Genomic DNA, 469163 nt, shown 5'->3' on the forward strand with positions numbered 1-469163 from the left:
GTCGATAACCGTTGGACTGCATCCAAGACCCAAGACATAATAATAGAGGAGCCACTACCCCCAAGAAACAAATTTGCAACACCCATGCCCAAATCTTAAGAGTCCTGCGCGAACAGTAACGATTTTTGCTTTCAACGTAGCGCCTCTCGCGGCAGCACACCGAAGTAACTAGTGTCCCTCCGGCGTCGGGCGTCGATCCGGGGCAGTCGTCGGTTACACGCGCGTTGGAGTCCGCGATTCCGCCGCCAAATACGCGTCTCGTCCGGAACACGCTCCGATTTTTTCCCGCACCGGAAACGGATCACTGCGACTCCGGGGATGGAAACGGTGCGGACTTCGCCGTCGGGCCGGCAAGCGTGCAGGTTTGAGGTTATGTAGAAATTTTACAAAGCGGAGTTACAAGAACTTTAACAGTGACAAGAGCGCGCCCACTAGTGCAGTGACAACCACCCAGTGATGGATGAATAAGGGGCGATGATTCAAGGGGTGTCGTGGGGTTTACAGTGATCAAAACAGTGCGGACTAGTGAAGTGATTCTCTTGGAAATAGACGAGGTAAGCACCATCCCCAAAAAATACCACTCTCATCCGAAATATTTTTTTTTAATTTTCTCCTACGGTGAGTTTCTTTGTAACAGTGGAAATGAAATACACTTTGAGGAGCTTTGCAATAATTTTTTAATGACAATCCTTAGAGAGTGCAGAGCTTTGTTTACAGCTTTTATATATGTTAAGTGTCCCAAGCTTGAGCGAAATATTTTTTGTGTTGGGGCCATTAGGTCGATTAATCTGAGTCGCTCGTATCGAGCAGTATCGTTCGATCGCTTTAATGTGATCGACTGACGAATGGGCGATTAGAGGAGAGCGATAAACCCGTTACGAGCAGCAATAAAACAGCGCCAATAGAAAAATAATAAATTTTATTAATAACACAACCGTAAACTGACAATAAACCGGATCGCTTTCTTACCTGTCCACGTGATCAAAGCTCGTTCACATCCGAGCGGTCAAAGCTCCGATGGTGTGAGTGCACTACGTGCCTGTCCCTTATTGGGAACGTGTAAAATTGGCGGTGCCACCGGGAGCAAAGCTCTCTTTCATCCGGACACGAATTTAGTACGTACACGAAAGCTCGCGAGCTTTACAAGGTGTACGCCGACCAAATCTCGTGTCGAAATTGATAATTCCGTCGCGGTTTTAATTGTGAGAAGGACGCGACGGGGCGTCCGGCCGGCTTAATTGCCCACCTGAAAGCTCGTTAAAGCTGACGTACGGAAAAAACCGGAATTCTCCGGAGCGGGCCCAAAAACATAAATTCCCCTCAATTATTTACTACTCTCTCTCGTTTTAACCGGCAGATTATTTGATGAATTACGTTGCGCTCCCCGGAGGGGGATAAATAAAATATGATCGCCAAAGCGGGGACAAATAACCATAAATAAAATCCGGGAGTTCGTCGACGTTCAGTTTTTATTATTTAAGCATTCTTAATAATAAAAACGAACGTCGACCGACTTTTCACTTTTATTTATGGTCATTCGGACGGCAGGATTGCTGTTTTGTTTACTGTTTTTTGTGGGGGCGGCGCGGGATTCTTGACGGTCGAAGTCGGCCCATCTGTCATCTGTGACAGCCGACGAATCGATTGTTCCGGAGTGATTTTAAAGGCTCCGAATTAGAGCCCCATGACCGCTCCCAAAGCTCAAGGTCCCCGGAGCTTTGACCAAATCAGAAGCTTCCGCCTAACAAACAAAAACTTTACCGTAATCTATTAATTTTTTAAATCTCAATTTCGCGTCCATCAGAACCTAAAATTGTTTTTTGAAGATCTGATGGGGTCAGCTCTGGGGAGTATGGAGGCTTGGCAATTATCTACCATATTAACTGCTTAGTTTCTATTTGTTGCTTGGAACTGTCTTGATAAAGCAAAACTACAACAGGAAACTGTGCCACCATGGTCTTCAGGACGTAATCCTTGAACTCCTCGAACTCTTCAGATATAGATTTATTTAAAAAAGATTGGAGAAAAGGGGAGTCGAAGCTTCGAGTGATTATCCTTCTATTTCGTCAATTTTTTGACACTTAACGTCGGCAAATATTGACGGGCCCGTGATCCTTTCACCGTGATTGTCAGCGATCCCCGAATAATTATTAGCGATTCTAATGATTTTTTCAGTCAGCGATTTTCTTTTATTCGAAGCGATTCGAGGGCGACAAAATGTCAGATGTTCGATGAAGAAGAAAATTAGCTTTCCGACGATACCAAATTCCATTCAATCCGTATCGTGCACCGGAAAAGAATTTCTCTCGAGTCTCCGGGCGATAATGTATGTTTTTTGCGCAGTCCCCCTTTGCGCTAATTAACGCACGACACTTGTCTCCGCGACAAAAGTGTCAGACACTTGTCGCTGTGCCGCGCTGATTTATTACGTCTAGGAATTTAATCGGGACGGTTGTTGATAACTGGTGGATCGCAATCAAGGGGGCGGCGTCGTCCCACCTGTGATTTACAATGTCTCGGCGTAAATTGTTGCGGACGTCAGTGATGGCGATTTTGAGCGGCGTTTTATGGACAATCGGAGCGTTTGGGAAAAAGGGCACGTAAAAGCAACATTCGTCGTCGTTACGACTTCCTCCGAAACCGAACCTCATCAATATGCATAATTTATGAAGTCGGGAGTAGTAAACATGACTAATTCAGTAAATATCTCCCGGGGAGGCGCGCCATGATCCGGCGATTCTTCCTCCACTTGATGTTTTAATATTGTTTGCGCTACGTTTCGACTGTTTACTTTCATTTCCCGACAGTCATGATTAGGCTGATTGACGGCGATTTTTCCGACGCCCTGCGAAAATAACGTTTTATTTTTGTTCGACGCCGTCTCCCACGTCGATAATCCCGGTTTGGACAGGTTACAAGCGGGAATTGTTATCGAGACTTGCGATATAGGGGGGGGCGTTTTTGTTATGGCACGCGACGGAGGCTCCCCACTTATCTTAACGGGGATGCGATAAGTCGCGTGTCCGATCTGGGGATTAGCCAAATAAATTTCTAGTTTACAAATGCCAGATAGTGCAACAAATGGACAAGGCGAGGGATTTCGCCTGGCGCATCCACCCCTCTTTGCTGCATGGAGACCATAATAGTGGCCGACGGGGAAGGAGCTGATGGTTTTTCTTCTGCGAAATACTTTCCCAACTCCTATTTACACAATAGCTATTTTCAATACAAGTGAGCAAACTAGTGCATTTAATCACGAGGACGGTAGTTGGGCGTCCGAGCCGTAGACGAGGGCCCTAACCGTACAAGTGATTAAATGCACATTTGCTCATGCGTGTTGAATCTGATCAGGAGTTTACCCCAAGTAATTTCACGTTTTTTTCGTCAATTGAAACCTAAATAACAAGTTCACAATTTAAATAAGTCAAAAATAAGACAAGCTTTAGTTATTAATATTCAGAAAGTATTTTAATATTCAGAACGTATTTGAAAAACAAATTAAAAAACTTTCAGTACAACATATTTGGCCCCCTCTATCGACAAACTCGCAAAACATTCATTTTGCTCACTAGTGAGAAAATATTTTTTCCTCACTAGTGATTCAATTGCCATCTTTGCTCACTATTTTCAGTGAGCAAAGACCACTGAAATTCAATGATCATGGAAAAAAATATATTTTTTGCAGTTCATTTTAGAAATGTTACCAAAGAAAATGGCAAAAACATAGCTTTTTATGTTAACATAATTGAGAAAAGCAAGCAAGAAATTTTATTTTATCATTTTCCCGGCGCATCCACCATTCCGAAAATATTTGTTTGGGAAAAATGATGTAATTTAACAAGAATTTTATATTTTATTGAATGACAAATAAACATATTGGAATGCATTTCATAATTGCGATCTCGTCACTTAATCCGGAAGCTTGGCTGTAAATTGGTTTTTCATATAATACTGCATATAATAGAATTTGCATATCAAATTAACAATGTCAAAGAGATTGTTTAAAAAATGTGTGTGAAATTTTAGCGTAAAGGTCGACCGCATTTTGTAATAAACTTTGATGAAAAACTGGTTCGACAAATTAATTTGTTCGTCAAACTCTATTCCAGTTTTGATTAATTTATAATAAAATTTTTGGAAATTATAGTGGAGCTTTATTTGCTTAGTAATATTTCCATTTATTTTATTGAATTGACACGAATCTTAGATTTGAGCGTGTCGCGTGACGATTTTAGCGTGTCGCTTGAAACTAATTCACTGCCCGTGTGGTGCGCCTAAGGAAGTTTTCACTTCAAGGTCCGAGCCTTACGACGATTTGAGCGTGACGATTTTAGCGTGTCGCGTGACGATTTTTGCGTGTCGCTTAAAACTATTCACTGCCCGTATGGTGCGCCTAAGGAAGTTTTCACTTCAAGGTCCGAGCCTTATGACGATTTGAGCATGACGAATTTAGCGTGTCGTGTGACGATTTTTGCGTGTTGCGTGACGATTTTAGCGTGTCGCATGAAACTAAATCCTTGCCCGTGGTGCGCCTGAAGAAGTTTTCACTTCAAAAATGTCAAGACTGATAGTGACTTCCTTGAAGCCTTCCCCCCGAAGACAGTTTACTTTATTACCGACAATCAACCTGTCACACTGAATTAGTCAAACATTGCGAAAACAAATGCGATTTGCCTGAGGACTTATCTATTTTAGTAAGAAATGAGTCTCTTAATGCGTCCCCGCTAGTGCGAGCAGATTAAATTTACAGCGTGGCTATTAGCACCCCGCCGAGGCGTTCCGCCCCCGCATTTCCAAATAGTCGAAAATTCGTGTAAAATGTGTCGCTTTTGGGGTTCCGATGTGCGAATTTTTCAGCATGCAAAGCTGTCCGTGTAAAATTCGGTCAAGTGAACGAGCCGGCCTGATGAGATTGTCAATTTTAATTTCGGTCGATTTCACGCGTCGGCCGCGACCGGGGGCGGCGCGTGTGTGTCGAAATTAAATTTTCGGAGCGTCGGCCGAACCGAGATCATTTGAATAAGTCACAACAATACAGCGATTAATTTAGTTTACATGTGTTGAAGTAATCTCGCCATCAAAACGTCAAAAACAATCACGTAATTAATAGGAAAATTCGTCTCTGGCACCTCTAACCGGTGGTTATTAATGATTTTCGGTCGATTCGAACTCCGACATCCGTCCCTAACTTCCAAGTGTTTCTCTAATTAAATGTCTTTCATCGTAATATACTCGCTGGCGAATTTATTAAATGCGGATTAGGTTGTTGCTTTTAGTGCTGTTACCTTGTTACGAACTTGTTCTGCTCCCTAACATTAAATAAGGTTAAGCTTACGTGCGTCTGGGATTATTTTGTTCCTAGTTCGGCGGATGGCGGGAGTTAAATGACTCGATAAATTGATTATTATATAAATTATTTAGTTATCGCGACTTATGAGAGCGGATTAGAAGCGTCGGGGATCGTGCGGAAACGCAAATCCGCCTCCGGAGGTTGGGGTGCCCCGGAGGGGACGCCCGGAACGGCACGTTGGGACGGGGCTTCCAAAACCCAAAAACAACCACACAAGGCATTGAACAAAATTTTTCCTTAAAAAACTTCAAAAGAAAAATCGACAGAATGTGGCTTTGTGACAACAAGCACAACGAAAACTATGTCATAGTAGGAATATCTGCGTAAATCCCTTTCAAAACATTTCAATGGACTCGTACACCGGTTTGCCTTTTGATTTAGATTTAATATAAATTCTCCAAATGACAATAATTTCTCTCTCGATAATAATAACGGAGGTATTTTACAGGTGAGCGTTCAGTCTCAAAGCTTTATCTTCAAAGAGGACTAAATAGAGGAGTGAACAATTTATTAGTAATGACAAAGAATTTTAAAATTCGCGCAGAATGTTACAAAATTACAGCCTCAAGGTTTAATACAAGGTTACTAATTGAATTTTTTTAACTAAAATAAAATTTGCAATTTAAAAAAAATGTATCACGCAGGATGATTTCAATCGAAATTGTCGTTATGGTTGGGTTATAAAAAAATTTCTTCCTCAAATTCTGAATTAATTTGAATTTTAATAATGAACAAAAAATTTTTTGGTGTCATTGAAAAAAAATTGAAATTCTAGTATAAATTTTATCATTTAATCACTAGAAATTATTTTTTCTCTAAAGAAGTACCTTCTTAAGAGTTTAAGACTAAAAAGGAGTTTTCTTCGAAATAGACCACTACAGAAATTAATGAGATAGTTTCTTTGCCGGAAAATTTTGAGTTTAAAGTTCTACCGTGACATCGAAAAAAAATAGAGTTGGCTGTGAATAAAAATTTCAGTTGGCAATTCGTTAAAATTTCAATTATCAGATGTCAGTCTTGATTAGTTAGGTTAGTGATATTGTGAACGTTGAAATCTTGATTTTCATAAAGGTATGCATTATGTGTGACCTGTCGGTTGTAAAAGAATCATGAGGAGCTCCAGTCGTATTTAGGAATTGGAATAAATGTTCGAAATGTCTGCCTTCAGCTTCCAAACATAGTGCTACTCTCTTGGCTTCATGTTTTCGAATGACCTTCGCTGAAGTGTATTAATCATGGCCATCTCGATTTTTTTTTAATTTTTGATCTCACGGTATTTTTCTTCCGTGACAGAACTAAGAGAAATGAAAATATTCAACAAAATTATCTTTGATGACAATTACCAAAGGTTTAAAAAAATTGTTATTAGGTGTATTACTCTTAGAATAATAAATACCTAATGAAATTATTGTTAAATAATAACATTATTGGTATAATAATTATTCGACTGACTTATTTGAAGATGATTTAGAAATTAAAAATGTTCCAACTCAAAATTCTGCTAGAATATTTTCCAAAATAATCGAAGTATCTGAACGTAATTTACATAATTCACTGAAAGGTGAAACTGGCATTTGCAACCAAAATTGCTAATTCACTCCCTAAAAAAATAATTATTTTGAATGGTTCGCCCTGAAAGGAAGATTTAGCTCGAAGGGCATTATCAGAAAAAAATGAGGGAACCCCAACTTGTGCTTTCTCATCCACCGACTCAATTAAAATAGAATTTCTTATGAATTCTTAAAACAATCTCGCATATTCTGTTCAAATTTTTTCGCCCCAATTTTCTATAGCAAAGCTCTGCTGAAATCTGAGACCATAATTACGGAACACCTACACAGAACAATTTTCAGGCAAAGACCCGATCGATTAAATGTAAATATTTAAAACACAGAGTAGGTTACACAGAGGGTAGTTAATGTGCGATAAATTGACGAAAACTGTTGTCATAATGAGCGATTATCGTTTAAATTTAACCAACATTGACACGATCGCTCCTGATTGCTAATTACTTCCCAAATAACCACACAATTAATACTGCTCTGTCCAGTTCTGATTAAAACATCAGGAGAATGTTTTTTCATTTCTTCGAAAGGTGGAAAATTGAACGACACATCCGCAGGAGTCAATCGACAGGAGTTTACAGCTCCCGATGGCTGCACTTGCGGCGATAATGCACCCACCCCCGCTCGCAACGGCTTCATTACAATATTTACTTAACCATGAATTTCCACATTATTGTCATCGCTGATAACAACTTTTATTAGGCGAACTCCCAGAGCCGTTAACAAACTTTGAAATATCACCTAAATCCGCGGGGCCGCGGTGACAGCACTCGAAGGACCAACTTTTAATTTTCTTCGCGAACTAGTTGGAAAAGTACACATTTTTATTGTAACAGATTTTTGCTTGTCTCGGAGGCGGCGGCCGATAATTCCCGCCTATTTAAATTACTTTGGCGGCGGCGAAGTAGAACAATAGTTGCGGTTCGCCGAGTTCTTTTAAATCTCTATTTAGTTTCAATTCTCGGCGGGTGCAGAGTTATTCGTTAAAACGCAATTTTATTTAGGTATTTCGGATGAGATTTGCCACCGGAGCGATCGAATTTTTATTTTGCACCGCCGACATTTATCGCGCCGATTGACTGATTTATTGCCTCCAATAAAATTACTGTTTGTTTTTTAAACGTAATTATTCAATTTGCGCCGATAATTTCAGTAGTTTGTCAAATTTACCCTGCTCTAAAAATATACACGGTGATTTATTTCATTACCGGATTAGTGCACAATTGCGCTGCGTGCAGCGCTGCGATCGTCGTTAGCAGCGTCCGTTGCCCGAACTACGTAAACAGCTAAATTGATCGTCCTGTATATCGACAATTATCATTTATGGCATTTCCAGGGAATATAAAATAAAATCGGAAAACTTCTTTTGACGTAACAAATAAATTAGGCGGCTTAATGGACCAGATTTTTTTTAAATCGTGAAAATGTAAATGTACAAAATACGACAATTTCTCTTAAAAAGACTTCAAAATCTGAGGAGGAAATAAGATTTATTGAAGGAATCGTTGTTGACTGACTACTTAGTAAAGGACTTAAACAAATTAAAAATAACGTTGCTGCAAAGATACAAATTATACGATTCGTTTGACAATTTAAACATTTTATATGCAAAATTGTTTTGAGTAAGCCTTATTGAGACATCAAAGTCATTGAATAAGTAACTAAGAAAGAAGTAGACCACGAGCTTTAAGGTAACTTCAGAGAGCAAGAAAAGCTCTTCCTGTTATCTACTTAGCGCAGTGTTTTCCAAGTCCGTAGTTGCATTATCTTAAAGGAAAATAATCTTACGTGATACAGGAGAAAGAAAGATTGCGAATTTTTTGAACAAGGACTGCAGCAGTGATGAAAAATTTAAATTAAAAATTTGCGGCATAGATGAAAACAAATTACTTCAGAACTCATCACAACAGATAAAATAAATGTGATGATGAGATCTGATTTTTTTTCGTTCCTGAAGGCACTTTTAATGAAACCGGTAATTTTACTCACAAGCGGACGAAAAGCAACTCTTTTTCGGACGCACTTTTTCGGACGCTGACCGTGGCGCCACCTTGGTCTGCTTAGTAAGTTAGCAACGAAACCAATAAAACCGATAATTGTCTTGTCGCTGTAAATTATGTAAATAAGTACATAATTGTATTGCAAATAGTAAATTTTTCGTTTTGTTGGCAAGCTGATAACAAATACTGTAAAAATATAATAAATATATAATAATATAATAAATAATAAATTTATCTGTTTGATAAAAGTAAATACAAAATAAATTTGTTTTCGCCTGTTTTCAAGCCTCGGTCGCGCCTCGGCCAGAAATCCCAAACTCGGACGAAAAAGATGTACTTTTTGGCCTTGATACACAAATAACTATTTGCAAACATTTTTCATTAATACATTAATACATTAATATTAATTCCTGACTGGACCTGCTAATGGTTCTACTTTTTTTTATATGAGAAGCAATTTTGCAGTGAAATTGTTTTATTAAAAATATCGTGGATGTAGATTGTGCCATTATCATGTAGTCGAAATACCAGATGTAAAAATAAAAAATAATCCAGCTGATGTTTACATGGTTCTGTATCAGGAATGATCTGGGGGGTTTATTTTTGTGTCTAGTGTTATTTCAGGCGGATTACTAGAGAATGGAGTCGGTGTTTACAGATTTGGGCTTTTATTTGTGTTCCGATCTCATTTTCATTCCCGCAGGACGGGCAGAGATTATAATTATAGCATTATCGTTATTGTCAGCAATTGCGCACAATTAATAATAATTATCATAGCTGGGTAAATAATGAATTAGAATCAGAGCTAGGCTATTTACAGATCCGGCTTGTTAATTATGCAAATAGGGAGCGAATCGATGGATGCGAAAGGCGCTCCTTTCCGATTAAACACAATGACGCAATATTAATCCGGCATTAAAACAAACACGACGTTAAAAAGTCCGGAACGCTTGGCGGGATGAAAAATCATCGACACGCGAAAAACGGAATAAATATAAATGGGAGCGATAAATTTCCGGGCGGCCGATGGCGACTTTTTCGGGACCCTTGTTAAGCGGCGGCGGCGGCGGCGAAGGAAATTTCTTGTTAGTCCATAATATGTTTAATTAAGTTTTTAACGAGGTACAGATGGGTCCCCCGGCTCAAATTGCAAATTAAACAAGCCAATTTCGAAGGTCTACTTTATATGTTAATACCTGTTATCCATATTAACATCCATTAAATCTTAATGTAAACATGCTAAGATCGTCCTCGATGTTACATGACATAATCGCGCCATGCCCCGACGTCGCTCGGCTCTTCGGGTTCGCGACGTCGGCGATCGGAATTTATTCCGGCGAAAAAAACACTCCGGAGGGGATGTTAATGTCCGAAGGAATGAATGCGCATTTCAATTTCAAACAGTCGAGCGTGTTGATGCCGACCGCCCTACATATTATTACGTTTTAATTTACATAGGGGCTCCTTCCCGGAGGCTGCACACTATACTCGATGACCCTTGCGTTTTTCCATTTGTATTTCTCATCTCGCTACAGCGCCCAAGTATTTTATTATACAAGCGCGATGTATACAATGCTATAAAATTGAAATATTTCATGCCGTGTAATTTCTTTCCGTTTTATTGTGTGCGTGAGTTGCCGGTTATTTCCATAAATTATCTGTCAGGAACTTTGAAAGAATTTCACGAAAACAAACACGGTCATTGTGGCCTGCTTCGCCACCTTTCACACAGTCCTTCAAAAACCCAACAGAAACTTTTCCTTGCTATTATTATTGGTAGAGCGATTTATTCTAATTAATAGCAGATATTATTCCTATTATCCTATTTATTCCTTTCAACTTCAGACACAAATTATTCTAAGCCTGATCCCTTTTTTTTTGCAATCAGAGACTTGCACTGGAGTTAGTCTTGTCGCTGGTTTACACACCCATTGAGAAAATTGAACTTATATGACTTGCAAGAATGGTGGAGGCGCCGGGATATTGTTAAATAAAACCAACGATATTTCTCTTATGGCTTGACCTAGATAAAATCTAAAAATTGCATTTTATAGACTTGATAACGACGAATCAAAATCAAACACCTCATGACTCTGTCAACCAACACCGGTTGAAAATTTTGCTTTCATATGACTTGCAAAAATGGTGGAGGCGCCGGGATATTTTTAAAAGGAAAATAGCGTTTTCTCCCTTGCTATGTAAGCCACATTCAATCTAAAACTGGCATTTTATAGATTTAATTATGATGAATCGAATCTGGAAAACCACATGACCCCACTTCTAACATCAGTTATGAAAATGTTATTTAAATATCTTGCGAAAATAGTTGAGTTGGAAGAATTCTTTTTTAAAAGAACCTGCGACAGCTGCCTTGTAGTTGGACCTAGATCAAATATGACACTTGTGCTTTATAAATGTAGTTATGACGAATCAAATGCAAAATAGCGCATGACTCTGTCTCCTACACCAGTTGAGAAAATTTATATCGTAAAAATGGTGCAGGCGCCGGGATATTTTTAAAAATATAAATAAGGATCTCTCTTACAGGTCGAGTTAAATTCAATCTCAGGGCTGAATTTTGGAAATTTAATTAGGGTGAATCGAATACAAGAAACCGCAAGGTGCTGTTTCTTACAGTGAATAAGCAAATTCCACTGATATGGCCTACCAAAACTCGGGTTTTTATTTAATCAATCTAACAACGATATCTCCCCTTTTGTTTCAGCTAGCTCAAACCTGAAACCTGCAGATTCTAGTCTTAATTATCGCCAATTGAATGTAAAAGCTCCGTGACCCTATTAATATACAAGGTGTCTCAGCTAAGACTTTCGAGCCTAATAACTCAGTTATTTTCCAGCGGATTTTTGTGAAATTTAAAATGCAGATATTTTAGACGGTGAAGAATAAAATCCCATTAGAGCAATCACCCAAGTCTTGAAAACGTAATTTTTACATGCCTTTGTATGTGTTTCTAAGCGAGGTCCGCTGCGATTGGTCAATCTTTGGTACCAACCGTAGGACCGCCCCTAGGTTCAACGATCCAATCACCGCGCGAGACACACTCCCGTGTTCAATGTTCAGTCGCTTAGTAGTTGAAGAAATCTTATATAAAAGGAAAATCTTTTTCGTTCAAAAATGTTCGTTTCTTTCGTCCTTGTAGTCCTTCCGATCCTGGCAAAAACCCACATCTTGTCGCATCTTAGCGATCCGGCTCGCGTCTTGGTTCTCAACAATCGCCCAGAGACTGCAGGAATAAAACTAATCACTCTTCTCGAACGCCTTTCCGACTTCCGTAATTACGGCCGCCCCCGGGGAAACACCGATACACGACTCTTTATCTGGTCGATCCTGGCGATAATTTTTTCGTTGGCAGCGTCTCGAGTGACCTGAATTATCACAGCGACATTGTGGAAATATCGTCGGTAATAAACCGTCGAGGCAATGCGGCCTCGCAAACGTAATAATATGCCGGCGGAGGTTTGTGCCTCGCTACTAATATAAGTCATGTTGGATGATCGTTACTCTGGAAGGCGAACCGTATCTCTCTGCACTTTGCATCCGCTAATAACGTTTGCCTTTGGTTGCACCGAAATGGTAAAGCGACGCTTACACAAATGCGGATTTATATGCATTCGGATGCGGGTGCAAAATTCATGTCTTGATTGGCTCTCCGGCGGACGGGGACCCAGAGTAATGCAGGCCGAGGGAGTCGTCTCATTGGATAATCATTAAACTGTTAAAATTTCACACCCGGTGAGTTATCAGGGTCTTGCCGCCGGTTAGGCAACCAACTGTGCGACCGGGAGAGGGGGCAAGTGCGAGCTTCCTACTCGGTGCACTGCGGGAAAAACTACTCCACAAACAGAACTGTGCTTTGTTTCGACAAACAAAGGTCTGCATCCCGGCTATATTAAATAAATTTCCGAATTTAATTTGCCAATGTTTACAACAGACCCTACCGACAACAAATTAGAATTCTAATTATTGCACACAACGGAATTAATTTGTTTATTTGTAAATAAATCTGGGGAAGATTTAATTTCCGCAACCAACACTCTGTATAGTTGCCGATGGGCAGAGATTGCCTGCCAAGACGTCGCAAGCAAATTGGATTAAAGGGTTCCACTCGTCAGCTTGGTTATTTTTGAACCGTGATCAATTATTCCTCATTTAGGCTCTCAACACGACGAAATTAAATTCCGTATTGAAATTAAGGGTCTAGGAGAACAAAGAATTAATATCGCAGATCTTGTCCGAGGAGATGAATCGATCGACGGAAAAATGGCAATCTCTGCGAGTTTTTCCTGAAGCAAATTTCCGCGAGGAATCAATACGTCGAAGTTTACTAACAACCCCTCTCTCGAGTGAGCAATTTACTTCTTTTTCTGTATGTTGCAGCATTTAACAATCTGTTCCGGAAGTTAACGAACCTGGAGAGATCGCCGATTAAAATCGCCAAAATAATCAACAAGTCGAGATTTTTTGCACAAGCTTCGATTGATCGCTGTTATGAATAGAGCCCGGATTCTTCCAGGGCAAACAGCTTGCCCACACCGCTTCACTGGCTTTTTACCGAATATTCAAAGCCGGGGGTGGCGGACCTCTCTTCCGGTTTAGGCGTCAAATAATCAGAGCCGGCTCGAGGTTAAATTAATATTTTTCAAAACAAGCAGTTTTTTCCTCAATTGAAATCTAAATAACAGATAAAAAACTTAAATAAGTCAAAAATAAGACAAGCTTTAGTTAATAATATTCAGAAAGTATTTTAAAAACAAACTTTCAGTACAACATATTTGGCGCCAAAACATTCACTTTGCTCACTAGTGAGAAAATATTTTTTCCTCACTAGTGTTTCAATTGCCATTTTGGCTCACTATTTTCAGTGAGCAAAGACTACTGAAACTCAAAGATCATGGAATTTTTTTTATTTTAATGACGTAAAAATGGTGGAGGCGCCGGGATATTTTTTAAATAAAATTACCAATATCTGTCTTATGATTTGAGTTTCATTAAATATGAAGCATGAGTTTTATAGAGTTAATTATGACGAATTGCACTCAGGAAACCGCATGATCTCATTTTTAATCACAGTCAAGTAAATTTCATTTTAATAATTTGCCAAACTAGATGAGTCGCGTGGATACTCATCAAGAAGAGCTAACGATATCTTTCTTGTGGTTTGCACTAGGTCATAGATGATAGATGAAACCTGCGTCTTGTGGATTTAATTATGATGTATCCAATGCGGAAAACCGCATGATTTTACCCTAAATAAATACTGAGTAAGCAAATTTCACATGTATGATTTTCCCAAATAATTTTTTTCTTTTATCACATATTATATCCCAAGTGCAAAATTTTTTAGCGGATATTTTTTGCTAATGAACGAAAACATCCATAAATGAGGTCAGAAGACCAATTATTAGCAAATAAGAGCACGAGACGAAGTCGAGAGCTTTTATTTGATAATAATTGGTCTTCTGACCGAATAATTTATGGATGTTTGAGTTCATTAGCAAAAAAATTTCCGATATTAAAATTTTGCACGAGGGGTATACGGCTGATTATTTCCTGAATAGAATGAAACCAAACGCATTATTTCCAATCCTTTTTATTCAAAATAATTTATAAAAAAAAAATCAGGTACCGACAAAACTGTTGGATATTTAAGGTCAGGGGAGTGTTTTTTCAAGTTTTTTAATTTAATATTTGTCACAGTGGGAAGAGTGTAGGAGTGGGAGTGGGAGAACGATGAAATGTCTCGTATCTGCAAATCTTAGATTTGTGTATTTTTTTCGGTTGGCGTGAGCCGCCGCCCCCAGCAGCTGCTCTGTCCCGGCCGTATTTTTAATGTGAAAGCCGCTGCGAGCTCGTAAACCCGTTCGTCAAATTGAAAAATCGAAAAATGGACGGGCGACTTAAATACATTTAAACGAGTGCAATAAATGCCTACCGCAGCAATAAAATGTTCACGACATGTCGGCCTATTGTGGACTCGGAGTAAAAAACCTACAGCTCACCGGTCGGCCATAAAGCCTGATCAGAATTGGACGTCGGCGGCGCGTTTATTTTTATTTTCGTATTGTCCCACCTCCGTTTTATGAATTATTAATTAAAACCCCCTCGCATCCGTGCAGCCCATCAATCAGACTTTCGGAGCGCCGCTTCCGGGGGGCGGGGGCGGTTTTTTAACATTCATGCCGCTTCTTTATCTGACCCCGATATGTAGAAACTTTACGGACGCCCATTCATCACGGATACTCTCTTCTTCTCCGTTCCCATAACAATTACTCGAATTCATGGAAATCGACGAGCTTTTAGAGCAGCGACGAATGAATGGCGCTTTTTAATGGATTGCGTTTAGGTTATTTCGGGGGCGGAGTGCTCGGGGCAAGGTTCGGATGTACTCGCCGGTAATGAGGACAATTCGGGTTAAATACGAAACTTTGCTACGCACAAAAGAACTCGCAGACACTTATCGAACTTCGGAGCTTCATTTATTAATAAGCTAATGACAGAGCAGTCCAACCACGTTCTCCACCGGAAGGGTATTATAATACACTCAACATTTTTTGCGGGACTTTTTCCCCAACTCCACGTATTTTAAGCTACGTGTTCACTGACAAGCAATTTCGACTTTTAAAGCGCTCCACTACTTACAGCAAATTGTTCAACAAATTTCTCCATGCAAATTTTCTGCCAGAGAGAGATGAAGCTTTTATTAAAATTTTTTCAGGTGGATTTGTAACTGGAAAGTCGTTATTGCGGAGAGTTCACGGAAAAAGTGCTTGAACATTATGTTTGATAAAAAATATTTAGTCGTTTTTTCTCAGAAGTTAATATCGTTCAACTGATCAAGCTTCAAGTCATGTAATATTGCTCCTCGTGAAAGAGTTTTCAGAGAAAATATTTAATACAAATCGTAAAATCGATTGCCTATAATAATTCAAAGAGAGAAAAAGTACTGAATATCCATTCACTCTCTTAAAATGCTTCAACTAAAATTATCGTTTTTCATTAAGAAATAATTTTGGGGTTTTCTTGGGTCTTGGTAAGTGTTCTGTTAATACATTTTTTGTAATTTTTGGTTTTTGGAAACTTTGTTTTAGTCATATTGTCAGTATCAAGCAATTTTGTCGCACTTTAAAGCACTCCTCGGTACGCTCGTCGTGCTTTAAACCCGCGCGTGCGACAATATACCTCTTATTAAACTTGTATAATAATGTACTATTAGAACATTTCCAGTTTCTCTAAATCACGTTTAATTAAAGAAAACAAAATATATTATTTAAAAGATATTCTAGTGCTTTTGGTAACCTTTCAACTGTCTCTATTAAACCAGACAAGTAAATTTTGTGACATTTTGGAGTTGTTGCAAGAAGGGTAGTTTATTTGTGGTCGACTGTCAAAGAGCAAAGAACATTCTGGAGAGTTGCGCCAAATGTCGCAAATAATTTACTGTAGGAAATCCGGGTTTGGAGGTGGCACCCCCCGGGGGTAGGAATCGATCCCCCAATCAGATCCGTAATTCCCAATTTATTTACATGGGCGGCTGCACGTCCGCGTGTACACATCCCGGTAATTGGGGAGCACATAATCGACCTCCTCGAAGTTTCTTTCTCGTCTGATCAATATTGATAAAAGGGGAGTGCCGATCCATCATTATAATTTCATTAGCCAGTCTGGCTAAATCAATTTCGCTAGTTCGCGTTTTAATAATAAACTCCTTTCGAAATTTTTAGCGGAAATTCGCTTAAAAACCGCCGATTTATTAAAACCGGCCGTCCTTCGCGGCCCTAATCAAATTTCCCAATTATAAAACCGAAAGAGAAACAGGCGAGCATTTAATAAATTCTTCTTTTCGTCCCGGCAACCAATCAAATTTCGGTCATTTATCACTAACGACTGGAATCTGACGAGTGGGACTAATGCAATTTTAATGACGTTTTTCCTCCGGGTGGATCACTGTTGGTATCTTTGCTTCTCCCCTTTTGACATTCAAAACGCGCCCTTTCGCTGCCGCCAAAGGGTTGACATTTTTAATGTATTACGTCATAAAATGACAGACGGATTCATGAAAAGACCGTAAAAGTAATTTTATTGTGCGGGTGTCTTCGTTGACGAAGAATTGTCACACTGCCGGGCCGGATCATTAAAAATTATTCCCCACGAAATTTATGTCCCGACTGTGCTTTGTAAAATTGTTATTGCTTTACGACGGCCCCACTGACGGATTTCGCCTCGGGGCCGTTTTATCGGGACATACATTAAACATCTCTCACCGGATGACCTTCATGAATTTATTTACCGGATCTGGATGGTCCTAGCAAAAGAAAAATCCACCGGAACAAAGAACAATCATTCGACGTTGCACAAGCGACAGGTGCAGTTTCCTCGCCGAGGATAATAATTAAAGAAAATTTTAAAATATCGTGGCTTACTCCTACATATCCCAAGATGTTTTGTTTTGCACCAGACAAAAAGAAACAATCATTATTATTTGCGCACGGAGAGGTATTTTCTTGCTATTTTTTGTTCTGGAAATGTATCGTAAGCTTGAACGGCATGATGATAATAATTCAGAAAAACGAACAACTACAAGCTCTTGTGGTGTCGTGAATAAAAGATTCTCACAGTAGAGGAGTTCAGGTTTATGTACGGTTATTTTTGAACGGTTGCAACCAAGAGCTTTCACAAATCAAGTGATACTGCTTTATTGATAATCATTATCTAAACAAATCGAACAATTATTAATCGACAAATAATGAAATACTCAAACAAATTTGTAACATTAATAAATTAACAAGAGCTTCTTTTGTTGGATGCAGCCCTCTTCCTCTAATGTTTCTCTAAGCATCATCATCTCCGTACGCGACACAGGTGCGGATCCCAGAGAATTCTACGCGCGTGAAATATCAAAGGAGCTAACTTAAGTCAAATTAGAGGTGGCTCGGTGGCCGCATGGCTGTCGGAGAAAGTACTCTGAGGTCGCGGTCCCGATGCTAGTGGGTTCGAATCCCACCGAAGGGGGAGGATTTTTTCAAAGGAAAGAACTTCCGCCGGGCCATGGATGTGTGTGTATGTCTCCTCGGGGCTGACGGTAGGGTGGTGGAAGGAAGATCAACACTCTTTCGGCCACCACCGCGAGGTCAGCACGGGTTCGAGTCCCGTCGGGAAAAGGCGCCCATGGGTGTATAAATGTTGTTGTGTATGTCTGTGAATGTGAGGTGGAATGGGCGTGGGTGGCCGGGGAAAGTGCCCCGGAGCCCCGTCGCATCACCTGAGAAAGGCAAAAAGGAAATTGTAATGGAAAAAGCGGCCGACCGAAAGGTACCGTAAAACGCCGTATGTCTAAAAACGGGAATGGCAATAAAAAAAAAAAACTTAAGTCAAATTAGAATAAATTTCGAAGCTTGTTTGTTCTTTCATTCGAAAATCTAACGAATTTTTAAAAAGATCTCTTGAATTCTGTCTCATATTTATAAAATTGATTTCCATTGATCCTTCTCTTGTGTTCTCTTCTCGACATTCACTATATTGGAACTATCGAGGACAGCATAGGAAAAAATATTTTTCTTGGATCAGTTAAATCTGAGGCATTTTAGAAATTGTCGTAGTAAGATTTAAATTTCCCGCACAAAACTCAAATTTGGCGAGGCGCTACGAAATGTCACGTGAACACCTCGTGACTGCTCCAGTAGTTCGCCGCGCCGACTATAGATTTAAATTTATAATTGTTTTTCGGTGACATTTCTTGACAAAAGAGTTGACGCAAGTGAAATTATAAAATCCCAGAACCGCTCATGCAAATGATTTTGTATGCCTGGTTCACCTTTTAGAACTTTGTGTAGATAACTCTAATTGATTTATTTGAGTAGTTTTCCGCGTGCGAATCCTGCAGATTTTCCGGCAAATAAGTAATGATTAACTTTTTGTTTTGTTTTTGATGTGTCAGCGGCAGAGAGTTGTGTAAAAAATAATGAAAGCGTCGGAGGAGAATCGCTGCAAACGTAGCGAGTAAATTTTTTCTCGTTTGTTGATTTCATAGCCGAATGCGCCTAGAAAACAATAACCGGTTAATTTGCAAGTGAAGTAGCGGAGAATTAAAAAAGTTGTACAGCGTGCAGTTCAATTGGACGCAGTGTAGCGCATCCACTTGAATTAAAAAAAAAAATCGAAAAAATGTGGCGGCGCACGAATTAAATTCTCCTGATGCAGGAATTGGACGTAACGAATCTGAAAAACACACATCGAGAGACAAAGAAAGCCGGAATGTCGGAGAGATATTAAAGTGCAGATGATTGAACCTGGAAATTAATTCGGCGCAACGAAACAAGCTACTTTTGAATTTTTTCGCTTTGATACGCCGCTAACTCGTCTTTTATAAGTTTATTATTAAAAAAGTACGTCGGCGGCGTATTAAATTTTCCCGGTCCCGAATTTAATTAATTACAACTGCACCGAGGTCCCCATAAAAACAATTTCGTGTCGGCATTGTGAGCTTCTCAATTAAAGGACGTCACGTCGGATGGACTGCGTCCAAAAGCTCGACATGTCTTGGCTCACCTCGGTCACGTGTCCTCGCCCTTTGACCCCACCCGATGCGTCATTACCCCCGCTGATCTCTTAAATAATTCGCTTTGTCGAGTCGGTGTCAAAAAAGCACAAGAACCCTTCTCGCGTCGCGATACACGCCGAATGCAAACGGGGACATTGTTTGGTTTTTCATTTCGCCTCCGGAATTGGATCCGGATTTCTCCGGTGATGTCATCGAATACACTGCCTGCCCAAGTACGATACTTGAATAATTAGATAGGGTTGCGCCGCGTGCCCTGAATATTCCATTGCGTGTTTAGCCCCCCTAAACAAATTGAATTCGGTATAAATTTCGCGCACTTCGATGACGGCCCACGAAAAACCATAAACCATCCACGAGATTATAAAGTTTTTGGCGGGCCCGGAATGGCTCCCAGATGTGCGATGCTTGCAGAAATCGCCCGCCAAAGCGGGTTTCTGTTTAAACTTTCGGCCAGGACCAAGTTTCGCGGACGTGTCATTTCGGGTGATATGTCGATTTTTCAGATTTATGTCGCCGCCCGGAAAGTAATCCGGTAAGAGGGTGGCTCTTTAAATTAAGGCTCTTTATCGCGGAAGGCTCCTTTGCAAATGGGGAGCGAAACGCCGACAGCTAAATCATCAACCAAAGCAAAAACGGGCAATCTTTCTGTATAAAAAATTAAAAATTTTAATTAATTTTTATTCGATCAAAAGGGTTAAGCAATTTCGGTGCGGTCAGTATTTGGATGGGTGGCCCGAGACATCGTGATCTATTCTCGCTGTATTTCTGAAGTCTAAAATTTATTTAAAAAAAATTATTACATAGTAGAGGGGTTGGATTACCTCAGGGGCTGTGACCTTGGAAATATCGGCGCGAAGGCGGAAAAATCTATAAATGAAAACTGAAAACTTCGACTGCTTTCTCGAGAGAGAGAAGAAACTAACCTACTTGATACAGATATTCGCGGTTTGCGCATATATGACTCATAGCCCATGAGAAAATCCAATACCTCTACCTTGACGACTTAATAATTAGAATATTTGAATGAAAATGAATGTGGGGAATTTTGCAAAGCTGTCGGGAGGAAAGGGAGTATTTCTTGGACAGCGATTGGGTGATAATCTTTGGCTTTTTGTTGTATCGCTGTGTCCTGTTCGGTCGTAAAATTTGTCCCTCCGAGGGTTGTCCCATCCCCTGATTTGTGATTGTTTTGATATTCAGAATGACGAACGTCCGATATTTCGTGATAGATATGGCGGCTCACCGAAAAACATTCCCGATATATCGCCGGAGGTCTTCACAGTGGATTTACGACCCCTACCCCGGTATTACATTAAAGACATCGCATTGTGAGGCCTCCACCCTGCTGGCCTTGGGCGTGATAAATGAAATACCTAACTCGGAATTCCTGTCACAAATGAAATCCCTCAAAAGTGTGTTTTTTCTGGTGGAAAAGCGAAAGCTCGTCGCCTGGCTGGTCGATTAAAAATTCAAGACGCTCCGGGAGTGGTGGCGGAAGTCGTGTCTTGGAGTCCGGGCGCGTCCGGGCTAATTAGTCGTGTTGGTGCGGAAATCGAATCGGGAGGAGCACAAAGGGCGAAAGAAAGCGTCGGAAGGGTTGGGCTTTCGCCTTATCCCGTGGGCTTTGCGAGTTATTTAGTTCGTGTTCGGGAGTCCATCTGACTTTTAATACAAGGCGGAGGGTAATCCCCGGCCGGACGCGTTTGCATGATCAGAGGTGTTAGGGCCGTAAGACCGCCGCCCAAATCCGCTGCATTTGCACCGCGAGGGCCGTTATTTAGGCGGTTTTATCCCCCGATATAATAAAGCCGATCCGGGCACGTCGCGCTCGCCCTCCTTGTCTTTTAATGGGAAACCGAGCGAAATAACCGGAGCCGGCTTAAAACTGACAGCCGACACAATACGGATCGAGTCGGGCAAACGGGGCCCGCTCCCGTCCAAAGAAAACCAATCTGCAGTTCAAAGGGGGCGGCAAAAAATTCTTACGTCTCCGCCGACGCGACGGATAACTTTATGCCGCGATATTTCCTCGAAGAAATATGAAAAATGCATGAGAGTAAAACGGCAGGGTCGCCGCCTAATAAGAAAATGTGGGAACAGAGCGATCTGATACATAATTCTAATAGATATTTATCACGATATTTTACCGTGCCAAATGATACTAACTGAAATGAATTTCCAAAGTTTCATACTAAGTCCGACTTAAGCAATTTATGTCCGGGTAATAGTCGTGCCGGAGAGAAATTAAACTTTTATACCTCCGAAACAACGCGGATTTATCGGGAAAAATCCGAAAGGAAAGGCGAAAGAGACGGCTCCGTCGCTGGAGGAATTTTCAAAATGTTAACGAATCGACACGAACGACCGTCTACAAGTTCTGATGTAGTAACTTGAGGAATTTATGTCGGAATTGTCGTGTCTGAGTAAAATTAAGTCCTAACTTTGGAACTACACGGGTTTATCGATGATCGCCAAAGAACCAAAGAAAGAACGGCGAAACAGGGGAATTGCCGATTAAGCCACAGTCCGCTCTCATAGACTCGCAGATTATCGTTGTTGTACCAAACACCAATTATGTCCACCAACAAATCTTAAAAACTCACGAGCTGTTCAATTTTCATTGAATAGTCAAATCATCTGGGTTCGACACCGCATCTCATTACAATACACTTCACCAAGATTCGTCAAGGGATATTTGTTAAATGTAGTAGAAACATTTATATAAATGGGTCTTAATATTATATTTTATTTGCGTTAATGTATCGGGCATTGGGCGGAACGGGTCTAGAACTCATCCGAAGCCGCACCTGTGTCGCGAGCGGAGGTGTTATCGCGTCTTGCAGAGTCTGAAAGGAGAAAACTTTCAAAGGTGTTTCCTGGAAAATTCGAGGAACAGGTGGAAAATATTACCCAAGGCTACCACTGTAGCATCCATTGAGATCTCTTAATTTCTAGCGTTATTGAAACACAAAGTAAGTATTTTGTCATGTAATTTACTGCACCATTGTGCTAAATGATAATTAACAAAAAATGGTGATATTGAATAAACAGTAAATAGGCCACAACAATTTTGTTATGACAATTTACACAAGAGAAAGTTTTTATTTTCATTAGTCCGTGAGAAAACAAATAAAAAAAATATTCTGCGCATTCACCATTTATACGAAAATAAGAAAAACATTTAGAGAGAAAATTTTCGACTCATTTTAACAATTTTTAGCAATTATATAAATTATTCCATTTTCATTGTTGATTTAAAAGCAAAAAGGTTATTTTGGCGTTGGATTTCAATCAACATAAAGTATAATATTTATTTGTGTATCAAGGCCAAAAAGTGCATTTTTTTCCTCAAAAGGTATTTTTTGGCAGAGGTAGATGTTAAATTTTTTAGGCGACTGCACGAACTACAAAGCAAAAGACATCATTGGAAAAATTACAAAATTTATTTTGTATCTACTTTTTTCAAATAGATAAATTAATTATTAACAATTTTTTTATAGTATTTGTTATGAGCTTGCCAGCAAAACTAGAAATTTACTATTTACTTATTTACATAATTTATGATGGCAGGAGAATTATCGCTTTTGTCGGTTTCGTTGCTAACTTACTAAACAGAGCAACAGATGGCGCCACGGTAAGCGTCCGAAAAAGAGTAACTTTTCGTTCGCTTGTGAGTACGTAAAATCACTGTTTTCATTTTAAAATTGCGTAAAAAAGTATTTTTAAAATTTTGTCAGACCGTAATATTTATCTAAAATTCTTAGGTGCATCCACAATTTCGCAAGTAGATTCTCAATTTTTTTTAAATTTATTGTAAAGGTATATTCGTACGATTTTCTTAATTGAGCTTTTGATGTCAAAGCTCACACACCTGTTGGATTATTAGAAATCGTTTGAAATGGCTTTCAAAAGATTTATTGAGAAAGTTGCCCATCACAACAAATATTTTTGAACCGGTCGCAAATATGATATTTTTGTGGCTATTTTAGAAGCTTATAAATCGCAGTTTTTTTCTTCTAATCTTTATAGCCAAATGTACAAGAGTAGTTTTTATACACGGTGTCCCAGAGTTGCGAAAAAGCTCCATAACTTGTTTGTTATTAAAGATATCAACTTTTTTTTCTAGATGATGTTTCTACTGCATTTTCGGAAAATATTGCGGTATATATACAGGGTGTCCCAATATTATAAAGCTTTCGACCAGTGCAATAATAAATACGGGGTGCCATTTGAAAAAAATGAGTTTTTGACATTTTTATTTCGTTATGTTTAAAAAATCGCAGTAGGCATATGCGACTGAGCAGGTTGTTGAGTAAACACAGATGCGGCAAACATTCAGAAATCAAACAGCGTCAATCATTTTAATTTATGTGCAACGATTTAGAAGGTACGAATTTTCGAAGGGACCCCTGTAATTCGAAATTCTGGTAAAAAAAGCGCCACAGATCAAAAACGATGGTAGATAAGTAAAAACGACCTGTACAAATTTGATTCATAATTTAGCATAGAATTCAAAAATAAAATCAAACTGGGTAGGTTCCGTTTAAAAAACATAACTTTAGTGTTTTTATAATATTGAGACACACTGTATATATACCGCAATATTTTCCGAATGTGCAGTAGAAGCGTAGCTATCATCTAGAAAAAAGTAAAAGTTGATATCTTTAATAACAAACAAGTTATGGAGCTTTTTCGCAACTCTGGGACATTCTGTATATTATTTTGTCCCTGGATAAAAGCTATTAAAAGATTAGTTTAAAAATATTTTGCATCTACCATTTTTACTCGTAATATTAAAAATAGAATCCATACGAATTGATTTAATAATTTTCTGATGTCTAAAAACACAGCTTTTATAACCTTTTACCTTATTAAGTCACAAAGGTATCAAAAGATTTGTTGGGAAAAGTTTCCCATCATAACAATTCATTCTTAGCAAATCGTGGATAATGCCATTTTCATTGTTAATTTAAAAGCTCAAGCCAATTCGCCGCTTTTATTGGATTCCTGAGTGCGATATCCACAAAAGACAATTTTTATATACATATTATTTTGGTTCAGTTATCACATAATAATTTATAAAAAATGTGTTAAATTTTTTTTCGGTCCATTCGCGTTCTTATGTTAAGATTTTTTTACATAGCTTTCAGCTCGTTGTCTAAAATATTTCGATTCAAACGTGCATTAGCTCACTTTTAAAATTTAGTGTGATTCGTTGAAAAATTGTCTAATTTGGTCGTAATTACGGCTCCATGTTCTGTAAATGCTTTGAGCTTGCTTGTTGACGCGAAATTTGGAAAAACGGATTGTGCATCATTTTCCCATTAAGTTAAAATGTCAAAATGGCCCATATTTGGTTTCAGTAGCAAATGTTTGAGCATGTAAGTGCGGTGCAATTTTATTTTTCGGCAACGAAGCAAAAAAGGAAAAATCGGAGCCGCCGGCAATTTGGCGTAGATGTGACATTTGATAATATTTACATGAGAAATTAGAGACGATAGGTGAAGCAAAGAAATAAAAATGTGATATTTAGTGGGGGCGTAAACGGCAACGTCATTACTGGTGGCGTGTTTCTGGGAGAAATCACGTCGCTTTATCCCCGTTTGATAATTCCAGGAATAAAAATTAAAAAATGGCACGACTGGAAGTCACGAATGGCGTGCTTTCGCTAGAGATTCAGCCGTCGTCTATTGCGAATTACATCTTGTTAATACAACTACGTTCGAAGGGAATTGTCCCGGCGGAGACGGCGGGGTATTACAGTTAGGAAACTCGTCAGATTGCATCCTCCACCATTCTTCCTCCTCATAAATTTAAATTCAAATAATATGCCAGTCCGTCATTTATTTCTCTTCTCTTTATGACAAAGGACCGGGCCAAGCCGCATCCAGAGCCGCCCCCCGCCGCCGCCGACTCGACGATGCAAATGTAAACCGCTCAACTTCTACAACATCCTAAATATAAATAACAGAAATATATTAAGGAAGGTAAATATGTCAAAAGCAAGAAGAAGATAAATCAGGCGCATTGTGCGAAGAACAATGCTTCCGGTGCAACTTCTCTCGACACGGTTTTTATGTCCAATTACATCTGAAGTTTACCTGGATGAAAGTTGGTCGCATCCTGCGATAAAAATTACAGCTTGCAGGAACAAGCCGTTCTCGGTAAATAGGTCCAGACATAAAAATGCTCTCACGCTTATCTATACCTCGTGTATTTATGCCGTTTTGAAGGCGTTGTGTATGGGGACATAAAATGCGCCGTAAAAATCTTCCCGGCAAGTATTTCGACGCCTCTAAATAAGCGTCGTCGATGCAAGGAATCCATAAAGTGAAATCTTAATATCGGCGCGTTTTACTGCAGATGTCCAAGATTACGTGATCGATAATGTTGCCGGTTCTGCGGTAAATCAAGGCAAACTTCGACAACAACGGCAAAAAATCCACTACACTACCAACCCTTCATTCGTTTAACGAGCGGAATAACTACGGTAATTTGAAAGGGAATTGGATAAACCGCCATGTTGTTTTTCTCGGAACGACGAGCTATCAAATTTTCCGCAGAAATTTGGGTAATTAGGAGGAAGGCGGCAGAGAGGCGGCGGATGACAGAGGCTGGCTCTACAGGGTGGTTCGGGGTTGACAGCGTCCTTTCCAGACCTTCACAATTAAAGCTCCCAAAGTTTACGAAATCATCACCCGTCTAACTATTTGACTCTCTCAGCACTTTCTAACCACTGAAGTCTTTTATTCAAAACGAAATTATGTTCAAGCTTTTGACACTTTTATTTTTTCAGTCAAATCGGTCGTATAATTGAAGGAAATTTTAGGCGGTTGTCAAAAAGAATTTGTTTTGGTTAGATTTAAAGCTTCGAAGCTGGGCCCAACGCAGACACCAAGAAATACAATCTACTCAAAATAAACTAAATGAGCTTCCAAAATTTTCTCCAAAACCCAGGTTTGTACTTATTTCTTTGAGATTCTGGCAACATGGCTCAGGTTCATTTTTGTAAAGCTCAGGCTAAAAAAGAATTTTTTTGTCTTTTCCGATACATTGTGACTGGTGTGGGCTGATTAATCAATTCACTAAGCTATTCTCAGGTTTAAGCGCACCGTCTCAGGTTCAACTACTACGCTTGATTCTCAGAGGCAGTAATGTTGAGCTTTCAGAATTTTCTCCAAAACTCAGGTTTGTACTTATTTCCTTGAGATTCTGGCAACGTGGCCCAGGTTCATTTTTGTAAAGCTCAGACTGAAGAATAATTAATTCGTCCTTTGCGATACATTGTGACTGTTGTGGGCTGATTTATCAATTCACTAAGTTATTCTCAGGTTTAAGCACAGTCTCAGGTTCAACTACTACTCTTGATTCTCAGAGGCAGTAATTTTGAACTTTATGAATTTTCTCCAAAACCCAGGTTTGTATTTATTTCTTTGAGATTCTGGCAACATGGCTCAGGTTCATTTTTGTAAAGCTCAGGCTGAAAAAGAATTATTTTGTTTTTTCCGATACATTGTGACTGGTGTGGGCTGATTAACCAATTCACTAATTTATTCTCAGGTTTAAGCACAGTCTCAGGTTCAACTTCTACTCTTGATTCTCAGAGGCAGTAATCTTGAGCTTCATGAATTTTCTCCAAAACTCAAGTTTGTACTTATTTCTTTGAGTTTCTGGTAACATGGCTCAGGTTCATTTTTGTAAAGCTCAGGCTGAAAAAGAATTATTTCGGCTTGTCCGATACATTCTGACAGGTGTAGGCTGATTAATCAATTGACTATGTTATTCTCAGGTTTAAGCACAGTCTCAGGTTCAACTACTTCTCTTGATTCTCAGAAGTAAAAACCTTGATTCAGAATCAGATTTAAAATTCTTGCGATTTGAAGTTTGCTGGACAAGGCATCTTAGAATGAATTAGCAAGTTTAAAATGAGAACAAATTTGTTTGCTTAGCTCAGGTTCACTTTTATCAGGCTCGGATTTAAACAGAATTATTTATAGTTTCCTAAAAAGCTCATTAATCAGATAACTGTCTCAGGTTCAGTTAGTATTACTGTCACAGAAACCTTCGCTAAAGAGAATTAATATGATTGTTGGGTCAGGTTAATTTTTGCAAAGGTTTCCCCGGAATGACTTAATAATTTCTTAGAAAATATAATTAGCGTAGGTTCGTTAATGAAATTACTAAGTTACGCTCAGGTTTAAGCAAGATCTCAGGTTTAGCTATTATTACTGTTTCACTCGGTTTAGTTGAGAATTAGATTTGAAATTTGTCAGACTTGACGTCTGCCGAACAAAGCATTGTGTGTTTAGCATATTAGAGCGAGACAGGCGGTTTAAAGTGGATAAATTTGCTTGCTTAGGTTCATCACATTAGGCAATTCTGCAAGGCGCAAAATAAATCCCGTCCAAAATTAATTGGAAATAATCTAAACCCGGCCCGCCAGCCGCCGTCCCCGTCAAACAACAAAAACTCATCTGCGCCGTACAATTACGAAATTGTTGGCGGCGCATTAGCATAGCGAATTAATTTTAATTGTCAATCCGGCCATTCGGCCCAATTTATTCCGTTTTATGTAAATATCGGACGTATATTTTCCACGGCTCGTATGAATTAGTTTAATCAGATCGGCGCCGTCATTTTTGAACAAACCAGTTCATTAAAATTTCAGTTTCAATTTGAATTTACGAACTACGCTAATTACGAACCGATCCGGTCGGTGAATATCGAGTGAAAACGCCGATTATGGACGATTTTCCGCCTTGCTACTTACCTCAAATGGGACCGCGAAGAATTTGCATGCGTGAGGCGGAAGCTAGTCTGCCACTTCCGGAACCCTTTTTTCGCCATTCGAATCCGCACAAGGCTAAACTGTTGCTGAAACTTTATGAATTGTTGGGTATTAAGTCAAATATCCAAAGTTCTTTTCGCACGCACCTAGCCGGAACTTTGCTCATCCGGTCGAAGTTGTAAAATGTGTTTTGATCACGGCCCACTTCGATTAGGCGGATCGCCTTTAAACGCCGGATTACCGGCAGCCTCATTGTTTGCCCGATAGAAAAAACCAATTCTATTTCATTCCTTCATAACGCCTTTGATGTCCATTTAAACGTCGATCAACAAATCCCTCCTCGGAAAAGACGCTAAAGAGTTACCCCACTGTCAAACTACTTCCATTTTGTTGATTTATCTCAACATTCAACTTCTTCCACATTTCTCTCCACTTGTTTGTTGTGTTAATATTGATTGTTTTACTTAATTATAAAATATCTTAACAATAAAGGATGAACTTGACTCGCGTCAAGAGATTAAATTTTAATCTGGCGAAAGCTGGCGAGAAAACACTCCACAATTTAAAAATAAGATTACGGACATCTCCCGTGTAACTGCGGACATCTCCTGCATTTTGCGGACACCTCCCACCCATTGCGGACATCTCCCGGTGCTTTTACGGACACCTCCCACCCATTGCGTACATCTCCCGGCGCTTTTACGGACACCTCCTCGCACGTCTCGCTTGTGTATCTGGATTTTGTAGAGCGCTGGATGACGATTCTTGTAATGGGATAGTTAAACCGGAGCTCAGCTAGCAGCGCAAACTTGAGCTTTGCTTCGTCACATTGTCGAAAGCTCTCGCTTGCGCTCGTCGCATATCTGGATTTTTGTTAGTCGTGTTGTGCACTTATCAGCCACATTCTCCGGATGAAATGAGGGGGAATATGTTAAATGTGTCATCCTAATTCGTGCGGATGCGCATCACGTGCACGCGGTAAGTGAGATATCCTGGTGGATGGTTGTCGGAAGTGACATCAATCTTCGGACCTCCGCCGGTTCCATGTCCTCTTGCTTCGACGCGTTTCCATCCGTAACAATTTTTTGCGGTCTTAGATTTGTGGCGGCCATTACGGACAGTGCGTCAGATGTAATGCGGGACGATAATTTTTTCCGGGCGCTCGGCGAGTCCTTTTGCAGGGGAATCCGGTGAACAAAGATCGCCTAATCCGGGTGTTTATCGAACGATCCATCAATATTGAGATAGCCGGAGCGCCGCGACGTTTTATAAATTCAATTCCAACACGTTAAATCGGTGATTAACTCAGTGCGAATTTATGGCTCCGGGCGCATCTCGCCGGAGGAAAGTGCGGTAAGGAAGGCGAAGTAAATGGTCCGTTTACAAGTTGTTTTTGCGCCGGAGAGCGTATGTTGTATTCGCAAACAGAGACGGCGACAGAGGCGCAAATCAGCGCAAGGAACGAGACGGAGATATGAGGGGTGAATAGCGCGGAACGAATGTCGTTATGCGAAAACTTCCAAACTATTCGATTCCGGTGTTTTCTGGGACGTTCTATTGACTTGATATTCCCTCTCAAGTTTTTAGTTACCACCGACGATTCTTCACCGGCGGCCGCGGAAATATGTTTTTCAAACTAAACGAATAAAACACACATTCAACGCCACCCAAATTCTTCTGCCGCATGTGCCGACGCTCACGCGAACAAATCATTCTCCCATCATTTAAGTCATCAAAATCAGATTTACATGCCAGATACGGTTTATTAGGGGCTTTTAAAACGTCGCCCGGGATTCGGTTAACGATGAAAAAATGCGACGAGGATGCGTTTTGGCAGTCGAGACGTCTGCACACCTCGTTTTCCTCTCGGTTTTATTCTGATCGAGAGAATTCGCGGTTTGACACATCGCGCTGTTAGATTAGCTCAGGTTCATGCTCAGAGTTTATCGACACCCGCTCAAGCAAAAATCTAGGCCAGACGATGCTCACAGCAGGAATAAACCTGAGCACAAATTATATACGCAGAATTGTCCACTATTTCACATGTTTCAGTTAATTTAATTTACTGTTAAGGCTTAGTCGTGTATGCAGCTCAGGTTCAACGTTATTCTCACCAAATTAATTTCCGCTCAGGTTTATCTCAGGTTCGGATTTAAATTTTTATAATTTTTGCAAATTTATTCCGAAGAGTTTGTTTGGTTGCTCAGGTTCAGTTTTTTTTTTAGATTTTTTCCTATCGCCCGCACCTTTCCCTCTCTGTTCTTTCCCTCCTCTTCCATATCTCTTTCACCCATCCTATCTCACTTCCGTCTTCATTCAGTATTTCTCCCCGTTCCGTTCCCTCCCTCTTCCTCATTGTGCTACATCTATCTCACATGTACTCGATTGTCTCTCTCTCCTCATGGCACTTCATTCACCTGCTTTCCTCTCCTTTCATCTAATACCTGTTTTCTCTCTCCTCGTTCCCACATGTGAATCTCGCCATCATTTTCCTTTCTCTTGCACTTTCTCTCCCCAGGTACTCCGGAATTTCCTCTGTCATACACCTCTCATATTCCCTGATTTTTATCTGGATTCTTTGATTTTTTCTAGCTTTCACTCAGCTCTACTTATTCCTTTCGTTCTCAATCTTTCCACTTCTTCACTGACCATGACGAATTAATTATCTTTTGGTCAGAAAAAAGTTCTTTGGAGATGATTTAATAAGGGAAAATTGAAATTCAGAATTTAAAAGACATTGAAGATTCTTTATCTCCAATACGAGCTCTCCTCTGTCAAATACCTCTCATACTCCCTGTTGTAGCTGTTTGATTCCCTCCCTTCTTTCTTGCTTATCTGTGTCTTTGTTCCTTTCACTCAGCTCTACATTCATCCATCTTCCTTTTGCTCTCAATCTTTCTGCTTCTTCACTGGCTTACGCGTTTTTCGGATTCTTTTTTTTTCTCCAATATTCCGTCAGTAGCCTGCACTCGTCCCTTTCCGGTGCGTTTCTTTTTTTTTCAGTTTTTTTATTTGTCTCTCGACCTCTTCTGCTGTGATTTCTGTTTCCTCTGGCGTCGTCTGTTTCCTCTAGCGTCGTCTGTTCCTGCCTTTCGGTTTTCCTTTCTCCCTTCCAGTTTCATGAAGTACTCTTCTCATTCTTGCGTCGTTATTTCCTCGCTCAGTGATTCCTTTTTCTTTCTCTATCCTATTTCCATACCTCCTTCTCTGTTCTTATTTCTTATATCTCTTTCTCCTCTCTCTCTCTCTCCTCCGCTTTATCTTTTCCCTACATCTCTCTCTCTGTATCTTCTTATCGCTTCTAGGAAGCTATTTCTGTTGATCTTGGTCCTCTTCCATTCTCTTAACGCCTTTACTGCTTCCTATTCACATTCTTTATGTCACCACTCATTTTTCTTGTTCTTTTTGCTCCCTTGACTATTACTTCCTTTTTTGTCGTTACTTTTTTAATTTCTTCTTTCAGTTCTACCGCCATCTTCTCTACTTCTTGCTCTTCGAATCTGGCTTTTACTGATGTCTTCCTATACTTTTCTACTCCTTGGTTATACCATATTTTTTGTTATCTTCTTCTGCTCCTACTTTGTTCTTCCTTTTTTGCTTTCTTCATGGTTCGTTTCTTCTGTAGGTATATATTTCTAGTGGAAGATGGTTTGACTCTACTCTTTCTCCTATTCTAAATTCTTCTACTCTTTCCCATGCTTCATCGTTTACTCTTCCGTAATCTATCACTCCTTCCCCTTCTTCGTCCCCTTGTTTGTCTCCATTCAATACTTTCCATCCATTTTCTTCATTCCATTCCATCAGTCTCTTCCCCTTTGCATTTTCCACCTTGTCTTTGTCTTTGTCTTTGGATTTTCTTTTCCCATCCCTCCTCTCTTGTTCCCAGTTTCTTCCTTCTCTTTCTCCTGTTCTTCGGTTGAAGTCTCTTCCCAAGAGCATACAATCTTCTCTGTTTTCTTTTATTGTATTTTCGACACCTCTTATTGTTCTTTTCATCTCTTTATTGTCATTATTTTCCACTATTCGTTGCCTATATGTACGTTTCTTTCCATACATTCTTCTTCTCTTTTCTTTAATCCCCAATTTTACCCCTGCTATTATTCCCCCCGCAGCTCTCCCTTTCTTCTTTTCTTGTTTTGCACCCATTTGTTCTTTTTTCCTTGCCCCATTCCTCTGCCAGACCTACTATCTCAAATTGTCTTACATGATCCCAAAATTCTTCTTTTTTTCTAAAACCCACAATGTTTTAGAAACAGTATTGTAATTATTTTTGCTCGACGAAAATTTGCTTGTCTTGTTTTGTAGCTTTTTGTGAAAACCGTCATAAATATCTCACATTTTTGGATTCTGCGCTGCAGTTTAAAAAATAGAGATTTGAACTCAAATTATGAACTACACTTGAACCTGAGTATCTAAATGATGACTAGAGCAATACTTTTTGTTTTAACTAATTATCATTACTCTAAGTAGCTTCTATCTGTTAGTCTGAGTGTCTCAGGTTCATTGTTTTCAACAGAAGCTCTATTATACAGGGTGTTTTTGAAATGCGAGCACAAATTTTAACCACGAGCTATTGGCTTCATGCAGAACTCGGAAAAAATATTTAAAAAAATTCTATGTCAAAAAATAAAATGACATTTATTTTTTGAGCTAGATTTTTTTTTAATTGCTTTTGGTCTTCTATGTTGTCAAACAACCTCGTAGGTAAAATTTCGGCACATTTTAAAAATACACCCTGTATATCATTTTTTATAAAACATACACCAATGCGGTTTCCTTGTTTTAAAGCATATTTCCTATAGGTTACTTCGCATTGGCGTACATGTAAATGGCGTACATTTTATAAAACATGATATACAGGGTGTATTTTTAAAATGTGCCGAAATTTTACCTACGAGGTAAAACAACAACGTCATTTTGTTTTATTTATTTTTGACATAGAATTTTTTAAATATTTTTTCCGTGTTCTACATGAAGCCAGTAGCTCGTGATTACAATTTGTGCCCGCATTTCAAAAACACCCTGTATATCAAAAAAATGTTTCTTTGTGTCGTGTATCTTTTAGTTTACGATGCGATCGGCGAACCTGCCCATTAAATTAAACCAGCACATTCCATAAGTCTTCCCCCGTCCGATGTTAAATCATCTCGTTTTGAAAATTGCACCGGTAAATAAAAAGGCAACACACGACATTTTTATTTATCGCCGCATCCATTTAATAAAATTACCGGCGTGGACATCGAGCCACTAATACGTTAGAATCGAAGGGGCGGTTTAATTTGCGGCGATTTCCGAATACCTTTCAGCGTCGCTCTGGCCCTCCATCATAAACAAAACATCATGTCCGCGATGATACTCCGAATGGCGAATTTGCGGAATGTTAATGAGGCAGGTATGCCTAGATATAATTTCAGTTAGTGGTGATTATGTGTGCGCACAACGCGAAGTTTAATTTAAATACTTGTTCAAAGCTCGATGGGGATAAATGGATGTTTTGTTAAACCGAGAAGCTTCGATGTTCTAATTAATTTATTTGGAAGCTGCGTCGCTCTAATTATTGCGAGGTTGCCGTTTGAATCCAGGGGGCGGTTATTATTTATGTGACGTGGGGGGTGACGAGCGAACGGGGTAAAACACGCCGTAAAAAATCGCACGTCGATTCCGAACCGATCGGCGACTTGCTGGGTCCCATTCATCACTGGGTCTGGAAGCGTTCCAGATCCGAAAAAAATTAACAAACGACGGACAGTTCCGGCCCCGATACCTTTTTACTTGTTGATTTTTCCGGAAAATGTTTGATCCCCCAATTATTCGGGGAACGGTCCCGAAATGGCAATTTCAGCAGTTTCGCTTAATTAAACATAATTAAAACGCGTTTTACCTTAAAACAGCAACTGAAATTCATTATGTAAGTTTGGAGGAGTCATGCTTTTCATTTTAGGCAGACGGTGGAAATTAAACAGGCCCAAAATTGAAATATGATAATATGCATCTCACCCCCGAACTTCGGATCGTCTTCGTGACGGCAGTCATTTCGGAAATTGAAGGGTGCGACCCGCCAAAAACTCACATTCTAGAATGGCATTTTAATGAAGTTTCGCAGTGCCCTTCGTACCACCGGAAATGAGCCCAACTATTTCAATCACTTCTAGTTACTGAGCAGGTCCGTCTGATTGGTCGGCGAAAATTCCTCCAGCAACGCACTGCGTCACAGCTCCTTTCAAAACTACAACTTTGCTAATACTGGGGCGGTTTTACCTGCACAGTTAATGACTCCAGGTCGTGGCCGAACTATGTGTGTTATTTATTGCGGCAATAACTCCTCATTTAAACGGAAATAAATAGGTAATAAACCGGCAGAAGAACGAAAAGTTTCAAGACAATACCACAGAAATGTGCACATGAACTAAGTTAGATTAAAATGCCATCTTCATAAAACTCGTACGTCAGAGCTTTGATGCCAGGATGGATGAAGTTTGCGCTTTAATAAAGGCTGCCGGATAGTTACAACACAATAGAAGTTTGCTTAATTTCTTTTTTTCTGAGGCAAGTAAACATCCGGTACAAAATTCTTTTCAACAATTTTGGTTTCATTAGATGAAGCCGTCACTTTTTTTCGCGAGATCTAAATCGAAAAAAGAGAATCAAGAGCAGTTGCTGTTTATCATTGGTAAAAAATGATACAGCTTTGTGCGAGTGTTTTAAATAAAATGAAAATATATGTGGTTCTGGAATAATTTGCTTGAAAAAGTATGCAGTTGCACAAATGGTGGAGGCGCCGGGAAAATATTTCATTTCGTGCTTAACACACAAAATAATTAAAAGGTCACTGGATATTGTTTTGTCCTTGCAGTAAACGAGGAGAAATAACAATTTACATTATTCTATTAGTAAAAAGTTAAAAAGAATAAAATTACATTTTAAATTTCTGCGCAACTGCATTTACTGTCCCTTGGATAGAAATAAGTAAAAGAGTAGAAAAATTCAGATTATTCTGTTTTTTAATTCAGCTCTCTATGAATAAATAAGAATACATTTGTTTCAATGCCTTGGTTCCCCTAAAATATTTTTGCTACCTCCAACCGCACAATTATTATGTTCCTCCTCATGCGGAAAATGGGTACCATGAACAGATGGAAATAAACAGTAATTACTGGTGGATCGAGGGGTTGTTTCAATATTTTTAAAACAGCGTTGGGGTAGCAGTCACGGAAACTGTGAGTCGGGAGTGTTGTCCCTATGGAACAGCACACTTCGTCTCAATTTTCCTCTTCTTGTTTCCTTAATAGGATCGCGAAATTTGGAAATTAATTCAGCATAATATTCTCGTGTTACAATTTTCCCATGCGGTAAATAAGCACTTCATTAAAATCCTTAAAAAATTCTCTGAAACGGATGCAGAAAATTTTAGTATCAATCTTAATACATCTTTCAGAAAAGTGATGATGGTTAAATTTGTCTCAAAAATCGGTTGCCGGAAGCTCTCCTAATCTGGTGCTAAAGTCAAATAAATAATTATATTCAGGTGTTAGAGCCGTTCTAGAGTGTCCGATGCTTTTTTGTATTTTCACAAAATTCTCTGTTAATAAACCAGTCTTACAGCAATGCCATGGTATCGGCATAAAGGTTTCAATGCAATAAAAATTGTGGAGGCGCCAGAATTTTTTTTACAACTAAGTAGTGACATCTTCCTTACGATTTGAGCTAGATCAAATCTGGAAACCATATTTTGTAGATTTTGATTTCAAGAATTCTATGAAGAAAACTGCAACATTTTATTTTTCAAACACTGGTGCAAAACTACATTATTGTAGCTGACAAAATTAGTGAAGGTACTAGGAGACTTTTTACAAGAATGGGGATAACTACCCTATAACTAGACCTAGATCATTTCTGAAAACTGTGTTTTATAGACTTGACTCTGACAAATTGAATGCAGAAAATCTCCTTGTTCTATCTCTAATGATAGTTGACCAAATTGCTTTTAAATAACTCGTAAAAATGGTGGAAGCGCCGGAAAATTTTTTGGAAAAAAAAGTCTGTCCTAATGTTTGTCCGAAATCATATCTTCAAACTGTATTTTATAGAATTATATGGGACAAATAGGAATGAAAAAACCGAAGTATTTTATTTCTAGCACCAGTCCAAAACTGGTCTGAATCTGTCAAAAAAAAATGTAGATCAATTCCCCACAATTAGAGCTAGATCATTTCTCAAAACTATGTACTCGTATTATAGACTTGATTGTGGCAAATCGAATGGAGAAAATGTCATGGTTCTATCTCTAATAATGGTTGAGCAAATTGCTTTTAAATATCTCGCAAAAATGGTGGATGCGCCGGATAATTTTTTGAATTAAAAAAAATCTGCCCTACTGTTTGACCCAGATCAAATCTACAAACTGCATTTTGTAGAATTAGATTTGAAGAATCGTAATGAAAAAATTGCATTATTTTATTTCTACCATTGGTGCAAAACTGTATCAAAGAATCTCGCAAAAAAGGTGAAGGTATCAGGAAACTTTTGATAAGAATGGAGATAACTTCCCTTCAATTAGATTTAGATCATTTCCGAGAATTGTGTTTTATAGATTTGATTCTGAGAAATCGAATGCAGAAAACCTCATGATTTTATCTCTAATAATGGTTGAGCAAATTGCTTTTAAATATCTCGCAAAAATGGTGAACGTGTCGGAAAATCTTTTGATTAAAAAAAATCCACCCTTCGGTTTGATTCAGGTCAAATCTGCAAACTGTATTTTGTAGAATTAGATTTGATGAATCACAATGAGAAAACTGCATTATTTTGCTTCTAGCACCAATGCAAAGCTGTATCAAAATATCTCACAAAAATGGTGGAGGCGCCAGGATGTTTTTAATGGAGATGACGATATGTTCCGTACAATTTCATCTAGATTATTTCTAAAAACTGTAGTTTATAGATTTGGTTATGACGAATTGAATGCAGAAAAGCGCGTATCTCTACCACACATCGAGCAATTTGAGTTTGGACATCTCACAAAAATGGTGGAGGCGCCGGGAAATGATTCCAACAAAAATAGCTATTTGTCTTACGGTTTGAGTTAGATAAAATCTAAATACTGTGTTCTGTACAATTAGTTATGACGAATCGTATGCAGACAACGTGATTTTATTTTCTGCATCGGTTGAAAAATCTGCATTTAAGTAGCTCATAAAAATGGCGGCAGCTCCAGGATACTTTAAATAAATTGACGATGTCTTTCTTATGGTGTGATTTAGGAAAAGCGCGTTCTACAGGTTTATTTATGAATCGAATATCATGGCACAATGGCTTAGAAAACTGTATTTAAATAAATAATTTGCAATATAAAGCAAATGATTGTAAGTTCTGGACGTTCGAATCTGGAAACTAAACAAATCAAGAGTGCTAGTTCATTTTTTGCTTTTTTTGCTTTTTCGAAACGTCTGTCTTAGCTTCATCGTACACATATGTATACTTGCTATATACAGTTGTTTTATTTGTTGTCTACCTCTCCATAAATTTATTATTAATTAATGATTAATAATTAATGCTTTATCTTCAATGGTAAAACCCATTTTACCACTTATTTTGGGATAACTGTTGCTTACAATTACAGGAAACATCCGTAAACTTTGTCCAAATTGAATTTTTTTTTCAAGGTTAACATCAACATCGTTGCTTTAAAACTGACATTTGTTTGACATTTCACCGAAAAATCTGCTATCAGTGACGTCGCGTATGGCAATAAAGCTGGTAACCCATTCTTACGAATGTAAAATGTTGCTTTTGTTTATTTTTAAAATTTTCTCTATTATCAAATAATAATAATCATAAAATGCACAATTATAATTCATGAAGCATATTTTATTATTAAGCGTTTGAGACCACAAATTGTCTACGCCCACGAATTGAACGCTTATTTGCATAGGATTCCGCAACGACATGACTAATAATAATGTGCAACGCTTGCTTTGATTTGTTTTCTTTTTGATCACTTTGTATATACAGGGTATTTCACGAGTGATAATGGGCCCGGGGGAATTGAAAATGCAACCCACAATACATTTCCAATACCGTATTGTTTTAAAATGAAATTATGAATTCATGAAGGCTTTGCTTCCAATAATTTTATTTGTCACAACTGACGTTGATGAAAAAGTTAAAAAGTATTCAAACGATGAGAAAACAGCCATGATTCTGATTTATGGTGAATATAATAAAAATGTTTCTGCTGTTGCGCGTTTATGCACACAATAAGCATTTTCCCAAAAACTCTTCGCTTTTTCATAATTTCATTTAACCAAGCGATGACGCTTGTGTCAAAATTTACAAAACTGCACAGCTAACTACGTTTTATGTTTTTTAAATCAAAACACAAATATCCACGTTAACTGTGCAAATGTATTGTGGGTTGCATTTTCAATTCCGTGGGACTCATTATCCATTATAACTTGACATTGCAAATTTCCAAATGTAGCATCAAATCGTTTACTCTTCCGATTGATTTGTTTTAATCATGTAATAATTAATAACACCTTGCCATATTCCAATAGTTATGCTACTAAAGATCTTGAGAAGCAGTTCGATAAATAATTATCTAAATTTACATAGCATACAGACTATGTTATTTCATCGCCAACTCTGTGTTCCACTTCGCGAAATGCAGCTCAGTGCATAGATAGTGACTGCATTTGAATATTAGTTAAAGCTCTATATCCGAATATGCTTTGATAATACAGGGTGATTTTGAAAGTTGTGCAGATATTTTAATCACGAGCTACTGGCTTCATGTAGAACTCAGAAAAAATATTTAAAAAATTCTCTCAAAAAATAAAATGACATTTATTTTTTGAGGTACAATTTTTTTTAATTGCTTTTAGTTTTCTACGTTATCCTACAACTTCGTAGGTAAAATTTCGGCACATTTTAAAAATACACCCTTGTATATCATGTTTTATAAAATGTACGCTAATGCGAAGTAACCTATAGGAAATATGCTTTAAAACAAGGAAACTGCATTGGTGTACGTTTTATAAAATATGATATACAGGGTGTATTTTTAAAATGTGCGGAAATTTTACCTACGAGGTTGTCTGACAACGTAGAAGACTAAAAGCAACTAAAAAAAAATTGTAGCTCAAAAAAATAAATGTCATTTTATTTTTTGACATAGAATTTTTTAAACATTTTTTCTGAGTTCCACATGAAGCCAGTAGCTCGTGATTAAAATATCTGCACAACTTTCAAAATCACCCTGTATGTTTCCTGTTTACACCACGAAATGCGCTTTTTCATTTTTTATTTTTTTTTTGCCGTTGAACTGATCTTAATTTATGCTCTATGCATCAGATAATTTCATTTGGACGAGATTTTTCGCAAATACAGCGTAGGAGTTGGACGTTGCAGGCGTAGGTAGACAAATAAACAAATGAGAAAGAAGAAGGTGAGATGATTTCTATTTTTAGATAAAAGAATAGCAGAATGAGCGGCGATCGTTGGAGGTCTGGAAACGTAAAGACTGAATTGCTCCAAGTCGCTTAAAAAAATCGTCAATTGTTGCGTTCCGACTCGGAGAAAATTTCCTTTCATTATTTATTTCCGCGAACAAAAATCCGCCACCCACTTTTCATTTCATTCCCGTTCATGTCGAACAAAGCGCCAGCTTAGTCCTGATGTTATTTTCGTTAAACTCGGCTCACCTGCTTCGAAACGAGCCGATCGGAAATCCGCCTCGAAATCAGTTCTCAAACAATCGTCGTGTTTTGATCTCGATTTTAATTTGAATAGATAAAAGGGCGAGATTATTTTTCCGACGAGAGAAATTCTCTCGACCGACATTTATCTTTATCCCTCATTTCACTCACGTGAATCCCGCAGATTTTCGATCTGTCAATCTCCCCCACCCCCTTGAAATTTGTTTATGCTGGGCCCGATACAAACTTATTTATTGGGGCACCGCCGCGGATTTTTACCCTCGACGCCGTTCCGACCCATCTCGGCTCGTTAGCGCCCCCAATAAACATCCGATGTAACGGCGCCCCATTTCGATCTGCATTCGCCAGACAACAACTATAAAACTTGATGTTTGTTAACGCAGCCGCGATGTCTTCGTGGCCCAGGAGAAAACTCGATGGATCATGCGAGTGAATGTTTGAAAGGCGCGTGCCGGTCTAATTAGCTGATGGTCCTTCGAGCCGGATTTCGGTCATTTTTCATTGTTGTTGTGCGGGGGCGGCTGCAGCTTCCGAACAACTCTGTTAAGATAATGCCGCCGTTTTTCCTCTTTATCCGCATCTGAGGAACGCTAACGGTTTTTCTGGCCCATTCTAATTGGAGTTTACGACTTCTTTCCATCTCGGCCGGTTACCACCTAACAATCTCAGCCGTGATTAAATTTTGATTGGATAATTTTTAACGCACTGTCTCGGACAGACTCGCTGAAATTACAAAAGTAATCAAAAAGAATTATAAAAGATTAATGAAAATTATTTATAAAGTACGTTTCTAGGCGCGATTAAACGTCAGCGGGTGTCGCAATTGGGTCGTGTGGATTAATTATTCCCATCTTGGAATGAATTTTTAACGAAACAAAAAACTAAATTGTCGGCTTGTTTCTTTCAATATTTATAAAGTTCACTCTTAATCTTCTCTCGCACTACAAAAAAAATCAACGAAATAAAAACTGCAAAAATGGTGGAGGCGCCGGGCGAAAAATTTACTCACGCAATTATAAACGTTTATTCTTCATTAAAATGCAAATACGATTTAAAGCGACCAAAGTGTTAATATTTCATCGCACCACAACTCTTACGAAAAAAATTCCAACTGTAAAAATGGTGGAGGCGCCGGGAGAAAATTTGATTCACGCAATTATACATTTTTATTCTTGTGAAAGACGCAAATACGATTTAGAGCGACACAAGTGTTGATGTTTCACCGCGCAACCACTGTCACACCCTATAGAAAAACATTGCGTTTCAGAAATGGTGGATGCGCCGGGTGAAAAATTACATTGGCGTAATTATAAAATTTTATGCGTCATAAAATGCAGATAATTGCGTTTTTAAAAGAATTATGATATTTAGCACCATCAAACTTTCATTAATGAGTGGTAAAATTCCCAACTGTTCTGTTGACATTTATTAATAAAATATCACAGCAATTACCTTCTCGATGTTGTTAAACCTAGTCATTTTCTAACGATTTCGTTCTGAACTGTACAAATGTGTGAAATTTATCCGCAGGTAAATGAAATGTCATAATTTTGTCGCCGTTCAACATTACTCAAAGTTACGTGAATGTGTTCTGACAAACTTTATTATTTCCATTATTTAGTTACACGTAAATACATTGTTGACAAATTAGCACGGAGGGAGAGGCAAACCAGTGAGTAATGATTTCAACTTTGCATATAACGCTAATTTGCATTTTGCCAGAATTGACACCAACTTGTCTTTCCGTCCAAGAGTTTTGGCGCAATTTATTTTAAATATGTTTTACCACTTTAAAAAAATAAAAACTTTTTGAAATATGTACATTCATATTTATCTATCAATTTAAATTAATGTGTTTCCCGATGCGATTATACATAAATGCTTTCGGAACAATATTTTTGTTTGCTCCACGTAGCGAATAAAGTTGATAAATCGGCGATTGACTAGATAAAATTTGAGCAATATTGTTAGCACGAGAACAATTTTTTAAACCTAAGCACAACAATTTATCTTATCCAGTTTAGCCTTCACTGGAAGAGTGTGACCCATCTTGTGAAGTGATGAATTTAAAAAGCATTTGCTACTGGCGGGTGAAGCTGCGGCGACAATGATTCCACAAGAATTACTTCAAGAGCTTCAGCAGAAGTACTTTACAGCTTTATACTGATTCTGTACTTTATTCTGAAACCCGAACGTGCCCACTTAGGACACGTACTTAGCCTCTAAATGCAAGGTCATGTAAGACTCCTTCTGTTGCATTACCCAAATTACAACCGCATCACGAACTAGCCACTTCATTCTTCTCTTTGTTAAATAAACTAGTGCCATGCAACGACATACTAATTTGGTAAAAAGAAGATGGCGCCGCGGTCCGAAAAAGTGCGTCCGAAAAACTGCGTCCGAAAAAGCGCGTCCGAAAAAGTGCGTCGGAAAAAGTGCGTCCGAAAAAGAGTCACTTTTCGGCCGCTTGTGTGAACGTAAAAAACTTGGTTTTCCTCATCACTTGCGGTAATTTGGCTCTTGGGGTTTTGGAGGTAGTCGCGGCGGCGTAGGAGCAACGCAATCAATCCGCCATATTTCAATTACGCAACTTTAACTAGTCGAGGCGAGTCCTTTGAATTCTCCGTCACGTTCAGAACCACGACACACCAACTATTGCAATCGAGTCTTCGGGGAACCAATTCAAGTAATCTGATTTATTCGCGAATCGGACAGACCAATATAACTGTCATTCCGGGTGCATTGTGTGAATTATAATTACTTCACAGACTTTGCCATTATATTCTGGTTATTGCGTAGATAACGCCCTCCAACGCTAAACAGACATGTCGAGTTAATTAAATCGAGTACACCTAATTTAGGCTGAATCATTGTCTGTCACATTAACGATAACGGACGAACGGGGCGGCCTGGGCCAATCACAGCACCGTTACCAGGTTTTTCCGAACCTGAAACTTCAAAGCTCGAACCTGAAACCTGAATTAATAAATCTCGATTGTACGAAATTTTAACAATGCACCGTTCCAAACAACTATTGCAAGACAAAGGACTCGAAAGTTGTTTCTAGTCGCTTTGTGAGAGGGCGCGCCGGGATAAAGTACTAACGAGGCTCATCTGCTCGGTTTTTGCCCGAGACAAGGTGACACAACAAAAAATGCGCCGAGAAAATTTTGGTCCAAAAAATTCAAAAACTCGCATCGTCTGATCAGTTTATTCGGAAGGTGATTGACCCCCATCGATCATAGCTCCGGAGGCGGCGCCCCGCCGAAATTTCGTCCTTCCGCCTCGAAATTGTTCGAAAAAATTGCTCTTCCGGAATTCTGGACACGGAGTGTCAGTGTGACGGTAAATAACGAGCCCATTAGTCAAATTAGACTGTCCAAATTAAATATTGCGGCCGTGTTGGAGCACATGACGGAGGAGGTTTTTATGGGGGTGTAAATAATTAAAAGGAGCCGGACGAGATGACTCTTATCGGTCCAGCGCAGAGCACGCCACGTCTTGTTATGGTCCGAGGAATTAATTGCGTGTCGACTTTCCAGGTCAGGCTCTTATTTTCGTTTCGGACGAGATGAGTAAATGCAATTACGGATTAAAAGAACGGGCTAATGCGGGTTGCATTAAAACTTTGCTCCCCGACCATTAAATCGGCTCCGATGAGGCTTACAGTTTCCCTTGGATTTGTTAACGATTACATCTGTACTCCGGAAAAATCCGGTCCCGGGTCGCTTATTAAATTCCATTTTGTGTCCACACCAACCTCCAACTACCACAAAATAAGACAATACAAAAGATATAATTATTTAAAAACCGTTCCGGTTGTATCAAGCTCTTTTTGCTAAAATTCTGTGACCCGAGAGAGTGAGAAATTTGGTTTATTTTGTTTGGCTCTGTTGGGCAACATTTTTTTGTTTTATGTTCAAAACAATTGTATAGTATAAAATGGTGGAGGCGCCGGGAAACAATATTCGATTTTGTACCAGACTTCGTTAAATTACTAATTTAGCAATTTGATGATGATTGCAACGGATGTTTTAGGTAAAATATGAACAAAGCGTTTTGCGGCGCACTGCAAATATAATATTAATTAATAATTACATAATTGGGCGGGGGTAAAAATCGTCAAAGAGTATTAATCAAACTGATTTGTAAATTTTATTTGGTCGTGTGTGTCGGCGGTGGTGTAATTCCGCCGCCCCCGGTTGCATAACGCTGGGGTTAGCGGAGAGCGTCGATCTTTACATACGACCCCTCCGCGGCCGCTTTATGGGCCGACGGCGACAATTAAGTGTGACTTTTTTGGCACATTAATCAAACATGTTTGCCAATTATCCCTTAATTAAATCGACAAATCCCGCGCCATAATTTGGAATTTGGTCGGCGCCCCCGAGCGGCGCTCACCACTCTTAACAAGGTGTGCAGATCAACGGCGGTCATAACAGTTAATCCGGGATCCGGCGTTCTCTGACCATCAAAGGAAATAAATTCTCGTTTGCGAAGGAGGAGCCGCGGAAATCGCTCTCGATGGCACTAACGAAAAGATATAAAAACCTCATCCCCGGCCGGGGGATTATGACGCAAAGTAAAACAATATTTTCGAAATTCCCGGTGCGTTCGCCACTTTCCCCTCTTTGGTACATTTCCCGAGTCGATGCCTCTGCACGAACGCCTTCATCAATAACCTTTTATATCCATCTGTCGTATTGATTGCCCGCAGGTCGAAGGTGCCGAACCGAGAAGACGCCGCGTAAAGTCTCGCGCGGGGGTGGGCGCAGCCACCGTCAACGCCGAAAAATTATTTCATTTTCGGGGGAGCGGGATCAAGGGTTAAGCGGATTTGGCGCGGGCGGCGGGCTCAGTCGCGGCGGCGCTAATCACGGCTCGAGGACCACGAAATTTCGACAAATGGAAATGAAAGCTCACATTGCGAAAAAACTGGAATCATTAATACGCTTTGGCATCCTCGAGGACTCTAAGTGGAAAAAGTGTGTCGGGCTGAATCCTGGATTATTAGGGACGGTGCTAAAATTCAATTTTTGAACTTACTACCTTCAAAATGACATTTCGCGACCGCATAGTAATGCGCGAAATCGATGTTCGCGCACTACTATGCGGTCGCAGGCCATTTTAAAGCACTAGTGCGCGAAATCGACGTTCGCGCACTAGTACGAATGCCTTTTAGATGATTTGGAAGCACTAGTGGGAGAACGTCGATTTTGATCACTAGTGACTCAAAATCATCCAAAAAACATTCGCCTTTTTGAGCATTTTGAAAATAATTTGACTTATAATATAAAGTCTGGCTTATAAAACGCCATTTCTCCAATTTGGATGATGAAAATTTCGAAAAATCACGTATTCGGCACATTCGCGCAAATGAAGCACTCGCTCTTTCGTCGCTCGTGCCTCAAACAATACTCTCATGCACGAACAATATCTACATAGAATTTTGTCTTTATATTTTTCTTTACCTTTATCAAAGTATTCAAAGCTCTCATAATTAATTGTTGACAGTTATTCCCCTTTTTTTTATAATTGTGTTCTATCCTTGTTCTTTCTGTTCCTTGTTTTTAAAAATTCTTATTCCTCTATACAAATACCACTACATTTTTTTTCCTCATTATGATTTCTCTTACTGCATTTAAAATTATTACACTTTTTTTTTTCATTTTCGCTTCTTTATTTCTCAGCCCCCGCGTCGACATAATTTTATTGATCAGCGCCTCGTCCTCGATGTTCTGGATTATTTATGTAAATGCTCCATCAGCGTCTGCTGCATGGTCATTATTTCAGTTCGATTGGTTTGAAAAATGGTGGATGCGCCGCGATATTAATGCTTCGAGTGGGAGTTATCGCAAGGTGGATTCACACGATCTGTCCATTACCCCGAAATATGTCGCCTAAACGATCGTCGACGGCACTTTCGCGGCCTAGATAGTCTCGTCGGGATGAAAAATTGTCGGCAAACATTTTACGACGTGTACATTTAAGATAATTTGAGATTTGGCGAGGGACCTCGCCAATAAAAATCAACGTAAGAGGGTCCTCCAGGCCACTCGGAACATCCAGGATGACTAATTGGCCGTCAGCATCGAACGCGATTGGTCCATTAGCCTTTTCTCGGTTAATTGGTCTAGCGTTTGGCCGTTATAAACAGATAAAGGTGAAAGGGATGAATATTCATCCCGGATAAATCAGATTTCGGATCACATTTTTCGGGTGCCCAACCCGAATTGAAAACAATTGTTTTTCCAGGCCGGGCTAACATTTTTATGCAAATCCTTCCCAGGACTAAGTGACCTAATTGTGATTCTGTCCTGTACTTCGGCGCGATAGCACCGGAATTAAATCTACTCCCTTCACTATTTTTCCAAATTTTCCTTTTCATTGGCGCAATATGATTTGCTTGAACCCCACTCGCACAAATCTCCCCATTAATGCGGATTTATCGACGTAATAACGTAATGCGCTTTACTGCCTAATTAAAACTTCACTGTTTGGTTGAAAGTTGGCAAATTGGCAACAATTATTGGCCGCCGCCGCCGACCTTGCGTACAGCGAGACTCCCCGGTGGCGGCAAAAAATTAACGAGAGCAACGTCGCCGCCTTATAATTATGACGGCGAGGTATTCGCTGCATATCCGCACGAAAAAAGCTCGCGTAAAAAATTTAAAGCGATTTCGGGGAGGGCGTCTCGAGAGGTCGTTCCATTATGTCGGAGGAAAGCTCCAATTCAGCGTTTTGGTAAACAATGCCAGTTTCGACGGAACAACTGACCGCTATTACGGACAGGAATAGAAAATTTGACCGGTTCGACGTGGACAAGTGGAAACCGGAGCGGACCGGAAAGCGGGCTTTTAAAATGCACGAAATTCGACCGGAGCGGAATTGAAGATTTTTCTTTGTGGCCAAAACACACCACAAAAATATATTTCACGAATTATTGCGTGGATAATTTTTATTCCTCCCTTTTAATATTTAAATGGAGTATACTAAGAAAAATATAAAGCCAAAATGCAAAGAAATAAAGCTTAATAGAAGTGGTAGTTAGTAATAAAGAAAATATGGAATATTATATAAATTATAAACGAAAGCAAAAAGTGAAAAAATTGCAAGGTCCAATGCGATTGGCTAATCAACGGTAGGACCTCGTTGCTACTCGCCGATACATAATTTCTTTTCTTATATTTATATAATAGAAAAGACGTAGGAGGTTATTAAGCATCGTGGCCAAGCGCCTAGCGCGCCACTTTGCACTCAAGAAATCCCTGGTTCTAATCCCGGTGTCGCCTGACTTGGTGTGGGTTTTTTTTCAGGGTTTTCCCACACCATCACATCGTGGTATGAACACAGGTCTGTTATCACAGCGAATTCTGGGTCACTATTCACCCCTCAGAACCTACCACCTTCCTTCCACACGCATCCTCACAGAACCCATCCCAATTTTCTCGTCAGTGTAGCTGAAGAGGCTCTGAAAAGCCTCAGCAGCCCTCCTTGAGAGTAACTTCTAGAGTAACAAAGACAAGACATGATTAAACAAAATAAAATGAATGCAATTGAATTTTAGAGTAAGATGCAGAAATGGTGGATGCGCTGGGCTAAAAGCTTTTAGAATTTATTAAATGTGCGCCTGATGGCTAAAGTGAAAAATAGTGCTTTAAAATACAAGAGTCGTGTTTAAAAAGGTAAAGAACAAGCAAAACAGATACATTTGCTTCAGAAATTGCTTGCAAAATGTGAAATATGGTGCAGTTTACCTGGAAGGTCTGTTTAATACGAAAATAAATGTATTTTTGAAGAGGTCAGACAAACAAGTTTGAGTTCAAGTTTAATACTGTCAAAGTGAACATTTTTAATACATTCAAGATTTATAACGTTCGGGAGTCAGGTAATGCAAAAATGGTGGATGCGCCGGGTTAGTATCGCCTTCGAGTGTCATAAAATTGTGATTAATGGCCCGGAGGTTAAGAGCCAGCTCCTGGGGGACGACAACAAGATTATTGGGTTTTGCTAGTGCAACTCTGGCGGTTAGATCCGCCACACCGTTGTCGGTGGCTGTTTCTTAACGTCTCTGCAGCGACGAGATTCGGCGCGATTTAAGCATTCCCGCCGGAGAAATATGTTTTTCTGATGATAACGAGATCCGGACGAATCGATAGCGGCGTCACGCTTTTCATTAAACAGTTTTTGAAATAGCGGCAATCCTGGTCGGGATTTGCACCGAGTGACCTCTCGAGGCTTGTTCGTCCTCCATAAATCATGGCGAATCGTCGTAGCTCGCCTACAATTATTACAGTTTTATGGAAATGCAGGCGCGCAACCGTTCTCCTCAAATATGAAAATGTTCCCGCGTAATCCTATTATTATTCCGGTTGCAGTGGGGCTTTTTAGTTGAGCGCGACGTGTGCACCATCTACTTTCCGAATTAGTCGTAACATAGTTTGCGGTACAAAACAGGCTTAATTCCGACAGTGATAATTTATTTTTCACCTCCTGCGCCGCCAGTTTTCTGAAAACATCGCGCTAATTCAATTCGTGTAGTGTTGGGGGGCGTTTGAAAAGATTAAACCAAGATTTTCGCGTAAATTTAACAACAATTGCTCCCTGATGAGCTCAAGTATTCACGCAATATTGCCTGTAAATGCGGGGCCGCGCCTTTAAACATCCGCGATATTAATTCGAGACGCCTCGAAAAAATCTTTTAATTTCGTCAGAGAAAAACTTCGTATGCGAGCAGGTGTAACGTGATGAGATCAAAAGGGAGAGACAAGAACGCGATATTAATGATGGAGAGGCGGGCCGAAACGCTCAAGGAAAATTCCCGCACACGGTAACTTTAAACCGGCGTTCGGGGGCGGCGGAAGCTCACTTCTCCTGCTTCAATCGCTGCTACATTCAAACGATCGCCGAGCCAACTCTCACTCCATAAATGATTCGATTGTTTCTTTTAATTTTTTTAGCTGCTCCATCGACTGACAATTTTTTTCACATTTTGCCCCCCACTTAATAAAATCTTTCTTATTATTCTATTCTCTCGTTTGTCCTTTCACAGATCCTTGATCGCAGCTTATCTCCAAAATTAAACTTCTTTCCTTACAAAAAAGTGCTTACTTAAAAAATTAACAATTATTAAGAGGATGTAGCTTACAAAGCCACAACACTGAATAAATAAATAAGACATGAAACGGTTTACATTAAATTGGAGATAAAATAAAGCGAATTTATATTAGCACTGAAAGGGTGTAGTATAAAGTTATTTAAATTAGAAGCAAATTTATTTCTGTCATTAAAAAGAGTTAATTAGCCGAGTTAATGAGAAGTGAAAAGGTTTACTGAAAAAATTGTCGGTCTCAGTTGATCTTTCTCTTTCTTTTGCCTTCTGGTCTTCTTGTGACCTCTAACATTATGACATCATTGACAATCTATGATTCGACTCGTGAAACCGGAGCAGCACATTCACTTTGCCCTACAAACTCGTAGATATCATCATAATTGAAAGCAAAGTCTTCCCAATGTGTTTGAAATATTTGTCTGGATAATTACAGAGTTGGCAGTAAATATATTTCAAGACACTTAACTAGCAGTCTTCCAAAATTATCCCTGAGTGACCTATTTAGCTGGATTGCTTTACCGACTTGATATAGGGTTTAGATGGTTTAATATTCAACAGCATCGAAGCTAATCGACTTATTGAGAACTGTGTTTCGATTTATCAATAAGAGTAAATTTTTGCAGAAATAAAAATATGTGTGGTCTTGTTCGTTTGATTGTTCCAATATTTAACTCGGAGTAAAAAAATTGTGCAAACTTTCACTTTCGCCCCCGAAACTAGCAAAAATTTCGTGGGCTGAGTCGTGCAAATATTGGATTAGTAAAATTCGCACATTTCTCTCCCTAAAAATAACTCCGCCACCAGACGCCGGGACCGAATTATTAAAAGGATAAACCACGCGTGACCGTAAATTTTTCTTAAACAAACCCTAATGAAAAGCTATTCGTTTCAGCTCATCCGGTGCAAATTTAAACCCTTTTTATTGCCCCAATTAAAATTTAATATCATTTTATAAGGGAAGTCGGCGTTTATGCAAGCTCGTAAATTCGTGATTGGACGTTTTTGTTTCTGATTCGGGGGCGGCGTGTCCAAATATGAAACAGACAAGGTTTTTATTATTCGGACGACGTCTCCCTTTCAGAAATCGCTGAAAAATTCCATTCGGACACATCAGTCGGCGATGAAACCGTCATAAAGCGGCGAAAAAACAGGGCCGGGCCGTAAATAAGGGTCATTAAATGTAAATTATAACCGACAAGTTTCCCCCTTTGCCGTTTCTTACGTCTGCCGTTCTAATTAACCTTATTTCACCTACGCATTTAAATTTAATTAGTATTGTTGTAGTTAGCGTTGTTGAGTCGTTACCCCGTTTCGCTTTCGCCCAGAGAAATAATTTAGTATTAATTGTGTTATTAATTTGGGACGCATGCACTGTCAGCGGCTTAATTGGGTGACTAATGCTCCGGGTTATTGCGTTCGATTGGGCCAAGTGGCAAAAAATTTTGCCACGGACTCGGCTGGAAGCTGCCGCTCCCAGACACCGCCACTTTTTTAATTACAAACGAGGGCTCCCTTCCACCAATCAATACTCCATCCTTCACAGAAATATTTATTGAAAAAAAATAAAAAATCCTAAGAAAGCCAGAATTTGATACCTAGTGTATTTGCCGAATTTTTTTTAAACCTTATGCACCCTCATTTAAAGATGACATTTGTGTGAAATCAACACAGGAAACTGTATCTCTCTATCACTAAAATTGACCGAGAAAAATTCAAATTTATATTTAAAAAATGGTGGATGCGCCGGGATATTTCTATAAAATCATCCATGTTTCCGTTATTTAAGGAGATAGATCCGATATAAAAATTGTGTTCTATTGACCTCCCTTCCACCAATCAATACTCCATCTTTCAGCCAAATATTTACATATATTTATTTAAAAAAAATAAAAAATCCTAAAAAAGCCAGAATTTGATACCTTGTGTAATTTGCCGAATTTTTTTTTAACCTTATATGCCCTCATTTAAAGATGTCATTTGCGTGAACTCAACACAGGAAACCGTATCTTTCTATCACTAAAATTGACCGAGAAAAATACAAATTCATATTTAAAAAATGGTGGATGCGCCGGGATAATTCTATAAAACCTTCCATATTTCCGTTATTAACCACGGTATTCACCAACGCCAGTTAAAGTTAACTGTAGGTTAAAATGTTTCGTTACCTTAGTTACCTATTGTTACAACAATATTTTCGTATATTTTATCCTACAGTTAACTTTAACTGGCGTTAGTGAATATGGACCTAAACGAGATAGATCCGATATAAAAATTGTGTTCTATTGACATCCCTTCCACCAATCAATACTCCATCGTTCACCCGAATATTTATTAAAAAAAAATAAAAAATCCTAAAAAAAAAACAGAATTTGCTACCTAGTGTATTTGCCGATTTTTTTTTAAACCTTATGTGCCCTCATTTAAAGATGTCATTTGCGTGAACTCAACACGGGAAATTGTATCTTTCTATCACTAAAATTGACCGAGAAAAATACAAATTCATATTTAAAAAATGGTGGATGCGCCGGGATAATTCTATAAAACCTCCCATATTTCCGTTATTAAACGAGATAGATCCGATATAAAATTTGTGTTCTATTGACCTTTCCATGTCCGATGTAACGTACAAACCACGTGTCTGCATTGTTGATAACAATACGCCAAAAAATTATTTATTATTTCAAAAATGGTGGATGCGCCGGGGTACTTTTTTTAAAAATCATCTGTAACAGAGTTTTGTAGATTGAGACAAGTTATTTTATTGCAGACTTTTTTCTGATAATACTGTATTTATTTGAAAAAGATTCTGTTCGGGAGGAATAGAAATGTGAAAACGGTGGATGCGCCGGGTCAACCCCGACCATATTTCTCGTGTAAACCGTCTTACATTTTTTTTGCAGAGCACGAGCTTCCTTTGAAAGGGTTTGCTGTGATCATATATCTTTAGTTTATCTGAGAAATGTTGTCACAAGCAGATCGTGGCGAAGACAGTCAGTTACCATAAATTCCGGCTCAATATTCCGCTTGTAAAATTGAAATCGGCGACATTAGACGAATAAAACAGAAAAAGAGGAATGCCAAAATACATATGCGAATTACGTGTCAACTTTTGTCAGGCCGCAATTCCGGCGAAATGCGAATAATAAAACTAGATAAAATAAGAGGACCGCCGAGTGGAATCTCGCAGAACAACGCTCGGGATCTGGCAAAACAATAATAAAAAAATATCGCACGTCGCGCACGCCATTTCCATCTGCTTTTAAAAATGGTGAAGACGCGGCGACCGCCGGATCTGACGCACCTGGAATTAATGGAGACCTTGATAAGGGCTGCGGTTATCGGGACCGGAACACGTGGAGCTTCGACGGGAACATCACAGCTCTGAGAGTGCAATTTCCATGATTTACATTTTCGACGAATCCGTTGATATGATCGACGCCATCATGGTCTCCAGGGTTCAGGGTCTGATGGCAAAAACAGGCCGATAATCACCTACCCGTTTCGATTCGATTCCGAAACGTTATATCTAATGACCTCCATTCGGAATTGCGATGACGTCTCGTAAAATACAACGTTTTAAATTTATCGCGAGCAAAATTACGCATAACTCCGGTTTATTCGAGCCGCCCAAGCAGAGAGGAAATATCTGGAGGTGTTAATGACTGAGAAACCCTTCTATGATCATAATAATAATCAGAAAGAGCCAACCGATCAATTCAAATTCTGAAGGTTATCGAGGAAGCATTTTTGTACACGTGGAGCTACACGTGTGCGTATACTTGTCATTTGCATTTGCATCTTCGTGCTTAACATCTTGGAAAATGGAAAGATTTTCAGTTAATATTTTCTACATTGAGGAATTAAATGAGGACAACGCAGATGTTCACAGCGTGGAGCGATATTTCAGTATTGACGGATTTTTTTTAAGTGGGAACGAATCTATTTGTAAAAAATCAATTTATCTCAACTGGAGCCCTTAATTTGGTTTTCTCGTAAATGGCAGGCTCTTTATAGAACGCGAGGCGAGTTAATTTTAAATAAGGAAAAATGGTGGATGCGCCGGGAAGCTTTCACTCGCCGTCTGAAAGCTCTGGTCCTCTACCTGTCCGCCGCCCAAATAAATAGAAAATACATTTATTATTAAGATGAGGTTGAAGATCTCGAGCGCGATCCGGTCTTTGTTGAGCAAAGTCCCTCCGAAATTGGACAATATATTCAATTTAAGGGCGGCAAAGCGCTTCGGCTTTTTATCAGAGTGTCTGCTGGTAATAAGATAAATAGCGGTACATCCCGAGAGTAACCAGGTAATACTTCAGGGCGCCCCGCTTCTGCGTCAGTCGGGGCGGTCAGTTGGCGGCGGCGGCTCCATCATAGAACTAGTTAAAACTCTTCTAATCCCTTTGGAACAAAGCGTCACCGGACACGCTTTGAACCCGCGGTCGGCAACCCGACTTAAGCCCGACGTGTGAAACTTATCAATATATCAAAGGGAAGTGCACGTGCGTCAACTTTTCGCACTTCCGGTACATTTCCGCCGCCGCCGCCGCCGGGCGAAATTGAATTGTCGCCAAAAATCAATCGGTAATTATTTTCTTTATGAAAGTTGGTGGCGGCGTTTTGATCTGGAGCATGTATTGGATTTTTTTGTTTCAGGCTCCGGCAAAGAGCGCCACCATGAAACGCTGCGGTAAGTAGACAGACTTAATTTGAAATGTAAATGGTTCTTACTGGCGGAAAGAAACGGCTTTGAGGAATATCTATACCCCGCCAGGAACATTACAGTTCTAATTAAATTAAACATGCCCGAACAAGAATTTTTTGCCGGGATTTAGTTTAATGATGGCGACAAAAACACGACGAGGCATCGAAGACTAAACGAAAAAAATTCAGAATAAGTGGAGCTGATAGCAAAATAGCGCCGTCTGCGCTCCTTCAATTTGGATAATTGCCCCTTGCGCCTAATTACCCGTTCAAGGTCGGCGAAAAATCCCCGCCGCCCCCGACCGCCGTTAATTCAGCCACTAATTGCAGTTGCCGGTGACGGCTTAACTGTTTCAATTAGGTAAGTTCAGTGAGTTATGCGAAAAACTTTGATACTACACCACATAAGCCCACTTTTTACGAGCCGCCCTTTGTGCATCGGGGGCGGCGGCAAAGTGCGCAATTAAACCGAGTTCTCGATACGTGTGTGTGTGCATGTCCTCTTTGAATAATTCAATTAGGTGTCGCGAGGACGAATGTCTCGTTAGGGCCGACTCTATGTTTCACATATGCTAAACCTTGTATACGCATCAGGACTAAGCCGGCGATTTGTATGAAAATTCTCCGGCTTGTAAGTCAGCGGTCGGAGTTTATGAAAATTACGGAAGTTTTTGAATGTGACAGGTCTGTTCGCGACTCGGGAAATTTACGGCCAGACCGCTGCGATTTTTGAAAGCTCAAGGCCAGGATCGAAATATTATTCATTCTACGCTTTTAATCGTCTTGCAGTTTTTATTTATTACGCTTCTTGGAAAGCTCAAGGGCACAAGCTGCGGTAAATAAAACGCTTTTTTAACGGGAATTTACATAAAACAGGCTTCATCAAGTCGACTGCACCCTTTACATACTTCACTTAATAATTTACTAGCGCATTAATGTTTGTTTTGTAGACAGATTGCATTTATGGAATTAATTTATTTGGTAGTATCCGTTTAATATCTCTTTTGTTATAAAAATTTTCCTTTTGAAAGTGGCTCGAGTGTGTCGGAAAAGATAATCTGTCGGAGATAAATTGAGCAAATATGGGGGTGTCGCAAAATTTCATAAATGAGTTCATAGCTGTCACTCCTAAGGTAGGGTGACTCGTGTTATTATGTAGGAAAATTTAAGCTGTCGATCTGCAAGGATACTAAATTCTACAGGCTGATCCTTATTTAATTTTATTTATGTTACATACAGGGTGATTCACCAGTAATAATGAGCCTAACGAAATTTGTGATGCAGCCAACATTACATTTGCACCGATTACGTGGATTTAAAAAATATACAGGTGTCCCAATATTATAAAAACACTAAAGTTATGTTTTTTTTTTTAATGGAACCTACCCAGTTTGATTTCATTTTTGGATTCTATGCTAAATTGTGAATCAAATCTACACAGGTCGTTTTTACTTATCTGCCACCCTTTTTGATCAGTGGCGCTTTATTTTACCAGAATTCCGAATTGCAGGGGTCCTTTCGAAAATTCGTACCTTCCAAATCGTTGCACATAAATTAAAATAATTGACGCTGTTTGATTCCTGAATGTTTGCCGCATCTGCTAAGTGTTTACTCAATAACGTGATTAGTCGCATATGCCTACTGCGATTTTTTAAAGATAACAAATTAAAAATGTCGAAAACTAATTTTTTTGAAATAGCACCCCGCATTTATTATTGCACTCGTCGAAAGCTTTTTTGACAAGCTTTCCAACGGTATAGGGTTTGCATAGTCGAATGTGAAAATCTAGGGTGCTATCTTAAAATCACTAAAAATCACTAAAATAATTAAATGTTTAATTGTTAAATACTGTTTTATTGGATGGTTCATCTTTATGAAGTGACCATATTGTGTGATTATTTTTTGTTAGGCCTACTAGATTTTTGTATTGTCTTTTTAACGGAAAAATTGCACCAAATTTAGCGATTTTAGAATAGCACCCTAGATTTTCAGATTCGACTATACAAACCTTATATTGTTCAAAAGCTTGTCAAAAAAGCTTTCGACCGGTGCAATAATAAATACGGGATGCCATTTGAAAAAAATGAGTTTTTGACATTTTTAGTTCGTTATGTTTAAAAAACCGCAGTAGGCATATGCGACTGAGCAGGTTGTTGAGTAAACACTCAGCAGATGCGGCAAACCTTCAAAAATCAAACAGCGTCAATCATTTTAATTTATGTGTAACGATTTGGAAGGTACGAATTTTCGAAGGGACCCCTGCAATTCGAAATTGTGATAAAAAAAAAGACAAGTAAAAACGACCTGTATAAATTTGATTCATAATTTAACATAGAATTCAAAAGGGTAGGTTCCGTTTAAAAAAACATCTTTAGTGTTTTTATAATATTGAGACGCACTGTATATATACCGCAATATTTTCCGAATGTGCAGTAGAAGCGTAGCTATCATCTAGAAAAAAGTAAAAGTTGATATCTTTAATAATAAACAAGTTATGGAGCTTTTTCGCAACTCTGGGACGCCCTGTACATTTTAATTTTATAAAACATAGTCAACATACCGAACATTAGTCAAGGTACATAGAATAATCAATAAAAACACAAACTAAAAAACTATGGGGGGCATGCATGTATTGTTGGTTGCATCACAAATTTTGTCAGGCTCATTATTGCTGATGAATCACCTTGTATATATTTTTTAATGTTTACTGTTGGCTAATTAAATTCACAAAAGAGGGCACGGCATCCGAAGTTATTTATCATTACGGTTTTTGTCAAGTAATAAACGGATGATAACTCCTTTGAAAGCATTTTTTAATTTTTATTTATTTTGCTATACGCCAGTTTTGTACAAGATTTCTACGTCCAAATGTATTTGTACGATATTATGGATAACAGACAATATTAAAACCAGTAATGAAGCTATGAAACATAAGGTTACAAAGAAATGCGGTCCCTCCCAGGGCCACCCAGTGTTTGCTTAACTTAACATATTTTTTTATTAGATGATGTAATATATTCAATGAATAAATAACCTTCAGTTCTGGTTTTAAAATATGTTTGATTTGCATTTTAAATACACTTATTTAAAAAAGTGCAATAATTTTTTTCATTTCTTTTTTTGAACAGTCTAAATAAAACAGAAATATAAAGATTTCTTAGGAGAAAAATTTTGTATACATTAACCATGAGGATAGCATTGAGAATAATTAATCCTTGTTTTATTCTGAATTTTGTCAATATAGAAAATTTACGTAAGACATAAAGTTTGTATTTAAGTTTCTGATGGTAACCGTTTTTACTCATATTCACCAAAATTTACCCATTTTAGAGTCGTTTCATCCCTAATTTACAACCCCCTTTGTACCGCTCTTTGTACTTTATTACAATAGTTTGAAAATTGAATTATATGAATTTATCCTTGTGGTTGAGGCATTCTGTACGTTCTTTCTCCCCTTTGTGTATTGATAATACTTTTAATCAAGTTAGTCCTTTCCTTCCGTCCTTTACTGGAGAAACATGCTGAAAATATGTCTGTCTATGTTGTTTCACTCGTCAAAGAAAAAATATTCTGAGAATATTTCCTTTAAAAAAAATAATTCAATGCCAAATTAGAATTTCAACCAAGGACAGCGATAATAATTGATTCAACAATGCAATTATTTTTGTATTCTAAAATTAATTTTTCTGTTAGTTCTTTTGGGCTTTTACGAAATAGTCTATCAAAATATCACTCATGCAAGTTAAACAGTGGATAATTATTACTAGATATTACCACTAAGAATTGCACATCCCTAATAAATATTCCAGAGAAGCTTGCATTTGAAATTGTCATAAGGATAATAATTAACAATCGAAATTTTTTTCGTAATTGGTTCAAAATATTTTTTTAATTACTTTTAATGACAAATGGTTGCTGTGGAACTTTGCAGAAGGCGCAGATTGTTGATAACAATCAGCCAAAAAATTATTAATTTTTAAAAAAATGGTGGATGCGCCGGGATATTTTTTAAACTATAAAGATGATCTGTAACGGAGTTTTGTAGATTGAGACAAGTTATTTTATTGCAGACTTTTTCTGATAATATTGTATTTATTTAAAAGGGTTCCCTTCCACCAATCAATACTGCATCCTTCACCGAAATATTTATTAAAAAAAAAAAATCCCCAAAAAAGCCAGAATTTGATACCTTGTGTATTTGACAAAAAATTTTTTAAACCTTATGTACCCTCGTTGAAAGATGTCATTTGTGTGAAATCAGCACAGAAAATCGTATCTTTCTATTACTAAAATTGACCGAGAAAAATACAAATTCATCTTTAAAAAATGGTGGATGCGCCGGGATATTTATATAAAATCATCCATATTTCCGTTATTTAACGAGATAGATCCGATATAAAAATTGTGTTCTATTGACCTTGCCATGTCCAATGTAACGTACAAACCACGTGTCTGCATTGTTGATAACAATCCGCCAAAAAATTATTAATTATTTCAAAAATGGTGGATGCGCCGGGATTTTTTTTATTCAAAACTATAAAGATTATCTGAAACGGAGTTTGGTAGATTGAGACAAGTTATTTTATTGCAGACTTTTTTCTGATAATATTGTATTTATTTGAAAAAGATTCTCTTTGGGATGAATGAAAATGTGAAAAGAGTGGATGCGCCGGGTCAAACCCGCAATTGCAATTATTTTTGTTTTCCAAAATTAATTTTTCTTCTAGTTCTTTTTGACTTTCACGAAATAGTCTACCAAAATATCACCCGTGCATGTTAAATAGTGGATAATTATATCACCCCTCTAATAAACATTCAAGAGAAAGCTTGCATTTGAAATTATCATGAGGACAATAATTAACAAGTGAATTTTTTTCCCTGCATCTAATTGGTCCAAAATCATCAATCGGTTGTTGTGGAAATTAGCACGAGTCGCAGACGAGGTCTGAACAATTTTCGATGAAATTAATCTTTACTCTAAAATCTCCAAATCATTCTTTCTATTCATGTTGTTTTCAATTACTCTTTTTACTTTCTCATCAAATTAAATATTTAAACTCAATTTTCGTTTTAATGCTGACTAATTTAGCCTTCTCTTGAACAATTAAAATCCTTTAATGTAATAACATTCAATCTCCCGTCTGAAAGGAGGAAGTTTACTTTCTTACCATCGTGTTTTCTGGTCAAACCTCCACGAACCATGCGTTTTAGTTTCGGTAATCGCTTATGCTTCTTGAGGTCTACTCTTTGTGAATTTAATGAGGTAAATAGAGTGTTGAAAATTTAGAAATCTGAAAAGTCTCGAATATTCCAATTAACAGAGCAAACAGCCAAAACAAACCGAAATTAACAATAATTAAAAATTCAGAAAGAGCTCAAAGAGACACAACAGTAGCTCTCCCAGTAGATTGCACTGGCGAGTAAATTTTCCTCGAAAATAATTTTAATGGATGAGTGTGCTTTGGTGGGAGGTTTCTGTTTATTTGATGAAATTTTGTAAACGCAATGAGAGCTTTTACGCCCCTAATAACTGCAGGTCCGTGCGCCCTGGCCAATATTTCATTAATGTATCCGTTGAAAGTATAGATTTTGTCCGCATGCAATATTTATTATTTTTGTGAAAGGCCCGAGCTATGTCACCGAAATTAATTGCCAGGTTCGGATTTAAATAATTGACGCGGGATCAGAAACGGAATAAAATATGACGGAAGTTTTGTCGGTTTAAAAAATAGATTAGTGTCGAGAATAATAAAACGGCGAGAGCGTAAAAGCGAAAGGTCAGCCTTGTCCCGAAAAAAAGCCAGCAGAGGCGTCCCGGTTAACGAGTAAAAAGTGGAGGCGCAGCGATGAGTCCCCGGAAATTGAATTAAAACTCCTTTACTCGCGTTCGAATGTCGGAGTGACAAATTTTGGAGGAGCGCGCCTTTACAAGAAAAAACATCCCCGCGAAAAATACACACAGAGTTTAATTTAGTTTGTAAGACTCGCCAAAATTGCTTTCGGGATTTAAATTAATAATTAATTGGGCATTTCATTTTAACCGTGCCCATAGGAACGCAGGCAAAACAAAAAGGCGACGGACTCTTTCGGCCGCGAAAGCGATCCGGCAAAATTTTCAATTATAATAATTGGCCGAATAAAAACTCTTCATCTCCGTCCAATTCCGAAACGAAACCGTGGCCAAATAAAGTGTTAAGTTGCACAGTATTCGGGGAACTCACGCACATAATCGTAGAGAAGTGTAGTTAGGAGCGGTTTCGGTGCTAAAATGGCGGAATACTCCAGGAGACGACTCCGGGCATTGTGTAGTCGGAATGTTAGGAAGTGCTGTAACTGTCGTACCCAGAGGCTAAGTTATGACGGGCGGCGTATCCGGCCCTCTGAATACCTAATGAACGGCACCAGTTTCTCTTCACTAGGGGTATAATTCCTTGGCGGGGAGACGAACGCCGCTTTTTACCCTTAATAAAAAGAAGCGCTGCTCTTTAATGCGCGCCCTGCTGATGGGAGGCGGCGACCATCTCCGCTTTACACAAACTCAAATCGAATAAAAGAAAAGAAAGAACCGATCGATGACTTCAAAAATGTTTGTTACTAGCTAAAGTTTTGCTAAAAGAGAGTTCTGAGAAAGTTGTGAAAAAAATTATACAAAAAAGTGATGAGCAGTAGTGGTGTAAAAGAGAAAAGCAAAAACATTCGCAATAAAGAGGACAAGCAGAAAGTAGTAGTAGAAAGAGAAAGGAAAAGAAAAATCTAAGGATAAGAAACACAAAAAAAAATTGCTTGAGTAAGTCTTTCGGCTGTTTTAACGGAAAAAAACAATGGAACATCCATATGGCTCAATCTTTTTCTTTTCTAATTAAACGAGATACATGTATTTATCTGGAATGATTTTATCGTAGCGTATTGAAAACTTGTATATACAGACTGTCTATAAATGAATGTAAGATCGCAGATGGCTCTAGAATTTGAATTTGCCACCTTTAAAAAATGTTACTGTGCAATCTTTTGCATTATTACATTATTTCATTATCCTCGTTTCACTGAAGGACACTTTCCTCTCGAGTATCCTTTCTCTGTTTTCATATAATTTACTTATGCTTGTCCAGCTCTTTTCTAAAAGTTGCCACGATATTTCACCCCGAAACTCTAGTCACATAGATAAATAAATTCCCTATTTTTTCTGTGCACACACGGACAAGTTATTTGTTTCTTTTGTAAGGAAAAATCCTCACATTATTTATTTAATTTATTACACTGCGCCGCAAAATTAGTGCATACTGTGTAAAAACTTTTAAAAAGCCTGTAAATTTAAATTTTAAATGATTCATTATTAAAAGTGGTTTTCTGGTTTAATGAGTATCGGATTTAAACTTTAAGATAATGCGAATGAACATTTTTGGTTTCCAAAGGGCAGTGAAAATTTTCTAAAAAGGAATACGATTAATTTTCTGAATTATGCGTTAATTTTGCGGCGCAGTGTATTATCAACTGCTTTATCAATAATAGCTATTTTTAATACAAGTGTGCAAAGTAGTGCATTTAATCACGAGGACGTAAGTTAGGCATCCGAGCCGTAGGCGAGGGTCCCAACCGGACAAGTGATTAAATGCACATTTGCTCATGCGTGTTGAATCTGATTTTTTTCACTATCATAAAAAAGAGTCGTGGAAATGAAATTTCGGGCAGCATTTTTTCGCTGTAAATAGTTTGTCATCAATTGGTTAATACGAGTGTTATATGAGCTTATTTATCTTAAATATTTCTTATTTTATTTTAAAGAAATTAATTCGTTTCCTGAAACCTCACACATTTCTTAAAATATGTTTCGTCAGCGCTATTGTTACCATTTTTCTGTTTCAACATAATTTTTGCCCTCTTACGTTATTACATTTCTCTGCACTATACTTCCCTTATTTTTTATAATTTCCCCATCTCTATTCGACATTTTTCTGATATTATTGTCGAGATATTTCATCTCCAGATGTTGGTCTTATTCACAAACGAGTTGGATTCGTCCTTTGAGAGTGATTTTTGAAACATTTTAAGTCGCCTTTATGGAAAAAAAACACCTGTTATATTCTGTAATCCTTTTTTTCTAGAGTCGATTTTAAAAACATTTTCCTGCATTTTTTTGCTACATTTATCAGACTGCTTCCAATGCTTTATCCTTACCAAAATAGTTCTCTACTAAAATTTTTTTTGTTTACAAAAATTCTTAACAATCCAGACCATCCTAAATGTACCTAATTAATAGAACCTTGTATAATTACACTTTCCCCATATTCTTTACATATTTCCTCCTTCATCACTATTCTTCATAGTATTCCTTGTATTCGACAAGACCCTGTGAAAGCTCCATATTTGCACGGAGCTTCAGTATAATTTTTGCATTTCCGTACACTCCTATTTTTCCCCGCACGTTCTAAACTTTCCTAGATTCGAGAGTTCTGAATCGGATGAAGCAAATCTCGGATAAAAGCAAGCTTTCAGTAAACAGTCACTCTACTTACAGCGGAATTAATTTATCTTGTGCCATTTTGTGCTCTCATCAAGACTTCACCCAGCAAATGGTAAAGACTAACAGAGTGAAAATAACCCCGATCTCGTCGCCACCGTTCCCTTTTCGCAGTTTCCAATAACTAGGAATTTTCCCGTTCTTTGTGTCGTCTCGTGTCAATTACGGTGGTCCAGATGGTGAGCGCGTGTCATTATCGATTTTAATGTCGAATTTATTATCTGACCGCCAGATGGTCCATCGTCGAACAGCTTTTGTGCGATATGCTCTTAGTTCGGGGGAAGTTAATGTAAATAAACAATCTGAGACGATTCGGTTTTCATCCAGTCCTGGACGGGTTACAACAGGGTAATCGATGAAGGAAACGGCACGGTTTCTTTGGAAAGTTGCCGACGTGCTGAGACAAACATGGCTCATCTCCTGATCGGAACAAATGTAGAAATTCCAGCTAAGTAAACGCTCTTCAAAAGAATGTTCAACTATTGATAAGCTCAACTTTCGACGGAATAAACACGAACGTGGAGGTCGCCAGACAAGAGAAGGATGTCGCGATCTTCCGATTTCAGGATTGTGACCTGAGCTACCTTATCTTCACCAATTTCCTGAGCGTTACCGTTCTTCATAAAGTTTTAATGACTTCCAGCACATCTCGTAATGTTTCATTACGAACAATGTTTCGTTATTGTGGTGCGCAGCTCGCACCGCTCGATCAATCAAAGACATCACATTCGCTGAACGAGGAATTATTGGAGATGCAGTTATTTAAATTTAAAAATAAATTAGGTCCACCGATTTCTTATGATTTCACTAGTGCATCAATTATTTTCGAGGATTACAAATGATTTCAAGGTTGTTGTGGAATAAGCACGAGTCGCAGATATGAAATTTTGAATCTAGGAAGAGCTTAGAGTGCACGGAAAAAATGGAAATGTACTGAAATGCAAAAATAATAGAGAAGCTGTATTTTGTTCAAATGTAAAGCTTTCGCAGGGACTTTATTAAATTTGTTAAGGGGCGGTTGCAACCCGAAGCACTCTGAAAGGGACATATTTTGATGTTTAGAGTTGATTGAATTGTTAAAATTTCAGTGAACAAAGAAACTGTACCTAAATGGTATTTTGATAAGGATAAAAGAGATGTATTCTAAAATCAGCCAAAAAAATCGTTTAGTATTATAAAACATAACAGATCTTTTTTTTTGGAACGTAAATACGAGCTAAAATGTTCAGAAAACACTCTCAAAGAGAAGAATTGGATTCGTTTGTGAATAAGACCAACATCTGCAGATGAATAATATCCTGACAGCATTATCAGAAAAATGTCGAATAAAGATGAGTGAATTAAAAAAAAGAAAAGTATGGTTTAGAGAGATTAGCGCAAAAAATGTCTTTGAAGAGAAAATTTGTGGAAACATAATTTTATTACATTAAAAAATATATTTAAGAAAGAAAATTAACAGAGAAAAATATACGAAGAGAAGAGTAGTTGTATAAAGTGAAAAATAAAGAAAACAACTGTAAAGTAAGGATCGAATTTATCATTCAAGGTCTTTCAAGAGTATGAATTATTTACGAAGTATTTCCGAGTTCATGAATGATTTTGTCACAGACGAGTGCTTTATTCTTGAAAAACAACAAAAACGTGTGTGAAAACTGGGGAATAATTCGCAGAAAATATTTTATGTGCACGTGTGAGATTCGGCAAGAAAATCACCAAGTAATAAGTTGAGGAGACGGATTTATTTTAAATGTTGAACCTGCAATCTTCGAGTGATTGAAAAAAAAACTTTTTGGATTTTTTTTGTCGCCATAACCTTACCAAATTTCTATTGGATAAATACGGCGTCCGATTTTCCTCAAGAATTTAATATCGAAACTTGCAGTGTTTAAAGCGATATTAAGAAAAAATGGACAATAAATTCTTTTTACTGGAGCAAATGTCAAGATATTAAAAACATTCCATTTTATAAACAGAAAATGAGCTTTGATGAAAACATCTTAGTTATCTGAGTTAACACAATAAAAGCACAGCGCTTTCACTGATGTACCGAGTTCTATAGACATACAGTCACGGACAAAAAAAAGTAGGACAATGTTTTTTCGCTAATGTAAATTTGCTTGCCCTTTCTATGGTTACTATGAAAATATTTATTTATTTATTATAGTAACCCCGGTTTACTCAACTCAATTTTGGCTAAATTTCTTAATAAGACTTGTCCTACTTTTTTTTGTCCACGACTGTACATTTGGATGGAAAGCTTGATGGGATGACATTATTATATGCTTTTATTGTGCTTAGTCGGTAAAAATTAAAAAAAAAAATACATTTTGATAAGTGAAACAGATAAACCATTCGTTAAAATTATTGACGCCAGGCAGTAATCACAGTATTGTAATATACAAGGACTAAAAGCATTAAATGATGCTAAATAACACAAAATACATGGATTAAAAGATAAAAAGAAGATAATTTTCCACTGATGATACTTGAAAGGAGGAATTGGCATTTAATGCCAGAAAGACCAAAGAATCAGTAATTCTGTCTAAAACAAATTCCCCAAGAAGCACAACTGGAAAAACAAGTATTGACGAATTTTTGAACATTTTTATTTGCAAAAATTGTGACCGTTTTGAAAGAAACAAGTTAAATATAGGTGTTTATTTCAATTTCTCCTCACAGTTGGCGTTGAAGAGTCGATTGTGAACGCACCACGGTTTACGGAGCACGGATCTAACCTCACTTTTTGCGTTGTTTGTGTTTTTACACTGCAGACTGACGAGTGGTGCATTTAAATGAGTTTAAATAAAATATAATGAAAAAGAAAAGTACCCAAAATGTACAATAATCAAGGAAAGAGACAAAACATTAAAAGCTTTGGATGGTTTGTGCATATTTCTAACACACTGACATTTAAAAATCAAAATATTTTGGTGGTTATACAGGGTGTCTTAATATAATCGTATTCCGAGTTCGGGGCTTAGTAGGGGACATCTTGTTGACCAAGTAAAAATGTTTAAAAAAAAATTGCTCACTTTGAAAAAATATCAAAGTTGCCAATATTTGTTCAAAAGTACCTGATTAATATTCTAGCTATGTTGTACTTTCCTTTTGAACAAAAATTGGAAAAATAAAACTTTTATTTTTTCGAGATAAAGCTGTTTTTTCAAGAAATGTCTTTTCATTTATATTTTAATATTTTACATAATCATCCTCACCATATTTCAAAATTAATGTCAACTATTTATATTTTTTATTTGAAGAGAACATGATGACCCATATATCTTTGTAAAGACCCCCCCTATATTTTTTATTTTATTTTTTCGAGATTCCTGAGATTTTTCCCTACAAGACCTCCAGCTTGGAATACGTTAATTTTGCGACACCCTGTACAGGGTAATTCACGAGTGATAATGGGCCCGACGGAATAATAAATTCAACCCACAATACATTTTCAAAAAAAGTCGGCTATTGAAATTAAAATATCCAGCTTTTTTCGAAAATGTATTGTGGGTTGCATTTTCAATTCCATCGAGCTCATTATCACTCGTCAATAACCCTGTATTAGGTAAAATTTTGAAAATATATTCACATATTATATCCCAAGTGCAAAATTTTTAATCGGAAATTTTTTTGCTAATGAACGAAAACATCCATAAATGAGGCCAGAAGTCCAATTATTATCAAATAAGAGCACGAGACGAAGTCGAGGGTTTTTATTTGATAATAATTGGTCTTCTGACCGAATAATTTATGGATGTTGAGTTCATTAGCAAAAAAATTGCCGATATTAAAATTTTGCACGAGGGGTATACGGCTGATTATTTCCTGGATAGAATGAAAACAAACGCATTATTTCCAATCCTTTTTATTCAAAATATATTTTTTTTTAATCAGGTACAATTTTTATCAGGTTATTGCACAATGTGCATTTTAGAGAAATTTTATCGGGTTATTTTTTGTATTCTTGTTTTGATTGGTCAATATTTGTCTCGCAATTGGATCGCATGAAGGAAAGAATCATGTAAAAACGTAGCTTGATAAATGTAAAATGTTATTACAAGGCTCAAGTTCAAATTCAAAAACTGTAATTTATCATACTTGATCCAATTTGACCTAAAAGCCGTTGGCAGTAATAGTTATTTATGCATTAAGAGCATAATTTTGCATTTTGCTGCTCGCATCGTCATATTGATGCCAGAGGCGCTAGCCGAGGGCATTAAGACGATAAGAGCAGCAAAATGCAATTTATGCTCGTAATGCATACAAAATTTTATGTGCTGCCCTCAAAAACTGAAAAAACCAACACAAAAATTTCCTTGGTATTAATTTAAACAAAGTAGCCAAAGATTGATAATTTTTCCAAACTACCGTAACTACGAAATTTTGTAAACAAGTGGCAGACATTTGCTTTTGTGTGCAAAAGATTTTTCAATTTAGCTGAAAATGGAAGAAAATGGTCTTTCCATTGAAATTCAAGAAGCTGCGAAAGCTGCAACTTCGAGATTATTACCAGCAAAATCAAAAGAAAAATATGAGAAAGAGTATAATGTTTTTATTGAGTGGTGTAAAAGTAAGAAGACTACACAGTACACTGAAGATGTTTGTCTCGCTTACTTTTTTGAAAAATCCAACAACTACAAGTCTTCGAGTTTGTGGAGTTTTTACTCTATGTTAAGAAGCACCTTGCTAGTAAGAAATGGAATAGACATCAGCAAATACTTAAAACTTCAAGCATATTTAAAGCGACAATGTGATACTTACAAACCTAAAAAGTCAAAAGTCCTTTCAAAAAGCGAAATTGACAAATTTATTACGGAAGCACCAGATGATACGTATTTAATGATCAAGGTAAATTACTTTGTTGCTTTTATATTTCAATAGTTAATTTGTAATTATTCTAGGTTGCTGTAATCGTAGGAATTGCCGGTGCTTGCAGATCGCAAGAGTTGTGCTTTTTAACAACAAAAGAAATTGAGGATTTGGGCTCTGCGATACTGATAAGACTAACTGAAACGAAAACAAAAGTATCAAGACGGTTTACTATAATACAAAATGAGCAAAATTTCTTAGGACTTTTCCGCAAGTACTTTGTTTTGCGGCCTCCACATACTAAACATAATCGATTCTTCATTTTTTACAAAAATGGGAAATGTTCCACGCAACCCGTAGGCAGAAATACGTTTGGAAACATTCCATCAAAAGTAGCAACATATTTGAACCTTCCCGACCCCAAATCTTATACCGGACATTGTTTGCGTCGCAGTTCCGCTACTTTACTTGCAGATTCTGGTGGAGATATTACAGACTTAAAACGTCACGGAGGTTGGCGTTCTGGTACAATCGCAGAAGGATATATAGAAGATAATATTCAAAACAAGCTCAAGATAGCCGAAAAAATTCAAGGGAAACGTCAACATGAAAAAACAGTAGTCCCATCAACATCCAGTGCTTTTTCAAATGACTACACTGAAGAACCGGAGGATAAGAAAAGTAAAGGAGTTTCCATTCTTCAGACAAATGCGGAGTTGAACATTCAAAATCGACAGAATCAAATATTTTCAGAAAAAATCAATTTACCTTCGATTGTAATTAATAGTTGTAACAATGCTAAAGTAGAAGTAAATTTTTCGTTTAATTAAATTGTTACTTTATTAAGAAATACGCAATTTCATGTAATAGAATTTTCTTTAGAGCATAAAAATTACGCCAATGCTTTAGAGCAATAAATTACCCTTTTATGCACTCTAATGAGGTAAATAAAACGGCCAAAATTGCTTGGCAGCGCATAAATATTTTAAATTTCTAATTTGGTTTTTTTATTCCCCACTATCTTAGAGAATGCAGATATGATAATTTGAGGGAATAAACACAACACTCATTCTTCTTATATATCAGGTGCGACAGCTTCCTCAGATTTTGCATAAATCAATTTCGCTCCATCCCTCTGGAGAAGCTTCAGCAGACAGAATAATTAAGAGCAAACTGAAAAACCAGTCTCGAAGTTAACTAGTTTCCAGATAATTATTTTCCTGGTGAATTTTAGTCAGTCCATCACTATTATTAGAAAATATCTGACCCGCCCCAGTTGGGAAAGTTGCAAATCTAAAAAGCAAATTCCCACCGAACACTCTCCGGACTCGCCTGATCCTCCCCAGCTTATGATCTTTTTTCGTCGAGCCCAACTCCGGTTGCCAATTATCGGCACGCTACCAGTTTATTCGGTGCAAATTAGTCGTGCCGGCGTAAACATTAATTCATGAAGCGTCTTGATGAAGCCGGGAAACCACACACGTGTTTTTTCACAGGGGGCGGGTATCGATCAGTCGAACTTCCGGGACGAGATGGGAGCGTTTAATTTATCCGGCTGATGGAATATTAATAGAGATGCGCTCGTGTTGGTTTTTTGTAGTCGGCTTTTATGACTTATTTCGGTTCGAGGGGCCGTAAATAGACGCGGCTTTTAATAAAATAAATGGAGGTTGCGGGATACATCGGCGATATCTGGGAGGAGCCGGGGTGAATTACGCTCTTATGGAAAAAACATGACTGAATAATTGCATACATAAACTAGCGACAAACTACAAATGACACTATTCTGCAGACAAATGATTTTCTATCCGCTACATTGACTACATATTTTGTCAATATATTCGGCGCGTGATAAATTCGATGTGAATAAATCTGTCGCTCCGGCGCCCATTAAAAAAATATATATTTTTGTGGGGGTGGGGTCTTGGAGCGTGAAGGCCTCCGCTGACCGGTCCACCCCTCGCCGGCTATTTTTGCCCACCGCGTACATAACTCCCGATGAGTTATTATGTGGTAAGACGAAACATTCTTGACTTACACACTTTGAGCCATAAATTTGGGGAAATTCTAGAAATTCCTTGAACTCCTCCTCATACTCGGCTTACTGCGATAAAATATTATGTGCCATATATATTACATTGTTAATCTTCATAAATAGCTAGTCTCGAGACAAATTTTTAGACGCGGGATTCCTGCTAAATTGTTCCGCTCCTCCTTCCCGTCTTCGCCTTTTAGCGAATTAATTCCTGACTTATCCCGATCGGGACCCCAAATTGACACTTTTCTAATGACGCGTCGTCGCCGCCATTTTTGACAACAAGTTTTCGCGTTTATCAGGCGATTTTCCGAGAGGCGCTTTTCGCCGACTCAGCGTAGGATTTGTGCCCGTTCCGGCATTATTATTTTCTGTATCGAATAATGCGAGATGTCGGCGGAGCACTTCGCAGTCTCTGAATCGGAAATGCGACGTAACAACCTGTCTCAACGGAAGAGCCGATTGCGAACCAAACATGGGTCCGGGAGTTCTTGTAATTGGGCGCCCTCGAAAGGATCGCCGCTACACTCGCTCAAGCTCAAATGGATCACCTTTATTTATGTGACATCAGATTTTCAAATGGGCTAGAAAAGACGTCGCAATTTGGCACATTGACAGATTGCGCCGTTTGGACACAATAAAACGATCCACATAAAAACGTTGCGCGCTGAATATCGGGGCCACTTCGGAAAAAACATTAATGTTACCGTGCTTACTAAAATACATTTTTCAGGATGTGCTGTTATTTCGTTGATCAAACTGTTCACGGTACCAATTAATTAACAATCTGCCACTAAACAAACAACTACGATCTCTGTGGTAATTAATTTTGTTTTTGTGAATGGTAACAAAAAATTACAATTTCAGCTGATACTGCCGGTCGTTAAAAAAAATATGCACCAGTTGTAATTCCTGTTTTTCATTTTTAGGCATATAAATAGAACAATCACAAGCTTGATTTGAGCAGAAAAGGACGGGTAAAATGAATTTAAAATAAAATATTTTTTTAAATTTTATAAAATTGGTGGAGGTGCCGGGATAATTTTTCAATAAAAGTACCGTTTGCTCTAGATAGATCTTGCATAGACCTAATTGCGACAAATGCAACGTTACAATTTCCACAACTATTTTGCTGACGTTAAGAAAGTAAATTAATACCATACGTTTTACATAATTGGTGGAGGCGCCGGGATATTTTACAGTAAAAGTTTTGTAAAAAATTATGACGACTCAAATGCAAAGAATTCCATGGCTCTGACTACAATAACATGTAGTAATAAGAGTTGCAAATGTGAAAACAGTGACAAATCCATTATAAAAAAAAAATGATGAGCCTATCTCTGCCATTGGAAAAATATACTGGAGTATATATTTTGCAAAATACAAAACAAGGAATATCTGTGCTGCTCTTTGAGTTAGACCATTAATAAAAACCTTGATTAATCAAATGCAAAAACTTCCATGGTTCCAGCTGTAGTACTGCTAATGAGAGCCGCGAAATACATATCGTTAGGCTTTGCTAAATTGGTGGATGCGCCGGGATAATTTTTCACTGAAAGTGACGGTATCTTTCTTGCCATTTGTGCTAGAATAAAGCCGAAAACAACGATTTGAAGAAATAATTACGACAAATCGATTGAAAAAGACTCTATGACTCTACCCCTAATACTGAATAAAGTAAAATGCAAATATTTATTTTCAAAATTGGTGGAGGCGCCGGGATAATTTTCTATTAAAAGTGTTAGTGTCTCTCTTGCCGTTTGTCTTGGATCAAACCTGAAAACTGTATTTTATAAACTTTACTGCAATGAATCGATTCCAGAAAAAAAACTGTAACCCTATCCCTGGCATTGTGAAAATATACTGCAATATGTTTTACAAAATTGGTTAATACTCCAGGATATTGTTTAGCTAAAATAAGGATATCTGTGCTACTCTTTGAGTTACGCCAAGTATAAGAGCCTTGACTTATACATTTAATTGTGACGATTCGAATACAATAAAATATAATTATGTTTGGAACATTGGTGGATGCGCCGTGGTGACTTTTCACTAAAAGTGGCGACACCCCTCTTGTCACTTTGTATTAGCTTACATCTGAAAACTATCCTTTTTAAAGTTTAATCGAAGAATCGATTGCAGTCTCTATTTATAGTTTATTAGTATTAGAGAAAAATAATATGCGTGATACATTTTACAAAACTGATGCAGGCACTCTTGGCGTATTTTTTAAATAAAAGAAATTTCTCTATTGCCATTTGAGCAAGACTGATCGTAAAAATTATGATTTATTGCTTTAATTGTGACGAATCAAATGTAGGAACCTCCGTGATTCCAACTGTAGCACGGTTTATGAGAGCTGCGAAATATAGTTAGGCTTTGTAAAATTGGTGGATGCGCCGGGATAATTTTTCATGAAAAGTGACGAAATCTCTCTTGTTATTAGTGCTAGGCTAAATCCGAAAACACCGTTTTGTAGTGATAATTGTGACGAATCGATTGTAAAAGAGTTGACTCTATTTCTAATACTGATGAAGTAAAATGCAAATATGTATATCCAAAATTGGTGGAGGCGCCGGGACATCTTTTTTGTTAAACCAACGATATCTGCTATTCTTCGAGCTGCATCAAATATAGTTATCATTTATATGCTTTCATTGGGGCAGCGACAGGGAGCAGACATGAGAGGTGATAAGTAGAAGGCAGCGGGCAAGAAAGAGAGGGAAGGCATGCCGAAATCGCCGAAAGTAAGGAAAGAAAGCAGCAAAGGAGAAAGAGAAGAGCGTAGAACGTCTGAAGAAGGCAAATAGAAGAGAAGATGGAAATAAAAACAAGGAAATCGATAAGGAAATGAAAACCTTGATTCGCGAGATAAGAGAGGATTCGGCAGGAATAAGAGTGGAGAACAAAGTACTAAGAAAGGAATTAGCGGCAGTGAGAGAGACGATGAGAGGAAGAGAAGAAAATGACAGGCGGAGGAGGCAGATTGGATGGATGATAGAGGAAAAGATGGAACAAAGAGAAAATACGGAGTATAATGTATTGTAACTGGAATAGGGGCGTATAAGTGGAAATATAGAGAGGGAGTGGAAGAATGGTTAGAAAAGGAGGTAGGGGTGAAAGTGAACGTAAGGGAAGCATTTAAAATTAATAAAGATAAGATAAGATAAGGGCAAAAATAGAAAGCTGGGAGAAGAAGAATATAATATGAGGGGATGAATATATGTAGATAACGATTTGACAAACGAAGAAAGGAAAACACAAAAGAAATGAAGAGATGTGGCTAGAGAAGAGTAAGATAAAGAAAAAAGGACGAAAATAGGATACAGAAAGATACAGATAAACGGGGAATGGTTTATATGGGATGAGAGAGAAGGAGAGAAGAAGAGAAGACGAACCGGCGAGAAAAGGTATAAAGAGAAGGGGAATAAAACGGTAGATGGACAAAGAAAACGGAAACTGGAAAAGAAGCACAAAAAGGAAAGTCGCTACCGAAAGAGTACACATCAAGGGACAGAAAGAGAAAAGAAAAAGGGAAGAGATGCCAGGGGGATAAAAACATGGGTTGAATTTGGGGATGAAAGAAAAGTGACAAGAAAAGGGAGAAGAAGGATGCGTCGAAAGAAAAATTCATATAGGCAATAAATATGGAAATAATGACAATATACAGTAAAGAGGGGAAGAACAACAAGAAGACGTATCGAAGACTCAATGAAAGAAAACAGGGAAGAAGGTATGGTCATGGGAGGGGACTTCAACGGGAGAATAGAAATTGGGAAGAAAGAAGGTGGAAAATGCAGAAAGAAAGAGACTGATAGAATGGATCGAAGAAAATGGATGGGAAGTGTTGAACGGTAACAAACAAGGAGACGAAGAAGGAGAATGGACTAATATAGGTAGCACAGGAGGAACAGTGATAGATTACGGAATAGTGAACGAAGAAGCTTGGGAAAGAGTAGAGAATAATTCAGAATAGGAGAAAGAGAGAATCGGACCATCTCGAAATACCTTTGAGGAAACGAAGGGGAAGGAAAGAACAGAGAAGGAAAAGAGTGGAGGATAGGAATAAAACTGTTTACTTTTGTTTAAGGAAAGCCCATAGTGGATTTAATTGTCCAAATTAAATTCAAAAAGCTCCTTGGCTCTACCTTTAGTATTACCAACGACAGGTGCACAAGGTAACTCCGTTTATATTTTATTTTTGAAAAATATTTGCAAACAATTATTAAAATTCTTATATTATATTTTTTTGTTCGACACTGTCAGAATTTGAGAATTTTCTCCTGTGTTGAACGGATTTTGATAAATTTGACAACTTGTCAAAACGAAACGTCAAGCTAATTTTAAAGATTTTTAGCGATTTGGAGCCTCTAACGGGCTCGTCGAACAAAAAAACGTTGTATTCAACTCGTTCTTGTGTAATTTGGGGTTTTTTTGGCACTCGTGGACCTTTAAAACTCTCGTTTCACTCGAGTTTTAAACTGGTCCACTCATGCCAAAAAAAGCCAAAATTACACACAAACTCGTTAAATAAATAACTATTACGTGTAGTTTTTATTTTCAATAATACTCGTATAATTTTTTTTCTTTTTACCCTATATAAAATATTGTATTGATGACATAATTACATAACATTTTTGAGTTACAATGCAAAAATTTCCGATAATAATGCGGAATCTGGAAAAGTACCCCGAATGCTTGCAGCGTTTCCACGTTGAATGGCAAGGGAAATCCTCTCATAAAGGAATTTCTATAAATTGTCCAAAATGCATTGTTTGAATTATTGTAAATGTAAGACATTGTTTTTTTTTCATTTTGGTTTCTTTTTTTGCTTTTTAATCGTATTACCTGTAGAATCTCAAACTTTCCTTTGTTTTCTCTTTTGACAATTTAATTTCATTCTATCGACTTGTTGCAAATTCAAAAACAAAATAAATCACGTAAACATTTTCATTTTCATTTTCAAAACCGAGCAGTTGTATTTATAGGTGTGATAGATTTCAAGGGCCCCACTCGTGGGCGATGGCGTTTATGTGGTGTCAGAGCGGGCGCCCCTCGTGAAATTTTTCGTGGCCACTAACGCCATAATAATCTTTTACGTCCGAATCTCTGAATAATGAATTAAAATGAAGATTACCTTGCCGAGCGGCGCCTCTAAATAAATGAGTGCAAAGTTGAGCTCCCTCTTCTAGTTTACGGCTCACCTCTGTGTTTACCTGTCCGTCTGTCTATAAATCCATACCGACGGTTCCCGCTGAAGCCCCGAACGGGCCTCACTCGATTTACAAACTCAATTTATGGGGGAGCGCTTGTTTTTATGCCCTTTTCCTTTATCACCCTTTAATTGCCCCTGCCGTGTGCGTTTTTCCGCCATGCGTGCCGCCCGACTGCAAAACACCCGACCCCCGGGTCCGCGCCGAATTATCCAATTAAACCGGGCCCATCGATCAATTTTACGCCGAAACTTCGTTGTCGGCGGCGTCCTCCGCCCTTTACGGCGTCGTAAAGAACAACCCGGGATGGCGACCCGTTTTTGAATATTAGAGCCCTGTCCGACGACGTTGATTAAAAGGGAATAAAGCGGCGGAACTGTGTAAATCTCGGCTTTGGGGTCGCTTCGAAAATGGAAGAGTTGCCGGGGGTGGAAAAAATTCGAACACACCTCGCTGACTCGACTCGACTTACACCTGCACTGTTTCCGGTCCACGAATCCTTCCTGTTGCCATAGGAACGCTCGGTCCGGTTCTGCAGGAGCGGATCCGGCCTCTTTTAAAGTAACGAGTTATTTTGTAATTTATTAATATTTCGGGGCGGACGCGGAGCGATTGCAGATGTTGCCGAGCGAGAATTAGGCTTAATGCGAACGACACGACTGCAACTGCTTGCCGAGTGCTTATTCAATTAGGTGGGAACACAGGGTCGTCTTAAGTTTTAATGAATTATAAAGCAAGCTCCGGAATGGAGTTTACTGCACCGAGTTCAGACTAAGTAGATGCTTACACTTAAGACTGTTGAGGAACGTGGCCGGGACCGCGCTGAGGTGATTTGCAGCCGTTTTGACAGGCGGACGCCCTCTCACACTCGAAGACGTCGCGGGCTTACTCGCCAACTTCACACTTCAGCAAGATGGAGCTGTGCTGCATCAAGTTCCAACGTATAATCTGCTGCATTTCCAAAGATCTAAGCACCAAAAATATTTGTTTTAAATGATTAGTTGGTTAATAAACAAATTCTTTTTCGTAAAATAGAATTTCAACTATGCGTGAGCGAAAGTCACCGAGCGAAATACAGTGAGCGAAAGTGAAACCTTCACCAACTGGTAATTATGGATGCAGACTCACTTTCTAGAGAGGTATCGAAGTAATTTGACCAGTGCTTTACTCTAAACGAAAATTCATTTATAGAAGATTTAAGGTACAATTTTGATTCTTATCTTCTTATCAATAATACAGGGTGTCTTAGCTAAGACTTTCGAGCCTAATATCTCGGTTATTTGCCAACGATTTTTATGAAATTTAAAATGCAGATATTTTAGACCGTGAAGGTTCAGTCAGTAAAAATAAAATTACCTCAAGTTAAAAAATGTAATTTGAACACATGTTTCCTTTATCGAAAATTATGCGCGATTATTATTAGATTCTTAAACATTAAAAAATAGGGGTCTACACAAACAATTAAGTAAAATACTTGTCTGATTCAATGAAAAGATTAGATTTTGTCGTTAAAAATTTAACGTAAAATTTGAAGGTATTTGAACAGTTACCTTTTGAAACAATTGATGATTAATTGCCAAGCAACATTTTGTACACCCTTTAAAGTCTGTCAAAATTGGACGCGCTTTATTACAAACGTCAAATTGTGAAAATTTATTGAAAATACTCTAAAAATCGACCAGCGGCAGAAATTTCAATATTGTTGAAAAAGGAAAAAAAATTGCCTATGGAGAGTGTCGTAAGAAATTCAATGACACAGTTCGTTTTCTCGTGGAACACTATCCAAATGTAGGCTTTACAAAATGTAAGGTTAAGAGAGTCTTCAATTTATTTGAAGACACAGGAAGCGTACGTCAACTAAATTACCTTTTTTAAAATATCCCGATCGTGTTTTAGTCCTTTATGGAAGAATTAAAGCATCCAGTATAATAAATTACGTTCAAATGTTGCCTTTAACTTTGTAAGTGTTTGTAAAGTTAGCAAGATAAACGTCAAATATGTCACCTGCGCTTCTGCGAAAAGCGATGACCAAAATTCTGCAAAATCGCGCGTTTGTTTCATACGCGTCTACGTTTTTGCATTTGCAGCCACGTTTAACACAGTTTTTTGCTTTTTTCTTGCAAACCAGACGTCTTTCAAGGACGAGTTTCTCCCTACAGCATTTTTTATTGACGATCAATTTTTTATGTAAATCTTAATTGATTCAACATTTTAAAAAGACATGTAAAAATTACGTTTTTAAGACTTGGGTGATTGCATTAATGGGATTTTATTCTTCACCGTCTAAAATATCTGCATTTTAAATTTCACAAAAATCCGCTGGAAAATAACTGAGTTATTAGGCTCGAAGGTCTTAGCTGAGACATCCTGTATATGCATTTATGTTATGTGATGTGTCATCAATTTTTCGTTTACGATACCTTTTGCAAGAGAGCACCGATTGAAATGTTTGTCGGCGGAAAATATTTGTTTTAGAAAGGATTTAATTCATGAAACCACTCATTCATTCCTTCATTATTTTTCTGTCATTCGTCCAGTCTTGCATTCAAATATTTCAATCTTCCATTCATTCGCTCATTTTTTTGTTCACAATAACATCTGCAAATAACGTACCGATTGGAATGATTCTTTGTGGAAATAATTTGTTTAAAAGTCAATTGATTCAGTCGTTAAACCATTTATTCATTAATTATTTTGTTGACAATAACTTCCCCAAAAAAACACCGATTTGAATTTTTTATTTGTACAAAATGTTTTTTCCTGTAACAGCTCAAAGCCTGTAAATTTTGATGGCAATTGGTTGTCGTTTGCGACAACTTCTGCACAAAAGCATCGATTCGAACGTTTCTTTGTCTTATTTACATTAGAGTACGGTAGGTGAGTTTTCCAGCGCGAAAACTAGGTTTCGAGGCGAAGCCGAGGGCCTATTAGTTTGAGCGCTGTAAAATACCTACCGTAAAAATTATTTGCAAAAATGATTTTACTACATGGATGATTTTCCACCCCGTCATTTGAAAAATAATTTTATTTGCCGTTGTGTTATTTTGACAATTTTTAATTTGTCCGTCCCTCGTGCCTAATTACGGGCGTTGAATAAACACAATTATGAGTATTTTTCCAATGTCGGTTCCCAGAACCATTTTCACCCAGCCCGGGGCGGATATCGCTCTCTATTAGGCCCCGCGCGTTGGGCAGGTTTATCCTCCGACGGGCGTCTTTTTCTGGCGCATCTGTTAAAAGCACTTTAGCGTCATTATCTTAATTTTGCTTACGACACGTATTTTGCGCGGTCCTCTTCCCTAAGCCATCCGGGTCCATTTTTAAGACGTCCATAAATTATAATTACCTTTTTTTATACGGCGCGACCCTCGCGACATTTTACGCTCGTTTCTTTACGTGATGTTACACGAGAAGAGGTATTAATGTAAAAAAAAACGGCGCCTCCTAAATTACGTCGCTTTTAATCCGCGTTTTATCACCGATCCGTTCTGGCCCCGGCAAATAATTAAATTTTCCGGACGAGACTGATGCACCGTTTATTATGATGAATTAGCGACCACCTACGCCAACCACCGTCTCGCCTATTGTGCCAAATCAAGGCGATCCTATAAAGGTTTTATTGCTTTTTTGGGATTGTTCTGCGATGTGCGGCCCGTGGCTTTCGTATCATTTAAAATGATATAAATTGTTCTGGCTTCGGAACGACACCGCTGGGATTCTTCCCGAACAATAAAAGTATAAGATAACTCAATACAACGTCTTTTTGCCCGCAGTTTTCCATGATTCAAACCGATTTTTTGCTTTAATTAAAAATTAACCAATCGACCCATCGACTCATAAAAATTCAACTCTGGAGACTCCACCGATTATAAAAAACCAACTTAATATTTTCTCTGCGATTTCTCTTTGTTATGTCGGAGAACGAGATTAGAAAGAAACAGGAAAACGAGATAAGCTCCATAAAATGTAACAACGTAAAGGATTACAAGCGGCGTTTTAATTTAGAAAAATCGTTGCACTGTCATCCCCAATTTTATTGCCCTTGCCGGAAATTATAAAGTCGTAGAGGTTAGTGGCGGGGATTTATATTCGCGACGGGGCGGGTTCATCAAGGTTCCGCTGCGAATGGACTCTAATCCGACGATAACACGACATATAACAGGTAGGTTTAGCTTTTGGTTAAATTAATGCTGGGGTGGACGATCAAGCGAGACAACGGCTTCAATGCGGTCTGTTACTAGCTTGTCAAGTGTCAATTTGGTCTTTAGACGTGTTATTCCCCTCGACACGTCGAATCTTGATCTCGTGCACGGATTTTTCTACTCAAACGTTACATTTGTTGGCTTCATGATTTTTCTCACCATTGTCGAGGCACGCTCTAATGAGGTAATCCCCGGATTAAGCAAGGCGGAATGCTGAGCGCCTCACCAACTCAGAATCGATCCAGTGAAGCTTAAACTAGTGTTATTTGACAAAGCTATTGCCTTAAAAACAATTTCTGAAATTGTTCTCCTCCGGTCGCCCATCCAAACACCGACCGCGCCCAGAGCTGCTTATACCTTCTCAGATCATTTCTATTTTCACGATTTTCCGTGTTTTTTTTTTATTTTAAGCTTTGATGGGTCAGCCGCAGCTTGCGGGAGCTTTCGCCTTGATAAATGATCCATTACGCAGATCAGATAAGTTTCCGCATAACAGCACTTCCCCTGTACAGATAATGGCAAACAAATTCGGGCGGATGATGGAAACCACCTTAAACACGGAGCACCCTTATCACGTGATTGTGTATACACAGGTCCGCCCTCGAAGACCAACCGGAGTGGACGTGACGAGGGCCGAAACAAAGCCATTCGTCCGAAATTCGACGTCTCCCGGAATAAAATCTGGTCCGGGTTGTCCGTTCCATTCTAGTGAAAAGTGCGAAGGGTCAAACGAGATTGTGTCCGTCGCGCAAATAATAAGTAAAAGCTATACATCACCCTATCGGCAGGACAGATACCCTACTTACCGGCCCTGATCCGGCATGCATTATGTAAGTCACCGTTCCGACCGCGTCAATTTGTTTAGATAGCGATCCGTCGGGGGAACCCGCCGCAGGAGCGAGTATCGACTGGGGGTTGATTTACCTGGCCGGAAATAAGGGTCAATAAGTCTAATGATGTTGTTTTCGGAAGGGATGAGTGTCCCGGTTTTATTGAATCCACCCGGTCTATTTTTAATGCGATCCGTCTTATTATTTAGTTTAGCATATCGCTCTTGAGACGAGCGGGTTTTATCGCTCCAGCTCGGAGAATGAATTCTCGCTGATACGCTCATGCCTGCAGGCATTAAAATTTCAGGCGTATCGCCTCGTCACACATACAGAATGTAACTGAATATTGAGTACAGTTATAAAATATTTACACGAATTTTCGGCTTTCACGCAACCAAGAGACCGTAAAGCTCTCGCCGTGTCACCGGAAAAGCTCCAAATTGCAAAAATCCCCCAATTAGAGCCATGACACTTGCCTGCACTCCTCCAAGCGACCCGCAGAAAGCTCCTGTCGCGGAACTCCTCCCAGAAACGAACTGGTCGAATGTAATGGCCTTATCCGTCTTACGTTCACTTTGGCGTCACGTGTTCCTCTGATACTCCTATATATAACGGCAACTCTATCATAAAGACATTTTAAAGTAATTTATATTTCCAATAGTTTAATACGTCGAGGTGGGGCTTTGTTCCTCCCTGATGCATAAATAATTTTCCGAATGGGGACCCCTAATGCAATTACAAGTCGGCAGACACGCCAAATATGAATTAAGACGTTTCTGAAACGTTGCCGGCTAGAGATTTCTGATAAATTCGACTCGTTCCGCAATTACGACCAAAGGACGCATCCAGCGTCTAATTTGTCCGAGGAAGTCGGAAATTTCCGAAAATTACAGTCTAGACTAACCTACCCCGGGCGTGCACGTTTTTACTAACTGATCGAGGGGTCGATGATGTTGGCAGCTCCGCACAAGCTCTGATTGATCGATGGAATTAAACATAAACAAGAATTAATTTCGTTCCGTTGTTTGCGTTCGACCACAGAAATTTCAATCGAATGGGATAAATACGCTACTGTTCAGGAACGTGCCATGGTATTTGCGGAAGCAAGGTGGGTTATGCGAGGGCGGTACAATATGGTAAGGGTGGCCTCTCAACGTTTTTGATGTATTCGTAACTGATGCTAGAGATAGAGCTATAGAGTTTCTTGCGCTCGATTTGCTACAATTAAATAGAGAAACTACATTTTCTAGATCTGCTTTAGCTCAAATGCTAACAGAGATATCGTCATTTTGAATGGCACAATCTCCCAGCGCCCCCACTATTTTTACAAAACAATAATTTGCAGTTTCCTGTATCCGATTTGCCACAACAAAATCAATAAAGCACATCCAGCCTAAACGATAACAGAGATATCGTCACTTGTAGTGAAAAATATACCAGCGCCTCCACCATTTTTACAAGAATATTTGCAGATATTCTATTAATTCTACAAATTGAGTCACGTAGTATAACATGATTTTTAGATTTTCTTTGCTCCTTCTTTAATTAAAAAAATGCATTGGTTCCATCATTTTTCAAAAATGATATACAGAGTCGCAATTTCCTCAGTTAATATTAGCAACAGAATCATGTCATTTTTTACGTCAGATTTATTATAATTTGGTCTACAAAATCCTCCTTTTAGATTTGATTTAACTCGAATGATGAAAAAAATATTGGCAGGTTTATTAAAATATCCCGGCGCCTCCACCATTTTTTCAAAACATGTTTGCACTTTTCTTGGCTATTTCTGGATTTAGAGCTGTGCATTTTATTCCATTCGATTGATGACAATTAAGGTTATAAAACGCAAGTGTGAGATACAATTTAACTCAACAAGTAATAGAGATATAGTCATTTGTATTATAAAAATATTCCGGTAATATTTCCATTGCGTCTATTTTCAGTGCGTTGGGTTTTGCCTGAATTGGCTCTTGCCTAAATTTTTGATCAACTCTGTAGAATTATTGGTACAGGAATGTCCCATGGTACCCTCATCGATTCACGCGCGCGTCATCGTCACAAAATGTGAATCTCTCACACTATAAGATCAAAACGGTCATTTTAAATATCCTGGCGCCTCCACCATTTTTACAAAAATATTTGCACATATTTTTATTAATTCTACAAATCGAGTCGTGTAGTAAAACATGGTTCTTAGATTTCCTTTGCTCCTTCTTTAACTAAAAAAATCCGTTGTTTCCATCATTTTTCAAAAATTATATACAGAGTCGCAATTTCCTCAGTTAATATTAGCAATAGAATAATATAATTTTTTACGTCAGATTTATTATAACTTGGTCTACAAAATCCCCATTTTAGATTTGATTTATCTCAAATGATCAAAAAGATATTTATTAAAGTATCCCGACGCCTCCACCATATTTTCGAAACATATTTGCACTTTTCTTGGCAATTTCTAGATTTAGATCTGTGCATTTTATCCCATTCGATTGATGACAATGACGTCTATAAAACACAGATCTAAGATACAATTTAACTTAGCAAGTCACAGAGATATGGTCTTTTGCATTATAAAATTATTCTGGTAATATTTGCATTCCGTCCATTTTCAGTGCGTTTGGTTTTGCCTGAATTGGTTCTTGCCTAAATTTTTGGGACTCTTTGTTTTGGTACAGGAACATATCATGGTACCCGCATCGATTTCATGCGCGCGTGATCTTTACAAAATCTCTTTGATTAATACATACCGCGATTTAAATATTATAAAAATATTCTGGTAATATTTGTAGTATTTCTAGTTTCAGTGCGTTGGGTTTTGCCTAATTTGGTCTTGACTAAATTTTGGGACACCTTGTTGGTGAATTGTTGGTACAGGAATATGGACATCTCTCACTCAATAAGATCATTATGGTTATTTTAATGAAAGAGAACATCCCGGCGCCTCCACCATTTTTGCAAGAATATTTGCAGAGATCTCTTAATTCTAAAAATGGAATCACGTAGTAACACATGGCTCTTAAAATTAAATTTGCTTGCTCAACTAATTACAAGGGTATCCTTCCTTCTCTAATAAAAAAAAATCCGTTTCATAATTTTCCAAGAATGATATAGTCATAATTACCTTCAGTTGGTATTAGCAATAAAATCACGTAATTTTTTACGTCGGATTTATCATAGTTTGGTCTACAAAACCCTCTTTTTAGATTTGATTTAACTCGAATGATCAAAAAGATATTGGCAGTTTTATTAAATCATCCCGGCGCATCCACCATTTTTCCAAAACATATTTGCAATTTTCGTGGCTATTTCTAGATTTAGAGCTGTGCATTTTATTCCATTCGATTGATGACAATGAAATCTATAAAACGCAAATCTAAGATGCAATTTAGCTCAACAACTAACAGAGATATGAACATTTGTGTTATAAAAATATTCTTTGCATTGCTTCTATTTTCAGTGCGTTGGGTTTTGCCTGAATTGGCTCTTGCCTACATTTTTTGAGCCTCCTTGTAAAATTATTGGTCCGGGAATGTGCCATGGTACCTGCATCGATTTCATGCGCGCGTGATCGTTACAAAATCTTTTTTATTAATACAAACTGGTACAGGAATGTGGAAATGAAATCTTAGAACATCTCGGCGCCTCCACCATTTTTGCAAGAATATTTGCTGAAATCTCTTAATTATCCACAAATGGCATCACGTAGTAACACATAGTTTTTAAATGTGTCTTGCTCATCTGATACAAGGGTATCTCTCCTTCTTTAATAAAAAAATCCGTTGTTTCCATCATTTTTGAAAAATGATATAGTCAATAATTTCCTCATTGGAATTACCAATAAAATTACCTAATTTTTTGCGTCGGATTTATTATAGTTTGGTCTACGAAATCCTCTTTTTAAATTTTATTTAAGTGGAAGGATCAAAAAGATATTGGCGGTTTTATTAAAATATCCCGGCGCCTCCACCATTTTTCCGAAACATATTTGCAATTTTCTTGACTATTTATAGATTTACAGCGGTGCATTTTATTGCATTCGATTGATAACGATTGAGTCTATAAAAGGCAGATTTAGGATGCAATTTAACTCACTAAGTAACAGAGATATGGTCATTTCTATTACAAAAATATTCTTGTAATATTTGCATTCTGTCTATTTTTAATGGGTTGGGTTTTGCCTGTTTTTGATCTTGCTTAAATTTTTAACCTCCTTGTTGTTGAATTATTGATACAGGATTATGGACATTATCAAGATCACTATGGTCATTTTAATGAAAGAGAACATTCCGGCGCCTCCACCATTTTTGCAAGAATATTTGTAGATATCTCTTAATTCTAAAAATGGAATCACGTAGTAACACATGGTTCTTAAATTTGCCTTGCTCAACTAATTGGATGTATTATAGTTTGCTCTGCAAAATACTCTTTTTAAATTTCATTTAATTCGAAGGATCAAAAAGATATTGGCGGTTTTATTAAAATATCCCGGCGCCTCCACCATTTTTTCGAAAGATTTGCAATTTTCTTGACTATTTATAGATTTAGAGCGGTGCATTTTATTGCATTTGGTTGATAACGATTGAGTCTACAAAGGCAGATTTGATATGCAATTTAAGTAACAGAAATATGGTCATTTCTGTTACAAAAACATTCTGGTAATATTTGCATTCTGTCTATTTTTAGTGCGTCGGGTTTTGCCTGAACTTGATCCTGCCTAAATTTTGAGCCTCCTTGTTGTAGAATTATTGGTAGAGGAATGTGCCATGGTACCCGTATCGATTTCGTGCGCGCGTGATCGTCGCAAAATCTCTTTAATTAAAACAAACCGCGATTTAAAAACGTTTAATTTCGACTGAAAAATCGCGTGTCGTTAAAACAAGGCCGCTAACGGGGCCGTATTCCAAACGGTATAATAACGGCATGTTTTCCTATTGTTAAACACGATGTCAATAATGTAAAAAGAGAGAGAACCGTAGAAATTGTTACGTGACGAGGGTCAGATTTGTATGAAATGAAAACAGCACATTCAAAATTGTTCTTTTCTAAAGTTCTCGTCACGTAACAACTTTTATGTGTCTTTGCGAGGGTCTTTATACAATCGCCAAATAGGAAAAACATTGGCCATTATTGGCGTTGCCTCTCCGGATTTTCGAACGGGGAAAAATCCAGCGGAAGTGCAGCGTTCGGCGGCGATAATTAAAATCGGTCGCGGCCCTTTGCGAATTTATTTATTCCGAGCATAAATTTCAAGCTCCATCAACCGCGCGCGCTACAGTTTCGCCGCGTATTAAATTATGTCTTCTCTTTTTCCCCTTTATTTGTCCTAGTTTTCGTTTTTTCGTTCACCGAAAAGAATGGATCTTGGGGGTGCATTCCGCCCGCCAAATCCTACAACACACAAATTAAAAGTTTAGAGTCGCGCGGCACAACCGCATTATTGCTTTATATCTTGGAGGTGTTTTCGCAGTTCGGCCATGTCGTTAATTAGTTCTCGCTTTTGTTGCGTCGCTTTTTTCCCGAGCTTGACGTTACACTTTCCGTTTTAAAACGGAATAAAACTTTTATCCTGATTAAAGTTCAGGAAGATATGTACAAAAAAGAAACGGGGGAGATTTCGGGGGATAATTAGGAAAAGTATAATTAGGAATTAAAACGTCCGGGCATAATTACTTTTGTTCATGCTTTAAACGGTGCCGACTTTTTCCAGGAAGTCGGGATGATGGAAATTTATTTCGTTTTTTCGCCGAATCAATTTTCACACCCTCCTGACGGCGAGAGCTTCCATTCACCATCAAAACATTTCTCAACAAGTTATGAAATAGATCCGGATCACTCCGCCCGGATAAAGCTGCACCTGTTTACCGCAATACTGAATTATCACTCGGGGGTAGTTTTAAACGGGGGTCGCATTAGACCCGGACGCGAATTTACTTTGAATTTTAATTTCCCACGAGTCTATTGTTTATGTGAGGGTCCGGGCCAGAATATATCACTCATAAGATTTCGCTTAGACGAGAATATGGAATATGAAAACCAAATCTACCATAAAATATTCTCCTAGACTACGTCGGACGAGTCTTCGAGTCGATTGTGCATGAAATGCAAATTGATACTGAATGTCAATGCTCCTAGATAAGGTAGGGATCTAACTTACCAGCTGCGGCTTGCGGCGGCTTTATTAATGACATCCTCCCTCTTTGATTAATTCAGTAGTGTTTCACGCCTCTTTATGACTTAGTTTACGGGGTTGCAATTGCAAATTCGCAAAACTACCACACTTTTCCTCCCTTGGCTCACTCTCAGAGATAATATTAAATTCTGAATCTGCCGGAACAAAAGTGCAGCTAGGCAACCAACGGTGCAACCCAGGCTTCCACACACGTCCAAAAAAATTTTCTCCGCTTATGCGCCCGGTCTAATTTTGCCGAATAACACGGACACGTTCCGCCGCCCCTAATTCGTCCGTCCCGGGGTGAGATTTTCTTCGCCCCAACGTATTATCCGTCACGTCCGCGCCAAATACCGCCTATTCACGTCCACCGAGCGTCACAAAAAAATTACAAAGCAAATTCCGTATTCAATAAATCAGTTTTATGGTATTAAAAACGTCCAAATAATCACGTTTTGTTTGTTATCGCCTATAATATGCCCGTAAATCCTCTATATTGTCACATTAGTATATTTATTCTGTCCGGAACTTGAGATAGCGACTCCACTTGCACTTCGACCGCATCCTAGTACACAAACTGTGCAAAAATCCAGTGCGCTTTCCTATGGAGGTGCCTTTCGCAACTCGAGGATTGTATGTCTGGTTGCCTACATATCCAATAAGTGATTTTAAGCATTATATTGTCAATTATCCGTCGAGTGCAGACTCATTGTAAACAGATTACCGCTCTGCAAACGGTTTAAATCGGTTTGTAGCCAACGCTTAATATGCTGAAAGTGTCACCAAGTTTTACTGGATGGATAGGCAACCAGACATACACTCAGCAGAATGACTTCGAATTGCTAAATACGATCCAAAAATGATTTTTTATCTTTCTACCTATTGTGATAGCACAAAAATGGCGGAGGCGCCGGGCGAGGCTTAAAGTATTATTTCCGTTATCTGTCAAGATAAATAAAATCCGGAAACTACCAGTATATTTTACAAAATTTGCCTTGAGCAATCCAATAGACAATTTTTCGTGTTTCTATCTATTGTACAGAGTGAGCGAAACTCGATGTCTCTATTCATCGATTTTTTTCCCCGAAATATACCTATATTTTGGCATATTTAAAAAGAGCTAATTTTTCTGAACAAATTTTCTAAAGAAAAAAAATTGCTATCTTTTTCCGTAAAAAATTATAAGCAAATTCGTAAAAAAAAAGTATTATCAAAAATTCGCAATCGTCACGATTTAAGCAAGATAGCAAATTTTTTTCTTTAAAAAATTTGTTAAGAAAAATTAGCTTTTTTAAATATGCCAAAATATAGGTATGTTTCTGCGGAAAAAAAAACTACACGTGATTACTTCAGTTTCCAAATATGGAAAAATAAGCAAATTTGGTTTAAAATGGACCTTACTCAATCCCATTTAAGAACCTCTTTTCAGATTTTTTCTACCGTCTTTCCTTTTCTTTTATAGAGCTCAGACATCGAGTTTCGCTCACCCTGTACTTATCAATTTATTTGCTAATTATCAAAATGGTGGATGCGCCAGGAAAGTCATATTTCGAAATTTTATTCTAATCATCTTTTAAATATTATATTTTTGAATTAAATTAAACATCACTAATGGGTGTTGCGACTTCTTGAAAAATATAAATATGATGCTCCGGGTTGGAGGCTTTTCATTTCTTTTGAGAAAATAATGTCATTAGACAGTTGGATAAAAGAAGTAAGCAAAAAATGTAATAATCAAGTGGGGATATATTTTATGAGCCTTAATGAGATATTCTTCAAGGTTTCATAATGACGGACTTAATGAATGTGACAAAGAAGAGAATTGCTAAGTAATAGCTTCAAATATAATATCTGTATTTGAAAAAGGAATAAATAAAAGGAAATACTGTTATTGATTTGTTTTATTTTATGAAATATGTGGAGCAAAAAGAAAAGCAGTTCCTTTTACTCTGTTCCTGCGGCATTATTTTTGAATTCATTGAAATTCTCTTATTGGTGATGAACTGATGATACTAAATTGGAAAGAAAAGCGTTTTGTTTTCTTGTTTTATTCAGTAAAAGGATAACTTGGTAATAGTGGCAAAGAATGAAAGAGAAGTGAAAGAAATGATGAAGAACCTGGGAAAGTATGTGAAGAAAAAAATAAAAATAATGGTGTTCAACAAAAGAAAGGAAGAGTGGACAGAATGAGAGAAAGGAAAATAGAACGAGTGAGCGAATTCAAGTGCTTGGCTACATCTTCAACGAAAGAGCCACGAACAAGGCACACGTGCGAGAGATAGTGAGGAAAGCAAATAAGATAGTGGGATGTGTGTGGAGAATAAGAGAGAGAAAGTGGGGAGGTGATTTCAAGAGGAGATTGGTGATGTGAAAACATGGTAGAGAAACAAGGAACAAGAGGAGGTAGAGAGAGTGCAAGAAAAATATTTGAAATGGGTGCTAGGAATGGATAGAGAAACGCTAGATTACTTAGTAAGGGAATAGTGCAAGAGGAAGAGGCTGAGAGTGAAAGCGGTAAAGAGAGCGGCAAAGTTTGAGGACAAAATGGATGGAAGAGAAGAGTACTAGATACTGACTGGAGAGAAAAGAAAAAAAACAAGGAGAAGAAGGAGAGAGAGAGAGAAATACTATCAGAAGAACGGGTATGTCAGTGAAGACAGGAAAGACTGTGAGCAAAAGGAAGATGGATGAATGTAGAGCTGAATGAAAGGGACAAATACACGGACAAGTAAGAGAGAAAGGAGAGAATCAAAGAATCAAGGTAGTATGAGAGGTGTATGACAGAGGAAATTCCGGAGGACCTGGGGAGAGAGAGTGCAAGAGAGAAAAATGAAGGCGAGATTCAGATGTGGGAACGAGGAGAGAGAAAACAGGATTGGATGGAAGGAGAGGAAAGAAGATGCAGACAATGCTATGAGGAGAGAAAGACAATGGAGCAGATGTGGAATGGATGTAGCCAAATGAAAGAGAGGAGCAAAGGAGTGGGGAGAAATACAGAATGAAGACGGAAGGGAGATAGGATGGATGAAAGAGATATGGAAGAGGAGGGAAAGGATAGAGAAGGAGAAGAGGGGTAGGGGTAGTTTTTTTTTTGAAATTTTGTAACGATTTTGGAATCCGAAAGCCCGTAGGGAACATAGAGCATTATCTGTTGTAATTTTAAAAGAGAGTAAGAATTTCAAACGATATAATAGACAAATGGCCTTGAATTGCAAAACGCGCCTCCATAAGAAAACACATGTGATTTTCTCCGGATTTGGTCGCATTGATTTTTGAAACATTAGCGTTTTGTGTGATTTGTATAGTGCCTTCTGGTCTGGTCGATTAGTAAAGAATCAATCGGCGAATGGCGTCGAAATCGCATATCGAGCCAATAAGTGTCGGTTATGCGTTCGGTGCCGGCGTAATCGTGCGATTCGGGCTTCTAGCTCGTTAGTCGAACGGCCTTTAGCAGCCGCCGTAGTTAGAACCGGGGCTTAAGTCTGATTATGGTCGGTTTCCGCCCTTGTAATTTACACAGGTCGCGGCTTCCGTTGTCGAAACGTCCCCGCTAATGTATTTGTCAACGTCACAGTATATTGCGTCTCGGTGGTCCGGCGCTTTTTTGAATAGATCGTAAATAACTAAGATATTAAATGTCGATGTTCGATACGGCATGAATGCCATAAATTCGGAGAGTCGCGTCAGGTGGAAGAAATATGGTCTCGTTTAGAGTATTAATAGTGGACAGGGTGGCGTCCCGGGCGGAGTTTCGTCAGGAGTTGAATTTAATTAGGTGCTTTGGTAGTATCGAGGGGCGCCGACTCGTGCAGGCCTCTAAGCTTATTAAACTGGAAGACAACTCCGCTACACAATCGACTCCGCGGTAATACCGCGTAAACAAATTGTTAACTTTAGCCGGGAGTGGGTACTCCGGCGTTGTCAATAATGCTCGACAAAGTCTATTTGTTGAAAAGTTCGCGCCAACGCCGACACGACGGCTTCAAACTTTGTTGATTCCGGGGACAAAGGATAACACTTAGATGATAACTGTCGCTCTCTATATCAGTTGAGCCATCGTCTATTCCCCGGTGTCGAATGTCCGTTCTTATAACGCGCCAGTAGACGTCACGCCATAATTGCCGACGAGACTTGACCGCCCGATCAACTTTCCAATTTCGTCGCAGCGCATTGTTCGCCGGAATTGAACGCACTCGAAACTGTTTAACCCTAATTGCACGGGGATGTCTGTTTTGCCTGCGTCTACGCACCTAAACTAATTGACTGCCGCCGTACGCTCCGGATAGTTCTCTAATTCAATTACACCGCCCGGAACGGAACGCGGAAAATTTGCACTATCGCTGAATCCTGACTCCGGTTAAAAATTCACCGGCCGACTTTCACCCCTCCGGAGGCTGATTGGACGTCGATGCCGATAATTGGGCGACACCGACCGCCAAAATCGCCGAAGGGGCGCACTTCCGGTGGCCGCTGCGCGTCTGATTTAATGGCGACAGAGCGATCTGGCTGGCGGGGGAGCTCCGCCGCCGCCAATGAGGACAAGATTCGGGTCGGTTACGGACGCTGCAGTTCTGGAGCGAGTGCAACCGGATCGCTGCAGTTCCGGACCGGTTTTAATGTCCTCCGCCACACTAATAATTGCAGCGTTCGATTCGCGGTTACAACACTCGGAGATCGCGTTGCGGTGGGCAGTATGTTTGGGCATAATTTTGCTCTTCAAAATAAAAATAAATATCTGTGATCACCTAAACCTCTTAGAGGGCGGGAAACATCACAACTAGCGTTTCAGTCAGATAACACTTGTTTGTGTTCGTCCTACGTAAAAATGACTTGGATATTTTTTGTAGATTATCGAATTGTAGAGAAACTTACTCATGTGCAAAATTTCGATAGGACTAATATTTTCCACGATAAAGCTGTTTGAAAGTTTGGTCGCGCCCCGCGACTAAGCGATTAGAATGTCGCCACAGGGTCGAAGCTGTCTGGTGCTAAACGAATTGTTAGGTTTTCAATCGTTCATGGACGGATTTGTAGTAAATAAAATCAGATTTAAAATGGTGGTGGAGAAATTGGGATTGCTCAATAAATGCAAAGCTTGTAGAAGTTCAAAATTGATACTTATGCGTCATTCTGTTGAAATTATCCCTGTGAGGTTTCTTTCTGGGAATTCGGTGTAATCTTCCCAAGCTCAAAGAAACTCTGTGGAGTCTATTCAGAATTAAATCTCTGATGAAATGATGTCTAGATAATTGAATTATCTTAAATATTTCGTTAGTTGTAGGCGTCCAAATTCAATTTTTTTTTTTTTAGTTTTATTATATGTATTTTTAATGAAAAACAAATGAAGGAAATGCGAAAATAATGAAAAAGTACGTTGTAATATTTGCTAAATAAAGTGTTTCTGGGTACGCAATTTGTTAGATAAACATGTTTTCTCTCGTACATTTTTTTTCTAGTGTAAACCGTTTCGTTCCCTACCGTGAACATAAAAAAATTATTGAAAATCGATTTCGATAATTTTTATATTTTTATTTACTAATTCGTTTAGAAAAAATAATCAAGGCATCCAGAAAATGGCTTCTCTAATAATTTGTTTATCTAAAAACCTAAGAAGGAAAAGAAAGAAAAATCTAAAAATGAATTTATTGAATAAAAATTAACATAATTTAAAACCGAGCTTTTTTCGTTGTGTTATAAATTTTAACTAGGTATTTTAAATAAATTATTTAAATTTTGATTATAAGTACGAACATATAAATACAAATTAATAGGATATCAATCGTTATAAACATTTAATATGAATTTTTTACAAATAATGGATCATAATTTTTTAATACACTGTTTTTCTTTTGGTTTTCCTCTTTCGTCGTATTTCACTATTTTTCAAAACAATTTCGTATCTCTATTAAATGTCAAAGTGACGTAAAAATGAAATAGTTTTGAGAAATAGCGAAATACAATTGACAGAAGAGAAAAACCAAAAGAAAAACACTGTAATAAACAATTTTCTGTAACTACCGCCTTTTTCATCATTAGTAACCATTCAAAAACAAAATTCTTAGTTGGCTTTTTTTATTCTGACACTCTAGATTGGGTGAAAAGGTAAGTTTTCATGGTTTTTATAAACAATTAGAAACGTGTGTAAGATACTAAAATTTTAGAGAAATCTATGTCCAAAAATGTATAAAAACAGTAAGTTATAATAGAAAACTAGCGTACCATCCTTCTGAGAATAAAAAGTTCTCTAAACAACTTGAAAAAATTTAGTAAAAGTGTAAAATCTTTGTTTTTTTAAAAATTGTAAATTGCTTATAATTGGCATTAATAGTTATTTCTATATCAAGGCCAAAAAGTGTATTTTTTCCGTCCGAGTCTGAGTTTTCTGGCCGAGGCGCAGCCGAGGCTTGAAAACAGGCGAGGACAAAAGACATTTTTTGGTAGAGGTGCACATTAAATTTTTAGACGGCCGCACGATCTACAAAAGCAAAAGACATCATTGGAAAAATTACAAATTTATTTTGTATTTACATTTTTCAAATAGATAAATAAAGAGTGAGCAAGATCGAATTGACTGGAAACATTAGCGATCTTCATTTGTACCCCTTACTTTCCTAACTGCTGAAAGAAACTTATCTTCAGCTTTCCTTTTATTTTATTGACCACACTATTGTATTCTCCAATTCTCCGACTAGAATATTCTTCACTTGAAAATGTAACATTCACGTTTATCGGTGTTTCTGATATTTTTCTTCTTTATAAAATTATTCACTTTGAATGCTTAGACGTGAACAATTATAACAAGTATATCCCCGAAAAGTAACTACAAAAAAATTATATTATCATATGTAACGGGCCTTCAAATAAATTTATATTTAGAGCAACCTATGGAAATTCAATTGTTTGCAACATTTTTCCAGCGTAGAAAATGACACAAGAAACGTCTGATATTTTAAGAAAATAAAATTAGGTTAGAAAATATTTTGTATAAGTTTTGTAGTGCATTCTCCCTATTCCACCTCCACGGAATATGAAAATATGAAATTGGGAAAAAGCTTACTATGTAACCTGTGTAACTCCAGAGAATAATTGGTTACCTACAAAAATTACTTTACACTGTTAACAGAATTAGAATGCCGCCTACTCTAAATATATTTTTATTTGAAGGCCCCATATAATTTTATAAACATTATTTCACAACAGAACTGTATCTTCATCGTGACGGCACGACGTGGAGGGACGCTAGAGGGAGTGATGGAGAGACTGGGTGGATACAGCTGCACACAGAATAAGCAATTTTGTTATTGATTTTAATTAATTGCTACATCTCGCTTACTATTAACAATGAAAATATAAACGAGACATTATCGCGATAAGAAGGGACGACACAATAACTTTGCAAGGGAAGAATTTTTGATTTAAATCGGTGAAAAAAGAATCCAGTAGGAAAATGACTCGATCTGGATGACACCTAGAAGATACGAGCATTCAAATTTGGAAAAACACGTAAGACACAATGCTTTTTGAAAATTATTTTGATTTTTTCCACCTAAATCGCCACAACCATCGAAAGTGTTATTCATCCATGTTAATTATTGGAAAATTTTGAACAGTGCCCTTTTGCTCAATACGATTTTTTTGACGAATTTGCATTTAAGCTTTTCAGGGCACTCTTATCTCTTTTATTTGGCTTCTCTCACTGTAAGGCTATTTATTAAAGGAGTTTTTGACCTTCTTGACTGACAATCTCGGCTTCGCCGATCGCACTTCGGCAGTCTTCGGTCCCTTTGATACGATTTTGTTCCCGCTAACGTAGTCGTCGGATGGATTGTTTACCGCGCGTCATATTTCACCCGACAACGCTCCGCCGTCCGAAAAATAAATTTTACACTAACAAAGCCAAGTCGGCTCAAACCCACTCAAATTTGTATAAACCCCTAAACACACCCAGCTAAGATTGATTAAATCCCGAGTGCGGCTGGCGATGACATCTAGCACCTTTCGACTTTTTTCCTTTTAACCACAATTAAAGCGCGCGTTATTGGAAAGTAGAAGCAGATGGCGCCGGCCATAAAACGGGTCCGGACCCGGCCGGGTCAGCGAAAAAACGCCGTTTATTAAACATGTTTTAAGTCGAGGCGCGGATTAGAATCGACGTCTAACCTGCAATAAAGATTCTCGTGCGTCCTCACATAAAATGAACTCGTAAAGTGGGTCCTTTGTGGCTGCTTTTTGTTGCTTTATCTTTACATTAATTCCAGATATAAGTATCTTTCATGTTGTTTGGCCGTTATGACGAAAAAATATGTCCGACATAATGTATTTCGTAAAGAAAAACAAATTTCCTTGGATGTTTGCTCGACTGAAAGACGACTCCGTCACTCTCCTAAATTAAGTTCTGTCGAGGTGCACGCTTCGCAGACGTTATTGCCAATAACTGAAAAACTACAAGGACTCGATGCTAATTACACCAGTGCCTTGGCAACCCCGCTCCCACCAACTTTGAGTTGTCCCATTGACCACTCCCACTCCCGCGAGCTGCACTTTGTCCGGTTGCAGCGCTATAGATTTCCTATTCCTTATGTGGGCCAAGATTATAAAAGCTTTACTGCCGCATTAAACCTCCATTAACTCTAGTTCTTGCACATTATGGTCACGACGTACGCACAAAAAAATCAACATAAAGCAACATAGTTACGGCGGCTCAAATTTACCATGAGAGTCAATCTAAAAGTTGGATGCATGCACGAGCACTATAAATATTAAATCGAGCTTTGGAAAGTGGTTACTTTTTATTTTCGGAGCTCTGTCTCGCGTTATATATTCCATAAGTGGCGGGGCTTGTAAAGACTCTCTTTGAGGCTCTCCGAAATGATAACGTGTCTGAATGTGAACGAAAACAAGATGAATTCGAGTTCGATCCTTCAAAACTATCTGGAAAAGGAGAGCTTCCGACTAATTAGATTCTAGAGAGGGAAATTGAAAGTTCGACGAAGTTTTTTATTACGAATGTCGAGTGGAGGAGGTGTTGGGAATCGATAATCGAATTAGCGGTTCTGGAAGAAAAATAAGCGCCCGGTTTCTGAATAATTGGGGTAGTCGCAGCGGTAACCCCATCCAGGTAATTGGGGATGAAAGAAAACCGACAGTAAAGCGTGATGGCATTGTAAAAGCATTTAGTACCGGGGTCGTCTTATCTTGGTGCTACCTGCACATTTTCACAATTATTAACGATTTGGACCGGAGGTTTATCACCAATTAGTGTTCTCCTCAGCAAATAGTCATAAAATACGAAGTAATTGCGCTCGCGTGACTGCTCTATCTTGAGGGAATGCACGTTGCATGGCGTCGTAATTCCCAAAGTCAACATGATTTTTAGAGATGGGCGCGCAAACACGCCACCTAATCGATGCCCCATAACTTGCACGAACAGCACACTTTATGAAAACGGGAATTTTACGTACTCACAAGCGGACGAAAAGTAACTCTTTTTCGGACGCACTTTTCCGGACGCACTTTTTCGGATGCACTTTTTCGGACGCACTTTTTCGGACGCTGAAATAGTAAATCTCTAGTTTTGTTGGCAAGCTGTTAAAAAAATACTAGTAAAAAAATTAATAAATTTATGTATTTGAGAAAGGTAGATACAAAATAAAATTTTAATTTTTCCAATGATGTTGGTATTTTGATTTGTAGTTCATGCGGTCGCCTAAAAAATTTAATGTGCACCTCTGAGAAAAAGTGCCTTTTGTCCTCGGCCGTTTCGAGCCTCGGCTGCGCCTCGGCCAGAAAAGTCAGCCTCGGCCAAAAAACACGGTGCTTCAGTGGGACGTAAACGCTTTTATTCGTTCGCCTGGTTAAGATGACAAATAACAAACCGGCTCAGATAAAACCGAATCCTTTACGATAACTCGGCCATAATTGTATACAAGGGGCGTTGTAATGTTTTTATTGCGCGATCGATCCGCCGCGTTGTCATAAACAAAGATTTAGAGGGACCGGCATTGAAAACCTCTGCCGAGAGTACTCCCGGCTGCAATTCCTTCTGAAATGATGGCTCCCCGAGTGGCGAGTAAAATTTGATGTAACGCCGGGTCCTTCAAGTGGCCCGGACCGTGCGTTTTTATTCACCCGCGGTAAATGCTCGGTAATGCCGGCAGGTTTACGGCGCTCCAAATAATTCATTCGACCCGAATGGCGTTTACGTAGAGGATGCGACGCCTCGATTGTTACATCTCCACTTACGATATTGCCCCCGACCGAATTACCGCGCAAAAAACGCCGACCGCCCGGAACGGGACCCCGGAATAACAAATGAAGACTAGAAAAGATATGCCGAATCAACACACGCGTGAAGGAGCCGACTGTTTTTGCGAAAAAGTCCCTAACGAACAAAAACGACCCGGGACAAGCTTCGTTCAGAAATGTGAAAAGCGCAAATCTCTTCACGTCAGTGTTCAATAAAAATTAAACAGTCTAAGAGAGCTTGGGTACGCACCCAAAAGTCTGCAGGAATTTGGAACAAGTGTGGTTGAAGCGGCAAACGCAGTCTCCCAGTTCCAGGCGATGCTGTTTAATTGTGTTAGATCTTGAATGAGCGGCGTAGTCATTTTGATTAAGCCGCAGTCGCTGCAGTTCTGATTAAACCGCGTTCGGTGCACTTCTGCACGTGTTGTTACGGTCGGCCACGAAATCATTAGCGAGTAATTGGCGTCTTGGAGTTGTTTGAATGAATAATTGGCGGGATCTGCGTTACCGGCAGTATTGTTGGTTGCCTATCAGTCGCGGGTCGCGACGCAACGACTGCCTAATGGATGGCTCGAATGTAATAAAATTAGCAAGAAGCAAAGTTGCGAGCACTTGGGGAATCATTTTTCGTCGGAAGCGGTGCCTTGTAGATTTTTCGATGGTTTTAATGTGATTGCGTTCCATTAATAAGTGGAGATTCGGCGAACAAACTTGGCGATGAGTATAAATAGAGAGTTATATTTATGGGAGTTTTGAGCCGTTTCTCCATTAATGTAATGGATATGGCCGTTTTGCATCATATTGCAAAAGACATTACTGTAATTAATTAGGCCGAATCAGTTACAGCAAAATAAACCGGCGGTAAAGTTGACTTGTCAATTTTGCAGCAGATTAATGGCCGACATAATATTTATCGACGGCGGACGATTTATTCGAAATTAATGCCGCAATTTACGACGGTTTTTTAGCATTTTATCGCGTTTGTTAAATAGGAGAGTGTTCATCATGTCGAACGTCGACCCACCAAGAAGGGATGCTTTGGCGTAATTAGCTTAAATAATCAAAGAGCGGGTTTGAGGGTCGCCGTTCAGGTTATGGGCCGTAAAAGAAACGTCCGTCCGGGGAGATGTTGTTATTTTTGAGGAGTCGCTCGAAGGAAGTAGCGCAATTAAAAAACTCGGCCATTAAGGAGTGAAATTGCGTGTTATAAAATATGCATTTGTTCATTACTCGCCTTATTATTAAGGACTATTAGTTAAGGACTGGCTGTTCGTTTAGCCGGTCTCGCCGGAGTTTTAAGCCGGGGTGAGCTTAGTTTTTCAAGTGGCGGTCTTATTAATAATTCACGGATCCCTGAAACGTTTAAGACAGCCGTTTTCCTGAACTCACAAATCTTTCCCAATTTAACTTGCCACATGCGACGTATTTTCTTATTTGCCCCATCCGGCCACCTGATCTCCCGTCCCCGCTCGTAAATCATCATTTAAAATAATAACAACCCCACGATGTTTTTCTTCGGCGCCGCACACATCCCGCTTAATTGCGCGGAGGTAATGCCAAAGCGCCAGACTTAATAAAAACTATTACCGAGACGTGCACCCGTTCTTTACGGTACATTCCGCGGTAATGCACCGCCACACGACCACTTGGCGAAACTTCCGACCGTCTGGCGGTCGACGCTTCATCCAGACATTAGGCAAATTGTGCAACTCCCAAATCTGGCCATGCATCCGCGAAATTAAGCGACTCCACCGCGGAAGGGTTCGTCAAAGAAGTTTGGATGGCCCGAGGGGGCGAGCTTCGACGCCGTTATGGAAGAAGTTTCCAGCGAGAACTTACGCGATCTGATCTTGATTTTTATTTTTAACGAAACTTTACGACTCTCAACTGGGATAGTGGCTGTGATGCGCGAAAGTCGGCCACACACTGCACTTCCGGATGGTTCGCCCCAAGCAATGAATACAAAAAAAATCCTAGGGACATTCCAGGTAGGCCTCTTCCGATGACACCACCTGCAGGCGAACGACACTTCTGCACGTTAACTCAACTGCAAATGGAATAATTTGGATAAATAGTCAAGGATTTAGTAAATAATAGCCGAGATGCAAATTTCATAAACTCCGGGCACTAGTTTGTTCTCATCCGTTTGCGAAGATTTGCGCGTGCGGGGCGGAAACCCGACGCAGGCATTCGCGAAAATTAACGGACTTCCAGGACCGGAAGTTTTCAATTTGCCGGAATATGTTAAGTCTGATCGGCCGGATCGATGCGAAGATTTCGGGGTGAATGGAGTCTAACCATATTTCATTATAACCGAAGCCCGGAAAATCGCGGAAGTCCGCCGTTTATTTAACGTAGAATTTTAAAAAAACTTCCGAGAGAGCTGCAGCGAAAGAGCGGAGGCGAACAATGGCGGTTCTGTCGCATGAGCGACCCTTTACACTCGAAATATGACTGTTTACAGGTGCATTAAAATGCAGTTGGTATTACTGTGACACGGAAAATCGTGATTCAAGATGGAACAATGCACCAGCGGAACCGCGTCCATGCACCGGCGATTCGCGATTTATACGCGGGTTACGAATGCGGACGATTCGCGATTTATACGCGGGTTATGAATGCGGAGTGTTCCGGGGAATACGAGTATATTTGGGTGGTGGAACCTTTCCGGTGGAAAGATTGTGTTGACCTCCCCGGCTTCTGATACAGGACAAATAAAATCATCCGGTGTGTCCCTCGGGGTTGTAAATTTGCGCGCGCGTAAGAATTTCGGCGGAAAAGGGTTGACGCAAGAATGCACACTTGGAGCTGGTCGGGCGGAGACCGCAAATATGAGGCATCACAGGGAAAAATGCAAGGGAAGTGCCGTCGAATAAATTAAAACGAGGCAACAATAACAGTAAAGCAACTCGAAGGAATTCCAGGCCAAGAGGTCCTCCGGGAGCGCGAGGAAAAATAAATACAGGTGCAAAAGGGCAACCGGGGATTTATTATTCGCCCGTAAATCGGAAAAATGTGTCTCTCAAACAGCCAAGGGTAAACAAGCGCGAGAGCAATTATTTAATTACGGCGGTGCAAACAAAATAATTTCATAACTCCGATGAATCGAAACAGGCCGGTTCTCATCTAACAAATGGACGGTTTGATGGAACCTACCCGCGTATAATAAAATACATTAAATTTACGAGGGGAACCGGCAGTTTAATTGCTTTCTACAATCGTAAAAATAAACTGGAAATCGCGTTCCAAGAGACTCACCCCCGCGAAAAATTAATTTCGCGATTTATCGCGGCTCGTATTTGTCCTGTCCCCAACAAATATTAAATGAAATTATGATTGAGGTAATTATTTAGTTGTCTGGCTGCATGTGCGCGATACGTTTCAAATTTTTAGTTCATTATGGAAAGCGTGTTGCATCGAGCTAATAAATTTGTAGCGCGGCGGGCGCAATCGAGCGAATGCCTTTCGGGTTTCCACGCACCGGAAACATGCACCGACACGGGGGAATGCTTTGTCTCCATTTGTTGATTGAAATAAAAAGTCACCCAAGAAAAGTAGAGCAGAAATTAAAAAAGTTCTGCAGTATTTTACCTAAATTGGTTGGGAAGATAATAAGTTTCTTGGATTTGAAGTCCTCGGAGACAAATTGTATCGTCTCGAACGAGTGGTCGGCAACCAACTATACTGTCGGTAATACAGATTCCGCAAATTACTAATTCAATCTGAAATATAGTTGAACGAGTTGCGAGAATTGAACAGAATGTGTAAAATGGTTTCGCTTTATTCGCGATTCAGGAGCAGTCTCAGAAACCAATATTACTGTTAATGCTTTTGTAAGATTCAAATCGGGGTATGGAGCTGTTATAGGTGTTCCATTTATTCTACATCTATATCACGCGCTTAGAGAATGTTCAAAAAGGAATTCTGAAGTATTTATGGTACAAGAATGACGGCATTTATCCACCCATAGGAGTTCCTGACTCTTATCGGTGGATCGATTTTCGTTTATCAACTTGCAGGAAAGCTCAGATATGCTCGTGTGAAACACTAAACGCGATCGCTTTTCCTGCTTGTTGTTTTCCTATTTGTTAAATACACAAATTACAAACTGGCACACGTGTCAATATTGTTTGGGATTTTCGTTGCAGTTTCGGGATCTTGCTCCAGAATTGCGAAGGGAAAATATTTAAATCTTGCCGGGAGGTGCTTTACTGTAGGAACAGGTGAACCCTCCAGCTCCTGGATTTTGTTTATACTGCTCTTATCTCCGGGTCGGCCGTTATCTCTTATCTGAGGTATATTTTTCGTCATTTGTCTCCGACGTCGCGGAATTAGAGTCGAAGTCTGAAAAATAACCGTCCTGAGAAAGGAGCCGGCGATGTAGATAAAAGCGGGTAAAAGCTCGTTGGCCTGGTCCGATAGAGTGAGAAACAGCGTGGGAAGCGGCCGGCGGAAACAATAAGAAATTACAAGTTGCTTAATTTCGAGGAAAATCGATTCGATTCATGCTGCACATTGTTTTCTAGTTTAATTAAATCAAAGTGGTGGCCCGAGCGAGAGGGGAAAAACGTTAATGTAACCGCGTTTCATGTTGCATAACTCAATTATAAATTGAAATATTTTGCACAATGGAAACTCGAATTGCATAATTCTGCCCGAGATGGCTTTTTAACGGTCGCTTTATCTCCCCCGGACAAACCCACCTCCGGAATTCTTCACTTTTTGCGCGCCACCTATCGACCGATCTGTTTTAACTTTCATTATTGGGAAACAAGCGAAAGCTCCGACTAATTTCTTTGCGAGCTTTTTGCCCGTCCCGAGTCACGGTCCGAATCAAAGGCGCATCATGCAGGATCGCATATTTCCCTCGAGTTTTTCACGCTCCTCTTGTCAATTTCCCTCGGAAATATCTTCGGCCGCTTCACTGTTCTAATTTCGCTTTGATGGCCATCAAAGCGTGTCAATTCGGCAAAATTTTTTAAACCAAACACGCGGCAGCACCATCTGCCCCGATAACGAATCATTCACACCAGAAACGCCCTAATGATGAGCGCCAGATGCTCTCCGAATGATTTCGACAACACGTCCGTTAGGGGGCCCCTATCAAAACTCACAAGGGTTGACGTCTTAATTTGGATCCGAAACATGCACAATTACGCCGTGTCGATGGTTCTCGTGCTCTGTAGAAATTCATTAAAAGCCTTGGGAATCTTGGAAAATATTCGCCTGGATGTGGCGAGTAATTTTCGTGTGGAGAGACAAGTCTTTTGGTGGATTAGACGGGAAATAAGATCGTGACTGGCGAATTCCGGGGTAGTAAAAATCACGCCGTCATCCGGGGCTGTGGCTTTCCGGGGGCGGTAATCGCGGCCTTCGTAAGCCATGCACGCGTGGAGTTATTGTACAAGACTGGCACACGCACGTAATCTAATCCCGTAATGCGCTTATCCGGCACTCTTACCGTAAGTGGATTATTTCGGCGGATCCGCTAATGACGAGTTTATTCCATTATTTAGGCCAGCCGTGTTGCATAATCGTCCCGTTTACGCGGAAAGGTGCGGGGACGATCACAATAAATCATCTCGGCGGCGGCACCCTGAATGGGGGACGTCATCTCCAACGCTGGAATCCACGTCATTATAACCATCAGTTTCACGGAAAACTTCCGCATTCAGAACTGGCCACATCTCACCATCAGTTTAAAGGAAGAAAAATACTCGCCATTAATTCTCATCTGTCGACTGGCCTCTATAACGCGGCGGACCCTTCTTCTTAGGGCCGCAGAGGCGCCGATTTCCTCGCATCCGCAACGGGATCGGCGATGGCCCTTTTATAACCCTTTTATTAACCTTTCCAGGGACCGGCGCTATCCAACAAACCGTCTTATTATCACCATCTCAACCCTTTCCTCGCATTTTTTAAAAGTTGTGGTAGGCAACCAACAATACCGACGGTAACGCAGATTCCTCCAATTATAAATTCAAACGCACTTTTTGATAGTTGTGGAGGTTGCTCGGTCGTCTGGAGGGACTAAAATACCATTTCTATCGCCGCTAATGCCGATAGATAAGCAGCTGAGCCGTTGGTCTGGTCTCGCCGCCATAAATAATTTCGGACAAAGCAAGACATGTCCGTATTTCATCTCGATCCACAATGCAACACCACTACGTCAGATAAAGACACAATGCCATCCCCGAAGTATGAACTTATGAAACACTGGAAAGTTGTCGAGTGTACTTCGAGGCTCTGAACTCCGCAGTAGGACATAAGTATTCTGCTAGTCTATACAAAAGTATATTTTAAGACCGGCGGCGAGCAGAAACTGAACTACCCCCAGGCCGGGGGCGGTATTGTAAACACGAAAATAGGTCAGGATGCAATGTGATAAAATTGCCACATAATAACGTACGCTGCGGACTTCTGAGGGCCCTAAATCAGCCGCTGCACGACCGCCACAATTGATTCGCCAAGTTATCGCACGGCCGACTTTCATCCCCCGTAAATCACCCCGTTCGAAATAACTTAAATGCAATAGACCGCCGCCTCATCTCGCACGGCGTCCTCACCGACAACATCCCAGTCGCCGCCCCCAACCGCCGCTTCTCACTCAGATTTAATTATATTGCTAATCTAAAAATCCGCTTAATATACATTCGCATATGAGTAATCCCGAACGGCCGAGGACCGGGTTCATAATGGTCGTGTATGTCCGGATTAGGGCCACCCTCACATGCGGGATCTAGCCGGCTAGGCTTTACCTTTGTTTCGTTCCTCTTTTGTTTCGGGCCGCAACAAGTGACGTTTAATTTCGTTTGAAAAGGTGAATGCTGCACTTGAACGCCGGGGGTGGGAGCGCCATTGTGCTGCTCGGGCGGGACACCCCCGAAAGAAACGCACTTGTCTCCAGATGAAAAATTGCCGCTTTAAAATGGCGGAAATTACAGCGCATCCCTTCCTTGCAACGTCGCCGGAGGAATTTCACCGTTTGTTTTGCATCGGAATTTAGAGGAAATCGAGGAAATTTAACAAAAGAATGCAATTAAAAAAATTGGAATGCTGGCGGGTCGGTAAAAAGCTCAACGACCACCGACAATATATACAGAGTGAAACATTTAAGCGAAGTGAAGGGAGATAAATAGGGAGAAGAAGGAAGCCAAAAGGGACTCCAACGCAAACATTACGCTAGACCTGATCATGAGCCAGATGGTCCGAGCTGAAGATGATTTGAGCGTGACGATTTTAGCGTGTCGCGTGACGATTTTAGCGTGTCTCACGAAACTAATTCATTGCCCGTGTGGTGCGCCTGAAGGAGTTTTCACTTCAAGGTCCGAGCCTGGCGACGATTTCAGTGTGACGATTTTAGCGTGTCGCGTGACGATTTTAGCGTGTCTCACGAAACTACTTCATTGTCCGTGTGGTGCGCCTGAAGACGTTTTCACTTCAAGGTCCGAGCCTGGCGACGATTTCAGTGTGACGATTTTTGCGTGTCGCGTGACGATTTTAGCGTGTCGCGTGACGATTTTAGCGTGTCTCTAATCACTGCCTGTGTAGTGCGGCGAACGAAGTTTTCACTTCAATAATAATAATAGTAAATGGGTCTTTGGGAAGAGAACTAATCAGCTGAATGGAGAAAACAGGATTCCACAGGACTAAAAGATCTGATTAAATTTTTAATTGGGCAGCAAAAATCTAGGTGACGTTACCTAATTGGTTTGTAATTTTTAGTTTTTGATTAATTAATTTTGTTGCGCCAGCTTTCATTTTCCGATTTTCGCCAAGAAAAAACAAATTAATCTGGAAAATTACCAGCTGAGAAATTCTGTATAATTAATTTGGGCCAATTAGCACTTGTTCATTCGCGTTTGTGTGAGAACAAACGCACTGAAAAAAGCAAATTATAAACATTCAGGCAGACATGAAAAACCTGGAAAACACGTGCTTGATTTAATTTTATTGTAGGTTAGCATTTTCCGCGGAAAAATCTGGGCATCCCTTCGTGAATCGATCGCGCACAAGGACGATTTCCCGAATTAATGAGCACCGCGATTTGGGGATAATCCCCCGCCGCAGGAGCGGCCTCGCAAACCGCAGGTATAATTGCGACGTCGTGTGTCGGGCGCGCCGCCCCCGCGGAGGTTGTAACGTTTCACTGAGGAGGCCACTTGGTTCGGGGTAAGGTCAAAAATTGGCGTTTTGAGGAGGGGGCGGCTGGAGCGGCGGCGGATAATTAAACTTGTTTACAGCGCGAGATTTGCGTTTTAAATGGGAAGTGTGCGAAATTGCGTCAGCGGATGACGATGTATGGTTGTCTGTGTGGGGGCCTTAAGTGGAAATACGTATCCGGGGGTTATTGATTGGGGGCGTAAATAATGGATATAAATTCGGCGAGGATGCGCTTTACTTAACAAATAAAAGAACAAATAAATAAGGATACAGTCGATTGGATTTTAGTTCCGATCGTAAAAAAAAATAAAAATAAGCGGATCTGGCCCCGCCCCCGGCTAAAACAATGACTTTCTGATTTACGTGGCGGAATGGCGGCGCTTTGTGCGAGGCGAGTGTACTTTTTAAAATTATACCATTTGTAAAACCACAAGTGCCAACCGAACAAAAAGAAACCGGGGGCTTTTTACATCCAGTGTTACGACAGCGCACTTGGATGGAATTTAAATTTCCGCTGGAAAATATTATAGGCGCACAATGCAAATATGGAAATAGCTGAATTTCCATTATAATGCCGAAAAATACCTAATTATTCATTCAATAAATGAGCGGGGTTCGTCTGCACGTGCACATTCCTCTCCCTCCACTTCCAATAAGCGGGCCCATTGTTCGACGCGCTGTTTCGTCGAGCTTTTACATTGTGTTTCATTATCGACGAATAAAACCGAAGCCGCTCAGCTAATCAACACCATTTTATGCTCCCGGCTAACTTTACATATTATATTACCTGTTAAAACGAGAAATAAAGCGAGCGTCGTCGCCCGGAGCGCCGCACGTTCCTGCCGAACCGGAGTCGACGTCTGCGAAGCGGGCCCGGAGCGACAGACGGAAAGTCGACAAAAATTTACAGAGTGTGGGCGATGCTCCGTCTATAATCCGGTCCTCGTTATCATTTAGAAGCTGTTTTGAGTTAAGAAGCTTCCAAAAGCTCCGCTCCAGATATGTTACAAAATTGTTCTAAGCGATTTTATACGGTGCTGTAAAGTAAGTCGGGCCAGGTCAGGTCAAGTCAAATGAAATGCTTAAATAGCTACAAAAAGAAAAAGAAAATGGAACAGACAGAAATACAAAATTAAAACGGAAGCCTGCTTATGTAAAAAAATTTAGACAGGGCAAAAGAAGTAAAACAGCGTAATGAAAATTGTTAAGACAATATAGAAAAGGTAGCGAGAAAAAGAAAATGAAAGCGGAGCGATTTATTAGAGAGGAAGAAAAAAATAAGAGGTGTAGGTGGCAGCACTGGAGAAAGATATTCAGGAGAAGATTTAAGAGTGGCATTCGAGCAAATAAATATATTTTTTGTTAATAAAAATAAATGAAAAATAAATTGAAGTTAAACATAACCAACATCGGTAGCGTTGTTGCTGATAAAAGAAAGTAAATTTCAGAAAATTAAAGTAAGACAAAAACAGGAATTGATTAAAAATTAAATCAGTAAGATGATGGTATTAAATGGTGAATGAAGAAAAATGAAAAAATCTCCATATAGATTTGGGAAAATACAAAAATACATATTATTGTAAAAAGAAGAATTATAGAAGTATGTAAAAGAAAAGAGCAGGAATAAAAAATAAAAAAGACAGGAGACAAGAGCAGATTACAAATTAATTAGAAGAAACAACACAGGAATTAGAAATCAAAGTAAAATGAAAAAAAAAGTGTAAAAGTTTGGATACCAAGATAATAGATAATAAATAAAAAGCTCAAAGAGAGTAAAATTGTAAATACAAATTTCGGCCGGAGTAAAGAGTAGAAAATGATGAACAGGAAGAGGACCACCAAGAATGGAATATGGAAAGAAAATTAGAGAGGAATAGAAATTTGAAGAGGAGAGCAGTGTAATAGGAATAAAGGAACAGGTAGGTTTAAGATTATGAAAAGCAAAGGAACAAAAGTTAAGATAAAATATCGATTAACAATAAATGGATCTTAGAATAATGTGACAAACTGATCAACAATTATAGGGTAGAAATAAATAAAAATAATAATAATAAATAAAAAGTTACAACGAAGAAAGCAAAATAAAACCAGAGCAGAAGGAAAAATGCAGAGATTAACGAGAGGTTGAAAAAATAACAAATTAAACAAAAGCATGAATACATTTTTTTGACCGTCAAGTAGACAATTAAAAGATCTATCAAAAACGGTAAAAATGCGACGTTGCCATTTAAAAAAATCTCTGATGACATAACTCTTTCAAGGTCATCAAAAACAGCAAACAGATACCACTAACAGAAAGCTTTTTGGAAACGCTAGTTCACTTGTTTTTGTGTTTTTCTCGAAAATCATTCGTTTCTATTTTATTGAGGTGTCTCCAGACTTTTTGGACACACTGTATGTAATGTAACTCTGGAAAGCTAGTTAATAAATTGATAATGGAAAATAAAAATAAATAGGGGAATAAATGTAATTAGAACACAAAAATAAATAATAATACGGCCGCCCCATTCAGTACAACGAAAGCACTATCATCATTCGATCAGCGAAGCTAAGCAATATCGTGTGTGATCAGCGTTTGGATGGGTGACCACCGGGGGAAATCGCATTTCGTCGTTATTTCCGTACTTCACAGCTTCACTACTTGATTGTAATCCTTAATGATGTATGAAAAACATAAATATAAATGGTAAAAAAGGGCTTGGAAATAAACTATTTTCACTGAAATACCTGCAGTGTTGAATAAACGGCCTCGATGCCCCCTTTATAATAATAGTCCTCTTCTCCACAATTGTTAAAAAAAATATGCATCACTCTGAAAAAGACAAAATAATATCAAAGGAAAATATAAAAGGTTAGGAGTTAACGTGTCGAACTGTTGCAGTAAAATGTTTTACAAAGAAAACATATCAGCAAAACAAACATAAAGCAGGGAGGAAAATAAACAATATGAGAAGACAAAATTGTTGAATAAAACAAATTTAAAGACTGAACTGATTTTTGAAATCACGGCTTAATAATGTAAAGTGCAACGAGGTAGACAGTCAGGAGACAAAGAAAAACAGAGAAAAAATTAAACTTAGAGATGTCGGACTAAATATAAAATCGAAAATAAAATATTAATGCTTATGTGTATAACCGGTAAATTTTTTTTTATTTTTAAGCGATCGAAAATCGTGTCTTTATGTATCTCCATAGAAACGGTTGAAGTGGCATATTTTTCCGAGCGGAATAGAAGTAGAAATAGGAGTAGAACAATTACAAGTATCAATTATATGAAATATTTAATAATTAAATTATCCCCATTAAAATAAAGCTTCTAAAAAAGCGAAATAACGAAATTATTATCCAATAGTTATCCGGTACCACTGTGGTGTTTAACGAGCCGCCCGTTGTGGTCGTGTCCATGATGCGCAAGCAAGTTGTCACCAATCTGGCAATGAAAGATATCGAAGATTTGGGCTCTGCTATCTAAATTTCAGGATAGTAAAAATTACAAATGGCGATCATTCACCATTTTGAGAAAATTTTATCTGGAAATTTGCGAAAAGTACATCAGATAATTTAGATAGTGTTTAGACTTTACTAATACATATTATGAAAACTTCAAATACTAATAATATTACAAGGGAAGTAAGAATTACTGTTGCTTTAAAATTTGAAATTTGTAATTTTAATGTAACTGCAGGAAAACAAAAGAGTTCATGTCCGATTTCTTTTTGTAATGTGCTTGAAAATAAAATAGTATATACCACCGAGAGTAGAAGGTCATTTTGTTCTTCGCTCAGTTGGCGACCTCGACTTCGTGTCGGTTTTCAGTCTCTAGACTTAGCACAAAAAGACTCACTTCTACTCTCTATCTACTATTTTTTAGAAAGAATAAACGTTCGGCCGAATTGCAATCAATGGAGTAGAAACGACTTTTGAGAAAAAGTAAATTGTAACTGAAATTGAAAGGAGAATTATGTAGTATTTGTAAGAAATGGAAAATAGAATTGTAGCCCATTATTTCTTATATACTCTTCCGCAAATAAAAAACTCTTATGATGTAACTGTTTACGTGAGACAATGTAGTCTAAAGAAAATGGCGTTTAATTTAAATGTATTGTTTGGCGAAAAATGCGTAGAATTTTTATGACACGATTTCTTATTTATTTATTTTCATCTCCGCGTAAGATTTTTGGGCAAATTTTTTGTGAGCGCGAAACGTTTTTAAAACGAAGAAACTCGAGTCGGAGACGGTCGTATGGGCTAACGAGTGCGAGATTACGTCTCCCCGCTAATAAATACGACAATTATTAGGCCATAAACAACGCTAATAATTCCGCAACGTTTCCATTCGGCGACGTAAAACTCCTCCCCAGCAATCGTAAAATACCGCGAGGTTATTCTTTGATAAATGTCGACTTTTATTCCACAGGTTGTCAGTGGACGCAGGAACGGATGTTTTCATTCGGCGTTTAATCCGTGGAGAAGCATGAATCGGTTATGATCCATTCTAATTGACAAATGGTCCGGGTCACGAACGCCGGAGGCCGACACAACGCCCGGAAAAAATAATTTCTGAATTATAGAATCGAGTCACGACTGTGCACCTTTTAATGTTTTTTTGTGGTTTTAAAGTGGCGACTCGTGTCGTGATTGATTGGGCGCGCCGTTATGAGCGGAAATAAAATAATTGAGAGGCCTTTTAGGGCCGGGGGAGGTTATAAATTTGTTTTCACGATTGTTTCAAGACATAAACACATCAATCTCGGGCGAGTGGTGAAAAGCGAGGCGACCAATAAGAATACAAAGTTGCGAATAGAGTCCGGCCATAAATGGGGAGCAAAGGAAAAATCAGAAACTAATTAGATATTTTGTTTCAGATGTTTGCCGCGAGGGCTGTTTTGTACGGCGGCACCTCTAGCGACCCCGCACAAAAGGACCCCTCCGCCGGGCGGTTCCCAAGAAACAATTAATTTCAAGAGCTCGCCATCGGGGGCGTCGACTCTCCTTAGTGTTTTCCCGTGTTGGGTATTTTTTACCGCGGCCCGAAGATTGAAAGTGTAGATTTTTCATTAAAACTTGGCGAAGTTTCGCGGATCCACTTCTGTCGTAAAAACAGATTTAAATTCAAATTAATATCGGCGATTTCTTCCTGACGGGATGTTCCCAACTTAACGAAGATGGGCACCAAGAGCAGGGGAATTTTCTGGATTTTCATTTTCTCCAATTTGATGCTTTCGACCAAGTGCAGCTCGTTCATGAAGAACGCCAAGATCAGCACCAGGATCGTGCAAACGCGCTACGGCCGCCTCCAGGGCCTCGTCGTGCCCATGGACCAGCACCGCTACCTCAAACCCATCGAGGTCTTCCTGGGGGTGCCGTACGCCACGCCCCCGGTCCAGTCCAACCGCTTCAGCCCCACCAGGACCCCCAGTCCTTGGGACGGCGTCCGCGTCTCCGACAAGCCGGGCCCCGTCTGCCCCCAGAAGCTGCCCGACATCACCAACGAGACCGCCGCGCTCGAGAAGATGCCCAAGGGGCGGCTCGAGTACCTGAAGCGGCTGCTGCCCTATCTCAAGAACCAGAGCGAGGACTGTCTCTACCTGAACATCTACGCCCCCGCGCAAGGTAAGCCCTTTCGAATTTTCTTGTATCGGAGCCAATCTCGACGATCTTAAGCTCGCCATAAAGTCTTGATTGCATCCTGCCGATAGGGCCATAAATCGAGGGCCGCTCCCTTCATAACTCCACTTTTCAGCCGATCGTTAAGACTTTTAATATGAGAGACAATCTCAGCTCCACCGACATAATTATTTCTCCTGATAAATAACAAAACTCGTTCGAGGCAAACGAAAAATCCGTCGGCGGCAATTTCGCCGCCTTAATTGGAAACTCACTTCGTCCATATAATTGCGGCTCCTTACCGCATCGGTTTTTATTTTTGGGGGCAGCTGCCGCCGACCTGAAACAAATCCAATAATGGCCGTGGAACAAATTAAAGAGAAATTTCGGAAAAGTCCTGCCGTATACCATATTCGCGGAGCGTCCGTTCTATGTACATAGTTAAATGAGTTTCGAATTTAACTTGGCCGGGTTCCAGCCTGCATTACGACTCAATCGATACGACAAAATTTAAGGCTTTAAGAATTCGGTCAGTGTAGGGCCCGGCTTAGCCTTTATCTCCGGCCCTAAATCACGCCGCGAGGGAATAATTGATCGACTGGTTTCGGGGGCGGCAACGAAGGTCGCGGAACAGACCCAGGACCCTCGAGTGATCCGCAAACAGAACATTACGGCGGCGGCGCCCTTAAAACCCAACGGGAATGGTGACCGCGCCAAAAAGGAAACATTTCCGCAAAGGAGAATGAAATGACTTGAAGGAAAGATGAGGAGTTGAAACTTGAAGGTGCGCGGTATAATTATGTAAATGACTTGTCGTCAGATGAAGGAAATTTTCTCTGGAAAGATTTGAGACGTTGGGTAAATAGTCGATTCGTTTTATATTTGGTGCGACCGATACAAAAATGTCTCAGCCAATAAGGAAAACATGTCGCTTGAAACAAAGCCAAAGACGGAGAACCCTCAATAAAATTAAGCTTCATGACTTTTGGCCGAGTCGCATCATCCTTGCGGGAATTATCAAATTTTCGTCCGGTGCCATACTCTGGTTTAATCCGGAAATTATAAGTTTTAATTGGTGGATGCGCCGAAAATAGTAAGAGTGAGAAAGGCCAAGCTTTCGCTCACGCGAATTGCGTGCGATGCAATTCAAGTGAACGTAAGCGACCTTACCCTCGAGTGTTGTATTTGATTTTGTTCGATACATCCTTAGAAAGCGAGTCTGTAACTTGGTACATATTAAAAATTTTAAATAAAAATAAATCACATTTTTGGATGGATCTGTTGCTATGGAAAAAAATAAAATACAAAATAAATACTAGTATTCAAAGTTCTGTAACGTCAATAAAGCGGTTGTGTGCACGTTATGGAAATTGTGGAAATGGATGATGAAAAGCTATATGTTCCTCATGCTGTCCTGGAAGAACCAAGTGCCACGAGGTACCAAATGTTACTTAAAAAATCAAAATTACCTTATCATAAAGAATTGGAAAAAAATTACGAGTGATTGAAAACCAGTGAGTGAAAGACAGTGAGCGAAAAACGATCAGCGAAAGTAAGGTGAACGAAAGAGAAACCTTCATCCACTATCCACAGATAGGACTCACAAACTGTGTTTTATAAAATTTGCAACAGTGGTAAATGAAGAAACAACTTTGAAAACGGTGGATTCTTTTGAAATTTGACCCAATAAAACTCAGAAATGTATCGCAGTTAGATTGAATAATATATGGACTTTAACAATACCAAAAACAGCTCCAATAAAATAACAATTTCTGTGAAATTTGTGAAAATTCATTTTCTTTAATTTATTTATCAAATATTTTGGTAACATTCCGAGAGAGTAGTATTATTTAAAAAATATCCATTTATATAAGCTGATAAAACATTCGAAAACTAGTGCATTCGGGGATTTACCTAAATACATAAAAAAATTATTTCGATGTTATTTGATGAGTCTGATGTGATAGATAGGAAAACCGCGTTGCATCGAGTTTATAATCGACAATAAAAAAAAATACATATTCGCTTCCGGTACTAAAATGTAGATACTCGTACACTGCAAAAAATGTGAAATATTCATGCACAAATTTTTTTTTAGTTATTATTTTATAATCTCTTTGAAAGAATGGAATTAGGAAAGAATTTGTAGATCAATTTCTCGTGGAATGATGAAAATCCCAATAGCTGCCTTTGAATACTAGTTTGGAACAAAAGAATTTAAATTTTTTCATAATGGTGGATGCGCCGGGATATTTGGATTGAAAATTTCTACCTATCTGTGTTTTTTGTTAAGGTATGTGAAAATATAAGGCAGGATATCCGTTGATCGAAAATAAACTTCAAAAGTTTTAATTTGCAAGTTGTAGAAATGGTGGATGCGCCGGGATGAAATAAAACATTTGATAACTTCGTTGTTTCGTAAAATATTGAAACTATCATTTAAAGTCCAGCATCAAGGATTAAGCGGAAAATTCTATTTTTATTCCTGACGATGAGAACCGGACCAGCCATCAATAATAATACATATTATATAAATTGCAAAAAGGAAAAACAGACAGGAAAAGTTTGTTGTTTGAATTGAGACACTTTGTAATATAGTTTTCAATGGAATGAAGAAAATCACTACTCTGCTCTTGGCATCAGCTCCCGTAGGAAAAAATTAAGATACATAAATGGTGGATGCGCCGGGATGTTGTGAACAAGAAAATTATATCTAGCAAGAAAGGATAAAAATATTGTATTTTAGGTAATTTCCAATCGTTCTTTAGGAAGAACTATTTTTGAAAATAATCCCCAATATCCTTTAATTGGAATTCAAAAATATTGTTAAACAATAGTTAATTTACATTACCAGATGCGTAAGTGAACTTTTTTTGGCAAGGAGGCGGCAGCCGAGGGCCGTGAAACCTCCGAGGTTAAAGAAGTAACTTACGCATCGTGTATTGTATTAAATTTTTCCTACTACGAAGCACCAACATTTTATAATGTTAAAAGAATAGCAAAAATCGTGCCGTATCGCGACCGTCCTTGGACCTTGAAAGCAAAAACCATAGCAACACAATCAGTAAATTTTATTTTAGACATTGCAAAAATGATCAATACGTCGGGATTTGATTTACGTTGTTAGAGGTGTTGGATTCTGTCATGGGCTGTGACCTTGGAAGTATCTGCACGAAGGAGGAGCGATCTGTAAAACTGAAAACGTCGACTACTTTCAAATTCAAATACATACAAGCGCAGATATGACTCACAGCCCATGAGAAAATCCGTGACCTCGAAATTTGATGCAACCTACATAGCAGCCAATAAGAAAAATATCTCGCTTGAAACAAAGCCAAACAAACCGCGATAAAATCAATGTCAATCCACTCAAAAATCATTTTTGCGCTATCGAAATTGGCACCAACAAGGTGTGTCAAGACCCACTCGTTCCTCGAACTGTGTTGTTTTATGATTTGTTTAATTGGCAAGTGGGCGTATCAAATTAATTACAGTTTTCTGTACGTCCTAATTGAAATTTCGCATGTTCCGCTGCGAATTTACATCTGACCGAAACATTTGAATAAAATGAAAAATGGACGCGTCACCACTACATCTAGCTAATTAGTTTAAAATGGAAATGAAAATTTCATGATTGTCCGTCACTGTGATGATGTAATATTATTAAAACGTGCTAAATACACGGGGTGGAGATCAAATATTGCGAGAAATTAACGAGGCAAAAGCAAATCGAAATTTTAACGCGAGGAGGATGTTATCTTTGAAATTATCCACACTTCTGCGGCTTGCTCCAAGTTTACAACAATGCAAATATTTCGCAATATCTGACGGAGCTCGCCGGGCTGCTTCAAAAAACACTAAATGTTGCTCATACAGGCTATTTTACAATTTTACTAGCACTAAACCTTCACAGTTTATGTCTTAATTTTGCAAACTTACAATGTAATCTATAGAGCGTTTCGTTTTATGATTTTGAAAAATATCTCTCCCACCAATCTATTTCTTATCTATTTTCTTGTTATTTATTCTCTCTTGATTCAACCCCCCTAAACTACTTCTTTGATTAATTTAAAATGTATTCACACCGAGAGGTGGTAAACACGAGTGTAAAAGAAATTGAACGAGCGACTTCACTTTCGCGTAAATCGCGTTCGACTGACACTCCGGGGTGGATGGCATTTCAGTCCCCAACAGAAGCCGCCGCCTTTTTGCCCTCTTATGTTTATTTTTCGTCTGCGATATTTTGTTTTCCATAAACAAGAAAATTATTACGAACCACGTAAAATTTTACTATCGAAGTTATGCGGTGGCGAATGGGAAAATAAGAATCGGGATTATTTTATTCCACTCTTGCGTATTTAAGAGCGAATTGTGAATATTTCGTGAGATATTTTCGGTCCATGCGTTATTTGTAAGGAGGACGTGTTCGGGGCAATTATCCCCGACCTCGTTAGCCGCCCCTCGTTCAATTTATCTGTACCAACTTACCGCAACTCTATGGCAACATATTTTCGATTTATGGTCGCGCGTAATGGAATGCCAGCGAACCCATTTGACAGAATTAATAAAATAATCTCAGGTTTTAATTTGGGCTTGTATCGAATCGCGAGATTGGAAAATTTAATCAATCTCCGCGGCGATGTTTTGTTATTAAGACTGCGACGTTTAATTAAATCGCTCGTTGTAAAAATGGCGGATGCGCCGGGTTACGACTTCTTGTTTGGTTGATGAACCCGTAGACAATACATCTATTTCTTCCCGCTCTAATCATAACAATAACAGTTTCGCTTTGCCTTTTGGGCCGCGTGTGTGGGTAATTTATACGGCGGCTAATCGCGCCGCCCCCGATTTTTCCCCCACGTCTGCTGTTAATGTTGTTCGCATCCGCCGCCACACTTGTGTGTATCTTTGACATTTCGTTCGTCGTGTGGGTACCTACATCATCGATTTCCTATGCTAAGCAGCGCCATGCAAGAGTTAGTAGTTTGTAAGCAACAGAGCGTTCCGGGCAGGGCCTTGAACACCCCTCCACATATGTCTCCTGTCGAATGGGGTGAGTCGAGCCAATCGGAACACAATCGACTGAATAAATCTCATTTCAGTTTACTTATTTCTGTTTTAAATTTCTTCCCTCGTCCTCGCTGATCCGAACATTCCATGTTTACTTGATTTCGGCTATTTGTTTTACTCGTTCCGGTACGAGCCCGGAATTTGTCTCCGCACCATATTTATCCTGCCTGATTGTAATCGCATTGGACCGCCGCAATTAAACTAGAGGTGCAACTGCAAACTACCCCTCTTTCTGCTCCTAGTTATGCGGAAAATCAACACCACAAGAACTGGATCGCTGAAGATGCAATAAATGCGCAGGGCTGCAATCCATTAAATTAAACATATTCCCAGTCAGAGCATTAACGGCGTAAATTGTGTCGATTTATCCGAAACGTTCTGGAACTCGCGAAATGCAATGTCAATCTAATTACGCGAGCGAGATACATTCAAGGTGCACTGTTTATACCGAACGGCATCTATCATTAGCCAATTGGGTTAAGGCGAAAGATGATATGTTGTAAAGTTTATTTATGGCGCCGTTTGGGGTAATAAAAGTCGACGTAAATGCTGCCTGAAAAGTTGTTAAAGTTATTGTGGTGTCAGTGACGTTCAGTGTTACATAATCGACTGAAAATTGTATAGAATTCTTGAAACATGTCTAAAATATTTTACGTTTTCACAGGTGGTAACGCTGCGAAAAAATGATTGATATTGTGTCGGCTTTCGTTATTCGACGCAGCTGAATTTTTTAGAATTTTTGGTCGCTCGACTTCGTCTCGGTCTTCAACCTCCGGGCTCAGCACAAAAAGACTCACTTCTACTCTTAATGACATAATCTACAATTTTAGTAAGCAGAATATTTGGGAAATAGTTATTTGTGTGTCAAGGCCAAAAAGTGCATCTTTTTCGTCCGAGTCTGAGTTTTCTGGCCGCAGGCGAGGGACCAACAGATGGCGCCACGGTCAGCGTCCGAAAAGTGCGTTCGAAAAAGAGTTACTTTTCGTCCGCTTGTGAGTACATAAAATTATCGTTTTCATTATGGGTGCGTAAAATGATATTTATTGATTACTCAACTAGATCAAATGGGAATATTGTGCGTTTCTCGAAATGAGTATTTGGAGAAATTATTATTTAAATAAATCTGTACATTATTCTGCCAAGACTGTTACAACTCTGTTCAGACTCTTCCGAGATTTTTGTAATCTGCACATTTATTTTTCGTGCCGCCATATCCCCAGTCTTCTAATATTTCAGCTGTCAATGTAATAAATGAAGTTTTCTCGACTGTTGCCTTATATTATCTGGGTTTTTATTAGGTCGGAGAACACAACCGAGCAGGCTGGACACAATAACCCTTTGAAAAATGTTTTTCTCAATTATAAATTTCATCTTGGTCGTTGTTCTGAAATAGATAAATGCTCGTATCTCGATTTGAGGATTTTGACTTGCAGTATTTGAGAAACATGAAGTCCGCCGTGATTTACCGCCCCCAAAAACGAAAAATAATTATAACGTTATGACTTTAGAGCCGGTCCCTGGGACCGTTCCGGAGAAATATTGCCGAAGACGGGGCGAAATTAAACGGGGCCCTCTCCTAAAAAATTCGAATCGTCGGGTCAACAGTTAAATCGAAAGAGATAATAAAAAATACATAAACGCGGGAATAGACGAAATTGCACCTGTTATGGGAAATCATCCAGCGCCTTCTGCTCGTCGAGCGATATCCGAAAATCCCGAATAAATTGAATTTAAATGTGATATTTAATAAAGCAAATTAAACCGCCAACAGAAGAAGAAGAAAGTTTTCGAGTGAATCTTGCGTAATCCAGCTACGAAGTGGGTTTTTAAAGCGAGCGGCCACGACCTCTCAACATGATAATGATGGATGCCGACCCTTTCCATCAATCAGCCGCGAGCCCATTGCGAAATCTATTATTCGGAAGAAAAACCGAAATTAGGACGGTATCGATTCGGGCTTTATTAGCTCGCTCTCGAAACAGCGAGCGCATTTTTAATCGCAACACTAAACAAATTCCGGTGAGCAGAGCGAGTCTTCCAAATCTCCACTTCCTACCTCGAGCAATAATTAAAACGGGCAAACTTCCCGTCGGAGCGAAATAAAGAGGAGGGAAAAAATAAATCTCACGGTGTAGACTCGGCTAACGTAAATTATGATAGGCCCACACACTCCGCCACTATACTGCGTTCACTTGAACGGTGTAGTGGTCACGTGCGCCCAAGCTCAAGAGGCCCCGCCCCTCGCCGACGACATAATATAATGATTTCGATCAATTGATTTTGAATTGACATTTCTTTCACGAATTGTCAAACTTTTGGCGCTCCCGTGTCACGAATAAAATTGAAAATATTTTCATTCGATGTATAAACAAATATTTTACTTATGAGCAACACATTTTTAAATTAAATTTAATTTTATGAAGTAATAACAGGTCCGCCATCTCCGACGGTTCGCACACTCTCCAGTAATTTTTATTTACAAAAGTAGTCTCTCGCTCTTGCTATCTTAATATAACAGCTCAAAATTCCTCAGTTGTGCAAGCATGAGGATTTGATGTTTAAATTGTTTAATAATTCTTGAGTGTTTCTGACGCAACGAAAGCTAGTACAGCATCTCCGAGTTTAGAAACATGTCAGCAATAAGAACCACAACAAAAAAATCGAAACTCCTTTACCTGAACTAACTAGCCCAAACAACATTTTTCTTTTCTCTGTGAACATCGTATTATTGACGCGTTTTGACGTTAACTAAAGTCTACGTAGAAGGAGCGCGCAAAAACCTACAAGCCAAAGGGTAATATTTGTAGCACGCACAGCTCTTAATTGAATACTCAGGTCAGGTCATGTTGTGTCTAGGTCAAAATGTTCGCCTTGAAATCCCGTTTACGAACATGAACGCAGGATAATTAGTGTCGAAGAAGTAGCAAATGGATGTTGAATAATTTGCACAAAAATTGTTGGATAATCTTGGACTTAATTTTAGATTTCGATCAGCTCTACATGTTTGTGAACAGCAAAGTGAAAAACGATCATAATTCTTTATGGAAAAAAGAAATAAAATCGAATAAAACCAAAAAATATTAGTTAACACCACGCCACACGGGCATCACGGTGCACAATGTACCTGTAATTTTTTGGTGAATTTTTAAAATTAAATTAAAGTAAAACAAGTTAAAGAAAACAAAAGACGAATGTGCTTCGTGAAAATGTATACAATTTTGATGGCGCCATCTTATGGTGTAAATCGTAAGCATGTCAGTTATTGGTATAATAGATAACTTTCTGCCATTTGATTAATCAAAATGTCAGTCTCTGACAGGTTTTGCAAAATTATTGGTTACAACAAATTTGAGAAAACGAGTAATGAGTCGTCGGCCACGCTGTAGACATTTCACATCGCTCGGTTTAGGTTTTTGTTTCAATCTAAAAACCTTGCGCTGTAAAATGTAGCTTACCGCATTCGTAATGTAAATAACTATTAATTCATTATACATTACAGCTTCTTCACTATTTTTTCTTCAATTCTTTATTTCTCATAGCTTTGTTTGAACCCTCTTTCTTAAATCTCGAATCAGACAATATTCAACAATTTTCTACTTTTTACTCTTTTACATGTTGTATAAAACTTGTTGTTGAACTCTTTTTGGGACATCTGCACTTTATTCTCTTCTTTACACCAATTTGGTTCCCAAACTAGTCAAATCAAGTTTTTAAAACGTTTTAAACTGCTTCTGACAACTTCTTCTAAAAGCAAAAATCTTAACTTAGTTTGTTTTTTCTTCCAACCTTTCGGAGATTTATGCAAGCCGACTTTTTGTACATTCCACACTCTCTCCAAACATTAGAGATTATTTTCTTTAGCACAGACTCGAGAAACATCATCTCTTGCAGCTAATTTACGTTGAAAACCTCCAACTTAGCTGGCGTTTCCTTCAATTTTTTGCTCCTCGGCGTCTAAAACAGATTTGTCTGGTTTTGCTAGTTTCTTAGCAGGCAGCCACAAAATCCACACTTTTAGTATAACGCCGTTTTGAAGTCTTCCTTCCTGAAGTCTAACCCCCCTTCTTCATTCTTTTAAATTATTGCCTAATCTCTTTCGACCTGTCACAGCGAAAATTTTCAAGTAAAATTTTGTTGTGACGTCCCGAGTCTACAAATTGTCTCCATTAATTTTAATTAGGTTCGACCAACTGTGGATTAGAATGTTTTCGGAGTTGTTTTTTGTTTGCATCCGACTCGTCAGCTTGACGTCCGCTTGAATAAAATCGCCTGATGGAGATAAAGACGCGGCCTGACCCCGGAAAGTAGCGTCGGCGATGACCGATCGGCCATAATTGCGGCCGTAATTACGCTAAAAGCAGGAAGAAAAGACGCCTATTTAAGGGCTCACATCGTCTCTTTGCTTTAATCTTCCGAACGAAGTTGATTAATTAAGGCCGCAAAGCACCTGCTTTGAGGCTGATACCGCACGTATCGCCCCATGCTTTTTTCCGACGAGGGGGTTCATTATCCGGTAATTAATCATATTCGGCCGTTGGCAAATTGAATCTGCAATGTAAACAGCACAATGCTCCAGACACTAGCTGCACACTTTTAGATTGATCGGCTGTCAATCAGTGCACCGGTTAGCGGACTTGCAGCCGGCGGCCATCGCGAAATCCGCAAAAAACCAGTCCATCGATCCGTGAAAACACATGTCGAGGAACAGGAAGCCAAAGAAATGCCACGTTGAGATCAAGTTATCCGAGCCGCTCCCGACCGCCATATCTATATTGGCAGCGAGCGACTAACTGTCTACAAAAACTATATTGGCCGGGTGATATATGAGCAAGCGAAGCGATTTGTACGAACAGGTTTTGGCATTTTTTACGGCGGCGGCGATTGTTACACGCTGATTCCATTTCCTGGCGGCGGCCGTCAAAGAGATCGACCCCCAAACGCTCCGGATGCGCCGTTATTGAGCAGCAATGGAAACAAATCATCCGCTCGAGTGTGCATCGCGCAATATTAACATACTCCATCGAGGAGTCGTTGCGAAGCTCCTCGGCGACATTCTATTTGGGAAGCTCTCGAGATTTGCGCAGCATTGTGACTCCAGTCTGATCTCACAGCCGCTTCTGCTTGTTTAGATTTGTTATTCAGGAGCCAATGCATCAACTGCAATTAGGGGGCGGGGCTTACGAGAGAACCTAAACTATTAAAGCACAAGGAGTCGTCTCTGCTGGCTCAAATTTGCCAACAAATATTTTCATTTGATGCTAGTAGTCATCGCATGGAATAAAACGCATCAACTATATTAAGGGGGCGGGGCTTACGAAGGAACCTAAATTATTAAAGCACTGGGAGTCGTCTCTGCTACCTCAAATTTGCCTAATGTTTTCATTTCATACACCGAGTACTGTGGCCAAGCGCCTAGCGCTCACTTTACATGCGAGAGGTCCCGGGTTCTATACCCGGTGCCGCCTGACCAGGTGTGGTTTTTTTTCAGAGGTTTCCTCACACCATCACATCGTGGTATGTCTCATATCACAGATAAAGGGTCTGGAAAACCTCCAATTAGGGGGCGGGACTTACGAGATAACCTAAACTATTAAAGCACTCCCAGTTGTCTCCACTAGCTGAAATTTGGAAAATATTTTCATTTGTGAGTTATAAATAATCAATCCATCGCGCGAAAAAATTCACAGCACATAAAACAATTAGTAAAGAGTAAAAGAAAATCTACACCAAAATTCACTTAGCTGGAAGAACATTCCTAAGGATCAAGCAATCGGTTACAATTACTGGATACTGAAAAGTTTGCTAATTTAGTTGGGCGCAAGCTCTCAGTGCATTAGTTGTTGTTATAAATGGTGGATGCGCCGGGAAAATTTGTGTTTTTTTTTCCCTTGCAGGAAAACCTTTCCGCCGGGAATTTTTTGCGCTCATGCGGCAATTATTGACAAATGTAACTGTTTCTCTAGATCGGAATGTAATTTTTTGCCCAGCCCCACTTTTTGACAGTTATTTCGATCGCCGTCCCCTGGATGCACCTGTCGGCTAAAAATTGCATGGAGGCGGATCCCGGGACCGCACAGGTGTCGGCCGCCCCATGCAAACGCGATGATTTACGCCGCCTCCAAGAATAAAAACAAACGGGAATTGTATACGAGCGTGGCTGGAGCGGACATAAATTCGGTGAACGGTGAGATCGGCGTTTGGCGTTTGAGGAATAAAGTTTTATAAAAGCGCGATGCAAATTCAAATGTACGATCGGAATTTTATACGGGTAGATATATGGAGAGCGCAAAAAATATACATCTGTTTACCATTTGGCCGAAATATCGACGACTGTGTTTGAGGTCGGAATTTATCGACAGCGCGGTGTAAATCTCGACTGGGGGTGGCTGTTTGGACGCCGCCTCCGAACAATTACTCCGTAAGAAATCAGACTGGTGCAGTTCCTGCTGCGCGTCTATCCCATTGGATATTCACGGCGTTTCCTGCAATTTAAATGAGTGAGATAATAAATCGCGGCGGCGAACAAGTGGAAGTGTCACATAGTGCAGGAACACGGGAGTTGGCGGCGGCTTTAAATAACGCACCTTGGCAAAGAGAGAGACTTTTTGTTCGGTTTTCCCGTTGATACACAGACTCGCCAGCAGTGCTTATCTCCGCCGCGGCTTTTTCCCAGAAATTTTTCATAAAGCTTTGCAAAGCACGAATTTTTAAAAATTCGCCCGGCGCATCCGCCACATTCGCTACACCTGCAAGATTTTTTCCGGACTGATTATCGCGTTCGGACAAGTCTTGAATACCGGAAGCGCTTCCGTTCCGGTGATAAATGCGAAATCGATACCAACCTGATAATGCGTAATTAATGAATAAATAATAAATAATTCCGGACAGGAGCGCCGATTAATTTCCAGGTTTGTTGGCCATCTGCTCCGCTTAAGCGATCATCCACATACTAATGCTTCGACGAGACTGGAGCGCGTCCTGGCACACAAGGATAAAACATCCTGGATGTAAACGTCAGACGCTTTATTTGCTTAGCTCGGAATAAATCCGGCAAACAGCTTGATGTTTTCAGATTCGACTTCTCTTTATTCATCTCGATAGTAATAAAGCGACGCGATGCGGAGTCTTCCTTCCTTTGGTCGTTAATTTGTTTTGGGACTAAACATCGTGATCGGGAACTAAAAACGTAAACACGCCAGAACTTGCGCCAGTAATTACGGAACTAGTTACCTGGACGGGATGAAAAAATCCCACCGCTATAATAATTAAGTTATTTAACTTTGAAGTCGTGTTTCTCTGCAATTTCCTTACGACTTCCCCAGATAACACCCAAATTAGCGCAAATATAATTACGTTCGGGGGCGGCGAATGCAATACAATGTTGCCGGAATCATTTGTTGATTGCCACGCGAGTTTATTAAGAGGCGGCGGCTTTTATCTGGACGCCAAGGAAACCTTGGACGCCAACGGTATCGGTAACGAGATCTGGCGGTAATTAGCATGGCGGCGGCGGCGGCACGGCAACAAACAATTTCAAACCGAATCGAAGTTCTACACGTTTTTCACGAGATGAAAGACATGGTGGAGGTCACATTTGGTGGTTAATAATCTTACAAATGGCGCATAAATGGAGGCGGCGTACAGAGTTGTCGCTATTGCAGCTTCTAACGGCCAATAAAATCTAATATGGCTTTGACAGTTGTATCTCCGCTGAATGTCTCTTCTATTAATAACCACCGACTGGAATAGGAATGTTGCACTGAGAAATATTTGCCTCAATTTCCACGACTGCGAGGAAAATGCAATGAAACTGAGTTGAGATGGTGAACGAAATGAAAATGAATATCTTCGTCTGCGAAGAAGCTTCAGAAATTTCTGAGCGTAATAGTAAAAACAAAAACTTGCAATTTGGAGCTTGGTGATTGTAGCTTTGTAAACAATGAAAGCGAATAGAAAAAAAAATAGATAAAAAAGAGGTGCTATAAAATACTATAAAAAAGTGTAAATGGAAAAGTACATGAGAAGAAAATAAAAAGCCGAAAAGAGCCAGAAAGGAGGAATTAAAATAAATGTAAACATTCAAAAGAAAGAAAATAATCAGAGAGAGGAACATGAAATCGACAAGAAAAAAAACCAAAAAGAAACAGAGAGAAATATAATTTACAGGAATAATGTAGACATAATAAAGTTTTAAGGAAAGTAGATTTATCCAAATGAAAAATTATTTGGGCAGGATTCTTTAGAGAAAAAGCAGAGAGGCCAAAATTTAAATATTTTGCTAAGTGAAAAAGAAACAGAAAAATGTTGTAATGACAAGAAATAAAATCTTTTAAACGGAAAATTCAAGAAGAAAATGGAAGAAATAACTATGAGTAGAGAAAAAAAATAGTGAGAAGTAATATAATAAAATGTGCAGTTCTGAAGTAAAATAATAATAAGAGAAATGATAAGATAAAAGAGTCAATAAAGTAAATAAACGGAACAGGTAGGAAAGAAAAAGTGAAGAGAAAATAGAAAAAGAAAAGCAATAATGAAGTATGGAGGACAATTGAAGGAGTGTAAGATAAATAGCGCAAAAAGAATTTTGCTAGAACATACGTCCAATAGAGAAAGAGGAAAAAGAAAAGAAGGACAATGATTTGGCCGCGTAGAAGAACAAAGAAAAAAAATTTGACATCTGACGAAAGTAAAGAAACACAAAGAAAGATATATGGATAGGAGGAAATAAATGAAACAAAAACATTTGTGAAAAATAATAGCAAAAGAAAATTTCGAAAATCATAAATGAAGGAAGGAAAAACTGTTAGAGAGATAATAGTTATTTATTATACAAGACGATAAAATTGTATTTTATCTTCGAGACGTTATTTATAATTAAAACTTTTTTTTAATCATTACTAATACATAGTTAGAATGAGCCTTGTTAGGGTAATAAAAAAGAAAGAATTTACTTTATCTACACTTTCTGTTAAAGTAGCACTTTATTTACCCTTGCGGTTAAAATGCTACTTGACCTTTTGATTTGAACAGATAAAAGCACAGTTTAACATCTGCTATTGAAAAATTTTTAAATTAAGTCTCTAAAGTAAAAAAAATGGAAAGGGAATGAAAGAGTGAGTAAAGAGATGGAAAGTAGTGTATGTAATTAAATTTGAAAAGCAATAGAAGAGTGTAGCATAAATCACCAGCGAGAATCAAATCGCTGGGCCCCTACCATCACATCAGCTGCGCGCCGTCGGAGCGTGCGGGACCATCCCCAGCCAGGCTATAAAAGGGATGCACGCTTGGACAATTATTCATTATTCATTTAATCATTCGAGCTCCCTCAAGAGTCTCACCGCAAACCTTTGTTAACTTTGTTTACCTTTATGTAAATAAACTATTTACAACACAAATAATGTTAAAAGTGACTACACAACGTGGGACAAACACTGTTAAAAGTGGCGCTCAACGTGGGGCATAATGTTAAAAGAGGAAATAAATGATAAATAAACAAGAGAAAAGTATTGAACAAGAAAATAAAGGTTTAAATAATTAATTCTTCAAAAATCATAGCAGAAATTAAATGTTTATTTATTTAAACTGTAATTTGAGTGCTAATTTAGTATTGGTATTAGTTGGAAGACTAGAATAACAGAAATATAATTAAATTAGAAGAAATCGTGGAGATATGTTAAGTTTAAAGCGAGAGAGGACAAGTAAAGAAAATAGAGAGAGAAAATAGAGAATAGAGATATAAATAAGGACGAAAATTGTTAAAATATGTTAATATCTATAATAATTGGAATAAACAGAAAATGTAACGTGATGTAATTTCAAATAAAGATATGTAAAATAAAGAAGGAAAGGACGAGTAAAAGAACAAAAATGAAAGAAGTGTGGCGCAGATACAGATTTAGAGCATTACTGGTTTATAAGCTACAAAATTGGTGGAGGCGCGGAGAAAAATTTGCAGAAAATAGGTATTTGAACATCTCACATTTGAATAAAACTTGAGTGATACATTGATAGATTTTGTTAAGCAAATACAACAAAAGAGTTAATATTTTTAACGAAAGATCAAGTAAAAGATGAACAGAGAAAACCGAACGAAGACGGCATAAATTTGGAAACTAGTGGAAATAGTAAGTTAAAACGACGTATAAGAACAGCCCCTAGTTTGTTTGTGTTTTATGTTCGTTCCGCGTTTGTTTTTGCCCAGAAACACTGATTCGTCCCTTTGTTTCTGAAGCCATATCGTAATCAACTCATCCTTTAACTCAACTAGCTCAACATTTGTATTTCAATCCCTTTTCTTTGTTCCACCATCCTGCACGTCCTCGTTATTCCGAAATGCCTCGTCCGTGCGAAAAAACATCTCGATTCCACCAATTATCCCCGATCCGCATCCACTCTCGAAAAAACTATCCCGCTCTGTTGGCGAAAATCCGAAATATGCAAACTACTCGGCTGAAATTTCTGTTCGATTTCAATCCGAATAAAAGTAGTGCACTAGTGGAATTTAATCAATAGTCGCCAGATTCGGATTACTATTAGGTCCTCTTAATGAAAGCTGCCGATAACCCGACGCATTTCGGCGGTTACTCTTATCGGAGGCAATCTCTGGCCGTGCCTCCGCCCCGAAAAATCGCGAATTAAGGCGTCATTAATGCGTCGGAGGCGGCAAATGATGTATTCATGCCGAGTTGGGGCGAGTATCACATCAAACGGGGCTCAGCCGATGGAAAACTTGCGTTTCCCGGCATGGATATTTATGAGTGTCGGGAAGAGGCTCGTCGAGGAAACAGCCCCTTCAGTCGGGCCGAAAAGGTGCAAACAAAACGTCTGGGGCGAATGAATTCGCCATAACGACAGGGATTAAAATAATGATTGTAATCAGCATTTAGTCGGCACGGGAGGCTGCATGGGCCCGAAAATCAGGAAGGAACATTCCCGAGTTTATCAGAGAGAAATGAACAGTTGTAATGACGCCCCGCCCTCGAAAGTTGCGCCGCAGGGCTAAATTTAATTCGCGAGCAGTCATTTTGAGTTTAAACTTTTAGTCTCTGTGAAATACGGTTAGGCTTCAAAACCTTATAAGACTGTAGCTAATTGGTCATAGCATAAACTCAATTAGCCTGATTATTCAAGACGACTTGCTCTTGTAAACGCGCTATCTCCCTCGTAATTGCGTCGCATCCCCGAATCCACCCTCTCTCTTTTTTCTAGACCAGTTTTTCTGGGTCATGTCCACCGACCTGACGCCCCAATCTATTAATATTTATCACGATACATTTTATTTTGTAAAAGTGTAACGGCCATCTTAATCGAGAACATAATCCGCATAATTATCCGCCCCCGTGCGCTCATTACAATTGCAAATTGGCGTCGAAAAAAATCGCAATTTCTGCATACAATTACAAATGTAATGTAGTCTTTGTAATCTTGTTAGGAAAGTACTCTTATCGTGAAAAACTTCAGCTTCGAAAGTAGGTAAGAAAAACCGACGTGCTCCTCTTTGAAACCGGATTGCATAATACACCCAATGTCTGACTCCCCGAGAAATGTGTAATTTTCACCAAGTTTAAAGTGGCTCAAAAAGTGGATGATTAGTAAGCGGTGGCGACGAATAAAAACGCCGCGGGGCGCCGCAATTATTCGCCGCTACAATATTCCCTTCGACCCTAATTAATTTAAAAACTTCCCAAGAAAAACTCCACACGGCTTGCACCCCTGCACCGCCGGAATTTTCCAGGGAGTTAATGCAATTCCGGCAGATTCTTTGTTGTTGGGCGGGCTTAGTTTTGACGAGAATGCGTTCCGAATGAAGTCGACAATGAAATTTCGGTGTGGCTGAAAGCCACTTTTTGAAACAACCGAACGAAATCACGATATTGACACTATAAAACGTTGAGTGGATCACGCGTCATGCAATCTATCCGAAGTGTCGTCTATATTTTTTGTCAAAGCCGGGGCTTCACCCTCTATCTCCGGTGTGCAAGTATCCGGGTTCTTTAACCCTCCACTTCGCCAATACTCGAGCAATCAATCACCGCAAGACAACTGCTCGAGGAGGGATCGAGACGAAATAGAATTCAACCAGGTCGGGATGCAGCGCTAATTAGGGAGGAAAGCTGTGGTCGGGACGAAATCCAAGCGGTTTGGGGATGGTGCAAGTGCAAGGGGGTTCAGGAGGTGTTCATTAGACGCTATGATAGTGAAAATGAAGATGATCAATTAGTTCTTGCCCTGCAAGAGCTGTTTTCAAGTAATTCACCACCACCAGCAAAATGTCTATACTACTTATCACGAAAAATGCAACACCCACAAAAAGAATATTTTGATGGAATTTTGTACAATAATTGGGCCATAACTAAGATAAAACGGTGAAAGTTTCGGTAACATTGGTCTTCAAACCAGGCACGACAACACCGTAACACAGTGGCGGTCACATTTCGTTCCACACGATGAGCGATTGCCCGATAGGAAAGATCTGCTTCTAGCATTCAGATAATGCTAATCTATTGATGATAATTGATACTAGATGAGGCAAGCATCAAGAAAAATATATCATTCTCGTGTTAGATAAGCTTGAAGGCATCTAAAACCTGTGCTCTATAAATATTTTTATAGCAACACTATTAAAGAAGAATTTATTTTTCCTTGTTCGGTAATAACAGAGGAAATTACTGGTTCATAAAGTGCAAAAATGGTGGATGCGCCGGGAAATATTTGGAGGAAACATTTTTATACCTTGTTATTTACGAACCGACTGGTTGGCAGCAGTTAAGAAAAATTATTAATTTTCAGATTAAAAAATTCTCGCTAAATAGCTTGACATGAAAAAATGTGTACATTTTTCGAAAATGGTGGATGCGCCGGGAAATGACACATTTTGATGCATCTTAAACTAAATTGTATGCTTTGAAGATAAAAATATAGATAGAACAGGCAGTTCTAAGAGGGACAATGTGTCAGCGCAGATAAGACGAGGCCTGACCCGCCAGGTAGAGAATATGTGTTTTACACATTTCATTGGTCTATAAAAGAAGCTTTGTGTTTCTGGTCAGGTCTGGTCAGCCGAAAAGTCTAATACAAATGTCGGAGCTCCAACTAATCAGGGACTCGGCTTCGCCTCGTGCCTGAAACCTACTTTTCGCGCTATAAAATACCCCTACCGTACTCTAACGTAACCAACTATTAATGGTAAAAGCTTTCTATGCAAAAGTCTGCTCGGTGATCGACCTGACCTGAATAAAAATTGTGTTTTATAAATACTGTTACAGAAATCGAAGTTCTCGTGTTTCTAAAATGGTGGATGCGTCGGAAATATTTCAATATTTTTTCATATGATGGAGTAAATGAGATATAAATGTTGTGAAGTGTGAATTTTGGTGTGGGGGAGAAGGTGAAAAAAACTTGTATGTGTTTATCTCTGGTAATATAAAGATATGTATTTCTCTGCCGCCCTGAAGTGTAATGAAATGTGAGAAATGCCGTTGATACATTTTATTCCGGAAGAACCAATCAACAAAGACGCATCTTCAATAGTTGTTAATTTGTGTATTTTCACAACGATAAATAAATAGACGTTTGAATGAATTAAGTCAACAGCTCGGTCTTTAGATAACTTTAGGAAAATTAAGCCTTGTCTTGTATAAATTCTGACATAAGAAACAAACAAATGAGAACCAATTTTGTTGGTGACATTTCCACTTTATAAATTACAGACATGGTGGATGCGCCGGGAATTATTTGAAATAATATTTTCTGCATTTTACAAACCTTTTAGAGCACAACCTGTCCCCGACGGTAATCAAATTTAACAAAATTGATACGATCTCGATACATTTTTTATAAATATTTCTCTCCGAGAGGCAATACAAATATAAAACTGTTATAACAAAACTAACAAAGAAAACACGTTTTTACGCCCAACTGAAGCCGAGCCAATTGTATATTTGCAGGATGTAGAGCGAATGCATTGGGAAACAACTGAATAAAATATTGCTATATTCTGTTATTCCGCATTTAAAAGAAACGTACAAATTGTCACAGAGATTTTTAAATTAAAAAGCAACAAGGGGAAACTGCATATTGTGGCGACCACAATGTACAACAAATGAATCAGCATGACTTGTTACAACTGAAAATTACAAATTTCCAATAGTACCGAACTTGTATTGAAAGGACCCTTTACAAAACTTTGCACACACTAGTGTCCATACAATGAATTTGATACGAAAGTGCCACAAAACATATACTTTGACAGGTAACTAAGTCTAAAGTGTGGTCGCCGGAGAAGTTCACGATACAACACGCGCTGAAAAGATGTTTTGTACTCGTGTAAAATATTTACTTTTCAGCTCTAGTTGTAAAATGTATTATTTTGTCTTTATCAGTAAGAAAAAAATTGGCACGATGTTCTTGGAAATCTTCAACAGTGATATTTTTGCCATTTTAATGTCTTTTTCCGAGTCTGAGTTTTCTGACCGAGGCGCAGCCGAGGCTTGAAAACAGTCGAGGACAAAAGGCAGATGTACACATTAATTTTTTTGGGCGACCTCACGAACTACAAAGCAAAAGACATCAAGGGAAAAATTACAAATTTATTTTGTAACCACTTTTTTCACATAGACAAATTTATTAATACATTTATTAACAATTTTTTATAGTATTTGTTATCAGTTTGTCAACAAACTAAAAATTTACTATTTGCAATACAATTACTTAGCGTCCGAAAAAGTGCGTCCGAAAAAGAATTACTTTTCGTTCGCTTTTGAGAACGTAAAATTACCGTTTTCATTAAGGGCGCCTAATAAATATTTTTTTCCATGCTTATTTTTTCAATTTATTATCGTTTTACTGTGCTGGCAGTAATGATGATCCATTGAGTGTTTAGGTGATATTTGTGCAGAAAAGCCTGGGCGGAAGTCGAAATCTGAGCCAATGGAAATGCATCTCGGTGCCACCCCTCGCAAGGTGTTAATTTAATGCAGGTTTTCATCAGGAGTCGTTTGTGAACTGCGGGAAGAGAGCATTCGCAGCCAGTTTATGAAGTAGGAGTTTCAACTCGAGCCTCGAGAGCTGTTCAAATATTAACAGCGCTGTTCTCAAAGCCACAAGTAGGAGGATATGGCATGTATTATTAGCGGATCACCTCCACACGAACTTCCATTGAAATCTTTCATTTTTAATTCAGGTCCCTCCGACAATGCCGTTTTATTTCCGGCGTCGGCGAAATTAAGCGAACGATGGCTGCCGTTAAAATTATATCCGGTGAGAAATTCGCAATGGAAATTACTTTGAAGTGTGTACAAGCACGAATTAGGATCATTAGCCGACATTTACTTACTTCGAACGACTCTTTGACCGCATGCACGAGCGACCCTGTCCATTCCGCACTCGTTAAAAGAACCAACTCAAACAAATTACCGCTGGAAACGGCACTAAACCCACTACACTGTCGTAGTTTTTAATCTAGCTCTAAACTCCGCTGCACTTCCTCAAGATCGCACACTTCCAACGCAAACAAACGCAACCAATCAATAAAACGACACTCTGTATACGAGTTATTAACTCTCCAGCTTCCCCATTCGCCTGATAACGCACGGTGAATCATCGGGAGCGAGCTTCAAGCCCAAATAAAATAATAACTGCAGACATAGAGAACGAATTGTGCTGGAAAAATCCTCCAGCTCGATCCAGCGCCGCCAAAGAAGCCGAATCGAACATCACGGGACGCGCACACCGGAAACTGCTCTATTTGATTCCTACCCGGATGTACATACATCTAGTTTTGCCGTAATATTTCTCGTGGGGAGTTTATCAAAGGAGGGGCGGTCGCTCGGCCGTGAAAACGAAAAGGGAACGCTTCGACTGCCTCCAATTCCTATCCCTGAAAATATGTATATTTTGGATGTTCGATTGGCGCCCAACGCGGGGTGGCGCAAATGCGAATTTATTTGTGTGGCGCCCAACGTGGGGTGGCGCAAATGCGATTTTACGTGTTTGGCGAAGGCGTCGCTTTTGAAGTATATTTGTCGCGTGAAGGGTGAATTGTGACGAATTAATGACATTATTGTCCCATCGAGGGTGTAACAGCCGTTAGGAGCAGTCGGATAACCAGTTATCTAGAAAATCGGATAACCTGGCTGATAGATTTTGCGATTCCAACCGAGAATCTACTTTCCAGCTCGTCAGATTGTCAATTAAAATGTTGCAGAGTAGCTGAGGTGTTGGGGAAGTATCCCGGCGCCTCCACCATATTTGCGAGCGGCTTTAATTATTTCCTTTACCTGTATTACAGACACAGTAATGCGATTTTTTGCATTTGTTTTCTCACAGTAACCTCTCTAAAACACAGGTTTTAAATTAGATCTAACTCAAACTGTCAGGACGATATCGCTATTCTTATTGAAGGAAATCTTTCTGCGCCTCTACCAGCTTTGTAAGCTTTCTAATTACAGCTTTCTAGGTAGGATCATGGGGTTGCCTCCATCCGATTCGCCATAATGAAATCTATAAAATACAGTTGTCCAATTTGATCTAACTCAAGTTATAAAGAAGATATCATTACTTTTATTAAAGAAGTATTCCGGCGCGTCCATCATAGTTACCAGATATATAAGCACATTTTTCTTGACGGGTGCTAGAGATAGAGACATGCGGTTTTTAGCATTCGATTCGTCATAGTTATATATATAAGATATAGTTGTCCAATTTGAGCTAACGCAAGTTATCAGGAAGATATCATTACTTTTATTAAAGAATTTTTCCGGCGCGTCCACCATAATTACCAGATATATAAGCACGTTTTTCTTGATCGTTGCTAGAGATAGAGAAATGCGGTTTCTTGCATTCGATTCGTCATAGTTAAATCTATAAGATACAGTTATCCAATCTGACCTAACTCAAGTTATAAGGAAGATATCAGTAATTTTATTAAAGAAGTATTCCGGTGCGTCCACCATAATTACCAGATATATAAGCACATTTTTCTTAACCGGTGCTAGAGATAGAGAAATGTGGTTTCTTGCATTCGATTCGTCATAGTTAAATCTATAAGATACAATTATCCAATTTGACCTAACTCAAGTTATAAGGAAGAAATCATTACTTTTATGAAAGAATTTTTCTGGTGCGTCTACCATAATTACCAGATATCTAAGCACATTTTTCTTAACCGGTGCTAGAGATAGAGAAATGTGGTTTCTTGCATTCGATTCGTCATAGTTAAATCTATAAGATACAATTATCCAATTTGACCTAACTCAAGTTATGAGGAAGTTATCATTACTTTTATTAAAGAATTAATCCGGCGCGTCCACCATAATTACCAGATATATAAGCGCATTTTTCTTGACCGGTGCCAGAGATAGAGTAATGCGGTTTCTTGCATTCGATTCGCCATAATGAAATCTATAAAATACTGTTCTCGAATTTGATTTAGCTCAAGTCATTACGATGATATCGTAATTTTTATTGAAAAAGTATTCCGGCGCGTCCACCATTTTTGTGAGATACATTAGAGATTTTTTCTCGACCTACGTTAGCGATAGAGCTATGCGATTTTTTACATTCGATTTACCATACTCAAATCTAGACGATACAAGGTTAAGATTTGATCTAACTCAAATCACCAAGGAAATATCATCATTTGCTTTAAAAATTATCCCAGCGCATCCACCATTTTTCCGGGATATGTAAATGTTTTCATGCAATTTTGATCCAAGCAAAATCGGATAATCTGCTTTCCAGGTCGTCAGATTTGTCAATTAAAATGTTGCAACGAGTAGCCGAGGTGCGTGCCTGTCGGGGGAATTACCGCGGAATCGTGACGATTTACGAGTTTCGGCGCGTCTCGTCCGAATCGGTGTTCGCGGCGGTAATCGCGTCCATCATCTTTATTGTGATGGGCTTAGTAACATGTTGGAAGAAAGCCGTCTAATTCCGTTTGGCAGTCCGACGTTAATTGGAGGCGAATCCGGCCATCGATAAATTCCGCAACGGTCTTAAGCTGCCAAAACGCGCGATCGATGGGTCGATGTCGACCAGGTGGCGAATTGAAAGTTGTCATTCGGTCGGAACATATCAAATAGTGGAGACAAACAGACAGTTAAGCTGTCAGTAGGTCTGTTCAATTGAATTATCCCTCGCAGATGTATTTGCCTAGCATTTAGGCGAGCATTTCTAGAGCAAACAGAGAGCGCTCGATAAGTCGGAGAAAGGTTGTGTCAGCCGGAGACGAGAGGAAGAAGAGACGAGAGGATTCTTTTCGCTTAGGCCTAATTCGATTTGGAATGTATATTTGTTGCCGAAGACGGACCAAACGCGCCCTTAACCTAATTGGTCGGACGCGGATGTTGCCTTAACGCTCGATTAAAAACCAACCCTCGTGGACTCGTGGACACCTACCCCGCGCAATTAACTCCAAGGCACCGAAAGCTCTGAGCATCAGTTACTAATAATACCATGATTTGCGCCGTCACAAATCTGGATGAGTGTCTCGTTACGAGGACATTATCGCCGCGAATGGACGAGTCCAAGTCGCTAACATAACCTCTGAATAAATAATTTTCCTTTGGCGTTTCCGCTTTGTCGCAGTAATTCTCCGCCGCGTTCCACTCTGTTTATTTATCTCCCGAGGAACGTGCCCGCACCGGTCTTTCATTTTTCAAGTGGCGCCCAACGCGGGGCGTTCAAACTGTTGCGAGCGGTCCCTGTTTTATCGACCTAATCGCCGCCCCCTCCTCAATAATTGATGGCAAGCCTCGTTTCGACCTTTGCTTTCTGTTTCGAGTCGCAAAATAAATCAGTTTTCGTGTTAGCGAGCGACTGACAAATGTCTGGGGGAAAAACAGGCGACCTTGGACGGAAAAGCGCGCCGCGCTGTTACAGAGCTATTGGAAAGTCGGCAATTCTTTGATATTATTTCTTGTCATAATGGCGTTCACCGTTGTTTTGAATACCTTTGAACTGAAAACTTCAATATCCGAGTAGGTAGTCATTTTCCGATGGATTCAATTTTGAGGAAAAGCTATTAAGGGCCATGGCGTTATAGTTGGGAGAAGAAAACCGTTCGAATTGCAAATGTAATATGCTTTTTGTCGGCACATCGATAGATTGTGGGGAACGAGTGCATTCCCCACAGAGGCCGTAATTAATTGGAAACTCTCTCGAAAATATGCAATTACTTGACGCATTTGTCGCGCAGTTCTTGTTGGGAGTTTACAAGTTCTCTTCATTCCACTCGAAGACTCGGAATCAAACGGCGATAACAAGGAGCGCTTGTGCAGGTATCTCAGCTGCATTTTTCATTCATCGGAAACGTCTGAAATGACGTTTCCCAAAACTCTACAGCGAGCTTAATTCCGACATTTTTTTTCCGGCAAAGCTGAAAGAGTTGCTGTGAGGCTTCAACAAATAAAATCTGCACTATTGCATTCGCGTTAATAAGAAAACTTCGCAGGCTTTGTAAGTTTTCTGCAAGTAAGGCAACCGAGTCGGCAGATTAATTATGCTTTTTGAGCTTTCGTCTATTCCGGCTAGACCCAATGAACTTCGTCAGTAGTATTTGCAATTTGCCTGTTCATTTTTACACGCGCAGGCTCTGCACTTAATCCAGACTAAGAACAAAGAAAAATGGAAATTACAATTTTATGTTTTTATTGTTAAAAATCAATAATAATTGGAAAATAAACGCAACAACGAATTTGCAAGTCACGTTGAATGGAAGCATTTCGTGGCGTCTCTCGCGTCTAAACTGTAATAGCTACAGTACGGCCATCTGTGAGTCTACAGAAGACATCTGACACCATGGACACGCCCACACGGGGCGACTCGTGAAATGAATGCAAGCAACATTTTAATTTGACTGTTCGGAAAAAGTTCAGCAGCTTTGGAAATTTTTTGCAAGCAAAGCAACCAATTCCGGGAGATTAAGTATGCTTTTGGAGCTTTCGTCTATTCCGGCTAGACCCAATGAGCTTCGTCAGTAGTATGGGAGTATTTGCACTTTGCCTGTTCATTTTTAATATCACGCGCAGGCTCTGCACTTTTAATCCAGAACAAAGAAAAATGGAAATTACAATTTTATGTTTTTATTGTTAAAAATCGAAAATAATTGGAAGATTAACGAAACAGCGAATTTGCAAATCACGCTGAATGGAAGCATTTCCTGGCGTCTCTCACGTCTAAACTGTAATAGCTACAGTACGGACATCTGTGAGTCTTTTTATGTTCTACAGAAGACATCTGACACCATGGACACGCCCACACGGGGCGACTCGTGAAATAAATGCAAGCAACATTTTAATTTGACTGTTCGGAAAAGTTCAGCAGCTTTGTAAATTTTTTGCAAGCAAAGCAACAAATTCAGGGAGATTAAGTATGCTTTTGGAGCTTTCGTCTAGTCCGGCTAGGGGTCCGTCAGTTTAGCCTGAAGTATGGGATTATTTCCGCGTAAATTTTTAATATGGCGTCCCTTCTCGGGACGTGTTAAATCCGTGCGGTCGTGGGCGTTGTCTAGCGCCGTTCTTTGTAATTAGAATTCGTTTTAATTAAATAGACCACCTCTCGGCGTCGTTAGCGCTTTTAATTGGCGTTCATAAAGTCTGCAACGGGATATGTGTTGTAGAGCGGCGCAAAAATCACACATTAATTGCGTCCCAAAATAGTTATAAATCCTTCGGCTGGGGGTGATAAATCATTCAGAATGAGTTTCCGATATCAATAGGGCCCCGGCAATTTTGTTGCTAGTGTCGGAGATAATTATCTTCACTCACAGTATCAACTTACCAATTAGTAGCGGAGTTGGTCGCAAATTTTCCACATAAATGTATCACGGCAAGTTTGCAGGAAGGGTAGCTCGACGACTTCAAAGTCTACTCTTTTTTCTTCGCTTAGTGCCACCGTAGTCAGATTAATCATCCGTTAATTTTTAATTATTTTATAATTACGAGACTATAATGGTGCCTTAATTAATTACAGGAATGCAGACATGATACACTACAAAGCTCGGTAAATTACCATTTTAATTGAACCGCTCCTTGAAACAATAATTACGCCGGGCGGCACACTTGGCGATGCGATGTTCACGCAGCCGGATTTTTTAATTGAGCGATTGATTCCTGCCGCTCCGGGTCCGGACCGCAGGAGCAAACAGCGCCCCCGGCTCGTTGCAACTTCCGACCACCATCCAAGAAGTCAGATTTACACAAGCCGTAACTAAACATCAACTAATTAGATCGCGGCAGGCGATAGCAGGACTCCATCTTGGGCCGAGGAGGGCTTTAATCCTGTGCAAACGTCGAGGATTCGAGCCGAGTCGATTTTTTATGTCGGTTTTTCCGCATTACTCTTCGTTTATTATTTAAGACCGCGAGTGTGCCGCATAAAACGATGCGATACCGGGGAGCAATCAGTTTAGGTGGCGGAGTCGCGGGGGCGGCGTGACTGACGGCTGCAGCCGCACGACAAAAACACATCATGGAATTAGAATAGTTAATCAAAAATTAAAATGTGCACAAAGGATTTGCATTGTAGCTGTGACGCTAAATGGAAACGTCACGGGATGTTGTTCCTGATTTAATTTGTTCTGCAAAGAGGCGACAAGATCTCTTTTAATCATTTGTTGCGAGCTGATCGAATTCGGTTGTTTTTCGTGACGTCCGAAGAAAAAAAAATGTAATTTAGATATTTATGAAGTAGATGTTTCGCAAAACGTTTGTTGCTTTTACGTGGCAAATAAACAAAATTTGAACAGGAGATATCAATGAAATTACGAGTGAAGCCAGAAAGTGTATTTTCAAAGTTTAAAAAAATAATTTTATTCTGTCTAAATGTGAACAAAGGAAAGTAAATCGGATTGTGGGTGGCTTTTATAAATATTTTTTAAAATTTCAGAAATGCCAGGGAGCAAATTAAATTGACTTAAAACAATTCTGTTTGCTTTCAGAATTGATGAGGATCTTATCGACAACTGAAGAAAAAAATTGTTTTTGAAATTTAAAACAGGGAGAAATTTAGCTTCGTAAAAAGCTGCTTAAACGAAATGAATGCTTTTTAATCAAGAAACATCAAAACCAAGGAGTACTGTTAGTCTTTTATAAATATTTAAAGGGAGTGCAAAACCTTTTAAAACATTTTTGTGTTTTATTTCAACAACTGTGCCGAACAAGCATCTCAGGAAATGTGAACGAATTATTTTTGTAAACTTTTTTACTTCTCTTTGTTGAATAAATTAGTTCCTCAGTGACGCTTCGCACAGTTTAATATTAAATTCGTACTTCAGGTAAACTGGGTGAGCGAAAAGTTAAAGATTATCATAGAGATAGCTTCCTATAATATAATTTCACAAATTTTGTTCACAATTAATTCAGTCCTCGAATTCTTATTAAAAGACAAAAAGAAACATTCAAATCGGTGACTTTTAGCTGAAGTTATAGTGAATGAAAGAACTTGCAGATATTTCCACAACCACTGGGCCGATTGGTACCAAAATCAGTAGGCCTGGAGTCCATATTGGGACCCACATTTTATAAAAGAAAAATTTAAATCGGGACATTTTTGCAGAAGATATCGTGAACGGAAGAAAATTAGACCGAGGACAGACGCACCATATTTCGGACAGGATTTTTCATCCCCAATATCATATATGGAAATTAAAAAACAATAAAGGGAGGTTTACGAGGTTTATTGCATTTAAGTGCACTTTCCGGATTTGATTTAGTTCAAACAATAACAAAGATATGTTCATTTTAATTGAAAAAAGTCCAAACAATTTTTACGATCTCTATTACCAGAGCGGTATTAGAGTCATGCGAATATTTACATTCGACTGGATATGATTAAATCTATAAAACACAGTTTTCAGATTTGTCTAGCTCACACCGTAACGAAGATATCGTTATTTTTATTCAGAAAGTATTCCGGCGCCTCCACCATTTACCAGATACGTAAATTTTTCTCAACTGGTGTTGGAGGCAGAGTGATGCGGTTTTTTGAAATCGATTTGCCATCAATTAGTCTACAAAATGCAGTGTTTAAATATAATATACAGTAAACTATCAGAAAGATATTGCTAGTTTTGTTGAGAAAGTATCCCGGCGCCTCCACCATTTTTGCGAGCCATTAAAAATTACGCTATTTTCCTGATGTCCTGCGCTAGATGAAATCCGAGAACAGTAATTTATAGATCTCATTACGACGAATCGAATGCAAGAGACCCCGTGATCATATCTAGAAAACTGTAATTACGTAGTTTGCAAAAACGATATAGGCGGTAAAATATTTTTTTTTAAATAAAAATAATGATATCTCCATTACAGTTTGAGTTAGATCAAAATTGAAAACTACATTTTCTTGACATAAATTTGGTAAATATAATGCACAAAACCGCATTACTCTATCTCTAATACCTACCGAGAAAAGTTTAGTTATACATCTGGCAAAAATGGTGGAGGTGCAGGAATGCCTTTTGAATATAAATAACGATATCTTCCTTAAGATTTGAGCTAGATCAAATCTGAGAACTGTATTTTGTAGCTTTTATTATGGCCAATCGAATGCAAGAATCCACATGATTCTCCTTAGAAACTGTAATTAGATAGATTACAAAACTGATAGAGACCCTGAAAATTTTTCTCCAATATAAATATCTTCAATCGATATCTTTCTTATGATTTGAGTTAGATCAAAATTGAAAAGTGTGTTTTATTGACGTAAAAAATCAAATGCACAAATCCCATTACAATGTCTCTAATAACGGAGATTGTAATTGAAAAAATATTCCGGCGCCTCCACCATTTTTGTGAGATACATGAGTGAATTTTTCTCGTCCTGTCTTAAAGACAGACTGATGCGGTTTCTTGAAATCGATTTGCCATAAATAAGTCTATAAGATGCAGTTTTCAAATATTATCTACATTAAACCATCCCAAAGATATGGCTAGTTTTGTTGAAAAAGTATCCCGGCGCCTCCACCATTTTTGCGAGCCATTATTTACCATCTCCGTTAGAAACATAGTAATGCAATTCTTTGCATTCGATTTCCCACAGTTGTGTCTATGGCACACAGTTGTCAAATTTGATCAAATCGTAACGAACACATTATTTTTATTGAAGACATTTTTTCAGCGCCTCTGTCATTTTTGCAATCTATCTAATTAAATTTTTTTGGGAGGACCATGCGCTTTCTTGCATTCGATTCACCACAATAAAATCTACAAAATTCAGTTTTCAGATTTGATCCAACTCAAGTAGTAAGGACGATATGCTTATTTATATTGAAAAGGTATTCCTACGCCTCCACCATTTTTGCCAGATTTATACGTTAATTTTGCTCGGCAGGTGTTAATGCGGTCTTATGCATTTGATTTACCATATTTATGTCAAGAAAATATAGCTTTCAACTTTGATCTAACTCAAACTATAACGAAAATATCATTATTTTTTATTAAAGCAAGCTACGTAATTACACTTTTCCTGATATAATCACGCGGTTTCTTGCATTGGATTCGTCGTTACGAAATCTATAAATTACTGTTCTCAAATTACATCTTGCTCAAGTAATAAGGAAGATAGCGTTATTTTTATTGAAAGAGTATTCCGGCGCCTCCACCATTTTTGCGACGCACATAAGAGTGTTTTTCTCGAATTGTATTAGAGACAGATTGATGCGGTTTTTTGCATTCGATTTGCCATTCTCAAGTCTAGACGATACAGTTTTCAGATTTGATCTAAATCAAACCACAAATAAAATATCATTTTTTGTTCTAAAAAATTCCGGCGCCTCCACCATTTTTGCGGGCTATGTAAATATAGCTTTCATGCAGAGAACTTGATTTAAATATTGATAACATCTACAACAACAGGGAGTTTAGTTTGCCAGTCTTCGTTTTTGGATCTTACCTTTAATAATAATTTTCTTTCAATTCCACTTAGCTCTTAGGAAGCAATTTGCCGGCTCATTGTTGGTCTGGTGAAAGTGTTTTGGAAGGAGTCTGTTTCGATTTGAGGCGAGTGAAATTTTGAAAGCTCGTCATGAGCCATTAGAATCGTCGCGAATGGAAATAATAATGAAAAATCGTCGAGTTCGTTGTTTAAATATTTATTTAGCTGGCTTGACGGGTAGGCGTGTTTATTGAAGATAAGTCTCGATTTATGGCTTCCTGCTGCAGGCCTAAGATCCTCCGTTAATTCATCGCCGTTGTCTGCACCGGTTATTTGTAGATTTTCTTAGATTGATTGGAGCGGAAGTTTTCTGTAAATCCCCCGTCGCAGCGGGGATAACGCCTGATTCTGAGCCGCTCCAAGGCCGCTCCTGCTGATGAAATTGTTCGGATTTATACGTCATCCCTCGTATTCAAAATGCAAGTAATAAGCTCCGAGTGCTAGAAACAAGCTATTTATCATTATCGTGTCACAAGCAGGTTATTCAAAGTGGTGTCGTTTTCGAACAGCTGTTCGTCGCGGTTTATTAAAAAGGTCGCGGTTATAAATGGCTTCCCGACGATTTTTCCCACAAGACGGGGCCCCGGAACGTGATCGGGGCGCAATCGATCCGGCCCTGGAGAATTAATAACCGCCAAAAAACGAGTACAGTTGAGCCGCTCTAAATAATTAAGAGGTTTATTCAGACGGAGGCGGCGGGATTAGGTGTTGGGGAAAAATCGTCCTAATTTTTCACAGGTATATGAGACGCCTTATGATGGAGTGGCCACCATCGCGTGGTCTATTCCTTTTGCCCCGGGAGAGCGATAGCGGTGTCACGGCCAGAATCCTAAACAAGTCTGTTAATCACATTTGCGGCGGGCTCCGTAATTTTGTCGAAATGAAAACCGTTTGATGTAGATAAAAACGACTCATCAATTACCGGCCCCGACGGAAAACTTCCCGCTTTAATTTCATCTTGGGCCGGTCTGATCATTGCAAATAATTATTTTAAATCGCCCGCTCTCGCCGACACACCTGATTGGTCCCCCACCACTCTCCCAAAGCTCCGTCAAAAATAAGACAATCAGACTTGATAATTGAATTATTTTGTTGGCGTTGCGAGTTTGCTCGCCTCATAAGTAATCCTTTAAGGTAAATAAACACAGTTTGTATGATGTAATAATTTCTATTAAGTGCGCTTTTACGAGTATAATGCTGTTGTCGCAGCTTTCGCCGTTGCCACATAAATGGGGAACTCGCGTTACTTGTGTCTCACACCTAATAATGAATAGAACATCCTCGCCGTCTGTACTTATTAGTTCCAGGTGTGGTTCTTCCCACACTCTGCACGACTGGAACGAGAAAATAATACACACTTCTGCATACTGGATTACATTCAGGGACTTCCTTACGCCAGATTGACTGTCATTAAAGATGGCTTTGTAAATACGGGGGGCTCATCCTCTTCAAGGAGGTGCATTTAACAGCCGCTTGATGCTAATAACGATCTCGTTTCCAACTCTCAAACGTGTCTCACTTTTCTTCCAAAAACGACATAATTAATGTTTTCCTTGCAATTTTCTCGAGGCGTTCATTTAAATTATGATATTGAAGCAATTCTAGATTTCACGATGTCCTAGACCAGGATATGATTTTTTTTTTATTAGATTTGCAAATGAACGTTTATACTTTTATTTCAAACCTTTATAACATTTTACATATTTTTACCCGGCGCATCCACCATTCGTACAATTCACAAATTGTCAATTTATTCTTGAAATGATGAATGTTTACATTTCTTTGGTGAAAACACACTCCTATGTCTCTCACTTAGTGCTTGAAGCAGAAAAAATCAGACATTTGAACCAACTATATTTTGTCATAACATACATGTTTTTGATAAATTGCCAATTTGTTACAAACTGTTGAAGATGCACCATACAATGTTCTTCTTTGAAATTGCTATAACAAAATCAATTTAATTCTCAAGTCTCGTTTATTAAGAAGAACCAAAATATCTACTCAATGTTTAGGAGTTGCGAAGCAAAAGAAATTAAGAAATAGAACAAAGAATTTTTTGTATTGAATTAGTCAAAGGTAAATCTTTAAAACACAGTTTTTAGATATTTTTAATTCAAAGATTTCATAATTTAATTTTTTTCCCGGCGCCTCCACCATTTTTAACTTCATAGAAAGATAAACTCGTTTAGATCTTGGATTTTCTCATGGGCTATGAGTCACATCTGCGCAAACAACGAATATCGGTCTCAAGTAGGAGCTACAAACCTTCCGGAAAACATCGTCGTTACGATAGCGTCGTCTCGCTCTTGTCTATTGGCAAGTGAAGTTTTCGGTTGTCATTTACAGATTTTTTACTGATTTATTGCTCCGCCTTCGCGCAGATTTTCGAAGGTCACAGCCCATGAGAGAATCCAACACCTCTATCAGCAAAGTCTAAACAAATAATTTTGTATGGACAAAATACGAGTAAATATAGTTTTAAGTAGTTATTAAGATTGTATTGATTTATTTTTAATACTAAGGAACTAATTAAATTATAGCAATTATTTTTCAAATTAAGGACAAGGAAATGTTTCGCTTTGTAAAAAGTTGCTCAAACGGAATAAATACTTTTTAATTAAGAAAACAAACGTTAAAGCATCAAAACCAACAAGTACTTCCAGCCTTTTATAAATATGTAAAAAGAGTCCTTTTAATACATTTTTACGATTTATTTCAACAGCTGTACTCAACAAGCTACTCAAGAAATGTAAAAGAAATGTTTTCGTAAACATTTTAACTTCTCTTTATTGAAAGCAAAATCGATACTTCAAATTTGCTTCCTAGTTCCACAAATCATACAAAAATAATGCTGTCTGATGCAAAATAATTTTAGAAACAGAACTAAGCGAATTCTTGCATTAGATTCGCCAAAATTAAATTTATAAAACACAGTCTTGTGATTAGATTTAGCTCAAACCATGAGAAAGACATTGACATCTTTACTGAAAAATCTTCCCGGCGCCTCCACCATTTCGCAAGTTATTTAGTTAGCGTTTTCTCGACTGGTATTAAAGATACGGCCATGATATTTTTTGGATTAAATTTGTCATGGTCAGATCTACAAAACGCTGTTTTCGGATTTGATCTAGCTTAAATAATAAACAAAATATTGCTATTTTTGATGACAAATTATCCCGGCGCCTCCACCATTATTGCGAGCGATGTTAATGCAATTTTCGCCACCACAAATAATCAAACGGTCTAATTATTATGCAACACGTTTAGCCACCATTTAGTTCAATTTGTACATTTTATTTCATTGTTTCAATTAACAACTCGATAAACAGCCAATTTTTTGTTACAGTGTGTCCAAAAAGTCTGGAAACACCCCAATAAAATAGAAATGAATAATTTTCAAGAAAAACGCAAAACAGGTGAAGCGTTTTCAAAAAGCTTTCTGTTGATGGTATCTGTTTGCTGTTTTTGATGACCTTGAAAGAGTTATGATGTCATCAGAGGTTTTTTTAAATGGCAGCGTCGCATTTTACTACCGTTTTTAATAGATCGGTCAAAAAAATTTTCAATTTACATAAGAAATTTCCTGAAAAAACCTATTTTTTTAAATAACATAATAACTTTTTCAAGGTCATCGAAAAGACCTTAAAGAAAATCTCAGCAGAAATCTTTTTTAAAACACTAACTGACCTGTCTTTACATTTTTTTTCAAAAATTATTCGTTACGTTTTCATTTGTCTGTTTCCAGACTTTTCGGACACACTGTATATGCATATCCAAAACAAATTAATCAGCGACAACAGCCTTTTCTCAGTTTTAACGTGACAAGATTAATTAATTAAGAAATGATGTTATTTGATGTAGTTGGTGGTTGTTGGTGGGTGGTAGGCCGCCCCCTCCCCGTTTCCAATCAAGTAATCTGGCGTTATGATAAACGACGGGCGGCGGCGATTGATGGTGGGCCCCCGATCACGAACCGACGTGGGAAAATCGCACAACGATTGTGATTCGGGTCACTATTTTCCTATCAAGCGGACCTCGAGCTTAATTAATTTCCCGGGATCCTCGCCTTCTAGGTACGCAATTCTTTACGGCCACCAGATAGAAATCTTATCATCCCCTTTGTTGGGCCCCGCTGATTTCGAATACAACCGGCGCTATTTCCTGGGGGCGGCGCATTTTTAATCTGGCCCCTGTTAAGCGGCGACTTGTTTATGGAGCAGTTGAGGAGTCGTTTGTTGTTGGCCCTCGGGGTCGTCCGTTCTTGTCGTGTTTGCTCAAATTGATTCGGCCCTTCCGGATAAGGACGAATAACATGGCCGCGCACCGAAAAGATAATTTTTTGTATTTTGTGGGTGGCGAGGATCGATCGGGCTCTTCGAAATGGCTCGACATATTTAAAAAGTCCACGTAACCAGATGGAAATATGAATATTGAACAGACATTAATAAAACTTTTGCCTGAGCCATTTATCCCCGTACCACTCGACTTCCAGCTCGAGGAACATATTGAAAAGTAATCAATCAACTGTGGGGAATCGGCCAAAGTTTGCGAATATTGAAAATAAAGTCAATAAAATCTAATAAAAACGAACGGAATACAATCGTCCTTTCGTAAACTGAGAATTTTCAGCTTAACGGACGGTTTTTTCTTTATGGATTTATCAGGGCGGGGCTGCCCCTTGTTAGGTGCTAATTCCGGTCCAGACAAATGGAAATCACCACCGCGCCTCAATAGACGCCAGCTCCGGTTCTGTAGACACATCAATTATCCGACCCCCGCTGGACGTACTTCATTAAAGCATTGTTTCGCCGGAATTGATTTTATTGCCACCATCCCGACCCTAACTGAGCCCCATTCGCGCCCAAAACATCGACCCACCGCGATTTATTATTTACAAGCGCGGTAAACATCTGTTGAACACGGCCGTATTTTTTCGTTTTTCGCTCCAAGTACAACAACGGCTAAACACCCGTCGGTAATTTATATATCGACATGTCCGTCCCTCGTATTTCTTCATTTAACCGCGATGCAATAAGGTGCAATGCTGTTTTGAACTTATGATAAATGGACGCCATTATCGCGGATTATTTCCTCGGAAATGAACGTTTCAATTTACCCGGACAAATAACAATGGGCTCTATCTGGCGCGCTTATGAACCTAATCCGGGGATTACGGCGCAAAGGAAAAAATATGCAAACGCCGCCGGAGCCATTCAAACGGTTCAATAAAAAATCCTAATACGTGCTCCAAATGAACATCGGGAAAAGGCTCCGGAAAGGCAGGACAGGAAGCATCGGTAAAGGCTCAGTTTACAAATTACCAAATTTAGTCCAAAATCTTGTCTAATAAGCTAAGAAATACACAAAGAGCAAAGTGCGAGAAAAAAAAACTTTACTGCACTAGTGCGGTAAAGTATGTCATTATGACATTAAAATCAGAAGTGTGACATTACGTATTGATACAGATAATAGTAAATTATGCCACGAGTGCATAAAATAGTAACTTTTTTGATGAGTGGGTACAAGCCGTAGATGTGTGCGATAATGCCATGAGAAAAAAAATATTTAATTTATGAACTCTATCGATTTTTTTACAGTTACGGAGTAAAAGCTAAATTTCCAATGTATTTCGTTCAAAAATCTTGTTGAATAAACTAAGAGGTAACTAAGGTCACAACACTACGACAGCTTACAGAAAGAACAAAGTGTGTCAATTTCCTACACTAGTGCGGCAAAGTATATCATCACGACATTCCAATCAGAAGTGTGACATTATGTATTAATAACAGATAATGTACATAAAATACCATTTTTGTGCTGCAATGCCATGAGAAAAAAATATATTTAATTCATGAACTCTATGGATTTTTTTACAGCTACGGAAACATCAGTAAAAGCTAAATTTCCAAATTGTCAAATTTCGTTCAAAAATCTTGTTGAATAAACTAAGAAATAAGGACAACAATAGTAGGACAGTTTACACAAAGAACAAAGAAAACAGTGCGGTAAAGTGTCACGTTACAACATGTGTGAGGTAAAGTATGTCATTATGACATTCAGATCAGAAATGTGACATTATGTATTGATGGTAGATCACAATTATTTAAGCAACGAATGCACAAAATAATATTTTTTGTGACGAGTGGGCACGAGCCGTAGGCGAGTGCGGTAGTCCCACGAGCAAAAAGACGTCTGTTTTTTTCTTACGAAAAGTTGTTTATCTTACAGTTGGTTTGAAAGTCTAGAAATAATTTAAAGAAATCTTCTTTATCCACTTTGGCTGGTTGTTCAAATTCATTAGGAGCCCTTGCCGTGGTGGGCACGTAGGCTCCGCTGCAGAACCGCAGCCAGCCCTGGGGCGGCATTGCAAGGGACGGTCGAACGTGACGTGGGTCCGGGGAGGTCAGGGGTCGGCTCTGTCCGCCAGGTGAGACCCTAATTAAGATATAACCGTATCGGGCCGAAGATATATCATGCGGCGGTAACGTCCAGACTAGCTAATTATAATTTAGGGGGCGGCGCGGTGCCAGCGCAAAAATTCAATTCGGAGGGAATACCATCGAGCTAATTACACAATCGTGAAATGCATTCGAAGTTAGTTCGAATCGCGTCTCGAGATTGCCGTAGAACATCGAAGTTGTGCATTTAGGAGGGAAACTTAATGAAAGCCGAGATGCAATCCAGTGAAAAGGAGATAACCTGCAATTAAACTAGGGAAGACGCCTATTAATTTTACTGTTACGGACCCAGAGGACGTGGGCGAAAACATCAGCTGAGCTGGGGGACCCGCTCGTTATCACTGTTTATTCTGTTTATCATAATCGCACTTAGGTAAATTAGCGAGTGGGTGACAATGCGACTCTCCATTAATCAAAACGTGCGTCGCCGTTTTCTTAGCGCAAGGACCAGGATAATGAAAAAATGTGACGTTAAATAGGTTGAGAAAGGATCGTGCGTCACCGGAATACACTCCGACAACAAAATAATCATAAAATATAGCTGTCATCTGCGACTGCGATTTTCTCCATATACACACAGGTATGAAATATTCCCGGTAATTTGTATTCTCACCTCAGACTCGCGAGGGTTTTATACGAGACATGCCCGAAATAAAGAAAGGAACTCCCAGGCGCTGGGTCGAGGATCGGACAAGGGTTCAAACGAATCGACATCTTTTAATCAATCATACGAGACGCACGCCCAAATTGCTAAACACGCCGGAAAGGTTCAAGGACGAGCCCCAAGGACGCGTTTAATAACCGAGCAAGAACGCGACTTTTAACGACTTCATCTACATTGTTGAGGATGATACGTCGCCGACGAAACGTGAGCGAAATTGCGCCGACATTTATTTTTCTTGTTTGGACAGAACTCGTAAAGAGTTTGCCAGTAATTGCCAACCAATACTCGCAACTTGCAACAACTCGTCCCAACATTTTTTATAATTACTTTTCTTGCAAATTAAAACTTGAAAAATGTCACACTTTCATCAAGAAAATTAATTTGTTATTTGGCAATTACGAGGTCTGCAGGGGGGGGCTGTAAACAAATTGACAGCTTTCTCAAGAAATATTTATTTTTTAATCAGGTCCATTGACGCAAAAACACAACGAAAATTTGGAAGCGACGCGCAGCTGGCTCCCCCGAACTTACTCGAATGAGCCTTTCGCCGCGGAGCGTGTGACGTGACGCGTGACGGTGAAACTAATACCCGGCCCGGGAAAAATGGATTAGAAGCGCACCGTTCTGATCTACCAGTCGAAAGCTTTTGCCAAGTACTTTCTAAGAGATATTCTGAGTGAGCACTTTCGGGTTTTGGCATTGACCCTACAGGCCATAAAAAGTACTTGTTATTTGTAGTTTTTCATATATTTTTTGCGTGCTTCGTTTCAAATTAAATTACTTTGCTTGTCAACAACTTGTTAAGAAAAAAATTGTAAACTTTGACAAATCACCTTCAAATTGAGTTGGGGAAAGCTCGGAGGCGGCGAAATTGCGAGACTTTACTCCAGGTGAAGCTGGCACGTTGAGGACTTGGCGCAATGTGTATTATTGGTCAAACTTGACATTAATCACGAAAATTATTGATTAACGCTGTCAGCATGAGGCACATAATCAACACGATCAGTAAATCGCGGCGACATTTAGAAATCAAAGCACGACTCTGATTCAGACCGGCTCGAATAATGGAAATCCATTTCAGGTGAATTCGGCAAGTCGTGCAAATAAGGCAAACACATTCCAACGAGAGGTCATAACGTTGCGGCGGTTTAAATTTGATTGATCGAGAAACGCAATTCGACGAAACGCCAATTATTTGAAAGCCCCTGATGAGTTGTTTGATGAAATTACTTAGACAACTGTTTGGCTTGCAAGCCAACAAGTGACCCGAAGTGAAGTGCATTTTTGGGCAGCGTTTCGGCACCGATTACGCAACCATCAGGCACCGAGCAAACCTGTGCCACAATCTCTCGAAATTTGACGCATAAGAGGTGTCCCCCGAAAATTTCTTGGGGCTTCATTTGCAGGACGAAGTATGAATAATGTGGGACTATTTCAGTTTCATCGATTCGAGCGGTCCGTCATGATCTCGACGAGAGAGAGCTGTCGGGGTGGGGGGTGTCGAGTGATGCATTAGCGCCGAACCCTCTAAAGGGCACCTTGAAGGAATCCGAAGACGGGTCGAGAAGGTAGATTGTTTGCTTATCAGCCGTCGGTATCCTTTCGAGAATCCTTCACCTCTGCGGATCTTCATATTCAAATTTGCCCAATTATGTTTAGTCCTTTTTGTTTATTCGTCTTCTTTGCAGGTTGTTATTTAACGCTTCATCATGTCGGAGTCGACTTCCTCGATAATCCTTCCGCAAATAGCCGCTTTTAATGATCTTTGCTAATCCTCCGGTGTTTGTCTCCGCCATTATTGGAATTTTTCGCTACGGGCCTCGTCGACAACTATATCATAATTGCGTGGGGACGGTTTCCAATCAAAACTTTGATTGATCCGGCCGGGTTCACCTGGAGTCGCGTTTTTGGGGGAATTACTTTTATTTATATCCGCGTTGCGGAAGCGGAATCGTTCGGACGGGGCGGTCTTATTGTACCGCGAGCTTCCGATACTGTAAAAATCCCTAATAAATATCCCGCCCTGAATGCAGAACGGAAGATATAACGGTGCATTGTTATTCCAGCCGTACCTGGCCGAGTATACGTCGGGGACAACGTCATAACGTGCCAGATTACCGACCATTTTTCCCTGCCAGACTGCCATAAACCTAATTGTCCTCCGTATTAATCTCGGAGTAAAAACGCCACGTCTTCTGCCGCAGCTACGCCCCGACGGCCGCGCCATCTACCCGACAAGACGACCGTGCGTATATTCACGCGCATCATAAATAACGCACATATGCACGCACCCCCGCCCTCGACCGGCTTTATTACGCGAAAAGTTGCCACCGCTTCCTCTCCCACCAACTACTTTATCTATGATTCGAGTTTTATTACTTTCAGACGACACTGTAAACAATTCCGGCTTGCGGGGCTCTATCTTTCGGAAAATCTCCGACACTCTCCTCTAATTTGTCGGGAAGGTTTCCGCCATAATTTCATAACCTTAAACCGGGAAATTCGATTACGGATTTATAATACACTTAACTAAGTAGTTTACTTTGTAGCCGACCGTCCGTCGAGATTTACGCCCCTTTTATCGCGCTTTCCACTCTTCTACCACCGCAGCACCGGTGACGAGAAACTGGCGACACCATCCTAGTGTCAATCACCAATCGACGTGTGACTCCACACACTGAGCAGTGGTGCCGGCACAGTGACAACGGTGATGGGAAACCAGTATAGGCATCTCAGTGTCGTTTGACTCCACACACACTGAGCAATGACCTTGTAGAGATGCGGGCACCGTGACAACGGTGATGAGAGGCGCATGGTGCCATCTCAACCTTCAAACCATCCCTTCTCCTTTCACATCCTTTTGCACGCGCGTCTCCTCATCACCACTCTTATGCAAGTGCGGCACAGCTACGCCGATGACGGGGGGCGTTAGGTGCGATCTCTCGATCAGGAAAGGAAACGGTACATCTTTCATTCCCCCCCGAAGGGGGGCGGGCTGCTGAGGCTTTCAGCCTTTTCAGCCACACTGACGGGAAGATTCGGGATGGGTACGGTGAGGATGGGTGCGGAAGGAAGGTGGTAGGTACTGAGAGGTTGATACTGACCCAGCATTCGCCTTATCTGTGATATGAGACATACCACGATGTGATGGTGTGGGGAAATCTCTGAAAAAAACCCACACCTGGTCAGGCGGCACCGGGGTTAGAACCCGGGACCTCCCGAATGTAAAGTGGCGCGCTAGGCGCTTGACCACAGTACTCGGTGATCTCTCGATCCCAATCGGCACGTTTATATCGATGCGCAGCGCTAGTAAGAGCGGTGAGGGTCAGTGCGTGGCGCCTTCTCTCCACTCGACGTGTCCACATCGAGCAATTAGCGCTCGTGGCTCTTAGCACTGTGGGACCAAAGAAAGCGCCAGTTTCTCTGGCGACGCCTTAATTAACCGAAATGAAAATATTCGGTGGGACGTGTTAATTTATAGTAGGGGTGCGTCGCTCTTCTTGGGCGAGTTAATTTTTTGGTCCCCAACCAACCCTTTTCACATATTAAGTCGAGCGGCGACAGAAACGAGTGGAGGAGTGTTATCGAATTAAGTTATCGTCGATGTAGCACAGTTAAAAGGTGGTTATTTACACGGTTAAATTGGATGTAAGCCCTTGACGTTATTACGTTTCTCGCACGATTAAATTGCAGGTGGTGCACTATTTACAATTATGAAAATTGCATTTCGACGCGTGCACCGGGTCTCTTTTTAATAACGAAGCGGCGAGAGAGAGTTCGCTTTCGACGGTGGAATTTTCGAAATTAATTGTTGGTGTTTAGGGTTCGCTTCATTATGGCGGCTCAGCCAGAACAAATGTTTGCAGAGCGGGCTTGCCTGCAACTCGCAGCAGGAGTGAAATTTTTGCAGGGATGTGGGAGGATTTTCTCTGATATCTGGAACGAAAAATGGTCGCTTTACACAGTTCAATATATTCCTTCCTTTTGACCTGTCCTCTGTCTTGTTGTGGAGTGCGAGAACAAGATGGGTCGTGATGTGGGTCCGTGAGGGACGCCTTCGCTGCGGTCCAATTTCCTGCTTTTCAATTTCCCCGTGGTGAAAAATTTTGCTGTCGCCGGTGAAATTTCCCATTCCGCCCCGGGGGCGGCGTCCGCCTATGATTGATGATCAATTTTCCACTTAGACACCCCGTCTGGATCTAATTATCCCGATCGTAGGTGTATTGATTCCGATTTAAATACATGTTTATTCTGGGCCGTCCAAATAGCCTGGGCAAATATGTGCATTAGCAAACGTCAGCCGTCAGCCGCCTCCATAAATCAGCAAGAATAAACAAGATGGCGGACAATAACGCGAAACACAAAGGAGCGCGTCGTAACTTCTGATTTAAGATTTCTGCCGGATCGGATTAGCTTAAGCCCCGTTCACGCCGCCATTCCGGGCACACACGCCGCCGCCCCGTAAATTCCCGAGTATCGGGTGCGCCTCGTAATTGCTAATTGCGCTTTAGCAGACGTTCATGCGGCGAATTCGCCGATAAAAATCGAAGGGGCGCGACTGTGAAATATGGTGCGGGGGTAGATGGCGCTCAGGACGCCACTTATCTCGACGTCGCACACCCCGGCTTCTGCCGATGATTCCATTCGCGAGTGTATTGTGCCAATTCCACTGATTTTCTTGTTCTGATTGAATTTTGTCATTTCAGTGCGTCCTCAGTCGAGGAAATTGTAAATTTTTGGCCATTGTGTGCGGGACGGGCTCTTATTTACTTTACGTTTCTGGACGACCAGAGACGGACCGAATCGTCTTAATTAAATCACGACGACCCTAATTTCGACATTCGCGATTTATCGACGGAAAAATTGTGAAAAACACGATCACTGATGCCTCCCGAAGAACTCAGACGAGCAAACAATACCTTAATATCGGCTCAATTAATGCCAAAGAGAACGCTTCTCCGACGATAATGAGCCTCACATATCGTAATTTACTTTGTGCAGCCGAGCGATGTTGTTTGATGCTAGATAGGATATATAATGTCAAGGTAACCATTTCAGTGTTTACCACTATTGTAACCTACATTAGTGCCGACATGAAATTATTAATAATTTACAGTCCTTTGATTAAACCAAGTTTTCCAGGAACCTGTTTACATACCTCCTCTTGTATCCGTGATAAACTCCACAAGGAAAATTTCGCAATTTCCACTCGCGAAATTAATTTTTGAATCACTTTGAAATTGACAAATGCAAATATAATAAATTACAGTCGATGTAGAAATTGTTAATGAAGTTTCAGTAATAAAATTTTCAATATTGCGGAAATGGTGGATGCGCCGGGATAATATAAAATCAAGTGCACAATTCGCAATCGAAGATCTTAACGTAGAAGTTTGTGACGAAGTCATAATTAAAAAAACACGCGATCGTTTCTTTGGAGAAAGTTTTGTGTCATAAAATAAATGAAGATGGAATAAATGAAAGCAATCAAGATAAGTTGATGTAGCCGGAAAGAAAATGTAATTAACTATTAATTAAAATATTAAATTGAAACAGAAGGAACAAGACGAGGTTATGAAGAGAGTAAAGGGGAATAAATTCCAACTCTAAACTCCTTTTAATTAATATTCAAATTTTTAAATACTTTTTTTTGAATTTTTATTTTTTAAATTTTGCATCAAACAAGTTGTAATGGGATCGATTTTTGAAGAGGACATTAATTCAAGAATTAATTAATCGATAAAATGTGTGGCTCGGTGGCCGCATGGCTGTCGGAGAAAGTACTCCGAGGTCGCGGTCCCGATGCTAGTGAGTTCGAATCCCACCGAAGGGGGAAAATTTTTTCCAAGGAAGGAACCTCCGCCGGGCCATGAATGTGTGTGTATGTCTTTCAGGGGGTGGTGGAAGGAAGAATCAACACTCTTTCGACCACCACCGCGAGGTCAGCACGGGTTGGAGTCCCGTCGGGAAAGGCGCCCATGGGTGATAAATGTTGTTGTGTATGTCTGTGAATGTGAGGTGGAATGGGCGTGGGTGGCCGGGGAAAGTGCCACCTGAAGCAAGGATAGGCAATGGATATAAAGGTACCGTAAAAAAAAAATTAATCGATAAAATGGTGTAAAACATGGGTTAAATAATGCAAGTGTCCAGGTAAAATATTCAAATGAAGACAAACAAAAAATTGTGCTTGGTTGGCGTTTATGTACTTGGTCAACAGTTTTCCAGCGGGATATTAAATATTTGCCAACAATAAATCGCTGTAACATTTCTGGATGACGTGTTTAAGAAAATTACGTGGCGTGGTGTTTAAAAATAGAGCCAAGAAAAATGTCTGGGTTGTTGTCATTTAGCGTTTCGTCAGGATTAGAGACGAAGCAAAGCGATTAAAGAAAAGTTATAAGACACGCAAAGCGGATTTAGAGTGAACAGCACACGACATTTGTATTTGCGGATCAACATGAAAAAATATCATTATCTATCAAAATGGCACATCTTTATTTCATGAACTCCAACAATAGAGAAACTAAACCATTTCAAAAACGAACCAATATCGGGAACTTGTTTCAAATCGAAACAAATTGAGATGGAACGGGTCAAGTACGGGATTGTAAATGACGAGCAATAAGTTTATTTGTTGGAGATGAAGCAATTTTGTTTTTTTGCTGTCATTAACGAAATGTTTTTGTGCTGCTGTTGAGACTGCAGGTGCTGCACTTAATATGCAGCGATATCGGGTGCTCCGGCGTTCGCCTCTTGTGAAAATTAAGTGAAATTATCTTTTCATTATTATTAAACAGCAGTAATTAGGATGTCATCTAGCTCGAGTCAAGTACTTTTGCTACAATTATTTTTGTTACATAAAAAATATCCTCGAATTGTAGAATATGTAAATGTAAAATGAGAAATATAGGTGTTGGATTTTCTCATGGGCTATGAGTCATATCTGGGCAAACAACGAAAGTAGTCGACGTTTTTAGTTTTTATTTACAGATTCTTCGCTGGTTCATTGCTCCGCTTTCGCGCAGATATTTCCAAGGTTACAGCCCACGAGAGAATCCAATACCTCTACTAGTAGTAGATTTGCACCTGAAATATTTAATAATTACAAAATTACTTAAAAACCGTCATATCGCTTTCTGGTGTTTTTTTTATATTAAATACCTTACGAAAATATACTGTTTTTAGTTTACATAAGTTAATTAAAATATATCGAAATAAAATTTTTCATTGGGACAATGTTAAATTTTTTCTTGCGAAGTTTCGGAGAAAAAAATCTTTTCCCAATTAAGCCACCTATAAATATTTTTCGCTCAATATGCGGCGAACAATAGAAAATACGTTGAGGATTTGGGAGCAATAAAAAGAATCGTTGAAAATCTTTCGCTCATTGGATAATTAATAAATTCTGGTTTGTATTTGAGGACCTATCCCGCAATTATTTTTTGCTGAAATAACTGAAAAAATATTTTGTTGATTTAAGACTAATGAAGCAAGTCGTGCTCTTAATGACGACTGCACAAATATTTGTTCTTGTACGTCTTAACCCAAGAATGATTGGCAAACACAATTAAAATAATTCAGAGCGGTGATGAGATAATTCGTAGTAAATTTACATTTACTCAAAAATAATCCACAACTGTATTTAGACAATTTTTATCTGAGTGAAAGGGTAAAAAGCAGGGAACATTATGAGTGATTAGGGAGATTAGCGCGTCATCTGAACATAACGTAACATAACAACATAAACTCCGTCAGGTTTTCAGTTAATCTTGTTTCCCCAAGGCAAGTGGATGGGTTTTGATAATCCAACCACTTTTATTTTATTATTAACTTATCAAAATAGTATATTATATCATAAAATGTAGAAGTGAGTCTTTTTGTGCCACGCTCAGAAATTTTACCTATGTAGGTAGCAAGATCCTTTTCATCAGAGCATTATGTAGAAATGATACACTTTTTGCCCGGAACTATAATCGGATTAGATCTGCATTGAGTTTGCCGCGATCTGCATCAATTCGCCGTGCATTTCGTTTCCATTCAATGGCATCGAACTTCAGATATTCGATAAATATAAGAAAATTTATCAAAACGTGAATAGCAAACGATTACAACTTACAAATGTTTATTTTTTAACACTGAAGGCCCATCGTGCTTGCTGATTTTGACATCACATCTGACAGCATGGACACGCCCAAAACGAACGACTCGTGAAATATCACAGTGGATTGGATAATAATTTCGTTATTTCCCTTTTTTAGAAGCTTTATTTTAATAGGGATAATTTAATTATTAAATATTTCATGTAATTGATTGTTGTAATTGATAGTGGTGGTAAAGAGTGAGAGAGAGAGAGATGAGTGAGGAGCCTGGGAAAGTGCTGGAAGTGAATGCTGAGATGACGAAAATGATGGTTTTTTCAACAAGAGAAAGATGACAAGTGAAGAATGGAAGTTGGAAGGAAAGAAAATCGAAGTCTGTGGAAAATAAGACAGAGAAAATGGGGAGGTGATCTTAAGAGAAAAATGACGATGATTGAGCATGGTAGGGAGCGTATTGGTGAACTGGGTAGAGATCTGGGTATGGAAGGACCAAGAGGAGGACCAGGTCAGGTCAGGATAGTAGGATGGAGAAAAGAAGATGTGGAATGATTGAGAACAAAGGAAAGATGGATGAATGTAGACCGGAGTGAAAGGGACAAAGACAAGCAAGAAAGAAGGGAGAGAACCAAAGAATCAAGGTACAACAGGGAGTACCTGGGGAGAGAGAGTGCAAGGGAGAGAAAAATGAAGGCGATTCAGATGTGGGAAGAGGCGAGAGAAAACCGGTATTGGATGGAAGGAGAGGAAAGAAGGTGCAGAATGTGCAATGAGGAGAGAGAAACAATTGGGCACATGTGGAAAGGATGTAGCGAAATGAGAGAGAGGGAAGGAAAGGAGTGGGGAGAAATACAGAATGAAGACGGAAGGGAGATAGGATGGATACAAGAGATATGGAAGAGGAGGGAAATGATAGAGACGCGGGGATGGGGGATGAGAATTATTATTTTTTTCATTTGTTGGAATTGTCATTTAATCCGAAAACCCGTAGGGCAAATAAACTAGAATTATTTTATTCCTTGAGCCAGTGTATGGTGATGCGCCGGGAGAAACTGCGGCGGAACAAACGTTCCATATCTTTTTTTTCTGAAAACGATTAAATTCTCTATGTCATTTTCGCAAGATCGCAGCTTTACTCTTCGAGTTGCGCCGGGTAGAGCCAATAGTTTTGGCGTCCTCCGTTTCTTGGTGGTTGTATTGACGTTTCTGGAGACGTCTTCGCGTCAGTGGCAAGTGTGCGCCTTTGTGTCGGGTCACTCCGGCACGGATTGACGGCAGCACAATGCGGCCGAATACATTTCGGTTAAGTCGTCTATTATTACAGCGCCTCCTAATCAAGATCATAGGAAACGTCATTGTTTATGGGACCTCGTGATCGTCTGAGTGACATTTTCATGGTGGTGGTATCGACCGCGTCGGCAGCGAGATAACGTCGACCCACCGGGGCTTAGATTAACAGGGTTTATAGATGTTTTATTACGCAGGGAAAGGATGTGGATACGAGGCACTCTTTAAATTTAAAGCCGGCGTTTAACTTTATTGGCCCTAAGTCCTGCGTCGCCGGGCGACATCATCACCGATAGAAATTCGGATCGGGTTTAATTGAGGTCGCCGAATCCGCGCCCTAATTAAAGAAGTAACAGCCCCAACTACCATCGTTATTACGTCATAACCTGACCATCATCCGGCCGGAATGGACCGCGATAAGACGTAAACCCAGAACGGGAGGGGCTTTACGATGCGCTAATGGAAAACGGCGGCCGCTCCGTTCCCCCATTAATTTCTAATTTAATTAAAAAGATTCGCCAATAGCGAAAAAGCAAAAGTGAGTTTATTAATTTAAATGTGAAGCGTCGCTCTAATTCTGTTATTTATATGGACGAGGTATTCACGCTAAAAACAACGCCAGCCATTTAGTTAATTATGCTCGGGGGCTGCGCCTCATCCCTCAGGACAATCGAACCCGCCATAAATTCAAAACTCGCCCCTTATTTACTTCGGAAACACTTGCCTTAATTTGTCAATTCGACTCTCGCTGGCTTTAAAAGGTGTTCACTAATTTATTTGATAATGATTAATGGGGCCGATTGTCCCGAACGGGGGCGTTATGCGTTTTTACCCCGCCGGGCCCGGAATAATAACGAGCTATTTATTATTCCGGCCCGGAACCGAATCGAAACTTTTCATTTTATTCGTCTATATTAGCGAAATAAACTTTCTTCAAAAATCAAGCCGACTTGATGGGATAATATTGCGCGCAGATGCCGCCGTTTCGAATTACAATTTTAAATTTGATTTCGCACCAGAGAGGGACCCTTTACGTAAACATTTCCGCCGGATGGGGCGAAGAAGCGACGCATTCCCGTCACACACGCCGGGATTGATGTTAAGTTTCTTCGGTAATAACTCAATTTCTGCAGAAAAACACCAACCCCGAGAACAACGCGACAAACGACCAAACTTTTTACTCTTGTCCTTTCCGGGGGAATTTCAAGTTTCGCCGAGCCGGATCACCCGTTTTGCACTAAATATGACCCCACTTCCGGAACTATTCCCGTTTTTAAAAGCCGCCGCTCCAACTTTAATTAGTTTCAGCTTTTTGCGCCAGTTTCGGTCACATTCCGCATGGGAATATCGCCAGACATTGTTTTGTCGATTTTTAATTTCGCAAATCGCATTCAAATTGGCAAAAAAAAAACACACCGAAAGCTACTCGTGTTGGGCGCCAAACCGTCCGACAACAAACGGTTTCATAGATTTCAGTTTCATGAACAAATGAGCGCGCTATTTCGTATTCATCCTCCATCAACTATTGTTTCAGCGAAATTATCAAAATAAACAATGAATAACTGAAATCCAGTCCAATAGCAATTTTATTCAAATAAATTTTTGCTCTAAGACTACCAAACAATACAAATCTACCCAATTGTTTAAACAATTTAATAAAAATTATTAAAAATTTGTCGTGACAGACATTATGAAACGCGCCGCGAAAAATTCCGATTTCGCCTGACTTACAGAAAGCTATAATTTGAGAGGAATCATAATTTTTAATGTACCAGGTTAAGGGGGAGTTCCGAGAATTAAAAATAATAATAAAATTTCGATGAATAATTATTATTCACCAGTTTCCTGGTGGCCACCCATCCAAATGTTAACCCTGTAGGGTGTTGCTTAACCCCTCAGATCGAATGATATTTAGTGCTTTAAGGTGGTAGGGCCGTTGTATTATTTTATTATTATCTTTGGACGAGTTAAAATGTGCCGAAGGTGTCTTTCTTAGTGAGAAACAAGCCTTGGAGCAGATCGCAGTGAAGAGAAAAATCAATTAGTTTACAATAAAATTGTAGGAGCCTTGCAATTCCGCGGACTATCGCGCCCTCAAGGCAACTTGGGCATGAATCAGCCCCATCCGCTTATCAACCCCATTAATAAAACAATCGAAACGAGCCCTTTGTCCGAAATAATTGCGTGGAAGTGTTACGACACGAAATTGGAAAAGATAAAATGACAAACTGTGACAATAACAGAAATTTTAATCTCCACCAACGGCCGCGATAAGGAGTCCTTTCTGCTCCGCGTTATTTTTTATTTTCATTGAACGGTCCTGTATGACGTCGACCTCTTTTCATCTCCTAATTGCGATTCTGAATCGCATCTCCTCGAACGGATGCTCTTATTTTTCTTGAACGTTCAAATTTCGATATTTCAAAGTTGAAAACTCCACAAATATCGGGTCGCGATAAGAAAATCGACAACCTGATGAGATTGACTGACTGGAAAGTTTCGAGTCGGGCGGGTAATATGCCATCTGATGTCTTCAAAAAGTCGTAAAACTTGCATAACTAGCTGGGGGTAATAAGCAATCGAGACATGTGACCGCGGAAATTGGATATGTCAATTTGTTGTTTGCTTGATGGCGCGGCGGCATTTAGGGTTGGTTGAAGTTTAGGCGGAAACGGAAAAAGACGCGGTCGACGAGGGAAATTGATTAAAAGAGGTCACACACACACTAAGAAATCTGACAAGGAACTGTAGAAAACATCGTTAAATATACATGGAAGCCTTTCACGGAGTACAGGTGGATTGGGGGCGGATCCTTGCATGATCCGGTTAAGCCAAATTACGCATTTTATGTCTTTAAGTGGTTCTCGATCTTGTAAAAACTGATAAATAATTCGTCGATAACAAACACGAAGAGTTGGTCGACTTTAATGAGGTAGCAACAAGCAATTTGCATATTTTATTGCTACCAACTATAATGTGGGGATTAGGTAAGAAGTTAAATAAAGCAAAAATATAATAGTACATTTTTCAATGAGCGTATAATGATGGCTAATATGAAAGAAATGAAAATTGCAACACGAGCCGTAGGCGAGTGGTGAAATCATCCGAGTGAATACTAGCCATCATACGCGGGTTGAAAACTATACTTTCTCCACGACTATACCAAGAAGAAACAATCTTTGAAAATTGAATGTAATTAAAAAAAATCGAAATGGCCATGATTAATACACACTTTTCGACAAGTTGCCTTGATTATTTTGTTCAAAAACAGTGTTCAAAAACAGGCCTGGCACAATTCCCGAATTAATGCAAGTAATTACTGATAACTGCAATTTAATTGACTTTGCGAAGGTCATTTGAAAACATTAAGCGAAAAGAGTAGCATTATGTTTGGAAGCTGAAGGCAGACATTTCGAACATTTACTCTAATTCGTAAATACGATTCGAGCTCTTCATGATTCTTTTACAACCCACAGATCACACATAATGCACATCTTTATGAAAATCAAGATTTCAGCGTTCTCAAAATTACTAACCTAACTTTTAAGACTGACATCTGATAATTGAAATGTTAACGAATTGCCAACTGAAATTTTTGATCACAGCCAACTCTACTTTTTTATCTCACGGTACAATAAGCTTCAGGTTCCTCTTTACCGTTTTGACGTAACTCCATAAATAAAATATTCCGAAAGTGTATTTTTATACTTATTGAAATGTTGACGCACTAAAGAATAACGAATGAATGCACTTTACATCTATGTGCAGTTGACCTTTTTACGTCTTTTCCATAACTAGTGAATGCGCTGGGACAAATTGGAGAAACAAATTTTTCTATTTTCTTTGTCTGGCGAATAAGATATGAAAGTGAGATGACCTTTCAAAGATTGTTTACCTTTCTGTGATTATAAAAAATTGTTTGTTGTGTCTTTGGCATTGAACGAAAATCATTGGAGTAGTTATTTACATTAGAGTACGGTAGGGATATTTTACAGCGCGAAAACTAGGCTTCAAGATCGAGGCGAAGCCGAGTGCCTGATGAGTTGGAACGGTGGAAATTACTTACCTTAGGATATTTGTGTTAGACTTTCGCAGATTTTTATGTACATATGTCAAGCTTTTTGACATACAGAGCAGTCAATGACAGATTAAGGTTTTAAGAACCTTAGTGCAAAGAAAATAATGAATAAAAATTAATCATGAATTTCTGCTTGTGAAAAATATCTGAAAGTATTAAATTTCATTCTATGAAGATGCTTGCCATTGTTTATCATCCCATTGATATCTCTTTATTCGCTTTGTCTTGAATCTTACATCATCCTTAGCAGCATTTCCTCTCAGTTGTCTTTTAATTGTTTATTATCTTGGTACAATTATAGTTTCCTTTCCTTCCCTCCCACTCAAACCCGTTCACTACTTCGCATCTTCTTCTCGTACATTCTTCTGTATCAGCTCACATTGTTTCAATTTTGTACTTGAATTAGTGAATTTGTGTCGACACTTCCTTCACCCTCGCCTGCAGAACAAATCGCTCGTAATTAATCTGGCAAGTTTTTGATTTTGCTGGCGAAATGTTGGGCGAAACTGCAAGAGTCGATTAATCTGCGGCAAGTGTAACTTTTTCTTGTCGTAATGGGTCCGCTGGTCCGAAACCCGCCTTCATGTTCCTGTCCTGGAATTACCAAAGCATTAATGATTAATACGCAGCAGAGAGATGCAGATTTGCGCCCAGGTCAGGTCGTATAAGGTCAGTCCAGGTCAGGCGAATCCCTTTTGCGGATTTTCCCCAAACCCCCTATTAGTATAGTTTGACCGTTCAGAATTGCGAGCTCACGTGCCGGCCGATCTCATTTTTATGAAATTACAAAGATAAACCGCCGTCAAAAACGAAATAAAAGCGAGAGATTGAGGTGGGATGGGACAGATTAAATTGTACATGTCAGACAGCCGGAGCGTAATAAATCAGCTGACAAATCCTTGGCTCCTATGCATTCCGCTCATTCTCGCCATCTTATCCTGGGTGACGTGCATTTATCATTATTGTCGGCGAGGAGCGCTGTATAATGGCCGGGAATTATTGTTTGTTTTCTCGCCGACAACCGCCTCCTGTTGCATTATTCCCTAATTAAGTCGCGGGAATCAGTGCCTAGCTCCTGGGAGTAATTAAATTAAGATCGGCCATCGCATAATACGGTGTCGCGTTTATGGCGACGAATTCGCAACAACCCTCCTGACCGGCGAGATGATCATAAAACTAGACATGGCGCTAGGACAGGGATGATTAAAGTTTTACGGCCGCAGGGACGGCCGAGGAAAATTTCAATCGCCCAACTATTATTTATTTACATCGGGGCAAGATTACCCGACGCTCTACACTTAACACTCCGACAATAATTTCACTCTTATTTATTGAATAAGAAGATTTTACAGCGAAAAAGCGAAGCGCCAGTTTTCGCGCCTTTTAAACCAACTATCTCATTACGTCGCTCTGACGGGAAATTTACAAAATGACTACCTGCACGAGCTCCGGTGAATAGTTTGGGTTTTATCGCTGTCCCAGTCGTGTCCTAAAGATAAATCAAGCAAGCACAAGCCAATGAAAATATCATCACTTTTTCCCTCTTGTGTATAACGCTTTATATTTTGCGGGATCACCACAGGCATTATCCTCTTGAAACACACCAGGCCGCAAAAAAAATTCTTCCCCCAGCACCCGCTGTTATTGTAAGCAAGGAGAAAATTTGATTCTCGACGAGGATAAGAATGGAAATAAAATTATTGGAGGAGTTGATAGAATTCCAAATCGCTTAATTAATTGTGGGTTTACTCCTCTAAACTTCCCTTTGAGCAGGTTAAATAAATCAACGTTTTTACTGACGCATTTACCAGAGTGCTCCACGGAATAATGGTGAGTTTGAAGCATAACTATAATTTGTTCTGGGAGATATGGGCTGCAAGATATATTGAGATCTTGCGCAGATCTCTTGCGAAACTATTGAAAGTAAACTGGAGAAGTAGCCGGTCTGGTAAATCCCATAAAGAAAATGTTGTACGTGTTTTGTAACAAGCGGAGTGAAAGTACAAATCTGTGTTTCTTGAATGCTTTACGACGTGTTAAATTTAAAGAAGAAATCTGATGCGATTTTTAGTTTAAAATGGATTTTTATTGAAAAGTTTCACGCGACACGCTAAAATCGTTCGCGACACGCTAAAGTTACGCGCACCACACCGGGCAATGAATTCAGATTGATTGAAGGAACACTTTTCTGATCGATAAATTTTAAACGAAATTAATTGTAATTTGTTCAGTCCTTTTCTGGGCCTAATTTTGTTGCTTTCCCTTTTGGTGAAAACCTCGTTTTCGGTCCGAATCAAATTTCCGTTTTAATTGCTTCGGTGCAAATCCTGCACGTGAGACCGAACAAATGTACAAAAGTGACAGTGACAAACGCGGAAAGTTCGGCGGAGGCGGAAATAGAAAATGACAGGAAATAAACCTGGGACTTTAAAAAGTGCAAGACATTGTCGGATTTTTTCCGTGAATCTAGACAGTGGTGAAATCGCGGCAGTTTAACGACAGAGTCGTAAAGGTCCGATTCGAGCCCGATCCGGCCGTCAATCAATACGGAATGTGTAATAAAGCAAATATACAAGATGCCGCCGTCCCCGGCCGGCGTTAATTAGAAAAATGCAGTCGGAGGAGGTCGGCATTTATGACGATAATTATGTAAATTCCGGGACATTTCGGCACGTTTTCTTTTCGGGCGAGAGCACGACACGCTATTTAGCCGCGTCCTGAAACAAAGCATTCCCGCCTGAAACTTCTTCTTTTATATAACAATGTCTAAAGAAAACGCCGAGGAAATTCTTTCTTGCTGGAAATCTCCATACAAATCGTCTTGTCGGAATTTGACTCGGTGTTCTTAAAATAAAGGCCTGATTAAGTTACGAATTACGACTTCTTCTTCGCGGCCATCGATCCTGGGGGACGACGCACGTGCGAGATTGTTTTATTGTATAGGCCTCTGGCGGCGAGAAGTTAACACCAGATGCAAAATCTAATCCTGATTCGTCCTGGCGCACCTCACTGTGGCGGGCCGCGAGGACCTAAATCGAATCAGAGACACATTTTAAGCTCCACTTTATAGACCTCCAGGACATGGTTTTATCACACTAACCTGCAAAGCTCACTCGATGAACTGTGTTTTGAGGCCTGCACAAAGACAATTGAGGCCTGCACAAAGACAACTGCGCCTGTAAAGATGGTGCATGCATCATTCAAGTGCTCATTTAAAAATGTTTTTAGGCACCCTTAATGAAAACGGTAATTTTATGTACTCACAAGCGGACGAAAAGTAACTCGTTTTCGGACGCACTTTTTCGGACGCGGCATCTGTCTGTGTAGTAAGTTAACAACGAAACCGACAAAAGTAATAATTGTCCTGTCACAATAAATTATGCAAATAGTAAATTTCTAGTTTTATTGGCAAGCTGATAACAATACTATTTAAAAACATTCTTAATATGTATTAATAAATTTATCTATTTGAAAAAAGTAGATACAAAATAAATTTGTAATTTTTCCAACGCTATCTTTTGCTTTGTAGTTCGTGCAGTCGCATAAAAAATTTATTGTGCACCTCTGCCAAAAAGTGCCTAGTCCTCGGCGGCGCCTCGGCCAGAAAATTCAGACTCGGACGAAAAAGACGCACTTTTTGGCCTTGATATATAAATAATTATTGTGTTCAACATCACTGTTGCAAAAATACACTGACTGAAATAATTCTTTGTAGAAAATAATTATTTTAGTAAGAATTCAGTTGATTAATTCTTAAAGAATTTGTTAATTCGTTCATTCATTAATTTTTTGCGTTCACGATTACTTCTGCAAAAATGCACCTATCGTAATCTCTCTATGTCTGTTTCGGAATTGTCTTGGTAAGAATTTAATTAATTCATTAAAAGCTTCATACATAATTTTTTTCGTTCACGATAACTTCTACAAGAAAGCACCGATTGGAATTTATTTTAGTGAAAAATCAATTTTAATAAGGATTCACTTGATTTATCTATTAAAGCATTCATTAACTTTCTCTATAAACTTTATCAAGCTGCAAAAAATCCGCAAAGCTGGAAAATTGTTGTTTGGCGAAACATTTGACTCGAAGAACTGTACTTTGATAGTTTCACAAAGAGAACTGCATCTGTAAAGCTAACCTTGAAGATTGGATTGCATCGATTTGCAAAAACGGTGCATGCATGCATCGAGACATAAAGATAAATATCTCCGCGTTTCTGTTTGCCAAACCAGATTAAACCTTTGTATTTTATAGATTTGTTTGTGGGAAATTCATTCAGGAAAGCCATATGTCTCTATTTGCAACTTTAATTGCAAAAACGAGATGTTATTGAATGGTAAAAATGGTGGATGCGCCGGGACAGAATACGAATAAAATTTGAATTTCCAAGGAATACATAAATTAACTACGTGCCCATTCAATACCTTTATACAAAATGTCAGGTAATGTACTTTTATTGAGGTTCAAAAAGACGTCTTTCATTATTTATGTAATATTGCTTACGGTGGCGGACAAGATAACGACCAAACATCAGAAAATACAAATATTTACACAGCTTTTGTAAGAGATGTACAAATAAAAAAATTGTTTATGAAAGGAACCTCAAATAATACAAAAATGTTCAAGTTTGGATCTAATTGAAGGCTAATTTAGTTTAAAAAATAATTAAAGGTTTGTTGCTTAAAATAGTGTAGAGCTTTGGTACTAATAAGTACTATTCCAACTCAAAATAAGTCACAAGGAAAAATTAAGTAAAATTTACTTGCATAAGCCAGAAATTAGAGAGAATCGCTTTTTTCAATACAAGTGAGCAAAATAGTGCATTTAATCATGAGTACGGAAGTTGGGCGTCTGAGCCGAAGGCGAGGAACCCAACCGTACGACTGACTAAATGCACGTTTACTCATGCGTGTTGAATCTGATGATTTTTTCCATGATTATAAAATAGAGTCGCGGAATTGAAAACATGACAAGAGTAAAAAAATTGGTTCTATTAACGTATATTACCTATCATTATCTATTTGCATAATTAGCCGAACATTGAACTCACGAATACAGTTTTTCAAAACAAAAAAGAAAATCCAAACAAAAGAGGTTATGTTGTTAGGCTTTTTAAAAACAGATTTAAAAAACCTTCAGTTCAACATATTTGGCGCCCCCTATCGACAAACTCGCAAAACATTCACTTTGCTCACTAGTGAGAAAATATTTTTTCCTCACTAGTGATTCAATTGCCATCTTTGCTCACTATTTTCAACTGAAAACTTTGCTCACTAGCAAAGACCACTGAAACAAATGTGAAAAGACTGCACCAGAGCTCTTATTTAACTGTAGGAAGGATTACGTGACTGCAAAAACTCTTCACCGTTACCAATTTTTTGCGTATCATAACCGATCGGAAAAATTTCAGTTTCCTTCATCCGTGCGTGCCAACCGCCGGAAACAAAAACCCCAAACTGGATGCCCACCTCAATCAATTTCGGCATCGTAAGCTTTTTGCCGTCCGCGGTCCCGTCGACCCCTCTTTCCGTGTTCTTTTCGTGGGCAAAACATGATTTAGTAGCACTTTATTAAAACAACCGTCCTTTGACATGTTAGTTTGGCCTTTTAAAATATGACATTTAAAGAGCCCCGAGCGAACGAATATGTTGCTTCAGCATTTGAATTTCATGAGCTTCTTAAGCTATACATTTATATTGGATTGTTTATAATTTGAAAGGCGCGTGTTCAGGGACGTAGTCGGGCTTCGGAACGGGCCTTGCTTAATCCCTCATCGACTTAAACAATACTGGGCGCCGCCTCCAATAACACAGCTCGCTAACATTGTTAAACTTCAACAATCGCGCCCAGACCGACGACGTACAAATAGTCAGAATTGTTAGTCGAGGCGAGCACAATTACGCCGCGTATATGCGAATTATTGGGGGCGGCCGAAAACGGTGGATGCGCCGGGAATCTTTTTATCCCACGATATTTGTTGGTGGAGGGTAATTGTTAATGAAGTTAGAAGTTTCCGCATAAATTGCGTAAATTCGGCGGAGAAATTAAAATGAAACGTCTATCACGCCACCACACGCTCCGGCTGCCAGATCCGGTTTAATTAAATTTCCATTAAGGCAGACGCCCCGGAAAAATTATTGTTAAGGCGACATATCGACAAGACAAAACCGCCCTTATTGATGCTGATCTCACACGAGACTTTAATATGTTAAATACTGCACTGTTCCCCACATTTGCGCCAAACTTCAACTCGTTCCAAACTAATATCCCTTCCACTAAAAAGATTAACGAGATTAATAGCATTTGCATTGAAATTTCGGGCCCGGATCCGGCACTTTTTCCAATAGGAAAATCGATCCGGCCACCGGAACAACTTTTCGATGGGCGCCCAACAACAGGAAGTAAGCCGCTTTCCCACCTGCATTATCACGTGCTGATTAACGGCAAGCCACTCAATTAAGGGATTAAGTGCATCGGAGTGGATGCACCCGACGATCGAAAACTTGCACAGCCTCTCAACTAAACAGACCAGGATCACCTCCATTTACTCCGAAAGCTCTGGATCAAGTCTGAACCGGGAACTAGAAATTCCCAGCGATTTTCCACCAGATCCCAATCGAAATGATTCATTTGATGTTTTAAAATTGATTTTTCTTTTGTTCCAATTTTTATTATTCGCCTGCACATGTTACATATTACATCGCTCAATTTCTCATTAAATCAACGCAAACAAAACAAACAATTTCACTTGAAATTGGTTCAATAGTGTCGCGTGGTCGTTTTCATTTATTTTGCGTAAATAATGCAAGGCACGTTGCGCTCTAAAAAGTATTCATTAATGACAACTACGGCTATTTCGTTATGGAACTTTAAATTAGTAGTTGAGCGTTACGTGAATTAAACAAGTTAATTGAAAAAGCTCGCTTGAAATTTTTAAATCAACTTTCAGGATTATCTCTGACCGTGTTCGAGCATATTTTCGATGTGAAAAGAGAAAATTATTAAACTTGAGCGGTGTTAGTGTGTGTGAAATTTAATCCGAAGCTGAAAGGAGTGTTTCGGCTGCAAACAATGTAGCTTGCATTAGCGAGAGTGTGGCCAAAATGGCATGTTTAAAAGTGATTGCGCTTATTGAACAGATGTTTGAAGTGGACGTTTTCTTTTTAAATAACTGAATGGAACGATTCGTGCAAAGAAACGAAACAAAAATTGGACTGGCTTGTAATGTGCATTAGAGGGGTCTCGAGGGGTTAAAAAAATGGAAATGGAAATTAAATGAACTGGTGAGGGTAGACAGAAGCAAGCGAGGTGATACAAAAGAATTAAAAACAGATTTTTGTTGTTCCTGCTTATTTCTCAACCAGTAATTATTCATTAAATTCCACTTATTTACTGACGTTTTGTGTTGAATTTGTTTAAACAACAAAAAAATCTAATCCTTACGAAGACATAAAAGAAAACAAGAGTCTCGTGAATTTTCGTCTAAACTGAACTTACACATTATGTAACACAGAAAAAATTACTAAATTAAGTAATTTAATTATAACAAATTTAACAACACAAATTATGTTATCCTATCCTAGAGGCACTCACATTGTTATTCTTTTCATTTCTCCTTTCTACATTTATTCACTAAGGTCTTAATCTACAAAATAAATATAAAGGATTCCCTCCTTTTGCTGCTTCAATTGAATGATAATTGTTTTCCACCTAGATGACATAAATAATAGACACTGGAAAACCTTCTGCTATTGTACAAAGAAATTGCTTTTTTCTCCATCTTTATTCACAATAATTTAAAATAAATAACAAAAAAATGAAGAATTTGAAAGCTTCTCTGCAAAGACGATCTGCTAAAGAAGGTAATTTAAGTTGTTCAAAAGTTATTTCAAAATTTCAAATTTTATTAAAGCAGATAATCTTGGCGTTTCCTCTTATCTCCTTGAATCTCGCTGTAGTCCCTGGGTCCCCTGTATCTTTCCCGGATCCTCCTGTAATCCCTAAGACTCCCACTGTGCATATCCCATTTCAGATTTGTCTCTGCGTTTCCTAGATTTTTTTTTAATCTCTCAGGACGTCCCTGTATTTCTCGTGCATCTCCCAGTCTCTAAGCCGCATCTGCGTAGACTTTACTGTATCTTCCACAGATCTCCTGATCTTCTCCAGGATGCCCCTGTGTGTGTCCCCAGATCTTCCTGTATTCTCAAAACTCATATCGGATTTTCCTGTACGCTTCCCGGATCTCCATATATTTCCCAAAACCTCAATATTTATCACAGAATTTTAAATTATAGATATACAGTGTGTCCAAAAAGTCCCAAATGAAGAGACTGGTCAATTAGTGTTTTAAAAAAGCTTTCTGCTGATAGTGTCTGTTCTGTTTTTTCGATGACCTTGAAAAAGTTATTATGTTATAAAAAAAATTGCTGAGATAACAGAAAACGTCCAAAACGAATTTTATTATCGTTTAGAATATTATCAAGATGTTCAAGGACAACATTTTGAACATTTGTTGTAAGAATTATAGTTGCCTTTCAAAATTAAAGTTTTCTTTATTTTTTAACCAATTAAGTTTTTTCAGGAAATTTCTTATGTAAATTGAAAATTTTTTTGACCGTCGGGTAGACAATTAAGAAATCTTGTAAAAGCGGTAGTAAAATTGCGACGTTGCCATTTAAAAAATATCTCTGAAGACATAACTCTTTCAAGGTCATCAAAAACAGCAAACATATACCATCAACAGAAAGCTTTTTGAAAACGCTAATTTACCTGTTTTTGCGTTTTTCTCGAAAATCATTCGTTTCTATTTTATTGGGGTGTTTCCAGACTTTTTGGACACACTGTATATTAAATAATGGAGCTTCCTATTATCTCCTTGAATTTCCCTAACTCTCTGGGTCCCCCTTATCTTTCCAGATTTTCCTGTATTTCCTAAGATTTCCCCTGTACAGATTCCGTTTCAGATTTGTTTGTAAGGTTCCTAGATTCTTTTAATCCCTCAGGACGCCCCTGTATTTCCCGTGCATTTGCCTGGATTTTCCTGTCTCTTCCACAGATGTTCCTCTTCTTCTTCAGGATATCCCTGTGTGTGTCCCTAGATCTTCCTGTAATTCTTAAAACTCATATCGGATTTTCCTATACGCTTCCCGGACCTCCATTTATTTCCCGAAACCTCAATATTTATTACAAAATTTGTAATTTTATTAAAGCTAGATATTAAATCATGGAGTCTCCTCTTATCTCCTTGAATCTTCCTGTAGTCCCTGGGTCCCCTGTATCTTTCCCGGATCTTCCTGTAACTCCTAAGATTCCCACTGCACATTTCCCATTTCAGATTTGTCTCTACGTTTCCTAGATTTTTTTTATCCTTCAAGACATCCCTCTATTTCTCATGCATCTCCCAATCTCCAGGCCGCATCTGCCTGGATTTCCCTCTGTCCTTCATACATGTTCTTCTTCTTCAGGATGTCCCTGAGCTTGTCTCCAGCTCTTCCTATAATTCTCAAGACTAATTTCGGAATTTCCTGTACGGTACATATTAAATCATGGAGTCTCCTGTTATCTCCTTGAATCTCCCTGTACTCCCTGGGTCCTCTGTATCTTTCCCGCAAATTCCTACATTTTCTTTATCCCACAGGACGTTCTTCCATTCCTCATGCATTTCCCAGTCTTCAAATCGCATCTGCCTGAATTTCACTGTATCTTCCACAGATCTCCTGATCTTCATCAAGATGTCTTATTTCAGATTTTCCTGTACGTTTCCCGGATCTCCATTTATTTGCGGGAACCTTCCTGTATCTCCTCCAGATCTCTCTGTATCTCCATATATTTCTTTATCTCCTGTATCTCCCTTCTTTCATAGATCTTACAGTATCTCCCTAGATCTCCTATTTCGGATTCCCCCTACCTCTCTGGATCTCAGTTGTATCGTCCCTCCCTAAATCTCTGAACGCCTTGACCAACCACTCACAGAAAGAGAGATAAAGAACGAATTGTAGTAATGAATTATTTCACCAATTAAACCACATACTCCTCTGAAATGAGAACTAATACAAAGGTCATGATTGTTTCATTTGTTATGTTCCAATACACTACCAATCACCTGAAGAAATAAAAAACGTGTGCTGTTCTTCCAATAATATTTTGGTTTATTTTTAGAACTTCTTATCTCTCAGATTTTTCCACCAGAAATTTTGATATTTTTCTTTTGAAACTAGCAGATTTTAATTTACATAAATTCTTTAACAGAGACGTTGTGACTAGCTTATACAGGGTATTTCACGAGTGATAATGAACCCGACGGAATTAAAAATGCAACCCACAATACATTGCAAAGGTAAGGCTGGATATTTACCGAGTCCGGGTCCAGTTTTACGTTCCAAATGTATTGTTGGTTGCATTTTAATTCCGCCAGGCTCTAGTAAAATACTCTTCAAATTTGATACTTTCTGTATAATACATGATGGGTGGGTGTTGAAAAACCTTTTTTTTTAATAAGATTGGATTAAATGGAGAAAAGAAAATTCCCGATTGAAAAATTCCAGTTTGGGTGGAAAACCGTTTGGTCTCTCTATTTGTTACTTATCAAAGTGTTAACGAGAACAGTTAACAATCTCACTCCGATAAATGAGTCTTTTATACAGTGCAAGTGGATGAGACAGGACATTTAATAACAGTCGTCGGAGTTAGAGAAGCGGTACTTCATCGATTTCTCTCAGAGCTTTTCTTTCCACCAACGTAAAATCCCAAGATCAAGCTCGAGTTATAATCCATGAAAAGTTGCAGCGTCACTGCTTTATCGACAACTGTCGGAGCAGGTAAATTTTTACGAGTTCCAATTTAAGAAACGAGCAAAGTATAAAGCTCTGAATGCATACATTGTCGGCTAAGTTTGTTAGTACCGACGAATTGCGTTTTCCACTTCCGACCGCGACGCAGCCGTTATCTTGAGCAATAGCTCTGTTTTTATCCTCCGCCTTAATCACTTCATCGGCGAAGAACCCGAGGAGTTAGGTTTTTGTTTTCGAACACATAACTTCCACCACTTCGTTGGATGTTTTTCCCCGGATTAACGTCCCGGTGATTTTGAACGTCGCAATTATTACCCTGGAAAATCTCCACCCTCTGCAGCTCCATTACAAGCTCTCTTACAACGGACTTTATTCAAATGAACCGGTTTCGCTCGTACGATGCAAGCGAAAACATTTATTTACATTTTTCTCATTTCGTTGATGATCTCGGCCGGAGCTCGTGTATATTAAAATATCGGCGAAGAGCGGCGGTTCGAGATTCTAATGTACTTTTAACGATTCGCCATAATATAATTAGAGAGGGAAAAATAGAAGAGGGTGCGAGCGGCGGGTAATAAGATTAGCTGGGGGCAAGAAACACCTCTTGAGGGAATTGCGCGGATGTAAAGCTGTTTGATTGAAATTAGCTCCGGGATCGTTTGATGAGGTCCGGGTAATACATCGAGAGGCATTTATTTACACGTTGGAGTAAATTAAGAAAACGAAGGCGGGAATAAAAGAGAGAAAATAAACTCGGAGGAGAGAAGTGATCGAGGCAATAGTCTGACGGACGGACGTAGACAAACGCTCCTGCCAGCCGAGCAGGGATTTATTCCTGAGGGCCGAAAAAACACCCCGCCAACAAATTAAAACTGATTAATGGACCGTGCATGCCTACCAGCGTCTTAATTAATAAACAATCCCCGGAGCGAGCCCCACTCGATCCCTGGAATATTAGTCCGGGGAAAAACTAGCCCGGGCCTCTCTCACTTATCAGGCCTCGCAGAAAACCAAATAACTTTAAAAATCCTCGCCGGATTGCCAACTTACCAAATTCCATTCGCCCGAATTGAGGCAACGACGAACGAATATCCACGCAAAAAACAATCTATATTTCATTTTCAGTCCGCTTTATTGAATCCGCAAAAAGTCAACTGCACCAGATAGGACAAACGGCGACCGGACGCATGCGTCCCTACAAGAAAACTATAAAAGCAATAAAGGAGGAATATATGTCTCCGGTTAATCGCCGTTTTGGGCGCTAATTGATTTTTTCCACGAGATAAATCGTCCGTATTGTCGTCCTCGTAAATCTCCCGAATAAATAAATTCCATCTTCGTTAATCACTGTCGCCGGGTTTAGTCGAAGACCTGCAGACGACGCTTTAAACAAAACACACTTTTGACAAAAAATTTACCGGGATTTCTCCAGGCACGCGGGTCCACATTCTCGTCTCCGAGGAGCGTGACAGTTCAAATCTTCAAAAATAAAGTGATCAAGAGAAAGCTTTCGGGGAAAAATGGATTTTCGAAATTTAAGGCGGAAGGAGAGGACCGCAATGCGAGACTCTCTGGGAAAATGAGTGTAAGTTTACAAATCCACCGCTTCACGCTCCGGTCGCCACCCCCGTCCGTGTCCGGCGACCGTATCGTTGTATTTGTGCACCGTCCCCGAGTAACGCAATGTTAATTCCATTATACAGTCGCCTTGAATGTGGTCATCTTGGTCGTACAGCTTGTAAATTAGCAGACCTGACTCTTCCCTGCACTCCTGTTAATCGCTAAATGTGAAAAATACTACACACGTGTATTTAGAAAATTTCAAAGTTAGGGAAAAGCCTGGACAAATTTTAATTAATTAGCAGAATCAATTCCTTTGGCTTTCCTTATGTTTATGACCAACACCTGGGACAGAAGAGACTCGTAAATTCTGTCATTTCCCCCCGAAGGGCTTTCCAGAGCCTTTTCAGCCACATCGACGGGAAGATTCGGAATGGGTACGGTGAGGATGGGTGCAGAAGCAAGGTGGTAGGTACTGAGAGGTTGATACTGAACCCACCATTCGTCTTATCTGTGATATGAGACATACCACAATGTGATGGTGTGGGGAAACCTCTGAAAAAAACCCACACCTGGTCAGGCAGCACCGGGGTTAGAACGCGGGACCTCCCGAATGTAAAGTGGCGCGCTAGGCGCTTGGCCACAGTACTCGATACCGGGCAGCGTTTTGTCCCGGTTTTGTTAGAAGTGTTCTGCTCGCTCAGCCAATGAGCAAAAAAGACTGCGGCTCGGTAAAAGCAAGCTGAACAAAAAGACGACGGTCTTCTTCGAGACAACGTGCATCCAGACGCGGGATTCAACCGCTCTTTCCAGAGTCACTCCGGCGGGGAAGAAGGATCGGTCCACCTCAATCGTCACCGGCCCCGTCGATGGATTCGACAGTTCGACCGCTCCAGAGGGTTGGTGGTAGCAATCGTTGTATTGTTTTCTGTGGCAAACCAACAAGGGATTCCTAACTCTTTGTTCCTTTCAAATGATAGATAGTGATGAAAGTAATTTTTAAAATTTTCTAGATCTCTCTGTTTACCCTGGAGGAAAAGTAACAAAAAATACTGTTTTTCAAAATATTTCAAGATAATTTAATTTTATCTTGTTTGACAAAATATGAAGGCACTTATTATCTCCATGACTGAATGGTAATCAAAGAAGAAACAGACAAGAACATTTTCAAAACGTTTTCACTATTTATTGCCGATGACTTTGATGCACAATTTGTTATAAACAATTCCACAGCAAATGTTTATATTATTAACAATATCTAAATTTTTGCACGTTTAATGCATATTCCTTGGCGTTTCAAATAGAGAAATTGTTATAAACAATTTCCTAGCTGCGTTATATTGTTTTCTAAGTCAATTTTCAACATCCTTTTTATTTTTTTCTTTACTTGTTGTTTTAATTCGTTTTAATTGTTTATATACTTAGCACGCTATAGCCATTTTGACGTTGTCTAATATTATAAAAGAAAAACTTGTCTTGTAATATGCCACATACATATCTAGAAACATAATAGAGATATCGAAAAAACACTTTATTTAGCCAATAAGTAGATGGAGCAGTTATGAATTTGTGAATAATTTTAATAATTTCTTCAATATTCGTTTAATAAATCAAATAGGTATTTATAACCTGGAGGATATTTTATGGCATAACATATTATATTGAATTTCTTTTTAAATATCGTTCCCTTCTTTGTTAACGATTCAATTATAAAACTCATAATTAATTGTAAATATTTACAATTCATCACATTTTATTTAATTTTGTAAACAATACTAATTATAAAAAACCATTTCGTTTCAAAGCCTTAAATTGAAATTAAATTTTTGTTTTTCATTTTCAAAAATCCAAAATAATCGGATAACTAGCATTACAAATTTCTCTATTGCTTTTAGACACCATGGGAACTTTTGAAAATTTTTAGATAACATTTAGATATTTTTTAAGCCTGCGCGAAGGGACGACTCTGTAAGTTAGAGGAAATTAGAGTATTTCGCAGCGTACTTTTAAACGTTTCACATCTAAACCAGTTCTAACACGACAGTTATTCATTTTTTTAAAATAAATTTTGTACTCTACGTAAATGATTATGTACAAATTGAAGGTGGGAGAGAAAGACGGTGAATGGTTTGAGACGACAAAGGGAGTGAGACAGGGCTGCCCGTTTAGCTGCCTGCTATTTACGATACGACCTGGTAATTGTGGCAAAGAGCGAAAAAGAAATGAGAAAGTATATGAGAAAGAAAATGCTGGAAGTGAATGTTGAAAAGACGAAAATGGAGGAAGAGTGAAGAGAATGAGTGGAACTGGGAAGGAAGGAAAATAGAACGAGTAAACGGTTCAAATACTTAGGTCAAACATTCAACGAAAGAGCAATCAGAGAGATAGCGAGGAAAGCAAATAAGGTAGTGGGAATAGGAGAGAGAAAGTGGGGAGATGATTTTAGGAGGAGAATGATGATAATTCAGAGCATGATAGAAAGTATATTGATGTACGGGGAGGAGATCTGGGGATGGAAGGAACAAGAAGAGGTAGAGAAACTGCCAGAAACATATCCGAGATGGGTGCTAGAAGTGAAGAGAAACGCCACGTTACATGGTGAAGAAAGAGTGCAAGAGGGTGAAAGCGGGAAAGACAGTGGCAAAATGGATGGAAGGGAAGAGAGCAGGATGCTAACGGAATGCTGGAGAGAAAAGAAAAAGATCGAGGAAAAGAATGAGAGAGAGAGAGAGAAGTATTATCAGAGGAACGGATATGCCAGTGAAAAAAAAGGAATCTACTATGAGGAGACAGAGACAATCGAGCACATGTGGCTGGATCTAACGAAATGAGAAAGAGGGAGAGGAAGGAACGGGGAGAAATACTGAATGAAGACGGAAGAGATAGGATGGATGAAAGAGATGAGGAAAGGCAGAATGGAAAAAGAAAGGGGTAGGGAATTGAAAGAATAATGTTTTTTTTGGAATTGTTATTTTTAATTTAGATAAAACTGTAATCAGGAATCCGAAAGGGCAAATAAAGCATTATCAATACAGGGTGTCTCAGCTAAGACTTTCCAGCCTAATAACTCGGTTATTTTCCAGCGGATTTTTGGGAAATTTAAAATGCAGATATTTTAGACGGTGAAGAATAAAATCCCATTGATGCAATCAGCCAAGTCTTAAAATAGTTATTTACGAACCAAGTGCGGGAAGACGATGTTCCTGCATGAGCGCATTTTTTAAAGCACGAGCGACGAAGGAGCGAGTGCCTTTAATTAATGCGCGAATGAACGGAAGATGTCTTCACGCAAGTGGTTCGTACAATATTTTTTGTACGAAAATTAAATTAAATTTTTTCGTTTTAATACATTAAACATAAACGAACATAAAACCAAGTAGGCAGTGATCTTTGGTTATTGGAAACAATTGCTTCACTTGATATTTCAATTTTTGCAATAATTTGTGAATTTTGTAGGAACAATTTTCAACGATTATAAATCTTTCCGTAACTTTTTAATGGAGGAAAACCCAGGGAAGTTGTATTTTATGAACTAAATTTTATTATTATCAAGACAGATTTTTTTTTGAATGCCTCAAAGGGCCAGTGTTTTTTGCAATTTTTACATTCGAGTCGACCGGGAAGCACTCGTTTCGGAGCGAGCGTTGGATGTTGGAAGCGTTGCTTTCAAGGCTATGAGTACAAAAACGTAATTTTTACATGCCTTTTTAAAATGTTGAATCAATTAAGATTTACATAAAAAATTGATCGTCAATAAAAAATGCTGTAGGGAAAAACTCGTCCTTGAAAGACGTCTGGTTTGCAAGAAAAAAGCAAAAAAGTGTGTTAAACGTGGCTGCAAATGCAAAAACGTAGACGCGTATGAAACAAACGCGCGATTTTGCAGAATTTTGGTCATCCCCTTTCGCAGAAGCGCAGGTGACATATTTGACGTTTATCTTGCTAACCTTACAAACACTTACAAAGTTAAAGACAACATTTGGACGTAATTTATTAAACTGGATGTTTTAATTTTTATATAAAGGACTAAAACACGATCGGTATATTTTTGCAAGATAATTTAGTTCACGTACGCTTCCTGTGTCTTCAAATAAATTGACGACTCTCTTAACCTTACATTTTGTAAAGCCTATATTTGGATAGTGTTCCACGAGAAAACGAACTGTGTCATCGAAGTTCTTACGACACTCTCCATAGGCAAAATTTTTTTCCTTTTTCAACAATATTGAAATTTCTGCCGCTGTAGTCTATTTTTAGAGTATTTTTAATAAATTTTCACAATTTGACGTTTCTAATAAAGCGCGCCGAATTTTGACAGACTTTAAAGGATGTACAAAATGTTGCTTGGCAATTAATCATCAATTGTTTCAAATACCTTCAAATTTTCCATAAAATTTTTAACGACAAAATCTAATCTTTTCGTTGAATCAGACAAGTGATTTACTTAATTGTTTGTGTAGACCCCTATTTTTTAATGTTTAACAATCTAATAATAATCGCGCATAATTTTCGATAAAGGAAACATGTATTAAATTTACATTTTTTAACTTGAGGTAATTTATTATTACTAATTGAACCTTCACGGGCTAAAATATTTGAATTTTAAATTTCATAAAAATCCGTTGGCAAATAACCGAGATATTAGGCTCGAAAATCTTATCGGAGACACCCTGTATAAATAATTTTGTACAATTGTCTTTTATCTACAGTAGTTTTCGATACGGAGACAAATTAAGTTCAAAAACGTAATTTTCAAACCTTAAACAATAATTTGTAAACATCGCTTAAAAAATTGTCTCAACATTTCCTCCGAAACAAATGCATAATGTCGCGTCTAATGAACCAAATTGTACCAGTCATAAATTTTATTTTGTACTCAGAATTGGTGCAAGTAATTACGTGGGTGCCTTTGTATTTTGATTGGATCATTTGTATAACACAGCAAAATGGTTATGCGAATATTACAATATTACAAAATCTCTATTTTGAGCTAACATTTAAATGAAAAGCAATATTATTGCTTAACTTTGGATGTAGATTGTTTATTATTTAACAACAAAACGGAGAAATAATTAAGAAAATGTGATCATTTCGCTCGCTCTGGACCGCCTCAATTTGTGAATTACAACCCCGCACTCTTTCCCTTTGTGTCCGACGCCGTCCACCCCCGCCCCACCAATTGATGACGCCAATCTGATCAGATCAGTCCCTGCTGCGGCTCAGGTAAACCTCCTTTATTGCGGTGAGCTGACGCGTTTCCGATATTTGCAATCAAACATCTGCTATGGGCATATTAATTAGCGGGTAAGCAACAACCGCCCCTAATAAATTCATCCCGCTTTGTCCGTTTGAGCGGACCGGATGAGTGATTATTTTTTCCGCATAAACGTAATGGGAAAGATCGCGGAAACGTTTCTATAGGACTGAAACTGAAAGCATTGATTTTTAATTATCGAAATCATTAATCACGACTCCAAAGAAGTGAAACAACAAGGGCCGCACCGATCGAAAGGGAAACTCACGAAAGTTTCGGGGGTTGGGCCGAGTGCATTATCGGCGCAGGTGCAATTGCATTTTTGTTCGGCGTAAATCAATCAACGAAAAACGGCAAAACGGATGCAAATTAATTCGCCTGAAGACGCAAGGATAATGCGCGAAAGTGTGATAATTTTTGGGCAATTGTGGTGACCAGGATTCGTGTGCGAATGAAGGCCCCGTGGGGCGGGGGCGAGGGCCTGCGTTAGGATTCTTATCTCATGTGAGGCAATATATCCTGGACTTGGTTCGAAATTGTCCCGAATCCCGGCCTGGTTTTAAAGGATCCCGCTTACCAACAGGATCAATCCCGCTTCTGATTTATGGGGACGGCGAGAGATCTTTTGTTTTCATTTCTGCTGGAAATGTCGCGCCTTTTAACAAGTCGACTAGCACTGGAATCACTCCATTCGGATGAATAAAAATTTTTCAGCGCCCTATCGGCCGCGACAATCTGATTTATTCAAACGAATATATTCACTTTGGAATTTTTGATTCGCTCTTCTTTATTCCGCCAGACGGCGACACAAAAACGGACATTTGTACTCGTCACTGATGCCCCCTGACCCCGGACGGTTAATTTTTGGCGCGACTGTACCGCTGAAAAATGCGGGCCACTCAAATATTTCATCCTGAAAAATTTCGACAAATTTCCAAGGAATGCCGTAGCGGATTCCGGCTCCTCGAGGTATCCAATAATAACACCCTCCAGGTATTTAACTTATGTCCGATCTAGTCAGCGGGAGGCGGCGCACAAGGACTTGCCATATCGACAGAATTTTTATGCACGACCACAATGAAACGAAAATATTTTCTCACGTTTTCCACGTTCTTTATCCACGAAATCCCAGGTTTTTGCTTTGGCTGTTGTTCTAACGGCGGGTTTTGCTTGTCAAAGTCGGTTAATTCGTCTCCTACGGCCGAAAAAGTCGAATCAAAGCGAAACAGGACGTAAAACAATACACGAATTAAAATAAACAAAGCAAGAATTTATTTCGGTAAAAAGTGTGGAGGATTTATAATAGATTTTTTTTGAAAGAAATTTTGTGTTCTACAAGACAGAGGGTCTATAAATGAATGTGGGATCCTAGTAGGCGTTGAAAGTTTGCCGACTCTTTCACCAGAACTCGAATAATGTTATATATGCAACCCTTAGAACAAATTAGTTCTACTGGTTGCTTGCTTGACAGAATAGGTGCTTTACGAAGGGGGTGGAATAAAAATAAAACAATGAAATACATTTTTGATAAGTCTCAACACTCTCAACAAATTACGTATTTATTGTACACTTAAGAAGAAGGTAAATAACCTCAGTGAAAAAAGTAACAATGAAGATTAAAAAAAGTGTCCTCCATTTTTCTCTAAATTTATTTACTTCTTATTTTCAAAAATATTTTGTAACATCTGTTCATTGGTGTTGTTGACTTTGTGTTGGCACCTTGTGACTATTTGACAGTTGGCGATTAGTATTTCATGAATTTAAACGAGCTATCTGCGATCTTACATTCTTTTATAGACAGTCTGTACGATTTTCCTCTATGTGCCGTAATTTTCACTACGGAAGCGAATTTATGTCCAAAAACCCGTGTATTTTCATAACAATCTGTGAATTAAATGTGATTTAATTCCTCCTCGGCTTAACGAACCCAAACCTCATCACATTAAAAACTGCAGCCATCTATTTTAATCTGCTAAAAGCCAAACGCATAATCCCAGTTTTCATTAATCCCAATTCGCGTTTAGTTTTCACATTTGCCAAATAAAGTGTCTCATCAAGTGTCACGCACTCTGACATAAATTTATCCGGCAATTAACCGGTCAAACGCCTCGATCTCGTCGTTCCCCCGTTTAAAGTAGACGCGGTGTTATTTATTTAATCTTCGGGCATTCCAACAAGCTCACGTCCCGCCGCCAATTAGATCTAGGTACGTGTCGTGGAAATTGGCGGAATTTCCTTTTTACGCGGCGTGTTTTACGTTTCGCGGCCGACATATAACGCTGTGTAGACAGGGGAATGTAGACACTCCCCGAGTTGCTAAGTGCACCCGTGTCGGAGGAAATAAAGATTCGGCCGACATCTTGGTCGTATCTCGCATTCACGGCTAAGTGGCGAAACTGGTACTAGGTGAGTTATGCGTGCGAATACGTAAATAAAACGACACTATTTTAATAACGGTCCAAACGAGGCTTTACTGCATTGATAAAATAACGACGGCCCGGGGGTGGCGCTTTTACGCCGCCTGGATAAAATATCTTCGCAAACGAAGGTGAACAGTACGGAGAGCAGATGATTGTTGGGTTTGCTTGGGGCGGGGTGGCTGACCGGGGGCGGCGCATCCGATCGATGCATGTGCGTTGAGATGTTAGTGACACGCGAATTTACGAGCCCGAACTTTGGATATTATTTTAAGAGCATGGGATTTGTTAGTTGTCAGTGGATGTTTTCCTCTTTGGAGGAGCTTCCGATTCCTGGAGAGTCCCGAAGACTGTTCCATATTGAAAATGTGTCACGATGAATAGTGGCCACCCCCCCTACAACTTCATTTATTTTTCTGATAAGTACCGGTTTTTGCCCTCGAAACTTCCTCCTCCGATTCGAGACGGAGTAATTAATCTCTTTTGAAATTACTCCGTTGATAAATCGCTGTTGATCTTGTGCGCCCGATGTTTGAGTCTACGGCTAAGTGTGCTCGCGATCTAACAATGCCCCGACCCGGCCGTTTTCTCTTCTCTAATTGTTATTGTTGGGTTTATTTCCGCCGGGGGAGGTTCACGTGGGCCTCGTTAAGGCGGCTCAATATGCACGCCAAGAGAAATTCCACCCCCCGATACTAATGCACCGTAATATGAACAATCATTTGCTATCTTCGCCGGTAATTACGATACATGGCAATTCCCCTATTTACACTGACGGCTTACCTGGGATTCCCAATTTGGAATTGCTAATGTGCCGCCGCCCCGGCATCGCCCAAAACGCGAGAAAGCTCCTCGCAAAAAACCTGCCCAAACTTGCTCCATCCGTTTTCAACTCCTGCAAGTGAGCACTCATATTATATCGGATTTTTTGACAGGTTGCGCCGCCTTAATTGTTGCGTTATTTTCTTGGCGCTTATGCATGGATCGCTTCCTCGCAAGGAGAGCCTCTGGGATCCATTATGGTGTCGGACAATACGTATTAATTAACTAATTTCCCACTAGAATCTGCAAGGATGTGTGGTACGGCCGGCAATACATTATTGTACAGTTTCTGGTCAAAGCAGATGGTGATGGGATCCGTGTTAAAATTTCATGTCGGGGCTGTTCCTGAGGAACTATCTCCGTCCCTAATACTGGAAGTGTGCACTTAAGGCAAATTGCAAATTAAACCATTCGGGCGGGCTTTCGATACATTCTCATGCGGGATCGATGATCACAATTAAAGAGAATTCTCTAGTGAGGTGGACGAAAAAATGGTGGAGGCGCCGGGCGAGTCACTTAAAATCTAATTTATTTCCGGGATGCTTTAAGCTAAATAAAATATAAAAACGACGTTTTACAGAGTTGGCTTCGAGAGATGTAGCAGAAAAATTGCCATGTCTCTACCTGTAACAATAATTAATTTAAAATTACACAAATGGTGGAGGCGCCGGGAGACTGATTTAAATATAAATGTATTTTTTTTATTCACGTTGTTCGTCAACAAAATTTAAAAAAGATCTTCTGCAGAGTTTACCTTGAGGAATCCAACACATAAAATTCCCACACCTTTGCCTCTTATTAATTACAAAAAGGTTGGAACACCGTAACGATGATTTGATATCTTTTTCCTTTTCTTTGTCGTGCTAAAGTGAATAAAATGTAATAGCACTGTTTTACAAAGTTTACGTTAACAAATCCAACACAAAATCCTTGAAATGCAAATTACAAAAATGGTGGATGCGCCGGGAAAAGTTAAATTTTAAATTTTCTAACACTAGAAACTAGATAAACGCCCTTTATAGATTATATTTTTAAACTACATTAGGTGTCACTGTTGGGTGTTGTGACATCCTGCTAAAGATAAATGTGAATATGACGCTTCATTCGAGAAAGACAGTTGGAAAAGAGATAAAAAAAAAATTAGTTAGCTGTGATCAAAAATTTCAGTTGGCAATTCTTTAAAATTTCAATTATCGGATGTCAGTCTTAAAAGTTAGTGATTTTGAGAACGTTGAAATCTTGATTTTCATAAAGGTGTGCATTATGTGTGACCTGTCGGTTGTAAAAGAATCATAAGGAGCTCCAATCGTATTTACGAACTAGAGTAAATGTTCGAAATGTCTACCTTCAGCTTCCAAACATAGCACTACTCTCTTCCCTTCATGTTTTCAAATGACCTTCGCAAAGTCGGGACATCAATTAAATTGCAGTTATCAGTAATTACTTGCATTAATTCCGGAATTGTGCCAGGCCTGTTTTTGAACACGTTGTTTTTCAGATATGGAAAAACAAAATAATCAAGGCAAGTTGTTAATTAATGACATCTGATGACATTTGAATTAAATTTTTACGTGCTGCCAACTGCAGTGTATTAATCATGACATCTAGATTTTTTTTATTTTTGATTGTACGGTAGGTAAAAAATGTAATAATAAAATGCGCATATATTTAATGAGGCTGAATGAAACGTGGTTTAGCGTTTCGTAATGAGGAGCTTAATGAATTTGACAAGGAAAAAAATTGCTAAGTGAACGCAAAAAATGTAATACCTGCTGTGGAAGAGGAGGAAATAAAAAGAAATCCCGATATTGAGACAGGTTTTGTTTTATTTTATAAAATTAATTTGAAAATGGTTACGTGGAGCAAGGAGGAAAATAATACTTTCATTATATTGCTGCGACACTATTACTGAGTAGATTGGAATTCTCTTATTCGTGATGAAACTAATCTGGAAGGTCTTATTTCTTTATATTGTTAAGGAAAAGGAGCACAAAATGGAACAAATATTTTCTCACATTTACAACATTTTATTTAAATCTTGTCAGATATTGTTTTAATTACATTTACAGTTAATGGTACGAGAAAACTCCAGAATGTTGCTTAAAAATCTATAACTTAGAATATACTTAATGTGGTACAATTTAGTAAAAAATGAAATAATAATTTCGGAAGAAAAGCATTAAAACTCTTGGTTATTAACAACAAAAATATAAACTGAAGAAACATCAACAAGGAATTAAATATTTTTCTGTTAAATAATTGGGCAACAATTTGGAGAAAGAATTTTATATAACGGCAATAAAAAATCGAAAACATGAGAGCACTCTCTAGGATGATTTAAATTTTAATTAACAAAAATCGCTCTAAGCAGAATTGGACCAAAACAAAGAATTTAATAATACAAATAAAGAAATTAATTAGCAGCTTCTGATGGGTTTTAATTAAAATTTTGTTTTATCATATAATTAGTAAATAATTGTGAAATAAATATGTAAATGAGTTACAAATTAATAGGGTTGCCAATTTGAAATTGAATACGTGAAATAAATTTGGAAGCTGGAAATTTGTGATCAAGGATTGATTTGTAACGGCATCCCTTTTAAATTTACTTCCTCTCTGAAATTCGCGGAAGCTCCTTAGGGTCTAAGTCCAGAAGGAAAAAAATATTCTCTTGGGGTTCTGGTCTCTAGAAAATAATAAATAAAATTAAATCCTTTTTATTTTTTGATGTCAAGCAAGATCGTGTAATAGCTTTTACAGTAAGAATGAGGAAGGAAAAATTTCGTTCACGCGAATTGTCTCAGCTCCGCTTCGTGGACGATGCAATTCAAGTGAGCGAAAGCGGGGCCTTACGCTCAGTGCTCTATTTGATTTTGTTCGATACCTCCTTAAAAAGTGAGTCTGTAACTTTGTATTAAAAATTTTAAATAAAAATAAATCACAACAAACAAAGTTCTCTAACGTCAATAAAGTGGTTGCCTGCACGTTGTGGAAATTGTGAAAATGGATGACGAAGAGACAAGTGCCGCCAGGTGCCAAAAAAATCAAAATTGGGTTATCAGAATGAACTGGAAAAATTTACGAGTAAATGAAAACCAGTGAGCGAAATGCGATGAGCGAAAGTGAAGTGAACGAAAGAGAAACTTTCACCCACTATGTAACTATAGATACAGACTCACTTTCTAGGAAGGTATCGAACAAGATAATTTACTTTTGCTTCCAAAGAAAGTAACATACATTTCTGTTTTTTAAATCTCTAAAAATTGATACATTTATAAAATACAAAAATTTGCATCATCCATCATTTTGGAAACAGACTCGATTTTTGTTTACTAAATCTCTAAAGAATTAATCTTTTCTGTAAAATTTCTGAGGTGGTTGATAAATTTCAGTTTGAGTGACAACCTCTCGATCTCTCCTTTGATGATTTACAATGCCGTCGTTCAACAAAACATAAAAGAAACCGTCTTAAGACTCACCGTTAACCGGATAAACGACGCTCTGTTAAAATTATCCCCAATAAAATTTTCCACCGTACCAATACATTCTCTTTAGCGATCAGTTCAAAGAGAAATAAAACCTCGCTGCCAGCATTTGCTAAATGCAAACCGCAAACCGTGAATACTCATCGAGGGCCCCGGAATACACGTCCGTGTAGACCTATTGATGGTCAGACAATGGCCAAGTCATGTATTTCAGTTCCTATTTATCCCGAACCCGTCGAGTAAAATTCGCAACTTTGCAATTAATCACAGACATAATAGCGCCGCCGCAACATTCAATTTGCGTTGCACTACTGTTGCAGGTAAAGCCCGAAATGATCTGGTTATATTTTAGACATCCATTTAAATTAGGTGGGTACAAAATCGGATTTGAATTGTTACAGGTCAAACACACAACAATGCCAACTGCATTAACAGCACTCCAATTATATCTGCTAAATCACAAAGCTAATTGCGCATTGTTTCGTCCATTACGCTGCCTAGTCTAGATTCAGATCGGAACATTCCTCGCACATTTTTTAATCGCGAGGTGCAGACACTGGCGCTATCTACCGGTGTCGCGTCGAGTTTGCATTGATTTTTGATTGCTCGGCTTGGTTTTTTTTTGGTTTCGTTGTGCTAATGGGAGTAGTTTAGGTGAGAGAGGCATTGTGCAAAAGTGGGTTAAGTCAGTTTCCGGGTTTAGGTGTTATCGCGTCGCGAGGACGATATTTAGTTATGAACAAGGAGGAAGGCAAACAGCAGTTTGTAATACAACAAACATCGCAGTACTTAAGATAAACGGAAGGCGTTGTTAAAACTTATTCGGTTCGTTGCACTAATGGTTTGGGTTAATGGATCTGCAGCGCACATAATCTGGTAGATTCTGGGTTTGTATGTCGCGCTCTGGTGGCCAGCTTTGGAATTACACATATCGCACGACATGAAACGATCCGCACTGAAAGCTTGCACGACATTCGATGTTCAGGAGATCGTTAAAGGGCCGCCTAATGCCCCCCGAAACGGTGCAGCTGAAATATTAACGCCGGAGTAAACTTCCAGATCGGACGAGCGCACTTTTATAAATAACGCCTAATGAGATATGTACACATTACGGAAGTTGGCAAAGTAAAAAGTTGCCGGAGCGCATCTTGGCCGCCAGACTTCCATTAAAATGGCGACTTTGGTCCTTTTTCATCGGGACGGGAATAATACATAAATTCTCTAATGCCGCTAATACACCATCGCACGCTCAAAATGCGCCGACGACTTATAAATTTTTATCTGCACTCGCGCTTTCCTCCAGGCATAAAGTGGGAATAAACACGCTCTAAGGGGGCTCCGATGCTTTCAAGGTGTACCTGAATTACGACCGGCTTTATGGCCACCAAGGCCGTTATAGGTAGTCAACAAAATCGATGAACCGGCGGGAATCTACCTTGAAATATCATTTATCTAAAAAAAAAAAAATAAACCGATGTAGCTTTGGCTACATTTGCAAGTTCAAATCTTTTTTAATATCCTACAATAGATAGATGGGTACTTTGAGAAATCCAACAGAAAAATGCCCATGTTTCTGCGTATTGTAAATGCAGAGTGTCTATAAATGAATGTGGGATCCTAGTAGGCGCTGAAAGTTTGCAGACTCGAATAATGTTAGTACGATCTAAGATACGCAACCCTCAGAAGAAATTGGCTTTACTGGTTGCCGAGCTTGACAAAATGTGTGCTTTACAAAAAAAAATAAAATAATAAAATGCATTATAGATAGGTCTCAAGACAAACGAAGTATTATTGTACACTTAAGAAAAAAGTAACAATGAAAATTAAAGATGTTTTACGATGTATTAGGTATGTGGTTTTAAAAAATGTGAAAACTTGTGGTAGAACTGGCTGCGACAAATATGGTCCGCCTCGGTCTTCAGTTTGTTGCTGTCGGTGCACTTTTTGCCATCCCTCCAAATTGAGATGTCACCCTTATCGCGCATCTATAAATCCGCGGGATTTATGGCTGTTAAAGCATCAAAACAAGATAAAAACGGGGGCGGCGCGTGACTAATTAGTCCGGCGCGTCTCATTTTTCCTGGGGTCGATCCGTCCGTCGAATATGAGCCGCTCCGGAAGGAATTTACGGGCATTTCACGAACACGATTCCGGTGTTCGCGAGCTGTTATGTTAATGACGACAAAAAGGGCGTGCGGTGGCTTGCCGACATGCGGCGACGACACCCCCCCGGCGGCCTTGCAATTTATGATGGGTATCGAAGGGGTTGGTTCGGAAAAGTTCCCGATTTGCATACATAGTGCCGCGGTTTATAGTGGCACCGCCGTCCACTGTTTGAAATATGTCACGACCTGATTGTAACCTACCGGAGAAAAATCGTGCCGATATTTTAACAGAGCGATATTGGAGGACCGGCGACGCAATTGCGCCGACCTTGCATTTGCATGCGGCAAGAAACGGTCCCGCGACCGAATAAAAACACCAAAAGCCCTCGGCTTTATTGTTTTTATTCTTGACGGAGATGGCCGGGCGAACTTCAGATCTATCTAATAAATTCACATGAGCGAGGCTCGTATATTTCGCATTGTGCCGTGGACGATGTTGTTTTTGGGGCGAGGGGTCCGACCGGAACAGCCCGGCTCCGGGGTTAAACACCCGGAACAATCTCTTTTAGTTTTGCGGTTTTCTGCGGATGAACGCGGGTCACTCACACTTTATTGTTCAACCTCTCGGTGTAAATGTGTTTAAACTGACATTTCGGTTTGTTTGTTTTTTCCCTAGGCACGACCGACCGGGCCTCAAATGCCAATCGATAACGCCCGCCAAGATGGAGGAGGATGGGAGCGGATCGACGAACAAACCCTAATCGCCCGGAGTAAATTTTCAAAATTCATGTCCAACGCCCCCAAACAATTCTAAAATGCAAACAAATATCATCAAGTGATGAAACTCTTTAAACAACTTTGTTACACCGAAAACTGCCTCTTGCAGCTTTAATAATAGCAAAGATAACAAAGGGAACTTAAATCCTCAGCATTTGGTGATATGGCAATTTCGCGCGTTCAAATGAAATCCTAGGCTGACTAACCCAGGAAAAATTAAACTGTTTAGAACCGTGTAAAGTTTGAATTTCCCGCCGTTTGACACGAATGACATTTGTTTATATTTAATCGGGACACAATTGAACAAGTTTGTTTTCAGCCTTAGATATTTGTTTCGAGAATAGGAACCCTTAACTTATCTATTTTTAATGTAAAATTGTAAAAAAACAAAGATTTTGTTGGCTCTAAATTTTAGGTTAGCTGTCAACATGCTCCAATTAATCTACGCTTTAAAAAAGCACAACAATTGACGGTTTCCAACGCCTTCCCAGTCCAGGGTTTCATTTGAACTTAAAATGGTGGATGCACCGGGACATCCTTTTAATCACTGTATTAACTTCTTCGTTGTTTAACTCTACTTAAGCCAGTTAACAATTGTTTTATACATATTAATTATATGCTTCAGACGAGTTAAGTGTCACAACTACATTTTACGGAATTTGTGCAAGAGATATACATATTTTGGTCGCAATAATCAACACGAAGATAATTTATTTACTAAGGGAATGATAATGAGCCCGACGGAATTGAAAATGCAACCCACAATACATTTGTAAAGTAAATCTGGATGTCACCGCGCTGGGATTTAAGAAATGTATTTAATATTCTTTTGACAAATCTGCCGTTGAAACGTGTTTCACACTTGTTTTCGTAATAAAGAAATAAATCAATTTGTATTTTGAAATATTTATACAGGGTGTCTCAGCTAAGACTTTCGCGCCTAATATCTCGGTTATTTGCCAACGGATTTTTATGAAATTTAACATGCAGATATTTTAGCCGGTGAAGGTTCAATTAGTAATAAAAAAATTACCTCAAGTTAAAAAATGTAATTTTGACACATGTTTCCTTTATCTAAAATTATGCGCGATTACTATTAGATTGTTAAACATTAAAAGATAGGGGTCTACACAAACAATTAAGTAAATCACTTGTCTGATTCAACGAAAAGATTAGATTTTGTCGTAAAATATTTAATGTAAAATTTGAAGGTATTTGAGCAGTTAGCTTTTGAAACAATTGATGATTAATTGCCAAGCAACATTTTGTACACTCTATAAAGTCTGTCAAAATTGGGAGCGCTTTATTAGAAACGTCAAATTGTGAAAATTTATTAAAAATACTCTAAAAATAGACTACAGCGGCAGAAATTTCAATATTGTTGAAAAAGGAAAAAAATTTTGCCTATGGAGAGTGTCGTAAGAACTTCAATGACACAGTTCGTTTTCTCGTGGAACACTATCCAAATGTAGGCTTTACAAAATGTAAGGTTAAGAGAGTCGTCAATTTATTTGAAGACACAGGAAGCGTACGTGAACTAAATTACCTTGCTAAAATATCCCGATCGTGTTTTAGTCCTTTATGGAAGAATTAAAGCATCCAGTATAATAAATTACGTCCAAATGTTGTCTTTAACTTTGTAAGTGTTTGTAAGGTTAGCAAGATAAACGTCAAATATGTCACCTGCGCTTCTGCGAAAAGGGATGACCAAAATTCTGCAAAATTGCGCGATTGTTCCATACGCCTCTACGTTTTTGCATTTGCAGCCACGTTTACCACAGTTTTTTGCTTTTTTCTTGCAAACCAGACGTCTTTCAAGGACGAGTTTTTCCCTACAGCATTTTTTATTGACGATCAATTTTTTATGTAAATCTTAATTGATTCAACATTTTAAAAAGGCATGTAAAAATTACGTTTTTAGGATTTGGGTGATTGCATTAATGAGATTTTAATCTTCACCGTCTAAAATATCTGCATTTTAAATTTCACAAAAATCCCCTGGAAAATAACTGAGAGAAGAAAATTACTATTTCAATTTATGTTATTTAACTGACTCTATGTACGATCTATATTTTGTGGATTTTCCTGTGGCACATCCGTCAATAAAAACTGAATACGTCTTTCTCACAATAATATTATGTGAAATGTGTCAATTTATATATTGGCAATATCTGCGCCGAGAAATATTTGAAAGAAATATTTCAATATGTCTTTCATTTAAAGAACTAGGCAAAGACTTTGTTAACTTAGTTTGACAAAGTCAACTGCTTCAGTCCCGAAGCCGATTTGAAAAGTTTTTATTTGGTCTATAAATGGTGGATGCGCCGAGCAAACCTTTAATTACGACTTGCAAGTCGTTTGCATAACTTAAACTCAGTGAAATTAGTTAAAAACGTGGACCAACTCGATTTCCTCAAAGATTTCAATTTATTCCCAGCATTTTAGCACCGCGTGCCGACCTTCTGCTGCAAGCTCCTACTTTCCCGCATACGAAAGAACAAGCAGTTGCATTTTTCGCCGAAGAGAGTCCGCAAAACAAGCTGCTCTTCGCCGCCCCTTAATTTCGGCGTGGAATTCTCCAGCGATTCGCATCAAATTCAAGACAGTTGTCACGGTGCGAACCGAGCGAGCAAAGTGGCACTCTTTAGACATAAATAATAAAAAATTTCCAGCGGCTGGTATCGGGGGATTTCCCGCTTTTCCGCAAAAACTTGATTTCGCCGAGAACGTCGTTGACAGCTGAATTGTGCGTTGACAGCATCATTTCCTGCGTCGGCCAAGGTGTGCCGTTTATAACGATAACATTATACACCTAATCGGCGTGAAAAATTCCTTTCACGAACGTCAAGGACCCGATTAAGCTGGCCACTTCGCAGGATAATTTCCGCCGAAAGCTCGGACCGATTGGGTGTACAAAGCGCCGTTGTTCGTTTAATGAATCGCCAGATATCGTTTATTAAAATCGAACTAATTCCCGTTCGTACAACGTTTCCATCGAAATCCCCGCGGGGGCGGCGCACGACTCCCCCGACCCGGCAGCCGCCCCTTGACTTGCCGCAAACGCTAAGTGAAGTTTAATAACGCGCTTGTACATTTTTATTGCCCGGACCTACATGCGAATTCATTTAAATGATTTATCGGCGGCGATATTGCCCCGGCAATCAAAATATGGCACAGTCCTAGATTGCGGTTTGATTTAAACGGCCCCGATTCCCCATTTTTATTGTCCCTTCATAATTAATGTATCGGCGTGTAACGCGTGTCAGCACCTTTGCAAATTCCCGGAGCCGGGATGTGGCCACTGTGAGATTGGAATTTTTCCACTTTAGTCGCAGCGTTATGACACTTGTGGGAGGCGAGTGTCATAAGTCCGGGCTGTTTATAGCCGCCCCCATATCCATATTGCCGGATCCCACTCGTATTTTTCCCCCGGAGCCATTTTCTTCGCCGCCAGTGGCGCACCAAAAACCATTTCATTTCTCTCTCGCAATTTTTCCAAAAACTATCGACTAAGGACAATCGTGCCGGTTGCAGTTGGTGGCAAGCTCGTCCAGGACTAGCGGAGCTTTCGAAGCTCGGTCTCGACTTCCCTTTGAATATGGCGAAAAGCTGGAGGGATGTTTGAGCCTCTTTGTTAATCCCACTTTTTCCTCCCCTCGACTTCCAACTTGTATTTCGCTGATTACCGAGGTGGTGAACCCACCCTTGCTATTTTGTGCATGAATCGATTTGTTTGAATTATTGATGCAGGAATGTGCGCGATTACAGTGACGAGATAAGAGGAGGGTGTGTCCGGAATTTGTAGTGAAATGATGTATAGTCCGATGGCTCATGTTTTTACGGCTCCCTAAGTGGTGCGGTGCAGTGACAAGGGTTTGTGGGGTATGTCGGACGCCTTGGCCGAGGTTAAACATTAGCACTTTCCGCGGTCTGCAGATAAAAGCATCACAAATTAGTGCCGTTCCGTGGAAGTGGCGTGTCTGGACCGGAGCTTTCTGCTGGCCTGGACGAAATCCGCCTCTGAAACGCGCTAATTAATTAAATACCGACTGTGTCCAAGCTCTCTAATTTGAATGCGACTAATCAGAAGCGGGATTCGCACAGAAAAATATACACAAATCTCCGACTGAAGTTATGTGAGCCCCGCCGAGCTTCAAGAGATCCATTTACTTCTTACGTTTCCATTTCAATTATGAATTAATTAAATTTGACCCGACAAAATTACAACAACTCGAAGAATATTTGCATCTCTTTCATTTTCTCTCAAACCAATAGAATTTGTTCCTTTTGTTCTCAGCTACCTAACCGATTTTATTTTACCCCCGAAAAATTGTAATTTTATGATCTTATACTTTCCTTCTGTTAACTGTTTATTCATTTTACAAATTCATAATTCAAAGGTGTGGTGGAAACTTTCCCAACCTACAATTGAACCTGTTTCTTTATTCATCCAACCCAAGAGATCCTAAAGGAGCTTTCAACTTATTCATCAATTAGCAAAATTGATTTAAGAAGTTTTAAACAAAACTAACTTTTCACTACATTCAAATTTACTAAAATTATTGAACAGAAAAACGTATCGCAGACAGAGAAAATTGTACTTACAAAGTCTTTTATTGCAAACTTGGAAATGTATAATTCACTAGAAAGTATCGTTCTCTAAGTGCACATTAGTTGATTATGCAACAAGTGGGATATCGACGCCGTTACCGCATACGTGTGAAGTTTGCACAACGAGGCCTCGGTGTGCAGTAAAATAAAGTAATACAAAGGACATAAATACAATGTGTGGATATTTGTTAGTGCACTTGTTGTGAACTTATTTCCTTTTATGTTTCTTTTATTGTGGCTGTTGTAGGAAGGTCTCGTTTGACTAATTTTGAGTTGCGGGGACTGGGTCCCCACCTGACCTAGCCCCCCTTTCAAAAACGCATCGATAAGCTAACGAGCCCATAAAATCAAAAAGTTTCGAGTGTAAGAGGCGACATTTTTAAATGGATGGATTTAGCGACAGGCTGTCGCGCTTTTACGTCTTTATCGTGATGTAAAAAGGAAACTTAAAAGTGGCTTTAGAGCCGAGATGGAGCTGTTCGCCTTATCGTTTTTATTACGGCGAGCAAACCTGCACACAAAAGAAAATTAGTTTTTAATTTGGCCCACGCCTGGTGCTCCTTTGTAAACTGTCCACCTTTTTAATTACTACCCCATCGAGGCCTCGTATCGGGAATGGGCGTCACGTAAAGAGCCCCGATCCCGGAGGGCGCCCCCTTTTATGAAAATATTTGTCGAACGAGATGCGGCTTAGCGTCGACGGGGTGAGTGTCATATTTTCATTCGATAACTTGAGGGAGATTTGCATGGCGGAATTTTAAATTCGCTACGTGACCTTGTCCCAGGTGAACCCTCCAGAAAGGGGGAACACGTTTTCGACCCAAATTACAGAGAGACGACTAACAATGCGGCAAGAGTTGACGGGGTGTGGACGGCGGCCGCGCGATGGCGCCAGTCTCAGCTCGCCACTCGCGTCACGCGTCCGCTCGCCTAATTTGTTTTCCGCAAATCGGCGAAAAACAAAACAACAGTCTCGCGAGGAGGGCGTCGCTGGCAAACTTTCAAATTAATTCCGAGTAAACTCGTCCAAATGAATCTGTTTGTTTCGTTAATTTTCTTTAATTTGTGTTGCCGGGGGCGTCCCGTGGCGGGCGTTTTCTTGGGTGATTAGCCGGAGCGGTTATGAAAATGGAATGAGGTTGATTTATGTGGAGGAGGTTAGATAAGAGAGTCGAGGAAAAGCCGGTGGAAATAACTAAAACGATTTTATGGAAGTTTAGCGTGTATTTCCACTTGACAATTCAGTCGGCGGCGAGGAAAGCGCTGAAAAGTAGCCTTCAGCTGGAAACGTTCGGATTTATATGGAAATTCGGAATCAATCGCGTGACCAGTCGCCATGCCAGTTCCGGAATGACGCTGGTCCAACTTCCGGAGAGAGAATCCAATTCAGGGGCACATTTACAGAACGAGTTACCTCTCAGATGCGATGTCCCTCAGTTCCCATAACCGGAGGCTATCTCGGCGCTAGGGAAACACTTCCACCTGCCTTTATTGTTTGCTTATCTAATCATCGGCCCTTTTTATCGACAAACAAAGACGGCACGCGCGGATGTTTCAATTTGCGACCGCAATATACCAACACAACACCACTCGACACAATAATGCTTTAATTGCCAACACAACACAAAGACAAATTCCCAACCACTCTTTTCGTAACTTCCTCGACCAAGCAAACAGACAGATCTAATTTGATTTGGTGCACGCCACTGACCCACCAGAAGTCACACCTTATTAAGGTGGGCGCCCACCAGCCTCACCGTACGCAACACCTACTCCCACTCCAAACAGTCCGTTCCGCGCTATATCTCGACAAAATTACCAAAAACTAAAGTTTCGCCGCATCGTAGCGTTTCCACTCCAGCTAAATATTCTGCTGCTTTTATTTTTCTACTTTCCTCGTCTCGAAAAACGTATAATTCCGTGTTAGTTTTATGGGAGGTGTGCGTTAGCACATTACTGCACGCAATTCGGCTGGATCGTTTCTGGTCCTATTCGAGCCGGTTCCATTTCGCGAACATCTCGGGACTTTTATAAACATATTCGTATTTTTATGTAGTAAAGTTTACGACACTCAATTTTCTCTAGATTTAGGAAAATTGCTTTTAATTTTCTTTTATCTCGCCGTCCCATCGATTGCACTTGCGCCGCAATCTACCCTGAATAAACAAGGACGAGGGGGATGCACTGGACGAGCGAGCAACGTCCTGCAAGCTGTGTCGCAACAGAAAATCCAATCTGCTCGCTCGGGTAATTTCGTATTGTGAGATGAACGGGCGATAGATTACGAACGAACCACGCCAATCATCTGTCATCGGTGACAGACTGTCAAATGAAAGCTTCAACGGACATCTCTAATAACAATAACTGCAACAGCAGAGCTTTTATCAAATTAGAAACGCCAAATGCACTTGACGATGTCAACCACAATCTGTCCGAGATGTAATAATGAAAGTAATAAGAGTGATGATAATAAATAAATCTTTCAATCAGTGAAGTTAAGCAACGTCCGGTAGAGTTTTGGATGGGTGACCACCGGGGAAACAACTTTCCAGTGTATTTTCAATTATTTGTAGCTTTATTATTTGATTTCAGTATTGTCTCTAATCCGTAATGTAATACTGTACTGTAATAAATACATTACTATACCGCAATGTAATACTGTACTGTAATAAATACATTACTGTACTGCACTGTAATACTGTAATAATGAGAATGTAGGTACTGTGCTTTCAAAGAAATTATCAGTACTTTGATATTAATATGTCTTACGATAAATAAATCCGGCCTAGATGCTGTGTCTTCATTCTACAATAAAAAGAAGAAATGAAACGAATCTAATATAACTTTTTTGCAGTGTCGGGAGAGGCTCGTCACCCTGTGATAGTCTACATACACGGCGAGTCCTTCGAGTGGAACTCGGGGAACCCCTACGACGGAAGCGTGTTGGCGGCGTATGCAGACCTGGTGGTGGTAACACTAAACTATAGATTAGGAATTTTAGGTGAGTCCAGTTGGCGATTTTTTGTGCGGTTGGTACCGGTGATGTTTCAGGTTTTTTAAACGCGAACCCCGCCCCCCACCTGAAAGCCCGCGTGGCCAACTACGGCCTGATGGACCAGATCGCGGCGCTGCACTGGATCCAGCAGAACATTGCGCTGTTCGGAGGGGATCCTGACAACGTGACCCTCGCCGGCCACGGCTCCGGCGCCGCCTGCATCAACTTCCTGATGATCTCCCCCACGGTGATGCCGGGGCTGTTCCACCGCGCCATCCTGCTGTCGGGGTCGGCGCTGTCCTCCTGGGCGCTCGTCGAGGACCCGGTGAACTACGCCGTGAAGCTGGCGCGCGAGGTGAACTGCTCCATCCCCGAGGACGTGGGGAAGGACCACGAGGCCATCGTGGACTGCCTGCGCGACACTCCGTTGAACGACTTGCTCCAGGCGGACGTGGTGCCGCCGGCGTACCTCAGCGCGTTCGGGCCCAGCGTGGACGGCGTCGTCATCAAGGCGGACTTCGCCAAGGAGCTGGTGACGTACTTCAAGCCGTCGGATTTGCAGAGCTTCGTGGGACCCGTCAACGCCAACATGAAGCGCAGCGAGGCCACGCTCACCCCGCGAGGCAGCAACCCCTACGACTTGTTGTTCGGGGTGGTGACCAGCGAGGCGCTGTGGAGGTTCTCCGCCACGGACATCCAGGCCGGGTTCGAGGGCGAGCGCCGGGACAAGATCGTCAGGACTTATGTGCGGAACGCGTACACGTACCATTTAAGTGAGATTTTCTTTACGGTGGTCAACGAGTACACGGACTGGGAGCGGACGGTGCAGCACCCCATCAACACGAGGGACGCGGCAGTGGCGGCGTTGAGTGACGCGCAGTTCGTAGCCCCGCTGGTGCAAACCGGGGACCTGTTAAGTGCCAAACCGCCGCAGCCGGGACAGGAGCCCTCCGGCTCCAAAACGTTCTTCTACGTCTTCGATTATCAGACCAAAGACGGAGATTATCCCCAGGTAATGGCCACTTCTGAGGGTCATCCGATAGCCCGAGCCCGATAATGGCGGCTTCGACGATAAAATGGCGCAGATGGCACCCGCCTCCACTTAACTGCCCGGAAAAGTAGCCAAACCCCGCGATAAAACTTAATTAATTCGAAAACTGCGCCCCGCAATCGCGAATTACAAAATTCACCGCACCAAAGAGTTGGCTCGTCAAGCTGAACATGTACCGCGTGTAAACATGTTTCCGCAAGGACGTGCACGCGCGCCGCCTCCGCCGTCCGCCGCGATAACTCCCTAACTTGTGAGAAATGATCAGATTTGACGTCCGGCTGAAATCTGTTGATCTGAAAAAATGTATCCTTCACGAAGTCGTGCCCGGAGTTCCTAACAATTCGTGTTGTTCGCGAGACGGCGTAAATCTACAACAGCTGTAACTTTCGTGCCAGATGAGTTTATGAGATTTTGATGCACAGTCCCCGGCGACATCCTGTGCAAAAGCTCAATTAAAACTTTTGCGGCTTCACGTTAAATTATGTCTTATTTTTTCCCTCAAACGCAGCTCACCGAATACCGATTCCGATAATGAATTTCGAACAACGACCAGTACGCCGCACAACTCGCAATTTTCTAATTAAGCTATCATAAGGCGCGCTCTACACACGCTACCGCCACCCGGGATTCCGGGGACGGCAAACTTTGGACAAAGGCTACGGCGAGATGTCGTCCGAGAGCAAACTTACACAGGGCGTTATGTAAATGTGACTGCCGACCTGTTTGCACCCCCGTTTTTCACCAACAAAGGTTTCTTTCACGCATCTAAACCCTTAGCTTATAACACCGATAATGACAAAAATTACACGGCGGTGTTACCGCCTGAAAGCACCAAGTATTATCATGCGATCAGGCGAGTCCAGCCACGCCGGCCGCGATCAACTCTTGGACGGGTGACCGCGCGGAATTCATTGCTTCGTTACTCGATTTCAGCAGTATTTGCTGTTCGTAACGTGGAATGAATGTTACTCATGGAGAATCTAGTGACTGAGAGAACACCTCTGGTGAGGGAGGAGATGCAGAGAAGTTGGAGGTAATAATCGGGAGTTCTGAATGTCTACAATTAAATCGTGGAGTTTCGGGTGACGCCTGTACCTTATTAAATAAATGATTTGAGCAGCCAATGATCTGCGATACCTCGAATCGGTAACAATGAATCCATCCGGTTCAAATCGTCTACTGTTGCGACGTACACAGATGCAATCCGAGCCCACCGAGCACAGAAATTCATTTCGTGTAATACGACTAAAAGTGTCACGGCAAAGTGTTATAGCATCACATTTCAGCGCCCCGTTTTTGCAATGTTCTCACCGAGGATGGTGTTACTAGTTGTGATCGTGTTGCAGCCACTCCGGGCGATATTTCCCTTATATTAGACTCTTCCCGTTTCGGAATCGCGGATCGCCATTAATCCTCTCGATCGGGCACATCCGCCATTAGTTTTAGCCCAACACACATGCCGGGCGACGTGACCTGGGCCCCAACGCCATCATCTGTCTATTACCACAACATCTGCGCGGAATTATGCGTCCGCCTGATTTCCACGTGGAAAAATGGCCGCTGTGACGTCACGTCCCAGCACGTGCAACCGGAGCCGCGATTTTCCGACGTGTTGTCTTTTCCACAAAGTTCGCCGCTCTAATAACGTTATTAGTTGGAAATTGTTAATCAATCCGGGCGGCTTCCGCCCCCGGATAAAATTACAAAATTTAACCCTCCCCCCCCAGTTATGCCAGAGTCGGCCAGTTTAATCGAGTTGTATTCACTATTTATGAAAGCTGCGGTCCAGGATCGTCAGACTTTTTAGGTGAAGCGGACTCGCCCCCCGGACTCGTCAAAATAGCAACCCTATTGATTTTATTAATGGCAAGTGTGCAGTTGGTCGAAACAGTAGGGATTGAAATTTTAACGATGGTTATTTGCGCTGATAGACAGCGATCCCATCAAGATGTATGTCATTTATTTAATGATGTTCATCCAGATCCAGCGTAATGAAAAATCCGGCTCGGCTCCGGGATTACACGCGAAAATGATCGCATCTGTTAGATTAATTCCGACGGGTGACTAATCGATCACGAAGACGGGGTCACTTCCGGTGCAGAAAACGCACTTGTTTGCCAGCGGCGGGTTAATTGACGCGCCACTTTCAGAATTTTTAATTACCGCCGTCCAGAGTAAACAAATGGAAATTCCGGCGGCGGGAATTTTTTTTCTTGCGCTACTTTGTTGTTGCGAATAATTCAATGAAAGCTCGTTTCGAGTCTGGAACAGTCGATTATGTCAACGTCCCGGAGTTATTACGGTCGTCGCGGGAATAACAGTCTCGAAATTAAGGCCGATTTATTAATTTTTGAGCCGTTTCGAATAATTAATCGCCGTTGTCAATAAATTAGTTGCCATGAATAATTCAGTCGCAACTGGCTCGTGTCGTTCCGTTCGCCCGTAATAAATTCGCCCCCTGAAAAATTAAGAGCCCCAATTTTCACGCGCCAGAGCCGGCGAAGGACAACGCGTAGCTTTTAATTTTTTCCGAAAGACAGAAAGCACAAGCGGAAGCTTATCAACGTAATCGGCTTTGTCATCGGTTTGACTCTAAACCTGCACCACGCACTAAAAATAGCAACCCGCTCTCAAACCCCTCCACACTTAATTATTTATTTCTACTTTGCCACCGGAAAAACTCAACTCGTCTCGTTAAAAATCCATCTCCCCGTCATAAATTATTAATCGTAATTATTTATGCGCCGCCTTGTCTTCTTATACCGCGCGCGGCCGCGACTCCCGGTGAGTCGAGACGGCTGGCGCCACCTGTCCGCACTCACTACAACTCGTTTCTTTGCAGCGCATGGGAACCGTGCACGGCGAGGAGCTGCCCTACTTCTTCGGGGCCCCTCTAGTAGACGGCTTCAACCACTTCCCAAGGAACTACACCAGGTCGGAGCTGGCGCTGGCGGAGGCCGTCATCATCTACGTCGCCAATTTCGCCAGGACGGGGTGAGTACCGCCCCCGAAATACCCCAAGTTAGATCGATCGAACCGGAAAAACTACAAATCGCCAGCAGGACATTCATCAACGCCGTATCGGTTATAATTTCGAGTGATTTATTTGTCGAGGTGTGTTGGAATTTATGGGGCCAGTTTTGAAATTCCCCCTGATAAATAATCTCTTTGTTCTTGTTTTTTGCGGGATTACGGCCAGGGTAATTGGGAAAAGTTGCGAGTATTGATCACGCTGAGGAGCAGATTTGTGGTTCAAGAACGACACAGGTTTCACTGGTGTTCCGGACAATATTATTTTCTGATAAGTAGCTAATGGGGACGAATGGGGCTGAGATGGGGTGGCGGCGAGGGCGGCGGGAGCGGCGGTCGAGCAGTTGCGCCAGAGGCGGCTCAGGGAACTTACGATCGCAGCGTTTACTTAAATTTCCCAAATAATTTACTTTCGCTCACGGGAATCTACTTTTTCTCTTCAAATTCTTAAATTGCTTAAAATATGTGAAGAAAACACTGAATCCCTTTTATCTTATTACACCTCTCCTCTTGACTCTACTAACTTTCTAACTTAATTTACTTAAAAGGGAAAAAATGCAAATTATCTCCGAGCTCGTCCACATATTTCGGACGATTTGTAATTTTGAGCTATCGAAGAGAAAACCAAATTTTCCTCGACAGCGGAAGTTTGTTTGTTTTTTTGTAATTTATTCTCCGGGTGTTGTGTAGATTTTCCGTGGGGATCCGATCCTGCCTTCCGGATTGTCGGTGATCCCCGGGTGCTCATAGCCGGTACCTCGGCTAGATTGGTGGCAATTTTTCCGTCGACTTAAAGCGCCATTTGTCCGGATGTAGAGCAAGATGGCGGTGTCCGCTATGGTTTAGCCGCATTAAGGTCGAAAATTAGCATGGGCCAGAGTGGAAAATCTGCGATGCGAACACTCGAACAATGCCAAAGCAAATTGGAATCAGTGCCAAGTGTAGCCGCCCCGTCGTAGACGTTTGCCTTCGTTTGCGACATCAATTTGTCTTTTAACCGAGAAAATCCAAATTGCAGGACGTATATGAAGATGATTTGCATACGAGGGCGCCCCCTAATCCCCGGCTTATGAAATATGAATTTAATTTATATTTACGCATCTCGGAGATTTTAAATGCTAATTTAAGGTTTTCTCAGGTAATGTCGGCGCGAGCGCGCGTTATCCTTTGGGGAGCCTCGATAAACCTGCCAGTAATTATCTCATCCCACTAGTTAATTAATTAAGACCGACTTTATGATCTCGGTTCATCTGTAATTTGATATTAATTAAACTTCCTACCATCGACGATCTGCATTCGCACATAACGAACATCCCTCCGACTTGATGTGCTATTCTGAGTGATGTGACGGAAGGTCGGGCCCGGCGTGGTAATGCGGGATTTACAGGATCATCTCCCTTATTTATAAGTAAATAAATTTTAATAATGCACCCCGACTCGTTGGAGGTCTATCTAAATGCCGCCCCATTTCCATTCGACATTACGGCGCTAACGCGTCATGTACAATTCCGCCATTCCGTTACAAATGGCCGATCCCATTCCGACATTAAAACCTCCATTCCAAGCCCTTCGGCGACATTTTCCGAGCGACAACGACACGGTCAAAGGCGGGACTTCACCTGTTAACCGATTTTCAAACCGTCGAATTTCAACTTTCGCTCCGGGGGCGGCGTCTCCTTCCTCCGGTTAATTGAATGTTAATAATTTACGACAATCACGGGTAATGACTGATGGGTCCGCACACCAAAAAGCGTTTCCATGGCGTTAAGCCGAAGCTCAGGAGCGAGCAAAGTCGCCTGAAAGCTTCGCAATATTTCAGAAGCGCTTTAATGAAAACATATCGCAATCCAAGCAGGCGTGAGATGTTGACCTCTCCGCCGAGGTCACCGGGGTGCCTCGCCCCGCGACGGGACGGATCTCGTTTCCCGGCAGAAAATTAATCAGAAAAAAACTGGTTATGACCACCTCCCGAGACGCCGCCGCCGCTCGACTTCCCTCTTGATTTAGGGTTGATTTGCGAAATGTTTGATTCGGGGGGTTTACTGCACGTGCTGTTTGCATTCAGCGACGGCGGCGTCGATGTTTGTAAACATTCGACGCCTGTTTATGTTTGTCCTTGGTATGGAGTTTCCTTTCAGATGGTGTATTCCTAAGGATTTCTTATCCATATCGAGACAACAAAGGCTGAATTTCCTCACAGTCACGTCTCTTTCATAAAAACCGTATCCCACCTTACCCAAATAAGATCGAGATGGAAAATATTTGGCGACATTATCCGGTGCCGAGCCGTGGTTGTGCGACACCGGAGGCTCCGGGGAGATTACAGCCGAATTGGTACGAAACCGATTCCGGTTACAAACCGGTTTGGTTGGTTCGGTTCGGCCCAAAACCGGTTCAAACTAGCACGACAAACAAAAGGACCTAGCTTAACGGTTCCGAGAAACTTGGACAAAGTAAAGCAGTCCGCGAATGAACAAATTTTAATCAAATGTATCAGAATAATCCCAAATTTTTGTTGTTGTGTCGGAAACAGAGCGTTTCAAAGATTGATTATTAGTAATTTACGAAATAAGTGCGCGAAGACATTTTTCGCGCATGAGTGCATTGTTTGAGGCACGAGCGACCAAGGAGCGAGTGCTTCATTTGCGCGAATGTGCCGAATACGACGTCTTCTCGCATCAAAGTTCGTACAAAATTTTTTAAACGAACATTATGTCTGATTTGTCGTCTACCCTTTGTGAATAGGGATTCATTTTCACTCTTTCGAAATCTTCATCATTCAAACTGGAGAAAAGGCGTTTTGTAAACCAGAGTTTATTATTATCATGTCAAATTATTTTCAGAATGCTCAAAAAGGAGCTAGTGCTGCAAAATCATCCAAAAGCATTCGCACTAGTGCGGGAACGTCAATTACGCGCACTAGTGCTTCAAAATCGCGGAATATCATTTTGGAGGTAGTGAATTCAAAAAAATGGTTAATGAAATCTTTAGAAATTTTTAATTGGGAAGTAGGATCTCTTTCGTGCGTCGTCGCATTTGTTGACACAATAATCTGTGTTGACTTGAAATAAGAGGCAGGGCATTAGTGGTATCTTGAGGGGACAAAAGCTCGTCATTCCGTAAAACTAGAGCATTGGTGTTCTATTAACAATATTGGGGTCGGAGTTGAAAGGGAGGAATCGAGTTTCTGAGTCTGAATGGATACTCTGCTAGGGCAACATTATTAATTTATAAAGTGGACAAACGTAGCATCCGATTGATTTATTAATACGTCGGAGGTACAGATGTCGCCGCACAAAAACACCGTCCGTAACACAATACCCTGGATCGAACAAGTTCGAACGTGCAAAATTTAATTAAATGACACACATCAAACGGGCCCGGATCAGTCCATTATGAACGCACGTCTGTGCTTCTTTGAAAGGTAAGTTGTGCCGAAACTGATTAATTAGAGGGCTGGAAAAGCGCTCACTTTCCACTCGTTCGTCTCAAACAAAACGCTTAATTAAAACACGCAAAACCCGGCTCACGTGTTGCCACCTTTAGATCCGTATCTTTGCCCGTTTTCGTCGCGACTTCGCCGCCTCCTAAGCCGCTCGTGTTAAATGAAGCTTACCAATACAGGCTCACTCCTTATTTCCGCCGCCCCATCAGCCGGAGCGGCGTTATGGCGGATATAAATAGGATATGTGATTATTGCGCCGGCTTTACTTCCCCACTTGAACCATCGGCAAATTGTATTTTTTGCCACCACCATAAATCTCATTGGTTCTTTTCATTGCAGCAACCCGAACGAGCAACATAAACAAGAGCCGGTGCTCGCCGCCTCCAGGGAGCGCAATAGATTCCGCTCCATTGTCTGGGATGAATACGATTCTGTCCATCAAAAGTACCTCGAAATAGGTAAGCTGGGGGCGACACTTTTACTGCGATAATTGAAAACTTAACATTATTCGGACGAGCTTTATGGGTTTATGACTATGAGTCTCTGCGTCGATTAACGATTTACTTCGGCGAAATTCTCGCTCGGGGGTCAACAAATCAGAAAATCCAGACGGCATTCCGGTGTATAATCGTCTTCGGCCCGTTTAAATTGGCTGCAGTTAAGGGTGAGACGGCGCTCCTAGACATATAATAAATGATCTCGCCGAGGACAAACTTTGAATATTGATGTCCGAACGTTCGAGACACTTCACTCCATCCATATGAAGTACGACCTTTTGGAAATAGATTTTTAAAATTACCATGAAATGTGGACGAAGAGGGCTGTTTTATAATCCTCCCGAGTATGATCGATGCAAGGCCGGGCCGTACATACTTTATGCATCGGGTTCGAGTTGCACTAAGTGCCGCAGGGGGCTGATTTATGGCGGAAATTTCGAGAATAGCCCCGCCAAGACCGCAGATCATCGCGTTTTAACGCCGCCGACCCTATTGCTTTGTTAAACGTGAATTCGGGCATCAGAGGAAAAAACAATGTAAGCCAGGAGAAGAACACGAGGAACAATCCAATGAGCAACATCAGAACAAGCAGAATCATTATGGAACGCAAAGTAACAACAAACGGCTGGATCATTTTCTTTCATCACAGAGGGTTTATAATTTTTATTTTGAATTTATTTTTCACTTATTTGTAGAGGCAAGATACCATCTCTGAAAAGTATTCGCTTAAAAGAACATTTTCACTAACGAACAAATTTTTAATGGGCATTTCTTAAGTTCAAAAACGAAAACAATTAAAAAACAACGATCACAGTTCTTGTTGAAGCTTGAATTGCTTTTTCGTAACAGAAGAAATGTTTTTTGTAACTAAATATCTCGTGGTCAAAGCATATAAATGAATGTGGGATTCTAGTTGGCGTTGAAACTTTTTCACCAGAAATCGAAAAATGTTAGTATGATCTACGACATGCAACCCTCAAAACAAATTGGTTTTACTGGTTGCCCAAGCTTGACAAAATTGGTGCTTTACAAAGAAAATGAAATCAGAATAAAATAATCTCAACAAATTACGTATTTATTGTACACTTAAGAAGAAGGTAAAGTTAGTAAATTGATAACTCTTTTAAAGTCAACTAAATAATTACAATTTTGATAATATTATTTCTGCCTATCTACATATTTCTCTTTTGTTTTGTTGCACAACAAAGTAAGACACAGTTGTTTTTGGTCAAAGGTTTGTTAATGATGAGAGTTTTCTGAAATGCGAGTGTCATCTGAGATATTGCACGAGTAGCAGGATTATTAGCGCCGTCTGTGCGCATCATTTGAAGATCCTTCCTGCATACTTTAGATGCAAATGGCAGTCGCACAGCGCATCTCCAGAAAAGTCAAAATATCGTCAGGTGTTGCAGTAAATTGTGAAGCGAACCGGTTTAGGAAGGACATGAGTCTGAGTGCATGTTAAAAATACATTAAGCGCACTCACCGCTGCTAAAAGCTTTCGGACGCGCGGGAATTTCATACCATTGACCTCCGCAGCGGGAATTATTTACTGCGTCTGTTCGACACTATTTGTTCCTAAGAACCTATTTTAATTGCCGAATGGTTGCAATTTTCGGGTGCATTGGCACGCCCGAAAGGCATCCGCGGTGTGCGAAACAGCCGGAGCGATTTTACGTCCTACACAAGGCGGATTTTAATCGCGTGCAGGTGCACGTGGCGACAATCCACGTGTCTGGTTGGTGGCAGCTTATTCGCGACATTAATTCTGTTGTGTGCTGTCCAAACATGCTGAGCAAATTCGCAAATATCCGTCTTCTTTCTGCCAAGCGCGGACGTTTCTTGGTCGAACGTCAAAATCGATAAATATTTGGCTTAAACGTGGATCGGAGGGAATATTGTTTCGTTCGGAAATCTGGTTGTTTGTTCAATATTTCACAGCCTCCAGACAGACGCATGTATTTATTTCTGCGATCTGCCAGCTCGCGGCCATGTCGACGCAGTTGCTGATTTGTGTGTCGATCAGCCCCGGAACTATTCAGAGCTTTCGCCCGGAATCGAACTTAATTGCACGTGAGCGGCGGCCCGGATGGAAATCTGTCAGTGTCCGGTCAAACGCGTCCGCGATTCAAAATTACGCGGAAGCTCCGACACCGCCTTAATACGTTTAATGCGAACGTAGCTGGAGCGGCTCCCGGAACCGGGAACTTAGCTTATGTGAAAACTTTTCGGCGGCGATGTGTTCTTAAGGATGCTTGTGTAGTCGTGATTCATTTTTAAGTACAAGTTTAGCAGAAACCAACTTTGGGGAAACTTATGAACTAGAATCGGCTCAAGGAAAGACGGCGACGCTAAAGCACGGGGATTCCCGCCAAAGCTCTAAAGCCGTCTTCCTTCGGAGATCCTCGTTTAATTGAGGAGATTTGATGGACCCGCCGAGTCTCAGGTGACAATGGAAGGCTGCTTCCCGGAGCGATCCGGCCCGGAGGTCATCGTTAATGATGACTCGGGGACCTTCCGCCAGCTTTCAATTTCTAGATTTTTTTCTTGACAACGACGATCTGAAATATTCATGAGGATGGGGCTTAGACGAATACGTTAAACGCCCGAGAGGGTTTTGATAAGTGGCAGACGGAGAGGGACGACGTCATTTCACGCTTGATTTGTTAGCCATTAGCTTCTCTTTGAAGTTATAGTGGAAGAAGATGCCGTTATCACCCCATCCATCTATCTCAGCATTGCTTACCTATCGCCAGAGATAATCGCATTATGGACGCGCGCACGTGGACCTCGACCTTTGACTCCGGTCAAATTGACCGCGACAAATCACTGGAACATTTTCCCCACAATATTCACATTTTATAAAGTTTGCAAAACCTCACGATTGCCAACCATGTAGAAATAGTGCTTGTTGTTCACCAACAAAGAACTCATTAAAATGGATGCTGGCCGGCGCTCAATCCATTAATGTTCTCTTTTGAAAATCGATACTACTTCAATTCGTTTCTGTAATACTGGAAAATGCTCCCAATACAATTTAATTAATTTTGTTAGTTTACACAAAACTGTTGATCGTTTTCGATTAAATTAACTGTGAATCTGAAGCGACCAGTTAAATTCTAATTCTTTACACTCCTCATTACGTTTAGATTCCGATAAAAATTACTTTTAAAAGTTTTAAGTGAACTCCTTATTTACGACACTGTTTTTCAAAGGAAATCGACTTTATTTTATAGCAAATTAACTGCAATTTACAAGATGTTGAGAATTTCCAGAGAGGAAATAAATTCCCTAAGCAACAACAAGGAGAAGTAGGATAGCACGAGGCACGTAGAAATGAAATACTCGTACATCACTTTGTCATATGCAGTCTTTATTATCTTTTTTAAGTGTTTGTGGCAAGATAAAAGGGAAAGAAAGAGAGAGAGAGAGAGAGAGAGAGAGAGAGTTTTTCTTTGGTTTAAGCTAGATCTGAGTGGTGTAAAGATTTTGATAATGACATCTTAAAGCAGTGATAGAGCAAAGTCCTTCCGTTATCTTTAAAAACTGAGTTCCATTAGTCTATTGATCAACACCTTGAGAAGATTAGCAAGCTATCTAGATTAGGTAAAGGATATTTAAAAAATTGATATAAACAAATCTTCACAGAGAAATTTCAATTTGTGTTAAAATGTGTTCTTTCTGATAACAGTGAATAAAAAATCGAGGCGGAATTATTTGATAGTCTTCTAATTCCAACCTCATCATTATCAAAAAGGTTTTTGGTGATCTGGTGGAGAGATTTAAGTCAAGAAACGACCAAAAAGGTCTATTGCATTAGCAAAAATTGGGATGGAGAATAATATCAATCCTCTATATTTTCCAGACTCTTGTTTCGGAGCTCTCCTGATTATTTGAAAGGACCTAAAATAAAAATAGTTTAATAGGAAGAATTTTATAGCCATTGAAACTTACAAATTTGATAAACACCTCGAAAGAAAGTAAAAAGATATGAGGCTAGTTCTAGTTCGTTGATAATGATCTCCCGAAAACCATGTCGGAGCAAAATCCTTCGGTAATCACTGAGAAACGTGCTAATTAACTGATTTCTACTGGCTTGGCTGAGGAAAGGATGAGTCTAGATCTAGGTGATCATTGGACATTGATAATCAATTTATGAAGATCTTGGTGGACCAAAATTCTAGTAGAATCCTTGAAAATTAAGCCGATCTTGAATTCATGCAGTTGTTTGATAGACTAACACTCTAGGAAGATCAGAAAACTGGCAAGATCACCTCAATGGATATTTGATAAATTGATAAATTAACTAAAATCTTTGCATTTATTTTTTCTCCTTTGGAAAATGTTTCGTTCTGAGGCAGATTGTTTCAGAGGAGGAGAATAAATTCTTTTCTCTTACACTCAGTCAGCAATAGTTCAGCTACAAGAAGAGTCTACATCTGGGTGGTCATTGGACATTGATAATCAGTTTCTGAAGATCTCGGTGCCTAGTAAAATCCTTGAAAATCAAGCCGATCCTGAAGTCATGCAGTTGGTCGATACACTAACACTCTAAGAAGATCAGAAAACCGGCAAGATCACCTCAATGGATATTTGATAAATTGATAAATTGACTAAAATCTTTGCATTTATTTTCTCTCCTTTGGAAAATGTTTCGTTCTGAGGCAGATTGTTTCAGAGGAGGAGAATAAATTCTTTTCTCTTAGACTCAGCCAGCAATTGTTCAGCTCCAAGAAGAGTCTAGATCTGGGTGGTCATTGGACATTGATAATCAGTTTCTGAAGATCTTGGTAGACCAAAATCCTAGTAGAATCCTTGAAAATCAAGCCGATCTTGAATTCATGCAGTTGGTCGATACACTAACACTCTAAGAAGATCAGAAAACTGGGAGGATCATCTCAATGAATATTTGATAAATTGATAAATTAACTAAAATCTTTGCATTTATTTCTCTCCTTTGGAAAATGTTTCTTTCTGAGGCACATTGTTTCAAAGGAGGAGAATAAATTCTTTTCTGTTACACTCAGTCATTGACATTGAAATATTTGGTGCAAGAAAATTTCTGTTGTTAGCGGAAGTAATTGATCAATAGAATCTTCTAAATTTTGACCAGATCATTATCAAAGAAGTTTGTGGTAATCAAGTGGAAAGTGAAAGCAAAAACATTTAGTTGATAAAGAGACAGGAAATTCTTTTTTATTTTGTTCAGAAGCTTTTCGGATTATTTGCAAAGGAAACAAATTAAAATACACAGTTGATATATGAAGAGAAATTAATAAGTTTTTCATATCTGAAGGCAACGAAATTTATATACAGGCTATTTCACGAGTGATACTGAACCCGACGGAAATGCAACCCACAATACATTTACAAAGCAAACCTAGATATTTCCAGCATCGATATCCAGGTTTGCTTTGCAAATGTATTGTGGGTTGCATTTTCAATTATGTCGCGCTCATTATCACTTGTGACATACCCTGTATAAAAAATTAAAATGAAAACAAAATTTGTAAAAAAAATGTTTGTCTTTTTAATTTTAATTTCTTGTGTTTATTGCTAGAACAACTTTTGTGCGTTGTGTAAAGGGTTAAACAGACTCTGAAATAATGTCTTTGGAAGTCGAAGTTTGTGATAATCAAGTGGAAAGTGGAAGCAAAAACATTTGTAATTGATAAAGGGACAGGAAATGCTTTTTTATTTTCTTCAGAAGCTTTTCGGATTATTTGCAAAGGAAGCAAATGAGTTTTTCAATGAAATTTATATACAGGGTATTTCACGAGTGATAATGAACCCGACGGAATTTGAAATGCAACCAACAATACATTTACAAAACAAACCTGGATATTTTCAGTGCCGATATCCAGGTTTGCTTTGCAAATGTATTGCGGGTTGCATTTTCAATTCCGTCGCGCTCATTATCACTTGTTAAACCTTTGGAACAAACTCTGAAATAATTTCTCTGGACGTCGTGCGCCACTACCCGCGCAAATAGGATCTCGCATGAATCCGGCCCAAAGGAGAGGCCGCTAATATTTCCGAAGCTTTTAATCTGCGCCATCTCCCCCAGGAGAGCTCCAGCTTCGATCGGCCCCGGCATTTTTGCGCCTTAATTAGTTCCCAAACCGGGATCGAAGTGTTAATTTGATAGTCAATTACGTATCGCGGGCGGTGAACCCGCGCGCAAACAACTCTCCAGCTCCTGAAGGGTTCATCCCGGCCATGCATGTGTAGTCGTCGTGATTTAATTTCGAATCAGGTTCGGCGCCACCAACTGTCGATCAAGTTGGAAAGTTTGCGTCTATCTAATTTCAATTTGAGGAATAGCCGCATGTGCCGCCATCTGGGTGATGGCGTGACAGGTCGGAATGTTGCAGTCTCACGTCCCGCTCCGTCTTGGTTTCCTCATCACGGACAAAATCCAAAGCAACAAAAAGATGAAGAGAAGAGTTGAGATTGGTCAAGTTTTCAGAGACTTAAACCGAAATAATCTAATCAAAGAGTGGAGCTCGCCGAGTTTTGTTGATGACGAGGAATTTTAACGTAATTTCTGCGGTGCTCAAAGGGAAAATAAATTTCTGGAGCGAGTTGGAATCGTTCGTTGTGATTGTTCTGGATCGATAGTGGGTCCTATCGGGCTATGATGTATGATGACAAGAAGCAGCGCCATCTTGCGCCGGTAATTACCGCTCTTCTTGACGTGACTCCTGCAAATGTCTAAGGATATCCGAGATGTATGCGAGTGAAATGATCGCGCTCTGGTTATAAATCTGCTCGTCCCCGAGGATCAACCACGTTCCATCTCTCTTTATCACTGTCTGCCTGCGCCGCCCCCGCTCCTCCAGATACCGCACTTATCTGCTATTTAAAATGCGCTCGACGACACTCACACGCCGCCGCAAGACCGCCGCTATCTCCTCGCCGAATTAATTAATACGACCGGCCAGAAATCCAAACGGATGGGGGCGGCTCCGCGCAAATGGGACGGTACCTGGAGCGGTCCATAACCGACCGCACTTGTTAAGTCTCTATGGGAGGTCATCAGCCAACAACCGCATCGCTTGCCTGCAGCGCCTCTAAATTATCTCGTACAACTGATACGGTAAACAAGAGTAATGCTTCACTTAGAGGTAATTGCCCTGGATAATGCTACAGGTAGAGATGATCCTCGCCGGTCCTTCCAGGACCAACCGCAAGCGGGCCTTGATGGAAGCCGTCTGCAGGGAAAACCCCCAAACAGCGAGCTCCTAATTCGTTATGTTTATTTTTCCCGCTGTTACACGATAGCACTCGAATAAAACTTTGTAGACCCTTCGGATATTTGCACGGATAAGGAGTTCGCACAAATGCGCCAACAGTCGCGAACAATAACGTAATCGAGAAGGTTTATATGCAAATTCAATTTTTTTTCCTGTGGAGGAGGAGCAATATTTTCGCTGAACCGTACTATGTGTATTATTCGTCTGAAAGGACCAACGATTTAGCGACGTATTTCCAATTTGCAAGTCGCCCAAGGCGAATAAAAGAAAGTTATTGTTTGTTATTTGTTTAGCGAAGAAAGTTTTTTTTTATTAAGTTTGATATGAGGTATACACGGCAGGATGGCGCATAAGCGAGACAATATTGAGCATAAATCACGTACAGACCAAAGTCAAATATTTAACACGTTTGGCTGTTTGCAATACAAATCTAATTTATTTGTCGAGCCTAACGTGATCACCCTGATAATTGGATTTACCGATCTTGGGGGATGATTTTTGGGGGTTCAATGCGGTCCGACACAGTTTCGCAAAATAAATAAATAAGCCTCAATTGCTGCATCATCTAAATGACGTGCAAAGGATGCATTTTACAGACTTTGTGGTTATGATAAAAATAAAAAAAACTTCAAATCTAACAACAAAAAATATGTATTAGAGGTGTTGGATTCTCTCATGGTCTGTGACCTTGGAACAATGAAAATGTTGCATTTGTAGATTCGTGAATAAAATAGGAAAGACAATATCTACATCGTTAAAGTGTTACAACAAAGAATGTAATTGCTTATGGGTTATCTCTTAAGTGTCACCTTAGAAAAATTAAAAATATATAAAAATGGTGGATGCGCCGGAAAAATTGAAAACCAAATATAGAAAAGTCTCGATTACTCATTAAGATCATATAAATTCCAAGAATATAATTATATTGCCGATTTTATCGCAAAGAAAAAAATTAAAAAATGGAAAGAAAAATACATGCAAACATCTATAGCTTTATCTTTAAGAGTCTTAAGAACATTTTGACGGTTTCTAAGTTAGAACAAAGCAAGGAATAGTTTTTGTTGAAAAGAATGTAAAAACAGTGTCAATGCATCACTTCACAAGTTTATTATTTAACAATAATTATAAAACACAAAAATGCTGGATGCGCCGGAAAATTCTACAAAACAATTATTTTAGTGTTAATTCTTTCTTGATTTATATGAACGGCAATTTTTGTTTATGTTTTGAAATGAAAAAAGAATACAGCTAACTGAGCCCCTTTCAAATGAATTAAAATCTGCTTTATGTATTTTGTAAGATGGTGGATGCGCCGGGAAATTTCAGAAATAAAAATTCCAGATTCCTATCTGGACTGCTTCCTGACGTAAATGAAGTGCATTGAATGTATTTTATAGATACTGTAATCGCGATCTAAGGGAAAAGACTTCATTTCAATATTTATAATTTAATATAAAAAATGGCGTTTGCATCAATTCATATCCGATTCATTAATAATAATTTTTAAAATGATGGATGAGCCTAGATATTTCACGAAAGAAAATGTAGAGATATTTACTATTTCTTTAAAGGAAATAAATGAAATTTTGTATATTTTTAGTGGTGGAAAACCTAATAAAATCTTCATCTACATCTATGAAGTTAAAATAAAAAGTGTGTTATCTTCTTTGTCTTTTGAGCGTTATTTTTATAAAATTTAATAGTATATTACATTACGAGAGTAGTAAAGGGCATATTACGTCCAAGTGGATGAATTGCATACGAGCGACGAGGGAGCGAGTAATGTAAATCCACGTGTACGTAATCTCGTTACTACTCGAGTAATGAACTATACTTTTTCTACGACTCATATTAGACTTTTTCTACGACCGGAATGACCCCTACAAAATTTCTAAAAAAATATTTTTATATTCCCTAACAAGTAATGGGCGGAGTAAATTTACTGTACACGTACGTAAAGAAGCGTTTACTAGAAGGGTTGTTGGTGTGATTTTCGCTATTTACACTAGCGGTCGTAGAAAAAAGCTTGTTAGAAAATTGCAAATTAAAAAAACCTACCTCTTGAGCAATATCGAATGCCGTTTTTATTTGTATTTTGAAATGAAAAAAAAAAGTTGACTTGGAATCTTTAAAAAGGAATTAAACGGCCTGATGTACTTTGAAAAAATGGTGGATGCGGCGGGAAATCCAATCAGCTCTTGGCTCATCACTTTTAAGATTCTGCAACATGTTCCACAAGACGCCTGAGATTGTTACCGCTATTTTCACCCTCCGTAGCCAGTCTCCCTCATTTGGCCCATCCTCCGCGACTATATTGAAAATATTATTCACAATGGGCCGATTAAGCATCATTGTCTTGCGCCTTAATCCCCCGACAATGCGGCTCGATTTAGCTGAAACCAGCTTGATATTTTTCACGGTGGATTAAGTCTGTGATATTTTTTCAGGGATGAAACCCCGCATGAAGAATCATTTTCGCGCCCATCAATTAAGCGTGTGGCTGCGGCTAATCCCGGAGCTCCACCGCGCCGGAATGGAGGACGTCGTGGCCAGACACAATCTCTTCAGGAATCACAATAACGCAGACTTATACGACGGGGCCGTGCGGCCGGATCCTTTATCTCGAGTCAGCTATTACGACCCCACTATGGAGCTATTCCGCCGCCGCCCCAACTCCAGCCTCGCCAGCTTGGACTCCCCGACCACGATGGACACCATCGTGACGACGTGCGTGAACGTCGTCTCCTCGGGAAACTTCAACCACCAGACCTACCCCAACCAGAACACCTCGACCGACACGCTCGCCAGTCTGGAGGCGGCGGGGTACGCCGCCTACAGCACCGCCCTCAGCGTCACCATCGCCATCGGGTGCTCGCTGTTGATCCTGAACGTGCTGATCTTCGCCGGGGTGTACTACCAGCGGGACAAGACGCGCATGGAGGTGAAGTCGCTGCAGCAGCAGCAGAGCCGCAACCAGGCCACCTTCGAGACCATCTCCAAGCACGGACACTACCACATGGGCCACTCCCAGAGCGCCAACGTGATCGTCGACGTGGAGCAGGACACGTCCGCGATGATCCTGGCGGCGAACGCCCAGCACGAAGCGAACAAGCAGCACCTCTGCCCCCAGAACATGCAAATGTCCAACACGCTGAAGGCGCCGCCCCCCAGTCCCAGCGTCATGATGCAGAACTGCATGACTCTCCCCAAAAACGCATCGATGCACGCGCAGAACTACAACCCTGGATGCATGACGCTTCCCAAAAGTGCCACCCTGATGAACAACACGGCCTGCGTCATAGCGGAGATGCAGCAGCAGGGGTTGGTGCAGCCCCCGAACGGCAACGCCACGATGCCGATGAGCGTGCCGCGGCCGCCGCCGCCCCCCAGGACCAAGAGTCCCCCAGAGAGCCAGCCCTTGTTGTCGACGCACCACAACAGCAACCCCAACAAGGGGAACATGCGAGTCCCTCAAGCGGCCATGAGCGAGATGCGAGTGTGATAATATCAAGTGAGCGGGGTGAACACTGTTACCGGGCCTATTTTCTGGCCTCATTCCTAATGAATTGTAAATACATTATACGAAATTTATTATGGATGTTTATGTGTATAAGTGTACATTACTATTTTTCAAATTGTTTCCAAAGTCTATTACGTTGGGGGAAGTGAATAAAAGTTTCTTCTAGTTTAAGGGCGCTTTATTTTTTCATTCCGCCAAGTTGGTCGCGCCTTGCGGAATGAATAAATAAATCGAATGTTGGAAATTCGGCGGCGTAACTCAATTTATCTCCGTTATAAGGGGGCTAAATTTAAAGTTTGTTCGAAATCAATTTCGGGCCAGAAGAGTTGTCCCTTGCTAATTCAGAGATTGGCGCAAAAAATACGAAAGCTGCGCCGGCGAAGGACAACTCCTCGGTTACGCCACCGATCCAGACCGTTTCGTCTCGTTATCCTGTTAACTCTCTCGAATCTATATCACGTTGACGATGGATGATACCTATCATTAGTTGATTTTGATTGCTTGAAAATTTTTAAATGATTCAGGTTTTCGTACCGCCATCAGTATTGTACTATCTAACCGAAGCCTTCCATTTCCAGACCCTGATGAGCTTGAATATTTAAAAATTTCCCACACATAGTTTAACGAATTACTGCCAACGTTAGCATATTTTATACTTCGACCTGACAGATGACTTGTGCCAAAGACCATTTTGATTATGTGCGCCGAAGTTGCATCCTCTACAGACTCGCAGAGTGTTAAAACCGAGTGGACAATCTATATAACAATGTATATAAAAAGTGTAGCTCCGTTTCAAACTTCAACGAAAAAATAATCTTAGTCTAATTTTAGTAATTAAACAATCAGCGATTTTTAGACATTGTATATACAACCAACATGCAAACATGTAACCAATTTTTCGGTGAATTTTGGAACTAACTGTCCGAGAACCGTGCCAGAGCGCGCCTCTCCACGTTTCAAAGGCTTGTTAAAAGATGTTTTAAATAATGTGACACATTAATTATTAATAAAGATTAATTACTAAAATTCCGCCTCCTTTCACTTATGAATATTCCATTATTTCCACGCCTTTTATCTACAAATTTGCAAAGCAAATTTGCCATCTTCCGATTTAATTCCATGTTAATATTGGACTTGGGTTCGTCTCGTGTTGTTGGTTTTGCAACTGAGACTGCTGGCTCTATTTCGAAATTTAATATTTTTCCCTCGTCCCGGCACGCCGATTAATGACTCGACGAACAAAATATTTTATCGCGAAGTAAAGGGCCGAGACCCGCCGGAAATTTAACGACCGATAAGCCGGAACATGTCCCTTGACGATTTCAAGGTAAGTGCAAAGTTTCCCCCAATCTCAACTTGGACACAAAAAGCAAAAACCGAAACGACGTTTTATCCTTAAATTCGCTGAAATGTTTGCCAGAGCGGGCCACCGAAAACAAAAATTTATTCGTCTAATGAAACCCTCTCGGACCTAACCACCAGATAACTTAGTTGCTGGACCGAAATCGCACGCATTTTCTTACGGAGGTTCGTTTCGCAGTCCAAGGTCGCTCTCCCGCTGAATGCTGCGCGCGGCTTATTTACTCCGATTCATTTTTACTGTTTTCCGAGTTCCAACTGGTACGATAAATTAGTAATCCCCTGGGTGCATTACACAGGGAAGTCCGGGAAGGTGAGCAATGACCCTTTGTATTTTTGCGGTTGGTGCGTAGCTCCCCGAGGAGTGCCCCAGGGTCTCCGTCCCGATGCAGCCGCCGCGCTGCCTTTTATGCAAATGTGCGTGCGTAATGGCGTCAGTAATTAGATTTCCTTTTGGCCATTAGTGTCGTGATCACATCATCAGCGTAAAACGCGAGGTGAACGTGTGTCGGTCGGAGTCGATTTCCCGTGAAACGGTAAACACGAATGACAAAAAGCGTAAATTGGAAGCAGCCAACAGAGGGACTTTTATTTTATTTGCTACTTTCCCCTTTTACTCAATGTTAGAGACGTCCTATATCAGAAACCAATATGTATGGAAATCAAGCGATCGAATCTCGTGAAAACCTACGTACATACCGTTTACGCGACTGTTGGAAATGTTATTTTCGAGATATCGGCGGGGGCCTTGTCCTCTCTTGAATGCCGCCGCTCGCTTTAAATTCCGCCCGAATGTGTACCTTCTTGTTGGACCGCCGCCGATGTATACATATGAGGGGAGCGGCGTTAAGCCCGATTGAAAAGCGCGTCGCCTCGAATGGGAAATAATCAACGCAAACCACCACAGCTACAAGTTTTGCATTTCTTAAATTACGCACATACAAAAGTTGCAACGAACACAATTAAATACTGTATTACAAAATACTGCTTATCATAAGTGAGGCTATCTCATTCAGTTGAGTCTCTTCACCACGGTCCCGGTGTCCGACTCTTCGGACGGAGTCGACTCCGAGCTCGACGACTCCTTCGACCCTTTCGTCAAAGTGGGGATTTGGGACGGCTTCAGCAGACTCTTCGATTTCTCGTCCTCGGCCAAATTATCATGGAGGACCACTCTAGGGATGTGCTTCTTCGGATCGCTCACGTTCCTCGCCATCGTCGGCTTGATGATTACTTTAGGCTCCACCTTCTTTATTGGATTGCTGGGGTCAGCGGTGATAATTGTCTTGGCAACGCTCTTCCCCACCCCCCTGTCGGACGCTCCCCCGGCTCGCAATTTGTCATAAATGGGTTGCGTGTTCAGTTTGGAGCTTTCCGACGAGCTCAGCTCAGTCTTTGACAGTTTTGGGATCAACGGCCCGAAATAGAGGTTGTTGCAGGTGACTTCGGGCTCCGGAGAAGGGGGCGGCTCTTGCGCCAGCATCGGTGCAGACTGACACACCGGCGACGTCTGATTCTGAACCTTCCTGGTCAAAGTCGACGTGGTCCTCAACGGAGGAGCTGGAGGTAGCTTGCCAAAAATTTTGCTCGTGGGAGAGTGGGGCTGGGGTTGGCCCGGCATCTCCGGAATCGGTGTAAACAGGTGATTGGCGACGGGCATCGAACGCCTCTTCTTCACCAAAGCTTCCCGCGAAGGATAGTCGGGAAGGACTTTCGGGAAGTTGCGTCTCTTGATAGTCATCAAAGACTCTTCGGGAGTCAGCGGGACTTTGGGAGAAGTCTCGTCGCGACTGGTCACGTTGACATCCGAGTTTGGATCGAAAGTCTTCAACTTCTTGGTGCTGCAGAAGTCTTGCACTGGGTCCGACTTGGAGTGGGAATGCTCTATCCGAATCACTGTGGGTGCTTCCGGTGAAGGGTACTTCAAGTTAATACTAGTAGTACTCTTGCGCAACTCCTGCTTCTGTGCAGCTGGTTGGATCACTGAGAAGTCTTCCATCGTCAACGATCGACGCAACGGACCTTCAAAATTAGGTCTATCCAAAGATTTGGTCAGCTCGATGGGTTGTTGGGCAAGGACACTTGGTCCACGTCCCGAAGGAGTAGCGTCAATTGCAACTGAAACCTTCTGGACTTTCTTACTCTTCTGCACCGGAATACTCGACGACTTGACCAGTGGAGGGCGATGGTTCTTGTGGTCGTCACTAGGACTCACTGGTCGCGTCGGGCTTCGTCCCAGAGTCGAATTATTATCATTTCTGTGAGTTTTACCTTCATGGGACTTGTCACTACCATGTCTGGGTCGTCGCAGGAACCTAGGACTGTACTTGTAGACGATCTCGTTGGTTATCCAGTCCCTCACTTTGGTGTGGGCATCGATGGTACTACTGGACATCTGTCTCGGTACTTTGAACTTCCCGCAACTCCTGTGGGACTTGACTGCTTCGTAGGTGTCATCACTTCGCTCAGACCTGCTCACGATCTTCATCAAATTACACCCGTCGATCAGTTTTGCTTCGTTCTCTTCATCCGGACCAGCTGGAGCTTCGTCGTTCTTCTGCGCGGCACTCCTCAACTTCCGCTTTCTGTAGCAAGTGAGGTACAACACGACGAACAACAATAGATTCGACAGGAGAAAGATCGAAGACATCGCGATTGTGACGGTGGTCGAGATGCCTCTGCTGTCAGGTTCCGGAACCGGAGCAAGCGGTGGAGCTTCTCCTGGGGACTTCACCACAGTGCCGTAAACAACATTTCCCACCATGTTGTCCGGAGCTGAAGTCCCAGTGACTCTGATGAAGCCTTGAGAGGGGTTGTAGGGCTTGTGGAAATTTTCGAATTTGTCAATATATGTGGACTTGCGGGGCGGATTGGTGAGGATCCATGGCGGCGGGCTCTTGTGCACTGTGTGAGGAGTGAAGTTGTTCGAGGTAATTTCCGGGAAGACCTCGTTCCAAAATTTCATTTTGTCGTCGCGGTAGTGGTTGACGCGGTAGGGCGGGATGGCTGGAAAAAAATGATTAAAAAATAAACGATTGGGGAGCTTTTGTGCGAATTATCGCCACCCCTACCCACCTAGTCGCAAATAGCGCTCCTGCCACAGATCGAACGGGGGCCAGTCCACGTCGAATTTAATCCAATCGTCCACGTTAAGGGTGTAGTATTTGTTCCTGCGTGGTATTTTCGGGTTGCTGCAAAAAAAATCGACTCAATTTCCTGAGCAAATGACACGTAACTCAACGACGCAGCTTTGTCCCGTTCGGGGTTGATTGGAATTTTTATTAATTCTGTTTCACACAAAAAGCACAATCGATACTCACCCCGTGTACGCGAAGTTGGAAAAGTACGTCATGACAGTCTCGGAAAAGAGGCGCTCTTTCTCGGTGTAGTAGTCGGTGAAGTGAAACCTGGAGCCAACCAGTGGAACTCCGAACACATATGGCAACTCCTCCCCGGCGTAGCTCTTGTCTCTCTGGAAGCATCAAAATAGACAGCTATTTATACTTCGGAGAGACCCAATTATTGCAGTGGAAGCCTCGGGGCGAGCATTTACAGGGATTCTTGTTTGTAAACTTGCACAGATCGGTGTTTCTTGGTCTGTGCGCTCGCTTCTAGCTCGTCCAGCTTATCAATTTAAATTTAGTTTAATCGGTGCCAAGCAGAATAGAGATCGGAAGTGCAATCCAGATAACGAAGACCCTTGACTGATATTGATTTCGCATCGCGATTCCTACAGTTATACAAATAATCATCTATCAAGACCAGAGTTTCGTAAACTGCTCTGGCAAGAGAAAATCCAGAAGTCCAGGGTAATCCAAATACTAGAAATATTTGCGCCGAGTTACTAACAACCTTCTGCAGAAGAGTAATTAACGTAAACTGGTCCAGATTTGAATCTAGAACAGGTAGAAGAAGTGGCAGAAGAAAATCCGTAAATAATAATTCGTTTGCGGAAGTGTAGATGGGAGCTTTGGCGACGCGAGGAGATCTATATATCAAGCGGGACAAAATCCGGAAGTGTAGCGGTGTCCTCAATACTACACATTTAACATTGTGATTGCAACAGAGCCGAACAAACAGCCATTTCCAGAAGAGTAATCAACATGATCCAGTCCAGACCCGCGTCCTGTAGACTTGGGTACAATAAAGCTCGCTTCTTTTTGACATAATTCCCGACATCTGCCGTAATTACGATGCCTTTCATCCCTTAATTCATCGTTACTGCTGTTCGCCCATTCAGTCCCACATAAAATAATGAGACAGAAACGGGTCAGCGGTAGTAAGAGGCGCTCGTCGAGAACGAAAGGGTATGATTTGTTAATTTGATGGCCCCGTCACCGTAAAAGATGTTCGTAGAGTCGTTCCCCGGCGATCAAAATAATTTTAATTTAGTAAGTCGACTTTTAAAATGAATTTACGCGCCATTAAACTCGCCGTCTTTATTAGAATCGTAAAGCGCATGGATTACGGCTGACTCGTTCAAGAATGGGTATCAGCGTTGGCAATGAACACTCGGATAGATAATGCGACACCTGGGATAGGTAACGTCCTTAGCCGATACATAGTGCTCGCAGGGGATGGCACCGGAGTTTATCCCGCTGCGGCCGACGAAATTTATCGCAGATTGAAAAGTGAATCGGCTGCACTGGCGACTCTAAATGATCGCTAACGGATTTCCACTTACGATGTACTCCTTGGACAGCGTCCTGTGCGTGAACACGTAGAAGTACGACTTGTTGTTGAGCGCCACGTGGTACTTGCCCATCTGTACCATCGGCGCCACCGTCCTCCCGTCGGACAGGATGTCCAGCAGCACGTCCCGAGCCAAAAGCGCTCTACTCGGCTCTCGCCCAGTGTAGCCGTAGTTTTGCTCCTCCACGCTGTACTCCTTCAGAGTGCGAGTCAAGCACGACTCCGGTTTGCGCTCGCACCGCAACCTCAAATACTTCCGCAACTCCTGGTCGCGGTCCCTCTCCAGCATTCCGTTCCGAAGTGCGTCAGCGCTCAGCATGTGGATACTCTCCAGTTCCGTCACGCCGTACATCAAGTCGAACCTGCGAAAAAAAAAGCGAGTTAGCGTGATGCGAACGCGAACGATTTTTGCGTGACGCGAATGCGAACGATTTTTGCGTGACGCGAACGCGAAGGATTTTAGCGTGACGGATGAAAGTAATAATTCACTGCCGCTAAAAATTTTTTTTATATTTTTTACGTAATGGCTCACCTTCTGAATATGTCGCTGTAGGTGGTCATGAGCTTCTTGGGGTCGCTGGGCACGACGAGCGCGTCTACGACTGGCCCGAAGCGCGTCTTGTAGGGGTAGGTCTCGACTCGTGCGTCGATGATGTCTTCGTAGCGCTTCCTCCTGAGACAGCCGGCGAAGTCGTCTTCGGTCTGGCAGTTGAGCGCTTGTCCCACTTGGTAGGTCATGTGGTGGGGGTTGTCCACCAGGGCCCAGTCGGACAGCGCCGAGCCCCCCATCAAGATCACTCTTTGGAAGAGCGCTGCAAGAACGCGAAAACGAAAATGGTGCATTCAGGTTCCACCGGAAATTACGCCATTTTTCAGCGCCAATTTCGAACCTATCGGGCTATATTTCTATTTAAACGCGACGATGTATCACTCTTGATCATTTAATGCCCATTTGTTGCCATATTTTTCGGATGTTTTCCACGCGGACAACATCAGAGGAAGCTCCCGGACTATATATCGCACGGAACGAGCGCACAACAGTACAAATAACAATCGCTTTCGGATCATTTTTATTAAAGTAATAATCCCGCTCGGTGTCGCTTTATTCCTGGCATTTTTCGGATAATCGGGAACACCCCGAGCCGCACCTGTTTGAAGTTATTAATTCACTCGTGTTACTCCGCTTTTATCGTCGGTATCAAATTTGAACGTTACGTAAAACACGAGCGCTGCAACCTAAACAGGTTTGTGTTAAAAAGAGTGGTTGCGTTAATGACGTCATCAAACCTATCTGCGGTCGACATACACGGCCATTTTAAAACTACAACACCGCTCGTAAATCAAACAATCCACCCCATGAATTTTCCCACAACTTTTATCCCTTCAAGCCACGAAAAAACCAACTTGTTCACGAGAATCTGTTTCACACCAAAAAACTACCAATGCTCATCAGAGACTCAAAAACCATCTGCTAGACAACTTTTCAAAAAAAATCCGGAAGTGCAGCTTCGGTGATTTTTTCTAAACAGGGTATTTTACAAGTGATAATGAGCTCGACGGAACTGAAAATGCAACCCACAATACATTTGTAAAGCAAACCTGGATATGGACGCGGTTTCCTTTGCAAATGTATTGTTGGTTGCATTTTTAATTTCGTCGGGCTCATTTTCACTCCTGAAATACCCTCTTAAAAACTATTCATGTAAGAATTGATCTGAAAGAAGCTGTGGCTTGACTGCACAAAAAATTCCTTCCACGTTCCCGGCAAAAAATGTCGCTTTTGTGAGCGCGTTGTTGTGGAAACAGCATCCTCCTCCTTACTTGTGTTGTGCTCCTGCTGGACCATGGGACTGAGCATGAGTAAGTTGGCACAAACCGCGCCCGTTCCGTGTCCAAACAACGTAACAGCGTTGGGATTGCCGCCAAAAGCTCCGATGTTCTCCTTGACCCAGAGCAGTGCCGCGATCTGGTCGACCAGTCCGAAGTTGCTCCTGGAGTGCTCCTCGGTGCCGGCTTTGAGGAATCCTGCAAGAGTGAAAAATTAAGGTCGGCCATCCCGCGGGACCGCATAATAGGAATCGCGTGCGAATGGCGTTGTGGGAATATTCGGCCAGAACCTGTCATTTTTATGGGCACAATATACGGAGAGAGATTTCATCTTTTTACGGAATTTTCTTTGTTGTTGTAAATGTGTTCTCCCGGTCTCCGTCTTGATTTCCGCTGAGGGAAATTTATATTTCAAGGCCTTTATGTCTAAGTATGCACTTTCCAGTCTTCATCTGCGGTTACCTCCCCACTGACAAATATAATAAACACCCCGAAGTAATAAAGACTCGCTGGACCGAGATAATACGGTTGATGTTTTAAACGGGGTCGGGACGGAACAGGAAACGACTCAGATACTTCCTCATATTTATTCAGAGAAAAATTACTTTTCCAATCTTACGTCCGAATGGCTTTTGTAATATGCAATCGCTCGACTTGCTCTAGACCGGCGCTCTTTAAACCTTCCCGATTTATTCCAACATCTCAGACCTTGCAAATCAACTAGCAAAGTAGATCGGACGGATGGATTCCCATCTACGGGCTTTAATGGCCTTTCCTCCAGGAATCAATGGAGACGTTTTAATCTCGCCCTGCACCAGACTGTGGCTTCATCGTTTCTGCATCAGATCCTGCTCCACATCAACAGCTGTTTGCCCCTCACATCCCTTTTATCAAACTCCACAGCCAGATAATTTTTACCACCATTAGCCAACACACAGGTGGAAAACTTACATTTTCTCAAGCGAGCTTTAGCAAAGCTCTAGATTTTTCTACCACGCGGTACTACCAAGTAGGTAGTAGATTGTTAAATAAATTTTCAGGTAGCTCGGTGGCCGCATGGCTGTCGGAGACAGTGCTCCGAGGTCGCGGTCCCGGCGCTAGTGGGTTCGAATCTCACCGAAGGGGGAGAATTTTTTCCAAAGAAAGAATCTCCGCCGGGCCATGGATGTGTGTATATGTCTTTCAGGGGCTGACGGTAGGGTGGTGGAAGGAAGAGCAACACTCTTCCGACACCACCGCGAGATCGGCAGGGTTTAAATCCCGGCCGGATGGGGGCTACCCATGGATGTTGTGTTGTATTCGTGTTGTGTCGTGTTAAATAAATTTTCCTCACTAGTGAGTTTACTTTCTCCATTTTCCTCACTAGTGATGCAAACGCCTACTTTCCTCGCTAAATTGAGTGATGAAAGTATCATTTTCATAATCGATGTTGGAAAAAGTTACTTTTTGCATAATCTCCAGGTTATTAATTCTCTGGCGGTTGCTCACTCGTTATCCTGTTCTTTGGAAGCTAAGTATCGCGTCACGTGTACAACACAACAGATTAGAATAGAAGCTTTTCACTTAATCCCAATAATACGTGCACCTCCGAGAATGTCTCAAAGCTTCGACATTGTCCTCTTGTCTCAAGACGTATGCTCCAAATTGAAATTCCTCTGGAATATTCTTTGATTACTTTTTACACCAAGCTCGTAACGTTATTTCTAGAACTATTTTCAATTTCGTTCCAATCTGGAGGAAAAGATAATTTTATTGTAATTGTTGTAGGGAGAAAAATGGGGCAGACCTCTGGAAATTTATTTTCCCACGCAGGAGTACGTACCGGGTCCAGAAACTGCACTGTCAAGCTTTCACTCGCCCTAACTTGATTTAAAGTGGAAATTTTATTCAGTTATTCAAAAACTTAAAAATTGTTGATGTTCGTGAGCTACCCCATCAAACGTTTCCCTTATCAACTGTTTAATGGCGATTTGCATGAAACAAATGACGCACTGTGTGCTCGTTTCAACAGAGTGGAAATGTTTGCGAATTTGCAAAGACTGTCAAATCTGTTCCTCGACTCTATAAATTCGTAAAGAGCAAGGACTCGCTGGATTTTTGCAGAAATCGGGTTAAATCTCCCGGGTCCAAATTCAGTTTTCCCTGGAAGATGATGTATATCTCGACTGTACCATATTTGTATGGAATCCGACTCTCCGATATTAGTTTTGAAAACATCCCCCTTGCTCTATTGTTTCGTTCGGCATAAAACCACCCCTAAAACTTACCCAGCACGCCGAGTCTGTAGTTGAGCGTGACCACGATGACTCTCCCGTACGCCGCCAACACGCTGCCGTCGTAGGGGTTGCCGGAGTTCCACTCGAACGACTCCCCGTGCAGGAACACCATGACGGGGTAGTTCCCGGTGAATCCTGCGTCTCCTGCAACAGTGGGGCGTGTGAGGGCGTGGATTACAGGTTTCGCCTAGAGGTGTCTGTCTTGGCGACGGAAGAAGTTGCGCTAGACGCCGCTAGGTAGCAGCTGTGGATGGAGGCGCCGCCCGTGAGCGGCGGAAGTTCGGCGAACTAGGCGGGTTTCCGGTCGATAAGCCGACGGTTTAGAAAAGCGCGGTTAGCGCCGTTTTCGTTGGAGGAAAGGGGGTTGTTGCGTTAATTAAGTCGGAGACACATCGCGGTATGAAAGCTTAATTCGAGTTTAATGCAAAGTTGCAGGTGAGAGGGTGTTTAATTAAAGTCGGGGCGAGAAGAAATTAGCGATCTAATAATGCAAATGGGGCGGAGTTGCCCCCGAGAGGATTAATTAAGAATTTTTGAAAGTGGCGAAGACGGTGGTGGTCGGGGCGATCGCTGCCCGGAGGGTCGGCGTGGTTTCAGGGAGCAACCACAGATGCCACCTCGCATTGGCGCAAGACCTCCAGGGTGACTCTGTAGCGTTTAATTAGGACGGATCAAATAAAAGAGCGATCGGGGGGTCGATCGGACCCTTTAAATATTTCGCGACCGGTGGAATTACAACCATTAAAAATGTCACGTCGCTGTATAAATATCGTGAAATATTCGGGAGCGAAGGCCAGGAATGGGGTCCCCTTTAACTATTTATCAAACGGCTCGCTCCGACAACTCGATTTATTTTAAATAAGTCCGTATAGATCATCATGACGGAAAAAAATCTAAATTTAAAAAGGTAGCGCCGATTGAATATTGATGGCGGCTGCATATTTAAAAAGTTGTTAAGCAACGACGACCAAAAATTCGACAGCTTTGATTTGGGGGATTTTCCGGTGCAAAGGGTCAATCGTGACGAGAATCTCCTGCAAAAATTGTTTTGTTATTCTTGCGCTAATTGGACCTCGTAAATATTATGCCGCAACGAGCCTTGTCTTAAACAGCAGCTGTGTTTTTTGACGGTAAAAATAATTTCATCCCGAAACTGCGCTTATGGCGAAACGCAAAAAATTACTCTTTTATTCCATAATCTGGACTGTTTACACCGCCTAAAGTACTATATTTATTTTTGTTTTTGCGTCGGAGGCTCGTTTTTACATGTTTTCCCAAATTGTGTAAAAAATATGTGCGGATATTTCTACACAATGTAAAAAATTAGATGGTACAGAAACTCCTTCATTTATATTTTGGCAAACCTTAAGAAAGAACTAAATTCTTCATCTACAGTAAAACTTCTCTATTTAGGAAACATGAGAAATAAGAAGAGATTTTTGTTTGAACAAAAACGGTGTTTTTAGTAGCCGTAGAGGGGATTTTTAAATTTTCTAACCGTTTCCTTGCATCACACTTCAATTTATAAGGTAGAATTTTTTGCAGGTTACTTCTTTCGTGGTACGGTAGCTATTTTACAGCGCTCCAACTAATCAGGAGCTCGGCTTCGCCTCGTGCCTGAAACCTAGTTTTTGCGCTGTGAAATACCCCTCCGTACCCTAGTGTAAATAGCCATTTCAGCGGAAGTACTTGTTTAAAAAATGTCTCGTAGAGCTCGTTGAATTCATCATCTGCTGCGGATTATCACAGAGCTTACTGCAAAAGTGTGTAATAGGTGTTTAAGAAAAGAAATTTTATTTTAATCTTCTTAAGATGTTCGCTAATTCTTCTCTCTAGCCCTGAGAGCGTGTAAGTGCTTTTGCAGCAAATCCTAGACGTAAGATTAAGATTTTTTTGAAAACGGTGAAAGATTTGCTCTCCGATGTGTTGTATTTTTAATGCGATTTTTGCAATTTGGTCCTGGTGGGAGCCCCCGAAGGGCGGAACCTCCCGGATCGATGGTCGAATGCGGCGACACGAGAGTGAAAGAATCAGGAGATGCCATTCATTCGAGTATTAAGACGGAGCTTGTCTGACAAATTGACAACATTAATTTTGGAGATTTCGTCGACAATTTGTAAATCAGCATAAGTTCGGTACCGTGGGATTAGGAATTCGCGAAAAGCTTGTTTCTGTAATATAATTTAAGAAGATTGGACGGTTTTAAATCGGCTTAATGTTTTGTAATTTCGTGGAAAACTCGCAGGACGTATGGAAAAACTTCTTTTCACTTATTCATCCTTGATGGGCCCCGAAACGTCGAAAGTAATCATATTATATTTGGTAAAAACCCCCATTTGTCCGGGACGCTGACGCGCCACCCCTCTAAGATTTTATTACAAAAATTATCATAATGCTATGTACAAATTTAGCCGTGTCAAGACCAAGAGATCGCGCTCAAAAGCTCGGCTAACCGTGCAGATGCGATACAAACTAATTTATTTAATCTGAAAAAGCTCAGTCTACCGTGTAAAAAGTGGAACGATATGCAAATATTTTCTTTGTAATATACCAAACTATGAGATATTAAGGTAACAAATTTACATGAGAATGGAATAAATTGAGGGGCAGTGTGCCGCCCCCGACCCCATCGGAATGATGGATCGCGCCAAATCGCCAAATACGAATGGATTTTTATTGTCCACGCTCGAAACAAAGACCACGAGAGGCGCCACTTAATCACGGCACCCTGCCTCGTCCTCTTTTCGTTTATTAAGAAAAAGGGTGACCGAGCTCCGGGGGCCTCGTAATCACCCTATATTAGAAATCATTCGTCAATTTTGACACTTTATAGCCGGGCCGCGTCGACTGTATTAAAATGCAATAATTCATCGACATTCTTATCGTTCAAAGCGCCGCCGGGGGGCGGGTACTGCACACTTTCTGTCCAATTCGGACCGGGACGCTAAAACCGTTCAAACAATCACGTCGGTGATCCCCCGAGGACGAGTTTTACTAACATTTACTGAAATCTAGAATTTTCTGGCCGCTCCCATAACAATGCTTTCTATATTTCTTGACACAATGCGCGGAAACGGAAAGTGTCCGTGGGAAAGCTTCGAAACTTGTTATTTTACTTGCTAGAAACACAATCCGAGTGTCGGCTCTCGCTTTGCGGCTTTGGGGCTTAAAAATGGACTTTGATGGCGTAATTCGTGTCGGTGCGGCTTTAAATGGACGGACGCAGCTTTTTAACCGTCAGGAGCTAAGGAGCTGCGCTACATCCCAACAAATTTCATACGAAAGGGGAAAACACGACTCTCGAATTTTCTCCGGTGATGTTTCTTCTCGCACGCGAATGGCGGATGACAACGGAGCGAGACAGTCTGGGGCCACCCGTCCAAAAGTTGACCGCGCCGGGTGTTGCTTAACTCATCTGATCGAACGATAATTGCAGTGCTCAGCCCAAATTATATCCGCGTCGGCTGCACACTCGGCGCCACGGCATTCAGGCCGGAGTAATTTATCACGACTAAACTATCTTAAGATCCATCTCTCTTTAATACCTACTATGTAACCGCACTTGCAATGTCATCTTGTTAAAAAGCTTTCCAACAATACGACAAGAACATAATAATACCGCGTTATAAATTTGAAATAAAACGTTGTCCTTTATAGACAACACTTTTGTATTTTGTTTTACCTTCTTTGATATAGTACCAGTTGCCGAACTTATTAGTGATAAAATCGCGATGTTATCTAAGTTCTATTGATTTTTTTATTGCCAAAGAAAGTTGCATGAATTTGAAGTTTTCAGTGGTTGTATATACAGGTGTCCCCGAGTTGCGAAAAAGCTCCATAACTTGTTTGTTATTAAAGATATCAACTTTTACTTTTTTCTAGATGATAGCTACGCTTCTATTGCACATTCGGAAAATATTTCGGTATATATACAGTGTGTCTCAATATTATAAAAACACAAAAGTGGCGCTTTTTTTACTAGAATTTCGAATTGCAGGAGTCCCTTCGAAAATTTGTACCTTCCAAATCATTGCACATAAATTAAAATGATTGACGCCGTTTCATTTCTGAATGTTTGCCGCATCTACTGAGTGGCTACTCAACAACCTGCTCAGTTGCATATGCCTACTGCGATTTTTTAAACATAACGAAATAAAAATGTCAAAAATTCATTTTTTTCAAATCACACCCCGTATTTATTATTGCACTCATCGAAAGCTTTTTTGACAAGCTTTTGAACAATATAAGGTTTGTATAGTCGAATCTGAAAATCTAGGGTGCTATCCTAAAATCGCTAAATTTGGTGCAATTTTTCCGTTAAAAAGACAATACAAAAATCTAGTAGGCCTAAGAAAAGATAATCACACAATATGGTTACTCCATAAAGATGAATCAACCAACAAAACAGTGTTTAACAATTAAATATTTAATTATTTTAGTGATTTTTAGTGATTTTAAGATAGCACCTTAGATTTTCACATTCGACAATACAAATCCTATACCGTTGGAAAACTTGTCAAAAAAGCTTTCGACCAGTGCAATAATAAATGCGGGGTGCCATTTGAAAAAAAATAGTTTTCGACATTTTTAGTTTGCTATATTTAAAAAATTGCAGTAGGCATATGCGACTGAGCACGTTATTGAGTAAACACTTAGTAGATGCGGCAAACATTCCGGAATCAAACGGCGTCAATTATTTTAATTTATGTGCAATTATTTGGAAGATACGAATTTTCGAAGGGACCCCTGCAATTCGGAATTCTGGTAAAAAAGCGCCACTGATCAAAAACGATGGCAGATAAGTAAAAACGACCCTGTAGATTTGATTCACAATTAAGCATGGAATCCAAAAATAAAACAAAACTGGGTGGGTTCCATTTAAAAAAACATAACTTTAGTGTTTTTATAATATTGGGGCACCCTGTATATATACCGCAATATTTTCCGAATGTGCAGTAGAAGCATAGCTATCATCTAGAAAATAGAAAAAGTTGATATCTTTAATAACAAACAAGTTATGGAGCTTTTTCCCAGCTCTGGGACACCCTGTATGTTCTGTTTGAAAGGATTTTTTGTTTACAACCAAGTCCTTAAAGGACACAAGTAACATATTACTTACTTCTCACCGTTTACAATATATACAGAGTGATTCACGAGTAATAATGGCCCTAACGAAATTTGTGATGCAGCCAACAATACATTTGCAACGATTATGTGGATTAAAAAAGGATATTTTTCAATTTTATGCAACATAATCGATATGCCCGACATTAGATTTGTCAAATTTAATCAAATTCATTATGTGGAATAATCAATAAAAATACAAACTAAACAATACGAGGGACATGTATTGTTGGTTGCGTCACACATTTTGTTAGGCGCATTATTTCATGTGAATCACCTTGTATCTGATAATTATCATTTTCCAAATTATTTCAAAGCAATAAAACGGTAAATTCTCCATTACTGGATTAATATCCAAACCAGACCTTATGAATCTTCAAGAGTCACCTCTTCTGTCTAATTTTAAATTTTTGTTTTTAACGCTGACATTAAGACCAGCTTTCCAGAATTGCATGCGTTGTAAAAAGATTGTTGATATATGTGGTACTGAATCGTATTCCTTTCTGACAGGACATAAAAGCTGAGTAACTATTCCGTTCGTTCCTTTTTGCTTCCTCCAGTGTAACGATAAGTTGTCCTCGCAAGCAAAAGAGCCCTCGACACAACTTTTATTATTCGCAAATCACTTTTGTATTTATCACCATGATCGTGGATTACGGAATGCCGCCGCCGTCGGAGCAAAAACTGTCCGTGATTAGATCACACCCTGCGCGAACCTTGTTACCGATATTAGCCTTGTCTGGGAGCCAACGCCGTCCCCGTCTGGCCTACTAATGCCGACCGTGCCCAATAACCCGCCATTCCGCCTATTACAAGAAATTGAAGCGGCCCTAATCACCTCTTGAGGCGAAAGCTCCTCGTAACGAAGAGATGGCGTGTCATAACGTCCGATGAATAAAACCGAACGCAAGAAGTGCATTTCCACTCCGGAAATGATTAGTATGTGGCTCAGCGGTGGAGCGTTTAAGGTCCAGGTCACATCCACGTTCGCCGTTTCCACTAGATACGCTTTTTGCCGGTGAAATGTTGACAAAGCCCCATTTTTGTCGAACTTTTCTCATGTTTACTTTATATTTGAATATGTTTTTGTCTGCTTTATTCGGCGACAAAATATGCCGACGACCGGCGAAATGTATCTAGTGGGGGTGGCCGGGATGCCGCCGCGATATTGGAAAATCCTGGGGGCGGCGCGTCTTAACCGAACGGATTAACCGCCCGTTAACCTGCCTGACGGGATGTTCGTTTCGGTTTTATTAACCGCATTATTTAGTGGTGACGAGCCGAATTAAATTGCTCACGTCGCCTGTTTGTGGGGCGGGCTTCTGGGGGCAAGGACGCCGCCGCTAAAGCCCAAATTTACAGCTCGGGGACGAAGCGGAAAACTACTTCATTTTAAACAAGTCAACAATGCAAACATTTAGACGTTTCAAATCTTCATTTTCATAAATCAGAAACTTTCCAATAAAGAAATACAAAAAAAAATTATTGCTTTTTTATCGTGACACCGCCAAGAACATGGACGTAGCAGAAATAGAAAGCGACAAGAAACAAATTACTGACAGATAATGAGAATTAAAGTGTAGCAGAAAGACATTATTTCCGAGCCAAGTCGCTTTAATTAATAATCGGGACGAATAAATGAGACTTTAGTGACAATGATACCGTGTTGAAAAAATTTCAAAACAAAAGTTTGTCTCTCTGAACGAAGGAAAGTTTACTAAAAAGGAGGCAATATCCCCTAAAGGGTAACTTTAAGCAAACTAAGGGTACTTGTTAAAGTCACACTGAACACAAGATTAGAAGTGATAAACTTTCCCGTGAAAGTATCGAAAGGAAAAGAAGAATGCAAGAAGTTATCATCAATAGTTCTTGAGGGCAAACATAATTCGGGAAGTTTAGAACGCGGTGGCGGAAAGAACAGCACTGGAGGAAAATAATTAATGTTGACACGGGTTGACACTGTGAATTGTGAAAAATTGGCTCTGGAAACTCCAAACAATAACTGCAACTGGTAGTGGTGCACTGAGAGAGTTTACTTAAGGCAATTCAGGATGGCAGATAGAGATGCCGGATTGGAAATCCAGTGTTAAACAAAAAATGGGGCACGGCATCAAGGCCAGATTTATTTATTAGTACGGTTATTACGGCATTACGGATTACAGACAATAGTTAAATCAAGTAATCACAATTTCTTGTAATTGTATCAAAAATAAATATTATTATTATTATTATGATTACAGTAATCAAGAAGCCGTTATTTATTGTCATTTACTGTCATCATCAACACAAATAACATGAAATTATTGACACATTTACGTTGACGTGAAGAGTATTTATTCTGTTTGATTCGATCGACGCCTACGATTCTGTCTATACTCCGTTCACTGAAGCAACATAACAATCACGTGCACACGACGCAGTCCCGCGTCATCACTGTCATCAGTTACAAAAGTGGCTCCGCCGTAGCGCGCGTCTCGGCTAAGAAATAGACTTCAGAGTAGCATGTTTGGAAGCTGAAGGCAGACATTTCGAACATTTACTCCGTAAATACGATTGGAGCTCCTCATGATTCTTTTACAACCGACAGGTCACACATAATGCACATCTTTATGAAAATCAAGATTTCAACGTTCTCAAAATCACTAACTTAACTTTTAAGACTGACATCGATCTCACGGTACTTTGAGATGTTAAAAAAAACATAATTGAATTTGATCTAAGAATGGTTTGAATAAGATTCTAATCTTATTGAGCTTTGGTGAAATACTCGTATTTGAGTGTTTCCTACTACCCCGCGTGTTAAATATGATTGTTATTATTTTAGGCTTTCGGGTTTTGATCGGAATAGTAAAACGGGTATCGTTGAGAGCGTTGTTTGTTTTGCGAGTCCTGTCAGACTGGCCCTCTAAATTTCCGCGCCAGGACTCCTGAAAGGCGAATAGCTCCATCGCCGCTGTGGCTTTGTGGAGTCCATGAATACTTGAGGAGCGCTGCAGTTCCAAACCATATCTGGCACGTGCATCTCACCCTGATCGGCCGTTCGATTCGAATAAATTTCCGGCGTTTTCCGCAACAGTTCGCACATATGAAGTATTAGACAAACACATTAACACAAAGCTAATTTCCAGCAAAACAAATAACACACTCCAGACCTCAAAGGAAGTGTGGAGTCTTTGTGGAGTACAATTTTCGTGGCCGGGGGCGAACGGCTGCGCAGCCAGTGTAAATAATTCGTGATAGAACAGCCACTCATCTGATTTGCACCCCCAATCTATTAGATTTAACAATTAGTCCGGCATAAAGCTGGGCCGAATTTACACGGGTCCTCTCACAATCCCATTATCACATCCGAATATTTATTACATATAAATGATTTCCGCTATTGTCCGGATCGACGCCGATTTAATCCAGGTCAGTCGCAGGATAATGCCTGCGACGCTGATTTATCGAATGGTAATTCTCAACCCCCGGTACACTTTCAATTACGCCAAGACGGACCGGGGGCGGCAACTGGACAATGGGGGAGCGGCTGCACCGCCAGCGCCTCAGAGCAACTCAACTTAAAACTGAATCAGCGCAATTCCACAAACATTCATTGACGACCAGCTGTGACTAATTACAAATTAATTAACGCAAAGTATAATTAATTACCCACAATTAATTCATTGACGTTTTAATAATGATAATTGATGCCCTCCGGATGCACAAAAATCGACCGCTTCCGCATTTACCCACTTAATTAAACTGGATCAACATCTGAATGCTCACACTCGCAGTGCTCAAGGTAGATAATGTTAATTGTTGACATTTAATTAACCCCGACAAGTCAATAAACACAATTCACTCTTGCATTTTTGACAGGGCTTCAGTTTCAGGATCATAATTAATTACGCGGCTGTGCTGCCAGCTTGTTTCATTACCAGTTTCATGTATTTTTCGCCATTTCATAGAAATATGACGTCCATTAGCGTTAATGATGAAAAAACACAATAATCGTCATCGATTTATTGGGGCTTGTTGGCCACGAACGATGAAATTGTAAACGCGTCCTGTTTGGATTGCAAATGGGGTTGATAAAACGAGGGGAAAAGGTGGTCTAGCAGGAGTAGGTATCTATACCCCGTTCGCTTGGGGAGTGTAGTGATCACATGGCGGAGGCGGAGCCTCCAACAAATGGACTCCGTCGTGAAATTGTAATGCGCTCTCTCTCTCTATTCGGTCGATTCGGAGGTGACATTTGCTGCACAGCTGAAGTGAACGAAGTATAGAGTGGTCTCTGTTGACTGTTCTGTACTTTTCGCCTTTTCGATATTCAAATCCTTCCCGTTGAAGTTTTAATCAGTTTAGCGCAATTAATTCTTTTTGGGCGGCTGCTTCGAGGACCCTCTTCAGCGGCGACCTCAAACAACGAACGCTACTTGGAGAGGACCGGATGTAAATAAATTGGGCGAACTCAGCATCCACCGCTCAGAACAGTGAAAACTTTTCTGCCAAACTTCGCCACATCCAATATACCTGCTTACACCTCGATTATTATTAACTGGAAGACTTTCAACAAGCCGCCTCGCATTTAATGAAACTTCGAATCTGCGTGGGCGAGCAAACATTAAACGTCATAATCACAACCGCGGCTGCTCCGATTACGTTTCAAGTGGTAATTTGGCTTTTGCTCGCTGTTGAATGGGGAAAAAATGGGCGGCGATTATGCACGCTGTCATTCTGTCGATACTACACTGGTTGCGAACAGCGCGAAACAAAGACAACCTTGTTGTTTAGGCACACTTGATTTATTTCGTCTGTACATTTACCGTAATCGAATTGCCAAGTCGGCCGAGCTGGGGGGAAATAAGCTATTGATCAAAACGGTTTTTGCTACGCGATCACTCCTCCCCCAAGGAGCGAAAAACCCCGCGAATGAACGACACAGAATGCATAATTTCACAGTGATTTACAACCACTCCATTTTCATTTATTACTACTGGGGGCACCGCATCCAGGACGCATTTAATTATCACCGCGGAATAATGAAGCGAGCCTGGTCCAGCGAAGTGGTAGGTGGTAGGTACTGCCTCAGCAATCGCCTTATCTATGATATGAGACATGCCACGATGTGATGGTGTAGGGAAACCTCTGAAAAAAACCCACACCTGGTCAGGCGGCACCGGGGTTAGAACCCGGGACCTCCCGAATGTAAAGTGGCGCGCTAGGCGCTTGGCCACAGTACTCGGTAATCTTCATAGGAAAATACGTGGGATGATTGTTAAAGAAGGATGTTACGATTGGTTAAGGAACAAAAAGGTGTGAGTGGTGATAGCTCAGGGTGCAGCTTTGGGGCCAAAGCTTTGCGGTGTTTGTGAGAGTTGGGTTTGTATCAAAAATGGTGCGGAATGGGAGTGGCGATGGGCTATTAAGGCGTAGTGGCCTCAAAGTCGGACACTAATATTGAGCACAGGGCTGCCAGTTAAAATCTCGACATTGACAAAACGGGCGAAGTAAAGGGGCGCAGTTCGCTCACGTATTCGACGGCCCTCTCTGCATCTAGGAGGCCGTAAATTGAGCGTCGGCCTCATAAAGCAGCTTTAGACAGTATCGGGTGAACATCAACGCTACGTGGCTTCCATTGGAACTATGCATATAAGGATATCACGGAGTCGAACCACCTGAATGGCTCCGGCATTCAATACTCAATTATGCAGGACGCATCGGCCCGGCTGATTTATGAACTTGTTCCACCTTTTAGGAAGTCGGCGTCCGTTAATAACGGCCGTTTATTGGTAAAAGAACGGGTCCGCGTACAGTTTTATGCGCACAGTTTAGCCGGGAGTGTATGAAAGCGGAATTAGAGTCGTAAAACGGGAGATTGTATAATATACAATGTCCAGCGCGGAAGAAGCCTCGTAAGGTCTCACCCCACGAGGATCGGGGGCAGCTGTTATCTGGTAAGGGGGCCATTTCGGGCCTAGTCACGCTCGCAGAGGCCTCTGGTGGCTGCGCTTCCACTCGTATTAGCTGCGCACAACATCCCACCCCATGAATATTACAGGCACGGACTGTATGCCTTATTACTTCATACAGCTTGCCGCTTAATAACTTAGTTTACATTTTAAATTAGCAAAAAACTGTCTCGCCGACAGGCCCGGCCTAATTGCCCCCCGAAACCGCGCCCCCTCGCCCGATCATCTAATATTGAAGAGCGGCATCGATCGCCCAATAAAGGGTGACGGTCACGGCCGGTCGAAAAAATCTCGGGCTTCCCCGTGGCGAACTTTACACCAGGATGTGACCCGATGGTCTCACCTGGGACGGCCAGAGCCGAACCGACCCGGCCGAGCTGTCACTAAAACACACGATCACTTAGCGAGATTGCCTCCCTCAGAATGAAAACTTGGGATTCCTGTTCGAAGTGATTAGATGGAAGGCCAACAAATCTCGGAGAGGGATGGCGACGGCGCCCGTGTAAAACATCATAACGCGTCCATAAGAAACGGATAAGTTCGGGGTGGATTGATGGGGCGGAAAAAATACGACCGGGACTGCAAGGACGACCGCCTTTTGTGATCCGCACAAAATTTCATATTTCACAATGGAGGGACAACTCTGGAGTTCGACGTGCGACTAGCAAAGTTGGGAGGAATTTGTTGGCTGGCGCGGCGACGGTGTACGACAAGGGAAAGTGTAAACAAGTTCATACGAAGAGATTAGCAAATCGGTGGATTAAGTAGAAAGAGAAATCAGAACATACTGGAAAACAAAGAGATAGGGAAAGTGTCAAAGATAATAAAAATATAAAAAACTAAAAATTGACAACTGATAATCACTTCTCAAAATGTTTGATTTATTTATGCCTGTTGTTATACAGGGTGTTTAAAAAATGTCGCACTAAAATTATTGTACGGTGCTCCGAAGCATTTGGTAGGTAAGGGAAAAATATTTAAAAAATTCTTGGTCTTCATTTCTCTGCACAACGGAAGTTTTATGTAAGGGTCTTTAAACCTTCATCCACGCGCAAATTTAACACCCAGAATTTTTTAAATATTTTTCCCGTACTTATCAAATTCTTCTGAACGCTGTACTATAGTTTTAGTGCAGCAATTTTTAAACACCCTGTATATCCATATCTATACCAATAAATAAAATTGTTTGTAGGTATGTTTATATGTTCTGGATAAACTCGAAAACCACCAGACGGACTTCCAAAATTCTTTCACAATTAGATAACTTGATCCTTCAGGAGTAATATAGGGTACCCATTATCACCCCATCACATAAGGGCGGCGGTCAGTGAAGTAAAATGTTGAGGCGGCCACAGCGCATATGCATGTTATTTTGTTACCATTCCACCTTCCACGTTTCCTATTACAGGTTTATTTTTATCTTCACCCCAATATTGTAAATATCAATATGACCTCAAAAACTTGACTTTCATTCAAGATTCTTACATTTTGCGATCTGTTTTGAATAATTGGTGCTCCATAAATATGAAAAGTAGTTCAAATTACGTTTCGTATTTTATTACATAATAATATTCAATTGGAATCTGTTGACTGTATGATTTTGATGTTTTAATAAATTTTCAAATTTAATCTTTCATTTTCGTATTGATTCAGTCGTTTGCAGAGAATGTTCCGGTTTATTAAAAATCTGCCGTCAATTTTAATAAGCTCGGGTTCCACTATTTCATGTGAATTTAATTGCCAAAAGCATCGAATAAATGCAAGTCTGTTTTAAAACTTATCATATGAAATTAAACTTTAATTTTAATAACGCGAAACTTCTAAGATCTTTTGTCTTTTTCATTAAGAGAAATCCCTTTCCGAATAAATCATTTCGGTTTTATTAACCTAAAGCTTCTCTTGAACAAAATATACGTTGACGAAAAACTGTAATAGATCAACGATGGGAGATCCAGAGGAGGTTCGGAGAAGATAGAAGGAGATAGATAGAGGGAGAATTGGGGGAGGTACAGAGAGATTCATTGAGAAAGAGAGAGTGGAGATAAAGTAATACAAAAAAATTGTATTTTAAATTTATTTCATCAATAAAAAGGTATGAAAGGTTTTGAAATAAATTTCGAATTTAAAGTTTCCATTTTGGTATTGATTCAGACGTTTGCAAAGAATGTTCCGTTTTAAAAAAATCTGCCCTCAATGTTCATAATTGAATCTAATTAATTTAATTCATTTAATCAATTTAATCAATTTAATCAATTTAATCAATTTAATCAATTTAATCAATTTAATTAATTTAATTAATTTAATTAATTTAATTAATTTAATTAATTTCATAATTATTTCATAATTGAATTTAATTACCAAAACTACTCTTAATACATACTACAAAATTTCTCTAAGATTTTTTCTCTTTCTCATACTAAATTAAAATCTCTGTGGAATTTTTTCCCGTGCCTAAGGCATAAGGAAGGGGTCGACTGCCAACCTTAGTAAAATAATTTCCTAGTCCGATTAATAAATACAAAATTGTTCTCCATTTAATTAAAATTTAACATCACTTTATGTTAATTGAATTATATTTTATTAAAATCCTCACAAAATTGGAATTCACTTCGACATTAATGTACGACACTCGAACTAGTTAAACCTGTTTCAAAATGAATCCGTCATAATCAAAAACTCTTGTGCGTAAATTGCTCTTCGCCGTTGATCCGCGCCCCCGAAGAGCGCCAATTTAAAATGACAACAGTTCCTCCACGTGTGCCGCACGTGTAGCGCGTCGGGACTCCCGGGCAATTTGATTGTGGTTTTTAAACAGCGTGCATTTTGTGGCACATCCAGGAAGTTGGAGCGAAAAAGTTCGGGAGCCGATTTAATCACCCCTAACGATGACCTCGAGGATTTTAAAGCAAACCGCCCCGTCTCTTGTGTAAATTATAAATCAAAGAAACCGATCGAGTCGGCGAGAGTCGGAGAGTGACGGAGGATTATTTTCCGGGGATGATACGCGACGCTTCAACTTTGTCTTTCAAATTAGTCGCGTCTTTAATTAGTATTTCGTTACTCGGACCGATATGCAAATACGACAGCGTTTGAATTCTAAAATAAACAAGACCGAGAGGGAAAAATGACATCGCAGTCAATTAAATTAATTTCGTCATTTTTAATTAATTCCCGTTTGATTAAATTTTTAATGGGAGCGGAATTTCGCAGCGCGGATAATGCAATTAAGTATATATTTAATTCCGGGATGCAAATTCACAATTACATTAAGTCCTCGAAAGGCACTCTTTATTTCTATTGTTTGCTCCTTCATCTAGAAACTTTTATTCTTTGATTAATCCGCTAGGGTTTTTTCGTCCTGATGAATATTCAGCCGGGGCCAAAGTTTCATAATCATAATTAACAATTAAAATACCGACTTGATGACGATTAACGGCTTCACAATTTTTCCTTCTAACGAGGACTCGGCACCCTTTGAAGTCAGCATTCTTTTGATCCTTCCTCCGTAATGTATCGGCTCCCCTGTTTATGCCATCTTACGCAAAACAAACTACAAACGAAGAATAACAAGTTTTAACTACGCCGCTGTGCACCTAACGAGTAAAATCCTGCTGGACCACGTGACGCCCAAAATAAAACCGATCAGTCACACCGGCCATTTATCTTAATCCCCGAGGATATGAAAATCATAAAGCCCCGCCGCAACGAACGACAATTTCGGTTTTGCCGCCGCCAGGACGATTCATCCCGATCGGTTCGATTTTTATTAATTTGATTAATTGGCGGCGCAGCGCCGCCTATTCACTCCCATTTATCACCCGGATCGGTGCATACCTGGACGAGCCAATGAACTCGCAGGATCCCTGCCAGGTTTTGTTTTGCCGACTATTTTTAGAAGCGATCTCTCGATGGCTTCGCCGCCTCCGACGTTGAAAAATCAACATCATTCTTAACCTCTTTAGCCTGGCTCTCGACCTTTGGCTGCAGGAAGCGCCGCGCTTCCAGGAACGACTCCTAATTGGGATTCGATTATTTGCAAGGATCATCAGCTGACCCGAAGGTCGGATGTTGCGGCCCACTCCGTTGATGCGGCGCCAGATTCATTTTAGCTGTTTTTCTGCCAGAGCTAATGTTGTATTCGATTTGGGGAACGTATGCAAATCGCGCTCTCCAATTAGGGAGTGCGGTGGATCGCATTTGCGAGAGTTGTCAAATTTTGACCGAATATCAATTGCGGGGTTGTTTATCGTTGTGGATGCGGAATTTCAACGGGTTCAGCAGGATTTCGAAAATATCTCTCGGTCCTGCACGGTGGAAAAGTGGAACGGCCGAGGTCAGAATTAGAAACAGAAAAGTTAAGACGTTAAATGCAAAATAAACAAGTCATTAAATTGGAAGAAATAATAAATAGTCGGTGCGATTAACTGGAGAAAAGCAAATACGAGAACTGGCAAAGGTGGAAATGAGGAAGTGGGCAATGGGAAAAAAGAGGAGAGAACGAGAAAAAATATGGCCAGCAGAGAAATAGTGTAGGTAATATGTGGAAAAAGTCTACAAAACTATAAAAAACAGAAAGGAAAAGAAGAATTTTGGATATACAATGAACGGCAAAAATATGGAATAAATTCATTAAAAATTAAACAAAATTTTTTTCAAAAAAATCTTTGAATAGGTCAATTTTAGTTTATAAAAATACATATGTTAATAGAAAATTAAATTCCAAGCAGTCATTTGTTTTCAAGTTATGACGTCATCGATAGATTTTTTAAATAGAAATCCCCTATTTTTTTTCTATATTCTGATAGCCCTTTTAATTGTCTAAACGCCCAAATAAAAATTTTGTTACCTTACATAAGGAAATTTTTGAGAAAAAAAAATAAAGTTGGAAAAAATAAATTTTATAACGAACAAAAACAAGTCAAAAACTGTGTTTGTAAGTACTTAAAATTATGGAATTAAATGTTCGAATGGCCATCCTCCAGCTTGTTGACAATAAGCAAGTTTATGAAGAAATTCCCCTTGTTTTAGTTTTATCCCAGCACCCAATCAAAATTAAAATTTCTATACGTTGTGTTTCTGTTAAATGAGTCATTTTCGAAAACGTTTTGTAAAACAAATAACACATACGAATGAAATTGACAGTAACATTTGACTGTTTGATTTACCTACTTAATTTTTTGACTTGTTTTTGTTCGTTATAAAATTTATTTTTTCCAAATTTATTATTTTTTTTCTCAAAAATTTCCTTATGTAAGATAACAAAATTTTTATACTGTCATTTAGACAATTAAAAGGGCTATCAGAATCAAGAAAAAAAATAGGGGGTTTCCATTTTAAAAAACTATCGATGACGTCATAACTCGAAAACAAATGACTGTTTGGAATTTTCTTTGGTACTAAAACATGTATTTTTATAAACTAAAATTGACCTCTCCAAAGATTTGTTTGATTTTTAAGGAATTTATTCCATACTTTTGCCGCTCGCTGTATGTATTGGAATTAAAGAACACGTTTTTAAGAGAGAGGGAATACTTTTATTTTTGGTACTGCCGCAGAAATTTAATAAAGTACAACAAACACGTTTTTTAAAATGTGGAGTGAAGGTAAAACAAGTAAATAATTTTAAAAAGGTGTAAATATATATTAAAAAAAAAGAACGTAACTGATAATTAGGGGCCGTATGATTTCCCATTCGTTAAGCCTTTCATTAGCTAAATAATTGATTAGACAAAGTGAGAGTATATGCCAAGCACTATGTTAGACAGAGACAAAACAATTTAAGGACCATCTTTAACTTTAATGAAAGGGAAATCATACGGCCCAATGTATTGAGTTATTTGTCCATGAAGGCCAAAAAGTGCTTCTTCTTCGTCCGATTCTGAGGTTTCGGGCCGAGGCGCAGCCGAGGCTTGAACAGGCGAGGACAAAAGACACTTTTTGACAGAGGTGCACATTAGATTTTTTAGGCAACCCCACGAACTACACAGCAAAAGACATCATTGAAAAAATTACAAGTTAATTTTTTTATCTATCTTTTTCAAATAGATACATTTACTAATACATATATTAACACTTTTTTAATAATAATTGTTATCAGCTTGCCAACAAATCTAGAAATGTATTATTATAATACAATTTGTTATTACTGTTTTCATAAAGTTTCTCTGAATTGAATTGAAACAAATTAATAAAGTAGAAAAATCATAAAATGAAAGGAAAAAAGAAGAAAAAAAGTTTAATTTGTTTAGAATAAAAAAGTAAAAAGCTTCATAGTTTTTAAAACATAGAAAAATTAACAAAATTAACTAAAACTCTTACTGAGACATTGCAAAATGTTTTGAGAAGAGATTGTAGTAAATAAAATAAAAAATATAGTTGTACTAAAAAAAATATAAACCGTTTCTCAACAAGATAAACTTTCATTGTGGTGGAAGAAGAGGAGAATAATTGGAAAGAAACAATTGAGGAATTCTAGTTTTTTATGTCATGTTCATAATAAGTAATTTCTTGGCAAAAATTTACAAAACATACAAAGAGAAGAGAAACCAATGTGTTTATCACTTAGAAACCTGAAGAAAAAATTTCATTAAAAAAACAACAACAAACAAAAATGTGGAGTGAAGACTAAAATGCATTCACATTGTTTTGGCACAATGGGAGCAGGTCATGGAAATTTCCCATTAAATTTGATAGTAAAGCTGTGTGTAGAATTAGGTTATATTTTCTAAGTTTGAGGTTATAAATAGCGTCAATGCCTAGTACATTGTTGGCAGTTTTACTAGTTTGAAATGGAAGAATCAGATATCGCCGGAAATTCATCAACATGTTATGTTCATTTTGATAGGTCCGCATGTCAGGTCAGGTCAGGTCAGGTCAGGTCACTTTAGTGACGGAAATCAAACAGTGTGTCCAACGTTAAAAAAATAAATAAAAACAACATGAATACATTAATAGAAAAATTACAAATGAAAAATCAAGTAAAGAGAGAGACAGAAAAGGAATTGCAGAAAATAATTTAGGAATTCTATTGAAAAAATCTATTAGAGGAATATTTAAGGGAAAAATACAAAATGAGACACTTGTTAAAAGATTTGCACAAGAGAAACGTTGAGGGACAAATTGCAAAGAGGGAATGAGATCTACGCAGATATTTTACTCATCAACGTTGTCCATTTAATAATCTGATTACCTAATTAGAAGAAGTTCTATTAGATGGATCTTAAGTATATGATAATGAGCGAGTAAATATAGCTAAGTGCAACAAAGGAAAAGAAAAAAGGAAGGAAACCAGAATGATGATATCTTGAATGAGAAGACAACTTGACTTTATTGGAAAGGGAATGAAAGTAAGTATGAAGTCTACACATAAAAAAGAAATCCTTGGGTAAAGGATCCAAACAGATAACGCGGTATGAAAGCAAGAAAAGTTGTAACGTAGTAGGTACATCTAAAAATATTGAGAAGGTTCTACGTATGCATACATAGTCGAGCCTACCGAGAGTAAGAAATAACTTAGAGTTGGAGCCAAAAGAATTGCGTTGTAACCTGTGCCAGATAAAGCATTTTTTCAACAATTCTCAACCTCGTAATCAGATATGAACGTATTAGCACTTCGTCACTTTGAAAATATGTCACAAGACATGACTATTGATTTTGGAGGGAAAAGTTTCCCGATAAATAATAGATTCTAATTTCAATATATTATTATTACATCTCCGTGAAAAGAGTCTGTTTGACAGGTCCGTTATTTCGGCCCTGCCATAAAATATTCAACTCGAAACTCATAATAAAGCCGTAAAAACCAACACACCCCTCTCCCTTTGTTAGTTTCCCCTTTGGCGCCCGATCGCCGTTTAATTTCAATTCACGCCGTACAAAATCTCGTTTAATTTATCGGAGATCCGTCTCCGAAAGTGGCAATCGTCGGATTCAATTTACTCTTTTCAGTTTTCAGTTATCTTCGGTGCTTCGATGTCGGCGTGCGTGACGAATATTAAGCGTGTCCCGCCGAAAATTAAGCCGACCGCGAAAAATACACCGCGCCACTATCTCTTAAAGAAAATCGTTAAGTGACTCGACGAGTAATTAAAATCCTCTGCCATTGTGAAACGTCAGCGCGGAAGGGCTATCGATTCGAGGAGTCGGGAAATAAAAAACGAACGATTCGAATTTACACAATCACAACGAAAAGTCCCAGATATGAAATTTCCACCTTAGAGAGACACTCGAACGTCCGTTTCCGGTTCGAACGATCATGCAAATCGACAGGCGACACACGTACGCAAAAATTAAGCGACGCCGGGGGCATACCAAGATGAAAAAAGTTATGGCCTAGGGGACGGAAGGCAAAAATAATGTGGGTTATCCCGGAGAGGTGGCAGATGCAAGAGACTGCAAATAGACCAAGTTTATTTTTGCTTCCGGTGCAAATCAAAAAATAGAAAATTAAAATTCCGACGCTTCAGGAACAAAGCTTTGGAGCTTGAAGAGTGAAGCGCAAAGAGAAATCACGAAGTGCCAAATCAGGACGGCGTGGCGGTCTGGTTCGGCAAGAATTATACGCGTGTTTGCGATGTGAAATAAATACATAAAACACGCTAAGAAATTTAATTTCAAATATTGATCTCATAAAAAATCACGGTAAATTTGTTTATTTGAGCCTGAATGACTCGACGAAACGTTGGAAATAAATTCCGCGTGTGGGTATATGTCCGCATTTCAAGATGACAACTCGAGAATAAATAAGTTATCCAATTTATTTTTTTTGAGTTTCCTTGTGTGTTCAGTGAGGTGATTACACTTTGAAATGCTCGATAAATTTGCAGAAAAATATGGAGGTTTTGTGTGTTTAAAAAATAAATTATCAGTTAATCCTTCGCCGGTAAATAAAAAATTAACTCAATTTATTCAGTCGTTATCGAGATGCTGCCAGAGCAGTATCAGATCAAAGGAAAAACCATCAAAGAGGCCGATTTGTTTTTTCTCCTTTCGAATATTATTATTTTGTTTAGCAGAAAAAATCTTAATTCAAATTATAATGTCTGTTGTGACCAGTTAACATTTAAAAGAATTTATTTTCGATATCCATGGCTATGAAGTTTATTAGCACCATATGGCGCAAATATTTTGGCAACTGCTGTAATTTCATTGAAATATTTAAAATTTTAGAAATATTTGTTGGAGAGGTAATGTAAGACTGAAAGGAAAAATCTCCAAAAAAAAAAACAATGGGTATTCTACAAATAAACTTGTTAAAAATAATACTACGAAAATGAATGTGTAAATGTAATCAATGTGAATAGAAATTTATTCAAATCGAATAATCCAATTTTGACCGCTAAGTGAAAACTTCTTTAAGCGCACCGCGACATTATTCCCGGGAAATGAATAAATTTCACCGTCACGCATTACGCGTCACGCGTCACGTCACACGCTCCCAAATGAAAGGCTCATTCGAGGAAGTTCGGGCGAGCCGAATTTAGTCGAGCGAGCGAAAAAGAGTCAGCTGTGCGTCACTTCCAAATTTTTATGTTTTAGTAATTTGGAACACCACGAACGTGCCAAATCTGGCGAATATGAAGGATCAGTTTTATTCACAAATTCGGCGTAACTAGCTTTATCACACTTATTTTCATTTTTTCTTTCAGAGAAATTAAAAAAAAAAATTTAAAGACAAAACAAGACTTTCAAAAAAGGTATTTCCATTAAAAACTATACACTGTGTCCAAAAAGTCTGGAAACACCCAAATGAAAACGTAACGCATAATTTTTGAAAAAAAATCGAAAGACAGGTCAATTAGTGTTTTAAAAAAGATATCTGTTGATATTTTCTTTTTGGTCTTTTCGATGACCTTGAAAAAGTATTGTTATTTAAAAAAATTAGGTTTTTTCAGGAAATTTCTTATGTAAATTGAATTTTTTTTTGACCGTGGCGTAGACAATTAAAAACCGTAGTAAAAATGCAACGTTGCCATTTTAAAAAACCTCTGATGACATTATAACTCTTTCAAGGTCATCAAAAACAGCAAACAGATCCCATAAACAGAAAGCTTTTTGAAAACGCTAGTTTTGCGTTTTTTTCGAAAATCATTCGTTTCTATTTTATTGGGGTGTTTCCAGACTCTTCGGACACACTGTACGTACATTATTAAATTATATGTTTTTTGTATTGTCAGTTTCTGATTTCTATGAATCTATATTCAACAAATCATTCAAGTTATTAATAGTTTTCTATTTGTAGTAACATTCTTTTAAATCTCTTTAGCAGCTGCTTTTAATTAATCGGCGAGCTTTTCCCGATTCCAAGTGCTTATCATAACAATAAATTTTAATTTGAAACGTTACAATGTGTCCCATTTTCGTCCACATTTGCTAAATATTTTAACAATTTTTAGCGAATTAATCTGAATTTGAAAACTTCCCCTTTTCTTTAAATCGAGAAAAATCCTTCAAGTGAAACGGACGGACATCACTGACCATCTATCACCAACAAGTCAGGTCAGGTTAGGTCAGGTTAGGTCAAGTCGGGTCAGATCGATACACTATTCCTGAAATATTCTGTTTTAAATTTTAATGTGTTATGTTTTGAACATTTCTTAACAAAAACTTTAATAGATTTTTTAGGCGCTCAAAAGCGGATGAAAAGTAAGTCTTTTTCAGAAACACTGTTCCAGACGCTGAATCATAGCGCCATCTGTTGGTCTGTTTAGTACGTTAACAACGAAACCGACAAAACCGACTGGAAACAACTGTCACCATAAATTATGTAAATAAGTAATTGTATTGCAGACAGTAAATTTCCAGTTTTGTTGGCAAGCTGATAAAAAATACTATAAAAAAATTGTTAATATGTATTGATAAATTTATCTATTTGAAAAAGGTAGATACAAAATAAATTTGTAATTTTTTCAATGATGTCTTTCTTTTGTTTTGTAGTTCGTGCGGTTGCCAAAAAAATCTATGTGCACCTCTGCCAAAAAGTGCCTTTTGTCCTCGCTTGTTAAGCCTCGGCTGTGCCTCGGCCAGAAAACTCAGACTCGGACAAAAAATATGCACTTTTTGGCCTTGGTACATAAATGACTAATTTAAATTTCATTAAACTATAAAAACCAGGTACTTTTTTGTTAATTTTATTTTTTCTGGTGCAAAAACTAAATTTTTAATTTATATGTATCTTTATGTCGTAAATCTTTACTACCATGCATCTCTTTTGTCCGAGCTTCTCCATAACATGGTAATACCGTTTCTTCCCGATCACAGACATTAAGCTGACCCGTCTATAACAGTAACAGTTTCTTCTACTTACTAAAAAAAAAGGCAAGGAAAAATACATTTTACCCCTCAATAAATACCACGACGATCATAAAGATGATCTATGTAGGTATACCACTACGATTCATTGATTTTAATGACATTATAAAATCCGATCTTAAAAAATATTAACACAAACAATGTCATCATCATTTTAGTTGTTAAATTAGACATTAAACAGAGGAGAAATAGTATACATTTTTTATTTAAGCAAGACTTCTCTTGTAACGGGGAAAGTAGGTACATTGGTCAAATTCTTGTACTTCCTGAAATCTATTTCGACTGTTGTAAAGCACTGTGACCAGTCCTTATCGACCTGATTCGTACAAGAGCAAAACGGGGAACGAATTGTAAGGGTTGACACCACCTACTTCACGACAAGTTGAACGACGGTCCTAAGGAACTACAAAACTAGTTGTAAAAATTCCAGAGAAAGAGGAACTAAAGGAGAACTACCCCGCTTGATTTGTTTGGTAAGATAATATGTTCGCTGCGCTCGTGCGTGTAAACTTCCAACTTGAAAAAGAATAGTGCTGTAGATATTTCGAAAGGCATTTATTTTTCTTGTCGGTTTCGTTGTAAGAATATGATGTGGGTGAGAAAGTGTGGCTAGATCACTAAGAAAACATGTCCACTCGAGACGCTTTCGTGACAGCTCCCGGAAACACGGTCTCCGCGTCATAAAAACATCCATTTCCGGTTAAATAAAACACTGGGGTTAAATTGTTGACTGATCACCCTGCGCCTAATCTTTACGCAGCGCGTTCCGCTGTTTACGTAATTAAAATTAAATTATCCAATTTTCCGCGTACGTGCGGATACCCGTCCAAATATAAATTTTTGACGGGGCCGAGTTTATTTGTCGACCAATTAAATTGATAATTAATTGTTACCTATTTATTTAGAGTGAGCAAACACGAGTCGGAATGTTTTCCCGCCACACATATTAGACCGGTGAAATGCACCGAAAAACAAACCGAAATATACTATTACATTTGTTTTTGAAACGTCTCTTTTCAAATAAACATGTGGCTCCGAGATTCGGTTTTATTGGTTTTCTAATGCGCTTAAATTAAGCGAAACTGGAGCGGGCGGAGGGGTTGGCGGAGCGTGAACGAGGGCAGACAGTGCACCGGCCTGGGGGTATTTAATCATCTCGTAATCGTGAAGGAACAAGGACCTGGACGGCGAGGAGAGCTGTTGATAACATGAGCGGTGCATTCCTCGGACAGGTGGAAATTAAAAGTGGGCAAAAAATGACGGCGGAGCTGGGAACCAAAAAGAAAACAGGAAATTCTTCGAAAAAAAAAACACTCGGGAGGAAATCGTGCAATCAAGAAGAGGAAGTGTCTGGGGGTAGATTTGAGAAAATTTTAATTTTCTTACCCGAACTTGCACGAATGAGCCTTTCACCTCGGAGCGTGAGACGTGACGCGTGACGGCGTGACGGTGAACCTAGTTCGCATGTCGCGGCGCGCGGGTGCGCCTAAAGAAGTTTTCACTTCAAAACGTCCAACGATAAAAACGGGGAATTAGAAATGAAAATGTAAATATGTATATTTTTTTTTAAATTCCGCCTCGTCATTTACTTTTACTCCTGGCATGCAGGACCGGAATTTCGGCTCTTTAAATTTAGACATCTTAATTTCCTTTTCTTGTGCTGCAGGCCTTAAAATAACCGAAGGTCACTGGAACGTGCGCTGCACCAGAAGCATAGAAAGACACGATTATTTCCCCGTTTGTCGCCTTGTTTGTGAATTATTCGCTGGAAGTGGTCCGTTGGCAAAATTTTAGGGCGCATCTGTTGACAAGACACTGATGCGCTATTACATCCAAACCACCCGGAGTTAATTCCTTTGACTATCATAATGTGTCGGTAAACATTGGCAACCTTCGGCAAAGTAAGTGAAAATCTGGCGGAGCTTTAGCATAACGCGTCACAGTCGAGCTTTAAGCGGTAAACAAGGTTAAGCCTGACGGATCCGACGGCTGCAGCGGGTCATTCGGGTCGCTCAATTCCAGAAATACCACCCCACGGGAGCTCCCCCCCGTACTGCAACCCTTTTTACACCACGCAATCGATCGCCCATAAGTTACCGTCTCGCACCCCTCAATAATTACAAATTTAAGGGAGATTGCGCGACGTGTAATAGACATCACGCTCGCTTTGCGCTTAATTAGGAGGGCGAGGCCCGGGGCGATTCTTCATTTCTTGTAGTGCAGCAGGCGGGTCGGCCCACGAACAATGCGGCCCTTTGTAGCGATTAGTTCGTGGCGATAATACAGCTCCGAAAAACTACCCCCGAAACAATTAGGCCAGTGCAACGGTAATGTTGTACGGAAGGCAGACATGTTCGCGCTCACAAAGGGTCACTCGGTGCGGAGTTAATTATTTTAACACGTGTAACTGGAAAATGGTCCGTGTGATGGCCATTGTTACTTATGAATAAAGCTGGGATTGTGGGCCATGAAAGATGCAAAAGGTCTAAATTAGAAACTGGACCTTTTGCTTTTTACGCAAACAGGAGTTGGGCGCCAAACAGATTTCTTTTACGGCGAGAGGGTAGACCGAGAGGGGTGGGAGAGGGCAGAGGCCGTAAACACTAAACGAAAAGGCAGAAGGTGAAGGTGAAATCATACAATACAGATTTTTCACTGGTTTAGCGCTCCGCCCTCGCGCATATATTTCCAAGGTCACAACCCATGAGAGAATCTATCACGTCTAATTTACAGCATATTGTAATGGAATATTGCTGAACAATATCGACAGTGATATTTTCTTTATTTTTTATCTCATACGTTGGAGAAATATTTATATTTTTGATAATTGTCATAGTTTCTATTTTATCTCTTCTGTTTTAATGTATTTTTTTAAATTTATGCTCTAGTTGTTATTTTAAAATTCATTTCAAGATATTTGTGTATTTTAGTCCCTTTCTCAAATTGTCATTTTTAATTCCTCCAAAACAGTATCCTATTTTTTTCTTCCCTTTCCAAATCTCTTTTCACACTTTCACAGTATGCAGAGAAATAGAAAATATTCTTAAAGGAATAATAAATAAAAACTTGAAGATAATAATCCAATAAGAATTGAAGCAGTGGAAATACATTTTTAAAAAGAGATAATTAAATAAGCTAGTGGATATTATAATGTAAAAAAAAATCCATCAAGTCAGGTCTCTTTGAACGAAGAAAAGACAAGACAGCTGTAAAAACGAAGGAAACAAAAAAAAGGGGGGGGGAATCAAAATAAAATAATCAAAACCAAATTTTCATTTTTGATTATTCTTCCAAAACAGCATCCTATTTTTTTTCTTCACTTTCCAATTATATTTTCCCATTTTATGGTTTTGGATGACCTGACCTGACCTGACCTGACCTGACCTGACCGCCCTCATTGACGTACTCAAGGAAACAAAAAAAAGAGGATCAAAATAAATAATAAAATAATCAAAATCAAATTTTCATTTTTGATTCCTCCAAAACAACATCCAATTTTTTTTTCTTCACTTTCCAATTATATTTTCGCATTTTATAATTTTGGTTGACCTGACCTGACCGCCCTCATTGAGTACTCTTTCAGAAAAATCTTCACAAGACCTTGAGAGAGCGCAACACAGCAGAAATTCCTTGGCATTCGTCTCCCCCAAAGCTCTCGTCTTTCTTCTGTAAATGATCAGGCCAGACCTGAATCTGCACTCAACCCGCCCCCTAAGAATTAATAAATCATGAACAAGCCACCGTAATCATCATTACCGCAATCAATCAAAATTTATTTCATCAAAGTTCCAAGCGCAATCCTCGAATTTCTAAGGTTAAACGCCCCATTTAAAAGATCCACCGCCGCCCCTTAATAACCCTGAAGAGCTCACCCCCGAACTTATGACTTCGTCTATCTCAGTTCTTACCCCTGTACGGCACGTAAACATTGAGATACAAGCAGTCCTCGTTCTCGTTCATGAGGTACCTCTTCAGCCTCAAGAACTCCGCTCTCCTCTCCGGCGTCATCGCCGCCACATCTGGGAACTTCTGGGGGCACACCGGTCCGAACTCGGTGGCGTTGCGCGTCTTGTTGAATTCGAAGTTGGGGGCGCTGCCCGGCGGCATGAAGCGCAGCTCGCCGACCGGCGGGGCGGCGTAGGGGATGCCCTTGTATTGCTCCACCGAGGGCAGGTTGCGGTTGGTGCGGAAGGCGACGACGTGGCCGCGGAGGGTGCCCTGCTTCAGCGCCACCGTCGAAGTGTCCGCCTTGACGTAGGTGGTGGCGTAGTCCGCCTCGCACCAGCACAGCGTCACGATAATGGTAAGGGTGGCGGTGATGTACGTCATCGTGGTCAGTCACCGCGGCCCATTTGACACTCTGTCTATTTCGGGGGAAAGAACCGATCGATCACTGATTAACACACCACTTCGCACCCCCTGGAAAACTAACACTTCCCACCCCCATCTTCACCTGGATTCGCCACTGAAAGACGCGGTCCCGAGCGGAGCCCTCGCTGAAAATGCGGACTTTCAGCCGCCTGAAATCCGAACGGTGCAATAACGCACGTGACGCGCTGCTATTTTCGGATAATTTGGATGAGTAAATATTCGGCGCGTACGTCGGGGATTGTTGCCGGTTTATAAATAGGTGCTAAATAGGACTTTATAAATACGAGCGCACTATTTACCCTCACAGTCGTTACGCTACGAAGCGGAGTAAAGGAATGTCGGGATAAATATTCCAGACATTTCGGGATTGTTGTAGCACCGTGATAAGTAGGAAAAATACACTGCGCCAATTATTTGCCAAAATCAGCTCCGCAAGAGGTGCCGTTCTAAGAACAACATCTGCCGGATGTGACCAAAATAAACCGGAAAAAATAAATTGCAACGGCAAAGGTGCGCTCGAAAGTTGTTTGTTTGCGCAAAGTATATTTGCGAAATGACCACAATAAAGCGAGAGAGAAAAGCCAGAGCAGAGTTGTGGCCGAAGATCGGCGACAACCGTTGCGCGCACGCCACTCAAATAAATTTTTGTGCGTGTGGCGTTAAACCAAACAAAGCTTCAAAGCTTAAACGCGAAGCGATGCAATAAATTCTTGTCGCAGCGATAAAAATAAATCAAAAATGTATTTTATTTGCAGTTTTTTTATGTTTAATTGTGGCAACCATAATTTGTTACTTTTTGGCACGGGTCCTAAATTTAAAAAATCGCGACAACTGAACTGGACCAGTCAGAATTCAATAATGACATTTTTGCACTCTTTTCTATTTTTACAGATCATGCATGGTTTTGAACGAGTGAAAGCAATCTAGAGAATTCTTTTGACCGAACGTGTTCTGTTCTCCAAGAATATAAATGATTCTTGTTTCCAGAAAAACTTGAAACAAAATCTGGAAAAAGAGATTATCTTTAACGTGACGACCTTGAAAAAATTCTAGTTTCAGAACACTCAACGCAGCAAGGTTGTCGAGTGGAAGGAAAAAGAGGAAATTTACTTTTGTCCAAATGTTTATCAAAGAACTTTTTGAGATGTGGGAACCTTGTAAGGTTTTAATTCGCTGGACAACTCATCACCGTAATGATCTTTCAGATGCGTAAAAATTTTTCAGGAATTAATTTAAGAGCTCTAGGTTTAAAATGCTCAGATATGAAATAAAATTTGTAAGAAATGAAATAAATAATGAAATGAGAATTAACAAGATTTCCAAAGTGAAATTCAGTTACTGCTTAATTCTGTTGGGTAAACAGAGCTTGGAGTTATTAAATTCAGAGAAAGTCGGTCCCTTAGAAGACATAATTTAATATCGTTTGTTAAATAAATGCGAATGCAATTATCATCGGCGAAACATAACATTCCAACAATTAACATTTTTTTTTTATTTTGCTGTGATTGAAAAACGCGTGCATTTACATAACAAACATACATGGGGCAACATGCAAAAATAACACGTGGAAATTATTGAAACAATAAAAACAGAATTGAAATAATTAGGACCAAGCGTCAAACACACAAATGCAAATGTACCAAAGAACTGGTGACTCTCGTTTGTTTTCCTTGATCCTCTGCGTCTCTACAAAAATAAAAACCCTCCTGCAAAAACAACATCTCAGTTGTCTTAATCCACTTTTAATAATCCCTCTTTGTGTCGCTACAAGACAAAAACAGCCCCGTTTATGGATCGTCTATAATTGCAATTTCACGCTTTATCCATTTTTAAAAGATCTCGCCTGTGTAAGCTGATTCCTAATAGAATAATCCTTTTAGGAGCGAATTCAGGCACGCGTCTGCTAACTAGATTGCGCAGGAAAAATTCGCGGCTATTAGCGAGTGCATAAAACCTCTGGGGGTCTTCAGCTAATCCATCGACGACCGAAACGAAGTTATCCGAGTTGTGGCAGACAATTTAAGTTGTCCGGCGAAAAATCCAACTTTCGCCTCTCTATACAGGCTGTTTTGGAAATGCGTGCACAAATTTTAACCACGAGCTACTGGCTTCATGTAGAATGTAGAAAAAATATTTAAAAAGTTCTGTCAAAAAATAAAATGACATTTCTTTTTTGAGCTACAAGTTTTTTTAATTGCTTTTAGTCTTCTACGTTGTCAAACAACCTCGTAAGTAAAATTTCGGCACATTTTAAAAATACACCCTGTATATCATATTTTATAAAACGTACACCAATGCGGCTCCCTTGTTTTAAAGCATATTTCCTATAGCTTACTTCGCATTGGCGTACGTTTTATAAAACATGATATACAGGGTGTATTTTTAAAATGTGCCGAAAATTTACCTCAGAGGTTGTAGGACAACGTAGAAAATGTCATTTTATTTTGTGACAGAATTTTTTAAATATTTTTTCCGGGTTCTACACGATCCCGGTAGTTCGTGATTAAAATTTGTGCACGCATTTCAAAAACACCCTGTATATAATCTTGCTTAAAATAAAGACAGAGCAAATGAGTTGGGTGTTTGAGTTGCGGAGCAAATCTGAGTCGGTGAAGATTGTTTAAAAATCGGATGGCGAGGGTGTAATTTCGCGATCGGGGTGTATTTGCAAAGCCCTGGGAAGGGATGCTGTCAGCGAGCAATCAGTCTAGTGGACAGTGTTATCAGCCCTCGAACACATTCCATATTTCTCTGCCCGGGGCGATAACCGTTCTTAGCCTTTCCGCCGCGTCCCTTATTTTTCCCGCTTCCATCCAGCGTGCTCGTCCTGGCGGAAATTGACTGGATCCCGAGACGTCCCGCTTATTTAAATACAAATTATTTCGGTAATCCATCGACGAGCGTCAACTCCCTCCTTGTACTTACAAATCCATTACCACCGTCGTAAACCGGGACGAACAGAACGAACGCTTTAAAACGTGCATAAAGCCGTTATAGCTAACTTATAACTAGCTACCCTTAATCACGCCGCTTCGTAGGTGGTGAGTGTGCCGGAGCGGCGAATCGATTTTGCCCTTGTCGCCCGCGATCAAATTATTTGTATAACTGGTTGCCTAAGCGATGTACTTTTTCGCGTTTCACGCGAGGATTTGTTTGTTTTGTTCGAACGTGGCCCCAGGAAAAATGATTTTTCGGTGGAAATTGTCGCGATTATTTTCGAACGTGTAACTGGCCTGACCCGCGGCATTTCCGCTTCTGTTTTGAATATTTATGTGCGGGAGGTTCGAGTAATCGCCGCCTCCGCTTTCCGCCGAATCTCCAGCTTTCGTGGCATAACGAACAGTGCTTACTGTTTAAGGGTGAATAAGATGCCAGAATTCATTTCCATCCACCACCTATTTACGTATAATCTAAAGCGGGGGAGCGCTTTCAGACGATTTGACCTGTCAGATTCCGATTCGGGGAGGGCTCGACTTCATTCCCCCAGAAATTACTTTTTATTAATTTTTACTCATCCGACATTCGCCCCGTTCAAGGACTCAACTCCCGATTAGCGAAAAGCAACTCCCTTCAACTCCTCAGACACGACTCTTCCCTTTGGAAAACTTGGCTTTACATCAAATGCGATTCTCACCGCGACACGCATCAAAGCGCTATTTTTACAACGGTACCATTTTAGATCGCAGCGCAGTCTGTCACTCAAAAACTTCCAAACAAAGCGAACAGTTGCGCTATTTAACAACTCCCGATTACATTTAAGCACCGAATTAAACAGCCGAGAGGGCAAAGACGCAAACTGTATTAACGGCATGTGCAGCTATGCATGTTATTCGCGAACCCCCTGCACTCTGGTTTATTAATCTTTGCCACTCCTCTCGGGGGTAAATTGTTGCACCGAGTCTGGCATACCGTCTCTAGCCGCAAGCCATGCACGTCGTGCTGGTGACATTTTTAACTCCAGGACAATCGGTTCAATACGACTGCTGAAGCTCTCAAGGTTTCTAAAAGCGCTTTTAAGGCATGAACTCTTAAGGCATCATCGTTTTTACAACAAGTTTTAAGCAGTCAAGGTTTTTAAACTGGTTCAATACAACCGAATTTAAGCTATCAAGGATTTAAAACGAGTTTTAAGCTAAAATGGTTCTTAAACTGTCAAGATTTTTGAAAACAATTTCGAACCATCAAGGTTTTTAATCCAATTCGAAACAACTGAATTTAAGCTGTCAAGGGTTTTAACACTAGTTTTAAGCTAAAACAGTTATGAAATCGATTTGTAGACATGGTTTTAAGCCGTCAAGGTTTTTAAACCGTCAAGATTTATCAAAGTAATTTTAGAGCTAAAATGGTTCTAAAATTGATTTGTAGAAACAATTCAGAACTGTCAAGTTTTTTAAAACTAGTTCTAGAAACAGCTTTAAACCATCAAGATTTTTTAAACTGATTTTAACCCTAAGATGGGTCTGTAACCAATTTTTTGTAATCAATATAAAACCATTCAAGGTTTTTAGAACGAATTTGACATAACTGACATTGTCATGGTTTTTCTAACCGATTTAGTAGAACCGGCTTGAAGTTATCAAGAGCTTTAAAACCAGTTTCAAGCTTCGAGTTTGTAAAATTGGTTTTAAACCTTCTCATGGCTCTGATGGCTCCGAATCCGAGCTGGAAAATTTGCTTTAAACGGTTATGGTTTAAAAATTTTAAAAATGACTTTTTAACAATCATGTTGTTTTTTAGCAGTTTATTGTAACCGGTTTTAAGCCATTAAGATTTTGAAACCTGTTTAAAGCAATCAAGGTTAATGCATCCTGTTTGGGGAACCTTTTAAAGCATTAATGGCATTAATTAACGGAATTAGTACAACCGAATTTAATCATTCAAGGTTTTTAAAACTGGTTTTAAGCTAAAATGGTTCTCAAATCTATTCTTAAAAACGATTTTAAACCGTCAAGGTAATTAAAATTAGCTTTAAATGGTCAACATTTTTGAAAACAATTTTGAACCGTCAGGGTTTTTTAACCGATTTGAAACACTCGAATTTAAATCTTCAAGATTTCTAAGAGTGGTTTTAAAGCTAAAATGGTTCTGGAATTGATTCGTAGAAACGGTTTAAAACCGGCAAGGTTTATAAACTAATTTATAGAAGGGTTAAGTCTTGTATAACAGTTTCGATACAACCGAATTTAAACTGTCACTGGTTTTAAGCCATCAAGGTTTTCAAAACTTGCATGGGGAACACATTTTAAACTGTTATGGATTCTAACATCGATTCAGTATAACCAAATTTAACCCGTCAAGGTTTTTAAAACCTGTTTTAAAATCATGGTTCTGAAGCCTACTTGATAAACTGGTTTCAAACTGGTTTTTAAAACCGATTCCGTTCAACCGAATTTCAACCTTTAGTGAACCGGTTGTAAGCTGTTATGGTTTTCAAAGCAGGTTTTAAACCATCATGGTTCTCAAACCAGATTTTAAACCGTCATGGTTTTCTTTACCTGTTTCGTAAAACGGTCTGGAAACCTGTTTGGATAACATTAATTTTAGAGCCGCAGTGGTTTATAAACCTTGTTCGGAAAACACTTAAGCCGTTATGGTTTCTAAAACCGGTTTGGCAACCTTTTTTAAGTCATCGTTCTTTTATTTAGGGAACCGCTTTAAGCCGTCAAGGTTTTTAAAACCTGATACCGACCTGGAAAACTGGTTTCAAACTGGTTTCTAAAATCGATTTGCTCCAACCGAAATTCAGTCTTTGAAAGCTCTTTTAAGCTGTCATGGTTTTCAATCCGACTTAATGAACCCGCTGTAAGCTGTCATGGTTTTTAAATCGGGTTTTAACCCGTCACGGTTTATTTACCGGTTTGGTACAGGTCTAGAAACCCGTTTGGAGACCAACATTTAAACCGCAGCGGTTTAAAAATCTTGTTCGGGTAACATTTAAGCCGTCATGGTTTCTGCAACCGCTTTGGGAACCTTTTTTAAGTCGTCGCTCTTTCATTTGTGGAACCGCTTTAAGCCGTCACGGTTGCTAAACCGTGCCGAGCTTAGACCCGGTTTTAATTTTTCGCCTCCGCCGTAATCCCGGGCAGATTACTTCCTCCCGGTCCGGGCTCCGGGCCCAAGTCTTCGTCCAGGTGTCGGTTTGAATACGAGGGCGGACAGACAAATGCGAGGCCATCAATAAGCCCAACACGGCTTAGCTGACTCCGGGGCCTGAATTGATTTCTGAACTGGTGATAGCCGACGACTGCCCGCCGCAGTCGGACAAGGGAGCTCATGTGGAAACGGGGCAACAAATTGATATTTTCGCCGGGGAAGTGCGTCCGCCGCTGCCGCCACCACCTCCGCCGAAAACACCGAGATTCAACCCGTGAATTATTCAGATCGATCGGTCGAACATGTCAACCGCATTAATTACATAATGAACATTATGCTGGATAAATAATTATTCGCGATAAACATATTTGCTTATTAACAACAAATTATCGAATCACGACGGACCATTGCGCCGGCTGACGCGCTCACATAATTCAAAGGACTGCAGGAAGCGCGACCGGAAATTTTAAACCGTGGAATTCCTGCAAAACTAGCGAATCGCACTAATCATCCAGGATATATTGGCTGCAGAAACACGGGCGTCTTTTTAAGACACTAAAATAGAACAAGGGTGGTGCGTGATTTAAATACAAATATCTAGAGAGATAAACGGTGAAAAACAATAAACGATACAATATTTTTGGAAATTAGTATCTATTACAATAATTAGTTAAAAATATTTTGTTCGGAAAAGTAATAAATTACACATTTCGTTTTGTATTTAATTTTCAGCATGATAAAAGTTTGCTTGTTAGTTTTAATAAATTTATAATCGTTTATTTGTTACAAATTGAACGTTTGCAACAATTGGTCTTAATTGACATGGACGTTATTATTTATTTAAAAGTCAACCTGTGGCTTTAAACAATTCCATTAGCAAATGCAAACAAAATCAACTAGGAACGTTTTACACGGGATAGAACGGGAAATAGATCCGCACTAGTGTCGCGAACGGAGATGATGCCATCGGGTCTTGATAATCCAGAGAAACTCCGGAAGTAGTGACAATATTTTACAGTTTGGTGTGTCGATGCGGGGGAAGAAAGGTGTTTAAATGGGTGTCATGCCGTCATTTGATGAAATGTAGCGTCGGTAATTGACATTTTGGGGGCGGTGATTAGAGGGAAGCGCATATCAGGGTCCGTCGAGCAAAGTTAATAAATAAAAAGCGCAAACACCATCAAGGTCGATTTTTGTCCATCGAGCGAAATAATACTTTGTCGCTTGTAATCAAATACTGTTTACTGTTTACCCTTAATGAAGTTGAGAAGTCGCAACGGCTGGCTCCCCTCCATTATCCGTTCTCCCAGCAGAGACACCAACTCGGACTGACAACTTGTAACTCAATATCGGAAAAAGCTGTCATTACCGACGATATTTCATCAGATAATGGGTTTACTAGAGATGATTTCTTTATTTAAGAGCTCCAGATACAATTTATTAACGTCCATGTCAAAATACAAAATCACGATATAGAATGCTAATGGATTTTAAACGAAATGAATTGATTCCCGAGCCTTTAACGCCATTACCGTCCGTTCCGTTTTATTTCTTTGTTTCATCCCTCGCGCCGACATAATTTCTTTAACGGGCTTTTTTCCGGGGGGAGTCCACACGGATTCCGGTTTTTTCGAATAAATACGCGACAGCTCCCAAACAGAAATCATTAAATAATAATTTAATGACGTCATTTCGGAAAAACGGCTGAATAATAGCCGGAAAAATCCAGGGCAAGAGGGCGAAACGGATGTGGAGGGAGGGCGAGTGGGTGTGCCGAGGGCAAGGGGAGAACTCTCCAAGTTGTTTAAGTCACAAGTTTTAATTTACGGTCAACTTCTCGAAACACTAAATGTACAGTCGTGCAATTAGAAAATTGGTAAATTCGAGATTAACTCTGAATTATTGGAGAAGTTTATTTGGCGAGGCGAGGGGCGGGGGCCTCCTGGACGGCTTGATGGGGCGGCGGCCCCCAACTATTCCTCCACAGATTGTTCCTTCTCCACGACAGATACAACGCACAAAAGACAATCTGGATAAAGGCACAAGGTACACCAAAAAGAAGAATCGTTTAAAAATGGTGGAGGCGCCGGGTTAGAAATTTAAACAGTTACAAAAAAATATTTCCATTAGTCTGGTTAAATTAAGATTTTACTCACAGTAAGTACTATATCTGGAACAAAGAAATACGAAGAGTACAATCGCGAGAGACAGTGTAAAGAGCACCGCGAAATTTTTTGATTTCGCGTGACTTTTAGCCTTGGCGGCTCGCGTTAGCTGAGTCCAAAAATTTAATGTGATGTGTTTTAATGTGATTTGACTTCTTCGGACGAAGCAACTGTCCCTGTGGTTTAATTTTTCCGCAGCTGCCACGTTGAAAAATATCAAAATATGAATTTCCCTCCAACTCTCTCGACCCTAATCTAATTCAGATCAGTCGAGTTTAATCACTCGGTTGCGGTGTTCTTCGCAACTTTGCTAATTAAATGCAAGGTATAGGGCTCGCAGCGAAAAATAAATTAAAAACGAGAAAAGAGCAAAAATTGAAAGAGATGATCGGATAGGGGTGCGATTTATCGCCTGGCTGTTAGTTTCCCAGTGCATTGGGCGCTAGTACAATAACGAGCAAATTAATTGTTAATTAATAGAAACCCGGGGATTCCCAACCGACACGCGTTTATCCGCGATTGTGTCTCTCCCCGTTCCGTTGAGTGAGCTTTCGATGAAAAAATTAATAAACGTGTGTTCGTTGCGGAGTGGGTTCCAATTAGGCGTAATCTAGCGATCGCTGCGGAATTAGCTCTAAGACAGAAAAGTGAGGCAACAATGGGGAGCGAAGCTCCACTTTTACATTAGGCTATTAAGCAGAAGAATAAAACAAGAGTCTGTGTTCCATCAAAGTGGCCGATAGCGAGGAAAACCCATTGAACGAGTTGATTAACGACGATTTGAAAGTTCGACTGACTTCAAAGTCGGTTGCGAGAACGTTTTTGGATCTAATCGCGCGGATTAAATCCAAACTCGCGTAAATATTTATTAAAAGGGGCAGGAATCGCGGAATGGAGGCGGCAACGGTCAGATGCATTGTTTCAGAACTGGAAGCGTCGCAAAAATGTAAACACGCCGCCATTTAATTAGCCTCTGAGTTTGATTCGTGTGGGCAAACACAAAGTTTGTAATTTTTTCTGTTACGCGAATTAATAAATTTATGTGGGAATTTAATTGCGCCACATTTCTGGTGGGCTGAAAAGGTGGGCCGAGGGGTTTGTGTTGCCGCAACTCTTGCCTCCGTTCCATTAGGCAATCATTCTTTTTGTTTGTTCAAAAATATACAGCAATTTATTTAAATCAATACAAAATCTAAATACACCAAGTCTGTAAAATATCGAGGGTAATCGATCAGCGCCTCTCAATTTTTGTCTTATTTCTCCACGATACATTCATTGTCTTGGGAATTCAGTAAAAAGTGTCCTTCAGGTGATCCTGGAAGATGTCCTTGCTGATGATTCAGTTGAAATTTTATAAAACAATATTTTCTCAACCCTCTATTCTAAGAAAACTAAACTTTTCTTTTCTTCCAGACTTGTTGTAAAAGATTCATCTTTCACCCTTGTTAGAATTCATTTTTGAAAGAGCTTTCATGCATAAGAAAAAAGAAGACATCAGTCTTGGTTAAAAAATCATTTTCATCTGTTCAGGGAGTCATCGTTGACCCAGATTTGATACTTTTTAAACCTTCTAAAGATCTTCCTGATTTGGTATTTTTCATCAAAGTGTCATTTTTAGATCCAGGATGTTATATCTGTCATCTGCCTTGATTAGATTTTAAAATAAAAATTATTATTTCCTGGGAACAGGATATTATCCTTTGCCCTCTACCAAAAATAAAAATGTGAACGTTCACTTTTTGCTCTCATCGACCCTTCAAAGCGAGCGAGACCTGTTGGCTGCGCTAAAATTTTTAAAAAGCCTACACAAAGATTTACTGTCCTTTTCCCAATCATTGACACTTCTCCCTTCGAGCGTCCAGCTGGTGAATTCCAATTATCGCCATTTTGCTTCTCCGTCATCAATTTCCTCTGTCCGAAACGTCGAACTCCCGAGCACAGTTTTCATATTCTAATCGTCGAAAATTCCAATTTGCCGTTTTATCCGGCACGAAGGACCAATAAAAATTCAGGCCCGAATCAATTAAAAACCATGGCGGCGACATAAAGAGACGGGGACAAAGATGTAAAAATACGTGTGTGACAAAGATTAAATATTTAAAAGGGGGAGTCCTCCTCTGAGAGCCTGGAGGTAATTAAGCTTGCACGTCTTCGGCGGCGTGCGTCGAAATTAGAGGCGAATTGAAAACATCGGGTTCATTACGTGGGGAAATACTGTCGGCGTAATGAAAAAAGCTCGGCCGCAAGGAAATAAAATATAAACAAGATGAATTTTATTTGCATTTAAAAACGGCGAGCTTTCCAGTTGAAGTGGGCATTTTTGGTCCAATTTCCATGCGGATGGCTCGCATTTCTCGAACGCATCGGCTTATCGCCGCCGCTCGGATGCGGCGGGGGCGGGCGCCACGTGACCCTCTCACCGCCGAATTTATAAATAGCGACAAGGCCGCCGGCCCTAATGACGGCTAATTCGCCGGTTCATCACGAAAAATGCACCAGGTCCCAAATCCAATTTATCCGGGACGGGCGTAAAAAGTGTTACGGCTTCTTCGGTTTTTCTTTTATTGTCGTCATTATTACAACAGTTCGCCGCCAACGGGCGGTTGATTTTCATAAAATCGGCCCAAAAATAATTCTTTTATGGGGCATATCAAAGTTTTTATTAAACCGTTTCTTCGACCGTTTCGCTCTGTCCGCGGTATTATAATAAAAGTTTTAATTAAAGCCGCGCTGGAGCACCTGGTTTTGGAGGCGGAATACCGCAAATATGGCTACCAGACGTACGAGTATGTGCTGTCTGATTGATTCATACAAGAGATGAAACAGATGGTGCTTTCCACTCTGAAAATCAAACATTGCACAATTAACAAGAACATAATGGGTTTTCGCAAATTTTACTTTTTACCGGTTTGTGATTGCGTTAATTGGGGTCTGCACGCTTGAAAAATGGATTTCCAGGAGAGCTTTCGCTTATTTAACAGCAGTTTGCTTAATTAAAACACCACAAATCGAAGCAACAACCCCTCGACTTTTTTCAAATTCACTACTTATTTCTCTTACACAAATTATAAGTGTGCTTTAATCCATTAAGTAAACGCGGAGCTTTATGTAATCCTAGCGCATACAAATCTTTAATAGTGGTGTTTACCGTCAACGTAGATTATGTATCGCCAGATGTTTTGAGATAATCCTCAAAAACACATAAAAAAATATTATATCAAATGAGGTTATCCCGGCGCATCCACCATTTTTGCTTTCTCGAGGAAATTCATCTGTTATTCTGATTAATCGTCTCTTCTCGAACTCTGCAGTAATAAATGATGTACAGATTGGACATAATTAACAAATCCTCAAGAGTGCCCAATAATCGGTTAACAAAATTTTAAACAAAAATTTATTTATAAACGTAACACCACACTAAGAGGAAATGTCGATGCTTTTCAACAAACTCTCTCTTAAATAACACCCTTAATGAAAACGGTAATTTTACGTAGTCACAGGCGGACAAAAAGTGACTCTTTTTCGGACGCACTTTTTCGGACGCTGATCGTGGCGCCAGATGCCAACAGATGTTGGTGTGTTTAGTAAGTTAGCAACGAAACCGACAAAACGGATAATTGTTCCGTCACCATAAATTATGTAAATAAGTAATTGTATTGCAAATACTCGTAGTAAATTTCTAGTTTTATTGGCAAGCTGATAACAAATACTATAAAAAATTATTAATATCTATTTAAAAAATTTAATGTGCACCTCTGCCAAAAAATGTCTTTTGTCCTCGCCTGTTTCAAACCTCGGCTGCGCCTCGGCCAAAAAACTCAGACTCGGACGAAAAAGTTGCACTTTTTGGTCTTGATGCACAAATAACTATTTCAGTCAATTTATTAGAACAAATACTTATTTCACAGCCTGCTACATCTCTTATCAACTACAATACCTGTGTTTGCATTGTTTACGTGATACGTATTTCAACATCTTTAAAATATCTCCTCCCTGTGTTCTTGGCCGAAGTCTTTCAGCTTTCTGAGCAACGTTCGAGTCTTTAATCCTGCGGAAACAAATGATTGCGTGATACTTTAAATATACTGATAAAAGCAGGAAACAACACAGCATCGATTAAGAGGTTGTGAAGAAGGAAAAGAAAGGGAGTGGTGAATAGCAGACGATAATAAGGTGAGGGCTGCGATAAGTGGGACAAAGTAGAAAAAATACTTTGAGAAATAAGAGATGTGTTGAGGTGTGGAACGTGCGAAATAGCAAGACAGGTTTGAGCATGTTTTTTGGCCATATTGGAGGCTATTAGTCCACTTCACCGTTAATGAGCTTAAATATCTAACCCGAGTTGGAAACTGATTGGTCGCTGTTGGCGATGGCGTCCACTATCTGGGCCGTTTGCTTCGCAATTACTCTAAAACAGTTCACCAGAGAATTATAGTTTGAAGTCTCTGATCGTCCATCAATTCACCGAAGCGGCTGTGCTTGTACTTGGTACTTTCGATAGGGAATCCATTTCCTTAATATTTCCCCACGAAGGATTCTCATCGATCCCTCACAAACGACACTTCTCATCTGAGGGTCCTAATTGCAGCGCTAAAAATAATTCGCGGCGATCCGAGCCGCCGCCGAATTATTAATCATTCCGACGTAATCCTGGCGGCGGATTTAAATGAATTCCGGCTTGGTGCAAAAACCTCCTAATTATGTTTGAAAGACGAAAATTACAACATAATTTCTTCCTGAATTAACAAATCGAACTTTAGTTCGCTCCGGCGCCGCACGTGCGCACCTTGGCGGCGCTAGTGCGCAGGCCGGCGTCCAGACCGTCGCGACGCCAGTCGTCCTGCAGAAACCCGTGCGTGACGTCAGGATTCCATCGCGATCGGCAAGTGTTTCGCCCGATGTTCGTTCTAATTTCCGGTGTGCCGGGCCCGGAGTAGGGGGCCATGTGGGGGGACTAGTGGGGCGCTTGTGCGACTATGCCATCGTAAGAGCGACCCGTCGAAGATGGCACCGGTGCGCCTCCTCGTGAACAGTGTGCTGGTGCTGCTGGTGGCCGAGGGGCTGGTGGGGGGCGACCCCGCCGCCGACCAGAGGATGCCTCTGACCTCGCGCACGGTCCGCACCAAGTACGGTGACGTGAGTGGCGTTATCGTGACCCTGGACGCGAAGCACTTGGAGCCGGTGGAGGTGTTCCGCGGCATCCCCTACGCCAGCCCGCCGCTCGGCAGCCTCCGGTTCATGCCCCCGGTGACGGGGGCGCTGTGGTCGGGCGTCAAGATCGCCGACAAGTTCAGCCCCGTCTGCCCCCAGCGCCTGCCGGACATCTCCAACGAGACCGCCGCGCTCAAAAGGATGCCCAGGGGCAGGCTGGAGTACCTCAAGCGGCTGCTGCCCCACCTGCAGAACCAGAGCGAGGACTGCCTCTACCTCAACATCTACGCACCCGCGCAAGGTAACACCGACGCCTGAGCCGCCGGGGGCGGGGGCGAAGCCCACATTACTAAAGCTTTCAATATTTATGAGTTCATCAATTCGGACAAATATTTGAAATTTTATGCAGCCCCCGACAGCTGCCCCTTCTACGACCGGATCGAATGATGCGTGGAGTTACGCCGCCCCCGGAATTATCGAATTATTCCAATCGTCCTGATTGTTGTACACATTGCAAATTATCCTTCCCAGACGTCCAGAACGAACAAACAACTTGATTGAGCAAGAATTTAATCTCTCTCTGACCTTATCAGACATTCTTTCTATTAATACCCGGGCTCCTTTGCCTCCGGCAAATATTGATAAAGTCTCCCTAACAAAACAAGTTGTTGGTAAATATGTTAATGCGAGAGGCACGAGAAAACATTTTTAACTTTCGTTTGTGACGTTCCGGAGCGATCAAGCGAACTCGCAAATCAACAATCACAAACAGACGCCGAAAGATTTTCGCCTCGGTGCCAAACGAACGAGAGGTGGGGGTGGGAGAGAGACGGCTATCCGGGAATAATAATGAATCCAGCTCCGCGGTCCACGTCCGATATTCCCATTAGAGGCGGCGGCAGTCACGTGATTATTAATCGTAAATGTGAATCCGAATATTTCCACATCCTTCTAATTGTGGCGAGCCGGCCCATAAATCTTCAGTTTCACTTCTGGATTATTTTTAAACCAAAGTCGGAACCCTCCATCTATTATTCGGGCCGCGCACAAACTCGCCCCGACTCACAACCCGAATCACAACCTCGCGTTTCAATTAGTGTTCGGTACGCGGTCCGTCTCGGCGCCACGCCCCTCCAGCGCCTCGCGCGACGTATGTTTATTTAAAAACGTCTCCTTTGAACGCGTCTTCGTACTTTGAAAAAACCGCTCGTGGCAATTTCGCCTTTGCATAAAAGACGCAGCCCGCAAAGAGGCCAAATCCGGCCGCGCTGGAATTCGTAGCGAAATAAAAAAGAAAAAGAAATTACCGGGAACTTCATTAAATCCAACACATTTCATTCGCACCGTCCCGTGTACCTGACCCGAACTTCCCCGGAATCTAATTTATTAGAAAATTGTGTCCATTGAACTGGTCCAACTTTTTCCCGGCTCTTATCCCGGCATTGACCCGGCATAGAAAGTTGGCAAATCCGGACGAATTAGAGTGATATTAGGGGTGTCGAGGCAAACAAGTTTCGCGGCAAAAAACGAAAAGATTATTAATGGATAGTGGCGCTGCAAAACAAGGGCCCGGACCGATTTAATTATAAAAAATCGATCGGGGCGGGGCCATTAATATCAATTTGATTTTCGGCGGGTCCTGATGGGATAAGCAGATTTGGAAATTCGGTCGCGCCTCGGCCATATTTCCGTCGAACCTCCCCCATGTGTTTTTTGCAAGTTCGTGTCGACAGGTGAGTTGCCAACCGACATCCTAGCAGATTTAGGGGATCAATAGGGTTGTATTTATGTCATAAATTGTATAACGTTCCGGGGAGTGCAGCGATCGAGCGGGGGCGGCATCGATCGCGCCCCGAAATTACGTCTCCGGTGGATGTTATTTAAAGATGATGTAAAACATTGCGATTGACTGTTCCGAAAAGTTCCTATTGTGCCGACACATCGGAAAATATTTGGCAAAGCCCGGGGAAATTGATGGAAACTGCAAAAGAAAATGATCCGGAGTGTTTGTGAGGCGTTTCCTTTGAAAAGGAAAAACATTCTCACTTTTGGACGTATCCGATCTGTCGTAATAGATATTTGCTTTACATCGCTGATTCAGATATGGCTGGAAATGTGAGGCCCTCGCCGACGAGTCGAGTGCACTCCGCCGCCGCCGCCGCCGCAACCTCAAGTGCATATTGATATTTTTCCGTCGCCGAAATCCCCACGCCCCGCTAATTGCCCCCGGAAATCGCGTCTTTCGGACCGGACGTCTGTTTGCATGAACCGAGGTTAATCAAATTAGCACGGACGACATTTCCTCCGGATATTGAAATTCGAAACGTCTGCGAGTGAAACTTTCCAAATGAAAAATCGCACGTACGCCGGAGCGACAGATAAATCCCGATATTGATGGCGTGCGGGGGGCGCCCGAAAAAATAAATTAAAACATCAAATCGGGACGGATCGGATGGAAAATTTAATTGGACGGAGAGCCGGAGTAAACAACGGCAAGACTTGACCTCCCGAAGAGAAGCTAGATTTACAGCGCTTGCAGTAAATTTATTTTACGCCTTTGCCTTTCGGAGACCCGCGAGGACACGTTATGCCAGTAAATAATCATTCATCCGGCAAAATACATCCACACTAGGTGATTTACAAATCTATTTAGCTCATGCAACTGTTGCTTCATACTCTCATACTCTGGACTGGACTTTTTTTAAATAGCGAGAAAATTATGAACGCAGTATGTTTAGAAAAATGCAATTTGTGAAGATATTTGCGTTGAAAACTTTTAACTAGTAAACTTTCCATCGATAAGTTCAAAAGGTTTTCTGAGTCATCTTATTAATTTATTCTTTAATTTACTCTGCAAATTATTGTATATCAAACTAAAGCAAAGAAAACGAAATTTTCTGATTTCTTTATTACCTACGTACAAATTTGCCTATTCGCTAAAATAGTTATTTATGCAACAAGTGAGTAAAGTAATACTTTTTTTTACGAGAAGGAAAATTTGCCGCTCGAGCGAACCGAGTGCGCAAATCCGCCGAGTAAAAAAAGATACTTTACTGACGAATTGCATACAAAATTTTTTTGGCGCCCGTAAGTTTAGAACAATTTTTTCGACACTCAAAATTTGAAAATTTTCTCCTGTGTGAACCCGTGGACCTTTAAAACGCTCGTTTTACTCGCGTTTTAAATTGGCCCACTCATGCCAAAAAAATCCAAAAAAAAATTATAATTGCTTTAAAAAATAACACGCTACGACACTTTTTTTAACGCAAAATGCGTGCAAAAATGAACCGCTATGGCGGTTTTTTTAACGCTTCTGCACCGATTCAAAAATCACGTATTTTATGAACGCAAACGAATGAAAAACTTGCACTTTTTTTAAAACGTTAAAAAATAAATAAAAAGAATTACGAATTCGAATACAAAGAATTGGTTTTTCTTTGTTCTCGAGCTTTTCTTCTCTCATTGGCTAATTTATTGCTATAAATTTTCTAGACCTTTTAATGTTCTTTTTATGTCTTTTCCTTAATCCTTGCATAATCTACAATTTCTCCCTTCCTGTGTCGTAAAATTTACCCAACTCTCTCTCTTTATCTTTACCTAGCACATTCAATAATTACTTGCTTTAGTATATTACTCTCGCCTGTCACATGACATGTTTGTGGCTCTTTTACTATCCCACCCTCTTTATCTCACATCTTTGTTCTGGTTTACTTTGATCTTTTCCGTGACATATAGAAGTTTCTTGTCTTTTTGTTTTCAATTCTTTTCCCTTCCACATTCCTTCTTATCATCTATCACTGTTTTCCAACATTCGAATTTTTTCTGCTGATCTTGGTATGACCTAAGAAAGTTCTGAAAACTTTACATTCGCTGAAATAGATGATAGTAAAGATTTTATCATAGCTAGAAACAAAACTTTTATATTTTTATACTGGACGGTTTTTTCTTTATGAAACTGAAAATAGTGAGCAAAGATGGCAATTGAATCACTAGTGAGGAAATAGTATATTACACGCAATACTATCCACACTCGCTGGCGCTCGTGAGTATATCATGTATTGCTCGTTGAAAAATCAGGCACTTTGATCACGAATTGTGAATTTTTTCCAACGTCGCTTATGAAAAATGATACTTTCCTCATCGAATTTAAATTTTCCTCACTAGTGAATTTACTTTTTTTTTTTAGTGAATTTACTTTCTCCATTTTCTTCACTAGTGATGCAAACGCCTATTTTCCTCACTAAATTGGGTGATAAAAGTATCATTTTCATAAGCGACGTTGAAAAAAAAATGTCTCACTAGTGAGCAAAGTAAATCAAGATATCGGCAGAATTTTATCTAAAATGTCCCAGCGCCTCCACCATTTTTGCAAACGATAAACTACCACTTTATTACCGCTGTTATAATCATATTATTATTTGATTACAATAAAATTGTTCTCTATTTTGATTTTGCTGATATTTTTTAACTGAAATAACTTTTACCCACCACTTTGGAAGCTGTCTCATCTGACTGTTCCTCCCTCTTGTCTTTCTTTTTATTTGTTAATATGATCCTGTTCACCTGATCGAGCCCTCTTCAACTCTTTAAATATTTCCCTTCGAATCTTTTTTCCCCACAGAATAAGCAACAATAAACTCACCCCTTTGACATCCTACGTCCTTTAAACCTGTGCACTTAATGCCTTTTTAGCAACTTCTTTTCTCCTTGTTTGATCCACTGCCACTTTGACGCACACATCCGATAATTTGGACTGCATTTCAACTGTAATTAAACCCGTCTGCCCCTAACAATAAATGTAAACGTTGCAATTCGATAACTAATATTATTTTTAAAACTGTAACAAACGCGGAAATTTAATGGCAGCGTTGAAACCTTTCAGCATCAATTCGTTCGGTGCAAATTGTCAATTTGTTCACGTCACACCAACATTTTTCTCTATCTCTCTATTTCCGCGACAATTCCTCTTGGATAGTTGGCGGTAGTACCATGGGCAAAATGGGACACATGCGTCCGCATGTCGGAAATGTGAGTGACGGGATCAATGCAGCTAATAAAGCTGCTTTAAACTTTTTGTGCTGAAAAAACCGTTTCCCTCTATTTATAACTCGACCCTTCGATTCCCGATGCTAATCGGCCTGAAAAAAATCCCAGCCGATATTCAGATCCGACTTGACGGACACGTTTACAGTAAACAAGGCTGACACTTTTCAAACGAGCATCCGCGTGAGGCAGGTGAGGTCGTAAAACACACTTACTGACTTACTCCATCTTAGGCAGTTGAATTTGTTTAATATCAAACAGCTCGACTGCGATTCCAACCACTATTTACATTATCACTTTATTTCGCCTCCATGGCTTTCCAATTTTGCGCCGAGCCATTAAAGCTACACCCAAGGTATTAAACCGTGTATGCAACCAATTACACGGAAGCGTGTAATTGTTTGCGGATGAAATTAACGCAGATGGAATGGTATTTTTTCCGCGGCCATTACATCGGTTCATATCTGGCGGGACGCAGTTGTCCTCAAATATTTATACAAATTTTTATTTGGCCGGCCGGCCTGTAATAATGTCGAGCTTTATGAAAAATTCCTACATGAACAAGACTGAAAATAAACTTAATGATTTACCGCTCCTTGAATTAATAATGAAAGTCGCCGGCAGGTGCCTATAATTTCACACGCACCAGTTTTCATTGTTGCGGCGTAATTGGGGGCAGTGCAGCGATACGTCGTAAACGTGCCGGCGGAAAGGGTGATTTTGATGCAAAACGGTCCCGCAAGGGCGGTACTTCAAACGGGGAAATTTTACTAAGGTTCTATTTTATTTTAAAAACAAACAGAAACAAAAAGAGAAAACAAAATATTCTTCGAGAGACTCTTACGTTAGCAAAATTGTGGTAGAATCCTCATTTTGAAATCTCCCGGCGCCTCCACCATTTTTGCAATTCCTAAAATGTCACTGTTTTTAGTTTGCGAATCATACAGAAATTTACGGTGTTCATCGTCCATTCAACAATGTTCACATCCATAAACAGCTATTTTCATTAAAAGTGAGCAAAGCAGTGCATTTAATCACGAGTACGGAAGTTGGGCGTCTGAGCCGAAGGCGAGGACCTCAGCCGAACGAGTGATTAAATGCACGTTTGCTCATGCGTGTTGAATCTGATTTTTTCCATGATCATAAAATAGAGTCGCGGCATCGCTATTTTGGGCACTATTTTTTTTTTTTGTCACTTTTTGAATTTTGAGTTAATTGCAGTGAGTTTGTATGAATTTAGCATGAATTTTCCCAGAAGTTTAACTCAAGCAATTTCATGTTTTTTCGTCAATTGGAATCTAAATAACAAGTTACAAATTTAAATAAATCAAAAATAAGACAAGCTTTAGTTGCTAATAGTATTTTAAAAACAGATAAAAAAAACTTTCAGTACAACATACTCGTATTTGGCACCCTCTAGTGAGAAAATATTATTTCCTCACTAGTGATTCAATTGTCATCTTTGTTAACTATTTTCAGCGAGCAAAAACCACTAAAATCAATGACCATGGAAAAAAACAATTTTACGTTTCATCTAACTCAATAAACATTTAGAATAACGATGTTTGTTAATCGCAACTTTTTTACCGATTCATTATCTTTCCAAATTACCAAACAGTAATTAACGGTTTATTTTGTTACCTATTGTCATTACGGAACCCGTGGCAGAAATCATTTAGTCCAGACAATCAAGCTATTCACAATTTTTTTAATCGAAAATTTCTGGCGTTTCCATCATTTATGCAATCCGAAAAGTAGAAATCTTTACAACTAGTGCTAGAGCTAGACATTTGCAATTTTCGGTGTTAAATTTATCACATTTAAATAATTGCCACATAATTTTATATTTTATCTAGCTCAAGAAAGAGCCAAGTTATTAAATTTTTGTCAGAAATGTCCTGGCGCCTCCACCTATTTGCAATTAATAAAATAGAGATTTTCCCCCCTTGTATTGGAGCTAGAGATTTGAGGATTTTGTCGTTTATTCTATTTTATTTAATAAAGCCATCTAACATAACTCTTATTTTTGATCTAACTCAAAGAACAATAAAAAGATTAAATTTTCTGGCGCCTCCACCATTTTTCAATCGAATAAAAAATTCTCTTCTCATCATTCTCATCATTTTTAGGGAATTGTAGACAGCATCGAAAGATTTCTTTCTGGTCGTGAAAAAAACACAACACAACTGTTCTTGAGTTGCTAAAATAAATGAATTAACGGCGAGCAGAGAAGTCTTTTAAAATGAAGGAGCTGACCTGTACGAAATTCTAGAAGTTTCACGCTTGCTGTGCGTTGTGAATTCATGTCTAAAGCTTTGTTTTTGTTATTTCCGTTTGTGGAAAATGTAACAGTTTCGTGCTGAAACAAAGAGAGTAAAACTAACAATTTAGGTGAAACAATAAATTCCGCAGTTTTGCAATTTTTTGTTTTTGCTAATTAGCAATGAAATTATTGTGTGAAAATGGGAGCACCCTGTGACACTCCTGCACTACAAACGTTGTTGCACTAAATGCAGTGACTGTGTTAGTCTGTTGGGGTTGGCTAAAACAAAGAAAAATCCCCGACCCCGACGTAATCGCCAACCTCTTGACCTCTGCTCATTTCTTCGTCTCTAATGAGCTCTCCGCAAAAACTCCGCCTTGAAAAGCGCCCTCCGCTGTGCTTCCCCGGAATTGAATTAGTTCCGGCAACAATTCGTCCGATTCATCATTTCTCGTCCTAAAAATCCCCGATCCGGGCGTTCGTTTCTTGCTCGGCCTGACAGGCTAACACGGCGGCGGCGGCGGCGGCGGCATCGGAAGGCAACGCGCGCTGCCCGCTCCCCAGAGGATCATTCATAACGGTCGCAACCATAGATATCGGGTATTTGAGAGTTGGCTCGTAAATAAGGCGGCGGCTTCCCTATACATCAGTAACACGTCTGTCTGCTGCCGATACAGCTCATCCATCAGCCACCTACTCTCGCATTCTGCCCCACGGCCCGACAGATTCCCGCCCCCCCAGTTGAAATTTTAAAAACCGAGATAAGCCAGCGTTTTCCAAAACGACCAACGAAATTTGTCCGGGATCCTGATTTATTTTTTCTCCTCGTAACCAGAAGTGTCCGGAGAAAGAACGGCGCGATGTAAATCGAATTCCGCTGATCGTGATCTATGGACCGCTCGAACTTATTAAATTTGGCCGGAAGAGGGGCGGCGTCTCCACCTTGACGGCGGCGATTTACGGCGCCACTCGATTGTTATTTTCGTCTTAATGCAGAATAATTGGATGATTTAATCGCGGATTCCGGAAGGAGCCGAAAAAACGGGAACCGGACGAGGCAATTAGCACGTAATAGCCGAGCGGATATAAAACAGTTACCGAAGGCATCGATGACCCCTTCTGAATTAAGATGAGCCTGCTGGTTTATCGTTAAAATCACAATCTTCATATTTCATTTTTGCGCCAATTTCATCGTCTACGCCGACCTAATAAAGACGAACGTGTTGCCGCCTGCTCGAGGACCCCATCCAGGACGTGCATAGGCCTCGTTTTATATTCAGGACGAAGGTCCTGGTTTTTCATTTAACCAGGACGACTTCGCACTAGACGGTTGGCCCAACTACTAAAAAAAAAAATTCCCCACAAATAAATCACAGGAAAAGGCTCCCAACAAATTTACTAAAATCTGTGCAACATAATAATATACTTCATGAAGAAGCAGTCCAGATATTAAAAGTTTTATCAGAAATGTCCCGGCGCCTCCACCAATTTTGCAATTCTAAAATAGAACTTTTCACAACTATCGGGCCTTCAAATAAATATATATTTAGTAGGCGTAGGAGACATTCTAATTCTTTTAACAGTGTAAAGTATTTTTTGTAGGCAACCAATTATTCTCCGGAGTTGCATAGTATGCATAGTAAGCTTTTTCCCAATGTCATATTCCGTGGAGGGAGAATAGGGAGAATGCCCTACAAAAATTAAAAATATTTTCTAATTTAATTTTGTTTCGTTAGAATGTCATTGTGTCATTTTCTACGCTGGAAAAATGTTGCAAACAATTGAATTTCCATAGGTTGCTCTAAATATAAATTTATTTGAAGGCCCGTTAGTATTACAGCTAGCTTTATTACGTTCAAAGCTATCTAACATAATTTTTAGATTTGATCTAGCTCAAGCGATAATCAAGATATTAATTTCCCGGCGCCTCCACCATTTTGCAATCGAATAAAAATTTTCTGGTTCCATCATTTTCTAAATATTTTTATACTTGCAGTTCTATTAATTTGTACGAATCTGCAATCATTTCATCACAGGAAAAATTTACTAAAATGGTGTGAACATTAATTTTGTACACGTGTTACGTCATTCTATTATATTTCGACGCCACGTTATCAACAATAGAATTGACTCTGTTGAGTTGCTCCAAAGAATTGAATTTCACCTTCTTAGAACTACATCAAGAAGTCTCCAAAACTTTCCCTCTTACCGAACCTCGTTTAAATACTCAAAAGTTTTCTCCACTGTGTACTTTGTGGGACAATTATGCAAACTTGGAAGGTTTCTCAGACATTTTCTTTTGGTCAACTAGAGACAGTTTTTCCAGTTGAATCCAGAAACAAAAAGAAATCTGAGTCCAGTGGCGTAACTACCAATTTGAGCCTCCCTCTCAAAATCACTCGTCCATAATTTAGACTAAAAGTAAAATACAAAACATATTTGAAATATACAGGGTGTTTTTGAAATGTGTGCAGAAATTTTAATCACGAGCTACTGGCTTCATGTAGAACTCGGAAAAAATATTTAAAAAATTCTACGTCAAAAAATAAAGTGACATTTATTTTTTCAGCTAAATTTTTTTTTAAATTGCTTTTAGTTTTCTACGTTGTCTTAACACCTCGTAGGTAAAATTTCGGCACATTTTAAAAATACACCCTGTATATCATGTTTTATAAAATGTACGCCGTAGAAGAGGAAATCCAAAAATTTGAATTGTAACATTTTAATACCAGTAGAATGGCCTAGGGCCTAGGTTGCTTATCATTCATGAAATATTTTGGACGCTCTGGAATCTGTCAGCGCTTCGGTGATTTTATAGCTCAGCGGCATCGGGCTCAGAAACAGCGTATATTAGTATCACCGCTCTCCAGTGGCGTACGTTGCGGACGACGATGATTCATATTCTTTCCCCTCTCAAGTTTATTTGTTGCACAAAGCTTGAGGAGTTTATCGGCAACCGCACCCGAAGTTGAATGCAAATCAGTCAAAAAAGCGCCGCCGCTCCCAAAATGTATGCGAAGGCACGTGCCGGGTTATTGTCGCGTTAGAATTTTTCCGTCCCTTATTCGGATTCAGCCGCATATACGTATACATTTCCGCACAAAGCAAATATAAAAGCGGTGGTTATCTTATCGGGTTAATGGCGGGGTGATCAAGCGAATTAGACCAGATCAAACTGAACACGCGTTATTCTTTGGAAAAAGTCGCGAATTCGGTGCAGTTTACCGAGTTTTTTCCCTTTTCGCCGCGTGATTTGAATTCGTTTTGAAATATTGATGCCAGTCTCCGTGGGCAAACTCGCCGTCTCTGCTTTGAATATAGATTCGAGGGATCTGGTCAAAACGTCTACGATGAAATTCGTTCTCGGGTGGAATTTCGAGGCGGCGGTTATGACGGGGGCAGGTGTGGGGCTCTCGAGGTGAGGATAAATCAAGAGGGGTTGCAGATCGGTTAGGCGAAAAGTGGATTCTTAAAGGAGCGCGGTGAATGCCACGAATTCACCGATAAATTTATACTATGCATTATACAGGGTGTCGCAAAATTAACGTATTCCAAGTCGGGGGTCTTGTAGGGAAAAATCTCAGCAATCTCGAAAAAATAAAATAAAAAATATAGGGGGGGGTTTTACAAAGATATATGGGTCTGAAGGTTCAAACTTTTCATCATGTTTTCTTCAAATAAAAAATGTAAATGATTGACATTCATTTTGAAATATGGTGAGGATGATTTTGTAAAATATTAAAATATAAATAAAAAGACATTTCTTGAATAAACAGCTTTATCTCGAAAAAATAAGTTTTATTTTTCCAATTTTTGTTCAACAGGGAAGTACAACATAGCCAGAATATTAATCAGGTACTTCTGAAGAAATATTGCCAACTTTGATATTTTTTTCAAAGTGACAGCAATTTTTTTTTAAACATTTTTAGTTGGTCAACAGGATGTCCCCTACTAAACCCCGAACTCGGAATACGATAATTTTCAAACACCCTGTATACTGCATAATTCAAATAATGTAGGTCAAGATTATTATTATTGTTACACATATCGCAGACTAAGATTACATAACCTGAGAATCAAAGTGCTAGTAGACCTTATTTGAGAGGCAAAATGTTAGTGACGGTGACTCATTCGTATAGGAACCGTACTCAAATGAAAATCATTTTGATTAAAGGGTTATTTTTTACGGGGATGGTGAAAGTCACCTAATACACTGTTACATTTGCTACAGAAATGCAAAAAGCCTTGACATCCTTTAAAAAAAACAACAGATAACAGCCATCTACTCCTTCCTTCTAGGGTCATTTTCTCCTTAGGGAGTAAAAGTAAATACAAAAATGTCACAAGAAATAGCATTTTAATTTATCAAAAAATCACAAGTTATTTATTAATATTTGTCATTATTAACACTGATTTCTTTCATCGTCAGAGTTGTTCATGAAATACGTTTTCAAAATAAGCCAAAATGACAGTAAAATGTCATTTCTTTCCCTGATGATTACTGCCCTCAGCTACGAAACGTCACACACATACATACAATTTTTTTTTTTTCACTACAATGTCGTTAATGAAGCTTTCAGAGTGAAATCTGGTACAATAGTTGTAATCTTTTACTCATTTCGTTGATGTTTGTTGAGATAATGCTACAACACATTAGTTTGTCATTAAAGACTTTACGGAGGAGTAAAATAGAAAACGTCTTATATTTTCTTAATAGGCTGCTGATATAGCAAAATAAATTTTTCTTTTCCGACGCTTCTATCATATAAATTTGTTATTTAAATAAGAAATAATCTCGCATTTCCATCAGTTGCTTAGATGTTTATTTTAAGAGAGAAAATGGGATTTCGTAAGGCCACGCATCCATTAAGCTCCAATTTTTGTATGTTAGAGACGAGTCAGCTCCTAACAGGTTTTGCAAAAAGAAAACCTAATATGTTGAGTCAACTAAAAAACGTAATAATCTAAGCCGTCAAGGGAAATGATACATTTTCCTCCCTGTCAAACTATTGTTTTTTCCTCGGACCACTCATTTAGTTCCACCACAATTTTTTCTGAGCTTTCTGTGGGAATAAACAGTAATCACTGGGGGATAGATCTGGCCCTTATGAGTGTTGTTTCAATATTGTGAATCGAAGAAAGTTGTACTTATGGAGCAGCAGACTCCTTTACAATTTTTTTTTCGACCCAGTAACAATAATAAATTTGAAGCGCATCATTCTGCTCAGTTAATTAGCAATTTTCAAACGAATTTCTTGGGTTTTTTTCTGGGTCATCAGGTCTGGTGTTAACTGCAAGTCAGTTAAATCGAGCAATTTGATTTAATTGCGCTTTTAATGATTCATAAAATTAATTTAAAACCGTTAAAAGATACTGAAATTATTTAATCTGGAATCACTATCACGTCGATAAATTAGAATGGGTGTGGATATTCCCTTGTGACAACTTAGCCGCAGCGTATGTGTGAATTTTTTTAATCGATTTTAATTTTGAATTATGGAGGAGAAGTCCGGGCTCGTATCCGGTGATTAACAAAGTCCCAAAGCAATCCGGCGTTTTGCTATCCAGCATTTCATTACCATAGACTTTTTAATTATCCCGCAGGATCCTTGTCGAAAATCACAATGGCACAAAGAAAGCGACACCTCGGAAAAATCCCTCGCCCAAACAAAACAAAAATTCGTAGTAGTAAATAATGAAACGATACCCCAAGGATGCCGGAGGAAAATGATAATTAAATTTAAATGAAATGACCGACATAATGAAAGGATTCGACAGAGAGGAATGTTTTTCGTCCTATTTGCTAATGAATATGACTAAAGCCGTGTTTATGTGAAGGGCGAAGGGTTTCGGGTTACGTTTAAACAATTTTATGTTGAACAAGGGCGTGATTAACTCGGCCCCGTCTTCCACCAAAAAGTAAAGCTCGCCGCAAAACCCGAACGGAAAAGCTCACCTTACTCTATTACAGCCGCCATGTTAAAAATAACGATACGGCTAACGAGATTGTGCAAAATCTGCCCAGGCTTGTGCCGTAATTGGTCAACGTCATGGCAACGAAAAAATCTGCGAGTTCTTGGACGGCGTACCGCAAGGGTCCCCCCAAGTCCAGCGCTCTTCGCGTATCAAAATTAACTGAATTGAAAGCGCCACAATAAAACACAAGAGCTTTAAAGTTGGTTTGGTCCCAGTCAAGAAGCATCATTTGCATCTATGATCAGGTGAAATTTAGTTGTGATTTTTTTAACTCTCGCTCTCACCAAACAAATTAAATTGGAAAAGTTAAATGAGTTTTGTGTTTAATATTTTAAGTTGGAGGCAGTTTTGAAAAGTTTGGCGATTACGTGTAAAGGTATTAATTTCTGTTTAATTTATGGAAATTAAGTTGTAAATAAACAGCGAAGATAATTACATTGTTAAAGAAAGTCTCGATGAGTGAAAAAAAGGAGCAAAAAGCTCGACACCGGTGTAGTGTTCCATACAGCCGGCGCAATGATGAAGTAAACAGAATTAAGCTTTAGTAAAGTCGTTTCGCGTAGGTAGAGAATAGCGAATTTGGTTACAGTACTTGAGGCAATCTCTTTCCGAGCCGTTGCTTCACCTTGGCTTCATCCTTGTCCGGACCAAATCCCCGGAAAATTACGAAGTCTGTATCTAATTTTATCAAACACCGCGTACACCTGACGCACGCCCTTAATAAAGTGTGCAAGGGCTGCAGACGCGCATGCACCAAAAGCTCGTCGCAACCTTGAGCTTAATTATGCCGTTGTGTCGCAGGAAACGGGATAAAAGATCCGGGAGACAAGCTCAAGATGGATGCTGTCGCGAAGTACGCCGTAAAGTTAGTAAAAAACTGAACAAGCCCTAAACACGGGTGGATAATGCGAGAGGGGCGGCGATAGAGAGGCGCGACAAATTATTTGAGGGGGAAACAAAAGTCGCCTTTAATTCCTCCAGTCTGGCTTAAGTAAACTTGACTTTACGTCGTCTGCCAAAAAAACAGTGGCGTCTGTTTAATCAATACTCCCTTTTGCCGTCTTCTTGTCAACATTGTCCCGTTTTATGGGACGTTTCAAAAGTCACATACGAAACTCGTTTGGAGTCGTGATGTACGAAAAACGGCAGGGAAAAACGGCGAAAATAAACTCACAGGTTGTCACGTTTTGGTTTCAACAGTGGCTTAAATCGTGAGACACTATACGGGAGGAATAAAGTGAAAAATATTTCTTTACACGTACGGGCGACCTGTCGTAGACGGAGGCGCCGTAAAGCGACCCAGACGGAGGATCCCTTGACCACGGTCAGGTCTTCACCACCATAAAATTCAAATATTTTCTCAAGAAGGGTACAAGTATCATATTTTTAATTTTCACTTAGCTATGCAAGATTCAGTCAGTCGATTAGTGCAGGTTTTAACCATTGGTAAAAACTTCCAAATTAAAATTTTACTTAAAACGAGAAATAATAAAGAACGAACAAAAACAGTAATTTATTTTAATCGATCAGAAAAAAATATTGTCCCTGAACTTTTGTACGTGATTGTAAAAAAATATGAGGCAGTTAAAATATCTGGGGGGGCATCATGATGCGCATGTGGCGTGGCGTGAACTACCACCTTTCAAATATAAACGGTGAGAAAATGCGTGTCAGACGTTGACGGTTTCTCCAACTGTTAAATGAGATATGATACTTTTTTGCGACGCATCCGACTCCTAGCTTTACATTTTAATCGCGTGTAGCGATATTATTGAAGTGAAAACTTCTCAGGTAGCGAATTAATTTCATGCGACACGCTAAAATCGTCACGCTCAAATTGTCATCAGGCTCGGCTCTTGAAGTGAAAACTTCTTTAGGCGCGCCACACGGGTAGTGTATTAGTTTCACGCGACACGCTAAAATCGTCACGCGACACGCTAAAATCGTCACGCTCAAATCGTCGTCAGGGTCAGACCGTCAGGCTCGGGTCGGAGAACAACGAAAACGACACTTTCCTTGATTTGCAAAAAATCACCTTATTGACTATGACGTCATATGACTCGTCATCAGACTCGAATCTTGAAATGAAAAGTTCTTTAGGCGCACCATACGGGCAGCGAATTAGTTTTATGCGACACGCTAAAATCGTCACGCTCAAATCGTCATCAGGGCCGGATCTTGAAGTGAAAACTTCTTTAGGCGCACTATACTAGTTTCACGCGATACGCAAAAATCGTCACGCGACACGCTAAAGTCGTCCTGATTCCTCCATCTTCCATAATAATATAACACACTGTTTTTTATTTTTTCTTATGGTCGAAAATACTACTACTACTATTCTTGCAAATATTTATTTAATTTATTCAATCATAATTTTATTGATCGGTGATGTTCAATTAATATTTTATGCAAATTGCTAATCAACAATAACAAACTAAATCCTTCTTAGCTGGTTGACATTATTATTAATTAAATTGTAACATTTATGTGAGTTCTGGTGCTTTTGTGGTTATTTAAAATTAATTAATTAATAATTTAAAAAAGGGATGATTAATTCGCAGTCGACACAATAAAATATGGCGAAAAATGTATGTGACGCGAATAATAATGAAAGCTCCGCCGCCCCCTCAATTTCCGCGCGATCCCCCGAAATGAAATAAACACCGGCGATATTTAATCGTGAAGGAATCGCCATGTCCGGCGAGATAAATCTCGCGGCGTCGCCGCCCCCGCCTGCTAATTGCCGCCTCTCATAATTTAATTTTTTAATTAAGTTTTTAATTGATTCATTAATTCTCAATCAGTGCTTAATTTACGGCGACACCATCTGCGCGAAAAGAACACACCCCGTCCACACTCGCCCCCAAAAAACCGCATCTGCTTAGCCGACAAAAGCTTTTTTCACTTCGAAATTTCATATTTCGCCGCACGTTCGTTTCTTCCTTTCGCATTTCGCGCTGCTTAATATGGATCCGACCCCATCGATATTACAATAAGGGCTGTTTCCATGAATATATTTATGCGTGTTACGTTGATTTTTATACGTCGCCGTTTTCACTGGCTACAAAGGCGCGAACGTGCCCGAAAATTGCCGTGACGTTTCCGATAATATTTCAACGTGTTCGCGATTAGGCCGTCTCGGGTGCAGCTTCCCCCGAAATGTCAATATTTTTGATGGTCTTGGTGCGTGATCCCGGACGCACACGCGAATCGGTACGCAGTCACGGCACAGTTGTTGCAGTAATGAAACGTGTTGTTTGAGATACGCCTAATTGCGGCTTTAAACGTTACCGGAAAAAATGCGGAAACTCCGCGAATGCGCTTCGGTTTCGACACCGCACCGGGAACGTTGCTCTTGATCCTATCGAATTTTCAGACAATCGAATTTAATACCAGCATTGCGTGTGTCCTGAATTCGTGATTTTCGCCCTAATTAGGCCTAATGAAAATTTTATTGCTCCGGGGTCTCTAATAGTTTATTACGGCGGCAGTGATAAACCTGCGTAATTACGAACGACGGTGTCCATTTTGATAATCGATAATTATCGTGGAACGTGCCCCTGGGACCTCGCCAAGGATAACGCCGTCGATCACGCCGAAAAAACAAACAGTTAAAAAGAGATGAACCGAAGAGTTATGAGTGGAGATGCAGCGTCGGAGGCCTCCATAAATAACAATATCGCGTGCGCTCGAATCAAAATTTAATGTAAATTTTATTACTTTAGGGTCTTAATAGGCTATTTCGTAGGGTGGTAAACCGATGATTACCTACTCCTTGGACGGCAGGATGCTCCTGTTTACCCTCTGACGTCAGTACAACCCCTCGACTGGCTAACTGATAATTATAAAGTAATTTACAACAATACACGCGGAAGGGGAGTGCCGGAATTAAATCAGAAGGGAAAGGAAAGAGCGGTGAATAACAAAACGTAAACAAATCGGAATATAATCCTCCGGCGACTTATTTACGAGGCGCTCGTCTAAATTAATTAATTTTTCCGGGAAGCATCGACACTATTGTGGTGAAATAACTCAAAGGCGCCGATTGTTGTGTACACGCGGCTCAAAGACAAAACATTCATTCATTACACTACAATGGTTTTGAAAATGTTTGAATTCAAAGTTTCCAAGGAGGTTGACGATGGCCCAAAAAAATTTACACCATTACTCATCTGTGGGATTTAAATCAGACAATTTGAGTGTCAAATATAGAATCTTTTCAAAAATGAACAACAGATTTTGGGCCATTCCAATAATTTGGGGTCACACCTAAGAAATTTAAGTAGAAAAATAAAACAAGAATTTTGTTTGTGGGTTATGTATTTTTCTGTATCTTCAGTTTTCTCTGAAGATATCACTCTGTATCAGTCAGATATCATAAACTGTTTTGAAATGAAAACTTCTTTAGGCGCACCGCCACATTATTCCCGGCCGGTGAATTTGTTTCACCGTCACGCGTCACGTCACACCCTCCGAGGTGAAAGGCTCATTCGAGTAAATTCGGGGGAGCCGAGTTTAGCCGAGCGAGCGAGAAACAGTCAGCTGTGCAGCTGTACGTCACTTCCAAATTTTCCATTTTCCTTTTATTTACATAAACATAGGAACTCCCAAAAAAGTGGGGATCAAATGTGATCAGATCTGGAGAATATGGAGGGCAATCCATTCTCCTATCTAAACTCCTTGGGGGATATACCTAGTGTTTTTTATACGAGATGTAACCTTGAATTTTCTCAAAGAAAAATAACTTCAAATCTATTTATCAAATAAGGACATTTCGACTTTATCCTTGCCTTAAGGTTTTACAACTGGTCATGGTTGATTTCTTTGATAATGGTTGGGATTTGACAGTTGATAATGAATGCTGCAATCCATATTCCACGATAATGACTGCAAATCTGGGTTAAAGTCTTTTGGCTATTTTTTAACTGTCGTTCCTTTGAAATTTATGAAACAAATTCCCCTGCAAGATTCTTAGAGATTATCATTTTGTACGGTCTTGCGGAAAACTAGGTTCAAGAGTACGTTCAAATCGAGAAGTACATGGGCGGGCATATGATTTACGTGACAACCAGATAGGCCGGGCACCACGTGATGTCCAGTTCTTGCTTTGAATGTGCTCTACTTCACAACAATCCCTTTAATTTTATTTTGACTTGACAAAACCGTCACAAATAAAATTTAAAGGCCTTTCATCATTATCTGAGAGGAAATCACATTATTTATATTTAAATCAAAACTCTCATGTTTTCATCGGAGGACTTGAAAGAACGAAACTTTACTTCAGGAGTTTATTTTGCTTTATAACCAAACAAACAACTTCCCAAGAACAATTAACTCGTAATTTTGTTAGCTACTTATTTTCTTTTTCTATTTCACTAAAAACAATGTAATTTTCTTGTTTTGTCATCTTTTTTTGTACAACACAATACAAAAACTCGTTCAAGTTTCTTTTGTCCATTTTTAACAAAAAAATATACTCGTGCATAACTTATGGTTCGTGAGAAAATTAATTAATGGTGATTTCCATTTCATTACTTTTCGGTCACCGGAGTTTCCAATTCCTGCAAAAAACTTATACATTTCTTATAAGTTTTTTCTGTGGTGTTCCCGGAACAGATCCCTCATTAATTAATTCCATCCGGCAAAAAATCGTAGTTATTGCGGATCCGTTCCCGGAAACTTTTAAGTGTTTACTCCGGAAACTCATACTTTATGCAGATTCGTGTTAGTGCGCTAAATACGCCTTAAAATTCGGTTGTGCCAGGCAAGCACTGTTTGGTTTTCCATACCATCAAACTTTTCAGGAGGTTCGCCTTAAGAAATTGCTTAGTTAAATATTTAAGTAAGACTCCGTGTCAGCGCCTGAAATTACTTTACATGGGGGCCTCGAACTCAGTGCGAGCTTGTGGGGGCGCAAATCGGCTTGCATCGCAATAACACCCTTTCCACGAATCGGTTCGATTCGATTCGAAATCGCTCCAAATCGCCCCGATAAAAACGCAAAACCGCCCCTGACGCGCTCAAAGTCGGATAAATTACCTCACTCCAGCTGGTGTAGTTTTTCTCGGGGGAGGCGAAACTGGGGAGAATTATTAATACAAAGCCTTATTAGTCATCGCGACGTTTCGGCGGGATGAGTGAGTTAATGGGGTTGGTGCAGTGATCCCGGTCGTAAAGAGACGCCTCCCCATCTTTTCGCGATATTACGCCGGTTTCAACTTTCATATCTTTTTAATTATGTTAATTTTCTTTCATGGCATGTTGCTTATCTGCCATCGCTGTTTGAAGAGGAAGGTGGCGAGTTCCTCGACGTAGGTGTGGAAGCTGTTGCCATGCCAACACCGCCAGGTAGAAAAAGAAGCCACCGGCTACACCACGTCGATCAAAATTAAATTCTCGAAACTTAGACCTCTCTTTTTTTCAATTAACAGATGCAAAAACGCCGCCGAATTCGCTATTCCCACCGTGACACAAGTTTACAAGATGTACATGAATATTTAGATTAAGCGCGTCCTCGAGTTGTCTCCTCTTCATAAGCTTTTCTTGTTTATGGCATCTCTGGACGGAATAAAGTCCTCGGAGCGTCCCTCTTGCACCGGCTTTAATAAAAATACATTAACATTTAATGAAAATGCGGTTCGGCTTTGACTCGACGCCAAATGTAAGCCCTAAAAGGCCGTGGAACGTTTTCCGTCATGCATTTTATTTACATATTTGATAATCATTAGCCCCGGGTCCGCCTGAGCGGAAAGCTCGCCCTGATAACGCGCACTCGACGCACGGAAAAAAGCTCAATCAACAAAATAAAATTGAAACTATCCCTCGTTCAGCACAAAAAAATTAAAAGAGCACAACTAACGACGGCCGCAGCCCTTATCGTTCGGAAAAGACCACCCCGTGTTAATTCGCAATCGTTATGCTGCGTTCGTTATTTTATCGCCCATCGCTGAACACGACTTCTCGCGTGTTCTCGTCCAATTTCGGCCAGTTTACATTCGAGTTTTTTGTTAAACCCGAAATGACCGCCTTTCGTGCGGGGCGGGGGTGGCTCCCAAACTGCAAATATCTAGTCCCCGATTAAATAAATAAATAAGTACTTCTGGCGGAAATTGTCCCGGGCATTTTCTTGTGGAGGTTCATTTTACAATTGAAGGTCATTCGCCGGATTGTTTGTTTGGTTGCCTATCGCGTCAACTGCTCTGAAAACTTGAAAAGCATTTAGCAAAAGAAATTAAGCGTTAATATCAGTTAACTGAAAGCTGATTTCAAACTGTTTACAAAGCGATTTTGAATCGATTGCAAAGCGAACCTCCACAAGAAAATGCTTGGCGTTTTGGAGAACCGACGAGAGTATCTCTGAGACTTTTCATTTTTGCAACATGCAAGGATCAAAGGTCCTGCAGAAGGAGCAACTGTGCGAGGATAAATTCGCAGCACAATGCGAGCGCGATAAGTCGGCGCGTGGCGAGACCCTCGCCATAATCCCCAAATAGTCACCACGAGTCCTTCGCAGATACAATTTCATCAATCAATAGCAACCTGAGTCCCCGAAGCACATTTATGTAAGCTAATAGGGTCGCAGCCCTCGGGCAGCCTTTGAAAAAATCGAAAGAGTCATTCGAGAACGCGTCGAGAAATTAATAGAAATGGTGGATGCGCCGGGCTAGAAAATTATTCCAACTTTAAAACTAAAATTGCTCGGAAATTCAATTTAAAAATTAGATAAAAAGTGTCGTTGGGCTTCTAATTTACGTCGAGAATAGATCCAGCGTTCGCGAATCACACCCTACTTTGTAATTATGCAGCCGCCCCCAGAATCTACATTTCTTGCCGCAGCGAAATAAGGTGCGCCGCACCCGATCGGCTGTAAGTCACAATTTGCATTTTTCGACGGAAATATGGAGGTTATCGATCCCCGGGGGCCGATCCGTCTCCAACCCGAAGAAGCTGCAATTATCGATAATTATGTTTCGCGATAATTAAGATTCGAGTAACGGCGGTTGGGTCACTGCCACCTGCGCCACCCCCAACGAAACTTTTACTTCGGTTAGCTGCATCTAAAATTTGTGAAAAAAGTTTGTTAGTTATGACGAGTGTGAAGGTGACGTTTTTTAAATTGGATCCTGTCCAAAGGGCTCGGCGGCGGCGCCACTCGAACCGATGGCAGATAGTGAGGCAATGAGATAATGAAAATAAATACAGAGCAAGTGGCGTGAGAAGATAGCGAGCAGTCTTCTTAACTGTTATGTTAATCGTTACCATAACCATTTCCTCCTCTTCCCGCCCTTAGATACATATCTCATGGCGTTTACACAGAGCTAACTGCGCTGCGATTTCGCCTAAGCAAATACGATAAAAACGCCGCCCCGTAATCTTGACCGACAAAAAACAAGCGCTGTCGATTCGCCCGGTACATAAATCCCGCCGCCCCCAGTTGCATTCGCATGTTTTGTGCGTATTGTCTGTCCTTGATGAAGCAACGCGGAATAAGTGGATCAAGTCGGTCGGCGGCGTGCGACGAAACCGCCCCCGAAAAATAGGAAAACATGTTTTAGGATAGAATTGAAAACTCGTAATGTATTCATGAGACGAGTGCCGCTCTATATACAGGAATCGAATCGAAATCAAATATTGGAAAAACGCAACAATTTATTTTGAGTGCCAGTGTCTAGAATGCATTATGGGGGTCTACTCGCGAGGGAAAAAAATTAAAAGGAACAACCAGAACAACACGAGAGTCGGCTACGCGACGTAAATCAACAATTACGACTGCGTAAATATTGTATTTGGGAGCGGAACTTGTGACGCGAAACTAATATTCTGCAGTGAATATTACATGGAATTAGAGAGAGAGAGGTCGAAACATTATCATGTATAACTGGAGGAAAGCTTCCAATTAATTGTTCATGCGGAAGCTCGAAGGGGATGCAGGTGTGACACCTCTGTAAGCACTCTTCGGGAGAAAAATCGCTGGCAGCGATTGTTGTCAAAGACCGAAGACACGACTGTGGAAACGTTTTGAATCGGAACAGATATTAAAAGATTCCGGTGTCGCCTCGACTGACATCCACCAAACTAGATTTTGTCGATCGAATCAATCAAATATGTTACAAGTAATGGCAAACTGGATAAAAATTACACAGCAAGATTCTTGAATGTTCAGGGGTTTTTCGTTTTTCATTTCTTGCTACAAATTACCAAAAAAAAAAAAATTACATGGTCTAAAAAGATCCCGGATCTCCCTTTAGTATGCATAGACATAGACAGTATAAGTAAAATAACTCATCAGTAATTTTTTGTAAATATTTCATTATAATAAATGGCCAAGAAATTTTTCTTTCCTATTTTACGAAAACTTTTCAATACTTTGACCCTTTGCGAAGAGTCCCTCACCAGATCTTGGCTATCTGGAGATCTCTCTTGCAATTTCAAGGACAAGTATTACCACTACCAATTCTTCAAAGCACGGAGAAAAAAGAAATCTCCATCCATTCCTTTTTGCCAGAAGTGGAATTCCGTTGTTTAATTTAATTTTGCTAACTTTCCCCAGAATAATTTGCGTATCAGATTGTGATTTACGTCATTCGTTGTGCCAATATTTCATTCGTCACCACAACCGCCAATTCCCCATTTAATTCAGAAATCACAGCTAAATTTGCATTTTTACATTCGCCATCACAAACTCGCCTTCACAAATTCGCCATCAGATATCACGGTCAGATATTAAAAGATTCCGGTGTCGCCTTGACTGACATCTACGAAACCAGATTTTGCCGATCTCTCCGAATCAATCAAATATGTTACAAGTAATGACACACTGGATAAGAACTACACAGCAAGATTCCTGAATGTTCGGGGTTTTTTTCGTTTTTCGTTTCTTGCTACAAATTTCTAAACTAAAAAAAAATTACATGGTCACAAGAGATCCCTTGGATCTCCCTTTACTATGCATAGACATAGTAAGTAAATTAACTCATCAGCAATCAACAATTTTTTGTAAATATTTCATTATAATAAATGCCCAAGCAATTTTTCTTTACTATTTTACGAAAACTTTTCGATACTTTGAAACTTTGCGAAGAGTCCCTCACCAGATCTGGCCGTCTGGAGATCTCTCTTGCAATTTCAAGGACAAATATTACCACTAGCAATTCTTCAAAGCACGGAGAAAAAGAAATCTCCATCCATTCCTTTTTGCCAGAAGTGGAATTCCGTTGTTTAATTTAATTTTGCTAATTTTGCCCAGATAAATTTACATATCAGATTGTGATTATTTACGTCATTCGATGTGCCAATATTTCATTTGTCGCCACAACCTCCAATTCCCCATTTAATTCAGAAATCACAGCTAAATTTCCATGTTCACATTCATCATCACAAACTCGCCGTTAACGTTGAAATCCACACATCACAAACTCGCCATCACAAACTCGCCATCACAAACTCGCCATCACAAATTCGCCATCATAAATTCACCATCACAAATTCACCATCACAAATTCACCATCACATATCACGGTCACATATTAAAAGATTCCGGTGTCGCCTCGACTGACGATCTACGAAACTAGATTTTGCCGATCTCTCCGAATCAGTCAAACATGTTACAAGTGATGGCAAACTGGATAAGAACTACACAGCAAAAATTCCTGAATATTCGGGGATTTTTTCGTTTTTCATTTCTTGCTACAAATTTCCAAACCAAAAAAAAAATTACATGATCAAAAAAGATCCCTTGGATCTCCCTTTACTATGCATAAACATAGTAAGTAAATTAACTCATCAGCAATCAGCAATTTTTTGTAAATATTTCATTAAATAATAAATGGCCAAGAAATGTTTCTTTCCTATTTTACGAAAACTTTTCGATACTCTGAACCTTTGCAAAGAGTCCCTCACCAGATCTTGGCTGTCTGGAGATCTTTCTTACAATTTCAAGGACAAATATTACCACTAGCAATTCTTCAAAGCGCGGAGAAAAAAGAAATCTCCATCCATTTCTTTTTGCCAGAAGTGGAATTCCGTTGTTTAATTCAATTTTGCTAATTTTGCCCAGATTAATCTGCATATCAGATTGTGATTTACGTCATTCGTTGTGCCAATATCTCATTCGTCGCCACAACCGCCAATTCCCCATTTAATTCAGAAATCACAGCTAAATTTCCATGTTTACATTCATCATCACAAACTCGCCGTTAACGTTGAAATCCACACATCACAAACTCGCCATCACAAATTCACCATCACAAATTCGCCATCACAATCCGTTAAATAGTCTTAACAAATTAAATTAGTTATAACTTCGAAACCCCTGAATAGAATGGTGATTGAAATCTTCACTAACTCGTCTTCCCACCTCATTTTTTACCACAAAATGTCAATTAATTTCTTATTAATCTCTTGGCACTAGAGCCTTGTTTTACAAGCCAAACAGTTTCATTTTAGGGAGAGAGTTCTAAGATATTCCTTCTGAACAGACGGTCAGCTCTGTTTTTTACATATTAAGAATAAGTAATTTTTTCCGTCAAAGTGTTACGGTGCTACATCTGATCGCCATTTTTCTTCCGCCATATTGGTCTTAGGTTTCACCAGATCTGGTCAAGTCAGACCGATACAAGAGTTATTAAGCAACAAAAACGTTTTTGTTATTGAACATAGTAAAGTTCTAACCTATTTCTTTTTGGAGGAAAAAATATCCCTCATACAGTCTATTTCCTTTTTGAAGCATGTTTTACAATTGTTGATTTCTACATTGAGAAAAAATATTTGTCATTGGAGTTGTCAAAAACATTAAATTGTAACGGCGTAATTCATGGAGCTTGCTTAGAAAGCATCCATAGATGGACCTGTTAATTCCATTCTAAATGAATGATCATTTAATTATTCCCTCTTTGTGTCTCGATTGTACAACGACAACGTAACGATCCGCATCAGCGCAGGTCGCCATCAAAGCTTTAATTCTGCTTTCAGTTCCGAAACGTTCCTCCACATTCTCAAAAACACAATTTTCCAGATTGGCCCTAGTGCCGCAACTATCGGCCCCAGAAGTCGCAGAAACAGGCTCCGACTCCCATTATCCTGGGATAACAGTAATTCATCAACCGACTGACACCCTAAGCCCAAATGAAACCAAGAAAGCGCCACCCTCCGCCCTTGGGGATCCCGCGAATTTCCCTTTTTTCCGCTAATTCGGAAAGAATCTCGACGGATTAAATCGGTGTCATCCGGTCCGATTTGCCATAAATCGAAGGAAATCGTAAACAGCGCTTCCTCCCTTTCGTGTGTTAAGTGCGGCGGAGTTCCACCTCGAGGCGTGCTGTCTGCGTTCATCTTCGTCAGGTTAAGACAGGCAGTAATGTTGCGAGTGTTACCCCTGCGCCGCAGATTCGATTATTCTTTTGATTTGTTCGACGGGAAGGGTGCATCGGACGCGTCTAGACATAAATTTGTTATAAATTCCGACGGAATCGGGAGTTAGCTCGGGATTTGCTGAGTCGCGCGTATAGCCGAGGGTTTTATTATTAGATCTTCCTGCCATCGATCGTTCGCGGTTCCTCAGGAAAAGGTAAACGAAAATTTATGCAGAAATGTTGATGTTTTTTCTCGTCGTCCTCTTTTGAACTTTATAAAGAGCGAACCGCTGTAAGTTTTAATAAAGTCGGAACGAGCCGCCCTCGTTCCTCTAATTGTCCCGGAGCCCGGATCGAACATGTTCCGGCTTATTTAAAAACGGATAGACGATTCATCAACTTTATTTCTCGCCTTTGATCGATATCACTTGCGCCATTATCGCCTAACTTGGCATGACGAAGATGAACGCAGATAGAACGCCTCGAGGTGGAATTATGGTACACCGAAAAAAGTTCAACTTTGTAATAAATTGCCGTGTCAGATTAAATTTTGACAGGATGGCGGGACAAGGCCAAAAAATTGTTGTCCCGGAGAGACAAAGACCCGCAAAAACCCATCCGCTGGCAAAATCGTCGTCGATAAGGAGCGCCTTGACGATTAAAAGCTCAAAGCTCAATTGAAAGGGCTGCCGGAAGCTCGCCCCGGAGTACTTAATACGAGTGCATAAATTATTGGGCAAGTTCGGTGGATCATAAAAAATTGAAAGAGGACTCCGGGAATTAGTTCCGCTCCGGCGCACATGCGAATGTCACGTAGGTATTCCGTATGCATTCTAAAAATAAACATTATTCGGCGAAAGCTCCGCGACTTCTAGTGCGTCATAATTTATTCAGAAAATTACCAATTTAAGGGGTCCGGCAAAAAACTCCGGAACCGTTTAAAAGTGACAAGGACAAAAAGGAATGTTTTGAGACATTTGTCACATGCATTAGACCCGCAATTTACAACCGGCGAGCCTGCAAGTAAGAAATGTTTATTGTCAAAAGTTATAATCGCACGACAGGGGCGGTTTTGCCCCGAGACAAGAAAGGGAGATTCCAGGAATCCGGTCCGATAAATTATGCACGGCGAGGACGTCTCCGGCAGACGGAATTAAATCAGGTCGATGGAGTCGTCGGTGTCCATCGAGGACAAAGCGTCTTCGATCGAGATTAGAGGGACCCGATGTGGGTCCGGCTGGCCAAAAATCCCAATTTCCGCCGTAATTTAATCCGAACGAGGCTCATAATCCCGGAGAACGTAAAAATAAACGCGAACCATTAACAACGCCTAATTACGTCCGACCGAATAAAGCACTAAGAGAGCTTTATTGTAAGCGTAATTACCATAAAACTCATATTTCCTCCGCACAACAAGTTGTCCAGACCCTCTCACGTGGCCATAAAAACAATTCATACCGGAGGCCCATCTTCGACTTCGCAACAGCGAACTAATTAGGTTGTTTGTTGCGGCCTCTGTAAATATTTGACCAGCACGTGTTTTCAAACCGGACGCGGGGGCGGCGCCGTAAATTCTCGCCGGGCGCTGCCCCCCCAAAATGATGAAATCGCAATTTTCACCTGAGAACGGAAATGCGGACCAATTAATTGCGACGACCGAAAACAATGTTGGCACTGCTTTATGTCCCATTATGGCCTGTTTTGAATTTCCACCGGCGAAAATTATAGGTCGTTCAGTTGCACCGATAAATTTCGACTTTTTTAATGCATATTAAATAACCCATAAATAATACACAACTGGAGGACGCTGCGTTCATAATTTAACTGCATTACGACGATAAATCAAAGAGGCGCAGCGACTTTTGCGCTGTTTCTATTGCAACGCGTCCATTTCCTGTCGTTAATCTATCGGTGTCGCTGCAGAAAATCATTCCCTTTCAAAGGTGGAAACTACGTGAGACAGTCCTAGGAAAATATTAATATTGTGCTCTGCACTCTTCATATTGTAAAGAATCTGGACACGTTTCAAAATAAATCTATTTATATACAAAGTAGAAAAAAGTAGCTTGATACTTAGTTTCTTTACTCTTATTATTGCTTTCTCTACTCGTTTCACGTATTTTTCGTCTCCATATTCGTCCTTTAAATTCCTGTCAGCAGTTCCTTTTTACGATGATCCACTTCTCCTACTTGTTAACACTCAGTTGCATCCACTTTCTACACATTCTCAACCCCTTCCCTCACACCCCCTCTTATAATGAAATCTTTATTCCTATCATTTCCAGTTCCAAATCTGGCAATTATCCAAACATTCTATTTCTTATTCTCATTTCATTCCCTGCTAGTTTACATAACCATTCTATTGCCCATTCTGACACAGTTCCCTTTCTTTATTGCTCGACTGTCCCTTTTTCATTTCTTTCGCTCTTAACATTTTTACGCAAGACCCCCCTTCACAATATTTCCTCTCTTTATAACCATTCCTTGCCTTATTGACAGATTAATTAAAAAAAAATCGTAATGAATTTCAAATAACGACAAACACAAAAATAGGTTAGAAAATGTCATTTTGCAAGTGCGAGCACGGTTTGTGGAGAGGCGTCAGCCGAGGCGCCACAAGTGCAAAAACATTTTACAGCCGGGTAATGCATAAAACTTTTTCGGTCGACAATTTATTTAAAGCAAAATACAGAGTGTCTCTAAAAAAAAGAGGAGTCCATAGCTCACTTATTTATCGGAGTATTTTAATTATCTATACACCAAATTAAATGATTGTGAATAGGCTACAAAACAAAAATAATTAAAATCCTCTAATAAATAAGAGACTTATGGACTCGTCTTTTTTTTTGGGGACACCCTGTATAATAATTTTTGTTAAAATATTACCGGATAGGAAATTTATTTTTCTTCCATTAGCAACATAAAAGATCCAAGAAGCGACTACGACACCACAGAAGTCAATCAATTCCTCAAGTATTCAAAACCTTCGTCGTTTCCCTGTTATTCCTGACCCGTCGCCAGTTGTCCTTGAGAGTTGTAGACCTGGTGGCCGCCCGCCCGCAAGTCTGATAACCCCCTCGGCCTCTATTGATTCGACTTCTGCTGTGCAGCTTGCGATAGGGCATAAATTTGCCCAGCATCAATATCTCACACTTGAAAAATTGTACAAAAATTCCACATGACCTTGACACTCAGTGCCGCCACCCTAAAATCTTTCATTAAAAATTCCTATTTCGATTTTCTTCCCAATTTCAAGACGAATGGAAAATCATTACTTTCTAAACGGAGGCTGAAAGAAAAAAATTAAAAAAATATAATATTCGTGATTCTTTTTATTTCACCATTTTTATTCTTTCTCCAGTCCCAGTTATTTTTACGCACGCATTTCATTTTTATTCATACCTTGTTAAGAACCGGCGATTTGTGCAGATTAAGAAATGAGCTTGAAGCTTTAAGAGTATTTGTTCTTCTACTTGTTTCCATCTCACCGATTAGTGGGTCTTAAGAAACCTTTTTAGTTTTTACAACAAAGGAGATGTTTTAATTAAATTTAGCGGATGTGGATTATCGTGTGTGACAATTTGACGAAACAAACAATTTGACGACTGAATCTGTATTAATTTTCGAAAATTACATATTCCTTTCTTTGTCCCTCGCTTCCCTTTTCTCAACTCATTTTCTACTTCTGTTTAATTACCGTCCAATTATATTTCTTCTTTCCACCTTCTTCCCAATTCCCCACTCACTTTCATTCAGTCCTCTAACGTCTACTCCCACCTGAGACCTTTTAATATTTTTTTCTGCCATTGAACCATTCGAAGACATTTGTCCCGAAAGAACTTTCCATTCATTCGTTTTAAAAACGAGACAATTACGATTCCTTCTGGTCCTCGTTGCGGTCTCATGATTTTTCCTCCGGTCGCTAATTTCCAAACGCCACATTTAGGATTGTTTGCGCGTCTGTGTGGGCCAATTAAATCCGACGTAACATCCGTAATTGAATTTGGTCGCAAATTGTCGAAATTTGTGTTGCATTTCATGAATGGCGAATCCGGCTTAATTGCGACAAAGAATCGAAAGGGAAAAACCGTCGCCCACGATCCAAGCCGTATCAATGGTGCAGCCGCGGTACACATTTGTCGCGCCGCCCCCGCACGCCGCCGCAAATAATCATTATCGGCGAACCGAAAGTAGTTGGGGCAAGTGTAAATTACGCGACCGCGGCAGGACCGGGCCTGTCTGAATTCGTCGGGTATTAATCTAGGAGCTGTTTAACACCGTCTCCCTTAATTATTTCCATCAATTAAGCGTAGTCCGGGCCTCCGGCGGGCCAATTTTTAAACGAATTAATGGCTTTGCTGGTAGAGTGCGTCCGATGGGGTGAGTTATTGCGGCGAAACAAAATAAGATAATTTTTGCAAGGTGGACCAATTAGAGAGAGGTGGAGCGGTCGTAATTGCCGAAAATCCGGAACTACTCGGGTGTAATTAATAAGAGCACTGTAAACAGCGACGTTTCCATTAAAGTTGTGCCAAAAATCCGTCACAGCGTTCCGCTATCTTCAAGCAAACTTGTAATTGTATCCATTTCAAGCCATATCTTTGTATTGTCTTGACAAATCTGGCGCACCCCATGCGTAAAATATGCAAATTAATCATGATTAACTGGCAGCCCCGCAGGAGCAGCGATACATGCACGCTCCGCTCCGCTCGCTTTTTCCCGCTTTGTTTCGAGGCGCTTTGACGAGGAGCTTTCACGGCCCGGACTAATAATAAACAAATGGCTGGGGCGCCGATTATTTGCGCACAAACCGAAACGGAAAAACGGCCAAAGAACAAACACCAGCTTAAAACATCAAGTACATGTAAAGTGCTCCTTTGCGTGCAACGTTTTAATTATGAAAAGGTATTTCACGCCTTGTTACTGCGGAATTTATTTCGCAGTACGGCCCCATGAATAATCCCCAGATTTGGCGCATTTACATCTAGATAAAAACGGAGAAATCATTCGGCGGTCTCTGGGGGTGGTCAGCGCTTCGTCAAGACAGCACAGGTTCATACGTTGGCTGCAGCACATCCGCCCCGATTTATAGAGCAGTTAGCATTAGCATTGTAGATGAGGCGGTGGGACTCTCTGGAACGCGGCATAGTTGTAGATAACATCAATTAACGGAGCTGACGTTAGTCGGGAAACCCCCTAAATTCGCACAGAGCGATATATAACGGCAATCTGATTGGACGGTGACCAATTAGCCACGGGATCTATCAATTGCCGCCTCTCACCTTGGATGCTGGATGCACTACGACCGGTAGATTTGCCTTGGCGGCGGTACACTGATACTGTAATCCGGCCGGGGGCGGTAAATTACGACCGATTTTCTTTGTTTTGGGACCCCGCGTAGAGTGCAAGAGACTGGATTTCTACATGATGCAAATAGGGAGATAAATTCGGAGAATTTTCATAGATAGAGGAAAAGTTACCTCCAAAAGATACTCAAGCTCCAGCGCGGAAGCCACGGAAGCCATTCCAACAGAAGAAAGCTAAAAGCTTGCACAATTTGGTTATTCTTAACTTTCTCAAAGAGGCAAGACCATTTGCAACCTCGTAGGTAAAATTTCGACACATTTTAAAAATACACCCTGTATATCATATTTTATAAAACGTATACCAATGCGATTTCCTTGGTTTGAAGCATATTTCCTATAGGTTACTTCGCATTGGCGTACATTTTATAAAACATGATATACAGGGTGTATTTTTAAAATGTGCCGAAATTTTACCTACGAGGTTGTAGGACAACGTAGAAAACTAAAAGAAATTTAAAAAAATTGTAGCTCAAAAAATATATAAATGTCATTTTTTACGTGAGGAAATTTGAGATAGCGCAGCTTGTAGAAACATAGGTAGAAGAACGGAACAGAAAAGTAGAAAAGTTGTTACCTAAAGAGTACAAATGGGAATCTCAAGGGGCAAAACGAGGAAAGAAGAAAGGAAGGGCTGCGGAGAGAATAGTAACAAGGGTAAAATTGGGGATTGAAGAAAAGCGACACGAAAAGGGAGAAGAAGAAGGATGTATGGAAAGAACATATAGGTAATAAATGGTGGAAAATAATGACAATATAGAACAAAGAGATGAAGATAACAAGAAGAGGTGTGGAAGATACAATTAAAAAAAACAAGAAGAATGTATGCTCATGGGAGGGGACTTCAACGGGAGAATAGGAGAAAGAGGAGCAAGAAATTGGAAAGAGGGGGGAATGAATCGAAGAAAATGAATGAGAAGTATTGAATGGGAACAAACAAGGGAACGAAGAAAGGAAATGAATTTACATAGCAGAGAGGAAACAGTGATAGATTACGGAATAGTAAACGAAGAAGCATATCAAAGACCAGAAGAATTCCGAATAGGAGACAGAGTAGAGTCGGACCATGTCCCGTTAGAAATAAGAATAGAAGAAAGAGGAAAAGGAAGAGAAAAGGAGGAATAGAAGAAAGTGACAATATAAATATGGGATGAACAAGGAGTAGAAGACTAGAAAAAGTCAGATTCGAAAAGCAGGACTTCGAACTGAAAGAAGTAAGAAAAAGCAACGACAAAAAAAGGAGATAATAGCCAAGGGAGCAAAAAGGACAGGAAGGAAAAATGGGAACAAAGAATGTGAAGAATTGAAGAAAGAAAGGCGTTAAGAGAATGGAAAAGGACCAAGATCAACAGACACAGCTTTGTAGAAGCGAAAGGGAGGGAAAGAATAGAGAAGGAAAGGGGTGGGGGATTGTAATAAAATATATTTTTTCTTGAAAAGCTATCAGATATATTTGACAACACCAAGCATTTTTATCGACAATTTAAAACAAAACTAGAAATAAAAACAATTCGTAGTGTAAACAGTGACGAATGTAGAATGTTTACTAAAAGTTTCTTTTCTGGGTCATGAAAAATCGATATTAAAGAAATAAAAAAGCGAAGAAAGAAAAGTTAAATAGAACTTACCAATAATAATAAAATAAAAATTATTCCAAAAGAAAGGACATAAATATTTCAGCAGTCGGCTGATTATTGTTCTTCTAAAGAATCTCGACAAGACTGTTTTTGCAACGTGATGAGAAGATTCAGTCTTATCGCTTATTAAGTATCTCACCCTAGGGGGAAAATGCGTTTACACCCCTAAATTTAGTCCCCTGAACTCTGAGATAAGAAATAAATCCATCAGCATTTTCTTCATTTTAAAGAGATTGCAGGAGAGAAAAAACAAGCTGAGCTTAATTACGAGTTTCAGTGACGTAATTATCATAGTATTAGTTGACGAATGCCTCGTACTAAAATCCGTTGACATTTTTGTAAATAATTATCCTGCTCTACAGAATTCCTCCTAATTCCGTGTCTACCTCTTGGAGTTTTTCGGAGTTTGGTCCTTTTGTGAAAACTCCTCGATGCGTACTGTCGAAAAAACGTGCCGCGGGGGTAAAACTCCGCGGATGAAATTATGGAAGTATCGATCCGGCAAATTACAGTGGTTAGCCAAATTGCTTATAATCAACTTCCTAATTACTACTTTGCCGTGGTCGTGAGCCGTAAGAAGATTGCAGCGATTTACCCCCTCGATACGAATCTCCAGTTGCCATTAATCGCCGATTTATAAATTCCGTAGTCGATGCAACGACGTTAAAGTTCGCCAACTTACGCAATTTATCATAAAACTCCCGGGGGCGACACCTCCATGCCAAATCACCAGACAAATACTTTTCATATGGCCGCGAGCACGTACGTGCTAATTCGTTTTATTTCTTTTCGATGCCTGTAAGTAAATGAAGCGCCGCCGCCGCCGCCGTCGAAAATCTTATTTCATCAGGAAATATTTTAGATTCGCACTTCCGGGGATTAGAGGCGGCGACCTTGTCCCGCGGAGGCACTCTCCGAAATTAACTTATCCGAACGCCTCTAGTCCACAATTAAAAAAAGACATCAGGATTCGGAGTCGCAATGATGATTCGATCACGAGGCGCGCCGCCCCCGGCCGCCACAAAAATAACAATTCACAATTAAAATAACGAAAGCGGCGTTCACCGACGGTACACCCAGGTTAATTAAGTTTTGTATAATTAGCATACGTCTAATATTTGAGGCTCGGCAATTCCAATTAAGGTAATGTAAATTTTGTTGGCATTCATGGTAATTTAAATTAGCGACGACGACCGAGACGGGATTTTACCGACGTCGAACCGGTCGCTTCAAAATAGGCAACCAACAATACAATCTGCCCACGAAGACGACACTTTCCTATCTAGTTGGAAAGTCTTGGAGCTTTGTCGCCGAACACAACAGACGCGTCTCTTCGTCTGCGAGCGCAAAATTTACAAATTAATCGAAACAATTTCCAATTAGCGTGACGGGACGCTATCACAGCATTGTAAAAAGTTCGAACGTGTCTGACTTGTGATTAATTGCTTGTTGGAGTGACGCTACGGTAATTTCTGCCCATATTGTCGCCGTTTGTAATTTCATTCGTGGCGTTGATTAATAATCACATCTTTTCCGCATTGACAGCGGAAAAAGTAGGGCGCAAACACGAGCCGTGAGGTACGGACCACCCGAAGATCTGCACATACTTAATTCTAGACAAATTGAAAAAATTAATTTTTTGTTTGATGATTACAAAAAGGAAGAAATGAGGAGGATCAGGAGGAAGAGGGAGGAAATTGGATGCTAACAAAGAGTCTCTGAATGTGTAAAAATAGATAGAAGTTGGAAGTTGGGGGAGGATATAAAGAGAAAATGTCTAAATCATTGCAATGTTTATTGTGGCAAGTGTTGGCGGCGAAGCTTGCCGCCTGGCCGGTGGTGGTTTCGGGGGCGGCCTCCGCGGTGCGGAAATAAGAAAAATTCATGAATGCGGCGGCGACGGGCCAGCTTGAAATAGGGAAAAATTCATGACAGGCGAGGCCAATGGAGTTCATTCACGTACGTCCGCCAAGAAAAACAAAGACTTGTCGCATTCGTGACACAGCAAAAATTTGCATAGCTGACGTGGCAGGACGACAGACTGTTAGCTTTTCCGTCGACGGTGATTAGACCCCACACCTGGCGGCGTTTTATCGGCCCCCCCGCATCGCTAATAAAGCGAAAAGCTCCGTCTGTTTTTCCAGCGCGATTTAAAAAGCCCCCCTAATGGCAGGTACGAGTAATGAGCGGTTTTCCGAGCGAGGCGATAAAAGTATTTATTCTGGGGGTTATTGAAGAGCTTTCGCATTATACTGGCAAAATATTATCCCGCCGGTCCGCGCCGGTCCTTACCTCGTTTAATACCGCTTTCAAGCAGCATTATTTGAAGAAGGATTATGGGCCTCGTGCTCGCAAACAAAATACAACACGGAAAAGAAGAAGAACACACAAAAATAAAGTAATCAACAATCGCCGCCGCCGGACGATACGGGCTATTAACGGCGAAAATATCGGGCCCGGCAAACAAGTTCAAGCCTGCCTTCTTCAACGTATATCACTGGCCGGGGTCACATTTCTTGGTCCTATGAAAGTGTCGTCATATCTTATACGGAACGACTCAACTACCCTCAGTTCCTGCGGATTCTGAAAGAACGCCCGAGGTCATAGGCGGCGACTTCCTGCAATTTGCAGGAATCTGCAGGAGGCGGGTGGCGCACATAAATCCCGAACTGCCACACTTGCGCCACCTACACAAAAACGACACGCTTTTGACACACATTACCAATTAAAACCAACTTCGATCACAAATCAACACACATTTATTTTATTTTCTTGTTTCTTATTTAAAAAGCGAGACGCAACCAACAGGAAACTGCGTTGTTTAATACGGTCAGCGCGCATGCGCATACGGCGGGACGATTCAAGGTCAAATCCCAAACAGCTTGGCACAAGCGTAGTGGGCGTAGTGGGAGGGACCCACTAGCGGAGCGCACTTGTTATTGTGGCAACATGGTAATCACATGACCTTCTCAGTCGAATGGTGTTGGGTTTAGGAGCTGTGACGTGTCGCGACAGAGCTTTGGGCATTTTGTTGCGTTTAGAAGTGGGAAAAAATGTGTGCCGCCTCTGTTTCTTGCGCTTTCACGCAATATTAGACTTTATGTGTTGGTGAATTGATGTGTTCTCATCTTGAGCGGCCTTGTTACATTCATACCGAGCGGATTTAAATCTAGGATGATTTATGGCAGCGGCCTCGTTAGAGACGGGAGTTGAGAGTCGCGGCGCGCATTATTGCCACCATTATTATTATCGAAGGGCCCGATTAAACAAACGGCGAGTTGTTAACGTTGTTTAGGCGCTTGCAAATTCGATTCAATTGTCGAAAACTTAGTTCCGGAGCCGTCGAAAGAGAAGGGAAAAAAGTGTATGCGACGTGCCCGGAATATCGCCGTTCCGCCAGTTTCCACGGACATAATTTATATTTAGATGGCAATGTTCTGCTTAATTGTTCACAGTCCAGCGATCTTCAAGCTCGATTAAGACGGCTACAAATGCAATCGCAAAACAATGTGCTCGCTCAACCTTCAATTCTTAATTGTGGGCGGGGAAGACTCCGGGTCTGGACCATCGAGCATTTGCAAAAAAACAAGAAGACGACCGAGCGGAACAGATTAGAGACGCCAAAGAAGGAAAGTTATTAAAGAGATGGGAGCTTGCGGGAGGTGCTCGCTCGTCTAGGTGTCGAGGATTTCGCGTGGATGTTTTTCCGGCGTCACTCAGAACTGAGAACAACGGATCGGGTGTCGACAGTGTTGACGTTCCCAGAAGATCCCCTCATAACTTGATGTCCCTCACTCCGTCTGGAAGAGGGATGGTTAGCCAGTTATTCCTGCTTTAGTCTGGGTCTCGCGGCACGCAGCAAATGTGACAGGAATACGTCTTTTGGCGGGGCGTCTGACGGGTCGGATCCGAGCGCTGCTGAAAAGTAATTCGAACTTGATGTGGAGTAATAGTGGAGCATTTACGTCTTGGGGCGCGCCTCCGAAAACAAAGAGCGCGATATTAATCAAAACCGTGGAGTATTCGTGAGTTCATGCAGATAGACACAATTTGCGAGTGACATATTCCATTTACATGCCTTCATAAATCTAGTAAGCAGACACACTCGATAAATATGTATGAAATATGCGGCAAGAATTTTTTCGACACCGCTGGGCCGCCCAGCGTAATTAGCGTGCCTAGACGGGGTCACGGACAAAATATAAATTTCGTTAGTTGGATGGTGGGGGCAGAGGAACGAGACTGCCTCCAGGCTCGGATCCAATCAACGCAACTCCAGACAAAGTTTTTATTGTTATAGCGGGAAACGAAGTCTGCAATTAGGGACTCGCTGACAACGCGAGCTGCCGAAGACAGCACAACATCCACAATGGAATAACAACATCTGGAGATAAACAGGCGGGAGCGGGATCAGCACGGGTTAAACAGCGCGGCGGGGGCGGCACGATTTGGATAATTTTCTCCGGGGGGCAGTGGCCGATCAGATTTCTTTCATTAAAATACATCGAGGTTGAGCTTAATTGAAATGCGGAAGGGTTGTAAAACAACTGGTTATTTTTAGATCACTTTCATTCTTATTTTGAATAATTGCTGAAAAAACATCTATAACATTATTCTTCGATCAACGCAAGAAAAAGTTTCGACATTCTGGTTTTGGGGAAAACATTGAAAGCAGATTTGACATTATTACAAATGTAATCAAGCCATCATCAAACTGCATCGAACATCGTAAAAATTTAATAACCGAGACAGTGCTTTATTACTTTCACTTTATCATTTTTTGTTAGTGTTAATTTTAAAGATGGGCTAAAAATCTTATCTAATCTCTTGAAATTTATCGGCATTATCGAGTTACAGTGTGACAATAAAAGTTTGATAATTTATGCAATTTACAAACACAACATTAGTTGGCCCGGCGCATCCACCATTTTTACAATTCATAAAATTAAACGTTTTCATAGTTAATATTTAACACAGCGAATAGTGTCCTTGCTACAATAAGCACTAGTCCTATTCAAATCAGCAGCAAGTTTTTAAAGAACTGTTTAAGCCATTCTTAAGATTTTGTAATACTTTGCCAGGCAGCAGCAATATTTTTATACAGGTCTCCCAGAGATGCGAAAAAGCTCTATAACTTGTTTGTTATTAAAAATATTAACTTTTACACTTTTACTTTTTTTCTAGATGATAGCTACGCTTCTGCTGCACATTCGGGAAATATTGTGGTAGGTATATATACAGTGTGTCTCAATATTATAAAAACACCAAAGTGGCGCTTTTTTTAACAGAATTTCGAATTGCAGGGGTCCCTTCGAAAATTCGTACCTTCCAAATCATTGCACAGAAATTGAAATGATTGACGCTGTTTGATTTCTGAATGTTTGCCGCATCTGCTGAGTGTTTACTCAACAACCTTTTCGGTCGCATATGCCTACTGCGATTTCTTAACCATAACGAACTAAAAATGTCAAAAACTCATTTTTTTCAAATGGCACCCCGTATTTATTATTGCACTGGTCGAAAGCTTTTTTGACAAGCTTTTGAACAATATAAGGTTTGTATAGTCGAATTTGAAAATCTAGGGTGCTATCCTAAAATCGCTAAATTTAGTGCAATTTTTCCGTTAAAAAGACAATTCAAAAATCTAGTAGGCCTAACAAAAGATAATCAGACAATATGGTCACCCCATAAAGATGAATCAACCAAGAAAACAGTGTTTAACAATTAAACATTTAATTATTTTAGTGATTTTTAGTGATTTTAAGATAGCACCCTAGATTTTCACATTCGACTATACGAACCCTATACCGTTGGAAAGCTTGTCAAAAAAGCTTTCGACCAGTGCAATAATAAATGCGGGGTGCCATTTGAAAAAAATGAGTTTTTGACATTTTTAGTTTCTTATATTTAAAAAATCGCAGTAGGCATATGCGACTAAGCACGTTATTGAGTAAACACTAACAGATGCAGCAAACATTCAGGAATCAAATAGCGTCAATTATTTTTATTTATGGGCAAATATTTGGAAGGTACGAATTTTCCAAGGGACCCCTGCAATTCGGAATTCTGGTAAAAACGCGCCACTGATCAAAAACGATGGCAGATAAGTCAAAACGCCCTATATAGATTTGATTCACAATTTAGCATAGAATCCAAAAATGAAATCAAACTGAGTAAGTTCCATTAAAAAAAAATAACTTTAGTGTTTTTATAATATTGGGATACCCTGTATATACACTTCAATATTTTCCGAATATGCAATAGAGCGTAGCTAAAAAAGAAAAAGTTGATATCTTTAATAATAAACAAGTTATGGAGCTTTTTCGCAACTCTGGGACATCCTGTATAAATTTCTCTTTTAACTTCAAGAACGTATTCCAAAAATTGAGACAAATGATTCTCTCTTGGATTAGTTGAAAAAAATTATACACATTTTCTGCCTGTTATTTTTTTAAATTACACTAAAAATAAATCTTTATGCTAAATATTTTTCTCCGCCCGCATCATTTTTGCTTATTTACAAAATTGCAATTTTCATTGTTTCTTTTTAACACAGTAGAATTGTTTGCAGCTGATTTAAATATTAATATAGATCAATCATTATCAGGTCCATAAAATATTTGTAAGAAATATTTATTCATCTTCGAACTGTTTTTTAGATTTCATTATAAGTTATTAAACAAAAAAGTTCTTAGAAGGTAGTTAAAGCTTCTCACGGAAACAATGTATTAGAAATAGAGATACATGGTTTTTCCCCAAGATTGATTAAGAATAAAAAGCACAATACGATCTTTCACTTCCACTTTATTTGATCGTAAATAAAATAATGATGTCAATGTCAATGAAAACTTTTCAACATACCCAGATTGTAGAAAATAACTGTCTTATCAAATAACAAAGAAATCTAACATGCATTTTTAAAACACGTCTCGCTGCATCCATCAATTTTAAGCTTGAAAAATGCTTTAGATTTCTTGCACCAACTGTCAAAAGTAGAGGACAAATTGCTACATCTCTTGCATTTATTACAACAATGAACAGCACCAAATAGTAGTGCCATTAAAATAGCTTTCCCAGTTCTCACATAATTTGAAATCTCTATCGATTTTATCACTCTCAAATTCATAGAAGAAATTTTTAATTCTTCTCTAACAAATCAAACAAGAAAGTATTGATTTTTCCAACGACAACCACGTCACATCAATTGCATAACATCGATAAAATGAGCTACAGACGATTGTCCGGCGTTGTTTTTTTTATTGTTACGTTAGGTATCATTTCCAAAATAACAGGCAAATTGGGAAATATATTTTCTAAATTTCCCGGAGCATTTCGGCAAGTTAATGGATTGGAGATATATTCGTAATTTGGGATGTTGTGGTTAGCGCAAACAACCTGCAAAATAGTGTTTTCAGAACTGAATAGACGACAAAAATTCCCTGTTATTTTTACGACAAACACAGATGGACATTATTGTATACAACAATCACTCGAAACGTTTACAGTAATTTTTACAACTGTTTTTTTTTAGAGATAAATGCAAATGATTTAGATTTGTTACAGAAAAATTTAGTGAATATTGTTCTGTCCTATTTATGAGATGTCGCTGATGGCATCAAACAACAAAGAAACAAAACCATTTTTTACTAAATTCCCGGGAAATACACCATTTTGATGCATCACAGTCGTCGGTCAGACATAATAATAATTTATAATTCTTCCTCTATGGAACTCAGAATTTTTGCCTTTGTAGCGAAATACCTTTCATCAAGAGCATTATGTAGAAATCACACACTTTTCGGACATACTTCAGTTATTCGTTAAATATAACAAAAATTATCAAAATGTTAATAGCAAACGATTACAGCTTACAACTGTTTACTTTTTAACACTGAACGGCCATCTTGCTATTGTTTATTTTGACATCTGACATCATGGACACGCCCACACGGGCGACTTGTATTACCCCACAGTGAACCCGGTTAAATATTGGATAATAATTTCGTTAATTCGCTTTTTAGAGGCTTTTCTTTAATAGGGATAATTTAATTATTAAATATTTCGTGTAATTGATAATAATTATTGTAATTGATAAATAAATCGCAACAAATGCTTCAAATGACCCTACATTTAATTCGGTCGAGCCCCCTGTGGACACTTCTACTTCTAGGACTTGAAGTATTTCTACTCCGCTCAGAAAAAAAGACACTTTACCAGATTTCTCTCGATAGATGCAAATCATTTGCTCAGGCAATTTATTCGATAACAAATCTAAATGATCTCATCGTTTTTCTCCACCAATTGCAATATTTCTCTCGAAGAGCTGTCCGAAAATTTGAGCCTGACCGTCACTTGGAGTTCCTCTTTTAGCAATTATTAAGAGCGACGGTGTAGATTGTGGAGATGCGTCCTGGGAGAGCATGTGGTGCGTGCCGGGCGCATTACCTCCCGTTCCTTCCACTTTTTTCCAAATTAGAAACAATTTGGGGCAATAAACACGACTTGGCAACACGTTTCATTTGCATAATAAGTGTAATGTTGCGCTTTTATTGCTTGTAGCCTCCATCCGCCATTCGGTCCAATTTGCTCCCCGTTTCAGATAACCGTTCCGCAGTCGCTGATTGAACAGTTATGAGGGCGAGGTTCCTTTGTGCGGGTGGATGGGGCGACGCTCGAGCTTGTATGACTTGCGATTAATTAATTTGCGACAGTGTTTGAACCGCCGCCGCCGCCGCACCGCCACATCTGCGAATTTTTCAAGAATTATCGCGTCCTGATATCGTAATTAATCTCGGGACAATGGGCGATGGCAACGCGAGTAAATATACACACCGGCAACGGGCATTGTCCGGAAGCTGTCATGCGTCCATCTGCTCCATGGATGCGCACTATTCATCAACGATTCACACAGCAAAGCTACAACAGACGCGGAAAACACCTTTCAGAAAACTTCACAATCACCTGAATTATTAAAACGCCTGAAGTGTAGCCGTCGCAGTTTTTCCCCGGAGCACGCTCGTCATTAAGAAGCGCGAGCTGGGAGGCGGCCGGGATGCCGCCGCCGCCGCAACTAGTCCGTCAATCATCCCACGTCGTACATTAATTTCGGGGCTCTATTACCAAACTATCGCAAATATTTTGATAAGCATAGCAATTAACAACTGATTAATTGCGGTTGTGTTCATAGGCAACATGTTTACGAATTTCGGGAATACCAAAGGAAATGAATAGCGCCCCGACGCCAGATTTGCGACGCAACCTAACTAGCGCCGAACTCCGGGAGACTCATTTTTGCACGATCGGTACGGCTCAATTGACACGACCCAACACGGGATCTCAGCTATTGACTGTCACACAGAAATGCCAAATTAGGATTTGAGGTGTCACTGTCGACGAGAAAAATGGCCTCGTCTACAGGTATTTTGCGAACATGGATCGAGCTTTAGAGACACTCGAGCTTTTCTGCTATTTGTATACTGATAAGTTTCAAGTGCAAATAACAATTTTGCAGCTTCTAGCGCACAATTTGCAATCGGAAGATTCACAAAATAGAGCTGCCGTAGCATGCTCACTACTTCAGACAACAAAGATATCTTAGATATCGAAACAGTTATTGGAAGATTTTCCCGGCGCATCCACCATTTTTGTAAATATCATATCTACTGAGTCTTGTTGATTTTAAAGACAGAAATGCATTATTCTAGTTGCATTTGTTATGAAAACAATTGAAAACTTTTCCACCACGTTAGTCTATCTGCAACGAATCGCACGGAATATTGTAATATTAATATTGAAAATAAATATATTCTTTCTATTTGTACGTTGTACTTGAAACAAGAAAATCATCCAAATAATAATAGAAGTTGCAGTGGCAACGCCTGTCTCAGAACTGCATAACCGAGTTTTAATAAAAAATTGGACAGACAAGTTAGCAAAGTAGTGCATTTAATCACGAGTACGGAAATTGGGCGTCTGAGCCGAAGGCGAGGACCCCAACCGTACGAGACAGGCTTTGGTTACTGATATTCAGAAAGTATTTTAAAAACAGATTAAAAAAACCTTCAGTACAACATATTTGGTGCCCTCTATCCACAAACTCTCAAAACATTCACTTTGGTCACTAGTGAGAAAATATTATTTCCTCACAGTAATTTAATTGCCATCTTTGCTAACTATTTTCAGTGAACAAAAACCACTAAAATCCAATGATCATGGAAAAAAATAAAAATTGATATCGCAACAAAATTCGAAATTAGAAATCCCGGCAACGCAAAATTCGGGTCATCCTACCTGACAGTTGTCACTAGTGTTATGTCACGATCAGAAGAATGTGTATGTGCTGTCAAATGCCACTGTTGCGTTGTCTTTAAAAATTGCACGTTGCCAACTTCACAATAAAATCACAGCCTACTCTAATTTCGAATTTATTTGAAGGCACGGTATTTATTTAGTGTGCAAAATGTTACAACAGATATTTTTTCTGCACTCGCGGGAATGGGATTTATGGTTTAATTTTTATTTATTGGAGCATTCGTCATTTTTACAATATATTAAATGACAATTTCCGTAATTCTATTTGAAACTAAAAACCAGCAATTTTTTCACTTTATTGATCATGACAAAATTTGTGACATGCAATTTTTTCATTTCATTTATGTAACTAGATAATAAAAGTATCGCGATATTTCAGAGGCATAACAGTTACAAATTACTAAGATATTTGTAAGATAAAAGTAGCAATTTGGCTCTTTCGAACTGCTGTTTAAAAGTATATTAAATATCCTAGTACTTAAGTAAATTAACAAAATAACAAATTTGTCTTGACATTAATTATCATAATCATCTTCTAAGGGTTTGACAGTTTTCTTTAAGCGAAAAATGGAAAATATTTCTTCACTCTTGTCATGCGAAAATACACCACAACACAGAAAGAATTGCACAATTTGCGAGTATTTATACATTTTTAGTTTTTCTTGATGCCAATACTAATTTTTTATTGGTTAATTTGTTACTACGACATGAATGTCAAGATTTAATTGATACAAGTAATAATAGCTATTTATTATGGGTATTTTCTGAATAAAAATTATTATTATTATACAAGTGTCTTATAAGGAAAATAAGTCACGAAAGAAATGTTTAGCCACGAGAGCTTGCTCGAGTGGGCTAGTTTTTCATGAGTGACTTATTTGCTGTTAAGGCACGAGTGTTATACATAGTTTTATCCAACACCTCCTTCTGTAACAGTTCTTACAAATTCGCTCTAAACTCATTAATTATAAAAAAAGTTTAACTATAGGTTCATAACTTCACTAGTGTTTTACATACAAAATCGGCATTATTATGGCTTAATAATGAACAGGGGTTGGATAAAAATATTAAAAGATTCACTTTAGAAAATTAGTCAACACATTCATCGTTGTTGCAATTTATAATTTACGGTATTTTTACAATTGCAGCAAAAATAATGACATGGGGTTTTATATTTTGGATATGTTAATAACTGTAAACTGTAGCTTTTAGATTCATTATACAACCAAAAAGATAAAAAAAAATACTTACAAAATGTCCCCAGGCATATTACATTTACAGTTGTATTAAAACAAAGCCATAAGTGTTAAAATTTTACAACAAAATCCATAAACTGTGCCTTTTAAATAATGATGCTCTGCCCGAGGAATGGTATATGAATATTTTTTCTAAAATTTCTGAGACCTCCGCAAGTCACAAACCGGAACTTTCAGTTATAAACTCCCTAGTGTATTTTTTCCGAGCTCGCAAATACTTTTGCTCCGGTGGAAATAACCAAAAGCATGAGTAACGAGCGAAGAGAAATTTAGGAAAACTAATTCAGGTGCACGTGGGAGATTCGATACAAGAATTGCACTCCTACAGCTCAGGAAATATACAGGCTGTTTCTGAAACAGGTGCATTAATTTTAACTGGTAATAGAACTCGTCAAAAAGAACAACTTTTCTATCTACCATTTTGCCGAAAAACGATGTTTAATTCCAAAAAAAAATTGGAGAGATTTTTCACTAAAATAGCCCTATGCCAATACATACTGCAATTTTCATCCAGAAAACGTGTTTTAACGCCGAAATCGAAATTCAAATAAATCTACCCGTATGGCAAAAAATCCACTTCGTAAGAATCTGGTTGTTTCACGTTTTCAGGTAGCTTAGTTTTGGAGATATGAACGGTTTTAGGAAAATCTTTCCTAGTTTTTTAAGCCATTACGCAACGTTTTTCGCCAAAATGACAAAGAGAAAAGTTGTTCCTTTTGATGAGTTCTATTACCAGTTAAAATTAATGCACTTATTTCACCCTGTATGTTTATTTTTAATGTCAGAATGCTAGAGGTCTCATGGTAACAGGGAATGAAAAACGTCTTATATGAGAGCTTACTACTGGATATTTCTTGTAGGTGTACTTTTCACGCATACGAAACATACAAAGGTGTCATTTCCTTTCTTTGCATTTAGTAGATCTGTAAAAAATCTCTTTTAGATTCATTCCATTTATCAAAATAAAAAATTTCAAGTTTTTCTTATAATTGTTAGAGATGGAAATACTGCGATAAATATAGGTTTCAACATGATGTACCGTGTCACATCTTAAAGATGTCAAAAATATTTTTAAAAGAAGTCCCAGCGCATCCACCATATTTTCACTTCAATTCATACCTTTTCGTTAATCTCAAAGACAGGAAAGTGCTACTTTCTGTGTTGAATTTGCTACAAAGAACCCCAAAAAGTGTATTTGCCCAATAAGTTTTCCAGCGCATCCACCATTTCTACAATGCATATATTATATTTCTATCTGCCAGAGATATGCAATTTTCTGTACAGAATTTACTAGAACAGCTATAAAGTGCGTTTTTACATCTGAGCTACTACTTCAGACAACAAAGAAATTGAAATGTTTATTGTACAAATTTTTTGGCACTACCAGCAAATTGGCAAAGCTCACCAATAATAATACACGTACTCGTACATTTGTAGTTTCTCGAGAATTAGCTTCACAATCACAGCTGATCTGTTTCCATTTCATCAATGAACAATCTGGTATCAAAATGTCTGGATGAGCGTCCATTTCGTCAACTTTTAGTCCTTGCGCCTGTCGTAAAGCTCTGTTTTTACGTATCGTCTGGCAAGAACGTCGCTTTCATCGTCGATGTCACCGCTAGACATCGTCCAGATAGTCAAGCCGCAGAATTACAACGATAAAACGAGAATTTTTTTACCGATGTTATTGCGCCGGCTCATCCCCAATTCGATTGTCGCTCCGCTGTAATATTTATACCCCATAATTACACGATTACAATAACATTTCGATATTCTATTGTTCGGCAGGACCACACAACAGCCGTATTACGTCGATAATACGCATTTTGTGTGCGGACGCAGGACCGTAAAAGGCGACCTCATTAATTTAAGTAGCTTTGAAATCTGTCTTTGATGAAATTTCCTTGCGTATGTATATAAAAAGGTCGATTTTTTATTGGCCCCTGCCTTGTAAGATTTCGCTTTATTAAATGTAAGAGAGGTTTAAATTGCTTTGCGACCGTTTCATAAAAGAGTCGATTAATTGAGTCGCCCCACGTCGCGATTCGTCCTGTGACTGTGCCGTAACAGACGCACTACGGCTAATTGATGCGCTAACGCGGCTAAGTCGCGTTAAGTTAATGGTGCGGCGAGAGATATATCGCAGAGAGGAAAATATTTCATCGAAATAACTTACAGCTACACCTCCACTCGAACGGTTTCAGACGTCGCGTGCAATCGAGATATTGTCGAATTGTCCTTGCCGGACGGACTCGATCCTCGCCGATCCTGCGAACGCGCGTGGGGAGCTGGAATTTTTCAACGGGAAGTCTAATCCCGCTATTGCGTAATCAATAAGGTTCTTTAAGCTTTGTGGAATCCTTCATTAAGCGAAGGTTACTAACCGCAAAGCTGGCACAATGAAAGCTCTGAAAAGCGCCGAGACAAATAAAAGAAGCTTTTTCTTGCAACTGTGTTGCGATACACAAATTTCATTGAGGAAATATTTGTTCATAAAACTGTTTCCAGCCATCGATCGACTGAAAAGTTTCTCATATGACAACAGAAAAATGACAATACAGCTTTCGCCTATGTTATTAAAAAATGTGCAAAGCATAGTTCGAGATCTTATTTCATACAAGACAATGAAATATTTCTGCCATTTAAAAACGAGAAACTTCCAGTCTCTATTAAAATAGTAGTTTCATTTGTTGCTGCCAGAGATGATGTGATGCAGCTTCTTTATTAGACTGCTCTTGCAACAAATTACAAAATGCAATCTTTTGTCAAACAACAGGAGGGTTAACACATTTCATTCAAGAAACTGGCTGGATCGAAAAATTTGTTTCAAAATGTTCCGCTGTGATTTACAAACTGGGATGAGTAATGAGCCTAACTAATCAAGCAAGTTGTTCAAATATTTGCTGATGCTATGTTCCGGACAGTCCGGTAGTTTACAAACCTGCACAAATATGCATTTTGCGTAATGCAATTTCCTATTAAAAGATATCAATAAACACAGTGCGGTATCAGTGGAATTGCAACTGGATCAGGGAAAATTTCTAAAATAATTTCCCGGCGCATCCACCATTTGCCTTTACTGTCACTGTTAGAGATAGGAGTAGTCTTCATTGTATTGGCCATGTGCAAAGTAAATTTTACACGATTCTGTCAAATGGGAAGAGAATAAATACATAATTATTATGCATTTAAAATCTATCAAATGTGGTTCAAAGTTCTTGTATGTTTATTTCTCTTATTTTATAAAATTGGAAACATGTTAATGTATTTATTTTTAAAATTAACCTGGCGCATCCACCTTTTTGCCAACAATATCCATCAAAACGACTAAAATATGAAAGCATCTCTATCAAGAATTTTAATAATTAAATAACAATTTTTCATATAATATTTTCTCTCGCTAAATTATTTACAACAATTTTACAAAACATTCTTTAGATGTCAAGATGTTATAAAACTCATGCATTTCTGCAGACGTCACACTGAAATATGCAGTCTTTCGGAACATTTTCATTTACTTCATTCTTTAACAACAGACAAAATATAAATAAAGCGCTTTTCTTAAAAATAATTTATCTACGTAAACGCCACAATAATTTAAATATTCATTTAAAAAATATCCGAGCGCATCCACCATTTTTACAATTACAATAGAAGCGTTCAGCTAATTGTCTCTTTAATATCCAGACTTGTTCACTATTTCTACAGAATGCATTTAGACATCGAAGTGGACACAAAAGCGTAACTTGCTTTATCCGAATTGCCATTAAAAAGTTTCTAAAATACGAGTTTAGGTATAATTTAATTCGCTAAACAATAGGGATATTAAACTAATTATCCTTAAAATCCTTGGCGTATCTACACCACTTTTATGATTCATAAATTAACACCCTAGGGTGCAAATCCAGGATTTCCTCCACTGACAAAACCACAAAACCCAGATGGTAGAGTCGACTTGATTTTACTAAGCAAGAAAATGATTAAAATATCATATGTACCGCTTTGCAAATGATAATAATTTTTGTACTGCATTTTTTTTAAAGAAAATCGCTTTGAAATTTATTATAAAAAATTTTGTAAAAAGTTATAGGCTCATTTTTATATTCACTGAATTATCTGCGACGTAATTTAATATTCTTTAAACTCAAATAATACTGCTTCAGTTGTAGAAACGTTACATTCTCACAACATACTTTCTTTGAAAATTTCCCGGCGCATCCACCATTTCTGTTTTTCCTCCAATGATACTTTTTTTTCTTTATGTCTAATACGGCAACACAGTTTTCTTTAATACACTAATAAAAATGATAAAACACAATTTTGAGAGTTGATTTACTTTCCTGAATAAAACTTTCCCGGCGCATCCACCATTTCCACAATATCCTGTTAGGAATATTTGCTGCAGCTAATAAACTAGAACGTATTAATGACGATTCAAAATAAAATCTATAATAGTTAATTCTATTTGTCTATCAAAGCCAAAAAGTGAATCTTTTTCGAGTCTGAGTTTTCTGGCCGAGGCGCAGCCGAGGCGTCAAAACAGGCGAGGACAAGAGGCACTTTTTGGCAGAGGCGACCGCACGAACCGCAAAGCATCATTGGAAAAATTACAAATTTATTTTTCAAATAGATAAATTTATTAATACATATTAACCATTTTTTTTATTTGTTATTAGATTGCCAACAAAACAATTATCGGTTTAGTCGGTTTCGTTGCTAACTTACTAAACAGACCAACAAATGGCGCCACGGCCAGTGTCCGAAAAAGTGCGTCCGAAAAAGAGTTACTTTTCGTCCGCTTGTGAGTACGTAAAATTACCTTTTTCATTAAGGGTGACTACAAAAAACAAATAATAATCTAAAATTGATGAGACGTTGAAGTGTCTCTGTCAATATTCTTTCAAATAGAGATATGTAGTCCTATGCAAAGAATTGGTTGGAATAGAATCTCTATAAAGCGTCTTGAATCTCAACTATTTCGCCAAACAACAGAAATATGGAAACATTTATTCTGGAAAATTTCCCAAGCATCCTGTTTGAGATTGACACACACAATCGTCTTTATTAAATTGGCAATGACGGCTTTAAACCTGATATTTTTGTCGAAGAATGGAAACATTCAAAAGTGTTTGAGTTTGTTACGTTGGCAAGCAGTAATTTGGTGTTGAAATTGATAAGTGGCCGCTGTGGAGGCAAAGTTTAAAGCATGTACGTGCGAGGTCCACACCCTGGAGGTGATTTTTCCCGGAGCAATTATGACAGGGCGTCCGGACGGGCGTAACAAGAAGAAAACTCCTTGTTAGGGCGGCGTTTCCTGGCGATGGCCGTGTCGGTAATTGGTGGCAAATAATTTGTAAATAACGTTCCCGGCCAATTACCGTTTTCTTAAAACCCACCGGTTCTAAAATCAGTGCAGCAGGAAATTAGCCGGAACGTGACAGGGTCGACGTCGGCCCTCTTTTCTTGGCGTTGATTAAATTCCGCCGTTCCGTGTGTTATTAACGAATCCGAAGGAAAAATGTTTTCATTAGGAGCGATGAAACCGAACGGCCCCGACCCCACATAAATTCGATGTTTATTAGATCCTTTAAGGTGGTCCACCCATCTATTTCGATTTAAAGTGATCTTTAAATTTCTGCGCGGCTTCATCCAATACGACGGATATATTAAAATATACGATACGACCGCCACAGAGAGCGCCGCGTTCGGATAGGAAGGCCATACACCAACGATATAGGCCTCCAAGAGGGCAGATAATGAGATCAAGGCGGGTCGAATAGAAACATTGAGGTTATGTTGGCACAATAAAAACCGACCGCTTTTACTAGGCCGCCATTTTTGCTACGACACCAACTTCGCTGTTATTGCCGATAAAGGCGGGGGCTTTACGGATTCTTGTAAAATTAAAGACGGCCGGATGGCAGACCGCCGAGGCGCCCAATTAAGCGACACTGGCCAAATGCGAATCCCGACATTTCTTAAAGCGTCAACTATTACTCAAAAAATTATTTTGCAAAATTTTACAGGTGATACGTTAAAGATGAAAGCATAACATATACCCTAACGGATCCATCAAAAAAATAAATAAACAAAAATAGAATTCACATTGAATTTGTTTTGGTTTTAAAAGTTTCCCGGCGCATCCACCATTTTTTCACTATTTAAAAATAAATACACATTTGATTATTTCTTTATTTTTTCAAGAGCAGGTTCTTACAGTTTGCAATGCGAGCAACTTTTTTTTCATTTTTCCTCGCGTACAAACCCTCAAAAGATAATCTTTATCCCGAACATTTTCCCGGCGCATCCACCATTTATCTATTATTTTTTAATTAGTGATAATCTGCAAAACAAAGCTTTTATATTTCGTTCAACGAATTTCAAACAACAAAAATATTATAATATTGGCTGCAAAGCTCGTCGGATCATGGAAATAAAAACATGCCATTTTTCATTTTTATATTAGGAATTAAAGATATAATTGTGTGGAGTTTTCTTAATGAATTTAGTCGGTGCGAAATCTTGTGTTATTTCATTAAACGAACAACAATATGGAAACTTTACGTATTTGAATATGCATGTTTTACAATTATTTTAGAAATAACCAAAATAAAGTGCGTCCGGAAAATAAAATAATCACACAAATCTTGTCTATCTAATTTATACAACATATTTTACAAAAGATCATTTTCAGTTTTCGCAATAAACATCTTGCAGTTTTTAGAAGAAAATAGTTATTTGTATCACAAGGCTAGAAACTGTCATTTTGCAAGTGCGAGGACGGTTTATGGGAGAGGCGTCAGCCGAGGCGCCACAAGCACATGCAAAACAGTTTCTAGCACTAGACTTTTTCGGCCGAGAATTTATTTAAAGCAAAATATAATCATTTTTGTTAAAATATTACCGGTTAGGGAGTTTATTTTTCTTCCATTGGCACCATAAAAGATCCAAGAAGCGACTGTGACACCAATAAAGTCAATCAATTCCTCAAATATTCAAAACCGTCGTCGTCTTCTCTGTTATTCCTAACCTGTCGCCAGTCCATGAGGGTTGTCAACCTAGTGGCCGCCCGCCCGTAAGTCTGATAACCCCCTCGGCCTCTACTGATTCGACTTCTACAGTACACAATGTACAGCTTGCGATAAAGGATACAAATTTGCTCAACATCAATATTTCACACATAAAAATTCCAAAGGACGTTGATACTAAGTGCCGCCAACCTAAAATCTTTCATTAAAAATTCCTGTTTCGATTTTCTTGCCAAGGCATGTAAATGCTATTTTCTAGACGCTTTAGACGAATGGAAAATCAGTATTTTCTAGCTCTAGCTCATCACACGATATAATATACAGGGTGAGTCAGAAAGAAGTACCCGATTTTAAATCTTTATTGGTACAGTTGAGACAAAGATACAAAAAAAAAAATGAAAGTTACATATCGAAGGGTTTTGAGTATAGTTTATTTTAGTTAGTTTCTCCCACGCTCCTGCCTGGAGCACAGACCTTCGGAAATCGAATACTTCTTTCTGGCTCACCCTGTATTTAGAACATATTTAAAGAACCATTTCTGCAACTAAGAGAGACTATCTATTTTATCAAAAGAAAAAAAATTACCTCCTCTGATGACAGCAACATCACAATAGACCTATCAAATTTATACACTCTTCCAATGAGTTTATAAATTCTGCCGCACTTGGAAATAGCGTTGGAAATGCCTTTTCCTAACATAATTAATGATTTTGAAGACGTAAAAAATTTGTGCCAAAAAAATTACTTTGTAATTTTAAAACAGACATCTCTTTTAGCACTTCAAAGAAATTCGTACAATCTAGAATACGAGTATTCCCTAATTATTTTTACAAAATATTAAAAATGAAATATACATTTTCCACTGACCTGAACATTACTCGGTTTCTAAAATCATAATCTAAATGTCATTTAGTTTGTTAAAAATGCCATTTGTCAATTGTCGTTCATGCGATTTAACAATTATCAATTCTATTTCTTTATTACATTCTTCACAATACAATTTACAATTCATACATTTTCAAATCTGCTCTGTCTGAATTGCATCCAAAAACTACAACTTTTTACTATCGGTGTCACGCACAAAACTATTTGTTTAAATTTTTGAAAAGGAAATCTATGAAACAAATACCAAGCTATAAATATACAAACATAATGCAAATATTTTTTCACTGTATTTTCCTATTATAATTTACAATATAACATTCAACATTGCGAATTTTATAATTTCTGATTAGGTTCATAAAAGAAATAATCATTAATGCGCTTTGAAACACAGATTTTCAAATATTCAAAAATATACAAGGTGATTCACGAATAATAACGAGCCCGACAGAATTTTAAATGCAACCCACAATACATTGGGAAAAAACGCGGTAAATATCCAGCTTTACGTTCCAAATGTATTGTGGGTTGCATTTTCTCGTGAATCACCTTGTAAAATATGTAAATGAAATTTCTTGCACATTTTTCAACAGCAAATTGTACACAAATATAAAGTACATTTTGTTGATTTCATTTAACTCCTCAAAGAGCAAAATCTTAACATAGAAGTCTGTTCTTGAAATATTTGGGCGAAATATGAAAGAATAAATAGGAATTTTGTTAACAGAATTCACTTTTCCCAAATTTTATAAAATATGAAGGCATTAAATTATTTCATCTCTTTTGCAAAACATCATTGCAATTATTTTCATTGGTTCACTAAACAAGAGAAACACGGAAACACCAACTGCCTTTGCAACCGTGCACTGATATTTCTGTGCCGTATTCAAGAGAACAAAGTCTACAAAAGACACTTTTTACTCGTTTGTTCTTCTTCAAGCAAATGCAATATCGAAATTTTTCTGTCGAGAATTTCCCGGCGCCTCCACCATTTTTGTGTTTCTCACTAAACACTATTGACGCATTTACCGTTATGGCAATCACGAAATTAAGTCAAAGTTGACAACAACATCCGGCATCTACAAACAAGAAGGCCGAGCTTGACTATGTAATTGGTTGCATCATATTTATCCTGTCGCGATTTTCCCACACGTTTGTAGATTGCAGCTCCAGCTGTAACTCGATTTGCGGAAGTGCAACGAACAAAGCACCGAATGAGACAAAGCACCAGTCAGATCGGTTGCATTCACCTCCCACCGATTCCCTGCCCAAACAGGAAACAAAAATTCCTGGAAAACTGCATCCCAAGAGTCCCACCCGCTCGTAAACACGTCACCCCAGAGATAAATTCCTCCCTCGACAATAAGAAAAATCAAATTGTTTTTAACTGTTCGTTATTACGCGGTCGACTGGTGTTTAAATTCGGAACAGTTGCAGTTAACAACTTGAAGATTTGTGTTCGCCTCGACACTCCAATTTGATTGGCGCGAGCAGCAATTAATAGGCGAATAATCGACGAGTTTCCCTTTCACTGGTGGAGCTTTCGATTGATGAAATTTGGATACACAGTGCAGTTCCAATTAAAACTTGCAGTGCAGCTTGACGGTTTAATTGGAAGTTGATTGTGGGGTGAAGGAAAGTCTCCGTCTCGTCTGTGTTGACAATTCCTGCAATTTTCCCATAACTCGGCATTAGAGCGATGCAGTCTCCGGCGCGCCGGACCAAATTGATTATTATTCCTGCGGGGTCCACTACACCCAGTGCAGCTTACGGAGTGTGTTTGCAGGAATCACCATTTCAGCTGTCATTGATTAAACAGTACTTCCCCCATTAGGAGGGCGCTTGCCATCGGTGCAATACACTGAATTCTTTTCATATAACTTTCCTGCGGAAACTTTTCTAATGTTGCCATATTGTGTAGCTATTGAATTCGCATCATGCAGCGTGTTCTGCTTTCGAATGGCCCACGCAATGCGAAATAATGACAGCTTATTGGCGGATATTTAGTAGTTTCACTCCAGATTTGACCCGCCCCCGGGCTAATTAATCCCGGTGCAATTCGCCAGGAAAAAATTCGCCGCCACTAATCGAAGTGCCATCTCGATGCGAATTTATCACCGTTGCATAAACGTGAGCGGTTTCTTGCAGCGACAAAAATTCCTGCTTATGCAATAACTCAAGTGGGATCACCGCTTGCATCGTAATCCCTCTTTGGCAAATTGCGTTCCGATTCCTAATTCCCAGCTTCGACAAGGTAAAAACGTGTCTGTCGTAGGTAATTAAAGGCGGAATTATCGGGCACCGTAAAAATGCCGCTTGCACTTAAGCTTCATAAAATATGCATTCGTCTGGATAAAATATGCCGGGCTGCGCTCAGCTTGACCCGAACAGCTCCAGCCTTAACGCGAACCCTTGTTCGCTCCATTTTTCAAACGGGGTCGATGCGGATTGACGCACCCAATTTGACACGGGAATTAGTGTATTATAGAGTGCAATTCACCAACGCTTCGCTCAATGAAAACATTTCATATTTCGTTCGACTGCAAATGCAACAGTAATTATTAACAGGGCGGGACACGTGAGGCGAGGCGATCGTTCAAAGCAGACATTTTCACAAATAAATGTACTCATAAAATAAAACATCTACACTTAAAAGCTTCTTCCTCACTTACTCGTTAATCTATTATAATTTTATTAAGCAAAATATGGAAATTAATGTCACAATTAAATTACCATCCACATAACATCATTAATTTCTTGCATTACCTTTCAACAAAAAAATTTTAGTTGATTCGCGACTAGATTCTTTTAATTTAAAAAAAAAAAATTGTCTGTCTGTCTATTTGTTTGAATCCACTTAACACACAAACTGACAGATCGATTTCCTTGTTTTTTCTTTGTAAGAAAGATAACAGTATTGAGTGTATTTTGCACTTTGTTTCATCAGGCTGTGACGTCAGGGACCTGCCCAATGACAATAAATCTGTGCCGAGTACGTCGGGGTGTAGTGGGCTCGCGTCGCGCGTCGCTTCATCGATTAGCTCACGTTTTACGTCTTCTATATTGCAGTCTTCACCGTCACAAGTATATTTTTAATTTCATTCTAAGTTGCATTCCTTTCCAGTACGATTATTTGCCTAATTTATTCAAATAGAATTAGCAGAAAGTGTCAGAAAATAAGACTTCTTTACTTAAACTATTCTTTATCATTTCCTGCTTAATGTATTATAATGTTATTAATGTTTTAGTTTAAGTGTGACATTAATTTCCATAATTTACATAATATCCATGATGCTATCTGCATAACATCATTAATTTTTTCTAACGTTCCTTCGTCATATCCTGCATTAAACATTATTGCATTTAATTTAAATCCATTCTCTACTACATTATTTCTAGAAGAAAAACTTATTTAAGAATGTTTTGTCTGTCTGTCTATTTGTTTGAACCCACTTAACAAAAAAACTAATCGATCGATTTTCTTCCTTTTTCTTTGTAAAAGAGCGAACATTACTGAGTGTGTTTTGCACTTTGTTTCATCAAACTATGGCGTCAAGGTGCTGCTCAATAATAACAAATCTGTGCAGAGTATGTCGCGGTGTAGCGGGCTCGCGCGCGCTGCGCTTCATCGATTTTAATCTCATCAGTGTACAGTGGCGGTACCTCATGTTTTATATCTTCTACATTGCATTCCTTACCATCAGAAGTGAATTTTTAGTTGAATTGAAGTAAGATTATTTGCCTAATTTATTTTTCCAAATAGGAATTGTAAAAGTGTCAGAACATGAGACTTTTTTGTTTAAACTCTTCTTTATCATTTCCTTGTGGATCTATTATAATGTTATTAATGTTTGTAATTTAAGTGTAATTTAGATAATAACATCATTAATTTTTTTAGCGTTAAACATTTACTTTAAGTTCATTCTCTACTACATTCTTTCTACAAGAAAAATACTTTCAGAATATTTTGTCTGTCTATTTGTTTGTTTGAATCCAGTTAACATAAAAACTGGTCGATCAATTTTATTCGAACATGATTTCTGTAAAGGAGAAAACTCCTCAGCGTGTTCTGCACTTTACTTTATCACGATACAGAGTCAAAGAGTTACGCAGCATCGATAAATCTGTACCGAGTAGTGTAGTGAACTCCCCTCGCGCTTATCTCTTCCGTCGATTTTAATCTGAACTGATTGCGGTCGTGTCTATATTTTTTAAGTTGCAATCCTGAAGATTCCAAGTGAAGTTCGTGCTAAACACAAATCCAAAGTTGCTCCCGATTAAACTAATTAAAATTCCTCATCTCTGATTATTTTATTACCATTCAAGCTTTGTTCACCTGGCAATCTTAGTCGCTTCTTCATTATCTCTGTGATAAATTTAATTCATCTCTGACATAACTTAAAAGATATCATTTTCACGAGCTAATTTAAATTTTTCTGAGAAAATACTTGCGTTTCGCATCGGTTCAGAAATTACTCCCTCAAGGGCTTATCCGAGACTAAAAGTAAAAGTGCAGCTGTAATAGTCCCATTAGCAACTTCAATTTTAATTTCAGTTATCTTTTTGTACTCATTGCCTGAAAATCGGTATTTCCTGGTTGTCCTCGGAGTGCGGAAACAACGATTTCCCGCACGCGGTGTTTTTTACTTTGCAGCAGAAACTAGAAGAAATAGCATTGTAAGATTGGTGTTTAATTCACTTTAAACAAAATGGACGCTTCGTCACATTTGCAATTGTAACAACAACAAAATAATTAAGTAATTTTATTATAAAACAAATAAGAATACAATTCAAAAAAGTAAGAGTAACAAAAAGGTTAAATTATTTACGTTTTGATTTTATTTTTAAATATTTTTGAGTTATTTCCTGCGTTCGCACTAATGCGGGAAATTTCACTTTCCGCATACGTTAGGTAAATAACTATTACACTTTTACATGACACAATTGTTGTTTTCAAAGCGCCACCTGCTCCATTTGTTGAAAGGTAAACCCTGGCTAGAGCTGACGTGAGCATTAATTCGACAAAAAGTGTCTTATTATCGTGACGGGGGCGGTTTTTACCTTGGGGCCAGACATTCCAGCGAATTATTTAATGACGCATCCAAGTTAGTTGGGGTATAGTTTGTGGAGCTTATTGTTTGTATATTCAAGTGTAGTTGGAGAATTCGGTGGTCGAGGCCGTTTTCAAAGGGTGTTTGCAGGAATAAGATGGCACCAACTTGTGGAAATGGTGAGGATTTGGCTATTTTGAAACTTGCGGCCGGGATTAGCATTCGGCGCACTATTATCGTTAGTTTACTACTTAATGTCTTGTCTTGTTAGTTTGCTCGGGCACTGATCGGATTTATGATCCCACACTTGACCCAATAACTTAATAACTGCTTAACATAAAACTCCCCAACTTTTCTATCCGCCCGGATTAAAAACTTTCCAATCGCCAAGCTCCGCAAACATTTCCGCCGAATAATATCCGGAAGAAAACGACTCGATCGGGAAATTAATCCCGCGATGTATGCATCGCACGGAAAACGCACCTCGCGGGCGCTTTATTCCGGTCCTTCGAGCCGGATCGCCGATTTCGTCGCCCCGCTTCCGAATAAACACCGCCGTTTAATTAATTTTGATTATATCACTCCAGACGTTTCCGGCAGGACGCATACCCATTGTTATCGTCAACATTATTTCTCATTGTTTATTTTGACCTGGCCCGTAATGCCCGTAATCATATTAAATACACCAACGATGAGCTTACCTTGTTAGAGTTTCGGGGTAAAAGCCTACGAACATAATGCGAACGTGCTGGGTTTTCAGTTCGCATCCACGCTCTAATGAACTGTTGTTTATAACTACGAAATGCCTCGCTGCTGAATATGTTATCAGCACACTCCTATTTATTTATGTTATTGTTTCTGGAAGGATTGCGAACCGGTTACTCGCGATAATTAGATGCAGAATTATTTACGAACAGTCTCCGGCTCGTCTGCCTTCTAATTTCATTTCTCCCCAAATCCTCCGTCTGCTCAAAAACTTCTATAGTTTCCGCCCCTCGTTACCCTCTACCACCCCCACACCTCCACTCCTACACGTCACAACACCAAAACGCTCGATCACAAAAGCTAAGCAACGTTGGCTGCCGTCAACATTTGGATGGGGGGCCACATATTTCATAATTTATCTGAAGTGAAATTAGAACTGTTGCAGTTGGAGGAAGTGTCGGACAAGCTGTTCCGGAAGGGCGACATCCATTCCTGCGTGTCCTTCAATTTTTAATGAAGTTTGGTCCTGGGCCCGCTGTCTTAAGATCCGGCTGACCCTCGTCTCAGTCCGGCAAATCAATTGTCGATCGACATAAACGTCGAATCGCTGGCGTGCGGTTTATTTTATTCATTTGGCTGTCATTATTTTTGACGTGCGTTTGGGTGTTCACTTCAAAGGTTTCGTTTGAGGGCGGCGTTTCGATCCACCGGGAACGTTACGCGACCGATTCCGCAATTTTTCTCGACGAGTCAAGATGGCGCTTGGCCGCCCCGGTCATTAGCAGGGTTGAAATCATTACCGAGTTCTCCAGTTTGCTCGTTCCAGTTCTTCTTACAACAGCCGGCCGAACTTGTCATTATATATCCGAGCTTTAACAATAAACCTCAACACTTGAGCCGCTAATGCATCATTTCTTTTGTTGTTTCTCGACGGATCGTTAAGATTTTATTTCGCGGGGATAACCCTCGACGTCACTTGTCTTCCTATCAATTATTTAATAATTAAAAATAAATAGTGAGCAAAGATGGTAATTGAATCACTAGTGAGGAAAAAATATTTTCTCACTAGTGAGGAAAAAATATTTTCTCACTAGTGAGGAAAAAATATTTTCTCACTAGTGAGGAAAAAATATTTTCTCACTAGTGAGCAAAGTGGAGCATTCCGCGTATCTAAAACAGGCCGCGAAATCCGCGAATGTATGCAGCTTGCAATACTCTCGCTACACTAGTGCGTGTAATCGTCCCACTTATAAAAAGTAGTGCTTTTTGCACTAGTTTCATAAATAATTACTATAAATTGTTTAAACAATTTCCTGACAATTTCCTTCGCATATTTCTTTTGTACTTCTGCAATTTGAATCTGAGTGGACTGTGAGAGGCGCCGATCCTTGCCCATAAATATGTATTTTTCGGATGATCGCCCCTCGTCTTTTGTCTATTTTGGGGGGCAGCTTTTTGCTCGCTTGGCCGAGCAATAGTTACGGCTTGGTACAGTAGGATAGTTTTTGTTCGGTCGTATTTTCTCACGGCTGGCTGCTCCCACTTTTTGCCTCCTCTCGACTATTGGAAATGGATAAAGTTTGTTTGCTTATTACGAATCGCGGCCTTATTTTTGCAAGACTCGTTAGGTAATGAATTTTAAATTGGATTACGGGGGTTGCAAAAATTAATCAACATAACAGGGTCGAGCGGCTTTGTGCGGGTGTGCGTCTTCGACATCTCACCTTTTCGCTAATTCACAGTGTTGGGATTTTTCGCGAAAGGGGGCAGGGAGGCTCCATATTAGCGACAGAATTCATGTGTCTCCTGCGGTTCTGCTGGCACAATGGCAGCCGCCCCTTGCCAAGACGGGGTTGTATTTTCCGCTATCTGTGCAGAGATTACATGCAAGAGCGTAACGGTCCGTCCTGATGGAATTATGTCAAATTAAGTCGAGGAAGCCTCAATAACTTATCGCACGGTCGCACCACTACACAAATTAATACGGAGTCGCCGTGAATGTTTACAACATCTGGTGCACCTCCACTACTTAAATTGACGTGATTGTTTGGTTGCCTAAAAGCAAGGGGCAGAAAATAAAATGAGAAAGTGCAAACAAAACTAAATAAATAAATAAACGATTCGGGGGTGAAATCGTTTCTCAGTGTCGCCATATTTGTGGCGGAACGTCGGCCATAACAGTTCCGGCCGCAATGGACGCACTATGTCAATTCGATAACGTAATTCGGCGGCGGAGAAAAATTTATATTATGACGTAAAAATGTTATTTTCCCGAAGTAATTTCCAATTTTCATGTCGACATATAGGGAGAGCGGAACTGCCGGAAAATTTAGCTTTATTGAATCTTTACTCTTGGGCCCTCCTTACTTTCCTCCGCACCGTATTTTTGCGAAACTTCCACGACGTGACCATACGACAAACCAGACAGAATTAAAGGGTGATCCTCGATAAATTCGGGTAAAAATCCAGGTTGTCGTGGGCGAATAAAATCGCGCCGCCTCGTCCTGATTAAATCGTTCGTTGTCTCCGGAAGTGCAGAGTTATCTTGTGATGCTGACCCGCAGCGTGATCCCGGAACGGCGGAAGTTTGCCTGTTTCTAGGAATCCATCTAATTAAGTTCGCATATTATTGGCTGGTGAATTATTCCCCGATGAATAATATAACCCGTCTCAGATTCCTCCGTATCTAAACAGAGCAAAGCAGCCGAGCATCGCACATAATCTTTAATAATCGCCGAATCCCTGAATTTATCTGGGATCGCTGGCAAACGCATAAATTCCATATGAGCCCCCCGAGTGAGCGTCTTGTTTGGTATTTAAATTGGTGTCGACCAACTTTTGCAATTATACGTTGCATCGCGGTGAGTTATGGCGGCGCAAATAATGCCGCCGAGCAATTTACTTTAATTGTGGCCGATTATCAAGGGTCTAAGAGACGAGGTTAAGGGCGCAACAACCCCTCCCGTGCGTGACGGACGTCTTCCCCTTTTTATCCAGAAGGAGCTTCCAGAAAACTGACGGTTCCCACATACGCGACCCGGGTCCTTCCCTCCGGGTTAATTAATAACGGGAGCGGTGCATTACCGCCACGTCAGATTTACGTCAAATGTTATCTCGCGTTTGTTTGTGGTTATGAGAACGGCCCCAACAACTGGAAGTTTCCAGGATTCCGACACTCCAGTAATAACCGTTACGCTCCAGGAGATTCGGAATTGCGAGGCGGCGTCATGGGCGACCTGCGACTACTGCGGAAGCGTTTTATCGATGCTGATCGATGGCGGCGGCAAAAAAATCAAACGGAGCAAAAAATCTGCTCTTTTCGGCAACCCGCAACACCACAAAGGTCACAGTTCTCAGACCAAATTACAAGATTTTACGACAGCTCTACTTATCCTAAGCATCCAATAAATCTGATCCTAATATCAGCAATGATGAATGAATCCGGCCTGAGTGCCGTGACACCGGGTATCCAGCGCCACAAAAATTATATTACCTAATTATAAACACATTGCCCTTAACCGCACGAGATAATCTGTAGGGGTTCTAGGCTAAATCCCATTTATTTTCTTATGGAGGTTCGTTTCGCTATTCGAGGTCATTACGCTGATTGTAGAGGAAATGACCCGACTATGGAATACGTTCTTAATATGGAACGGCAGCATATCTAAGAGAATGGGCAAGGTTGTTTCTAGAAAGGTCTCTCAACAGTCTCACCTTCATCAGAAGAGAGAATAGAGGTGAAACGGTTCTAGAAACAACCTTGGCCATTCTTTTAGATATACTGAATGACCTTGAATCGTGAAATTTGCACGTACTGTTTTCTCAATTTGGTTGTAGGTCGTATATCAATAAAATTGTACGACCTACAACGAAATTGAGAAAACAGTATACGAGCATTATTATACGCATTCGACTCCGGGGCAATCAGATTTATTCCGTGAGCCTCCTCAATTTGTGTTTGCCCCACGCGTTTAAGAACCGTATTGTGGGGGCACCTTATAAAAATTTGCAATTTAAAAATTCCACAGTTATTCTGTTTGCTTTCAGTGAGTTATTTGCATTTTCAGATGTAAATAAAAGGAGATTTACATAAAAAATGATGAGTTTGTGACGGCCCTGCTATAATCAATCAAATTCAAATTGACGTCTTTAGAAGGATGAGTTATAGTCTGACGTATTTAATCGTCTCGCAAAAAATAGTTGCTCGGCCAGGTTCGAGAGGCGTCGGGTGCGCTACTTGTACGCGGTGGGGCCGGCCGCCGCCGGTTAGAGTTTTGTGAAGCGCCCTCTAATGAGCGCCCGGTCGCATTATCGGTTGCAAGCGAAAGACGTTATGAATTGTGTCGCTTTGAGCTTTAAAAAGCGATATTCATCTTTCGGCAAGCGGAAACGCGTGTAATTCACCGGTTGCTGGTCCGGAGCAGCGGTTTGCATCCCTGTTTTCCATTCCGCTCCAGGAGTTAGTCGAGTTGAAAACATCATTTATCCGAGCTTTAAGTCAATCCGAGGGGCAAAACGATCGCGAACATCGTTCGCCGACGCTCTTAATTTTATTAAATCGGCCAAGTAGGCTCGATCGCCCCCGGATCCTTATAAATTCGAGATCCGTTGACAGGGGTTTAGAAAAAACCCCCATCCAACCCGGTTAATAAATTATGATCAATTAGTTTTTATTAAAGAGGTACGGTTATCCCCCGAGCTTACCATTCCCAAAACTCGTTACGATGGTTTTGAAGTATTAATAAAGATTTATATTGTTTTTGTTGAGGCTCATGTAAAAAGGATTTCGGAGTGGTTTCGGACGAGGAGCGGATTAGGACCCTCTGGCGTTATTAAAATTTGTTATAGTTGGGGGTGGAGTGACGATCCTGTCGCCGATAATTTACCCCAAACCGTACAAATTGCGTTCGAATCATCTAAAAAAAACCCTCGCCTTAACAGAAGCAATAAGTTAATCTGATTTCGCAGGGCCAATCACATTTGTTAGAAATTCGACCTTGCTTTTTCAATCTACCATCCCCGAGGTATCCCCAATCAATCTAGTCGACGGCGGCATCACCGACGCGCGGCCGCCGCCCGTCTCTTTCTGGCCCACGGGGGTGGCCCTCGCCCCAGTTATAAAATCAAATGAATTTGCGGTTCTGTTTGCTGACTGGGTATTGATATTGTAAATACTTCGTTTTGAGGGGGATATCGAGAGCATCTCTGTTTTGTTCGCTGTCGACGATATTTATTGATTCGGGGTTGGTGCATCCAAACAATGCCTTGTTTATGAACGCGCCATTCGTGGTTATTTAGACGAGTTCGGATGGAATTTTATGCGATTCTTCTCCACCTGCTCGACAAAGTTAATTCGGAAAAATAATAAAACTACGCATAAAGAGGACATAAAATTCACATCTGAATAAACGGGACCATTTGTCACCTACCTGTAGTTCTCTGGAGCTCCCTCTTCATGGGGGAGAGGAAACTTGCAAGGAGGGATTTGGACCAGAAGTGGCGGAAATCTGGGCTCTTTGTCAAAACCCCTCAAGCAATATTGTGCACTCTCTACTAGTCCACTCGAATTAAAACTTTGCTTGCATTTATCCCAACGATACAAAAAAAAAGACTACTGCTATAAATCATTTCATTAAGCTCTATTATACATTATACGGTAATTTTACGTACTCACAAGCGGACGAAAAGTAATTCTTTTTCGGACGCATTTTTTCGGACGCTGACCGCCATCTGCTGGTCTGTTTAGTAAATTAGCAACGAACCATAAATTATGTAAATAAGTAATTGTATTGCAAATAGAAAGCTTCTAGTTTTATTGGCAAGCTACAAAAAAATTGTCAATATGTATTAATAAATGTATCTATTTGAAAAAGGTAGATACAAAATAAATTTGAATTTTTCCAATAATATCTTTTGTTTTGTTGTTCGTCCGGTCGCCTAAAAAATTTAATGTGCACCTCTGCCAAAAAGTGCCTCGGCTGCGCCTCGGCCAGAAAACTTAGACTCGGACGAAAAAATGCACCTTTGACCTTGATACACAAATAACTATTCCGGATCTTCGCATTTATCTCAAAAACTACGACAGACAAAAAAAAATTGTAGGAAATATTTTTGCGAATCACAAAATTTCCTACGAAGGAGTCAAGACAGGTACAGTGCAGATGCTGTAGTTCAGACGTGAGAGACGATCTAAAGCGCAACGAGAAATATTCCAATTTTGAATGACTTGCACATTCCTTGGTAAGCCTAGGCTCACTAACAATTAATTGAAAAAAATGTAAACGTTGTGTAAAAATTCTAAAAAAAATCGTATAATGACTAGACGCTATAAAAAAAAGTTTTACGCCAATTAGAAGTAATTTCCAACAATAGATTTTCCAAGATTACTCTTTTACAAACGTATTGACAAAATTATGCAAATTATTCAAAAATCATTCTCAACTAGCGCTATTATTTTCCTTCAAATTTATATTTTGCCCCACTGCGTAAGTTCTATTTTTACATATCAAATATGATGACAAAACTCATGTCTTTGTCGTTTTTCGTATTGGTGAATTTTCCAATAAATACTTGAAAAATGGTGGATGCGCCGGGAAAATTTTACGATAAAACTTTCAATTTCTTTATTATTAAATTTTTGTCGCAAATGCAGCACAGACTACCCCGTGCTCCTCTTTCTTACACTCACTTTATTATTAATTTATGTGACACAGAATGGTGGATGCGCTGGGAAATTTTCAAAATAAAACCTTCGTTTTCTATTTTTTACTAAATTTGAAATGTTCTTAAGCACGTTTTGTCTTTGGTCTCCATCTTGACCTTTTCACCCACGAGAGCAAAACGCACCGAATTAAATTCTGGTCCAATAACCACGTGATTAACCCTGTTTCGACCCCACTCCCCCTCATTTTATTTGCGATGAAACGAATTATAATTAGCGCGTCACGTTTTCATGTCCAGTGTGCCACCCCCTTGGTACATCTCGGTAATAATTTATGTCGGTTCTTGCGCCCCCGAATAATCCAGTTATGGCATCGTGATTTGACTCGACGCACCCCTAATCAGGAGGCCAACGGAATTATTTGACAACAAGATTAACACGAACGGAAAGAACTCCCAAGAAAGAGCTCATTGGCAACCATTAGACCGGCTCAGGTCCGAATTGATTTGCTGAACGCGTAGCCGAGCACTCCACTTTACCAACGGCATATTTTACAGTCGAGGGTGTATTTTTTACCAACTAGTCGAATGCTAATAATACAAATGAAGGGTAAATGGGGCGCGGACACAGCTAACGCCGCCGTAAATAACTGGTGAATGCGGATTGGGTTCTTATCGGGGAAAGGAGTTTGTTGCGGGAAAAAAGACTCCGTGGGTTGTTAATATTTGTATTGGGGGTTGCTGACAAGCCGGCTAATTCGTCCTGAAAGCGTTAATAAGGTGAGCCGCGGGGCGAAAAATCAAGCTCGACGGCCGTTATTCTTCCGAATAATTCTCTTCGAGCTGTTTTAATTAAATTTAAATCACAGTTTTAATTGATTTACACGTCCAATAAATTCGGTCGACATCTGACGGCTCTCACTGAAAAATGTTTATTAGGCTTTAATTGTCACGAGTAAGGTTTAAGCGTCTCAGGTGGTCGGAGCTTTCGTCGCAAATCGTATTAATTGCGATGCTTTCACGCCTAAGTGGTAAACTTTTTCGTCTGGCAACAAAGCCCCTTATTATAAATTACCCCCATTAAGGGGTAGAGCGGTCACGGGTGCGACATATCGGCAACGACACGCTACTCTCACCTCACATTGATCGGGTAATTGCCGGAAGGCGTTTTTATTCGGCCGCTTCTCCAGGATAAACAATTCAGCGAGCCCCTCAAATGAAGACAAAAATTGTTTCCGATCAAAGCTGCGTGAAAATAATAAACGACTTCCATCATATCAAAAGTGGGGTTTAGAGATCGAAAAAGCTCCGGAACGGAGCTTTTACAAATGAGAAGAGAATTGATTTTCTTCGTCGGTCATTTGTCTCGGCGTTGTCGACACTCGCTGATTAACTGGCTAAGTCAATGGCATCGGCTCGATTGGTAAAGTTTCGACGAACACAATACCTCAGAAGGGCGCCGTTCCGAAAAACAAAAAGTCTAATAGATCCGAACCAGCGATTCGCCAAATGTCGCCCTTATCAAGCGGAAAACGACCACCGCGTCGTCGTGAAATATTCACCGAAAAATTTCCAAATGGTAATGCACAAGTTTCGTCGCCGTGAAGTTGCATCTCGTGCACACGTCGCTAAGTGGTGGTTCTTTTTAATATGGAACGAACACTCGAAAACTTGATGGATTTGTTAATGGGAAACGCAAAGAAAATCGCGTGTCACTGTATTTTGTTTTGCGCTAAAACTGCTCATTTATGATTTACTGCTTGCATAAATGGTGGATGCGCCGGGAAATTTTAGAATATTTGAATAATACATTTCAGATGTAAAATATGTATTTTATTTGCTGCATAATGGAAAATGCCATTAATAATTCTTAGTACTTTATTTAACGACAATATTTCAAGTTTGTCAGACTTGATCTAAGTAGATCGTGTTAACTCGTCAAGGTAATAAATCAAGAAGAAGGATTGGATCTAGACAGATATGAAAAGTTTATTGGCTTAATAAGAACAAATACAGTGAAGTACATAACGTGTCTCTATTTATTGTACAGCTTAAAATATTATTTTTTATGGTTACTTCATTTTATAGATCTCGGCATTGAAAATCTACCCACTTAGATAATGTTTTGGCACACGTTATGAAAACGGTAACTTTACGTACTCACCAGCAGACGAAAAGTAACTCTTTTTCGGACGCTGCCCGCGGCGCCATCTGTTGGTCTATTTAGTAAGTTAGTAATGAAACCGATAAAACCGGTAATTGTACTATAAAAAAAATTGTTAATATGTATTAATAAATTTATCTATTTGAAAAAGGTCGATACAAAATAAATTTGTAATTTTTCCAATCATGTCTTTTGCTTTGTAGTTCGTGCGGTCGCCTAAAAAATTTAATTTAATTTAAAGTGTCCTCACCTGTTTCAAGCCTCGGCTGCGCCTCGGTTAGAAAACTCAAACAGCAAAAAAAGCTACACGGCCAACAAGATATATCACGTTTAATTGAAGACTGTGACATCTAAAAATTATGTTCTATGATTTTTCAAATGTCAGGAAGAAGTCATGTAATGGAGAATTTTTCAACGAATACTTGAAAAATGGTGGATGCGCTAGAAAATTTTCTAACACAAATGATCTTGTAAAAATTTTTTTCTGTTTTAGACTAACTTCCATCAAATGAGAGATCTTTCAAATATCTAATACAAAATTGCACATTAAAAAAATTGTGATGTGAGAAGAAAATTGATCATTTTGTATTTATCATTTATTAATCATAATTGCACGAATGGGACATGAGTTGGGAAATGTTAGATAATTCAAATAATAAAATTAAGATTTCAGATATGTATTTTATTGATTGAATAAAGACAAATGACATTAACGATTGCTACGAGTAAGTTGATCCAACAGCAACATCTCAAGTTTGTCAGACTTGGTTTAAATAGATCGTCAAGGTAATAATTCAAGAGGAATTCAAGGGTTGAATCTAGGCAGACCTTAAAGGTTTATTGACTTATTAAGAACAAGCGTAATGAAGAAAATGATGTGTCTCTAGTTATTGTACGAGCTCTAAACGTTACTACTTTATGCTATTGTAAATGATAAATTGGTGGATGCGCCGGGAAATTCATAAATTAATTATTTCAATTTCTCTACTGCTGGACAAGTTTAATGAGCTTTGAAAATTTCGTAATTGCAAATCTACTCTATTAAATAAACTTTCTCTCTAATGCTAGGAGAAAAAAGTACATTTCATATTTACGCTGCTCAGCTTTGATTTTACGCGTATTCAAGATTATATTTTTGTCTTAGCAATTTTAAAAACATTATCGAAAATATAATAACGAACAGTCTTGTTTTACTCCGAATTGACATCTTGCCTTACTAGGTTGGTGATTCTTTTAAACCTCGACAAACCCTCTACAGTCAAACGTCTTGGATACTAAAAACAACTGTAGATTTATGAATGTCAAATGTAATAACAAGAACTTGTCTTCGTATTTTATCCTAATGGCGAATGTTCCAATAAATTCTTGAAAAATGGTGAATGCGCCGGAAACTGTTCACAATAAAATTTGATTTCTCTATAATAAGTATTACGTTTTTAAGACTACCGCATGTGCCCTCTCAATTGCATTAACATGCACTTCTATATTTATTGCATAATTTAAAAAAGGGGTGGATGCGCCATAAAAATTTAATTGAAAAGCTTAGTGAGATTTAAAACTTTCAATAAAAGAATTTAGAATATAATCTGCCACAAATGAATATGCAAATAGTCATTTAAAGTAAGAGTGAGGAAGGCAAAGCTTTCGTTCACGCGAATTCCATGTTCGTCCATGAAGCGGAGCTGACTACATTAAGAGCAATTCAAGTGAACGAAAGCGGCTTTATTCTCGAGTGCTGTATTTGGTTTTGTTCGATACCTCATTAGAAAGTGAGTCTGTAACTTTGTATTCGAAATTTTAAATAAAAAGAAATCACATTTTTCAACGATCTGTTGCCATGGAAAAAAATAAAATACAACATTCTCTAACGTCAATAAAGTGGTTGTGCGCACGTTGTGGAAATTGTGGAAATGGATGATGAAGAGTTATTATAACTTCCTGATGATGTCCTGGAAGAAGCAAGTGCCGCGAGTTACCAAATCAAAATTTACGAGGAAAGAGTGAGTGAAAGACAGTGAGCAAAAAACGATGGGCGAAAGTAAAGTGAACGAAAGAGAAACCTTCACCCACTGGTAACTATGGATACATACACACTTTCTAGGAAGGTATTGAACAAAATTTTTATTTACAATAGACTTCGAGTGTATCGAGTGGCAATTGTTTCAAATAGCAGAATTTTTTTTTAATAAAACGTTACAGAACACCTGTGAAACATGTATTTTTAATGGGAAATTTAATAGTTAACAAAATAATGGACACGGAATAAAGGGATTACCATGATTTGAAAAAATGGTGGATGCGCCGGGGAAGTGTAACGCGCGGTCACATTTTGTACAAATTCTGTTGTTATCGTAAAAGTTTTGCAATATTACATATTGATAAGAGCAAGTGATGTTGTTAAATCTGATAAATCCGAGCTGGCACTTTATCAAGCGGCACCCTCACAGGCGTAAAACGCCAGCCATGTCTGTTAAATTATTCACGGAAAGGCTTAAAAATGTGCAAAATGTTAATGCGAAAGTTTTGTCGTGGAAGCTGCACCGCTCAGCTGCACGCCCCGCTAAGTGGTGATTCTTTTAACATCGGACAAACCGGCTTACTCCGGCAAGCCGGGTGCATCCCCAATTTATTTAATGCAATTTAAAAACACTCCGGAACTCCAACTCCGACACGAATTCACTCGCCTCTCCACCTTAGTGTTTATCTTTAATTCGCCTTTAGTTTGCATTTAAAGTGTTAAAAGCGGTCGGCTCTCAGTGAAAACAATTTCGCATGCAAATGTCCCGGTGCACTACCAAGATGGATCCCGGCGGCGGCTTTTTATTTGCATAAATTAAACGATATCGGCGGCGCACTCGCCGTTTAATTGTCGCCGCCGACGATATTTATCTAATACATCGCTGATGGTGCGGTCGGTCCCAGGGCACGCCGTCAGGTTTACCAACCCGCCGGCCATCCCGACCACATGTTCCAGTTTTACGTGGCGATTACAAGAGTTGCCAATGGCTGCAATAATCGTTCCGACGAATTAAATTGTCCGGGGATTCACCGGATTTTTTTTTCAGTTTCCGGTTTCAATTTGGCGGGCGGCAAGTGGCGATTATTGGCGATCGCCGACCATGACCGGACTAATTCGGTAATTATCACGTTGTCAGTGCCGGATTACGACGTGCGCGCGTGTGTTGGCAACAATGCGCTCAATGGTCGCGATGGTCCGTCTCAGGCGGCTGGGTCCGTTGTGACGTCACCGATATACATCAAGCCCGCTTGATCCATTGTGTGTACGGCGGCCGGACCGCATTGTTCGCCCGCAATTTCCGCCGCCCCCGCCCCAGATTAAGTGGTGATTTAAAGGAATCGCGACGGTGCGGATTGTCATTAGGTTGCTTTATGGATTATTAAAAGCGATTGTAGTTTTTATTGGACCGTTAACCTAGGCTGGCGGCGGAGGTGGCGGCGGGGTGGGATGACGCCATAAAAGCAAACTGCTGCATCATAAACTATCAGCGGAAAGCAATGATGCACAAAACAATAATTCACAGAGCGTCTGAAAAAAGATTCAAAAATGAGCCTGATTCAATAAATAAAAGTGTAAGCGCCGCACTTTGCTGTAGGGTTCCATTGTGAGCTATTGATCAATGTTTTCGCATGTGATATTGTGCCATATAATTTATATCGCTGGTCTCTGAACGTGCCATACATGGTGAAATATAGACAAATAATTCTAATAGCTTGCTCGTGTTTTGTGGCGATGCAATTGCCCGTGCACTTCTGTCAACATCGTCGCTTTCCGATTTGTTTCCGGAAAGGCTCCCAATCCAGAAAACGCCACCACCGCACCAACCATACAGGGTGTTTTTCAAATGCGTGCACAAATTTTAATCACGAGCTACTGGCTTCATGTAGAACTCGGAAAAAATATTTAAATAAATGTCAAAAAATAAAATGACATTTATTTTTTGAGCTATAATTTTTTTTAATTGCTTTTAGTTTTCTACGTTGTCTTACAACCTCGTAGGTAAAATTTCGGCACATTTTAAAAATACACCCTGTATATCATTTTTTATAAAATGTACGCCAATGCGAAGTAACCTATAAGAAATATGCTTTAAAACAAGGAAACCGCATTGGTGTACGTTTTATAAATTATAATATACAGGGTGTATTTTTAAAATGTGCCGAAATTTTACCTACGAGGTTGTTTGACAACGTAGAAGACTAAAAGCAATTTAAAAAAAATGTAGCTCAAAAAATAAATGTCATTTCAGAACTTTCTCGAATGAGCCTTTCACCTCGGAGCGTGTGACGTGACGCGTGACGGTTGACAACCAATTCACTGCCCGGGAATAATAATGATGCGGTGCCCCTAAAGAAGTTTTTACTTTAAAAAACAAAAAGGTTATCATGCAAGGAAAATGCATGTTGTAAGTTGTTGACAAAAGTAGGTTGAAGAAGATGGGATCTACCTGATTAAGATAAACTGTGCTTTGTGTAAAATTAAATGTTTTCCTTGTAAAAACGACATTTTACGTGCACCAATCTGATAACGCTAACAGCCGTAATAACGGAGAAAAAAATCTAAAAAGTTTCCACACGGTCGTACCTAATTCGTGCTAACCATTTTGAAAGAGTTAAAACTAGTGTAGATATCTGCAGATAATACGAAAACTATTGTAAGGACTTGTAAAAGAAATTTATCCAAGCATCAGCAATCTAGATAAAATGTTTCGTTTTTAATTAGTATTAATACTAATTTAATTAGTAAAGATAGAGGTGGATTTATTGACACAACGTAGCAATTACTTGATAGATAAAAAAACTTGTTCACAAATAATTTTTTAAGCAATTTACAAATGACAATTCTTCTGCAACGGACAACTTCCATTTCTAAACCTTTGGGAAGTATTCGCAAAGCATTCCTTCACTCAATGCAAATTAATTCATCAAAGAGCAAGTGTCGTACTTCTGAGGTTAATAAAAATAAATAAAAATAATAGAAACGTTCCGACGATTCAGTGAAAAGAAGGTTGTTTTGTAGTGAAATTTGCATTTAAAAAAACAAAAATAGTGGGCGAGAAATGAATTTGTTCTACATCGTTTTACGTCCTGCAGGTTGGAATTTACACCACTGAGGAATTTTTAATAAAAGTTAATTTCAATATTATGTAGAAAAAATTGTTATGGAAGACGATCGAAGCAACAAGAAGTGTTTTACAAAAACCTATTGAATTTAATGAAAACGATTGAATCGAATTGGATTCGGAGCAACTATTTTTAAAGCACGAATTACGTAATCCTGCAGAAATTTACGTTGTCATTCGTTTGCGTTTATTTTCACACGAAAATCTCCCTAGAGCTTAAATCTATAAGATACAAAGTACTTTCTCCTCCTGCTGAATAGGTACGCCACTCATATTATCTCAATTAGTGAGGTGGCTCTTACGTGCTTTGCCTAGAGGCTCGACTAACAACAATGAATTCTAAGCAGTCTCCACACCTAAACAATGAGAAAACTTGTTCTCCCGAAATAGTTAATCGTGTATCAAGGCCAAAAAGTGCATCTTTTTCGTCCGAGGCTGACAGTTTTGGCCGAGGCGCAGCCGAGGTTTGAAAACAGGCGAGGTCAAAGGCACTTTTTGACAAAACATCATGGGAAAAATTACAAATTTATTTTTCAAATAGATAAATTTATTAATACATATGTATTAACATTTTTTTAAATAATATTTGTTTACAGCTTGCCAACAAAACAATTACTTGTTTACATAATTTCTAGTGACAGGACAGTTATCGGTTTTGGTTTCGTTCTGACTTACTAAACAGATGGCGGCGCCCCGGTCAGCGTGCGAAAAAGAGTTACTTTTCGTCCGCTTGCGAGTAGGTAAAGTTATTCTTTTCATTAAAGGTGCATTCCCCAGTTTTGTTTGCTTCACTTTTACTGGTCAAAAAAATGTCTGAACAATGTTGTCTGCAATACAATTTGGAATCTCTTTTAGTGATTCTCGAGGACTCGAAATTTATTTTTTTCTTTACATTTTTTGTCTTTCTCGTGTCTGTTCCGGAATTATGTTTTATTCAATGTTAACAAGCACGCGACAATTCGTAGTGCTTTGTCACCTGCGACAAATACGTGTTTCCAGTGTTTTTATTAACCTGGAGCCACCCCTGTCGCTTCAGATATACACCCGCAACTTGTCCGCCAATTTGTGTCCAAAAACTGCCCCAAATTTCCAGCAGCCCGTGACCGAGCATAAATGATCGAAAAACAAAGTATCGCTTTACCCCCATCGCGCTTCCCAATTACGCCGGCAAAAACTGTAACCCGATCATTTCTTGAAAATTTCCTTTGGCCTCAGGGACCGGTGGAAATTTTTCGTTCTGCCTCAAGATTGAACATTTCTCTGGTGAAACTTGCGATTTGTGATGTATTCAAGTGCGCGTCATCCAGAACAGAAGCGCTTTCGCTGAGACGACGATTCATAATAACATCAGGAATTTGTTACGTGTCAAGTTATTCACATCTTATCCGCTTGTAACGTGCTAATCTATCGAGTCAGTAACCGTCTGTCACTTACGTGCTTCGTCTTGTATCTCGACAATGGGAGAAAACGACTCAATTCCTGCAAAAACGGGGACAATGCGATCGCACACGGTTTTTGTCTGCCTCCGCGGACTGCAACTTTATCGACTTGCAAATCGGTCTGGGAGGGAAAAAAATTGTCGAGCATAAAAAAAAATTCATAATGTTTTACAGGGCAATATCCTCCCGGCCGTAAGACTGCCACGAAGGGGCAACATTATACAGATTTATAACCCGAAAAATAATGCCCCGACATGAATATAATGTTAGCGTCGTATTACGTATTTATAAGTTTTTTCCCGGTGACTGAAAACGCTATTGCCCTGTAATATAATTCTATAGCTGGGTCCCTTTCGGGGCCCTCGTGTTGAATTGTATCGCAATTTATGTGGTGAATTACCAGTTTCACAAGAAAGTGCTTCTTCCAGAGGGATTTTCTTGTCAGTGTTGATACGGGTTCGCCTGGAATACCATAAAGTGCCCCTCCACTACATAGAGCGAAATCCTTTCAAATTTAATAAGCCGGCCTAACGAAGACATTCGTTCGTTTGAGGCATTACTCCTGTTTTAATTAATATTTCGGCCCACAATAGCCACCCACGGCGCGATTTTTATCCGCCGCCCCCGGATCTCGCGACTCCAGGTGAGCACCAGTCTCGTCTCCGGAATTCGGTCCGAATTGAATTACCCCGGTCCACCCAGAATGCACGGAATAATCGCGAGAGGTATCTCTCGGCAGTCGTGTCATATTTCTCAGGCTGTGACCGTGATAGTGATCAACCCAGCAGGACGTCAGGGCGGCTCCAGGCCCAGCTATCGATCCGATCCTGCTTCTCCTGCTGCCGCTTTGCTGGTTTTCCACTCGCTCGGCGCTCTCGCTTGCACTGCACATCTCGTTCGGTTCGCGGCACGACCGCCGCCCCCACTGCTTTGGTTTATTCACACGAACTGATTCGGCGACAAGACAGATGGGTTACATTAATTTCGCATTTTATATGTTTTGAACAGTTTTAATTCGGCGGAAAGTTGTCACGACGCGGTAACGAGTCAGGGCCCCGGGGGCGGCGCGACGCATTAAAGATGCAGCCTGCACGCACGTCGTCGCCACCTGGAACCTTAAAAATTCACGAGCGGAGTGGCGCCCGACGCGGGGCCTACCTCGTCCGCGCCTTCTTAACAATGGAAACAAACTTTGACACACGCGCGCAATAATGGTAAAAATTTTATTACGCGCTCTGCTTTATGGAAATAATCTGAATAAATGGAATCTGTACGGAAATTTTCAAATCTCCCTGTGGGTCGGCCATTAAACCATGTAAAATAATAAAACCACTCCATTTCGACGCGATTTAAATCTGCCTTGTCACAGAGATCTAAATTTTGATGAATGTCCGCACACTCGCAAAGCCGGACATTCACAGGATATAATTTACCAACTATATTATATACGTTGGAAGTTTTGACTGGACGGCCAAAAAAAGGAATCGCGGATTACGCGTTTTCACCGGGTACAAATCCCGCGTCCTTCTTTCGCAAACGGCATCGCTGATGAAGAAACCTCAAACGAGACAGCGCCCCCGCCCTATTAATTATTATATTACGGCGGCGTCGAAAAAGTTCTTTGACGTTTTGAATCTGGCACTTAATTATGATTTGCGTCTGTTTGTGATCCTCGACTCTATTTTGCATTTTGCTAAGGCCCGTTCTAAATGAAGGAAAAGTGGCAGTTCCATTAGAGGTGCGTAATTAAGAAATTGCCGTGTAATTAAATAATAAAGTCAAAGTGTTTACCATTAAGTGTTAATTAAGTTGGCGATTTGGGGGAAATCGCCCTTGAAATGCAGAAACGCCCGATTATTGCACGCCGCCCCCGGATTATTAAGCGCGGAAGTCACCGCTTTTTCGCGAGCGCTGCAATAAATCTCAATAAGCAGAAAGCGAAAGGTGAGCCAAAACGCAATTTTTCTTACGCTTTGATTTACGCACGCTGCATAATACGCTATTCCTCTAATTGGTTCCTGAAATATTGAAAGAGGACGCTGGTGTCTTCACCCCGTCACTCTTTTTCCTCGCACAACTCCAGTTAAACTTTTATGAATTTTATTATATCTACAAGCCGTGATTTATCTCTTCCACTGGATTTTATGTTAAACTTTCGAGTAAACATCTTCTTTCTGCGATATTTCCACAACGAGAAGGTTGGGAAACATTGCGCGCGCTCGCGAAATATTTCACAAGCAATCGGATTTTTCCGGAAAATAATCCAATTAAATGCGACGCCAGTGCAACACTGTACACTCTTGTCTGGCGACTTTAAAGTTTGCGGGAAGAAAGCCGACAGAACGGTCCCATCCCAAGCGACCAGTTTGCGTGTTATCCTGCAGGATTTACAGGATAAGGGGTTCCGAAGCGGGATACTTAAATAATCCCTTCAGTCGTACTCCATTCTGTTACAGGCAATCGAATTTTTTCCGGGACTTCGAGGGGTCAATCGCGCGATCTGCATAATATCAAAGTGTGTCGCGTTAGTTTTCCAACGGACCGAAACATTTTATGTTTGCACAAGAAAAACGGAAATGGCGCCGTGTCAAAAACAGGAAGCGTTCGGTAGTTGTTTCGCGTTAAGCTGGAACATTTGCGAGGTGTCTACGACTTTTTTCGAGCGTCGGATAATTTTAATTACCGGATTAGGGAGGAAAGCTTGCTAAATGGTCCGTTCTTCCTGAAAAATTAGAGACGACGGGTTATGACCCGTGGAATATTGTAGGCGCGCTCAAGACGGCGACCCCTAAAAATTCGTCACGATTAATTCCTGCAAAGCAGTGATCTTGGTGCATTTCGAAAAACCCCGATGGCATAATTAATCATCACTTGAGCAGATAGAGGGTACAAATAGGCACAAAAACAAACGTCGCAACTTCCAGACAACTTATTGGAAAAGTTTCCCTAAACTGGCGTAATATTTCGACAACCAGCGCCAGTAAAAAGTCGAGAGGTGGAGCTGGTGGGTCAGGTTGCCGAGCGCATTCTACAATGTAATTTTAAATTTATAATATTTTCCTTGTTATTTGGAAAAGTCTTTCATTTTGTAATTTCGTTTCGTGTAAAAGCCGGGGCATAACTTTGTGCCATTTTCATGGAAATTACATTTTTTACGACTATGGAAATCGTCATATAAAGCACTAATTTTGTGTTGTTAATGCACGAACGAACTCTAGAGCATAATTTGCTTAATTTACGCAATGTTCCACAGACATCACCGAAAACATCAATTTCGACGAAAACTCAACCTTTTGTCGTCTGCAAACAATGTCTCTGCAACTGCAAAATTCAGGGATCGGGGAATTTTCAATGGAACACCTAAACTTGCTAAAATCCTAACCGGTGACACTGGAAGCGAGCTTCTGCCGTGTTTGCTACCGCCTCCGATCTGCAACCGCCACTACACCACAACTTCGTATTTCGGTTAATTAATTAACACATTTTTAAATAATAGTCCCGGCGCATCCACCATTTTCACCAATTACAACTTGACATTTAACGTATTTTACACAGTGAAGAGTTATTTATAAAATAACATTTTCAAACATTCCCAAAAAGCTGTTTTGTCTCTGAGATGCCTCCAATTTTGACATGGAAATTTTGTTTGATGCAAAATATCCCCACATCAGAGCTTTCAGCGATTTTTCCATCGGAACACCGTCGGAGAAAAAATTTAAATTAAATTAAAAAATTTTAAATTAAAAATTTCAAAATTAAAAATTCCTTGGTTTATCGAGAGCATCTACTTATAAAGTCTCATAATGAGAACTGCAATATATTTTAATTAGTGCTACTCATTATTTTGTTCTTTTTATAGACTTTTATTTACGCTATAAATGATAAGAATCTTGTAAGAAAATTAAATTAAAAGATCTTGTCTTCCCAGAAGGACAAAGAGCTGTTAGTCACAAAATGCACTTCAATGTTCATGATTTTTTTATTTTCTTGTATCGCAAATATTTTTTTCATTGTTATCATTCCGGCTTTGAGGCAATTTTTGAAAATGGAGGATAAAAAAATATTAACCATTTTATAAATTGTAATTGAACAATTTGTACCTATGATTTTTTCTTCTACAAACACAAATTTCTTAAACCAGTAAAATTAAGAAATCCAATTTTCGAGTCTTAGCTTTTGAAAAAACTTCTCAAGAAAACTTTCACAAGAAATCTTGCCCGTCACATATCCTATTTACATCTTGTGAATCCTATTTTTCAACCAATGCCAATTCATTGACAATAAATTAATACATTTCATCAAAGATTTCCAAGAATGACTAGTACAGTAAAAAACTTGTATCTCCCGAAATAGTTATTTGTGTATCAAGGCCAAAAAGTGCATTTTTTTCGTCCGAATCAGAGTTTTCTGGCCGAGGCGCAGCCGAGGCTTGAAAACAAGCGAACACAAAAAATAATTTTTTAGGTAACAGCAGAAACTACAAAGCAAATACATCATTGGAAAAATTACAAATTTATTTTGTATCTACCTTTTTCAAATAGATAAAGTTATCAAGTAATACATATTAACAATTTTCTTTATAGTATTTGTTATCAGCTTATCAACAAAACGAGAAATTCACTATTTGCAATACAATAATTACTTATTTACATAATTTATGGTGACAGGACAATTATTAGTTTTGTCAGTTTCGTTGCTAACTTACTAGACAGATCAACAGATGGCGCCACGGTTCAGCGTCCGAAAAAATTACTTTTCGTCCGCTTTTTTAAACGAAAAATTATCGTTTTCATTAAGAGTGATTAAAAAAATGATTTTTAAGGAAACAGTAAAAGTTGTAAATGCATTTTTCTCAACTAATTCTAGAGACAGATTGATGCAGCTTTTTGCATTGGATTCGTCACATTTAACTCCATAAGACGTAGTACTTTGATTAACTTAACTGTAACTGTAATAAAGATACCGTTACGTTTACTGTAAAAAATATCCCGCCATTTTTGCATTATTTAATTGCAGTTATTTTAGCTATTATTAAAAATAGGTGCGTACAGTTTTCTGTTTTTAGAGTTGATTTAGCTACAACGGTAACAGAGCTATCGTTATTTTTAATAGGAAAATTATTCCGACGCCTCCACCATTTTTGCGAAACAAAATAAACAGTGTTCTGCATCAGATTCGCACTGTTAAGTCTATAGAAGCCAGTTTGCACACTTTAAATATCATTTATCATTCAGATGGAATCGTTCAGCCAAACAAGAGTTGTTTATTTAAGTGAAAAATGTGTAAATAATTGGGAAGAATTTAACGTGAAATATATTTGTGGAACTGTCGTGACAAGAGAAAATTAAAAACCTCCCAGTCATCTTGTCATTGTTAAGGTTGCAATATCAGTAGAAATAAAAAATTGCAAACCTCCCGGAGGCTCTGCAAATGACGCACAATTTTCAGCCAACTAAACAAACATTAATTACGCCAACTCTTTCGGACTTGATGAAACTTTCAGAGTATTTACCATAAACTAACGCAAATTCCCGAGGCACTACAAGGTATTTTCATAAATTTGCATTATATTTGCTACACGTTAATTTATATTCATACGTGTGCAAATGGGATAGTTGTTAACATGGTTGTTGTAAACAGGCGGAAGTTGATTAAATCTTAGCCGGGATCGGGCACTTGCACCGCGAAAACAGTGATTTTTTGTTGTGTGGAAGTTCTCTTATTAGGGAAGTTGGTTGCGTGGAGCACATCAATGCAAACTTAATTCCCTGTATGGAGTCCTTTACATGTAGCTGCGAAATTAAACGAAACCAACCGGCCACATAAACTTTAATACCTTCGTGAATATAATATGACGCAGACGGGAATATCGTAGATAGAATTTTCTATGCGACAAAGAAGTGTCCGCGGCCATCGCGCCATTGTCGCCCCTATCGGCGCAAATCCGCCATTCTCTCGCCGGATTATTAATTAAAACTGAAACCGAAAGCATCCACCGAAATTGATTCCGATGATGGATTTTCTAGCATTTAGATAAAGTTTGCTGGCGAGCGGTTTTGCGTTAATACAGTTTGGCGCATTTAACACCACCATTTTTCCCGATAATAATGTTTCGACGGTGCGGTCAAATCAAACGGAAAAATCCCGTGCAATTCCAACTTTAAATTCCTTCATCACGCCGCCGCCGAACTATGTCCCGCAAAGTTCGAAACTCGACGGGCGCAAGAAATGGACCGGACTCCTCGAGTGACAGCCAAGAGTGATGAATCAGAAGTGTTTTTATCTGTTTCCGGAGTTGCCAGAACAAATGAGTTTCCCAGTTGACGTCTGAGCACGGTGCATCGTCGATGCACTTTGTCTTAATGCACTCCCGATAATTGGCAGGATTGTCGCTTGCATAATGAACAACGCGCATCGGTCAAAATTCCCGCCGGATATCTAATCCCTACGAAATGGGAAATTTATTCCGACTCTGGTGGAAAATGCAAAGTCCGACGTTAAATTTTCGATCCCTTTTTCAGAAGGCCGTTAACTTTGATGCCCCCATATAAAATTTTCGAGTGGGATATTACACGGGGAAAGACCGTAATTGCACTAGTTATTCCCGGCAGTTCACTAAATCAATTTCTCGTCTAATCGATCTGGGGAAATTGCCGAGGGAAAAAGAAATTTTCTCGGATAGCATGTTTACATTCCTGAATGCCATAAATATCAACAAACCTATTACACAGAAAGCGCTGACAAAATATACGACTTGACGTAGTTTTCTAACGCTCAAACTTTTTCTTACCGCAATCAATAAACTTACAACAATTTACTTTAATTAATATTGCCGATGGGAGTTTATGACGGCGATAATGCCCCGAAAAACAAAACTTGCCGGATAGAGGCCCGACCGGGCAAGAAAACACGATCCGGATCGAGCTTTTTATTAACATCCGATTTTCGGGTTCACTGCAAGCAATTTCGCTCTTATTTTCCATTCATCACAACTTAATTGCCATTGAATTAATTTAATTCGTTCAATCTCGGGAAAAAAATGTTTTAACGAGATTGTTCCCGAGGAGGACAATTTCGTTAACACGATCGCGATTTGACAAAGATCCCGGCGCACAATCGAATCCGTTCGCTGACACCACTTAAAGATTCGGAGCGCTGTTGCATCTGAAAGGACCGTTACACTCGTTCAAAGGACTATTTCGAGGGGGTTTATTAAAAGGAGAAAGGTATCCTTCAGATTTCCGAAACAAGGCTATTGTGCTCCCGAGAACTTTACCTTGACAGACAATGAAATATAAAATTCCAAAAACACTGAACAGATAAATGCTTTCCTTGAAGTTTTCCTTTTATAAAAAATAAAACAATTCCTGAACTGCAAGACTGAAAAATTTTTCTTAGGAAGATATTGTCAAAGCACCTTGATTTTTTATTTATACAAAAATTTATAAATCTCAGTTTTGTTAAACTAGTCAAGAGCAGATCCAAACGATTTTTCAAAAACAATTTTCTGTAGAAATCTTTTCCGGCGCATTCACCATTCACCATTAAAATAATTTCTTGCAAAATACTCAAAATACATAACTCCAGTTTTCTTAACTACTGCACGAGATACACTCTTTTTTATTGCTTTTTGCATTGAAATCGCCACAGTTAGCTAGATAACACACACTTCATAAATTTGATCTACATACAAGAAAAACAAAGATATGGTATTTTAAGTGCAAGAAATATCCCGGCACCTCCACCATTTTTAGTCACCTACTTATTATTATTTATCTTAATTAATAGTAGAGATAAGTGCATGCGGTTGCCTGCATTCGATTCGCCACAGTATAATCTAGAAAACGCAGTTTATTAATTTTATCTAGCTCAAATAGTAACTGAGATATCGCTAGTTAAGTGAAAACTGTCCCGGCGCCTCCACCATTTTTATGTAAATATATATTTGTGGCTTTTATTTATTGTTGAAGATAGGGCCCAGGACTTTTCTGTATTACATTCGTCATTCTTATTATTACTTAAATACAATCTTTATATTTTAAAGACCTTCAGTATTAGTAACATATTTTTATTAACTGTAAAATATCTGTTTTGGGCAATTTTGCACAATTATTTTTAATATTTTAAACCAAAATACTAGTATTCTCAACCCACAATGCGGCACTCTACTCATCACTTTATAAAACACATCTTTTAGGTTTATGCTACCTATAATGTTATCAGGGCTTAGGATAATTTTAATGAATAATATCCTGTTACCTCCTTCCTCCTTCGGTTTGCGAAAGAATTATTTCGTGTTTTCTTAAGCAATACCTGGTGCTCTGTCACAGTTTAGTTTAGGAAATACAGTATTTGTATTTCATCTAGCTCAAGAAACAGCAGAAATATCGTTTATTTAGTAAAAGGTATCCCGGCGCATCCACCATTTTTGCAAAACATTTAAAATTTTAATTGGTGTTAAAGACATCATCATGCTGTTTTCTGCGTTCGATTTATCACAGTTAAATCTACGAAATACGGCTTCTTAGAGCGGTAAAAACAACTTTGTTATTTTGAAAATTTTCCCGGCGCGTCCACCATTTTTATCATTTGACATAGATCCTTATTTTTCATTCATCGTAGTTCTAATTAACTTCAAATTTATTTAACTTGTTAATCATATATAAAGAAGACCTTGAAGTAGAAAAAGAACTTTCTTCCGAATAAAAATTATTTGTTGCAAAATACTCAAAATACTCCAGTTTTCTTAACTGATGCAGGAGATAGACTCATGCCGCTTTTTGCATTGGACTTGCTACAATTGGCTAGATAAAACGCACTTCTTAAATTTGATCTACCTACAAGGAACGCAGAGATATGGTACTTTGAGTGCAAAAATTATCCCGGCACCTCCACCATTTTAGTCACCTACTTATTATCCTTTATCTCAGTTGATAGTAAAGATATATGCGGTTTCCTGAATTCGATTCAGTATATCTTAATCTAGAAAATACAGTTTATTAATTTTATCTAGCTCAAACAGTAACTGAGATATCGCATTTGAGACAAAACTGTCCCGGCGCCTCCACCATTTTTGCGCAAAAATATTTGGTGTCTTATCTATTGCTGAAGATATGCTCTAGAATCTTTCTGCATCCGATCGTCAGTCTTATTATAACTATTAAATACAATCTTTAGATTTTATGGAACTTTATTATTAAAAGAAAAATAAATATTAATTATTAATTAAATAAAATAAAAACATATTTTTTAACTGCAAAATATCTGTTATGGACATTCTGCACAATTATTTTCAATATTTTAATCAAAATAAAGATGGAATCATAGGCACTAGATTCGTCACTAGATCAGATTTTAAATTAATTCAATTGTTTGAAAATGTATCTTGGGAAAAAATCAAAATATAAAGTTTCAGTTTTCTCAACCCACGTTGCGGTTCTTGGCTCTCTAATCATCAGTTAATAAAACACATCTTTTAGATTTATGCCATCTACAATATTATCAAGGCTCTTAATAATTTTAGCGAAAAATATTCTGTTGTGTCTTTCTTTTTGCAAAAGAATTATTTCGTGCTTTCTTAAGCAATAGATGTTCTGCCATCGTTTAGTATGGAAAATAGCGTATTTACATTTTATCTCGCTCAAAGAACAACAGAGATATTATTTATTTAGTAAAAGGTGTCCCGGCGCATCCACCATTTTTTCAAAACATATTTGGAATCTTAATTGGTGCTAAAGACATCATCATCCAGTTTTCTGCATCCGATTTGTGACAGTTAAGCCTGTGAAATACAGTTTCTTACATTTCATCTAGCTCCGGCGGTAACACCAACTTTGTTATTTTCAGTTAAAAATATCCCGGCGCCTCCACAATTTTTGCACAAACAATATTCTTTTTAACTAAAATAAAGACAGAGTCACACAGTTTTTTGCTCTTGCTTCGTAACAATTAATCCATGAAACAGAGTTTATATTAATGTAATTCACTGAAGGTAGCTAAAGAAGAGCTAAAAAAAAAGTAAAACCCCGAATTCCTAGAACGCGACCATGGCCAATTACAAAAATAAAAACGGCGAAGGAATAACGTTCTGTCAGTTCTTGTTTCAGTTATTGTCAGTGAAGATACTAAAATCTTTTTTAGAAAATCTCGCAAAAATAGAAAAATTGAGCAACTAGAACAAAACCGTTAATAAACTTTTAGCCAGCCACGAGAATCCCGTTCCTGTAGAGCTCTGTTTTATCTGGAGCACATTGAAATGTTCCCCACATTCGCCAACAACAATGTACATTCCCGCTGACCTTGAAACAAATCCTCAACTGCACATTTTCACACACAGGGATGCAGAAACTTAAATTAATTGAAAGAATCCCTGAAAGAACCAAAAAGACCAATCGCAGTTTAAAACCAGACCAGACGGACTGCCCTGTTTATTCGCTCGATTTGCTGCACTCGCAAACTCTTTGTAAAAATTGCGTGATCTGTTGCTTGTGCTGGAATTTGGTGCAACGGGGCCGCCTCCGCATGACCACCCCACGTTACATTCGCACACCGTGAGACGCGGCAATCGGTGTGGATGGAACGTGCGAGTCCGGTGAAAACATCCCCTAACCCAATTTATTATCGAGCGGGTTCCACGTGACTTTAATATTGTGAAAAAGGCCGAGGGATTCCAAAGAAATTGGCGTCGACGTCGACGAAGCTGTCTGGCTTATATTACTAACAGATGTCGTATGAAGTGCATCAGCTAGTGTGCAAAAGCAAATAATCCGGGGACGTATTGAAGGGTTTTCGCTTTAATAGCTTTGGAATTTTTGCGAAATTTGATTATTGGAATTCCATCCGGGCCGGGGGCGGCTCCGTAATGAATATTAACTGGGCCGAAGATGCAGGCATTTGATTAGCATGCCGAGGCGCGAAACGGCACAATTTAGAATACAATTAACGACGAGTTTAAACATTGTAAAGGTAACTCCGTCCGTGTAAATTATTCCGGTCCTGCAGCGTGTCCGTCCTGCGGCCATTATAAGTTTCACCGTTTAACTGGAGAAATTCAGCTGAACGCGACGGTAGACCGCTTGAATAATGTCGCCGATTAGTCGACAATGCCGTCATCAAACATACCGGTCAACTGGACCCCACACTACATTAGGGAAAATTATATTCTCGAGTATCCGACGTGCTGAATACGAAACGATATCGGAGGAGTCACCACGAAAAATTCACGCCACCGACGAAATTGCCTAAGCTAATTCCGTTATGTGCCGCTGACAGCTTGATACGCGTTAAATGTATTGCCGATGGGTGTAATGCGCTTTTTACCCTTCTGTCCTTAACCTCTTCTCCACACCCGACAAATTAATAATCGAATAAATAAAATCGAACCGCCACATAAATTTTATTGCTCCAATATGGCACATCCCGAAGACGCAAAACCTGCACACTTTTTAACTGTCTGCCTGTAAAACGTCTCATATTTGCTCGCTTGATATATTGGGAGTGCATGAAAAACGCGCCAAGACGTGCCAAACTTCACCGACGAGGTACACCAGACTCAACTCGCAACAGAGTCATTATAAATGATTGTACCATCGTAGTTGGCGTTGAAAATCTACACACATTTTGGATGCGCCGCCAGCCACTTATCGGCGATAGTAGTCTCACTCATGTTATGAAGCTTCCGGCACATTCAACTAAGCCACCAACGCCTACTACGACGGTGCAATATTTTATAATGACCGTGTACGTAAAAGCTACTGGACGAAAGAGTAGCAATAACTAGTTTTAATTAGCAACTTGTCGCCCTTTCTAACAAAGTGTTTGATGTTTTCATTAAGCTGATTGCGATTTTATCTTCAAGTGGAATAAAGAGAAAGCACGAATGCATTTATGAATGTGGACCGGCTTGTCGCACTCCACAGGCGAAAGCGTGGAGAGATCGTTATGATATTATGCTTTACAACTATTTAACAGTGAAATAGAGAACTTGCAGAATTTTCAAAAAAAATGTCTACATTTTACATTGTAAGAAAAAAAAATCAACATTAAACCATCAACACTTTAGTGGTGCAAATAACACACATTTTTCATGACATTTCCTATTATGTACTTATCGTTGCGCGTCTGTTTTATTGGTTGCCTAGTTAGCTTTTCTTTGAATAACTATAGTCGTCGCCGTGACTCAATGGAGTAATAAACTGGCGTGAATTCACGTAATTTTCGAGGGATGCTTTCCTATTGGTTAAGAAGTATGATGCAGTTCAATTCACGCAGCCGAAATTTTCAATAGGCCCTTTGCTATCTCGTTGTACGCCTAGTGCTCTTGTGTTTTCAATGCTTCTGTTATTCTCGAGTGATGCATGAAGTCATTCTTAAACATTCCCGCACAAAACTCAAATTTGGCGAGGTAGTGTAAATCAGACTTTTCATGACGTCGCTGCGAACTATCACGTGAACACCTCGTGACTACTCCACTGGTTCGCCGCGCCAACTATAGTACGGTTAGCTGAATGAAGCAAGCTAACCGCCATTTGTCTCTATATTTGTTAATTAAAAAATATAAAACATCTTAGTCTAATTAATACTGATTAAAGATGATCGTAATTACTGCTAATTGCAATTTACTCTACAGTCCTTTTTTTCGCAATTATGGCGTTGTCTCTGCTTCTACTTTAATTCTACTACAAACTAAACTTATTGTTCTTATTTTACATTGTACCGCGATCTAATAAGCAATAAATTTGCATACAACAAAATCTTCAGAAATATAATTTCCCTCGCAGAACAAAGCTAGACATTTAAGAAATGTTGTTTACATGAAAATGAAATATTTTCTTCTCTAGTAAAATTGATTGCAATCAACAATTTAATGTGTTTTCATCAATTTATCAAGCTTTCTGTGGTTAGTTTTTTTTTATGAAATTATAATATAAACTGTATAAACAAGAGTCAGAGTGAGAAATCAAGAGTGTATTTTGAGCAAATGTTATCTCATAGCTTCCATTAATTTTTCTGATTATTAATTAATATTAAACTGTCATTAAAGTTAAAATAAGTATTGTCTTGGTTCCTTCTATACATAGAACTGAATTTATTCCAGGAAACAACAAAATTAATAATAAAGCAACAACAATTTTATATTACAGATAACTTACAGACTTTGTGTACTTTGCGTACTTCGTGTAGTTCGTCGCTTGTCTACTTTATGTAACGGGTGTTTTTTAAAATTTGGCGTCGAAGGAGGCGTTGAAGTGTCGATTGTGAACGCACTATACAGGCTACGGATCACGGATCAGCTGTTTAAATCTTACGCTTTTACACGAGTGGTGCGATCTCAATCGACTCTCCAACGCCTACTTCGACGCCAAATTTAAAAAAACACCCCTTACTTCTGTACATCGTCTATTTCCTGTATTAACCAACTTCGTTTACTTCATTCGTCTGTTTTGCTTACTTCATTCGTGTACTTCGCTTACTTCATTCGTCTACTTCGACTATGTCTACTTCGTTCGCCTACTTCGGTTATGTCTACTTCGTCTACTTTGTTCGTCAATTTGTACTTCGTGTACTTCGTCTAATTCGTGTACTTCAACTTCGTGTACTTCGTATACTTCGTTGGGGTACTTCGTTCGTGTGCATCATGTACTTCGTGTACTTCGTATACTTCGTTCGTGTACTTCGTTCGTGTGCATCATGTACTTCGTGCACTTCGTCCGTGTACTTCGCCTATTTCGTCAACTTCGTCTAATTCATTCGTCTTCGCAGATTTTTACCTAGCCTCTAATTTTGAAAAAATATAATTCGATTTTTTTTTAATAAACAAAAAAATTATCTTACTCTATTCGAAAACACATAAATCTTTACCAAAATCCTGATTTAATTTTCTTTCGAAAGCAATAATAACTTCCTACTCTATCTTCCCCGCAGCCTGCCATTACTTAATTTGGTTGTACCTGCCACCATTTTAATCAGATTTTCAAACTGCTGCTTCGATTTTGTGTATCGCATCGAATATTGATGCGTCACAATTAGATTTAATTCTAATAATGCTTCAACTAATTACGCAGTTTAAATCATGAATGAGATTTGATTTCGGCCGCAGTTGACACGATTATAATAATTATTTTATTATGGATTCTGCAAATTGTATTACACGCAGCTATAAAGCACTAACTATGCAGGCCAAACCACAACGGGGGAAATACACATTTTATTCCCGCCACATAATCTTCATTTTTCTAACCCGTCAATTTTTTATTAACGAAAACAACAAAATTATCACAGAGAGTTGACAAATACAAAGTAATCAAAAAGTAAACAAATCACAGCAAGCGTTTGCAAATTGTCGGTCATGTCGTAGCGGAATTCTACGCAAATATGCGTTCAATTCAAAGGCGTAGACAAATTGTGGTCTCAAACGTCACTTTTTTTGCAGAAATGTCAAAGAAACGTCAATTTTAAACGACGGTGTCGTTGACCTTGAAAAAAGTTTTCGATTTCGGCAAAGTTTACGGACGTTTATTGTAAACAACAATTTTCAATTGGTTTTTTTTGAGAGGTAGGCAATTAATAAAACGACTGTGTATAGCAAATATACAAAACCATATGAGCCAATCTAAGACAAACTTTTCGATAAAACAGAGATATCACTCTTGATTTGTTTTCTTTTTGATCACTCGGTACCTACTGTTTTCACAAACCAAAGTGTCCAAACGCTATATATATTTTTTTAATTAAAGTGTGCCGCCTTTCTGGTTCGTCATCTGTTTAGTCTACAATCTACAATTTCTTTTTGTAATTTTTTACTGAACCTTTTTCTTCCAATTTTTTTCAAACAAATTACTCATGTAATATCCTTTTGATTTTTCGCCTATAAAATCGAACTGACAGCTCATGATTTGTTGGCCCTCTTGTTCTAAATCTTCGAGAACTATTACGGCAGTCCGTCCTGGCAGATCTACACCGCAAGACAAAGAACAATCCTATTGGGGTTGTTGTATATTTGATGGGTCCATTCAGGGTAGAGCGGCGTCGTAAAGGTGATCGAAAAGTCGTAAAAGCTCGAATTTTTAGTATCGATTCGTGCGAATTAAAAAATTGACGAGACGGCGGCGAGTTAGCAAAACTGCATTAAAAAAATATAGTCGTAGGCCGTAAAAGCGCAATTCCGTCGAAAGCGGCCGTCAAGAACAAAGATGTTCCCGGATTTGCCGGAATTACATCCGGAGAATTGACATTGTGGCAGCGAGTTCGACGTGTATATTTTATTTAAGGGCGATAAAATTTGAAGCAGGGCCGGATAATCGAATCGTCGATCCGCATAACCACGTGATCCGTGCTCCCCAATCCCTACAATGGCGGCGACGTTGTTTGACTTATCCGATGTGTATCTTGCTGTAATTACGACTAATGTAATTCAGCGGAATTGCGAGCATGCATCGCAAATAAATTATCCGCGGGGGGAAGAAAGATGTGGCGGCGGCGGCGGCGGCGTCGACTTTGTTTGGTCGCAATTTGGGTTGCAAGTCAGACTCACCGGTTATATATGCACGTCAGAAGACTGGCACTGCGTTCAATTCATGCGGAAAATTAATTATATTTTGTCCTCATCCCCAGAAAACGACACTATTCCCGGTTCGTGACTGCAATATAAACGTAAATCAGCCCGTGTAAGATTGAAATCGGTGGCGGCGTCCTTGTCGCACCCTCGCCCCCGAAAAAACTTATTCCGGATGCGATTACCGTCATATGCGAGGCAATAACAAACGATGGTCATAAGTCGAATTTAATGCGATAGGTATCTGGGAGCGTCTCAAAACAAGGCGATAAAACCCGAAAGAGCAATCACCATATTTCCAGGCTGCATCATCGACGGTACCAGTCGGGATATTGATTGGACCGGGATGCTCAAACACCATCTACGAAATTACGAATTCAAACGGCTTCAGAATACGACGGTGAAGGTTTCAGCGTTTTCGGACAGCGTGTACAAACTGGAGCGCCGCAAGGGTCCCTCCTGGGGCCACAAGAATTCTTCATTTGGTGAACTGTTGTACAATCCAAACTAATTTCACTTTTTGTTGTTGAGTGATTGATCCACAATAAACACGCGCCGATAAAGCCCCCAGCAATCACCATATTTCGCCGTGTGCCGGATATTGATTGGACCGCCTTCAGGATGCTCAAACACCATCTACGAAATTACGAATTCAAATGGGTGAGAGGAATCCGACTGGTGTTATTCCCCGAGTTGAAGGTTTTCACTTTTTTCCCCAGCAAAGGCGTTATTTGTGAAATTCGAGAAGGCGCCTCCGCTCTCACTGTTTCAGATAAAATGTATGATTAAGTGGTCTATCGAATTGGAGGCGGGGGACTCCCCCAGGAGTCCCCGTCCCTGTTTGAACAGGCAAATTGCCGGAATGAGACGCGTCCACAATTTTTTCCCACCGACGATGAATAGAAAAACGTTTAATTTGCGTGTCTCGAATTTGTTCGTAAATAAGTAATGACGTTTACGAAATCAGAACTTTCCGTTTCATTAGCTTGTCGAAACGCGATTGGACGGTTTCAATACGATAAAAATGATTTATTCAATTTGCGACTCTTTCATCAAGCTCTATCACTCACTCATTTTCGATAAGAGCAGAATTAATAAATTCTAACGTGTGGGGCGGTGTAAACAGCGGAGCAGTGGCGTGCCAGTAGACCTGATTACAACACCAAGCTTTACCTACACAACGTGCTGTCAGTAATTTGATTAATGAAAGTGGAAAATCGAAACCCGACAAAAAACAGAGAAAGCAACAAATACGAAATATTAAATTATTATACAGGGTGTTATTGAAAGTTGTACAGATATTTTAACCACGAGCTACTGGCTTCATGTAGAACTCGGAAAAAATATCTAAAAAATTCTGTGTCAAAAAATAAATGTCATTTTAAAAATACACCCTGTATATCATATTTTATAAAACGTACACCAATGCGGTTTCCTTGTTTTAAAGCATATTTCCTATAAGTTACTTCGCATTGGCGTACATTTTTAAAACATGATATACAGGGTGTATTTTTAAAATGTGCCGAAATTTTACCTACGAGGTTGTGGGACAACGTAGAACACTAAAAGCAATTTTAAAAAATTGTTGCTCAAAAAATAAATGTCAAGTAGAAATAATTGTTTGCAAAAGTTGACTAGTAGGGTTGCAACAGGTTCGATACGAAGTTGTTCTTTGGTATCGACACTGCCCCACCCACTCATGACTCAGTACGCCGCTAGCTCCGTCCCTCATCGAACATTAATAGATCAACTTTTCCGCTCTTTGTTGGTTCAGCGATCGAATTATTAAGACGGCTGGGAGACGCCATGACGGCATGAATATCTAAGCAATACAGGATGTATCCGCACAGCCTCGGCTAAACTTGTTTCCCTTGATTAATGTTGATTAAGGTGGTACACATTTAGCCAGTTCATTAGGTTGCCATAGATGTCTCTGCACCACCGCCACACATAATGGCTTGTACTCCACATAAATTATGTTTAACAATTTAACAAAGCGGCCTCGAACACACTTTAGTCTCTACTGACGACAGGTACTTGTATCGAGATTGGCGGGGCCCTTCCATTACAATGCCGGAATCGATAAGGTTAACGTTTGAAAGGAGATGAAATATTTAAAGTGGATTTATCCGGGCCTTTATCGACGCTGGCACGTCCGAGCCCCGGAATTAAAAGTCGACGACGATCGCGCCATCTACAATTTGCCTCAAAAGGACGACAAGTGTTGTTTTAGATTGAATATCGATTGCATACTAGATAATGCAGCGATAATTCGCGTTTCACCGACACTCTGCAAACTATTCAATAAAGAGAGATTGCTGGAGACAAAGGAGGGGATCTGTTCTACACTTTACTATTGGTCACGGTACATATGTTGCCGAAAAAATGTTCGCCACCAGGTAATAACTTCGCCTCCAATTCAGGTTTTTATCATTTTCCCCGAGCACGTAGCACGTAGTTTATTGGCGCCAGTTGTCAATAAGTATGGTGTCCTCCAACCCCCCGCTTTGATTCCCCCGTGTTCATCGCCATTGATGATGAATAAATTAAGCTCGAGGGTGAAGTGTAACAACTCGGTTAGTGATGTATTCGGGTGGATGTTTGTCTTGTGGGGGTGTTTAAGCGTCTTGAAATATTTTTACGACGCCCCCGAATACGCGATCATTAAAACGGAAAAGTCCATTTAGGCGTTAAATGGAAAATGAAATTAAAAATCATGGACCAACTGGGAAATTTCAGCTAAATAGAGGAAGCATTAACCTGTTTGTATTTTATTAAAATGATTTTTCGGGGCTCGAGTGGCGCCCCTTCCGGTAATTACAAGATAATTGGGTCTTTATGTGCGGGTGTCGACATCTCCGTCGATAGCTAATTGAGAGGCGATCAAAGAATGAAAGAAATCCAATTTCATCGCGCGACAAAATTCTCCTGTTCGCTCGACTAACGCGCTGGAATTTACATAATCGAAGCGCCCTGCAGATGACCGGCCCATTACCGAAACGTCTGCACTTCGCACCGACTGCTACAAACTCCGAAAACACATCAGACAATCCCGTCAGGATGCAGTGCTGACGCCGCTATGAGCGAAGCTCCCCCGGGAGGCCGTCCTCCAAGATTTCGCGATTGTTTGAGCAAACACAGATCATTTGTTCCTAATATTGCGCGCCGGTTTTTCCCGGATTCCTTGGCAGATGTATGCAGATGTTACGAGCGGAATTGTTCGAATTGTTACCCCACGGTGGGGCGATAAACACGGGAAATATGTGGGGCGTTCTTGGATGTGCAAGTGCTCTTCTTGCAAATTACCTGCACCAGAAGTTTAATAGTCTCCGAGTTAATTGAAATTGTAATTTTATGTTAAGCATAGTCGTTATAAGTCTAGCACGTTACCATCCAATTAACTTCCACTTTGTCGCTCATTACCACGAATACTTGATCATATTCCGGTGAAGTGGCCGCGGGGCTGCAATAAACCGCATCCTATTTACTTTTTCCCACAGCAAGCTTCTTTGTTCGCCGCTAGACACGTTCCGCTAGATCAGACTCGCTATTAACAAAAATCAGACAAAATACAACTCCTCAGTAATTTAAACCACGACGATTCTACTACAAAATCTCACATACTCGTATTTTCTTATGGAGCTTCGGTTGCAATTCAAGGCCATTCGACTGACTGTACGTCTGGTTGCCGACCCAGCTAGAACCTTTTCTTCTCACTTCTGGTGACGTTTTAAGTGTGCTGATTGTACAAAGTGATTAACAAGAAATCAAATCAAGAGTGATACCTCATCTTTTGTTTTGTCGAAACGTATGTCGATTCTAATCAGGCAAAGATCAGACACTTTTATATACTTGCTGTCCACACTCGTTTTGTTGGTTGCCTACCTCTCAAAAATCTATTATTAATTGCCTTTATAAATTTTTTGTAATTCATGAATAATGGATTTAAAAGAAAGTTATTATTAATTATTATTTATTATTGATTAAGAAACAAACATACAATTACATAAAATTCCTTCATAAGGCACGTAATCTTTGGTTACAAAATTTAAAAAAAAAATATTTTTCATAATTCTTTGTTTTGTTTTCGGTAAGAAAAGTGCTGAAGTTATTATTCTCTCATTTTTGGTTAATTGAGAACTTACTCGTATCTTTTCTAGCAGTTTAAAACATTTAAATTACTCCAAGGTCAAAACATATGTTTTCACAAAAACTGCTCGAAATGTCCTCCATTGTGGTCCAGACAGAGTCAAACTCGCTCCTCATATTTTCCAAAAACACTTATGAAGCTGTCAGGTGAAATGGATTGCCAACATTCATTTATGATGAAAATTTGTTTAAAATAATGTGTGGGTTTTATTTCTTGCAACACACAAGGGAAACAAATTAATATCCTCCTTCAAAATTTTTTAATAAGTGCCATAACTCAATTTAACTTGCTGTCTTAAACGCCTTATGGAAGTTGAGGGATGTTCCTTGATAATTTGTCAAACATTTTGTACCATTTCTAAAATTTGAACTAAGGACTGACCTGACTTCTTCTTAATGATGAATTATGATTTGCCAAAATTAGGCACTATAATTTTAAGACATTGATAAACTTGTTGATAACCAATAGCATCAGGTTTGGACATCTGGCTTGAAATTCTTCGGTGTAATAGGGTACAAAGTAAGACCAGTCTTCACATTCTTGTTTCACCCTCTTTCGAAAATAATCTAATAAAAATGCCTTCTCTTTAATGGTAAAACCCATTTTACGACTTATTCTGGGATAATTATTACTAACAATTTCAATAAACGTCTGTAAACTTTGCCGAAATTGAAGATTTGTTTTCTAGGTTAAATCACTTAAATTGTCAACAACAACAACCTTGAATTTTGAAATGTGACATTTCAACGAAACATCTCCGTACCAGTGGCGTCGCGTTTGGCAATAAAGTTGATAATTTATTTACTCTTACAAATGTAAAATGTTGCTCTTGTTTATCTTATAAATTGTTTCCCTTATCTTATAATAATAATAAAATGCACAATTATAATTCCAACGTCTAAAATTCATAAGGTATCAGTTTTTATTAAGTAGCGTTTGAGACCATAAAATTGTCTACGTCCATGTTTTGACCGCTTATTTGCATATGATTTTGCTACGACGTGACCGATAATTTGTAACGCTTGCTCTGATTTGGATTCTTTTTGTTCACTTGTATGTCTGGTTGCCTATCCATCCAGAAAATTTAACTGTCTGACTTCATAAACATAAACAACACTTATCTAGCTTTGTAAACAGCTTCCATCCAACGGTTAACCGATAACCTTGAGTTGTAAAATAAACCGCCATAAGAAAATGTTCGGGATTTTGGGCTAGAACTGCCACTGTACAACAACTCCCTCGGCGTGAATAAATTCAGCCGGCGCAAGTGTACTTGTAAGTCCTTATTATGATGGCAAGCTGTGCATCATGCCTTGTCCCAAGTTGAGGCGCTTATGCACTTGCAAGGTCCGCTGATAAATTTTCATGAATTGCACACCGGGTGTCAGTATCGACGTAACAAGGCCCAAAATTTAGCCAGGGTCTTTGTGAGAAGTGTAGTTTCGATTCGGGAAGTGCAGTGGCCATTCCGGAAGTGCAGAGCTCTGCGATTGCTTCCTTCATCACGTTTGGTTCCACTCCCTGGGGGAAGGGCTCATAAAGTGAATGCGGTCTTTTGTGTCAATCGTTCAGGCGAACAAGGTGGCGGTTGGAAGAGGAGGCAGAATGTGGCGATCGGGGGTTGCGTCAAGTGCAAGCAGATCGTGAGTGCAGTAGCGTCGTTGGAGGATTTGCGGTTGCGTGTGTATAAGTGTCATGTAACGATAAACACAAGTTGTAACTGGTAGGGATTAAGTTGTTCCCTTCCCCGGGCCTAATTAGTAAGTTATGTAATATATCTTGCATCAGTAAGATGTGCTTAACGAGGAATAGGAAGCCACCAATTTGATTTATATCAGCGAGTCAAATGGCACCGTTACGTATCCTGGCCGTGTTTTTAGCCAGTGAGTAATGTCCTCTTAATTTTAATGAAGGCCGGGCGAGAACCGCCGTCTCCTGCAAATTTCCTGGCCACCATTTGATTATAATTCGTGAGCACCACCTCGATTCGCGCCCGATTGAAAATTAAGCTTTTCCAACTTTTCACCGGTTCCTTCTAATTTCATTACGATCCATTTCGCAAGTTAAATCGACGTCCGTTAAAAAGACTTGACTGCCGACGAAATTACCGAACGCATAAATAATATAATAAAAGCAAACAAAGCAACCGGCGACGTTTCACTATCCTGTAAGTGAAGCAGCTTAACGCGCTTTTGACGAATCGCGCGCTACGCCAAGCTCACCCGTCATAAACATTCAAGCTTAATGATTTCCAACTTACGCCAGATAATTCAATCTAAATGGAAATAGGTTTAGCGCGTCGTTATTTTTTATCAATCGGAAGGTGCTTTATTGTTCGACGGGCAAAGCACAAACTCGCAAACGGATTTCGGGTTAATTTTGTATCAAATTTTATTGCGTATTTAATTTGTCGCCGACACCATTACACGAAGCGGTGATTGGTGGTACTGCTGAGGGTAATTACCCATCCGCAGGGGGCGGGAATTTTCGGAAATCAAACAACCCGACACAATTAAAACTTTTTATTATCATTGTCGTAATAATTCATTACTCCATTCTCGACCGGTTCTTCGAAACAAATATAAATATTTGAGGAGAAACAAGTAAAAACTATCGATTCATCAAATGCTTCACGGAATATCACTGGTTAAAAAAAAATAATTGTATTTGTTTTAACTTCAAATTGCTTCCACAGATTCGCGTTGATATTAAGCTTTCCCGTGAAGCTTTTGTATTGGATTCATCACACAAAACCCACAACACAGTTTTCAAATTTGAACAGCTGGCAGGATAATAGAGATATCTTTAATTCACTTTTAAAAATTATCCCGGCGCCTCCACCATTTTTGAAAACAAATAACTAGAGATAGAGCCATGAAGTTTCTTACATTCGCTTCATCACGATGAAATCTATACAACACAGTTTTTAGATTGGATTTAGCTCAATGGGTTACAGAGATAACGCCATATTTGGTGATAACATATTCTGGCAACTCCACTATTTTTTGTAAAATAGATTTGCGATTTTCTCAACTGCTACAAGAATTAGCGACGTCCAGTTTCTTGTTTTCAGTCCTCAGAATTAGATCTATTAAATGTGGTTTTTACAATCAGTTATTATATTTGTTGAAAAAAAATTTCAAATTTTTCCACATTTTTGTAGTTTTCTCAAAATTTACTTGAGACAGTTGGTGCATTTTTATTGCATTCGATTCGTCATATTTAAGCCAATAATACGCATTTCTTAAATTTGATCTAGTTTAAACAGTAACAGATATACGATTATTTTCATTTAGAAATTATCTCAACGCCTCCACCATTTTTGAAAACAAATAACTAGAAATAGAGCCATAAAGTTACTTCCATTCGATTTATCTCGACGAAATCTATACAATACAGATTTTAGATTGGATCTCGCTCAATGGGTTGTAGAGATAATTCCACATTTGGTGATAATATATTCTGGCAACCCCACTATTTTTTGTAAAATAAATTTGCGATTTTTTCACCTCCTACAAGAGTGAGAGACGTCCAATTTCTTGAATTCAATCCTCAGAATTAGATCTATAAAATGTGGTTTTTACAATGAATCTAACTCAATCATCTTTTTAGATATCATTATATTTGTTGAAAAAAATTTTCAAACTTTTCCACCAATTATGTTGTTTTCTCATAAGTGACTTGAGTTAGTTGGCGCACTTTTTTGCATGCGACTCGTTACGATTAAACCAGTAACACGCATTTTTTATATTTAGTCTAGTTCAAATAGTAACAGATATATTACTATTTTCATTTACAAATTATCCCGGCGCCTCCACCATTTTTGAAAACAAATAACTACAGATAGGGCGATGAAGTTTGTTACATTCGATGCGTCACAATGAAATCTATACAATATAGTTTTTAGATTGGATCTACCTCAATTGGTTACAGAGATAATGCTACATTTGGTGATAACAAATTCTGGCAACTCCACTATTTTTTGTAAAATAGATTTGCGATTTTCTCAACTGCTACAAAAATTAGAGACGTTCAGTTTCTTGTTTTCAATCCTCAGAATTAGATCTACAAAATGTGGTTTTACATTGCATCTAACACAATCATTTATTTAGATATTGCTACATTTGTTGGAAAAAATGTTCAGACTTTTCTCCCTTTTTTGTGGCTTTCTCAAAAGTTACTTGAGACAGTTGGTGCAGTTTTTTGCATCCGATTCATCACAATTAAGCCAATAATACGCATTTTTTAGATTTGATCTAGTTCAAACAGATTGATCCAACTCAATGGATTACAGAGATAACGCTACATTCGGTGATAACATATTCTGGCAACTCCACTATTTTCTGTAAAATAGATTTGCGATTTTCTCAACTGCTACAAAAATTAGAGACCTCCAGTTTCTTGTCTTCAATCCTCAGAATGAGATCTATAAAATTTGCATTTTAGATTGCAATAACACATCTGTTGAAAAAAATGTTCAGATTTTTTCACCATTTTTGTAGTTTTCTCAAAAATTACTTGAAATATTTGGTGCAGTTTTTTGCATCCCATTCGTCACAATTAAGTCAATAATACGCATTTTTTAGATTTGATCTAGCTCAAACAGTAATAGATATAATGATTATTTTCATTTGCAAATTATCCCGGCGCCTCCACCATTTTTAATCTCACCGCGCTTAAAATAGAACAATGAATCTTTTGGTATTTAATTCGTAACGAACACATGTTTAATAGACAAATTTTAGTTTGGTTCATCTTTAGATTTTATTTACAATAACATAACGCAATTTCTTGTTGATTTTTGAAAAAGAGTAACGAGAGTTGTTAATCGAAAAATATGTTTTCAGCAAAGCAATTATGTGGACCAGAGAATTCTAAAGTGCAGTGTTTTTGATAATTTGTGGTGAAATCGTCTGGTCCAACAGGTAAACATCAAGCTCGGTAATAAACAAAATAAAAATTAATTTTTATAAGTGGAGGAGTAGCTACTAAAACAAATTGAACGTGTACAACATATTTAATCCTTGCCATGTATCTCTTTTTGTCCATGTTGTATCCTTTCCGCTCTCGCAGTAGTTTTTTGCATGAATAAAGCGCTCGTCAACGTAATCATTTTAATTTCCTTAATCATCCAAGTAAGTGTTTCTCAGTTGAGCGGTTTATCTTCATTTTGCCTCGATATGGAGGTTAAATTCAAATTAGACGAAATTAAATCGGGAATCAATATCCTCCAGGAGCGAGGACATCTTCCCACTTCCTGAACTGCACGCAGTGCTTCCTGTTAAAAGTGTATAAAAAATATGACGGAAAGGTGGCCGTTTGAGATAGCAGTCGGAATTCCATTATAATCCGGCGAGATCCGGACGCTGATGACTGCTTCCGGTCATTCCCTCCCCAGACAATGCGGCTTACCTGAAACAGTCAGTTTCGGTTCCGGCGCCTAATACTTCGGAACTTATTAGGTCCGGTCTGAATTCCTTACTCATTTATGACGTCTAATTGACGGCGACTTCTTCCGGTGTCAACTTGCATCGACGAACGAGAGCGCGTGGGAAAGAGGACGGAGATTTATGACGGGGAAGATTTAATATAACAATGTTATGAGCGACAGTCAAGGGTCATTGGTTGGATATTGTTCGCCGTTTTCCTTCCACAATCAAGGATGAAATGGGTTATATTAGTGGACAAGTTATTTATAGCGGCAATAAACAAGAAAGATGTTAGTTTTCGAGGGTTTCTACGTGGACTGTTAAACCCAGCAAAAAATTATCTTGCGGAGACATTGTTGCGCGATAGAGTCAACACACCGGAGTTTTTGCGGCGGGGCGGCGGCATATGCCCCCGGTTTTTATCCCGAACGGGAAGTTCCGCGATCATTCCACATAACGCGTAAACTTCTTTTAAGCCGCCTATGACTTCCAGATTGTTGAAGTTGGCGGCGCGGTGTTATTAAAACAAAGTAATCTGCCGCCGCCGGCCGCCATCATGCGCTCCCTTATAACTAGATTTTCCCGACAATAAGAGCGATCGTTTCGACGGTTACTTTTTATCGTCGGCATATTTCTCGTCGCGGGGAAAAAAGAGGAACCAAAGTGCGAAAGTATCCGGAAATGGCGGTAATTTGTAAGGAGGCAGAGGCTCGACCGGATTAAGGTCGTGATTTAGTAAAAATTCCGAGTCAAAAAACCGGTCAACATCGAAATTGTTTTTTAATTCGTCGACTTAATATTCGTTCGGAAACCGGATTAATCAGATAAAATTTTATTGGCGAGCGAACGGTAAGGGCAGTGTTTTTATTCCGGTCGTTACGGTTTTACTGCTTGTATGCCGGAGGAGTTATCGAGGAGTTTAATTAATTTGGCTGCTTAAAATATACAACAATCACAAAATTATTTGTGGCGCGCACGTGCCGTGTTCGCACAAAACAATAACTCTTCCCCGGATCGCATAAATCATCCTTTGTATTATAAAACATTGGAGCGCACCGAACATCAAGGCCAATTCAATATGTCTTCTCGGGACGCCAGGCGTTACGTAATATTTTACATATACAATAAGAAAGCTCCCACGGTGCTGTGGTCACATGCACTAGGTGGATAGACGTTGTAAATCATGGCGGCGGCTCATACATAACGGATGGTGGACACTCGAGCCGACCCAGCCAGCTCGCTGATGGAAGATCCTTGTTTCCCACCACTGACACCAAGACGAATGGGCCAGGTCTTCGGGTTATCATGCGTTACTTACTCTCCTATTTATTTCATTTCGTCCAAAATTAATTAGCCGAATTTATCGCCGGACCCGAATTAAATTTCTATTGGACCATCAAAATTTTCTGGCCCCACCGATCTCATTAGGATATTGGATCCGGGGCCCAGACGTTAACTCCATATTTACGACCGACTCCCTACACGGTAATTACAGGTCTGAGGAGGCCCAATGAAAGAAACCCGACCGATCGCCGCCCCCGATCAATGGCCTCGCAACTCTTCAAACACCACCAGTGCCGTACCCCACCCAAAAGGAGAAACACTTTTTTATTGTACTATTTTACAAAAGCACTGGGGGCGCAACTGGATCACTTTTTTTATAAACGCCTGAACAGTAAATTATAACGCAAAATAACGCAAAAAATTACTTGAATCTGACTCTGATAACAGTGAAAATAATTGCATTTGTATTTTGCAAAAATGGTGGAGGCGCCGGGATACCATTACACAAAAATTAATTAATATCTTCGGCATCGTTTAAACTAGATCAAATCTGACACCTGCATTTTGTAGATTTGGACATGCCAAACGGATGCCAAAATTTGTGTTTTTGTATCTCCGGTACCAATTTATAAAATTGCAATTACATATGCCGTGAAAATAGTGGATGCGGCAGGAGATTTTTCATTATCCGTTACCGTCATAGCTAGATCTATTCACCGTCCCCAAAAAAGCCGTTCCACGAAGGGAGCCTCCATCGAAACATATTAAGGGCGCTGCAAAACCTCAATAAACCTCGATCAACTGTCCAAAATGAACAAGACCCTTTTTAATGCAAATATGCATTTTTAAAAACAAATAACTAGAGATAGAGCCATGAAGTTTGTTACATTCGATTCGTCACGATGGAATCTATACAATATAGTTTTTAGATTGGATCTAGTCCCATTGGTCAAAGAGATAACACCACATTTGGTGATGACATATTCTGGCAACTCCACTATTTTTTGTAAAATAAATTTGCGATTTTCTCAACTGCTACAAGAATTGGAGACGTCCAGTTTCTTGTGTTCAGTCCTCAGAATTAGATCTATAAAATGTGGTTTTTACAATCAGTTATTTAGATATCATTATATTTGTTGAAAAAAAATTTCAAATTTCTCCACATTTTTGTAGTTTTCTCAAAATTTACTTGAGACAGTTGGTGCATTTTTTTTGCATTCGATTCGTCATATTTAAGCCAATAATACGCATTTTTTTAATTTGATCTAGTTCAAACAGTAACAGATATACGATTATTTTCATAAAGAAATTATCCCAGCGCCTCCACCATTTTTTAAAACAAATAATTACAAATAATAGAGCCATAAAGTTTTTTACATTCGAGTTATCTTGAGAAAATCTATACAATATAGTTGTTAAATTCGATCTAGCTCAATTGGTTACAGAGATAACGCCATATTTGGTGATAACATATTCTGGCAACCCCACTATTTTTTGTAAAATAAATTTGCGATTTTCTCAACTGCTACAAGAATGAGAGACGTCCAATTTCTTGAGTTCAGTCCTCAGAATTAGATCTATTAAATGTGGTTTTTACAATGAATCTAACAGAATCAATTATTTAGATATCACTACATTTGTTGAAAAAAATGTTCAAACTTTTCCACCATTTTTGTAGTTTTCTCAAAAGTTACTTTGTTGGTGCAGTTTTTTGCATTCGATTCGTCACAGTCAAGCCAATAAAACGCATTTTTTAGATTTGATCTAATTCAAACAGTAACAGATATACGATTATTTTCATTTAGAAATTATCCCAGCGCCTCCACCATTTTTGAAAATAAATAACTTGAAATAGAGCCATAAAGTTTCTTACATTCGATTCATCACGATGAAATCTATACAATACGACTTTTAGATTGGATCTAGCTGAATGTGTTACATAGACAACGCCATATTTGGTGATAACATTTTCTGGCAACTCCACTATTTTTTGTAAAATAAATTTGTGCAATTTTCTCAACTGCTACAAGAATGAGAGACGTCCAGTTTCTTGAGTTCAGTCCTCAGAATTAGATCTATAAAATGTGGTTTTTACAATGAATCTAACAGAATCAATTATTTAGATATCATTACATTTGTTGAAAAAAATGCTCAAACTCTTCCACCATTTTTGTAGTTTTCTCAAAAGTTACTTTGTTGGTGCAGTTTTTTGCATTCGATTCGTCACAGTCAAGCCAATAAAACGCATTTTTTAGATTTGATCTAATTCAAACAGCAACAGATATATTATTATTTTCATTTGCAAATTATCCCGGCGCCTCCACCATTTTTGAAAATAAATGACTAGAAATGGCGCTGAAGTTTCTTAGATTCGATTCGTCACGATGAAATCTATACAAAATCTATACAATATAGTTTTTAGATTGGATCTAGCTCAATTGGTTACAGAGATAATGCTACATTTGACGATAACATATTCTGGCAACTCCACTATTTTCTGTAAAATTGATTTGCGATTTTCTCAATTGCTACAAGAATTAGAGACGTCCAGTTTCTTGTGTTCAATCCTCAGAATTAGGTCTACAAAATGTGGTTTTACATTGCATCTAACACAAACATTTATTTAGATATTATTACATTTGTTAGAAAAAGTGTTCAGACTTTTTTCCCATTTTTGTGGTTTTCTCAAAAGTTACTTGAAACACTTGGTGCATTTTTTTGCATCTGATTCGTCACAATTAAGCCAATAATACGGATTTTTTCGATTTGATGTAGTTCAAACAGTAACAGATAAATGATTAATTTCATTTACAAATTATCCCGTCGCCTCCACCATTTTTACAATGCAAATAATCACAGTTTTCTCACCATGCTTAAAATAGGGTAATGAAGTTTTTGGTATTTGATTCGTCCCAAACAAATGTTTAAAAGACAGATTTTAGATTGGATCCAACTCAATGCGTTACAAAAATAACGCTACATTTGGTGATAACATATTTATTCTGGCAACTCCACTATTTTTTGAAAAAAAGATTTGCGATTTTCTCAACTGCTACAAAAATTAGAGACGTCTAGTTTCTTGTGCATTTTGTATATTTGGATATGCCAAATGGATTCCATAATTTGCATGTTTGTATCTCCGGTACCAATTTATAAAATTGCAATTACATGTGCCGTGAAAATGGTGGATGCGGCAGGCGATTTTCCATTATCCGTTACCGTCATAGCTAGATCTATCCACCGTCCCGGAAAAAGCCGTTCCACGAAGGGAGCCTCCATCGAAACATATTAAGGGCGCCGCAAAACCCCGATAAACCTCGATCAACTGCCTAAAATGAACAAGGCCCTTTTTTAATGCAAATATGCTCCCCGACAGCCAATAAACAACGCCCCCCTCCTCCGGGTAGAAGAGGCCGACCTGCTAACTCCACCGCCGCCGTCGCAATTAATTCTTCGTAGACAAAGCCGGTTCTAATAAACCGTCCCCTTTTGTGCTAGCCGTGCCGTATAGAGCCAACTCAATTACGATTGGTGGAAAAAAAATGACGTACCCGGAGAAAAAATAAAGGGGTTAATGCTGATTACGTCGTCGCTATTAAGGATTTGTACGTGTGGCAGTAACCAACAAAGCTATTATGGGTTATGCTTCCGGAGAATCGTTCCGGAATAAAATTCCTCCCCAATATATGTCGTACAATTGTGTGCAATCTCAATTTACCCAGAAGCGATATCTTTTAGTGATTCAGATCCGGATTCGGATCAACGAATGGAAGAAACAATATTGCAAAGTGCCTATAGGCACGCGAGATGTATGCATGGTTCTATTAATAGAAGTACTAATAGCGCATAATCTGGGGAAAAAACCAGACCCGGAGCTATTACAATGATAATGGAATCGAGGTTATAACACGAGAGAGGCAAAAATCGCCGGTTAAGTTGTTGCAGGATGCATTTAAGCGTCAGCCAACTCCTTTTGTGCACGCCACCGACGAAATAAATTCGGACGCCGCCCCCAGTCGAGGGAAACTCCTCCGAGAGTACACTGCTTTTTCACACAATGCCGCATGTACCGTCTTCTTTACAACCCACCAAACATAAAGAATATTATATTATCTCCCCTTCACGGCGCGATACCTGCGACAGCTGCACTTCCGAATGCACAAATCAACGATTTTTACTCAGCGTGTCAACTGGTAATTGAACTTATTGATTCCTCATTCGATACAATCGAAAAACTTTCAAGTGTCAATTTATTTTGAGGACGATGAATTTTTCATAAGGATGTGGCACGACGTGGATCCTGTTTATGAGATGGTTGGCTGGAAGAGATGAAACGTTCCGCAATAACGCAATTGTTGTTGGGAAATGAAAATGTTAATGCGCCGCCGACCTCGTAAAACGATGCAACTGCACGAGTGGAGCAAATTCAGGAGCCACGAAGAGGATCAAATCCTCGGGAGCTTGACCGAGTGATCGATGGCGTCAATCGCCGGGTCGAGGCCAAACAGGACCATCACGTCCTCGAGGTCCTGGTCCGAGTTTTCCGAGTATCGTTCATTTCTAGTGACGCTCGTAACGATAATGCCGTCGAAAGCTAATTAAAAGTTTGTTGTATAATCAATGTAAATTCTTGGCTTCATGTGGTAATACCGAAATAAACTTTTAATTAATATTAATTTAAAAACCTCTTTAGACAGCATCTGAAATGTTAACCAACCAAACTTTTATGGTTGTGTTTATATTATACTTCCGACGTTCCGAGCAAAAAAGCAAACGCTATTATCAACTTTTAATTTTCCGTCAACCCCAAACCGGAGCGCCCCCTTATTTTTCCCGGAACGAATTTTTAACGTTGTACGACTTCCGAGCAAATTATCAAAACGCGGAAGGATGATTTGCATCCTTGCAGGCTTCTTCGCAATTTTTCGGTATCGGTGGTTTCAGCCGCGTCGCCAGTTACGTCAAATAACATGTTTTGCATTCATTAGCTGCAGCAAACATGCAGTCTCGGAAATTAAATCCGCTGACTCCATACCTGGAAAACCCCATTTCCACATAACAGACAAGTATAATCAGCCGTATCACTCCTAATTAATAAGCTGTTTCATACAGATGTTTCAAACCATTCTGCTTGCAAAATGGTGGAGGCGCCAGGATATTTTCCATTTCAAAGGAAAAAGTAAATCAAACCTAAAAACTGTGCCTTATCGATTGATTTATGATGAAACTAATTCAAACTAAATTAAATATCAGTTAAGAAATCTACGAAAATACGAGTATGTTGCCAAAATGGTGGAGGCGCCAGAAGATTTTTTTACTGCAAATAACGATAACTCTCTTATCGTTGTTGTTAACTCAAATGTAAAAACTGCACTTTATAGATGTAATTGTGGTAAATCGCGTGCAAAACATTCGCATGTGTTTACCTCTAGTATTAATTCAAGAAATAAACATTTTACAAGAATAGTCGCCATGTTAGAATTTTTCACTGAAAACTGCGATATCTCAGCTGTGGTGTGAGCTAAATAAAATCTGAAAACTACCTCTTATAGATTGAATTGTGGTGAATCAAATGCAAGAAACTATGCGATTCTATCTCTTATAGTAGTCTATAAAATCGCATTTATGTGCTGCAACAATGGTGTCAGCCGGGACATTTTTTAAATGAAAATTGCTATAAAATTTTTACCGTTAAAGCTAGACTAAACCTAAAAACTGTATTTTTTAGGTTTTATTGCGGTGAACAGAATGTAAAAAACATACATTATTAAGTATTAAGTCAAAAAATTACAAATAAACATTACGCAAGAATAGTCGAGATGTCGGTGTTTTTTTCTTTCATTAAAAACAACAATAGTTCTGTTACTGTGTGAGCTAGATAAAATCTGAAAATTGAGTCATATAGACTTAATTGTTCTGAATCAAATGCAATACACTACATGACTCTATCTCTTATAATGGTCTAGAAAATTGCATTTATATTCCGCAAGAATAGCACCGAAATATTTTTTAGACTAAATGTTACTGTAACTTTTTTGCTGTTAAAGGTACGTTAAATCTAAAAACTGTATTTTCTAGATCTAATTATGGCATAACAGATGAAAAAGACTCGCATGACTGTACGTCCAAAAATTACTAATGGGCATTTTTCAGAAATAGAGGAAATGTCAGTTTCCTTTCCTTAAAAACAACAAAATCTCTGCTACTCCTTGGGCTAGATAAAATCTATAAATGGCTGTTCTAGATTTAATTGTGGTGGATCAGGTACAGGACACTATATGACTCTCATAGTCATCAAACAATAGCATTAAGATCTGCAAAAATGGTGGATGCGCCGGAATAAGTACCATTTCAAAGGAAAAATTAAATCAAAAGTAAAAACTGTTCCTTATCGATTTATTTATGATGAAACTATAACAATGAACCGCAACGACTTTACACTAACTATTAGATAATTAGGAAATCTGTCAATATGTATATTTTGCCAAAATGGTGGACGCGCCGGAATTAATTTTTTACTACAAATAACGATCACTCTCTTATCGTTGTTATTAACTCAAATATAAAACCTGCATTTTATAAACGTGATTGTGGTAAATCGTCTGCAAAACATTTGCATGATTTTACCTCTTGTATTAATTAAAAAATTGCAAATAGACGTTTTACAAGAATAGCCGAGATGTCGGAGTTTTTCACTAAAACCGGCAATATCTCTGCTGACGTGTGAGCTGAATAAAATTTAAAAACTGCCTCTTATAGATTGAATTTTCGCAAGAATTTTTTTCCACTTTTTTTTCAATAAACACAACGATATCTGTTCTACTATGTGAGCTAAAAAAAATATGAAAACTGCTTCCTATAGACTTAATTATGTTGAATCAAGTGCAATATACTAAACGACTCTATCTCTTACAGTAGTCTGGAAAATTGCATTTATATTCCGTAAAAATGGTCAATGCGTCGGAATATTTAAACTGTTATCGCAACTCTTTTACTGTTAAAGATAAATTAAATCTAAAAACTGTCCCTTATAGATTTAATGGTGGTGAATCAGATGCAAAATACTGTATGACTCTACCTCTCATGGTCGTCTAGAAAATAGCATTTATGATTTTCAAAAATGGTGGATGCGCCGGGATATTTTTTAACTGGAAGCTACTGTAGCTCTTTTACTTTTAAAGCTAAATTAAATCTAAAAACTGTATTTTCTAGACCTAATTGTTTCAAGTCAAATGCAAAAAACTCCCATCAATTTACCTCTAGTATTAATTCACAAAATTAAAGAGCATTTATGATATGCAAAAATGGTGGATGCGCCGGGATACTACCGCAGCTCTTTGACTGCTATATGTAAAATAAATCTAAAAACTGTATTTTCTGGCAAACCGTAGGACTCTAACTCTAACTCTTTTCCTCACAAGCAACAACAACTTCGTGTTTGCTTGGAAAAAGCACACGTCCCGGACTAAAAGTTGCCTTTTAAATTATCAAACTTCGAATCCGGGGCCTCCGGTCCCGTAATTAATCATAAAAATTGCGATAATCTTTCACAGCAAATGCATCCGGGATATCGAACCGAGAAGATTTAGGGCCGATGGTGATGACCGACGGTAATGCGAAGATAATTTCATTAGTTCGGCGTTTTGCATCGGATCATACGTTTGTCTGATTGCCACATTGAGCGGAAGCCGACTTACGGGGACGGTTCCCTTTAATCCGGATCGATTTGGGAGCGGTTCTTTTTTTCCGGTGCAATCATTTCGGCGGATAAACACAGAGCTGTTGAAATTTAAAAATCCGCGCGTGTGTTCGGCTTGAAAAATTGAATTAGTGCGCTAGTAATTATCGAGTGTGTTTTTATCCCGGCCGAACTATCGAGCTTTTCAATTATTTCGAATTTATGGGCGCGGACCGTGCCCCACAACGGTTTCAAAGAGGGCCCAAATAAAATTACTGAGCTTCGTTAAATACCTGTTTTGATGGCGGCAGAAGGTCGCCCGGAAAAGAAGGATTTAAGCTCCGGGTCATATTTTTTTATTCGACTAATTTCGCCACCGAACAAAAATCTGAATCGTAATTGTTGTTTAGCCATAACGACCATTAAGGCATGATATATAACACAGCGTAATGCATTGCTGGTGTCGATATCACTTGGTAACGGCAAAACGCAAATGAGAGATATTAATGCAAATTTATTATCAAATATAATTGTAGCGATGCATCAATAAATCGGTTAGTCGATTGTGTATTCATTTTGAATATTAAGTGATTCCACAGTGTATCATGGCGGCGTTTCATGCACTCCGCCCGCCTCGATCGTGCCTCTCCGACAAACAATGACGGCGGAGCTTTTGCAAAGACCCTGTCAACAATTTGCTTTAAAAATTCAATCCAAGCCGAGCTTCTTCTTCCACTGTCGGTCAATATTACCTCACTCGGAATCGGATTTCAATTCGCCCACCAGAAATGGATGGCTTTATCGAGTGAATATGCAGCCTCGTAAAACTCTACCCCAAACCTATTAAGCAGATGAGCAGCCTCTCCAGGGAGTGTGCCGTGCACTATTCCTGCAAGCCGCCAATCACACGAGACGTGCATCAAACATCCCGATTATCGCCTAATGAAAACGGCGAACTTCCAACATCAAACACCCCATTGTTGCGGGATTATGTTTACAACATCATTAAGCACCTGTCGAGATTTTTTTAATTAAAACGCCACCAGACGTAATGGCGTCTCGTCGTTTGTTTTGCGGAGTTGCACCAACGTGAAACTTCCACCTGGAACTCATCAGTCAAGATACTCTCCCAGTACTCGACTAATGCACCACGTTCGCCATCAATTTTGCTCTGCTTACCCCGAATTTTTTATGCTTCAAGACGAAAATTTCACAATATATTGATAAGAAATGGTGGAGGCGCCGGGATATTTTTAAATTAAAACTAATTATATTTCCGTTACCGTCTGAACTAAATAAAATTTAAAAACTGTCTTTCGTAGATCAAATCCTGACGAAGCGAACGCAAAAAACTGCATGACACTATCTGCAATAATAACGAGGAAAATTACTCGCATGTTTTGCATGAGTGGAAAAGGCGCCGGGATATTTTTCTAATAGAAATAGTTATGCTCTTGTCTTACAACTAGAACGAATCTAGAAACTGTGTTATCTCGACCTGATTATGGTAAATCACTTTATCTTTAACACCTTGTACATGAATGTTTTCCAAAAATATTGAAAACGGCGAGAGATTTTCTTCGTAATAACAATATCTCTGCTACTGTCTACGCTAGACAAAAATTTAAAACTGTTTTCTATTGATTAAAGAGTAACGCATCAATTGCAGAAAACTTCATGGTTGTATCTCTAACAACAATAAAGAAAAGTGCAATAACTTTTTCACAAATGGTGGAGGCGCCGGGATATTTTAAAATTAAAACTAATTATATTTCCGCTACCGTCTGAGCTAGATAAAATTTAAAAACTGTCTTTCGTAGATTAAATTCTGACGAATCGAACGCAAAAAACTGCATAACACTATCTACAATAATAGCGGGGAAAATTGCTTGCATGTTTTGCATAAGTGGAAAAGTCGCCAATATATTTTTTTAATAGAAATAGTTATGTTCTTGTCTTGCAACTAGAACAAATCTAGAAACTGTGTTATCTCGACCTGATTATGGTAAATCACTTTATCTTTAACACTTTGCACATGAATGTTTTCCAAAAATATTGAGAACGGCGAGAGATTTTCTTCGTAATAACAATATCTCCGCTACTGTCTACGCTAAACAAAATTTTAAAACTGTTTTCTATTGATTAAAGAGTAACGGATCAATTCCAGAAAACTTCATGGTTGTATCTCTGACAACAATAAAGAAAAGCGCAATAACTTTTTTCACAAATGGTGGAGGCGCCGGGATATTTTAAAATTAAAACTAATTATATTTCCGCTACCGTCTGAGCTAGATAAAATTTAAAAACTGTCTTTCGTAGATTAAATTCTGACAAATCGAACGCAAAAAACTGCATAACACTATCTGCAATAATAGCGGGGAAAATTTCTTGCATGGTTTTGATGAGTGGAAAAGGCGCCAGGATATTTTTCTAATAGAAATAGTGTCTTACAACTAGAACAAATCTAGAAACTGTGTTATCTCGACCTGACTATGGCAAACCACTTTATCTTTAACACCTTGTACATGAATGTTTTCCAAAAATATTGAGAACGGCGAGAGATTTTCTTCGTAATATCAATATCTCTGCTACTATCTATGCTAGACAAAATTTTAAAACTGTTTTCTATGGATTAAAGAGTAACGGATCAATTGCAGAAAACTTCATGGTTGTATCTCTGACAACAGTAAAGAAAAGCGCAATAACTTTTTTACAAATGGTGGAGGCGCCGGGATATTTTTAAATTAAAACTAATTATATTTCCGCTACCGTCTGAGCTAGATAAAATTTAAAAACTGTCTTTCGTAGATTAAATTCTGACAAATCGAACGCAAAAAACTACATAACACTATCTGCAATAATAGCGGGGAAAATTTCTTGCATGGTTTGGATGAGTGGAAAAGGCGCCAGGATATTTTTCTTTTAGAAATAGTTATGCTCTTGTCTTACAACTAGAACAAATCTAGAAACTGTGTTATCTCGACTTGATTATGGTAAATCACTTTATCTTTAACACCTTGCACATGAATGTTTTACAAAAATTTTGATAACGGCGAGAGATTTTCTTCGTAATAACAATATCTCTGCTACTGTCTACGCTAGACAAAATTTTAAAACTGTTTTCTATAGATTAAAGAGTAACGGATCAATTGCAGAAAACTTCATGGTTGCATCTCTGACAACAATAAAGAAAAGCGCAATAGTATTTTTTTTATTCACAAATGGTGGAGGCGCCGGGATATTTTTAAATTAAAACTAATTATATTTCCGCTACCGTCTGAGCTAAATAAAATTTAAAAACTGTCTTTCGTAGATTAAATCCTGATGAATCTAACGCAAAAAACTTCACTATCTGCAATAATTGCGAGGAAAATTGCTTGCGTGTTTTGCATGAGTGGAAAAGGCGCAGGGATATTTTTCTAATAGAAATAGTTATGCTCTTACAATTAGAACAAATCTAAAAACTGTGTTATCTCGACCTGATTATGGTAAATCACTTTATCTTTAACACCTTGTACATGAATGTTTTCCAAAAATATTGAGAACCGCGAGAGATTTGTCTAAGCTAGACAAAATTTTAAAACTGTTTTCTATTGATTAAAGAATAACAGATCAATTGCAGAAAACTCTTCATGGTTGTATCTCTGACAACAATAAAGACAAGCGCAATTACCTTTTTCACAAATGGTGGAGGCGCCGGGATACTTTTTAATAAAATTAATTTATATCTCTAGTACCGTTTGAGCTAGATTAAATCTAAAAGCTGTGTGCTGTAGATGCAGTCATGATGCATCTAGTGCAATGACACTAGTTAAGGAAACTGCAATCGGATAATTTTTTTGGTAAACATTCGAAGCTTCAAGGCCGGTTTCCCGAGAAGGAAGAGGATTTGAAATTTATTATCAAACCGTTGGAAGTCTTCGGTCTTTCAGTTCTTGTTCTCTTTGCTATTTTGCAGTCTCAGGTTCTGGCTTAGCTTCCGAGGCACCCTGTCAGTTGCACCCTTGGCTCGATCCCAGTCTGGGAGCCTCGTTAGCGGCGCCCCCGAACAATTCTCCCGGAGCGGCGTTGCACATCAGCTGCACCTCCTCTTAAATTAATTTTCGGTGTATCTTTCGGGACCTGTGCGATCACGTCGCGATGATTTGTGGTGTTTCCGGTGTGTCATATTGTGCAACGACGTTTAATAAAAATGCATCGCTGCAACGCAAATCGACATCTTTATTACCGTCTGATTCGTCGTTTTGGGTCAACGAACATTGTTGCTGATTATTTCGCTGCAGCAAAGTTTCGCAACTCGTGAAATATGAACAGAACAAACTTTGGATCTGTTTAAACGCGCGAATTACCGGACCGGTGGCGTTCCGTCGCGACGCTTTTAAAAGGGCGTAAAATTTTTATTTCGGCCGAGATTAAATGAACACTGTTTGAACGGTTGGAGTCGCGGCAAATAAACCCTTCCGACATTTATTTGCATGTACATTAGAGTTTAATACCTGCAAACAAGGATCTCCAAGGGAAGACTCCATTTAAAATTTAAAATAGATAAACTTTCAGTTGGGTCGCACAAAGACCGCAACGTTTGCACAAAACTTATTATAAATTGTAATGGCCACTTTGACATCATTAATCTGACAATTCGATAAATTCCGGTTTTTGCGGTTCTCCCGGATTCGGCCGGAATTAACGCGGTTCATATTTTAAAACCGCTTTTATCGCCGCCATCAGTTAAGCATTACTCCGGTTTCTTTATTCCCGGATCGCCGCTCATAACTAGACCAATTTTAATCGAATCCTGGAGGAAAAGAGGACGCGCCGTAATAGACCGACATGTTTAATATCCTGACGCATAGTTGAGCCCGGAATAGGTCCCGACTTTGATGCAGATGCTATCTCAATATGGTCCGGGCAGTCAGGTGAAACGAGCCCTTTCTGATAAAAAATCCGGCGTTATTACCCTGGACGCGGTCCCGATTCGTCCCTTGCAATTTTACGTTTCTCCGCCAATTAGGTCGCTACCTTCAGTTAATCCGCGGCGGCTTATTATATTCCCCCCGGTGCCATCAACCAAACACAACATTTTTTTTCCTTACGCAAACATAAAAATTTTATTGCCCAAGTTTCTTCGCTTTCTTTTTTAAGTTAATTACAACGGTGATTTATGGCGTAAAGTACGTGTTTAGACTTTAATAAATCCACCATTGCAACCTTCCTTACATGTCTGGGAGTTATCAGTTTTTTGTAATGTCGCAGCGTAGCAATTTCAGAGGGAGTTTTTGCGTGACCCCAGCAATAACCCACAGAGTTGTAGATTTTGGTATAACCCGAAACGCAAACAAGTCATTCATTAGACACGTTTTTCACCGGCATCGATAGCCCTGCGGATGCCCTTCGGCTTCCACTCCGCACCGGAAGTGTTGCCTCTTGTTATGATTGCGGTTTACGGCGTTTTTACGAGCCCCGCAAGGTGATCTGCAGAGTGTGCGGCTAAATTAATGTCGACGTAATCGCGGTACGATACAATTTAGCGATATTGTATCAGTGCGAAACACCATCTTGTAGCGCATTTTATTTTAGTAGCATTAAAAAGGTTATCGTGTGCTTTGTTGGATTAAAAATTCATGTTATAAATCTACTACACGTCTCGCGGAATAATTAATCAGCGTGATAAAGAAATGAAAAATGAGTTTTAAGCAAATTAAACTAAGCTACAAACACGGCGTCGAAAAACCCAGAAAAACAACATCTCGAATAAAAACTTTAATTAAATTAGTACAAAAAATACTTTCGCTGCTTTGATTCGGCTCGGCTCGTGTGGGGCACATTTTAATTAAAAATTCTCCGACAGGTGGTGGACAATAATTTTTGGCGATTTCTTGAGCCCCCGGCGGTTAATTACTTAGTGGAGGATCGGCGTAAAGGGGATTTTTGGCGGCATTAATTGAATTATGAGGAGCCGGCGAGCCCTTTTAACAGAACACACAAAGGATTTTGTAAAATCTCCTGAAATAACAAATTGATCTGTGCACGCGAGAGCCTGCAAAAACACACGCGTCGGAAAGAAGTCCGGGATCGAAGCCCTAACCGAACTGGAGGATGATAACAATGTGTGTTCGTTCACATGGCGATATAAATTTTCGGTACACGCGAAAATTCCACGCTACACTGGAGTTCCCATGATAACGTATGATAAATGGCTGATTTAATTGGTCTGCTAGCTTTCTATTTCCTCTCTTTTGGCCGGACATGTATGGATTGTTCTGTGTACAACGGTCGACGTCTCAATTTATAAATTTGGCGGGGGCGGCTGCACTGGTGCGCAGATCATCCGGTCCATTATCGGCGGCGATAATGAAAGGTGGAAAATTGCGCTGAATTTGCAGGTCCGATCGTTTTGCATTTACCCTCCATCAATCAAATTGCGGAGATCGATGAATGTTATATGTCTAGCGGATTGAAGGAGGGTCCGATGACAGATATTTTATTAAATAAGTGATTTGGCAATAATACCGCCAATTTGTAAGGGAAATGTACCGCATAATCGTGTTTTTCCGACCGATCCGCCGCCATTAACGCCACTTATTAACATTTCACCGCGATCGAACGCAAATCCGCAAGATGGAGAGAAAACTCCGCGGTCTTAACATGCGCCCCCCAACAAAAAATAACCAGGCTACTGAATGTTATGTCCGGAGATATCTACAGGCTGGACGAAAAAAGGGTCGCTCCATTCCATTTATGGCCACTTTTCGCCCAAATCGATAAATAAAGCTGACTCTCAAACTTATAAGTGCACAACAATACAACTCTCTCTTGAAAAATTGCGCAAGAAATGCAAAGACTCTCTCCCGTGGGAAACTCCCAAGCACGCACCTCTCGACCGTAATTATCATTACGGAGCTGTTGGCCAATTAACACTAAGAGCAAAGATGTCGGGTCTCCGGCCTTGAACAGCAAACTTGCAGTATTAAATATCCCGGTTAATTACTTAATCCGACTTAATCTAGGTGTGGAGAGGCTGACCACTCCGGAATTATATTTAGCATTTTCGTGAAATTAGATCAGGCCATAAGTAGGGAGTTTACAGCTCACGCGGGAACGGCATCCGTCATGTTAAGTTCGTTTTCTAGGAGTGATCCCTTTGGAGAGTCCCCGAAGTAAAGGTAAAGCGTTTGTCTTGTAGTGTCCTTAAGTACATTCGAACTGGCACATTTATATTCGATGAAATCGAACAAATCGGTATTGGCGATAGTCAAGAATAATTGTACCAAATTCAACAGCTGTGTCTTGTAGCTTTGAATGTGTCGAATTGAATGCAAAAAACCGCACGTCTGTATCTCCAACAAATTGCGGAAAATTGGATGTTGTTTTGCAAAAATGGTGGAGGCGCCGGGATATTTTTTCATTAAAAATAATGAGATCCCTGTCATCGTCGTAACTAGATCAAATCTAAAACCTGTGCTGTGTTGACCCCATTTGGGCAAATGGAACGCAGAAAACTACATTAGTCTATCTCTAGCACTTGTTACGGAAACTGCAAATAAATGATTTGGAATAAATGTGAGGATGCGGAGAATTATTCTTTTAAGTAAAAATAACGATATCTCTGGTACAGTTTGAGCTGTAAGAAATTTAAAAACTGCATTTTGTAGAATGAATTATGATGCTTTAATAGTAATGGACAAACTTAGAAAAAACTTCATTTTTGTTCTCAAAAATTTTTTTCTAAAAATAACTATATTTCTGCTACTGTTGTAATTATATAGATCAAGCGGTTAAAGTGCCATTTTTTTGCGCAGAATACAAGTACTTCAAGTCCTAGGAGTAGAAGTGTTCAGAGGCGGCTCGACCGAGTCAAATGTAGGGTCATTTGTCACGATTTATTTATCAATTACACGAAATATTTAATAATTGAATTATCTAAATAGGCAAAATAAGGAAATTATTATCCGTTTGTTATGGGCGTGTCGATGCTGTCAGATGTGATGTCAAAATCTGAAATCGCGCAAGCAAGATGGTCGTTCAGTGTTAAAAAGTAAACAGTTGTATGTTGTAATCGTTTGATACTCATATTTTGATATATTTGTTATATTTAGCGAATAACTGAAGTATGTCCGATGCTATTGAAAGCGAAATGCATTCCGCGCATCGAGAATTGACGCAGATCGCGGCAAACTATGTAGGATCTAGTCCCACCAAAGTCCCGAAAAGTGTATGATTACTACATAAAAGTATCTGGCTACAAAGGTAAAATTCCTGAGTTCCCTAGAGGAGAGAAATATCGAAGATTCGGGCTCTGCTATCTTAGGATACTAAAAATTACAAATCGCGATCATTCACCATATTAGGAAGGTTTTACCTGGAAATCTGCAGAAAGTACATCGGACAGCATTGTAGATTTTACTAATATTATCGAAACTTCAAGAAAATTGTAATTTTAATGTAACTGTAGGAAAAGAAAAATAAATAAGTGAGTTCATGTCTGATTTTTTTTGTGATCCGCTTGAAGATAAAATAGTGTAGGTATATCATTCCGAGTAAAAGGTCTTTTTGTGCTTCGCCCAATTGCGACCTCAATTTCGTCTCGGTCTTCAATCTCTGGGCTCACCACAAAAAGACTCACTGCTACTCTTTATGATATAATACAGGGTGCGTCCTAAAAAACGCCGCAAGCCATATCTCCGTTATTTATGGCTAGATTTAAATAAAACAAAAACAGTAATAAATTAATTTAAAAACACTATAAGCACAATATAGACAAATTTTTTTCCAAAAGTCATTCAAGGTCAGATGAATGTCAACTTTGTTTTTTCAAATAGCTTAGTATATTTTTTTATTCCGATTTTGAAAGAAATTATTTTTCTGAATCCAACGATATGACACGTGTTAGATTGCATTTAACACTAACCGCGAAAAAAATAAATAAAATAGCATTATTGGAAATTTTTTCTTGGAAAAAAATCAGATATACTATGGAAAACAATCCTAAACGCAATAACAATACTTTCTGAAGATAAAAAAAAATAATATGACAGAACGTGTAATAAATATTGCGTTTAGGATTGTTTTCCATAGTATACTTAATTTTTTTCGAACAAAAAATTTCCAATAAAGCTGTGACATATCGTTGGATTCAGAAAAATAATCTCTTTCAAAATCGGAATAAAAAAATAAGCCAAGCTATTTGAAAAAACAAAGTTGACTATTATCTGACCTTGAATGACTTTTCGAAAAAAAATTATCTGCATCGTGCTTATAGTGTTTTTAAAATTATTTATTCCAGTTTTTGTTTTATTTAAATCGAGCCATAAATAACGGAGATATGGCTTGCGGCGATTTTTAGGACGCACCCTGTATACTATGTTTTTTTTAATAAAAAATACAATTTCATAGTTACCATCTGAGCTACATAAAAACCAAAAGTGTGTCTTGTAGATAAAATTGTGCCTCTTCGAACGCAAGCAATTTGACGATTCTATTTCTAATAAAAGTATTTTCAAAAATGGTGGAGGCGCCGGGATATTTTTACACTAAACATAACTATATCTTTGCAAGTATTCTATCTACAAGAAAACTAAAAAGTGTCTTATATTCATGTAACTGTAACTAATCGAATGCAATAAACTGCATAACATTATCATGTAAAATTTTAACAGCAAAAAAATAAAAATTGCATTTTATAAGGTTATTGCAGGATTTTTGCAGCTCGTACGGGAGCGTCAGTCGCCATATTAGGTTTGTTCTCTAGGAGAGTCTCCGATATGCAGGTAAAGCTTTTGTCTTGTAGTCTCTTTAAGTACATTCGAGCTGGCACATTTGCATCCGACAAAATCGAGCAAATCAGTGATAGTTAAAGGTAATGGTCGCGCGAAAGACGGCAGTCGAGATGAAAAGAGATTCTCTTTGAGCGGAAGCGCATTAATTTTGAATCAGAAGAACGCGCAACTGTTGTATTCTGTTTCATTACCGACAAAGAAAAATTCTTCTGTGCTAGCTTTCCAGGAAGAATTAGTTGAGCTCGTGGCAAATTCTTTTGAGCAATTCCAAAATAACGAAGATGATTGTTTCCTCTCGCATAAAAATAATAGAACGGTAACAGTAATGGGCGTCGCTTTTAGTAGACCACTCCGGTTTGGGAGTTATGGTCTTGGCCCCAGTTTAATACAGTCGTTCGGAAAAGCGTACGGCGGGTCGATAATGAAAAATTGATTCGTGGGGCGTTTGTTTGTCGGTCCGTTTTCAGTTTTGTTGCTTTTGCATCGTCCCCAAGTGAGTGATCCTTTCTGCGGTCGAAATTTATTATGTTACGGGCCTTGGCGGTGCTTATAATGCAAATATACAACCGAAAAGGGTTCCATCTAAATATTGCACTAACGAGCTCTGAGAGGAAGCGTCATTTTGAGTAACGAATCGACAGAATAAGAGCCGCAGAGGACCGAAATAACAACGTAAACCTTCGATATCAATGATTTGAAGCTGCGTTGATCCGATACTTTACGAGCTAGTAAAAAAGGGGTTCCGGAGCCCGGAATAAGACAACCGAAACAACTTGATCAATATGCACGGTGCGAATCGCGAATAAACGAATTGCGACTCATCCATCTCCGGAGATATGGGAAACGAGTGGCTTTAATGAGATGTGGCGTCCGGAAAATATCGCAAACACTTTTCCAAAAAAGAACACCGGAAAAGTTAATAAAACACCTCGGAAACATGCAAAACAAGCCAGCAGATTGCCACGTCAGATCGTGGGCGGGCGGTTTCGCTAATTATGACGTCACATGGGATGCTGCTATCTCCGGATATAAAAAGAGGACTATTTATCTCGTGTACGCTTAATTGGACTGTCTTTTTTGCGGCATTATCGTGACCACACATGGCCACGGTCTGAATTTAAACCGCCCTCGCAGATAAGGGCGACTCATCGAGCCGTCTCTTATTTATGACGTGTTTATTTATCGATTCCTCGGGGCAAACATGGAAGAATGTTTACGATATGATAAGTTGTAATGAAAAATGTGGCGTGAATAACAAAGGACCACGCGCTCAAAAGGCCCACATACATTTTTAAACAAGAGTAATCGTCTCGCTTCTTAAGCGCTTCCGGTCATTTTTACCCACATGCACGCGCTCCTCAAATTACATTTGCAGCTAACTCCACTAATTAGCCTTTGACGCTTAACCCGATCCCTCCAGGCCGCCATCTTACATTCTCTTTCCGCTCCATTCTTCCGAATTTATTCGCTTTTTATGATTCGCTCAACTCTCTCTTTAAATACATTCGTTATAAATGGGATTTCCACGCTTTGTTAAGGATCATGCTGGCTTTGAAGTCTCCTGGATTTATAAGTTATTTTTCATTCATATCCCGGTTCGCCAACATTGCGCCACCAAACTACTCCAAAATCATTCCGAAAGACAAATCTCCCGCGATCAAACAGATGAGCGCCACTCATCACCGACCGCTGTCATTATCCCACTTGACTCCACAAGGCGGAGTCAACATCCCCACTCCCGCCGCGTCTTACAACTCACTACCGCTGGGCGACCCAGCCGGGTACAAAGCGAGCGAGACGATTTCTCGCGGGACTCCGCCTTCAATTCCGTCATAAATTCTTAAAGAGACTTGTCCCGGCCGCATCTCCCCGGAATTGGCGCGGCAAACATATTGTTTGTTTTCTGGAATCAATTTCCTCCCGATATAAATAAAAGTGGGGCCAAAAACGCACACTTTCTGCACACGTCGGTGACTCGGTCGTTAGGCATAAACCTAGTAAATTCCCTTTCGGACCGGGGACATTAATTCAGCGAGTTTACTCCGGCGAAAATACAGGAGACCTGGGCCCCGGAATCTGATCGTCGAGACCTGGCGGGGCTATCGCCCCGACCCGAAACAATAAAACATGCCGATGGGGATCATGTGACCGTGTTATTTATTCCGGCTTATTGTTTTACCGCCCATGCAAAATATCGACTTGTGCCATTTAACAATGGAGAGGATAATGGTAGAGGAGCAGGAGGAGCGCAAGAAAATCGGCGTTTTATGGCTTTTATAACCTAATAAAAATTAAGGAGTTCATAAAAATACTAATAAAATTACTACGGTGTAAGTACGAGAGTCGTTATGCATGGAGCCTGCACGAGAACGATTATTACAACAACGTCTCCAGACGGCGGCGAGTCGAGCGGGGACGGCGGTCGGAGTTTGATCCTGCCGATCGAAATCTGTTGCCTCGTTAATGTGTTAATGAAACGAACGCTCGAAGGATATGTAAAATACGTTCGTGGCGCTCCTACACGCCCCACAATGGAGGGTATTGTTTCAAGTTAATAACAAATCCTTTCTATAGACCCGGAATTAACCTGAAATTCCTACTGACATTGTTAGCTGTATTGCGGTTATACAAGTACCTTTTGGGGCTTAATCAATCCTCCGTCGTGTTCGCACATTAATTATAAATCAATTCCGAGACGTTTTTCGAGGGAGAACACGCCAAATCCATTGCTCTCCTCGTTAAAATTTCAACCAGATGCAGGAATCAAAGGAAAGTTTACATAATTCGCCGAATACGACTCGGACCAAAGGCAGCTTCCCGGACCACTTAAACGACCCCTTTCTCTTGTTTGCAACAAATAATTCCTCTTACAAAAGAATCCGACCCTCCAGCACGAGCTCAGACTCGGCACAAGAATTTGATTAATTTTTGAAAGATATCCAGATCTGACGTCAGAATAAAGCAGATCCAGATCGCTCCGCGGAACTGTCATCCAATTCAAGATGCTTATCGCACCCTCTAAACACTATCTACAAGGTGGACAAAGTAACTGATACTCCTGGATATGTTTCAAACTCTCGAGACTGTCTGGATGGCGTTCATGAAAAAGTTTCGGAACTAACCAAAAAAATGTCCAAACTATTGGGGCGAGCTCAATCAAACTCGGCTCAAGAATTTGATTAATTTTTGAAAGACATCCAGATCTGACGCCAGAATAATGCAGATCCTGAATTTTATAAAGATTTCTCCCAGGAGCTCTGATCCAGTTCAAGATGCTTCATCGCACCCTCTAAACACTATCTACAAGGTGGTCAAAGAAACTGACTTGTCTCGTTCTGGATATGTTTCAAACTCTCGAGACTGTCGCTTCTGGATGGCATTCATGAAAAAGTTTCGGAACCAACCGAAAAATTTTCCAAAATTTTCAAAACTATTGGGGCGAGCTCAATCAAACTCGGCTCAAGAATTTGATTAATTTTTGAAACATATCCAGATCTGGCGCCAGAATAATGCAGATCCAGAATTTTATAAAGCTCTCTCCGAGGAGCTCTCATCCAGTTCAAGATGCTTTATCGCACCCTCTAAACACTATCTACAAGCTGGTCAAAGAAACTGGCTTGTCTCGTCCTGGATATGTTTCAAACTCTCGAGACTGTCGCATTGAAATGGATTTGATGAATTTTCCAAATTTTCCAAAATTTTCGAAACTATTGGGGTCAGCTCAATCAAGCTCGGCTCAAAAATTTGATTAATTTTTGAAAGATATCCAGACCTGACGCCAGAATAATGCAGATCCAGAATGTTATAAATATCTCTCCCAGGAGCTCTGATCCAGTTCCAGATGCTTTATCGCACCCTCTAAACACTATCTACAAGGTGGTCAAAGAAACTGACTTGTCTCCTCCTGGATATGTTTCAAACTCTCGAGACTGTCGCTTCTGGATGGCATTCATGAAAAAGTTTTGGAACCAACCGAAAAATTTTCCAAAATTTTCAAAAATATTGGGGCGAGCTCAATCAAACTCGGCTCAAGAATTTGATTAATTTTTGAAAGACATCCAGATCTGGCGCCAGAATAATGCAGATCCAGAATTTTATAAAGATCTCTCCCAGGAGCTCTCACCCAGTTCAAGACGCTTTATCGAACCCTCTAAACACTATCTACAAGGTGGTCAAAGAAACTGACTTGTCTCCTCCTGGATATGTTTCAAACTCTCGAGACTGTCGCTTCTGGATGGCATTCATGAAAAAGTTTTGGAACCAACCGAAAAATTTTCCAAAATTTTCAAAACTATTGGGGCGAGCTCAATCAAACTCGGCTCAAGAATTTGATTAATTTTTGAAAGACATCCAGATCTGGCGCCAGAATAATGCAGATCCAGAATTTTATAAAGATCTCTCCCAGGAGCTCTCACCCAGTTCAAGACGCTTTATCGAACCCTCTAAACACTATCTACAAGGTGGTCAAAGAAACCGACTTGTCTCCTCCTGGATATGTTTCAAACTCTCGAGACTGTCGCATCAGGATGGCATTCATGAAAAAGTTTCGGAACCAACCGAAAAATTTTCCAAAATTTTCAAAACTATTGGGGCGAGCTCAATCAAACTCGACTCAAGAATTTGATTAATTTTTGAAACATATCCAGATCTGGCGCCAGAATAATGCAGATCCAGAATTTTATAAAGCTCTCTCCGAGGAGCTCTCATCCAGTTCAAGATGCTTTATCGCACCCTCTAAACACTATCTACAAGCTGGTCAAAAAAACTGGCTTGTCTCGTCCTGGATATGTTTCAAACTCTCGACACTGTCGCATTGAAATGGATTTGATGAATTTTCCAAATTTTCCAAAATTTTCAAAACTATTGGGGTCAGCTCAATCAAGCTCGGCTCAAAAATTTGATTAATTTTTGAAAGATATCCAGACCTGACGCCAGAATAATGCAGATCCAGAATGTTATAAAGATCTCTCCCAGGAGCTCTGATCCAGTTCCAGATGCTTTATCGCACCCTCTAAACACTATCAACAAGGTGGTCAAAGAAACTCACTTGTCTCCTCCTGGATATGTTTCAAACTCTCGAGACTGTCGCATCTGGATGGAATTCATGAAAAAGTTTCGGAACCAACCGAAAAATTTTCCAAAATTTTCAAAACTGTTGGAACGAGCTCAATCAAACTCGGCTCAAGAATTTGATTAATTCTTGAAAGACATCCAGATCTGACGCCAGAATAATGCAGATCCTGAATTTTATAAAGATCTCTCCCAGGAGCTTTGATCCAGTTCCAGATGCTTTATCGCACCCTCTAAACACTATCTACAAGGTGGTCAAAAAAACTGACTTGTCTCCTCCTGGATATGTTTCAAACTCTCGAGACTGTTGCGTCTGGATGGCATTCATAAAAAGTTTCAACCAAAAAATTACTGCGTTGAATTTTTCAAATTTTCCAAAATTTTCAAAACTATTGGGACAAGCTCAATCGCGGTTTAAATGATTTGGTTTATGGTAAGACCAAGAAAATCGACTCGATTTTCGTAGAGATTCTACACTATCGTAAGTATTTTATCTGAAAATCCTCTTACACGCTCCAGAATTCTTGGATAAATTTTCCAGATCTTATTGTGTCGCGGCTGTGCTAGTTTGTAGCAATTCCGATACAGTTTGCAAGAGTAAATTAAATCCGTTATGGTCTCGCGGTGTTTTTCCAATTGTTAAATTTTTTTCGGTTCGCTCCGTGTTCTGGAAAAAAGCTGGAAAACATCTGTTTGCGCTTTTAATGGAGCAAATTGAATTTTTCCTAATCTGATATATTTAATTAGTTCGAAGAGCGACCATTCCGGAGAATTCAAACCAAAATTGGGAGCATCTCGTCGATAATCCAATAATCTCCCGTTCTTCGCCTCGACGCCGGTTTGTTTGTCGTTACTTCCAGCGTAAACGACAATAACAAGCAGACACCCTTTCGGTTCTCCAGTTATGATGATGTATTCGCATCATCCGAGATTTAGTAATCGGAGCTCCGCCAATTACGAACGTCATCCAATACATCAGCAACGGAAGAATAAATGAAGGCGTCTGTAATCGGGAAGAGACGTTTACACAAGCAGATAGTGAGGGGTGCCCGGAATGGAGCCGTAGGGGGAGAAGTGGGTGAAATGTGTTGGTTTAAAGTTCTATGGAGCGGAAAGCTCCCGAAGAGCACATAAAAAGGGCAGGGCACATACAAATCATCTGCGAACCCGCCGGATTAAAAAAGTAACAAATGTGAACTGCGTGTTTAGACTTCTTTAGTGAGCGACTACCGAACGGTTTCCGGTCAAGATTCTCCCGCACTCCCGCTCTGGAGACAGCCAAAGAACCGACGGATTGATTTAGCTCCTGTTCGGCTACAGCCTTAAAACCTCATTGGCGGAGTGATTGATTCTCTCCTGAAAGGAGGAGAGGAGGACGGCGAAAAAAGAGAGCAATCGCCGAACCAACCTCAGATCTTACGCTTTATTAGTTTATTCATCGGCGACGCCATCTTGAATTAACGCGCCAGTTTAAACTCCCCCGCAAACTGGATAAATCCTGATACGTGACCGCCGTGTGAACGAGGGACACTAAATTACCAAAAATGGGACCCGTTTCGGCTCACGTACTCAATTATATTCATTTCATTTTTCATACCACCAGAATTTTTCCCGCCAACCAAAGCCTACACGCCGGGAGCCGGGAAATCGACCAATCAATAAATAAACGTCCATTTGTCGGTGTATGACAATGACACGACGACTCTATTGTTTCCACTTTCCAGATTGTCTCGGAGGAAATACAGAGAGCCGCCGCCGCCCCCGCGGACCGACGTAATTGAAATTATCCTCGGCCAGTTCGGTCCTGGCCTGTTTTTACCTAATAGAAGACTACGTGAGATTTTCTGCCGAATTACTCCACCCGCTCTGATAAATTCGACACGATTTCCATATTTTTCGCTAATGCGACGCGAATGGCTTTTAGATTTGATATATACTAGATTGACCATTATTCGAACGATTTTCGAACCCTTTGCAACATCATATTTCAGAACGAATAAGATTTCCCCCTCGGCCTTTGCCACTTTTATTTAACAATTTATGGGGCGCCCACTTTTCACGTGCTTTTACAATTACTCTATCATTCCGGTTTTTTTTCATTACGAGACGGATTAGCCGCCGCCCCCAGAAAAAGAGGCCCTTCTAGTGCGGATTACAATTTATTACTTTTTCATTCTAGTTTTTCATTACGAGACGGATTAGCTCCGGCCCTCCCAGGAAAAAAGGGTTTCGCTCCGCGCCCACCCTTAAACATAATGAAATGAATCTCATTAAAGCCACGCACAAACGTCACACGCAGACTCCCGCCCGATACGGCCATTCCGCCTTTTTAGACGTAAGAAATGCACGACCCCAGGGGCGATCGTCGAATGTACGCCACTACACCGGCTTACAAATATTTAAACAGCGATTTCAAAGTTTCGGAGGGTCTCTCTTAAGAAAGGCCCACCAAATCCGCAGCTTACCAGATTATGTACTGCGCTCCCTGTGAGGTATGGGAGCCTTTCGCGACTTATCGCGGTCTATCGCGATTTATCGCGGTTTATCGCGGATTGTGCGCGAATATCAATCTAAGACGCGAATCCAGATTCTTTCAATTAGTCGGTGGAAACAGTGTTGCGAATATGCAAATGGACGTCCCGTAAAGTGGCTTTGTTCCGGTTATTGCCAGATACGCTAACACTAAAGCTCCGGTATGATTATGGGGTGCACGCAAACCGCAACAAATGTATCTAATTAAGCTGATTATTAAAAGTTTAGATTAATTAGCGGAGATATAACGGACGAGCTTTGAAATAATGATGTGCGAATGTGTTCGATTCGCTGTTTCGCAATTGCGTAACGCGGACAAATGCGGTTAGGGTGGCTTTGTGTTGTTTATTTGTTTAAACAATGCAGTTCCGGGGCGTGATTGATGGTTGAGCGGGGTCGAAGGCCGCGTAACTCGGGAAGGTAAAGGTAGTGCATTATTGTTAAGAAACTCGTTACGTCAGAACGCGAAAAAATAAAAAAGCAGATGACAAATGAGCAGAAACGTAAGTTGGTCGACTTGTTCCCGTTCTTGTTCGAGTCGACTAACGAGTATCTCATTTTGAAACGTGTTTCTTTTCATCTCGCATGGCAATTTTTGAAGTCCATGAATACATTTATCTTTACAATCGTTTTTTTCTCCTCGTTCGTCCCGCATCGATCATCCGTGGCTGCGCGACGGCTTCTAATAACAAAACTGGAACGGGACGATTCGGTATCGGAAACAGTTCGTTATTTTCCACGCTTATGTAAGCGCAAATAAAATATGAGAATACGGAAAGGCTTTTTACCATCTCGGTCGCATTGTTTTATGGGTTTTCTCACACCCGACGCTTCGCACACGACCGACGTTTCTATAGGCGAAACCCGAACACACACGCACCCTCCCACCCTCCTTTATGCCTTGGTGACAATTTATAAACCGGAAAATCCAACATCCATTCAGACATTGTAATTCAAACACGAAAACAAATTATCCGCTCGGCTATTACTCCACAAATTCATAATTCCCTTTAGCTAAACCCAATTTTCATCTGTTTATTTTATTATAATTGGAATCGACGGCTCTCCGATTTGACCCCCTAGCTCGAGACACTCTTCACCCTTTTCTCCAGCCCCATCCTACGTAAACATCCCTAACCGCGCTCCTAATCTGTGCGCGCACATTTCAACAAACAGAATTATTAATGATGGAAAATGAAAATTTGTTTTTGTAGATGCGATCTATCAGGGATTGTTTGCCCAACATGGCACGAATTACTCCTGTTCTCTTGTTTATCCCCGGAGTCTGCTCGGGGAATCAAACAATCCGGAGCTATTTTCAATTTTGTGTTTCTGGAGTCGCCCGGATTCTTATGCCTTCTTTTTTATGATCGTGAAGCTATGTCTTCTGTCCGGGTAACGAGGGTCTCCTTACTCCCAAGGCGATTAAGACATTCTTGCGGTCTAGCTCACTCCTAGACTAATCTCAAAAATTTTCCATTAACTCAACGTCGCAACTAATGCAGCGCAACTCGCAAAAACAACACAAATAAATTTACCAACTTTGCGCTATTATCGCGTTCTGGCCCAAAACCCCACGTACGCTGCATGACCTTGAATTAAAAAATGAACCTCCATAAGAAAACGCTTGGGATTTTGGGCAGTGGACAAAAGATTTGAGGAATTTAGCTGCACTGGCAGGTCAGGCGTCATAAATCATCCCCCGGTCTGAAAGTTTGGTCATCTTTTAGGGATGAGCGTCCCGCTAACAAATTATTTAGGTCGTCTAAAAAAGTTTTATCAGCGAATGAGAACGTTCCTGATGAAATAGTGTTATCGACTTTTATCTATTCAACAGCTGGAGTGGATTCTGTTCTGTTGCAGCGGGCACGAGGGAGGGCAGCTCTTCGTCCAAGTACCCCGTGGTGGTTTTCGTCCACGGCGAGAGCTACGAGTGGAATTCGGGGAACCCCTACGACGGCAGCGTTCTCGCCAGTTACGGTGGCGTCGTTGTAGTCACCGTAAACTACAGACTCGGCATTTTAGGTAAGTCAATTACATAAAATATAACCGCACCCTTATTTGTCACCTAAAGCTGGTGCGAACCGGCCCGAGAAAATCCCGGATTTTATTGGGGGACCCGGAAACGAGGGATTTACGAGTCGGCCCTGTTATGATCGTGAAATTAGTTCCGCGGAGCTGCATAACAAGTTTGGTAAACTCTTCGTGAAATGTCGTACGATGTCGTTAAATGGCTTCATCGTGCACTTCTTTCGCCCAAGTGAAAATTTTAATCTTCCACCGTTTCCACTACAAGAACGGAATTTATCGCTGTGTACATGAAACAGAATTTGCATAAGTGACGTTATCCAGTTTTTCTCGTATAGTTTGCTGGAGCACAACTATAGCAAACAAGGAAATGGAGGACGCGCGACTACTATATTACAAAATTTAATTTCTTCGCAAAGATTTCTAGGAGCCCGTTGCAATAAAGCGCTTAATGTCTTGTTCTGTCATCTTTGCTCAACTTAATTGTATTTCGCAAACACGTAACAAGTGGTGCACCTTTTCCGAAAGCAAACAACCCGCCCTGCATAATGTCTGCGACTAGTCGGCCAAGCTCCGGAGCTTTAATCCTGAAATAACGGCTGTCAATTAGTGCGGAGCTTCCAAATATTTTCTTCGACCGTCGTTACGTGTCGAATCGTGAAAATCCAATGAAATTCCTTTCGTGGTTGGCAATCATTAATACGTAGGACCGGAAAGCTAATACGTGAGTGAATTACCCACAGGAAAATAAGTGTTTTGACAGTGTCGCCCTACAAATCTACCCCCGCTCCGACTCTTTTCAATTTCCTTCTGTTACCGGACTTCTTAATATCCCCATGTTTCACGGATCACAAAGGGCCTGTTTAATCCGGACCAGTCCGAATCTATGACCTTCCGCGTGCATCTTCAGCCTTTGGAAAGCTCTCAAAGGCATGACTGAGGACTTACATCTGTCCTCCCCTTATTTAGTTGTCGGAAAGCTCTCGCGAACAACTTGCTGCAGCCTGCTAAAATACAAAGGACGAAACTTGAAATACTACACGATCGCTTAACATGAAACTTTTCTTTCAATTAACTAAGATAATGCGTTAAGTTGTTCATCACAAGAATTCTGAAGATTCATACTTGGATTGGAATTTCTCTCCCACAATCTGCATTTGCCGGTTACAAAAAGAATGAGAAAGATCAAAGCTGCTTTGTTGAAGTTCCTGGACCCAAAGTGAAATGAATTAAGAAAACTATTTTTAGGTGGGAAGTAATCTCTTGAGAAACTTTTTCAAACACTTCGCTAATTGTGAAGTAATTGAAATAGGTCGGTAATTAATAATCATGTGAAAGCTTTTTTCTTTTGACATCCTCGCATAAAATGGAATTTTAGGACGAAGCTAGTACGTCCAAAATGTTTTTACGATGACAGTAAGCACATTTCAAGCGGAAGAAGGATATTTTTGGAGCATTTAGACGTCATTTTTGCATGAAATAGAAATTTTAGGAGGATCCTGACGCGTCGCAAATATTTATACGTTCATGGTGATCGCATTTCAAAAAGAAAATTTCCAATAGTACAATAGAATTTTGGGGACGTTTTAAATGTAATTTTGGAAATTTTTTGAGTAAAATAATAGCTATTTTCAATACCAGTGGGGAAAGTAGTGCATTTAATCACGAGTACGGAAGTTGGGCGTCTGAGCCGAAGGCGAGGATCCCAACCGTACAAAATGACAAAAACATGACAAGAGTAAAAAATGAATTTTCCCAGAAGTTTACCCCAAGCAATTTCACGTTTTTTCCTCAATTGCAATCTAAATAACAAATAAGTCAAAAATAAGACAATCTTTAATTACTAATATTCAGAAAGTATTTTAAAAACAGATTTAAAAAACTTTCAGCACAACATATTTAGCGCCCTCTATCGATAAACTGGCAAAACATTACACTTTGCTCACTAGTGAGAAAATATTATTTCCTCACTAGTGGTTCAATTGCCATCTTTGCTAACTATTTTCAGTGAGCAAAATCCACTAAAATCTAAAATGATCATGGAAAAAATATTTTATTGCCATTTTGAATGAAATAGAATTTTTAAAAAGAACCTAACATCTCCAAATTAGGTATTTCTACTTTGATGGTTATCATATAAAAAAAATTCAAATTGTCATAAGATAGAATTTTTGGGAACATGATTTGGTGGTTTAAAAAAATTATAAGAAGAAAGAATGCATTAAAAATGTTTATACGTTTGTACATTTGAAAAAGATTGTACAGTGGATTTTTTGAAAGCGTTATAAACATGATTTTGGCACTTTTTACAGAAAATAAAAATTGTATTTGCCATTAGGAATTTAACACTTCTAAACTAGTTCTAGGTGAAATGAATTTTTTAGAGGGTCTTTCTAAGGGGTCTAAAATATTTTACATTGATATTAGTCACTTTATAAAATAAAATTTCATATTTCAATTTCAAACAGTAAGATGGAATTTTTGGTAGCGTTATAAATGTATTTTAAGCAATTTGTAGGGGGAAAACATTTTCTATCCCCATTTTTGAACGAAATTGAATTTAGAGAAGGTGACTAACGCCCCTAAAATTTCAACGTTGATATGAATCACATTTTAAAACGAAATTTTCAAATCGTACAAGAGAGGGATTGTAATGGAAAGAGAAATGTTTAATGGATTTTTCGTAAATTTATTTAAAAGCTTAACTGAAAAATGGAAAACTACGGGAACTAGAAACCATGAATATTTACACTACAGCATCATTTTAGATTATGACAAAAAGTCTCTAATTTTATTAAACGTTACACAATAGTTATTTGTGTACCAAGACCAAAAAGTGCATCTTTTTCGTCCGAGTCTAAGCTTTCTGGCCGAGGCGCAGCCGAGGCTCTAAAACAGGCGAGGAGCAATGGCACTTATTGCCAGAGATGCACATAAAATTTTTTAGGCGACCGCACAAACTACAAAGCAAAAGACAATTAACTTAGTAAACAGACCAACAGATGACGCCACGGTTCAACGTCCGAAAAAGAATTACTTTTCGTCCGCTTTTGAGAACGTAAAATTACGGTTTTCATTAAGGGCGCCTAAAAAGGTTACTAAAACATTATACGTAAATGATTCTGCCGTAAACCTCGCAGGAATGTCTTAGGAACACGAGCACCAAATGAATGCTAGGACTCCAATAAAGTCCCTCAACTACGAAGCGTTTATTTTTTGCTGCAGGTCAGTGTAAATTTGATCCTGCAGCTATAAAATGTATTGCACTATCGTGATCGCAGGACCAAAAGTTAACCCCAAAGGATCTACCTTGTGTAATAAGGGATTTGAGTGTGTAGATTTAATAAAAATTTTCCGGTTTTAGTGCTTGCTTTATGACGAATACGAGTAACACAATTCTTTAATAAGCAGTACGAGGAATCGAGTAATAATAATGTTAAAGAACATGTCTAGAGGGCGTAAACCAAAGTTTTGTTCATTTTATGAAAAAAAGCACCGCAAAAAAATTTACTGACGGGAATAAAGCACGCGGAATGTGGTGTTTTTTGGTGGTGATGAAAAAAGTTGTTGACAAAATATAACGATGAAGCTGTGAAGTTCTTTGATTTGATTTCCTTGGCTTGGCACCCTTTGAATTTGCATGTCCTAATTAGTTTCGGCGGGGAAATATTGTGACATTCGGTTTTTAATTAAAGTGTTGAAGAAAGCAAAACCGTGGGTTTAATTGGACAAGTCCGGCGGAAGGGCGAACATGCACTCGATAACGTTCCGGTTTCATTTATTTCCTATTACGTTTTAAGAAAACGTTTTTACCCGGACGTTTGGCCTTTTTAATGTTTCGTGTCTAGATTTCTCCAGAGATATGCGGCGAAATATTCTGAGGTTTCTTTGCTTTTATAATTAATATACTTCTCTCTGTGTGTGTTTCTTTTTTATTCCGACGGACCGGCTGTAAATTTGCTCGGCGCGGATTGCGAAAATATCGTTCCGTTTCAATTGGGAAATTAATTTTTGATGAATTATTTGCCCCGAATTATTGTCGGCCGTAATGGAGTTTAATTAGTCCGGAGTAATTTATGTAAAACCGGTCCGGAGCAGCTCCCAACAATCTCCGACAAAAATGTAAAGTAGCCCTGACGATTTGCTTAAGCACTTAGATTTAAAGAGTAGAAATTAAAGGAAGGACAATTGAAACACAATTAGACCGTCTTCCGAGTTTAAATTGCATTGAAACTGTTCACAAGCAAAAACATTGAATACAATTAAACAACCGTGTAGAAAATTATAACACAATTCCCGGAATTCAGATTCACCGCTGAAATCTGGCGAAAAACTTTTCCGGTTGCCAAATCCTCTTTTTGCTCGGCTACTTTAGTATTTTGTAATTGGAAAAGTTTAAGGCCTTTTAGCCGTGCGCCGACGAAATTTAATTTTCTTTGTCATTTTTGTTTGCATCCAGTCAGGACACAATGTAAATAATCCGCGCGTCCCGCCCCCCAAATCTCGGACAAGCCTGACTGATGCCAGAATTTCCACACACCTGCGTATCCTGAAAAGAAGCGAAACTCTGGAGTGCGTGCGCGAGGGGAAATAACGTCATCCGTCAGCCTAACCGGTAACGACGCCGTTAAACTACTCGTTATAAACGTGCAACATCTACGAGGGATTTCCAACGAATGGCCCAGATTAGCTTTACAAGTTTTTATCTTCGCCTCGGATGCTCTTTCTTACATTTTGAATAGGCCCGAATTAAATGCCTCCTTACACACATCCACCATCGATCCTCTCCACAAATTATTATGTCGTTACCCTTTCTTTTCCCTCGTTCGCGATAACTCACGTTTGATTTGACACATATTCCGCTGTGACCGATCGGCCCTGTCGATCAAACGATAAAACGAACTTATCGCCGACGACAGCAAATTATCTACACGTCGAAGAAACGGCTCCGACGCCTCCCTCCTGTCGATTCCACCGGCCCTATTAGCATACTCCCAGTGTTAAATGGCTCGTTCCAACAGATAATTCCCTACCTCACGCCCCTAAAAAATCTACTACCCTTCATAATTATCATTCTCTCTGCAAAACTACAACGACTATGCAACCAACAAAACACAACAGCTCGCAGGGTTCAGTTCAGTTATTAACAACAATCACAACAAAAAAAAAACAAAAGAATAACACGCCATGCTTTAGGGGACAAAAATATCTACAATCCAAAAAAGGAATCATAACTTTGTACAGACGGGGCATTTCAAAATTTATTAAAAAATTTTAATTGAAATTTTTTTCAGATCAAAAATAATTGGAAACTTCTTGTAGTAGGTATTAAACATTTATTTATAACATCTGGAGGAATTTTTAGACAAGATTTAGATTTTTTTCAGTGAGATTACTAAATCGAGGAATTGAAATTTTCGCGGCGGGCTGTTCAACGTCTCTCACGTCTAAAACTGTACTAGTTATTTACGAAACGAGTGCGAGAAAACATTTTTCGCGCTTGTTGCATTATTTGAGGCACGAGCGACGAACGAGCGAGTACAATATTTTTTGAAACGAATTTCCAAATTGCAGAAATGGCGTTTTGTAAACCAGATTTTATTATTATCAAGTCAAATTATTTTCAGAATGCTCAATCACAACCACAAAAAAAAAGAACAACACACCATGCTTTAGAAGATAAAAAAATCACAATCTCAAAAAATCATAATTTTGTAATTACAGATTGGGGACATTTCAAAATTTAATAAAAAAATTTAATGAAAATGTTTTTCAGATCGAAAATAATTGGAAAATTGGAAAACTCTTGTAGCAGGTACTGAACATTTATTTATAGCATCTAGACACTGTCTAAATTTTTTGGGAATTTTTAGACACAATTTAGATTTTTTTCAGCCAATTATTGCTAAAATCCAGGAATTTGTAAGTCATGCGAAATTGAAATTTTCGCGGCGGACTTTTCAACGTCTCTCACGTCTAAAACTGTACTAGAGTGATCATAGTTATTTACGAAACAAGTGCGAGAAGACATTTTTCGCGCTTGTTGCATTATTTGAGGCACGAGCGACGAAGGAGCGAGTGCTTCGTTTGCGCGAATGTGCCGAATACATCTTCTCGCATCAAAGTTCGTACAATATTTTTTGAAACGAACATCCAAATGGCAGAAATGGCGTTTTGTAAACCAGATTTTATTACACAACAGCTCGCAGGGTTCAGTTCAGTTATTTACAACAATCACAAAAAAAGGAACAACACACCATGCTTTAGAGGATAAAAAAATCACAATCTAAAAAAAAAATCATAATTTCGTAATACAGATTGGGGGCATTTAAAAATTTAATAAAAAAATTTAATGAAAATGTTTTTCAGATCGAAAATAATTGGAAAACTCTTGTAGCAGGTATTGAACATTTATTTATAGCATCTGGACACTGTGTAAATGTTTTAGGAATTTTTAGACAAGATTTAGATTTTTTTCAGTGAGTTATTACTAAATCGAGGAATTTGTAAGTCACGCGAACTTGAAATTTTCGCGGCGGGCTTTTTAACGTCTCTCACGTCTAAAACTGTACTGAGTGATAATGCGAGTAGTTATTTACGAAACGGGTGCGAGAAGACATTTTTCGCGCTCTTTGCATTATTTGAGGCACGAGCGACGAAGGAGCGAGTGTTTCGTTTGCGCGAATGTGCCGAATACGTCTTCTCGTAATATTTTTTGAAACTAACATCCAAATTGCAGAAATGGCGTTTTGTAAAGCAGATTTTATTATTATCAAGCCAAATTATTTTCAGAATGTTCAAAAAATCGACGTTCGCGTACTAGTGCTTCAAAATCATCCAAAAAGCATTCGCACTAGTGCGCGAATGTCGATTTTGCGCACTAGTGCTTCGAAATGGCCTGGGACGGCATAGCAGTGCGCGAATATCGATTTCGCGCACTACATGCGGCCGCGAAATGTCCTTTTAAAGGTAATAAGTTCAAAAATGAATTAGACAAATCATGTTTTATCTTGTTTAATTAATTGATAAAGTTTTTGTTATTGGAAAAATCTCATTTAGACTTTTTCGTTTTATCATTACTAATTTCCCACATTTCAATCTGACCTCTTGACCGCCGCCGTTCGATTTACCGATCATTAATTCAAGAGATATTTCTTTCATAAACCCACCCGACTGGTCTGGAGCTACACTAGCACACTTATTCATAATTCACACCGGAGATAATTTTAAAAGGTCTCGATTATTTATGAAAATAAAGCTTCATCGATTACTTCGACTGACCCCAGCTGAAAAATCGATCGCCGATATTGGGATTTGGGATGTGCTGAAACATTCAAAGCTCTGAATGAAATCAAAATCAGTCGCTTTTTGCATTTTCCGCCACTATCACTCCCTTTCATGTCACAGCGTTCCGCCCCGGTCCGTTCGCAACTTACAAAAACAATAGAACCATGATTTTTCCGGGATTTCCGCCGAGTCCCCGGACGATTCCGCTGTGTGCATAAGCGTCGCGGTAATCGTTTTTGTAAATATTTCGAATCCCTCCGTAACCGGTCGGGCTAAAACGGGATAACCGGGTTAGGGCTCGCGTCAAAACCCACCCGGCAGACAAGTGGTCACATGACAACCCAAGTGTAGGGGGCGCTGGCGGGCCTGGCAAAACTAAAAACACTGTCAGCTACGGTCAGGCGGGGTGCAAAAAAAAAGAAAAGTGTGGATTAAAAAATGAAAAAGAGTTTGTTGCATTTAAATTGAAAAAATATTCGCCTGTCAGTTGTTGTGGTTCTGTGGGAAAGGGGAGTTGACCCCGAGAGTCCCTTAATTCGGAAAACAATAACGACAACGGTAAACAAAACGCTCAAAACAAATTCGTCCGGATATCATTTTTCCGATGGGCTTTTAAGCGCCGGAATATTGAATTACGGTCTGAAATTTCACCCTTTCGGAATGATTAAATCTGAAAAATTAATTGGCCAGGATCGTGTTTAACGTTTCAGGTGCAGATGCGTCCGGTTTTGTCTTGTTTCGTTTTATTTGGTGTTCGTCGAACTAATCAGGACGAATCCCGTCCTTAAATCCCCATATAAAGTCAAATGGATGCCATAAAATTCGTGGAAATTTGTACGAATGCGTCGGCTAACCAGATATCGATAATGTTTTTAGTTAAGGGACGGTTTTCGAATGGGAGCCCGGGGAAAGTTTCGCCTGCGGAAGAATGCCACACAATGAAATAATGCGAATCATCCTAATTGAAAACGAGACAAGATTCGGCAGGTCTGCTAGTTGAAATACACATGTACGGGTCAGGAAACTTGGGTGGAATTTAATTTAGAAAGTTTTTCTCAAGTTTAGGACCTCGGAATCAAGTTTCGGACCAAATTGAACTAGGGGAACTATTCACAAACTGATTTACAGGATTTTCTTTAAAGCCCCGCTCTGTACGATTTAACTCTTTCGTGTCGCGCTGATGATATTCGGTGGGTTGCGCGGCCGAGGAGATAAATTCAATGAGACCAGTGTTTGGATAGCCTCGGTGACACTCCAGGCCTCTAAACATAAGTTATGTTTGCGGTAAATGTCTGCGTAAATATATAACAGTGGCGTGGAGCATATCTAACATAAGTTCCGGCGGCAATAAGAGAAAGGAATCATCGAAACGCTCATAAAACATAATTGAAAGCTCGTTCCGAGACGTATATCTTGTCGGTCGGACGCGTAGAGGGCGTCTTCACCGACGAAGCGATAATGACGCCACAAATGGCTCTGTCGATAACAGCGCGCCAGCCATAGAATATCAGGATTAGGTGTGACAATTTACAATAATGATATTCCATAAACTTGATCGCTCCGACATTGTTTACTTTGCCGCCGCCGACAATAATAATTAGAGCCATCACGGCGACTAATTACACTAGAAAAATATTGTTCCACACCCCGACGACAGTTTAATTGGATTTTAATACGATAAGCTATTACCGGAACGGCCCCTTTTTCAGGTGACATTAGAGTAATCAAATGCGCGGTTTCCGCCGAAAGCTCAGCTCCTCTTGACAAATCGGCCAAGATTAGAACCCCTAAATCACCTTTTATTGGGCCAGATTCTGTTTGGCCCGTTCGCATTCCGACCACTCACGGATAAACATGTAAGAGGGACGACAGAAAGGACATCTATAAACACACAGCCGCTCCTTAAGAACACAAGAGGATCGGCCGGGGTTAAGTACGTGAAAAGGACAAGAAAAGTGTAACAAGAAGGGACAGCGGAAGCCGCAGAAAGTCGCTCCAACTTTTTAATTATGTCGTCCCGACAGGACAAAAAAACAAGCGCGTCACGTTATCGAGCTTTCAATGATAATTGTTTGTGCGGCTGAGCTTTCGCTATAAATACTTCATTGTGGCGAGCGGTCTATTGTGCCGTAACAAAGTGTACAGCCATGTCATAAAATCGAAACGATTTTATTTGATACTAATTTATTTCAGATCCTACTTTATACGTCCAACAAAACAACGCGGACATTCAATCCTCCGAGCCTTAAAAATACCCACAGACATTTTACTCGTATTCCGAATCGAGACTCATTTGCCAGGATAAATCATCTGTGTCACAAGCTACGAAATTGAAATCAGTTTACCACTTATAAAACCGTCCATCCTTCAAATTACCATAAATCATGTAGGTGGAATAAAATTCGCTTTCACAGTTAATGTCACAGCACCATTACTTGTATCGAACGTGCTTACTGAAAGCAATAAAGAACGGCCTAATGCGGCGTTTTGTCGAGCCGTGTAATTCGCTGGCTGCGGCCATTATGGGTTCGTGTTCAAGGCCAGGACTACGATATCAATCATAATTACAAACGTGCAAAAGCGACTATTAACAGGGTCGAGCAAAAAATTCGAACGATTCATTCACTTAACGGCTCTATCATCTCATCAACGAAATGAAAGACCAAACGGATGCAAAAACTGACCAGAAACAGAAACGGAGGTTTAATTAAGCTAAAGCTAGACACCACGCTGGTCAGAATTGAGAATGGAGGCGATTGAACAACAAACACAAATAGGAGAGGGCCCCGGGTGGAGACTTGAGGAACACCAAAAGAATAAATGGACGTCAGTTTGGAATTCTGACGGAATGTGAAAATGTAAAAATTAATAATCACCACGCGGGTCTACACCAAAGGAACAGATAACGTAAGGAGAGAGTAAATACATGGAAGGACAAATCAAAAGTAGGCAGGGAGGTTTGAGTGGAGTAGAGCAACACACTATGCTGGTCAGAATTGAGAATAGAGGCGACTAGGCAAAAATGTGAATAGAAAAGGGCCCCCTGTGGAGACTTGAGGAACACCAGAAGAATAAATGGACGCCAGTTTTGCAATTCTGAGTTGGCGGATGGAATGTGAAAATGTAAAATTGAAAAATCACCACGCAGGTCTACACCACGGGGACTGATAACTTAAGGAGAGAGCAAATGGATGGAAAGAGAAACCAAAAATAGACCGGGAGCTTTAATTGGAGTAGAACAGCACACCACGCTGGTCGGAATTGAGCGTCGATTGGACAAAAGTGTTAATAGAAGAGGGCCGGATGTGGAAACATGAGGAACGCCAGAACAACAAATCGACATCAATTCTTCAGTTGATGTGAAAACGTAAAAATCAATAATCACCACTCAGGTTTGCACCAAGTGGATAGATAACGTAACTAGAGGGTAAATGGATGGAAAAACAAACCAAAAATCAATATAGAGGTTTAACTGGAGCAAACCAACACGCCACGCAGGCCAGAATTGAGAATAGAGATGATTGGACAAAAAAAAACGAATAGGAGAGGGCCCCGTGTGGAGACTTGAGGAACACCAGAAGAATAAATGGACGTCAGTTTTGCAATTCTGTAAAAATCAATCATCACCACGCGGGTCTACACCAAGGGGGACAGATAACGTCAAGGGAGCGCATATGGATGGAAAGAGATACCAAGAATAGACAGAGAGCTTTAAGTGGAGTAAAGCAACACACCACACTTATCAGAATTGAGAATGGAGGCGAATGGACAAAAAATACAAATAGGAGAGGGCCCCGTGTGGAGACTTGAGGAACACCAGATCAATAAATGGACGTCAGTTTGGAATTGACCTGACCTGACCTGACCTGACCTGACCTGACTTGACGGACGGAATGTGAAAATGTAAAAATGAATAATCACCACACAGGTCTACACCAAAGGGACAGATAACGTAAGGAGGGAGTAAATGGGTAGAAAAACAAACCAAAAGTAGGCAGGGAGGTTCGAGTGGAGTAGAGCAACACACCACGCTGGTCAGAATTGAGAATGGAGGCGATTGGACAAAAAATACAAATAGAAGAGGGCCCCGTGTGGAGACTTGAGGAACACCAGAAGAATAAATGGACGTCAGTTTGGAATTCTGACTTGACGGACAGAATGTGAAAATGTAAAGATCAATAATCATCACGCTGGTCTACACCAGGAGGACAGATAACGTCAGGAGAGCGCAAATGGATGGAAAGACAAACCAAAAATAGACAGGGAGCTTTAATTGGAGTAAAGCAACACACCCCGCTGGTCAGAATTGAGCGTGGAGGTGATCGGACAAGAGTGTGAATAGGAGAGGGCCCGGTGTGGAGATTTGAGGACCGCCAGATGCATAAATGAACGTAAACTTTTCAGGCGTGAGTTGACGGACAGAATGTTAAAATGTAAAAATAAATAAGCGAGGGTGAAGTTTTCCGGAGCTTTTAAGGGAGCAGCAGGTCGCGCCTTGACTGATCAATTAGGACCCACCTAGGGCGCATTTTTCACGGCGGCTCTTGCTCCGACCGGGATAATTTAGATGCAGAAACCAGCCTCCCGGCAAAATGATATAAATTCGTTTGTTTTTCCCAGATTGAAAGACGGGATCCGTCTCGAACTAATGTTGCCGGAGCTGATAAGTAATTTGGAAGTTACGAGTGCTCTTGTTCGGGTAACTTCCGTAATAGTTTTGTTTTTAAAGCTCGAACTCGCAATACATACGAATGCCGGGGCTGTTTAGTTTCCATACGATCGAGATTGCACCATCGGGGAAGGTACGTGTGCTCCTTCGGATGGGTTTTCCGGTGGAAATTGATCAGGAGGGGGCTACATCTGGGCTGTATGTCGGGTGGAAATAAAAGCGTATGCAAATGGGTCGTTATTGTAATTAGCTAAACCTGTGGCCATGTAAATGGTAATAGTGAGCGAATCAAGCAATTAAACAACTAGCAGTGTGGCGACCTCTCCACTCGGCACTCGCGCAAACACAATCACTCATCCGGGGGCGCTCAAATGAAGCTATTAAAAACATCCCATCTGTTGTGGAGAAGAGTGCACCACGGTCCGGCAATGCAAACACCTCCATGATGGAAAAACTACGACTCCCAGCCGAGGAACTCCGGAGTTGCGCTTTCGGAAATTGTTGTCGGCAGCGATTCATCACGGATGACGAGCCATAGACGAGATGCGTATCCGTGTTTGCGTGTTAAATAAAATTAATTAACCCCCTCAACCAGTCTGTCATTATTCACCGGATCCTCCACAATAAAAGCCTTATTTCCTAGCTGGAATCTGACGTGGTGATAGAAACAACATCTAGTCGTAAGTGGAATGTTGCTGGCGCATAAGTGGATGTAGGTAAAGGAGTTTAAAGACATTCCGCAACTTATGATGTGTAACCGTTTGTCTGCGAGTTTGGGGGAAGAAGCGCGCCGCCACCGCGCCACCGACGTGTCTACGCTGCGAACTTGCAAATTGCTCAAGTTTCTGTTCAGCATGCCACCGGGGAATATCTACGGGGCAAAAACAAAGATCTTTTGTACCTAAGCCGGCTATATATTAAATTCTTTAAACAATACCACCAGCTATGAAAGTACAATTAGGTCGTTAGTACGTTAGTGCGGCGTGCGTGAAGTGGCCGTCGTGAGGATAAATTAAAATAAAACACGGGGATAATTAGGTATTTACAGTCGCAATTAATTTTAATTAGTTCCGTACTTTGGCGAAACATTATGGGCGCTGGAACGCCTCCTACCTGGATCCTCGACGGCGGCGGCGCTCTCTCCCAGACTAATAACGACGTTTTCTATTAACAAAAAACCCGATTCTCCAACAGTTGATAGAACCACCTCGAGTTTCTCGGGGAGAAATGTCTTTGTTATGAGCACGGAAAATTGCAGGGCTTTGGCCACGACGAGAAAAATTCCAACGTGAATGGAATTTTCTACGAGACGCTACAACTTTCTACATTTCAAATCCGACAGATTCAGACGGGATGAGACGGGGTCGTGACCCACTATCAATTTCTTCCGTATCGATCAGGGGCTCGTTTAATTACGCACACCTGAAGGATTATTATTAAAGGGCTCGCAGTAATCTCGGGACTGTTAAAGAATTTGACGTCTGACGTCTTATGCCATTGTCTGGATTCATAAACTGGAAAGCTTGCAGTGCAGTCGAGTAAAAACTGTACATTTCGAAGAGCTGATTGAAAACAGCCGTCTGCGGAAGTAAGCTGCTTCATGTTGCGTTATACGTCAATCCTTAAACAAACAAAATCTCTGACATGAATAATGATAATATTATACTGTTACAGTTCACTACAAGGAAATAGGATTAATATAGTAAAGAGGAAAAATGAATACAACCGAAAAAACAACAAACAAACCGAACTTTTAGTACAGTAAAGAGTCAGTAAATACAAGGTGTCATTGAAATGTGTGACCAAATTTTAACCACTACCTACTGGCTTTTCATGTAGAACTCGGAAAAAATATTTAAAAAATTTCATGTCAAAAAATAAAATTACATTTATTTTTTGAGCTACAATTTTTTTTATTGCTTTTAGTCTTCTACGTTCTCCCACAATCCCGTAGGTAAAATTTCAGCACATTTTAAAAATACACCCTGTATATCATATTTTATAAAACGTACACCAATGCGGTTTCCTTGTTTTAAAGCATATTTCCTATAGGTTACTTCGCATTGGCGTACATTTTATAAAACATGAAATACCGGGTGTATTTTTAAAATGTCCCGAAATTTTACCTACTAAATGTCATTTTATTTTTTGACATTTTAGATATTTTCCCGAGTTCTATATGAAGCCAGTAGCTCGTGGTTAAAATATCTGTACAACTTTCAATAACACCCTATATAATAGAGGTAGATAATAGTTATTTACAGTAGGAGTGAGAAAGGCAAAGCTTTCGTTCACGCGAATTGCGGACGAAGCAATGCAAGTGAACGAAAGCGACCTTATACTCAAGTGCTGTATTTGGTTTTGGTCGATACAATATTGAGTCTGTATCTTGGTATTCAAAATTTTAAATAAAAATAAATCACATTTTTGGAGGGATCTGTTGCTGCGGAAAATACAAAATAAACAAAGTTCTGTAACGTCAATAAAGTGGTTGTGTGTACGTTATGGAAATTGTGAAAACGGATAATGAAGTAAACTAAATTTAAAAACTGACTTTTGCAGATTTAATTGTGAGGAATCGAGCTCAAAATACTTCAGGATCCTATCTCTGGCATGAGTTTAAAAACAGAAAATATGTTTTGTAAAAATGGTGGATGCGCCGGGATGACAATATCTCAACTACTTAAAGCACCACTAATTAACATATTTGGTGCTACGATGCTGAAATACTTCAATCATTTACAAAAAATCCTTTTGTATTTACCTCGCCTGTCATTGTTTTATCACCGTGATTAACACAAAGGTGCTCTTTTAGATTTCAAGATAAACAGTAATCACTGGGGACTAAATCTAACGAATAGAAGGGTTGATTTAATTTCTTCCCTGGAGCAGCTACGGAAATGCAGTTCTTGTGAACCGAGGCATTATTCCAACGGAGCATTCCCACTTCTTTCCTTACTAGCATCGCCTACTTTGTACATTAGTTCATTTAGTACATTTAGTATAATATTTCCGTTACACTCAGTCCATTTGGCAAATGGTAAATCAATGTAATCCATTACCATCACAAAAAACTCTTTTCATTACTTAAAATGCCTGGAAAATTTTGATTATTTCACGAAATTTCAGTTGGCGTTGGTGACGTAGTTGAATGTGCGGCAAGCCTCATAACATGAGATTAAGGTGGCGATAGTGGTGGTAGTGGAAATCTGTCTACTAGTTTATCTAACGTTGCGAGGCTGACGGCACATCCAAAATTTGTGTGGGTTTTAAACGCCAACGTAGATGTTCACTTGACCACTTACAAAAAGTGGACAATAGATAAACAAAAAAAGAATTGGCATCCAAATTTCACATCTTCTATGCACTGTTAATATCATTCTTTCATAATATGTAGTATATTAAATAACGAGCCGTAGGGGAGTTTTCTATGGGACGAGTGCGCCAATGTCCTTATAAAACGAGTTTTTTGTTATTTTATCGAATTTGCACCCTTGTTTTAATGTTTAAATAAAAAAATTAAATTTTTAAATTCTAGGGAATTTTGTATTAACTGGTAACTCAAGGTAACGGATGCAACTACATCTGCAACAGACGTTAAAAAGTAAAGTTTGAACATTAATATTGGAAGTTTTTTGATGTAAATGACAACAATACACTGAAATATTGATAAAAAATTTCTTAGAGATCTATTAAACCACCAGTGCTTTAATAGTAGCCATAAACGACTCCAAATTGAATAGAATAATAGACCTATTAGAGACGCAAATTGTAAAAAGAGTTTTTTGTTTGTCAACTGACATCATCTGCATCAGGGCAATAAATGATAAATCACCCTTACATAGTGGATTTAGAGTGAGTACAAACACTATTAGAATAATCACTGAATACATTATCCGCTCGGGACAATGTAGATCCAGGTCATTAAATATCGCAAAGCCAGTCTGGAATTGCGTTTTATTTTGAATAAAAGAGCAAAACTTTTCAAAACTTCCCGAAAAAATATTATCCACATTTGAAATGCAACTGCAACAGACAACGTCGATGAGCTATTAAAATGAGAGCGACAATTTCCGAACAAGTCGAGCCGCCGCATTCGTGTTTTCTCAGTTTTAAAAAAGAAAACTTTCCACAAAGAAATTTAATAATTCTGTCTTGGGGGCCAGACCGGAATCTGTGCCTCTGTCGCCGTGCAGAAAATGAGTCGCCGCGCAAAAATGTGAATTGTTTAAGTGACTTTAGGTGAAGAAGCCGAATTTCATTATGATGCCACGTGCAATAAAAAAGTTATTGGCCATTTTAAAAGACGTAAAGATTCAAGATGGCGCCTTCCCGAAAAGTCCTAACTGATACATATTGTACTTTTTTATCTGTTTGACGTTGTAAAAAACCAACAAAATTCTGTTATTGGGAGTATGGGCGCGTTTTACATAAGAATGCCGACTTTCATTATAACTGCAATAAGATGGGGACGGCGAAAAGTCGAGCCGTTCAAGCGGAACTTTCACTTGTACCGGATTCAATATAGTTTCGGAGTACTCCCCGAGTTGGCATTCTTGTTGGAAATTGCTCGGTGACAAGGGATATAATTAGGTTGTCATTGAGATTATTGATGGGCAATGTGTGAACGTTCTCCGTGGAGGGCTGCCATCGCCAGTTGCACGAAACGTCTCCCAGATTACACACTTAATCGTGCCACAATTAAGCAAACGCTGGGGCGAGTAAACCTTCCCTCGACGGCTGTTAAACAAGAGGCGATACTATAAATAAAGATATTTCATTAGCATTCTCCTAATGTAACTCCGTTACATACACGCTGTTTGCTTGGAATTGTGCGAACTCTCTTAAAGTCGTAATTTAATTCCCAGAACTCGACGGAAAATTTGTGCGTGCCGACTGGGGAAAACGCCATTTTCCCCTTTTATGATAATTCCTGCGTCTTTATCTCCGCAGGTGGAAAAATCACATACACCCTCGCCCCCAAACTCTAAAATAATCATCTCAATTCAAAATCAGACAAGGCTTAGAGTGGCGAGGCGAGCTCTCTACACCGCAATATACTAATCTGTCAGGAGTAATCGTTGAACCTGATTTGCAAACGATAATTTTTCCGAGACCTCGGTTTCCTTTCGCCTTTCCGGTGACCTCCTCGAGTTGTGAATTTCCAAACAGAGGAAGTCTTTGCTTACCTCGGTGTTTCCTCGATAAAGTTTGCAAAGTGCTGGGTCGGCAGGATTGTTTACATGGAAATGAGGCGGAGATAATTCTTTTCTGATTAATCGCGGCGGCGGGCGCTACAACACAACAAGGATCCGCAAGGATATCAGTCCGATTCAGGACTTAGGTCTATTAAATCTCGGTAAATACTGTAGTAATCGGAGAATGGAATAACATCCCCGGCCTGTACTTAACCCTCACTGGAGGGCTAATAATTACGATCGGTCCCATTCGGCATGCACAATCCGCCAATTTGGGCGATCTTAGGAGGTGGCGTTTTTGCCCGACCAGATCCAATTTGCTCGATTCTGATTGGAACAAATTACCTCCACACCTAATCCCCACACCCCGGATAACCCATTTAAGTCGCTTTGTTTTGGTTGCAGGCTTCCTCAACGCAAACACTGACCCGTACTCCCGTTCTCCGGCCAACTACGGCCTCATGGACCAAATAGCCGCCCTCCACTGGATACAGGAAAACATCGCTGTATTTGGCGGAGATCCAACCAACGTTACCGTTGTAGGCCATGGAACCGGAGCGGCTTGCGTCAACTTCCTGTTAACGTCCAGCGCAGTTCCTGAAGGTATGTTCGAGTGTCGGAAGGGTTTTTATCTTGAAATACTGTAACGGCCTGGAGAAAAAACAAGCCCGAAGGGGTGGGAGCGGGTTTCGACGTTATTTCTGAACGGTAATTGTTTCGTTCCGTCGCGTAATGCGCCCAACAATGGGTCGCTGGAAACGCGAATATCCGACCAGAGCTTTATTCCACCTGCAGGGTCCTTTGCGTTCCGTGAAAAATATACGTTCGGGCGAATTAAATAGACGATCGTTAATCCGCCGAAACAACATTAATCTCTGACCTTTCCCGCGCCTGCATTTACATAATTTCGTGTATGGTCCTGGAAATGTATGCAAACACGTTTTTCAGCAATTCGACCCGAAATATTACTGTAATAAGAATATTATGCTTTATTTCCTACAGGTTTCACCCAATTACACCGACTGTACTAAAAATGGAAATTAAACAAATACACCTTAATTACAAAAATGCAATCGTAAGTACAATAATTAAAAATTAAACTTTAGAAATTTTATTTCAGGTCACCTAGTATTTTTTTAAAGGATTATAGGAATAGATTATTTGCACCTAAGGAAAGTTTAGAAAATTACAACTAAAAATAATAAAGATGAACAGATGCAGATAATGATGTATGGCAAGAAATGAAAGAAAAAATACACGTAAATCCACATAAGGTTTAAGGAAGGAAAGAAAAAAAAAACAGAAAGACAGATCAGATTGAGAAAGAAAATATGAGTTATGGATACAAGAAAATAAAGACTTATGGTACAAAATAAAAATAAGAAAAGGATGTGATATTATTCCTGTGGCTGTGTGAGACAAATCAAATCTAAAAACCATCTTTCATAAATATAATTATGATTAATCAAATGCACAGTACCTACTGCATGACTCTATCTCTAATAGAAATAAAGAAAATTAGGAATATGTTTTGCAAAAATGGCGGATGCGCCAGGATTTTTCCTAATATAAATAACAATATTATAGTTGCTGTTTGAGCTAAATAAAATCTAAAGCCTGAGATTTAAAGACTTAATAATGATCAACCAAATACACAAAACTGCATTTGTTTCTCTCTAAGACTAGTCGCGAAAGAGACATTCATATGATTTCTAAAAATGGTGGAGGCACCAGAATTTTTTCCAATAAAATGTAGATTTCGTCCTTACCATTTACGCTCAATGACACCTGAAAACTAAGGACTATAAATTTAATTGTGATTAATTCCCATATACATCAAACGTGCGTGTTCAGTGAATCAGAGCGCTTGCTTTCATCCAATCAAAAAAGTTTATCGCGATAAAAATGTCCTACTACTCTGTCATCTGTCAAAAGTGATTAAAATTGCATGTTACTCCTGTCAGATTCTCAAATTGTCTTTAATAATTGTGTTTTTAATGACTGTAGGAATGATAAATAAATAATTAACGTTAAATTTTGTATTCTGGAATTAATCTTGCAAAAATAACACGACCTAATTTTTATATCTGATAAATTTCCCAATTTTCACTTAAACATTTTTGCATTAGACAATTTTACTCGTTGATATTTAGGCATTTTCATTCAAAGGTTAAACCCTCGAGCTAAAGCTCTCAGGCCTAACCAGAACAAAAATGCCCAAATGCATCTCATAAAATTGTCAAGCAAAAAGTTTTCGTAACATTGAAAAATGTATCCGATAAAAAAATTAGGTCTTGTTATTTTACCTTCGATAAATTGAATCAGTTAAGAAAATTACAAATATATGATTTGTAGAAAAGACAGAGGTGCCAGAATTTTCTTATAAAGGTAAAGATATCTTTACTGCCTTGTGAGCCAAATACAGTCTAAAAACTATTATCTTAGAGATTTAATTGTAACGAATCGAGGATAAAAGACTGCAAAGCTCTATCTCTAACAGTAGCAGAGGAAACAGTTTATCTGTTACGTAAAAATTCTAATAATATGATTGATTATGATGAATCGAACGCAAAGAAGTGCATCTCTCCCTGCGTTTCTTAGTACTCGAGAAAAATACTTTTTTTTTTTCGTTTTGTAAAAGTGGTGGAGGTGCCAGGATATTTTCACTTAAAAACCTCCGGTTTTGTTTAACTTGAAATAAATCTAAAAATGTTGTTTTATAGATTTAATTATGATGAACTAAACTTAAAAATACAGAACTGTATCTCAGAGTCATCGAAAAAAATTCACTTCACTTCACAATGTTTTGTAAGAACGGTGAAGGTAACAGGAGAGTTTTTTACTAAAAATAACGACGTCTAACTTAATTATGAAACAGCGTTTTGTAGATCTAATTTTGGGAAATGCCAAAAACTGCAATTCCCTGTCTCTAACAGTAGTTGAAAAAATTACGTTCATATGTTTTGTAAAAATGGTGGAGGCGCCATTTCTCCAATTTGGATGTTGAAAATTTCCAAAGAGTGAAAATAAATCACTAATTCAATTGACACTTTGACAAGCACATGGACAAACGCCATCTATTTACAAAGGGTACACGACAAATCCTACATAATGTTCGTTTCAAAAAATATTGTATTCTACAAACTTCGATGCGCGAAGACGTATTCGACACATTCGCGCAAATGAAGCACTCGCTTCTTCGTCGCTCGTGCCTCACATAATGCACTCATGCGCGAAAAATGTTTTCTCTTACTCGGTTCGTAAATAACTATTTACGATTGTAAAAATTGTAGAAGCGCCAGGATTTTTTACTAGAAACAGCAATGCACCTGAATCACAAAGAGAAGATTGCAGCAGTCTGTATGTAACCGTAGTCGTAAAAATAATAAAGACAGCAGGACTGTTTACACTAAAAATTACGCTATTCTTATTATTCTTTGAGACTTGATCGTGATGCAAGAAACTGCATTTCTTTGTCTTAGTTAAGAAAAGTCCGTTTATGATTTGTAAAAATGGCGGATGCGCCGGGAATTTTTTTAATTAAGAACTTAGTCTGGCTAGACTTTTAATAAAGTCGATTATTAACATAAAAGTAAAGTCCGCTGTTCTAAAAATAAGACAGGAACATTCTTCAATTTAGATTAAAAAGAGCAATAAATTTTCGGCGACACTATTGTTCATTTGGAAATCGTGATAGGCGATATCTGTGCGAGATGCGTGAAATATGTGAGAAAAGCCCTGAAACGGACTGATTACTTAACTCACTGGATCTCTCTCTGTGTGTCCATCAATTTGTATGGAACGTGCGTCGTATTTTTTATAGAATATTTGTCACCAGGAGCTTAAAGATGAGTCGGTCCGGGTCAGAAAGGTTCGGAGAGTAAGACACTCGGAGAATCCATAAAAACTCGTTCTCGAATATTCACCGAGCAACGAAGCGATCTTTCGTTTTCACATAATATAATTTAATTAAAGAAACCCACAACGACAGAAAAACGCCGGCCCAGCTTGACAGTCTGCCGTCTAGCGCCATAATTTGACGAATCATTCGTCTCGCTCCGGTTTTTTGCTTATTTTCGCTCCATTAACCGAACGCACCGACCAAATTCATTTTTTGCCCAACGTGGCGCTCAACGCGGGTTCAAGGCCGTCGATACGAACAATCCCATTTGCTTTATAATTTATCGGAGCTTTGTAAAACACGTTCGGCGGGGCTTGATGGGTTGGCGTTTGAGTAGACGTAAAATGAAGTTTCCGCTATTTTCTAACCATCCACTTTTCAACCCGACTTATTTTTATTCCTTCACAGTAGGAGTGTTAAGTGTCGAGGCGCACAGACGCCGAAGATGGAAAAGGTGAAGTCTCGTGTTTGCGGAATTCGAAATTCTCTCGATATCAGTTGCAGAGTTGAACTTTGCGTAGCAATTGCGCCGCTACGAAGATTTATTTTCAGCGTGACTTGGTCGAATCAAGAACATTAAATGGAAATAAATTGAAGAATTTATTTCCCGGCATTGACAGATCCTGTTTCCGATAGCGATGTATTACACCGCTGTAAATTATAAGCCGCGCCGGCGACATTGATTTCTTTATTATTTCACATTGCAAGTTAATACCTGGTGCCTGAGGAAACCTCCGCGACGAAAGAAAAGCGGAATGTAAAACAATTTTCCAGAAATTTGCCCCACCGTGCAATTTTTCTCTTCAAAGGAATTCATTTACCTGCACGACGAGTAATGGCTTCCTCTCCGGTGTTACATTTTCGAAAATTCTAATAAAACGACTTTGTTCCCCCCGTTCGGACGAAATTCTTTTACGAGATCGCAAACATTAAATCGCGTTACTCCTCGAAGTATGCAGATCGGGGACCCGAGCGCCAAACTCCACCGGGTCCATCAAGGCCGCCTTCATTAAAAATCAATTTGAAATCAGTATTTTGCGACGGTACTTCTTGAAGATGGCATTTCAAAGAGCGCGTTTCTTATCGATCGTTGTCAGTTCACTTCCGGCCAATAAGTCAATTACAGGGTAGGCTACGGACAATGGCAGTTGGCAGAGCTTCAAGACGCCCATAGTTTGATTTACTGCCGCCAGATAGCGCACCGCAATTTGGTTTGAATATAGATACGTATTTAGGAGGTATCGACTTGAATATAGGCCCACTATTATCGCTGATTTATGCGCAGTCTCCCAAGGCCCCGTTTAATATTTCCCACAAAATATATATACCCAGCATGTGTGCTTACCTGTAGGCTTCGCTGATGTACTAATAATAATAATAATCTTTCACTCCGAAAATCCAGGCACTCAAACTGAAACAAATTGTATTAAAAGCTTTTGTAAACAATATACTTAAGATTAAAACCAGCTTTGGTCACTAATTCAAGGCCAAATGAGCTTCAAAAAAATTTAAATTAAATAATTTGAACACTTTGAAAGAAAAAATATATTACAGGGTGTCTCAAAATTCGCGAATTCCGAATTCAGAGCGTTGTAGGGGATCACTTCAGTAACCCAAATATGAAAATAAAAAAAAAACGGGACTCCCCCCACAAAGATATATTGGTCTGAAAATGCACTCTTTGAACTGCGTTTTCTTCAAAAAGTTCAAAAAGTTCAGTGTTATTGTTATTTATGGTGTAGATGATTGTGGAAAATAATAACGTAATACAATTTTTTGAAAAATAGCTTTTTTGGAGTAAAAAAATGCTGCTATGTATTGAACAAAATTAAAGTGCTTATATCTTCTTCAGGAAGAGCGATTTTTTTTCTAAGTATTTTTCAAGCTCCACTGGGCCCTTCCCTACCACACTCTGAATTCGGAATTCGCCAATTTTGAAACACCCTGTATAAAGGTTGATAGTAAAAGGAGCGGTGGACTTTTGAAAGGAATGAAGGAAACAAACAAGAACATAAACACACAAGTTTAGTAAGTGTTGGATTTCCATTTTGAAATAACTTGCAGGCTAAATGGAAACTATCAATAAATTTAGTGACTTTGTTATGGAGTTGGCCATCAAATAAATAGGACAACGGAGCATTAAGCTAGATTTAGAGATGTTATAAGTAAAGGTTAATGGTATTTGGGCGAAGAACCAAATACATAATTGACCTAATAAGTCCTCTACATCCCACTTGGAATGTAATATCTTAAATGAGGTTAATAAAAGTAAAATATCTCTTCTAACATGAAGCGGCTCCAAATCAAATTCTTGTAATAAAACTGTATTATTAAATCCCTTGGACGAGTAATAACCAACTGGGTTCCTGGATAAATATTTTAGGACCGTTCTCTGCACTTTTCCTCTGGAGACATTAAGGGAATGTTAAGACACAAAGTATTGTTAAACTACGTGATGTTTTACATAACGAAACTTCAAAGACACATAACGGTAAAATAATATTATCAAAGTGCCAGTTAAATTGTTAATTTAAATGTTAATTCAAAATGTCTATCAACGTCTTTTACCCATTTAGAGCGACGAAATAGAAATGCACCGACTAATAAAAGATTTATCACTCCTAAAGTCTCGTTGTCGGTATATTACTATTTATTTACGATGACTCCAGTAGAGCTGGTAAGCGAAGGCCGCCCGCCCATAAGCCTGATAGTCCCCTCGGCTCGACTTTTGCTATACAGGGTGTTATTGAAAGTTGTACAGATATTTTAGCCACGAGCTACTGGCTTCATGTAGAACTCGGAAAAAATATTTAAAAAACTCTATGTCAAAAAATAAAATGACATTTATTTTTGTGCTACAATTTTTTTTAATTGCTTTTAGTCTTCTACGTTATCAAACAACCTCGTAGGTAAAATTTCGGCACATTTTAAAAATACACCCTGTATATCATATTTTATAAAACGTACACCAATGCGGTTTCCTTGTTTTAAAGCATATTTCCTATAGGTTACTTCGCATTGGCGTACATTTTATAAAGCATGATATACAGGGTGAATTTTTAAAATGTGCCGAAATTTTACCTACGAGATTGTAAGACAACGTAGAAAACTAAAAGCAATTTAAAAAATTGTAGCTCAAAAAATAAATGTCATTTTACTTTTTGACATAGAATTTTTTAGATATTATTCTCTTTCTAATGTATAATAATAAAGAAAATTGAAAATACATGCTTTACAAAAATGCGGGAGGGGCCAGGATATTTTTATGATACCTCTGTTACCATTTGAAGATCTGCATGATTCTATTTCTGCAGTTAAATAAGAAATCTGCAAATGTATATTTTACAACGATGGTAGAGCTAGAGGCACTAGGAGATCTTTTACATTAAAATTAGCGATACCTCTGTAACCTTTTGAACTAAATGTAATCTGTAAACTACCTTTCAAAGACTTTATTGCTCTACCTCTAATAGAGTTTAAAAAAATTGAAAAATACGTTTTGCTGAAATTGTAGAGTTATCGACACTTTTCATCTCATCGCAAAGTTTCTTTGATGTGAAATCTTTTTAAGAAAAAATTTTATTACATGTCACGTCGCGAACTTTCTACCTTCAAATCTTCAACCACTTTAAAACTACCGTCTGCTGTCATATCTAACTGTAGAAAGAAAATCTATCGATTACATCTAAGGGTTTTTAAATTTTTCATCTTGAAGATAAATCTCACCTGGAATTCCATTGGTCTATTTATATAAGACCACGATTTTTTGCCCGCGTTCGTAACATGGAGAAAATGGACATGGAAGTGAACAATGGCAAAAACAAGCTTTTGTGTAGTTTATAAATGAGAGATTGTGGACTCAGAACTGTTTTACACTAGTTTGACAATCGCAGAAATGTTGGTCGTTGATGGCAAACTTATTAGTTATGTCGGACACTGAATTAAAGAAAGCGGAGCCTCTTGCACGATCCTATCGGCGTCATTTGCACAATGAGTCCGTATTTGCAGGGTATTTGTCAGAAGTTCATTTTTGAGTTAAATTTCCCAGTGGAGGAGAAAACTGAGTCGTCCCTTGAATACCGGATTCGGTCCGGATGAAGTAATTGACATTCAAATCACTGCAAGTCTGGGAGGAAAAAATTAGAAGACACAAGAAATGAGATCCGGCGACGAGACGATCAACCGAATATCGGACTTAATTCCTAGAACGAGCAGCGATTTGCATCTCTTCCGCCATTAAACTGTCAAGCGGAGACATTAGTGGAGTATTAAGAAAGTGGAACGACTGGTACTCGGTCGGACGTCCCGGATAATTGGCTTCGTTACTTATCCCGAAGAATAAAGCAACAAGCCGACCTGCTTGCTCCAGCGAAATCAAGAATATCACCGAATTTCTTGTATTTTTCTTGCGCGCTTCGAATTTGCACAGCAGCCAAATCCAATTTCGTTATTTATCCAGAAGTTCGGCGAAACAAATCTGATAATGGCGCAAGCGCGACCCACCTAACGAACTTCAATCGGAATTAACTCGACACGTCGACGCAATAATAATTTGGCGTCGATTGAAAATCAGCGCCGGTTGATGCGTCCGTTCGGATGATGCGGAGGCTTTGTCGCAGCCCCACCGCGACGTTGCCGCGGCCTCATCCATCATTTGAATTATAATTTTGTATATTCCGTTTGACAGTTCAAAGAAAACAAGGTGATGCGTGAGAATTTATCACCATCAAGAACCACGCCTGGAGAACACTTCCCGGGAACTGTGTCAACACGCACGCCGAGAGATTGACCGGCGACAAAGAAGCGCAAATAATATTTGCCGATGGAAAGGAATTACAAAGAGGGCGAATATCCGACGTCGATGGATTCGTAATGGAACTAGCACGACGCCGTCCCCTCGATTTATGAAGTCATTCTCGCGACCAAGACGTGTTGCTGAGGCGGCGGAAATACAAGGCCACACTTAATATTTTTTAAGAAGAACTGGTGATGATCGCTGACTTATCAGGTTTAAAAGTCGTTTGCCCAATGTCTTCCAATAATATTTGCGGAGCGACGAATGACAGACACCAATCGATAGATCCCACTTGATTGGAGTGTTGTGCTAAAACACTGAAAGTCTTCCACTTTTAAAGTGGTGCCCAAAGTGTTGGACTTGGTTGTTGTTTAAAACTTCACTACCTCCGCCATTGTGTTGCTCGAATCGCCCGTTAAGACCTATCTTTTTGATTGCGAGCCACTCTTTTATTGTAAACTGTTTTATAATGAACTTTGTGGGCTTGTGAGAACACATTTTACCCATTTGAGTCAAGAGTACTGGTTTTATTACCTTTCCCTCTTGCGGAGCACTCGACGAGCTTCATAACGAGTTGGCACGATCTGACATGACTTACATTTTTTCTCCACGCCTATTAAAAATGAATGAAATTATAATGTATAGTCTACTACTCACGTATTATTCACTCGGACGATTCCACCACTCGCCTACGGCTCGTGTTGCAATTTTCATCCTCTTGAATAGCCATCATTATACGCTCATTGAAGAATGTACTATTCTGTTGCTTCTGGTTTGGAAAGTGGCGCAATAATCCATTCTGCAATACTAATAACGTCTATTCTCAAACTTCTTGATCTTCTCTGTTGATTATGCAACTTCCCAATGTCGTTGTTTTATGCAACATGTGGGATGCTCACACAGATTCCAATAAATTTTTAATAATAATCTGTTTAAAGGAATCCAATTCATAAAGTGCAAAAATGATGGATGCGATATTAAAGACAAGAAAATCATAAATTTGATTGATATATTGGTTTCGTACGCTGAATCAAATATATTGTATTTTATGGACATGTACAAAGGAAACCATTAAACTCCATCTCTGTCTTTACATTGAAAAATGTCAATTTATAAATTATGAAAATGGTGGATGCGCCAGGAGATATAAAATTAAATTTGTCTATAAGTAAATGGAAAATAATTACATTTATGGATTTTTCTGCGATAGAATGAATGACGAGACCATATTAGGGTGGTTATGGACAATTTTATCGCTTGCAAGTGAAGTTTGCACAACGAGGCCGTAGGTCGAGTGTGTAATGGCATAAATGCAATCATTATTAGTTATTATATACGTAATAGTATCCCATGTAGTAGTATCGACGGCAGCTCAGAATGTTTTAAAATCGACATATTTTTATTTAAAAAAGAAAATTCAATTCAAAGCCACAACAAATCATAGCAACTACCTAAACAATAAAATTTGTATAGTCATTTTCGTGAAAGTTTGCAGAAAAAGAATGAGTTTTTTTGGACGAAATCTCGATAGTAAGGCAGAAGTGACAGCATCAATCGTTATTTTCGTTCTAGTTTCTGAAAAATCACTTGCTTGATTCCATTTAGTATTTCGGCTTTAATACTTTAAATTTTTAGTTTGCCGCACGGCGTGCAACAAAGCGTTCATTACCACACGGCATGCGGTGAAGTAACTGTAACGTGTGGGATAGATAAGATGTATCGCACGGCTCTAATATCGATTTACAAAACAAATGTTGCCGTCTTTATAATCCTTCAGCATAACGCCAGATATAATCCTATCGTCCATTTGCTCTCTTTTCTCTTGAATTCTTTTGTACCTCCTTCTTGGGCTATACTTTCACCTTGACGTAGCGTGGCATTACTTCACTGTGGCGTTATGCTAATGTATGCACCGAAGCAACCGAATCATAAGACTGCATTTAAAACAATTGAAGAATAATTATTATTGTTCTTCTAGTTCTAGACAGTCGTAGAAAAAATATTGTATATGGAAGTCATACTTAACATGTGTTTTTTACTAATTACTCAGACTTCCCATTCGTTAATAGATATTTACGATACAAGTGGGATAAGAGCATTATTAACAAACGAGGTGAAATCGAGTTGTGTAATCACACAAGTTTGTTAATGATGCGTTATCACACTGTATTGTACAATATTTTATCTACAACCGCCCAGAATTTAAGAAAAATCTTTTTTTCTAGCGAAATGAGAATCGACCACTACTAATAACCAAGAATTTAATATAGTAGGTAAAAATTCACAACAACTGTCTTCATCGGGAGTTCATTTAACAAATTGCAAAAATTGTGTAATTAAAATTTATAAAAAAAATAGTTATATCAATTGTTCTTGTAGTTAAATGTTTATAAAATTAACGGTATTTAAAATATATTTATTAAAATTTAATATAAAATAACATTTTTAATTTACAATGCGAAAATTTCCGATAATAATGCGGAATCTGGAAAAGTGCCCCGAATGCTTGCAGCGTTTCCACGTTGAATGGCAAGGGAAATCCTCTCAAAAAGGAATTTCTTAGATTTTGAATCCCCTGATTCCGCGATAAGTCGGTCTCCGATGACATTAATGAAATCTATTGTTTCTTTGCACCAAGGGCCTAAGGTTTCAAAGGCTAAACCTTTAAATATGTAGTTTGACGAAATAATTGAACGATATTTGTTATGTTTGCGTTTGCAAGCCATTTCAGCGGCAAAACCTGAGACTTCAGATGTTTTCAATACGTAACTGTCTGCAAGTGTATCTACGACAGTAACGTCCCAAACCAAAGGTTGACCTTTATTCCACGGTACTAAAGTCATCCCATCAGGGCGTTTTCCGTCATCACGAGATAGTCCGTTTGGTTCTAAAGTTGAATTAACATGAATAGAAGTCAAAGAATAAAATAGAATAGAATAAAAAATATAAAATTTAAATTTTGATTAATTGGTTGTTATTATAAAAAAGCGTGCGGTAATGTAAATGCGTGTGGTAATGAAAATGCGTGCGGTAATGAAGTTCTTATCTACGCCCGTGGGATAAATAACACTTATCCCATCTATTTTGCGTGAGATAAGAACTCATTATAAAAAGCGTGCGGTAATGAAAATTCGTGCGGTAATGAAGATCTTATCTACGCCCGTGGGATAAATGACACTTATCCCATCTATTTTGCGAGAGATAAGAACTTATTATAAAAAAGCGTGCGGTAATGAAAATACGTGTGGTAATGCAAATGCGTCCGGTAATGATGTTCTTATCTCACGCAAAATGGATGGGATAAGTGTTATTTATCCCACAGGCGTAGATAAAGAAATATTAGCACACGTTGCACACGTTAGTAAGTTCTAGAGTTTCCAATATTTTCTTTCAACCTTGAGAACTGAGCAATCAATCCGTGATGTAACCCAGATACAATTTTCCTTTCAATTTCTTTACTTTCACCTTCTGTTTCATTTTTCTGTGCAGCTTCTGAGTCTAAAAGCCTTTGTCGCCGAATGACAGACGCCAGTCCACAGATCCCACTCGACTGTAGTGTTCTGTTAAACACCACCAAGTGGTGCAATTCCAAACTTCAGTACCTCTCCATTGTATCCCTCGAATCGTCCGTTAAGACCTATCTCTTTTGATTGCTCGTCACTTTTCAATTGTAAATTGTTTTATAATGAAGTTTGCGGGGCTGTAGGCGCATCTAAGCTCTCCGAGTGAAGAGTATCTTTTTTACTTTTATTACCTTGTCGTTTATTTTTACGTCGGCAATTGTCGGGCTTAATAACGAATTATTTGGCAAACGGCCGCCGCCGTTGGAAATTAAAAACGATCTTGACTTGAATTATAATTAGACGGTGCAAGTTAGTTCGCTCGAAAATTGCTGAAATGTGTGTCTAGAGCGAGCGGTTCATTTCCTTACTTCCAGCCCGTTGCTAAGAAGACAAATGCAAATGTCCTCTTATTGCATCATATTAATTACCTCGCCGGTCGTCCTCCCCGGAAATACGAAAGCAATTCCATTAAAACTCCACTCTAATGGATAAAATCAACAAACGTGTTTAGCTCCGGCGTCACCTCGTCGATCGCCCTAATTAGCGTCCTTGTTCCAGGTGTGCTGTTCCACAGAGCCATCCTCATGTCGGGCTCGGCCCTCTCCCCTTGGGCGTTAATCCAGGAGCCGTCCCGATATGCCGCTCAAGTGGCCATCCACGCAAACTGCTCACCAGAACTGCCACATCCCCACCTGCTCAAGTGCCTTCGAGAGAGACCCCTGGAAACGCTCTTGTCTACGCCCGTCATCGCGCCCGAATTCGCCTTCGCTTTCGGGCCGAGCGTCGATGGGGTTGTCATCGATACTGGAGAACCTCCAGGTAATTCCACGTTCGCCGTAAACCAATTATTCCACGGAAATTGGGGGATCCACTCGATGATTTTACTTAATAAACCGCAAACAGAGCCTTTCGACGCGACATAATCGACGCTACACTACGTCTGATTGGATCCCAACAACCCGTCCTTCGAGGACGACCCACCAAAAATAATATTGGCGGATTCCGATGTGTTTGCGAATAAACATAAAAGGCAGGAACCGACGTAAATTAATTTCCACAATCCTCTCCAAAGAATTTCCTACAGCAGGAATAGTCACGGGTCGAGAACGTCCCCTTGCAACACGCCCAAACTTCTAATTGTGATTGTTCTTTAACGATCTGTTGCTAATCCTGTCGCACAGCGTCCAGGATTTTTATTTATTCAACGGGACACGGGAAGCCACCCTTTTTTGTCCGCATCAAAATTTAATATCCATGTTGTGCGCATTCACAATTAACCAAACCGCACTGTGCCTGTACATTTATACAGGTTTAAATTAACAAAACAAATATTTCATCTATCATGCATAAGTAACAAATCCCTCTTGTTCGTCCTAACTATTAAATTTCACAAACAAATACTGCGGTTCTTTCATTAGGCCGTCCCCACGCGTGCCAATTATTAAAAATGGACCGCAGCTGGGTTGGTTTTTGTCGAAATTCGTCTTTAAAATATGCAACACGGTCGAAAAGAGGGTTGCGCGGTAAAGCCGGCCACTTATCTTTTTTTCTTCGAGATATCTCTCGACTAATCAAATAATTAGGGCCTTTGTTAAAAATTGGCCGTACTTTATCTTTGGGTGTCCTTTAAGAGGGACGCGGAATTTTTTGCTGGCTCGAAGCTATGTACTAATAACGTAAATTACCGAATCGTACGCACGAAAGCTCCCCCGGAACGTTTCATTAAGTCCGGTTGTTACAGTTTTAAGACTCACGAAACTGCAACAAATCTGGGGGACTAAGAGCACATCATGAGTGTATTGTGCGGCGAATACAACCTTAATAATAATTAATACCAAGACAAATGAAATAAAAATGTTATTTATGGCGGTGGGGGATCTCTATAAGGCCCAAATTGATTACGGCCATTAGTTATATTGACACCCCCTAAACAATATTAGCGACGGGGTCAGCACGCCCAAGAAATATAAATTCCATTCTGTAGGTGAGATTAAAGGGAATGAGGGCGGGCCGGGGCTCAACGGTTCACATTTTGTTCACTCACGATATTTTCTTCTAACCTGAAAACAGAAGCGGCCCAATGATCCATCACGCAACAAAAATACCTTTCCCTTTCAACTTCTTGGCTTGCATCTTTCCTTTCAACTGGCCGTGGAGTTTTTCCTCTTCTAACTTCATATTTCTAAGGCCTTTGTTACAATTGTCTCCGATGGCCAACTTAATAAGTGGAAAACCTATAAATTGTCAAGCTGGAAAAATGTACAAACAATTTGTAGATTTCGCTGGGATAAAAATACCAACGCCAAAAATGGTGGATGCGCAGGGTTAGAGAGGAAACTGGATTTCGCACGATAAATGCAATTAATTAGTCATAAAAATGATATTTTATAAATTCAGTGCAGAAATAAATAGGGTCGTAAATATCTGTCTATATTTTTGAAACAAATTTTCTCCCAAGACTGAATCTTAAATCATTTATTAAAATCCTTTCCATCTGTCACCTGTTGGATAATGTGTAGAGTAGTACATTCTTCAACCAGCGTATAATGATGGCTATTATTCAAAAGGATGAAAATTTCAACACGAGCCGTAGGCGAGTGGTGGAATCATCCGAGTGAATAATAGCCATTATAAGCGACTTAAAAACTATACTTTCTCCACGGTTATACCTACGAAGAAAAAAACAATCTTTAAAAATTGTATTTAATTTGGCTTTTAATATTTGACAATTAAAAGTGTGCCTCGTTTAGCGGTTTCTATGCGATGTGCGATTTATTGTTTACCAACGCATCCGATTGGCAATCGGCCGGTGATAGAATGTAAATACGACGAATGGATTGGGACAGCCGTGCCAGATTAGGAATGTTTGTTGTGGAAATTAGAAACAATAAAAATTTTGTTCTACAGATTTTATTAAGGAAAACAAAATATCTGATGTTTACTTAACAAAATGTCTTTTTTATAAGCATTACGAGTACATAGCTCATACAACTTTTTTTTTTAATCCGGAAACCCATTTACTTTCGACCTGAAATTTTCCTTTTATATCTTTATATTTACAAAGCTTTTGCCGAGAACATAGAACAGAAAAGAAGCACCCATAAAAATTGTTATTGATGCATTTTGTAGTTGCCAACAGACAAAGCAAATTGCACATCTCTATATCTAGCAATTTGTTCATCATTAAAGTGGTGGATGCGCCGGGATTTATAAAAAACGAAAATTGTGCTTGACAACTAGATGAAATATGAAAATTGTTTTCTATGGATTTTGCGGTGGTAGAACAAATAGAGAAAACCGCACATTTCTGTCTAATATTCATTTAAAAAAGTTCCGGATATTACATAGGGAAACCTTGACACGTTAGTTGGTTTGAAAACTGAATAAAATACCGAGGGATCAAAATGAAAACAAATCGAGAGTGCTACCTCGTCTTTTATTTTAGTCAAAAATTTGTCTTTGAGTCATACGCATAATTATACTTGGTATGCACAGGCGTTTTATTGGTTGCCTACCTCGAAAAATCTATTATTAATTAATTCGTACTTTATCATCATTTTACCACTTATTCAGGAATAATAATTGTTGCTTACAATTGCAGACTTTGCCGAAATCAAAAAGTTGTTTCTAGGTTAGCAACAGCACATCGTTGACATTTCTTTGACATTTCAGCGAAAAATCTGCTCACTAGTGGCGTCGCGTTTGGCAATAAAACTGGTAAATTACCCATTCTTAGGAATGTAACATGCTGTCTTGTTTATTTTATAAATTGTCTCCATCATTTCCTTTTTGATCACATTGTGTATCAAATGTAAAAACTGTACTTGACAGATACACTTTTCTACTTTTTCTTAATTTATACATTACAAAAATGATGGAGGCGCCGGGTAAAATATTTACCGATATTTCCATTGTCTTGAGAGTTGAATACAATATAAAAACCGTATTTTACAGAATTCGCTGTAAGGAAACTCAAATATCTACCTCCAATATTTATATTAAAAAATGTAATTTTTCTTGTTGCATCGCCCCTCCAATATTGACAATTACCTTCATCCTTTTAACTCCTCTTGCGTCTTCTCTTTCGACTATCCCCTTCAAGCTTTTCTCATTTTTAAATTCTTTGTAACAATTGTCGCCTCTAATCGGCCGCACGATGGAAAAATCTAAAACAAAAAACGTCGCTTTCAGCTGAGCTTTCGAATTTTTTCAATTTCTTTCCAGCCGTATATTAGCAATAGTACAGATGCGTTTGACGTCTTGCATTCTCTAACAGTATCGATCTAATTCTTGGCATTCTAACAAGCCGATATAGAGAAATTTACGGTCGTTAGAGTTAATGTTGTTTGTCTGGGTCTGGTGCAAAGCCGTTGGTTGGTGTTTTGATCCTTCCAAATGGAGGTGATTATTTTAAATAAATAATTCGCCGCGGGGGTCGTTCATTTTTACACAATTTGTCGGGTGCGTAAAATGGGTCGTTCGCTCCGTTTTGACGCTTTGGCGGTATAAATTTTCTTGCCGGATAAAATCGGCGTTGATAATTCGCGAATGAGACCGAGGGTGATGAATTAATTACGACGGTGGAACATTTAAGGTCAACTGGAACGGATGACATCCGAGAGAAAATATAGAGAATACAATGTTTTATTACGTGTTCCGAGAGTCGTAAAATCTATAAACTATCATTCGAGCCACTTATCCGGCCGGCCTAATTAATTTAACGGAGCCGTAACTAACACTCGAATGTGTTTAAAGCAGTTTACTCGCATTCACATCGAAAATTTAACATTTAGCAATAACATTACACAATTCTAATTAAGTCACATTTCAAATAGACCGATGTATCAAAGGGAAAGGTTTTGCTTTAAGGACATTAATTATACAGAAGTTGTTCTAGCGCTATTCAGGGACGTCTGACAAATTGGACCGAAACGTAGGGATGAAAGATGCTGTCTGCACCCGCAAGATAATCGATAGAATTCGCCGAAGGGCGGCGGACAATGAAAAAATGTCCATGTAAAAACGTGTTTCGTTGTTTCAGGCGACAACCCCCACTACAACGAATTCGCCGCCAACAAGCCGGTCAAATCGGAACCGCAGAACGCCATCAACATCCTGAACAACGTCCTCCTGCGCAAATCGGTAGTGTCCAAATTGTCGCGGTACGACCTGCTCCTGGGGGTAGTCAAGGCCGAGGCGTACTTCGCCTTCAACGGCGAGGACGTCCAGTACGGCATCGAGGCCGACAGGCGCTCCAAGATCCTGAGGACCTTTGTCAGGAACACCTACAGCTACCACCTCTCCGAGATCCTGGCGACGATAGTTAATGAATACACCGATTGGGAAAGACCCGTTCAGCACCCGATCAATATTCGGGATGAGACGCTGGAAGCATTGTCGGATGCACAATACGTCGCACCCGTTGTGCACACCGCCGATTTGCATTCCGCCGAGCACAGGAACTCTTTTCTCTACGTCTTCGATTATCAGACCAAGTTCGGAGATTATCCCCAGGTAAGGACGCCATTGGTTGACTCGTTAACGTCCGAACTTCCGAAACGCGACCTATTATGGAAATTCTTCGGATTTATGTGTTTTTGTTGCGAGGGACGATTAGGTGCGAAGCCCAAAAGCGACTCCCAAAATTAGGCTGTTTTGCAGGAATCTCAACACTCTCAAAAAAACATCATAAGATATCTATTTCATTAAAAAAAAAAAAACAACTGCACAATCGTGCCAGAATCTATCCAATAGAGCTCTATTAAACTTCATCTTTAAATATATTTAAACAAAAACATCAAGGCACCAAACAAATGCAAGATCCTTCTCCTTTGTGTCTATGATTTACTTAGTTCTATAAGAATTTTGATCTTCAGTTCCAAATTTAGAAAAAAATCTATTTTTGTGCAACCGTACGCGAAACGAGCACTTCGCGTACCTAAAACAGGTCGCGAAATTCAATTTCAATTTTCCTTGTTCGTTTCATAATAATTACAAATTGTCGGTTGCGCAAAAAATGTTGTGTACACTTTGGCCGCGAGATCATTTAACATCCTCGAGATTGTCCTGCCTCGGCCGCGCAAGCGGCCTCGGTAACAATTTTCCCTTCGGTACGTTAAAGATTGATTTCGCGGCCTTGATATTATTATCTATCAATTTTACTTATTCATTCGTCTATTTTGTCTCGCGAATGGTGTACTCCATTGGACAATAAAGATTATCGTTGTTAATATGATTAAATTTAAAAGTCCGATTTTGGGGGTTTATTGTTATTGTTCTGTCGGGGCTTGTAACATTCTTGTCGAAGCGACAAAATTCGAATTGTCATAGAAACGACTCGTAAGGAAGCACTTTTTTGCCAAGACTCCATTCGCGTAGCTCAAGTAATGCAGTGCTGCACCGGAGTGAAACCTCTAATGCATTATACGTTTTTAACAATTCGAGAATGGAAGTAGCTCCTTTCGAAAATCGCATTCTGGAGATTAAAATGTGTAGGCGTGCATTGTCGGTGAAGTTGCGCAACTCCTTCAGACCGGGAATTTGCTGAAGGGCATCTCGCGAGCTCTGAATATTCGCAACGTATTTATTACAAAAATGTTTGTTCGGTTCTGTATGAATTTTCTCGCAAATAGATTCCGAAAAGCGAAAACAAAACCTGATTGAAAATACGCGGAGCGAAAATAAACACCACTCCGGGTTATAATTACTTATAAATCATTATTTTTTAGATCCGCGACGTAGCCGTCAAAAGACGTGTTTTTCCCCGGCTGTCAGGTTATTTATCATGCTCGGTTATGATTTTTTTGGGCAAAAAGTTCCGCGACGTCGAATTAATAAAAAAGAATGTTGTGTCGTTTGATGCGATATCAAGACCAAACGATCGACAATCAATTTCCGCTTAAACCCTCTCTGTAATTGACAATTCATTAAGGCCGGAAAAAACCGCTCCCCGTCGCTTGAATAAAACCCCCACTTATTTCGGCACCGAGACGCTCCCGCAAAGAAATTGTTTCTGGTAGATAAATGAAGTTTCCACCTTTGCCGAACAAAAACCCTGTAAGTGATGAATCCTGGCAATTATAAAGATTGAAGGTGTAGCGTCCTTCGGCCGACAACCAGATTGATTAGGACCGAATCCGGGCTCCGGATTGCAGCGCCCTCGTTAACCGTCTTTCGCACAAACCGACTACTTAGCTCCGTCTTAAAGACAACCAGATTAGATGCGCCACCGCGATATCATCCCTTTTACATGTCAAAGAGGTGCTCGTTTCAGGACCGTAATGCATATTACGCGGCGTTGTCTGTTTGTTTTAGATATTACCCTGCATGTGGCACCTTCAACCCTCCGAATAAAATATTCATGCGATAATGCTGAACCGGTTCAGACGAACGTTTAATGTCGGTTCCCGGTTCATGTTTATTTGAGTTATCGAAATAATAACGCAAATACTGCTCGGTGCCGGATAATGCTCTCATGTTTGCGCGTCTAGCGCCTGCTCTATTTATCTGTTACAATCGCGAAAGATAATTTATTATCTGTAAGGACCGCGTCGCACATAAATCGTGGATTTCCAATAATCCGGCGCGAAGGACCGACAATATCGCCGCGCCATACGCGAAATTAGCACCGGACCGATTGACGCGGGCCCGCTTTTTGTATAATTTTGCAATAGCGATTCGAGTTTGGCGGCGGGTCGGGCACGCCATTCCGGAAATCAAGACCTAAACAGGCGTCTCGAACGGCCGTGTTGACTGATCGGTTCGATTGTGTCGGCCGACAGTACAAATAAACTTGATTAAAACTGTAAATTTAGTTGGCCTTTGTGGGTGCGCCTAGACCATGATGGTGCGTGCCGGAGACAGTTCAAATTGCAATCAGACATAAAATTCGCCGCGCGCTCAGCACAAATTTTCAAATTATACATCTTGATCGCGGAACGGAGCCATTCAATCGAATTTTATTTCCAGTCCACCAGAAGAGATTCGCCCCGATAAATTGAAACATTCCCGAGCTCTCCGGATGAAATATAAAGCGCCGATTAAAATGCAAATTCCGGAAATAGTAGCGAGGTATATTTTTAACATCCTGTTTAGGGCCGTTTTTCAAAGTAATATTCTTCCGGGATTACAAGTGTCATTTTTGGAGGATTTATTCCGCGCGAATTGGACGGCTGGATTAACATCGGCCAAGTTTGTTGTGATTAATTAAAAAAATGTTTCTCGAAGACGCGCTCGCAGAAACATCAGCTTTTAATCGTTCGATCGAATAAAAATTCTGCACGGCCCGATCGTGTTTACATTCTCCTTCATCACCGCCGACAGTATTGTTACTTGAAAATGTCGCAGCAGCTCGAGGAAAAGGGGAAATTTGTTTAATTTCAACGAGCAAAGTCCAACTCGATGCAGAACGACAAGCTAAATTATTAGGCCAAGTATCAAAGGGCCCGAAATAAAAGATGGTGATTCTCTTTCGCAGCGCCTCGCGATGATTAATTCCTGGGAGTTTTTTAATCCGACTCGTCGGGAAATTATTCCGGAAAGTTTGGCCGACCTCGCCTCTTGTAAAATACCGGGCGATCGAAAATAAAAAAAAAATCGAGATGGCCATGATTAATACAGTTCTGTTGGCAGCACGTAAAAATTTAATTCAAATGTCATCAGATGTCATTAATTACAATAGTAACTGTCATTCCGGATTTGAAAACATGAAGCAAAGAGAGTAGCATTGTGTTTGGAAGCTGAAGGCAGACATTTCGAACATTTACTCTAGTTCATAAATACGACTGGAGCTCCTGGTGATTCTTTTACAACCGACAGGTCACACATAATGCACACCTTTATGAAAATCAAGATTTCAACGTTCTCAAAATCATTAACCTAGCTTTTGAGAGTGACATCTGATAATTGAAATTTTAACGAATTGCCAACTGAAATTTTTGGTCACAGCCAACTCTAATGTTTTTTTTTTTGGTCTCGATCGGGCTGGAGTTATTGTGTTCAAATTCGATGCAAATCCTCGGATATGGAGCTATTTAAACACTCGGCCTCCGTCGTATCGATTCCTTTTTTCGTTGGATTTCCTCCAAGTCGCTTTATTTCGTGTGAAGTGGCGTCCTCAACTGATTCACCAATTTGTCCCGAATTATTGTTTTATTTGCGTCCGATAAGACCCATATTCACGACGTCAACTTATTTATGTCCCATCGGAGTTTTTGCCTGCGACCGTAAAATCCGAATCGATACTGTCAGCTCGTGACGGCTCATCTCCATCCGGTACCTCGAGGACCTTACATGTTTTAACAACCAGATAAGTCATAAGCAACTCCGTAACTGGGTCCCTCTTGGTTTAACTCCTCCAGCTTGTTCGGCTTAGTTACTAATTCTTCAACATTACGAAGTACCGAATCCTAATTGGGGCCGTGATGAATTAATGCGGACGACTGGATGAAACCTGAAACACTTTCATAATTCAATCAGTCGAGCTCTTTTTTCGACCTCATCAGATCGGTTCACGGTGCTAGTGTGATTTCGAATGGAAGACGCTAATCCTGTAAGGCGAAGGAAGTGACAAATCTCGCTCAAAACAAGGATCAAATTCTCGCTTCTGGATAACCGTACGACCCACACCGATCCCGCTTTCCGCACGACGTTCTGTCATTTTTGATAGGAAGTGTTTGTTTTTATTATGAGAAAAAGCCACCGTCTACGGTTCCGAGCAGAGATGAACTGCCCTCGATAGGGAACTGTATCCATCAAATTCTTCCTTGGAAAAAGTCTCGTGAGGCAGATCTAATGCAAAAGTCGCGTTTTATAAATTTCGTTTCGAAACGAAGAAAACCCTAATTTGCAAAATTAGTAAATATATCGGGAAATATTAAGGACAAAGCTGTCAACATCACTGTCGACTCCTAAAGCATTTTAAAGACTTTCTATTGGCAAATCAAACAAAAGGAAACCTATAGCTTATAGATTTCAGTCCAGAAGCAGTCGATTCGTCACGATTGAAACTATCAAATACAATTTTTAGATCTGATCTAGCTCCGTCGGTTTCTGAAATGTCGCTACTTTGAATGACAAACTATCTTGACGCTTCCACCATTTTAGCCATATACAGAGTCTCTAAGAATGTGGGATCCTAGTAGGCATTGAAAGTTTGCAGACTCTTCCACCAGAAATCGAAAATCAAATATCTTAGTATGATTTACGATATGCAACCCTCAGAACAAATTAGTTTTACTGATTGCCTAGCTTGACAAAATTGGTGCTTTACAAAGGAAATTAATGAAGAAGGTAAATAACGTCAGTGACTCGATTAAAAAAAATCACCATGAAAATTAAAGAAATGATTTTAAGTGTCCTCCATTTTGCTCTAAACATCTTTTCACTCTCACTTTCTTATTTTCAACAATATTTTGTAATATCTGTTCCTTGATGTTACGACAGCAGTTGGTAATATCTTCTATTAACTCATTTAAATTATTCAGTTGTCGCTTTTCAAGTAACCGAACACAGAAAAGTTCAAGGAAGTTAAGTCAGGAGAACAGATTATTCTCAAACCAGTTACAATAATTTATGCGGCTTTCAGGATCATTAGGGAGAAGCTCTTGTACAGTTGTTACTTTGTATATATGTAAATGCAAGTTCTTTATAACAATTTTATGACATGTACTGCGAGGTACACCAGTTTGAAGAGACAATTTGGTAAGGGATGTTCTCAGATGTTCTTCTAAATGATCTCGTATGTTTTCAACTACATCTTCAATCCTCTTGCGACAACCTAACAATTTTCCTTTTTAAACACTACCAATAGTAACAAAACGATTAACAATTCGATATATGTGAGCTGCGAGGGATTTTTTTAAAACATTTTGGTCCGGGTAGTTGGCTAAAAAATCTTCTTTGCAAGCTTGAACGCTGTATGTCCAATCTCCGTCTCTTTTAACACCGTGGCGATAATAAGACATTGTGATGAACTTATTTTGTTCAAGTGTGAAAACCATTTTAGCAATTACTTCTAAAATATTTGCGAGGTTATAAAATTATGCTGATTTTCAATATAAAAACAGGTAAAGACAATACCTTTGTAACACCATCGGAAATTATCTAGCTTTGGAACAGGCTTTTTTTTAAGAATCAACAGACCAGGAACGCAAAAAACGACAAAGCAGGACTTCGAAAGTGGAAATGAGGTTAAGTTGACTTTGTGTTGACAGTTTGTGAATATTTGACAGTTTGCGAATAGTATTTCATGAATCTAACGAGGTGGCAAATTCAAATTCCAAAGCCATCTGCGATCCTACATTCTTTTATAGACAGTCTGTATGTATTTTTAATTTTTTTGGCCAGGGTGAGAGATACATATCATGAAGTTTTTTGTATTCAGTTCATACAAATTTTATGTTGACAATTATATTAAAAAATAAAACAAGATATTTTACATTTTTACAAATTACATAAACATTTTTGTTTTATAATACAAAAATTTCCGATAATATTGCGGAATCTGGAAAAGTGCCCCGAATGCTTGCTTGATCTCTAAGTCAGTTGGTTGCTAAGATATTCCTACTTTTAATATAAAATTATCCCAGCGCCTCCACCATTTTTGCAAAATATATACATATTTAAAATTTTCCCCCTCGATATTAACCGCAATTCTCTGGTTCCAATTTTAATTTCAGTAAAAATAACGATTTATATGTTTTAAAGATGTTCTGTTACTTTAAAGGAGGCAAATGTACTGTTTTAAAAATCCTACAATATAAAATGTAGGCTCTTTTTCTGATACTACGTTTTAAAAATCGGTAAAAAGTACAAGAGAGAAATAAATATATTCTTTTAATTATCTCACCAACTAGGTTCTTTCATTGTAGTGAGGGAAATAAAGAAAAATGTATCTATCTTTAGAAATTGAAAAATGGTGGATGCGCCGGGAAACATTTAGAATATTTCTCTGTTCTTATAAACTAAATGGAAGGCACAAAACTATTTGAAAGATTCTATTATGAAGAGGCGAATAAAGAAAACTTCAAATCTCTGTCCCTAAAGTTGGCGTTTAAAATGCAATTTTGTCGTTTTCATGACGTTATGTAAAAATGGTGAATGCTCAAAAAACTTGTAAAAAACCGAGTCCAACAAGCAAAATGTAATATAAAGTCTGCTTTATAGATTTTATTGTGACGAAGAGAACGAAAATAGCCAGAGGCCTCCACTCCAGACTGCGCTTATAAAATGCCAATTATGAAGTGCACGAAGTCAACCGACTATCCTCTCCGACCCAGTTTCGTCCCATCAGCATTTAGAACGCCTGTTGGCCTGCAAATCGTCCACTTCTTCGTTTATATTTGCGGCAACTAGAACTAAACCAAGAGCCGGCCATTCTGGTTGACCGCTCGATAGCAATAATTAAATTACGAGAAAAGGTCGTCCGGAAAATGGGGACGAGGGATTAAAACCTGGGCGAGGGACGCGCCGAATTAAAGTTTAACAGTGCGATAAGACGGACTGACTCTCATTACGTCGCTCTTGCAGACAACGTATGCAATTGGGATGCTCCAAGTGACTGCGGGCGACGTGCAACCCCAACCAAACGGCCTTATTTATCATTCTTCTGGCTGAGAGTCGGCGATTTAATGTCGTCGTTGGAAATTACGTACACTTTATAAACTTTTGTTTCTCTTGCGTCTTTAAAGCATTTTTTGATGGCGCGATTTTTTATCCGCGACCGTTCCCTTTGTGTTTGAGAAGTTTAAATGCCTTTTTATGACGGCTAGGTCGGCTTAGCGCGACCCGAGCTTTTTGCATCTGCGCGACGGCAAAAATGCAGTAAATTTGCGAACTGGGCCGTATCTCGTTTCCAGCTCTCTTAAATCCGGTTGGTTTATTGCAAGTAACAAACAACTCCTCGATAATAAAGTTTTATCTGCTGACCCATCTTTATATTCATAGTTTCGCCAAAACTACTTACTTAATTACGTATAAATTTTCATAATTGCTTGAAATATTGTCCGCCGCCTCTGATAACCTTAATTCCTCCAGCTCGCGAGTTCTGTTTTAACTTTTTAAATTCCACCGCCGTCTTTCCAACGCGCCACTTTGTTACTTTTTATGACTGCATATTTAAGTGCGCCGGCTACATTGTTTGCCTTATTAATAGCCGAAGATCCTAGACGAGACCGCTGCAAATTACCTTTTTCGAAGTACCACTCAGCCTTTGTCGCCCCTCCGAGCGGATCTCGACTTACCCAAGAAAATGCTTCCGGTCCATCGATGATCGCGCGCCTAATGCAGCATCCTTTTTGACGTTGTTTCCCAAGATGCTTCTTTTAATGTGGAAAACGCCATAAACATATTCACCGAGTGCCGAACATAATCTCTACTTACCTCCGACGAAGGCTTTAGTGCTCTATAAAATGTCTATGTATATTCAAATTTTCTGCTCCCTACCCTCGCATTTTAAACGACGTAAAATGCGGTGACGTGTCCTTATTATTGATTTTCGCCGGCACAGCTGATGCCCCCGCTTTGGGGGAGATTTATTTTTATGGACGTTTCTGAATAATTCCCGAAAACATCGTTAATACGTTCTTCTGCTCCGATACATTGTACTTCCACGATTCCAGCTCAATTTAACCGATACACCCCTCGGAACAGCCCATTTTTCAACTGTTGCTGATGCAAACCGCCACATATGCGCGCTCGGTTGGTTGCATATGCCCGCAAATCGGCGCACACTAAAAACTCCACGGTCCAAATCCTGAAACGAAAAAAAAAAACAAATGTTAACACCAACAACGTCTCCCGAAGACGAGTTCGCTCCGAATTAATTAAAAATGAAGTCTGATAAATTGAGCGGCGCAATCGGCTTGTCCCCGTCATAAAGAAACAATCCAATTATCAAGTGGAAGGTCGACTGGAGAACGTCGTGGAAATCCGGACAAGAATGGAGTTGCGCAATCCTGACAGCTGCATATTACGGATAAGGACGGTTGCATTATAGTGTTGTCGTTTGTCGTCTCGAAGTGTATTTATTTCGTGCGCATAGTTGGTCAAAGCCTAGCAGCTAAAATATCCGTACGAGATTTAAATTCAATTTAACATCTCGTAGATTGCGAAGTTTTCACTCCGTTTAACTTCGTAACTGTTACATGAACTGTCTATCCGAGATTGCGAAAAATATTTCAATTTTAAATCTCTCGGCGCGACGGCCAATGATGTTAGAACTTCGATACTTGCTCGAGATATTAACGCCAACAAATAACGCAAAAAAAGTCGAGACAGGAAAGTCTCCGAGATCTGGAGGGGCAGTAGTCATGTTCACGTGAGCGCGAATGAAATATACCGTATGAATAATTTAAGTGCCATTTGAAAATATAAACGGTGGCTGCAGGGCAGCAGGAATTATCCGGTTTTATTTGAGTCCGGTGTCGCAGAGACGAATGTCGAGAGCCCCGGAGTAATCCGGTCGTTTGCTTCCAGAGACAAGGATGCATTCACGGCGAGGAGCTGCCCTATCTGTTCGGGGCACCGCTGGTCGGCGGCTTCATGCACTTCGTAAGAAACTACACCAAGTCCGAAGTCCTCCTGGCCGAGACCACCATGATCTATTGGAGCAACTTCGCCAGGACGGGGTGAGCACAACTTCAACTGCGGTTGACTTATGTGTTTCAGACTGCTAAGTTGCTTTTAATGGCGGCGGGGAAAAAGTCGCCATTTTCTCTTCCAATCCGAATTTAGCAACTCATCAAAGAAGCTAACTTCGTCATTTTTGTGCACTCAAAACAATCTCGAAGTTTGCTCGGGAGATAAATTAAAACTATTCCCCCCAGCTACTCGTGAGGTGGTAATTTGCCAGACGTATTACTTAATTTTGCAGGAACCCGAACGAACCGCCCGAGGGTGCTCGACAAGAACGGAGCCGTTTCAAAAATATCGATTGGACCGCCTACGAGGCCGTCCACAAGAAGTACCTAAATCTAGGTGAGTCCCAACAGATTCCGAGTTTTTGCAGGAATCCGTAATGACGCCAACGAATGCAACGTAAACTCCATTCTTCGCGGTTCTTTTGTGGGGATAATCTCATTAAAATCTTTGTTCGGAGCGTTACGATTAGAACCGAGTGGTCCATCCAGTTTGTCCCCAAAATCGATACGCCGTGTCAATGTTGAAAGTTGATCGGGGAATTGGAATTTATACTCGAAATTTTAATCCGCGCTCCATTTATTTATATTCGGCATTAGTTAGCCACACAATTAATTCGGAATTGACAGCGCGGCGTCCCGGGGGATCCCGCAAACAGTTTTGACGCAGAATCGAAAATAAACACCTGGAACATTATCCGCGTCGGAGGACGCGAACGTGATTACTTAATCTTGTGATAAAAGCTGCGAGTTTCAATTTTCGTCGCATCGATCGCTCCCAATAAAAACGATTACGCACTCGAAAGTTGAAAGCGCCCCTTTCAGCTTTGCACTTCTAATTAAAGTTGTTGAAATGGCAGGTCCGCATTTTTCGTCGGGGGGCGAAAACACCCACCGGCGGGGTGGGTGCCGCCCCGGGACGAGATTAAACAAAACACACGGACTGATTTATATGCACGGTGAAGACGGGCGGGGCTCCTCGTACGGTTCCGGAGGAAATTGGAAATTAGCAGTTCGAATGGTCGGATTAAGGCGACATGCGATCACCTGGGGGCGGCGATGCACCACCACCGACCCAACCGAGATTACCATCTACCAGACGTGTATTTCACCCGGTGCACATCCAGGTTTCGGGGCTGTCGTACCCAGGAATTATAAGCGTGACGGCTGGGGGAATCACGCGATTCGAAGGGAGGCGCCTCCGTTTGAGAAATATCGCCCTTATTAAGAAATTAACACCGCCGACATCATTAAAGTGTGATACTCCCGGCAACTTCCATGATGAAATCGTCTGAAATTCCACTTTTTCGATCTTCCACCCTCCAACCGCCACCGCTTTAAGTCCCGGACTATGCAGTGGAATTTCAAACGGGACTTTATCAAAACACTCTTGAATGCTCCTATTTTGCTAAACCGAACTAAGCGCAGCCGAACAGATACAGACGTTATTTCAACTCGAAAGCAATGTTGGTTTAGCAATTTATAACTGTACGTGGGAAAGTTTCGTGGGGTATTCGCGAAGAAATCAATTTAAAACTCATGCATAAGAGGCGATGCAGCCTCTTACGGCGCTGTGCATCCGAAACCTTACATAAACACTTCCCGCTTCTTATTCATGGTATAAGATACTAGGCTGGCCTCTAAATCAATTTTCTATTATGTCTCAAAACTCCACCGGCTGTTTTTCCAGCGGAAAAGCTCAACCGGACGCCATCTTATGGAGAACGGGGAAACTCTAATCCCGCGTCACAAACAAATCACCGAAGGCCTCTTTCCCGTGTACTCCCCCCAAGATGCAGCAAAGGATAAACTTCATGATTTTTACTTAAACGTGCAAAAACATAAAAACAACTTTTCAAAAAAAGCTCCCGATAGAACAGCCGAAGCGGGAAATTTTTTTTCTTTCTGCTGGAGGTCCGCGGGAGTCGACCACAAACGCACTACTATGGGGAGAGGGTGTTGAATAAAATTTTCTTGAAACAACCCTCGCTATATTAGGAGTATATTCTGTAATCGGGTCGTTTCATCAGAAGTGGGACGTATGGAAAAATCCGGTTCGAAGGACCCCGAGACCGGTTGTCCTTTTTGCCCTCAGGTCCGGCCGTCTGTACTGAATTTATTTTACTGATTTCAGCAATCCCTTACCGGATTTCGAATCGAACATAATCCTTTAAAGTTACTCGACCCCGCTCAAATTAATTACGGCCTTAATTGAAGCACTTTTGGGTCTCTTGACATACTTGACATATAATTTGAATCCTCTCTCGTCCCACTGTACCGAATCAAGTTGATTTTTGAAATAATTAATAAAGCAAGGCGGAAGCGTCGACGTGCTTTTCCCCACCGATATTAAAAGTTTTAGAAAAAAGGAGGGTCGACGTTGAACTTTTTAATGCGACACGTAACACTCGAATATCTTGTTGAATAAGTGTCCGCCGCCTCTTGGAGATTCTCTTATTTCAACAGTTAAATTTTATAATTGAAAAAAATTTAATTAGATTGTTATTTGATTAAAGTTGAAATTTCTGTTTTTCTTCCGTTTCGTCTTTTATCAACACCGTTTCGGTGAATTTGTCTTCGGTTGATAAGAGAAATTGGTGTAAACACCTTTTCATTGTATTTCACGAGGGAGAGTGCTTCGGCGCACAAATTTGCATTACGCTTATTTTTGCGGGGAGGAATCGTGTATTTTTTCTGGAGCATCTCCATGACGACGATAACCCCTCGATCCCGCACAAGCTGATTCTCGCTTCTCGTTTGCAGATACCAAGCCGAAGCTGAAGAACCACTACCGGGCCCACCGTCTGTCCTTCTGGCTGAACCTGGTGCCGGACTTGCACAAGCCGGGCGGCGACGACGTCCCCATGTCCCACCACAACCTGGTGGACGACGACCCGCCCATGCCCAAGCTGCCGTCGCTCAACCCCAAGAAGCTGCCCACGACGGAGAATCCGGGCGACGCGGGGCGCACCTCCCCCGGGTCCAACAACTCGGCCCTGGCCACTGTGGGAACCCCCGACTCCACCGAACGCGTGGAGGAACTAGGCGGCCTCAGCACCACCACCCACCCCGTCGAGGACGGCTTCGCGGCGTACTCGACCGCCCTCAGCGTCACCATCGCCATCGGGTGCTCGCTCCTCATCCTCAACGTGCTCATCTTCGCCGGGGTGTACTACCAGCGGGACAAGACGCGGATGAACGAGAACAGCGGCCAGCCGAAGAAGCGCAACGAGAACGGACAGATGCCCAACAACATCTGCGGCGACCTGGAGTCGAGCATCATCGGGGTGAAGAGCGACCCGGCCACCATACTAGGCCACCACCACTCCCACCACCAGCTTCCGCCGCCCGAGTTCGCGGACCTGCCGCAGAACAACGCCACGCTGCCCAGGCCGCCGCCGCCCCCCAAGATATCGAAGGCCAACGTGAACACGTTGTCGTCGAACCAAGTGCCGGAGAACCAACCCTTGCTGTCGACGCACAGCATACAGTTGATAAACACGGGGACCCTCACCAAGAAGAATACCCACATGAACTCTAAACAGAACACAATGGAGGAGTTGAGGGTGTGACGCACAGGCGTGACAGTGATACGCAATAACTTTGCTCAAACACTATTTTTTATCTGATCGAATCGAAGCGCTCGTGGGGTGCACTCAAGACACTCGGCTCGTGGTTCTAGTGATGGTTCGAGAACTCGATGTTTATACCTACTTATCTGTGAATATTAGGCTTAGGTGCTCGACAAAATTTTTGACTGTCCAGACCAACCAAAGACGTTGTCATCATCCCGACACAATCATGTAAATCGCAGCTCTCCGGCAGCCCCTTTCATCCCCCCGTGGACATTCACACTTGAGCCACCCGGGACTGTGCAATCTCGTTTTGTAAAGACGACATAAAATCCAAAAATTTCAAGACGTATGCGTCAGTGATTTTGCGATGGGAGGGTCGTGAGGGTGTTAGTCACATTTATACGGGCTGAGGCTTAATCCGATTAGAAAACGACCAAATCCGGACTTTGAAGTGCTTAATTTTCGTCTCCGGATGACACGGGCTTAAGTGCTTAATTAAAGGTGGTTCAATAAATTGTAATAGCGCGGAACAGTGCCCTCTGGTGCAATTACTTTCCAATCAAATTATAGACGACGGCTTTAACGTCCAAACCGAATTCTGAATTGCGAATCGATTCCGCTCTCCATCTCTCTTTCTTTTCAACTTTTCATTTTTCCACTGTGACACCGACACGAGTTCCCATCGCAAATGCGATTGTTATTACCGAAATGAATGAATGTTGTGTAAATACCCTAGACTAATAAAATGTTAAATAAACAATTTAAAACTCATCTGGTTTTTTAATTGCGACCCGCCCCGACGAGCCTGCGCACAAGAGACCAACCAACACTGCTTTCAAGTTTTATTGGATCAAAATCGAAGTAAACACATAATCTTTACATTACACTATTGTACAGAATAAAACCTTACGAGTCACTGATCTCGACTTACACTGTGGTAATGGGCTCGTAAAAGTGAGCCCTCAAATAAATCTTAACAACCCTACATGCTACTCGAGTAAAATATATTTTCATCACTTTCATCAGACTTTAAAGACAGGAAAACTTTACACGAGAGGAAGAATTATTGTATTTATACACTACATGATATTAAAAATATTATTTTTACAATCTTATATGTATACTTGAAGGATCTCGGGGTGTATTAAATGAGAGAAGGTACGTCATATTTGGCACAACGTTCAAACCAATCGAAGACGCAGACCGGAATGGGGAACCTGCGCTCGCGTCACGCCATTAGCCCTATTTTCCGAAATATGAAAAATATAACGTCCTCGGGGCCCGACGCGAAACACATTTTTCTCGTTTAATCTTTTTTTAACGCATTATAAACGCGCTCCCTATATTTAAACGATTTCAGGTGTAAACGCCTCAAGCCACGAACGTTTCAGTGCGAAAGCTTTTTTCCACTTTTCACAATTCACTCTGACCCATTTCGCGTAAAACGCCGAATTAAATGCGCATTCATCAGTTTTAAATCGACGTCGTCCGCCCATGTTGTCTTTTGGCCCAGGTAGTTAATAAATAAAAAGCAATATGTTCAGCGTTTCGCCCCCAGTCACACAAATAATATGAAAAATGTAATAACGCCAGAACGTACCCTTGAGTGAGAAAATAATGAAAGTTAAATCATTTCGGAACAAATAGGAAGAACGAACGGTATGAATTTTTTACGAACGCATGGGCCTCATCGCGCGTCGAGCTTATGACGTCAACTGACCAATTTAAAATTAATATCGACAGCCATCGGTCGATCCTTGACAAATTTGAATTTTTCCCCGACACGAACAAATTCCACAACGCTTTCCAATTTGGGAAACGTCCACTTGGCCCCGAGCGCAATTACCGACGTTCAGTTGTTGCACTTTCATGTCGCACGAATTTAATAAAAACCTTGTTTGGAAATTGAACGGAAAATTAAAAGTGCTCAGACGTCGCACGACATGTTTACGGCGCAATAAGCCCCGACTAGCGTGACATTTGCGTAATAACCCCCGAAAATAAAAGTGGTAGTTCCGTTTCCTTCAGAATTATGCTATTAATGGGGGCCCCGGACACGTAACGCACCACACTAAATTCGCATGACCTGAAACGGGCCAATCGTGAAACGTACGTCTGAATAAAATACTGAATTACGTTTTCCATTCGTAAAGTAATTTTTACTCGTTTCCCGCTTATACAGAAATTATTTTATCCTAGGCTGGGCACAAAGAGAACAGCAGTAATGTTCCACCAGTAATTGTTTCCATACTGGATTGTTCTGTGTTGTAATTTGACAACAAGACGACTTCACTCTAACTCAATTTTCTCCAAACATGTGCACAGATTTTACGTGATTCTCTACAAAGAAAGAATAAATCTACAAAATTATCTTATCTGGAATTTTAGCATAAAAATGTTGGCAACGTTTCTCCAGTGATTGTTTCCATACTGGATTGTACTGTGGGTTAATTTAGATGCCAACAGGATTGCTTCACCTAACCTGTTTATTCTAAAATGCACGATTTAAATATATAAATTTTAATGAATAAATGCATGAAGGAGAATAATTTAGACGAATTTATAACACGAATGAGCATCCTACCTCTGACCGGTGAATAATCTTCATTTCTACCAACTCCGCGTGTGATTTGTTTAATAGAAAAACAATTCGCGACGTAAATACACTATTTCAAAACGGTAAACATGGCACTAGACAGTGAATTAAGCGAGTTTTGAATTATTTTTTATTTTGGAAATGACTTTTCTGGGTTAGTTTGAAATGTCATTAAGCGCGGCCTACTTGGTGTCCGAAGCGAGCCGAGCGGAAGGCGGGAACCGATCATAATTCAAATTAATTATTTGAATGGCGGCCATTTCGGTGGCATTGTTGTAAAAATGAGCGCGGAAACCTCTCACGAGCGGAATTATGGTCGAAATTCGTCCTTTTGGTAAATACGAGAAAAACGAGGTCGCTTTCCTTGGACAGCGCTTCTGTGCAATTTATGTCCTGTTAAATTTATGTCCTTTGACGAGGATAAAAATAGCGTCCGCAAGTTCCCCGTTCGTCTGGAAAAGTGGCTATAGGGATTGAGCAAAGGATTCCTAACGAAAAGTGCGAATAACAAAGTTGCACTGTAACGTAATTTGGCATCTGATAATCACGTTTCCTCAAGTTGAGCTTTCGGTACTATTTACAAACACAAACATTATCGTAAGTGGACAGATACGAATTTGGAAATCACTCTTTCATTGCGAAGTTATTGCTGCTGCAAGTAGTTGCAAGAGGAACCAGGGATGATACTTGCATCAGAATAAGACGGTGCCGGTGTAATACTGTTAAAAAAATTTGGTGTTGCAACTTGGCGATTTGGCACAAAGACTTAATTGCAGGAATTCATCACCGTCGACCTCCTGCTGTAGCCCCTGCGGCTGACCGCCGCCCCCTGCGCCTCGCACTCCTTCCGCACCCTGTCGATGATGTCCGCCACCAGCTTCTCCTCTTTCACCCGCTGTTCCTCCCAGTCGGCCGACTTGCCCTCCTTCTTCTTGTTCTTGGGCGGCTCCGTCGTCTCCACCACCTCCTCCTTGATGCTGATGTTGAGCTCCTCGTGCTGCTCCATGTTTTCCGAGTGGCGCGCCGAAATGTGCCCCATGTAGCCCTTGCGGCTCTTGAAGAAGACGTTGCAGTGCGTGCACTTGAACAGGGGGGCGGGGTTGACGAGATTGTTCACGTGTAACTTGTACTTGTGTCTGTACCAATGCGTTCGAGAGGCGAGAACTTCACCACAGAGTTTACAAACTACACTTCCGTCGTGGCGCGTCAGGTACTCCAGCAGCTCGTTCTTCTTCTTCTCGTAGTTCTCGCCGTTCTCCAGCTTCGACACCATCAGGTTGCACTCGTCGTCGGTCAGGAAGTGCACCCCCGCGTTCGGCTCCATGCTCTTCTCCAGCTGCTCCTCCTGCTCCGACGGCTCGCTCAGCATGTTGCGCGCCGCCTCCGTCGAGATTATCACGGTCTCCTGCTTGATCGGGGGCACGATCTCCACCGTTATCGACGACGGGAGGTTGGTGTGGTTCTGGTTATTCTCGGGATAGTCGTAGTACTCCTCTGCAAGAGAGTTGCGACAGTTAGTAGAGTTAGTACGGGTCTCAGGACGAAGTTAATTTTTACGTCATCACGAGATTAAAGAGGAAGTGATGAGTGGGAGTTTTGTTACAAATTTTCTCGCTTTCAAACCTAAGCCTACGAAAACTAAGTTCGAATACTCCACTGGGGGTGAAACTGTAAGTTTGCGTCAAAGCCAACCGAAACATCCCCTGATCTACTTTCAAACTTTCTCAAGGGTTTAACAGGGTCGGGTCTATAAATAAGTAGTTGGTAGTCAATTATCGGATGCAGATATTCCAGTAAATACCACAAACAGTACGCAAATTTTTATTTTTCCTTATAAAACAGCAAACATACTATTCCCATAGATATGGTGCGATTACGTCTTTCCAAGGTCACGTACGTCAAAATGTCCAAAAAATTTTAAATTAGACATAATCACCTCACATTTTCGGGAATTCTATCAACTATAAATTAATATTATTTTATTTTTTCTACTCATATCGGCTAGCACATGTACTGCATTTTTTGCTGCGCACTTGCACAATTTAATAAAAGCAATTATTATGTAACACCGAAAACATATCTTGCGGTGCTGACTTTGTTTTAATTGCTTTCAATTAATTTGCAAATTCTTGGGGAAAATAAGACAAGCAGATCTTTAATTACAAGTGGACACTTGGATTATTTCAATTCTTGTCTGCAGATCGCGCAAAATTCTTTTACGCTAGACCTGAAACAAACGGGTTAGTTAGGAGCCACAAAGAGTATTTTTAAGATACTCCACCTTCGTTCGACGCTGGAATGTGTGTCGAAAGATGTGAAATCTGTTGCAGGCAATTTTTTGCTTAAGGAAAAGGGTTAAAATTGCCTGTAACAGTCTGTAGGAAGTCGACAGTGCAACAGACCCCCTGAATAAATGTTAATGTTTAGAGGTAGATTTATTAATAATGAAAAGTACAATAAACAAACAATTATTAATTCTTATCATTTCGTGAAGTAGAATTACACAAGTAGGTATAATACATTTTGCACCAAGTGACACTTTAAAAATAATCTATAACAAAAATAACACAAATAAAGAAATTAAAATATGATACATAAGCTAAAAGCATTAAATACAAGTAAAAAATGATAGATACATCAAACAATAATAAATTGCTCAGAAAGGGAAAACAATTGTCTCGACGAAAGATCACTTCATGTTTGAACGATATAAATTTTAAAAATTTCATTTCATAAACATCATAAATTTTATAACAAAACTTGCAACTGACTTGCAAAATATACGGATATTCTGTTCTTAATCTATTAACATTAGTATATAAATTTTACATTAATTGCACTTAGTATTTATTATTCTTACTAATAAAGACTGTGACTGTTTCATTATTAATTATTGTTTAACAGTAACAATCTTACATGGAAGAACAGTGACGAAACTGGCCTCGGCCTAACAAATGTAAAAACAAAAAATAATAAACAAACAAAAAAAAAAACACTATCACATTGTGATTATACAAGCTATTGCAATAGGTCTACAAATATATAATATATATTTTTTTTTATTTCCGATATTACATCTCCGAAAAGTACGTCTAATTATTTTGATTTGATTGCCATTAGCTTAAAGAAAGTAACAATTATGATGATAAAACATGTCTCGGGTGTCTTGTTAGTCGACTTATGTACTAATAGATCGAGGATTAAGCTTAGTTAGAAAGAATAAAATAAATAAGATTCTCAAAACAAAAAAAATGGCAAAATTAATTACAGTGAATTAAAAAAATATTGTTTTTCATTGTCCCAACACCTAAATTAAATACTTTATAGATTACTTAATTGATACATCTGTGCGCTGACGGCGTTACATAAAATATGTATGTATATAATTATTGTCTACTCTGTGCAGTCAATATTTTAAATATTATGTATAAACATTATGCTACAACTTACTCTGTAAATGTTATAACGAATTTGTTATGAACAAAATATTTGTGTAAATAAACTATCCTAGGATATTTGCAAGACCCCTATTCTATCCAAACCAAAAAAAAACTACGATAAACTTTAGAAAAAAACAAAAAAAAAACTAGTACGATTGTTAATGCAGAATTAAAAAATAAATTTTGGATTATGGACTGCTTAGCAGTTGGTAAATTATCTCTAGTAATTACAGAACCTTCATAAGGCCATTTTAACCACTAACAGGTTAATCACATGAAGAACTAACTAGTACTATTACTTAATTGTACTTTTTTGCAAAACGCTCCAAATTTTGCGTGAATTTAAACCAACTAGCACCAAATACGAAATCAATTCTATTTTTTAATTGCGTTCCAGCGCAACCGAATCCTCGTCAACAAATCTACAACGTCTTCACGGTATTGGAAAAAACCCCATCGGCGGGAACACCACGTCCTTGGGCATGAAACAGTCGTGTACAGTTTTCATGTGGTTTTTCATTTTGTCGGGTCTCGAGAATTCTTTCGTGCACACCGGACACGGGAACACTTTCCGCTGGTGTCCCTCGTGGTAGAGGAACGCGTGTCTCTGGAAGCTGTACTTGTTCTTGAACGTCTTCTGGACGTCGACCTTGGCGCACTCCGTGCATTGGTACACCCCCTCCTTGATCGACGCGTACCGGAACAGGTTCAGCCCCCGGACGGACATCTCGGTCAGCTGCTCGGCCGGGTCCTGGCTCTGGGAGGTGGCCCGCCGGCGGGCCCGCCGCTTCACCGGCTGCCGCCCCGGCGTCGGCGCCATCATCGTCGAGCTGGGGGCGCTCGTACCCGCCGGCGTGTTGTTGTTTATGCTGTCGGTGGCGCTGAGGCGCGATTCCGACGCCGCCGGCTCGGGGGTGGTCGCCTCGTGCTTCGGGCTCAGCAGCGTCTGGGTCAGCGGCGAATCTAAAACATCACAAACGTCAATACAAAATCCACAAACTCAAAACACAAAATCAAATAAAAAAACAGCAAACGATCGATGTAAACTGTTTATTCAAAGAAACCAACTGAACTAAATGCGCTCTACTCATACAAAAAAAGGTAACTAAACGATAAAGAGTGCAAAATAAATTATCTACAAAACTAGAAATTAAGTATAAAAAACAAAATTTCGCTAGAAATCATAAGAGAAAAAAACACAAGTATAACTGTCGTATAATATTGCCACTTTACCTTCAATTCCTTCAGTACTTTGCATAGAAAAATCGCAATTAATAACAACGTAAGGCAAGAACTAATTTAGGACCTCTACAACATAGGAAATTTATTGCCATATCGTTACAATCTAACAATATCTACACTAATCGTAACATTGGTATAGTAATTTGTATTTAGGGGGGTAAAATTTGAGCGGAGCTAAGTAACAATCAACGTACATGAGATCAACACCCAAAAACTCTCTAACCTCTCCTCACCTACACCTGCGACCCTCCTTGGAAGACAAATTTTGGCACCGCAGACCTGCTACTAGTGGTGAATCTGTGCGACCGTAACCTGACAAGATGTCGGCTACGCCTCCATTTCAATGCCTCGAACTTATTTAAAGTCGAGACGGTAAAATTTTAACGATCCACTAAACTTTACTACCCACTCCAGTCGACAACAACAGAAAGAGTGACGCGCAGAATTTTACCCCAATAAATATGGTCATCAATCACACGAACATATATCGTTATAAAAATATTTGGACTCTCTAGATATAATATAGTATAAAAGTAACGAAAAATATTGCCAATCGATCGCATTAAGGCACGTTCAAGGCACTAGCTCATGTTTTGTTTGTGTATGATTTTGAGGTGGGCCAGCATGTTGTCCTTCCTGGTGAAATCCTTGCAGCAGACCGGACACGAGAACATCTTGACGTCCAGCTTGTGCGAGGTCATGTAGTGCCGGCAGAAGTTGCTGATGTGAGTGTAGACCCTGCCGCACACCGTGCATCTGTACAAATTGTCCTTCTCCCGCACGCAGAAGTCCCGCGCCGACTTGTCCGGGTCGCTGATCTTCTTCGAGTAGTTGACGTACTTGAGGGGCTTGAAGTCGTACGACGCGTCGTCGAGGACGATCTCGTAGTTGGCGAAGTCGTCCACGTCGACGTCGGTCAGACTCAGACTCTTCCGCTTCTTCTTGGGCCCGTCCGAGATCCCGTCGAGGACCATCTTCGGGTCCAGCTTGATGTCCAACGTTTCGTAGTTGGAGTCCAGCTCCTGGATGTCGTTGTCGTTCTCTTCTAACTCTATGTCGGACGTCGACGTGTCCTGATATGGCAGGTTGTACTCCTCGTGCAGCGACGAGTTGAAGTCTATACAGTGAACGTTGCTCGGCGAGGAGCGATCTTTGTCGTCTGCAATTCAAGAAAACGACCACGGGTGAATGCGAAGCCGACACCGTCAAGCACTGTGTTATTTATGTTCAACAACAAAGGGAAAAGCTATAGGAAATAAGCCGCGAATGAATCTCTGTTAATACTAGAGTGAATGTTATATGGAAATGTGGCGGAAACTGGCTCATTCCTTAAACTCTTCCCTTATCAGTAAAAATGATTGGACTCACCTCACAATTGATGCACAACTACACAGTGAAAATTCACTAGCAGCACTATAGCTTTTCCCTTCACACTTAACATTGGAAAATTGACACTTACTTAAAAAGAAAAACTACCAAGTTATTGTCAATATTGTCTTAACACTAGGCGCACAATTTTCGACCGAAAAAGAGAAAATGATATTTTGACGATGACGCAGCTTCGAGACTGTCTTCACTTTAGTGCGGATGTTGCAAGCGTCTTACATAAGCTCCACAACATAAAATTTTATTACCGATAAAATCCGGAATCGCTAAATCGTTAAATCGATTTTGGCTTCTGGGTTCGCCGGAAATTGCGGCGAATTAATTTCTCTAAATGGCACCCCGACCAACATGCAGTCCCGAACAATTCTACAATTTGTTTACGAAACTAGTTGCAGATTGCTTCGCCTCGAAACGAAGCCCAACCTTGGGCTTTGGAGCGTCGATCATTGTTGCAGCTAATGTCAAGGCTGCCACCCCAGTGCACGCGGTGCCGAATGCAAATCGCCTGATCGTTTTCGCACCCCGCGTCCCCTTTACGAAATCTCTGTTCGACTTACCGGAAGACTGAAAATCGTCGGCGTTTTTCGCGTTATTAAACGTCTGCTCCTTCGACGTCCCGGCGACCGGTTCGTTCTCTTCCTTAACTTTGGCATCGTCCAGATCGTTATCCTTCGCGTCCGACTTGCCCGTGCTGCAGTCGGAGTTGTTCCCCGTGAACCCGTCCATTCCCATCTTCACCTCTAGCATCTCGGGACTGCCCTGCACCAGGGCGTCGCCCCTGTCGAAGTCCTCGCCGGGGGTGCCGTTCGAGCTCCCCGACAGCTTCCGAGGCCGGCCACGCTTCCTCTTCGGTTGGAGGAGAGCGTTGCCGAGCATGTTGAGCGGGTTGCCGAACCTTTTGTTCTGTTGCAGTCTTTGCAGATGTGGCATGTTCGCGTTCATTTGGTTTTGTTGCGTCAACGACGACGTTATTGTATCACATTTCTCTTCGTTTACCTCGGTCAGACCCTTAACAAAAAAAATTACATCAAAATCAAAGTCGTTTCTTTCGGAATATTATTTTTAACCTCCACCGACTCATGACCGCGATCAAGACAAATACTCGGCCCACGCCAAACTACCCAATCACGATTTTCTTTCGTTAATTAAGCATCAACGGAGAGTTGTCAAAATGGCGACAAAAAATTCGTACAAACGAGGAGCGAGGACGTTTTCAATTTCCGTGACCGTTAATCATAACATCTATTACCTACTCTTTCTGCATTTCATTTCGAATTAAGAATCGTTGATTACTTGTCGTAATTATTTACTTTTAATTACAAAACCCCTAACAGCGACAAAAACGTAGGAAATTCAATTTCATGGCTGTCGATTTACAGCGCGTGGACAACGTTCGCGCAAAAATTATGACCAACTTCACTTCTAGTTCCCAACTTGTTAAATTCAATAGAAATTTAACTTTGCCCAATTTTTTCTTTTAAGGTTTCACCCCGTTCCCTACCCTCTGTTCATTAAAAAAATCTGAAAACTGTTCGTGTAAAAATGTTCAAAATTAAATGTTTATCATGAATAATTCACAACTCTGTGACATTCGTCACTCGACACAAATAAAAATTTTTTTAAAATCCAAAATATTTGCTTACAAAACCCTCTACGGGAAATAATTTCAGATTAACAATATTCCACTCAGTGTTCTAAAATAGGCTGTGACTGTGAAGAATCATATCTAAGCTTTATTCATCACTCGTGGCGCCGACATTATCCCACATCGAAAAAAAAACGAAAAATACAAAGATACAATTCCACGCCAATCTAAGCTGTGGCTCTTAACCGTCACGTCTGAGCTTAATACATCACGACGCTTCAACATTCAGGACTTTTTTTCCCGATAATTTTATTTTGTTCTTATTTTTCTTGTTATTCAACAATCTATAAAGTATCTGTTATCAGATTAGCAAAACAAATGTCAAAATTCGATCATTTGTCCGATTACGTTGTGATTTGTGAACATCACGTTTAACCTTGATTTCATCGCTCCAAGATTCGCAATCACTTCTCTTTAATTTCCATAATTTGTTTTTTTTTTATTATTTAAAAATACTTGATTTCTATGCATAAAAAAGACAAACAAACATGTAGTAATCCTACGCCAGCGCCAGCTGCGGTTCTTAGCCATCATGTCTTAGCTTAATTCATCACAAACTAATAACTTCGCTCCATTCTTCCACATTTACATGAAAAAAAAATAATAAATGCAAACTTAAATCCGGGCCGGTGGAATCCATGATTCGTAAGAATCACATCTGAGCTTCATTCATCGCTTTAGACTCATAACCACTTCTTTACAACTCACATCGTGTATTTCTATTTTAAAAAATCGAAAAAATTCTTTTTCTATTATCAAAAAAGTAAAACTCAAACAATAACTTTACGTCGGTGTACGCTGAAATTCTTAGGGCCGGTTGCACCAACGTGAGTTAAATTTAACTACAGATTAAAATATACGAAAACATTGTTATAACAATAGGTAACTAAAGTAACGAAGCATTTTAACCCACAGTTAACTTTAACTGGCGTTGGTGCAACCGGCCCTTAGCCGTCACGTCTGAATTCAATTTATCCAATTTCCTTATTAAAAATTCAAGAATCTACAAAAACTTTATTTTCAATTTTGAAACACAAATTTTACATTCACTCTCAGTGGCGAACGTCATGTCTGAGCTTAATTCATCGCCTCAGATTTATCTTTCTTCTACAATTTAAGATTTTTCTTTGAAAGAATTCGCAACTTATCCGATTTATATTAAAAAGGAAAAACAAACAATCTGTCTGGGTGTAACTCACGAGTCGTGATCCTTCACCATCACGTCTTAGCTTAATTCATCGTTTTGTTACTACTGTTTCTCTAGAACTTATTTAAAATATCTATTTTCTTATGTCAGTGAAGACTGTGATTCTTGGCGGGCACGTCTGAGCTTAGGTGATCACAGCAGCACCCCAACTTTCCTGATTTTTTCCTCTATGCTCTGTAATGTACAGGGTGAGTCAAGTTTTACAGCCCGATCGAACACACCCACGTCTAATCGATTTAAAATTGTCAAAAAATTCAGGAATGATTGATTGTGTATTGCTGTAGAACATTCTGTAGAAATTTCAAAATTTTGAATGAAACAGGTCAATACTGGTCGTCAATGTCATTTCAAAATTTGGTTAGATTGTCACAAATTAAAAAATTTCCCCTGCCTGATTATGCCCATGTCAACAAAATGTCAAAAAAATTTGAATTGTTATTAAAAAAATGACAATTAATGTCATCAACATGATGATAGGTCATGATATTTACGACCGTTTTACAATAGAGCATTTTCCATTGCGTCAAAGCATGATTTTGACGACCAGTTTTTTTTGCTCGCGACAGTACTATTCCGGACACGGAATCTTGGCCACAACTGACATTTAACTGACAAATATGTGTGAACTGGCCTTTATTGAATATAACCTAACTTTTGACTCGATAATGCTATTTCCCTGCTTTTTTGATGTCACAATAAAAACTTCAAAGTGATTTTTAATAATTGTCATTTATTAATGACACTAATGATTGGTTTACATATTTTTTTTAGAAATGTCAAAAAAATGTTGGCCAAGATTCCGTGTCCGGAATAGTACATTTCGTTTTAATTCAATAACCGCTACATTAATATACCTGGGTGTCCTTTCGAACCTTTAGGAAAAATTTGCTGTCATTGAAATCTTGAAAACATCACTGGAATTTGATATTAAAGTGGAAAATTTAGCTATGATTTATTATAAAATTGGGCGGTCACTTCCACAAAAGAGGTTGGACATGGGTTGTTTATGACACCCTTTAGGGACTTAAGAATTACTACAAAAGTTCTCAGCTGTTTACCCCAACAATGAGGTATTTATTTATGACTCTGTAGTTGTAAATCTTGGGTCATTTTTCGCTGTTAACGTTAAAATTGAAATAATTCAAAAACTAATAATTTTCTTTTGATGCGAATTTCATCAATGTGCTCTTTGAATTAATTGTGAATTATGAGCGTGTTCGAATTTTTTTTTTGCTAAAATCGATACGAGAAAATTGAAGCCTTATATCAATGGAACGTAACCCTAACGTTTCGTAATTTTTTGCTATTTTCTTATTGGGTTTATCGTGCAACTTTGACTCACCCTGTACAAAACAACAAACATTCCAATTCAATGAGAATTCGATCGTTTGTCCCAGTAGCTGTGAGCACGTCTGGGCTTAATTCGTCACAATTTCATCCGATCAAAAACTTAACTATTTTTCGAGTCAAAAATAAACCATAAAAGGTTTAACAAAGAGATTTTGAAATTTTTTAAATTGCGAAATTACAAAATTCTTTCTGCTTCTTGAGAAATGACAAGACAACAAGATTTTGTCCTTCCGGGAGAAACTGTCATTTTACGCTCGTTCCAAGAACTATGTATGTTTAACGATTTTCGAAAGGGGCACCATAAAATGTCCATTTGGGTGTCCCTCGCCCTGAACAGTATTTCTTTTCCCATTAATCTTTCTTTTAAATATTCCCTTTCCAGTTTAGTACACGTTTTCGATTTTCCCTCCGCTCGTTTCTCTTCTCGATCCACTCAATTTCCTCTTGCAAAATTCCTTTCTCTGGCATTTCCCTTTGCCAATCTTTAGACAAATTACTACTTGTAAGCACAATTTTGACGTAAACGACGTTATAATCATCGATCTTAATTTCAATCTAATTGTAGATCTAAATTACATCGAAATGAGTTTTTCAATGGTACAAGATAATTCCGTGTAAGCTACTAACGACAACGTTCTCGGAACAACCAAGACTCAATCCTGAGGGTGTCAGAGCCTGATTGGCGAAACACGTTCTGTTTGAATAGTGCGCGATCGAGCGATGCACTCTCGTTAATAATAAAGTGTGGACGTACCTTTATCCGGAGACTCTCCGCCACCCGGAGGAAGGCCGTGAGCCTGTCCTGGTCGACGCTGACCTCTCCCCTGTACATGAAGTCGAGGAGGCTGCGCATGTCGCTGTAGGGGACGTCCTTCAGGATGACGATGGGGTGTTTGTCGGGGTGGTTGACGAACAGCGCCTGGAAGTAGGGGCTGCACGCGGAGAGTACCATCTTGTGGGCGCGGAGGAGCTGTCCTTCCACGGCCAGCGTGACGTCGACGAAACTCTCGTCGTGGAGGAGCTGGTCGAATACTGACAGCAAGTTCGACTGATGGTTGTTCCATCGGAGACAGAAACGTTGGGAAGACATGTCTTGCGGAGCTGGGGATGCTAAGTCTGGCTGATACTGTGTCGGGTTCGGGTACCGATAGTTGCTACTTGTCATTGGTGGTACGGGCGCAATTTTGTTACTTGTCGGTGTAACACTGCAACAGAGAGTCGCGTCAGAGGGTGGGTCACGATGACAAAGAAAAATTTCCAACGATCAAAAACCAGCATCCAAATCCACATTTCCAGTATTATAAATCTAATCCGTCCATTATACAAAGCGGCAAAACAAGTTTGTTTATTTTTATGAATATTGTTTACCGGCGGTTATGTAAGACTCGGATGGGCACTTTGTTAGCGCGACCGTTCGACTCGTTCGATTGGATGTGTGCATTTCCGACCATTCAAAAATTGCAAGTTTCGTTTTTTATTGTTGTCGACGAGTAAATACTCGGGTTTTACCGGCGCCTTTGCAAGTTTAATTAGCACTAGAGGATCCAATTACTGCGTTCATCCTTTTTTGGGCAATATTTTCTAATTATGTCGATAGCTTGAGCAATTAATGAGTAAAAAGGATTCGCCGAGCCTGAAATTAGGAAAATTAATTTACCATTCAACAAACAGGTAACTGGTCGAAGAATTTATGTCTACATTCTATTATTACGGGCTTTAATTAATGATGACGGTTTTCGCTCGAAAAAACTGTTTGCTATTAGACACTCATTTTCCAGCATTAGAAGGATGTCGAAGATGTTAAGGACGTCGCATTATGGGAATATTTATGTGATTTTTTGTCTCTGCAAGACGCTTCCGATGGTGTAATACGATCAGAACTGGTCACCTTGTTGTTGCACAACACGAGGCGGTAAAGTGGACGAAACTACAAGAATCCAATAAGCGCGACAAGAGGTGTGTGTGCTGAATTCTAAAGCGTTCGAGGAAAAAATGTGGTGAAGGAAAAAATTTCGTCGATTCGTCGACAGGTTGGAAACCACCGGACCGTTAGAAATAAAAACGGGAAAATAGAAAAAATGCAGATAAAGAGTGCTTGTGAAAAAAATGCAAGTGGAAGCGAGTCAGACGAGTGTGTGGTGCCTATTTAAAAATATTTGCATAGAAAAAGAACAAGGAATTGTAATAAATTTGAATTTCAAGTCGATTTGGGTGGAGGTGGCGGGTCGGGGGGCTCTAATTTGAAACAAAGCAGGAGCGATAAGGATCTGAGTGCAAAAAGCAAGGCAACGAAAATTTTTCAAACGTTCCAGTGTCAGTTTGCAGATATACGATAGTAACGACGACACATTTACATAAACAATTTTTATACGCCCCTTGAAGGTCAAACATCGGTATCGGCACGCGAACCCGCCACACAAAATGCCGATCACGTGATGGTGGATCTGTCAAAAAGTCGCCACTTTTCCCCGGCGTCCCTTACACCGAAATCAATAACCGTTCGCGATTTTCCCAAAGGCCTGATAAGACGGCGGGGGTCTTGGGTCGGTGTCGAATCTCGAAAGGGGCCACCCGATAAGACGGTCGGTCGGTGGTGACGACAATAATACCGCAATTACGCCACCTACACACGCACCGAAAATAATTTCCCCCGGTGATAATCCATCCTGGTCTCGATATGCTGAATAATGTATTTATTAATGAATTTTTTGCGGCTTCGAAGGTCGTTATCGCGTTATTTTGGGCACGGCCGCGAGTCGGGGGTCCGAATTCGAATAGGGCGCCACCAGCAAGGCCTACGCGATTCGCGTTGTGATTCACACAGGTGTCCAGTTGGAGAAGCGGAATCGTTCTTGAACTCGCATTACATCACAGCCGTCCCCGTCCCCCCGACGCATCTACTCGCACTGCAACATAAACATTGCACCGAAACGCACAAATTCCACGTGTCGAGACTGCACCCCCGGGAATGGTACAGCCCTCCGCCATGTTTGACGTTCGACTCCGCCAGCAACACCCCGCCTACCGCGATCGGCGTTCCGGTGGCCCCCGGCGCGGGGTGGCGCGGAGCGATCGTCAGGGCCGCGGGGGCCGAGCGGAGGCCCCGGGGGCGGCCGCCGGGTCGATCGATCGGGGGCCAGGGTGGCGGCGCGGGTTCGCGGCGGCGGCCGGGCGGCGGGTGATCTGCCCCCAGTCGGCGGCGCATCGTCGAAATTACCTTTGTCGAGCGGCACCACTAAAAAAGAGGGTTGAATCCCCGGACAGGACAACTAACACCACAACACTTCAAGACGCCATGTCAGCAAATGTCTGTTCGTTCGGGACTGGTCGGGGTAGTTCGGGGTACAAAGAACCGCGAAGTGTTCGAATGTTCGTTTGGCGGAGTCGCGTTTTCCCTTCGGCTCTCATAATAAAGGCACCGTTACGCACGCCTTCCTCTGCGCGTTACTTCGTCGGACATTTAAAGCGGCATTTAAACGGGTGCGACGACAAATTTAGGCTGGAAACGGTCGGAATTATTTTCGGCATGCGCGCTCCGAAAGGGTGTGCGCAAATCGCTAATAACCTAAAACACTTACGCAACAGCGTGTCCTTGGCGGTTCACTCGCGGTCCAAACCAACTGCGACGCACTGGAACGCCACCATTGCAGATAGTAGGGTGCGATCGGCAGTGGTGCGCACCCTTCGGCTAACTAAATTGAACTCGAGCCCCGCGCAGCTCCGGCTCAGAATACCACCACCACACTGCCGCGCTGACCTTGGGAATTGTGGATGGCCAGCCGGCCAGGCGAGCCGTCGCCCCCAAGCCGCCGAACGCGCTCTCCCACTCGTTTGGTCCGCTGGAGTTGAGCTCTTACATTGAGGGCTCGTGCAGCGGCCCAGCGCTACAGTGCTGGGCGTGCGGACCGCCGCGGCCGCCACTCCCCACGCGGACCGCTCCACGAAACGGGGATACACGTGCAAGTCGACGTGGGGTGGTTGACCCCCCTCAAAAAGAGGACGGCTTTTCGACTCCTCGTAACACTTTTTCCAAGAATGCGCCCCTATGCTCCAGCGCGCCCGTACCGCAACAGGTGGCCGATTTTCCTCTTGGAATCCTGTTGATTTTCGCCATCCTATTGGAATCCGCTCCACCATCCGTACCCCCTAGACGCGCCTTCTTCCTCCCGTTATTTATTGCCCGCATTTTCACGCGGAGCCAAGTCGGGACGGTCTGGAGGTCAGCCAATCCCCGCAACCGACTCCTTCCTCATTTTTTTTTCTTATTGGAACGCACCCGGGATCCTCGATACCGCGACCCGGTGATAACGCACTCCTATCGTGAACGCTCTCCTATCACGTACGTGTTTATTTGTTTGTTTTCTTAATGTTGCTCCTTCTTCCTAATTCACAGCTCTTCTTCTTCGCCCACTGCGAGTCAACGCACGCATATACAGGGCCTTCGAATGTTTTCGAAGAAAGCTGACTCCACCGAGAGAAAACGCACTCGACACTTCGTACGTGAATCACACGGTATACTTTCTAAACATTCTGGATTTTTACCAACAAGGAAAGCACTCTGGTGATAACGTCGCTAATTGAACGATAATTTCCTCAACGTGGGTACTTCTCCAAACCGGAATTGAGGTCGACTTGATTTACCCTTCCCACGACAAAAATTATCACCCCAAATATCAAATTTATTTCAACCCTCAACCTACTCGATTTTTGAAAATAATTCAACCCCAATTTTTAAACTCACAACGTGACTCAACCCCTAATTTCCAAATTCGAAAATATGTAGGTACACCTGGTGATACACTAATTTTTTGAAAGTGCCTGTACTACATTTCCAAAAAGATTGTCGACGCAGTTGGCCCTGAAAATTCTAATTTAAGTTGCCAGTACTGCCATTTATAGTAATTTTAGAGTTCTTTTCTCAAATTTTTCAAGTTTTAGTTAACCTTAATAGTTTACGCTTCTAATCAAAAGACATCTGACAACATCAGAGAATTTGTTGATTAAAACAATTGCTATTTCTCCCCATGTCATTTAGATTTTCATTGATATATTCAAGTTGGTTTCTATCAATGAACTGATAGTTTTCCAACAACCAAAGTAAAATTTCACTTTTATATCAGGCGTTGAAATAAAATTGTGGGTTGGGAAGCCGTTGGAAACCAATTATTTTGCTTTTTTAAAGTGTACATTGACAATTGCAATTAGAACATGTTGACAGCTAACCTAAAATTTATAAACAAAAAATCTTTCTGTTTCTTTTTCTTTCTTTGCAATGTTTTACATTAAAAATAGATTAACTAACGATTCCTATTCTCGAAGCAAATATCTAAGGACACCCTTTGCTGAAAAGAAACATGTTCAAGTTCAATCAAGTGTCCATTAAATATTAGTAAATGTCATTCGTGTCAAACAGCGGAAAATTCCAACTTTAGACTGTTCCAAATGGCCTATTTTTTTAACGCCTGCCCAGGTTTTCATTTGAACGCATGATATTTGTCATTTCTTTTAGATCATAACCTCAAATTGCAAACTGTCAAAATTGATATTTACTTACTATTTTGTAAGTAAATCTAAAGGCCACTGCGCATGCTATGGCCTGTTGCGTCGACAACCCTTTTGAATTTTAATATGCATAATTCAAGTTTAATCGGACGCGACGCCGCCTTTGCTTTTTAGATAAATCACCCTACATTTTTTATTTTTAAAACTCGATAACTAAAAGTTTATCAGTAGGATCTCGGTCGATAAAATGTTTGCAATGTTTTTATCGATCAACGTGTCATAAATGTTCGAATGTGGGTGTGAGGGGAGCAAAACAATCGAATCGCTTTGGTTGGCAACGCTTGAAGGATCGACAAAATTCCAGTAGATTTATTTGGAAATCCTTCGCATATACAGGGATGTAATTTGTAGATGCAGTTTGTGGTTCGGGGGCCGCATTTCCGGCCGTCGCCCCATCATTGCGCTTTAATTATGGTAAAATATGCGCCCCCGGAGCGTCCACCCCACCCACATCCCGACCAGCCCCGCTTCAATAAAACCAAAGTATTGATTAAATTCGTTTCCCCGCATTATAACAGTTGAATAGGGGCGACTGCGACAATGAGCGGCGATAATCACGCCGCCCCCCTCGCGGACATATGCCGACCAGCCTCGTCTTTGTTTGTTCGCGTGGAAAAAACGACCCCCATTGTCCGACCGTCACTTGTTCCATGTGCAACAGGTAGCGCATTCAAAGTTGGATGTTTTGATGGCCGTCACGCCGCGTTTCCCAACTCGCTCTGTAGGAATGAGTTTGCGGCACGAGAGGAGTACACCGACCCACCTTGCTTTGCTTTGCTTAGACAGATACTTCACATTTTCTGGTGTGTGGTACCGCGCGGCACATTTTCTAGTATGTGGTAACGCGCGGCCCTGGAAATTTTCCTAACATTTCCCCAAAGGACAACCGGCCACGCAAACCAGACCACCGAGAGCCCCGGGGAAGGAGAAGTGACGTCACAAAAGAAAATTCGGGCCTGCATCGCGCTGTCACTCACTTTTCACGTTTCGCGCTGCCATCTGTCACTCACAATAACAAAAATCCCCAGATTCCAGACGCGAAGCTACTGGAAGCGTCGCTTAAGCCAGGATTTTCAAAAAAGCTACACTCAAAAAAAACTTTTAGGCATTTTTGTCTTGAGCATCGTACAAAATGACTAGTCATTTTCGAGAATGACCCAGCATTACTCAAACAATCGCTTTGTAAACTGTTGAGCATATAATGCTTCAGATCGTGATTATCATTATTATTACGAAAAGCTTATTTTGAAAAAATTGAGTTTGGGGAAAGCGTGAAAACGTTGTGACGTTTGAGTCTCCGCCCACTCCTGGACTTGGTGAGCGAAAATCTCACGCAATTATTGGCCATTATCTATGGAAAAACAGTTGGAATGCGGCGACGACCACTAGATTCGGCTGTTTCGCTTCGACTTAACGGCAGATGACCCCAAGTGGCTCTTTACCGAAAAAGCGATTTTGTGTCGGGGTACCAGGTTGGTCACGTGTGCTAGATGCTAGTGTACAAAGTAAGTCGCGTAGTTCGGTTCACTATGCAAGAGGCAGCATAGGGGCGATGACCCAGCTTCATTACAACACGGGGTTATTACACAGCTTACATAACGTTACCGTTCATCCCTTCTTTATCTTCGTAACGGTGCGGCCGTCAGCGGGACAGAGAGGGAAGATCCGACAATCCCTCGCTGCGCGCGATCCACACTTACTCAGCGGCGTATGACAACGGGACGGGATGCTTTTCTATGGGAATCTATTTTATTACGCGTTTTTTTCCCATTTTTTTCCTTGCGTCTTGATTTATGTCCCGAACCGCCACCGGGAGCGCCGGTGCTGAGCCGCATCGAGACGGGTTGGAGGTGACGCGACGCACGAACGCCTCGCGAATATCTTATCAGAACCCATTCAGATTGGCATGACTGAAATTACAATGGCAGACTCATTCATGAAGAGCGTCTTCCTGGAAACGATAATGGCGAACGACGAGGATGGAGCGTGTGGGCCTACTTTGCGACGCGATATTTTTTTAATTCCTCCGATGGTCAACAATTGCGCAATCATCGGATTCCTCCGATGGCCCCAACGCAAAAATTTACTGCGAGAAAAGTTCTACCAAACCAATCCAAATTTACTGAAGTAAATTGCTCCGAAAGCCGACGAGTAAATTACTCGATGGCTCGACAGGTCTACCATCGAGAAGTCTTCAAGTCACTAAATTAAAATACATCTCTCCGAAAATCCCAATATGTACTATAGTATTGCCGTTATAACTTTTTATCTGCTCCGCCCACTAAAATTGACCAATCAGAATCAAAGCCAGATTCAATCTGTACAACTTTTCATCACATTTGCCACGTAGAAAAGTTAAGGTTAGAATTTTGCTGTCAAGTCCACAATAATTATTGTTTTAGATTCTAAAAAATAAAATGTCATTAAGACAATTCGAATGTCAGAAATTTTTACTGTGTAAATCAGATCGTCTTAACAACCTATTTGATTGGTAACTAAGAAAATGAAATGGGCGGGGCAGATAAAATGTTACGTTGTCCTTGGTATAGAAAGTAAATTGCTCCGGTGGCTCCACAGAGATACCAACAAAAATTTAGAACTGCACAAAGTCGGTTATTCTTGTAACGGGTGATTCTGAAGTAAATTTCGGTTTTTTCTATTGTGTGAAAACTGACGGAGCATGTCAATCTAGTGCAGCGTAGAATACATATTTTTAAAATTCCATCGATAGTGACTTATTGCTTCGTTTTCAAATTAGTTCGGAGAGCAGAAGTGTTAAGAGAAGATGAGTAAAATTGCTCCGGTGGCTTCGCGTAGGTAGTACCGAGGATACTACGGGCTCAAGGCCACTACAACACACAATTTAAATAATACTATCTTTTCCTACTCCTACTCTCGTTCCGAAAAAAATGTTATTTCTGTTCTATAAAGCCGAAAGAGTGTATCAAGCTATTTTTAAAATTTGTCTCAGTCTTAGTTAGACCTGAAATGTTGCAAATTCGTCCAAAAGATAGAAGCAATAAAGAAACAAATTGCTCCTACGGCTTAACGGAGGTGATACCCAAATGACTGCATCAAATTTCTTTTCCTATTCTTACTTTGAAATTTTAAAGTAATCGAAATAAATTATTTCTTTTTCTTTTCTACAAATAAGCCGTCGAGGTACTATACAGTACAATATTTTGAAAATTTCTACAATGGTCACCTGTTGCTTAGTCCTTGAATGTAAATTCCTCCAAAGGTCAGAGGCGACAAAAAAAAGCAATTGCTTTGGTGGCTTATCAGTTATCAACGGTAGTACCAAGTACAATTAAATCTGTCAATCTTTACGACCAACACATTAAACAGTACTTTTTTTTCAATTGATACTCTGAAGCTATACAAAGAGATTACATATTAACTCTTATACCAGGTGATTCTTAAATGAAATTATTAAAATGTACATGTTTTTTGAAAAATATGAACTCGTGAAAAAATGTACAACTTGGTACTACTTGACCCTTTTTCTGCTGCACCAGCAGGGTAGTTTTGAGCCATCTGCCGAATCCTCTCCGCAGATCTGCGCTCCAGACGGAGACAGAGCTAGGAGGGCGACGCCATTGTCCACCAGTTTTGGCGTTTTCCTTGACATTTATAGTACTCAAGTCAAGAAGTCGGTACGTGCCTATCTAATTACGCTTGATGTGTTTATTAGACAATATCTGGTCATGACGGGTACTGACAGAAACTTGTTTTCGCTCCCTTTTTCGTCTCCGGGTGGGTGAAACCTCGATACCATTGTGTTTCAATAGGTGCGAAATCCGGGGTTCGCGCTAACCAGTTGCGAAGACTGGACCGCTCTGGGTGAAATTCGCGATCATCAACGTGAAAATGTATCCAATTAATTAACATAACAGTTCCATTTGCGTCAGTTTTTTAAAATATGGTGGTACCGAGATCGGCAAAAATTGGTCAAAATCGAGAAAATGGCGGTGTTGCCGTTGTGAGAGGTGGGGTGGGTGGTCCAACCTTGTTGTTAGAAACCGTCCATGAAATTGTGTAACTGTGAGAACCTAATTAAGAGCGGACTTTGAGGCGCCGCAGCGACATCTTTGCAACATTGATTGGATCGGTGTAACGGAAACCGTCCAATCAAACGGACCCATTGACGAAAAAATAGTAGTACCGCACCGGAAACCAGGCGGTACCCAATAAACTGGTCGTATTTTTTCCGATTTCCAACGCTCCCATTCATCAGGCCTCGGTGTCTTCGTGAGCAATTAATCCGACACTTAATCCGCACAATAAACAGCGGCCGAACCGCGCGCGGTTACGTAACTTCAGATTCCGTCGGTACGAACTCAAACACCATAAAGAGGGTCGACTGGAGGCGTAGCACCACCAGAGGGCGTTGAACTCTGGATAAGTTAAAAGTGGACGCGGACTTGCCCATTTAACTCTTCCTGTCACAGATAAAAATACGGAGTTATCCGACGAAGCCCTTTTCGCCGACACCGGGTACATGCCAGAAATGGGTCAGCAATTAGCGCAATTGTGCGTGCGCCACGTAGATTCGATGTGCACAAATCGGGCAAAAAACGAGGAAGTGTGTAACTGTTCTGCGTCCGTCTGACCATTAAATTAGCTCGGCAAGCTTCTCGACCAACTTTTCCGCCGAAAAATGTGACATATGTGGCCTTGAAGGCGGCCAGAAGGGCAACAACCCCAGCTCTTTTGCATTAATTTACATGGCGCGGAGGGCGGCGGAGGCGACGACAGGGCTAAGGGCACCACGACGACCTGAAGTGTTGACGCAAACGACAAACGAGCTCAATGAGCGTGGAAATTGACAGTGATGAGGAAGAAATGAGCGGTTCGATGCGAACGCCAAATTTTGCAAAAGGGGGGCTGAGGTTGGCAGGACTGAGTGAATCACTAAGATAACAACAAACTAAACGAAAAATCACACTTCACACATTTTTTAATTAACAGCGCGTCATACATTTTTATGCGAAATAGCCCCAAGAAATTTCTGTCACTGGTTAATTGCTTCAAATGGCCGATCTAAGTGTCAAACCTAGGACTCTTGCTTTTTCATAATTTAAGAGAAAACTGTTTTCCTCTTTTGTTGTGGTCCTTTTTCTTTAGTTACAGATTTATTAATTTAAGAATCTACTGTCGTTAACATTTACTTTTTCTTTTTGTTGACATGTTGAGCACGGTTGAAAAATATGGTACTTTTGATATTTTTCTGTGTTAGAGGACACATTTTCCTGTGATTGGATATTGATATTACCAATAAAGAAAATAATAATAGTAATAATGAATGTCGAATAACTGTCTGGTCCGTGGTGGGAATGAAATAATATGTAGTAATTTTTTAAATTTTATTTTATTATTATTCATGGGCCAACCGTTTGAAAATAATCAAATAATAAATGTAATATGTAATAACAAAGGACGAGAATAGAGAATGTGTTTTGTGTAATTCAGTATTTTTGAAATTCCTTCGAAGGTCAAGAGTATTGCTTGACGCTCCATTGAAAACTCCTCCGCAGGTTGAATAAGGTTCAAAAATCGTTGAGTAAATTGCTCCAGTGGCGTGACAAAGATGTCATCCGAGATATTTAAAGTGATTGATATAAACAAAAAGTGATTTTAACACTGTTCTCGTAGTTTTTTGTTCTAGCACGGATGAAAGACACTGTTCTTGTAGTTTTTCTGTTCTAGCACAGCTGAAAAAGATATTACATATTTTTAATTTTATAAAAAATGACGATCTTTGATTAGTAATTCATCTAATTCCAGATGTGGACCAGAAAGTGGTAGAATTATACCTATGTATTAAAAATTACCTAGTGCACTATGTATCGAGCCTTCAAATGAAATTCTGGGCTGGGAAGACGTTGAAATCCGTCAGTTGTATTGCTTTTTTAAAGTGTAAATTGACAGTTGTAATTAGAGCATGTTGACGCTAACCTAAAATGTATAAACAAAAAATCTTTGTTTTTTTTCTTTCTTTGTAATGTTTTACGTTAAAAATAGAATAATCAATGATCCTCTTCTCGAAGCAAATATCTAATAAGCACACCCTTTGCTCAAAACAAACATGTTGAATCATGTGCCGATATTAAACATTAGTAAATGTCATTCGTGTCAAACGGCGGGAAATTCAAATATTACACTGCTAAGTTGTTCGGCGAATTTTGGTGCACCCATAATTTATAGACAGCCAGGACCAAATTTGTACCTACCTTTTTTTTACATCACATTTTGTTATCCCCTAGGAAAGCTTCAGGGGTGAAACCCAAAACCAAAATTGTTACTAAAACGTTTTCATATTTTTCTCCTCTCTATTATCATTATTATCAAATAATAAGAGTATCCATTACAAAAGATTCATTTGGAAAAAATAAATCTTTCTGGAAACAACCAAATGAACACAATTTCCAGCTCTAACACAATATTAGGTGTGCGTCAAGGATAAAATCTAAATCTTTAATTTTTTTTTTTCGAAAAATGATTCGTTTTCTCCCCCTCCCTCTTCTCTCTCTCTCTCTCTCTCTCTCTCTCTCTCTCTCTCTCTTGTTTCCAGATCTAAGTCCATGTTTCAGTTAGTTCTAGTGACAATGAAAGAAAATCAGTTTTGATATTTTTCCATCTAACATATAAAATATTTTCCTGCTTTCGCAAACAAATTCGTACTGCCATTCTCATTTTTAAAATGCCAACTGGGTCGAAATGTTGGCCAATTTCAGTACGGTCTACCATTTGGGACATATTTTAAAAAACCTGCCAAATATAAAGTGCAAGATCCAAGGTTAAAAAATTCAAGATTATCCTCGTCCTTGCTTTGTGTGGTTTTCAGCGCGATTATTTCACCGCCGACGTAAATCGTCGCCGCTCGGGTACAATCCTGCGCAGCGGCAACAGCGTCCAGGGTGTACGTGACGTGGAAGGCCCCGAATTGAATATCGCCAGTGCAAAGGTCAGAAGATGCGAAAATTCGTCGTCCTTGGCTTGCGCGAGCAGTATTCGGCGCGATTATTTCACTCGTTCCCAACCCGTCCTTGATCTTACATTAACCCACTTCGAGTCGAGTCCATAGTGCGAACAACCGAAATAAATTCCGTCATTTACCCTCTTAAATATGTGATAAATCGAGCGTGTCCCACCTCCCCTCGATACGCTCGGCTCCACTCTCCGTGGACAAACTGCTCGAGCTAATTGAGAAATATTTATCCTTGTGGGTGGTGGGGGCCGCTCCTCGCTGATGTAATCAAAAACACCCATAGCGACCCTCTTTTGTACACTCAGCCGAGCCAAACCTTCGGCTTTTTATTATTTTTATGCTTATTGCCGGCGCAAATTAAGATTCGGATCTGCTTTTTGCCCCGACATCACCACTCATTATCGGCGCCGGTGACCTCGACCAGAATGTTTGATTTTCGCCGTGGAAAAGTGAGTAAACTTCCCCGGGGTACAAGCGGCCCGTTGTGCGCCATGACCTCTAGGTGTACTCTAGATGCCGTTACCCTTATCAGCGGTGGTTAAACAGATATCCTGTTTGTCGGAGATAGCGCGCCGTGAAAATGCTTCTTCTGACGCCGCGGGTCCAAAATTTCCGGCTGGCCAAGAGTCCAAGCGGCTTCCAGTGGACTGCGGTCGGGGCGATTCGGCGGCGGCGCCCGCCCGAATTTGCATGCGATGATTCAGCAATAAAACGCAACCTTATCCACGGCCTGTTACATTGTTTCCTCTTTTTTCTAACGCCAAGAATGTGCAGACGAGCCGTGAGTCATGCGCGATACACTAATATGTACGAATAAACAACGCGAAGATGTCGGCGATCATAAAAAATCAGGAGAGAGATCATGATTATTTTCAACATTTGCCGAACCGGTGGTGGTGTTTTCCGACAAGTATTTGTGAAATACCCGGTGAGTCAGCGAAATGGAGCGGCTCCACAGCTGCGGGCTGCCACAACGATGGGGAGTTTTCCCTGGCGCTGTTATCCATCTTTGAGTTGGTGCAAAAATCAACCGGAAGGGCTGGTCGAGGCAGAATCTTTTAGTTATTTTACTGGGAAGGACGTTTTTTGTAAATTACTGTTAGTCAGAGTTTTTTTGGTCATTTGCTAATTACATGAGAGACTAGCAAATGGGGTAATGAAGGTCATAGCGTGGATACTATTTTGGCAAAACTTTTGAATATTTTGGATCCAGAAAACAAAAATCAAACTTTGTGGCGTTTTCCAAACCAGTTGGAAGGGCTTTTGTAATTTTCAAAATCGAGTTTAGGGTGATCAGGGCAGAAGAATGAGAGATTTTTTTAAAGCATGTCAAAGGAAAATATATTCCAAAAGTTCTATCGTCACAAAATTTTCGAAAATTTTTGGTGCTCAGGAGAGAACGAAAACAGGAAATTTTTAATGCTCAGTGGAGAAAGAAAACAGGACAATCTTCTTTTATTTTTGTTTTGAGACTTTCAGATATCATTTATGTATAAGGAATAGGCTACTGAACTTCGGGTGCTAAATCTTTGGTAATGATTTTTAAATTTTGTAAATTATCAATTTGAAGTGATGGAGGTTTATTCAGCAAATGTGTTGTGACCTTCTGAATATGATTTTTGGGTAAAAAAATTTATAGCACAAGCTAGGTTTTGAAAAAAAAACACCAAATTTGAAATTTGAAAATATGTAGATCCGAAGGTTAACTAAAGAAAATGTGGATATTTTATTTTTGAAAAGTTTTTGACAAGTGGAGCAAATGAGGAATTTTTCTAATTATAAAACTGATTCTATATGTATAAAAGATATGAGAAATATAAAATAATTTAAAAAAAATATGATTTATTATTGTAAAATGTAACCTACGTTCAGAAACTAATCCATACATATTATGAATTTTTGAACGTGTGTCTGTTAAGACTCAGTTGACGTTTTGTTCATGTTGTTAGTTTCAATTCTAGGTTATGTAGGTTGAGTAATGCCAAACTCCAAACATGCTAGTTTTTGAACACCCGTTATATTGAATTTGCGTCATTGTAAAAAAATTATGAAAGAAAAAATGTTGAACATCTGCATAAAAAAGAAAATACAACAATCAGAAGTTTATTTTCCCAAGTAAATGTCAAGAAAAAAGTCGGCGGGGTGCTAAATCTTGATAAAAGTTTTAAAAACTGTGTAAATAACAAATTCGACGTTATTGAGATAAGAATTGATTTATTTATGACACGTCAAACATAACAGCTTTTACAATGTAATTTTTAGGATTTAAATAATTTAATGAATTTTATGTGATTTAACAAAGCACAGAAATAAGCTTCCTTAGAAAAATAGAAGGAAAAACGAAGCAAGACAGAATAACGAACTCCACATTTAGAGAAAACTGAAAATAAAATCAATTCTGAAAGCAGTCGAAGAAAGACAGATGAGGACACATAAACAGGATGGGAGGAGATGAGAAAATAGGAAGAAGGATTTTTGAGGCAAATACTTTCAAGAAAAGAAAGAAAGGATGACCAGAAGAACTTGGACCGAAAAAAAAACGAGGTAGTAGCAGGAAAAAAGTTAAACAAAAAATGCAAAATAGAAAAGAATGGAACGTGATGTGGAGGAAAAAAACGACACAATAACTCAACTCCCACACGCTTTACACCGGAAAAGGTGGAAAGACATCAGGGTTAAGTAAGTAAGCACGTAATAAATAATAAAAAACAGTGTAGAAAATTTATTGAATCTTTTTCATTAGTTTTAGTGGAAACAAAGTAACTGCGTTAATTTATTTATTTAATGGAATTCAAAACAAACATTAAATTCAAATAAATTAAACTTAAATGAAGTATATTTTTTGAAAAAATATTCGATGGATTGAGCAAGTAAATGTGTTAAGTTTTAATAAAATCTAAAGGTTTTGTATTTTTTTCCAAAAACTACAAATTTTTTGGTAGAACCAAAGGTTACTCTAGATTTATGTGTTGCTTCGATGAATTCTAGAGCTTAGAGCTTCTCATTTATCAAATAAGTTGTCAATTTATTACAGCCATGTATGACAGAAGATTCTTTTTAGAAAAATGTTTAGTTTTATTTATTGTCTAAATAGCATAAGTAAAAACGGCATTTTTTTTTAATTTATAATATCCGAAAAAAATTATATTTCTAATTATTTATTACAAAATACCAGTTGTATCGCAAGGTCAAAAAAATATACAGGGTGTTCCAAAACTATCCTCATCAAACGGTTTTTTTATGCGTCTGTATGATTTTACAGAGGTCTAAATGTTATCTTATAACTTGATTAAATTTTGACATTGCAAATTGTAAGATAAATCGATGTTAGCAAATGTAAATCTAAAAAAAAAAAATTAAAATGAGCGTTTCGAAAGCCTTGTAAAAGAAGAAAAACAGGTTTTTTTTTAATGGAACATGTCAGTTATGTCCATATGCCCATTTAAAATAGTGTAAATACACATACACACATAGATTGCTTAGATACATGCTCTCTTTCTTCCAGCTTTTGCAACTCTTTATCTTTTGGAGACATACATACAAAAACGGATTTTTTTAATGATTTATTATTCAGTATAGCATATTTTTTCATGTACTCTAAAGTTTTGGCGGCAGTTTTGGAACACACTGTATAAGTATGTACATATTTTTTTTAAATCTTGTTCGCGTGTTTTTTCAAAATTTTTAAGAATTTTTATCTCCCAGGTGAAGAAAGACAAATGGATCAAATTCCCTCATGTTATAAGGACTGATTTTTGCAAAATTTTGTAAATATCGTCCAAAATAACATCACGAAGAAGTGAATCTGAGCACGATCTCCAAAATATGATTCTTCACAGGGTGAAGACCTGAAGAGATAAAACTAAAACAGGGAGGATGCACCAAGTCAGCGCAGGCAGTCATAAATTTAAACAGATTTTATGGTGAACATCAATTTCGGAAGCAATTCTTCACGACAGACCGAGTTCCCTGACGGAAATACAAAGCAAGATTACAATCGAATCGGTGTACTTCTTGCATAATAGGAATTCCAGATTCAAAGGCGGTTGTTTGACCAAGTTTTTTCTGGTGGACCGAGATCCGGCCAGCTCGGCGGCACTCCCAAGCCCTCGCCCGCGGAAGCGAGCGGTCCCAAGACTTGCAAATTGGCAGACCAGCTCGATTTGGCCAATTACATCCCGCTCGTCGGGCCGCGTTCCACAACACCTGTAAAGAATTACGCAACAGCCATCTCCATAAATAATTTTCCTCGTTTCAGTCGGCGGTTATCTCGTAATTTTATAGTCGGATAATTTCCCGGTGTTAATAGCTCGGAGGATCGAATATCCAGCACGCCTCCACTAGCTCCCACGATTTTTCGATCGATCCCGCCGCAGCGGGTCAACCCCCGTTATCAGCCCCGCCCGAGAGGCACCAAATCCTCCGGGGCCCAGACAAACCCAGGAGGCGGCGGTCGGGGCGGCGAACGCGAGGAATTCGTCGGCAGCACAGTTAGATTTCGAAACATCGCGGCCGCAGGAACATCTGTGGTGTGCGGTGACATCACAATGGTCATCGGCCGAGGCGTTCGGGGAGTGCTGCGTCTTGAGCGGACTCCAGAGGGTGTGCGGGGAGCGATACGCACCGCTGGGCTGCTCCGGGTCGACAACCGGGCAACCCCGTGGTTGCTGCATGAGGTACGAGTTTACACCGAGTGCATCCCCCCGAACAAAGAACTGAATTTCTTGCGGCGACCTTGAAGGTGAAGCAGTTGTCTAACGAGTGGAACCGTTTTCCCGAAAAAATTCGAAGCGGACGCTCCTCCACAACTGTTTCGGGTCGAGGGACACACAATCTAAAACAAAAATCATCTCCCAGCTGCACAACCAGGAAAAATCCAAATGCCGAAACGTCACACACTTGTTCAAATGGACATTTCATCTGTCAAAAATTATTTGTCTACCAACCAATCATTCCGAGTAATTATCTTGACATTTCAACGTCAAATAAATTGATTTGACGCTGCACAATTCAAATTTATCTACTCACGGACGAACCATCACATTTCAACATAATATTTTGGAGGTGCTCATTATTTTAATCGTTGCCAACTTTGAAAAATTTACAAAAATCCAAAATCTCGAAAATATGTCTGTTCGAATGGTTAAATTCTCATTTGTTCAAATTATCAACTTGACTATTGCTATTGTAGAAAATTCTGCAAAACCAGAGTTTTTAT

At 39.7% G+C, this 469163-nt stretch overlaps 5 protein-coding genes and 1 long non-coding RNA gene across 11 annotated transcripts; 3 read left to right on the forward strand and 3 right to left on the reverse strand.

Annotated features, from left to right (window-relative positions):
* The first annotated feature begins 204 nt into the window (after positions 1-204).
* Positions 205-214807, forward strand: LOC138130609 (neuroligin-4, Y-linked-like). Its single transcript, XM_069047181.1, has 8 exons — positions 205-554; positions 53765-53798; positions 108865-109612; positions 194872-195018; positions 195069-196024; positions 198906-199057; positions 202878-202996; positions 212739-214807. Exons 3-8 carry the CDS (start codon positions 109165-109167, stop codon positions 213791-213793), a joined length of 2877 nt encoding a protein of 958 aa, XP_068903282.1. The 5' UTR covers positions 205-554; positions 53765-53798; positions 108865-109164; the 3' UTR covers positions 213794-214807.
* Positions 66463-67970, forward strand: LOC138131508 (uncharacterized). Its single transcript, XR_011159834.1, has 2 exons — positions 66463-67178; positions 67232-67970. It is a non-coding gene; the product is annotated as an uncharacterized lncRNA (long non-coding RNA).
* Positions 214808-216072: 1265 nt separating the features above from the next.
* Positions 216073-250883, reverse strand: LOC138130608 (neuroligin-3-like). The gene is made up of 8 exons (XM_069047180.1): positions 250262-250883; positions 223957-224109; positions 221684-221887; positions 220395-220674; positions 219855-220224; positions 218491-218642; positions 218246-218361; positions 216073-218176 (listed from the first exon to the last, which is right to left on the reverse strand). The coding sequence occupies exons 1-8, from the start codon at positions 250680-250682 to the stop codon at positions 216183-216185; spliced, it is 3690 nt and encodes a 1229-aa protein (XP_068903281.1). The 5' UTR covers positions 250683-250883; the 3' UTR covers positions 216073-216182.
* A 12948-nt stretch (positions 250884-263831) lies between these two features.
* Positions 263832-439270, forward strand: Nlg3 (Neuroligin 3). Its single transcript, XM_069046549.1, has 8 exons — positions 263832-264434; positions 390738-390899; positions 408462-408659; positions 420874-421134; positions 425357-425829; positions 434791-434942; positions 435188-435291; positions 437715-439270. The coding sequence occupies exons 1-8, from the start codon at positions 263987-263989 to the stop codon at positions 438521-438523; spliced, it is 2607 nt and encodes an 868-aa protein (XP_068902650.1). The 5' UTR covers positions 263832-263986; the 3' UTR covers positions 438524-439270.
* Positions 439271-439354: 84 nt separating this feature from the next.
* LOC138130161 (zinc finger protein 512B-like) lies at positions 439355-443406 on the reverse strand. 3 transcript variants are annotated; one of them, XR_011159512.1, is made up of 4 exons: positions 442924-443406; positions 442680-442869; positions 441111-442616; positions 439355-440866 (listed from the first exon to the last, which is right to left on the reverse strand). XR_011159512.1 is itself a non-coding variant. In XM_069046554.1 (3 exons), exon 3 carries the CDS (start codon positions 442489-442491, stop codon positions 441889-441891), a length of 603 nt encoding a protein of 200 aa, XP_068902655.1. In that variant the 5' UTR covers positions 442492-442616; positions 442680-442869; positions 442924-443406; the 3' UTR covers positions 439355-441888. The 3 variants fall into 3 exon arrangements, 1 of the variants encoding a protein (XP_068902655.1); XR_011159513.1 differs by having other exon boundaries at positions 439355-440612; positions 440663-442616; XM_069046554.1 differs by having other exon boundaries at positions 439355-442616.
* Positions 443407-443538: 132 nt separating this feature from the next.
* ttk (zinc finger and BTB domain-containing protein ttk) lies at positions 443539-455917 on the reverse strand. Of its 4 annotated transcripts, none has more exons than XM_069046553.1 (4): positions 454610-454818; positions 452147-452597; positions 447748-448198; positions 443539-445525 (listed from the first exon to the last, which is right to left on the reverse strand). In XM_069046553.1, the coding sequence occupies exons 2-4, from the start codon at positions 452555-452557 to the stop codon at positions 444996-444998; spliced, it is 1392 nt and encodes a 463-aa protein (XP_068902654.1). In that variant the 5' UTR covers positions 452558-452597; positions 454610-454818; the 3' UTR covers positions 443539-444995. The 4 variants fall into 4 exon arrangements, with proteins under 4 accessions (XP_068902654.1, XP_068902653.1, XP_068902652.1 ...); XM_069046552.1 differs by lacking the exons at positions 443539-445525; positions 454610-454818 and adding exons at positions 445598-446963; positions 455736-455917; XM_069046551.1 differs by lacking the exons at positions 443539-445525; positions 454610-454818 and adding exons at positions 445598-446963; positions 454971-455261.
* Between the last annotated feature and the right edge of the window lie 13246 nt (positions 455918-469163).

This window comes from Tenebrio molitor, chromosome 5 (genome assembly GCF_963966145.1).
Source record: "Tenebrio molitor chromosome 5, icTenMoli1.1, whole genome shotgun sequence".
Classification (NCBI taxonomy): domain Eukaryota; kingdom Metazoa; phylum Arthropoda; class Insecta; order Coleoptera; family Tenebrionidae; genus Tenebrio; species Tenebrio molitor.

Bases quoted from the DNA above. Each gene is read 5' to 3' on its own strand.
- Nlg3 (XM_069046549.1), top strand. From the start codon at position 263,987: ATGGCACCGGTGCGCCTCCTCGTGAACAGTGTGCTGGTGCTGCTGGTG. The intron at 421,135-425,356 runs GTAATTCCACGT...TCGTTGTTTCAG, and splicing joins CGATACTGGAGAACCTCCAG to GCGACAACCCCCACTACAAC. The intron at 434,943-435,187 runs GTGAGCACAACT...TTAATTTTGCAG, and splicing joins AGCAACTTCGCCAGGACGGG to GAACCCGAACGAACCGCCCG.
- LOC138130161 (XM_069046554.1), bottom strand. From the start codon at position 442,491: ATGCTGAGCGAGCCGTCGGAGCAGGAGGAGCAGCTGGAGAAGAGCATG.
- ttk (XM_069046552.1), bottom strand. From the start codon at position 452,557: ATGACAAGTAGCAACTATCGGTACCCGAACCCGACACAGTATCAGCCA. The intron at 448,199-452,146 runs GTACGTCCACAC...TTTTTTGTTAAG, and splicing joins CGGAGAGTCTCCGGATAAAG to GGTCTGACCGAGGTAAACGA. The intron at 446,964-447,747 runs GTAAGTCGAACA...CTTGAATTGCAG, and splicing joins CGACGATTTTCAGTCTTCCG to ACGACAAAGATCGCTCCTCG.
- LOC138130609 (XM_069047181.1), top strand. From the start codon at position 109,165: ATGGGCACCAAGAGCAGGGGAATTTTCTGGATTTTCATTTTCTCCAAT. The intron at 109,613-194,871 runs GTAAGCCCTTTC...ACTTTTTTGCAG, and splicing joins CATCTACGCCCCCGCGCAAG to TGTCGGGAGAGGCTCGTCAC. The intron at 196,025-198,905 runs GTAATGGCCACT...GTTTCTTTGCAG, and splicing joins AAGACGGAGATTATCCCCAG to CGCATGGGAACCGTGCACGG.
- LOC138130608 (XM_069047180.1), bottom strand. From the start codon at position 250,682: ATGACGTACATCACCGCCACCCTTACCATTATCGTGACGCTGTGCTGG. The intron at 220,675-221,683 runs GTAAGGAGGAGG...GCGTTCTTGCAG, and splicing joins CCAGCAGGAGCACAACACAA to CGCTCTTCCAAAGAGTGATC. The intron at 218,177-218,245 runs GTGGGTAGGGGT...ATTTTTTTCCAG, and splicing joins GGAGCGCTATTTGCGACTAG to CCATCCCGCCCTACCGCGTC.